The sequence below is a fragment of the Myodes glareolus genome, chromosome 13 (genome assembly GCF_982192425.1).
Source record: "Myodes glareolus chromosome 13, mMyoGla1.1, whole genome shotgun sequence".
Lineage (NCBI taxonomy): Eukaryota > Metazoa > Chordata > Mammalia > Rodentia > Cricetidae > Myodes > Myodes glareolus.
Window position 1 is genome coordinate 25,605,693 of NC_142038.1, and position 576,716 is coordinate 26,182,408.

General features: G+C 41.9%; 6 protein-coding genes and 8 long non-coding RNA genes across 23 annotated transcripts; 7 read left to right on the plus strand and 7 right to left on the minus strand.

Moving 5' to 3' along the window:
• Nucleotides 1-8,632: 8,632 nt before the first annotated feature.
• Spink13 (serine peptidase inhibitor Kazal type 13) lies at nt 8,633-15,345 on the plus strand. The gene is made up of 4 exons (XM_048419198.3): nt 8,633-8,711; nt 13,377-13,414; nt 14,352-14,479; nt 15,115-15,345. Exons 1-4 carry the CDS (start codon nt 8,633-8,635, stop codon nt 15,161-15,163), a joined length of 294 nt encoding a protein of 97 aa, XP_048275155.1. The 3' UTR covers nt 15,164-15,345.
• Nucleotides 15,346-33,030: 17,685 nt separating this feature from the next.
• LOC125390637 (serine protease inhibitor Kazal-type 7) lies at nt 33,031-36,545 on the plus strand. The gene is made up of 4 exons (XM_048419696.3): nt 33,031-33,242; nt 34,140-34,165; nt 34,825-34,949; nt 36,275-36,545. Exons 1-4 carry the CDS (start codon nt 33,182-33,184, stop codon nt 36,318-36,320), a joined length of 258 nt encoding a protein of 85 aa, XP_048275653.3. The 5' UTR covers nt 33,031-33,181; the 3' UTR covers nt 36,321-36,545.
• Nucleotides 36,546-50,154: 13,609 nt separating this feature from the next.
• LOC125390423 (ovomucoid) lies at nt 50,155-62,710 on the plus strand. Its single transcript, XM_048419432.3, has 4 exons — nt 50,155-50,312; nt 51,714-51,739; nt 57,044-57,174; nt 62,559-62,710. The coding sequence occupies exons 1-4, from the start codon at nt 50,258-50,260 to the stop codon at nt 62,617-62,619; spliced, it is 273 nt and encodes a 90-aa protein (XP_048275389.1). The 5' UTR covers nt 50,155-50,257; the 3' UTR covers nt 62,620-62,710.
• A 6,792-nt stretch (nt 62,711-69,502) lies between these two features.
• On the minus strand, nt 69,503-70,920 carry LOC146891708 (uncharacterized). Its single transcript, XR_014996933.2, has 3 exons — nt 70,765-70,920; nt 70,178-70,267; nt 69,503-69,616 (listed from the first exon to the last, which is right to left on the minus strand). It is a non-coding gene; the product is annotated as an uncharacterized LOC146891708 (long non-coding RNA).
• A 152-nt stretch (nt 70,921-71,072) lies between these two features.
• Nucleotides 71,073-116,185, plus strand: Fbxo38 (F-box protein 38). 5 transcript variants are annotated; one of them, XM_048419010.3, is made up of 22 exons: nt 71,073-71,221; nt 79,319-79,505; nt 81,379-81,512; nt 84,106-84,269; nt 84,477-84,642; nt 87,860-87,997; nt 89,014-89,151; nt 91,711-91,804; nt 92,985-93,115; nt 96,726-96,896; nt 98,478-98,620; nt 99,429-99,642; nt 101,731-101,850; nt 103,149-103,328; nt 104,802-105,536; nt 108,812-108,912; nt 109,104-109,206; nt 112,021-112,187; nt 113,219-113,364; nt 113,892-113,995; nt 114,350-114,463; nt 115,356-116,185. In XM_048419010.3, the coding sequence occupies exons 2-22, from the start codon at nt 79,378-79,380 to the stop codon at nt 115,532-115,534; spliced, it is 3,570 nt and encodes a 1,189-aa protein (XP_048274967.3). In that variant the 5' UTR covers nt 71,073-71,221; nt 79,319-79,377; the 3' UTR covers nt 115,535-116,185. The 5 variants fall into 5 exon arrangements, with proteins under 5 accessions (XP_048274967.3, XP_048274966.3, XP_048274970.3 ...); XM_048419009.3 differs by having other exon boundaries at nt 71,112-71,262; XM_048419013.3 differs by having other exon boundaries at nt 71,112-71,262; nt 104,802-105,410.
• Nucleotides 116,186-117,364: 1,179 nt separating this feature from the next.
• On the minus strand, nt 117,365-308,376 carry Htr4 (5-hydroxytryptamine receptor 4). Of its 3 annotated transcripts, none has more exons than XM_087896007.1 (7): nt 307,819-308,373; nt 288,865-288,937; nt 211,565-211,690; nt 210,125-210,325; nt 195,138-195,291; nt 184,251-184,819; nt 117,365-123,836 (listed from the first exon to the last, which is right to left on the minus strand). In XM_087896007.1, the coding sequence occupies exons 2-7, from the start codon at nt 288,888-288,890 to the stop codon at nt 123,749-123,751; spliced, it is 1,164 nt and encodes a 387-aa protein (XP_087752133.1). In that variant the 5' UTR covers nt 288,891-288,937; nt 307,819-308,373; the 3' UTR covers nt 117,365-123,748. The 3 variants fall into 3 exon arrangements, with proteins under 3 accessions (XP_087752133.1, XP_085555927.2, XP_085555928.2); XM_085699801.2 differs by lacking the exon at nt 117,365-123,836 and adding an exon at nt 154,909-158,282 and having other exon boundaries at nt 307,819-308,375; XM_085699802.2 differs by lacking the exons at nt 117,365-123,836; nt 210,125-210,325 and adding an exon at nt 154,909-158,282 and having other exon boundaries at nt 307,819-308,376.
• A 78,064-nt stretch (nt 308,377-386,440) lies between these two features.
• Nucleotides 386,441-393,833, plus strand: LOC146891710 (uncharacterized). Its single transcript, XR_015005324.2, has 2 exons — nt 386,441-386,518; nt 392,392-393,833. It is a non-coding gene; the product is annotated as an uncharacterized LOC146891710 (long non-coding RNA).
• Nucleotides 393,834-427,298: 33,465 nt separating this feature from the next.
• Nucleotides 427,299-436,431, minus strand: LOC125390413 (uncharacterized). Its single transcript, XR_015005322.2, has 2 exons — nt 435,460-436,431; nt 427,299-428,175 (listed from the first exon to the last, which is right to left on the minus strand). It is a non-coding gene; the product is annotated as an uncharacterized LOC125390413 (long non-coding RNA).
• A 13,912-nt stretch (nt 436,432-450,343) lies between these two features.
• On the plus strand, nt 450,344-452,397 carry Adrb2 (adrenoceptor beta 2). The gene has a single exon (XM_048419465.2). It carries the CDS (start codon nt 450,581-450,583, stop codon nt 451,856-451,858), a length of 1,278 nt encoding a protein of 425 aa, XP_048275422.1. The 5' UTR covers nt 450,344-450,580; the 3' UTR covers nt 451,859-452,397.
• Nucleotides 452,398-481,885: 29,488 nt separating this feature from the next.
• LOC146891712 (uncharacterized) lies at nt 481,886-485,507 on the minus strand. Of its 3 annotated transcripts, XR_015005332.2 has the most exons (7): nt 485,358-485,506; nt 484,384-484,674; nt 484,001-484,320; nt 483,414-483,606; nt 482,968-483,055; nt 482,633-482,800; nt 481,886-482,169 (listed from the first exon to the last, which is right to left on the minus strand). It is a non-coding gene; the product is annotated as an uncharacterized LOC146891712 (long non-coding RNA). The 3 variants fall into 3 exon arrangements; XR_015734691.1 differs by having other exon boundaries at nt 483,414-483,569; nt 484,001-484,674; nt 485,358-485,507; XR_015734690.1 differs by having other exon boundaries at nt 484,001-484,674.
• Nucleotides 485,508-489,389: 3,882 nt separating this feature from the next.
• On the minus strand, nt 489,390-495,554 carry LOC146891714 (uncharacterized). Its single transcript, XR_015005334.2, has 2 exons — nt 492,173-495,554; nt 489,390-491,048 (listed from the first exon to the last, which is right to left on the minus strand). It is a non-coding gene; the product is annotated as an uncharacterized LOC146891714 (long non-coding RNA).
• A 21,371-nt stretch (nt 495,555-516,925) lies between these two features.
• On the minus strand, nt 516,926-524,762 carry LOC125390542 (uncharacterized). Of its 2 annotated transcripts, XR_015005331.2 has the most exons (3): nt 524,377-524,714; nt 519,496-519,655; nt 516,926-518,599 (listed from the first exon to the last, which is right to left on the minus strand). It is a non-coding gene; the product is annotated as an uncharacterized LOC125390542 (long non-coding RNA). The 2 variants fall into 2 exon arrangements; XR_007228774.3 differs by lacking the exons at nt 516,926-518,599; nt 519,496-519,655 and adding an exon at nt 521,083-521,447 and having other exon boundaries at nt 524,377-524,762.
• Nucleotides 524,763-532,254: 7,492 nt separating this feature from the next.
• LOC146891716 (uncharacterized) lies at nt 532,255-547,510 on the minus strand. The gene is made up of 3 exons (XR_015005339.2): nt 547,265-547,510; nt 532,844-533,440; nt 532,255-532,673 (listed from the first exon to the last, which is right to left on the minus strand). It is a non-coding gene; the product is annotated as an uncharacterized LOC146891716 (long non-coding RNA).
• LOC146891715 (uncharacterized) lies at nt 538,338-541,631 on the plus strand. Its single transcript, XR_015734767.1, has 2 exons — nt 538,338-538,440; nt 541,242-541,631. It is a non-coding gene; the product is annotated as an uncharacterized LOC146891715 (long non-coding RNA).
• Nucleotides 547,511-576,716: the final 29,206 nt, after the last annotated feature.

The window sequence follows — 576,716 nt, forward strand, 5'->3', positions numbered from 1 at the left end:
TGCCAATAGATCCTCAGTATGTGGCAGGGTCAGGAGGCCATCAATACTTCCATGCAAGAATTTTGGACTGCCTGATCTTGTGTGGGCCTTCTTCAGGCAACCAGAGCTGCTACAAGATCATGATGGCAGAAGTTGTGTTATGTTCAGAAGACAGCACTTCACAGTGTGCCTCTGTATCTCCCAGCTCTTCCATTGAGTTTCCACATCTTTTTCTACAATCTTCCCCAAGTGTTAGTGGCTGTGAGGTAAATATAGCCATATCCTTTAGGGCTCAGAACTCAGTCTCTTAATCTCAGCACTGATCAGTTATTCATGTCTCCATTGACTGGTGACCACTGCAAAAAGAAACCCTTCCGAACAAAGTTAAGTCCATATGTATGGGTATAAGCACAAATATTTATAAGGCAGTTTGACATCTTAGTCATGCAGCAAAATAGCAACAAGCCTGTTCTATGCTGGCGCCTATGACCTCCATAGCTATGGGCTTTTGACCAGGATTAGAGTATCAAACATGAAATTCCTTCCTGTGGAGCAGGCTTCAAATCCAATCAGAAAGTAGTTAGTAACTCCATAGGAGTCATGTCACTATTTTACCAGAAGACACATCATGCCTGGCAGGTCAGTATTGAAATAATCAGAGTTCAGGGCAGAGTTAGAACACGGATCTCTCTTTTTCCCCCTTCAGCACTCACAACACCTTCCGGTGCTATGAAAACTAGCCATCTGAGAGCAAGTTTCCTGTTCATTTGAGATTGATCCCCCTCTGTTTTATAAAGTGCTGGTCTCTTTAGCAATAGAGTCTTACTGTTTAGTTATTTTTAGATAGCCAAAGACAATGGTAATAGCTTGCATTTTGTAGACCTCTGGGATCAATAACAAATAGGGATTTTCATTAATGACTCATGTCTCTGGGAGACACATTGTCCACCATGTAGAGTAATTTCATTTAAATGTTTCCCCTAAAAGTTACATTTTGAAATTAGCTTACTAATTAGTGGGTTTTGTAAGACTTTCAAGCATTGTTAGTTTTGGCTAACCCACCCACTATACTCATACTCCGTTCCCCCATCCCTGCTCAACCCCTTAACCCTCAGTGTTCTGTCCTCTTCTTTCTAAGCTCTCTACTATTCCTCCATGTTTGAAAGTTGGACTGTAGGTAGTAAACTTCCAGATAACTTTTCATACCCCCTTCCTAAGGGATTAGGGCTCCCCTTCACCCTCTGATTTGATATTTTAATGACTATTGCTTTTTCTATTATACTATTGTATTTTCTGCATAAATGTAATTTTGAAATTTTACTTTTGTGTTTTTAATTTTAGGATCCCTGGTAAATTCTCAAATACAGTATTGGAGATAGTGGACATCTTCGCTTCTTTTCCTTCTTTTTTAAGGTTTAGAGCAAATGCCTTAAGTAAGAAGTTGATTAATAATGCATTTTCATTGTGATAAAAATGTCCATTCAGTTTGGACTTTATAGATATTATTAGAAATTTATCAGCTTCCTCCATAACATTTATAGATATAATCATGTGATTGTTTTACTAAAATTATTAATATTGGGTGTGCTTGTGGATTTCTTCCTCATATTGACCTTGTAAGACAACAAATAAATCGTGTTGTCATTAAATTTTTAAAATTATATTTACTGATATTTTATTCAATAATACATGCTATGTTAGGTTAAAATTGTATTTTATTTTGGGGGTGTAGAAGATAAGGTCAAGCTTTATTGGAAAGTAGAAAAGATTTTTTCCTTTTTTCCCCTCTTATTGAAAATAGATATTTTTTTCTCACATAATATACCCTGATTACAATTTATCCTCCCTCTACTCCTCCCAGTTCCACGTCTCACCCCATCTGGCTCCACTTCTTTTCTGTCTTAATAGAATAAAATATAATAAGCTAAAACAAAATTTAGCACGTTGGAATTAGACGAAACAAACTGAAGGAAAAGATCCCAAGAAAAGGTACAAGAAACATATATAGATGCAGAGACTCACTCTTTTTCACATTAAGAAATCCCATAAAAACACTAACCAGGAAATTATATTATATACCCCAAGGCCTGGTGCAGACTGTGCATGCTGCCTCAGTCTCTGTGAGCTCGTATGAGCTTTGATCATGATTATTTGTAGGGCCTGATTTTCTTGGTGTTCTTCACCCCCTCTGGCTCTCGGACTCTTTCTGCCTCCTCTTCTCAGGTCTCCCTCATCCTTGAGGGGAGGGAGGTGACGGAGATGTCTAGGTTAGGGCAGAGAGTTCCAAGGTCTCTCGTTCTCTGCATAATTTCTGACTATGGGTCAGAGACCTCTGTATTTGTTCCCATCTACTGCAGGAGGATGCTCCTCTGATAATGGCTGAGCAAGGCACTGGTCTGTGAATACAGAAAATGTTAAGGAGTCATTTCATTGCTACAATTTTGGAATTTAGTTGTTCCATAGGTCCTTGGACTATCTATCTAGTTTCAGGTTCTTGGTCACACAAGCAGTGTTGGATATTGAGTTCCATTTTGTGGAGTGGCCCTTAAGTCAAATCAGATATTGCTTTGTTATTCCTACAAGCTTTGTGTCACCTTTGAACTACTACCTAGTCTGCAATGCACCATTGTCAACCCAAGGGTTTGTGGCAGAGTTGGTGTTTATTGTTCTCATTGGTGTTGTTTCTCAGCAGAGTCTCTTCATATGCCAAAGATGCTAGAATATAGATGTGAAGGTTCTAGGTAGACACCAGCTCAACTTCTCCACGTCCAATGAGTTGTGTAGGTGTTGTTTTATTGTCTACCACGAGGGACCTTGCCATTAGTGTATGGAGAGCAACCGGTAGTCTTGGCAACAGCCTGGGATGTTTGATGGGACCCCTTTGGCAAGCAACTCAGTTAGACATAACTCATTGCTGGTACTGGAAGTTTCATTTGGTTACAGGAGATTTCCAGTTGGGGCTCTGTCTCTTCAATTACTTTTTAAAATTTCAGTTAGGTCACCTTCATATAAGTACATGTTTTAGGAAGCTTCTGCTGTATTAGGTTTCCTTGCTATCCCTCAAATGGCCCTTAAGAATAGCTTCTCTTCCCATATTCCCTCATTTTCTACCCTGTTCCCTTACTATTTTGTTCAATAGTACATACTATGTTAGGTTAAAATGTTACTACAGTATACTTTTTATCAAATTTAGATATGTAGATTGTATTTGCTTCATTAGGATATTAAAAGTTTTCTTGGCCTGAGGCAGCACCCTCCACAGTAGCAGGTACAAGGGAGCAATCGCCAAGGGAGCAGGCCTGAGTCAGAGACCTCTACAAGACTGGGCACGAGTCAGGGATCTTTAGGGAACAAGCATGAGCTAGAGACCTCTGTGAAACTGGACCCAAAACAGAGACCTTCGTGGGAGAAGACCCAAGCCAGGGACATCGGTGGAATGTGAGTCAGCAACCTCAGTTGAAGCAGGCCTGAGGCAATGACTCCCCACAGAAGCAGGTACAAGGACGCCACTACTCAGGGAGCAAGCCCCGAGCCAGAGACATCTGCGGTACTGGGTGCTAGCTAATCAGTGACTTCTGAGGGGGCAGGCCTGAGTTAGAGACCTTTGCTGGAGCAGGCCTGAGCCAGTGACCTCGGCCAGAGCAAGTCCAAGGCAATTACCCTAGCAGGAGCAGCCCCAAGCAAGAAACCTCCTTGGGAGCGGGGTCCAACGACTCCCAGGATTGCAGAGCAACCCCCAGAAGCACTGAGCAATCTTAGGGAACACTGAGTGACCTTCGGGGTAACTGGAAGCACGGCCCTGACTAACATCTCAGAATATGTCTAAACAAGGAAGTGAAAGACTTATACAATGGTAAATTTAGGATCCTGAAAAATACCTCACATGGTCCTGGACTGGTATAATTAATATTGTGAATATAGACATCCTACCAAAAATAATTCACAGACTCAATACAGTTTTTATCAAAATACTACCTAATTCTTTACAGAAATTGAAAAAAAATCTTAAATTTCATATGGAAATACAAAAGACCCAAGATGACCAAAACAATATTGAATAATAATAACAACAACAAAACTGGTAGAGGTCTCACCATCTGTCAAGATATACTACAGAGCTATAGTCATGAAAATATCATGAGACCAGCATAAAAAAGATTCATTGTTCAGTAGATTAGAACTTAGGATCAATATATAACCCACACAACTCCTACAGTAACTTGACTTTTGACAAATAGGCTAAATATGCACCCTGGGAGAAAATAGCATCTTCAACAAATGGTCCACTCTGGCTGTGTAAGCTACATGCAAAAGAATGAAACCCTTTTGCTCTCACCCTGCACAAAACTCAGCTCCAACTGGGTCAAAGACATCATCATAAGACCTGATACCCTAAACCTGATAGAGGAAAAATATAGGGATTATTCTTGATCTTATAGGAAGAAGGGATTCTCTGAAAAGGACCCTAAGAAGTACAGTCATTAATACCAACAACTGATAAATGGGACCTAATGAAAGTAAAAATCTTCTGTATATCAAAGAACACCATTGACCCAGTAGGGAGGCCATCTAGAGAATGGGAAAAAATCTTTACCAGGCAAGAGTTTGACAAAAGGTTATAATCTAGAATATATAAATATGAAAGAGGGAGAGAGAGAATAAGCAACACAATTTTGAGGACAGTGACTCCTCAAAAGATGAAATATACATAATTGAAAAACACTTTTAAAAGGTTTGTCATCCTTAGCAACCAGGGAAATGCAAATTAAAACTACTTTGGTACTCTTTCTCATCCCAGTAATAAAGGCTAAGATCAAAGCTACAAACAATAATAGATGCTGGCGTGAATGCCAGGAAAGGGGACTATGTATTCACTGCTGGTGGGAAAGCAAACAGGAGCATTAATTATGGAAATCAATGTAGTAGTTCCTCAAAAAGAGAAAATTAGGTCTATCACATTATCTAACTATTCTACTCTTGGGTATATATACTCAAAGAGTTTCACATTCTTCTATAAAAATACCTGTTCGTTTGTATTCATTGCTTCTCTACTCATCCAGGACATAAAAACAGTCTAACAGTCTAAATGTCCACTAACTGCTAAATGGATAATGAGGATGTGACGTATTTACACAATGGAATATTATTCAACTATGAAAAACGAATCATGGAATTTACAGGTAAGTGGATGCGTCTGGAAGCAATCATTCTGAGTGAGGTAACTCAGACCCAAGAAGACAAACATCCCATATTTTCTTTCATCTGATGATACGATCTTTGAATCTTCATATATGTTTGATTTGGAATATCCTTGGAGATCAGGGAATTACTAAGGGGTCATGGGAGAGACTTTCAAGACAGGGGAGTTAGAGGTCACTGGTATTAAAGGTAAAGCAATTAAATAATGAAATAGGAAGGACTAGGAATACCCAGAACAGAGGGTAGGATAGAGGAGGGAGTGGGGTGAGAGATAAATAACACTGAAGACCTTTCCAAAGGACCTATGGAAACTTGCAACAACTGAGGCTATCATTTAAAAAGCCTAATTCCTATGCCCTCTGAATGTGGATGATGGTTATATGGCTTGGTCTGTCTGTGGGACCGCTGGCAGTGGGACCAGGACTTATGCCGGGTGCACGAACTGGTTTTTTGGAGCCCATTACCTGTGATGGGATACTTTGCCCAGCCTGATTGAGGGGAGGGGCTTGTTCCTGCCTCAACTTGGTATTCCAGATTTTGGTGACTTCCCATGGGAGGTCTTATCCTTCTGAGGAGTAGTTGGTGGGGGGGGGGGGGCTTGGGAAGGTGGGGAGGTGAGAAAAGGAGAGGGAGGAGGAACTGGGGCTGAAATGTAAACTGAAAAAAAATTTAATTAAATAAAAAAAAGAGAGAAAGAGAAAAAAAACATAGTTCCAGGAATGGATTACTTGTTTTAGAGTTTCTGGTCAATGAAGTCCTACAGACCACTTTCCAAAAAAACATTACAAGCTATTGCAATTGCTCTTGGTTACCCTTCAGAACATGACAGTAAGAACTTAGTGTTGAAGATAGCACCTACTTAAGTCATGAGCTCATGGTAAAATAAATCTGGTACAGACTTGGAAGCTTCACCCCCTGGAAGCTTTAATAGTGTTGGAAGGTGCTACATAACCTACCAGAGTAGAGAAGGAGTCATCACTCATGCCCTGCTGTAAGCCCTGTTAGCTACAACAATTAATAAGATTAGACAAGACATGACCCCTGGTGCAGTGGTGGCAGAAGCATCATGGGAGTAACCAATCATATTCTAACTGGATTTAAGTCACACTGCACAAGATAAAACCCACATGTGGCACACATACAGGGACAAAAACCTAGGTCTAGATAGTTGCAGGCCTTACGAGAAAACCTGATACTATGATAGTGCTAAATGGGCAAAGTAGTAAACTTACTCCTAATGACACATTATATCCATACTTCATTGAATCTCTTGACATTCATCTGAGAAACTTGTGTTTTCAGAAGATGGTGTTAACACAGAGACCCAGAAGGTCAACACAGAAAGAGTAAAGAGCAGAGGCTAGAGAGTTTTCAGCCCTGTAGAAAGAGGTGACAGATGAGGAAAGGGAAACATGTTTTTGGACACCACAGGGCAGCTCACATATGAACTCGCAGCAGCTGTGACAGCATGCATAAAAACTGTGTAAGCCCACGCCACACCAAATACCAGCGCAGAGAGGAGGCTGAACACACAATCCCATCCTTAGCCATGGAGCAAATGGCAATTGTTAACAGGTGGGAGAGGGAGAAACAGATTCTTTCCTAAGAGTGTGTGTAGCGCCTGGTAAGTTAACCACGCTTCAAAAGAAGGCCACGTATCCAGAAGTATTTGGATGGAGGAACTTTGTCATGAAGGGTTAAAAACATAGACACAGAGTTGGGTGGGAAAGAAAACGAGGTGGATTTGGGAAGAATTGGTAAAAGGAAGGAAAATATGATCAAAACATATTGTATGACGTGCAATACTCACAAAGAACTTATAGAAAGGAAGAGAGAGGAGGAGGAGTGAACTAGCAGCTCTCCATGCTAACCAGTATAAGGTGAATGATGGAAATAGAAGGAAAAACTCAATGACACAATTTCCAGAATTTTATGGGAAAGGAGTAGAGCTGTAGATCATGCATCCTTATGTTTGTTTATTCATCCAGGAATAAAAAGGTGACATTTCTCCTCAGAACAGTGCATTGAGGCAGAGAAAAGAAAGAAAATGGGATGTGTTAAATAGCATAACAGCAATATCACATTAAGTGAGAGCCTTCTTAGGAAATCTCTATCAAAGTGGGATTGTTGAGTTCAGTGTGTAGATTATTTTATATCTATCACCACCAGGTCTGAAAGAAATCAGAGTTGAATTTACTCCAACTTAGAAGAAGGACAGAAGGAATCATAGCAAGATCTCAAAATACTGATGGACCCATCTAGGGACTGTGACTTCAATATACCCAAGATGCAAAATAACAAAAAGTTCCAATGACACTTAGAAAACCTTAAAGTATACGGTGATTTTATTTTCAGATAAAGGTCACTTTTCTGGATTGCATATCTTGAAGTATAGTCAAGAGCAACGGATGCAGATTGGGAGAGTTGCTCTGCAAATTCTATTGATTAGAAGACTATTAGGATTTCCTAGGTTAGCAGAAAAAGGGAAAAAAACAAAGCTTGAATATAAACAGCAAAGTCTTCTAAAAAGTAAAAACAGAGGAATGTGGGAAGGCTGAAAATAGGCTGCGATTTGGCGAGAACATTTACCAAACAGCCTAGAATGCAACAGGTCGTTCATCTACTTTGCAAGCATTAGATATTTAGGATGCTTTTATTTCCTGTATTTCATAACTAAAACTTGCAACTCAGCTCCTTAAGGCCTGGCCTTGCCTGCTGAAGCGTGAAACATCCGAGGGGGTGGCGTGAAAGAGGGATCAAACGCAGAAACAGCCAAGAGAATAGACTCATGCCAAGTTAGTGGGCACTCAACTGAGCAGGTGACCCACCTCTGTGGTTTAACAGGCCCCTAGTCCGTTCTTCTTAATGCTAGCTGTAACTTCAAGCTGACAACAGAAAGTTTGTTCAGGTAACTTCTTTTTGTCTCCTCTATCCTTAGTCAAAGTCAGTTGTGATATTTTATGTTTCCCTGTATCTCAGATTCCCCCTTTCCATTCTATGGTTGTCATCCTTGGTTGGTTTATTTTGCTTTCCTCTGACATCTTCCTTTTATTTTCTTTGCATGTGAAAATAGAAAAATTTCACTCGTTGTGGGTCTCTCTCAGTTCTTTATGTCCCATTGCCTACAATTTTGAGAAGAAATAGAACGAATACAGGCCTAAGGGGATGATATAGACTTGGAGTCTTGAGTTCAGTCTCTATTCTAGACAGCATGTCATTTCAGGCACACAGTGGTGCTGGGAGAGGGAATCGTTGGTATAGTTCTCCTGTCATTCTTTAGAGCAAAGAGACTCTCTCGTGTCTACAGGCCTGGAGCTTGTGTGAGACCACCATGGCCAGCTTTGTCTTGATACAGCATCTCCAAGGGCACTGAGTTTTCTCACATTAAAAAGTTATCTGTACTCTAGACTGGGAATAAACTAATGGCATTTTCTTAGTTTTCACCACAGAAGACATGGGAAGAAGCATCTGCTTGTACCACGTGATCACCCTCTCTCTGATGCTCTCTACTTTGGCACATGTTACTTTTTCAGGTGAGCAGTCTGGGAGATAAAAGTTTGATTTTCTTAAAGTTGTAGAGAAAATAAGAGTAATTTATTTTTTACTTTGGATCGGAGTGTTTTTTCTGAAATATGAAATGTTGAGCTTGTAAGTTCAAACTACATACTTTTAAAAATGTATTTCCTTCAGAAGAAAAAAAAATCAGCTTTGTTTTCTGTATTGTAGGTTCTTCTCAGCTCTAGGTTTGGAACCAAACCAAGTCTTCTAGGGCAGAGAACATTCACTGTAATGTTCCCGTTACAAGTAACGCCTTGTGTAAACATGATGTCTTTTCCTAGAATAGACTTACATTTCTATGTGGAATTAAAATTTTCTTTGAAATATGACAGTGGGGGAAATGCCAATAAAGAACATTGGCATTTTGTGGGACTGCTGTTGGCATGTGTCTAAGTAATTGTACAAAAATCAGTGGGTTTGCGTAGTCTAGAACGTAAGTTCCATGCCAGATATCTCAAGACATGTTTACTATTCTGTGGGTAGGCTTTAGAGCTTGCCTGAGTGACCTTCAAAGAGCGGAAGTTCAGAAATTCGGTAAAGTCCAGTTTTTCTTTACATGGATTATGCTTGTGATGTATATCTAGGTAGTCTTTGCTTCTTTGGAGACCACTAAAGATTGCTCCTTTCAGGAATTTCTATGGTATTGAACTTTGTTTATATTTGGAATCCACACTGAGTTAGTTTTTCTTTATGCTGTAATACATAGCTCACAGTTCTATTTTTTCTATATATGCACCTAATTGTATCAGCATCACTTAATGAAAAGGCAGCTCTTTCTTTTCCACAGGATCGCCCTGATACCCTTTGTAAAAACTTGTTTCTCCTTGGGTTTTTAATTCTGCATTATTTATCTAGTAGTATGCCAGCAACAGTCTATGCTGATTTCTACAGCCTTTATTTTTGGACCTGTGTTATATCTCACATACAAAGAAGTTAACTAGTGATGACCACAGTGAGGTATGAGAATGCTCTTTAGATTAAGACTTTGGATCCCGTGGTTGATGACCTGAGTTCAAAGCCCATAACTCGCATGGTCGAAGAACTGATTTGTGCAAGTTGTCCTCTGACCTTCGCACGTGTGCAGCTGCCAGTACTGAGTAACAAATAAGTAGAATCTGCATGGTGGATGTCCAGATGGCTTGCAGACTAAAGATGCTTGTCACCAAGCCTGATGATCTATGTTTGACTCCCAGGACTCACGGTAAAAGGAGAGAATTAACTCCTGTAAGTTGTCCTCTGATTTCCGCAGGCACACCGTGGCACGTTTGTACGTGTGTACGCATATGTGTGCATACTCACAGATATAACTGTAATTTTTAAAAGAACACACAAACAGATAGACATTTTTTTTCTTAAAAATCTAAGGGAATCAAGGAAACAACACAGAAATGAAAGCAAATAGAAACAGTGAGAAAAAAACATACCTCAAAAGAAACATTTTCCTCACTAAAATGGGCAGTATGAAATGAACCCAAGTCATCCTTAAATACAGGATTTCAGTAGCAATAACTTCATTCCAAAGAAAAATTAAATATAGGTCTGTACTTGTCAGTTTTAAGTCTTAACTTGACATCTACAATCACCTGGGAAAGGAGTCTGAATGAGGAACTGTCTACATCAGGTTTTCCAGTGTGTGTCCTGATTGCAAACTGATGTAGCAAGACCAGGTCCCTGGTGGGTGGCACCATTCCCTAGCCAAGGCATCCTGGAAAATGGGAGAAGAGAAAGCCTACAGAAAGCAAGGCAGTCGAGCGAGGGTGCACGTATCCTTTCTCTGGGCTTGATTATTGATGTGATGCAACTGCACCGTGTGACTTCCTGCCTTGATGTCTCGGAAATGAGCAACTAATTAGAGTTGTGGTCCAAACAAAGCCTTTTGTCAGGATATTTGTTACAGCAACAAACATGAAAGTAGGGATACTGAATTCTAGTGTGTGGAGTTCTTTTCCACAGAAGATGAAATAAAAATTCTGTGAGCTATTTTCTGCAAATTTTAAGCTTAAGCAAATAAGTAAATATATAATGAATCATGAAAGGCATTTTTTTGCCAGCAAAGGAAATTACTCTAAAAGTCCTCTGATAGCTGAAAACTAAACTATTGCTTATAACATATAATGCATGGGTCAGAAAAAAATTATAGAAACAATTTTAGAGTAGTTTAATTTGTTTCTAATTTTTTTCTTTGTATCATTATTATTGTTGTTAGATGGATATTCAATAAGGGAACTTGAAAATAAAACAAAGGGATACCAGGCATAATTCTACAGACCTTTAAGCCTAGTACTCCAGAAGAAGAGGCAGGGAAATCTCTGTGAGTGTGAGGTCATCCTGGTCTATGTTGTGAGTTCCAGGACAGCCAGGGACACATAAAGAGACTCTGTCTCAAAACACCAAAATTAATTAATTGGGGATTAATCTCTACAGAGGCAGATTGTCTTTTATTAGAGCAATGAAGAGCAGGCATCTCTCCATAGGAAAAGAAACTGCACCAAGGTGAAGGAGCTTGAGGGTCTTACAGGTCAGAGAGGGAACTTTTGAGTGGAAAATGCCAGATGCTGGTCTGTTTCCTGCACCCCCAAGCTATAAACTCAACCTGAAGTTCTTTCTGTATGTTACATTCCTTGTCAAAAGTTTCCCAGCTCCTAACTGTCTGCAGATGTCATCAGAGTGTAAACTTTTCTGTCAGAAGTTTCTCTGCTCACCTGGAGGTTTCAGGTCATTTGCACTTCAGCTTTTTTTTTCTTGTGTGAGTTTGAATAAGGGGTGTGTTTGTGAGGGGTGATGCATATATTTAGAGGTCAGAGAACTACGTTCAGGAATCAGTATCCCTCCACTGTGCGTGCACGCTAGGGTTCGAATTCAGATCCTCAGACTTGAACTTCCTAGACCATTTTACAAGCTCCAATTTGAAATTGATTTTAATGAAACCAAAATAAATAAAAAGAGTTAACATTGCACGTTTCTATTATCCTTTCTGCCCTAATCACACACCATCCTCTTTGTATTCAATTTCAATTTTCTGGGCTTCCCGTGTTGATTTTTATCCAAATAACATTTACACATCATTACCCTCTAGCTCTCTACAAGAAGATGGCATACTAGAGATGTCTGTTTACAGCTTATTTTTCCTTACTTGTATTGAATCTTGGACAGTCAAGAGCTCATAGCTCACAGGGAAATTTCTGTTATGTAGGAGTTATGTAGAATTTCACTGAGTAGAGGCAGCAAACCATCTGGCAGCTCTTCTACTGGAGTATTTCATCTTACTGTGGAACAGCAAATAGCGCTTCCATACATAATCTGATGCACATGAGTTTTTGTATTGTTGGAGATACATCCTTGAAAGAAATTCATTGAATTGGGAGTGATGAGTTAAATGAAAATTCAAATGTAATTTGGCCCAATATTGTAGTCTCCGTATTAGAGAGTAAAAAATACCTCTTTCTCAGCAGCTGACACAATAGGTCATAAGTGCCTTTTTAGTATGATTTTAAATAACTCATCATGAATTAAATGGAGTATCTTTTTCATATTTTGCTCCTGTGTCTTCATTGAGTTTGTGTGTGCATAGTTATATATGTATGTATATTGTCTATTCTGAAATTGGCTTTTTCTTTTTTCTTTTCTATTTTTCTTTTATTTTTTAAAAAAGAAAACAAATTATCTTTTTTTTTTCATTTTTACATACCAATCCCAGTTCTACCCCTTCTCTCCTCCCCTTCCCTCCACTGTCTTCCCAACCCCACCCCACCCTCTCTCCATTCCTCAGGGAGGGTAGAGCACATTTCTTTGAGGAAGGATCAAAGTGCTCCCCACCATATCTAGGCTGAGCAAGGTATCCATCCAAAGAGAAACTGACTTTATTTATTAGTGAGCTCAGGGCATCCTACATGTTGTGCAATTACTCTATTATTGAGATATACTTCTGGTCCTATATTCTGAGGCATAGATTGTAATTTAGGAATGTTGTTCCTTGTTAAGCTACTATGCGGTATTTTTAAACCACCTGAGATAGAAACAGAACTATAGTCGGCCCCATCTCCATTTGTTCTCTCACAGTTGGTCTCTCTCTGTAGGCACCAAGATCATCTAACAAAACCTGCTCTCAGAGCCAGTCTCCTGAAAGCTGGGGGCTTGTTCTACCTCCTCCTCATCAATCAGGGTACCCATATTAAGTTAGCATCCTAGCAGGACCTGCAATAATACACTACTTCTATATCATATGTAATGTAACAGAAGTCTGAAAGTGCATATAATTGTAGAATCCTAATTGTAGAACAAGGAAACTTACTGTTATAAATAACATTATAATTCATACAACTCCAAATTATTTTTATTTAGCTGATTAATTTACTTATTGCCATGCTGGAGTTGGAACCCAGGAGTTCATACATGCTGGACCCGTTCTCTGCAGCTTGTCACTCAGTCCAGTACTTTTCCCTCAATGAGATAGCAATTTCCAAATGAAGTATGAGCTCTGAAAATTATGTATAGGATAGATAAGCAGTCCACAAAGGAGTACCACCTATAAATTCTGTAAATTGTCTTCCATGGCTCTATGAGTTAGTGACTAGTGGGTGAGGTTGCATCACATCATGCACTAGTTCTTCTAACTCAGTGTATTCGTGCTTTGTTTGCAGAACTGATCAGTTCAAGGAACCCTTCTAGGTGGCCTAAGGTAAACCTCAATTCTCAATTCTATATTCTTCTTCCGACCGGATCACTCTTCTCAAAGGTGTCTAAGACTGCACAGAGGTGACGTGCATTGACAGATTTTCACACGTCCTTGCTTGGACACACATCTTAATCTCTCCAGGGTGGACTTCCTCTCAGGTAGCATAACCCTTATAACATACACACTAACATGCTTTAGTAAATGTTACAGTGCAAAAAAAAAAGTCCACACCAATTAGATATAGCTGAGCATTTAATGAAATAACAACCATTGCTTGCTCAGCCACAAACATCACTTATCTTTAGTCTCCGTAGACATTTCTCATTCTTACCAAGTATGTGGAAAGCCTGCCCTAAGTTCACAAACACAGAATGACTAATAATGAGTGAAGATATGTGTCTTTACTCACAAATTTCTTATATAATAGCATACTGGAATGGAGGCAAGGTCAAAGGAAAACTGTGTACTTGGGGTTTGGCAGGGATTCTATGATGATGATGATGATGATGATGATGATGATGATGATGATGATAATTTTTTACTTTTTTATTTTTTTATTAAAAATTTCAACCTCTTCCCCTCCTCCCATTTCCCTCCTACTTCTCCCCATTTCCCTTCCCCCTCCCTCTCCAGTCCTAAGAGCAGTCAGGGTTCCCCGCCCTGTGGGAAGTCCAAGGTCCTCCCTGCTCCATCCAGGTCTAGGAAGGTGAGCATGATGATTATTATTGAAGTGACTATGGGGTACATGGGGTCACTACATAACAAAAATAGAAACAAAAGCTCACCTGATGGAAGTTTAGAAGACAGGAAATCCTTAAATGTTCAGCTAGTATTAATATTTAATTAGTATTTAATATTATTGCTATGTGGGTTAGAAGTGAAAGGCAACTGATAAATGGCAGGAAATAAACTCTTACTCTTGTCTTGTTTATGTTTCCAGCCCCCATGCAAAATGTATTACCCAATAGATCCTCATTATGAAGCAAACTGTCCAGATGTGGTAGCATTCGTTTGTGCTACAAATGGCTTAACCTACAAGAACGAGTGCTTCTTTTGTATTGATCGGTGGTACGTTCAAAACAACATGTAACTAATGTATTTTTTTTACTCTATAATGCGTCAAGATACAAAACACTATATTGAAAATTTTCATGACACATTTTGAGTAATCAACACATAGATCAGGCATGTGTGAAATATGACATGGCAACAGGAACGGACGAGATGGGTACGCATGGAATTGTAGAAGCTGTGGTGATTTTTAAAACGCGCCGCAAGGGAGAAAGATGCCAGGCAACAGGATTCACACGGAGGGGTTTTTATTAGGGAAAGGAGAATGTAAAAAAGAGGGAAGGGAGGGTGGGAGACAAGCCTTTAGGGACAGGGGTGGCAGAAGAAAAGAGAAGCGAGAGACAAAGAGAAACAGAGAGAGAAAGAGAGAAAGAGAGAGAGAGAGAGAGAGAGAGAGATGAGCGGTTGGCAGGGACCTTTTAATAGGGAACATAGTGAATGTACACAGGACACTGTGTACTGGCTACAGCTGAGGACATAGCCTGTCAGAACCCCAAGGGCAGACCAGTACAGATGCCTGAATACTAACAGAAAGATCCTCCACTTTAGGACTTCATTTAGAAGGTAGCAACAGCATGTTTAAGAGCAATGTCCTCTTCCTTTAAGGAACTAATGTCCTCTCTTTTCTTTAGGGAATTCGGCTCTCATATTTCGTTTGTCAAATACGGAAAGTGCAACTAGCAGCGGATGGGACGCTTTCACTTGTTCGTGCTTCCCATTACTTTGTTCTGGAAGTTATTTCTTTGGGAATTTTAGGAGCTTAATTCGCAAACTGTATGCACACCTGTGCCCTACCCAAATTTCAACCAAACAGAAAGCAAAGGAATCCAAATAATGGAAAAAAATGTCATATTTGTTGCAAATAAACATATTAATGAATGAAATGATTGCTATTAATTTTTGTGAACTGATAGTTTGAAGTCAGTTTCCACATGGAGAGATCTATAGTCTCTCAACCCAGCGAGACTGCTACTTCTTTCTTTAATTAAACTCACCGAGTCTCTCTGTCAGGCATACTTGGCTCCACTAATTTCACTTAAAGCCATAAAAAAAAAAAAAGAGGAAACATCCTTCCGATGAAAAGTTAGACTCCAGAGCAGGAAGTCACGGAATTACCCAGGCTTTGTGCTAGCTTCCAAAATCCCTAAATAGACGCTACACTTGCCATGGTCGGAGGAGTAACATACCAGAGAGATGGAGAGTGACACCCTAATGAACATTTCTGACTCAGAGAAAGAAAGAATACATGTGGAACGAGTTCAAAATTCTTCCCTTAGTTTTGCCGTTGATTGTTTAAGTTAGGGTCATATCGCTGTCCTTGGCCCTCCAGAAGGACAGTCTGTTCAGCTTAACCAACTCTCCCCTTAAACCTGATGTACATCTTGATAAAAACCAGCAGCTCCTCCATTTGGGAGTGAGGAAGTGAAGGCTGTTAAACACTGGTTCTCAACCTTCCTAATGCTGCAACCCTTTAATTCCAGTTCCTCATGTTGTGGTGACCCCCTCGCTATAAAACTATTTTGTTCCCGTGTCAGAACTGTAATTTTGCTACTGCTATGCACTGTAATATGATGTGCAGGATACCTGATATGTGACCCCTCCATGAAAGGGTCATTCGACCCCAAGGGGAGTCTCAACCCACAGGATGAGACACACTGCTGTTAAGTCAACGATGAGCTTCTGAATTATAGCAGAAATATCCCATCACTTAGCAATTAATGTTGCTAGTGGTTGACTTTGGAACTAAAAATTTAAGAAATACAATTGGCAGGGCATTTTTTTACTTTATCTTTGACTTCTGTCTAAAGATCCACTTATCCAGAATCAAGAATCTTAAGCTAGGTGTGATGGTTTGAATGAGAAATATCCCTTATAGTTTCGGCCATTTGAATACGTGGTCCACAGATGTTCCTAGAGTCTAGTGAGGTTTAATAGGTGTGGCCTTCCTGAAGGAGGTGGGCCACTAGGGAAAGTCTCTCAGCGGCGAAGACCTCCTGTTACTGTTAGCTTGTTCTCTCTGCATTGCACTTGTGGTTCAAGATGGGAGCTCTCAACGTGATGCCAAGACTGCTACTATTGCTGCTGTCTCTCCCTGATGTCCCTCAGGAAACAAGCCCACATAAAGCGTTACTTCCAAGAGTTGCCTTGGTCATCGTGTTTTATCACAGCAACAGAAAAGAAAAGGCAGCCCTGAGCATGGTGGCACACACCTTTAATCCTAGCACGAAGCAAGCAGAGGCAGGCAGTTATCTGTGGGATGGAAGCCAGCCTGCTCCCACATAAGTGAGTTAAAGTTCCACCAGGTCTACATAGTGAGATAGTCAAAAAGTTGAATCCCTGAACCTTTCACTTTTGGAAAGAGCCTTTCCCAAAACTTATTTGTATTGGAAGCCAAAGTCTTTTGACTGGCCGCAAAGGCAATGGGGGCATCCACTTCCAGCAACACCCTATGTGTACAAATGCATGGTAGCAGGTGAAAGCCATCTCCCCTCTAACCCTTAAAAAAATTAAGATTCAGAATTATGATTTCTGCTGTGGCAACATGGACAACAGCTTCTTTGCAGAGAGTGGCAGACCAGACCCACCTTGACCTGGGCAGGGTTTAAAACAGCGACTTATCACAGTCTTCTTTAACATTCTGTTATTATTTGATGCCGATTCTGCTTTTTCCACGGTTCGCTTCACTCACAAATGTGTGCATTATGTTTCCAAGATCCATTGCCATGTGATAAACAAGCTTACCAAGACTTTTATCCTTGTCATAAAATGCTACTCATGGGACTGGAGAAGTAGCTCAGTTTGTCAAGTGCCTGCCTAATACGCATAAAGCCCTGGATTAAACCTTCGGCACGGAATGAACAATGTGTAGTGGTGTACACTTGCAATCCCAGCGTCAAGCTGGAGGAGCAGAGCTTCAAGATGATCTCAGCTAGATAGTGAGTTGGAGTCTATCCTGGGGTACATTAGACCTTGCCAAAACAAACAAACATGATTGTACTTCCTTCCCCTAATTTACTCTAGTCTGTCAGAAAGATACTTTTGTTGCTGAGTTAGTAGATAGTGGGGATGCCCATTTACTCCAAGACTTGGCATTTTCTTGACCGGCTAAGGCAGTTTCCAACCCATTTCTAGAAATGCAGTGTTAAAGCACTTAGCATCGGATTCAGTGCCTTTTCACAATCTATCTCTATTCTCTAGACGTTGGCCATACTCCAAAACATCCCAGGGATATTCTATTCAAACATACAGCCTTTTTTGCATGTCATTGACCAAGACAATGGTAATATCCACATGTATACAGAACATCAAATAGATGGGACCAGAAAAGAAATTTCCTATGACATAATAAAACACTAAATGGACAAAACAAAGAAAGGATATTAAAAGCTACAAGGGAAAAAGACTAAATCTTTTCTAAAGGCGGGCCAATTAGAACAGCATTCGACTTTTCAGTGGAGACTCTAAAAGCTAGAAGAACCTGGACAGATACTCAACAAACTCTGAGAGACTACAGATGCCAATCCAGACTAGTAAACCCATCAAAACTATCAATTACAGTCGAGAGAGAATGAAAATCATTCCACAATAAACCCAAATTTATCTATCTGTCTGTCTACTGACCCTGCTCTGCAGTAGGCACTAGAGGGAAATTTTAGTCTGGAGAGATATATATGCCAAAGAGGAACAAGGAATAAATAACCTGAGAACAGCATGTGAAAAGAAAGGGAAAGACACCCACACCATAACAACAAAATAACAGGAATCAGTGAATTCTGTTCATTAATTACTCTCAATACTGATGGTCTCACAGACGAATGAAATGCATTACAAAATAGAATCCATCTTTCTGCTGCCTCCAGGAGACACACCTCACCATCAAAGATAGGCATCACCTCAGGGTAAAAGGATGGACAAAGGTATTCTAAGCAAGTGGAATCAAGAAACAAGTATGGATGGCTGCCTTAATGTTCCCCCCCAAAAAATACATCAAACCAAAACCAATCAGAAGAGATAAGGGTGGAGCACTGCGTGTTTATTAAAGGAAAAGACTCACTGAAAGGATACTTGAATTCTAAATATTTATGCACCAGACACAAAATAACCCAAGTTTATAAAAAAAAATTGCTACAACTAAAGTAACATATTTCTCCTACACTGTGATAATGGGTGACTTCACCAACTCCCACCAAGAGACAGTTCATTCAGACAAAAACTATAGAAAAAAACCCTCTGGAATTATATAACACCGTAAATCAAATGGACCTAACATATCTACAGAACATTCCATGCAAACACGAAAGAGTATACTTTCTTCTCAGCAGCTCATGTAACATTCTCGAAAATTGACCACATCTTAGGACATAAGGCAAGCCCCAAAAGATACAAGAAAATTGGAATAACAAAACACCCTACATTCTGTCTGTGAACCACAGGTTAAAGCTGGATATCAATAATAATAGAAAAAGGAGAAAGCTTACAAACTCATGGAAACTGAACAACTCACTACTGAGTGAAAATTGAATCAAGACAGAATTCAGAAGGAATTAAAATTTGTTTAGAATTGACTGAAAATGAAAACACAATATACCCAAACATATGACAGCATGAAGTCAGTTCTAGCAGTAAGTTCACAGCACTAAGTGCCTACATAAAAAAATTGGAAAGACCTCCTATTAATAACTTAATGAAAGCTCTAGAAAATAAGAATAAACAACAATCAGAAAGAGCAGTTGGGGATAAGTACTCAAACTCAGGGTTGAAATAAATGAAGTAGAAACAAACGAGCAAACAGACAAACAATATGAAGAATCAATAAAACAAAGAGCTGGCTCTTTGAGAAACTCAGCAAGATTGATGGGACTCTAGTTTAATTAAACAAAAGATAGAGAATCAAATTTAATAAAATTAAAGATAAAACAGAGACATTACAACAGACACAGAGGAAGTTCAGAGAATAGTTAGGACATACTTAAAGAAGTTGTACTCCATCAAACTGAAAACATGAAAATAATGAATAAATTTCTTGATCTATATGACCTCCCAAAGTTAAATTAAGATGAAATAATAATTTAAGCAGACCCATAGCTCCTAGTGAAATATTAGTAGTAATGTAAAACCTTTCAGCCCATCATTTTAATGAATATAGACTTGTGTGCTTTGTTAACTCCTCCAGGCAATTCTAATACAGACCGTGTTTTCACACTGGGTCCCGCATTTTTGCATATGCTCAACAAGATGGTGCAGAATGGAAAAAAAAAATTAGGGAATGGAGAAGACTGGGAAGATTGTTTCTTTAAGAGTGGAATTGTTCTCAAATGAGAATTCTAACTTGGATAATAAAAACTGCAAATGTACGCGCTTCTCATTGTCCCTTATCTAAAGCTACTCCCTATTTGGTGGTGATTCCACAAGCTTCCTTCTCACACTTGGCCAATCCTCTGAGTTGCCCCCAGACTCCTCACAGCTTTGGGGCTAAGGACCTAAATTCTTCTCCTGTATTCTAAGTATACACACCTAGCCAGCTCCCTGCAACCTCTGTGGCTTCACCACGTGTTCTCTCCTCACTTGTTCTGGCTTTATTTACCGTCCTCGTCATGCAGTCTCTTGTGCGGCTCTCACTTGGTTGGTGACTCCCTCACTTCAACTCCATTTGTCTTCCTTTGCCCTAGTTGCCATGTTATGGAGATTTGGAGTGGGCGTCTTTTAGGCTGTGTCTATCCCACTTAGGCTACATCTACCTCCAGCCCACTATGTTTCTCTTCTTTTTGTTTGCCACCTATTTGTAAATAGGCAGCAACTCATGCTCTTCAGTCCATATTACAGAGATGTCCGAACCCAATAAATATAATTTGTCTTCCTAAAAATAATTGCAAAACTGTAGCAATCTCTCCAGGACTCTAAATGGGGTGATTTGACTTGCTAAATTTAGAACGTCAACAAGTATGGAGATGTTGGAATGTTGCAGGTCCAGAGCCTAATAACAACTCATCCTGGGCCACCCACCCTTATCTACCTTAATAGCCACCACTTAGTCACTTTGTGTCAATCCTAATATTCTATGACTAACAGTTAAGAAAACCCTTGGACAAAAGCCTCATTTCCACCAACCAAAGACTAAGAACACCGTCAGAGAGTACATGAGGTCTCCAGAATGGTTTTCTCTACTTTGCTTCAACCCACATTCTGAGTGCTCCCACCAATGTATCTTCACCATGCCTTCACTTACAATGTGCTTTGTTATATCATTATTAAAGCCTCATCAAATCGCTACCACACTGGAACATGGATTTGGTGATAACTAAATCTGTTCCCAAGCTATGGTCGCTAATGTTTAAAACGCCAGAATAAACTCTCTCCTACCCTTTGAACTGACAGGCTTCTTTACGTAACCGTAATTGTCTGATGATTGGTTAATTGCCCACACTGGTGAACTTGCTCTCCCACTCAATTGATACGGAGTCACCCAAAGTTCCCACCCTGAATCAAATGGTCTGGCCTGTCCTACCCTTAACCCTCAAGTGTGACTAGCACCACCCTATAATCTGGTGCACCCAGTTCCTATTCTAAACAAAACACACCCATAAGGTGTACTATAACACATCTAAGGAGCCAAAAGCAAAGAAATGGCTCATTTGGGGAACTAGGCCAGATTCTGTTCTCCATAATCCCTTTTTCTCTGATCCCACCACACTCTGTTCAGTTTGGAGCTCAGTTTTGTTTCAATCATGTCAATGACTCCTTCTCCTTCTTCTTCATGTTTATGTTCCAAAATCATTGATTGGGTTTATAATTATTTTTTATTATTATTACTATTACTATGACTCCACTTTTCTCATTTCTCCAGATCACCCTGATAACCCATTTCTTTGCCACAGCTCCCATCTCAAAGCGACACCTCAGTGCTCCCAGCACCTCTAGTGCTCACACTGGAACTGCAGTTTCTGAGGACTCACATTTCAATTTGAAAGACTACAATCTAGCTTGCCTTTGGGTTTCTAATTCTCTGGCACTCCTAGACCAAAAAACCTGCCTGCTTTCTGTCACAGATATTCCTGTCCCTACTGTCTACTCTTTTTTCAGGCTTTCTCCTTTTTCACACAAGTCCTCTCTTGCAGCATGGTTCAGCTCTGGTCTGTCTCATTTTCCATTGCCTGTTTTGAAAAAGAATTTCCAAAGTTGAGTGAGAAAAACAGAGGATGATTTTTACACTCTAAGACTTGGGTCAAATTGCCAAAACCATCAAGTAACAACATCACTAATAACAAAGAACCAACTAAAATGGGCATTACTTCAGAAATCTGAACATTTACAGGATATCTCATCTGTAATACATTTAGGTACAAGGCATTTTGCAGTGAAGAATTCTACTTTATTATATTTATTGAATTATTGCAGATATTAATAATTAAAATATTACATTGATTATATCAAGACAAATTAAAGAGTATGACTAAATTATAATAATATTTCTCTAAGAAAATTTTTACAGTTTTTAGTATCAAATAGAATACATTAAAAAATACATTCATTTATTGAATTTATTTAATTGTCAAGGAATTTCTGTTTAGTAAGTTCACCTAAAAACAAAAGCTATCTTCAAAATTATCAGGGAAACTAATGCATACATACATACATAATGCACACATTTTATAGTCTATGCATTATAAATACACTTATTGTTTCATTTATACACAGTATATTATAACTATAAAATATCTGTTATTACATTTTCAAGCTATAAATCTTTCTTAAATTAAATATAAAGATAATATGACTAACATTTTAAAAATAAATTACTAATGATAATCCTATGACCATAGTGGCATGTTTTATAGTAACTTATTTAAACTTTTCTTTTACTGAAATGTGTAAGCATTAAGCATGTAAATAAAATTTCTAGATAGTTTGTTTCCTAATTAATTGTGCAAAATTTTCTCAACTCTTAAACACATGCTATAACTGTTATTGTTATATTATATTGTGCTTATTAATATTTGGTACTTACTTTAACCAGAAACATCTCCCTTTTGAATTGAATTACACTTTTCTCCTTTTGGTTAGTTTTCAGGGAATTGCGTACATTGTATTTTGTTCATATTTGCCTCTCCGCCTACTCTTTTCAGAATCACCCCCACGACTTCCCAACCTGTCCCTTGTCTTGCTGCCAATTTGTGCTCCCCATATATTCTTGGATGGTCTCCCCTAGAGGGTGGTCAACCCAACAGAGAAAACACTCTTAAGGAAAACTGACTCCCTCTGCCAGAAGCTACCAGCTTCTTAATGGAGACACTTTCTTAGCGGAGGTCCCCTTCTCTCAGATGACTTTAGCTTGTATCAAGCTAATATAAAATTATCCAGCACAAGAGATATCACAGTTCAGGTACTCAGTTTTGTATTTATTTTTTATCTTGTGGTGTCTAATGGGGACATTGTTGCACCGTTGTAGGGGTCACTCCATTTAGATTCATTTTACATGTATTTGTGTACATATTTTAGAAAGCTTCCACAGTAGGTTTTTATATAATTATTTTGAAATGTCATTAGTAATTAGGTTACTTAACTGTTCCTTTCCATATTCTCTCCTCTACTCTAACCATTCATCCCACCCCAATACAACTCTTCCTGGTTCTTTATTCCTCTTAAACCCTTTACACCACTGTGTTCTAGCTCTCCTCCCTTGAGCTCATTCCCCAATGATGCCTTACTAATTACATGACCTCTATGGGCTTTCAAAATGGAACAGACATATTGGAAGACTCATAGCCAATGTATGAAAATGAGAAAAAAACCTCACTCAGAGTGACTGTTCACAGTTTCACCCATTTACCTGTGGATTTCATCATTTCATTTCTCTTTACAAATGCATATATAAGAGAGATTATATTGTTCTTTGTAATTTTAGACAAAAGTAGTATGATTCCTTATGAGTTTTGCAAATATCCTTAGTGTTATTAGTCCCTCTTTTCCTCCCCTTCTGCATTGGCGTCCTTTCCTCATCCTCAGTTAAAGCTCTTCACGTTTTTCTTATTTTCCTCTTCATATAAGTTGCATCCTGCTATTCCTTTCTCTGGCACTCCTCCATAACACACACACACACACACACACACACACACACACACACACACACACGGAAACCCTTTTACTTTTCTGATTTCTGTGGTTACTTCAGGTTATTTACTCACACCAGAAGATTTGGAACTAGAAACCGCCGAAGCGAGAATTTGTGGTGTTTGTCTTTCAGGGTCTGGGTTGTACTGCACAGCCTAATGTTTTTTTAGTTTCATCCATTTACTTGCAGATATCATGATTTAATTTACCATGTTTTCGTTATCCATTCTTCAGTTGAAGAATATTTACATTGTTCTCGTTTCCTACCTATTGTGAGTATAGTGGCAATGTAGAAAACTGCACGCTAATTTCTGTCATTTTGTCATGTTTTATTAAAGAAATTTTTGTTTATATATTTCTCATGCCTCCTTAATTGTGCTTATAACCCCGCCCTTTCAGAGACATGGCTGTCTGTGCAGCAGCCCTAGTCCTGAAACTAGTTCTATAGACCAGGCAGGACTTGAACTCACAGAGCTCCCCCTGCCTTTACCTCCCAAGAGCTGGGATTAAAGGCATGCGCCACCACCACCCAACAGCTTAAACCTCTCTTAAGCCCTAAGTATTCCTTCTGGTATCCTCTGTAGAGCTGACTTACTGGCTATAATTCCTCGCATGTTTCATCACAGAAAGGTTCTCTTCTGATTATGATGATAGTTTTCTGAGTACAATAGTCTGGACTGGCATCTGTAGCCTTCCATAAATTGTACAACACTGTCCTAAGCCTTCTGGCTTTTAAAGTCCTCATTGAAAGAATCAGCTGGTGTTCTGATGGGTGTGACTTTGTCTTTCTTGTTGTTCTCAGTGCTCTTTCCGTGCTGGATTGCCTATTCCATTCATGTCTTGGGGAGTGTTTTTTTCTGGTCCTGTCTATGTGGTGTTCTCTATGCTTCTGGTATCTTGATAGGCACCTTTTTCTGAGTTTAGGGAAGTTTTATTCTCTGATTTTGTTGAAAATATTGTCTCTACCTTTAACCTAGATTTCTTCTCATTCTTCCATATTTAACATTTTCTTTCATTCATTGAGTGATCCAGTTCTTCTCCTTGTCTTCAAAACCCAATGCTCATTGGTGAGACTTCTCTCTGATCTTATTTTTGACTTTCTGAAGTTTCCATTTTGAGTTTTAAGGTTTTTTTTCTTCATAGATTCTATCTCTTCACTAAACCCTATTTTCTCATCTTGAATTGACATTTTTTCATTCACCTTTTTAGCTATGCTTTCATAATCTTCATTCCAGAATGTATTCATATCCCCTTTGAATTTCTTAAAAATATTTATTATTGTGATTTTAAAGTCATTGTTTTGTACATCATTCAAGTTGCCTTTTTCTAGGAGTAATAATTTTGGAGGAGACACATTATCTTGGCTATTCACGTTGCTGTGAGACTAAAGCATCTGAAGCTAAGTTGTTGATAGTATTTCTTGGTTCAGCTATCTGGCCTTTACTTTATTTAGTGGGTATTTAAATCTGTTGTTGTTTCTATAACTGTCAAGATGAATATGACTTAGGGTTCAGTCTTGGGAAATTCAGTGTTGATGTTCAAATAGAGTATCAGATGTGATCCTGGTTCAGTTAGGGCTAAGTGAAACTTCTGAGCCAGGATCATAATTTCTGTAGAGTTATAAGATGTTCGTGGAAGATCTTCAGAACTCTAGGGGAGGTCGAAAGGACTCATCCTCAGACGTTGGGGCTGGTGGAGTAGAGATGGGAGTCTGGAGTCTGTATTTGGGGAGAAGGAACATGTGACAAGTTGGGACCCAGTATTCTCAGGCAGGCCACCTGTGGGTGATAGAGTTGACAGTTGAATTTGGGGTTCTTTAATCTGGAAAAGAGGTGTGAGTAGGTGTGGAACCCATGATCCTTAAGCAGGAGACAGAGGTGAGTGGAGTTGGCAATAAGAATCTAAGATCCCTCCCTAGAGAAGTTGGGCATGCAAGTGGGCAAGAGGACACATGGTGAGTTGGCAGGCAGTGGAAGAGGGTGGCGTTTACAGCCGGAGTCTGAGTGACTACTTGAAGAGGAAAGGTGAGAAGATGTGACTATCACAGGTTGAGAGCTAGTGATCCAGGATCTCTGTCCAGAGATAAGGAGTGGGTAGGCACAGGTCATGTGATCCTCTGGCGGGGGCAAGTCCCATGGAAGTCTGGGATTCCTATTTGGGAAGGAGAGACCTATGATCTCTTTTTAATCTACAGTTTCCTTTTTTTAGGATTTAAGTGTCCTAGTCAACTATGCTATAGAAATGCTCTACAGATTTAAAAACTTCATAAATTTTAAATTGCAAGCTATTCTATGCAGTGATAAAATCTCACACCATTGTGTTCCAACTCAACCAGGATATGACTCATACCTTTCTCTAGTATAGCTACACTATTCAGGCCATTATCCCATTAGTCATTCTTGGTGGTCAGATGTGCTGTTGCATGTCACATTGTTCCTATCCAAGTAATCACTTTGTAGCAATATACTACAGCATCATGATACCTCTATCATTTACTTTATCTGATCTTAACCTCTCATCACACATCACCATGTATTAGGGTATAATGCAACACAATATGATACCTTGTGTAATAACATCCATTATAGTATAATTTAATTTTTAATTGTTTGAATGTGTTGCCAGTTATTGTTGTTTATTTCTTATGCCTAATCCATAAAAGTTTACCATAGGTATGGGCACACATGGAAAACACAGGATTCTGTAGAAGCAGGTACTCACAGAAGGCCATAAAAAGAACCTTCAGAAGTTAAGAGGAGTGTAGTATACAGAGATAAAACCGAAGTAAAAAGCCAGGAATCACACTTCTCCTACTTTCAGTCTTCAAGATTATCCGTTTAGTGGTGGAGTGAGTCAAAAGACAAACTCAAGAAAAAAATTAGTTTGCCAGCATTTCCAGGGAAGGAGACCAGTCTGGTTAAACCATGTAATTACTGTGGGCAGGAGATACTTACAGGAAAAAGGGACAGTAACAGAGATGTTGTATTCAGGGAGTTCTGGAAGATTAGACTAGAAGAATGGGAGACTGGAGTCATTGTTGAGGAAGGAGAAATGAAAGCTAAAGAGAGTCTTAACAGCGGGGCTCTAACTTAGTAGAACTGGCGTCCTGACAGAAAGAACAGATTTCAGGTGTATGTACTTAGAGAACAGACCGTCTGGAGGTCATTGTAAAGCTTGTCTGTCTGGAAACCAAGGAGAGAGACCACAGGAGAAACTTGCCAAACCAGCCCTTTGGTGATATCTCACTAGAACTATGAGGAAAGAAATCTCTAATGTTTAAGCTCCTCGATGTTTGGTATTTTGTTACAGCAGCCTTAACTAATATGTTATCTCGTGCTGGCTGACTTTTAGGTTATAAGCATGCTTTCAGAGCACAGCAGATGGCATGTGTACATGTCAATCAATATCCGGATATGTGATGTGAACCAAACGGAGAATTGGTATAGTCTGTTCTCATCCTCTTGTCTCATAACTGGAACTATTCACTGACATGGACCAGAAGGTCATTTTTTAGTAATAGCTTCCTGAAGAGGATGTTACAGGGGATGAGGAATAAAAGACAGAGGATAAAAACCAGGATCTGGGGGTTTTGCACAAGCTATATCTTATGCCAAGCAAGCTTATTAAAAAGTACAGCATATTATATACTATTTTCAGGGGTTGGGTGATGTGGGAGAATTGTCTGTATTCTGTCAATCATATTTTAATAAAACGCTGATTGGCCAGGCAGGCAGTATAGGCGGGAAAACCAGACAGGAAGTAGAGGTGATGCAATGAGAACAGGAGAATTCTGGGAAGCAGAAGCTCTCTCTCAGCCATTCCTGTGCAGACCATCGAAGAGGCAACATGTAAACTGTCACACTGAGAAAGGTACTGAGCCCATGTGGCTAACATAGATAAGGATAATGGGGTAATATGTTATAAGAGTTAACAAGAAGCCTGACCTAATGGACCAATCAGTTTATAACCTTATAGAGTCTTGTGTGTGATTTTTCTTTGTTGCTTGCCGGCTGTTGGGGTACTGGGAGGGACAGAAACCCCAACAAGCCAGCCCTCATGTTACAGTTGGGAATGGAACAAAGTCAGCAAGAAGCTAATTAAGCAATGTTGGACTGTAAGAACACAGGTATAAATCAAGATATTACTGACTGAACACACAGAAGCCTTGGGGATGATAGCCACAGCCCCTATGGTGGGAAGGGTTGGGTTCTCAGGCTATGAAGCCACAGCTCCCCCTCAGACCATTACCAGCTCTGCCAAGCATAGTCCTGGTTTTGAGAAAGAGCTTTGCTCCTCCGTACATCAGGGCGGCATTGTCTCCCCAACACACAAAGGCATGATGGAAGCTGTACTAAGAAAAGACAGGGAAGGGAAAGAAAGAAAAGCCAGAGTACAAGGTAGACACACAGTGAAGGAAGCAGAATGAAAACACATTGACCAAAGATGACTCATGTCAATGGAGATGGCACTGTAGTTTTCTGGCTGCCCAGACCCGAATAATTACACAGAGACTAAACTACAACACTGCTTGCTCAATGATTCAGATGTACTCCTAGCTACCATTTCTATTAATCTGTGTATCACCATGAGTCTGTGGCATACTGGTAAGGTTCTGGCATCTTTCTCCTTTGGCAGCTACATGGTCTCTGCCTAACTCCACCTTCTTTCTTCTTCTCTCTATGCTTAGACTTCCCACTTGGCTATATTCTGCACTGCCATAGGCCAAAGCAGTTTCTTTATTAGCCAATGGTAATAAAACATATTCCCAGCATACAGAGGGAAATCCCACATCAGGCTTAGCCAAATGTATGAACACAATTTAAAATTGTAACAAGGAGAACTTGAGGTATTAGGTGGTATGCCTCAAAAGGCATAATACCCAAAGGTGTCAAAGGGAAGGAGCTCTGGGGGCTGGGGACAGGTGTGGGTACGGCAATGAGAAGGGAGAATAGAATAAAGTGCAGAACACCAGCCTCCCCTTCATTGCGTCACCCCGTAGCCCCGTCCTTCATTTCTCATGTTAGTTTTTGGTGGGATTTTCTTCTGTTTAGTATTAGGCAAGGGACCCAGAATTTCATGTGTGATCGGCAATTGCTTCAGTCTTGAGCTACATCTCCAGCCCCTAAGGATGGATTTTAATGTTAATCAGGAGAAGTGGAGGAGAAGGAACTAAGACCCTTTATTTTGTTCTTTACACATATTGGGGTATGGGACAGCGCAGGAAGCATTGGTTCAGGGACCTTCTCACACTGGGAGCCTCCCTCCTTGCAGATCATGACATGTAAGGAACGGCACACACTCTGCAGCACATCCCCACCCCTTTCTGCCGGTCATTTACAGCACCAGCTCTGCTCCTGACTACTTTTGCTCTGTCCATCTTCTATTATTTCAGTGCACTCCCAATCCACCCCTTTGCTAGACACTTTAAATCACCCCATTAGAAGAATTAAAATGTATCATCCTTTGGTTTAAACTGCTACCTTTTAAGCCTTTGGGTTTTTTTTTTAAATCTCAGCTGAAACCAAGTGACTTCTGCCTCTCTCATAAGGTGGTTTAAAGTTTTAAGGGAACCAGTTCAAATTCAGAGAGTACGGGTTCAATACATAATAATTACTTAATATATGTTAGTTTTCTTATGAAAGTCTGCTCCTATAGATACTGTTCTGTCCCTGGATTGTGCCCATTTGTGATGCAGTTTCCCTAACGTCACTCCCAGGAGCTGACCCAGGAGTACCTCGCTCAACCATTATTCCAATTATTCCAATCCAGTTCTTTCATGTGGTACCCCAAATCTAGGTGGGAAAATATGCAAGACTCCAAAGCTTTTGTCTTTGGTTTCTCGTTTTCTGCATTGATCTTCACACTTTTCCCCACTGTATGGACCCACAATCGTGGTCCTCACACAGAATTCAAGGTTCCTGTTTTGAAAGGACAAACAGGGGAATGAGCAAACTGCCTTTGGCCTGAAATGGGCTGCTTGCTCACCCCAGAACTGTGCCCCCCGAGTGTGTGGTTCACTGTTCAACGTGAAAATTCCCGCTCCCCAGAAGTAGTTTCCAAAACCCAATCTAGTCCCACACCTGGTCCCTTGACCTCACTCCTCCTCACACTTAATCTCCACCCACCCTCCTCGGCTTTATTTTTTGTAAACACCCAGAAGGTCATGAACTCAGCCCCACCCTTGAAAAATCCATTCTGACATTTGCCTTCTAACCACAGCCTGCACAATTATTTCTGTTCTCCACACCTACTAAATCCATATTTTGTTTAAAACTTGACCTTTCCCAAGAAACTAGCAGGTGTTTCTGGAACGCATGACTCTCTTCCAAACCTTGGTAATTCCTCACACAGAGATATGTCTGTCAGATGTCACAGGTGTACTCATTCTGCATTCATAAAATCACTCCGTGTCATGTGGACTTTGAGAAAAATGGGCAGCAAGCTATTAATTGCGCTGGAGCTTTGTTTAGTGGGCATCCGTTTCTATATCCATTTCAGATGATCTGACAGTGTCCCATCTATTTTGGTGACAAACCTTCTCAAGCTACAGCACAACTTAATTCTTCTGTTGTCAAAAGCAGGTTATGATGGGCTCCATTTCCTGGTCTCTCCAAAGAGCTGTCTCCACACTCACCTACCTACCTAGTCACCAGTCTTCTAGGACAGAGGGAATGGCCTTTAGAGGCCTCCAGTTAGCCTTACAGGCCTCCAGTTAGCCTTACAGGCCTCCAGCTAGCTGGTCTCTAGTTTGCCATCTAGACCTCTAGTCCATCACCCTCCACTCTGTGTCTTTGCCTTTGACTTCAAGACATTCAGTAAATACGAGACTTTGCTGAATGAAGCCAAAGTTTCTGCCATCTCGGTCTTATTCCTCATGCTCAAATATCCAAAATAATACTTTGAGAGCCTGTAGTTCCACCGCGTCATGATCATCCGCTATCTCATTCACACTCCTTTTTCACTAAAAAACAAATAAATGAAACAATAAACCCTATGCTTTAGAACTTAAAAAAAAACTCATCTTGAAACATGATGGCTTCAGGTTGGTATTCATTATCTGTCAACTTCCATAGCAATCAATAAAAGTTACAACTGTTGATCCTTATTAGAAGCATCACTTCTTGCTTGGGACTCAGCTCTGCATAGTCTCCTCCAGTAATTAGTGTCATGATGTTAGAACTATAGAAGTCTCCAAAGCTTCAAATTGCAAACTGATTGAATCAGGGCAATGACTGCCCTCTTCAAAGTGTTGTCGTGAAACTTACATTCCACAACATGAGCTACCATATTAATACCTGATTATGAGCCTAGCACTTGATACAGTGCGTGCGCGCGCGCGCGCGCACGCACACACACACACACACACACACACACACACACTCACTCGTAAAAGAATTATATATACAGTCATCTTTTAGATAATGATATTTTAGTCAACAACACACTGCACATAGAATGGTAGTTCCAGAAGATTATAATGACGTTGAAAAAAATCCCCATTACCTAGTTGTTTTTAGCCATCATAACTACTTTACCCAATGTGGTACATAATAGCTGTGTTTCACAGTGGTAAGTTTATTGGTAATGATGAAATGCATTCAGTTCAACTGTACTACTGGTCATATAAAAGTACGTTGTGCACAATATGCAGACACAATACCCAATAATAAAGGATGATAAATAGCTAGTGTATGTTGTATTATATACTTTATATTATTTTAATACTTACTTCTTATATGAAAAGAAAGTTTATTATAAAACAGTATATTACTGTGTTATTTCAGGCACAGCTTTATATACCTCAGGTTTACAATGACTCTTAATTGTATTATATATCTAGCACTTTAATCTCATGCTATCTTATTCAAATGGTCCTAGAAGAAATGAACTATAATATACATTTTGATATATGTCTACATGCACATGTAAATACATGTAGATTATGTGTACAAATATGGTAGCTTGGGTGTGTGATTAATTATACTCTCTGGTTTTTATACAACAAAATTGTCATAACATACTACCTGCCCTGCTACCACTTCATGTGTGTGCGCATGTGTGTGAAGGTTCACTTAACAGTTCAAAACATCCCATGGGGTAAGCATTAGTTGTGTTTCAGAGATGAAAAATTAATGTCTCTAGAAGTTAACTAACATATTCAATGGCTTTTAGGTGAGCAATTCAAATGAGATCCAGGGTATACAATGGTAGTTATTTTAACAAGATTATATTGCCCCCCCCTCAAAATATGCAAAAGTCTAAATTTTAAGGTGATACAATGTCATTTATAAGTTGCTTAATATCATCTGAATATCCTGTGTTTTAGAACACACAAAATTGAGCTTACTATGCAATGATCTTTATAACCTACTGCCTTTCTAGGTTTCATGCATGGCCTGAGCTTTGCAGACAAACAGCAGGCACTCAGACAACTGTGCCTGGACAATGCAGCTTGCAGTTTAATTACCAACAACCCAACTGCTGACTCTGATCTTTTCACTGAATGCTAACAATTACAAGCACATGTTCAGACACACTGTGCTTCAGAGCAGGCTTTCATGTTAAGGGCATTTAGCTCTGCTGTAACTAATGACAGCCTCATGGGACAGAGAGGATGCTCAGGCTCTGAAGCAGTCACTCTGCCGTTTGTCAACTACTTGTCATTCTTGTGTTGACCCTTCAGGGGACGAGGCAAGAGTGACCATCATCATTCCATATCCCTTACAGCTGGGGAAGAACATGGGAGCCATAGCTGTGTGACAGGGAAGGGAAATGACAGGGGCATCTCTTCTGGCATGGAATACAGATTTCATTGATGGAAAGGGACAGCCTTCAGAACATTCCTTCACCTCCGTGGGCACCAATCTAAGCAGTGACTGCTTTGCCCATTTGACAACCAGACTGGTCTCCATACAGCATCATTACCTGACCACCCACTCATAGGGGTACAAGCTCTAAGTTCTAGAAAACTCAAAATTACAAATAACTGTTGTATGACCGGGCTTTCCTTTCTGGTAAAAGTCCACAGCTTCATCAACAGCTTGTCCAGTGTCTCATCACTAGGAAATGCCAACATCTTTCTCCAAGCCTCATAAATGCCAAAGCTGTTGTTAGGTTTGCCAGACCCCAGCACGCTTAACAGGTTCACTGTTTTGCAAAGGAAACTTTGTTTTCTCAGGAGTCTAAACTAAATGTAGGTATAACCATGACCTTCCATATGAGTAAAATAAACAAGGCTGGTGATTTCCCTTTGTCTCAAAGCTAAGAAACCATGCTTAATCTCTTCTGTGGAAAGCTGAGAGTAAGTAACAGTCTTCACTTATGCAACAGACAGAAAAATACTCGTCACCTCAAGTGACCTCCCCGTCGGTGAGGAGAGAAGAAGCAATTAACAGACAGGTACTGCAGCTCCATTCGGGGTGTGTGACATGCTTGGAGAGCTTCTCAGGTCCAACACTGACTTTGGATGAGCTCACAGGAAAGGTGGAGAAACCAAAGCTTTCCATATAAATATGACCCTTCTAGTGCACGGCACATTCAGCTCCAAGTGGCTCTCAGATCGCTAGCCTCCTCATCACAGCCCTCTCCACCATGAAGGTCATCGGGGGCCTCATTCTGTTCTTCATGGCAACCTATGTCTGCCACAGCTTGGGTGAGTTGGGTGTAGTCAGTGTCACATACGGTCCTGAAGGTTGCTTCTTTTTCCATATGTTTTCTCCTAGGATCTAAGCTGATGATATAAATAGCGGGTCAAGCAGACTTAAAGTGAAAGAAACAGTTCTGGCCAGGGAGAAGGATCGTGGTTCTACCTGTACTTTGAGGGAGTGGGTTTAATGTCATCCCTTGAAGGCATTCTTACTTGGCACCCATGGACACAAAGGGTCCTAATTTCTTTATAAATTGTATTGCATACAGACATACACAACCGTGTCAGTAGATGGTTGCTCCTCGGAGCGGAGATGCAGAGTCCTAGGTGTCTTTGTGGATCCATATGGTAGGGTTGGAATAAAACATGCTGCTCTAGAAGGCTCAAGTTAATGATCCAGCCTTTAAATTGTGAAAAGAGGTTTAGTTAAAATAAATGTCTAACACATTAAAGACATTCATTTACTTTTCTTTTTGTGTCTTTGAGATAGGGTTTGGCTATATAGTCCCATTGCTATGTAGCCCAGGCTGTCCTTGGGCTTACAGAGATCTGCCTGCTTTTGCCTCCAGTGTGCTTTGATTAAATGTGTGCATCACCACGTAGAGCTCTTTTTATTTCTGTGTGTTGACTAATAGAGAAAGTATATCAATGATAAGGAGTCAGTGGAAATTGACTGTATCAAGTCTCCCATAAGTTCCAGAAAGAATATATAAATTCACCTTCCTGATTTAAGGGCTTATCATTGGCCATTCCAGTTCCTAAGCAAACAGCTGTGGTGGGGTCTATGCTGAGATGCATTGCCAAAAGAAATGAGAAATTTTTGATGGAAAGACAAGACAACATTGATTAATATAATTCCAGGTTTTGCTTTATTTTTAATATTCCATTGTATTTGTCTTCCAGAAGTGACCAGTCACCCTTTACCAACGGTAAGTATGTTGAACAAAATTTTAATTTCAATTTCTATTGGCTATTATTTAGTCAGCAAATATTTGTGAAAGATGGATAGATAGTTCAGGTCGTGTGTTTAGGGAAGCAACAGAGGAGACAAGCACAGATGAAGAAACATTTTCCCCAGTTGTAAATAGGCATTATAATAGAACTTCTCTTACTCAAGTGTCCTAAATATTAAATAATGGGAGATCGCATAACACTAAAGCTAACAATCTGACACAGAAGTGCTCAGCGATTGCTCACCAAGTTTGGCATTAAAAAGGAGGAAGGGTGCTGGCACTGCTGCTATTTGCCATGGTGGTAATGCCACTATAAAAACAGCTTTAACAGGGGCTGGAGAGTTGGCTCAGCGGTTAAGGGCATTGCCTGCTCTTCCAAAGGTCCTGAGTTCAATTCCCGGCAACCACATGGTGGCTCACAACCATCTGTAATGAGGTCTGGTCCCTCTTCTGACCTGAAAGAATACACGCAGAATATTGTATACAATATTTTTAAATATTTTTTTAAAAAAAGAAACAGCTTTAACAGCAACAGGAGCAAGACTTCAGCTCTTGCAGTCTCTCATCTAGTTGATCCAATGTAGTTATACTTGCGGTATTTGAGAAAACCAGGACTTTCTCTTGTGTCTCACCAGGTGGACTGTGACATATACAAGAAGTACCCAGTGGTAGCCATCCCCTGCCCCATTGAAAACATACCAGTCTGTGGTTCAGACTATATCACCTACGGGAATAAATGCAAGCTGTGTACAGAGATCTTGTGAGTATCAGATACAAAGAAAGTGTACTGGGAACAATGTTGTCTACTCAATCCTTCCCCTTCCCAGGATCCCTCTTAACTCTTTATACTCTACTTATTTCCATGCAGAACAGAGCATGGGAAGAAAACTCCAATTGTAACTGAATCAGACTAGGGTTGGGCCAGCTATTCTGCTGAACTGCTCCTACCCCAGCACATATCTCTAATTATTGTAATTCTAGGAAGGAATGTGTTTTCAAGCTCATATTTGCTCCTGCAACTGAGAGGCAAGTCAGGAGTCACCAAATGGGTTAAAGTGGTCATTTGGAGTGGCCCCCAAACCCAAGTACAAGATTTATTATTTTAAAAGTGGAGTTCCACACAACTTCCTATATGAAGAAAGGTTCCTGAGTAATTGAATAGCTGGAATCCACTATCTCGCATTATTTCTAAAATACTAAACAACTTTAATTCATCTGGACTTTATTCTCAAGTTGCTACAGGCTCTAAGTAAGGATCAGAAGTCTTAAGGGAGAAAAGGCAATGAAAATGATTGGTTTGCTTTTTTTCTAAAATGAAGAATACAGGCTGTTATAATTGTATCAATATCCCACAGACATGTTTTGTTTAGGTATTTTGTTTGACCTGCACAGTATTTGGGAAAATAGTAATTAGGTAGATAGTCCCCTTGTAAAGTGTAAGATGAAAGTTAACATTTACTATCTTATACCAAATTCACTTTTTGTCATTGTTAACTACCTTTTACCCACCAGCATTGGGGACACTTACGTACTGTGTTTTCACCTTTGTGGTTATCTTAGCAAATTAAAATAACAGATTGGACCTGAGCCCAGAGAACATGTCCACACACATTTCCGTTTGGGAAGTTTCCCTTCACAGAGGAAAGATTCATTGATGCAGATGCATAGGCAATCCTGGACCATGAAACTAGGCATGTTCAAGGCCACTAACCCCTGAGAAGAACATGGTGAAGGTCTTCCTTGGTATTGCAGTATCTAGCTCCAGTACTGACTTGCTGAGAGATGGGCTACTTCAACTCCTTTTGTGGAGTCTTCTTGTTCTTTCAATGCCTTGGGTGATCTTGCCTCTGGTATTCGTGGAAGAAGTAGATTGGGATAGACTTATCACTGAAGCAGAGAAGCTCTCCTCTGTGGCAACAGCACAATGTTCTGGAGTCTTCCTCTCTGTGGAAAGAGGTTCTATTCCACAGCCTTGTTCTTATCTGTAAAATAGGTCCCACTGCTACTTCAGAGTTTTTGTATATCTTTTCAACGTTTATATGTTCCTGATCTTGTAAAAGTCCTGTTCATCATGTCTTCACTCAGGAGGAGTAATGGAAAAATTCAGTTTCTTCATGAAGGGCACTGCTAACTTCCCCATGGACAAAGAAAGAACGATGATGCCTTCATGGTGTGCAGGCGTGTGGGCTCTGGTGGACTTCCCTCCTTTGCTGATGTTCTAAGGTGGCGTCAGGTCTAGGTTCAGTCGTCCTCACTGACAACCCTTGTGTTCATCCCTATTGACTCACGTTTCCTGCCAAATTACCTTGTTTTCTCATCTGAATAAAATACAGATCTCTCCAGAAAGTTTACTTTACTTATGCTTGTTTGTTTCGTCAGTAAAATATAGCATCTTAATGATAAAGTAAACTGAGAAATAGAAGTAGACAAATCTTGTTGTTCGGTAAAATTGTAGAACAAAGAACCCAGAGTGGTTTTCAAAATCGTACACATCTCAGTCACATACAAGATGTCTACACACAGATCCATAGGTGCCGAGTGACTCCTGCCTGTCTTTCAATCTGTAACTACTGTCTCTGGATGATATTATGTTTATTTTCATTTTTTTATAGTCCATAAATCAAACCTCTTTCATTCTCAGAAGTTATTCCCAGAGAATCTGTTGTCCCATTTTTTTCTATACCATTGCTTCTGGGCCAATCTGCAGTAGAACACAGGAGGAAAAGTTTTTATTCTATGGGAAAATGTAAACATTACTGTAGGTATGGGAATACGAGAAAGGAAAGCAGGAACACACACAGTAACATGTTTGCTGGGCCACATAGTTCAGCCCCTCTCTTCTTCATTCCTCTTTGTTCTCCCTATTTCTCACTCCTCTAGTACTCCGTTTTCCAGTCATCGCCAGAGAATTTTTTTTTTCTAAAGCAAAGACCTCTCATTCATCATTTGAAGATGCTTTGGTGAGTCTCACTCCCCAAATCCATCCTCTCCACCCTTCCCTCCACTCTATCCACCATGCTCAGAAACTACTGTGCGCTCTTCCAGTTAGCATGTGTTTATAGCCCTTTCCAGCTCGGATTTCAACACCGCCTTTCAGCCCTATTGTTATCCTGTCTAAAAGGCTTGCCCTCTATGTTCGTTTCTCCTAGATAAGCACCTATAACATGCTCCCATCGATTCTACCGCTGTCTGCCTCCTATGCTCTATCAAATGTACACCTTGAAATCCATGTGTTTAAAATTGCCAAAAACTAAGAAAGCAGCAAAACAATGGTGTCTTATTCTAGTATCAATTCCTGACCTAGCTGCATGAGCTCGTGTTCTACACCAACACACACTCTGAAGGCTTCAACAAGCTTCCTGGAAAGAATTTGCAGGTACACAAAGAAGGAAGAGCAATCAGTGTTGCTCTGGACATTCTGCGGAAGCAACCAACAGGCAGTGAGCGCGAACATGCCGCAAACGAAGACTCCTTATTGCATATTTTTTTTTTTTACCATCTCTTACAACACCACTTTGGAATTCTCGTTAGTAACATGAAAGGAAAGTTGCTGTAAGATTTTAAAGATACAAATATAAAGTGAATCTATTACATGGCCAAAATCCGTTTCCAGGGCTGAAGTTGACACAAATTCTCAGACACCTCACCCTGTTTCATTTTAAACTAGATTATTCACATAATTAAGGAAATCAGACATTACTTCACCCAATAATCCGGTCTTTCAGAAACAAGAAAACCATGTCTCTGTCAGCGAGCATGATGCTGAAGTAATAACTTTGCAGCGTTCTTTAAGAGTAAACATACAGATCAAGGCTATAGAAGTTAGAGTCATAAAATCATTCCTTAATTAAATACACAATCCTGGACGTGTTCTGAAAACTCACGCACTCAAAGTCATGTGGCGATATAGAATTAAGCTTTTGAAGAGCTCTGTGTAAACAAAGGAACAATTCTGTACAAAGGCTTCTGGGAACTCAGATCACTTGTAATTGTTGAATCCTCTCTAGAACATGAGGCATTGGATATTTATTCATAAGCAGGCTCAGAGGTTAAAACAACTCAAGCTAGCTGGCCATACTCTGGGGACTTCTCAAAGAACAAGACTGGCTTTGGGGTGTGATTCTGTTCCCACAATCATGCTGCTCCTCATTCATGGTTGTGTGTGCCTGTGTGTGCGTACCCTGCTCTGCAGAGGGCCACACTGCAAAGTTTGCGTGATGCCATGGCTAAGATTGGGGAGATTGCAAAGTTAGAAAGCTCTAGGGTCAAGGACAGGTTAGCCATTTCTGAGTAACCCTCAGGTTTGTCTTTTGACTTTTAGTGCCCAGCTGTCAAAACAGGTATCTCAGATTCTTATAGATTGTCTTCTATAAGACAAACAGAGTATGTAATACTGTGCCTGATACATGGTTAGCCAACACATGGTGGGTTTAAAAAAACAATAACAAAACCCGTGATTGTCATCGTGTGCTTACTAACTAGGTGATTTTAAACTTATATGTTTTATTTCCAGTTCTGCTCTAGCTGCCATCCCAGCTTGCTCTTGTGCTGAGCTGCAACACAGTCTACCACCTAGCAAAAGTCAGCCAAGTGTCTTGACTGCAACAAAGTAAAATATACAACCCTCCTGTGAGAGACTCTGGGAGAGTTATGCAGTCTTCTGTTTTGGGGGTCAGAAGCTACACTATATCTTTTCTGGCATTGGAATTCCTTATAACAGGGCCTTTGTTTTAGTCATCATGTGTCTATACTGGACATTTGATCATTTTTCTACTACCAGTCCTATAGTTAATGAGGCCTCACATGAATATGTTATCTTTAATCTTTCAGAGAAAAAAACATTAAAATAAATCGAATCTTGAATGTATTTGAAGCTATATATCCACTGTTCTAACGCCTTAGCGTTCTATCCCCCACCTGAATTCTATATTGACTAAAACCAACAAATGGGACAAGTATTATTTAGCAAGGACAGAGAGAAGGAGAGCTACTTCACCGCCTCCATATATTAAGAAACATCCCCTAAGTGGGTGGTTGATGGGTGTTTTTAGCTTAAGAAAGGAAGCAGAGGTGGAACCAGGTGAGAGCTGGTGGCCAGAGTAGCATTGAAGCATGGGTGTTAGGGAATAAGCTTATATAACATTTTGAAGAAGCAGTTCATGGACCTGCTTAATGGACATTGGAACATTTGTGCTGTTGTTAAACCGCATGTCTGCCCCATGCATTCTTCTTATACTACTCATGACTTCTAATTAAATAAGGCAGAGATATGGAGAATAAGGACAATAGAAGTAGGTGATCCTAAGTATAAATTTTCTCTGACTTGTGGGTTTGCTAAGAGCATCAATACACTTAATTTTAAGGAAAATGAGCTTTTTTCTTAAATAAGTCCATACTCCTTTGATCACAAGGACATTCTGCTCCAAGGGACCTCTGAGTTTGCTAAAATGGTTCCGGTGTAAACACGAAAGCAGCCTGAATGGACCAAATGTGCAGAGAAAGGGCAGGATGTAGCAGGATGCGCATCATCGTGGTTGCCCAGGTTTCCTTCTTTCTCCATAAAAGCTTCCACGATTAACAAAGAGGAAAGTTCAGGATATCTTATAAATGAAATTGTTGATGAAACAAGAACTCTGGAAATCGAGTCAGTTTAAGAAGAAAAAAATAATCTTGTAATTTAGCAGGCTTTGGGGTTTTACAACCCAGTTGCAATTTTTGCATACTGACTCTAACATCATAAATATGATTTTATGTTCTGTTTTGTTTATTAAACCATAAGAATATTTGTTTTTCTCTTGCCTTTTTCTCCTCTCCACACCAGTGACTTCTTAAGATGTTTGGGACAGACAATAACATTAAAAATGTAACTATCATAAGAATAATAATATGAGGCTTACAATTCTTAAGTGCACAAGCAAAACTGACATTTACTTTAATAATTATTTCATGACATGAAATCAAAGCTAGAATATTCTTATGTGATTATGTATTTCGATTTGTTTTTCTTTTCCTCCATTTTATTCTCTCAAAATAGCATCTGCCTTAGAAACTGTCATTGGGATCATGGAGGAGGGGGAGAAGGGATGGTGGACAGGGAAGAGGAGAGGAAAAGGGGAGGTGGGAGGAAGACTTGAGGGAACTGAATAGTTGAGATGGGGAAAGGAGGCTTCTTTGATAAGGGATGGTAGCTGTGTTCATCTGTGGTGTAAGAATAAGATTTAGGATATACTAAGGAACTATGCTTGTCTAGCAGTGGCCGAAGTCAATTCTTTTCTAAGGTCTATAACCTCACTAACCTCGGAGAGTTGCCTAGGTTTACAGCACCAGAGCATTATTTTCTTCCTGTTGAGTGGGTCTTCAGTGCATTAATTAAACATTAAACATTCGTTTTAAACATTAACTAATTAGACAGCTGTTAGCTGTCCCCAACAAGTGAGCACCACTTATTGCAACTTTATGCATCTTCTGCCATGCGGGTAATTGCTATGGTTTATAGGTGTTGCACTGAAGTAGGACTGGTTAATTGCTTGCTTCCTTTGGCAAGTTGCATAGTGTTTTCTGAAACCATGGAAAGTAGGTAGATCCTCAAGTCATCCGAGTCCTATGTCCTGGGTGTGCAGCATCTTCAGCAATAGAGGCTGTTTTTCCTACAGAAAAGAGGTAGATCCCAAGGTGTTTGGCTGTCCCTCTGATTGGCTCCATTCATGCACCACCATATTTGAACTGTTCATTTCCTGCTGGAGAGTGTGTATTACTGTTTAAACCATGGCAACTAGGTTTAGCGAAGGCACGTATAAGCTTATAAACTATGCTGTAACGTGTCGTGGAAGTCTTTCAGATGAAGAGAAATCTAAAGAAAAGAATCAGATAGCTGCTAATAACAGCCATCCTGATCACTGTACCCAACTCACATGAAGATGAAACTACTGCGTGGAACTGAGCACTGAGCCCAAGCACCTGTCTCTAAAACTTTGTCCTATCATCATTCAGTACTTCTGAGGTCTTGGACACCTTCACTTCTCTAAAGCCTGGTCTCTGTCTTCATAAAATGAGGTGATGGCACTACCCACGTCACGTCAAGCTTCTATGTTAGTCAACTGACTCAGAAGATGGGAACACACTCAGTAATGCTAATATGCCAGCCAAATATAAGCTAGCATTAATTTAGGTTGTATTATGTAATCATCTTGCAAAGGAATTTTTTTTCTCAATGACTCACTAAGTCTTTGTAAACTTGTTTAGGGTTCTGTTCTTGGAAATCGCTATTTCTTAATAGAGATGACACATCAGGTTAGCATGAGCCTGGAACCTGAATGGTCTGGGCAAGTCATAGCATCTCACTTCTCATGCCTCCATTAATGCCTTTCATCCCTTCAAGAACAGTAAGCCCTAGTGATTCCATTTGTCTTCTCAACTGAGAACCTAAGTCCAGAAGATCCTGGAGCTCTTTCATGACAATGATAGACTACTCTGGTTTTTCTTCTTATTTATTTTTCTTTCTGATAATAAGTCCCTGGTCACATGATCTCAGGATTGGAGTCAACCATCCACCCCAACTCCTTTCTGTATAATGACATTTCTTAAGAGGTTCATGGAAGGCGACTGACCTTCAACTAATCTCTGTTGGAACAGAGTTCTCTTGTTAGGAACCGTCAGCCAGGGGTGCTCATGGCAAGTTTGTGTCAGCTGAGACATAGTCTTACTTTATTTAGAAATAAACATCGATTAATTCATCATTTACAACCAACACAAGGTTTAACAATTTTTAAAACATATCATACACTAATCCATTTCATATTTATTGAGAACCTGAACATATTTTGGAACATTTAGCTTATTTTTCATATATAAATAGATTCAAGGCCTCTTTTCTGCATTCCACCTTCCCAAGAAGGGTAATCATGATAATCCCATTTTTGCTGTGGGAGTTGAATCTGGCAATTATTTTCTTATACAAGGCTTTGAAGAAAGCCCCATGTCAGCTGGCACAGATTAATAGCTGGGATTTAAAAAAAAAAGAAAGCACCAAATAAGTCATTTTTATTTTATTCTATAACAAAAACCTGTTGTGGAAAAAAGTGTTTATTCTTACAAAATGCGTAACTAATAAATTTACATAATTTGAAGTTAAGATATCATGTGCATGAATTTCTTCGTTGTTAGTACAAAATGGCAAACAAAAAAATCACTTCAGAGAGACAGTTTATTGTGGTTCACAGTTGGACAGGACATAGTTCGCCTAGTGGCAGAAGCATGGGGTACTCGTCACATTGTGTCCAGTACTGGCACCTCCTCACTTTAAGCCTCTTTGAAAATGCCCTCACAGATCCACCTAGAAGCACGTCACCTAGGTGATTCTTAACACAGTAAAGCTGACAGTCAAGATTAATCATCACAGATACATTTTTCTATCTGCAACAACAGTTCTTTACACCCTGTGTTGTGTAGAAGACATAGCTTTGGATCATACACAGTCATCCAAACTAAATGTGTTTTGCCATATAATTTTGTGTTTTGCTAAGAATTAACTTTTTTATACCAAGGCTTGTTTTATGCAAGTTATTTTAGATTCAAATGATTATTAATTGATGTCAATAGAGTAGAGCTCAAAAGCACCGAAGTCAGGATTCTGTAGACCTCCGGCTTTGTCATAATATGTAACTGGATAAGTCACTTCATTTTTAACGCCGCCAATCATTCATTTTTACAAAAAGAAGTATTGCATCCCGCACTGCATTATGGTGAATCCGAATACCACGGTTCTGATGAAGTCGGTGCAGCCCTTTGCTTTTGGTTATAGAATGGCTGGCTATTATTACTATAAAATGATTATGTGTGGACTTACTCATCAAGAACACGATCTAATCATTTTATTCTGATTCAATAACACATTTCATATTAACATATTCCAGAGAATTTTTATACAGTAATAAAAATCTTTCAAGCAATGTGCAAGGAATTTAAACAACACCCAAGGCTCTCTTTGAAACTGTGTCTCGTAAGTAAAGGAACAATAAATTAATACGAACGTTAAGAATATGAACTTTGAAGACATGGACTTGGGTTCAACTGATAATATATTATTAATTACTTGAAGTTTAAATGAGATGTAGTTAATCAGGATCCAGGAGAGCCTTTGATCTGTTCAGATCTTTCACAAGCAAGAATTGAGAGATGTTCTGTGCCCATTTATAATAGATAAATGCAATATATCCTGTGTAAGAGCTAAAAGAGTACTAATAGATGCTTTTGCCATGGTTTCAGTCAGCTGTACCCAGGGCAGTCAAGACCTCCTGCAAAGACTGGGGCAAATATAACAATGATACCAAGGTGTGTTGGTGCAGAAGGAAGATAAGGAAGAACAGTTTACATGTTCCTGTAGGTAGTCTAACTCTCAAGCTCCCACCAGGAACAGGCTGCTTAGCCGCTGGAGTAATCAGGGAAAGACTGTAGTTCTCTGGAGTCCCAGCTTGCCCTCTCCAGATGATCAATGCACATGAGAGTAATGGGTCAGAATAGCATCCTATTGGAAAAAGCTAGCTTCATTCTTTCGTGGTAGACCCAACAGATTCCCACTGCTGCCTTTTTGGCAATGGAAGTGTTTAAAAGCATGCCATCAGGGATCCCATCCGGTTGTTTGTTTTAGTTTTGGCTTTTGCAAAGGGATCCTGTGCCTTACTCCTAGCAGTTAGAGAGTGACGTCATATTTTGTATGGTTAACTATTCTTTTAAAATACTGTTTTTATTTTTGAAATGAAAATATAATTACACCATCTCTCTCCTTCCCTTTCTGACTTCCAATCCTTCTCATGTGTCTTCCCTTGCTCTCTTTCAAATTCTTGCCCTCTGTTTTTTAACTGTTGTTGTACATGGGAGTGGGGGAGGGTGCTTCTCAGTCCAAATAATTTAAAAGTTTAAACAATGCAGCTGAAAATTGAAGTGCAACTTTAGAGTTCACAAGTGCTGGCTTGGGAGAAGTTTGAATTTCTGCTGAGAGGCTTCATTATCTTTTTTACTTTTTAAAGAAGTTTTGCCTTACTTAACCCTTTAGCCCCTGAAGACTTTGTGTTTGTTTTCTCCGAAGCATTATTACGGGGAATAAAGTGTATCTTTCACCAAGCATACAAATATCTCCTTTTTGTTGTTGCTAATATCTTATCAAGTGGGTTTCTGTTTTGGTCTAGCTGTTTAGTTAGTGGCATCTAGCTAGCTAGATACTCCTTTAAAGCATCCCAGATATAATTGATAGATTTTTGTTGATTATTTAATATTTTTATTAAATATTGACCAATAAAATATAGTTTACTTGAGTCTTGCAACCATTTGGCTTTTAGCCTTAGACACATTTGGAATTCTCCTAAGAACATCTATACAGGCAATGTAGGCATCAAAGAACCTAGGCCTTGACCTCTTAGTCCTGGAATTGGCTTTTCTAAGAGGATAATAATAAAGGTCAGAGTGTTGGAGGAGAGAGTATCATTTTCTTCAGTGGCGTGCCCACTAATAAGTTGCTCTTGCTCTAGTAGATTACTTTCTACCCAGGCTGAGGCAAGAACATCTAATATTATAGTAGTTTATCATATGCAAAAAGAAAAAGTCAAATGGGAGAGGAGTTTGTGGACTCCAGCAGAACAGAGGGGATGAGAGAAGGAAATAGATGCATGAAAGTATCAAATAATAAGAAATTTTTAAATTTTTAAAATTAAAATTTTAAATAGCTAAATACTCATATTCAAGGTAGATTGTGATCATTGATAAATATCATAAAATACAAAATACTTATTCACAATAAGATGTGACTGGGAGACGAATGGTTACATATCCAATATTTTGAACCTATCAGAGAAATATAGATTAAAAATTCAGTTTTTTCCAAGTTAAAAATAGGAGTTTCTTCTTTATATTTAAGTTGTATAAATAAACTGTCGGTAGAGGGTTTTGTTGTTGTTTGTTTATAGAATTTAATATGTTATACACTTGATCTGAGAAGCAGCATCTGTTGATATACAGGATTTTCAGATGAGTAATGTTGCTCTTCCCGAAACATAAGCTGGTTGCAGTGCTCCAACATCAAACCAGCTGCTTCACTTTTCCTGGGGAAACCCATCAAGCTGTCTGCGGTGGCTTGGTGAGCAGCGGAGTTTCTGGGAACCCACTTCTCTTCAGTTTGGAGATCATCCTGCCCAACAGACCCAGCAGCAGGAAACAGGTCTGGTGTTTTGTTCTCTTATGTAAAAATCGGCGGATGACTTAAGTGCTGAGCCTGACACAGCTTGCTGTACTGGAGGTTTCCACAAGAGGGTGTGGATCCTTATCCAGACTGAGGCGGTCTGCTCCAGGGAAGCCATCTTAAAAGGAAATGGCGGTACCATACCAAGAAACAGAATACAACTAAAGCCAAATCTTCGAATGCACATAACTATCAGTTCTTTTTTAAAAAAAATTATATGTGATGAGCAACATAAATGTGGTATCCTTGACATTTTATTCAGCTTCTCCCAGCCTGGACTTTCCCTAAAATTATAATCTAGAATTAAAAGAAGACGCTTGTAAGTTATTTTGAGTCTGTTGAAAATAATGTAAAATTGGAACTTGAAGCGCTTTGAATGAATATGGAAGATTGAAAGCTTTTTTGTTGTTATTTAGCATATTACATCAGCAAGTCTGAGAGTCTTCATTTGTAGCCATTCTCTGTGGCCTCCCTGACAAGTGGAGACAAGTTTCCTGAGTCCTGGCTGGGAAGCAGGAGGCTGAGAAAGGCCTAGAGACTTAGCAACCTTCTTTGGTCTTCCTTGCTTCTTAGGAGGCTAATGTTAATTAATTTAAATGTTTATCCTTGGGGAGGGAATGTGCTCCTGAATTTCTCAGGGAAAAAAAATGCCTTTTAGAGATTTAATTACTACTTTTCTCAATAAAATGGAGCTAAAGAAAATTCTTTCTGAAATTTCAGAATGAATTTGGTGTATATTTTAATGGTCAATAAGTCATTAGATGTTACTTTTGTAGAAGTTGGTTGAAAGAATTAGTATCTCAAATGGCCTAAAATGTGTTTTTTTATGTTGTTGTTTTAGATCATGCCAGGGAAATAAACTCGCTGGCTTGTTGGTTCATATAGGTTCCTTATTGAACCCTGGAAAAAGTAAGAGAAGTTGTCACATGTAAGACAGAATCATTCAGTTCTGGTAACTAGATAATGCAACTTTTACAAGACTCTTCTGCCATCACTGAGATATCACATTGAGAAATGTTCTAGATTAGGGCTCCTTATTTCCACCCTCCACCACATGGGTTAGTCTGAAGTACCTAGGGAGAGAAGCAAAGTATTGCGGTACAAATTCCAGCAGATCAAATTTTAATCTCTCGGTTATTTTTTGAAAATGAGTCCTAACACCAGGATTCAGTCTCGTCCTATGCTGCTTCAGTACATTACCTTCAATAGTCTCTGATCTTCCTTGAAACTCTTAAATGCAATAAAAACATACTGAGCTTCCAAAGTAGAGTACCATGGTGCACTCTGGGGGCACAGCAGTAAGCAAACGAGCGTCCCTGCTCTCCGTGGGCTCTCTGTGTAGTTGTGAAGTTGCCATACATTAGGAAAGACATCACTATCTTAAGAGCACTGTGTATTACATTTAATAGCCTAATTTCATCTAATTTCCCTCTTGAAAATCTCTAGTGGACACACTTTGAGAATTCTCTTTTAATATGAAAACTAGAAGTGGTTCCAGGCTGTATGCTTTAAGGTTTGGATGGTTTGGATGATGGGTGGCTGGATCTTAAAAATCAACTCTCTTGTTTGGAAGGATGAAAATACAAGCATGGGGTGGGGTGACACTTGCAACACTACGTTGCTTGCTCCCCCTCACCTCAGAGCCCCCACTGCCCTCCATCAACTCAGCACCATGTGCCTCTCATCTCTCTGTTTTTACTTTTTCCTTTGTCTTCGGCATGTAGCTCCCATCTGCTACTGTCAGACCACAGACAACAGCATTCCCCCGACTTCCTGCCATGTAAGGAACACTGAGACACTGTCAGCTCAAAGATGGTGGAATATACTTTTCAGGTGGAAGACAATTTGAAAATGCCTTTTATGGCTGTCATTAAAGCATGTTAAAAAAGGCCAGGTGGGGTCGTGCATTCCTCGTGAGCACAACACTTAGAAGACTGAAGCAGGGGGTTGTGGATTTGCGGCTTAAGGGAAAAAAGAAAGAAAGAAAGAAAGAAAGAAAGAAAGAAAGAAAGAAAGAAAGAGAGAGAGAGAGAGGGAGGGAGGGAGGGAGGGAGGGAGGGAGGGAGGGAGGGAGGGAGGGAGGGAGGGAGGGAGAGAGAGAGAGAGAGAGAGAGAGAGAGAGAAGAGAGAGAGAGAGAGGAGAAGGAGAAGGAGAAGGAGAAGGAGAAGGAGAAGGAGAAGGAGAAGGAGAAGGAGAAGGAGAAGAAGAAGAAGAAGAAGAAGAAGAAGAAGAAGAAGAAGAAGAAGAAGAAGAAGGGAAAGAAGAAGAAGAAGAAGAAGGGAAAGAAGAAGAAGAAGAAGAAGGGAAAGAAGGAAAGAGGGGGGAAGAAAGAAGAGAGAGGAAGAAGGAAGAGAAAAAAGGGAAAGGAAAGAAAGGAAGAAAGGTGGCAGGGAGGGAGAGAAGGAAGGGAGGGTGGATGGGAGGGATAGGACAGAAATCATAAAGCCACAAGATTATAGCATTAGAGACAGAAATTTCTTCTTCTGCTTGCATTTCAAAGAGAAGGCTGAATCAGTACCTCTAAGAGATTATGATTAAACCTTTGATTTTTAACTCAATTGCCTCTAAAATAAGGAATTCAGGTCCCCACAGTTCAGCCCGCTTATTGTTAGGAATCATGAGTATTCGGAAAAATTATTTGTTCACATCATCTTTCGAGCAACCCGAGCTTACGCCCAAAGTGCCAGGCTTGAGGCTAGAAAGAAGCACATGATGCAATACAGTAGGATGTTTCCCAATCCCTCTGTACTTTGATGTTAGTTCCAAGGACTAGATAATGGACTGGTTACACCCCTGAGTTCTGGATTTGAATACGGCTGCTGCTACCTTCTCTGTCAGGAACTTCAAGGGAGTTTCTTATTTGTTTTTAGCACTAGTTCTCTCAGCCAGAGAATGAAGACACTACCAGTTATAAGGAGACAAAATGTGAACGTCAGCTACCATTCCTTCTATTTTCACTCCCAAATTGAACAAGTGAACACCGTATTCTCATCGAAAGCCACAAGGCATTCAAAGATCTTCTAGTGTCTTTCTGAATCTGCACTTCCTTAGCAAGTCACCGGAGTTGTTCTACCAGTTGTGACTTAGTACCCAGACTATTGGCCATATTGGCAGCCCACAAAGTCCCACTCTAAGTGGAGAATCCAGAACTTAACAAGGTATCACAAATATGGTCTGAAGGGATTTGTCCTAATTTATGTCCCAAAGTGATTTGTACATTGTGCCTCCGAATCTGGGAATGACTTTCAAAGTCCGCAAGACTGGCAGCTTACTTCACAAGTGGAAAACTGAGGTTCTGAAAGGGGGTAGAACTTAGCCTGTTAAAACTGCCAGTCACAGAGAGGACAGCTAAGGTGCTTGACCTCATTCCTCCTTTAACTCTATTGCACTATAGAAAGAACCATCTGTTCCAAGATAGTTCCCTTTGACCAAGCAGGCCACAGTACTCATGACTTCATGTTCCTAGGAAATCTGAGAACAGTCTTAGTTTTTTAAGAACTTGCTTTCTTAAAAGGTAGGCTTGATTTTTCTCATGGTGTCATTTTGGTAAAGATCCAAACCAAGCTTCATTCGATATGCCGTGTTAAACCCTCTATTGACTATAGAATCATCGATTGTGTGTGTGTGTGTGTGTGTGTGTGTGTGTGTGCGCGTGTTCTTTGAATCCAGACATAATAATAGAAATATCATGTAATGCTCTTGAGTTTCCATGGCCAGGGCTCCATTTATCTAAATGTCCTATGTTAAATGTGGATATGTGCAGAGAGTTAGGAATGGGTATGGTAAGGGGTAACAAAAATAACAATTGTCTTTAAGGAATGAGAGAGAAAGGGATAACCCTCTAGTGTAGAGGGCCGGTTTTGAACTGCATAGAAACTCTGTGCAAGGGAGACCTGAGGTAGCATTCTTGCTGATAGGCTTGGCAAACCAAGTTGGGAGGAGGCAACCCTCTCCCATCAGTAGAGTGCCTTGCCAATGGTCAGTCTTTGAGAACACAGATGTGCACTGTAGTTCAAAGGCTCTGATTAGGTTGTGGTTTGTCTTCTGATGAGGTGTTTTTACATATTATATTGCAAAAAGAGTTATTCCCCTAACACCGAGCTTTTTGTTTAGATCAGCTAGGGCATGAAGCTCTTGAAATTAGTTGCAACCACGTGACTAGTCTATGAAACTATTTTAATGTATTATGGGAACCTAGTTTGAGTCGTGATTTGAGTATTATAAAAAGAGGACTGGCTTTGCAATAAAGTATGCAGTTGGATCTCCTACTCTGCATCCCCTGTGTCCTGATTTCTGCAGCACTACCCAGGGTCATCCATAACCGAGGAAGTTGGGGAAGGGTCCCCAACACTCTAGTTTAAAATTGCCCATCCCTATTCTATTAGTTCTTCATTCTGGATACACTAAATCAGAATCTTAAGGCTGAGAGAAGAGGGAATAAAAGCAAATATGTAAGCCTTACAGAAAAGCATCCCCAGAGCTACTCGTTCTCAGTTAGTGTTTAATGTCTTGGTTTCTTCCTTATAAAAAAAAGCATAATGTACTTCTGTGCAATCAAATGACAAAAAATGAACAGAATAACAATGCATCACTCTACAGTCCATTAACAAGAACGCTAACATTTTCTCTTAGAAGTCTTCTTGATGCTTGATAACGTAATGACTTTTGCTTTTGTGTCACATGGAAATAGAACACTTGCAGAGTGACATCATAATAAGGACTGAGGTTCTCACAGGGGGGCCATCACCACTGGTTTTGTAACAGAACTCAACCTCAAAGGGTTTGCTAAGAAACTCTGGGCTGAAGGAATCTGGGCAGATGAACCGCAGTGATTCCTATGGAAAAGTCAAAAGCATTCCTCCTGGCTTTCTTAGCTACCAGCTATTTCTCATGTAAGGATCTCTCAAAGAATGTCATGGGAAGAATGAGCATTTAATATAATATTCCAGGGTGGGAGAGCAAATAAATAAGTACTCCTGTTTAGATGTAGAAATGTTTGGAAACCTGAGTCTTTTCTCATAGATGAAAAATTTAATATCTTAACCAGAATGAATATGAGTGGTTGACTCCATTTTTGTTTTTTGGTTTTGTTTTAATATTCCAAGAAATCTACCACAGGCAGTTTTAGACTGGATTTTAAGCAGCGATCTGTGAGGACTGCAATCCATAGATGAGAGATAATTTGGTCTTTTGTGTTGACTATCAGTGTTTGTTTCACTCTTCTTCCTCTTTCTAGTTCTTTCCCTCTTGGCTCCTACGTGTGTGTGTGTGTGTGTGTGTGTGTGTGTGTGTGTGTGTGTGTGTGTATGTGTGTGTGTGTGTGTGTGTCCGATGTGCATGCACAAAGCAGTCTAAACAAAGCAGCATCAGTTTTGGAAATAGCTTACTATATATAAGGACTACAGATGCCAAGTCCCTGGATGGCTCAGCATGGCCCTGATAAGAGCAGAAGCAGATGGTGTCATTTGCCAATCAATGGTAGAGTTTGGGAAGAGGTGAAGGAATAGTTCTTAAGCATTGCTTGAAAGAAACCAAGGTTGTGAAGTAGAACGTAAAATACAAAGGTAAAAGAAGTATTCACAATGTGGGCAACCATTGACATATAACTTCCACAAAAAGAGGCTTCCTATTTAACAGGTAGGAGAGAGAGAGAGAGAGAGAGAGAGAGAGAGAGAGAGAGAGATTTTATTAGAGACAGAAATAACTAGTGAAGATGGTGTCTACAGTGTCTATCAGCAAACAGCTAGGATGATATGAAGAACTGGTCCTTTCTCTGAAACAAATCTACTCAATCTGTGGGTTCCAGTAGCATATGACATTGCTGAGTCCCTGATGATGAAGCTTGGGGTTCTGTCCCTGCTGCTTAAGATCAGCACTAAATCTAGGCATAGGTCAAGGTTAAGTTTTCAGACAAAATATTAAGGCTCTTTTAAAAGGTCTATTATTTTATATATATGAGTGTTTTGCTGTATATATGTCTGTATCTGGTGCCCAAGAAGGCCAAAAGAGGGTATCAGATCCCTTGGAACTGGAAATACAGATGCTGGAAATCAAACCCATGTCTTCTGTGAGAGCAGCAAATGCTCTTAACTGCTGAACCATCTCTCCACCCTGAAAGGGTCTTGAACAAGAAGAGAGAAAGGAAACAAATTTGGGGATCAGACATGTTTCAGAACTTTGTTAAGGAGACAATTTTCTTAGTCCTATGGTCAGGTCAATATTTATGTGACTTAATGAGGTACACGTTTCAACACCTCATTGTTTTACTGGATATTTTAACATTTTTATTACAGATGTTATTAGTGACTCATCCTTTAAGGTAAGTTCACCTCTGTATAAGAGTAATTTTCCACTCTTGTGTTTCTTTTATTTTAAACCACATGAAATAGTTAGCATCTGGCCATTTTCTATTTTGTTTATTTTTTATTTATTTTACATAACAACCACGGTTCCTCCTCCCTCCCTTCCTTCCTTCCATTTTTTTCACCTCCCCGCATCCACCCCATCCACTCCTCAGAAAGGGTAATACTTCCCCCACGGGGAGTCAACAGTACCTGGTTCATTCAGTTGAGGCATGACCAAGTTCCCTACACACACACACACACACACACACACACACACACACACACACACACCAAGGCTGAGCAAGGCATCCCACCATATATGGAATGGGCTTCAGAAAGTTAGCTCATGCACCAAGGACAGATTCTGGTCCTAGTGCCAGGGGTCCCACAAACAGACAAGGCTATAAAACCGTCACCCACATGCAGAAGGCCTTTAGGTCCCATGCAGGTTCCCCAGCTGTCAGTTTAGACTCCATAAACTCCCACAAGTTTGGATCTTTGTGTACTTCCCCTTCATGATCTTGACCCTCTCCCTTGTTCATGTAAAACCTCCTTCCTCTCTTCAACTGGACTCCTGTAGCTCGGTCTGGTGCTTGGATGTGAATCACTGCATCTGTTTCCATCAGTTTCTGGATAAAGGTTCTATGATGACATAGTCCTCCTATATACAAATGATAAAAGGGTCAAGAAAGAAATTAGAGAAACATCATCTTTTACAATAGCCACAAATAATATAAAATATTTAGAGGTAACCAAAGAAGTGAATGAATTGTATGACAGGAACTTTAAGTCTTTAAAGAAAGAAATTGAAGAAGATATCAGAAAATGGAAAGATCTCCCATGCTGTTGGAGAGGTAGGAACAACATAATAAAAATAGCAACGTGTATGCAAATAGGTCCATATCTATCTCCATGCACAAAACTCAAGTCCAAGTGGATCAAAGACCTCAACATAAATCCAGGTACACCAAGCCTGACAGAAGAGAAAGTGGGAAGTAGCCTTGAATGTATTGGCATAGGAGACCACTTCCTAAATATAACCCCAGTAACATAGCCACTGAGAGCAACAATCAATAAATGGGACCCCCTGAAACTAAAAAGCTTCTGTAAGACAAAAGAAATAATAAATAAGACTAAACGACCACCTACAGAATGGGAAAAAAATCTTCACCAACCCCACATCTGACAGAGGGATAATCTCCAAAATATATAAAGAACTCAAGAAACTAGACATCAAAATACTAAATAACCCAATTAAAAGATGGGATACAGTTCTAAACCGAGAATTCTCAACAGAAGAATCTCAAATGGTCAAAAATCATTTAAGGAATTGCTCAACATCTTTAGTCATCAGGAAAACACAAAACAAAACAATACTGAAATACATTGAAATCTTATACCTGTTAGAATGGCTAAGATCCAAACACTGATGACAGCCTATGTTGAAGAGGATGTGGAATAAAGGGAAGGCTCCTCCACTGCTGGTGGGCATGCAAACTTACACAACCACTTTGGAAATCAGTTTGGCAGTTTCTCAGAAAACTGGCCATCAGTCTGCCTCGAGATCCAGCACTACCATTCTTGGGCAAATACCCAAAGAATGCTCAATCATACCACAAGGACACTTGTTCTATGTTCATAGCAGCATTATTCATAATAGCAGAACCTGGAAGCTATCTAGATTGTAAACAGAAGTTTCTGATCTGCCTAGTCCCACAGCCATTCGGTCCCAATTTTACACACAAAGATTTCTATTAATTAGAAACCATTTGACTTATTAGCTCAGGTGCATTATTAAATAAATCTTACACCTTAAATTAACCCATAATTCTTGTCTATGCTTAATCACATGGCTTGATACCTTTTCTCAGTGATGCATTTTCATCTCGCTTCCTCTGTGTCTGGCTGGTGACTTCATCTCTGTCTTTCTCTTCCCAGAATTCTCCTCATCCGGTGGCCCCATCTATACTTCCTGCCTGGCTACTAGCCAATCAGCATTTTAACAAACCAATATGAGTGACAAATATTACAATATATAAAAGCATTATCTTATAGCACTAGATGTCCCTCGATGGATGATTGGAGAGGAAATGTGGTACATTTACACAATGGAGTATTACTCAGCTGTATAAAACAATGATGACATGAAATTTGCAGTCAAATGGATAGAACTAGAAAAAAATCTGACAATTTTCAATCTTATGATGTCAGTTTCATATGATTCAGATACAGTATTGATTGAGAATTTTATTTTAAGGTGTGTTGCTTTTGTTTATGCTGTGGAGAATTTGTTTAGTGATGGAAAGATGTGTTGCTTTTGTTTGTGTTGCATTTGTTTAACTCTGTGAAGCTGTGTTATTGTGCCTGTCTAAATCACCTGATAGTCTAATAAAGAACTGAATGGCCAATAGCAAGGCAGGGGAAAAGACAGGCAGGGCTGGCAAGCAGAGAGATTAATAGGAGAGATCTGGCAAAAGAAGGAGCAAGGGAGAACAAGAGGAGGAAGATTCCAGGGGGCAGTCATCCAGCTACCCAGCCACCCAGCCACCCAGCCACCCAGCCACCCAGCCATCCAGCCACCCAGCCACCCAGCCACTCAGCCAACCCACCAGCCACCCAGCCAGCTACCCAGCCACCCAGCCAGCCCACCAGCCAGCCATGGAGTAAGAGTGAAAGTAAAATTACAGAAGTGAGACTGTATCACTGTCAAAATCAATTCTGGGGACTGAACACTCTCATGCCCTTTTTACCGCTGGCAAAGGAAGTTTTGACTTGTTCCCTCCCTAGTGTTTCATTTACTCTGTCTCTCTCCACCAACTCCCTTACAGTTAACCTGCTTCAATCACTGGCATACCACGGTCACCTGTTTTAGAAAACAGTTTTCTTGGAACCAAAGTGTGCTCCTTTCTACTTCTCCCTTTGTAGCTGTGGTTCTTTTCAGTTCACTACAAAGTTGTATTTGCACCAGAATCCAAATGGCAGAAAAATCATGAACTATTTATTTACCACTTATCTCTGAAGAGAAAATATTTGCCAACCTCCGCTTTAGTCATGAGAATTGAATCTATGCAATATAAACCTAAGTGAAGTGTCTACTTAAAGCAGTGGCTCCTAGTGTTGCTAAGATGAAGTTCTTCAGGCTTCACCGGCCTTTTCTTCTCCCTAAAAGACACCCTAGATATTTTTTCTAAATTCTAGTAGTTAATAGTATTTGGGGTCATTTTGTTTGTGTTATTGTGAAGCTATTTCAGTTTGTGTTACTGAGTATATAACTTTATCTGATTTTTAAATTTTGGGGAAATTGAACACGTAAGTAATATATTCAAATCACTCTCCCTTTCCCCAAACCACAATAAAACATTGTTTTATAAGTTTATTCAAAAATACATATACTTCTCTATAACATGAACTCTAATAAATAAAACCCTGAAGTCAGATATTAGGGGGTGAAAGTTGAAAGACCAGAGTAGCAGAGCAGTCAGCATCTAGAGTTTTTACCTCTCTGAAAGCTCAGACTGAATAGGCAAGACCCTGTCTTTATGACAATGTAACATCAATTCTAATTGGTCTCTACTGAATTGGCAGACAGAATGGGTGATCCTGTCTCTACCAAACCTCAGACTGAATCCTGAGCTCCTGTCTCCTCCCACTCTATATCCTTCTCTCCGCCCAGACATATCACTTCCCTTCTCCACCTGCCTAGTGCTGGGACTAAAGGTGTGAGACACCACTGCTTGGCTCCATTTCCCTTTTAGACTGATTTAATCTCCTGTAGCCCAGGGTGACCTTGAATTTACAGAGATCTGTCTGCCTCTGTCTCCTGAGTGCTGGGATTAAAGGTGTGTGCCACCACTGTCTGGTCTCTATGTTTAACTAGTGTGGCTAGCTCTGCACTCTGATCTTCAGGTAAGCTTTATTTGTTAAAGCACAAACAAAAATCACCACACTTCTCTCAAATTAAACATTCTTGTGGAGGCCAAAGAGAAGCTCAGCGGTTAAGAGTACTGGCTGCTCTTCCAGAGGACCAGGTTCATTTCATAGCATCCACATGGTGGCTCACAATCATTCATTCTTAACTCCAGTTTTGGGGGCTTGACCACACTTTTCTGGTCACCAAGGGTATTAAACATGCTCACAGTGCACATATATACATGTAAGCAAAGCACTCATATGCATAGGGTAAAAATAAACCTTTAAAAATGATTTTTCTTATGTCCATATCCAACATTAGATGTCACGTTTGCATGTTTGAATGTCCTACTAAAGCATCAATTCTTGGTAGAATCTATTAAACATACCATTCTGACTTAATCACTGAGAAAGAATATAGAAACAGTATTTTCCTCAGAGAAGTTGAGTAGTGTCATTATTTGACTTAACATTATAATAAATCTCTTATTTCAAAAATTACTGCCATTCTTTAAAGTTTTAGAAAAATGTACTATAACTTCAAATTCATTATTGACAATCCTGCTTAAGACAAATGTATAGTTGTTTGCAAAGTTCAAAAATTGCTACTTTAAAGAAAAATATTTTAAAGAACGTATCACACGAACTTGGGAGTAATCATAGATGAAGTGACCGAAGCTTTGGAAACAGCTCTGTAGTGGGAGGTTCCTAGGCTTTCACGGCACCAAAAAACCTAGTGTTCTGTGGTACATGTGACTGTCCTGTGATCTGGACATCCGCTGGAGAGAGAGGTGGGCAGTGTGGGAGCACCTGCCTGATGATTGTGCTGCACAATATTCTGACTTCCCAGCCTCCCTTCTTCCTGTGTATTCTAATATTCACAATACCCCAGGGAAGGCTTTATGCTGCTAAGTAAAACAAAATAATAGATAAACATTAGAATGATATGACCATCCCAACTCCTTCCCTTTCCAGTCCAGAATCCTAATTCCCAGAGGCCTGAACTACAGCCAGCATCTGGGAGAAGAACAAATATTGCGTTCTGTTCCAGACATCACAGCTAAAATATGACTCTGAAGAAATAAAACCACTGCCACAACAACTATAGGATGCTCAGTCCTTCTTGTTATCTTTCCCAAATGGTTCTCTTCCCTTTTGCAGCATAGTCAAGGATCTCGGCTTCATAGCCTCAGTTACATTGTAAAATGTTAATCACAATCACAAAGGCACTGCTTGCTGAGTTTATCAAAGTATAATTTTGATAGTTGAGGTTTAAAAGGGAGACATTTTACCATTGCGCCAATACTTTGTTAGAAGCCATTAACACATCATTGGAGGACAATACGTTTAACCTGTGAGTTTTGTTTTAGGTCATTTCGTGCAGTCATTATCAGAAGAAGTTTGTGCAGAAGAAACACATATGCTCCATAAGGGTCAGCCCACTATGCGCAACTAATAATGTTACATATCCTAACTCCTGCGTGTACTGCTTCGCCAGGATGTAAGTTAAAATGACATCCAACTCAGAACCCCTTGGAGAGCCTACTGTGTACCTGATGCGTAACAGCTCACCGGGACTTGCAATTTTGAAAAATGTGTATCAATTACTTTCAATATGATTCTATAAACTAAAAATTGGTAGGTCACTGGCTGAACTTGAGAGTTGTGGGTGATGGAGGGGGGAGAAGTGGGTTCCTGAGCTCCACCTCCATTTATAAGAGAAGCTTTTCTGAATATGCTTTGAATAATGGCTTTACTAGGAAAATGGATGCCAAAACATATCTTAGAAAATGTTTGAAAAAAAAATCACCCTTGATAAGATCAGACCAAAGCATGAAGCCTCAGTATTTAAGGCCAGAAGGCTCTAGGTTGAGTCCTGTCCCTGTGTCTCATAATTATTCCAACCTCAGATTCTAACCTGCAAGTCTAGCATTCATTTGTTTTTATGTCACCCACTCCGTGGGCTCCAACCACACTAACTCTTCTTTCCAGTTACTTTCAAATGCACAGAACCTGTTTCTGCCTCTAAAACTTTAGACAAAGTTTCCTCCTCTCCAAGAATATTTCCTCAGACTTTCCCAGGGCCATTGCTTCTTCATCATTCGTGTGTCAACCCAAATTGATCTCATTTTTAGTGGTAAATCTACCTTCTCAGAGAAAAAGAGTCCTCCCTGAACATAGGTACATTTCACCTCTGGTGTTTTCCATATTAGATCTTGCCTTTCTTTCATCATGCATGTAGTCCCCAATTATTTTAATTTTCTGTTTATATTTCTAATCTGTTGCCATATATACATATCATAAAGTAAAAAATCTATCGTTAGGTTTTATATAGTGATTTATAAATTATGCCACTAATAAGTGTTTGTTTAACAAACTAAGAATACATGAGTGATTATAACAATAGATATAAAGTTTGCTTCAAAATTTAAAGCACCCTTTCCAGCATTTAAAAAAAATATTATCACTTGATATTTTGCTTCAGTGTCTCAAGGCACATTTTTAGAAGTAAAGACTCTAATATGAGAAACATGGGTTCTGATCTCAATGCATGCTTAACAATGCGGTTTAAGATAGCTTAATCACATAATTATCCTCCAAAGATTAGTTATGTCAATTGAAAAGATAATACCTAAAGAAGGCTTAGGGTTATGGGTCTTAGTAAATAATAGCCTACATGACTTGCAGTTGCTACTAACTGGAGACACAGCCATCCTGATTTTCCTGGGACTAGGGGTTTTCCTGGGATATGATGCTCTGACAAAGGACGGTGACCCTCAGCTTGTCTTCACACTCAGGACTGCTATTGCTTTTCCCGCCTTAGCTGACTCCTTCAGGCCAGTTAGCATGTTCTACAGTTTTCCCCAACAGTACAATGGTGTCTTCGAGACGATCATGAGGCTTCATTTCCGAGGTTTTCAGGATAATCCCATGACATGGATAGGAATTCCTTGGAAGAAACTAACTGCATGACTATTCTTTTCTCAAACTTAGTTTTAGACCCCCCACTTTCATCCTATGTTCGGGATGAAACATAAGATAAAAGTGTCTAACTCCCTCTCCTGAAGCTTGCTTTCTCAGACTTATTCTGCCCTAGGTTGCTGGCTTAGACCTGTTTTGGTTAAAGTCCCTGTTCTGAATCTGCTCCTGTGGAGTTCCCTGTTTTAGGGTTGTTCCTGCAAAGGTCTCTGGCTCTGATCTACTTCCTGGGAGGTCCCAGACTCAGGTGTTCCCAGACCACAGAGGACCTGGCTCAGGCCTAGTTCCTTGGCGGTCCCAGACTCACGGTGAACCTGTAGGCTTCCTGACTCAGGTTTATTTTCTCAAAGGTCCCAGATTCTTGTCCTGACCCACAGAGGACTGTGTTTCTGGCCCACTCACTCAGCATCTGCTCCCCTGTACCTGCTCCTGGGAAGTTCGGATCTAATCCAGCCCAGGTCACTGGCTCAGTCCGCCTCCACAACTGTCCCTGGTCTGGATCTGTTCTCTGCCTCAGGCCTGGTCTGGCCTAGGTCGCTGACTCAGTCCTTCTCCTGTGTAGTTCGCTGTCTCAAGCCTCACCTTTTTATCCTACTTTTATATACCCCCTTTTTATTTTCAGAGTACATTTATTAATTGTGGAGGCCCATAAATGTGAGTCTATTTCTACCTTCTCTGAAGGTCAGAGAGTTTCACTTTGCTCTAAATTGTTCTACCTAGAATAAAGGTTGGAGAGTTGTAACTTACTTCTATTTCTTCAAGGTTATTGTCTATTTCTACCTCAAAGAAAGGTCCCATCTCTGTTTTTGTTTTTCTTATGGTTATGAGGATTGAATATGCTAGGCATTATAAGGTTGGAATATTTAAATGTTCTTAAAGCTTTGAACACACATATATATTAAATATTTTAAATATTGAGCCTATTCTTCATCACTTTCTCCACTTCCCTTTTCTGACCCTTTGTACCCTAAATATTTCACTTTTATTTCCATGCCATGTATGTTTAGATAAATATGCACATGAGCATATATACAGGACTTGATGTGCATATGTAAGATTACAAACCATAATTTAGAAAAAGCATATAGCATTTGCCTGAGATTGACTTCATTTACTTAATATAAATTGTTTTCAGTTGCACTCATTCTCCCGCCACAACGCCATTTTTCTATGCAGTCTATTTGGGTTTTGTGTGATGTTGATAGTAAGAGAATTCAGCTTCATTGTTTTGTACATGAACATCCAGTTGTTCCAGAAACATTGTGAAAAAAAAAACCAATTCTTTCGCTCATTGAATTGTCTTAGCAGTTTTATTCAAAATTGTTTGACTATAAATATTCCATTTCTGAACTGTCAGTCCTACCAGTGTATATGCCCTTTATCTCAATACTTCACTGCCTTGATTACTATGGTTTCTTCTCTATGTTTGGAATGGGAAGAACGATTCTTCATGTTGCTGTTTTAGATTAGTAGGCTAGTTTGCACCCTGTGCTTAAGAAGCAGTAGAGATGTTTTCAGAGAATAATTCACAGATGCCAATATCATAGCTCTGAGAGTAAATACTAGGCAAATTTAAATATCATTGAAGTACCCAAAATTTACTGTGCATTTATAATTAGTATTCCCTGAGAAATAATTGGTTATTTTAATGCAGCAGTGTTGGTACACATGAGAAGGGTTTGAATATCAGTGCTCCAAAGCCCTTTACTGGCAAATATATCCCAAACTGTTTTAGAAAGAGTTCTTAGCATTTCTTAATACAATAATGAGACTACAAAGTGTGGTTTTTCTCAAATAAATGTGCATCTTTGGCCATGCTGGTGGTGCTACCACTTAAGAACCTTTGCATATGGTGTGCCTTGGTATTTAGTACACCTTTGTTCTCCTGCTCTTCTCTTGCTCTCCCAGGCCAGTGTAAAATTCATTCTATGTCTCCTGCACCATTTCAGAGGAGTTCCTACATTACAGTTGTCTGACTCACACTCTCAAAGTTAGCTCCTTTAAGCCTTCGGTTTTTCTCTTCTCAGATTTTGTAGTAATTGAAAACGTAAGCCCAGGTCATATGTGCGATAAGGTGAGAGGACAGAGACACTTTCACCCTCATCACATGTGTGCTCCCTCCTTGTTCAGGTCATGTGTGTGATAAAGTGAGAGGACAGAGACACTTTCACCCTCATCACATGTGTGCTCCCTCCTTGTTCAAGCCCCAGCAGTGCTTCTCCTTAACACTGTGCCCAAAGTCTTTGACGTTATGCTTTGCCTAAAGATTCATTACTTCTTTGTATTTATTTAATTTTACTTTTAGTGTTTGGGATTGAACTCACCACTTACACATGCTGGCAATAACTCTATCAATAAATTATACCCAGAGCCCCACATATATCAACATAATTTTTTAAATCTTATTATGTATTTAACATCATGTTTTCTAAAAACCAATTATGACACAGTAACTTTAAAAGGAAACTACCATATGATACATATATAGTAACTTTAACAATATATGAATTGCACAGAAGCAAATAAAAAGTTTTAAAAGAAAACATGATTGTAATCTATGTAAGACTTATTATTATATACAATTTTAACTTAGAATGTATTACATACCAGATACTGTGCTTGCTTCCACTTAGGAATTGGGAATTATCTTCTTCACTATTCAAAACAGTCTTACAAAGTAGACATAAAAATACCTATTTCTCATTTTACATATAAAAAGCAAACTTAATGAGACTTGTGGCTTGTCCGACCTAGAAATAAACAATTTTTATCCATACAAGAAACAGGTTTAGCTTCCCATTTTATTTACTCAAGATTGGAATTTCATATCTGTACAGAAGTCTAGAATTTTACAAAAACAGTTTCTTGGACTGGAGCTATAGCTTAGGGACTTATAAAGCCCTAAGTCTTACCCTGTGAGCTGAAAAACTTCCTTGTAACTGTCATTTACATGTGAGTATTTAACAAGCACCTGGTGAATTCCAGAGACTGGGGCTAGGTGTAGAGAAAGAAAAGTGGACATCAAATAAGATGTTATTACCCTCAGACCATTGTGTCAAATAATATGAACACAAACCTACTATTATGAGCAAATAATTTCCCAAAGCAGGGTCCTTATAATATTCATAACATTAACATGTAGTAGGGTAGGTAGGTATGAGGGAATCATTCCCTTTCATATATAAAAAGAGACTCCAAAGTAAATATTCTTGCCCAAGTTTATACTGAGTGTATTTATAGAAGATGGGTGTTTTCATCATTTCAAGTGGGTTTTATGTGGGTATTTTTATCTTTCAAAAGGCTAAGCCACTTTTATATAAAATATGCATGTAAAGCCCACAGAGAGGAATTCAGTCTAAGATGTAGTAACTGGGTTTCCCTTGCAATTATGATTCTGTCGACAAACATTTTCACTGATTTTCCCATGCTCCTCTGCTTTATTTATTGACCATTATGTTATTTTTCTCATGAGAGGTGATATTATTATTCACCGTTTACTCGGCATTTTCACACGGAGTCCCCCCACATCTTTGTCAGTAAGTTGCCAAAACTGTCATAATTTTATAGATCTGATCATTATAATTCAGAGAAGTGAAAATATTTTCCCAGGATACATCAACTTATCAATACCCCCCTCCTTCTACCTCTTAGGGCACAGGCTTCTATCTTTGCTAAAAACTCTTATAATTATTCACTATGGTTACAAAACAGAGGGATTGGCAGAGGGTGTGGTAGAAATATTTAATGAGAGGAGAAGCAAATCTCTGTAGCTCAGGTCCATGTGTAACTGGGGAACTTACAAATCAAGGCTCCAGTCCCTTATAATTATTATACAATTAGACTAAGAAGAAGCAAGGTTATATTTTATATAAATTGTGTATAAATATTTATATTACTTTTCCTTAGATCTTTGAATTTCACTCTTCGAATCCAATACAGTGGAAAATGTTTGAAGTCCACTTCCTGATTATTCTACATTCAGCATAAGTGAGACATTCGAATCAACCATCATCTTTTCTTCATAAGGCAAAATTCATAATTATTACCTTTAAAAATCAATAAATTTGATCTTATGGAAATCTCTTTGGCTTGAGATAAAATTAATGAGACAAGTGGAAACTATGTTTGATTCTAGAAACAAAACGTGAAATTTAAAGTTGTCCCTGACTGAAAAATTTATAGTTTAATGAACTAACTTGTTTTCCAAGAATATATTTTCATGTGAATCAGAAATTTGGATAGGTTCTTGGTTGTCAATAATAAAAAAAAATGCATGCACTTCTGAAGTTTACTCTCCAGGAAGAAACAAGAAAATACATAATTATTTATCAATATTATACAATGTGAGAAAGAGGAAAGCAACACAGGTTAGCCTCCTATTATACCCACGCCTTATTATACGATGAATAGTTCATAGAACATTCATGTCTGACAAAGTCGTTTTGTGCCTATGATGAATCACAACAAAGGCTGGATAACTGGTTAATCATGTCTGAATACTGGCAAAACAGGCACATTATCTAAGCCACAGAATATTAGATACACCCATATATTAAGACTAGTAAAATGACTGAAGTTTCACCAATTATGAATTTTTTCTTAGACTCAATCATCCTTCCTTCTAATTAAGATTTCTGAGGACATCCAGTTGAAATATTGTGTCTACGTTAGGAGATTACCTAATCCAAGACAAAGCCTCCTTTTTTTAAAACTTCCTCAAAATGAGTTCAACAATACAAATTCCTACAGCAGGTCCTTTCTAATGCCTTCTTATAGGCATGTTCTCCAAGTTATGCCATCTCCAAGAAGACTGTGATGAGTAGTAACACAAACTTGTTCAACTGTTAGTGTGTTTCTGGTGGCCTTTAGATTAGGCCATTTCAAATGTAGCACTTGATCTCAATTCAAATTCAAGTTGGACAAGAATTTTTCTTCTTCTTCTTCTCCTTTTCCTCTTCTTCTTCCTCTTCTCCTCTCTTCCTCCCCTTCTTCCTTCCCTTCTTCTTCTCCTTCATAATTCTTTTTTTCTTCCTCTTTCTCTTCTCTTCCTTCTTCCCTTTACATTCTTCCTACTCTTCTTCAAGGACATCTACAGAGTCACAAAGACTGTGAAAATAGATTATCTCCAACTCTTGATGAAAAAGGAATATTTATTTGTCATTTTATTAACTCATAAATTACCTTGCTCTCCAAAACCCAAGTGGTCAGTATTGTTAATGCAGTTGGGGCATCAAAGAAAGCTGCTTAGTACTGCTAATAAAGACAGCATCCTGGCCAAAGAATATGTGTGACAGAGGAGAATTAAGGTGGGGTGAGGGAGCCCAAGGAGCACTGATGTTTAAGCAACACTGCTTTCCACGCAGTGGGGGTCCCCACTTCCCTTTTGCTAATATGATTGACTTATCAACCCACACTGTCAGATTCTACCTAACTCTGCCACCATGAGCATCTTCTCTGCTGGTCTCTCATTCTCATCTCCATTCTCATCCATCTTCTGACTACAAAGCTCAGCTTAGTCCTAGAATCTAGAGATTTTTCATTTTCTTCCTTAGTCTTAAAGACTTTGAGATTCAAATTAAATCCTCACATATATTAAGTCATTCTTTGTCTAGCACAATAATGTTAGAGTAAAATACTGGCTTAATAACAGGCTTTTAAAGTACACTAGATCTTGGTTTTATTAAAAATTTCATACAATAAATTTAATGTTTTCACCCTCCTTTAGCCCTCCTCCCCCAACTCCTCCCAGATTCTCACTTTACCACTTTCCCAACTCCATGCCTTTTCCTCATTCTCACTCTCTCCCTTGATTTTTCTTTATCTCTTTGTCAAGAGATGCTGCTCGCATTTAGAATCACTACTAGTATTTAGTATCTAAAGCCCTGCAATGTCCTGTCCTGACTGGAAAAAAAAAGACCCTCCAAAGTGCCAACCGTGTTTCTATGAGAAACAACTAACCCCCTAGATGACAACTGTCTATCATAGTCACACCTTCCGCTTCTCGAGCCCACATACGTTGCTGGTAATCAATGACAGCACACTCTGCTGAGCTGGGGGAGGCTCAAAATCTCTCTCGGCCGAGCAACTAGGCAGGCTTTGCCATCATACTCCACGGAAGGGAAACATTTACCATCTAGTTCTTACCCTTTTCTTTTTAAAACTAAGTGGCTATCCTAGGCCTTTGAAACCCTACTGTACTATTTTGTTTCTATACCTTTAGCCATGTGAGTCCCTCTAAGGCATGGGCTCTTAGAGAAGAGCTCTGAAGCTGAGCAAATGTACTTTATTGGTTACACCTTCACAATTGGCATTCTTTTTAATTGACATTCAAAAGTAATATAGAAAGTAATGCATTTTATTATGCAATCAGGAGGTGCTTTTGTCAATAGCCACATAAGAGCATTTACTGCCATAGCGTGCTTCCAGTTCAATAAATGAACTACACCATCTAGTGGAAGAACACAGAGGTAGGTAGTATCTTCAACTTATTTGAAGAGAAATGTTTTCATATTATGAGAATGCATTTGTTCTAAACTGTTGGCCTGAATTTGGGGGCAAAGAGAATTTTATTCAGAAATTTTTTCCCACATTCTATTTTTCCATATAATATATTTTGTCATGTTACCATTCCCTCACCTCCTTCTAGATCCTTTCTGTAATGTAGATGATACTCCTGATGACACTCTATTGAACAAAATTGATTTTCCCTTTGCCAGTGCATATCAATTTTCAGACAACTTCTTGGTTAGAGACAGGACCCCATGTCCCATCTGTATTCCTCTCTCAGGTATGAGACACCATCTGACTTGCCACTGTGTGTGCTGCCACAGTCCCTATGATTTCATATGTATATGGGTACTGTTGTGCTTGGACAACACTGTTTCCTTGGAGTTACCCCTCAACTCTAGCACTTTCTTTTTTTCTTTTTAAATTTTTTATTGATTTTTATGGAGCTCTACATTTTTTCTCTGCTCCCCTCCCTGCCTCTTCCCTCCCCTTCATCCCTCCCCCAAGGTCCCCAAGCTTTCAATTTACTCAGGAGATCTTGTTTTTTTCTACTTTCCATGTAGATTAGATCTATGTATGTCTCTCTTAGTGTCCTCATTGTTGTCTAAGTTCTCTGGGATTGTGATTTGTAGGCTGATTTTCTTTGCTTCATGTTTAAAAACCACCTATAAGTGAGTACATGTGATAATTGTCTTTTGTGTCTGGGTTACCTCATTCAAAATGATGTTTTCTAGCTCCATCTATTTTCCTGCAAAATTCAAGATGCCATTATTTTTTTCTGCTGTGTAGTACTCCATTGTGTAAATGTACCACATTTTCCTAATCTATTCCTCAGTTGAGAGGCTTTTAGGTTGTTTCCTGGTTCTGGCTATAACAAACAATGCTGCTATGAGCATAGTTGAGCACATATCCTTGTGGCACGATTGAACATCCTTTGGATATATGTCCAAAAGTGGTATTACTGGGTCTTGAGGAAGTTTGTTTCCTAATTTTCTGAGAAATTGCCACACTGACATCCAAAAGAACTGTACCCACTTGCATTCCCATCAGCAATGCAGAAGTGTTCCCTTTACCCCACAAAATTATTGGCCATTTCTAGAAGTGTTTGGTGGAAATTTTTGGGATCTTTCATATGTGATTTAATATCATATCCATATAGGGATAATTTCACTTGCTCATTTTCTACTTGTATCCTTTTAATTATCCTTCTTCCAGTTTTTATTCGTTTAGGATGTTAGCTATGAGGTTTTTTTTTTTAGATATTCTTTATTATGTTGAGTTAGATTCCCTTTAGCCCTACTTTCTCTAGAACTTTTATCATGAAGTCAAGTTGAATTTTTCTCAGTCTTTTCTGAATATATTGCTTGATTATGTGATTTTTATCTGTAGGTCCATTCTTATGATTTATTATATTTATCGACTTTAAGTTGAACAATCCATGCATCTCCACAATAAATCCAACTTGATCATGATGGATGATATTTTTGTAACATGCATACGTTTGTCTTGTAATTATTTTATTGAGGATTTGTGAAACTATGTTAATTAAGGATATCAGCCAATAGTTTTCCTTCCTTATGTCTTTACCTCTTTTTCAGTTAGTATTAGAGTAATACTTGCTTCAGAGGAGTTTGGAATTAATCCTTTTTTTCTATTTTTTTTAAAAATAGTTTAAAAGGTATTCAGTGCAGATCTTTAAAAGCCTCCTAGAATTATGCTGTGAATCCATATAGACTTGGAAATTGAAGCCAGCAATTGACAAATGGGCTTCATAAAAATAAAAAGTTTCTGTACACCTAAAAAAGTTCAATTGAGTGAAGAGGAAGCCCATAGAATGGGAGATAATCTTGGCCAGATTACATCTGACAGAGTATTAATATCCAGAATATATAAAGAACTCAATAGCAAAGAATTAAAAATGGGCCTGACACCTGTACAAGAGAGTTTTCAAAAGAAGGAAAAATTGTATAGAAATGTTTATTGTCCCCGGTAAATACAGAAATGTAAATCAGAGCAACTTTGAGATTTCAACTTACCCAATCAGAATGGCAAAGCTCAGGAAAACAGCTGAAAATGCTGGAGTGGGCATGAGGAAAATTAAATGTTATTTACTGTTGATGGGGCTGGCGACTGGTCTAGCCACTCTGGGAAGTGGTGGTGACAATTTCTCAAAAACTAAATAGAAATCAACCACTCGATTCCTTCCTTGGCACGTGGCCATAGGAGTCAACAACCTACTCCATTGATGCACACTCACTCATGGTCATTACTGTTTTCTTCACCATAGCTAGAAAATGGAAACAACCTGGTGTTCCTCAGTTGACTAACAGGTTATAAAAACGTGGCACTTAAATATTGTGAAATAACAATTCGACTGTGAAGAAACGTGAAATCGTGAGCTTTTCAGGACATGAATGGAACTAGAAAAGATCATTATTGAGTGAGGTAACTAAGACCCAGAAAGAGAAACGTCACAGGTTCTCTTTCATCTGTGGCACCTAGCTGCAAATCTTCAGGTGTGGCTACATACCCTAGAGTAACTACAAAGCCAGGAAAGTAAAAAGGGGACCCAGAGAAGTGAGGGATACAATAGAGAAAGGAATAGTAGGGTACAAGTAATTTGATCTAAGAAATGGGGGGAAGGGTACTTTAGTTAGGGAGGGACAGGAAGATAAATACAGAAGAAAAAGAAAAAAGGGTAAAAGGACAGAATGTCTGAAAAGTCACAGGAAATCATACTAACTCTCTACCTAAAAAACATATAATATATGTAAATCTGTGTGTAAATAATCGTTTAAAATTTTAATAAAATTTTCTCCTCTGGACTGACAGTGCTCCCTTCAAGAGTCAAAACTATATAATAAAAACCCCAACACCAGACATAAGAATCTTTCTTTTGAATTGTTAGTTGGGATTGTCCAAGAGACTCCCAAAACTTTCGAGGTATTGCTATTGCCCTTGGTTGCCACCCAGAGGTGGAAGTTAAGATCCTATTACTCAAGACATCATGCACTTTAGAAGCAAGATCCAAAGGTCCTGAGCAGGAACGGATCGGAAAGCCTCCTCCCTGAGGTCCAGCTTTCATGGTGACAGAAATAGTTGCAAAAGTTCCCAAAGGAGGGAAGCAATCAACCACATAACCCAGCAATGATGCCTATGAATCACAACAATGACCCACACAACACAATAACCCTAAGTGCGTAGTAGAGGCACACATAGCTTAGTAGTAACCAACAGATCTCAAATTGTATTTAAGACCCACTCAACAAACAAACCATGCATGGTACTGAAAAATTCAGCCAACTACTCAGTTCTAGCAAAGTTTGGATCTTGGAGGAGAACCTACAACCACTACATTACTAAAGCACACATAGTTTAGCAGTAACCAACAGATCTCTAATTGTATTTAAGACCCACTCAACAAAGAAACCGTGCATGGTACTGAAAAATCCAGCCAACTACTCAGTTCTAGCAAAGTTTGGATCTTGGAGGAGAACCTACAACCACTGCATTACTAAAGCAGCATAATCCCTAGCAACATTATAAACATTTGTCCTTAAAGCAGGTAAGTATGGTAGTCATCACCCTGCAAACTTCTCTTTGCTATAAACAACACTATAAAATACTACAAGTAGTGAAAATGCAGATTGTGGAGCCCATTCCCAATGGATACCTCTACAAAACAATACTTCACCTAAGGCTCTAGGAACAATGCAAAAAAGGGAGAGGAAATGTAAAAGCCAGAGGAGTTGGGAATTTTCTGTGTGATTGTATCTCCTGATAACATCAGAAGCTACCTCCATAAAAATCTTTCCAACATGACTGCTAATGCATGAGCTGAACAAGGACAATGTCAATAGACATGCCAAAGTAGATGAGAGAAAATCCATCGGGCATCAGCCCTACACATAGAACTGCAAGCACTAAGGAATGTTGAGAATGGGAGAAGTAATCTTCTCCAGGGAAGAACATGCCAATTAGTTATCCAATACCAAATAATCTGCCCTGAAAACATAGTACATACGAGCAACATTAGACAGACTGAGCAGGTTATACTTAAGAATCTAATGTAATATATACTGTTTTTAAATGATGGAGTGACATCATGATTTTAAAAGAATGTGAGTGCAAATAATTTGTGGAAGAGATGTCAGAGCCACGATGCTTAGGACATTGATGATAAGTACCAACTTTGAAGCCTGCTAGTTTTATGAATGACCCCTGGGGAAAGGGATAAAGATTCTTTCACTCCAGTTAGAGGACCAACAATAGACCAAAGAAATGGTTCCATCTAACCCCAGTTTGATGGCCTTACAAGTTTAACTAGTGTTACTTACAGGAGCATGGACAAGTTATGAAAAGATGGACCACTGAAAAAAATGTGTCTCTCCTTGCTGCATAACAGAAGTTTCCGGGGGAGATGCAACACACACAGACACTCAGCCCAGAAAAGGAGCCTGCAACACACCAAAGCATCAGTTGTGCTAATGTTCAATTTAGTGAATCAATAAGATTTTTATTGGGTTTATGAACAGAAAGGAGTATGGGTGAGAGGTTACTTATAAGGAATGATATAATTACTAATTCATCATAATAGCTTTAAAAACAAGTGTAAAGGAGATACTAAAAATAAACTAAAAATTTTAGAGATTAAAACTATATAAACACAAATATATGTATATATATACACATGCACATATGTAAGTTATGAAATAATGTCCAACTCTTATCTTCTCTGACTTTGCTTCTCCATTCTCCATCTTCTAACAGCAAAATTATATACCAAAGAAAAAGACTGTGGCCCATTTTATGATGCAAAAAAATTCTCATTTGTAAAGGCCACACGACTTTGGGAAGCTATACTCACACTTAGAGCTGTCTTACATCTTTATTATCTCATTGCTATTTATTTTTCAGAACCCGGGAAATGGGGGCAAAGGGAGCTTATTCTTATTTACTGAAGTCCAAATAAATTGAAAAGAAACAAGCAATACGAGTACACATATTTCTTCACTTACAGGAAGCATGCAGTATGGAAGTTACCATGAACATATATGAAGTTTTCCACCAGAGCTCCAAATTGGGATACATGGGTGATAAATGAAGCCCTGAGTGTGGAAGAAAAAGCTAATTTAGGGTGCTAATTCTTAGGAAGGGAAGATCTACTAAAGTCTGGTATAAATTAAAAATTACGATATGGTGCGCCTATATGCCATATTTAATTCTGTAACAGCACAGTTACCTTATCCGTCCCCCTGCAGCAGCCCCCGTTTCTTAACAAATTGTCTTAAAATGTTCCTGTGCACACGAACTGTGTCCCCATTGGGTGCTTACAGAGAACTAGGTGTCAGTCACGTTAGTTCCAGGCCTGTAAGAGCATTGGCAAGGGAGCTGTACGTTAAAAACCGATTTCAGTCCAGTTTCGTGACATTGTCTCTGAAGACAATTTAGCTATAAAACGAAACTGATCAAGCTCACTTCTCATAAGTCAAAGGCCCAGTGTCTCATTTATTACTGAAACACTGATAAGAAAACTTCGACGTTCAAAAGATTATAAACCACATACAAAGGAAATGTTCGAAATGACGCAATAATTTATTAGTACCTTTGCGCCCTTCCACTTAGCCACATCCCTCGAAAACAAGGTCCTATTTTTAGTTAAAAAAATTCTGGCGGAAAATATCTTTAGTGAACTTATTAATTTTACAAATGATGATGATGATGAGAAGAGCGAAAGCATAACCAGGATCACAGAGTACAAGCGCCATAAAATCTACGTCAAAAGATTCCCGGCATTTCCGGCGGGGTACTTCCACGTCACCGGAAGAAGGGCCGGTTGAAACGCTTCAGGAAATGCCACGTTTAACATGGCTGCCTCACCGGGACGTAGCCACACTCTAAATGGATACAGCGGGGGCCCGCCCACGCCCAACCTCCGGTGACACTATTTCCGAAGGCTCTTGAGCCGGCGGAAGCGGAAGCACCGCAGAGGTGGGGGCGGCAGGAAGAGTCTGTCGCGTTTCTCGGTCCCTCTCAACCACAAAAACAGACGGAGGGCCGGCGTAAGTGAGCCGCGGCCTGGGAGGCTGTCGCGAAGGTGGAGGTGCGCGGTTATGGGCAAGTGGAGGGGTCCGGGGCTCCCACCGCCCAGACCCTCACTCTCGGGCTCTGGAACTCCTGGGGGCCTAAGAGCGACCGAGAAAGGAGTGTCTGAATATGTGGTTCTGGCCTTGCGGGCCTTACTTGTAAGGCATCCAACCTTCTATTCCGCCATACAGAGCCTTCCCTGGGTCTCGGTTTCATCAACGAAGTGGGAGGTTTGCCCGGACTTTGAGCCCCTCCCCCAACACATACCCTGAGCGTCACACATTCAACGATGTTAATGTTGAGTCGTTTAGGCCAGTAAATTGAGGAACGCCTGCCCTCATCTTGCTGAGGAAGTAGCTCTAGTATGATGCGGTTTATTCATCTTGGGAAAAATGGGAGACCCTAATTTTTGTCCCAGTGTTACTGGTTACTTGGTGCTTGCTTTCTTCCTTTTTAGCAGATCCCTTCATTGTTTTGAACCTGGAGTTTCTCATCTGTCAGAGCAACTGGTTTAATCTCCTTTCCCACCCCCAAGCCCGTCACAAATGGAAGATAAAAGAAGGTTTCTGTAAAGCTAAGATTTTTCTGGAGCTGGAGAAATTGAAACACGGAAAGCACATACTATGTAGTACAGATTGAGGAATATCTATTCTTGTAATTTTAACGTTTATTTGAGATATTTAACGTTTATTTTTAGATGTCTGGAAAGACTCCATCCTTCTCGTCAGAATTTGTGGTGTTGCAATTGTACTGGGTTTGGGAGAAGGCTGTTGTAGAACATATGTATTGTAGTGAGCACCATTCTCCAAGCTTAGCAGTCTTCAGCCCTTGTCAGAGCATCTATGACTTCCTGCAAAAAGACCCTGCAATTGGGCCTACTGTTTGTTGACTTTCCTTCCTAGAAGGTGATGGGGGATGGGTCATTGGCACTCATCTGAGATTCAGGGCTCCTTGAGCCACCTGGCCTTTGTATGTAATTCTGTCCTAATTGCAAATGGCCTCTTGGTAGGGAGGCAGTAAAGTATTTAGTCTGGAAAGGTTAACTCTGGGTACAACTCTGAGGAAGCTGTCATCCATACCAGGTGACTACTTGACAGTCTGGCTGCTTTTGAGTACGCCAGGCTCCTGTAAGTAGCCCCTAAGTCATGCTCAGTAAGTAAGCCTAGTAAATACATTAGTTCCCCAGGGTAAACTTTGGTGGAATTGTACCTTGGTTTGTTATTGGGGCCTCAGAAGGGAGATGTATGTCTCCCCAGAGATGGGATTCAGACAACACTGTGTGTTGAAATGGTTGTGTGCCCGAGGTACACATTTTATCTTTAGACAAAAGGATATAATAGAAGAGAAAGGGGAAGCTAGTTTTCATTAAAGTTAGGTGATACAAAAATTGGTCTTGAGTTGGAATTGAAGGCCTAGATCCTTCCTTCAGAAATGCTATGTTCTGCCTCAGTGGCAGGCAGTATATCATTCTGGTACATGTTTTCATTACTTGTAAAATAAAGGGTTGAGCTAGATTCCTTGCTCTTTTCATTAGTATAGGTTTGGCTCCCATTCCCCCTTTAAATCAGAAGTGTGATGGCTGGATGACCTTTTTGAAGCAGAGAGTATATCCTAGATATAGATACATAAAATGTCCCGTGGATATTAATTAGCTGATTTGCAAGGTTACTTTGACATAAATTGAAGCCAACAGAAAATAAAGAGGCATTAGAAAACCTCATAGGCAGGAAAGACATTGGCATTGTAAAACGATCGGGATGTTTGAAAGAGATCTTTGTTCTGTGTTTATGTTTATTTTTTAGGATGATGAGCTGTCATTTGCTCTTAGTAAATGGGAATGATTGAAGTGAGAATTATCTCTAAGGATAATTCTCCTTTGCTGCCACCTTTAGTTACCAAAGAGTAACCAGTGAGGGGATGGAGGGATGAGAAGATGCTAGGAATCAGGAGAAAGGAGCCTTTTCAAAGGATTGCCATTGATTAGATACAGATGGAGATGTTGATTCAGAATTGTGGGGGGAAAGTTTTTACCAGATCCTACATTTTCGGCTAGTTTCAAGAGAAGTTAGTTTAGCTCTTCTCTGTGAAGTACCCGTATAAAAGGCATGCGTGTTCCAGAGTGCCTGTGTGAGATGAGGAAAGGAGTAATTACTCTCCTGTAATTAGTAGGCCCTGCTAGAGACGCTGACAGGAAGATCGGACTGTCGTTTGAAAGGGGTTTAAGGACTCCAGCAGGTAAGCTATTTGTAGACACAGCTGATTTCAGAAGTATGCACTGTAGTTTTCAGTAAACTCTTTGATGGAAATACACAATTAAACGAACTTAATTCCAGGCAAGAGAATGTTGGAGCATTAAAGCTTGAGACAGGCACAATTTGGGGAGTAACCCGAATGAATCTGTCAGCTTATTATAGTGTCCTTTCAGTTGAGGACATGGCTGAAGATGAGGAGGGACTGTAAAGAAAGTGTATTTTAGAAAGCCCTGGTTTCAAGGGCACTGACAAAGAACTCAGACTTAAGAGTGCTTGGGGGTCTTGGGCAGAATTGAAACTCCCAGTGCTTAAGCTCTGGTCAGCAATCTTCTGTGTGGAATAATGGACCGCCCAGGGGCTGTGGGCTACTGTGTGGAAGCCTAGCTTTGTGAGGAAGGGTATAGTTAGGATTCTAATAGGAGCACCCTGAAGCCCATCTTTAAGCACTGGGGAGTAGCTCTGGAATGCGGAGAGACAGCTGTGGTGGCTGAGGGCTGACAATCATCAGGTATGTTATGTAGGCCAGGAGTCAGAGTCTTCTGAGCTCTGACACTTTGTATTTGACCCAAGGCAGGTGGCTTCCTGATTTACCCTCTCTGGCTCTTTGTTCCTCTGAAAGAGCCTCGGAAAGTTTATTTGTAATTCCCTTGGCATGGGAGAAAGAGAAAAGCACCACTGTGGTATTCTCAGACGAGTCTGTACCCACAAACTGTCAGTGGTGTCACTGTGTGGTCTCTGAGGGCCCTTGCAGCATGTAATATTCAGGGATCCATTATCGTTCTGTCAGAGTAACATTTCCTACAGGTTCAGAGCCAGCCAGAGTCTCCAAAAATTGTTAACCTTAGAAATAATGCTTGGTGTTTTAAAATACCATCTTCACATATTTCTGTTTGCATTGTTTATTGTCGTCTGTCCCTCACATGACTCAGCCAGGTCCACCTCATCTCTGCTGCTGCTGGTAACTGGACCCTCTCCTTTAACTTGCTACTCCTTAATCCTTCTTGGCACTTCTCCAGGGGAGCAGAGTGCTTAGTGGTATGGGTGTAAAAGGTGGGAAGAACGGGAATAGAGGCTAGCTGTGGCAGTTCCTTCCCTTTTTACTTGCTCTTTATTCCCAAAGGAAAAGCATGATAGTCTCCTTTCTAGAGAGATGCTTTCTTACCTGGGAGTTTGCATCATGAATCGCTTGTTTGCTTCACATGCAGGAAATGCTCAGCATAGCTCAGCTTGGTGTTTGATGTAAATGAAATGATGCCCAGTGGAGTTGAACAATTCTGTTGTCTTTTGTCATTGTCAGTATGCACTGGGCTAAGGAAATCAGCAGAGTCCTTGAGTGAGAGAGATTTTCTCACAAATGTTTCCAGGTCTGCTTGTGTTGGAGAGGGCTTCCCCTTGTCTGTAGGCCCCTCCCCTTCTCAACCTCCTGATGGAAAGATCTTCCTCTTATTCCAGTGTCATTTCATGTCCCCCCTTCACCGAAAGTGTAAGCCTTCCTTACCTGACAAGTATGTTAGGAGACACATGTGTAATTACAGGCCTAATATAGCTCTGAGTGCCCTGGCAGTCCTGGTCATTTGGATTTTTTTTTTTTTTTTTTGTCGTTGGTTTTTGGTTTTAGATAAAGATTATAGGCTAAGTAGACTTCGTAGGCATCTTGAACTATCATATCTTCTGTGTGATTTATCTCTGTAGTTTTGAATTCTAAACAAATTTTGTAAACTTAATGATGTTAATGCTAATTAATTTAGAATTTTAAGCGTACATGGGACAAATAAATGGGGCACCGAGGGTCACTAAATATGTCTCAGGAAGAGCACTGCAAAATAATAGTGCTTAGTCAGAGATACAGTCATAAAAGGAAGGTGCTTTAAGAGCAGTGGCCTCAGTGGGGGAAAGGAAGAAGGGCTCAGGAAATGCTCATCTGAAGGGCTGTCAAAACTCTTGCCTGAAGCATGTCTTCAGGACCTGGAGGATTGTTCTGAACATCTGGGCAGCCCCTGGGTAAATTGGGCTCTACAAGTTAACTGTGTTTTAGAGCTTTTTGCATGCTGGAGGTAGGTGTTATATGTGTTTTTATTGGGCTAAACTCTAATAGTATTTACTGCTGAGATTATTGAATGTTGTAGCAGCAAACTGCTCATAGGAGTGTGAAATGATTAGTGCATGCATATGGAATAATGGATTTATTATGAGTGAAGACTTGTTTCCTGGAGGTGAGATTGAAACCCTTTCCTGCCCCCCCCAAAGTGATCATTAGACCATTACACAATTGTAGAATTTTACACTATGTTCCATAGAGTACAGATGAAAGGAGAAGTTTTCATAAAAAACTTAAAATTTAAATTGGATGTTGGGAGCTAATTAATGGTTTTTTAGACTAGGGAGAAAGGGAATTAGGAGGGGGTGGGAGAGACTAAAGGATTATGGCTATAGCAGCCTGAATTGATGGCATGTAAGGAAAGATCCATGTTCAGAGAGATGAATGGGTGGGTGCTGGCCCTGCTCGAGTGGACCAGGGAGTCACGGTGAGATCAGAAAAAACCTGCAGCTGGATTAGAAAGATCTTACTCTTTAAGAGCCAGGGTTCCTTGGACTTTGATTTTCTTTCCTTTTTTTAATTTTTAATGAAATCCCATATGCAGGTTAATCTGAAAATCTCAAATGATTGAGGTGAATATGAAATAAAAAGTAGGTTCCTTTTTTATGTTCAAATCAGATCTCATTTCCTAGAAGTAACCACTGCTAATATTTTGTCACAACCAGGCATATGTGTCATTTACTCTTATCTAGAGAAAATCATACTTGAGACTTAGTCTACACCTTGTTTTGATTATACTTTTTTTTAATATAGTAGAAATCAGAGGAATGTGTTGAAAAGATAGCTGAAGCTGCAGTGTAAAATGTGGTATGGTAAGCATTTAGTCAACGAATTGCCGTCTGAAAGCCTGAACCATGGTTGGCTTTTGCTGTAGGCTTTGACGGTGCAGTGCTGTTCCCTCATAGAAAGCTATGAGCCACAATAGCATAGATGAGGGTTGATGGAGTCCCAGAAGCCAATTGGAATGCATATAAGAACAATATTGTGGGAAAATAGGTGATAGCTTGTTGAGTAGTCATGGAACATGAAGATACCTGAATGTGTTTACGATGGTCAAGGTTTATAATTTAGGAATTTAGTGACCCATAATAGAGGACAATGTGTTATATGTTGTGTTTGCATTTGTAGTAATGAAACTTTAGGAATGAGCACAGTTGCCATTGAGAAGCTGGCTTCCAGGGGAACTGGCAAAGAGGACCAAAGAATGGTCACAGAGAAGAGGATCACTTCAGAACCCAAAGATGAGAAAGAAGCGGGTTCAGGAGTTACTGGAACATGAGGAGTTTCAGTTGGTGAGAAGGGAAAGTGAGCAGGAAAATGTGGGTGTGATATAACCAGAAACTGGTTTGTATAGTTTTTAAACAGTTTCATAGCTTCTGTCACCACAGGAAGTCTGAAAGCCATAATAAGGTGGATAACATAAATCAGCCACCAAGAAGCCAATGTCAATGTCACAAACTCACTGTACTCTAGCTTTGTCTACTCTAGCAACCTACTGGTTGCAGAATTCTTTAGGTCCTTTTGATAAGAACCCACACAGCTAAATAAGTAACTGGGTTGTGTGACTGGGGAGAAGCGACCGATCAGGGAGTATGCTTATGGTTACTGGAACACAAGCAGTGGCAAGCATGCTGATACCAACAACACCTTTTTTCGGTGAGGGAAGAAGAGATCAGAACTCAGACAAGCACATGGATATAAGGATTCATTTAGTTTGCTCCTGTTTATTGCTGAAGCAGAGGCTCTCTGGGAACTACACATATTTCAGCAGTGTCCTTTTACTTCGAGGTGCCCATGCTCCCTTGGTGTAGTGCATGCTCGCGTTGATGGCTCTTTACTGGCTTTTCATCACGTTGAGGATTAAGAACTCTGCTAATAGTTCAGCCTCGTCTTCTATTTCACCTTCTTTATCCTAACATCATTGGTTTTGTTTTTAGTTCTTTAAAACAGATTCCCTCCCAGAGTTTAGCACATTTGGGGAGTGGAGGGAACTCTGAGAATGTAAAGTTCTTAAAGAATGTATGTTTAACATGGGCACAGTCTCATGAAGACCCTAGCGTCAGACCCAGAGGGAAATGGCAAAACCTTCCCTTTTGGTCCATGCATGGATACTGATAGTGTGTGCAAAAAATGTCCATCATAGACTACCCCACCCCCTGGGATATATACAGCCTGAAAACCATTCCTCTACAGAGACTTTGTGCCTATTGAGATTAGTTAAATCTGTCCCCTTAGTCTACCTGTATACCATAAGCCCCGCCTCCCTGTCTAACTCTGGGTAAACACACTGACTGTTTGGAGTGCTGTAGTTTCTCTACCTGACATCCTAGCCCATCTAACTCCTAGCATTTCATTCTGCCCCAGTGAGGTCCAACTCCCTGGGAGCCATTTGAGAACATGCAATTGCATGCTGCTGGGATCTCCTAGAATGCTTTTTTTAAACTCCCTTACTCCCTTTTTGCCCTATTTTCTGATCACCCCTTAGGTATCATTTTAATTGTCCTGTCCTTCAAAGAACCAGCAGTAAATGAGGCTGGTGTGTTACCCGTGCTCCTTTGAAACTGAGTTTGCTTTCTACTGCTTATCTTGGCTTGAAGGTCAAATCTCCTTGGGTTCCTTATCTCCTCACTGGCTTCCCAAGGTCTTTTGTTCACTCAAGAAGCTAGGCCTACTGTAGGCACTGAAAGTATGTGAAGGCACGTCTGAATTGAGGAACACTCAAATAAATCTCATTTGACTTCTCAACTCTGTCTACAGAGCCCCATTACTACTGAGGAGATCTATATTTCATAACTATTCTATATCTGGGCCACCATCGTTCACATAGTTGTTCCCAGACAGTCTGACAGTCTGGGTGTTACTCCCACATACCAATAAACAGAACAAAACAAAATATGTTGTTGCTTCTCATTTTCCTCCCCTCTTCCTCTTCCCTTACTAAGGCTTTATTTTAAAAGCAAAGTGTATATACTTTATAAAAGTGAATTTTCCCTCCAGAATTGTAAACTTTGTATGGTTTTTAAGGAGAGTGTCTATAGTTTGATTTTACTCTGTTCACAGAAGGTATGATTTCATTCCCTCAATTTGTAGGTAGGAGAATGAAGAATTTAAAAGGTTGATTCCTGTCCTGGAAATAATCCTTGTGACAGATCACAGCGGAGAGTCTAAGAGTCTCTGCTGTGGTGGGGTGTCTTCTATGAAACACTGGAGTCCTTGATACCAGTGGCACGTAGATGAGGGGTCAACTTCAGTTAGTAGCTGAGAGGTTTACTCCTCTGAGTTCAGACATCTCTTTACAAACTAATTTTGGTTGCATGTTGAGAATCATAAGCTCTCAGCCAGAAGCAGTTTTGCTACCTAGTTTAATTATCTTCCTTTACATAGTCAAGAAATTGATGTCTGGAGAAACTGAAAGAACCAACTGGGTAGGAAGCTTCAGAATACAAATGAAAAAATGGGACTAATTCTTGGGGTTTTGTTCATGGTGAATATGTTTATAATCTCAACTCTTCTCCAGGCAAAGGTACTCTGTCTTGAGAATAGGACAAATGAATAATTTCTAAGTGTGAATATGGTGTACTGTTGTAATAACATCAGTATTTTAGGCTTTTAGCCATCGGCAATTCCAAATGAACATTATTTTAATCACTTGTAATAGGGACAGTCTGGGGTTTAAGTTTGGTGTGCTTCTTTTAGACACTTCTACTCTGTTTTTCTTGCAGGTGTTTTGAACTAAAATCATAGGCCAGATTTGTTCTTTGGCACTAAGGACAGCACAACAATGGGGCCACGAAAGAAAAGTGTGAAAATGTGTCTGATGGACGATGAGATCGCAGAGGAAACCATAACAGAGGAAACGAAGGACTACATGAACCAGCTGTCACATGAAGTGCTTTGTCATATTTTTAGGTGAGACTTTATTTGGTTTACTTTTATGTACCTGAAATGTAAAGCTAAGAGCAAACTTGTTTTATAAAGCTTTTGTTTTTCCTTTAGATTTATTTATTTTACTCTATATGCATTGGTGTTTTGCTGACATGTCTGTCTGTGTGTCGTGTGGCATGTATGTCTGTGTACCATGTGTGTGCCTGGTGCCCATGAAGTCCTAAGAGGGTGTTGGATCCCCTAAGTCTGGAGTTGCAGATGATATGCACTATTTGGAGGGCATCAAACCTGAGTAAGAACAGCAAATGCTCTTAACTGTTGAGCCATTTCCCAGCCTCCAAACAATTTTAAAATTATTATTTTTTACTTAACTTTATTATAACCATTACTTAAAGCAAGAAAGAAAATGTTTTATTTCTTTTCGCTCTTTTTCTTCTTACTCTTTTCTTTTATTCGTTATCTTTATCCATACCACTCAAAGACTAGAGATGAAACCCGAGTCAGCATCCTTGGCCTGCCATTCTCTACCTCTGGACCAGTGATGGGGTAGGGTCCAGTGGCTTTCAGAGCGCTCATTGCATTGTGAGGCACAGATCCGTGCTGTGATGATCATGTACTCTGATCGCAGCGTGTTTCATAGTTACTCTTGGCCTTTCCTCTGCTTTTAAAATGGCATAACAATAGCACCTACCTGCTGAGGGAGGATTCCAGCAGACCACGGACTTTGAGGATAATTTAGTTATGGAGTTTGTCACATGGGTAGAGTTAAAGGAACCAGTTAAGTGTGTTAAGTCTCCTAGATTCATCTAGGAGACTGGTGGCAGCAGAAAGCAGCCCTGCGACTGGTGCCTCCTTGCCACAGTAGCTGTTAGCTAGAGGACCAGAGACAGGATGACACAGGAGAAAAAAAAAGAAACTGGGCAAAGGTTGTGTGGCAGAAAGGAGCAACCGTGCAGTTGTGACCCAGTCCCCACTGAGTAAAACATGGCTTCCACTTGACAGTTAGGTGAGTGTGGAGGACTCCGAAGAGACAAAGATGAGATTTGCTGCTATTTAAAGGTACATGTTGATGTTACTAGAAACAAGCTAGAAACAGGTTAGTTGTGACTTTCAGGAAGGAGATGAGAAGATTGGGAAGAGAGAGGGCATCACAGGGAAGACTTCAGCACACTGCTGTAACCTCGGCTTATGTGCTTGTTGGTGGAGAAACAAAAGCGTTTGAGGGAGCAGTGATAGTTGAGAGGGAGCAGCAGGGACCGGGCTGTGACACTGACACATGTTGGCTGTGTTTGAGTCTCTGCTCTTTCGCTGCCATCTTCCCTCTCTTGTCAGTGTACCTCGAATGTGCTGAAGTTGTTTGTTTGTTATTGTCTTTGTGCCATTCTTGCTTTTTGGTATGTTTATTTTTAAATGTTTTTTGTCCATGAACACTTATGGGAAGCATAGCAGGTTTTACCAGCTATCACGTGGAAAGAGCTCAGCACTTGTTTGGTACTTGAGTACTTGCTGACTTACCTGTATTTACTCAAAAGCCAGAGGGGGCTGGAGAGTTGGTTCAGTGGTTAAGAGAACTTGTTGCTCTTGCTGAGGGTACAGATTCGATTCCTAGCATCCCCATGATATCTCACAACCATCTTTAATTCTACTCTCGAAGGATCCAACACCCTCTTCTGACCTTCCAAGTTCACCAGGGTGCATATATACTGTGTACATATATACATGCAGGCAAAACATTTATACACATAAAATAACAAATCTAAAAACGATAAGCTGAATGACCTTAAACCTTAAGGTGCTGCGGGTGTTCCTAAGACCTCACATCATTTAAAGGGTAGGGGCATGGTAGAGGGAGGGGAACTGCATGCATCCTTGATTAATATTTCTTTCCATTACAAAGGTACCTCCCCCTGCAGGATATCATGTGCATGGAATGTCTCTCTCGGAAGCTAAAGGAAGCAGTTACTCTGTATCTGAGAGTTGTCAGAGTGGTGGATCTCTGTGCAGGCCGGTGGTGGGAATATATGCCGAGTGGTAAGTAGACAGAGCTTTAAGGTACATTTGTGCCCTGTCAGAACCAATAAAAACGGCTCCGCAGAATGGGACACCCCTTAAAAAAGTGTTTGTTTGCTTGTTTGTTTGTTTATTTTGGTGACCAATTTATGACAAGAAAATTGAAAACAGGAGGGACTGTTTGGAGAGGAGGGAGAAAGTGGGTCTAGCAGGAGAAAGGGGAACAAAAGATGGTGGGAAAATCCATGATACGTGTGTATGAAGCAAAAGAAGCCCTTAGTTTGTATCCCTGTTAAAATAACCATAAAAGGACTGCCTTTCTCTTAACAGTAGTCTGTTAATTACTGTGATCTGTTGCTTTTTAATTAGAGTCTTTTAAAATCATGCTTTTAGAAAATAATATTCAGACTGTAAGACTTTGAACACGGATTGAAGCTGAGGCAGACAAACTCCTTAACAGCATCAAAACATCAGCAAAGTCCTTACCAGAAGTACAGAGGTGGAAGACTGAAGAGCTGCCTTTTTGCGCTCTCCTGGACAGACAGAACAGACTACCTCTAGAGTGCTGTCGGGTTCAGCTTGTGGTGCTGTCCTTTCAAGATTCCTGCGGAACTCTCGCCATTCGTACACAGCATATGCAGTCTTGAAAAGACCATTGCAATGCCAAGCTAGCACTTAGCTTAAAGGAAACAAACACAGTTGTCATAGTTACTTAGGAAGCAGTATGAAGGGAAAGTGTTCGTCTAATTCTAGACAGTTATGGTTTGTAGTGGGCAAGAAATCAGTCAAGGCAGCATGAGAATAGTGATGTCATGCTGTGTTAGATTTGCTTTACCCGGGCCTGAAAGCAGGATTCTGGGAGATAGCATAGCTCCTGTGTGCGCCAAACTTAGCATCAACACCGTGGCACTTACCACATTAGGGAAGAATCTGTATGCGCGTGGCAATTTTCAGACTGCAGTAAATACCGGAGAGCCCAAAACTTTTTATTTCTCCAGTGAATTTAAGAAAATTTAAGCGTACAGACTGTAGCCTAGGTGAAGAGTATATAAAATGTGTGTAATGATCCACTGGCTTATTCTCTGGAGTTTAAGCCCTGAATCCTTTTTTTAAGACCAGGTCTCACTGTGTAGCCTTGGCTGTGGAACTCACCTTAAATTCAGAGATTCAGCTATATCTACCCCAGGTGTTCAGATTAAAAGCATGTGCCACCATACCATACCATACCAAAGCCCTAAATCTCGATAGACATACCTGATGACTCATACCCATGATCTCTTTGGAGTCACATCACACCTCAACTAACTTTCCCTATTTATGATGGTTATAGTCTTTGTAAAAAGAAGCCTACATTCATGGTGCCCACATTAGTTTTTGAATTCTAGCATTGCTGGTTGGCTCTTCACTTTTTTCATTTGTACATGAGATGCTAACCTACCTTATTTATTATGTTATTAGAAAATGAGAAACATATAAAATAGTTCACTTTTAATGGTTCAGCCAGTTAGCACTACAAGAGAATAATGGTCACTTACTATTCACTTTGTTGTTGAAACCAACTTGCTTGTAGGCCAGGCTGGTTTTAAACTTACTATGGAAGTGGACTGAAGTTGATCTTGAATTTTTGGCCCTTCCTGCCTCTACCTCCCATTGTTGGGGTTATAGGCTGCACCACCAAGCCTGGCTCTTACTATTTACGTTTGTGATTCTGTAGTTAGCAACCCTGGATTAGCCCTGTCCAAGTATAACAGATAACTTCAGTACTTTGGTTTAGGAAAGCTAATATTTTGTTATCAGCTAGCAGACTGTTGGCTTTCACACACCTCCCAGGGCCTCAGTAATAGAAAGTATGTCCTGCCTGTGACTTGTCTCATGTGTATTCACCCAGTAGCCTCTGCTGTGAAAGTTTGCATCTTGTCAGTTCCTGCTACAGAGCACACCTGGCCTCCCAGATACACAGTTTTCACCATCTCAGTATCTCCCCACATTCAGTTGTTCTTGTTTTCTTAGCCAGCTTCCTTCTGTCTTTTGGTTTTTGTTTGTTTGTTGTTTGTTTTTTGTTTTGTTTTTGAACTGTCAGATGTAATGGGGAGTAACAAACGTATAAGAGAACAATTGCCAGGAAATGGTTAGAATAGGATGAACTCAGTTTGGGATGGCATTTAGATGAAACATCGAACTTTTTAAAGGTGAGGATTGTATCCTATTTTTACTTTTAGTGTTCTGCAGAATTCTGGAGGTTTTCTAGAGTAGCAGCTATGAAGGAGGTGAAGAAACTGGGTGGTATTGTGATGAATAGTTCCTTACCATCCTCCTGTCCAGAAGTCCACGTTATCTAGGTTAAATATGTGTTATTAGGACACAGTAGATGAAAAACCTTAGTTGTAAAGTATGCTAGACATGCAGTGGATTCTTGAGCAAGTCGTACGCGTGACTCATTTTATGTGTAATGAGACTAGCGTACATATCTTCTGTTGTAAAGTTTACTCAGCTGTAGCATTAGCTTTATAGAACTTTCAAAGGACCTTTTTCTGTTTGAATTTTTTTTGGATCTTACAAGTAAACATTTATGGACGAATGATGTCCCTGTTCTAAATGCCTCTGACCTTCTCAGGCTTCACAGATTCCAGTTTCCTCACTCTTTTGAAGAAGATGCCAGATGTTGAACAGCTGTATGGCCTTCACCCTAGATACCTCGAGAGGCGAAGAGTGAGGGGCCATGAGGCTTTCAGCATTCCAGGAGTCCTAGAAGCTTTGCAAGCATGCCCAAACTTGGTGGTAAGTGTACCTGGTGGAACATTTTAACTGGCTGGTTGATGAAACGGTGGCTCAGAGGACTGTGGAACCTGTCCACTCACATGCAGACTTCACGCTTAACAGACTTTGTCTTAAGTTGCATTGCATATTCAGCATCTTGTACAGAAAGAGACACTTTGAATGTGAAATAAAAGCCTTCCTTATGCTTGCCATGGTGCTATTTTCTAGGGTGTAGAAACATCTCATTTGGAGTTGGTAGAATCCATTTGGACATATATGCCGCATGTTCATATTTTGGGGAAATTTCGTAATCGTAACGGAGCATTTCCAATTCCTCCTGAAAATAAACTGAAAATCCCCATAGGAGCCAAAATCCAAACTTTGCATTTAGTTGGTGAGTACCTGCTTTCTGGTTCACTTGTTGTGCCTTATAACACTGTGTAAGTGAGTAGTCACTGAAACAGTTATGACATTTTAAAGATCGTGTTATTGATTGAACTGTAGAAAAAGAAGTGCTTGTGAGATTTGTTTGAAAGCTCAGATTTTTCATAGTTAAAGATCTTTTTCATGGGAAAATGTTATGTTGCTTTTCAAGCAGTCTATTGCCAAGTTAAAGACAGTTGTGAAGGGTTTATATTTTGTGTTTTTCCATTGAACTAGAATCCTGCCCTTACTCTGATTTTGACCTTTAGAGGTGGGATCTCTTATACAACTTTTGGAGAGGAGGAATTTTATTTAATTTGCTGTGTTAACATGTATGATGTGTGTGTGTATGGCACGGTGCACATGTGGAGGTTAAAGGACAAGTGTATATAGTACAAATACACTATATATTGTGTACACTATATAGTGTCTCTCTTTTTCTTTTTTCTTTCTTCCTTCCTTCCTTTCTTTCTTTCTTTCTTTCTTTTTTTTTTTTTTTGAGACAGGATTTCTCTAGTTTTAGAGCCTGTCTTGGAACTAGCTCTTGTAGATCAGGCTGGCCTCAAACTCACAGAGACCCATCCTGCCTCTGGCTCCCGAATGTTGGGATTAAAGGCATGCGCTGTCACCACCACCCAGCTTCCCTTTCCATTTTTAAGTGGGCTCCATGGATGGGATTTGGGTCACAAAGCTTGAATGGCAAGTGCGTTTACTGCAAGACAAGTGCTTTTCAACAGTAAGCCATGGGCAGTGTTTTACTGTGCTGTGTGGCACTCGTTCTAGCTACTGACACTAAGGAGCTACACTTTTAAAATGTATTTAAATTCCATTTTATTAAACAAAGAAACGAGTCAGGATCTTCTATGTAGCTCAGACTGACCATGAATTGTCTATCCATCTTTGTTTTTCCAGCTCCTGAGTATTGGCATTACAGGTACACACCACCATGCCCAATTAATTTACTTAAATTTAAACAGGCAGACATAGCTAGTGCCTATTAAACCTCAGTCTAGAACATGACAAGACCCTCAGTAATTGTTAGTTTTCCTCTTTAAGTAAAACAATTACCATGTTCTTCAATGAAATGAACATTCTGCCTCTTACCATTTTCTTCTAAAAAGATGGTGATGGAGTGGTCTTTTCCAGAAATTCTTTTATTTCCATCATTACATTGTTCTTTCTCCGTGTGTATGCTCTTTAAAATTACATCATCGTAATTGCAACAAGGGCAGATATTTTATGAAGTTTAACTTTTCATCTTTGCCTTAGTCTGCTAAGACACTTTTGAGGGACCCTTATTAATACAACCTAACACTTTATTTATTTACTTATTTTCTTATTTATTTTGAGGCAGAGTGTTACGTAGTTCAGGGTGGCCTCAAATTCACTAGAGAGCTAAAGATGGCCCTGAATTTTTTATCCTTGTGCCTTTACTTTCCAAGTGCTTGGATTGTGCATACACTAAATATTCAGTTTTATGTGGTGTCAAAGATGGAATCCAGGTAGGTGTTTGTGCTTGCCAGGCAAGTACTCTTGCCATACCCTCAGCCAAAATATTTTCAGTTTTATACTTTATTAATATTTTAAGATTTATGTTTTACTTTTATTTTTTATTTTTCTATTAATGTTTCTATTGAATATATGCTATATTCCAATAATTACTTCAGATGTTGGGGATATTCTGAGGATGTAGGAGTTTCTAAGACAGATTAGGTAGTCATAGGATGACCTGAGGATACTATGGGACAGGACTTAAGTTCATGCGCATGACTGTGGAAGGACAGTAAAGATCCTCTTGTCTGTAAGATTGTAGAATAAGTCTGAGCAGGTTCTACTTCTGTAATAGCTGAAATTTATAATGTAACCTTAAGGTAGAAGATTTTTATATCTTCATATTTTCTATAGTGCCTGCACCAGTTAATTGCAAATATAAGTGTTTGCTAAGTTTCACTGAAATGAGTTAGTTATGTGTTTGGCTCATAGCTTTGTACTAACTATATGGTGGTAATGTGAAGAAATGTACATTATCTTTTGTTTATAGGATAAATTTGGCAAAAAATAGGATTGAGCATCAGATAACTGTCTTTGGATCTTTCTGACCTTGCCCTTTGGCCCTCATAGCAGCCAGCAGTACCACCTTTGTGGTAGACATTAAGTTTAATTTGTAAATTCTTTGGGTTTTGGTCTGATTTTCTTCCTTTGGTTTTATCGTCATTTTATTTCCCATTTGTTGCCATATGGTATGTTTACATAGTAAAACTGAAGTCCACTACAGTTTGGAGAAGACGGGTTAAGGAGTAATGCATGTAAGTGATAGTAGGTTCTTCAGTTTATCTTCCGAAGAACCAACCAGTTTTAAGTTCCGTGGCTTTGCTTTCTTTAGCTATTCTTGTCAGAAGTCTAGAGAATAAAGTGGCATTGTGTTAATTTTTTCAGCTACTGTCTGTTAAGTGCTGTCACCCTCAACCCTTAGATTTTTCTCAGAGGCTTTTGGATTGTTTGAGCGCATTTCTGAAGCTGCCTCCTTCCGTTTAGGATTTACAAATTAGCAATCTTTTTCTTCTTCCACATCTGCTGACATCTCCCTAGTACATACCCTTCCCATTTTCCAGATTGAGTTCTCTGTGGATATGAGTCATCAAGAGGCATAAACTATCTTTAACATTTTGAGGCATTAAAATAAATAGGTGTCAGATTTTGTTCTCAAGGCTGTGCTAGCTTATTCTACATATTTACAAATTCTTAAGATTCATATTATTGTAGAAATGACTTCAGGGTGTATTTTAAATGTATTGTCACCAACCATAATACAAAATCTTAGCTTTAGCTGAGAGATTTGTCTTTCTTACTGATGGGGCAGTAGTGGCCATCGGCAGCCATATAGTATTTGCGTAACTCACCTCCGTCATCACAGCTGTGCTTTCAGAAATTTACTTTTACTTTGCATCCTATAAGATACGGGTGTTAGTTGTGTGTTTTAAATACAGAAATAGATTTTAAAGCCCATTCTTTATAATACAGTTTCCGTCTTTACTACCTGTTTACATAAACCAAATTTGATGGACTTTAGTTATGTCATAGATAAGCTTGAAGGACAGAGGATCAATTGAAAACTGGACTCTTGAACATGCTGTAGAGACAGTGCTGATTGTTTTTGTCATGTTCTTGTTTTTTTTGTGTGTGCTCAGGGGTCAATGTTCCTGAAATCCCCTGCATCCCGATGCTAAGGCACCTGTACATGAAGTGGGTGAGACTCACTAAGCCACAGCCATTTAAAGATTTTCTTTGCATCAGCTTGAGAACCTTTGTCATGAGGAACTGCGCAGGTAATGCTATACAGTTAGGCTTGAATTAAGTATCTGCTTTTCTAAAAATGTCCTGGCAGACTCTGCGTCTGACTGAAAGTATGTTATTACTGTCTATATTTTGTGACTTACACATCTTGGGTATGTATATCTTTGCTTTGTGGACAGTAGAAACACAATCAACCTTAGCGAAAAACAAAAACTACGACTATCTTGTGTTTTATATAAGCTCAGGTTTCAGTCCATCGAATTCAATAGATTTCATCTTTTTAGCGTCTGATTTCCTAAACATTATGAACAGTTATTCCACCTTAAGCTTTGTTTTTATGATGTTATGCAACTGAACAGAGCCCTTAGTACCCAGTCTGCTGATGGCATTGTTAAAGGGTATTTACCCTTCCTCTGGCTCCTTTCTGACTGTCTTGCTGGTCACATCTACTTTTTTACTGCCCACACAGATGTGCAGCTTCCCCTGGGGTTGCTTTGGTTACTCTTTATTACCCTGAGATGCGTGCGTCGTTTCAGCTTATGCATGCTCTTCAGGGTCTGTTTTTCCTGACGTCTCTCTCTCTCTTCTCTTTTTTCCTTTTTATTGAGTATGGTATGTATTATTTTGGTACTTCATATGTTCGGCCTTTTTATCCTTTTGGAGTTAGTTATAATGCTGTTTCTCCTTTGGAAGAAGTCTTTCTGAGTATCTAACACACTACTGGACATAGATGCTGAAATGATAGAGTAGTTCTTTTGAGTGAAGGAACAAATTTTCCTTAAGATTTTTTTTCCATTTATTATTTTGAAATGAAAATTATTGAAACTTAAGTGTATTTTAAAAACATTGCATATCTCAACATGGGTTTTGAAAGATTCTTGTGCTGAATAAGTGTATGGTTAGCAGACTAGCCCTTTGACCTAGTAAAGCACAGGGCACTGACAGTCACCAATAGTCTGTCTATCATTTCAACACAGGAGGTTTATAGGAAAATTTATCTTTGAAATAATTTATTAAATTAAGATTTATTGTTACTTACTTTTTCCAGGACCTACAAATTCCTTGAAATATGTGCCCTTAGTAACTGGTCTGGCATCTGCCCGGAACTTGGAACACTTAGAAATGGTCCGAGTCCCTTTCCTGGGAGGTCTCATCCAACATGTGGTTGAAGACAGCTGGAGATCAGGTATTGGATTCCCTTAGTTACAAAACAGTTTTTAAAATTAGCTTTTATTTCTTTTAAGCTTTGTTTAGATGCCTCTTATCCTCTTAATTTTTAAAAAACAATGCTTATGTAGTTGGTTGTCTTTGCTTTCTTTATGGTGTATTTGAGGATGAGACACATCCATGAGCACAGATTAATATTCTTTGCCTTTTTATGCATGTTAAACCTCAGGAGAAACAAAAGAGTAATAAGGCTGGTTTTCTATTTTGTTACTTGTTACTTGGTAAATAGGTAATACCTTTCATTATATTTGAACTCTTTCTTAGAACGACTGACCCAGTTTCATTGCCCTTTGAGAAGAGGTTTTATGACTTGGACATCTTAGGTCTCTAGAAGAGCTCAGGCTTTAGTAATGCTGATGTGTCTGGTATTCATTATTATAGAGTATAGATGTTCGTCCTGCCTGATACTTTGACATTAGACTCATTTGCCACATATATCTCTTGAAAGCAAAAGTACTTACTCATAACATCCCTTAGATGCAGGGATGCAGAATGCAGGATGCTAATCATTTCATTGGTAAGGAAAAAAATTAACTGAGATGATTAGTAATTAAAACTAGAAGCATAGTTAATTTATTAATAAAGCAAGTTGGAAAAGAAAGTAAAATGAAAAATAATAAAATGGAAAATCTTCCAGTAACATCAATAACATATAGATGTGGTTAATACTGGTAAATCATGTTGAAGACTCTTTGTCACCTAATCAAGTCAGTGATGAGTTCCCTGCATTGCATTAAATCATAGATGGCAATAGGCTCCCTCCAGACCACCATCATTACTTTTATTTTATTTTAATGAACAAGATAAAAGTCAGGAATAAAGAAGATCACAGCATCTGTTAGAGAGAAGGCCTGAAGAGAGTGGCCAGGGATGATCTCAAAGGGCGTGATTAAGAGTGAAAAGGCAATCTATATGTAGAGTAGGAAGAACTCTTGAGTGCAGATCTCTAACAGTTTGCTTGCATTAAGAATCTGTAAGGAATTCTTGAAATTAAGAAAAAAAGCAGGCAAAATGGGAAAAGACTAGTAACAAAAACCTTCACATAGGAGTTTAACCATATGACTGATAAACATGAAAAATAATGATAAAATTTGGCAGGCCTTGGAAGTATAAATTAAAGTTATAGTGTGCCACACAAGCACTGACCTGACTAGTATAAAAAACAGTAGTGTTGGCCAGGTTGTGCACCAGCAAGACAATGCTGAGGATGTAAGTTAATAGAAGCCCTTGGAAATGTTGCTGGACATTATCTGCTAACATTGACCGTTTGTATAAGCTTTAAACCCAACAGAAAAGAATGCATGTTTACTCAGAAATACATGGGAGATTGTTTTATAGGAGCATTGTTGCTAATAGTCCCCCATATGGGACACTCAAACCTCAGTAATCCATAGGATAGATAATTAAAATGTGGCATATTCACATACTATTCTGCACAATGCAAAGGAACAGACTGAGAGCCACCAACAGCAATGTAGATAAATCACATGACAGTGTTTAGTCAAAGAGGCCAGATGCAAAAGTGTATATAATTGGTAATTTGTGTTCAGGCAGAATTCATTGATCTATACATTAATGATTTTTGTCTGCTGCTCTTCCCTTTGGGTATGTAGTTATGCCTTTCAAAAACAAAATAAAGGAAAGGAGAAATGTCTCTGTGGGTAAAGTGCTTACCATACAAACAAACTGGGCCTGACTCAACAGTCAGGTTTATGGCACACAGGCAACATGCATCTGTAACCGCAGTGCTAGGTGATGGAGGCGGGCAGGTGGGTGGCCAGCCAATGTAGCCAGATGGCAAGTTCTAGTTTCCATAGAGGTTAGTCTTAAAACATAGAAGATTTAAAAGGAAGGGGCTGGAGAGATGGCTCAGTGGTTAAGAGCATTACCTGCTCTTCCAAAGGTCCTGAGTTCAATTCCCAGCAACCACATGGGGGCTCACAACCATGACCTGCAGGCACACATGTAGACAGAATATTATATACAGAATAAATAAATAAATAAATGAAGAAAAATGACTGTATGAGTTGTTGACTTGAGTTTTGTAAGAAATTATTTTAAAAAAGATTTAAAAGGAAATAAAGAAACATCTGGCTACCACATGGGCGTGTGCACCAGTACACACATGGATCCATACATACATACACACACACACACACACACACACACACACACACCAAAGTTTGAAAAATTTAAACATGAAAATGAATTGAAGTAGTACTGTCTTATTCATGATACACTGGAGGTTCGGGATTTGGCCAGGAAACATCAATCCTTCTGCACTTCCCTCATGAGTTTCCAGCATTTTCTTTGTCTTAAGGCTTGAAGTGTTCAGATGCTCCAAGTGTGTTTTCCGAGTGAGTATCTGTTTGGGGGAAATAACTACTAGGAATAATTCACCTGGAGGTAATTTGGTTGCAAAAACAAAGCATTTCCTTTTAAACAAGTAATTATTTCCTTTACCAGAAGTTCCGAGGTCAGAGAAATGATTGTTTTTATTCCCTTTGTCTTTACCCAGGAGGTTTTAGAAATCTGCACACTATTGTTTTAGGAGCTTGCAAGAATGCCCTGGAAGTAGATCTCGGTTACCTCATCATTACTGCTGCCCGTAGGTATGTTTTATCTTCACCTTATAGTTTTTGTTTGAGAATTAGAAGTTTTAGAAAACTTTGGGGTTAATATAACTATAAATATTTGTGTATAATGATCATGTCTCATTTGGATTTAAAATCTAAATTAAGTAGCAGGTGACTTGTCTTCTTCATGTTTGTCTAAATGTAGAACTGGAGCCATTTGAGCTGCATTCTGGGTAGGTCAGCCCTAGAAGGGTGTATGGGATCACTGCACAGGAAATCAGTACATGAGTGTAGTGTGAATAGAAGTTGGTGGCCCTCTCTGGAACCGTTTTCCATCTGTACTTGATTTCCTGAATTGTTTTAGCTGATAAACTTTAGAAACATGTTTTAAATTGGCTTTTTGCAATGTTGGACCTCCATATCTTTTAATGTGTCTTCATATCACTTTATACTACATTTACTATTTCCCATCTCTCAGAGGTCTACCTCTACTTACTTTTTTTCCTTATGTTGAATTTTTCTGTCAGCTCATTAAAAGTTTTTACCAGTAGAATGTTAATTATGAATAAAACAAAAGTGTTTAACTTAGTATTTTTACATACTACAAAAGTATATCTTTATTAAAATGAAACATTAATGCTAACATAAGAAAAATGTCAGATATTTTTCTCTGATACCAGATATACTCTATCACACTTTTGTTTTTATTACTGCATTTGTATGCATGTGTGTGCATGTGCACATGCACACCACAACATGCATATGGAAGTCAGAGGACAAAACGTTGAGTAGTCAATTCCCACCTCCCATTGTGGGTTCTTCAAATTGAACTCAGGTAACCTAGGTTGTCGTCATGTCTGCATAGCAAGTGCTCCCCATGGCCATCCACCAGCTCTACACTCTCGCCCTGATCTGAACTGCTTAATGCAGTTCTTAGGGAAGAAAGAAAAGGTCCTCAGGCCAGCTGTAGGATTCTTGCTCTCTGGGCCATTATTGCTGATTGCATAGCTGTAGGGCACTGCTAATGCTAGGCTGCACTTGAGAAGAGGGGGTTGTTTGGTTAACTTCTTGGTTTTGTTATTGCTGTTTGGTTTTTAATGGAAAGGGGAAAGTTGTTGATACCTGTGGTAATGTTAGTAAAACTATAAGCTTGTTACTGAGCTCTGTTACACGAAACAATCTAATTCAGTGTTTTAATAAATTTTTCTGTTTGTAGGTTACACGAAGTTCGCATCCAACCTTCTTTAACCAAAGATGGTGTCTTTTCTGCCCTAAAGATGGCAGAATTGGAGTTTCCACAATTTGAAACCCTGCACCTGGGATACGTAGATGAGTTCTTGTTGCAGAGTAAGACCTGATGTTTCATTCCATGGATTTGCTGAGGGAAACGTGCTTGATAGACTGAAATCTGGATATTGTGTGCCTTTATTTTCCTGAGCGTAAGCTGACCTAATGTCTTAAGTGCTTGCATGTCTCGGAGAAGAACTGTTGTATTTAGGTTCAGATGTATGGACTTCCTCTGCCATACGGCGTCTGTGCTAACATGCTGTTAGGAGTGTAGTGATGAACACCTGCCAAGATCGGTATCTAGATTTGCGGTTGTTCCTCTTCACTGTCCACGTTTCTTTCCGATTCTGCTTTATTTTTCCACAGAATGTCACTCATAGTTCCATTTGTTGAATTTGATCTGTCACATTTCTTGAAGCTTTTGATGGTCTCTTCAGATGAGGTCCCATTCTTTGCTCATATTTTGCATTTCCATAATAAGCCTGCTGGGATTCTGAACTTTGCAGATACTGTAGCACACAGTGGTTAGTATTCATTTTATGGTAATTGCTGCTGGCTTGATAACATTTGGGGTATGCATTTAAAATTAGGAACTCATGCCTTGGGGTTGAATTTAAGCCAGTCAAATTCATTATTCAAACTGTTTTCCCATGAGGCATTTGTAAGATAGGGAAGAAAATTTTCACCAATGTGTTTTCATTCTATCAAGAATTAATTTGTTTCTCAGATAATTTATAAAAGTTTTTGAACATCCACTGTCATACTAGATGGTTTTTGTGTTTCCTTTGGCTCTAATTTGCATTACAGAACGTAGAAAGTTATAAATACTATTGACTGAGACAAGCATAGGACAGTCCTGTGCAAAGAAAAAAAAATTACCTTCCTCATTCATTTCAGTATATGTCACAGCATGTGCTTTGATCTTGTTTGTGTAAGTGCAGGATTCTTTAAAAGAATATTAAATCAGAACGCCCATTTTTAGACAATACTGGAATAATCTGTGTAGCTTGGAAACTCTCGGGTTTTAGCAGCATAGCATTAGGAGGCTAAGATGGTTTCATAGAAAATTAACTCTTCCCTTGTCTTGGTTTTCTGGTTATGAAAGAGACTGCTATCCTTTTTATCCTTTTTTTTTTTAATCTGTGTTCAGAAGTCCTCATGTCAGAATCTGGTCTTTCTCCAAGCCCGTAATTTAGCAACTTCCCTACCTTCACAGTGTCCACCTGTTAGCTCTGCTCAAGGGTTGGGCTAAAATCTCCCTTTCCAGGGATAGGCAGGCGCTTCTTCTGTCTGTACCAGTTACTCTTCTGTGTGCTTCTTCCCCCTCACCACACATTCTCAGTAGGACGTAAATGCTACTTGACCACCTTTAGTTCATACTTTCAAAGCAGTTTGTTTCAGTTTCTTTCATATTTAGTAGGTTCTTGGTGTTGGCTTTTTTTATAATGCACTCCCTTCTAGACTGTTCAACCTGTTCATATCTGGACTCAGCTTTTCCAAAGATTGCCAGGGATTCTGTTTCAGGTTCAGTTATGCATTCTATGAGAGACTACCCTAAGTGGGATAAACACTAGGGCACTAGCTCATTGGGTGCAGTGCTCACCAGGCAAGCATGAGGACCTGAGTTCAGATCCCCAGAGCTGGATGTGCTTACTCGCTTTTAAGAATCCCATCTCTAATGCCAGTTTTCCTTTGACAGTGTAGGAGGTGGAGTCAGGAGACTCCGTGGATGTTCTTAAGGACAGCGAGCCTGGCATTACATGGGTGAACAAGATATCCTATCTTAAGTAATGTGGAAGACAGGGAAGACAGCAGGGATTGCCCTCTGACCTCCACATGAGCACACTGGCACACAAGAATCACTGCTCATTCCTGTTCTTTGTCTCAGTCTGCCTTCTTAGTAGTTCACATCTTGAAGCAGGAAGGTGAAGGACTGATAAAATTGGAGTCACTTTTCTTTTGTCTGGCAGAATAGATGAATAGAAACATCACCTTTGTCCTCTAGCACTTAATAAGATTGGTAGTGCCAGATCGGGTGATCAATGTTCTGAAAAGCAGATGCTCTGTATTAGGAATAAAAGTTGCTGGGATTCAGTGACCTAAGGATACTTGGAGAAGGATTTGTTATCTCAGAGCTTTATGTGAAGGTGATCAGGATGTAAAACTCAGCAATATTGACTTTTAAGTTTTAGAACTCTAGAGAGAGATGGAACAACAGGAGAGTTGCATGTTGTTAGTCATGAGTTTGTGTAAGATACTTAAGTACTTCCCTACTTTTCTCTTGATTGGCTCTGAGGAGACATTGGAAAAATTATAAATTTTTCTCTAGCCAAGTTTGCGCTAGAGGAAGGAGAATTAGAAGGTTAAGGTCATCTTTTGCTACACAACAAAATGGACACCATCCTAGGCAATGTGAGACTATCTCAAAAAAAAAGGATAAATTCATTTATAGCAATTTCTAACATTGAGGTATTTATTTAGTAAATAGTAGTAGTTTTTACCATTAGCTGCCCTGTAAGCTTAAAACAAAGAAAAGGAATGGAAATGAAGTTTTGATGGCATCATTGGGATTTTAAAAATTTTGGCCAATAGAAAAACTTAGGAGCAGTAATGGGTTGCCCTAAAGGCTGGTCGTAGGACATACATTTGTCATTTTACAGTGGAGCGTTTATGTGGACAGCACCTAATAAATAGGGTCAGTTCAAGATTTTGCTCATCGTAAGAGATTAAGTGATCTTAAAGTCCAAAGAGCAGCAAAGAGGTTTAAGTTTAGGATGGTGTGAGATGACTTCTGCAGGAAATGCCTACAAATACTAATGTTGGACAGTAATAGGAAGTACAAACTATATGGAGAATAAAATTGGCAGAACTTGGGGTCGATTGATTGGTTAATACATATTCCAAGCAAAAAATGTACATTGCTCTATTGTTGAAAAACAGTTTCACCAAGAGCAATTGAGTTTTTTTGTTTGTTTGTAGGGTTGTTGCGTTAATTTCAAGGACTATAAGGTTTATGTATGTGTATCTGTGTATGTTTCTCTTAGTACTATCTAACATACGGAGGATACAACTTACCTAACTAGAATATCCTTCAGGGAGCTCTAAGTGTGAGGACCCGCCGTTGGAGGAGAGAGTGATGATGTGCACGAGTTGAGGTGTGGTTGCCAGTGGCCTGGTTTAGGACAACTTAGCACCCTCAGCCCGCTTCACACTGTGACTGCCCAGTGACATGTGTCCGAGTTAGAGTCAACTCAGGGTAGACACCTATTCACCTGTATTATGGGTTCTAAAATAAAATCTGATCCTAATTTTCCATGGCCACACTATACTTTAAAAACACGCTCCTTATACCATGAGAGAGTTCCAGTTTATGGTTTCCTTTTTCTTTTTAAGAGATAAATTAAAGTGTTATAGTTGTAAAAACCAATACATCTCTAAGTTAGTCTTTTTTCTTCTTTCTAAACAGTTTACTTATTTCCTATTATCTATCCTTTGTCTTTTAACATGAATTCTGTTGGTGTGAGAATGCTACCATATATTCAGAACAGACTTTAAACCTGAAGTCGGCCTGATGATGGCTGAAACAGAACAGGTTAATCACATGGAGGGATAAGATACAGAATTGACAACACTCCATGGCACTGAGACTTTAAAATTGATTTCTTTCTAGGCAGAATGGCTAATGCAGATTTGGTGAAGTATGGTTTGGCAGATGTGGTCGAAAATCCTGGTATCATCACTGATATAGGAATGAAGGCAGTCAATGAAGTTTTTTCCTGTATCAAATATCTGGCAATTTATAACTGTCCTCATCTACACAACCCATACAATTGGATCTCAGGTACAGTAAACTTGACAATAACACTATGTTTTCTGGTAGTGAAATATGTCTTTTTATGTGATATGATTATATTCCTAATGTAGATATTTTATATACATATACTTTATGTAGGTTGTTCATACAAGTTTTGAGGACCATTATTCAATGAGTTGGAAATATAATCAGTATCCCCTTCAATTTTTAAAGCTTAGCTTAGAAGTTTGCAGTGCCCCAGTTACAGATTTAAGTACCCTGATCTTTGCATGCACTTCTTTGCACATGCAATTAAAACTAAGAGTCTCTGCCCAGAACCTAGGATATTGTTGTTGATTCCTTTGAGAATTACCTTCAAAGTGGCACATTATCTGAAAGAAAAGAATAGGGGCATATTTCTTAAAACCTTACTTACATGATTTATTAAACACTAACCTGAAGTTAAAGCTTTGGTTGACCAGAAGTCCTATTCCATTTTAACCTGTCCTGCCTATCCCATCTCAAATATAGAAGTGATTTTTGTACTTGATGTTTTTCCTTATGGCACAAGTTCATTTTCTCCTATGAAAAAAATTAATGCCATTTATTTTAAAAGCCTTTAACTGTCTGTATTCACAAAACTTTAAGTAGATACCAGTTAGAGGATAAGGTTTTTGTGATACCTACTTTAACCAAACACCCTTGCAAATACCTACTGAACCCTTGACCTCTACTATCAGAACAATTGCCAGGGATCTGCACCTCCTTGCAGAGCTGCCCTCAGGACTGTTCAGAGCCCTCGAGCCTCTTCTGAGATTGCTTGCCAGATTGTCCATACCTTACCTATCTGTGGCCCAGATGAACCAACATGTTACTGGAAATTAGGAATTTTAGGATATAGCAGGTATAGATCACTTTTAAAAAATAACATTTATTGGGTTTTGGTTTGTTTTTCTTAAATACAGAAGAGTTTAAAGAAGAAAACAAAAAATGGCTTATAATCCCATCACTCAGAACTCCTGTTAACACTTAAATTAAAGTAATACATGCACTTGATAAATTTCAGACAGTACAGAAAGGTACAAAATGAAAAGTCTCCTCTTCTCAAGGTAACCGTCATCAACAGTTTCTTATATATTCTTCTGGACAAATTATTTTGTGCATATTACATCCTATACCTATATAGCATTTAAAGTGATTTTTATTCAGAAGGAACTTCCTATGTTTACACTGTCCTGTTAGTTTGCATACTAAGTCTGTTGAGGAGAGCGGTCCGTCTCAGCAAGCCTATAGCTCTCCTCATTCAGTCAAAGTAGGTGCATCTGTTCAGCTAAGTGAATGTGCCGTGCTTGCTTTCCCCAATGTCCTGTTGCTGAAAGGCATGTAGGCTGACAGAGTGACATTTCAATCAGGGCCACCTTAGCTTCATGTCAGTGTTTCCTGGGCCATGTATTTCTCACGGTGAAATTAGCTATGGAGCATCAAGGTAGTCATCAAGTCTTAAAGACCATGAAATAAGGGAAAAATTACTCAAAAAGAGAGGATTGGAAAGACTTTTGTGATCTGTAGCAATTCATGAGTTGCCTGGGGACAGTGCCGAGTAAACACATGTCGTGTTGTTTTCAACAGATCACTCTAGGTGGACACGGCTGGTTGATATCAACCTCGTGCGATGCCATGCTTTGAAGCTGGATTCTTTCGGTCAGTTTATTGAATTATTGCCCAGCCTGGAGTTTATTTCCCTGGACCAGATGTTCCGTGAGCCACCCAAGGTGAATCACAGTTGAGAGAAGTTTTTGGGTTTTTTTGTTTGTTTTGTTGTGTTTTAGTCTGGATACAGGGAAGAAAGCAAAACAACCTGTCATGTTTATTTCTTAATAAATATGCCTTTCTGCTGTTACAGTTGTATTTTTAAATTCTGTCTTCAGTGAAGGTGTGGCATTTATAGCATTGGATGGCCTCTTGTTATCAGTGTGCGTTAAGGGGTCTTCAGGGAAGGGAAAGGAAAACTTAGGCTGCTGCCTGTTTTATAAATTAAGGTGAGATAGAGGAGACGCTAGGACGCAGGGCTTTCCCAGAGCACTTCAAAATTAGTCTGCAGAAGCTCAAGTCTAAGGATAGGAATTCATTTTGGAAATGTTTTACTTTGCTGCCATCTCCTAATAAGTTATATCTTGAATAATCCAATGTTGTCCCGTTGTACAAATGTTATTTTTAAATTGCCTCACCAATAGAACAGTATTCATGGTAATCTGTGCTGCTGTGGTTTTTTCCTCACTGCTGAAATAGTTCATTATAGTGGGGAAACATCGACTCGGCTTTTGGTTCCCAGCTAAGCCACTTATCAGTCATGTGCTGTCACACATTTCTTTTCTCAGTGTGCACCTGATGTTTGCAAATCAGCCTAGTAATGCTTTGTCTTGAAGTGTGGTGAGCTTTGAATGAGATCTTTTCTACATACTTGAAAGCATTTCTTAAGTTGTACTTTTAAATACTCGTCCTTATGTAAGGATGAAATGAAGAGCTGTTAATGAAGTGTTCCAACCCAAATTCGTAAGCACATGGTTTGTTTTTGCCTAGGGCTGTGCTCGAGTTGGTCTGAGTGCAGGCACTGGAATTGGGGTTTCCTCGGCACTTGTTAGCAACCAGAATTCCAACAATGACAATGATAATAATGCTCAGAATAATAATGCCAACATCCATGACAACAATCACCATCACCCAGACGATTCGGATGAGGAGAATGACTTTCGTCAAGACCTACAGCCGGGAGAGCAGCAGTTTGCAGCTGATGGTAACTCAGATCTTTCATGAGCTCCAGATGCAAATGAGTTTTGCTTTAGTTTCTCTGATTCTATCCTGTTGGTTTTTTTCTTACTTGAGCTTGTCATGCATGGTCTACACACAGAGAATTCAGAGTGGAAGGACTGGTAGATACTAGGACTCCGTACGTTGAAAGCATTAGAGACTTGATTTAACTGAGCTTTAACTCTGAGGATTATAGCAAAGTAGCCTTTAAACTACGTAGGTTAAAAAGGAAATGAGTACCCACTACATGCACAGGTGAGCTTCACATGCTTTCAGTCTGCAGATCTTTATAGCTGACCAGCAGACAAAGCGCATGATCTAATTCCAGCCTATGAAATGTGCTCTGTAATTGCCTGCCCAGTTCTTTCCTAGCTACTAAACACCTGCTGTCTGCTAGCCTGTGTCCTAATAGGCTCCATCTCCATGCCCTCTGCTAGTGAGTATGAATAAGCCGAGGTAGTTTTCTGGTTTCTCAGTTGATCCCTCAAAGCTAGGAAAATAATTCCTCTAGCCATCTTCCTGTCATTCTTTTGTCTACCCCATAGACATTGTAACTGTAAGAAATGGGGTGTCCTGATCCTGTGGAATGACTTGTAATTAAAGGCATGCTGTGAACATAGATGTCCTGAACAGAGAGTTATCTATAAACTTTTTTTTTTTTTTTTGGTCTCAGCAAAATCACTAAAGACTCTCAATCCTGGTGGTTATCTTACTTGACAGATCAACTGTATTTGTGAGTTCTGTCTACTTCTACCTTCTTGAGATACTTTCTTCTCTTGGTGACTCCATAGTCATTTTCCTGGTTTTACCCTGACCTCATTTGGCATTCCTCCTCAGTTTCTTCCTCTCCTTTCCTCTCTTTTTCCTCTCCCTCTTCCCTTCTCTTCCACTCCCTCTTCCTTCCCTCCCTTCCCTCATGTCTCTCCATATTCAGTATCACTTAGAATAATAGCATTAGTGCCAACTATATATTAAGCTCTATATCTTTTTCTAGCCTTGAACTTCACACTTTTTAAAGTAAATTAGGCTCTAAACTTTTATTGTCGCTAGACATTGCAAGCTTAGAGTCAAATCCATCTCCTGATCTGAACCCCAAGAGATATAAAGACATATAGAGCCAGCAGATAGTAAAGATGAAAGAAGGAAGTGTGAAGGTGAATATTGTCGTTTTGATGTGGCCAAAGAGGAGTCATGTTCCAAAAGTCATACCATTTACAGATCACAGGCATTATAAAAGTACAAACTGGTACAGCATAAATCACCCCTGGGAAGTTGTTACAACTGCTATAACACAAAACACTACAAATTCTATAAGCCTAGTTGTGATGGATTGCAGTGGAAAATTATGTGCCTGCAGCTCAGTACAGGGAAGAAAATGCCTTTTGTTGCAAAATCTCATTAGAATGCATTCAATACTGGTATTGTTCTGACTCAAACTAAGTTCAGTTAAGGAGTTTGGGAAATAAGATGTTGCTATAGAAGTCTTGAATATTGCTTTGAGGAATTTTGCACTTTTTTTGTAAACAGCTGATAAAGTTAGCTATTAGTAGTAGTAAGTTGAAGCTTTTTGGTCTTAAGGCTTTCATGGGCCTTATCCTTTGGAATAATGTGAGAATAAAACCACATGTTTGCATTCATTGATAGGCACTTGATATAGTAAACACTGAAAAACATCAGGCATTTAGATGCCATTAAAGAGTTAATAACTGTATGTAGTTTATTAATGTTCCTTGCCATATATCAGCCAAAGGTAGAATTTGAGTTTGTGTGCTCAATATAGCCTGGTTAAGACAGCAGATCCCACAAGGCTCATTGTTCATAAGATGATCATCATCTTCAATTATGACCTTTTTCCTGCCTTTGTCTTACATTGATTTATGAAATAATCCTTTCCTATCTGTGATTTCCTTTTCTTGGATTAGCTGGGCCCTTCTTTGTCTCTGTTGAAACAGTTACAAGCTAGTCTTTTAAGAATAGGTCTCATAATGACTGGGTGTGCTATCCCAGAACTGCTGGTTTTACATGCATTGTGGATTTTTGGGTTTCTTTAGTTTTCACTTTATTTTTATTTAAGCATTAAATGAGATGGAAGACATGGTACAGGAGGATGGAGAGGTGGGAGCTGAGAGTGGAAGTGACGTGCCAGCTCCCAATCAGGGACTCCTTCCTATGGATGCTGATGAGGAACAAGCAGGTAATCATGACACACTTTCCACATCCATCATCAGGAAATTAGGGTTGGAGTATAATGGCGAGTAGGAAGTACTATGAACAAACACTGATGTGTTATCTGCTCTTCCCTACTGAGACTTTATATTCTCCTTGCCTCATACATCTGTATCATAAGAGTTGTTTGTTTGTTTGTTTGTTTTGTTTGTAGCTGCAGCCAGCAACTGCTTTTTCATTTCACTGTGTGTCTTGTGTGTGGATGTAGAAAAAGAAAGCACTCAGACTTTGATGGACACAGCAAGCTTTGTGTGTGTGTGTGTGTGTGTGTGTGTGTGTGTGTGTGTGTGTGACAATAATTAAGAGGTCATACATGTGAGAGGTCAGGAGAGGAGTGTAAATGATGTAAATACAGTGCTTATTTATGTGAGTCTCAAAGCAATTTTTTTTTTAATTTAAAAAATGTGTATGTACTAAGACCTCACTTTGGAGGGGAGGAGAAGCAAGGCAGAGGCTGTTCTGGATTAGTGAGTAGACTAAAAAATCCCAGTCTCTGACCCCAGTGGTAGGCTAGTGTCACAGGTCTTTTAAATGGCCTTGATTGGCTCTTTGCTTTCTATGGGAAACAGATTTTCAGAGGTGAGTGGTGTGCTCAGCACAGTGACAGGGAGGAGCCTGAGATTAGAACCCAGCACTATCCTTCCTGGTTCACCTTGTTCCGAGTGTCTGACGAATGCAGTCACCTACCCTGCAGACTTACTGCCAGCTTTGCCAGGTTTTAGTCAGTGTGACAGGCAAGAGCAGACAAGGTTCCTTGCAGCTTGTGTTTTGTCAGGATCGGATTGGAAGAGCTGGAGGTCTGAAGCTGTGCTTTACATAAATGACCATTCTCTACCAAAGTATAGCATGTGGTTCTCCAGAGAGACTGTAATCAACTACTCCATATATTCTGAGGGTTATCTTCTTTGCTTTCTTATACTTTTGAGAAATTAGTTTTTAAAATAATGCAACTGTTACTTTATTTTAGAATGAATTCTTGTGCTTTGTGAAATATTGAAATTGGGACAGATGTTTTAATTTGCCTCTAGAAATGTATACCAGTTTTCATTCTAGTCAGCTTCATGTTGTCATAATGGCTGTAGCTTGTTGAAATGCTTCAAAGAATCTCACACAGGGGCTTTTTCACTAAAGTAAGTGACTGAAGGCTGCTTGGCAGAAGCATCTTTCTAACCCTAAGTCTCAGAAATAGTACTTTCTGTGAGAGTTTTTCGTGAACAAGTATTCTTAGTTTTTGTTTTTTGTTTTTTGTTTTTTTTTTTGCTTTAGGACCTAGTGGTCTACAGCGCGTAGTAAAACCTCCCCCAATTACAGTTCACGATTCCGAGAGTGATGACGAAGAAGACAGTCTAGAACTACAAGAAGTCTGGATTCCTAAGAATGGTGCCCGCCGTTATTCGGAACGGGAAGAGAAAAACGGAGAGTCGGTCCAATCTAGGGAGCTGGCAGGTGAGCAGCGCCCAGCTCTGGCTTAGCAGTGGGAGATATCCGAGCTGCTTTGCTCCATCTTCATATGTGTCTTTACTGCAGCTCACGGTGCAGCTTTTGCATGTTAGGATGTGTGCTAGGAAGTAAGGAGGGCAACAGTTGAGCAGGAGAGGGCACAGCAGAGACGACCTGAGGAACCCTTGAGTGCGGCTCTAGGTCGCTGTGCTGTCAGGTTGTCAGCGGTCAGCAGGAGGCCTTGGTTTATGGAAGGATGGGTGGTGAGTGTCCAGCTCATGCACTCCCAGTTGTAGTCTGAATATTGGGGTAATATTACTCTCTAGTAAATAGGGAGTCCTAAAATGCAGAAATTTGGGGTTTTCATTGTTTATGTAGGGTTTTGTTTTGTAGTGCTAGGGTTTTGGATCTAGGCCTTTAGCATGCTAGGAAGGCACTCTACCCCTGAGCTGTATGTCTAGCTCCCTAACGTAGTTTTTATAGTGTCTAGTTTCCTTTTAAAGCCAGGCACCAGCTTATTCTGTTCGCCTTCCTAAGAAATGATGGCTCTCCTGTCTCTTAGGTTCACAGTTCTTTCTTCCCTTGCTCTTTCCGCTCAGTTCTCAAACCTTGTGCTCACTACTTGTAACAAAGCATACTTCTTTTAAACAGTCTTTTTACTTTTTCTAAACTGACTGCTTGTTTTTTCTCTTTGCTCCTTAATGTGTTTGAATATTCAATACACAGTTAACACTCTACCTGCCTTATATATAGTGCTTCATTTTGGAAAGCTCAGGTTTTTTGGACTTAGAATACTGTACTAACCACTGACTGATTATTCAGTTTTTAGTTCACTCCTTTTTAAATTCAGATATATACTGTTGTTGGAAAGAAGCTTCATGGAAACTAAAATTTAGAGAAAATGTGACCAGCTGACTAACCTGTAATTTTTTTCATAGACAATCCAGTGTCTTAATCAGCCAGTCCAGTGTCTTAATCAGCCTTATGTGTGTATTCTGTTCTATATTCATTGAGCCTTGCTATGCCATAGGGACTTTGTTAGGTACTGTGAAGGATCACAGGATGCATTATGTCATGGTCAGTCTGTCCTTACAGAACCTTTAGTCCAGCTGACACGTAGACAACTTGGATCACAATGTTGCAGGCATTGTTATAGCACATCAAGGATTGCACAGAGCTCTAGGCCCTTCGGTGATGGGGTGTCTACATTGAGGGAAACATTGGAGCTGGGCCCAAAGTGCAGGTAGAGGGGGCTAAATTAGAAGTTAGCTTGGGATCATATTGTGGTGACCTCACTGGGCAAGCTGGAGAGAGCTCATGAGGGAGGCAGTAGAGATGGTGCCGAGTTTTGGTAGTGGTGAGTACATAATTAGGAAAGCTGCTGCATTTGTCTCCTGGTCCAGATTTACTCTTGCCTTTCGTCCAGGGTTTGCACTGAAGTCTTTTCTCTCCCTCGGGCCATTCTTTTTCTGTAAGCAGTAAGTGGAAAAGGCAAGACTCCACTTCGGAAGAGGCACAGCTCCCATCAGACGGGCCCGTCGAAGCAGTTTCCCCTGGAGGAGGGCAGCTGTGAGAAAGGCTGTCAGGTCACCAGTGAGCAGATCAAAGCCGATATGAAAGCAGCGAGGGATATTCCTGAAAAGAAAAAAAGCAAGGATGCTCATCCCAGCTGCAGCAGCACCACCGCCAGCACAGTGGGAAACTCCAGCTCACCTAGCCCTGCTTCTCAGAGCCCCGACTTTGTAAGGACGGTGACCAGCGGGGGTTCTTCTGAGCCTAGCCCTGCAGAAGTGGATGTGTCCAGGCAGTGTGTCTGCTCCCCTGGTGGGTCAGAGGACTCTGAGGCCATGGAGGAGGGAGATGCAGAGAGTTCTGTCTGCCCCAGATGCTGCTGTCACAGGCCCCAGGAGTCCCAAAGGAGAACTAGCAGGTGTTCTGATGAGGAACGTCCTTCAACCAGCCGAGCCTGTGTTGTGAATGGCCCGGATGGTACGAGATCCGCCTTTTCCTTTAGGACTCTGCCACAAGGGGGGTCTTCAGGCCCAGCACATGATGAGAGGACTAATGGGAGTGGCTGTGGGGCTACAGGTGAGGACAGGAGGGGGAGCTCCCAGCCTGAGAGTTGTGCCGTGCAGTCTAATGAAGACTACCCTCGGAGGCCCCTTACCAGGGCCAGGAGCAGACTGTCCCATGTACCGCTGATATCTGAGTCAGGTATGACAATGCTCCCAGGGTTAGCAACTGCAGGGCAGGGCTGGACAATGGCCCGAGCTTGTGTCATGAGTCTTCGTATAAAAAGCTAATTTATGGTAAATAGTATTCTATTTGGGAGTTTTGTGGATCATAGAAACTTTTAAATAATATTTAAGAATGTTTTGGTGGAAGGGGGTGTGAAACAGGTTCGATCCTGAAAACCCAGAATCATTTCACCTTTAAGAAAAGATAAACCATGTGTGTTTGCCCAGAATGCAGTCCTGATTCTGATGTCTCAGCCCCCATAGATGAACAGTGCTCCCACCCCACACTCAGGGTACCTCGGAAAGTGCTCAGGGGCTGACAGGAGCGTGAGGTGGCTGGATTGGTACAGTTCCTGTGTGTTCCTTGTTCTATTTTTATGGGATTTAGTGATTGCTTTTTGTTCGTGTGTGTGTGTGTCTGTGTTAGTGTGTGTTACTGTTTTTTTCTGAAATTTATTTTGCTCCCAACTAGGTTTGGCAAGAAATAAGCAGGTAAGTAATTAGTTTTCCTCAGATTATTTGGGTGAAGGTACAAACATACACACTTGCTATTTGTAGTTGTATCTGGTTGGCATTGAGTTGAACTGAACATGTTTTTAATCTTAATTATATTTCTGTTCTAAGGTGATCCCTCTTGCCTTTATTAAGTTACTAGTATTTATCAGTAGATAGTAATGGATTTTAATTTTCTCTAAGCATCTCAGCCTTAAAACAAGTCCTCTTTTTCATCTGCTAAAGAAGTGAATTCATGAGGCATTGAGCTCATTTTAGCTTTTTTTTTTTTTTTTTTTGGTTTTTCGAGATAGGGTTTCTCTTTAGCTTTGGAGCCTGTCCTAGAATTAGCTCTTATAGACCAGGCTGGCCTCAAACTCACAGAGATCCTCTTGCCTCTGCCTCCCGAGTGCTGGGATTAAAGGCATGCGCCGCCACCGCCCGGCAAAGTAAGCTTTTTTAAGTACAAGACTTAGCTGTGCAGATAGTCGTGGTAACATGAGTCATGGAAGCTGTATTTGAAGATGCGCTGTATTTTGTAAACTCTAGTTCTCTTACATGGCAGAAATACTCTTCCTGGTGTGAATTTTAGAGGTGTTTTGAATGTAAAAACTTGTGGGAAAGTACAGATAACATAGGATGATATCATTTTGAAGTGTACTGCACGGTAACATTAAGAATGGTCACATCTGCACTTGTCACCAGCATTCACCTTCTTTATGGTCCTGCCCTGGGACTGCTGTGAGACCTGGAATTGCCCGGCTTTCGACTCTGAATTAGGTGTACACAGTTTCCTTACCCTGTAAAAGGCCTTCAGGGACTTGTCATTTCATTTTATTAAATGCCGGTTTATTTCTTCTTTAGTTCTGTCAGAGTTTAGAATAGCTTGAAGTTGACTGATGAAAACATTATCTTTCCAGCTCTGAGTCCTATTTAAGAACTATTATATATGTCCAGGTATTTGGTGTCTCTCTTGGTGAGATTTTACAAGATGATTTTAGATGACTTGTTTTTTAAACATGAACCATTCATATTAACTGCTGTCCTTTGAGGTTCTTAATTTTCGCCTTGAGTTCTCCTTATCCTGTTAACTGTTTCATAGCCTGATTTTTTTCATAGGTTAAGTAATTTCCTGGAATAAAAAAAAAAAACAAGAAAAATCTTACTAAACTGTCCACTGTTAGACCCATTGCTCCCCCCCTCGCCTTTTTCAGTCTGAGATAACTTTATGTTTTAGTGCATAAGTTAATCCCCAATAGTTTTAAAACATCATGCAAATATCCATTTACTTTTAATAACTTTTTCTGGGGAAAATGCTAAAATGTTGATTTCAGTGTTATCTAGGTGTCTTGGGAAAAACAAATTCTTTGAGTGGTTTGCAGATTATTTTAAAGCTAACATTTTTTTATGTCTATTGGAGCGATTCTATTTTAACAGTACTAAAGAAGTATACCTAATACAGAAATAAATATGGCTGTTAGGGAATTTTTTTAATCAGTTGAGAAACATTTGAATTGTTTAGTTTCTACCTTAGGGTCTTGTGCTATATTGAAGCCGTATTAGAAGTTCTTAGAGTTACTTTTTTGTGATATCCTATTTTGAAATTACCTTTGTAAGGCTTTTTTTTCTAATCCTCATAGACCAGACTGGCCTTGAACTCACAGAGAGCCACTTGCCTCTGCATCCCCAGTGTTGGGATCAAAGGCGTACGCCAGTATCACTTTCATTATCTTGATAGATTGTGTGAATTTAAGTTTAGATACAAATCTAGAACTCAATTTTTAAAATAAAATTATATTTGTTCTAATAATTAAATTGTAACATTTATTAAAATACTACTAAATCTAATTAAAATTTTACTGAAAAAAAAATGTAGGTCTGGTAACCTAGTGAGTAGAGCCAGATTGAGTGGGTTTGACTCGTGTACCAGTTAACATCTTGGCAGGCTATTTACCTTTGTGTGACTCAGTTTCCTAGTATATTTAGTGAGGAAATTTTTAAAATAACCTATGTTAGAGTGCAGTGATAAGGATTAGACGAGTTAATACAAATCAGACCCTGAGAGCAGTGCATGACACACAGTAAGCACTCGGCCAATATTTATTTTGTTCGTGTACCTGCAATGTTGAAAGCCAGGTTTTTCAGCCAGTATTCATTTTAATTCATAATGGCTAACACTGGAAGAAAGTTGTTGCCTTTAAGGAATTTTAGTTTAAATATGGAGACAGGTATACGGGGAATTGCAGAACAAATATTTGGACATCCAAATCAATTTGTTAGAAGCAAATGACCGAGATAGGTCATCTTTCCAACCCTGAAGGCACAAAGAAGTTCTGAGCAGAAAGAGCTAGTGATTGATGGCTTCAGCCACAGGTATGGGAGATAGCAATTGTGCAGAGCGGAATACTAGCGGGCGTTTAGGCGTTTGTCTCACCTTCACCCCCAGTGGCAGGAATGGAAACATACACAATAAGCAGCAGTCATTGAAAGGATTTTAGTAGGGAAGTCTTGAGTTAATCCTCCGAGAGTATCTATCATGAGTTTTAAGCTGGGAATATGAATGGGATTTGGGGGTTGTGTGTGGGATGAGCTGGTTCAGGTAGGAGTCGTGATCATGACTTGAGCAGTCTTGGAAACACCCCCTAACAATTTCAGCAACCAAGTTGAATTTTGGAGTTATGATGGAGTTTTCATATGTGATTGAACATGCTCCGGGAGGAAATAAGGATAAAGTTTGAGGGTTTGTTTTTCCTTTTATAGAAGTTGCCAAAACAAAGCCATGTCATTCCGTGAAGCGGAAGCGAACTGCAGATAAGTCTACCAGTACCAGTGATCCTGTGATTGAGGATGACCATGTGCAGGTATAAAAGAACTGCCCAGCCCAGTTCATGCAATGAAACTGAAGTTTCTATCTTTATCTACTTTCCATATTCTAAAGAGAAAATTTTGTTAGCAGCTTCTAGGGTCTGATGTTGAAAAATTTACCTTTTAAGAAAACAAAGCCCAGGGGAAGATATACTCACTTGTAAATTTTAAACATTTATCATTATAGGTTCTTGTATTAAAATCTAAAAATCTTGTTGGAGTCACAATGACCAATTGTGGAATCACAGATCTTGTGCTGAAAGATTGCCCCAAGATGATGTTCATCCATGGTATGTGTTTGGGTTATATTGTATAAGAGCATCATGCATCCTTTATAGAACTAAAGCCAGACCAGTTGGTGCAGGCTGCAACCCCAGATACTCAGACTGAGGCTGGAGGATTCTCCAGTCCCACTGCACATGCCCTCTGTTTCTGTCATCGCCATTCATTTATTTTATATACTCCTATATACTTTTCATGTCCTTCCTTACATGTCTGTCTCAAATTTAGGCTGTTCTCTGTAAAGTTTTAAAGTTTTAAGTGTATATTATACCCATTTATAATGGTTTTGTTTCCTATTTATATTTTTTCCTAGTATATTCCATTTAAAAGGAAAAAAATATTCTAGGCTGGGTGTGGTGTCAATCCAAAACACTTAGGAGGAAAAAGTAGGCAGTATTCTGAGTTTGAGGCTAGTCTAGTCTTCATAGCAAGTTCCAGGCTAGTCAAGGCTACATAGTGAGACCCTAAATTAAAAAAAAAAAAAAGTCAAGTTCAATATCTGCCTTGTTCCTGCCTTGAGTGATTTGCATGTTGTATGTTCATCTTCTTCTGTGTGTAAAGTGTGTATAATTTTGCTTAAGTCACATGGCCTTTGGCCTTTGTTATAGTTAAGTGCAGTGGGGTGTGTACGTTTATTGTGTGTGTGCATTCATATATATTTATATAGATATATATCTATATATATATTTATATATATATACATGTAGTTGCACAATACAGAGTATGACTGCTACAAGATACCTTATACAACTGGGCATGACTCAAATTTGTAATCTTAATACTTAAGAGGCTGAAACAGGATTGCCATGAACCCAGTGCCAGCCTGGACCACGGAGCAAGAATCCGTCTTAAAGGAAACATCTAGCAGATGCCACTTCCTGTTACATTAGTATTTCAGAAAAATTGTTAAATTAGTTTAGTTATATTTTCTGTTTCCTGTAGTACTGGTGATTATAGTGATATTTTATTTATGTTTTAATAAATAAAGCTTGCCTAAAGATCAGAAGGGCCCAGCTAAGCCACTAGAGTTCAGGCAATAGTGGCAACACACCTTCAATCCCAGGATTTGGGAGACAGAGGCAGATGGATTTCTGTGAATTCAAGGCCACCCTGGGCTACACAAGATCAATGCAAAAACAAATCCAGGTGGTGGTGACTCACACCTTTAATCTCAGTACTAGGGAGGGAGTCATGCCTTTAATCCCAGCACTAGAGGAAATATAAAATGGAAGGAGAGAGAGAGGCTTTCTTGCCTTTCTGATTTTCACATTGAACCCCAGTATCTGACTCTGAGTTTTTATTATTTATGCTACAGATGATAAACAAAGAAATCCCATTATTTCCATTAAAAGGCACCTTCCAGACATGTCATCAAAGTAGAATAGAAAAAGGATGGATATGACTCTCTCCTGATTTCTGTAAGGTGTCAGACTCTGTTCATGCTGCAGAAATTTGAATATTTTTCTATTTCAACCAACAAGGTTTATGCCATAGAATATCTGATCAAGTCACTACCTCCATTTGGAATTTCTTCCTGAAATAGAAATCTCAGAAGGTATACAATAGGCTTGCCCTTCCTAACTTGCTCAGGAGTCCACCCTCTGCCTCTGGGCTTCTAATACAGCCTCCAAACACTCCCCTCTGCTCTCTCAACCTCTCACAGTAACGAAGCACTTCTTAGAGAGTGCCTCTGGCCTTACTACTGTGCTTTACCCCGTGATTCTCCTGCACCTCCTCAGCCTGCAGATATAGATAGATTATATGGCCTCGGGTCCACCTTCTGCCCTTGAAGCAAGGCATGTAGTTCAGTGTGTCTGAGACACAGGGTCTTAGAAAAGTAGCTCAGCCTCTAGACAGCAACTAAGTTAATGGCAAATGGGATGCCTAAATGAGATTAGATCTAAGCTTCACTCTGGTTTACAGCACAGTTCCATCAGCTCCATATCATCATCTGGTTCACTCTCTCGTTTATTTCTGTCTAATTCCTCCTTTTTCTATGTAACAGAGGACACAGTGAGTCTGAAGGCAGGACCCTGGCAGTAGTTAAACATGGAAGTTATAGTGCAGAGTACTCTTTAAGATGAAGGTGTTTGTGTTGAAGATCTTGTAGATCTTTATGAAAAGTTTAAAAAGTCGGGCAAATCAGCTTTGTGGTTGCACAGTTGCATCCATTTAATCCTCTCTCCAGTTGAACTACGTGATTTAAAGCAGGGAAGGGTAAGGGATGGGGTGTAGTTGGTATATCAGTGTAGTGACGTTTGTGAGGTGAGGAGCAGACTCTTCTCCCTCTGACTTGATGCTGGACGAGAAGAATCACATTTTAGGTAATGTTTCCAGTAGATCTTTGCACAGTGCTGACATCCCTAGCCAAAGACTTCAGAATCCACATAGTGCTGTGCCTTTTCTCAAGATCTGTTTCTCTATTTGTGACAGGAATTATAAATAACTCTGTTCAGTTTTTATCATTAAATACAAAGTAATATTTGTGAATTGTTCTAGGCATGACCTTTAACTATATAGTTATGCCATTCAGTAGTTCTTCAGTATTAAATGTCTCCTGGGCAGGTCAACTTCTAGGACTTTATTTCTTTAATGAACAGTATTAGAAGGAAGAGGGACCTTGCTGTCTCTCTGACATGAGGATAGCCAGCTTCTGAATTGAGTCACAGTGTCAACTCTTAGCTGTTATTGTATTTGACCAGCATAGTGCCTGTGTTCACAAACACAGGGCCTGTGCCAGGGTTTCCCAGAGAAGCTTCCTGGACTCTATGCTTTGCACTCTTGTGTGAATTATCTATAGCACTTATTGTTTTATTTTATAGCTACCAGGTGCAGGGTACTGAAACATTTAAAAGTAGAAAATGCACCGATTGTAAACCGATTTGACTATGCACAGTGCAAGAAACTAAATATGGATCAGGTCCTAGACCAAATACTGAAGATGCCACCAGAGAGGAACCGCATCATCTACCTGCGTCCAATGCAGCAGGTAATGAGCTCTGCTTTTTTATGATAAAATGCACCTTGTACTAATATTTGTTTACAAAATCCATTTTGTTCAACCCTCAATAATTATTCTTTAAAATCTATTGAGCTTTTATAAACAAGCCAGATTGTCTTGCCAATATTTTGTGTTAATGCTTTGCTGCTAACTCTTTAGGGACTCCTAGCAGCTACATGGCAGGCTGGAAGTGACCTATTGACTAAGAGCATGCACTCAGATCACAGACTTCCGGGTTCAGATTCTCCTTTGGCATGGAGCAAGTTCTTTAACATCTGTCTCTTAATTTGTTATGTGTAAAATTAGAATCATATTATACTTAAGTTTTTGTGCTGTTTTAGCTAACATGTATGATATACTGGGACAGTTGCTGGTGTGCCTTAGGCAATAGTATGATAGCGGTAATTTTTATTGGAAGTTAAGTGTGTATGCAGGAATGATGCTTGTTGCCAAAATGAAATATTAAACAACTCTTGGACTCTAAGATTTAGGCTCCTAAAATTAGTTCATCAAATTCATAAGTGTATTAATACTCAAAACTGACTACTGATGTTTTTCTTCCTTAAGCAAGTTTTCCTTTCTGTGAAGGAGTTAAATTCCATGAAAGCTCGAGATGCAGAAGGGCATCCACGAGAATGCACTGTCGGCACAGAGTCTATAACGAGGAGAGGAAAGAAATGCGTTGTCCCTCAAACTTAGCGATTGTCCTAAGTAGGACAGTTGTTCTCGGTTCTGTAAAGCAGCCTGGAGTTACACCTGTGAAGGGCAGCCTCCGGCGATCACCTGAGTCAGCTCTCTGACTTACCAAGTTCTCACACAGCAATGAGGGAAAAATTGCTGAGTCCACTGTGCAGAGAATTCTCTAAGACTTAATTCATACATGGCAAGCTGTGATCTGAGACAGAGCCATTATTTGATTTTCAAATCAGCCAGGCATTTCAAAACTGAAGCTTTTCAAGGTCTTCAGATGTCACCGACTTACTATTAGTCCACAGACCTTTTTCTGATGTCTTCCACAGGTAGATACACTAACTTTGGAGCAGAAGCTGTTTAGTGGCCCCTACCCCTATCACATTTGTATCATCCATGAGTTCAGTAATCCTCCTAACGTGCGGAACAAGGTGCGCATTCGCAACTGGATGGACACTATAGCCAATATCAATCAGTAAGTGACTCTGTGGCCCTGAAAGTCTTTTTTTATATTTTTCCTATTGGGTGCTCCTAGGAGCAAATTCTAATTTATTTTAAATGATTCGAATTGAACTTTTTAAGTAGACATGTCATGACATAAATGTGTTAAAAAAACTTGAAAAAAAATTTCAAACTTAAAATCATGCATGTATTTATGTAAGATTTTATTCAAACTTAGAGAAAAAAAAATCCTAAGAAACCGCATACACGTGTTATTTCTCCAGACATGGAGGATGCCAAAAATTCAAGTTAATGACAGTCTTGAGACTTTACAGAAAATTGTTTTTAAACTTATAAACAGTGTACTAAGTACCCTCAATATACAAGGTGATTCGCCCAGAGACTCCCGTGAATGTAGGTCGGACTGCTGTGTGTGGAGGCGTTGGTGGTGACAGAGAGGCTGTTGGTAGAGTCTAAACTTGAATGGACCAGACAGTTGCTTTCTGCCCAGCATTCTTTTTCAGCTGTTTATTTACCTGATTTTTCTCCTATTGCCTCCAGAGAACTCATTAAATATGAATTCTTCCTGGAAGCCACTCGGACTGAAGAAGATTTAAAGAAGTATCCTAAGTACCCCTGGGGGAGAGAAATTTACACTTTAGAGGGTAAGAACTTACCTAGATTGCGGAGTTAAATTTCAAGCTGTGAACTAGATGGGAGGGACATGCCTTAGGGGAGACATGGAGCGCCTTAGAATTCATCAGATTGGGTTTGAATCTCTGCAAGAAGCAGAGGCTGGATAAATATTCGTCTGTCTGTGTGTGTCTTTACCACCCCTAGAATAACCAGAATCTGTTGACACACAAAAGGTAGATCAAAATTAAGAATTGTAGTGGTTGGAAATGCCTTTGAAGGCAACTGGCTTAGTCTCTGTACCCGGCTGTAACTGCTGAAGTCTAGTTTGCTGCTATCACCGTTTCTATGCAAACAGGACTTTGATAGCTGTCTGCTTATTTCAGGTGTTGTGGATGGAGCACCATATTCCATGATTTCTGACTTCCCTTGGCTGAGGTCACTACGAGCAGCAGAGCCCAACAGCTTCGCCAGATACGATTTTGAAGATGATGAAGAGAGTAATTATGGCCTGATCTAACTTGTGCTCTCTAGCTTGAGTCTGTCTTAGTGTGTTAAATAGTTAATAGCAACAGATGCACAGTGTCCACACGATGGGAATCCCGAATACCTTTGGGTTTCCTATGCATTTGGTTGTTTTGTTTTATGGTACATATGAACATACGCTGGAGATTTAACTCTGGATCTAATGAAAAATACAGCAGCCTTACAAAGCCACTTCGAAGTTTGCTTTTTAAGAAAGATTCTCATGTAACCCAAGCTAGCCTCTAGTTGTCTGTGTAGTGAGTCTGGCCTTGAACACCTAATCCAAGTTGCTAGGATTATGTTCAGCACGTGCAACTGCACCTGACAAACTCATTGATCTTTACTGAAGAATTTACAAACACGGTAGTTGAGATTGGCCAGTTATACTAGTTAGTTGCCTGCTAATGGAAGCCTTGTGTCACTGCAGCTTATTGTGATTTAAGTATAGAAATTTGGGGGGAGGCTTTTAATAATTTTTTTCTAAGTTTTAAATTATTTGTATATTCATGTATAGATAAAACTTTGAAATAAATATGTATAAAGAAGTGAGTTTTTTAGTTGTACTTAGCATAATTTACTCCTTGATGCATTATTTTTACCTGGGGACTTTGATCATGTCTGCTACCTTAGACATTAGCTCTGATATAAAACTCTGACAAATTCTATGAAATTGTACTTAGCATAATTTACTCCTTGATGCATTATTTTTACCTGGGGACTTTGATCATGTCTGCTACCTTAGACATTAGCTCTGATATAAAACTCTAACAAATTCTATGAGTTGTCCTTGCGTCAGCTACGGTGTGGTACAGGAAATGGACCCGGTGATTCATTCTAAGTCTTTCTTGTCTCTTTGCCGTTTCCCAGGTACCATCTATGCTCCTCGAAGGAAAGGACAGCTGTCTGCAGATATTTGTATGGAAACAATAGGAGAGGAGATCTCAGAGATGCGTCAGATGAAAAGGGGCGTATTTCAGCGAGTGGTGGCCATTTTTATCCACTACTGTGATGTCAATGGAGAGCCAGTTGAAGACGACTACATTTAAAGAGACCTTCCCTGGCTTTTCTGCCTCAGAACGATCAAGAAGAACTTGACCAGGAACTTACACAGGAACTTCGGGCTTGGAATTGGGAGGCCCTGGCTCAGTTTGTTATATAGGAAATATATAAGGAACATGGAAATTGTATACAAAGATTTATATATAGAAGAAATATACAAAGACACTTCCAAAAGTAACATCTTTATATCTTATGTTTATACATCTTAATTTAAAGAAGTCATTTGAATGAAGGCAGATAATTGACAGTTGATTTTGTTCCCTTTTCCTGACTTAGTTCTCAGTGCTGTGTGACTGAGCCCGTTTTCTCTGCTACTCGCCATTGTCCCTTCAGTCTGTGCCTTTTCTTCTTCAGCAGAGTGTCTGCGTCAGTGCTAAAGTGCTGTGTCCTGTGTGTTCTGTTATTATAATGCCACCTAACCCTCAGTCAGAGGAAGCTGTCTCTGTACTGTGGTGGGCTTCTTTTCTTCTTAGTGTTTACATTTGGCATATTTCTTTAAATGAAAAGATCCACAAACTTAAAAAATGAATTTGAAGGGCAAATAGAAAGTTTTCAGAACATTTCTAGTTATTTATTTCCGCATTCAATTGTGTATATGCTTTATCTTGAACATAAAAATAAACATTTAGTAAAAGCTTTATTGTTGCCATGGACTTGAAACCGGTGCTACACAGAGAAGCCATGTGGGTCGGTGTCCACTTTCTGATCCGGCCATGAGCAGCGTAGCACACGCAGAGCTGCGGGCTGCAGAGCTGCGGCAGAATGCTGGGGAAATGGGCCACTGGCTAGTTCAGATGAACCGCCTTTCTCTCGTGGCTGGAGGCTGCCTCCTGCGGCAGTGTTTGCCATCTGATAAATAAGTGACCGTTACAGGCTTCAGGAGCCAAAGGCTTAAAGTCAAAGAAATTATGGTCTCAAAATGGTCAGGTCTTTCAGAATTTGTTCAGCCCCTTCCTTTTCCCGGGGATTAATTGAAGCCAAGAAAGGGAGAAAAAAAAAATAAGTCATCCATGATCAGGACTTAGTGTTTGCGGGATAGGACGTGAGTGTGGTTTATGATCCCAGCTGTGTAGACAGACAGGCTAGAGTGCTGGTGAGCTTCCCTAACACTGAACTCCTGGATGATAGGTGCCCGTGTCTTTACTTCAAAGCTTTTAAAATTCTTACCATGCAAGGTTTTTAAACATCTTAAATATAATTGAATAGTTCATCTTTTGGTTGCATTGGGGTTTCTTTTTTAGCAAATTTTGTGTACTAGCCCAAGTACACCTTCCTCCCCTTCTCCTGCCCCCCCTCACCTCATCCCATCCCCCACTCCATGCAGTCATCAGAGGTGGTAAAACATCCCCACAGATCGAGGTACGTAACTCACCCGAATTCAGGGGTCATTGCATTGTTTTTTAACTTTTTAGTTCCCTGCTCGGGTTGTAACGGCTCTGTAAGAAACACATGCAGAATAACCTACAGTTCTCAGCAAGAACCAACCCCTCGCTCTAGCGAGGCGCTCAGATACACAGTGTTTACATCGGCCACAAGAGGCCGCTGCTCTTTAACTCTACTCAGCTTGCCAGTCATCACACACTCCTTGAATACAAAGGGGCCCTCAGATCAGTAATAAAGATGCTGAAGGTAGACAAACCGAAAACACAAGAGTGGAAGCCACCCACTCTCTGACACTTGGTAAATATGAACAAGTAGCTAGGAGTGACTGTCTTACAGCAAGGTTAGCAAGTGTGTGGGCTAGAGAGTTAATGGTTCAGTGAGCCATATACCTTCTCTGATGTGTGAAAGCCATGAACAGCACACAGAGATGGCCATATTGTGACAAAACTTTATTTATAGACAAAAAACTGAATTTCACATAATATTCACATCACAAAATAGTACTCTTGGATTTTAACTGAGACATACTAAAAAGTAAAAACCATTCAGAAGGTTTACAGACTACATCTTGGCCAGTTTACCAACACCTGGTGGACAGCTGAGTTTTCCATCCACCCAGTTATGTCACCAGCTTTGTGGTACAAAGGTCTGCTGTTGAAAGACCTTAAATAGTTCACAGATGACCTCTGACTGAGTGTCAGTATCAGAAAGAACCGTGTATCTCATGCTGCCAGGCCCAGTGTATGGATCTAATACTTTAAACAATAGCCGGTACTGAGTCTTCAGGTGACTTAATACGTAGAGTTAGAAGTCCTGGATTCAGATTCCGACTTCTTCAGACAACAGCTCTGACCAGGAGACAGTCCTCTGTGGTGGAGCTGGAACCTCTCTTTTGGTCATTTGTAATTTGGTCATTTGTAAAGTGATAATAGTTACCCACCCTCTCCAGGCAGGGGTGAGGGTTCGGCGGGAGCGCCCAGTAAAATCCCAGGTTTATTATAAAAGTCAGGTTTGCTTGGTTTTCTGGTTTTGTGTGTGTGTGTGTGTGGTTTTTGTCAGTTTATTTTTATGTTTTATTCCTTAACATTTTCTTAATGCCCTTAGACCATATCCTGGGATAGCGATCTTTGAGAACTAGGCAGGCCTTGGAGAGGAGGCCACACCTGACACTAGCATCTTGAGTTGGTTACCATGCCTCCTAAGCTTGTTCACATCCAATTTAGCAGTATAGATAGAGACCTTGGTCAAAAGCAGGTGTTTATCTGACTCCAAAGAATCCTTCCAAGGGGAAGGAAGTCAGGTGAGCCCCATTGTGAGGCTGGCTCTTGCCAACAGGACGGCTGTGTCTCAGCTGCCACTTCATCCTGAAACCAGCCCAGCTGACCTCGTGGAAGACATTGGGTGCAGTCAGCTACTGAAGCTCCCCCTCTGCAAGACTGGCAGCATGAAACACATGTGCATTGGTGTGAAATGATGTGCAGGGCTGACTTTTGAGAGGGAAATAGCGGATCACAGACAGCATCACCTTAGTCGTAAACAGCACACAACCACAAATTACTGAACTACGTTTGCCAAGAGATAGTCCCCACCCCCACCCACCTAGGGAATGGAATGGCACTGAACTGGGGTCAAGAGTATTTACCTTATCAGTGTTATGGGGCTTTTTCTTTATAGTGGGAATAGTCTACATAAATGCATCATTTATATAAACCATAATTTACGTAGGAGGGGAAAAAAAAATCACTGTGCCAGGATAGGAGGACCTAATGTGTTTCCATCCATTTGCCGCATTTCCTTGGGCAAGTCACTTGCTGTGACCAAGTCTTGTCTATAAAAAATGAACCGGTAATCACAGCACAAGCTGTTGTGAGGTTCTGAGAGCTTGTGAAAGGGCAGATAAACCGTAAAGTGCCCATAGTGGCGAGCAGATACTAAGAAAATCAGGCTTGCATCCAAATAGTTTACGTTCAACCACAAAGGATGGAGAATTCAGATTGCCTTCTGCAGGGGGCCTTGATGAAGGTTTGCAATAGTCAGGGTTCAACCATTTGCTTCAGTCTGCTGCTGGCTACTCAGTAACTCAGGCTCCGAGTACTAGAGAGGCTTCCTGCTGCTCATCCCTGGACCAGAATACCTCCCTCATTTAATTTTATTATAGAAACGATGTCCAGGGAAAAAAACAATAGAGCAAGGGAACGGCAGAGCTCAGCCCAGAACAGGCACAGCTCTGGGTCCCAAGGTGCTATGGGAGGGACGTAGGCCATGTGAACAAAGAGCTGTCCCCTGTTCTCTCCTAGCACAGCCCAGTACTTCAATGCGTCCTCCCATTGAAGGCCATTGGGAGTGTTGAAGATGGTGGACTACAGTGTCGGGAGGCCTGGGCCTCCATTCCACATCCATACTGGTTAGGTTTGTCACCAGATGTTTTCTCTGCTGAGATTTGCTCATTTTTAGTGGGAGTAATTTTGGTACTTGCAGTAAAGGTTTTCACGAGAAAATCCATGAAAAGCACTTAACCAAATGCCCAGTGGAGAGGCGTTTGTTAGTTAGCTTCTCTTGCTGTTGTCTAACTATTCATTAAGTTCAGAAGGAGCTAGAGTAAAGGAGACGCAACCGGGAATAAGTATAACGCTAGTAAAAATAGTAAGCAATTTGTTTCCCTTCTATCTTTGTTTCCAAAAACATGGAATGTAATTTGTACTAAATGGATGAATTCCTATAGATTGGGATTCAGTTTAGATTCTTTTGATATTTCCAACTCCCAGAGAAGAGATAGGGAGACTCTACCAGCACATGTTTGTCTTCCTGGGACATGAAGAGGCAGGGGACATGCTCTGAGTATTGACATCTGGTTAGAATGTAACAGCTTGGTGGTATTTTTATTTATCTCTATGGCTGCTTTCTATTTACAGCAAATAAAGCTGATTTTCTATTTTGGGTCTGATAAAGTGTTTCCTTCTAAACTAAATTTCTGCAAGTGAAATGAAGATATTACATAATTAACAGCACAGGCAAAGCATGTCTTAAGCAAAACTTGTAACAGTGGCTTTTGGTGGCCCATGTTGGGACATTCACGCAGATCCAGCCAGCTCAGAGACCATCTGCATTTTGTAGAATAAGTGAGGCAAGCTCTGCTCAGATCAGAGCAACAGTGTGCCTGAACCCAGATCTTCAAGTCTGTCCCTGTACTGTCTACATTCAAATCCAATTCTTAGTCTTGGTTTCCTAGGTTGTATACAGAGAGTCCACTTTTGGCCAAAAGGGGCAAATAACACTTGTTTTCCTCCAAGGGCAGCTTTTGACCACAGCCAACTGAAGTAAAGAGGGAAGGAAAAGCACCTTCCTTCGCTCACCTAAGAGAGCCACAATGCCAAAGAGAAATCGCTGGACGGCACAGTACCAAGATGACATTTTCGTTCTCACTTGAAGACTGTATCAAAGGGAATTTGGTTGTTTCCACTCTCTGGTCTCTCACTGAGTCCCCTCCCTCACCTACCCACAATGCCCCTGCCCTACCCCATTTCCCAGAGAGTTGTTTCAGGGCAGAGCAAGCAGGAAGTGGAATTGTGACTGAGAGGCAAAGCTGAAATCCGGAAGTTGGTTTTGTTCATTTGTTTTCGCCAATACATTGTAGGTTTTATTTCTTTTAGTTCCTAGTTGCTAATGGAGAGGGCTGGTGACCTGGACCAGCAGGTTGTTCTTCAGCCACAGCCTTTTCTAAGTGGGACGGCCGGAAGAGAAGATAGGAAAACCAGGACCGAGAGGATTTGCACAGGCTGTGTCTTATGCCAAGCAAGCTTATTTAAGAAGTAAAGCATCTTTTGTATCCTATTTTCTGAGGGAGAATGGCCAAGGTCGGTAGAAAGCTTAATCAGTCAATGTTGACGAGAAAACACAGGCTATCACACCTGCAGCTGCCTTAGGACTGATAACCACAGCCCTTCAGAGGGGAAACTGGGTTCCCAGGAACTGAAACCTTAACTCCTTCGAGGCCCAGGCCTCAGACTGGGCCTTGTCAAGTCTGCTCCTGGGCAAGGGAAAGAACTAACATGCCCTTTTTCCTTGCATCAGGATCTCTGAGCCTTGGATCATTCTGGCTCCCAGCAAGATGGGCTGGGATCTTCGCAAGTGGGCATTTCTATAGACTGCAAAGTCAAATGGAGAGAAAACACAGCGAATCCATTTGCTCCTGGCATGGAGACAGACTTCATTAAACATCCAAGTGATGGCCAGTGTTCATCTGACCAGAGTAACTGGACCACAGCCTCCTCTCCCCATCTCAAATCAGCAGCAGCCTTCCTGAAAGAGGACTTTTTAGGAAGAGGGCATGTTTGGGTCTCCTTGTAGCCTGGACCGCTGTATGTCTTCTGCATATTCCACCCTTATGCTGTCTGGATTGTCTGGGTTCCTGGAAGCCATGGGTGGAACTAATGCTGTTCTAGCAGCTCTCCAGATAGAATGAATTCAGTCTTGTCTCATGAATTCGCATTTGGCCTATCACCATGTCATCTTGTCCCTAGTTCCTTTCTTCAGGTTTTTTGTGAAAAGAGAGAAAGGGACTCAGATATCTATCTAAAGCATTTACTGGTTTCCAGTATAGGAAGGTGTCGTAAGTATGGTGACTATCCTTAATTTGCCAAGGGCTGTGGAATGCCTTCAGATATGCGACTTTCAATGTTGAACACAGATGGTTTAACTTCGTTGCTTTGTGGGGGGTGACCATCCTTCTCAGAGACAAGGATGCCATTGTGACCTGTCATCACAGGGGAAGAAGGAACGGCACAGGAAGTAGAAAGGCAAGGAAAACTTGGTATGATGATTAAAACCTGTGGCCCCAACACTTGGAAGATGGAGGTAGGGGGAGCCGGAGTTCAGTTCAGCCTCAGGTACACAGTGAGTTTGAAGCCAGCCTGGGCAATGACAAACCCTGTCTCAAAAAGGTATAAGGAGAGAAAAAAATTGAGAAGTGTGGAAGGGTGGGAGAAAGAATGAGGGGTTAGAACAGGGCAAGAACTTTTGTTTGAAGCCCTGGACACAGCCTGATCTTACAGTGTGTCACCTAAGAATGCCAGGCCATGCCCACCTTCCCCGTTCCCCGTGTTTCACCAGCAGTAAATCAAACTGTTTCTTGTCAGCAGAAAAAAATAAGAGAAAAACTCTTGTGAGTTTCAAGTCTTTTCTCTCTCTCAGAGACATAACTTACCCAAGACAAGGTGATGACAGCTTTGGCATGGGAGAGAAAATATCTCTTGGGTTTAGAACAAACAGCATTCTGCAAAATGTTTGTGAGATGGAAGCATGGTAGCTTCAAAGCTAGGGTTCAATGGCAGTTCCCAATACAGAAAGATGGGTTTGTTCTTTGCTCAAAGCGAAAAGTGGCCTAGGACTAGACTGTTGGGTTGTTCAACACAGGACCCTGACCATCCTTAAAAGGCAGCCTCCATGGGAGCAAGTCACTTTCCTTCCTTAACGTTTTGGTGGTGGTGGTGGTGGTTTTTTTTTTTTAGTCTGTCTTAGAGTGTGTGAGTGTGTTGGGACAAGGGGGGGATACTGAATGTGCTTGAGTGTATGTCTGTGCACCATGTGTGTGCAGGAGCCTGTGGCAGTCAGGAGTGGTGTCAGATTCGCTGGAACTGGAGTAACAGATGATTGTGAGCCACTATGTAGATGCTGGGAGCTAAACTTGGGTCTTCTGCCAGAGTATCAAGTATTCTTCTCCTAAACACTGAGCCATCTTTCCAGTCCCCTACTCCCAGCCCTCAGTTTTTGAGTTGTGACTGTTCCTTGTCAGCATCCGTAGCAATAAGGGTCCAGGTTCAATGTCATGGAAGGGAAGCAAATAAAGATTCATTCCAGATAACTCAGTGAGAAAATGACAAGTTTACACACATGTGCATGTATGGGCACACACACACACACACACACACACACACACACACACACACAAGCTGTATAGAGGTCCTTTGGTAATGAATCCAAAGACAAACCGTAAGCAGAGTCTTTAAAATCTGTCCTGAAGGGGGAACTATTACCTCAAGTAGTATGCTATGATAAGAAATAAAGAAGGGAAGGAGAGAAGGAGGGAGGGAGGGAGGGAGGAAGGAAGGAAGGAAGGAAGGAAGGAAGGAAGGAAGGAAGGAAGGAAGGAAGGAAGGAAGGAAAAGAAAATGTTTGCAGCTGTAAACCAAACCTCCTGATGCCCTTCATGTCAGTACTTAGTGCTTCTGGACAGACATCTGGACAGACATCTGGACCCAGCAAAGCGGTCCAGAAGACTGCTGGAAAGAAGAGGGAACTGGAGATGTTCCACTGAGTGAGAAGACTGAGGGGTGGGTGTGGGGGGCAGGTCATTTCCTTCCAATAGCTAAGGCTTTCTGACAGGAAGAGGAGACCGAACTGCTCTGCCCCGACAGAATCTAGAGCACAGCAGACTCATGTGCCAATGAACGACAGGGCTTCCACGTGATTAGAGCGTTCCCACCACAGACGGGGGCTACGTTAGGAGGTAGAGAGCTCCTGTCCCCTGGAGAGGTGCGAGCAGAGACTGACCTCACGTCAGTATGCAAGGAGAGGGGCCCCTCGGGCTCTGGTATGACGCTGGGTCTGATGATGCCTGAAGTCCCCACACAATTCTGAAATCCTTGATGTGCTGGATCCAGGTTCCACTCAACACCACCTTCCGTGTATCTTCACTGGGCCCTGGTACTTCATACTTCATGCGTCACTGGTGATGACCAGGGTCAAGAGTGTGTCCAGGGTGTCCTGCTCATGCAGACATGAATGGGAATGGCTAGCCCGATGGCAAGCCATGTCGTCAATCAAAAGCACGACTCCAGGGACTCTGGGTCGTTGTGGATGGGCAGTTTCTCCAGTTCCTGGTGATGTCCACTGTGCAAAACGGTGTACCTAAGGAGGAAGGCGAGAAAGCAGAGGAGTTTCAGCAGACTTCCTTCAAAGGAAAGAGGCGCCATGTCACCTCTCCACATCCCTTTTTTGAATGTATTTGAGGACATAGAAAGGTGGGAATGGAATGGGATGAAACTATACAGAGAGGGAAACCAAAGCACCCACCTAGATTGTCTAAGTTAAAGGCGGGGAAATGGCATCCTAGGGGAAAGAGCCCTAGGTTCCACAGAGAGGGAAGGATAGAGCTGGGGCAGGGACCCAGATTCCTTTGTCCAAAGTGGTTTCTGTGCCACTTGTCAGAATAAACCCGCCAACAGTCACAAACTAGACCTGAATAAGCCCTTTCAGTAGCTTTCTGGTGCCCATGCTAAAATGTTAATCAACTATCTGTGCTGTGGTTTCTGATGCCAGACTATACCCTGTGACCTTGATTGAGGAGGAAAGATGCACACAGCCAGTGTGCTGAGGGACTGTCCTTCAAACCAAGCAGCTGCCATCTTGGGGCATTCATCTGTACTCTCTGGAAAAAAAAAATCCCATCTGGGATTGTTTACAATTTACTCCCCCTCCTGAGTATTCAACTGCCTCCATACCAACTGCCTACCCTGCACATAGTCTGATGAGGATCGTGTGTGTGTGTGTGTGTGTGTGTGTGTGTGTGTAAGTGTGTGAGAGTGTGAGTGTGTGTGTAAATGTGTGAGAGTGTGAGTGTGCGTGAGTGTTTATATGTGTGTGTGTGTTTGGGTAAGTGTGTGAGTGTGTGTGTGTTTGTGTGTGTGTGTATGTGTCCATGTGGCCGGGGCAGGGGTGGTTACAAAGAAAATTTTGGCATGGTGGTCAGTCTCTATAGGGTTTATGGGACTAGTGCCCATAGTATGGAAATTAGAGAGGGCAGTGAGGCATGTCACTAAGAACTGTCAAATAGCTAGAACAGATATTTCAAATCCTAGCAGTAGCATACAAGGGGTGTGGTGCCGGTGAGGAGCTGGAGAGGCAGCTTGGCCAGTGTAATGGATACTACGAGATCTGTCAAAGGCTGAGGAGCATCCCAAAGGGAGATTGTAGATATAAGGTGGGGTGCAGTGAGGAAGGTTTATGAAGTTGGTGGCTTTATTTATCACTGGCCTCTGACTTAGCAGGTAGATTGGATAAAAGAGGTAAAGAAATGGAAGTGTTGGCCTGCTATATTTTTATGACTAGGGGCCCAAAGGGGGCTCCAAATATGAAAAATAGGCATACAGAGGCTTTCCTGGAATCCCTGGGAAGAGTCAGGTAGTGATGAGGAAAAGAGTAACCCAGAAGCAGCAAAAGACACTCTGTGTGTCTGACCTTTCATGCAGAGAAAGGAAAAATCCCCAATTCAGCATGTAGTCGGGATCTTAACAAGTGTCCAGTGTCAAAGACTATGACAATCCAAGCATTCTTAATGCCAAAATTGCTGGAACTGAGGAAAGGCTTTAAAGAAACAATGGCAGAATCTCTCGCAGCCGGGGGCCATGGGGCAGATGGGCTCAGAGTGAGTGCTGGAGAAGCAGAGAAACTGAGTGATGTAACCACACATCACCCTTGAGGCACAAGCTGCAAAGCGTAGGCTACAAAGAAAGAATCAGTTCTTGGTGGAATGGGTCATGTGAGGGAGCCATTAGAGGGAGGGGCTGGAGGACCATAGAGGAGAGGCGGTCTACTCAGGAAGCTAAACATGAAGGAAGCCGTATATGACGTCCAGCTCACAAGACCTAAGAGGACATGTTCACCAGAGACCTGGGGAAATACTGGATTTAGTAGGGACCTGAGCCCTTTGCTGGGACCAGATCTTTATGAAGGTAGGAAAGACTTTGGAGGAGCTAAGTGACTTAGACCATCATGAGAAGAGTGTCCATTAGAAGCTGGGAGAGCGACACAGAGTCAGGAAGAGAATGGCAGGACAAAGGGAAAGGTCCATCTTGATTACTGGAAGACAAACGCCAGATTTTGTATTGAGCCAAATTCCTGAGGAAAAAATTACCGAAAGCCAAATTCTGTCCTATTCTATGCTAAAGAACTTTTGGGGGGCTTTGAAGCCTGAAGAACAGTTCACAGAAAACTTCCAGGTAGACCAATTCAGGTGCAGAAGGTCAAGCCTTTCCCAGGGCCAGGCAGTTATCCCTCCAGATGAAGTAGGGTACCTTTTTTACCTGAAAAAGTGTACACTAGTGGCAGAGGTGGTTTTCCCGGCAGGGCCTCCCCAGAAGCCTGGTGTGGAGGATGGAGAGGCCACAGCTGCAGCTACATTCGTGTGCCAGAAATAATCTTTCTGATCCAGGGAACTAGAATGAGCAACAGGGGCAGCAGGGGCCAGTGGGACCTCATTCCCTCTCAACCCTGAACAGGCCTGAGAAGTGTGAGCCGGTCCCACCAAGCTCATCAAGGCTGGGGAGAGGCAAGGAGGCTCCGTGGAAGAGCTCCATCCAGGGTATGGAACACAGCGACTCAGGGAGAATGACTGAGGGGGTGTGGGATGCTAATGAAGTCAGTGCCTCCTGTCCTGTCCACACTGCTGTGCCCATCAGGGACCGGTGACTGTAACAACTGGTGCTAGTGCATTAGAATCTTCTCCGACTCTTTTAGACCCTGCTATGTTTTACTTCAGTATCTTCTTAGTTGTGACTTTCTGCAGATGACAGTAGACGTACAAAGGGCTTCACCAAGAGTATCTTCACAGTCCCACTGTTTGGTATGCTACCTCCTGAGTTTCTGCCCTGACTTTTCTCAATGATCAAGTGTGATCAGGGCCTGTAAGCTAAATAACCCCTTTCCTCCCTGAGTTGATTTTGGCCATGGTTTGTATCACAGCAATAGGAAACAAACTAAATACAACCACCTTACAGGCTATGGTGGCTTATAAACACTGAACAAAGGGAGGAGATTTAGCTTCCTTGAGCAACCAGGAACAAAGTTTCCTATGCGTTTTAGCCTACAGCGATCCAGCCACGGCTTGTGTATTATTCCCAAGTCTCCATGATTTACACATTTTTAATGTAGGAGTTTTTACTTTGATAGAAAACAAACAGCATAAAGGTATTTACAGTAATCCGGATGGCCGCCCTGTAAATTCACCCCGCTTGAATTCTAGGCTCCTATTTGCCTGTAGATCCATGAGGATGTCCCAGAGTTCATGGTTCAGCTCCTACAGTGTTTCTCTAAGTAGAAGTCCCAAACCCCAGCTGCATGCAGGCATGCCTGTGAACATCCATACCTCCTCAGATTTAACAAGTATTGAGAGAAAATCAAACTCTCCATCAGCTAGTTGTGTGAGCTGACCAAGCCAGCTATTCCTGTGTACCTGACACCTTTGAGTCAGGGTCAGATTAACATCTGTCAAACAGCTGGGCACATAGTGGGTGGCAGAATCTTCACCTGTGAAGAAAATCAAGCTTAGAAGATGTGACTGTCCTAAGGTTGAAGTGGGATAGGGGAAAGTTAAGAATAAGAAGTGTATGTGGGGTAGTTAAGAATTCTTGAGGCAGAATGCTGGGGTCCAGACCCTGACTCTGCCTCTCATTTGCTGTGTGAATTGCTTCGAGGTTTCCGGAAAGTTGTGCCCATTAAATGAGAAAATTACTATCAAACGCTTGTTAATGACAGCCAGATATTGAATAATAAGTAACAGCGATATCCTGGTTATAAGATGTCTAAGGGCAGGAATTGAACCAGCTTGAACCCAGCACTTTATTCCTGGTTTAGTGCAGAATCCCATTCCTGAGGAACTGATGCGTGTGTTGCCTGCTGCTAACTGATCACAGGGATGAAAGAAACGTTCAAGATGGCACAACAGATGAGGGAACACACCGAGGGAGGGGGTTGTCATCCCTCAGCATGACCAAGGCCTCCAAGCTCTGGCGTGAGATCTAACGGCCAGGCTGACCTGGGAGACACCAACCCCTGCGAGGGAGTGGTTGCATCTGCTGAGATTCATGACCTGGGAAAAGTCACTGCTGCTTCCCAAGCAGCCTAGAAGCAGCTGTCTGCTTTGCATTAATTTATTCAAACATGACAGGAACCACATTAGGTTTAGTGATTACCTGCATCTGCAATTTGTTCACTGAGCAATTAGTATCAAACTTGGAGCAGCCTGGGTAGAGCAATAATTAATGGCATCACAGCGCCGCTTCTCCCTGCCTAGCTTGGCACCACCGGGAAATGCTTAGACTTTAGTACATAGGGCCTCAGGCCTCCTCTGGGCAACAGCCCTTGCACACTCTCCTTGAAGATGCTTGCAAAATAAGAGCAGCTCCATTTAAATAGATCAAGCCCCTCAAGCAGATCGGAGCCCTTATGCTTGGAATCCCAGATACTTCGAGGGCAGATGGGTTATTTTTTTCCCCCAATGTTTATGAAGAAATGAGATTTTTGCCGGGTGGTGGTAGCACTCAGGAGGCAGAGGCAGGTGGATCTCTGTGAGTTCGAGGCCAGCCTGGTCTACAAGAACTAGTTCCAGGACAGGCTCTAAAACAAAGAAACCCTGTCTCAAAAGAAGAAGAAGAAAAAAAAAGGAGGAGGAGGAGGAGAAGGAAGGAATGAAGGAAGGAATGAAGGAAGGAAGGAAGGAAGGAAGGAAGGAAGGAAGGAAGAAGGAAGGAAGGAAGGAAGAAAGAAGGTTTCCAAATGCTGGGCATGTATTAACCCAACTACTCATCTTAAAATGCATCCTGTGGACCTACTGTGGCTCAGGCCCTCTGCCAGGCCTGGAAGAAGCTGAGATGGAACTGACACAGCTGTTGCCTCACAGAATTCCCAGTACTCGGTGAACCCCGCAATCAGGGTGCCATCTGTTAACATGTGAAGTCCTTGGTGGTACGGAGGACATATTAGAAGGACACGAACCCAGTGAGGGCGCCAGGGCAGAGACGAGAACAACAGCAAGTGGCAAAACCCACAGCGGTGGAGCAGAGCAGAGGAGGGGCATTCATTGGCCAAAGGTGTGCTGTTGGCAGAGCCCCACGGTGCTAGGAACCATTGCCCTCATCCTAAGTGCAATCAGGAGACAGACCCGAGTGTAAGTAGAGAGAGGACCTCATGTTCTGTAGGATAATTAGGCTGTGGTATAGGCGAGGCTGTACTGGGACACAACAGCACACTGGGAACAATATTAGCTTTCTGTTGCTACTGTCAAAAATTATGCCAAACACAGAAGTTTGAAATAATATAAACTTCAAGTCTTACAGTTCTAGAGCCCATCAATCCAAAATGAGTCTCATGGGGCTAAAAGGAAGGTGTTGGCAGATCTGCCTTCTTTCAGAAGGATAATTCATTCCTTGCCATTCCTATCTTCCAGCATTCCTGCCCACATTCCTAGACTTATGGTGTCAATTTATTAACTTCTACTTTTATTTTTATATGCTCCTTCTCTGACTCTGTCCTCTTGCCCCTTCCTTATAAGAAAACTTGTGACTACGGAGATCATCCAGACAGTCTTGAGAACCCTGCCCACATCAAGACAACACAGAGTTCAACCATATCATAATCAACCTCTTATTGCGTGGTCTAACATATTCAAAGGTCCTGGAGAACAGGACCTAACTGAGTGGGCATCATTTCACCTAGCACAGGTGATGTTAAACGATCCCCAGACCAGTCTGTGGTTCAAGAACTGTAGAGCGGCTATGGTTGGGGGTTGGGAAGAAGTCTCATTCTAGATATGCAGTGAGGAACAAAACTATAGTCCTGTTAACACTTCACTGTTGAAACAGTGAGGGCACTCTGGACTCAGGGATAGCCAGGGAAACACATGGAAGCAAGGACTATCATAGAGCACAGACTTCAGATAAGGAGGTGGGAACATCCCAAGAGCATCCTTATACAGCGCGACTAGGAGTACTGATGTGTCCAGGCGACAAACTTAGATTCACGCTAGACACTCAAGTCAGTTCATTCCTGGGGCCAGTGATGGCATCTGGCCCCATTATTCCGGGCAAAGTTCTCCTCTCTGCTGCCACCTTTGATGCTCTTCATTCTCATGTCCTTCTCTTTTCCAGAGACTGGTCTGAGCTCTTGATGTCACCTCCCTCCCAAAGGCAGTCACTGCTCTGTTCACCGTCCATCACGTAAGCATTCCGCCCAGCTGCAGTCCAGCTCTGAAGGCTCTCAGTGTTGTTGCTGGACGTTAGCCTCACATCTCAGTCACTGTTCCTCACTGATTCTTGTCTGCTCTATCTGCCACTGTTGGATGCTTGGTCTAGCATGTGTATGTCCTCCTTAGGTTCTTGAGGGATAGAGTGTACATCTCATTGTATCTTAAGAGATAACACACTCCCACTCTCCACCTGACCCAATACTAAATGTTCTTTAAGTATTGTAGTTCTTATATGGACCATGATGCCAGTGTTATTTTAAAAGTCTACATTTCAGAGGCGGGAGGACGGAAACTCAGGGAGGGAAAGACTTGCCAAAGGTCACTGAATTGCTCAATCAATGATTCACAGAGCCTAGATTTAGACATCCACCTGCTGGAATCCAGAGCACTTTGCAGAAGTAGTGTGCCCCAACCTCATTTTCAACAACCAATCTACAGTTCTTCATACCTCATGAAGCATGAGAACTCTTACAGTCTATGGAAATACTTGCTAAATGCATAATAGCTTTGCCTGGCATTTGAACTGGTTACAAACAGCAGTGGCAACTTGTATCCTAATGGTCCTCCCCAAAGCTTTAGGTGCTACACCATTCCCCACAGTTCTGTGTCTGGAGCATCTCTGTCAATTGCTTGTGGGCAGCACTGTATGGTTCTGGACCGGAGCTAGGTAGAGCAATCTACTCCACACATCTCTCCCTCTGAAATACTTTGGATGTCGCTATTTCTGGGTTTGGACTTTTCTCTGAAAAGGCAACTGGAAAATCTTAACATCAAGAATTAATTTATTCCACATCCATAGGAAATACCTATGGAAACTTTATAGAAGAAATCCTGGAGAGTGTGTTTTATAGATTTCTACCCATCATTTACTCCCTGTGCTTCCTATAAGCAAAGGTGAGTTATTGAGGATGTAGCTCAGTGGTAGAGTCTTGCCTAGCATACAGAAGGCTCTAATTTCAACCCCCACTCCTGAAAAACAACAGCAAAAACCAGCAGTCAGTGATTTCTGCTATCTAGAAACCCAAACCAAGTTGACAATCAGGGTAGTTCTCCCACATCAGCCAGCAGATTGATGGGGGCTCAAAGCATTGTCCTAGAGAAAAACCCCAGGAGATCTAGCAGTGGGGGCTCCCAGTTTTGTGAGTTTTATTTCCTGGAGATTCTGCCAGGATCTCAGATTAAGAGAGAAAACCCCCACTTTGTTTCAGACAGGTAGGGAGAGAGAGCTCAAACATGTTTTGTTTTGTTTGTTTGTTGTTATTTGAACAAGGTTAACAGATGTGGGAGTGATCTGTGTGCTGTGATTACCATTAATGAATAAAGAAACTGCTTTGGACCTATAGCAAGGCATAACTTAGGTAGGCAGGGAAAGCTAGACTGAATGCTGGGAGAAAGATGGGTGGAGTCAGAGACAAGTCAAGGAGCTGCCACCGGAGACAGATGTGCTGAAACTTTGCTGGTAGACCACGACCTCATGGTGATGCACAGATCAATGGAGATGGGTTAAATTAATATGTAAGAGTTAGCCAATAAGAAGCTAGGGCTAATAGTCTAAGCAGTGATTTAAATAACACAGTTTCTGTGTGGTTAATTTGGTTCTGGGCAGCCGAGATGAACAAGCAACCTCCTCCTACAGTTGGCCATGAGTAAAAGCCAAGTGCCTAACTGACTGATAGGGAGGAGATGAACAACTTCTGTTAGTTCCACTCATTAGTTCCAGAAAATAGTTAGGGATGGCTGAGAAATACTTGTGACGTTCACTTTCCAGAAGGACAGTCTCCCTAAATGACAGGCTATAGACAAAAACTTTCTGTCTCAAGTAGCACAAGAAATAATAATAATAATAAAAACTGAAAAATTAGGTTACATGAAATTATGATGTTTCAGCATAGCAAAGGAAACAATTCTAGGAGTCAAGAGACAGACTATAAAATGGAAAAAAATTATTACTGGCTACACATTAAGCAAGATGTTACTATAAAGAACCACAACAATTAAACCGCAACACCCCAAATCATCGGAGCAGCAAATGGGCTGATGTGTCTGTAGGCATTTCTCAGAAGAAGTACATATGATCAATATATACTCGGAAATGTGTTTAACATCTTTAGCTACCAGGGAAGTGGAAACAAAAAGTACTTTGAGATTTCACGTCACAGTCAGCGCGGTGGCTATCAAGTAAACAAGCGATAGCACATGCTAGTCAAGATGGGGGAAGGAGAAGCTACCGCTCAAAACTGCTGGGAGCGTAAAACTGTGCAGCCACTATGGAAGCTATTGTAGGGTTTCTTAGAAACAGCAAGAAAAATAGAATTACCATATGGCCCAGCTATCCCATTCCTGGGTGTATACACAAAGAAAGCCCAAGAAATCTAAGTCAGCATATGGTGGAGATACTGGAATAGCCCTGTTTACTGCTGCATATGTGCAATAGCTAAGGACTGGAACCTGCTTAGATGTTTAATCAACAGAGGAATAAAATCACACACACACACACACACACACACACACACACACACACCCTGAAATTTTATACAGTCATAAAAATGAAATTTATAGAAAAACAGAGACAGTTAGAAATCATTATGTTAATCTAAACAAATCAGTTTCAAAAAGGCAGATATCACATGCCTTTCATATGGAGAACACAAATTTAAGTTACGTATGTGTAAAAACACTAAATCCAATGTAAGTATAACAAACAAAATGTCAAAGCATAATTCAGTGAAACCGAGACTAAAAGATCAATAGAGAAGAAATAATAAAACCAAAAGTTCATGTTCTGAAAAAGAGAATAGACGGTGATAAACTAAGAGCTAGTCTAAGACACAGGCCACAACTACATCAGACACTGAAGAGAGACGCGGTGACTCCAGACCCCATAGACATTGGAAGGGTAATCAAAAACTCAGTGCCCGCAAACTTGATAATCTACATTAAAAAGACTATTTGAAATACATAATATACCAAAACTCACAGAGAAGAAATTGACACGGACCATCAATTTACTAGACTGGGTGTATCTATTCATGAAGTCTCCTAACTAATAACCTGCAACAGTAGTCCAAGCTCAGAAGTGTTGACTGGTTGATTTTCTTAAAAAGTGGAGGAAGGAAATTATATTTATCTACAGTATCCATCCAGAGACAGAAACAGAAAGACTGTCTCCTGAACGAGTCTTTTCATGAAACCAGCATCACTTTACTGCTGGAACCCAAGACGCTGCCGAAAGAAAATGCTTTAACCCACTGTGTATTGCTCTAACAAAATATTTGAGAATGGGTTACGCTAGAAAGTTATGTAATTGGCTTATGATACAAGGGACTGGAAAGTCCCAATTCCGTGCCACTGGCAATGAGTAAGCCCCTGCCAACCCTCGGCCTCCATCACTACAAGGTAAGGACTGCATATGAAATGGCTACGTGACAAAAGATGGCGGAGGAGGAAGAGCCCTGAAAGCTGAAACCGCTTTATAGCAATCTGTTCTCTGGAGATTAAACAGTCCCATGGGATCTGACACTTCCTCTAGAAACAATAGTTAACTCTTTATGAGGATGGTGCCTTACTTAATCCCCCAATTTAGGCCCCACCTCTATCCATCACCTTCTAATACTGTTATATTGAGGACTAAGATCCTAGCTCGTGGACCTTTAGGGTACAAACCTCATTGAGAACGTAGCCATCATTCATGAATACATATGCAACAATTCTCAAGAAAGTCTTAACAAATAAAACCTAATAGTGCACAAAAGGAACTGTGAACGAATGTATGAAATTTATGCCCTGGCAGTGCTGAAGCCTGCGTGGGCAGCCCATATATGTTGGTTCTGTTGAACTTGTCCATATTGGGTTTCATAGTCTAAGTTGATGAACATTACTGACCAGGTTCCCAAATTTATTTATTTATAGTGTGAAGGGAATTATAGCTTGAAAATTCAATGAGGCTGGGGACATGGATCAGGAGGAGAGTGCTTTGCCTGGAATGAATAATACCTGAGTACAACCTTCAGCATGAAAAGAATGCTAAGGAAAGTCAGTATAATCTATTACATCAACAGACCAAATCGGAAAAAAAAAAAACCTAAACAAAACAAAAATGGGTGATCATGATAGTAAATCCACAAAGGGCATTTGACAAAATGCAACAGCTCTTCTAAATAAATGTTTTCAGTAAGCAGGGAGTAAAGGGAACTTCCTCAGTTTGACGAAGAACACCCACAAACACATGCAACCAGCATTGTGCTCAATGGGAGACACCACGAGTTCCTGCTAAGATCGGGACCGATGCTAGCATACACTCTGCCTGCTACATTTCAGCGCCATGCTGGAAGTTTTAGGGAATGCAATACAACCAAAAAGTTATACAGCTAGAAAAAGGATAAAAAAATAACTGACCTTGCAGATGGCAAGATAATGACATGCATGGAAAGATATGAAAAACTCTGACGCTAGCGAGTCATTATGTTAAAATTTGCAGGAGTCTCTATGCATTTGCAAGAATATATAGGTGTTTATAGCAGCTTTGTTCAAAATTGTTAAAGCTTTGAGGTAACTGAGCTATCAAAACGGTAACACATCTGGCAATGGAATATGATTGTCTAGAGGTAGAGGAATAAGCTATTTCCATAAAAGTATATGAAAGTAATTTAAATATAAATTACTAAGTTAAGGAAGCCCATCTATGGGTGCTAGATGGTGGGTTATTCCAGCCAAATGAAATTCTGGAAAATAAAAAAAGTATGGACATAGAAAGAGCTGTGTCTGCCAGGTGTAAAGCTCAAAGTAAGAACCGAAAGACAGAGCACAGGGATTTTAGTATAGTGATGAAATAATTCTATAAAATGCCACAATGGTAGATACGCATCATTACACACTTGTCCAAATCCAGGCTGTACACCACCAAATGGGAGAACTAACGTCTTCTATAGGCCCTTGCAGGAAATGAGCAATCAGTGCAGGCTTGTTTCTAATCAATGGACCACTCTATTGAGGGATGTTGACAATGGAGGAAGCTGAGACAGTAGATGGTGTATGTGAAATATCTGTATCTTTCAATATTTTATATGAAAAAAGAAAGTTCCATATAGCCAAAGTATACCTAAAACATCCTAAAACATTACCTTGATTTGGTCATATGATTTGTTGAGGTGCATGAGGGAGGGTCCCATTACAGCCAAGGTGATTTTAAAGAAAGAGTTGGGCATGAGAGGTAATCGAGATAAGAAAACACTTCATATGGTTATAAGGACCATGGAGCTCAGCTCCACCACAGTGTATATTTCCCATAATACTTGCAAAGTCAAGAAACAAAAAACTCCACTGAGAAGTTAATAGGTAGAAAACAAGCTTTTCATAACATATGAACCTTGGCCTTCAGGTCAATAGCCATCAGGGTGCAGAAAGCATCTTGGGCTTAGCGTGCCTCCCCCTGTACACTCTCAGCCTGCTTGAGAGATGCCAGAGGATGAACACGGATGGATTATGTTTTACATGAAGCAATGGATGGACAGATCTGGACAGACTCACACAGCCTTGCAGGGCACGCTCAGGGTTAGACGGGAACAGGTCTACTGCAGAAGAGCAGGGGGAACCTTGACACAGACGAACAGCCACAGATGAGAAAGAGTCAAGCATAAATTGGGAGAGAGAAAAAAAAGAAAGAAAACAGAAAGGTTAGTAGATGCTTGGTTTAACCTACATGAACATCCAGTTGTTCCCAATGGAGAGCAGAGAGTGGAGCATGATTGTTGCGCAACATGGTTATTTGGCATTCGATTTAAAATATGAAAATATAGGATAAATATATTATATTTGCTATCCTTTCAATATCTAATTACACTAATTGGAGCTTCGGTGGTAAGATATGTATGTATATTAGCTGCCCACCCTAAGTAATTAAAATTTTTAAATATTGGGCACAACAATGCTTCCCCAATAAAAACAGTGCAACTTCTTTTTTTTTTTCTACCAGAAATTTAAATAATAGAGAATCATGGAACAAGTGTGTCTGTAGGAGGACACAGAGTCCTCTGTGGGTGTGCTCAAATGGTATAGCTGGATCATGTGGGAGGCCTATTTTCACAGACACACACACACACACACACACACACATATTTAAGGAAAACTTACACTGATTACCATAGCGGCTCCACCAGTTTGAAAGCCCTCCAACAGTGAATATGTTTTCTCCTTTTCTACATCCATGCCAGCATTTATTGTCTTGATGTGGGATTCCCCTCTGTATGCTGTGAATACCATTGGTTGATAAAGAAACTGACTTAGCCTGATAGGATAGAACAGAGCTAGGTGGGGAAAACTAATCTGAATGCTGGAAGAAAGAAGGGAGTAGTCAGGGAGAATTTATGAAGCCAATGCCAGAGACAGACATGCTGAAACTTTGCTGGTAGGCCACAGCCACGTGGCGATACACAGATTAACGGAGATGGGTTAAATTAATATGTAAGAGTTATCCAATAAGAAGCTAGAGCTAATAGGCCAAGCAGTGATTTCATTAATGTAGTTTCTGTGTGGTTATTTTGGGAGTCTGGGCAGCTGGGAAACAAACAAGCGGCTTCCTACAACATTGTCTTTTTAATAAAATATTCTCAAAGTAGTTTTAATTTACATTTCTCTAATGGCTAAGGACATTGAGCAAAAAAGATTGCTTCAACATTTTTGTTTCCTCTTTTGAGAACTCTCTGATTATTCCCATGACCCATTTTTAATTGAATGATTTGTTTTCTTGATGTTTGGTTTTTTTGTTTGTTTTGTTTTGCTTTGTTTTGTTCTTTTTATATTCTAGACATTGCCCCTCTCTCTAGATGGTAAAGTTTTTTTCTCTCTGCCTCTTCACTTGATTGATAGTGTCCTTTACTGTAGAAGGCTTTTACATTTTAAGATGTCCCCTTTGTCAGTTGCCAGTTGGAATTCCTGTACCATTGGAGCCCTATTCAGCAAGTCTTTTTCTGCGTCTGTAAATTAAAGCATTTTCCAACTTCCTAATTTAACCAATCCAGAGTGTTTGATCTGTGGTTGAGGTTCTTGATCATTCAGAGTCAAGTTTCATGCAAGGTGAGAGATAAGGATCTAGTTTTATTTACACGTAGCTATTCAGTTTTCCATCACTATTTGTGAGATGTTGTTTTTCTTCAATGTGTATTTGGTGGCTGTTTGTTAAAAATCAGATGGTTGTAGAAGGCTGGGTTTATATCTAGATGTTTGGTTCTGTTTCCCTGATCATTATGTCTAATTTTCATGTCAATACCATGCTGTTCTGATTACTATGGTTCTGTAATGTAACTTGAAATCAAGGATGGTGATACCTTCAGCAGTGATTTTAATGATTAGGAGTATTTTGGATATTGGAGATCTTTTGAGTTTCCATATGAAATTTTGTTTTGTTTGTTTTTTTCACTCTCGGTGAAGAACCTCAATAGAAATTTGATGGGAATTGTACTGAATCTATGGATTATTATTGGTAGGATGGCCATTTTTACATTAATCTTAACAATATGTGATTATGGAAAATCTTTCTACCTGCTAGGGTCTCTTTCAGACTCTTTTTCTTAGGGTCCTGAAGATTTCACTGTAAAGGCCTTTTTGATTTATCTCAAAATACTTTATTTATGTTTTAAAGACTATTATAAATAGGCTAAGTGTTTCTTATTTCTTATTTTCTATGTTTCTTCTTAGTATATAGGAAAGCTTCTGAGTTTTGTGTGTTAATTATATATCATGCTACTTTACTGAATATTTTTATCAGATATAAGACTTTTCTGATGGAGTCTTTACAATTTTGGATGAATATAATAACATCATCTACAAATAAAGATACTTTGACTTTTTCCTTTCCTATTTATATCTCTTCTATTTCCTTTTGTCTTACTGCTATAGCTGAGACTTCAAGCACTATATCAAACAAGAGTTGAAAGACTAGACACCCTTTCTTCCTATTTTAGCACAAATATTTCAAGTTTTTTGATGTTGGCTTGTTGACCGACCTCTTTTGTTGAGCTGTTTCTTGTAGCTACAATTTCTCCAGGATTTTTGTCATGAAGGGATGTTGAATTGTCAGTGGCCCTTTTGCATCTAATGAGATAACCATGTGGTTTCTATTCTTGAGCCTGTTTATGTGATGGATTATATTTATTAATTACACCGAACCATCCTTGCACATCTGGGATGAAGCTGAACTGATCGTGGTAGATTGGTTTTTTGTTTATTTTTTGTTTTATTTTTTTTAATTTAGCTTACAAGAAGTTTATTGAGAATTTCTGCATCTATGTTCATCATAGAGATTGGTATATAATTTTCTTTCTTGTTGTATGTCTTAATCTGATTTAGATATCAGATTCTGATGCTGGCTTCTTAAAAGAAATTTGAACCCTTTCTATTTTATGAAAGACATTGAGAAGTGTTGTCTCCTTCTTAAAAGGTCTGGTAGAATTCTGCATAAATATATCTGGTCTAGGGATTTTTATTTGATTGGTTATTTACTTTTGGCTGGTAAATTTGTTTTTAAATGGCAGATTCAATATATAAGCTTCTGAGAATATTGTGTACTATCTAGTATTTTGATGGAATATTCTGTAGATATATCTATAGGTCCATTTGATCTATGATATCATTTAGCTCTATTTATTTTATATTTGATACATTTATATTTTTGTGTTCATATTTCTATGCTTATATTTTTGTCTGGAGGATCTGCCCATTAGTTAAGATGGATTATTGAAGTCACCTGCTGTTAATGAGTTCGTGTTAGATTAATCTCTTGCATTGCCTCAGCAGTGTTTGCTTAATGAAGTCGACTGTGTTTATGTTTAGCATTTTAATGCCTTCTTGATCTACATAAAGCAATATCTCTTCTCATTAGTTTTATTAAAAGTCTTTTCATCAGATATTAAAATAGAAACTCTTGCTTCTTTCCCAGTTATATTTGATAGGAATACCTGCCCATCATTTAACTTTCAGACCACTCTATCTGTAGTAGTGAGGTTTTACTTGGAGGCAGCAGAATGATGAATCTTGTTTTGTAATCCAGTCTACTAGTCTGTGTCTTTTGACTGGGAAGTTGAGACATTGAATGGTCAAGGTTATTACTGAAAGATGAGTGTTGATGAATCAACACATGTCATTTTATTAATGTTGTGATATTTGTTTTCTTGGTTTTTCTTTGTTTAATCACTGACCCAACATTGTTATCACTTTTCCTCTCAGTTCTTGGTAATATACTTATTCCTTTCTACAGTTTAAAATATTACTTCCAGTAGCCTTTGCAGAGCTAACTTGGTGGGTATGCATTCCTTTAGCCTGCCTTTATTGTGAAAAGTTTTTCTTTATCCTTTGCTTATCACTGATAGTTTTGATCTATATAAATTCTGGACTGGCTTCTGTAGTCTTTCAGAACTTGTAGACCGTAAGTCTAAATCCTTCTTTCTTTAAAAGTTTCTCTAGATTTGAGAACTCAGTTGTTATTCTGAGGGACATGATTCTATATGTAACTTGGTTTTATATTTTTCACTTTTTGGCGTCTTTTATTTGTTCTATACATTTAGCCTTTTGACTATTATATAACATGAGGTGTTTCTTTGTTGATCCCATCTATGCAGGATAGACATATATTTGGGGATTTTCTTCTATTATCTTGTTGAAAATATTCCCTGTGCATTTGACCTTCCTTGTCTATAGTTATGATTCCCTGGAGGAAATGCACGATACTTTACATGGTCCTCAAGCTACAGGACTGAAGTTTTTATGAGGGTGGGATGAGGGTCACTACATCTACATACTTTCTTGAAAACTCAACTAATAATTTCTTTCATAGCTCTAACATTAATCAGTCATATGACTGAGAATGCTTGAGAGCAATATGTCTGAAAGTATTGGCGAAAATAATATTTCTTTGTGAAAAGGAAACTCAGAAGATTCTAGAATGTTCATAAATACTTTTTGAAACTACACACCAAAATGGGCTTTATTTGCCATTACATGTTGAAGAAATGTTAAGACGAGACTTAAATGTTGGTATAACAAAAGCTCAGATTTTCAAAAATTATACAATTTTAAGTACATAGCTTATCTATAGTCCATGTAAACCTTCCTAAGTTAACACTGTAGTTTTCCTGATATCTTCACTTATCCAAGTTTTTAGTGAAAAGATAGTCATGTTAAAAGCGCAGCAAGTTGAAGCTGCAGTTTACCAGTCAAGATTGCCATTCATAGCTGTATTTTAAAATAATAAGCTATAAACTCTTGCATATCCAAAGTCTTATTTTCTCTATACCACAAGCCCTGTTTTGGTGTTTGAGCAGGAGAGAGGCACAAATCCTAGGCCTTTCCCTGCCTGGATAGCATAGAAAACTTTGAATGACCACAGGAGCAGATGTTAACTCGTCAGTGTGACCTTTGTGTATTGAAATATGTTTATTACAGGCAGGTGTGAGCCTATCAGTTTGAGACAGAATTGTGGCAGATCGCAGGCACACATGATGGTAACAGCTGTCTTGGACATTATTTGGTAATGTTATATGGCTAAGGACTGGTTTCAAGATTTAGAGAGTAGGCTGGTTAGAGGGAGGAAGTCCTAGACTATCAGCTCACAGTACTTCAAATGTCACACTCTTTTTGGAGGCACTCACAGAAACACAAAAGTGTCTTATTCATAAATATTAATACTTTAAATTGGCTTGCCTCAGAAGAGAAGACCACCGTGGCAACTTGACCACTAGGCTTAGCTGTCTGCAGGGAGACTATCACCTTTCTCACACTGAGAACTCCATGTCCTCTGTTGGAGGACAAACTGCAGTGCTGGTCCTAAGCAAAATTCATCACCATCTTCAATAATAGATGGTGGTTGCTTAGCCTAGCACAGTGAATCCCTAACCACAGAGTATACTTCATCTATTTTGTCCTGGACATCATATATGCTTCTAAAGATCCACACGGGTAATTTTAATGATTGGCTCAGCATCCTCATTGATGCAGGAGCAGGCATCTCCTGCTCCTAGGTAGTAAGAGCAAGCAGATTGTCCTTGTCTCTAGGTAGTAAGGCAAGCAGTTCCATGGTGAAAACTGTAAGTTGATCACATATGTTGCAATGAGAGCAGATCCCGAGGTTAAAAGGAAGATTAAGGGTCCAAATGGCAGCACAGAACACCAAGGAAGGCTAATAAAAGGGCTTGCAGTTGGGGAAGGGATAATCACGCTAATCAGAGATGGGGCAATGAAGCCCTACAGGGTTAAAAGTGACACTTTCTATTTCTCCTGCTCCGTGTTCCCCTCACCCTGTTTCCAGTCTCTCTCTTTCCTGCAAGATGAATGAACTTGCAGGCGCCACAACACTAGTGAGTGCTGGCTCCCTTTATATAAAACCTTTCTTTCTCTAACCAGCATTCCCTCCCAAATGGTGTCTTCTCATTTGGATCCAGCTTATTCTCCCGGGTAGCCCTAAGCAGAAGGGTCCATGCATCCCAGTGACTGTAAGACTAACATATTACAATAAATAAATAAATAAATAAATAAATAAATAAATAAATAGCATATTACACTGAGTGGGAACTCTTCCTGCTCCAGCACTCTTTAACATCCTCAAACAGGGCTGATTGTTTACCTTCCTGTGGTGGTGGGCATCACCTGGAATTCTCTGTGATCAGCTCTTGGTGGACCTAATAAGAGCAACCAAGAGTTCGGCGAGGGGTCTCTGAATGCTATAGGAACACCTCTCTTCTCTGGCTAAAGATAACCTTCCAAATCAGTGAGCCTTAGACCTCTTGACAGCAGAAAAGGGAGAAGCCTGTCTCTTTCTCAATGAAGAATGCTGCCGTTATATCAATCAACCAGACCAGGTAGAAATGAAAACTAAACTCCAAACCAAAGCCAGCCATCTACAGCTCAATGGGGACTCATAGCCTTCTGGCTCATGGAATGTCTTCAGTAGCTAGGTAGCATCTGACCATGGCTCCTGCTTTTTCTAGGACCCCTTACTTGGCTCCTCCTCCTAGCCCATGCCTCCTCAAATGTATGCAAAACCAGGTAAACAAATCACCCACCATACTTCTAACCAGCTCCTCCTAGCCTGTCTGTCTTCTTTCCGTATCAGCCCTTAGGTCTACTGAAGCAGAGGCCACTTTTCTGCCCCACCTTTCTGCCTCTAGATTCATTTCCCCTGCCCAGCAGAAAGTAACTGGAGGAGACCATTGGCACACCCTCTAACGTCAATAAAAAGCTGGAATGTTAGGCTGGTCCAAGTCCCTGGCCGAGACAGAGCCACTGAAGCCACCAAGATGGGCGACCCATGTTGGAACCTGCCCCTTTGTGGAAATGGAAAGTGCGTGTTCCACATGTCAGGAATCTGACCGTTATCTCGGCAGGAGCAGCATGAGTGCAGAGTCCCGTTGTCTTAACAACCAAAGGTCATCTTGAAATATTTCTACTTATGACAGCTCCTTCGTTCTCAGCAGTGCCTCCCCTAAGTGGTCTTCCACCACTCTCCGGACCAACTTAGACCATCCTATCAAAACCCGAACTCCCTTTTATTAGGACTGCTCTTCCTTCTCTTGGCAACAGCTTGACAGTTAGTACTTTAATACAGCTTTGTTCATTGGCCTCAGCCTGGCTTCAGGGGTCTCACTCATAAACCTTATACTTTCTTTAAAACACCCCCCCCCACACACACACACTTTTATAATCAAGCATTTGCTCCAAAGCTATATCACTTGTTCTTAATTGCTTTGTTTAAGCACCAATCTGAGAGTGCTTCACTCAAAGTCTTTGGTCCAAATCAAGTCAAAAAACAGTTCAGATCCGACTGCAGCAGCTATGCTATCCAGTGCTCCCTGGCTCCTCATTGAACGCTCCAGGCACCTGCTTGCTCCTGGTGGTGGCTTGGGACCTGGCAGGTTCTGAAGCCAGTCGTCTCCTGGGCAGGAACCATTAGAAAGCGGTTGGCTATTGTTAATGGACCACTCTCTGCAGCATAAACAATGAGCCTCTGAATAATGCTCGTGTTTGTGCGGTCAGGGCTTTTTCCACCGGGCTTGGCCATCAGCAGTTAGCTAGTTACAAATGCAGTCCCAAGGCCAAATTACTGGAATGCAATTATCCCAGCTTCCTGTGTGTAGAGCCCTGCCAAGGAGGAATACTCATGTTTGTCTACCTCATCAAGCTCCCAGGATTCAACAGCTAACGCTGGAAGAAAACGGGCAATCAATCAATAGATCATCAGTCATTTTGGTGAAGAGGCAGCACAGCATAGGAAGGGACTTACTAATACAGAAGGCAGAGGTCATGCTGTGAGCCCTGTTCTGCCTCTTTAAACTTCGGCATTTACCTCTATCACTCTTAAGTGTCAATCTCTTGCTTCTTGGACTGAGATCATAATGCCAGTCGTTAGACGGCTGTGCCACTCGAGTGAGATGACTTGTGTGAAAGCTCAGAAAACAAGAGTGACATTGATGGTGGCGACAGAATCAATGATAAATGATATCAGTTGACTAAATGCCCTGTCAGGGCACCATACCAAGTACTAGGTCTGGGATAGGCACAACATCACTTAATTCAAATTCCTTCTGAAGAAGAAGAAAAATTTGCTCATGAGGCAGAGGAAAAGAAAGGCTAACAAGGCATAGTAGTACACACCTATAACCTTGATACTTGGAAGACAGGAGCAGGAGGATTGCCATGAGACTGAGACCAGCGTGAGCCCTATAGTGAGTGCCAGACCATTTAGAGCTACATACCAAGACCCAGTCACACAACATAAAGGGCAATCCTGCATTTCATGAATGTTGTCTTATACACCAAGCTCCAGGCATCTTAGCATAGGTATTACGATCTAGTTGGCACATGAAGGAAACTGGGTATCTAACTTAGATAATTACTCAAAATCACTGGAGGGAGTCACATGGATTCCTACACAGGCATTCTATCCTAGGACAGTTTGCCAAACTCTCTAGCATCTGTAAAGCTTTCCAACAAGTCTGGGCATTGTTGTGGGAGTAACTTCCACTGCCTCAACCAATAGTCGCTGAAATACGAGCCCACAGTGCAGCGGGGAGCGACTTCCGCTCCGTCAGCCAATAGCTGCTGAAATACCAGCCCACTGGGGCGTGGTATATTTCTCTTTTAAAAAGAGAAGCATATCCGAAATAGGCCCTCTTGGTTCCGGCTCTTGGTTCCGGTGCTTGCTCCTGGCTCCTGCTCCCGGCTCCTGCGACTAGGCTCCCTTCCTGACGGTTTATGGTGTATGTAAGTTTTACCCCCCAAAATAAATAACCCCTTAAAACATAACTGGTGTGGGATTGATTCGCCGATAGGGCATCTGTATTCAGTAGTCTTTTGCATGTCTTTGCAAATTTGGTTTAATTCTGTCATTATTACTCTCTGGTTTTGTCTTGCAAACATAATAACCATTTTTAACTCAAGGTTATGACCAAACACCAAACAGGCTGATTTAGTTTAGCAACTACAAATATGTGTGTATATGTTTGTATCATATGTATAGCATGCATACGCTCTAAAATAATATATGTATGTGTGTATATGTGTGTGTGCTCTAGAAATATTTCAGTTTTATAGATAAGGAAATTAAAGATCAAGGACTCAAGTTACTAGCCTAAGATCATTTAGTAAGTGCTGAAATCAAGATTTTAAACTAATTTACCTGCTTTTAGAAAAAATATCAACCCCTGTAACATATGCTAAAATATAGGAACATCACAGAGAGCAAATTTTGTACTTTCCCCAGTCAATTTCCAAATAAAGTATGCTTTTAATCCCTGGAATTGGCTTGTATAGAAAACAGAAGGCTGTATTTTCAGTCCTGATGATGGATACAATGCCCAACATTGGAGTCAAATAATAAATATACTTCTGTTGGGCAAAATAATTGATTGTTTACTTTGAGGCAGGTTTTCACTAAGTAGCCCCTGGATGGCCTGGAAATTATTCTGTAGACCAAGTTGGCCTCAAATTCACACAGATCTGCCTACTCTGCCTCCTGGGTACTGAGCTCAAACATGTGCACCATATGCCCAGCTGAAATAATTGATGTTTGATTTAGTGTTTGAGTGTGAGCTAAAATGATAATATTTCCCTAATATTTCCAAGTTGAGATCATATGTACTTGTTTACAAATAATGGTATAGTTTCCATAGAGATATCTTGAGGGAAAGAAAATTTTGTGCTAAAAATATTTTACATTAAAAAATATTTTTTCTGAAATGAATCATTCCTTTGACAGAAATGGCACCAGGAATGTATAGTATGACTTCAAAACCAATGTCATAAACTGGGAGGCACTGCAATAAGAAAGGTTTTAGAAATTTCATCACAAATGAATGTTACATAATCTTGTATTAAGATGGGGATTTTTAATGTTTTGTTTACTTTGGAGTTTTGTCTTATAAATTAAATTCTCAGAAGCATATTAAAATATTTGCACAGATATCCAGAATTTTAAAGAAAAAAGGTGATATATTTTCCATGAGACCTTCAAGGGGTTTTATAATAATTTGACTGTAGGCTATGTTGTAAAATCATTCCTGTGTAGTTTATATCTGCCTAGAAAGGGCAGAGGTGGGGGTCACAGGGTAAAGTAGTGAGTTCTGGGTTTTCAGATGTCCTGGTAATGTGATGCTTTTGTTAATTCCCAGGACACCCACATAGAGTCTCACAGTCATTCACCAGGTCCTGGCTAATTAAGAAAGCACATTCACCTACATGAAAGATTGCTACTGGCTGCAATTACTACTTAGGGGCCCCAATGGGGAAGGCAGACACACAACGCATCAATGAAGAGTCTGCAGCATTGGCATCTAATTTCATGCCCAACTCACAGTGGGTGCTAAATAAAAGTTTGTTTACATGGGTACAAGCACAAATATCCCTTACTTTCTTGAAGTTATTACATTCTTAGCAACAATACTCCACTCCCATTACTTCTGTTCTCACGTGACAGTTGCTTTTACCTCATGCTATTACTGGTAGTGATTGGTTCGTGTTGAGATAGCTCAATAATCTGAACACTTCTCTTCAGTATGATACGTAAGTATAAGTATCTAGGAAGATTATGGCTGATGTCCTCGGAGAACTAGGTCATGTGGAAAATGTATTAAAGAGCTCAGAATAGCCTGGATTAACCCTTACGGATGAGGCAGTCCGTGAAATAGGCCATGGTGTTAAGTGTAAAGTAGCAGGAGAAGGAAGACGGCGTGGCTAGTGAGCTGCAACGGAGCAGAAAGAAGGCTCAGAAGGCCCCGAGAGCTGGAAAAGGAAGTGGTAATTGGTACAGCTTTCTTTACTCTACTCTGAACTGGTCACTGTGCTGTTGATACAGACAACTCAGCAATGAGCTCTTGGGTATTAATCTCTTAAATGCTTTAAGCTAACATCGTTGAAAGGGGAAAGTGTTAGAGGGGAATACTACTCTGTTTCTGTTCCTCTGTATGAAAGGGTGATTTAAAAAGCAGTTTACTCAGCATGTGCAGAAGTAGGCAGAAAAGAGGTAGGTGAGAGAGGAAGTTGTCGCAGTAGGAAGTCATGGGGAGTGAGCTCTGAGAGGTGGCTGTGAAACCAGAGAGCCTGGACCAGATAAGCTAGGAGAATTTGGAGAATAAATAGAAGATTGGACAGCACAAAGGCCAGAAATGACTTCACACCTGGAACATTAGAAAAACAGTATGTACAGTCATCATAGCTTAAACATGTTGCCCTTCCTCTATACTTCAAACATTGTATTTTAATTAAACTATTATGTTTTAATTAAACTTACTGTGGTTACTACTTTCTCTCTTGATTCCTTCCTCCCTCCCTCCCTCCCTCCCTCTCCTCTTTCTTTCTTTCTTTCTTTCTTTCTTTCTTTTCTTTCTTCCTTTCTTTCTTTCTTTTCTTTCTTCCTTTCTTTCTTTCTTTCTTTCTTTCTTTCTTTCTTTTCTTTCTTCCTTTCTTTCTTTCTTTCTTTTCTTTCTTTCTTTCTTTCTTTCTTTCTTTCTTTCTTTCTTTCTTTCTTTCTTTCTTTCTTTCTTATGACTATATCTTTCCCCTGCCATTAGCATATCTGTACATATCAAAGCCCGCTGAACAAAGCTCATCCGTGTATCTATCCAGTGAACTTGAGTGGATGAGTAGACTTGGTAGTTTATCATGAAAAACAGAAGACACTGGGGGGTAACAGGTCAAGACTCACCCTGCTACTAAGTGGCAGAAGGCAAGGTGAAGGCAGAATCCATGTGTTCCCAAGGTTCATTCTACCACAGGGAAAACATCAGCCTCAACAGCAATACATGAATAGCAATAAAATGCCAGGGTGGTAGAAAGCAAACAGACCGACTGCTCTCTACCAAGAGGGAAGCCATTAGACCAAACTAAATTAGAGAATGAGTTTGATCTTTGCGTTTTCTCAGCTTAGTGTTACCAGAGGCTCTGGGCTCAGCTAAAGGCTACTAATACTGACTCACACCACTTTGGGCCCACTCTCCGGCTGGTGGGGATAGGAGGTGGCAGAAACGGTGCCTTGGTTGACCCACACAGGAGCTTTTCACTTGACATTAGGAAACCCTGCCTCCAAAATCCTTTTCACGGAGTGTCAGCAACTGATGACTCAGTGCCCTCGGTACACTGGCAAATGAATGCCTGGCGGTGATGGAGAGAGATTGTTATAAGGCCTCGGAGAAAGAGAGTGGGTGAAAGGGGGAGGGCCTGTGTTCTGGCCAAGAATTGGATCATTAAGCACTGGCATATGGGCCCCATTTGCTGGAATGAAATGGCATAATCACTGAAAAAAATGAACTGAAATTAAATCATTTGATTTTAACCAAGTTTTGAGAAATTACAGATCGTATCATTCCTTTTTTGGAAAGGTCTAGACCAATTTAAATGACTGTCCACCAAAAGTACTAGCATATCCATATATACTACAAAGTGTCTTCTAATTTGGGAAGGAACGCTTCTTCAATACTTGATGCAATTCCATCTCTCTATAACCTATATTCTTTTCCCACTTTAAAATTATTTTTTAAAGAAAACAAACTATCTTCTTTCATTTTACACATCAATCCCAGGTCACATTCTCTCCTCTCCTCCCATTTCCTCCACCCACTCCCTCTACCCCACCCTCATCTACTCCTCAGAGAGAGTAAGGCACATTGCTTTGAGGAAGGTCCAAGGTCCTCCCTACTATATCCAGACTGAACAAAGTATCCATACAAAGAGAATAGGCTCCTAAAAAGTCAGTACAAGCAGTAGGGACAAATCCTGCAGCCACATTCAAAGGCCCCTCAGCCTACCCCAGCCACACAATTGTCACCCACATTCAAAGGGACGAGCTTGGACCTATACTGTTTCCTTCCCTCTCCAATTGGAGTTTGTGAGCTCCCATTAGCTCAAGTAAACTGTTTCAGTGGCTGTACCCATCATGATCTTGACCTCTTTGCTCATATTCTCATTCCTCCCTCTCTTCAACTGGGCTCTGGGAGCTCAGTCCAGTGCTCCGATGCAGGTCTCTGCCTCTTTTTCCATCAGTTGCTGGATGAAGGTTCTATAGGACTTTTAAAATATTCATCAGTCTAACTACAGGGCAAGGCCAGTTCGGGCCCCCTCTCCTCTATTGCTTAGGATCTTAGTTGGGGTCATCCTTATGGGCTCCTGGGAATTTTCCTAGAGCCAGGTTTCTTGCCAGCTCCACAATGGCTCCCTCAATCAAAATATCTCTTTCCTTGCTCTCATCTCTGTCCTTCCTCCATCTCAACTATCCCATTCCCTCAAGTTCTCCTCCCGACTTCCCTTCTCTCCTCTTCCCCTTCTGCCCTCCCTACTCCCCTTACTCCCATGCTCCCAATTTTTTCAGGCAATCTTATCTATTTCTCCTTTCCAGGAGGACCTATGCATGGTTTTCTTAGGGTTCACCTTGCTTCTTAGATTCTCTAGGACCACAGACTATAAGACTCAATATCCTTTGCTTTACAACTAGTATCTACTTATTAGTGAGTACATACCATGTTCATCTTTCTGGGTCTGGGTTACCTCACTCAGGATGTTTTTTTTCTAGTTCCACCCATCTGCATGCAAATTTCAAGAGCTCATTGTTTTTTATTTTTGTTGTTTGTTTGGTTTTGTTTTTTGTTTTTCTGCTGAGTACTCTAACATATAAATGTGCCACATATTCCTTATCCATCCTTCAGTTGAAGTTGTTTCCAGGTTCTGGCTATCACAAATAATGCTGCTATGAACACAGTTGAACAAATGTTCTTGCAGTATGATTGAACATCCTTTGGGTATATGCTCAAGAGTGGTTTTGCTGATTCCCGAGGTAGGTTGATTCCCAATTTTCTGAGAAACCGTCATACTGATTTCCAAAGTGGTTGTTCAAGTTTGCATTCCCACCAGCAATGGATGAATGTTTCCCTTACTCCACATCCTCTCCAGCATAGGCTATCATTAGTGTTTTTGATTTTAGCTATTCTGACAGGTGTAAGATGGTATCTCAGAGTTATTTTGATTTTCATTTCTCTGATGTTGAACATTTCCTTTTAGCCATTTGAGATTTTTCTGTTGAGAATCCTCTGTTTAGTTCTGTACCCCACTTTGTAATTGGGTTATCGGGAATTTTGATGTCTAATTTCTTGAGTTCTTTATATATTTTGGAGATCAGTACTCTGTCTGATGTAGGGTTAGTGAATATATTTTCCTATTCAGTAGACTGCCTTTTTGTCTTACTGACTGTGTCCTTTTACTTTACAGAAGCTTCTCAGTGTCAGGAGGTCACATTTATTTATTGTTGCTCTCAGTGTCTGTGCTACTGGTGCTATATTTAGGAAGTGGTCTCCTATGCCCATGCATTGAAGGCATAGGTAAATACAGGCAAAACTAGGCCTGTCCTGGTCCTGCCTGTTATTTGTTGGCATTGTGTCACAAACTTAATCATTTTTACTCTTAAATTCAACAACCCCCCCCTCCTTTTGGTTTTTTGAGACAGAGTTCTCTGTGTAACAGTTTTGACTATTCTGGAACTCACTCTGTAGACCAGGTTGGGCTCGAACTCTCAGAGATCCTCCTGCCTCTGCCTCCAAAGTACTGAGATTAAATGTGTGTGCCACCACTGCCTGGTCTAATATCCTTATTTTTATTGTATTACATTTTGTTTATTTTGTGTAGATGACAGTGGGAAGGCACCAGGGAGTGCTAGTGGGAGAAGAGGACAACTTGAAGAGTCTGTTCTCTCTTTCCACAGAGTGGGCTCCAGGAATTGAATTCAGGTAATCAGACTAGGTAGCAGGCACCTTTACCCACTAAAGCATCTTGGGAGTGCTTTTTATTTTACTCTGTGTGTGTGTGTGTGTGTGTGTGTGTGTATGTGTGTTAGTGTCAGAAGACAATGCCCAGGGGCTGTTTTCTGGACACACAGTTTCTTCCTAGCCTGGAATTTGTCAAGTAGGCTAATCTCACTGGCCAGTGAACCCCAGGAACCTGACTGACTTGGCCATTTCAGCAATGCCACCATGCCTTGCTTTTGTAAATTAAATGTAATTTGTGTGTGTGTGTGTGTGTGTGTGTGTGTGTGTGTGTGTGTGTGTTTGAGACAGGGTTTCTCTGTGTATCTTTGGCTATCCTGGAACTCATTCTGTAGACCAGGCTGGCCTCAAACTCACAGAGATCTGTCTGCCTCTGCCTCCCGAGTGCTGGGATTAAAGGTGTGCACCACCACACCCTGTTGAATGCATTTTTTTTTAACATGGGTTCTAAGACTTGAAATCAAGTCTTCATACTTACAAGGAAACACTCTACTGACTGAGCCATTTCTCTAGCCTCTGAAAAATTCAGCCTCCTTTCCCTTATCTATAAAATGGGAGTTAAAAAAAAGAATAATGAAAATGAGAATAGGAACTACCAATGACCTATCTGGCATTGTCCTAATAGTTGTGAACACATCTTTTTATTTAAATGATAAAATCTCACAAACTAACTAGAATGAACAGTGCTATTTGTATCAGTGGGGAAAAAAAAGTGAAGCACAAAGAAATTGCCCAAAGAAACACAAATTGTGGGATTCAATTCACTTAAACCTTTCGAGAACTGATTTCATAAGATGTGTATAAGATTGAGGCAATACCAAGACACCTGAGATGCTTAGTTAAGTCACATCCTTTCACTCCCTTTCAAAGAGAAAACAATGAGTACTGGTTTTGAGCACTTCGACTGGAGAACATTACAGACAGTTTCAGATCTGTAACGAGAGAGACACTGATGACAGCCGTACTCCATTTTCCATCCACGTGTGCTATGTATACATTCCTTTTCTGATTCCGCAATCTAATCCTTTGCTCTCTCCATGTTTTCCTGAATACTACCCTTGTCCTCTGGCCTATTACACACCCAGCACAGAAAAACAACAACAACAACAACAAACCAGCACTTGTGACTTCCACTGTGTCCCTGCTCGTGGTTTCTCAACACTAGTTCCATATGATTCTACATGCTGTCTCTGAATTTTAAACGTCTGGAGTCCAACATAACTGTAACAGATGTAGGGAGTGGAGGAAGCCCTGAGTGAGTGGCTTACTGCACACATGTGTATTGTTCACATGGACACAGTCATGGCTAAGACCAAGGCTTTGAACCATGTGGAGTGGAAAGGTCATTCCCCATAAGAGCCAAGTGGGATAGCAAACCCTTCCTTGGGGATCCAAGTACAAGTGGGTGACTCATATACGAAAACTAGCAACTTCCTCCTGCCTAGTGTTTACAGCCCCAGACGGCTCCTCTGCAGAGAACACCTATGGAATCCTGCCAATCCCACCTGCTGTGGGTACCTAAAACACAAGGAGCTTCTCTGTTGCCAAGAGTAGTAGGTGCCACTTTATCAGAGTGAGTACACACCTACCTGCTCCCAGTCTTCCTGTTTCTGTCTGTCTGTCTGTATTTTCTTCCTCCTTTTGCTGCCCCTATTCAGGATACCAGGGCCCAAGCTGCATGGGACAAGGTAAACTGCCATAGTTCAGTATGTCAGATACTGGTCTGCCTATTCCCTGAATCTTCATAGGAACATAGGGAGGACATGCAGTCGGAATCTCTATCACTTTTGCTTCGAAGAAGAAACTGGAACTATGAGCATTAAACAATTTGCCTACAAGCCCATATTCAGTAGGTAGCAGAGTCTAAAGCTCAACCCAAGTTCAAATAATACTGAAGTGCAGGCTTGTAAAGACTGTCTTTTAAATTGTAGATGGTAAAACTTAAGGCAGAATGGGGCTATGCGTGTCCAGTCGTAGAAGTAATTTACTCGGGATTCTAGGCTGGAAGCATCGAGAAGCCAACACCATCTGAACATGTTCAGTCCTCATCTAAGAAGTTCCTGTGTTCACCCTGTACTCTACCATCACAACCCACCCATTCTTCATGCCATGTTGCGACAATAAATACTGCTGTTGGTAAAACATTGTCTGGTGTCCTCTAGGCCATCGTATAAGGGCAGGTAACTTACATAAGTTCCATCTGATTCATTACTGCTTCTTAGATGTATAAAACCTCAAGATTAAGTTCCTTGAACCCAAAAGAAAAGAAGCCTGTGGCTGACCAGAGAAGCAATGGTATTTTAAATGCTAATCTTTTAGCTACTTGCAAAAATATGATAAGTGTCTTGATTATACTGTCAGAGAAGATAAAACTCCTTTTATCGGGAGGCTGTAGCTTTTGCAGTGGGTGGCGGATTAACCATGAGAGCTACACTGAAGGTTAGTTAGGGCAAAGCAATAGAGAAGGATGTCATTATGCGGATACTACACAGAATGGTCCTGAATTCTAGCCATGTGAATTTAGTGCAGTTGCCGAGTAGCTTCAGGGCACAAGAACCTTCTCTGGGCACTAGACACACATCTAATTAGGGGATCTCAGAAATGGAGTCATTAATAAGCACACAGGAAAGCATATAAAATGTCACAGGAGAAGAATAAAAAAATGGCTAGATATTGAATAGAAAAGGTTAAAAAAACCAAGTCTGACACGAGTGTTGGAAGATATGGCTAGGAAAACGTGCCTAAGGGAAAGTACAGCTGTAACAGTGGCCTGATCACAGAGCTCAAGGGAGAGAGTACGTAGCTCAGAGCATCTTGTTGACTTTGCCAGGATCAAGAGGAGTGACTGTAAGTGACATCATACATGTTAGCGTCAGGAAAGCAGTAGAAGACTGAGGCTTGTGTGCACTCAGGAGTGCTCCAAGGGTTCGGATGAGGTGACGGCAGCGCATCAGTGGATGTCAGGGTCTAATGTCCCAGTCTGGATAAAGGTGCTGCCAAGTTGTGGAAGGACAGTGTCAGTCAGGATGTAGGCAAGGAAGCGCGATGCAAAGTATCTATTGATTGCACACGGGATGGAGTTCACTTATTTCTGAAGACAGGCATTGTTTTAGTATGAAAACCTCTTTCTGATTGGTTATGAATTTTTTTTCTTAAGTAGGCTCCTATTTGGAAGCAGGTAACTTAAAGTCACTGAAGAGCCGCCGTGTCTGAATTAGCATGAGGTTTTACATAGCTCTCTGAGTGCATCTTCTGCAACGTCCCACACTCTTTGAACTCCAGTGGCCCATGTCATGCTCACTCCAACCCCAGGGAATTGGTATCTGTTGTTCCCTTTGTCCCACACAGTATGTCCACCACCCAGGGTCTCTGATCAGAGAACTCTCTTCTCCTCCAAACCTTCCCCAACAAGCCAGATAGTAGTGGCACACCATCCCATGCGGGCTGTGCTTTTTATTTATGCTCTCTCCAGCACACACCAATCATCTAAACCTGTTTAATTCACATATATGTGTCTTCCTGCTTCTTTCCTATTTGACAGAACAGAGAGCTTGTCAACACTCATTGGTAGGACTCTTGAGACAGACCCTGACACACAGTGTGCTCGAAAACTGATTCTTTGAACTCTATAGTGCCGTTGGGAGGACTAAATCACAGAATGGACAGACGACTGCGTCAGTTCCTCTGGCGGGATATTTCTAGGGCCTAGAACTTCATCCGAATGTAGCATAGACTCCACATTTGGTACTGGCTTAAGTTTCCATCCCAGGAAGTTCCAGGTGGTAGAATATGCAGGAAGAGGTTTTGTAAAGTCTTGTGTTCATCGAGGTCCAGGACTGGCAACTGGAAGATGAGCTTGCCTCAGTTCTGTGGACACTGTTTTAGAAAAACTAAGAATGATGGGAAAACAGGTACCACCCCCAGACCCACAAGCCCAGTTGTTTAGGCTTTAGCTCCCAAGCAGGGCCCTTCTAGTGTGTGGGTTGAAAGGAACAGATATGGGAAAATCAGAATTACCAAACTCCTTGAATCATTTATGCAATGGGACTCTGAAAACTTCCGTATGAAAGGATTTTGATCTGAAAACCTGATTATTATCCCATTCTCTAATGCTATGTCAGAAGGTCGAAGTCCCGAGAGTTGAGGAGTTGGGACTAGTCATTTCTTTCTCTACCCCAATTTGTGGCAGTCTTTCTGCTGTCATGTACTCAGAAAATATGGGACTGAGATTTTTTTTAAGACATAATCTGTCCTGAAGGGAGCTGGACATGCTCCAAGGTAGTTTATTATATCAAAAAAATTGTATTATTATATAAGCAAGGAGGTACATACATGCTTAATAATTTCAATCTAGGACATGAACATATGTCATGGTCGTAACTGCTGTGAAAGGCTCCCTGTCATTCATATCGTTAGTGTCTCTGAACTGTACCCCCACACTATGGCCATGAGTTGACCAGGTCAGAGAGATCTGTCCCCGTGCTTAAGGCCTTAAGAAAAATGACAGGCAGGCAGGCAGATAGAGTCAAACTACTTAAGAGCCCTGGGCTTTGGGATTTATTTTAAATAGAATCGATATTGAAGAAAGAGCATTTCCAGGTCCAGTTGACAGTAGTTTTTAGGGAATGACCTGTCTCTGAGAGATAAACAGAAGCCCCACAGCACTGGAAGACACGGGTTGACTGGCATTTTATTGCATAATCAAAACTCAATTATTTCTTTCAGGACTTACAATTTGCTTTAATGCATACTTTATTTAAACATGTACAGATGAAGTCATATAAACATGTGTAATATGTCAGTATCTTTTCAATAAATATAATTAATCAATTAAAAAAAAACCTGGGCAAATCCCTGTGTTTTCCAAGAGCATATTCTTGGAAACTGCATCAAAAAGAATCTAACATAAAACCAAGGATGCTTCCCGTGGAAACAAGGTTATAGTCAGGGCTCTTGATACCTTAAAAATATTAGCTTCAAATAAATCACAGGTATAACCAGCAAGCTCATGAAACCAAAGGTAACCCCGTCATTGGAACTTGCCCCCCTCTAAAACTGTAAGAGGTGAGCTTCGTGTTCTCTACAACAGGCACACATGTACTTGCTGGACTCATCACATGAAGGGCTTCAGTGCAACTAGAAACTGAACAAGTGGCCCCATTCGTAACTACACTTGGAAAAATGTAAACAAAGTTAAGATATCAGATTAAAAATGGAATTAGGCTGTAATCAACAGACTAGCATGTCAGGAAATGGAAAAGCTTATCCTGGTTCGATAACTTAGTGATCCTTTAAGTAACATTCTTGTCAGCTGGTCATTCATCGATTGGATCACGTTTAATCTTTCATATGTATATATATATGTATGTGTGTGTGTGTGTGTGTGTGTGTGTGTATGTATGTGTGTGTATTATTTAATTTATAAAGTGGGAATTAATTTTATGGATGGGGAATTTTTTCTTCAGAGATTTTTATATGAAAACAGATATACAAACTTAGCTCATGAGACTATGAAGTTACATATAAAATTAGAGTCATTCTTCGCAAAATTTGTCCATAGTCTTCCTCTCTATTCACCTCTTTGAGAATAAGGAAGTCCCTTTAAATGGAGTGTGTTATATAAATGTGTGTGCTGGGCAGCCTGGAGTGGCTGAATGAGGAGGGGTAGACTGGGGCATGTTGGCACCCAAAGGTTGTTCTTGGGTTTTGTTTCCAACACAGTTCATTCTAAACTGATCTCATTTCTTCGAGAATAAACATGCTTAGCTCATGAGACCTCAAGCACATCTATAATAATTCAAATTACCCATAATAATAACAAGCATACAGGCTATCATTTCATGGTTTTTACACAATGTTTCCATACATCTCATTTATCTCCAAATCAACTGTTATGAAGTAAGCAAAAGAAACTCTGAGGTCCAAATCATCTACCTTCCAGTCCTATATACTCAGAATGTCAGCCATAGACTGCGTGCCACTGTCTCACCTCTATGGCCATGGAAGGGGTGGGTATATGGCCAGCCAAGATAAGTTGCTTGCATCTCATACTTGGTATTAGAAACAAATCAACCTCAAAATGATGCTTGCCTCCAAATGAATGCTGAGCCTACTGATGGCAGGGACTCACAAATACAAAGCAGACTGGTCCAGTTACAAAGTCAGTGTGCAAGTTAAAGCTTCAACTCTCTTCATGGTTGACGGGAAGGGGCCTCCAGTCAGAACCGCTCCATTGGATCAGTCTTGACATGAACCATCTCAGCATGCAATATTTCTTAGCACAGAACATTGTTTTTTCTCAGCAGCATTTGGGAGTTCTCTCTCAGGGTCTACCTCCTTTTGATAAGGCATGGTTTGTGCTCAAGAAAACTAAGTCTTCACAGAATAGAGAATCTTTTTGGCATTTGAATGGTTTTTTGGCAATCTTCTCTTCCTCATTCCAAAGTCTCTTTCCTGCCAATTTCAGTTCCAGAACTAAAGTTAGCACTGACAGGAATCGTAAATGACCCTTCATGAGCAGTCCAAAGAAGAGTGCAGTAAACAGTCCTGAGGTGGAATCAAACCACAGCCGAGATGAAAGCTAAAGAAAGCATCACTTGGCTCTGGGAAGGGGGGCTTTCCTCACTGAGACCTTTGCTCTGGGGTAGTTGGGACAAACTATGGATTCTGTTGTGAGTGAAAGACACTGGGTTAACTGTTAGGGTGTAGTTTACCAAGTCAAAAGTCTAGAAGGCCTAAATCAGGAGGGTGGTTCCTTTGAAACAAAGTCAAAAGGTAGGCAGGCCACGAGTTTTCGAGGTAGCTGATGGCTGGCTATAGCAGCATCCTATTGTCCTAGAAATGGAAAGAAATCTTCAAGCTGCCTCTACTCCAAGCTTCATTTGGCAATGTAGAAAGTTAGTGTTATAGAGGGAAAGACAATAGTTCATGGTCTCACAGCATTTTAGAAGCAGAGCCGGGGCTGGCATCTGGGATCTCCGACTTGGAGTCAGATATCGTTTTCTCATTCCTAACAATTCTGGACTCTGAACTTCTTCATCTAACAGATAGCAAGGGTAACAAGGCCCCACAATGTGAATTTCCACCAGTTCTGTCCACTGTAAACAATGAATCCATACTCAGAAGTTCCCAGTTGCTGCTGTGGGCTTTGCCACAATCTCATAGAAAAGATTCCAGCATCTCTTAATAGACACTCATAAAGCCACCAGCCCTACCTAAGACTCTTTAGGTGTTCTTTCCTAGCTGACAGGAAAGAAAATATCTCAGATGAGATAGATCTGGTCCTGGTACTGGGGAAAATCATTTTTGACTTCCCTCCAGGGTTCATTCAGAGACCATTGTCCACAGACAGATTTCTATTCTGTGTCTCCAGACTGTCCTAAACGGAACATTGACATTGAACACAGAAAAAAAGAAAACAAAGCTCAGTGTGCCTACACCTAGACACAAGAAAGAAAGTGTACAAGTGTCCAGCACAAAGGAAGACAAGGAAGACAAAGAAAGAATAGTGGAGAGTTTGAACACAGCTATGGTAGATGTGACCAGGCAAGAGATGTGGCCAAGACAGGCACATGTTTTGACAGTATCTGTGAGAAGACACTTCAGAGAAGGTTTATTTAGAAACTGAAAATCAAACACAGTGAATGTTTATGAGACAGACGGGAAACAGCAAAGGGACTAGGCCATGGGTTTCAGAGACCATCAAGCGAGAGTGCAGACTCCAGGAAGAGGAAACGTTGAGAAATGAAAAATGAACAAGGAAGCCCTTCTTTCCTCTGACTCCCTCAAACACCACCTGCTGCAATCCTGGCGGCAAAGTCCAGGGCCCGTCGCTGCATGCTGATGGAAAGCCTTGGAGAACAGAGTGCCAGGAACAGCCACATACACATAAATAGCAGCTTAGCACTGGCCTCTTTTCAAGCCACAGCTGTCTTCTAGGTCATTGTCCCAGGGGCCTAAGTGTCACTGGACTGAGCAGCCACCAAAGGAGAAGTTGCTGTCAGGTGGCACCGACTCTCCCACTGGCCACCACCTTCCACTGCATCCCTGGAGGGGGAGAAGATTACAAAGGCTCAAGCACTGGAATGTGTCAAGGGACTGTGAATAAGCACACCATGCAGGTGCCCTTCACGGGCCATGCACACGGCTTCTAACTTAGTCTCTAAGCAAAGAGTCCCCAGTAACACACCAGCCAATAATTATTTCTGAACAGCTTTAACTATTTAGGAGTTCATTAATGTTCGGCCCAAATTTTACCCTCCCCAAATTTTTTCCCAGCGGGACTGCCCTACATTCCAGGCCCACCCAATCTCCCTAATCTCCCCTGATGGGATATCTCAAGTTTTCTCTTCCCCAAGCTAATAGATTATTATACGTTACATCTTCCATATCATACCACATAATGAGCCTGTCCTATGAAAAATAATATATATATATATATATATATATATATATATATATATATATATATATATAGGAATTATAGCAGTAACTGAAAACATTTGGAAGTATTTCCTTTGTTTCTACTTTTTAATTTGAGAGCTATTAGTTGTAGTTCTTTATTGAAAGTCTGGCAGAATTCTGCCTTGAATACGTCAGGATCTTCTCTTTTTCAGGTGAACGTTTGCATTACTGATTTTTAATCTCCTTATTTGTTATGATTCTGCTTAAATTGTTGCAAATTTCTTGATTTAACTTCTGTGGTGGGTAAATACAGATATTTACCCATTTCTTTTATGTTTTCTAAGCTAATGGAGTGCAGGCTTCCAAAATATTACCTTATAATGTCCTAAATTTCTTTGGCATCTAGTATAATGTCTATCTCCATTTCTCCTACTTTGGATCATCTCTTCCTTCTTTTGGTTAATTGTCAATTTGGCTTATCCTTTCAGAGAACCAGGTCTTAGATTTGTTAATTCCTCATATTGTTCTGTTTGCTTCTATTATATTAATTTCTGTCCTGTTTTCAATTTTTCCTTCCCATTTAGGGGATTTGGGTTTGGTTTATTCTTATTTTTCCAGACTCTTGAATTGCATCAGTTTTCTTTCTGCCTTTATAATGAGGGCATTCGGAGCGTATGTCGCCCTTTTACGGCTGCTTTTCGTGTATCTCACATGTTTTGCTGTGCTTTGATTTCATTTTCATTTATTCCCCCAAATTTTTAAATTTCCATCTCAATTTTTGCTTTGTCCCATTCATCATTCAGTGGTGTGTTATTTAATCTCCACAAGTTTATGCAATTTATAGAGATTTTTTCTTTGAATTTCAGCTTTATTGCATTGTGGTCATATAGGTTACACAGTATTACTTCAACTTTTCTATATTTGTTGAGATTTGTTTTGTGTTTCAATTAATTCGTATGTTTCTCTGTTAATTTTTGTCCATTTGATCTAGAGAAAATGGGTTATTGAAATCACCCACTATTACTGTGTTGTGGTTAATTTTGACCTTGACAGTAGAATGCTTTTTATTAAATTGTGTGTGTCAGAGTTTTCTATGTATATGTGTAAGATTTTAATGCCTTCTTGGTTAGTACAATTTGTCTCTTCTGATAAATTTTATTTATTTATTATTAGACTGTAATACATTATTGCAAATTTGAATCAAAACATAGAACATTTGTCTCAGTTAAACCGCATCTTATGGGCTTATTAAACATTTTGCCACTTGAGTGCCTGCTATACAAATTTCAGTGTTTCAAATGATTTTGGATACCTACCTACTAAGCCATGTTTCAAATGTTTTCTAAGAGCATAGATGACCTGTAGTGGTCACTACCTAGATACTTCAGTTCTGCCTTTTTGGTTGTCAGTCAAGGGAAAAACACTCAGCAGGGCAGAACAAAGTATACTAGCTCACCATACTACAAACACATAAGGCTCGGCGTGCTTAAGCATGGGCTCATCCCATACGGCTTTGCCTGATGATCTGTTAAATGTCTCACTAAGCAACTCTTCTGTTCCATGAGAAGATGATCTCATCTTGCATGATTTACTTTTAGTCATTTGTATAATGAATGTCATAGAATTCCAGTAAAGCCTATTTTTAAGGCACTAGTTTGCAATTTCTAGGGTCTGATTTTAGTTTTTCTTGAAGAACTGGGGTACTGCTTATGGATGTCTAAGCTTCCCTATTTCACCTGTGCTGCAGAAGAGCCATTTGGAGCTAGCCTTCTGGTTGATGAGAGTTTGGATACTTTACTCAGAGACAGTTCAAATTCCTCAGTAATTCTTGACAGCAACTTGTCCCAAAATGTTTGCTTCTTTTCAGTGAGAGTTCACTCTTATTGTAGCAGAATCTGCAATATTTCTTCCCTAAATAGTGAGATCAAAGTGTTTCTGGGATTTCCAATTTCTCTGAACATACTATGAATTCAGATGTGTTCTTGGATTTATGTTTTTCCTTCTATAATTTTCAAGTGCCATTAACTCTTCAGATAACTCAACATGTACCCTCACACCATCACACACTATCCGATATCTTCACTTATCTTATATGTTGAAGTAGCTATGAAGGATTACAAAAAGGCTTGAATAGAATGGAGAAGAGAAAGAATGAAGGACTGCTAATATGCCATTGCTAAAGTCTTCATAATGGCCTAGCCTCTAACTCCATGGAAGATGCAACTGTCTCCTCTCAGCAATAGCAAAGTCAGCACAGCACTTTAGAATAAAAGGGTCATGTGGTGACGTCATTGGCCTGGAATAGCTTCAGCGTATGTTATTATACCAGTACAATTAACAGTTAATTCTTTAGTGTGAATGGCCTGAAAGTTTTGATTCAAGATGAAAGTTTATGAGTGATTATACTACACTAGAAGAGACCAGCCTTTGGTGCAAAAGGCAACATTGAATGTGCATGGCTTTCCCATCCCAGGAGCCCCTTTGCAGTCAGCCCACTGTTCTACCCCAGCAGAAGCAGCAGCAATAAGAACAATAAGCAGAAGACAGGGAGTTCTAGCATGGCGTTAGTCTGCAGGAGTGTGTACCCACCTGCACAGTTCTATTCCTGCACCTCAGCCCCTCCCCCCGTTTGTTAAGTGAGTGGGAGGAGAATAATCCGTAAGATCCTTTGTCGTTCTGACATTCTGATTCCGTGAGTAGCGGGGATGGTGGGTGACAGACACAGGCCTTTTGATTGGGAGGCAGTTGTGTGTGGGACTGTACTGCAAAGCTGTGGGTAATTGCTTCAAATTTGGCTTTTAATATCCTATTGTTAGTATCTGATACTTTATATTCCACATAGAAAGAAGAGGTTTTGCTGGCAACACAGGGAGGGCAATTTCTACATTTGTGTCAAAGAATGGAAAAGCCCTCAGTTTCTGAGCTGTGAAATCACACTCAAAAGCTGTTAAGTAGAACAGTGTGGGGTAAGGGTCAAAATGTAGTGAGACCATAACTGACTCTCTTCAACCACAGATGTGATTACAAAAAACACTGACCGAGCTATGCAAAATCCTTGACACAGAACATCATTAAAAATGACATTTTCTCCAATAATCTAGCAGGTAAGTTTTAAAATGCAAGGTTTTGCTTTATAAATTTTGTGAAATACTTTAAAATTGATGGCACATTTCTCTTCATTTAGTCTTCAGCACAAATCTATGATGATGGAATGAAGAGAATACCATTCTCCTTTGATAGTAAGAGGGAAATGTAATGTAGATACGGATTGATTGATTGATTATTGATTGATTGATGGTGTGGCGGATGGATGAGACATTCCCTATAGGCTTACGTGTTTGAATGCTTGCTCTCCCGCTGGTGGCTGTTTGTGGAGGATGACAAGGTGCACAGTTGTTGAGGAAGTACATCACTGGACACAGCTTTGAGATTTCAAAAGACTCAATGCCATTTCAAGTTACCTCTCTATGCTTCCCCTCTGTGGATCAGGATGTGAGCTCTCGGCTGCTGCCCCAGTGCTATGTCTGCCTGCTGTTACCGTGTTCCCTGCCTTGGTGGTGAGGGAGCCTTATCCCAGTAGAGGACAGTTTGAATAAAATGGTTCCCACAAACTAATAGGTTTGAATAACAGCTTTCCAGTTGGCGCCTGTTCGGAGAGGATTAGAAGGTGTGTTCTTGATGGAGAAGTTTGCCACTCGGGATGGACTTTGAAGTTACAAAAGACACCATTCTTAATTAGCTCTTTCAGCTGTTTTTGGATCAAGCAGTGAAATTTCTTTCAGCTGTTGTTCCGGCACCATGCCTGCTGCTTGCTGCCTGCGGTGATGGTGAGGGGATCTTTCTATCCCTTCCTGGATCCAGAAACCCTTCTAGAGCTTGTCTTGGTCATGGTGTTTCATTACAGGAACATAAAATTAACTAACAGAGGTAGTTAACAGTGGCTCCCATGCCATAAATTGAGACTTCTTCCCAATATTGCTTCTCAAGCTCCTCCCCAAGATAGAATTCTCTCTATTAGGAAACACGGGGTCATTTTTGGGAGAAAAAAGTTTTGCGGTGAAGTTTGAAGTCAACAGTTAATCAACAGGCTTATAGTACACATGCCTTGTAAAAGAGGAGGAGAAGGAGAGTAAAGGAGAAACATAACACTGGTTAAGCCATCTCTCCCAGAGGCCCCCAGACTATCTGTATGATGATTATACATCATGTACCTGCCACAAATAGAGTTCAAGGTTTCACACAAGTCCTCCCTCAGTAGAGGGCAAGGTTTAGGTGAGAAGAGAAGAAATGTGCACTTAAAAAATTGCTTGCAACTGATGTCTATGTACACAAGAGAATGAGGGTCTTTAGATAAGTGAGCAGCAAACTTTTCCATTAATACCCGAGAGCCAACTTAGAGATAGTCTTGTGGTAGTAGAGAGAAAACACAAGAGTGGCATAGTGACCCGAGCAGGACGTACGAGCGACCAGTGGCGCTCTCAAACTGAGCAGAATGGAAGCAATGAAGTGAAATACAAAATATCCCTGTATAAAAAGATGAAAGGGGGCATTTGATCATCCTTTGACAAGGATGACAGAAAGGTTTGGTGACCTAGTGGTGCAAAAGGGAAAGCAAAACATTGTAAGGAAATGTACAAAAGCAATCATAATGAAAAACCCACCTAATTTCCCATCATCTCCCTCTATGAGACATCCCCCTACCAAGGGTCCCTTTCTCATTTTCCTGGCTTCTTTGTATATGTCAGCTATATAATCAAATTTAAAAATTCGGAGCTCAGATTTACAAATAAGAAAGAACATGGAGCATCTCAATTTCAGGGTCTGGGTTACCTCACTCGGTATACTATTTTTTTGAGTTCCATCCATTTATATTCAGATTTCATGATTTCAGTTCTCTTTATGGCTGAGCAGAATTTTATTGTGCATATTGTGCCACATTTAGGTTGTTTCCATTTCCTAGCTATTGTGAATAGAGAGCCAACGGACATGGCGGAGCAAGTATCTCTACAGGATGACATTGGTTCCTTTGGGTGTACAGCAAGGAGTGGTATTGCCAGGTGATATGGGAGATCCACATGCAGCTTTTTGAGAATTCTCCACAATGATTTCCACAGTGACTGTGTCAGTGTGTGAACCCACAAAGCAGTAAACAAGGGCTCTCTCCTTTCCCTGCTGGCCCATCAGCATTTGTTGTCAATTGATGTTTTTAAAAGTTTGATCTTACTAAAGGGGTAATAGGAACAATGAAGAACTTCAGCTGGGGAGTTTGGGGCAAGCAAAGTATTAGGAAAGTGGGAAGAAGTAGAAATAAATAACATTAAATATGCTTGAAAAAAGTATAGAAAACCATTCTTTTATAAACTTACATACAGTGTGTGTGCGTGCACATACACGTGTGCATGTGCTTGAGTGAATGGGATTATAATGCTCCTCTCAAGAGTCACACACCATCTCACAAAAACATGCCTAGTGCCAGGCGTGGGAACACAGTGTCTGGTTGGGACAGAGCAATGTACCTGCAGGGCAGATACCTTCCAATCTTAGACCAGAGCTCTCTCTACTGTAGCTACAGAAGATTTTGGGTTGCTTTCAGAAAGGACTCTAGAGATCTGTTTGTATGGCTCTGAATACCTACCCCTGTGGTCTCTGAACAAAATCTATTCCAAGGGGCTCTGTAGTACTCCACCAAGCACAGACCTATATCAGGGCTCTGAAATGACAAGCATGAGACCACGTCAAGCATGGTTGGTTTTGACTTCAGTGTGTCTTTCTCTTCTCAACGTGAAAAGGTGGCTGAAAAAAATCCAGTTGTTCTGCAAGATGGGTTTTTTTTTTAACCATTTTCCACCAAGATTTATAGATAGCAAAGGAATAAGAAATCTGAGTCTTTGGGCATATCAGATATGCCTGTGTGTGTTTATTTAGTTTTGTTTTGCTGAGCCATTTCAAATAGAAGAAAATCTAAATGTATCTAGAAGAACATACCTTTAAAGAGATTTGTAGTAAAAAGATCCTTTATTTTCTGTCTTTATTATTGTATTAGATAAATTGTGAATGCCTCACAGAATCATCAAGGAGCTATATCACACTGATCTTTTTTCGGGGGGGAGGGGTCAAAGGAATGTGGCCTACAAACTAGGCCCAGGTAGAACTGGAGAGCCTCATTAAGTCAGCATCATGAAGTGTTTACTGTCAACCAAGGAACTCCCTACACCCCTAGACATTGTTCATGAGAAGCAATACATGTGGGTGAAGACGTAAAAGGAGCACAAAGAACACTTAGGATCCTGGGATAAGCTGAGCTTCCACGAAAAAAGAGAAGACTAGGGAAGAGAGACCACAGGAAACAGCAATTGATTATTATTGCTCAGAGATCAGGGATTGGGATCAGGGAAGTATAGAGAGCTAATTGTAGTATAGAGGGGTGCTTGTTGGCTCCCAGCTGCTCAGCCCTGAAATAGTTTTCTTTATTCATTAACCAATAAAAGCAACATGTAGACAAAAGGGCCTCCCACACCAGCTAATATTGGAACAGTTCCTAGAGGAGAGATGAATGTTATACCAGGGAAGAAATTGAGACAACATTCAAGGTAACCCAAGGGGTCCAGTGGCAGGAACACTCATTGTTTATCTAGAGAAAACCCACCCATCTTGACCATTACCACATGAAGAACATGACTGCAAAGGGAGAAATGAGCAAGAAAATGAGATTGGGTCAGGCCCAGGGTTGATATACCTTTTCACCATCAGCTCACGGCGAGTCACGATACACAGTTTAAGATTATTCTATCACAACCCAATCCAGTTGGCATTTGCAGCTTAAATTCCACATGCCTGAGTGACCTTTCCCTCCTCACAGATGATATTATGTGAAATGAAGTCTCTTTTCAGGCTATATTATACAGTGGTCCAAAAGAAAAACAAGAAGGAGAAAACACATATGGTTTACTGTGTTATCAAGGGAAAATCTCCTAAAATCACTTACACATGTGATGAGCTTTGAGTTCAAGCATATTGGAAAGTTGTGAAAACACTAGACTGAATATGGGGGCTGCCCAAAATGGTATGAATAATTTGTGTGCATTTCTGTATGTGGCATCCAGAGGCAGGACTTTGACCATCAGAAGGAAGTGAGAAATTATTAACATCTTATACAGTCTTGTCTGGGAGGTGTCTTCTGTGTGTGTATTTGTGCTGAAATTTTCCCTGCGGAACATTGTCTGCACTCTACTTGAAATGTAATAGTAAGGTGTTGAACGCATGGACAGACTAATGAGGGAGATAAAAGTTGATAAGGAGTTCTGATCTCTATTCCTCAGCTGACTCTCAATGTTCTCCAAGCCTCCTATTTTCTTGTCTCTAACATAGTGTGTTCTAACTAGGTAATTTTATAGGACTTTATCAAGACCCCTTGTGGAATAGCCATTGTAGACATTGGTGTGATGGAGCAGTGGCCATGGTTATGTGTATTTACCTATACTAGCGCATCTTTTAATCAATGCAGTTTTATTTTGTATTGACACACTTTTGAAGAAGATTCAATTTGAACAAAATGGTTTCTTTAACTGAACAACAAGTGTGAACGGCACTAAGCTTGAGTTGTAGTATCAGTTCCAGCGATAAGATTCACATCTTATATTATGCTAGCACACAGGTAAGTAAAATTTAACCAAATTTGCAACAACGAGGGCTGTCCAAACTGTAGGACTTCTGACCTTCAATAATACTGAGATGTTTCTTGTTGGGAGTAGAGCTAGACAGCTACCACAGAGCATTGTCAAAGAGATTCTGTTTTGTTTGGTGTCATAGTTTGGATGCTGAAGGCCCCCCAACAGTTCCAAGAATGTCATTATTTAATCTGTTTGAGTCTATTTCTCTCTCAGTAAATTGAGGAGAGTAATGGCTGCCCAGAGATGATCAAGATCTCAATGTGACAACACATACAATGTAGTTAGCTCAATGCTGTGCCTATAAACCATGAGATATTAGCTGGTAGCCAGCTGGTGATGGCCATAAAGATAAAGGCTGCGCAGAAATGTCTCCAGATCCTGTGGATTCGACCAGGTTTTCCTCCAAGGCAATTTCAGGCATCTGATAGTTGTACACTATTGAACTCAGGAACAAATCTCTCCCTCAGAAAAATCTGAACATTCTACTTCATACTGCAAGAATGGTCATGAAGAACAGAACAGTCCTTGAGATTTACAGCATCCTCTGTGCACCTCTCTACTCACTGAAAACTTCTCCGGCCTCAGCCAAGCACAGCGGCTGGAGTGGGCTATGCTTTTTACTGCACTTCACTGTGTCGTAGGAAGAAAATGGGGGTCTGAGACCCTCTTACACAATCTCCCATACTTCCTCAAAACTCTGACCAATGACCAGGCGATGGTCCAGTGACTTCACCCTCAACTGACATTACTAAGTGGTGGTCCATTTGACTCCTGTTTCTCAGGAGCCCTCTAAGCAAGGCCAGCCATCACACTCGGTGCTGAAACACATATTCCTAAGACCCCAAACCACAGAGAACAAGCCAGATGCTCCCTTTCCCCAGAGCAGTCCTTTAAATATATTTTTAAAAGCTTGTGGTCTGAATCATTTGCTCTACACACAACATCCTGTTCCTCCCACCATTCTTCACACACAAAGGAAAATCATGGTATCTGCCCTCTTTTGAGTACACCCAGTTTGCCAGTTCTCTGCATATGATGAATCTTCGACCAATTCAATGGACCAGAGACCTACACCATTCTACTGTGGGTTAAACATCCATTTACACAAGAATGTAGTTTGTCAGTGGGTTTCATGGTGTGCTTTGGAGGCAATTCCTTCCTGAACAGCTGCTCTGACTAAATTGAGAGGGCTGTGTCCGTGCCAAGTACATGCTGTAAGGGAACAAGTGCATAGAGCCTCCCTGGTAGAAAGCTTATCTGCAAGGTGGCTGCCAACACCTAACCATGGAAATTTAGGAGTCTTCCCGGCACAAATATCAGCCACCTTCTGCAGGGCTTCTTTATCTTTGTCTTGAGCCTGCATAGGTTGAGAAATGTCAGTAGTACAGGTGTTACCTCTAGAGACTATTCAAGAAATCTCCAACTGTCTCCTGGCAAGGACAAGAAGTTTCTCTGTCGTGAATTCCGGATGACTAGTTTAATAAAGAACTTTCCATTTCAGGACATGTAGCACTTTTATGGCCATACAGTTCTTTGTGTAGGGGGCTTCCCTGAGTACTGTGAGAAGTTTAGCATCATCGCTAGACTCTGTTCGTAAACTGTCAGTAGCAACCCCAGCTCTAACCACATACATATTACCATGTACATGGTAAGTAGAATTATACCACTGAGACATGATGGTTTAAATGCATATTATCTCAGTATCTAAAAATCTGGATTAGGCCTGATCTTAGGGTCTCGTCTGACTCCACCTCCTCATTTTACTGGTATGAAGCGAGGATAACTGATTGGTGATCCATAAAGGATAACAAGGCCTCTTGACTTCTCTAGTACACAAATGGTTTTCCACCCTACTGCATGTGAGACCGCTTAAATAATAAATAGGATCAGGATGATAAGAAAACCTTACAGGAAATTGTAAGGGAATACTTTAAAAAAAATTATGCTGTATTACTTTAAAAATCTAAAGGAAAAGGGCAAATTTCTAGATTCGTATAAACCACCAAGTTCAGCATGGGAAAAAAGAGCAATGTTGATGGAATGGCCATACCAGATTTCCAGTTATACTGCGGTGCAAAGGTAAAGAAACAGCATGGTGCTGCACAGAAACAGATACGCAGCAATGAACGAAATAGAAAGTCCAAACATAAGTGCCCATAATTACAAACCGAAAACATCCACTGCAGAAAAGACAGAGTTTTCACGAAACAGTGCCAAGAAAACTGGATGGCCACATGTAGCAGGATGAAATTAGACCCCCATCTATTGCCTTTGCTGTAAGTCAACTCCACATGGATCAGAGACCTCAGGGTGAAGCCTGAAACCCTGATATCGCTAAAAGAAACCCTAGGCAGCACCTTACACAATGCAGATGCAGGAAGGGACTTTCGGACTTGGGCTTCACTCGGGGAGGAAGGCCAACAACTGACTTAACATAAAAGGCTTCTGGACAGCAAAGGAAGCAAGGAAGCAAGCAGTCACGTGAAGAGAAACCCACAGGGAGAGAGAACACGTTTGCTTGTCTGTATCTGATTGAGGAATAGTATCCAGAATGTGGAAAGAACACAAAGAGTCAAAGTCACAAATTGCCAACTAAACAAGGCTATGAAGGTGAACTGTGAGTTTTCCAAAGAAGAAATAAAAATGGCTAAAATATTTAGAAGGGGAAAATGAGGCAATTATTATAATTTCAAACACAAAAAAAGAATAATTTTAAAAGTGTTCAACATCTTTACGAATCGTGGAAATGCAAATTAAAATCATTCTGAGATTTTTCTCTTACTCCAATCAGAATGGTTAAGGTAAGAAAACAACTGAGGAAAAATTCTGGTGACAAAGTTGAGAAGGGGAAACCTTCATTCACAGTTGATGGCTTTGGAAGCTGGTCCAGAAACTGTGGAAATCAGTGTGAAGACATCTCGAACACCAAGAAATAGATCTGCCATATAATGCAACTGTACCAAGTCTTGGCATGTGCACAAAGGACGGGGCGTCCTACCCCACAGATACTTGGCAGCCATATTCATTATTGCTCTACTCACAAGAGTCAGGAGGTAGAAACAACCTACACACCAATCAACTGATAAATGGGTAACGAGAATGTAGTATCTATACATAATGGGAATATTCTTCAGCTGGAAAAATTGAGAGCACACAATTTCCAGGTAAGTGGATAAAACTAGAAAATACTATGCTGAGTGAGATCACCTAGATCCAGAAAGACAAACACCACATATCCTCTATCGTTCGTGGTTCCTTCTTCTGAATATCTGGATGTGAGAATATAGCCTTGAGAAAGTACAAAGGGACCACGGGTGGGGGAATAGAGAGATCTTTAGAGGGGGGTAGTAGGACACAGCAGCTCTAAATGGGGAAATGAGAAAATTCAGGACAGACTTGAAAAGGCAGGAAAGAGGAAGAGTAATACAAAGGAAGCAGAGGTTGAAAATATCAAAGGGAAATATTTTATTTTGGTGGTTTGAATGATAATGCCCCCCCCCAAAGACTTAAGTATCTGAATACTTGGGCCTTAGTTTCTGGAATTGTTTGGGAAGAATTAGGAGGTGTGGCCTTGTTGGAGGAGGTTTATCACTGGGCTAGACTTTTAAAATTGCTTACAGTTCCTCCAACTTCTTAGGAACTGAGAATTGGGTAATTATTCTAGGTTTGAGTATTTGAACTTTGGGATCTAAGAGATATAAGGCAGATCAGACAGAAGATTTTGTGGTTTCAAAGACTCTTCCATTCCCAGTGTGCCCTCTCTCAGCTGTTCCCATTGCTATGCCTTCACTATGTAATCATGGACTCCAACCCCTGAAATCATAAGCTAAATTCATAGCTTTCTTTTATAAGTTGCCGTGGCCATGGTGCTTTATTATAGAAAAATAATTAATGCATTGATGTTTATTTAAGTATATATCTCAAGATATTTATACATGTGCATATGCACACACACATATATATATTACACACACACACACACACACAATTTTAGGTCACTTGGGGTGATAATGCTACCCCTGAGAGCCATAGACTAGCTAACAAAGTACCTCAGCACCAGATATAAAAATTTCCTTTCAAGTTGTTGATCAAGAGTGTCCAAAAGACTTACAAATCTAGCTATTACCATTGCTCTTGGTTGCCTTCCAGAGCTTGAAGGTAAGATATTGTAGAGGAAGACACCACACACTTCAGGCAAAGGGTGTGGAGGCATACAGCTGGAGCTGACCTAGAAGACTCCTCCCTGAGAACTGCTCTCACAGTATCTGAAGGTGTTATGGAAGCTGCCACGAGAGAAAAGAAACGAACAGTCTCACCAAGGTGTGAAGCCTATTGACCACAATAGCCATCATGGTAAGATATTCTCAGGGGTGCTCACGACACTTAATATCTTAAAGCTAAACAACAGCCATCTAGTTGAACTTGTGGCCTGCTAGACAGGAAGAAATTCATGCCTAGTACTGTAAACCTAGCCGACACCCATGACTGGTACGGTCATGTACGCTAGAAAAGATTTGTGGCTATTTCCTCAAACCAGTAAAATTCTCAACTGCATTTTAAAGACCCATCTTTATATTCATAGATAGGTGTAACTCCCATTTCTCACCAAAGAAGCTACTTTTTGCAGCAGCTGGAGACCATCGCAGGAGCCATAACTGGGCAAATGAAGAAAACAAGCAGCTGTGTATGGCCAATTCCAGCTGATACACACAACACAACTCCTACTCCTAAGGTTCAGGAAATATCACAGAACGGGGCACAGAAAGATAGTAAGAGTCGGGGGATCAGAGCATCCGCTGTGAGACTGTGTCTTGTATACAGGACAGGGAAGCTGTACCCATGAAATAAATCTGAAGTGTGTAACGACAATACTAGCTCACGTTTCAACATATAGGGAAGACATTTCACAAGGCTCCACCCCACAATAAGGAGCTATAAGTAATTTGTGGCTGCTAAGAGAGGGGAAATCAGTCTTCTCCAGGGACAAACCGCTGATAGGTTAGCCAATCCCAAGTGGTCAAATCTAAACTACATATAAGTATAAGCAGTACTAAACAGACTACTGCTTCTGTGTGATTTAACAATAATGATTAAAAAGAAGAGGTCACAAATTTGAGAGAGAGTTATGAGGAAGACATGAAGAGTTTGATAGAGTGAAGGGAAGAGTAGAAATTATGGACATTTCCATTGGAAATTTATGTACATGAAATTCTCAAAAATATAAACTTTACAATAATAATAATAATAATAATGAAGTTTTCTTTTATATAAAGGTACACCATGAGCAACGACAATAAACTACCAGATAACAGAGATAGATGGACGGAAAAGGCCATGTTTCACTACCTTTAGTGGCAATTTTCCCTGCCCTCTGAACAAGTAACCCAATATGTTCCTTTTGTATTGAGCTATAAATTACACTGACCCTGAAGAAGATTAAGGGAGATGAGCAAGGGCATCCACATCCATCCTCAATTTAACACAGATCAAATTTGCTTTGGGTCAATTCAATGAGTAACTGTTTACTTCAGTTGTAATCTCCAAAGGTAAGGCCATAAAAATGTCATTTAAATGTCAAACAACCTTCCAACATTACTAAAAATCTCTCAGGATCCCACTGAAACCAAATCTAAATTATTTGCTCATATGGTGAAGTAGTAAAACCTTCTGATTCACATTGTGAAAATTTATTTTTAAAAAAAGGAATGCCAGGAATTCTGTTGAGTTGAAGTCAAAAGATGGTAAGGAGATAAATGGTGAAAAAAATAATGATTTTTTTAGTAGTCACGTGTGTGTGTGTGTGTGTGTGTGTGTGTGAAAATTCTTCTAACACACAATCCATCTACACCATAGAATATTTATTCAATAAACACACAGAGAAATGTCTAAATCCTGGGGAAACCTTAGGAAATTAAAGAGACAATTAATTATCTTTCCTCTAGTATTGACTAGTCCAGTGGGGGAAGGACAATCAACTATCAGAAAACACAATGCATATTCTGATAATTGGTTGTAAGGGAAACAAAAAGAAGCAAAAATCTCCAAGGAATTAATTTTTTCTGCTTTGTGTAAGGGGAAGATGGAGTCCTTATACTCTTTGCCCCTCCATTTTTACTTTCTTTCTGGCCCCACGTTTTCCTCTTCTGATACTCTACAAACTTGAGCATACTAACCCCATACTTAAAAACATAAAGGAATGATATGCATTATACACAACTGCTTTATTGAAGATCGAGCTCTGGCTGCTATCATGAGTTGTTAAGGCTGAGAGAAAGGTATATTGTATCTTCTTCAAGAGAAAACATTTGATTGTCTCTAAAATACATTAAATTACATTATCTAATAGAGCTTTTCTACTCATACATTTTTGCATTGTTCAATGAAGAAGTTATTCATGTGGCTAAACTGGAGCCATTATCACCAGCAAAGTAAATTTTTGTTTTCTTTCATTTTATGTATATTAAAATGTTAATAGTCACATGTGACACATATTTACACCATTGTACAATATTTTAGAGGTAGCTAGACAACGGGAACCTGTCTATCAGGAGTGTTGGAGCCAGGATGGAGAAAGCAAAGAACCAAAATAGATAGCAGTTCTATGGAAAAGATTCCCCACCTCTCTAGGAACTGAGAACTAAGTAAGTATCCTAGGTTTGAGTACCTGAAGTTGGGAATCCAAGAAAAATATCTAAGCTTGATGAGTCAGGTGACTCATCTGTAAATCTAAACTGTAGATAGTTCTGTCTGTGATGCCTAACTCTGTCTATCCCACATAGACGTGCATTATATTAGCAAATTATCATTGCCGAGGAACCTGAGATCAAATCAATGTGACTTGTCTACCTTCTGTCACCTAATTATTGTAGTCACAAAGCAGAGGTAGGTGGTCATATCCTGTCTCTCATGAATACATGAAAGCAAATTTTCAAAAATAGTTTTCTAGTACATTTTGTTAGTTAAAGTACAATTAATATTTACCCTTACACAGACTTTATCAGATTGCAAGAAGGGAAGTACGGGTCACAACCGGAAGCCCTGAAATACAAGCAATGCCATCAAACACTGAGCATCCTAATCAATATAAATTAATTACAAAATGGTGGATCTTACAGTTCATGAGGCAGAAAATTAGCCTTGGTAGAAATAGCGTTTTGTTGATCTGGTTCTGATTTGCTGAGCAGGGCCCAGGAATCTGATTTATTAAGTAATTAGATTATTCTAATGCAAGCAAACTGATGGTCATACTTTAATTGGGTCTTCTTTTAAAAATATGCAACTCTGTCCTCCAATACAGAAGTTCTTCCTGAGTCACAGAAAGCTGAGTCCATAGTAGAGATAGGGAAGGCTCAAGGGATGTGGCTGGAAGCAGGGAAACACAGACCTGAGGATTCTATTTGGTTCATTTAGACAGAAGATTTTGAAGAGATGTCTATGTGGGGTTATCCGGCAAGCACACTTTATCTTCTTGTCTAGATCCCAGAGGAAGCTATGAAAGCTATGGAAGACGAAAGCAGGTGGCATGAAGATGCCAATGAACGTCATGGGAGGGGCAGTCACATGTGTATGAAGGAAAACTTCCCGAGAACTGGTGAGGCCAGGGAGAAAAGGACGAGCATGTGGGGAGAGGAACGGTCTACTCTGGATTGGGAAGTAAAGTGGGAAATTAGGATGTTTAGGAAAATGAGTGAGGCCATATTTGAGAAAAGAAGCTGACATAGGTATAAGAGATCGACTAATAATATTGTTTTCAAAACTTGAGACTTCAATTACTTTGTTAACTAAGGTAAAAAAAAAAAGCCAAGCAGAAGATGGGAAGCTGCATTTGAAAAATATAGAATGCAGGATTAGTATCCAAAACATGATTAATACCCAGACATCAATAAAGAGAACACATATGCTTTAATGAATTGACCAGGATACAGTCCCTGCTGTCTAGCTTTAACAGTGCTAGAAGGGACTGAGAAGGTTGCCAGGGGAGAAAAGACAACAATGGTCTTGTTCAGCAGAGGACTCTGTGCTAAAATACTGGCCTGCTAGGTAAGATGTATCCTATGGTATAATAGTACCAAAACCATTCATGGGGTAACCAGTTGGTCCCTGGTTGTACTTGAGACCAGTTCCACAGGAGGAAATACATTCCTGGTTATATAAACATAGTCAAAACCCATGACTAGGGATATCATCAGCCCCAGGGATTAACATGTGGCTTGCTAAATGGCCACATCGTCAAACTGCCTTCTAAATAATTATACTTACATCTATGAATCTGGGATGCTCTCAACACTGGCAAGAGAAGTTTCTTACTTCAGTGGGTAGTGGTTAATATGGAGTTTTATAACTATCCAAAATGCTGAGACTAAGTTACTGCAAGTGCTAGCTATAAATGGGACATTGATTATCAACTCGCCTGCTCTAAAGTTCAGGGTACATTACAGAAGGTGGAAAGAATGGAGATTTGGGAAGTGGTGAAGAGCGCTCTGAAATGCTGGCTTCTGGATATGATAGAATGTGGCCATCACATTCATGAAGTCACTGCAGTTACGCTTGCCTACGTAAGACCAACACAAGATCAAGCCAGGAGGTTAAAATAGAAGGAGAAGGAGGGACAAGTAAAACCAAATTTGTTTGATAAAGCTTCGAGGAATCATATTGGCTTATATTTACCAAAATTTATACTATGTGTGTGTGTGTGTGTGTGTGTGTGTTAGAGGAAGTTAAGCAGATGCTAATGCTCCCTACAAGAGCCATAGACTAACAAAGGACCCAGTACCAGGGAATAAGAAACCTCCCCTTGAATTGTTGGCTAGGGTAGTCCAAGTGACTCCCACAAGTGACTCCCAAAACAACATAGATTATCAATGCAGCCTTTGGTTGCCTCTTAGGGGTTGAGAGTGGGTCCCAATTTAAAGACACCATATGCTTAGGACACAGGACTCAGCTGATTGGAGCTGGATCTGACCTGAGAGTCTCTGTCCTGTGGTCTAGCTTCCATGATTCTACAAAATACTGTGGAATCTGCCAAGGGAAAGAAGTAATTAAATGGTCCTAACCAACTGTGACACCTACAGACCATAGTAATTACCAGCATGGAAGGATATACAAAAAGGTTCAGTAAGTAGCACTCACATGTTGATGGCAACCAACAGCCATCTAATCAGACTTAGGGCTCATTCAGCCAGACAGAGACCATGTCTGATATTGGAAACCTAGTCAGCTTCTCCATGCTAGTGAGGTCATGAGCCTTAGAAAAGAATCTACTGTCATGACTTGCTAAACCAGCATAGTTCCCTAACACTCTGAATCTTATCCTTATACCCACAGATAAACGCGACTACCATCCCCCATCAAAGAAGCATCTCTTTTAATTTGAGATCTTAGAAAAGAATGAAGGAGGGCAATTGATCAGATAGATATGTTTGTTTGGATATTTGAAATCATGGAAATTGCATAGGATTTAGATCTGTCTCCAATTTGTAATATTCTGGTTATTTCTGTATTTATTTACCTGACCTAGGATGGTCAGGAGCTCATTTTTTAGCCTGGATATTTATAATGTAAATGGAATAAAAAACATGAACCTGTGGAGGGGGGGAAGAAGCATCTCTTTATGATGAGTTGAGACCATCACAGAAAACCACAACTGGACACAATGAATGGGTCAGATGGACAGATTGTGGGAGATACATGTGCATGACAGCTCTTGTATCCATGTGCCAGGGAACATCATGAAAGATGTGTGGGAAGACTGAAGAACCAGAAGTTAGTTGTGAAACATTCTCTCCTAGGTATGGCTGCATAAACCAAACAGTGGCGACCTCAGCGGACAAACTAATGTGGAAGGGGGAAAATTCATATGATCGCACCCTTAGACAAAGAACTACAGGCAGCTAGTGGCTTGTGGGAGTAGGAGAATTTGTCTGTCCCAGGGATGAACCTCCTTATTGGTTGTTCAATGCAAGGTGCTCAGCATTGAAATAATATATACACCACCAGCAAAAATAGATTCAACAGGTTTCGTGTGTGTGTGTGTGTGTGTGTGTGTGTGTGTGTGTATTTGTGCATTCATGCACACATATGTAACAATAGTAATCAATGTAAAAGAGGCTATCAACTTGAGATGGGGAGATGGGAGCAGTTTGGGGAAGGGGCTGGAGGAGGGAAAGGAAAGGGGAAAGCAGTGTAATCCTATTTCAATTAAAGCATACTTAAAAACCCCAGCATGGATGAGGAAGGGCTACTAAAGTCCCACCCCTGGCTGAGGAGTGGAGTATTGTTGTAGCTGTCAGATGGCTGCTGGGAAAGGGACAGTTACTTTTCTCTGGGGCGGTAGGCACTGGCAGGTTTCCCACGCCCCAACGGGTGACCCTACACCTATTAGCATACAGACAGCACTAATTTATCTCACTGGGTTAAAAACAAATAACTAAAAACAAAATTTTTACATGGAGGACATGATGTTGGGAGGGAGATGACTTCAGGGAGCTGGAGTGAGTGTGAGGGTTGGGAGTGATCAGGTCCACAGGGGGCAGTCAACAAAGCAGAAAGCGGTTGAAGACCTGGAGAGTACTTTGACAGCACCCAGGGAGTTGCCGGATTTGTAGTTTGCCATGCTGGTGTCCAGTCTTGCTTTGGTCCAGTATTCCCCACTGTGTTCCTTTTTCCTTGCTTTCGGATGGTACTTTATATCCTGTGCTATTGTATGTGGGAAGTGTATGATCTGTTTCTCGATTTTGACTTTGCAGGGTAATACAGTTAAGACACTGCCACGAGTCTCAGAAAAGATGCTGAGTCTTTAAACAGTGTTGCGACTGTGATAGACTATGGGGACTGTTGAAGTTAGACTGAATGCGCTTTTGCATTGTAATGTGGCTATAGGCCTAGGGAAGCCAGGAAGTTGAATGTGGTGGATTGAATAGACATGGCCCCCAGACATTCATATATTTATGAATGTTTAGTCATCAGGGAATGGGGCGACTTGACAAGGATTAGGAGGTGTGGAGGAAGTCTGTCCCTGGGGGTGGACTTTGGAGTTTCAGAAACCTGAGCCAGGCTTTGGGGCTTTCTCTCTTCCTGCTGCCTTTGAATTCATATACCAGAACTTTTAGCTACCTCTCCTGGACCATGTCTGCTTGCATGTCACCATGCTTCTTGCCAAGCTGATAATGGACTAAACCTCTGAACTGTAAGTTAGCCCCAATTAAATGTTTTCTTTTCATAAGAGTTTCCATGATCATGGTATCTCTTCACAGTAATAGAACACAGACTAAGACATGGTATACATATGTAAAATTTTCAAAGATTAAATAAAAATATAAAAAAGAAAAGTACATAGAATTTGTCATAAAAAAACCAGACTTAGAGGGGTATATGGTTGATACAAATATAAATAAAAGTAATTAAGAACCAAAGAACTTTACATCCTATAATAAAGATACTTGTCCAACCATGTTCACTGCTGCTCTATTCATAATATCCAGAAATTAGAAATAGACTAGATGTCCATCAATAGAAGAATAGATAAAGAAAATGTGGTACATTTACATAATGGAATATTACTCAGCTGTTAATAAATAAAACTATGCATTTCATAGGTAAATAGACGGAGCTAAAAAAAAATGAACCCGAGTAACATAACCCAGACCCAGAAGGAGAAATATGGCACGTATTCTCTTATATGTGGATGTTAGCTGTTAAGTTTTGGTAAACGGGCTATAATCCATATATCCATAGAGGTTAGGTATAGAGTAAGGGAAGGGAGAGATGGGTCTCACAAGGAAGAGGAAATTGATCACTATGAATGGAAGAAGTGGGGAGGGACAGAAGGATCTAATTAGGGGGGAGAAGAGTGGGTAAGGGAGGGACAGATAAAACTAAGGGCCATTAGAGAGATTATATGGAAACCCAATTTGGTGGAAGATTCTTAAAATATACACATATATGAAAGAAATAAAAATGGAATCACCAAATATCAGAGGAGGCAAAGTCCTGACTAGATATCTCTCATTGCCCAGACCTACAGTTCTAGGAATGAATTATATCTAATTGAATTGTTGACCAGGGACCCCATGGACACCCCAAAAAACCTAGGCTATTGCCAAGGCTATTGCTTGCTCTCTACAAACTGGTGGTAAGGCCCTACTGCTAAAGACAACACCTGCGTAACTCACTGAACATGGAGAAGTTGAGCTGGTGCTGCCTAGAGCCTTCCCTCCTGAACAGTGCTGCTGGTACTAGAAGGCGCTCCGCACATTATCTGGGGAGAAAGGTAAACAACCCAACTACAAACCTTTCCATCTACAATGGTGTCTTGCCTACAAGATAAACTGTTGTGACCAAGACACAAACTTGTGGGACTAACCAAGCGATATCTAATTAGATTTAAGGTCCATTCCAAGAGGTAGAACTCACACCTGACACACTGCTCAGGTGGCCAAGAACCCAAGACCAGATAGATCAGAGTCCTGGGAAAAAGTACACACTACTGTTCTGCTGAAGGAACATGGAAGTAAAATCTCTCTCAATAACATTCTGCTATGCTCATAAATCAAGGTCTGCTCCACCATCATCAGAGAAGCTTGATGGGGAAGCTCAGCCAATCACTTTTGGCTAGGGTATGGCAGCTTGGAGCCCAGGTAGACAAACGGGGGTGGGGGGGGTGGGGGGTAGGGGGTGGAGGGGTAGGGGTGAGGAGGGGGGCTAGGGTGCTAGCGCGCTCTGCGCGGTGCTAGCCTGACCCGTTTGGACTTTGGACCTTCTCAGGCAGCGTGAGTTTCCCCGTTTTTTCAATTATTAAATTATATCTGTTGTTTTGAGCTGGTCTGGTTATTTTAGCGTACCGATCAAATATGTGTTCACTTACAGAAGCTTCTTCCTGGGGCAGATGGGAACAAACACAGACCCACAATGGAATAAGGTGCAGAGAGTAGGAGGCCTTGGAATGCTCATTCCTAGTGGGATATCTCCATCAAATCCCTCTCCTCAGAGCTCAGGGAACCCTGGGGAAGTGGAGGCGGAAAGACTCTAAGAGTCAGTGGGGATCGAAGACACCAAGGAAGCAAGGTCTTCCATGCACAACAGGATCGACACACATGTGAACTCACAGAGACAGTGGCAGCATGCACAGGACCAACACTTGTCTAAGCCAGGTGGAGTCCCAGTGCTGAGAGGGGGAGTAGATCCAAAACCCCATCCCTAACCCAGAAACCTTCTCCAGTTGATAACTGCCCACAAAGGAAAACTTAGCATTTCCTGGCGGAGTCTCACTGGGTATACAAACAACTCTTAGGGGCAGATTCCATGGCGCGCACAACACAAAGTGAACTCAACACCATTTTTGGAGGCTCCTCACTTCTTGGGGTTTTGTCTAGGTATGATTTTTATTTTCTTCCTTACCCTTTTCCCTCTTTAGGTTTTTTGTATCTATATGATGACTTCTGTGTTATATTTTTATGAGATTTCTGTGTGTGTTCCTTGTGCATTTATCTTTGTATCTTTTCCTCCCAGCTGTTTGCTTCATCTTATTTCAGTTTGTTTATTTTTATTTTATCTTATTTATCATTATTTTAAGAAGCTTTTTTGTAGTCTTGAGAAAGAGTGAGAGCGAGAAAGTGAGTGTGAGTGTGTGTGTGTGTGTGTGTGTAAGAGAGAGAGAGAGACAGAGAGACAGAGAGAGAGACAGAGAGAGAGAGAGAGAGAGAGAGAGAGAGAGAGAGAGAGAGAGAGAAAGAGAGAGAGAGAGAGAGAGAGAGAAGATTTGGCTGGGTGGGAAGTAGAGGAGGATCTGGGAGGAGTTGGGGGAGGGGAAACCATAGACAGAATATATTGTATGAAAAGCAATTTATTTTCAATTTTACCAAAGGGAAAATAAGTGACGTTTAGTGAAGTCATCATTACAGGAGGACCAGCCCTAAAGACAGCTCTGTCTAACAAACAGCAGCCCTCTCAAAGTGGCACTAGACTGCTGCTCTTTTCTGAAATGCTTCCTTGGGAAAGCACCAGTAGCCAAATTCGGTCAAATCATAGCCATAGATTTTCCTGGGTGCGGGTGACCCGGCTGTCCTTTCATTCAAATATATTCTGTTTTAACATGGTTGCTATTTGTGGACATCAGAATTCTCAATTTCCCTTTTATTAACAAATACGTGATTCGATTATTTCAAACAAGAGCCATGTGATGATCCATCAAGAAAATTCAAGCCCTTCTGAGTACTGCAAGAGCTCGAGTATGGATGTTATCCTGCCAACGGCAGCTGTCCTCTAATGTCTGGGTTAGGATACTCCATGCTCAGCCACAAACAGGACATCCATACCATACCTCCTCTCTAGTGGTTCAGGCTCCATCGTGGAGAGGGGCCAGAAAGGCTGTATGAGAGAGCACCCACTGGACACAGTAAGACTGCTGCTCTCATAAACTCACAAGGTTGTGGTCGCTTGCACAAGATCAATAGTCAGTGTTCAACTTCTAGGTGGGAAGGGTTCACTAGTACCCATCTCTTGCTGGGGAGCCATCAACAGTCGATGGATGCTGAGGGGGGTGGAACGTCAGTTTTCTTTAAGGGTATAGTTCCCAGTAGGTGGAACACACTTCAGTAGATAGTCCTGCACGCATTGTATCAGCGGATTGTTAAGGCAAATAAAGAGGACCCAGATTGGAAGGGCATGAGGGTTAACTGAGGGTTCTTGAAGGAGGTGCAAAGAAGAATGGGGGGTGAACAAGACAAAGTGCATGGCTTGTATGTGTGAGATGAGTAAAGAATTAACAAGAATAATATATAGCATCCTTTTATATTTTAAAATATATTTAACTCAAACTTTTACTTAAATAATTGTAGGTAGCAGATGGATACCAAGTCACTCAGCGAGAACTTCATTTATTCCTCTTGTTTTGCATGAGTAAGGAGCGACTCAGAGAATCTGTCTATATAGTTTCTAAGGAAGGAAGTCAAGACTAAAATTCAGACCTTGTGATTGCTAAAAGCAATGCTGTCTGTATGGTGTTCAGAGGCATTTCTGTGCATCTATGTGCACACTTAAAAGGAAAATTAACTGTTTGTAAATGAGTAGTACATTTTTTAAAGTACTAATTTTTAAAAGGGTTCAACATGATAAGTCATCTGGGAAATGCAAATTAAATGGGTGTTTTTAATTAACAAAATGTTAGTGTTTGATATTGGTGAATGAGATACTCTTTTCACAACTATTAATAAGGATAATTATTAATACAGTGTTGTAGGAGGTTCATTTTATGGCAGACATGTTATTAACACACATTTTAATAAACCTTTTCAGCTTTGTTGTTATCTAAAATGCCAGCATATTCATAAAGAAATGTGTTTGGGGCATTAAAATTGTATATTTTCCTGAAATCCTAGAAATACCTACCGGTTTAGAAGTAGGAAATGAATAATACAGATATAGAAAACAAATGAATGAGTTCTGTTTCCACATTTTCCAGTGATGTCCAAATACATTGTTGTAAAAAAAATACAAGATCCAGAAAAAAGAAAAGTGCATATGCAATAGTGCCATTTATATAAGATGATGGGGGAAAGATATGACTTCATATAGTTTTAAGAATGTGTGTAAAGATACTGAAAAAAAGTTAGCTGGAGACGGGGTGACCACTAAAAGTTGACTTGTTCTTTTTATATATATATATTTTGGTCTTATGTTTGTTAGATTCATCTTCAGTCACTGACATTCTACATGTGAGATCTTTAAGGCAATGCTGATTATTGAATATTACAGTTAAGTTAAAACACTTGATCTGAAGAACTATTTTTTTTATGTAGACATCAGCAACTTAATTTCCTAGGTGCCTTAGACGTTGGGTCCTTGGTATGGAGCAATGAACCAAACAGGAATATTCCTGCACCCAAAAGACTTTCGCTACAGTTTAGAAATAGATGGGTTTTCTCTGCATAGAACATTCCTTTTCTTTTTGGGGCGTAGGGAACTCTAGACAGGATTTTACCTTGGCTGTCCTGAAACTTGCTCTGTAGACCAGGCTAACCTCGAATTCATGGAGATTGCCTGCCTCTGCCTCCCAGGTGCTGGGATGAAAGGTGTGCGCCACCACGCTCTGGCCCACTCTGACTTTTATACGCTTCTCTTCCCCACAACTCTAATCCACCTCCTGCTCCTCCTGACTCCATTAAGAAGTGTATGGAGGACTGTCCAGAGGATACAGTCATAGCCCTCCAAACCCATCTCTGCTTAATAGCCATCCATAGGTGACCAAAGGATCAGGGCAAAACAGTACAACGTCAGCAGAACAGGCCCTCTTCACTTGTACCAGAAGTGTCCAGATGTCATTTATGACAGCACCTGAGCTAGAGAGCCGCCAACTTCAGAAATGACCAACTTAGCAAATGTGTTGCTGAGAGCATACATTGATGGACGTTGCCGACAGCCTGCACTTGGGCAACTACTAACTTAAAGTGCTGAAGCTCCAAGCACCCACACACAAGTTCTACACACACTCTGTAGTTGGATTGGTTTTTTCCAGTGGCGTTCCCTCCATAGTAATGAGGAGAATGCCAAGCTGTCAGAATGTCCTTCGAGGCCCTTCTACCAGTTTCATCTTCAACACTGTGTGAGGCTTGCCCACCCTGGTGGGTGTAGACTGAACTCATGCTTCTGGGCCGCTTCTGAGAGCCACTGTTCATATTTCATAGCAATTGAAGTCTGCTCCTCGTCTCTTAAGCTTGCAAATGGAAATCCTGCCATTGCATAGTCTCAGCTGCTAGAACAACTTCATACTACCATCATCAAAAAAGACAAATGCTTAACCCCAGGAGGAAAGCAGTCTTCAAAGATCCTGATGTATCCCAGAGCAAAGAACAGCGTATTGAAGATTCTACACCTGTAACTTCTCAGTTGAGAACAATTCAAGCTCACACCTAAAGGCTCTCTGTGTGTGGAGCAATGCACCATGGTATTAAACTCCAGTATCACCTCCACCAGCCTGTGTGACCTAGGTAAGTACGGTAGATACTTATATTTAACCCCAGTGTCATCCCTACCTCCACCAGCTGGTGCAGCCTTCAAGTCCCTATTTTTCTCTTTCTTTGCGATGCTGCTCTATATTCCTGTCTCAGCTTCTTACAAATTGCAGTTCTGTGAAGTCTTCCCTGAGTCACAAACCAGTGTCCTTCCTGCTCATATGATAACGCTGACCCCCCACACTCTGCTGTCTAACTTGTTACACAGCATTATTATTGCAAACATGTTCCTCAATTTATCTTAGCTTTATTATCTCATTTATGTTGCCGGTCAATGCACAATTATGACCAGTTTATAAAATATTGTAACGATTGCTAATGCTAGGAATATACCACGCGTCAAGCTGTATAAACACAATCTCTCTGATCGCCACAAAACCCTATTAGAGCATTCATAATGTTATTGATGTGTTTGTAGTTGATGAAAGCAAATGCAGGGACGATGACAGAGATTGTTAGTAGGGCATCGGGGGAGTCAACAATCAAGCCCTTCCTGCTTTAAGGACCATGCTTTTAGCTGCTGCCCTAAAGCACTACCTGTGAATAGGAGCTTACAGCACCAGCTCTATGTGCTTACTGAACTCAGGCTCCGTACTAGGAGTGTCACACACATTAAGCTCCCTGAACCCTGGGATCTACATACAGTGGTCATAATACCAATTTTTCAAAGTGCAATTAAGGTTTAGGACTCTTAGTGATCTCAACAAGGTCAGAGAACTATGACTGTGAATGCAAGTAAATCTCCCTACAGAGCCCGAGTCCTAACCCACTCTTGATTCCATGACAAGATGGTAGGATGGACTTGAATCTTTGAAAACACTATACATGTTTTCAAGAATAACTACCTCAAACAAAACTGGTTCCTATACCCTTCTGAGCAATGCAAACCGACCGAACTGATCTACCACCCCGCCCCCCCCCCACCCAGCACTCACCTTAACACGTGTGTGGATCCATTAATGGTTGTGGTTGAACAGGGGACAGTCTGGCCCAGAATGGAGGGTCTTCTGTAGCGTTCATCATCACAGCAGAGAATGATGAGGAAGGCACGTCTGAAAGACTTATTCAAGAAGGCATAGAGAAAGGGGTTCAACCCTGAATTGATGTAGCCAAGCCAAAGGAAAGCAGTCCACACCTGCTCGGGGACAGTGTAGTCTATGAACGGGTCCACGACATTGGTGACAAAGAAGGGGGCCCAGCAGAAACAGAAGCAGCCCATGATGACGCATAAAGTCTTGGCTGCCTTGGTTTCTGTCCGCATGCGATGTGTGCTGTGCTGGTCAGCTGGCTGGGGCCTGCTTTCCGGGGTGGCTCCTGCTCGTTGTAACATCTGGATCTGCTGGGCATGCTCCTTAGCAGTGACATAGATGCGGTAATAGGCCAGCACCATGAGGAAAAACGGGATGTAGAAGGCTACAACGGAGCAGGTGATGGCGTAGGGCTTGTTGACCATGAAGACACAGCATGTAGAGTTAGAGTTGTGGTTGAGTTTCCTTTTCTCTATCTGAGAGTGGTGGGCAGGGAGAAAAGGAGGGTGGGAAGGTGAGGAGCAAACAGTGAAAAAAATGTCAAAAGTGAAAAAACATAGGAAAAAATGGGAAGAGAAGGGAAGAATAGGAAGAAGGTAAAGAAGAGGGCAAGGGTGAAAGAAGGGGAAAGAGAAAAGAAAAAATAAGGTTTATCATTAAAATTTTATTTTTCTTACAAATCTATAGCACACAGGACTTTCATGGCAGAAAAAGAACATATCCCAGAGTTCAAAGAGCTTGTCTGTGTGAAGTCTCAAGAAGAAAAGGAAGATAGAATTGGTAATCATTCTCAATTCCATCTACATTTTCTTCCTTGTCTGACATGTTCATAACATATGATTATCCCTTAACAGGATGCCTTAGATCACTACCATCAAATATGTTTATGATATGCGCAGATTTTGATCCCTCATATAGATCAGTTGCTCAATTTCTTCATTTTAGCTGCCACATTTTTAAATAATAACTTTGTTAGTATTTGAAAACTTCACCCTGTATCATTGTAAACCCAGATCTTTGGGGGAAACTGAGCTCCTCCCCAGACCTGTTTCTTTGCTCACTAGATATACTGATGAAAAGTTTACCATTGAGAAAATGTGGTACTGGAAGCATCAACATAGAGAAATGAGCAAAAGAAGCCTAGGGCTTGGGAGGAAGGAAGGGTAATATTTCACAATCACGAAAGATAAAACACAGCCGCTGCCCAATTGTCCATGGTTTTACCTCTCATGGTTTTTTGTTAACACAGGTCAACGAGTTCAAACATTGGATAAATAAACAATCCCTAATTTTTAAATTGTATGTCATCCTGAGTAACATTAAAAAATTCTGCTCCATTCTCCTCTGTCTCACATAGGGAGTGAGTCATCCCTCTCTCCAGCATGTCTACAGTATATATGTCACACAATCATTAACTACTTGGTAGCTTTCTTACTCATCAGAATGACTGTTGAGATACTTGCCTTCAAGTAGCCCTTATGTTACTTCACAATGGCCTAAAGCACAAGATTAGGGCAATTTGATGGCAGCATGTAGCCGTAATTGTTCTACTTTATTACCATCATTGTTATTGATCTCTTTCAGTGCCTAACTTATATGCTGAATTTTTATCATACATGTGCATAGGGGAAATACTGTGTGTATATGTAGTATATATGTAGAGGTTTTAGGAATCCTCAGGGGTCTTAGAATGTAACACCTAGTGGATAATGGGCTATTCATTCTTGTCTCCTATCTTCTACTGAATCCACTCCATTCAGGACTTATTTCCAGTCATTCCATTCAGACTGCCATGGTCAAGGTTTTCAAAGACCTCCACAAATCTAAGTCTTATTTTAAATCAGCTAAGGTATTGATATATTAATGTAATGATGCATCTGAACCTCAAAGCCCTCCTTGCGATACATATTTTATTGAAGTAAAGCACAGTATACAAAATCATAAATGTGTATGGTGAATGGATTTGACAAAGTAAAAATACATATGTAGCCACACATGTACAAATCAAAGTATAGAATATTAGTGGCATCTCTAATGCCTCCCAAATGCCCCTCTCAGTTATAACCATATAGTTTGTTGTTATAGTCATGTCGTTCTCAATGGACTGTATCAGTGAACATTCCTGCCACTAGGCTAAGAGCATACAGGTTACTCTACATCCTAGGAATCACTTGCTATTGTCTATACATAGTTGTTCCTTGTTTGTGGGCTTGTTTAAAACTTTGTGAAAGTACTATCCATTTCTCTCTTTCTCCCTCTTCCCCCCCTTTGTCTGTCTCTCCTTCCTTCCCTCGCTGCCTCCCCCACCTCTCATGTGTGTGAATGTGTGTGTGTGTTAGTTCTTTGAGACGTTTAAACAGTGTGCTTTGATACTATTCACCCTTCCTCCCCCAAGTCTTTCCAGATTGGACCTCTTCCTTTTTCGCTCATTTGTATCTTTAGACTCAATCCATGTTAGTTTTCTTCAGCTCAGTGTACCCTGGTCTCTGTATTCTGTTCCATGTTTATCCCACCTCACCTGAGGAACTGAAATTTTTAATCAAAGACAATAACATAGAGCAAAGTCTAAATTAATCAGGGCTGTTCGCTTTGGGAATATGGTTTTACCACACATTTCCACACTTCTAGATGTCAATTACCACTTTGCTATTTGTCTTGGGAAGTCATTATTCAGGAAACTGACCCTTAATAAACATCTATATAGGTCTTTTTTGTTTCAATAGTTTGATATTCTATGTTTGATCTTCTTATATTTGATGCTCTTATATTCTTAATATTTGATGTTCATTATCAAATCTATATATTACAGATTCTTGGTTTATTTTACTGTTTTCTTACTAGTATTGGGTGATGGAAATTTTAATTTTAAGAACCTTTAGCTTCAGTTAGTGCCTTTGTGGCCTGTTAAGAAATCTTTACCCCTCATGGTAAAAATATTCTCATATCTACTGCTTGAGGGCATTTTCTCATATCTTGGTACACATTTGTTGTGTGAATTTTTACATTGTGAATTCTTCAGTTCATTTGGTATATACTTTTTCTGTAAAGTTTTTGTTGTTGTTGTTATGGTTGCTACAATAAAACACCATGATCAAAAGGACCTTGGGAGGAAAGTGTTTATTTTATCTTAAAACTCTCAGATCACACTCTATCCCTGAGGAAAGTCAAGGCAGGAACTCAAGGTGGGAGCCTAGAATCTGGAACTGAAGCAGAAGTCATGGAGGAGTGTTGCTTACTGGCTTGCTCCCCATGGCTTGCTTAGCTGTTTCCTTATTTATGCAAGCCAGAATCATCAGCCCAGGAGTGGCACTGACCACAGTGATCTGGTCCCTCGTACATCAAGCATTAATCAAGGCAGTACTCCCATAGACTTTCCTAAAAGCCAATCAATATTATGGAGGCATCTTCCCAATTTGGATTCCCTCTTTGCATGCATGATGAGTTTTTGTCACATTGACAAAAGCAAGCAGCACAGGTATGGAGTAGGAGAAAGATTTTTGTTACTAGACAATCCAAATTTAATAAAAAATAAAAAATTAAAATGGAATGGTAGGAAAATCTTGAGAGCAATATAGAAAACCCTGACACACAGCCATGTGCAAATATATCTTCCTATTTAACCTTTTATTTTAGCAGCATAAAACATCTTTGTCTGAAGTAATACTACATGTGTTAAATTTGCTTCATCGCATGTAATAGTAAAACTATACAAGCTTTTTAAAAATTCAGTACTTCTTCTACCCTTCTGTCTACCCCCCTGCCTCCATGCTTTCAGTTTTGTCAGGCGATCTTGTCTGTTTCCAATTTCCAGGTGGGTCTGTATATGTTTTCCTTTGGGTTCACCTTATTACATAGCTTCTCTAGGATTGTAAACTATAGGCTTAATGTCCTTTGTTTATAGCTAGTATAAGGGGAAGAGGAGTGGAGAAGGGGAAGGCTGAAGAGAACTTGAGGGAATAGGATAGTCGAGATGGAGGAAGGACAGATATGAGAGCAAGAAAAGAGATATCTTGATTGAGGGAGTCATTATGGGGTTAGCAATAAACCTGGCTCTAGAAAAATTCCCAGGAAAGCACAAGGATGACCCCAGCTAAGACCCTAAGCAATAGAGGAGAGGGTGCCCGAACTGGCCTTGCCCTGTAGTCAGACTGATGATTATCTTAAGTATCATCACAGAACCTTTGTCCAACAACAGAAGGAAACAGAGACAGAGACCCACATCGGAGCACTGGACTGAGCTCCCAAGGTCCAGTTGGAGAGTGGAAGGAATGGGAATATGAGCAAAGAGATCAATACCTTGAAGGATTCAGCCACTGAAACAGTTCACCTGAGCTAATGGGAGCTCACCCAACTCCAGCTGGACTGAGAAGGAGCAAACATAGGACCAAACATAGACCCTCTGAATGTGATTGACAGTTGTATGGCTGGGACAGACCGAAGGGCCACTGGCAGTGGCACTGGGATTTATCTCTACTGCATGTACCGGCTTTTTGGGATCCTATTCTCTTTGGATGTATACCTTGCTCAGCCTAGATGTAGAAGGTAGGATCTTGGGCCTTCTACAAAGCAAAGTGCCTTACCCTCTCTTAGGATTAGACGGGGGTGGGGTGGGAGGGTGTGTGGAGGGAATGGGAGGAAGGGAAGGAGTGGGAATTTGGATTGATTTTTTTTAATCTAATAAAAAAGTCAGTACTCACAAGGTACTGTGATTTTTCCATTTTATAATTTTTTAACCTTTATACTGTATTCTGCACAATGAAGCAGCATGTATTTTTCTAGATTCAATATAACAGCATTTATCTTTTAGCAAATTTTCTTCACAGAATTTAGTCATTTGACATTTACTATAATCACAGGTTGAGTCTATCCATCTTAAGACGCTGTCACTATTCTATTTCTGTGAAGAGACACCATGACCTCAGCAACTCTTATAAAAAGAAAACATCTAATTCGGGTCTTGCTCACAGTTTCAGAGACTTAGTTGATTATCATTATAGTGGGGAGCATGGTCATAGACAGGACAGGCATGGTGCTGGAGAAGTAACTGAGAGCTGTACCCTGATCCACTGGCAGAAAGAGGCTGGGCTTGGTATGGGCTCTGGAAACTTCAAAGCCCCTTTCCAGTGACACACTTCCTCCAACAAGGACACACCTCCTAATCCTTCTAGTCCTTTTCAAAGAGTGCCACTCCCTGGTGACTAAGTATTCAAATATATGATTCTAAGGGAGAATTCTTATTCAAACCTCTTCCTTGGTTTTTCGGACTCTTTCCTTCATTTTCTTTTACTTATATGTTCTCATCTTTTCCATGAAGACCATGTCCATCTATGACATATAATTACCACGTTATTCTTTTTGACAATACAAACATCTTAAACACTGAATCTTCATTTTCTCATCCCATTCTTTTCTGGTATGTTGATTTTTGTGCATCTTAATGCTATCTGTACTAAAAACAATCCAGGGGGTATTAATCATAGCATCTCAGTAGTCAATATTCTTCTTGGTTTTGTTGTAGTTGTTGCTTTCCTGCTCATGTACTCATCATTCAGAGTGTTCTGTATTTTTTCTGCTGTCTCATATTTTCATCTGGAACTTTTTTTTTAACTGTAGAGAATGGGACTAAAAAAAGTCTTCTTTAAATAATATTTAGGATAAAATTTTTGCTGAATTTTTTCCTTGTGTAAAAACAGCTTTAATTAGATCATTTAAAACGGGCTGCTTTTAAAACATTTTATCAGTTATTGAAAGTTTCTAGTTATATGCAGCATGTTTCGACCACATTCACCTATTCATGACCCATGCTCTTCCCACATCCACCCCCTTCTCTATCCACTCCTCTTCCCATTCAAAGAAGCCTTCCAGACCAATTTGTGCAGCATAAGATATTCTTGGATGTATGGTCTTCCACTGGAGCATGATCAGCTTGCCAGGAGGTACACCCCAAGATACTCTGATCTTTCCTTTCCCAGCATCTAACAGTGACCAATGCCTCCAAGGCTAGGGGTGGGATTGTATGTCCAACTTCTCACTCCAAGCTGGGATTTGATCTGGATTAGGCTTGCGCCAGATTTTTACTGCGTAGTTTAAGTTGGCTTGGACCATAAATTCTCCTGCATCTGCTTCTTAAGAGCTATGGCTATAGGCATGAACTACATACAATTCCTGATACCGTTTTTTTGAATATAATGCATTTTACTCATCCTTACGGCTAGGACAGATTTTATCACACCCAGAAACAGCATTCTCCAGTCTCACTTTGATAGGTTTTAAAATTGGTTTTCTAGAATTTTCCCTCTTTATGCTTCCTTCTTAGTTGTGCCTTCCAACCCTCCATTAGTGGCTTTTTTCAGTTCTTAGACATCTTCTCTTACATATCTTCACTCCCCAGGTGATTACATCTCCTTGTATGGGTTTAAACAGCATCTAGCTCTGGGAATGCTACAAACATGCTGTTTGTTTCTCATAGAGAATTCTCATAAATATCATGATTTGATATTAAGCTGATTGTTTTACCATTGCACTAAAATATCACTATTTTTTGACAGATATTTAACACTTATGTCATGCTTTCTGTATCCCAGAGAACCCATCCTACAGTATTTCCAATCTGGAATTTTCAGCTGAAATCAATAGTCATTCTCTCCATTTTTCCAGTTGTTCTGACCAAAATCTTGGTTGTATTAAACTAAGGTTTTCCTCATTTCTCTTCCAACTATACGGACAATCCTCCTTATATTAAAAACCTACCTATATTCTGAATCACAATCTCCATCGCTCCCACTGAAAGTACAGCACCGTTATCTCTTACCCTGACATTACTTTAGCAAACTTTTTAATAGTAAAAATTAGGATTCCTTCAAAATACTATAAATCATATTAATAACACGCTCAGACCCTACAGCAATTCGTATCTCTCAAAGTTGAATCTGATGTCTTAAATGTCCCACAGAACAACGCATTATTTTCCTATTTATTGTATTTTATCATCTCTTAAACTCCTCTCCTGCTTCTTACCTCCACATTAACTTTGTATCGGCCTATGACAGGCTCATCCTGCCTCTGGACCTTTGTACCAGCTATTTTATGCCCACAGCATGCTTCTCAAAGATACCTACAAGTATAATTCCCCCATCTCCCTAAAGTTTTTATTCAAATGTCACCTTCTCAATAGAGCCCACTCGAACTCCCTATTTAGACTTTCAATCTGCTAGCAACCCACCTTATAAAGATTTAATATTTGAAAATTGTGTGTGTGGGTGCATGCACCCACATGTGGGTATGTGCACGTGTGAACAGGTTGCCAGGGAGGCCAGGGGTGTTGGATTCCCTGGAACTGGAGTTACAGGCAGTTTGTGAGTGGTGTGGTTGCCGTACACATTCTTATTTCTGAGCCATCTCTTCAGCCCCAAACTGAAGTAAAATATAGTCATTATCGCCTAACACGCTAGATCTCTGCTCATGTTCAGTGTACCACTTGCTGTTTGCATCTCCCTGGCTGGACATAAAGTTATGAGGATTTGGACCAGTACTGGCTCTGCTCAGTGATGCAGCCCCAGCACCTAGAAAAGCAGGTGCCCAGTCAACACAGAATGAGAGAACACCTAAACTCCCCAACCATCTCACTACTTCAGGTGACTGGCACCCTACTCGTTACCCTCATCACTCAGCAGGGCTACTGCAGTCTCTCCGCAGCGTTTTCTCAGTTTCCTACAGCCCTAGGACTATTTTCTGCAGGCTAGCTATAATGATTCTTCTGAATCCTCCAATTTCAAAGTTAAAAAAAACCCACTATTGTTCAAAGTAAAAACAAACAAACAAACAAAACATTATCTGTCCCAAGACCACCTCTCCAACTTCTGTGTTTCGACTGAGCCAAGAATCAAGCCTTAATGAGGCTCACTGGAATGGTGATTAACGTGGGGCTTGAGACACAGTAAGTACAAAACATTTGTTGGCCATTATTATTACTGGTATTTGAATACTAGCATTTGGAAGCTGGTATTTCATTTTCCCTCCAAGAGAAAACACAAACAACAAAACAAAACCTAACATCCGAAAGAAAAGGTGTGGGGTTGAAGAAATTATCCGCAGGTTCTCCAGGATGGAGTCCCTACCTCTCTTCTCCCTGCCTATAGTACGTTTTCAGGGGCTCAAGCACTTGTTCTGAAATGTAAGTCGGGCCATGGGATTTGTTTGAATGCAGTTTCCTATTCAAAGAGGGAGTTAAAATCCTTCTGTGTAGAAAAGAGGCATTCTCCCTTTTCTGGTTCTTCTGGGCCAGCACCCATTCTCAGTCTCCCATTCTCAGTCTTCCATTCTTTCTATTCTTCCCCACGTCCTCGGAGGACTGACTTTAAGTGACTGCACGTCACTTTCCATAGCCCTGCCAATGGATCCAGACTGTCAGTTTTAATCATCATTATAATTCTTATATGCCAGAGTAGAACTCTTAAAGATGATTTTAAAGTGAGATGGTTAGTACTATATGTCAACTTAACTAAGCCATTGGGGACCCAGAAGTTTGGTAAAACCCTATTCTGACTATGACAATATTTTTGGTTGAGATGAAGCTCTGAACTGATAGACTGTATACATCAGTTTTCTCTTCTAATTTAACACTGAAGCCAACCTATTAAAGGCTTGAACAGAACAAGAAAGCTGATTGCTCTATCATTGTCTTAATTAAGGGCTATCAGTTTTTCCCTATCTTTGGCCCTGAACTGAAATATTGGCTCTCCTGAGTCTCTAGTGTGCCGAGACTTGTCAACTTCCACAACCATGTGGAACAGTTACAGTTTATCTATTTATATGTCTGTTACTTTTTTAAATAAAAGTATATAAATATATAGATGGACAGATACATGACAAGGAAAAGATATATAGATGATAGATATATGATAGATAGGTAGATGATATATACATACATATATACATTCATACATATATAAATATACATATACAAAAATTCTATTGTTTCTATTTCTCTGGAAAACCAATACCCAGGGTTTGGGCAGTGCATGGCATATGTAACACATGTGCCCTTAACTCTCATATTAGACACCATTTTCACTCAGTACCAGCTTCCCTTCTTAATACAATCCTTAGGAAGTTGGACATTAATGGAGCTGGGTTTACAGGTTAGCTCTCTGACTTCTGACCCAGGACTCTTTTTATTCCCTGGCAGACCGCATTTACCTGGCATGTCTTTCCCCAGGCTGTGGGGAAAGAGGATGAACACTTCTCAGGACATATGCTATATCCCAAGTCCCAGGAACTGATTATTAAATAGTGAGGCCTTGTTCACCTACAGGAAAACTATGTGACATGAGAAATGCAACTTAATCCGCCCATCATTAAAGTGGATAGATTGAAACTTTTCCAAAAAGATTCTCTGGGGGTTACATGTAAAGTGCTTATTGTACTTTTCAATATCCAGTAATGGTAAAAAAAATGATATGAAACACTTGTTAAAGCAGCCTTTACTCTACATTATTTTCATAAATACAAGAAGCTACTGTGAGTTTTGCAGAAAGAGATTAACTCCAACTCTAAACACAACAACAAAAAAGCGGGGACTTATAGCCAAGGAGTTGGTTGATTGAGGCTCAGTAGACAGGAAATTAGGAAGAGGAAATGAGAGGAGCAAGTGGGATTCAAGCTGAGCCAACTTAGCAGGATTCTTGCAGAAGACAAGCCAGGGCAATCAGACACAGCCTGGGGAAGGTGAAGGAGAATGAGCCCGATCCTTTGCTGAGGGTGGGGGGTGCCAGTTAAACCAACTTATCAGCATGCTTGCTGACACTGAGCAATGCACAGTTGGGCAATGTGCTGCTCAGAATTAGCTGTTAACCCGACAGGACCTGGAATCACCAGCAAGAAAGGCCTCTGGGTATATTTGGGGGGGGGGGGGTATGTTTAGTACTTAAACTGATGTAGGGAGATCCATTCTAGTTGTGGTCAGAAGTTCTGGAATGTGGAAGCCAGCAGGGAGGACTGAGCTGTAGTATGCATTAATTGCTCTTTTTTGACCATAGACATTGTGGGATTTGCTGCTTCAAGTTCCTGCTGCCTTAGCTTCTCTGCCATGATGGTAGCTTAAACTGTGGGCTAAAATAAGCCATTTCTTCCTTAAGTTGCTTCTTTTGGAATATTTTATTCACAGATGATATGATAGTGTACATAAGTGACCCCAAAAAACTCTACCAAGGAACTCCTATAGCTGATAAATACCCTTAGTCAAGTAGTTGGATACCAGATAAACTAAAAAAAAAAAAATCAGTAGTCTTCCTATATGAAAATGATAAAAGGACTGAGAAGGAAATAAGAAAATAACACCTTTTACAAAAATCTCAAATAATATATCTTATTGTAATTCTAACCAAGATTTATTTCAACTTTCACCAAGCAAGCAAAAGATCTATATGACAAGGACGTCAAGTCTTTGGAGGTATTTTATCATATCACAGCAAAGAAATTAAAATAGCCATGGAAATCCAAACTTTGGTGCCTAGGGGTTCCTGTGATCTAAATACATTGTGCTCATGCATGAAATTTCCAAAGAATAAATAAATAAAGTTTAAAAACACACGATCCAGTGGGAAGATAATCCAGAGGACCCTGACTAACATTTGGCCAAAGTGAGATTCTGTCAGTAGACATTTAGAAATGTGCCTCAGACCACTGTTGGAATAGCTATTAAAATAGCTGTCCAGCTTAAAATTGTTTGCTTATCTATCATGCCCACCCAAGTTGATTGACTAATAATCCCATGGCTTCTGTGTAGATACTCACCACATCAACTATGCCAATGTTGTTCCAGCCTTGCATTATGGGGAGAAAAGATATAAACATGGGAATGGCCCAGCAGCCTGCCAACATCAGTGCAATGCGGACAGGGGTCATCTTGCTTCTGTAAACCAAGGGTTGGCAACAGATGGCATAATACCTGGAGAGACAATGAAGGGCGGGCCGTGGGCAAGGAACAATGAGAGCGAGAGGGGAAAGATAATAATAGATTGGGAGAGGAGGAAGAAAGGAACAAAGAAGGATGGAAAGAAGGGGAGTGTTGAGAAAGGGAGGATTGGAAGGAGAGGAGAGAGTGAAAAAGAAAAGAGAAAAATTGAGAATAAATGGAGGAGCAGGTGGTAGAGGAGTAAAAAGAAAGGGAAGGGGGTAGGAGAGGAACAAAGGAAAGAGAAAACGCAATTAAACAATAAAAATATTAACACATGACATATATTTCTGTTAATATATAAATATGCTTTAGACTGCATAGGAAGAGGGCATTGCCTTGAGTTGGCTCCACGTCCCTCTTCATACTCCAATGTCTTAATCAGCTTGGCCCCCAGGAAGGTCTACTCTACCTCAGATACAGTTCTACTTTCTGAGAGTTGAAAACTCCTCAAGCCCTCCAGGCCACTGTATACAGGTACCTTTAGCCTCTGTGACTATGATTTGACCTATTTTACACTTGCTCTCTTCCTCTTGATGGCTGTGCTGAGATATTGTACTTGTATGTTTTTAAATTGGTGTCCAGGATTACCCTTTCCCTGCAACAGATTTAGCTGAGAAGGTCAATGCAGACCCCAAGGGGCTCCTGAATCACAGCCTGCTGGGAAGCCACCTGGCGTGTACATTTTGACCAGCGAGTCAATGCTACCTTCAGGTAAGTATCCCTTACGTCCCCCTTAGAGGTGCATGCACTTCCAGGTTTCCCTGTTAGCATGAGACCAAGTGATGGGCTCAAGACAAGGAGAGACGAGCAGAACTCACATGAGTTGTTTCTGACAGCGACCATTTCATTGCTATTCTAAAGCTAGGAATATAAAGTTGCAAACATGTCACTGTTAATTATTGCCTGCTTGTTGAAACTGCTGTCCATCTATTTACCAAGTCTGACCCTTTCTTGGATTCACTGCTCACTCTTTTGTGTTTATATTGTGCCGAAGGTTTTAGACTTCTTCTGCTTCTACAAATGGCCTCCTCTCTAACTCCCAAACTTGCAATCCTGCAAGTAAGTCATTCTAGCCTGTTCAAAGGTTCTGTGCCTTGATTAGCATTGCTCTGGAAAAATATGGGTTGCTGCTACAGAGAAACAAATGGAAGTTTCAAATTCCCTTTACAATGTAACTGTGAGGGTGATGCTATAGAGCCAGCACACAGTTTTCCAAACCCTTGTACAATTTGCAGATACAGTCAGTCCTGGAAAATGGATACCTGAAGCACAGCTGTTGGGACAGTTCCATCCTCAGGGGCTACGGTGGGATGCAGGAATGTCCCCTGCACAGACAGCTATGGACACGCGCTCTTGCATAGACTTGGATTGTTGAGAAAGGTGGTAAAAATTCTTCTTCTCTCTCTTTAAAATATTAGCAATAGTAAAGAGGGGGAAATGATTTTATTTTGCTTAATTTTAAACTAGGTTAGTGAAATTCTGAGTGCTAGGTTAGTATATACACATAAACACGTGTTGGCATGCCTAGATTTCTATTGACTTAAATTTTGTCTCTATCCTACAATAGGCATTATGTAATTTTTATAAACTGGTAGCACAAAGCAAAGCCTATGAAACATGAGGTTCTTAGCTAAAACTCACAACACTGGCATAAATACTGAAGATTCTTCCTGGCAGAACCCTCAAAAACCACCTTATATATTTTGAATATCTTTTCTCGTACCATTAAAAACTTTTCTTTCAAGCAAAGAATTAAGAAAAGTTAAAAAAGAAGAAAACTTCCCTATTGCTACTTCCTCTACAATATGCCTGGCAGCACCACTAGTGAGAGGTTACTCGTCAAACTGGCAAGTGTTCTGAGATCATTTATAAAGCACATTGAATGCATTAATCTTAACAGTTATCATTGATTTCCTTACCAAAGGACATATTTATATAATATTTTACAACACTCATAACTAGCGTGTATGTGTGTGTGTGTGTCTGTGTGTGTGCGTGTGTGTGTGTGTGTGTGTGTGTGTGTGTGTGTGTGTCTGTGTAGGTAACCTGTGTTTATGTGTCTGTGGAGGCCAGAGGTCAATCTCGGTTGCCATTCATCTGTTCTTTTGGAAAAGGGTCTTTTTTTGGTGTGTTGGTGTGGAGCTCACCAATTATTCTGAGTTGGCTGCCTAGCAAGCCCTAGAGGTCTGCCTGTAGCTCCCTCCCCGACCCTGAGATTACAAGCGTGTGCCACCACAGTCAGTCTCTTCACGTGGATTCTGGGGGTTGAACTCAAGTCCTTGTGCTTGCACAGCATGTACTCATACCAACGACGATACCTTTCCAGCCCCGCATGGGTTTTTAAAATGAGGAAATCCACCAACGTAGCCAAAGAAGAAATTAAAAGGGTGCGTGTGCTTGCGTGCGTGCATCAGGATCTTGGCCAACACTCTGCATTGGGAAGAGTTGCTGGCACTGGGCTTAGACAGACCACTGAAAAGCCAGCTGGACCACCACTGCTATCATTTCACTCCAATATCTCTCCAGAATCCCCAAGAGATTTCTTTTCATTCCTTTAATACCCACCTTATTACATAAACAAAAAATAAAAGTATTCAGGATTTGAAGGATGTTTCATGTCCTGGTTAGTTTTTTGTCAACTTAACCCCAAACTAGAGTCATCTGGGAAGAACTTCAATTGAGAAAAATGCCTCCATTAGATCACTTGTAAGCACATCTGTGTGCACTTTGGGGATTGATGTTTGGTGGGGGAAGGGGAGGCTGCGAACCTACTATGGGTGATGCCACCCCTAGGCTGGTGGTCCTAGATAATATAAGAAAACAGACCAAGCAAGTCACAAAGTGCAAGCCAGTAAACAGGATATCCTTGTGGCTTCGGCTTCAGTTCCTGCATCCAGGTGTCTGTCTGCGGTTCCTGCCTTGGTCTTCCTCAGTGGATTCTGACCTGAAATATTTAAGTCAAATAAACCCTTTCCTCCCTGTACTGCTTTAGGTCATGGGATTTATCACAGCCACAGAGAGAAAATGAAGAAACTCAGAAATGCAAAATGTTTAAATTCCACTAAAGAGGGGTATGTATCCAAGTCTCCTTGAAATACCAGGACCTGAGGATTCTGTAGGTTCTACCAGAGTATGTTATAAAACTAAGAGTATCTTGAAGCTAATAAATTTCTCTCTAAAAATGATTTTCTGTTTCTTCTAGCATTAACCCTCTGGCCCAATTAACATGTTTTATGTTTAAAGGTTTTTCCTGCATGGCTGTCACATGATCATCAGAAAAGCATTGTTATAACCCTTTGAAGACACAGTTTAGCAAAAAAAAATTCTCAGTTGCTTTCAGCCAGGAGTGATTTTGCTTACCAGGTGACATTTGGCAATCTAGAGACAATTTTCCTTAGTCACAACCTTGAAGCAGATTCCATTGGAATCCTGCTGGTTGAGGTATGCCACCAACAATGCACAGGACAGCCTCCAACAGTAACCTAAGCATCTGATCTACAATGTCAGTGTGCTGATACTGAAAACCTCTGGTTAAAGTGATGTCGTTTTCATTGGTAGTAGGGGCTCCATAGCCCTGATATATTCCATATGTGTCATTTTAAGAGTGGGGTGCCGTAAAAGAGCACAATGCCCTGTCGTCATCCACCATGTCTACCATAGATCCCTATGGCCAGGCTTAACCCACTGAAGCACAGGCACCTGTGCATCCTCAAAGTACAACCTAGGACAAAAGGTAAGAACGTCCACTTTACTGAATTGTGAGCTTCATGAGGGCAGAAATGTTTCAGAAGCAGCTTTGTAAGCTCCCAGGGTAGAAAAACAACTAATCATCCTACCCGGATGTAAAGCCTATGAACCACAATGGTCAATGTGGAAAGATATTCTGAGAGGTGCAATAGTGGTACTGACATTCTGGGGTAACCAACCTCTATCTAATTGTATTCAGGGACCCCTCAAACAAGAGAGAATACATGTCTGGAACTGTAACAATAACCGACTAGGTGAGATCATGGGACATAGGAAAAAACCTAGTACTGCCTCTTTCTCACAGCAGCATAGTTTCTAACTGCATTCTAAATACCTATGCTATACCCACAGGTAAGTGTAGCTTCACCCTTCATTAAAGAAGCTTCTTTTTTCAATAGATGGAGACAAGCACAGAAAACCACAACTGTTCAAAATGGAGGGAACAGTTGACCGTGGGTGTCGTCCCCAGCAGATGTATCTACAACCCAGCTCCTGCATCTAAGGCTCAGGGACCATAGTGAAAGAGACAGAAAAAGGACGGTAAAAGCCAGGGGATCAGGACATCTGTTTCAAGATGATCCCATCTCAAAAATTAAAAAGACACAAAATTAAAGGGGCAGGAAAAGAAGGACAGAGTGGATCAGGGAGAGTTTGGGGAAAATAAATTAATATTACAAAAATATACCATTGTAATTCTTAAAGAATTGGCAAAATATACACTTTTAAAAACAGTTTTTGGGACTGGAGAGATGGCTCAGTGGTTAAGAGCATTGCCTGCTCTTCCAAAGGTCCTGAGTTCAATTCCCAGCAACCACATGGTGGCTCACAACCACCTGTAATAAGGTCTGGTGCCCTCTTCTGGCCTGCAGGCATACATGCAGACAGAATATTGTATACAAAATAAATAAATAAATAAACAAACAGTTTTTGGATGTTAACCTAGAAGAGGTCACAAAACTTGGAACTGTTCATCCAGATCAATTCTGCAGCATGTTCGTCTAAGAAAGAATTACAGCAAAGGGAAGGACTGTTGATTCTCAGGCTGAATGGATGTTATTTAGCAAACAGAATTGCGGTTCATCTCAGGAGCAGATTAATATACAAAGTCTTCTCTTTAGCCTTTCGTAGGACACTTTCTATTTAACCAAAAATACTTTAACAAAGTGATTTAATAAATGTTCTAATGACAAATTAGGTTCCAGATGGGCAGGATTAACTAGCAAATGTAGCAAAGGTATTCACGAAGTAAGTTCTTATGCAAAAACACTTCAAAGTTTGCTCATAAAACTCCGCTAAAATCCCCTTTGGTAGACAACCTGCAGCTTCTCCAACCACAACCACATGCAAATGTAGGATCTAATTGCTTTTCAGTGTCTCTAGGGACACAGTCTACTTAGTCTTAGCTGACAGCAGTATATTTTAAGCTCCATGCTAATCCCCTTCACCACTCCTGCGACTGGGGAGAACTCTTCCACCTCATTCCTTGCACTCCAACCACACAAAAGGGAGAAGTACTCAGAACAAGCAGGGATCCTGGATTTTCTGAATTAGCAGAGAACTTAGCAGCCAACTTCATGCCTCCTCAAAAAGGGACACTGACTTCCTTTACCTTAACCTCTTATTCCCTCTGGTCTCTGAGCTAGCACTGACCTTCTCTAAGACAGTTTCTGTATCGGTAAAGTAGGATAACCACGCTACACCATCCACTCACCCTGAGAACTGATGAAATAATATGTTGAAAACATAAGAAGTTCCCAGCACACACATAGACACGTGTGTATGTGTGAACTTTAAATGGATTCAGTTACATTTTGGAACTTGGGCTCTAAGCTATTTGCCAGACCATATGAAAACACTTGGATCAGCATCGCCTCCTGTAGTAGAGTCTAAGACAAATACTAAATAAGTTGTTCCCTGCAGGTAAATGGTGTGAATGATGGAGTTTATCACATATAAGATATAATATATACTGTTGCTTGCAAGTTCTGGGGATAATGTTCTATACTCCTACCTAATCACAACAGGATAAACAGAAATATCATCTCTATACCTATCTATCTATCTATCTATCTATCTATCTATCTATCTATCTATCTATCTCTACATATCTAAATACTTTTATACTGACTGGGGTTAATGGCTGGTTAATGGCCTTTCCTCCAGGTAGTGGTCCAGATCTCTGAATGTGTCCTTTTCTTCAGATCAGAGATGGGCTCCCCATTTCTGCATCACTTTTACCATTGCTATCTTCACGTGGAATTTTTTTAAATGGCACTTTGATTGCCACTCTCTTCTCTGATACCTCAATTATCTGCCACACATGTCACACACTAATTAAACTGCATTGTGTAGCAAGAAGTGGGTCCTGTTTTGCATCCAACGTCTGTAAATGTAAGGCAACACTTTGCATCCTTTGATGTGCTAAGAAGAAAGAGTATCAAGGTATGATGGAAATTTCCACTTTGAGCCTATTGGGTTTGAGAGAAACAGAAAGATGCCTAAGGTACCGTTCTTAACGGCAGGTAGAGAGAGGACCTTGGAGCCCAGAGATAAACTGAAAGAGAGAACAAAAACAAAGGTACAAATGCGCCACCAGATAAACAAGTTCTTCAAGGGAAAGAGAGGAGCCACACAGGGCTCTTGGGGTTGAAGAATAAAGGCCTAGGGAGTCACCCACAGAAGTCACCAGGCCTTTGGATTTGGAAAAATTCTAAGGCAAACAGTAAAGTTAAAGTAATTTAGATGATTTAGGTGTGTGGTGCCTGTTGATGCACTGGTATACAGACTCATTTACGTTACACAACTACCCCAGTCTCCCAGGGGAAGCTACTGTCATTAACGTAATTCCACAAATTGGACGAAATCCAGAAAATTCAAGTAACTTTTTCAAGATGATGAAACTCATATTTGTTCAAGCTGGGAGGCATCTAGGCAGTCTAACACTCCAAGCCACAGTCTTTCCCATTTTTTCCTTATTCCAATTTCTTCAGAAGAAAGGAAATAACACAAAAAGTAACAACAATAAAAAACCCAAGGCACATCTCAGAGCGCGCTATGTTCAGCCAAGCATGTGTGCAGCAGATGCTCGACATACCTGCTCGACATACCTGTAGCAAGAACATAGAGTTGGTAAGACAGATCTGGCTCTTTTGGCATTCACAATTAGGGAGAGACTGACAAAAAATAGACCAAGATGAGCTGCCACGCTTATATGCGATGGTTCCTGCAAATACTAAGGATATACGAGGAAAATCAAAGGCTAAGATGCACATTTAGCCCATAGTTAATGAGGAGTTAGGGCTTGGCTTCAGTCTAACCTCCTGAAGGACATCGCATGCCATGGAAGATGGCACAGCCCGACAGCTTTTGGAATTTACTCATATTGCTCTTCAACTATCAGTAATTTTACACTAGTATCCCATTTTCTACCACTCTGTTCCCTCACTGCACTAAAAGCCCCGTGAGTCAGCCTTTCCTGCCATTCGGGACCTAATCTCAGTGTCTGGAGGTGCTACCATCATCCGTATGCGATGAAATGGATACAAAAATTAGAGTTCATAACCTCCCCCAGGAGATCCAAATGTGAAGGCTAGATATAGTGTGTAGACTTGGCAGCGAAGAGTATATGAAGAGAAATTTTTTTGAGCGTGGGGGTATGAATGCTATTTGGCTTATACTTCCACAGAACTGTTCATTGTAGAAAGAAGTCAGGACAGGAACTCCAACAGGGCAGGAACCTGGAAGTAGGAGCTGATGTAGAGGCCATGGAGGGGAGCTGCATACTGGTTTGCTTCCCATGGCCATGCTCCGTTTGCTTTGTTATAGAACCCAGGACCACTAGTCTAGGGATGGGACCACCCACAATGAGCAGGACTCTCCCACATAAATCACTAATTAAGAAAATGCAAAAGGAAGACAATCTTATTCACTTTCCTTGCAAAAATTCCTCCGTTCTATTGGGCAAACAAATGGAACTGTGTGACACGCGTTCCCAATGACTGACACATTTGATTTACACATTGCACAATTTAGCTATGCTCTGGGGACATCATTAAGCGACACAGCCAACTTATCTCTTGCCCGTGATTAAATATGCAGCCCCGGAGTCAGGAGAACATGTTTTACAAGGAAATAAATGTGTCTCAAAGAAAACCTGGGACTTGAGAACTGGGGAGGCTTTTGCAGATAGAACCTGTCAAGTTTCTGGATGGCAGAAGGAGGTTGATAATAAAGAACAAAGAGCCATCCTTACGGACAATGTCCTCTTCAATAGAGTAAAGAAGACTTTTTGATGTAATTGCATTGAAGACCAAATGCAGGATAAATTGCAAACATGTTAAAAACAAAACAAAACAGAAACAGAAATAGAACAACAAAGTCTAAGAAAATGTGGATTAAGAACCTAGAGGAATTAGTCAACACAGAGGGAAGCAGTGGATGACACTTTCTCACCTGATTGCCATTAAGTTCCCATTAAGTCTTCAGCTAGCCTGCAAGAGTTGGAATCTGATCTCCATACTGTGTCCCAGTTCCTGCGGGATCTACCAAGCTTTGCTACTACATGCTTTTAGTGAAGATGGCGAGTCATAGAGCTTCACCTTTGCCCAAGAAAAGCAGTGTGTCATCCCCACACCCTGGTGAGCAAGTGTTGGGGACTGTGCGGTTCCAACATTTAGACACAGCACGTAGAGCCCTTTTCCTGTGGATTTCTGTGATTTAGACTTATGTTGTCAAAGCTCCCGCCCCCAAGATGAACCCGCCTTGAGAATGAATTCAACAAGAGTTCAGAGCTGAGAGATGGGATTAGACCAACAAGGAACAGGCATAAATAGAGACAAAGGTATAGGAAATAGGAAGATGCAGATGGGCACCAAGAAGGGAGCAGAATAGGAGAAAGGTGGACAGGATGAAGCAGCTCAAATCCTTGTAGAAAGTCATGTCGGGTGCCAGAGTTTTCAGTTAACTGGTCCATCACCTTAGTTTCTGCCAGAAATGGTGTTTACTAATGGATTGTCCAATAAGCAAATTGGGAAGAACAATTCCAACATTGACTGGCATCTTTACAGACAAAGCCTTCTTCAAAAACTACTAAAACACAAACTCAAAACAGCTACAAAAGCCAATACACTTATTGCACATGACGTCACTTTACAGATAGCTGTGTTCACAGTGGTCATGTGGGACTATCCCTATGTCATGCTTCTGTATTGGAGGCATTTTTTCTTAACAAAGCTCAGGTATTACTGTGTTTTTGATTTAGTATTAAGAAAAGAATACGGCAAAATGGAGCAACTGGCAAACCCACGTAGAGCTAAACAAGATGAGAGTGAAGAAAATCTGCTTATGGATGCTCAATTAATCTCTCTCCCTCTCCCCTCCTTTAATTTTTTTAACGTATGTTTAGATATATCATATTTGCATTTATTTTATGAGTGGAAGTGAGACAAACATCTAAGTCTGAAACTTGATTTTTCTCAAATAACAGTTACACCTCTCAGCACATACAACCTGCCAGGAGTTTCAAAGGCTTCATTGTATTTCACTTTCAAAAGTAGCATATTTTTATAGCTACTGGGCTGTTTTTCATCCACCATAGAACCTCAGACAATATAGTGTTTGACCTCTCGTGACTCATACTATATTGAATATAGTAATTATAGTTTTGAAATTATTTTAAGTTTTCAGTAATATGTCATTTGTCAAAGTACCAAAGAAATACAAGAATTTTAGGCATGGAAATTGATCTTTTAATATTATAGGAGTCATACATTTTTACTGGACCCAGGAGTCAAAAATTTAGACAACGATTAATAATAAAAGTGAGACGCCTTTCTCTAACGTCACTACCCTTTCCTAGAACACTCACAGCAGCTTGAGGTGGGAGGGCTGTGCGTCTTGTCAGGATGAAAAGAGCATCATACCCCATCCCTTCTCTCTTTCTCTGTCTCAAACCAGCTCAAATGTGAGACCAGGAGGGACAGTGCAAAAAGTGGAAGCTATATGATCAATAAAACAATGCCGTTAATGGCAAGGTGTTGCCTGCAATGTTCAGGATGGATCCTCTGGTTCAGTTAGGGCATCACCTGGGATAGGATCATGCTGAAGATAAAGAAAAGCAAAACAAGACAAATGCTGTCTAGTCCCATCTTCTTTGTGGTGTTCAAGTTTCTGATGTCTACTAGGGGGAGAAAATGAAAATGTGCCAAATACCTATATAAATATTTATATGTAGCTACTGTTGTTTAATTACCAAAATTATCATTAAATGCAAATTCCATAAATTCAAACATCCTCTTGGCCTTGTTCATAATGCAGAGCTTCCTCCCACATAGGAGTAAAAAGGACTTTGTGGGGGAAATTACAAAACTGCATTTAATAAAAAATGCAATGAGTTCTACAAGCAATGTGCCTGAGGAGAATAGCGATGCCCTTCTGCAGCAGGGGTATATGACGGAGCTAAAACCCGAAAGTCACATAGCGGGCAAAGGAACTTTCCAGGGACAGAGAGGAGCCAATGCCGGGAAAGCAACAGGAGAAAGAAAAGATCAAGGGAGTCAGAGCCAAGAAACAGGGCTAGGGAAGGGTCTGAAGGGAAACTTGGTACAGAGACAGAAAATAGTTAAAACTGTCTATACTCATCAATCATTGCCTCTCTCAGACTTCATCGGAAAAGTTTCTTTGTGCAGTGGATGGTGATTAACATACAAACTCATAATTGGTCTATGTGCAGAGACTAAGTATCAGTGGGGTTCTCAGCCATAAATGAAACATCTAGATTGCACACACACACACACACACACACACACACACACACACACACACACGAGGGCTCAGACACTGAAGCAAAGAGGAAGCAGACAGTTTTGTCTGCCTGTATAGGATGTGCACAACAACAAGCCAGTCAACATTCTAGCACTGAGGGGAAAGAAGGTGAGCCTTCACACTTACCTGAGGAGCTATGAACAGTTGATATCTTTTCAGGTAGGGGAGTCAGTTTTCTCTAAGTGCTTGGCCCCCACACTTAGAGGTAACTGAGCGGCACAATTGGAGGTGATCGGCTACTTTAAAGGGGGACATACATTTGGGAGGTAGAGTAGATCTAAAAGGAGCTAGGAGGAAGAGTTGGGTGAATAAAATCAAAATGCATTGGTGTAGGAGGTCCTTCTGTTTATGTGTTGCTTCCATTGGTTTTTGAATAAAGAAACTGCCTTGGCCTAGTTGATAGGGCAGAACTTAGGTAAGTGGAGAGGACAGATCTGAATGCTAGGAGGAAAAAAGCAGAATAAGAAAGACACCATGGATTCACTTGAGATGGATGCTGGTTAGACTATTTCCCCGTAAGCCACTGCCACGTGGTGACATACAGATTAATAGAAATGGATTAAATCAAGACGTGAGAGTTAGCCAATAAGAGGCTAGAGCTAGTGGGTCAAGCAGTGATTTAATTAATACAATTTCTGTATGGTTATTTCAGGGCTAAGCTAGCCGAGCAGCCAGGATGAACAAGCGGGCTCTCATCCTCCAATAATGCATGATATGAAATTCTTAAAGTTTTGATGAAAATATTTTACACAGAGGGATGCAGGTCCAATGAGGGGGGGAATAGGAAAAATCAGGGGAAATTTTAATTGTAGAGAAGGGAGCAATAAATAATGAAAAATATTTGAAAAAGCTATAGGGAAATATCATTTTATGCTTACTCAAAATCACGTGTAATACAGGTAAGTTTATTTAAATGAAGTTATGCCATTTGTAGTAATAATGCTCTCCCCAAGAGCTATAGATAGCTAACAAACTCAAGTGATGGGCATGGGAAACTTTCCTTCAAGTTGTTGGTCAGGGTAGTCAAGAGGCTACCAAAAACAACACAGGTTATGGCCATTGCCTGTCATTTCCTCCAAGAACTTGAAGGTAAAACCCTGTTGCTGAAAACACTGCACACTTCAAACACCAGGGATCAACATGGATATGCCACAGATGTTTCCTATGCACCTGCCAAGGCAGAGCAACACTCCTACTCCTAAGTGCCACCACAAAGGTCAAAGATCCAAGACTGACACATCTCGGGGGTAAACAACAGCCATCTAATTTGGACCTACAGCCCACTCGATGAGAGAATCCTTGCTGGTATATTAAACCTACTCAACTACCCATGACTGGTCAAGTATTGAACTCTAAAAGAGAACCTACTACCATGACCTTCCTAAAGCCTGTAAAATCTCTAACCACATTCTAAATACCTACCCTTATATCCACAGATAAATGAAGATATTCCTTCATCAGAGAAGCTTCATTTTGTAACAGGTGGGGACATTTAAGAAATCAACAATTGATTAAGATGTAACAGGTCACTGAGATGCAACTCCAATTGGTATATGTAAAATGTAACCTCTACACTTAAGGCTCAGGAAACATTGTAGAAGAAGAGGTGGAGAGACTATAAGAGCCGGACTACCAGGACATCGGCTCCAAGATAGTGGTTTTTATATAGGACAGGGCAGCTACTACACCCATGAAATCTCAATCTCATTGACTGAAGAGGACCTGCGTAATGATTGCACCAATACGGATGGAGACATCTCAGGGCTCCACCCTCAAAAGAAGAGTTGCAGGCAGATAGTGACTACCAAGAGAAGGGGAATCTGTCTTCTCCAGAGACAAGGTTATCCATTGCCAAGTCTTCAGCCTTAACCACATACACACACATGTGAGTGACACTAATGAACTCAGCAGGGTGTGGCAGGGGAGGTGACAGCAGGACATGGGAGGGTGTAGGGAGACGGTGGGTAACTGTTGAAAAGTCCCAGAAAAGCAGTAATGCTCAGAGTTGCCGTCTGGGAGGCTGGCATTTGTTTGATCTTGTGAGAGTAGATGATAAACCGATGTGAGGAGAACAAACAGAGGATGCTCTGGTGTTGTAAGGGAAGTCAAACCTTGCTAAGACAGACCATGATTAGCTTCTACTCATCACAGTACTGAGTCACAGTGGACAATGTCCCCCCTCAGGCAGCCTAGCTTGTTTCTTCCTTGTTGCAGTCCTGAAACATCAGTTCTTTAGCCTCCTTTTTTTTTGGGGGGGGGGGACAAAACTGAGACTCAGAAAGGCTTATTAATTCACTGCCAAATTGCAGAGGCAAAATCTGACAGAGCTGAAATTTAAGGTTAAATCCCTCAAATTTGAAAACAGATGGCTTTTAATGTCCAATTCTTGACTGTTTTCCTACAATGTGAGCTTTCATGAAGAAGTGTTCATGAGGGAGTATAAGCTTAAATCTGTAAATCTGAAGCCAAACCCCATGGAAGAACTTCAGCTCTTGTCTTGGGGCTCTCTGCTCTCTACAGCAGAAAGATGAATTTTCTCCCATTTTTATTTCCTGCATGGCTCATTTTCTTCCCCTGACTTTTGCCAAAATCTCACTGATTTCCAGCCTTGCTTTTTTTGTTTTTTTCTAAGTTCCTATATTATGTCAAGTCTCACAGATCATTGTAGCAATGAAGATATACAGGCTACCCTCTAGGATTTCCGTGCATTTTCTCCTTCCACATATTTTCTTTTCTGTAATGTGAAATTTCATGTAGCAGAAAATGTCTTTTCAATGCTCTTCACACACTGGTGTCCAATTATAAACAAGCTAAGACACACAAATTTCTGATTAGGACTCATGATGGGTCTTGCTGTTGGCACCTATCTATGCAGTGGAGTCTCATTATACCTGCACAGAATCTAGGCAGTTCGACTTTGTGCTCTTGTCAGAATAAAGAAAGTGATGTAAACAGAGGAGGTTGGCTATGCAGGTGGCAGTGGCACAAGCCTTTAATCCCAACACTTGGGAGGTTGAGGCAAGTGGATCTCCATGAGTTCAAGGCCAGCCTGGTCTACACTGGAAGTTCCAAGACAGTCAGGGTTGTTACACAGAAAAATCCTGTCTTGAAAAAGAAAGAAAGAAAAAGAAGAGGGGGAGGAGGAAGAGACAGAGGAGGCTGTCGCTGTCGCACCTGCCTTCCAATTGGTGCTCTCATAGGGAAGGAGTGAAGCTGTTGTTACCACATTACACTGCAGCTCTTCAGGGCCTGCCCCCGATGAGTAATTTCCTGAGAAACCATTACTTTATTCTTTAAAGGTGAATATTTAAGATATATAACATTCTTTAACTTTGGCTGACTATTTTTCTAAGTTCTCGATTTAAGAAAGGCATCTCTCCCAAGCCAGGGCAATAGGTCCAAGGGAAGCAGGAGAGGAAGTGAGATGCTGCCCCCGACAACCTAAGCTCACGAAACCGTCACCCAGCATTTTCTTCTGTTCTTGCTCCTAAGCCCCATACACTCTCAGAGTTGACTGACTTTTAAAGAATATCTTTTTATAATTTAATAAAATTACTTAAAAAAAAGAATATTCTTTCATTTGTTAGTCCATGAGAATGACCGGAAATTGGAGACTGGAAAGGGCTGATAAACATACATTCCCAACAAATGGGGCAAAGGTTGGAACCATTAGGCAACCTAAAGTCTAAACAAACAAACAAACAAAGAACAGAACAACAGGAGCCCACAGTTAACATTGGGATAGATATGATAAGCTGAATTTCTAAAACAGTAATTACTAGAAATTTTTTATCAACTTTCACTTTCTAGGAAAAAAATCCCTATGATCACAGGCACTTTCCTAGACTTTAGTTATCATGTGGGCATATTTTAGGAGACAGTCATGCTCAAACACAGTGACATCACTCTGAACTGGCCCATACCCTCCTGGGCAGAGACACTTAAATCTTACTACCTATCTCCCTTAGAATTTCATTCCTGTCAATAATATAAAGCTAGAAGTGAATATGGATAAGGATACTTGTCTATAAGCAATTGCCTGACCATGCAACCTTTGGATCGTCAACATCCCTAAGAGTGCCTGACTGGGAAGAAGTCCTCCACAAGGACTGCCCTGGTGCGAGGATTGCCGACCTTCCACCTCTGTCTCTGGGACTAATTTCGTGAGATGGGTTAGGAAGGAAAGGCACTGGCTAGTATCTGCTAGGTCACTGGTGTCAACTGGGTTCCATTCTGCACATTGCTCTGCTCTTACCTATCCAGTGAAATGCAGCACAGGTGAAAAATCGATGCCGTGGTGAGCAGGACATCCAGAGAGGTCCGGACCAGGCAAAACATCTCTCCATAAATCCAGACGTCTTGGACCAGCTCAATGGCACCAAAAGGCATCACCAGCACCGATACCAGCAGATCGGCAAAGGCAAGAGACACAATGAAATAATTGGTTTTTATTTTCCTGTGAGTGAAAAGGTATAAGCAAGGTGGCAGGGGAGGATTTGGAGAAGAAAGTGGGAAGAAAGAGTAAGAGAAGAGTTGGGGGAAGTGGAAGGAAGGAAAGAAGGGACAAGGAAAGAAAAGTCACACATTAAACATAATTCCCAAGACTCAGTTTTCCCTTCTGCACCACGGCCCAAAAGACATTCTGTGGTTCAGCCTCTTCTGACTTCTCCAGACCCATTTCAAACCCAAAGACCCCTTTCCCTCTCTTTTTTGGCCTGACCAGAGGCCACCAGTGTATTGAGAAGGGTTCTGAGGCTCCACACAATCGCACTCTTCCCCCGCTGCTCTTCTAATCAACCGCCTACCCTAGCTCTGGCCCAGGCTTAGGCGCTCCCACAGAGCCCTCTCGAGATGCTGTTCTCGCAGACAGTGTCAAGTGTACTACTTGCAGCTACTAGGGTGACCTCTTGTGTACCCCCTTCATGTGTGACCCCAGGCAAAACTCTGCATTGCCTTTTCTCCCCCTCTTCACTGGTTCAGGGCAGGCCCTGCTTAGAAAGTAGCTACCTTTAGCTCATCTCTTCCTTCACGGCCCAATGCTCCTCATATCAGGCCACACACTAGAAATATTTGGTGAATTTTAGCAAATGTCAGTGCCCAGGGTTCAACCTAGATCAATTAGACAAAAAGTCTTGTGGATAACATCTTCCTCCACTGAAGATTGCTACATAAGATACAGGATGGCCGTTTGACTTTTAACAGTGAATTACTGTTAATGAAATAAACCTAAATATCTCCACAATATTGCACAGGACATACCAATATCATACAGTAGTATTTTGAAAAATATCTCAGGTGATTATAAATGGAACCACAGTTGACACTGATAATGTACAAAATGTGATAGACACAATGTTTATTCCCTAGATTGACCATTAGTTATTCATTCTACCCTGAATCATTGGTATCAGAAGGGTGTGTATGTATGTATGTGTATGTGTATGTGTTTAAATAGTTGACCACAACTATTTAAACAAATGCAACACAGTATAGATAAACAGGATGGAATTAGCTAAAGGTGCTCTGATGGTTATGTTAGTGTTGGGGTTGTAGGATTATGTATGATCCCTTTCCTATCTTTCAAAACTTGTTCTCATGAACGTGACAAATTAAAACGGAAATTATTCAGAGCCAATTTTCCAGGGTGATCCCTCTGACACCCGTGTTTCCAAAGAGGTTCCCTTGTCGTGCTCACCTGAGCTGCCTGTCCCTGCACACAGCCACCATCACCAGCAGGTTGCCCAGGATGGCCATCAGGATAACCACCGAGAGGAATGTGAGCAGCACGACCTTCTCCACGGACCCGAAACCCTCGTTGGAACTGGAGGGCATGTGAAAACAAAACACAAAGATGTGAGGGAGCCTCAAAGACACCGGAAAGGAATTCATTTGCTTCCATTCAATCTCCAGGAAGTTCACTTCACCGTCAATCAGCAGTAGTAACAGCTAAACTTGCCAAAGACTTGTTGGACTTTCCTGGATGCCTGGAGAATATGAGCGGAGGTCTGAGGAGGTGAATCTCCAGCCTTGACTGCATGGTGCTCTTTTGTTTCATTCTTTCCTTCAGAGCTTCACCTTGTATAATACTCAGATATGCACTTGGTTGATTTGTTTTGCACGCCTGTCTCATCTACAGTGCAAGCACCATAACACAAGGACCCTGGTTGTTTTACTCACTGATGTGCATTCAATGTATCATCCTCACTTATCAGATGGAGGAGATGATGGCTGATCAAGGAATGATAGGAACTGAATCCAAGGGCTGCATGAATGCAAGGGCTGCATGAATGCAAGGGCTGCATGAATGCAAGGGCTACTCTGAGTTTCAGTGCGGCTTGAATAAAAACTGTGGTTTCTAGGTGGGCTGTCTGGGAAGGGACAGCCATACTCGAAAGGTGTTCTTGTGATAATTCACAAATGACCTCAGGTTCTAGGAAGCGTATGGAACAAGAAGCTCAATGTCATCTTCTCCTTCATGACTGTGTTGCTTCGCTGTCACCTTACGTCATGTTAACACTTCAAATCCATGTTCTTGCCAATTTCAGCACCTGATTAGACTCTACAAATTCTCTCTTGCAAGCATAAGCTCAGAATTTTGCTTTATTAACTTGAAGTGAGTGCTGATTCTCAATGAAAGTAAAATATTTTCTGGTTGTTCAGAAACTATAAGAAACAATCATGTACCTAATGTCACAAACAGCTCTTTTTAAGAAGTTTGAGCCAGAGAGTGGTGGCACACACCTTTAACGCCAGCACTCAGGAGAAAGAGGGAGGTGGATCTCTGTGACTTCAAGGCCAGCCTGGCATACAGAATGAGTTCCAGGACAGTCAAGGCTACAGACTTGTACACTGTCTCATAAAACAAAACAAACAAAAGTTTGAAAATGGTTTAAAACTAACTGCTGGACACGAACTGTCCATGTCAGTACAGAAAACGGGAGGAAGAAAGTCAAAATCATTGAAATAGTTGAGTGTCTGGTTTGTGAGAGGACATTTTTCACTTCAAGACAACACACAGAACACAAGGTCCCAAGAACCAAGAATCTCCTGTCTATACTGCACTTCTTTGACTGAGAAATTAAAACGAGCATTGACCCCTAATATCCAGATTTGGCTCAGTTCTAAATTTGACCCTGTTCACAACTTCTTCCTTCCCAGCAAGTCCAGAAGAAAGTCTGCCAATGATCCTTAGAAATGATCCTTAGCCAGTGGGAGACCGTATAAGACCCTTCACTTCACAATGTCTTTCCTTACATTGACTGAAATGCTTAGGGCTAGAGTTCACACCAAAAGGATTGTTTACCTAAATCACCCTTCTGCACTTAAGTTCCAGCCTTCAAACACTGGAGAGGGAAGATCTAATCCAATAAAAATACAGTAATTTGCTCACCAAAAACTAACTTTAACTTAAGCCTTATTGATTGAGGTAAATGCCTAACAAAGAAGGTGATAATGGTTTGTTTTCTGTGTGTTCTTTTGAGGCTCTAACTTAAAGACTCAGGACCTCTGAATCATCTTCCTCCTCAGGGCTTTGTATTTTATGCTCATTCTTCTCTATAATTAAAAAAAAACTTACTTAGTTTATGTGTATGAGTACTTTGCCTGCATGTATATATATGCATCACATGTGTGCCCACAGAGGTCAAAAGAGGATGTGAGATCCCTTGGAACTGAAGTTATCAATGGTTTATGAGCTATTGTGTAGGTGCTGGGAATCAAACCTGGGTCCCCTGGAACAGCAACTGTGCTCTGAGCCACTGTGCCATCTCTCCAGCGCTGATGCCCATTCTTTATAAAATGTGCTTGTTGTCATTCTTGTCTGATTAAGTTCAACCCTTAGGCCATGTCCAGTAGCCAACACACATTTCTCATCTTCAAGGTGTTGACTACTTGAAATATCTGTTAAGATTATTTTGTACGTCACCCTCACAGATCGACTTTGGTTGTATTCTCACTGTGATTCACAGTGCCAGTGAATTGTCTAGTCTACAATGGCTGTGGAGAGTGAGCATAGGAGATGCTTAGTAAGTACTGGCTAGCTTGATGACCGAGTGGCAGGCATGTCGTATTCCACAAAGGGAGGCATAGTCTTCACTGTATTTCTTTGAAAGTATATAGGAGCTTTTACCTATACAAGAGAAGATCTAGGGATAAGATTTTTCTAAAGGTATTTTTTTAACTATCAAAAGGTATATGCCATTTGAAATAAAAGTAGTAGATTAACACATTCATTCATTCAACTCCAGGATAAGCTTAGTATGTCTACAAAAAAATAGAGCATAAAGTAAAGAGATACATCAGAAAATATGTAATGTTAGCTCCGAAAAGGGTAGGGAGAGCAGGACCATCTGTGGGAGTTAGAAGGCTGCCATCTTTGTGTTTGGAAAAGTGTGTGGAGGTGTACTCTCCACATATATGGAGGTCAGAGTTTGTTTTCCCCTGCTATTTGTTTATTTTTTTGTTTTTAATATTTTTTCCCGAGAAAGTGGCTTCCTCTGAACACGTCCTCACAGACCCACTTCCTGCTTCGAGGTTCCGTTCTTAGGACTCACCTTTCTGAGCAGGGACACTTGTGAGTCTTAGTTTGTTTTTGAAACAGAATCTAATACTAACTTGGAGTTTGTCATTTTGGCTAGACTGATGGTCAGAGAACTAAAGGAATCCACCTATTTTTCTCCTCTAGTCATAGACAACACCATCAGGACCAGCATTTCCTAGGTGTGTGTGTGTGTGTGTGTGTGTGTGTGTGTGTGCGCTTATAAAAAGACACACACATGCTTATATATAAACATACATACATACATACTACATACAGAAATATTTTTAAATTCCTGTTTGTGTGACTCCATCCAGAAAGCTGAGTTAATTGGTCTTGTATGCAGTTTGATGTCAGAACTTTTGAACCTCCCAAGTGATTCTGGTTTGTAACCAAGACTGAGTCTCACTGAAGAAGGGTGTTAAGTATTAGATAAGAACCTTCTCATTGTCAGAGAGAATCTTCAATGACTTCCTTGAATTGTTTTGAATTTCTGACACAAAAACTACTTAAGAATGTCTTGTATGTATACAATAGAAGAACTTTTGGAGGTATCACCATCCCTGATTTCAAGCTGGAGATGTAATAATAAAAACCACATTGTATTGTCATAAATACAGACACAATGATCAATGTAATCAAATTGAAGACCCACATATAAATCTACACACCTACGAACCCTTGATATTTGATAAAGAGGCTAGAAATATACAATGGGAAAAAAGCATCTCCAATGAAAGGTGCTGACGTAACTGGACGCCAGTATATAGCTCCATATCTACCATCCTGCATGAAACTCAAGTCCAAGTGGATCAATGATCAAAACAACCTTGATATTTCATTTTACACCTGCCAAAATAGATAAGCTCAAAACCACAAGTGACATCTCATACTGGCATGGATGTGGATCAAGGGGAACACACCTCCTCTGCTGGTACAAATATGTACAGTCACTTTGAAAAATGGTGGTTTCTCAGAAAATTGGGAATCTATTTTCTTCAAAGCCCATCTATACCACCCTGGGAATATAGCCAAAGGATGCCCCATCCTCCCACAAGGACACTTGCTAAACTATATTCATAGCAGCTTTATTAATAATAGTCAGAAACTAGAAAGAACGTAGATGACCCTCAACCAAAGAATGTATAAAGAAAATGTTGTGCTTTTACACAATGGAGTATTACTCAGCTGTTAAAAACAATGAAATTTGCAGGCAAATGTATGGAAATAGAAAAAAATCAGCCTAAGTGAGGTAACCCAATACAGAAAGACAAACATAACATTTACTCATTTATAAGTGGCTATTATTTTAAAATAAAAGATATTCATACTAAGACCCACAGAGCCAGAGAGGCCAAGTAACAAGGAGGATTTAAAGATAGGATACAAGGATCTCCTTGGGAAGGGGAAATAGAATAATTTCATGGGTGGGCTGGGAATAGATGAGGTTGAGAAAAGAAGGACTAAAGAGGGGATACCAGGAGAAATGACTGGAATTGGAGTGGATTTCCGAGATGAGGTCGAAACCTGGTGCAATAGAAACTCTATTGAGTAACCCCAGCAAAGATTCCTAGCAATAGGGGACACAGAACCTGGATTGGCATCTTCCATAACCAGACAAGGCCTCTAGTAGAGGGATTTGGGCACCAACCCAGTCACAAAACTTCCAACCTACAATTTGTTCCGTCTGCAGAGTGTTCTGGGACCAGAGTCTAGCAGAATTGTCATCAGAAAGACTTCATCCAGCTGCTGGTGGGAGCAGAAGTCAAGTTCTAAACATTAGGCAGAGCCCTGGGAGTCCTGCAGGGGGGGGGAAAGAAGAATGGGAGGAACTGGAGGGGTCAGGGACACCACAAGAACAAGGCCCAGAGAATCAACTGACCAGGACTCATGGGTGCTTACAGGGATCAGGGAGCCTCAGGGGTCTGACTTAGGTACTCTGCATATGTGTTATGGCTGAGAAGCTTGGTATTCTTGTGAAATTCCTAAGAGTGGGAGCTGGGACAGGGCCTATTCCTATTCCTCCTACTGGGTTGCCTTATCCAGCTTTGATATGAAGGTATGTATCTGCCTTATTTTATTTTTGTTATAACATGTTTGGTTAATGTCTCTGGGAGGCCTGCTTTTGTCTGAGTAGAGGTTGGGGGTTAGGACTGAGGAAGAGTGGGAGAAATGGGGGGAAGGATTAGTGGGAGGAGAGGAAGGGGAAACTACAGTGGATGTAATAAATGAGAGAAGAATATTTTTTTAAATTCCCATTAAAAATTGCACCTGGCTCTACTGAGAGACTAATTCATAGTTGTTAGGATAGCTACAATCAAAAAAAGAACAAAATAAAAAAAAACCAAGTATTATCATGAATGTAGGGAATTTGTAATCTATGTGTATCTCTGATGAGACTATAAACAACTTGATGTGTTCTCAGAATATCCACATGAACATAGAAATTCAATTCTAAACACATATCTCAAAGAACCAAGAACAGGGATAAACACAGATAATTTCATACCAATATTCCTAACAGAGCCTGTAGACATAATATAGTGGCTTATACACATGAACAGACAATCAGAATAGCTATGTACACACACACACACACACACACACACACACACACACACACACACATATATATATATATATATATATATATATATATATAGGAATATTATTTTGCCATAACAGGCAAGAAGGTGTAACATATGCCTCAAAAATCGATGTACCTTAAAGACATCACACCAGGTGAAATGCATCAAAAAAATGAAAGGCCAAATACATGATTCTGCCTACATTAGAATCATAAAATAGATATATTCACAAGGAAGGAGAGTGGAATAATGACTTCCTAAGTTTTGGGGTACAAGAGAGTGGGAAATTATTACTTAATAGGTGCTGAGTGATCCTTTGGAGTACAGGGGAAGTTCTGGAAACAGTATTGATGACAATAGTTCTGCACCATTATGCACGTACATATTACTGAAGTGTGCAATTATAATCATTATGAAGTACATTACCTAGTAAAAAGGTCTATTTGTAATTTATTATAACAGAAAATGTAGAGATGAGTATGCATCAGGATGTTAGTGCACAAGACTTCTGTGCTAGTGACCAGCTGGGCTGAGTAATTTAGGCCCCTTTCTTACCTACAATGGCTGATAGGAATATACCCTTAGCTGGTAGATTCTCTGCATAGCTCACCTTCCCCATCAGAACCACTTTCCTTGAGTTGATTTTCTCCTTTTACACAAAGAAAACAAACATGGTCAGAGTGTCTGTCACTAGCACCTCTGGCTGCAAAGAATCATATTTAAAGAATGTGGGTCAGAGGTTCAAACGGCGTGGTTCATCCGTTGCACGCCAATTAGCAGTTGGAAGATGCTAGTCATTAAATTGTGAGTGATAAGCACAACGTGACCACAGAGAGAACTTTTATAATTAGGCCGAAGTAAGTATAAATGCCAGTCGCCACAATTAAAGTAAATCAGGGGCCACTTTTTCAAAACCTACGTGAGATCCCTGGGTGGCCTCTGACACCCTCCAGGAATATTGTCAGGAGCAATTAGACAGTGCTCACCACAGAGCTGCCATCTACACTAAATGGGTTCTTTGACAGCTTTTCCTGTGAGAGATTTTCTTACATTTCTTTCTCAGAGATCTTTTGACCCATTAATTAAAAAAAATTTCTACAAAATTGTAGGCTGTGTTTAACAATTTCTCCGTTCTTAGTCAAAGAAAAAGGGAAGACTAAACCTGGTATTCTATGTAAGCTAATTTATAGAAAACCTGGTATTCTATGTGAGCTAATTTATAGAAAACCTGGTATTCTATGTAAGTTAATTTATAGAAAACCGATGTCAAAGGACAGCGTCGATAACAAATAATTGTTATAAATTTCAGAAGCCTATACGCACAATAGGAGAAGGTGCATATCATGCTACCAATGTGCTCAATTCTATCCTGGCTTTATTCATAATAAGCTGTGCGACTTTACAACACTCACTTACTTTCCCTGAGCCTCAGTTTCTTTGTGGATTAACTTTATGAAAGTTAGAGCAGAGGTCTCAACACCCATCAGTTGCACACTGAGAGGCAACTATATGCTGAGTGCTGTGCTGGACACAGAAGAAGCCCACCGTGGTGGAAGCAGAGGAGGTGGACAGGGACAGACAGCCAAAGAACAGATGCAGGTGTGGTCGGAACTTCAAAGTAGTTATCCCGCTTTCATCCCGGTGATACACTGACTATCTTTTTCAGCTACAAATTCCGGGGTGGAGTATCTCAGGTGAAGCATGGGATTCTAGCTTGTTCGCCCTCTGTGCCACTGGGGTTCTTCCTGAACCACACCTTCTTTTATTTTGTGCAGTGAAGATGAGGCTCATGTGGCTGTGCACGCACACAGAAGCCGGAGGCTGACCTCAGACGTCTTTCTCAGTCACCGCTCCACCTTGTGCGTTGAAACAGGTTCTTTCGCTACACCTGGATCTTATCAATTCGGCTGTACTAGTGTGCGACAAAGCCCAGGTGTCCTCCTGTGTCTGCTTCCCGCATGCTGGGGTTTCAGGGACGTGTGACTCTGCCTGGCATTCTAATTCAGATACTGTGGAGTGGATTCAGATCTTTATAATTCATCTGTCCAATCTTCTGAATTAGACCTGGATTATAAAACTCTAAAGGCATAAGCATGAAGGTGTGATACAGAGCAATTAAACAAGAGGGAGATGTTAGGTAGTCCAGGAACGCTGCAGATGATATTCAGGTGACCTTTGGAGAGGACAAGGAAACAGAGTAAAGCGCAAGAGGAAATGCCATGAGACAGGAACTCCTGTGTTCTCTCTCGGGGAGGAAAGCACCTGAAATGAGTTCACAAAGGTAATGAGAAGCAGCCTCCCAGGGCTGTTCCTCCCTGATGAAACCTGATGTTAGCAGAATGAGAGCTGCGAGGAGCCTCCTCTGGAGGAGGCAGGAGCCGTGGTCTTCCCCACAGAACAGCACACCAACTGCTTGTCCAGTGCCCAAATGGTCAGTCCAAAAAGCATAATACAAACAACATTATACGAACTGAGAAGATTATATTTAGAAATATACGGATATATGTATACATATATATATTTGCATACAATAACAATTAATGAAAGAAAAGGCCATGAATTTAAAAGAGAATGGGAGGGTATATAGGAAGTTTTTGGAGCAAGGAAAGGGAAGGAAGAAATGCTGTAATTATATTATAATCTCAATAATAAAAATGTTTAAAAATTTATAGGTGCAAAGAAGATAGTGCTTACCACAAAAGGGGAAGCATTCACTATATGCTATTTAATATTCAATACACAAAGAATAATAGCATGGGTGATGGTAAGAAGCAAAAGTGAATCTAATTTGCATACATAGATACATGGTATAATTTTATTCAATGGAAAAATAAGATGTGAAATACCTGTCAGAGCTTCAAATATACATCTTAAATAGACAGCTAAGTCCCTATATCTACAACTGAGAAGGGTTATTCAAGCAGGAAATACACATGATATTTGCCTTGGGGAAAAATGTAAACATCCAAGAAGCTGGTCAGAGTCTTGACTTCAACACACTGTAGAGAAGGCAGCAGCTGAAGATGCTGAGAAAGTCCGAAACAACTTCAGAGCACCAGATAAATGTGGCATCGTAGAAGAAAGAAAAAGAGGAAAGTTTTTTGGGAGGATCCTGTGTTAGTGTGGGTACCACACTTATTCTTGTGTGAGTGCACTGAGATTGTGAGGTGGGGATGGGGACAGAAAGGGCTGCGTAGGAGCATTTGAGTGGCCCGGGATCCTCTGTGAATTCACACTGTGTCTTTTTAGCGATGTTTCCCCTGTATATGGCAATGCTAACACGTGGAATGATAGGCCTTTTTCTCTGACAAAGATCTTAGTCCAATGATGAAGTTCTCTTCTCAAGATAGTTTTATTGTGATGGTCCATTTGTAAGCATATAAAAGAATTACTCAGTTATCTCGTCTGAGTCAGTCTCAATTACACCCCAGGGTTATTGTGCTCTACTTTTCTCTATTTCTTTCCACATGTTCTATTGAAAAGATCTTTCTTTTAAAAAAATACACACAGGACAGCATTGTTTTCAGAGTTTCAATGTATCAGCCTGCAGAGACCCAGGACTCTCTTAGAATATCTTATTGCTTTTCTTTACCCATCTTTTTTTTTTATCTAGCATTAGACAAAACTGTCTCATCTCTGACCATTGGTCCCACTGCCCACCTTTCTATTTACTTTTCCCTCCATCAACCCAATAACAGTCACATCTTACTCCACTGCTTTCCTTTCCACCAACAACCACGGTAACAAATACACAAACACACACCATACTATCCGTATCCCGTGACTGTGTGTTTTCTGACCTTTATTGTTTGCTCATAGTGGGCCTATACTTCGATAGTGAAGGCTTTATCAGAGAGTGTTCTCTTTTCAGGAGACTTCTGGGTACTGAACCTTATGCCCCAAGACATATTCTAACAGAGGAAAAAAAGGACAAATCAATCCCCTAAAACTTAGTCTCTCTTTGACATTGAAAACTAAAAGAATAAGGATGGGTTGGTAAAATGACTTCATGGGTAGGCACTTTCTGCCAAGCCTGAAAATCTGAGTAATATCTCAGACCCTTAAGAGCCTCATGGGAAAGAACTGACTTCCACAAGGGGTCTACTGACTTCCATATGTGTGCCCTGGCAAGCACATACACTTCTCTCAACAACACAAAATAAATGAATACAAAATTTTTTTAAATTGAAAGAGGAAAAATAAGGGTGATTTTTATAAAAGACCCAATCAGTAATTTAACCCTATATATCCAAGTCTCACTGCAAAAACTTAAGAAACATGAAAATTTTAGACAATATGACTTCTCCCAAAATTATTAATCACATAGGAATACCCTCCATTGAGAATGAATTAAATGAAATCTCACAGAAAGAATTCAAAGGGATGTTTATAAGTGTGTTTAAAGAAATCACAAAGGAAATACACTCCTAAATACATTCTTAGAAAACAAAAACTGAGTCAAATAAGAAAGTCAATACAGTCTTAGATAAATATATAGAAATACTGGGAAGAAAATCCGAAATACTAGAAAAGAAAATTTCAATAAACCAAATACAGAACTAGCTCCATAGAAAGTTTCACTAATAAGATGGAGGAAATAATATCAGGGTTTACAGACAAGGTGATAGGATTGGAACATTCAAAGAATGACAAAGACAAATTGATAAGCTATGGATAGAATATTCAAGATCTATGGACAACAAGAAGACTCAGTCTATGAATATTGAACATAGAAAACTAAAATTTAATTTTTAAGTCATAAAATTATTTTTAACAAGATCATAGTAAAATTTTCAAATCTAGAAAAGAATATGAAATACAAGGACAAGATAGTTAGAACCCCAAATGAACAAAACATCATGCCAGTTTATAATAAAAAAAATAAATCTACAGAGCAAAGTGATCATACTAAAAGCTGTAAATGAGAAACAAATCACACATCAAGGCAGGCCCAGCAGAATAACAGCTGAATCTTCAAATTTTAGAAGTAGGGCAGGCTTGTCATATCACATTTCAAGTTTTGGAATAACAACTGTCAACAAAGACTACCGTAGTCAACAAAGTTGTCAGCACTGTCCACAATAAAGACACGCTAAAGAACTAATTAAATCAGCTTTACAGAAAAGGACCCCTTCAGACAAAAAGAAAGATAAACATATACACGAGGCAACTGATACCAATAAACCACACAAAGAGTCTGGCTTTGGTAGCAAGATACATTTCCTGGAGGCATTAATATCAACAACCTGATTTTAAATCAAAGCTACTAGACTGTGTTTTATGGCTGGGAAACTAAGATCATTAATATTTGGAATGAGTATTGAAAGGTGTGCATTAGTTCCTGTCATTTTGTAGTCTTTGATGTTTTCCAGTTTCTCCCTTGCTTAAGCTCAAATAAATAACTTAATGATGCACTTTAGGGTCTTGAAAAACAAAACAAAGCAATAAAAATAAAACAAGCCAAATCTTCAATCAGCACATAGAAGGAAATACTTAATGGGTAGATAGGACTTAATGAAATGAGAACATAAAATAATATAGGAAACCAAGAGTCAGTTATTTAAAAGACAAACAGAAGAAACAAACCTAGCAAAACAAATATAAGATCACTCTTGGTACATACTCACTGTTCCATAGCTCCTTTACTCTGGTTTCTCCAGACCTATCCTTAATTCTTTAGGAGCCTCTCCTCCCAACCCACATCTACTCCCTGGGGATTCCACCTCTTGGTGCTGTCCTAGGTCATACTTAGCCCTTTCTCACTGCCCATCTCCGTCTTTTCTGTTAGCCCATATCTACTCTTTGTGTCACCAGCAAAAACACCCATTAACCTGAACCCACACAGCCACGTCAGTTGCCTAGGATTCAATGTGAGTGATATCAAACAAAGAATAGGACCCTCACACAACAAACACAATCAGATACATACACCAAGAGACACTTCAAACATGCTAACTCCAGACACCAAGATCCCAGCATAAAAACACGAACATTATCAGCTAAAACAACATGCCTCCTCCGCAATCCAAAAGTCAAATTTCGGTAAGTCCTGTAACTGAAGCACAAGACAAGGACTTAAAATACTCACTCATAGGTAGTTTTTAAATATAAAGCAAAGAAAACCAGCCCACAAGCAACAATCCCAGAGAACTTAGACAACAATGAGGACACTAAGAGTGACTCACATAGATCTAATCTACATGGGAAGTAGAAAAAGACAAGATCTCCTGAGTAAATTGGGAGCATGGGGACCTTGGGGGAGGGTTGGAGAGGGAAGGGGAAAGGCAGGGAGGGGAGCAGAGAAAAATGTAGAGCTCCATAAAAATCAATAAAAAAGTACAAGTTATGAACATGTTCAAGGAACTTAAAGAGGATATGAATAAATGCCTTAATGAAGGCTGTGAAGGCACAAACAGTTGAATGGAATAATGAAAGCTTCGCATTTTTCTCTATTTTCAGACATGAAAGTAGAATTTAACAAAGAAATAGAATAACTTTAGAAAACTTTAACTGGAAATTAAAAATTGAGGCTGTCAAATGAAAACCTCAGAGCTGAGTTTCACCAACAGATTATAAAACATGGAAGAGAGGTCTTGAAGACAACATAGAAAAAATGGATATCTAAACCAAAGCAAATGTTAAATGTAAAAAATCAGACCACAAACCATCAATGAAATCTGGGATACTATAAATAGGCCAAATCTGTGAAAAACAGGTATAAAGGAAGGAGAAGAAACCGATGTCAAAGGGACAGAAAATATTTTTTAAAAACCATAGAAGAAAATCTCCCCAATCTAAAGAAAGAGATGCCTCTCAAGTTATAAGAAGCATACAGAACACCAAATAGACAGGATTAGAAATAAACTACTCGTAACACACAAAAGTTTTTTAAATGTGTATAAGAAAAGATATTAAAAGCTGCAAAGGAAAATGTCTAAGTAACATAGACAGAGAGACCCAGTAGAACAACACCTGACTTCTCAATGGAGACTCTAAAACTAGAAGAGTTTTTAGGTAGATGTTGCACAAATTCTAAGAGTTCATTAAGAAACCACAGATGCCAGCCTAGATCACTATTCCCAGTAAAACTATCACTCACAATTGATGGAGAAAGAAAAACAGTCTATAATAAAACCAAATTTAAGCAATTTCTATCTACTTATCCAGCTCTAAAGAAAGCACTAGAAGGAAAACTTCAGTATAAAGAGACTACCTACACCCAAGAAGTCACAGAAATAAATAATCCCAGAACAATAAATCAAAAGGGAGAAACTTCCACACCAATACAACAAATAGCAGAAATCAATAAATACTGATCATCAATAAGAAAGAAAAGACCCAAATTAATAAATTATAGATGAGAAAAGGCATTGTAGCATACTAATGACATTCAAATGACATTCATAAGATCATTAGGACATATTTTAAAGACATATATTCTACTAAATTGAAAAATATAAAATAAATGTATGAATTCCTGATGTATATGACTTGTCATAAGATTTGGAAAGATATCACATGTTCATGGATTATTATGATTAATATTGGGGAAATATCTATCTTATTCAAAACAATCTACAGATTCAATGCAATCCTTATCAAAATTCCAACACAATTCCTCACAGAAATTTTTAAAATAATCTTAAATTTCATATGGAAGCACTAAAGACCTAAAATATCCCAAACCAACCCTGAACAACAACAACAACAACAACAACAAAAACCTGTGGGCAGTATCAATATTTCAGATTTCAAGTTGCATTGCATGGTACTAGCATTAACTCTCTCTCTCTCTCTCTCTCTCTCTCTCTCTCTCTCTCTCACACACACACACACACACACACACACACACATTGATCAATGGAATGCTGCCACCTGACTTTTGATGAAGAGTGCGAAAATATACACTGGGGGAGACAGAAAAATGGTGCTGTAAGACCAGATAGCTACATGTGGAAGACTGAAATGCAATCCTTATCTCCAACCCTGTATAAGACTCAACATCAAATGGATCAAGGAACATAAGACCTAATTTCCTGAATCTGATAGAGAATAGAGTAGGAAACCAATCTGAACTCACTAGCAAAAGAAAGATTTTCTGAACAAGACCTTGAAGTTATAGACATTAAAACCAACAATTAATAAATGAGATCTTAGTAAACTAAAATGTTTCTGTACATAGTCAACCCATATAATGGGAAAAGTCTTTACTAGTACACATTTTACAGAAGGTTAGTACTCAGAATATACAAATAACTCAAAATATATATCATCAAAGAAACAAAACAAATAAAAAAATTAAGTAGGACACGGACCTAAACAGAATTCTCAGGAGATCAAATCTAAACATCTAAGAAACAGTTTTTAAATATTCAACAATTTTTACTCACCAGATGAATGCAAATCAAAACTACCTTGAAACTTCATCTTAGTCAAGTCAGAATGGCTAAGGTTTTTAACCCAGAAAGCAAAACAAACCTGACAATACATACTTGCATGAACACAGAGGGAAAAAGGAACGCTTCTTCACTGATGGTGGCATGCAAACTGGCTCTTCCACTACAGAAATCAGTGAGGAGATAGCTCAAAAATCTAAAAATAGTTCTATCACATGACCAAGCTACACTACTCTCGAGTATATACCTAAAGGATTTTCTATCTTAAAATGGAGATACCTGCTCATCCACATTCATTGCCACTCTATTCATAATAGCTAGGAAATGAAAACAACCTTAATGTCAATCAACTGGTGAAATGTATAATAAAAATATGGCATATTTATACAATGGAATATTATTCTGGTATTAAGAAAAATAAAATTATGAAATTGGCAAGTAAATGTGCAGACCTGGAAGTAATCATTCTGAACGAGGTAACCCAGAACCAGAGAGACAAAGGTTGCATATTTTCTCTCATTTGGGATGGTTAGCTTTGAACTTTCAGATGTGAATTTTATTTAGAATGCACGTAGAGGCTAGTAAATTATAAAGGGGCCATGGGGGAAGGGTTTTTAAAGCAGAGGAGATAGAACGGAATGGAAAAAGGGCTAAAGGAGTTAAATAGGAACAATGGAGCAGGAAGGATTAAATTGGTGTTGGTGAAATATATTCTTCCCTGATCTCATATCCATCCTTCCTCCGTCCCCCATCCCAGTCCACCTAGCTTTCCCCATTCCTCCCCTACTCCCTTCTCTCTAACCCTCTCCCCTTCCAACAACCCTCCCACCCCCCCATGCACCTGAGGTTACCTGGGACTCTTGTATATTTCCAATCTCCAGGCAGATAGCTACATGATTTTCAACAGGTTCACCTTCTTATTTAGCTTCTCTAGAATGGTTAAAAAAGGTGTGGAACATATACACATTAGAGTTCTACTCAGCGGTAAAAAATAATGACATCTTGAATTTTGCATGCAAATGGATGGACATAGAAAACGCTTTACTGAGTGAGGTAAGCCAGACCCAAAAAGAGGAACACGGTATGTATTCACTCATAAGTGGATTCTAACCATAATTAAAGGTCTTTGAGCCTATTATTCGTGATCCTAGAGAAGCTAAATAAGAAGACGACCCTGATGAAGATTATTTAGCTATCCGCCAGGAGGTAGGAAATAGTCAAGAGTCCCAGGTAACCTTGGGTGCATGAGGGGGGGTGGGAGGGTTGTTGGAAGGGGAGAGGGTTAGAGAGAAGGGAGTAGGGGAGGAATGGAGAAAGCTCGGTTGACCGGGATGGGGGGAAGGGAGGAAGGATGAATATGGGATCAGGGAAGAATATATTTCAACTAAGGGAGTCATTTTAGGGTTTTTAGGGTTTACAGGAAACTTGATTATATATGGGATTCCAGGTCCAAGGAGAGATCCCCAGATTGTTCTCTGGACAGAGGAGAGGGTGCCTGAACCGGCCTTGGCCCATAACCATACTGATGAATATTTTGCTTATCACCATAGATCCTTCATCTGGCGTTGGATGGCGATACAGACGGAGACCCACATTGGAGCACCGGACTGAGACCCCCAAGATCCAAATGAGGAGCAGAAGGAGGAAGAACATGAAAAAAACTCAGGACCGCGAGGGGTGCGATCACCCACTGATACAAGGGGACTGATCTAATGAGAGTTCACCAAGGCCAGTTGGACTGGGATTGAACGAGCATGTGATCCAACCAGATTTTCTGAATGTGGCCGGATTCTCTGAATGTGGCTGGCCCGGAGCCTTTCTGAAAAGCCACTGACAATGACACTGGGACTTGTTTCCTCTGCATATACTGGATTTTTGGGATCCAGTCTGTTCGGATACTCACCTGCCGGGACCTGGAAGGAGGGGGGAGGAACTTGAACTTCCCACAGGGCTGGAAGCCCTGACTGCTCTTAGGGATGGAGAGGGAGGGGGAGGGAGAGGGAGGAGGGGGAGGGTGTTGGGAGGAGGGGCGGAAATGGAAACTTTCATAATTTAATAAACTTTGAAAAACAAAATTGGTGTTGGTGAGGGAAGGGCATGATAGAGGTGGGAGAACAAGAAGGGATAAATAATACAAGACCTTACAAAAAAGACAAACAGAAACTTACAACTATAGGAGTTTTCATACACACACACACACACACACACACACACACACACACGCACGCACGCGCGCGCGCGCGCGCAGAATGCAGATGTTAAAATGGAGTTACTCTATAAGAGGGCAACAATGTCCCTTCTAGACATCAGAGGCTAACAAATAAAAAGTTTCAGGGTCAGGAATGGAATACTCATTTTGAAGTTGTTAGCAATAAGGTCTCAAACACCCTCAGTCAGTATAGGGCAATACTAATGTTCTTGGTTACCGTCTTAGGGTTTCTATTGCTGTAAAGAGACATCATGACCATGGGAATTCTTATAAAGGAAAACATTTAATTGGGGCTGGCCTAAAGTCCAGATGTTTCATCATCACGATGGAACACATGATAGCATGATAGCAGACAGACATGGTGCTGGCAAAGGAGCTGAGAGTTCTATAACTGGATCTGCAGACAGCAGGAAGAGACAATGAACCATTAGGCCTGGTTTGAGCTCCTGAGACCTCAATGCCCACCCTCAGTGACACACTTCCTCCAACAAACCACACCACCTCCAAAAAGGCCAGAATACCAATAGTGGCAGTCCCTGTGAACCTATGGGGCCATTTTCATTAAAACTATCACAGTTACCCTCCAGAATGTGATGGAAAGACCCTACTGATGAAGACACTACATACTTGAATCATAGAACATGAAAAAAAATCAAGCTGGGATTGACCTGGACTTTCATCCCTACTGATTATCTTTGCTAGAGCTAGAAGAGAATATGTATACTACTGAAAAAGAAAAGTAATAATCAATCATTACCAGCTGTGAAATCAACAAGCTACAATAATGACTGGTCCAGCAAAATATGCTCTCTGGTACAATAGTAGCATGACCATCTAGGAAGTAACTAATGACTTTCTTATTGGATTTGAGTCCTACTTCCCAAGTTGAAAACAATACCTAACACCATTAGCTAGCCAAGCACCTGTAGGTAGACAGGTCATAGATGCTAGCAGATAACCTATTACTATTATTCTGCTATATAGACATAATATTAAACCAACCCCCAGAGCCTCATCATTATACCCATGGATTAATACATTTCTTACCATCATCAGAAAAGATTTTATTTGTACTAGATAGTGCATAAAGACCCACAAATGGCCAGAGTGAAGATAATAAGAGACTAAAGAATGTCTAGCCCTAGATGAAACATATGAACCATTCCCCCGCCTTCCAAGGCTTAGCAATAATTGTGGAAGATAGGTGTTCTGGAAAGTTTAATGTCAACTTGACACAAGCTTTAGTCATCTGAGAGAAAACAACCTCAATTAAGAAAATGCCTCCGTAAGATCAGACTGTAGGCAAACCTGTAGGGCGTTTGCTTAATTAGAGGTTGATGCAGGAGGGCCAAGTCTCTTGTGGGTGGTGCCATATCCAGGCTGGTGGTCCTGGTTCTCTAAGAAAGCAGTGTGAGCAAGCCATGATGAGCAAACCTACTCATCAGCACTCTTCCACGGCTTCTGCATCAGCTCATACCTCCAGGTTCCTGTCCTAACTTTCTCCAATAATGAACTGCAATGTGGAAGCAAAAGCCAAATAAACCCTTTCCTCCCCAACTTGTTTTTGGTTGTGGCGTTTTATTACAGCAATAATAACCCAAACTAAGATAACAGAGCAGAAAGATTTTAAGATCCAGTGGTCATGGATGACTACAATGAAACAGTGTCCTTTGAACACATCAGGGCAGAGGAATATATAAACACAGCGTGGTTGTGATGGCATGCAAAAGGCCTGTGAAAGCCCAAGGCAGAACAAATCTTACTTTGGAGATGGGAGACAAATATGAAGACTCCCCTCTAGCCATGGAACCTTTGGCAACTGTTAACTTCCAGGAAGGGCAGACTGTTTTCTCTAAGAGTGTAGCCTTTAATAAGTTGAGCACAGTTCAAAATATTTGTGAAGCATGAACTGGTCTTGATGCTTCATTTTTTTTTTTTTGACACAGAGTTAAGCGGGCAGGGAAAGACTGTGTCTGGGATAAGTTTGTGAAGGGCAACAAACAGAATCAAAACACATTGTATGAAATTCTCAAAGAACTAATGAAAAATTATAAAAAGAAATTAGGTAAATAATCCCATTTAACTTTTTTCAAAAATATCATGGAAAAAACAAAAGTAAGAAGATAAAAAAATGTTTACATTGAAAACTTTAAAACGCTGAAGAAATTCAAGAAAACACTAGATATACAGACCTCCCATGCTCACAAATGAGAAGAATATTGTGAAAATGGCTATTCTACCAAAGGCAATCTAAACATTCACTGCAATAACCATCAAAATTCCAGAGACATGCTATGCAGAGTCAGAAAATTCTCCAAACTCCGTATCATGTGATTCCATGATAGATGTCTCCTTACTAAGAGATATGAGTTTCAAGTTAGCTTGTCATTGTTTGGATGTCAAATTTGGTGTATTTTTTTCCTTTAAACAAGAATTTTAGCTAACCAAATAATAATGCAGTATAAAGATTCTATGTTTAAAATAATTCTGAAATTTTAAGAATTCCTGTGAACACTGATTTATTATCCCTGATCTTACAGTGTAATATTCCAGGATTTGAAAGTACTGAGAAACTGGCTTTTTTCCCACTGTGTATTACAGTTATAAAACTCATCATTGTTGCTGAATGAGCATACTTTGCTTTAAATTTTCTTTTTAATTCATATGGAAGCACACAAGATCTGAAACAGCCAAAATAATCTCGTGTAAAAAAAATAATACTGGAGGTATCACTATAGAAGAGTTTAGGGTATAAAACAGGTTCATAGTAATAAAAACAGTCTTGTAGTGGAAATAAAAACAGACATGTGGATCAGTAAGAAAGAATAAAGGATCCAGGTATTAACCCATGCAGCAGCTGTGCCTATTGATTTCTGACACGGATGTCAAAATGTACATGGGAAAAAACCAACTCAACAAATAGTATGGGAAGACTTGTATACCTCAAAGAATGGTATACCTAGAAGACTGGTACTCATCTTCACACTCTACAAAAATCACTGCCAAATGTTTCAAAGACCTTAACGTAGAACCTGAAACACTGAAGCTGTCAGAGGAGAAGTTAGGGAAGACAGTAAAGGTGAAGGCAGATATTCTTAATGGGACTCTGGCTCTGAATGAAATAATACCCACTGATAAATGGACTCACCAAGATAGGATAGATATGAAATATTTTCTCTGAATTTGTCAAATGCAATTGGACTAGATATTCTTGATGTATTTATTGCCTGTATATATCATATATAATCATTGTACTTATTGTATATAGTTTTCTTATATTAGTTATAGCCTTTTTTATTTTACACAAAGGGGGGAAATGTAGTGGCATTTCAATTATATTTTAATAAATAAAGACTGACTGAAGATCTGAGAGTAGAGTAGTTTCACTGGTTCACCTTACAGACCATACTATGGTAGCACACACCTTTAACCTCAGTAACCACAATGACACACTCTAATCCCAGTAGCCACACTAGTTACCATAGAAACTGGGTGGTGCATGCCTTTAATGATGGTGGTGCATGCCTTTAATCTCAGTCCTAGAGAGTAGTATAAAATGGGGAGGGGGGAGATAGCTCTCAAACACACAGTCTCATTCTGAGATTCCTGGAGGCAGGATCACCATTTCAGACCGAGATCGAGGTAAGAGCCAGTGGCTGGCTGTTTTGCTTTTCAGATCTTCAGGTTGAACCTCAATTTCTGAACCTGAGTTTTTATTAATCGTGCTTCATTTAATCATACTTCAGGGAAGGTTTTTTAATTGTTGTTGTTGTTGTGCTGGTTTATTTCATCATCATAGTTCTGCCATGTGACATTGCTATACTGCCACATGGTCCAGAGACAGTATTCTACATCTGTCAAATGGTGGAGCTGGGATTTAAGCCCAGGTATTCTGGTTGCATGTTCAGTGTTATTCCATTAACTTGGAAGCATGCTAATTTGAAACTGAGTAAATTTCCTTTAAAGAAAAAGACATGCTGAAGTTTAACTTTTTGTCTAAGAGCTAAAGAAAAATAGGCTGATGGTGACAGCTTAATACACTTAATAGCCAGGAAAGAAAACCATGCTGGCTATATAAAATGGCATAAAAAAGAGTAAGTCCTATGGGATAGAAATTATAGATAATGGAATTGCTTTATAGTATTAAAATAGCTCACACTAACTTCGAAGAGAAGTAAGTAGTTGGTATATGTGTGCTTACAGTTAGGTAATTCAGAACTGAAACTGCACAGACTGACATTCTCCTGGAACCTCCTAATAGCTCATTTGAAACCAAAGATCCCACATAGCAGGCATGAGAAAAGCTTCAAAGTTCAAAGAGGTTTGTCTATACAGAATATTACAGAGTTAAGTTACAAAAGAAAAAGAATACAAAGGACATCAGAATCAAAGGCACCGTTCTCTGAGCCATGTGTAAATTTTGTAAACCAAATCCAGAACCAATCTGACAAAGTGTCAACTACATTAGGGAAGAGCCTCTCCACTTTAGCGTGTCAATTACTGTGGGTCCATTCTTTTGGGAAGTGAAATGATTAATGATAGTGTTTATAAATTAGACCATAAAAGAGATTCCACCATTTTAAGAAATTTCATTCTAACAAAATAGAAAGGGAGCAGTTAGAGATGCATTCATGTTTATTTGTGTACTCCATATAACATCTTTGACTTACTTTGCCAATATTTCTTTACCTACAACTGTTTGGGAAGATGCCTTCTCAGCATAGAAATATCTTCCTCTGTGCCAAAATGTACAATATCTTCTCAGTGTTTGGATGGTGATTTCTTTGAAAGCATTACCTTGATTGTAAGAATGTCAGTATGGGAGGGTGTAGGGAGAAAGGGAACTGTATGTGGTCTCACTATTGTGGCCAATCATTTACTTCATAAAGCACTCAAGTGGGAGCAGATTCTCACAGTCTGCTAAAGATCTGCTCCCAGTCCATTTAAATGAAGGGAAAACAAAACAAAACAACCCCCTGTTTAATGTTACTCTGCTGCAGGGATACCCAAACAGCAGTCGGTGGCCAAGGTCAGCCCTCTGCATTTTTGTAAATATGGTTTTCACTAGAACACAAACATCATCCTTCATGGGCTTCTGCATTTTAATGGTGACTTTCACACCACATAGACAGAGCCCAGGGATTATTGTAGGAGCTTTATGGCCAGCTAACGGCCTACTCCATGCCCTTTCATGAAAAAAAGTTTGATGGCAGTCGATCTTTAGGAACCAGAGACAAAAGTGATTTAAAGAAGTATTGAGATGCCAGCTGTGGTGGTTCATGGGTATAATTTCAGAAGTTGGGAGGCCGAGACATGAAGACCAGCTGAAGTTTGAGGCCAGCCTAGGCTACAGAGGGAGTTCTAGGCTAGCCAGGGCTATATAAGAAAGACCGAGACTCAAAATATTAAAATATAAATAAAAATTTCAAAGAATACAGTGTAAAAACAGTAAGATCAGGGGAGCCACTAAAAAGATCTTGTTTAATTCATGCTTTCATTTACCTGGGCTTCCTCCATCTGTGAAAGTTACGCTTTCCGATTGGCTGAGCCGTTGACAAAGCACCAAGCCTCTGTCTTCCTTCTTTATTCTTTACCATTTTCTCAGTCTCTCACTTCTCCCGGATTTCCTGCCAACCCCCAAGAGGGGTCTTCCTTTTGTCTCTGTTGAGACATTCCTAAGCATCCATCCTCCTACCCATTCGGGCTGCAGTTCATCAGACAGCTTAAATCTTATGTGGCCTCAGTTCAACTCTGGCTTTTCTTACCTCAGCCTGCCTTCCAGCCTACTACAGGGCAAATCCACCGTTCCAGTTGGTCAGGTAACAATCTGGAATCATTCTTTATAGGTCTCCTTCTCTACTATTCACACAAATCCTTCCAGCTCTGCCTTCTGAATGTCACCTTCTATCCGGCCCTTCATCAGCTCCTGTTCTGGTTCCTGTTCAGTGACATTCACCCTTATAGCTACATGACTTCTCTCCCTCACCCCCCCTCAAAATAAAAAAACTTGTCACCCAACTTCCACTGCTTTCCACACACACTTCAGTCATCCGTAAGGCTGGATAAGCTTTGCAAAACATCTTGCCTGTAATGTACCACTTCTGTACTTACTACCCTCGACATGCCTCGTCACTCCCTGGATAGCAACACCCAAAGCCTTAATCGTGACCTAAATTGTGATCTTAGAGAGCTAAATTCCTATTTCCTCCACTGATCCAGATAGAAGGGCTCCCAGGCTTCCTTAGAGTTCCCAGGATGAGCCAAGCACACTCTCACCTCCAGATTTCTCATCAGATGCTGCCCCCCTCCCCTGTATCTTTGTCTACCTGGACCTCTCCGTCTAGGATCTGATCAGCTCCCTTCTTGCTTCATTCCAGTCTCCGCTCAGATTCACCTCTGCAGAGAAAATGCTTCTGGCCACCCACATTAAACACAGACCTCCTCACTCTCAATCCCTTTGTCGTGTATTATGTATTATATTGATTTTTGCAGCAGTTATCTGATATGCCTATTCCCCCCACCACCAAAGACAGAAACAGAGGAGTAAGAATTTCAGTATAAAATTAACAAAAGCAGAAACCGTTTTGTTACCCTGATGATTTCTTGTGCCCACAACACTGACCTGAACACATCAGTGATAAAACAACAGCTTGAGGAGTGGACAAAGGAATTAATAAATGCATGAAATAGTTCTTAATTTGCTGTTCCACGTTCTTATTCTTTCACAGGTCTTATTACTGAGGTCAAAATTTGGGAACTTTTCACAGAAAAAAAAATACGAATTCCACTTTTACTAAAAATTCTGCAGTATCTTTCCATTATTATTTTGGTAAAATCCCAAAGGTTGACCTGGTTAACTCTCTATTTTATTTTTGACACTGAAACATAACCAACTCCACCAGAGAGAAATACATAACCACCATTAAGGAAGACTCCGTGAACTTTTAACCACCCTATTTTTTTTTTACCTTTATGTAACAAGCTGTCACATGTCCTTCAGTACATATTCAAATATCTATTGACTGGGAAGTCATCCATGACTCTAGTATTGTCCCCTTCCTATATGCTTCAGGAGTGCCTTATAACTGTGCATCATAACTAGCTGTATTAATTAATCTCAAGAGTTAGCATACAAAGCAAAGGGGACTTTCACGCTTATTTCCTTCTTTTCCATCCCTAATCCCTGCTCTCCCCTAAACAGCTGCTTGTTCACTTCTCTTGCTTCCTCACTTCCTCCCCATCAACAGGCCCTTTCTGCTTTGATGACCTAGAGGTATTCCACTGCCCTCTCTGTCTCTAATTGGCTCTCTCTGAATATCTCTTTTTCTCCTCTATGGTCCCATTTCTAGTTTCATGACCCTCCCACATATATACATACATATACGTATAATATATTATATTTATATATACATATATAAGTATACAGTATATGAATATATACTTATATCTGTTTAAGTGTACATATGTTTGTTTGTGTGTGTGTGCGTGTGTGTGTGTGTATACACACATACACACAAACTTAAACCTAGGTTCCACACATAAGGAAAAACATGAGATAGCTGTCTTTGTAAGTCTGGCTTATTCTGTTTAACAGAATGACGTCTAGCTTCTGAACGATGTCATTTTTCTTTACAACTCAATAAAAGCTCATTGTGCATGGTACCACATTTTCTTTATTTATCTGCTGATGAATACCTATGAGGGCTCCATTTCTTGACTATTCTGAATAATACAGCAATAACCAGACATAAAAGCATCATCGTAATAGAACTTGAAGTCATATAGGCTATACCTATCACTATGTATAGTTGGGTGATACGGTGGTTCTACTTTCAGTTGTTTGAAAAACCTACATACTAATTTCCACACAGACTAGACAAGTTTATATTCCCACCCACGGTATGGAATAGCTCCCCCTTCCTACCAAGTCATCAGTATTTGTTGCATTTGTTTTCTCCGTAACTGCCACTCTGACTGGTGTAATTCACATTTCCCTGATGGCTAAAAATGTCAAGCACTTTTAAAAATATTAATTTGCATTTATATTCTTCTTTTAGGAATACCTATTCGATTCACCAGCCCACTTAGCAATTGAAAGCTATTTTGATGTTTAATTTTTGCAATTCATCATTCAAATTAAGCATATTTGCAAAGACGATTGCATACAATGCTAAATTTCAGATTGACAACCATAGCACAAGGGTTGTGCATCACTTTTACAATAAGGAATTTCCTGAACTAGAAGAAAATATTATGCCATTAGGCATAGTGGCTACAGCAGCGTTCGTTCACTTGACAATAAGCAGCTTGTGCTTCAGCTACTGATACCATATACTTTTTGATGAAGCACCAACTGATTTTTTTCATTATAGCAAGCAAAAAGAAAATGAACATTTTACGAATGAAATTTTATGTATTCTTCTGTAATAATTCATTTGAAAACTTGAGTAAATCATATTCCTGAAGTTATGTAAGCAATTTTTGTAGTTGTTTACATGTTGTAGATACAGATCCTCTACCTGATGGACAGTTGATAAAGACTTGTTTTTTCATAGATTGTTTTTATGCTGTTGTTTATTTTTATGCTATGCAGAAGATTTTTAATCTCTTGTAATTTTGCCAATTCTTTGGATAATCTCCTATGATGCTGAAGTCTTTTGCACAAAGTCCTTACCTCTGCCCAGATTGCGAAGTGTTTTCCTTTGGTTGCTTCAAGGTTTCAGGTCTAATATTAAGGCCTTTAATTCATTTTGAATTAGCTTAGTGCAGAATAAGAGATACGGATCTACTTGTATTCTTTAACATGGAAAGATCCCAGTTTTCCTGCACCATTTGTTTAAAGGGGTTTTCTCCAAAGCGCCCTTGACAAACTTTTCTTGTTTGTCAAGAATCCAAAACAATTTAAGGAAGAGTTTGTTTTGGATTACAGCTGGAGGTTACATCCACGATGATGGTAATACCATGACGACAGGATGAGGTAATACTGTATCCCATAGTCAGGAGTCTGACAAAATGGATGCTGGTACTCAGTACCGTTTCTCCTTTCTATTCAGAACCTCAGCCCATGGGATGGTGTCGCCCACATTCAGGGTGGGTTTTCCCTCCTCGATTTAACCTTTCTGGAAACATTCTCACAGACACATTCAGAGTTGTGTTTCCATGGTGACTCTAAATCCAGTCATGTTGATAATGACGATTAGTCACCACAATACCTTTGTCCAAATTATGTGTCAACAGCTGTGTGGGTTTATTTATGAATCCTCCTTTCTATTCTGTTGAACCTACATATTTGTTTTTGTTTAGATAAAATTCTATCTTTGCTAATACAGACTTATAATTTGTGATCAATCGTTGTGTCTTTCTGTCTACTTTTTCAAGTCTATCTAGGGTTCCAGGATTGCTTTTTCTAGTGCTTTGAGGAATGCTTTGTAGTCTTATGGAGATTATATTGCATCCATAGACTCTTTTGGTAATGTTGACATTTTCACATTAATTTTGCCAACCCACTACCATGAGGGATCTTTTTGTCTTCTGGAATCTTGCTCAATTTCACTATGGAAGTTTTCCATGTCCTTGGTTAGACTTCTTCATTAGTGTTGCTTGTTGAAGCAATTGTGAATGGAATAATTTTTTCAGATTTGTTTCTCAATACATTCGTTATTAGTATATAGAAAAACCATTGATTTTTGTATGTTGATTTTGTATGATACTATGTTGAAAGTGTTTATCAAAGCTTTGAGTTTTTAAGTGGAATCCTTAGAATTGTTTAAGTATAGGTTCACATAATTTTCAAATAGTAACAATTTGATTTATTTCCTGGTTTTCCTTTCTCTCTCTCTCTCTCTCTCTCTCTCTCTCTCTCTCTCTCTCTCTTTCTCTGTCTGTCTCTCTCTCTCTCTTTTTCTCTCTTTGAGAAAACTGGGAAGGTCATAGTGCATACCTTTAATCCCAGAACTTGGGAGGCAGAGGCAGGCAGATCTCTGTGAGTTAAAGGCTAGCCCGGTCTACAGAACAAGTTCTAGGGTAGGTTCCAAAGCTACACAGAGAAGTTATTTCACAAAAAAAAACAAACAAACAAAGAAAGAGGGGGGGATCAGAGAGTGGGTGGGAAGAAGGGAAAAAGGGAAGGGTAGAGAAGATGGAGATCTTGTTTTGCTGAAGATTATAAAGAAAACACTTTCATGTTTTTTCCAGTTACTTTAGTATTGGCTTTAGGCTTATCATGTACAATCTTTACTATGTTATGATACCTTCTTTCTAGGATAGCTTCTTCAGGACTTTTATAATGAAGGTACGCTATGCCTTTTCAAATGCCTTTCTGTATCAATTCAGATGATTATGCAATTTCTGTCTTTACATCTTTACATATATTGTAATAGGTTTATTCATTTGCGTATGTTCAATTAGCCTTGTACCAATGGCAGAAAATCAGTTTGGTGAGTTTGTATAATTTTTTCACATGTTCTTGAATTTGGTTTACAAATATTTTATTGAAAAATTTTGCAACAGTGTTCATCAGGCAAATCAGTCCATAGCTTTGGGTTTTAACTGTGTTTTTATTTGGTTTGAGTATCGAGGTAATTCTGACATTGTCGAATGAGTTTGGTAGTGTTTTTTTTTTCCCATTTCTACTTTTTAGAAGAGTTTAAGAAATACTCATGTGACTACTTACCTGAAGATTTGATAGAATCATCCGTCAGTCCTCACAGTCCTGGGCTTTCCTTATGGAGAGATTTATTTTTATTACTGCTTAAATCTTGTTGCTTGCTATTATAATCTTAATTTAATTTTGGTAGGTAATGTATGTCTAGAAATTTTCCTTTCTTTTTTAATGTAAGTTTTTCCAAGAATTCCCTAGCAAATCTCTGGATTTCACTGTAATTTGTTGTAACATTCCCCATTTTACATCACTTATTTTAATAATTTGAGCCCTTTACTTTTTCCTTAGTTTATATAGGAGACTGACAATCTTGCTTACTTTTCAAATGAATAACCATTTGTATGATTGATTTTTTACCATTTTAGTGTCTATTTCACTGACCTCTGCCCTGACCTTTATTGTGTCTTGCTCTCTGCCATTTAGGCTTGACTGGCCTGTTCTTCTTCTCTGCATACTTGTTTAGTTTAGATATGCCTGATTTTTTTTTTTTTTACTCAAAGTCCTAATAACTATATACTTTCCTGTTAGAACTGTATTGGCTTCATGAAATTTGATAAGTTTTATTGTTATTTTCTTTGGAGTCTAATAATTTTTAAATTCCTTCTCTGCTTTCTCAGTGACTTACTACTCATTGAAAAGTGTATTGGTTCATATCCAAGTACTTGTGGAGTCTCTGTGTTTTCTCCTACTGTTGGTTTCTAGTTTTCCTATACAATGATTTAATATGAAGTAGTGTTTTGATTTTGTTATGTATATGAAGGCTTGGTTTGTAGTCTGTAATAGGATAGATTTTACAAAAATGTTTCATGGGTTGGATAGAGGAATGTGTACGCTACCTATAGTAGATCAAATATTCTGTAGATATATATTTAATCCAGTTCATCTGTGATTTAGTCTAACTCTGAAGTTTATTTGTTGATTTGTAGTTTGTATGGCCTATTTCAACAAGACAGTTGGGTTAACTATTCCTGAGTTAGTGCATTAGGGCTCCCAATTGTCTCTTTGAGGTATAGCTTTTGGTTGTTGACATCATACACACTGGGGAGATATCTGGATTCTCCAGAATAGACAGTCTTTTTTGTGTTATACTCTGAAAAAAACAGGAATTCTTTGAGGTATATTTCCTATTCATTTCTGATCACGTCATGGACATTAAAATTATTGTAAGTTTGAGCCAGGTAGAGTTGGCACACACCTTTAATCCAAGCACTTGAGAGGCAGAGGTAGGCAGATCTCTGTGAGTTTGAGGCCAGCCTGGTCTACAAAAGCTAGTTCTAGGACAGGTTCCAAAGCTACAGAGAAACAAAACCCTGTGAGAATATATATATATATATATTCTGCTATCTCTCTGAAACCTCAGACTGTATCCTGAGCAGCTGTCTCCTCTCTCCACCCAGCCATATCACTTCCCATCTCCACGTCCCTAGTAAGCCACCGCTGCTTGAGTCTGTTTCTCTTTTAGAACGAATCAATTTCATGTAGCCCAAGGTGTCCTTGAACTCACAGAGATCCGTCTGCCTCTGCTCCCTGAGTAGTGAGAGTAAAGGCATGTGCCACCATTGCCCGATGTGGGTAGTGTGGGTAATTCCACACTCTGATCTTCAAGACAGCTCTTTTTTTGTTCAGCACAATCAAAATATCACCACATACTACCTTTGCTTTCTTCTTTCAAGTTTTGGTGTTTCAGGCTTCACATTTGAATTTTTGGTCCATTTGGAGTTGATTTTTGTTCAGGCTGATACATACGGGTGTAATTTTATTCTTCTAGATATGGACATCAGTTCTCCCAGCACCATTTGTCGAAAATGTTGGTTTTTTTTTATTCAGAGTATATTATTGACATCTTTGACAAATATCAGATGACTTTAGTCATGGACACTCATAGTTGTCTCTTATATTTAGTTTTGCTGATCTACATGACTATTTTTGTGTACCATGCTGGTTTTATTACCATGGCTCTGTAATATAGCTTGCAATCTGGTATAGTAATTCCTCCAGTATTTGTGAAGGGTTTAGAGGGATAATTGGATGATGGGATAAGAGATTGATATTTGTGAATTATTGTTTTTAGACAATTATATTGGTATCAATTCCTGTATATTGATGTGAAATTAAATTATATTGAATATTGTATGCATGTATGCTTCTACCTCTGCTTGAAAGATTGTTTATGTATTGACATATATATTTACCATATTGCAGTATACACTACTACCTCTGATACTTGTACATTGTTTACATTTGAAGGTCACTGTTCTTATTTATTATACAGTTGTTTATTGTCTTAGTCTTTCAGTTAGATAGGTATTGAGAATTATAGAGCAATAGTCATCTATGTTTGTCATATTTATAATTAGTCTAATCAGGTTCTTTAGAAACATAGAGATTATATTCAGTATAGATAGTATAATCTTCAATCTCTTCAAAGAGCTGTAGAAAATGGCCTTTAATCTAACCTAGAGTTCCGTGGTAATGAGACACAAGCACTCCTGGCAACACCGATCTATTCCCGAGAGAATGTTGAGCACCAAAGACAACTCCACCTGGAGCCTTTCTTCTTGGCAGAGCTGGCCTTTGGGCAAAGAAATGCCCATACCTCAACCACTGACAGAGATACAGAGTATCCGTAAATGGATAAATCAGGACTGTCATATCCTGCCAAGACAGGGTAAGATAGTTTTGAAAAGTGTCTTGCCTTTGAAAATGGTATATCAGTTACGTCAGGCCTTAGCCAAAGTTGGTTGCTTCAACATTGCAAATGAGACTTTGGGTGATTGCCCAGGTAGTCAGTTGTCTCTGTCATTTGTTGCACAATTTGGAAGTTTCTCGATTGCACTTTCTGTTTACTCAAGTAATATTGCTTCCCTTCTCAGATCTTTGATGGAGTTGAAGATTAGATAATTGTAGTTAGCTTCCTCATGATTTAGCCAAACTTAATTTCAATACATTATTTAGACTCCTTAAAATAAAATGTTTAATAAAACTTTTGTCATGTGTTTCTTGCTTAATATTGTTTACTGTTTGTAATTTTATACTTGGTATCTGTTCCTATTGTATATAGTTGTATTGGGTTTGGAGCGATCTTGTTTAGACAAAAAGGGGAGATGATGGGGAAATTATCAACCAATCACATCTACTTAGGGTGTGGCCACTTAGAACCCAGGTAGAAAAACCTGGGGATGCAGGTGCATGCTCTCACTTTGCAGTGCCCACGGGACCTATCAGATTTCAGAACTCCCATTCTCATAGTGTGAGTTTCCCCTCTTTAACCATTAAAGTATTCCTGTTACTCTTGAGGTAGCCTGGTTACTTATCATACCGACCTAATTCGTTACACCAGGGTCTTTTGTGATTCTGTATGACGTCTAGGATGCTTTTCCTATTTCTGTGAAGAATGTCATATGAATTTTTATCAGGATTACACTGAATCTGTACATTGCTTTTGGTGGAGAGGTCACTTCTACAATATCAATTAATATTAAATATTTTCATAAATAAGGCACATCTTTCCATTTTCTTTCTCAATCTCACTCTAGAGAGGTTGTAAGTTTTCATTCTAGTGGTCTTTTGTCTCCTTGGTTAGGTTCATTCCAAGATATCTGTTGAAGTTATTGTGAATTAAAGTATTTTTATAATTTCTTTCTCAGTGTTTGTTATTTACATACAAAAATGAAACTGATTTTTGTATTTTACCCTGGTACATTTCTGAAAATATTGACCAAATATAGAAGTTTTATTTTGAAATTTTTTGTATTTCTTACGTATAATAATATCATATCATCTATAAATAGGGATAATTTTGACTTATTTTTCTACTTGTATCCCTTTAGTTTCCTTCTCTTATGGGTTGAGCTGTGCTTCAAACAAAGGAGTGGGAATACTGAGAGACCATCTGTTTCCCGAATTTAATGGGATTTCTTCACCTTTGTCTCCATTTTGGATGATGTGGGCTATGGGTTTGTCACATGTAGATTTTATTATGTTGAGGTGTATTCCTCTAGCCCTACTCTCAGTAGGACATTTATCCTAAATTCATGTTCGATTTTGCCAAAGGTTTTTCCTGCATCTATTGAGATAATCATATGATTTGTGTCATTAAGTTCATTTTGTGGTTTATTACTTTTATTGACTTACGTATGTTGAATGATCCACACAGCAGAGTTATAAAGTCTATTTGGTTATGATGGATGATGTTTTTGATAGATATCTGGTTTCTGTTTACAAGCATTTTATTGAGAATTTTTGAATCTATGTTCATCAGAAATATTGAGCAGTATATTCTGGTTTTGGTAATAGACTGGTACTGGCTTCATAGAAGGAATTTCTATTGGTTTTATTGGTTTAAGAATATTGGAAGTAGATCTTCTTTGAAAGACAGTAGGGATTCTGCTGTGAATCTAGTTGGGCTCATTTGGTTTTTGGTTTTTGTTGTTGTTTTATTTTTTTAAGTTGGTAGACATTTATTATTGCTTAAATTTCCTGACTTATTATGCCCCAAGTTGCTACTTTGTTCTCTTCTTGGCTTAATTTTGGTGGTTTGAATTAACTTGGAAAATTGTCTGTTTCTTTTAGATTTTATAAATTAATGAAGCAAAGGTTTATGAAGCACTTCTTTGTGACATTCTTTCTTTTCTGTCTCTTGTAAAATTTGCCTGCTCATGTCTGATTCCATTCATTGGGTTAACTCATTCTTCCTGTCCTGATGTTAGTTATTCATTACCATCTACTTGATTTGTGTTTGATTTGTTCTTGTTTCTTCAAATTCTTAAGTTGCATCATTATGTATTGCAGTTTCTGACTTTTTCAATGAAGACACTTGTAGCTATAAATTTCCCTTTGGGCTGCTTTTTATGGGTCCCAGAGGTGTTTTTGTGTTGTGTTTCCATTTTTATTGCATTCCAAGACTTAAAATTTTTATTTCTCGATTTCTTCTTCAATACACTGATCATTCAGTAGTTGTGTTGCTTCATCCCTGTGAGTTTGCATATTTACTACAGATTTCTTTGCCATTGATTATAAGTTTTCTTATACTATGGTCACATAGGCTACACAGTTTTTCTTAATTTGTTAAGATTTGTTTTGTGTTTCAATATATAATCTATTCTAGAGACTCTACATGGGCTTATAAGTAGAATGCACATTAATATTAAATAATATTATCAAACAGCCATCCCACCAAAAACAATTTATAGATTCAGTAAAATCTCAATAAAAAAAAATTACATACCAATTTTTCAAAGAAATGGAAAATTCCCAGATAAAACCCTGGATAGCAAAACAATTCTGAGCAAAAAGAACAATACTGGAAGGATTACAATAGCAGATTGCAAACTATATTAGATATCTATAATTTAAAACCAGCAACGACACTACCACAAAAAAAGTCATTCAGATCAATGGAGCAAAACAGAAGATCTAAACATAAATGTAGACCCATCTCGTAATTGACTTCAAACATGGGTCTAAAATTATCAAGCTGGAATCAACCCAGATGCCTTTTCTCTGAGGACTAGCTTTCATAGTATTTGACGTTTCTGCATGAGAGAAACTTCGAGGGAGAAAAGCGATCACTAGCCTACCCAGTTGTAAAGCCTAAGAATCACAATAATTGCCAGCAATACAAGACATCCCCACTGGTGCGATAATAATGGCCTTTGTATCTTGGAAGTAACCAACAACTGTCTATTTTCATCTGTGCACAAATAAGGCAACTTGATCATGGACTTAGTTCACTTAAGTATGATAGAGAGTGTTTAAAGTAATCATCTTACGAAAACGGAGGTTAGTGATTGAATTGAAAGGACTTAAGGCCCACTTCAGGAGGGAAATCATGCCTGGTACTGTAAAACTCCCCATGTAAATACTGGCCGTGCTGATAAGGACATAGACCAAAGAAGAGATCCTGCTATTTCCACTTTCCTAAGCCAGTATAGTTCCCAACGCATTCTAAATATCTATCCTTCTACCCACTCCTAAGTGTGGCTATCACTCTTCATCTAAGGAGCTTCTTTCAGCAGCAGAGAGACCATCACTAAAACCCAGGGCTAATGCAAATAAGCAGAATAAATGAGCACACGGTATCCATCCCCAAATGATATGTGTGTATAACACAATCACTCAGAGAATGTCATGAACAAGAAGGTGGAAAGTTTGTAAGGGCAAGCATCTGCAGCAAGATTGTGTCTTCTAAATAGGATGTGGAACTACACTCACAAATGTGTAACGATGTGGTTATCTCAACAAGACAGCACAATGGCAAAACAAGCCAAAATGCCAGTGTGAACTAGGATAGGGCTTCACTCCGAGACAAATAACTGAATGCAATTCATGACAGCTAGGAGAGGGGAGACATCAGATTTCTCCGGGAATTTACCTCCTAACAAGTTATCTAATCCTACATGGCCAACCCTAAGGACATATACAAACAAGCAAGCATTTATATGGACATATGTGTGTTTAAGTAACAAGAGTGAAGGAGAAGGCATGAATTAAAAGGACAGAGGGGCACAGGAGATGGGAAAAATATAAATACAGTATGTCATATATAAAATTTTCAAAAATATATATTAAAGACCTACAAAGGTGATCTACAGTTTAGCACATCTGTTTCCTTTGTTCCATTGTCCTTTAATAAAGGGGCTCAAGACATTTAAAAATGACTGTGGCAGAAAACAATTAATGACAGGAGATTTTTTCTTCTTCTTCTTCTTCTTTTTTTTTTTTTTTTTTTTTTTTGGAGATAGAATCTCACTGTGCAACCCCTAGCTGATCTGGAACTCACTGTAGACCAGGCTAGCCTCAAAGATGACAGAAGTTTTTTGTTTTGTTTATTTACTTTTTATTGTTTTGCTTTTGTGCAGATGGGTGTTCTGTTTGCATGCATGCCCATATAGTATATGGTTGCTTGAGTCAAGAAGGCAAGAAGAGGGCATCGAATTGCCTCGGACTGGAATTAAAGACCATTGTGAGCTGCCATGTAGGTGCTGAGAATTGAACTCAGGTCCTCTGGAAGAGCAGCTCATCTCTTAACCACTGAGCCATCTCTCTAGCCCAACAGGACCAGCTTTAATATGAGAAATTGTTGTGGCTTAAGGAACGTGTACCTTTAAGAATGGGTATGTCTGTGTGCTGCTTGTTCAAGTGGAGATAAAGGAAAGCCTCGCTCTCTTGTGAAACCCAGCCACTCTTACATTTGTGGCACACTCACAAGTTGTCGCTTTCCCTTTCTTTAATCCATCAAACTAGAAGGTTCGCACATTGTTCTTGCCAAACAGGTCATACATTAAGCCATTAATTTCTCCAGGTAGCTGGCGTGTAAGCTCTGCTGCAAAGCAGAAAACAAACAAACTCACTGACTCAAAAAGAGGTTTGGCCAAGGAATGTCAGGTTAGTCACAGGCATGTTTGGCCATGTGTTCATCCGATCATCTCTTGTCCACTCAGGCATGTGTGCATGCACCCAACAAAGTATTTGCAAATGCAGACTCATGGGCACTAAGAAGAGAAAACAGATACAGGTCTTCCCACACAGAACTCAGAAGCCACTAGGGAAGGCAGACAGAAACCCGCAACTGCATCTGTGGAAAAGAGGATACTGGGAGAGGAGCATTGGCCCTAGTGGGAGCTGCCCTGTGAGAGACCAGACACTGTTTTTCCAAGAAATGATCGTTGAAGTGAGATTGGAGGGAGAACGGGAGTTACTGAAAAGCAGGCAGTAAGCAGGAACGAGGCTGCTGGTGCAGCGGTGACAACCACACGGTCTAGTGTAGCAGAAGAGAAGAGCACGCTGGAGTGCAGGGAGTAGAGAGAGGTAGCGTGCCAGGATGAGATCGGAGAAGCAGATCTGAGGGTGGCGCAGGAGCCGTGCCTTATCATTGCCCTATCAATTCAGTAAGGAGTCACAGATTGCCCTAAGAATCCTGGGGAAGACAAGATCATATGTCTCTGTCTGGATTATCAGGGTAGACAACTGTAAAAAACTACATCCGCTCTACGCGCTACAGTATGGTCTGCCAGCCTTGGGCAAGGGCTGCTTTACACACACACAGTCGGAGTATAGATGGGGACGCGGGTCATCCTTGAAACAAGAATGCCAAGAATGCCCACTTGATTGTGCTCAGGGGCAGCTTACGTAGAGCTCTGGCCACAGCTGAAGGCTGCTCAGAGCAGAGGAAAACAAGTTGTTTACAGGAAATTCAGGGTCTGGTGGTTCACAGTCCCCAGCAGACAACAGTGCAGTGAGTTACTGAGTCAGTCAGTTGGGTTTCGAAGTCTGATCTTCGTAAGTTCAGAGACTTCCCTTATGTGTATCCCCAGCTAAATCATGGTTTTTAGTGGATGTAGTATAATCTCCAGGGGGCTGTTTGTGATGACTAATGGAGACATTTGGTCATGGTTATGATTTAGAGAACACAGCAGGTCCTAATGGGGAGGGCAGGTGACATACTGCAATACGCCAGAGAATCGCTCATGCAGAAAATACAGCCCATAGTCTCTATGAGGCTAACATGCATTCCCAGGCATTTAAGTAAATACAACAACAATCTAGCATTCAGCTTCTTCTACATGTAAACATGGAGAATTTTACAGGGCTCCTTATTTATACTAGCTAGACGGAAAGACGACTATGAGTTCATTCCATTCAAGCATTTATTACACGTCGCCTGCAGCCAATCACGGTATTGGAGCTATTAATCCAGCGCACACTCTTTAGGCTGTGAGAAATTGTCACAGCAAGTGGCCCTCAATGTGTAACACATCTATGCCAAGGCCTTTATTGCTTCTACTTTAGACAAACCTAGGTATTTATAGCCCGGTATAATTTTATTATAAATTGTTCAAACTTTTTAAATATTCTAGTTCGTGAACAATGTTGAGATTTTTTTATTTGTGCATAAATAAATTTTCTCACTGAAAGACTCATTTCACTTCGGCATCATAAAGAGATATTTAAAATATTGCCTGATAAAAGAGGAAGTTAGTAGTTGATCTGAAATGAGAAGTACGAAAATTAAAATGTGTGAATTTCAGAATCCTGGTACGTTTTATTTCTCGAGGAGCAGGTGTATTGTTTACAGCCTTGGTTGTAAGCTGCAAATGAAGACCGGTGGATATGAAGTGTTGTGAAGACTGCAAATGGAGGCAGATACTGCTCACTGATTCACTGCCAGTCAAATCAGGAGGATCTGTGCTAGCTTTGAGACTTCCTCACAGTCTTCAAGATCTTTGACAGCTGGGATAAACACCTTCCGAAAAAGGTTGTATTTCATTATCATCCGCTTGTTCCTTGCGAGCTGCTTTGTGCAATCCTCGGATGTTTGCATGGGTGATTGTTTCCGTTACTAGAATAATGTATGGGGTAGAAAGGCTTTCCTGTGCAAGTTGTTGCTGAGATAGAATACTGTGTGAGAGTCTGACAGTAAGTGCCCAGCTGCAGTCTGCAGTACGCCCTGCTATATAATTTAGTCAGAGCATCCCATCGGGGTGCGGTGGGTTCTTTCCAATCCCTCCTTAGCTTCCATATGTTCATGAGGATGAAACAAGGAAAAGTTATTCTGATCATTGAAAGCTACTGTGTGTTAGGAATAATGCTGTTAATACAGTCAGAATTCTTATTGTCACAACAGGCCTGGAGCGACAGGCGCTATTACTATATCTACTTGCAGAAGAAGAAAGAAGCAGGATCAGAGTCGAACTACCATGCCAAAGCCACAGGGCAGAAAAGGAAAGTTCAAGACACAGGTTCTCCTAACTCAAGAGTCTGAGTTCTTTATTTTTATGATGTCCTATCATGTTCTAGCATAATATTCACTATTAGTTAAAAGAGATAGATTTATATAGGAAAAATCCATCATATTAAGTGAAAGTATGTGTATTATCACATAAGACACACATGTGCTTGAATACTTCCCTCCTTCCCCCCCCCGTGTGTGTGTGTGTGTGTGTGTGTGTGTGTGTGTGAGAGAGAGAGAGAGAGAGAGAGAGAGAGAGAGAGAGAGAGAGAGAGTTTGTGTGTATCTAGTAACCAATAACAATAGACATCAAGCCTGGAATCAGGTGTTGGATGGTGGTCAAGGTGAAGTTTATCCTTGAAATGCTTGCATTGTTTTCATAGATGATTTATGGTGACATCTGAAGTAGGTCGCATCATCCATTTTGGAAAATAAGTTTTCGCCTTTTTATTTCCATCCTCCCACTTACTCCACAGAGGTAACTGCGCCCGCACATGGAAGCTATCTTATTCCTGTGCTTTTTAAAATTCTTTTGAGTACACTAAGCAAGTACATAAAATATTCCGGAATGATTCAATATTTTATATTAAATTTTATCCAATATTTTATATTAAATTTTATTCAATATTTTATATTAAATTTTATTCAATATTTTTAGTATTTTTAATTTTATGTAAGCAAAATGCTACGTGTTGTGTTGGAATAATATGCAAAATATATTCATTTTTAACTTCAGTAGTATATAGGTATAATATATCAATATTTATATGCTTCTCACTTAACTGTGAGAGTTTGCTCTATGACAATAATTTTTTATTCTCCTGTTCATGAGCATACAGATAGATTCTAGTGTTTTGCAATTACAGAAACATCTCCATGATCATATCACATTGGATTCATGTGTGAATTTCCTTATGTTTCTCTACCTAGCTTATTTCCTTTTTGTATTTGCCTTTATTTAGTGGTAACAAGATCCTCTGCAACATCTTATACCTTCTTGTGGTTTGCAGAAGTGTTGCAGATGTATCAGCTGGGGATGGGTACCCATGGTGAGTGGTTCTGGACAGAGTCACTAACTGCGGTTTTCTTGGATGGTCACTTTCTGCTGCAAAAAGGAGCTTCTTAGACTGGGCAGGGGCAAGAGCTGTACTTATCTTTGGATATAAGAATGGGTATTTCAAAATACCCATGACATTCTTCACAGAAACAGGGAAAAAAGACTCAGGATAGCCAAAGCAATCCTTAACAAAAAGATTAGTTCTAGGCATATTTCAAACTACATTACAGAACTATAGTAATAAAAACAGAATAGTACTGGTGTGCGGGTGTGCGCACATATGTGCGCATGCGAGCGTGCCCTCTCACACACAAACACACACACAAAATGAATAATCATGTAGATAAATAGAACAAAATAAAAGACCCAAACTAAAGGCATGTAACTACTGCCACCTCATATTTGACAAAGATGTCAAAAACGCCACATCTTCAACAAATGTTTCTTGGGAAACTGGATTTCCACATGAGGTAATAACATTAGACCCGCAACTAGCACATTATACAAAAATCAACACCAAATGAATCAAAGCCCTCGGTGAGAAACCTGAAACACCGAAACTGATAGAAGAAACACATCCAGCATGTGTAAGACAGACTTAGGGAAGGACTTTCTGAATAGGATTTCATTTGCCAAGGAATGAAGTCCAACATCTGACAGGTGGGATCTCATAGAATGAAGAGGAAGCCCACAGAGTGAGAAAAAATCTTTGTCAACTACACATCTGACAGGAAGTTAATATCAATATATTAATATGAAAAAATACATATAGCATATATTAAGAATATAAAAAGAACTCAAAAAACAAAGTCAAGAAAAAAGTGATCCAATTTTAAAAAATAGGCTATGAATCTAAACAGAGAGTTCTCAAAAGAATAAATAAAACGGCTAATAAATTTTTCAAAGAGTGCTTAAAATAAAACCATTAACAGTTGGGGAAATGCCATTCAGCTGACAAATGGATGATGGATGATGAACATATACACTATGAATACTATTCAGCTGTAAAGAAAAAAGAAATGTACAGTAGTTAATGGATGGAACTAGAAACTACTCTACTGAATGATGCAATTCAGACCCCGAAGACAAACAAAACATACTTCCTCTTAGTTGTAGATCCTAGCTGTGAAGTTTTAGATGTGAGAGTGTTGCCTGGTGTAACAGTAGATTCTAGGAAATTAAAAAGGGACCATGGTGGGGATAGGGGTATTCTAGAGAGGAGGACAGTCAAACGCAGCTGATATGAATGGGGAAGTGGGGGAGACAGACAGGTTTACTTGGATACTTTGAGAGGGAGTGGGAGAGCAACATAGCGCAAGTAAAGATGTATAAATAACCCTAAAGGTGTTTTTAAAGACCACATGGGATCATATTTATTTTATGTTTATTTACCAGTGTGTGTGTGATTGTGTGTGTGAGTGTGTGTGTGTATAGTAATATATAAACAGGTGTCAGCCATGGGAAACACCCTTTCAAGCTGTTGATCAGGGGGAGTTCAAGAGACCCACTCCCAATATAGGCTGTTAAATGGCCCTGAGCTGCCTACCAGAAATTGATGATAAGACCCTATGGCTGATGACAATACACTTCTCGAACAGAGTATTTGGATAAATTGAGGAGGAATCAATCTGGAAGGTTCTTCCCTGAGTACATCTCACAGTACCAGAAGGAGCTATGGAGACTGCCAAGACAGAAAGGCAATCAATAACACTACCTGGTGTGAGGCATACAAACCAGAACGGTGAGATATTCTGAATGGTGCAATAGGTGGCATTTACAGCCTGGCAGTAACCAACAGGTGTCTCATAAGGCCTGCTCGATAGGAGGGAATTCATGCGTGATATGTTATTAAATACAATACATTGTTTCCCCCTTCCCTTCCAGTTCTCTAAAGTCTATATATTCTTCTTTGCTTTCCTTCATATCCGTGGCTTCATTTTTCATCGTTTTATATACATACATACATACATACATACATACATACATACATACATACATGTTTTTGTACATAAATGTTTGTTCCTAAATACAACCTGCTCAGTCTGTATAATGCTACCTGTGTTTATGTTCTTGGGGCTGACCATTGGGTATTGAGTAACCAATTGATGGGCTCTTCCCTACCTAAAGGAGGATTTTCAAATCATCCATAGCTATCAGTTGCTGCCAACTTGATTTGACAACTAGAGAAATACATTAAGTATCCGTAAATCCTCATTCTTTCTTTAAATTAAACCTAGGGGACTCAGCCAGCCTTCTCTCCTTTCTAGCTCTCCACTTCATTATAATGATACAAATGATATTCTGTGTTGGGTTTTACATAGAATACATAACTTGCAGGAAATGTCTTTCCCTTAGAGTTCTCAGAACTAAATTCAAATTCATATCTAAATGGTGACCTTGTTTTACTTGTACCTAGCAACTTGAAATATCTATCACTTATTATTTGTTTATCTATTTATCTATCATCTATCTATCAATCATCTAATCTAAGATTTGGAAATGGAAGAGGTATTATTTTGAAGTAGGAAGGGATAAGGCAGAACTAGAAATGAGAGGTAATAGGGGTTGTGAAAAAAATAAAATATAATGATAAATGCATATGAAATGACATAATGGCACCCACTATTGTGTATTCTTAAAGTGAATTAAAATTTTTAAAACTTATTTTGCATAATATAAAATTTGTCATATGCTTAATTCTTCAGTATGAGAGCTTTTTCTAAGCTTTAGAGTTGCCCACAACTGAGTACAAACTACATGCCCAAGGTAAGTGTGTTCATTTCTTCTATTTAAATAATACATTTCAGAAATTTGGTGACCTAAGGTAGATAATGGACTAAGGTTGCTTAGTCCAGTTGTGTGCTGAAGCCTGGGTATGGTAAGTGGGTTCTCTGCTCAGGAATGAACCCAAATTACAGACAAAATTCCTTGCTGGCTGCATGTGGAGTTTCAGTTCTTGTGTAGTTCGCATTATCGTTATTTCCTGCAGCTGTAACATGAAGTCCTTTTTTCTTTTTATCTTTTATAAACTGTTTTTATTATTGAAATTATAATTATATCATTTCCCTTCTTTTTCCTCACACCTACTCCTCCAATATCCATGACTGTGCTCTCAAATTTGGAGTTTCTTTTCCATTGTAGGTATGTATGTATGTATGTATGTATGTATGTATGTATTCCTGCTCAGTCTACATATATGCATGCATATTATGCTGACCACTTGGTACTGTATAACCAAATGTGGGCTCTTCTCTGGGGAAGACTATTTCCCCATTCTCATCATTCCCCGGTTGCCGTAGTTCTTTGTTTAGAGTGGTGACCCCATGAGCTTCCCCTTCTCACACTAGCATGGCCATTGGTATGACTCGAAGTCCGTCTTGCTGCTGTCATCCAGACTGCCCATGCCCTTGAGTCCGCCCATAACCCCTGCCATGTGGTGTGTTTTATCCTAAAACCTAGTCAGAAGGTTTTTGCTAAACATCTAGTCCTGTGTTTCAAATTTCTGATTTATCCTGTCTTTCTTCTAGATCTAGGTTGAAAAGGCATGCGTAACTAAAATGGCTGGATAATCTTGCTATACAAAAAGCAATTGATTTGGGACCTCAATTATATACTCAAAAAGATCCTTTCACTGAAGTACCCAGATCACTGTTTGACTAAACAGTTAGGAAATGAAGCATGAATCCCGGAGAACAGAAAATCTAAGTGGACAGTTTTGAAGTTGTCCACTCATGACACACTTCAGTTTTATGAGTCTCAGCTATGGCGAGGGTGGGGCATCCTGGCTCATTTGTATTGTTATCATGATACTACCCAGAGAAACCCAGAAAGAGGGACTGTCAGCCCATAGCCATGTCTGTGTGAGATAGTCCATTGATGATTGATTGACTGATGACTGATGTGTGGAAGCTCAGAACCATTTCTAGGTAGACCTAGACCATATAAGAGAACCCATGGGGTAATTCAGTGAGCGAGTCCTGTAGGCAGTGCTCCCTGATTGGTTCAGTCCTGATTCTCCTAGAGAGATTATGACCTGGAAGTTGTCAGATGAAATAAACATTTCCCCCCATGAGGCGCTTTTGGTCAAAGCATTTTGTTTTGGTTTTTCCTCAGAAAGAGAAAAGAAATGAGAACAGAGAGAAACAGGACTGGTCTACACCAGAAAAGCTGGATTAGGTAAGTAAGCAACAGAAGCTCCTGGGCCCTTCCAGGCCAGCTCTCTGCTTCCATAATCTCGTTACATTCTCCCCAAAACATCATTTATTCCCTGGCTTCACTGAGAGAAAATCTTAGCACAAAATCTGCCAGTCACTAATGAACATGACTTCGTGGGTTTAGAGACATGTTTAATGTCACACTGCCACACCACAAATCCTGGTGGGATTCCATAATCTCCCAAAGTCACTATTTCCTTTTCCGGCAAGACCTACTTATTAATAAGCTTGTGAGTGGAGTAGTCTTCGTTGCTAACTGTGGGTAGGTACCACTTGTACAGCAGGGACACGGAACTCCGTTATCTTGCCTGCTCATTCACACTCACTGAACAACGCCCCCCAGAACTTCCGCTGCCTTCCTCTGTACTGTTGACTACGGTAGCTGTCTCCTATGAAGGAATCATGCAGGACTCACCCTGTGACTGACTTCGTTCATGTAACATAATTCCCCTAGAATTGTCTGTGTGGCAGAACCTTTTTCTTCTTAAAAATAAATTGAATAAAATTAATTGAATAATGTCCTGCTGTATATATAAACCATTTTTTTTTGCTCATTTATCCACTGATGGATATTTGTCTTGACTCCAAATGCAGACAGTGCCTCCAAGCTCCTAATTTTAATTCTCTGAGCTGCCCACCCGGCAGCAAGCTTACCGGACTTCACAACAGTTCACTTTAAAGTTAGCAGCTTTTATACTCTTCATAACTGCTTTACATTTTAGATTCCCAACAATTCAGTCCTTTACTGGAATAAAATATTCATTCATTCATTCATTCATTCATGCACTTTTCTTATGTTTTTTTAAATTTTTTGCTCTTGAGATTATAATACATTTCTCCCTTCCTTTTCCTCCCTCCAAACCTTCCCACATATCCCTCCCCACTCTCCTTCAAATCTCATCCTCTTTTTTTTCACTTATTATTCTTGTATGCATATATATTTATATATGCACATATTTTTAAATGTGACCTGCTCGCTCCAGTATAATGTTACCCATATATATGTTTCCAGAGGTGAGGGTTTCAAATTTCATACAATGTGTTTGGATCATATCTACCTTCCCAGCTCTTCCCAAATCCCCCTTTCTTCCTTATCCACACGACTTTGTGTCCTTAGAAAGACAAACAAACAAACAAACTTCAAGACCAGTTTGTGCTACCTGAAATATTCCTGGGCTACACTCTTAGAGAAAACTGAACCCATTCTTTCCCGGCAGCTAAACTGCAGCTCTCATCCTGCCTATGGGTAAGAGAGTTTGTCCCTCTCCAAGTCCTGCCCCTGTGCTCAGTTCATTTCCTGATCCCCTCTGTCACTTAACATATTACCTAGAGAGTGTGACCCTGATTATATTTCCTCATGCTGGACACTCTCGTCCCTGGCTACAGAGCTTTACACTAGACAGTTCTGATTGCTCTTCTTTATTTTTCTGTTACTTCTCTGCTACCCACGTCTTTCTTAGTTCACACAAACCACTAGATCACGCTTATGTTCACACATACCTGTTGTTGCTCTGCAGGAGGGCAAGGAACACCCCTGCCTTGTTTATTGCTGTGTTCCAGAGGTCACAACAATGCCTGGAGCCAGAGTTGGCACCTACTATTTGTCAACTAAATGTTATGTAATTCTATTCGTTCTAGAATTCTAGGCTCCTAAGACAATATTTGATGGATATTTATGAGCTCTACTTGGCAGATTTTTCTCTTTTTTTGCTTTTGAGAATAAATGAATGAAATGAATGAATCCTGAAACCACTCTATCTTTAGTTTCATAGAAGACAAAATGTAGAAGGTCAAGCTACATTTGTCATATGTCGGAATCAGGCTACAAGGAGCTTCCATATAGGAGAGGAGGAAAGTGGAGATACAGGCTGGTCTCCAGACACAAATAATTGAATTCCACCAATGTGTTTGGGGCTGGAGACAGCAGCAAGATCTGTCGTGGGCTGCATCTCTAAAAAGCCAATGAATACTGTGAGAGCTAGCAGAGATCATGAATGTCCCTACTTTCATCACCCTGCGGTCCTTGCTATTTCCTGTCCTCTTAAGTCCTACTCTGATGGCTGCAGAAACCCATAGACATGTTCGTTCCTTGTATAAGGTGGACACTGGCAGCCCAGCGTTGCGGAAACGTTCTGATGCCCCTGCCGCTGGGGATCGCATGCACTGTGGAACTCAGCTGTGCCGCCATTGCTGGCTGCTGTGTCACACTTGACTGCTCCTGTGGGAACTTATGTCACTGCCTTGGTACTTGGGGGCTAGCTTTGTACCAGGGTGAGAAGTAGGAAGACTTGAGGTGCTACCAGTGCCACCAGTAGATTATTATAACTGACCAGGAGTAAATAAACCAAAATTATTTTCCCACAGTATTGAATAAGGGCCTTGAAGATTCTTAACTGTACAGTTTATCGGAAGTAGAAGAAATCTGACATAGTTTATGCCCATCACATTCCATTGGGGCTGGAAAGACTAACACTTGAGGGACAGTATTTAAGGTCACAGAGTAAGCTAGTAGCACATCTGGGATTGAATAATACTTGGCATCCAATAACAGGGTGAATTGGTGCCGTTTTTTGAAATCCTGAGGTTTGGGGGAGGCTGGGGTGATGGGCTGAGCCCATCTTTCTCAGACATTTTCTCCCATCAGAACCTGGAGAGGTGGGAGGCCTGCCCCTCCCACACGAGGACACATCTGCACCTCTATTCTCCTTCACTAATTTGTACCTGTGTCTTTCTTTCCTGTCACTTTATATAACTAATCACTGTTTGCTCTCTCAAGGTAGGGTGACTGGGGATCCAACCTACCGGTGACTACACTGTTCCTTTAAGGAAGCCTTAGAAAAAGTGTGACGACCTGCAGCAAAGGGAAATTTAGGCTGTGTCTTTTTATTTTTTATTTTTTCATTCATATCTTCCCATCTGAAATCCTGGGGAAGTTCAGTTCAGAAGGAACAGTCAGCGACCCAGACTCAGTCTCTCAACCCACATCAAGGCTGCATTCTAAAGGTTCCCAGATCTTTGTCTTCGACACAGTTCCTCCCCTCACCTATACTTCCTCTCAGGGACTTGCTGGCCTCAGTCAGGAGATGACCAGCTTCATCTTAACTTTGCTAGTAAGATTCTGGGAGCTTTAATGCAATTTCAACCACATAGGAAAGTGTCATGGAAAACAGAAAGAAATAAAACATCAAGGCCAGAAGATTCAGATCTAGTCCTGTCTCTGCCACCAAGGGTCTCAGAGTCTCCCAGCCTCAACTGACCTCAATGTTTCCACTATCAACATGTGGAATTGTTGGTGAAATTCTTCTGTAAAAAAAATAAAGTAATTTCTAATTGTGAAATATTTCAGACATCCTCAAAGGTCTAGCTAGGCCTGAGAAATGTGAACTGAGGACTAACTTTGAAGTTCTTAGACTCTGAGGCTTTGGAAAGGACTGGAGGTGATCAAGGGTCTTCCTCACCTTCCCTGCCTAGGAATTTCTGACACACTAAAGTCAGTTACATGTTGGTCCTTTTGTACACATACAGACACACACAGAAACAGGATATGTGGTCTCCTGTGTCATCTTGCTCTCTGTAAACACTGGCACAACACTGATAGCTTTATTCATGGTCATTCCCTGGAGATATGTGGCGCACACAAATAAAGCAGAGTTAGTTAACACTGACCACTACCCAACTACATAAGCCAGCTACATAATCTATCCATTCTCTTGTTGGGGGCAGATAACTCCTTTCCACTGCTTAACTACCCTAAGCAAACTACAATGACACTCTTTTTATTTTAATTTTTTTTAAGATTTATTTATTTAGTATGTATATAACATTCTGCCTCCACATATGCCTGCATGCCAGAGGAGGGCGCCAGTTCTTATTACAGATGGTTGTGAGCCATCATGTGGTTGCTGGGAATTGAACTCAGAACCTCTGGAAGAGCAGCCAGTGCTCTTAACCACTGAGCCATCTCTCCAGCCCCCTACAATGACACTCTTATGCAAAAGTTCAAGAGATTATTTTAGGGCAAAAATCCAGAGGGAGAATTTCTCCATTATGGAGTATCTACGTCTACATTCTACTGTTCTCCAACACAGACATCAAAATTCTGCAAAGTGCTTAGAGGAAAGTTTGCCGAAGTCCTCTTCATTAATAATAGGACCATCTAGCTCTCTCGTGAGTAAGATTTCTTTTTTCCTCACATTAGACCAACTCTTGGTGGCTTTGATTTATCTGTTTTTGATGGTACGATGAGTGTGAAATTGTACCTCAGTGTGTAAGAGCTGGCATTTTCATATACCATTTTAATTTACCTATTTGTCATTCAGTTTCATTCCTTTAGGAACTATCATGTTTCTCATTTTCTGGTTGGATTGTTTTAATTTTCAAAAGCTCTTGTTGTTTTATATGAATTCTTATATAGCCGTGGTACTAATTCTTTGGCGGCTATAGGTCTACAAACGATTTCTCTAGTTTGGTTAGTATCTTGTGCCTTGTTTTGGTGTGATTTGCCATGAGGAAGCTTTGCTTTCATCAAGCTTTATGGGGTGATGATGCCAATAAATGATGTATATTTATGGAATATAACAAGTTGTTTTGGTACATGTACTAAGTTATTGAGTCTAGATAATTAGCATATGTACTACTTTACATAGTGTGTGTGATGAGTTCCAAGGATAGGCTCCTTCTTTCTAACTACAGTCACCCTGCTTTACAGCTGATCTCCAGTACCATCTACCTCTGGTCTAACTGAAACCTTGCTCCCTGTAGCCAGCATCTCCTTACTCCACACTACTCCTCAGCTCCTGGAAACCACCACACCCTATGACTCTGTATGCTTAACTTTCTGAACATTCACTGTAATGTAGTCTTTGATTGCTGGGCTATGAATTCTATACCTCACTGAAGACATTTTTTTCTGACCCCAATATTATAATAGGGCTTTGCAATAGTCCTTATGAGGGTGATTCTTGATTATCAACTTGACTACATATGGAATTAACTAAAATTCAAATGACTGGGAACACCTATGAGGGATTTTTTATCCAGATCTTTGGAGGCAGGAAAATTTGCCTTTAATCTGGGCCACACCAGGAAGAAGGAGGAGGAGGAGGAGGAGGAGGAACAGGAGGAGGGGGAGAAGGAGAAGAAGAAGAAGAAGAAGAAGAAGAAGAAGAAGAAGAAGAAGAAGAAGAAGAAGAAGAAGAAGAAGAAGAAGAAGAAGAAGAAGAAGAAGAAGAAGAAGAAAGACGACAATGACGACAAAGAAGAAGAAGAGGAAGATGAAGACGAAGAAGAAGAAATATCTTGCCCTCTTTGTCTGCTTGCCTTCACTCTCACTGGCAAGACAATCCCTTCACTGGCATTAGAGCCTACTTCTTTGGGATTCCAGAATATACTGAAGACCAGCTGAGACATCCAGACTCTAACCACTGTTCAACTGATCAAAGAAAGTAGGCTAAATAAACTAGTAAGCAGCACTCCTCCACAGCCTCCGCACCAGCTTCTGCCTCTAGGTTTCTTACTTTGTTTGAGTTCCTGCCATGACATCTTTCAACAAGGGGCTATGATGTAGACGTGCAAGAAAAATACCCCCACACACACACACTTGCTTTTGGTCATGTAGTTTCATCACAGCAATGGTAACCCTGAGTAAGACACACAGTCAGGAACAAAGCTCGCCTAAATCCTGATCTTGAAAGTTTCCATTAAGTATGAAAGCGACAACGATAGCTTTTTGCAGTCATTGCAAGGCAATTCCAAAATGCCTATGTGAGCTTTCATTTTCCATGTTTCATAAATGGAGTAAAGCCATAAAAGAACAAGCTTTCTTGTGTATTTATTTTCTACTGCTTTTAAAAACCAATTGCTTATGATAGAAAAAATTGAAAACAAAATCATAAAAGATAGAGATCTTCAGAAATCCTAACTGGCATAACAGAATGATATTCTGCTTTTCTTTACTACAAATAATTTAAAGACAGAAAAACAGATGTGACCATGTAGGGGGATCAGACAGCACTTGCAACTTCCATTTGCAATATCAAAATGTATTTTAAGCTACCTTGATAGAAAAGGCTCTCCCTGAAGGAAACTGGGCAACTCTGGACTCTTTGGGAAGGTTAGAGAGCCATGGGTGCTAGGTGCCTAATTGCAAAACAGTGGAAGAGCACCGGGCATCAACTGGTAGGGGATTCCAGTCCATGGATGCCAGGGGCACAGGGACCAGAACTCACACTGTGGTGTCTGGAGAAGGCACCAGAGCTGATATTTACCTTTGTTTCTCCAAATCCCAGACCTACCACTAGGTTCTGCTAAAAAAAAAAAAAAAACAAAAACAGGCTTCTCAAGGCATGTGCACCACCGTAGCTTTTTCTTTCAAGTGTATGCCTCTCTGACTTATGGACTCCAGGACACAGGATGCTCTCCATCCACAGGAAGTGAAAACACCCAAGATATGGAGATGGGATTGACAGATATAGCATTTTTAACAGAAGACTTTCGACTATTTTTGTAGCTTTAATGTATTCTGCAGTCACTATCTCATTGACCTGACAAGATTTATAGTCCCTTGGCTGTGTACTTAAGACTGGTATAGATGGGTCATGTGGCAGCTCTGCTTTTACTTTTTGATAATCCTCCATATAGGTTTCCACAGTGACCGTACAAGTTTACAATCCCGCAGAAGTGAATCACATGCAGAAGAAAGAAGGTATGCCCAATCTCTTGTCCTTCATCCCCCCCAAAATAAAAGTTTTATATGGACCAAAAGCCTGAATATAAAAAGTGAAACACCAAAACTTCTAAAAGAAAACCAAGGAGAAAACCTTCAAAACACACAAGAGTTTTCTGGAAAGAACTCACAATAGCATGAGAAATAATAACCAGAACTGACCAATAGGATCACATGAAATTAAAAGACTACAGAAAAAAGTAAAAAGAAAGAAAGGAAGGAAGTAAGGAAGGAAGGAAGGAAGGAAGGAAGGAAGGAAGGAAGAAAGAAAGAAAGAAAGAAAGAAAGAAAGAAAGAAAGAAAAGAGACTCAAACAATGGGAGGAAATCTCTGGAAGTTATAATTCAGACAAGGAGTTAATATCTAGATTGTAAAATGAACTACAATAAAATTGAGTTGGCTTCTTAAAACATGGCTGAATTTTCCTTATTTCACAACAGTTCCCACTGTGGACTGCCCAGGGTCCACAGTACTTACGTGGGTGCTCAACCCATATTTATCAACCTGGAACCATTTCCCCACTCGTCCCATTGTCCTTGTCTCCAGTCCAAGGTTGCTCAACCCTACTAACAGTAACTCAGCCTTTCTAACAGTTAAGACAGAGGATATACTTTTTTCTCAGTACAAAGGATGTTTCACTGCATAACTGACAGCAGGCCATTGAATGCCAAGAGCACCAGCAGCTTCTTTCAGGATCATAACTAAAAACATGACTAGATAATGTCAAGTGTTTCCTGATAGAGGAAGGTGGAGTCTCCAATTAAGAAAAGCTGCTATAAAGGAAATCTTTGACACTATGAAAGGACCAAACCTATGAATAATAGTTATATATGAAGAAAAAAAAAACAGATCAAAGGCTGATGGCCAATAGGTCATAATCAAATGAGAAAGAAAAAAAGTCACAATAAATACAGACTTAAGGAACTTATGTACTCAAAACCAGCTCTAAAGAGAAACATGGATTTTGATCTGAAGAGACTATTAAACATACCCAGGAGGTAACAGGGAATATATATTAACAAAACAGTTAAATAAATAGGTCTAAGAAAATAATACAACCACAAAAAATAGCAGGAATTAATAAACATTATTCAATAAGAACTCTTAAGAATATTAATAGTCTCCATTTACATAACAAAAAGACAGACTAACAGAACGGATTAATAAAACCTTAGAGTAAAGGGATGGAAAATGGTGCTATGGTACCCCAGGCAAATGGAGCAAAGGCACAGCAGGCACAGCTAGTCTGATATCGTGCAAAAGGGATTGCAAACCAAAAGCAGTCAGGAGAGATAGAGACACTTCATATTCATTAGAGGAAAAATTCTCTGAACGGATGCTATAATTCTAAACATTTATGCAGCAAAAACAAGGCATCTAGTTTCATACAATAAATATTACATCTAAAAGTCACAGAATGATCCTAACACAGCAATGGTGGGCGACTTCAATACCATATTCTCACTAATAGACTGCTCATACAGACAAAATCTCAAAGGTGAAATCTGGGTGCTAAGTGACATCACAATGTCATTTTAAAAAGAAAAGGATCTAACAACTACAGAACATTCCACCCAAACACTAAAGAGTACACTTTCTTCTCAGCAGCCGATGGGATTTTCTCTAAAGCTAATCACCTATTAGGACACAAAGCAAGTCTCAACAAATTTAGGACAAAAAGAAAAAACCAGATGTCGGCAGCAATGCTGATGACAGGAAGTACACAGACTCACAGAACAAACTCGAGGAAAACTCAACAAACAACTGAATAAAAAATTGGGTTCCAAGAAAAATCAAGAAAGAAATTTTAAAATTCCTAGAATTGAGTGAAAATGAACACATGAGAAACCCAAATTTATGGAACACAATTGAAGCAGTCCTAAGAGGGCCGTTTATAACACCAGGTGCCTACGCTAAAGCTGGAGAGACGCCATTTTGATAACTTCAAGCTGCTCCTGAAGGCCTTGGAAACATTAGAACAAACTTCACCTTAAAACAGATGAATTAATGTCAGTATACTGCTTGAAATCTTAACTAAAGCAATAGAAGAAATGAAGGAAAAGGAGGGAATGCAGATAGGGAAAGAAGTCAGTGTCATGGTCTTGACTCCTTTGCTAATATTATCGTTCCTCCCTCTCTTGGGCTGGCCTCAGGTAGCTCCGCCCAGTGCTTCACTGTAGATCTCTGTACCTGCTTCCATTTGTTGCTGGTCAAAGGTTCTATGATGACAATTAAGATAGTCATCAATCTGATTACAGGGGAAGGCCAATATAAGCATCCTCTCCACTGATGGTGATACCTACAGAAACAGCTGACCTGAGCTAGTGAGAGCCTATTGACTCTGAACTGATAGTGGGTGATCCTGCATAGGACCAAACTAGGCCCTCTGAATGTGGGGGACCATTGTGAGGCTTGGGCAGTCTGTGGGGCCACTGACAGTGGGGCCAGGATTTATCCCTAGTGATTGAACTAATGTCTAGGAGCACTTTCTTTTGGAGTGATGCCTTGCTCTCAACCTAGATACAGGGGGAGGTCTTGGTCTTGCCTCTAAGTGAAGTTTCAAACTTTGTTGACACCACATGAGAAGCCTTACCCTTTCTGGGGAGTGGATGGTGGGGTGAGGTGGGGGGACACAGGAGGAAGGAAGGAAGTGGGAACGGGGATAGCTATGTAAAATGAGAAAAGATTGTATTAAAAAAATTAAAAACATTCTTAATAAAAAAAGAAGTCAGAATCTTCTTGTTTGCAGATAAATTATTAAAAGACTCTTAAAGAACCCACCAAAGCTCCCACATCCAACATCTGATAAATGCATTCAACAAAGTCACAGGATATAAAATCAACACACGCAAAAAAAACAACAGTCTTCCTATAAACCAATGACAAACAGAAAAAGAAAGAAATCAGGGAAGTGATCTAGCTTACTATGGCCTCAAGACGTACTATGGAATAACTCTAACAAAAAAAGTGAAAGGCTTTCACAATGAAAACTTTTAGACACTGAAGAAAAGCGTTGACGAGAATACCAGATGGAAAGACCTTCCATGCTCATGGATTAGCAGAATTAATATGTGAAAATGAATTGCTTGTCTACCACAAGCAATCTACAGATTCAACAAAATTCCCACTCAATCCTTCACAGAAATGAAAAGAAATGGTAACACAATGGACCCAGGATAGCAAAAATAATTTTAAATTTTAAATAAATAAATAAATAACCTCCCGGAGGTGTCACCATCTTCAATTTCACATTATACTACAGAGGTAGAACAAGAACAATACCACACTACTGGCATCCAAAGACACATGGATCAGTGAGAAAGGGCTGAGGGCTGAGATACAGATCCATGCACCGACTTCCACCTGATGTTTCCATGAAGAGGTTAAATAACACACGCTGGGGAAAAGACAGCAGCTTCAACAAACGGTTTATATAAGGCTGCTTTAGAACCAACAGTGAGAGTCGGCTTTACATCCACATCACTGAATTAATATTGGCTGAGCATTACTACAGTAAGAAGCTGGGTAAAGAAAGACGGTGTTTATCTTTAACCATCATAAAGCCTTGCAGGCAAACCTGACCATAAAAATCTCATAGGTACTAAAATGAGAGATGCCAACAAAATATGTAAGAAATACGCCGGAGTACAGACAGTTAATTCAGGCTTTTCCCTAGAAAGTGACATCTAGTGTAGGGCTTGGTGAATGTGATGCAATGTCATGTAATGAGATGGGGAAGGCTGCTCTCAGTTGCAAGAAAATAGAATTTATGAGAAAATGAGGGAGCACATAGGACCTGAATACATGTAGAAAGTGGTGCAATTGGCTAATCAAAGTATACATTCTGTTATGGAGTAATATGTCATAGAGGGAGCTTGTTTGCACAGTTTAGGATTCAGTTCAAGCCTTTCCTGTTCTGGTTCTGGGCTGCAGACGCAGAATAACAATGGGTAATCATCTACTGACTGATTTATTGAATGATAAGAGTGGGGCGCTCCTGGCCTTAAAAAGATCAAAGATGCCGGAGGAAGCAGGAGGGGATTCCTATCACAGTGTTGCAATATAGACTCATTAACTGACTCCAAGAGAGGAGGCTCTTACGCTGCGGGCGATTCTGCTCACTGTACACTGAGGAATCTCGGGTTCCCAGAAAAGCAGGAGACAAAGACTGGCATCTATCGTGTTCCCCTCCAGTCCAGTTCCCCACGGTCATCACTGGGTGCAGACACTGGGACTCTGCTTGCAAATCAAAGATCTATGTATTGGAAATTCAAGCAACACATATCCTCCAAGCTAGCCAGTTGTTGCAGACGGCTCACAAGGAAGGAAAAAAGGATTTGTCCCGACGTTTTCAAACCGAGGTGTGGACTCATCGAGGAGAAGACACCTTTGTTTGCGTTTGCACGCATGACCTACATTGAGGAATGTTCAGGGTGATTTTTGTCTACACAGTAATCCACTTAGGTGTTTCTCTTAGGAATCTTTCTGTATGATTCTGACCTAAAGAACAGTGACAGAATTCACCATCCTACAAATTATAGAATTTGAAAATACAGATTATGAGGTGCATGAAGATGCAAAGGGAAGCCACAGGGTTAAGGATCAACCTTAATAAGACAGTCGTCAAACAAGAGAGGACTCGCTTTCCTCGTGAGCATGTAAGCAGACACTTCCTAAAGACAGGATTAAGTTCCTGGGGTCAGGGATGGGGGTAACCACACATTCTTCCAGACTGCTCAATCAAATGTTGACTTGGAAACTTTCACTTGTCAATCAATTCCTCACTGGGACAAAGACAAAATTTTTGACAAAATTGTTCACCTACTTAAACTTAGACATACACTATGTTTTGCATATGGAAGGCCAAATGGATCTTTTTTTCCCACTTTGTTTTCCATGGTCTTTTCCCCCTTCTTTCTTCTGTTTATTTTTTTAAACAGAAAATAAAAAACAGGACTCTATGGCTATTGAGAAGCACACATAGCAATTCCATTCCTGTTGCTAAGCAACAAGGGCCATGTACCAGCACAATGAATGGATTCTGGGCAGCTGTATTATACAAGCAGCTATCAAGAGCCGTCTTCATAACCACAGGGGTGAATACTCTTGGACACACACGAGGAAAGAAAAACGTACACTTATTTCAAACCTTTCCAGCACTCAACTCTTTTTCAAAATGTTTTTAAAATTCTCCTTGATGAAAAGTTGACACAAACTATTATAACAATAATCATCTCAAGAGATGAAAATAGGCGAGAAGGCCCTCGGTTTCTCGGGTTCAGACTGTGTTTTACACCCTGGGGTGCTTCATAGCCTCCTTCCTGGTCCCAGAGAGCAGGCGCTCTTCCTACTCCCCTACTGTGCTGTCCACCCAGGCTGTTAATGCCAGGAGAATTTTGTCTCCTATCGTGATCAGTACTTGATCTCTTCAGTTGCTAGGAAGAAAAAAAAATACAATGTTCTTGACTGTACTATATCTGCATTACTTTATTTTTATTACAAAATAATATATGGCCACTAAGCAAAAGTGGTGCAATGTATGAACAGCTCCCATGATCTCTCTTATCTGTGGCAGGCAGTGTAAATACCTGTGCACATAATATTTCAGATTACTTTATGTATATACACAAGCATATCATTTCCTTATATTGCCCATATGTATAGTTGTTGCTTGCTTTATACGTTTAATAACAGTCAATGTAATTTTAGAGACTCTTATACCATGTCATAATCATCTATTACTACAAAACTTGGAAGAATGGATATCAGGTAAGTCATCTATGGCGAGACAGCTCAACTAATCTTACTACATCTTCCTTCGAATCCAACCCTAGCTAGCTAGCACTATTAGTTTCCCAGCTCAAATAGTTCCTCGTTTCCTTTTCATTTCTACTAATACAACCTTTATTTGAGTCTCTTGCCTGGCTTTTTGCTTTAACAACTCTAGGTAGACTATGGTTTTAAATGTCACCAACCAAATTCAAAGTGGCTTTAAAAAATTAATTTCTGGCTACACTGATAAAAATTTCAGTAGAAATGGATACAGCAATCATAGGGTCAGATAAGTTCAGTGGTATCCAGCATCTTTCCCTTCACCTAACAGCAATCCCATCTCCCTTGATGTCTTAAGTCTTTGGCAGACTCTCCGCCAAATGTGATGAAATGGCAACTTGCTTCTTAAGGCTGCTTTCATCTCAGGAGAAGGCTACAGAGATGGCTCAGTCAGGGAAGCGCCTGTTACACAAGTGTGTGTGGATCCCTAGTACACATGTAGATCTGGCATGTTGGTGTTCACTTGTACCTCAAGTATGAGTTGGGCAGAGAAAGATCTCCACAACTCACTGTCAGTCAATGTAGTCAATCTGTGAGTTCACATGTCTTTTATTTTTATTTTATTTTTATCTTTTTTAAGGCAGAGAAATCACACAGACCTGGGACCATATAGTCAATCTCAATCTGAGACCTGACGAATGCAGGCCCAGAATGTCTAGTAGGATCCTTAAACCCAGTCTTCCCTCTCAGGCTCTCAGATACCCCGTGTCATCATGCTGTGTCCTATGACCTTGAACTCAGAAAAGGAAACACTAGTCTGCCTTCTACCCTATCCGCCTTCACTAGAGGATGATAGCACCCTGTGCCCTCTCCCCATGGAATATCATCTACAGCCACTGTGGTTCCAGCCTCTACCACCCAAGGTTCATCTGTAACCCAATGAGCCCTCCATAGACTTCTGAACATAGACAGTAGGAGCCTACAAAAAATTTACTCCTAAGTCCAGATGTTGCACCTATCCCTTCACTGAGCTGAGATGACTTCCAACACTGATTCACACATCAACACAGAGTGGATACAGCCATTCAGCTGACTCACTGACAAGTTGGGGAGACAAGCAAAGATCCAAACACCCACACCAGAAAGGTGTGACCAGGTATCCACACCAAGAAACATTACCACTGACCAAATTCTCTACTTACTATCTGTCTCGTTGTTAAAATAAAACCAGCACGAACAACCAAGACTGCATTTCTCCTCCAGAAATTGACAATTTCCATCAAAATATTCCCAAAGAAAACCAACTTAGTTGATGTACAAGGAAATGATTTCAAAATAATTATTACAAATATGTTCAAAAACCTCAAAGAGGATATGAAAAAATGCCAGAATGAAGATTATCAAAATACAAACAGTTGGCTGAAACTGCAAAGCAATTCAATATGTGAAAATAAAAATTTGAAAAGATATGGAATATCCTAGGAAAGCCAAACTTAAATAATACACAAAGTGGCAAACTTGGGAAGTCAAACAAAAAGCTTAGAGGAAAGCCTTGTCAATAGATTGGATCCAGCACCAGTGATAATATCAGGACTTGAAAACAAGGAAGGAGAAATAGATGACTTGGTCAAAGAAAATGCTAATCTTAAAAAAAAAAATTCAGGAACATAACGTGTAAGAACTCTGGGACACCGTAAAAAAGACTAAGTCCATGAAAAATAGCCATAGAAGAATCACAGGTCAAAGGTACATATAATATTTTCAACAAAATCATAGAAGAAGATTTCCCAAATCCAAGCAAAGATACCTATTAAGGTGCAAAAACATAGAGAAAACGAAACAGACAGGGTCAGAGAATAAATTCCCCACATCACATAAAAAGCAACAGAAGTGTACAGAACAAAGAAAGGATACTGAAAGTGGCAAGACAAAAAATAACCAACACAGATATGAAAACCAGCCCAGATGAGATCAGACGTTCAGGGTGAGATCCTCTGAGGAGTGATGGGGGAGTAGGATGGGAGAAGTTGGGAATGGGAAAAGGGAGGGGAGGAGTAACTGGTGCTAGTATATAAAATTTAAATTTTTTAAAAGAAAATAAATAAATAAATCCATAAGAAGAACAGATGAGTTTTCCACAGAGATTTTGAAAACTAAAGGGCCTAGACTGATGCTTTATAAATTCTGGAAGACTACTGATACCAACACAGACTACTATACCTAGCAAAACTACCAGTCATAATTGAAGGAGAAAAAAATGTTACGTGATGAAAACAGATATAAGGAATTTGTGTCATTAAATCAGTTTTACAGATACTAGAAGGAATACTTTATTCTGAAGGGAAAATTAAACAAACTCGAGACAAAAATATACTTCCAGAACAGTTAACAAAAGAAGGTAAAGGAAAACAATACCACCACAACAAAAATAATAGAAATTTTAAAAATTAACAATAACTAGGTATTAATGGTTGCGATACTCTAATAAAGACCAACTGACAGGACTAGAAAGCGGGATCCCATCTTTATTCTGCCTCCAAGGAACACACCTCACCACCAGTGACAAACACCACTTTAGGTTAAGACGATGGAAGAGTATCACAAGCAAATGGAACTAGGAACAAGCAGGCATAACTATTCTAATATCTGACCAAACAGACTTTGAAGAAAACCCCAGCAGAGAAAGGTGACGGTGGACAAGCAACCCCACCCCAGCTGGAAAGGTAGTAGCATTTGATAGCTGCTGAGAGAGGCGGGGGGGGGGGAGAGTATGTGATGATGTGTTCCCTGGTAGGTTGACCACATCCCACAGCAGACCCCACACCAAGAAGAGTTGGGCAACAGGAATGTGATTCGTTGGATTTAAAAGAAAGGAGAAATCATGAAACTGTGTGGGTAGAAGTCAGTAGACAGGGAATGAATAGGATACAAATTAATATGATAAAAATGACAAAGTAACAAAACTATTTTTAAGAGACAGAAAACAGAGGAAGTCACAGAGTATCAATCTCTGACCTCCACACATGCAAACACATATATGCACACATGCCCATGTACATATTCATTCACACACACACACACGCATACATATATGTATTGGCACATATACAGGCAAACATAAAGAACTAGAGAAGAAATGGAATGCCTCCAACATAGTCTGAGGTGATAGTCTGAACCCACACGAAAGAATCACGTGGTCCTCAAAATGGGGACAGAAATAGAGAACACAACCAAACTGAAGCCTAGGAACAATTTTTTCCCACCCCAAATGCAAGATTCCCAAAGTATAACATGTTTCATATCCCAAAACAAATCAAGAGGGCAATCAAAACAGACTGTACCCACCATTAGCCTGAGGGTTCCATGTCTTCCTAGCCTGTCCCTACCATTAGCTTGCGGGCTCCAGGTCTTCCTTGAACCCACTTCTTCTCCATCTGGGTTTGGCATACGGACCTTATCAATTAGCTTTCTTTCCCTCTGTCCAGTACCAGCAAGAGGCATGAGCAAGAGAGTGGCAAGAGCATTTCTCCAACTTTCTTCCATGGGTCTCGGGTGGACAATAGCTCTATCCCCATACTAAAGTTCATAGACCCTGTGAATTTCCACAAGCTGAAAATTACTCTCACAGTATAAGAGACCGGAACCTAAGGTCCTTGAGATGCTAACAGTTCACAGCTACTGCTAGTCCAAAGTGCTACTTTATCCTCCACTCTTCTCTACAGACCTCTAGCCCTCTGTACTTTCCTTCATTTTCCTGGGGGATGTGCACAGCTGCAGCCCCCTCTGAAGCTGCTTGGTTGACGAGTGCCCTGCACATCAGCAATGAACCTGAGCTTTTTAACCAGCTGCATCGTCATTCACGGAATAGATGAGCATCTTTGAAGTTCAAGGTTAGGAGATCTTGGTGATTCAGTATGAAATTCAAGTCACTATTATTTCCGCATTACTAATCGCATAAAGAATTGTCTCTCCTGACTAAGGAAGCAAGTTGTGTCTAAACACTCTGCAATTGTCAGTTACTATTGAAACCTAAAGCCAGGACACTAGCCTCAATTCAGACTTTCGCTGTGGACCAAATGTTAAAACAGATAGCATGATACTATCAAGACTGCAGTGAGACCCAAGGAAGGACTCACCAGGATCTCACACAGCCCCATTCCCAACCAGAAACAAGACAATTACAAGGGAGGGAGTCCCCACACTTCTTTGTGTGGTTTATCTGGTCCAGCCAAGATTATGGAAGCTGTAGGAGAATTTAAAAATCAAAAAGGCCAACAGCAAGAAATGAGTTGTAATTTGACAGAATCACAAAAAGAAAACAGAAAAACACCAGCCTTATCAGGTCCAAAAGAAAAAAAAAATAATTTGGAAAATATAGCCTGATTAGTCTGCAGTGAAGTAACTGATAATATTGAAAAGGATACAGAAGACAAAAAGAATTTGAGTATTTCATGCTAAAATTACCTACTAGAAACAGCCAGTGCGGAAGGACAGGCAACAGATAAAATGAATTTAATAAGCTAAGTATGTTAGGAGGTGGTCTCTGTCCTGTGGGCTGATGGCCATTTGGGGCAAGTTAAGGTCTTGTACCCAGCTCAGGGACAGCTCAGCAGGTGCAGACAGTGGGGGACTATTGGGGGGGGTTCAAAGGTCAAACTCTGCTGGCAAGATGGTTGGAAGTTATTCATCAAGTGATTGCTCAGTTGGTAGACGCTGTCTCAGATACTCTGAAGTGTGGCGAGGGTTGGAGTGATAGACACAGCTCAGAGGGTGTAAAAATGCTTTCTGCGTCTGCTTGACAATGTGCCTTCTGTCCTCGGGCTCTGCAGTATTGTCCCCTGACCTCCACATAGCTGTTAGAGCACGCATGCTCCCACTCCCACTTACACATCATATACGTGATAACAATAAAGGAAATATTTTGTTAAAGATGATGAAGACACAATAGGAACCCCCCAAAAAAATACAAAAGGAAAAGTAGATTTGCAATGTTCACAGTAATGGTGGAATCTGGGTGAGGCTTTAGAAGGCCAGCAGTGGTCTACTTGTCAGTTTTCTGGCTCTGGGACCTAGGTTCCACCACTGCGCTCCAATATGGTTTCTTCTAGCCACTTGCAATGATTGAACATTTAAATGGGATTAGTCTGAAATTTTGAAAACAAAGTAACCAAAACTGTTAACTGCCTCAATAAATATCTTGATATATGATAGCACATGCATAAATGATATTCTGGATGTATTGAGTTATATATACATTATAAATCATTAAAATTAATTTCAACTGTCTTTTACTTATCTTTCAGTATAGATACTAGACCACTTGCAATCACATTTGTGGTTTGCATCTGTGTGGTCTGGCGATACTTCTACTGAGCAGAGCTATTCCACACAGGCCTGTTTGCTCTCTCTGGGCTCTGGTGAGATTACGGCATCCAGGAAAACCTGACCTAGCCCTCCATCTTTTTCATCTCACACACAGCCTGGCTTCTGACTAACAGAATGAAAATTGCATCGAGACTCAACAGCTGCCGTGTCCACACAATCCACACCCACTCAGGAAAATACACTCACTTAGAAAAACGGTCACCACCGCCTCTTCAAGCAAATATCCACTTACCATATATGCGCACAGTCGTATCTGCATGTGTCAGAAGAATAGCTATAAATAGAGGAGCAATTCACAGAATGTCTTCTTACAGCGGAATTTATATTTCTGATGTCAACTCCAATAACCGTGCGTTTAAATCAGGAATAGTAATTAGTGTTTGTTAATAAGTTCTTTGAAAGTCAAACAAATATTTAAACTTTGTGGTTTCCATATAATAACAAAAAATCAGTCAGCTTGGGGGGGATGACTGCGTAAGCTTCCTACCCACAGTCGAGATTTCTGCCCGAACACAATTGAATGGATGGAAGCAAAAGGCCCACGAGTTTGCTTTGGGATAAAGCCCTCCCCTGCCACCTAAGGAGTGATACAACTGTATTCCAGTCGCTCAGCTCTTGTCTTCGGACATCTGCTCTTTTGAAGTCATAAGCACGCCCGATCCTCCCAACCTCACCAGTCCCATGGGACGCTACCACCCTAGCTCACCCTGCCAGCACCTGATTTCTGTGTCATAGGGCTGCTTTGGGCTTTTACCTCAGTCGATAAAACCTCAATTGTTTGGAAGGATGCAATGCAGGTCCTACTTAAGAGAGAGAAGAACTTCCTTCAAAACTGAACTTCAAAGAAGTTGAAAAGCCCATTGACTGTTTAAGCTCGTCATGGAAGTTTGTGGGGCTTGGTATTGGACCCACACTTTAGACCAGTGGATCTCAAACTTCCTAATGCTGTGACCCTTTCATACAGCTCCTTTTGTTGTATTAACCTCCAACTGTAAAATTATTTTCATTGCGGTTTCATAACTGTAATCTTGCTATTTATCAATCCTAATGTAGATACCTGTGTTTTCCAAATGTCTTAGGCGCCCCCTGTGATCCCTTGTGACCCACACGTTGAGAATCACTGTTTTAGACTATGGAGTATTCATGTTCCCTCTTAACTTGGTAAAACCAATTCCATTTTCCTTAGATGAATTGGGTTTGCCCCTATTTTTAGTCCACATGATCTGAATTGAATTCATTCTTCTCATTTCAACTTCAACGGTGACTGTCTTGGCTGGCTACCACATTTCATATGCCTCAGACATTTCAAAGGGACGTGTCATACGAACTGCATGGGGTTAGAGGTGAGTGGATGTGTGCAAATCTGTTCCCACGAGTTTAATTCTGGGGCTTTGTTAGAAATATTGGAAAGGTGTGTGCTTTCTCTGTAATGAAAGCTAGTTAGGATAGAAGCTGAGAACTTCAAGGTGTGATTACATGGGCACCCCAGCCCTACAAGCACGGCAGCGTAAAAAAGGGAAGATTAATTCCAATGCCCTTGTTTAGAACCCATGAAGTGAGCTAATGAATCCCCGCAGTTGTTTAACCTCCATAGAACTCAGTTCTCTTGGGAGAATCACAACTAACGGAACTCTAAACACTTAGGGACCCCATGATGTAGATAGCCTGTGCTTCCTACACCTCGGGGAGCAGTGTCTTACAGAACCTCCCCAATGATGTGTGTTCGCTCTGACACTCCCCACTTTCTTGTCAATAGGGCATGATTATCCTCATTAGAACTTCCTTGGAGGTCTGGTCCATCTATAATAAGGAAATTCAAAGGTCAATTGAATACTTCATGCTCAATTGTTGGCAACTTTCACCGTCAAGTCATCCTCGCAGTGTCCTCGGAGTATAGCCCAACTCCAGGCTCTTTGTTTCTGTGTGGACCCTAAGACCTAAATGCATTCTGGCTTCAACTAACATCCAAATGTATGCTAGATTTTTTTACTGCCTGTTGTAATGCTTTCCCCCAGCCTACCGGCTTCAGGAATCTTTCCTCCCAATCTATACAAACTATGAGAAATTTGATGTTCTGAGGAAGTCCTTAAAAAAAAAAAACTAAAAAATAAGCCTATAATTTAAAACTTTCACCATGCAAATTGCCCTTTAATATAGTGGATATTATCATTTTCTGACCCGGCCAACAGTAACTGCATATTATAAGGGTATTTATTATGCTGTAGCCTTTCTCCTAACCAACCCGGTCCTAAGGGATAAATTAAACCGCAGATTCCAGCAACTTCTTACCAAGCTGCAGTTAGGCTTGGCATAGATCCCTCCCTAGAATAAGTACCATCAACTAGGATGCCGCTGTAACTACAGTGCACATCTCACGACATCTCCATCATCATGTTGACACTGATGACACCCTATGTTCATTTAGTGACACATGCATAGCAAGGAAACACTGGACCAAGAGTCAGAATGTCTGTATACTCATCGTGGTTTTGTGTGGCTTTTCACAACAAACAGAATACAGAGGTAAAAGAAAGAAACACTTGTTCTATCTCACTGAATGCTGTAGAATTAGAAAGCAATACATTCGCAAGAACATTGTAAACTTTGAGCTACCAAAGACATAAACTATTAACTTGGGAGCTTATTACTCACCAAACTGTTAGTTTATGCTTCTTTTAAGCCAAAGTCGGAGGTTTTGTACGCTGTTAGAGAATACTTATAGTTTCAACTATCCCTAAAAACGCATTTGCAAAGCAAAATAGCATGTTTGCCAGTAAGTTGGGGCTAGGAGATAAATAAGTTCAAGAAGAAGAAAAATGGGGGTCACAAATGTGATAGAAAGTGTTGGGCAGAGAAGAAAATTAAGTCAGCAAACCACGGGGAGATGGGCAAGTGGGATACAAGGTGGCAGAAACACAACGCAGGATGCAGAAGAGAGAGACAACGGGGAACAGGAAAGAGCCACAGAGCAAGAGGCAGCAGTCATTGCTAAGTTCTTTCCTGTTCCCTGTTGTCTTTCTCTTCTCCATCCTGCATTGTGTTTTTGCCATCTTGTATTCCACTTGCCCCAACTTACTGAAGGCTGTCCAGGAACACAAACAGTGCCTAGTCTGTGGGAAGAAACAGGGACAGCTGCAGGACAAACAAAACCTAGGACTTTTTTCATTGTTGTTGTTTTGAGACAGGTGTGTAGCCTGTGTATCCCTGGCTGGCCTGGAACTCACTATGCAGACCAGGCTGGTTTCCTAGAGATCTGCCTGCCTCGGCTTTCTGAGTTCTTGGGATTAAGGTGTGTACAACCACACCCAAACTAAGCCTAGGATGTTTAAGAACACCACAGAAAAAGAGCAGAAGGGTAAGGGAATCAGGGATCTTAGTCTACAAAATGAAGCCTGGCAGGAAGACATTGCATAACTTGACACAATCTCATTATTGTTGCTTTGCTTCACTAAGATGTCGATTAATCTGGATTTAGTTGATTATTAAATCTAATTCAACCAATTATCTGGGAATACTAAAACAATTTAAAAACAAACAAATAAACTGATATTCTCAAGTCTGAGCAGGGTAGCTACTTTGAAGGACACTGCAGTCGGAATTTTAATACATGGAGGGGATTGGCCTCTTACGAGTACTCCTGTAGTAACATTCTAGATCCCCAACTGAGCACAGGCATCTCTGAAGACACCAAAATAAGACAGAAGGGATAGCAACTAATGAACTTCAATAAAAGAAAAAAGAAGTAAAAGAAAGATACAACTTTTCCTAGGTATTATAGAGGAAAGGGTTTATTGTAGATAAAAGGGAGACCATAGAAAGGGGCAGAGACTGAGACATCTGAGAATCCAGAGTGTATGTGGCCAGACTGAGCCAGGCTATGTGAGGAGAGATGGGGACAGGGAGCAAGAGAGGAGCCACCAGCCAAGAAGGGTGACCTAGGCCAAGAGACTAGTCAAGAGACCAAAAAGGTCAAAAAGGATCATGCGGCCAAAATGTCTGGAATATATGGGAAGAACAGCTAGGGGAAAGGGAAGACTATTCCCTAAGCTTGGGAGTTCTGGGTAGGGAGTGGGGTATGCCGGGCAGGAGGACCCTGTGACAGGTAGGGGCTGAGAGATGCTGGAAGAAACTGGCAGACAGCGTCAGATTTGATGTGTTAGTTGGCACCTCAGTTAGTCAATTGTGCCAGGTTTGAGACCTCACAGAACTGCTGATCAAAACTGAGGGAGAGTTTCTGAAGTATGAATCAGTCAAAGAGAAACAAGCTATTTACGGAGCTTAGTCTCCTCAGGAGATCTTGAGTCACAGAGGCCACTGCCTCTCCTACCTGAGATGTGCCGGATTCGAAGGAAACTTCATTTCCCCAGATTTCAAGAAGCACTGGGGCCCATGGCTACCTGCGGTGCCTGTTAGCATACTAACCTGGACACGGGCCTCCGGGCTCTCTCAGCATCACTAGTAACTCTAACACACTTCAACGTCCACACCAGTTCTTCTCACCTCCTTCCCTACCCTGCCCTCCTTCCAGCTCCTGGTCTTCCCTCCCAAAGTACTCATTTTCCTTATAATCCCGCTAAATTTTGCTACAGTGACTTCCTTTGTCTTCCCCTCTGTTTCCCTCTTCTTTCCCTCCCCTCCCTCCCTCTATGGTTAGTCCCTCTCTATGGTTAGTCCCTCTCTATGATTAGTCCCCCTCTATGGTTAGTCCCTCTCTCTATGGTTAGTCCCTCTCTCTATGGTTAGTCCTTCTCTCTATGGGTAGTCCCTCTCTCTGTCTCTCCTCTCTGCGCTTGCTGCTCATGGCTGGATCCAGTCAGCTGGTATTCAGTCTGCTAATTTCTCTCTCTGCTCTGGACTCTTCCAGATGCCTCTGATTGTTCTCTTTCACATCTGCAATAAGAATCTTCCCTCTAACCATACCACATTGTGCCCATGTTGTCAGTCCATATGCCATAGGCATTCTTTCTCAAGGTACGCTCTTCACATTGCTAGCCCAGGGAAGCCAAATACTGCCCGTGCAGGTGTTACTTAGTACAATGTCAAGAACAAAGAAAAATTTAGCAACTCACGGTCATGATACTGGAGAACAAGGCTTAATACGATAAATAGTTATAGTAGTACTAACAACTGTTGAGGCAAAATGTTGTGGTTTCAGGGCTTGGTGGCATTACACCAGTATCCATAAATACAATAGCAGTTGTACTATAGCACAGTATTTGGAGGTTTGAGCTCTGTATGCAGACCTAGTAATTTTACATGGCTCCATAACATGCAAATAAGTAAGAGTGTCTCTCTCTTTATAAAGCTGTCATATGGAATAAACAAGAAAACACTAATAGCCCAAGTAATGATCTATCATGTACTCCGGTTCTGTTAGCAAAGGGGGAAGTAGGAGTCAGCTCCGGCAAAGGAATCAGTCCCACAAGTGGTTAAAAACAAAGGGCACAGTTAACTTATCCCTAGAGGTCCCATGCCACTAGATAATTCCACAGAAGAGAAATTTCCGTTTCAACCAGAAAATTCAAGTTCTGTTCATCTTTCCACCGCTTCAGCTTCAGAATCTATGGTTGCAATTGAGATTCAGTGGTTTATGTGTGTGTGTGTGCATGTGCGTGTGTGCATGTGCGTGTGTGCATGTGCGTGTGCGTGTGCGTGTGTGTGTGTGTGTGTGTGCCCATGGTGGTGGTAGTCTTGTCATTAATAGTCCTTGGGCACAAACTTTTTTCTTATGGGGCTTTTGATAATACAATATTGCCCAAAGTGTTGAGAGGTGAAATAGAAGCCTTTCAAACCTAGCTAAGTTCCTCCAACATTCTAACATGCCAGGCAGTGTCCGTGTTACTGGACACATGATGTACACATGTTAAATGAACAATTACAAACAACTTTGGCAATTGCAACTAATAACAAGAGCTTTCACGGAGCTCTGGGGAGTCAGTTGGTGACAAACGAGTTCATATTGAGTATGAGGAGGAGGTTAGCTCTAGAAGGAAGATGGTCAGTCATCAGAAACATCACGAAAGGACCTGTGTGGGTAGGGAGAAACAGAGTCAGCACAGTCAAAATTTCTTTCAGAAGCAAGATGATGAAGCATGACGACAAGGTAGGTAGGAAGAGTAGGAAGCCCATGGCAGAGTTAAAGTTATGTAATTTTAGGGGAAAAAAAAAACAGCTAAATTAAGCTTATCTAAAAAGGTTACTACTTTTCCCCCCACAGAGTAAAATCTCATCAGTTCAACATAATTGGATAGAAGCATGTCAAAATTAATCAAATATGAATTACAGGTTTTTAAAAAATATGACTAAGTGCTTGGGATTTTTTTGACTAGATGAGGTATTTCCAATAACTTTTAACTTCCCTACTTTTACTTAGTTAGCATCAGCAGTACCCCTCCAACAGTTAAAGTAAGAATCTTTTTCTTAAATGCTTCTGTGTTTTCATGAGATAATATAATTACATTTCCCCTCCCTTTCCCTCCTTCCAAACCCTTCCAGGTACCCACCCCCTCACCTCACTCTCTTTCAAATTCATGGCCAGTTTTTCAATTTGTGTGTGTGTGTGTGTGTGTGTGTGTGTGTGTGTGTGTGTGCATGTGTGTGTGTGTTTGGGGATTATTGCAAAAGAGGGGATAGGAAGATGTACGAGCACAGGAAATAGGAAATTTACTGTGAGACTGTGTCTCCTAGAAATATCAGAGCCTACACTCTTGACATCTTACCGATATTTCAGCCTAAACAGGACCTGAACAAGGATGACACCAATAGAAATGTTGATGTGTGTAGGGGAGTGGCCCACAAGGCTTCAGCCCTAGACAAAGAACTACAGACAACTAAGGAACACTGAGAGGGGAAGACATAATCTTCCCCAGGAAGGGGAATTCAGATTAGTTATCCAGTACCAAATGATCTGCCCTAGAACCATGCACATAAATAGAGCTTCTTAAAAGTTTTTCTTTTTTTCTTAAGAGGATTAACCTTTGTGGTTTTTTCTACTTTTACTCACACCTATGTGCTTAGGATAAGAAGTCATTTCTATGGTTTCAGGCTGACTATCCAACCTATAAAATCTTTCAGTTAAGGAGAACTGACTAGTTGCTCTTCTTCTTTCTCAAACTAAGTGATGGAACCCATCTACAATAGCAACAGAGAAAGAAATATGTTTTGTGCCAAAGAGGTTGAAGCGGAAAGACTGCTACCACTCTGAGGCTAGCCTGTGCTGCAGTGGTAAGTCCTGTCTCAAAAGCAAGCAAACAGACGAAAACACAAGATAAAATGAAATAAAAACAGGAAGGCAATATGCTTAAGCTTATAAGCAGTAATCAGCCACACTTCTGATTCTCAAGATCCCTAGGGTGACTTTATTGTTTTGCAAAAGTTCTGTCAATATTGCAATGATAAATTTTAGTTCAGTTTCAGAGCAACCCACCAAAACATTCCCTTTGGGAAAGGGACACTCTCTACTAGGTATTAAGTTGTCTTGAGCTCTTAACTACCAGAGTTTGTCTAAAACTCACAGGAACTCACTGCACTATTTATTTTCCAAATATTTGGGCATATTTTACATGATAGTCTTCACAAGTCACGAAGAAATTATTTACTCTGCAAAGAACTAAATTGGATTCTCACCATCAAAGAGTATAGAAAGTGGAAGAATTTCCATAATTCTGATATCACCTATAGACTTGATGTAGGTGGTTTGCTCCCATAAGTGTTCATCAAAGGTTAGCAGCTATTAGAAGGGTCAAGATCATAATGTATGTATACTCTCTAATTATACAAAATATCCAGAGGCTTTGCAAGTTAGAGCAAGAGCAAACCCTGAAACCTCAGGAAGGAAATGGCTCCATGAAAGGACGGTCTCCTTGTTCTCACAACCTAAGGAGCCCCTTTCACCTTCCAGGAGGTAGAACAATCATTGATCCGTTATCCGTTTCGGAATCAATTCCTATCCCATTCAGTTAATTATAAAGCAAATCTCTTAAGGTAGTGTCCATTCACCAAGAATCTCCCTAAATCTGCCCCAAAAGTCAACTACCCTGGGCAAGGACAACTAGTTCCCTAGTTCTCCCGTAATCCAAACAGACTGTCTCAGCTCCAAGAGGACACTGTGCTGGCATAAACTCGGCTTGCTTCTCCCCCATTGTGCTCTTCCCTCTGCCAGATCACTGGGGAAGGGGTAGGGGAGGTAGCCTTGGCAGTTTGGTCCTCAGTAAACCTTTCTTTCTACCCATGGAGTGATCTGGTTAGGTGGTTTCACTGTACCCTCACTTAGAGCTAGCAATAGGGTTCAGTATGGAAGAGGATCCCCAAGTTGTCCTCTGACCTCCACGTGTGGCCTTAGAACACATGCACCGCACATACCACACCACACACACACAAATAAATAAATAAATACATGCTACAAAAATCACTATAATTTTATACATCTCTTTACACACATTTCCTGGAAGTTATTATAAAAATGAGCAACCGTGGCACTTGAGACAAAGAGACTGGAAAATGTGAGTCTCGCTTCTCAGAGCAAGAGTTTAGGATGCTTACAATAAGTATGCACCTGTATCTATTATGGCTAGCACTGAGCAATCAGAGATGAGTGCTTGTACAAAAGTTTTCACAAGCACTGAAGCAGATAAAGCCTTTGTAAGCGGAAGAGCAAGAGAGTGAGCAGATGAGAGAGGGAAAGGTTAGTCCTTCAGTTCTTTAGAAATGCAAATAGAATGTGGCTCAACCGCTGGCTGATAAAATGGTAATCACTTACCAGGTGTTTATTCAGAAACCTGTTCTGATTCCTTACTTGAAAACAAAATGTCTTAAATTGAACAAATCCCATTTGCTAAAGGACAATAAATTAAACATCAAGGTGAAAGCATATGTCGTAATATAGATCTGTAACTTTAGAGATAATTCTAACTACTGTTTTCCAAAATTAAGTGCTCAAGTAAAAAGACCACGGGGCCAGACCAGCAGATCACAGACCCTTGGGCCACTGACATGCTGTGGAGTGCCTTTGGTAACAGAACAGGTCAGTTTTGTTCAAGTAAGAAGGAAGCACAGTTACTCAGGAAAACTGTCTCTCCTGCCCCCCACTGAGGTTTAATCACTTCGTAAAACCCCACAACCAAACCACATCTGCTAAACCTTTGGTTTTGGAATCAAGACTAAAACGTCAAATGGTAGAGCTTCCCAGCAACATAATTTCTACAGAACCAACTGTAAAACTCTAAAGACTAGAGTGAGATCAGTCTCTGGAACCCACGTGGTGGAAGGAAGCAAGTGACTCCTACAAGTTGTCCTCTAACTTTTAGAAATGTGACTTTGGTAAAAAATGAAGATCCCTTTTGGACTCAGCTGATTCATGTATAGTACTGCAATTCCTATTAATAAAGACCATCCAGTATTTTCAGAAGTGAGCTTATTCAAGTCACCTGCTTCACAGAATGACTGCATCATGGCAAGCTGTTCTTATCAAATGCTCAAAGCATCGAGGACAGACCATTTTATATTTTACTGTTATTCTCTGGGACCCTTTTTTCAGAGTTAGTTGTGGTTATATAACATTTTAATCTAAATTTATACACACATTAGGAAATAGTTTGTCTTTGAGTAGTTGGAGAGAGATAATTTGAAATAAGCAGTGATTTGGGCAACAAAGACTTGTATTTCAGTCTTGGGTAAATCACTATATATACAAATGTGTGTGTGTGTGTGTGTGTGTGTGTGTGTGTGTGTGTGTGTAAACTGAGATATCAGAAAGAGTCCCTCATTCTTCTGAAACCCTCTTTATTTCTTTGGTGTTCTTTTGTGGAACTGCAAGGAGCTATTAGACATAAGTAGAACCCTAATAATTCAAATTCAAACTGAGTATCAGTTATGTGCTTCACAGATATGAATGTGTGTGTGTTATGTTTGCGTGTTTGTACGTGTGTGTGCATGCATATGTGTGTAAAGGCTAAATCTTTATTTTAATTATAACACATCACAGTTTGGTACATGTGGACAGTATGCAGTAACTAAATAAGTTCAGTTAGCATTTTCCTTTCATTATTCTTTCACATTTTATTATCATATAATAAATATGCATCTATGCCTATTATGTACAAAGGTATAATAGAATTGAACAATGACACTTTTTGAGACACAGTGCAATACTTTAAGTTATATGTTTCTTGAATCTCACAACATCACATTCTTACAAAGATGAAAAAAGAAAAAAAATGACCTAACCTGTCTGTAATACAGATGACCCTTCAATACACCACACTGTAATCCTATTAAGTACCGAGGTGAGTTTTACTGTGTGGAAGGTAAGGATAATTTAGATACTGTACATTTTTTGGCAAAATTAGGCATTACCTCTACCTCCCCAAGCCATTGATTTATGTAAGGCCATAAGAAACTATCCAGAGACATGCCACTGGAATAGGAGATTTCCATTAAAGATTGACAAGAGCTAGCAGGGCTCCAGAAGAACCCACGAAGAAACAACAGGACGTCAAGAGACGAGCAGTCAGTTCTGCAGGTGGAATGAAAGGCAGGCAGGAGGATGACTGTGAGTGGTGATTTGAAGGAACGTGGATCTTTCTTGTCTACAACACAAGCCCCATGCCTAGGGCTCAGGAAACATCATAGGAGAGGAGGTGAAAATATTTTAAGAGAAGAGGACCAGGATGTTTGCTGTGAGACACTGTCTTTTATATGTGACAGGAATGCTGCATCCATGAAATCTTGCAACAACATGGCTGCCTATCAAGACCCGGATAATGACACCAGTTGACATGCCAACATGGATGGAGAAAATCTCACAAGGTCCCAGTCCTAGATGCAGAGCCATAGACAATTAATAACTGTTGAGAGAGGTAAAATGGGCCTTCCCGGGGTATAAGCCCTCACTTGGTTACTTGGGTCAGCCTTAAAAATATATACATATGAAGAACACTAAATGAACTCAGTAGAATATATTTATTTATTCATTTATTTTTATATACATATATATCAATGACAATTAAAGAAAAGAAGTTATAAATTTGAGATGGAGTGTGAAGACATGGGGGGGAGGCTAGAGGAAGGCGAGGGAAGGGAAGAAATAAAAATACAGTACACACATAGGAAATTTAAAATAATATTTTTCTTCTGTCTGAGTCAAGGTACACTCTTATAAGCAGAAGGCAACTGGCCATTCATCGGCTACAGGCAAAGCATGCCTTGGTGATACTCAAAGCACAGGAGGCTACAAGAACTCAGCTGGCAAATCACAAAATTCAAGATACTTCCAAGTGCCACCTGTTAGGAAAAATCCAGTTCCCTACCACAAGTCACAAAATAAGTGGGGCAAGAGACTTTCTATGGTCAAAGAGACAGCTTTAGATGGCGATGTTACTGTCACCCCAGTCAGCCTCAAGCTCTGCAGCTGCACAATCCAGAAGGATCCCAGGTCACTTGATGAGGAGCTCTGCGTGTTCTTTGCCTGTCTTTCATGCCCTTATTTCAATCAGAGAGAACTGGAGTGAGTTAAACTGTATTTGTCAAAATTTCCTTGTCTGTTGGTTTGTGGTTCTGCTTTCTAAACAAGAAGTTTAAAAATGGGAGATGAGACAGTGTAAAAAACATAAAGATTTCCCCCCTGTATCAGAAAATGTCGTCTGGAGAAAAAAATGCTTTCAGAAGCAAGAACTGGTACAGCAGCATCACTTCTAGACCCATGGCGCTGGGTGATGGCACCTGCAGAGGACCCAGGGCACTGTAGAGACAATAAAGTTTCCCAGTTCCTAGCTCACATCATCTTCCCACTTTTCCAGACGGCCTTGTGATCAAGTTCCTGAATGAAAGCTTCATTGAAAAATATATACCAGTTTCCATTATATTGATTACATATAAATGAGAGATGGCCATATTGAATACTGTATAAGACCAGGAGTCAAAAGCACATGGGATTTCATTCTAAGTTCTCTAATTCCTGGACAAGAGTGTACCCAGGTTCTTGTATACCTCACAATAAAGTAGAAGGGGTGCTGGATAGTGCACCAAAGTCGCTTTCGTTCCTTAGTAATTATTGCAATATTGAAGATTTTCTGTCCTCTTTGGAAACCTTAGTTTCCATACCAGATAATGAATGTAATCAGAGGCAAATATTCAAAAATGTCAACAAATTATTAGTAAGGTCATTCAGTTAAGTAGAAAGTGAATTTATGCAATCAAGAAATTATCAGTCCCAGGAGTTACAAATATCCACTTTTCATGATCTCTATGGTGACCCTGGACAAAACTCACACCATTTATTCCAAGTATTCCGTGTCCAAGATGTAAGAAATGTACAGCTTCTTTGTATAACTTTGACAAAAGCCACAAACTGAAGGCTTAGAGACTAAATAAACCTATTCAGGGCCATGCGTCCAGTCACAGGGAAAGGCGAGACCCGAACCCAGGTGTGAATTGTTTCCATAAACCACGTGACCCCAGCTGCTGCAGTGATCTACTGGGTGATGGAGCAGAAACGCTGTGGAACTCTGGAAAGCCCTCTGTCTGTGGAGGTGTGTTAGCTGAAATCCACAGTCAGGAAATGCACACACACACACACACACACACACACACACACACACCTTGCTGCCCTGCTGGTAATCTGTGATGCCATGCATTGCTTCAGGTTCCCTGGGCCCCTATTAAGCACAGAGATATTCAATACAGGGTGAGTTTCAACTCAAGTTCACTGTGCCCCTCATCTAATCAAAAGAATTAATGGAAAACTCACCACTTTGTCAGCTGGGCTGTAAAGCTGCGTATTATTCCCATTTACATGTCTAAAGCAACATAAAAATAACTCCTTTGAAACCATACCCACTCAGTTTCTCCTTATATGCTAATGACTGTCACAATTTCAGAGCCTGAGGAGAGATTTCTTGTACAACATTTTCCTGCCTTAACATTGCACCTGTTCCCAGCTCCAACTGCCAGGTTACAAACACGAATTAACCCTAGTTCCAAATTGACTCCATTCCATATTGCTAAGTCCCTGGGGAGGACAATTTACATCTGTGAATTGCTTCAAGGCTTTGAAATAGTTAGCATTAAAAATTCTAACTTCATCCCCAGCAGTCTGTCAAACTTAAGATATGTATTGTCACCACTACTAGTAATCAGACCCAAAACCAACCTTTCTATTGACACAATTGTTACTCTTTCTTCGTTTGTAAAACTGGTTAATTTCAATACATTTTGTAGTCACACTGATACCTAATGCAATGTCTTGAAGTAATGAATTGTAACTAATTACACCATGACATTACGGCAACTGGTTAATAAGCCCAAACCCAACCACTTACCTTTGTTATGGTTTTTAATTAATGTCATATGTTGTATGAAGCAAGAGACTGTTTTTATGTCAAAACTGTTTGGAATATTCAACTTTCAGTCTTTGTCTCTCTGCTTAAATCAGCCTACGATGATGCAGGTGTGCTATCATGAAAGCAAATGAAGCCAAAGAGACGAAAAGGAGTTGGGAGAAAAAAAAATGAATGCACGTGAGAGCCCCAACACCTACGCACCCTTGCTTTTACCAACTGTAGGTTTGGCTCTCAGTGTTTAAGAACTCTAGCAAAAGAACGAGATTGCCACCGTTTAGGGTTTTTCACTGCATAAGATGCTTTGTTGCTTGCTAATAGGAAACATTAATAAGAAAACACAGAAGCATTTTGAAGAGAAGAAACAGAATCCCAGATGAGGATGCCCTTATTGAAGAAGGAAGAAGCTCCGGAGACTGCAGGGGCAGCAAAGAGAGAAGTTCAGAGATCTCAGCAGGTAAAGAGGTAAATCCAGGATGGCAAGAAGCTACCAACACAAGAAAGCTAAATAGAAAAGAAGACTGCTTTTACTCAACGTCTGGGGTCATTGCTTCAAGACATGCCAAAGCTTTCTTCTATCTACCACAATGCTTCACTGAACCCTATGCTTTCTAGAACTAAGCATTCAAAGAATAAAGTCATGGAAAACAGACACCTTTGACCTGTAATAGGCAAGAGGAAGAAAAGAATGGAGAACTGGTTTGCTTTCAGGGGTCACACCGGAGTCGAGGATAGGTATCAGTGGAAGCATATGCAGTTATACAAACATTGAGTTCGAGCTGTCTCTGAAATCAAAGAGCAAGCCTTTAGAGACACATTGAATGTCTTGCCAGTCTTGCAAAGAAGGGAGAACCAGTGAGTTACCCTTCCTAACTCTAAGGAGAGCTAGGAAGAACAGCTGCTGTACATTAGATACACTGCTTCCTTTTCCTCCAACCCTCCTCAGGAAACAAGACAGCTGTCCACTCCAAAGCCCCAAAAAGAGACAGAGGGGCCAAAACTTCTTGAATTCGGTGTCAAATTGTTTAGAAAAAGCTGTCAGCTGAGTGTGAAACTTGTGAGACACTAGCTATCAAAGGAAGAAAGGGTCAGAACTCGCTCTCCAGGTCCTGACTCACTGTGGTGCTTCATCATGACTCAGGCCAGCCTACAATCCTGCTCTTGTTAGAGAACCTTAGGAGAAAGCATCTGCACCGCAGTTCACGCCTCTACAATCAAGATCTAGTGTTTGTCTTCCTATTCTTCTTATAACGTACGAAGAATGTGGCTCATTGCGTATCTCACTATAAGGCTTCTTCCACATTCCTCAGGTCTTTGCCCATTTTTAAACATGGCACTCTAACATTTTGGCCTTAACTTTTTAAGCTTCATGACAGCTGGTCTCAAATTAGCTCAGATTATGTTTACCAAGGTTAGTACCCGATGCTGCTAGCCGAGAACTCTGGCAGATAGATAATAGCAAAGACCAAGCCATAGAAGCAAATTCAGTTTGAGCAAATGAACAAAAGCTGAAACGGTCAATATGGTTTGACAAACTGTAAGACTTTATATTTAGCTCTAAATTCAACCAAAGAGTTCTCTGTCCTTTCATGTTTTGTGAGAGTTGATTAGAGTTCCTCAATCTTAACCATCCATGAACGTGAGAATTATTTCTGAAATTTCTCCCAAAATGTCTGCAGTGTCACCCCACTCTGATTCTTTGGGGTGTTCCTTATTGATTATTCATCCACTTTTCCAAATTATATTTCCATATTTACTCAGGCAGAAATGTAACTGCAGATCTCTCTTTAGCTCACACACACACACACACACACACACACACACACACACACACCAAAAACTCCTTGATCAAACCATTATAGGATAAAAGAAGACAGACCCTGAGCATAAATAACCTTTGTTTGTTAATTGTCATACACTGTGAAGTAGAAAATAATGATGTAGATGATAATAACGATATGTAGCTCCTAGGATCGTTTAAGTATTAGATGCAGTGACACAAAGCAATATTATATCTCACAATGATCTCACACATCCAACAATACAAATATTCAACACCCAATTTTCAGCAAGTTAATGTTGACTGAGTCCTAGGAGACTTCAATACACATACCACTGTGAAGTCTCTCTCTCTCTCTCTCTCTCTCTCTCTCTCTCTCTCTCTCTCTGTGTGTGTGTGTGTGTGTGTGTGTGTGTGAGAGAGAGAGAGAGAGAGAGAGAGAGAGAGAGATCAGTGAGGGTATACATATTCACTACCACGTATATCTAATCTCAATGTCTGCTATAGCTGCAAGACCATTGGTTGTTTAGCCACTTCCCCTACAAATGTTCTTTTTCTTCCATCTTTCTCTCTCCCTCACTGGTTTTCCTCTGTCAGAACAAATAAAAGAATCCCCGTCTTGGGCCAGAGCCTTGAGCTTTCAGCACTCACCTCATTATGTATTTGCTTTCCATGTGAAGACAGCAACTGAAAAGAAGAAATTCTGGCCTCTTTCCTCAAAGGGGCAAAATTTACTCTATCTAGTTACACCTAGAATATTCTAGAATATCATCATTTATACTGAACCATTGTGATTTTTTACACTAATTTATTAATAATTACTTTCTTTACATAAACTCACTTTCCAATTTTTATAAAAAATATTTATAAAAGGGAAAATCATTTTACTCTCTGTAATAATAAAATCACCTATGTTCATTGTAAATTATTAATGATGTATGTATCACAATTTGGCAAGTGTGAGCCAAAATGTCCTTTTTTTATGGACACTCAGAGACTGTACTGAGCAGGAAATGAATAGAAAGTCCATGACATTTGCCTGTTACTAATATTGCGGGTAGAGGGGGAGTGGGTAAGGACGAACATATGTTGATCGGATCCGGTTAGAAAACGGACTGAGAGAACAGTCCACAGACAACATTCTGGGGTGTGAGATCATCTTGAATCCCACACCATTGTTCCACAATAGCCCAGGAGAACAGCTAATGTTCACTTAATAGAATCATATTTTGCCATCCAAAGCTAATGCAGCTATAAATAAATGTCTAAAAGCTAGCAACGTAAGAGATCACGATGTCTCAATTATCACCCCCAGTGGTGCGTTTTACCCAACTGACCCTGTTTGATCCAACGTTGCGAACTTAAAGCTGTTTTGTAATGTTGCACCACCAGTATTGCCCACTCTGAATTTTGGTTATCAAATGAAACCCGAGGGCCTCTGTCTCCTACTATGTTTTCCCTGCATAAATAGCCTCACAAGCTTTGAGAGGGAAGTAAAACGCACGCCAGTAAGTTTAAAAATCCACTTGGAGTCTTAGAACGACACCAAATTACTTACGATTGGGTAAATAACAAAGCCCACCACATCTTCTATCGAGAGGGTAAAATACAGTGTTGCTAAATCATCCCTTTTTATATCTAGGTGGACTGGAACACAAGGCTATTTGAAATATGTATTCTACACTGATGACTGGCCCATACCCGCCAGGTGTCAGGGATGCTGTGCTCTATTGTGAGACATCCTCTCTGCCCTTCAGGAATCCTCTGGTGGAATCACAGGACAACTTTGGCAGATAGTGCACTCAAGTCAGAGAAAGCCAGGGTTCCTGTCAAGTCGGCTGTCAGAGTTTCAGCCACAGCAAACCAGAAGGCAGACCCCTGACTGACACCTGGAACACACCTCCCCATCGGTCTCATGTGAAAGATAAAAAATAATGGTTCCTGGAATTTCACAAGGGATGTGAACTTAGGATGCCTTCCAACTCCCAAGATCATCCCTGTGGGTAATCTTCACCCTCAAGTGCTGCAACAGCAGATCGCATAAGCGGCCTTAAGCGCAACTTTCTTCGCACTGTTTGGTAACACCAAATAAATCATAATACACCTCTAGGAAGATCATCCCATCCCCCAAGGCTTACAGACAATTACAAGAACAACACCAGCAAAACCATTTAGGTTAACATAACTCCACACAGAACACTACAACTGGTGTCAAATAACCCCCATCTGATGCCCTGGTTGAAAATGAACGTGGGCCAACCACGTCATGCAAGACAAAGCTTCTTGGATTGACATCTAAAGTTTAGCTACAGATAGACCATCTTCAGAGCATTGCTTCCGCTCAAATGCATCATTTTTCATTGCAAAAATGATTATGTACATTTAAGTAGTGTCTATTGATTCAAACATTAACAGCTGGGTTTTCATCATTTAAGCATATAGTAACAAGGCACTAATAATCAAACAGTATACCGTACTCATGGTTTCTACACAAAACAGCTGAGAATATCCATTTTGTCTTTGCAGTTTCACCACAACAACAGATCTGCAGAGGCTGCCTTGCACACAATCCCACAGTCAGCACACAATAAACTCAGAAATGTAGCATACCTCACATTTGCATCAAGTTTGTCCATTACAGGAAATGGGCATGAGTGTGCTGGATGTCAGTGCCCACAGGATCCTGCAAGGAAAAGAAGATGTTAGGCAGGAAGGCAACATGGAAAAATTAAGGTCTTTGTTGTAGGAAAAAAATACCAAGCAAGTATTGCTTCCTATTGATTGGGATTTTCATTTTGTAGAATGATTTAATAACCAGTACTATATCATAGAGCTACTAGCACACTGAGGTGGGGGGGGCGGGCATGAGGCACTTTTGCTGAGTGCCGCAGAGAGATTCTGTCCCACTGATCTCCTGGGATGAAAGCACACAGGTACTTCTCTTCACTCTGTGCTAATCCACTTACTTGTTTTTCTTCATTCTTCCCAGAAACATAGCTTATTTCTATGATCTGCCTTAATACACTAACCAGTGAAAATAGGGAACAACACGGCTATAATTGAAATAGTATGTGGTCTAAAATGGTCATGTATTTTTTTTACCTAAGAGGTCTTTCAGGTTTGTTACTTTTTATAAACATCAGAAGTTGGATATTTGATAATCCAGTAAATACTTACTTTCTGCCCAGAAACAGAAAATGTATGCATGCACATGCAAATATACTTTCTAGGGAGTCCAGGAATCAGATTCTCTATGTCTGTCATCTGTCTATCATCTGTGTGTGTTAGTGCAGGCTCACATCCATGTATGTGCGCATGCATGTGGAGGCCAGGGTTGGATGATATGCAACCTCCTCTATCACTCTGAACCTTATGGTTTGAGATTCTGTCCCTGAACCCAAAGCTCACCAGTTCGGCTAGACTGGCTAGCAAGAAAACATCCGGGATCCCCGTCTCTGCCCTGCCCCAGCACTAGGCTCACAGACCAAGACTGGCATTTACATGGGCGTCAGGGATCTGAACTCAGGTCCCCATGATAGTTTTAGTGTCTGAGCATCTCCCTAACCCCAGTCTAGGAATCTTGAGTCTAGATATTCAGGACTCCAAGGCTCACTTGTGGTTTCTAGGCTAAGTAATCCGTGTAAAAAAAGTTAAATCTCTGATTACTGGGAGATCCTTGGATGGAGGCTTTCAGAAGCCCCTACACAACTCTCACTTAACCAAATTGGCTCTGCTAACCTCCCACGTGAAAGAACCTTTAAGGTTCGCCCCCTTTTTGTTCCACCACACATTCAATTAGAGGATGCAAGGGGCAGAGCCCAGCTGCCTCTCCAGGTTACCCTGGGCAAGCGCCCTTTCCTTCCCGGCATCATCATCATTCACGTCTGAGAGCATGAGAGAGATCATAAGAGAGCATCACTGGGTTAGCTTCCAGCTCTGGTAGTCTGTAATTCCATCTGTGGCTTTTCTAATTGAATCTCACCAAGAGAAAGTCTCCAGGTTTGTTTATCCGCATAAGAGAACCGTGAAATTCAACCTAAGTCTTTAGATGCCTTGGCTAGCATCAGGAAGAAAATGGTCAACCGCGAGAGGAGGGGAGGCCATAGGGCAGGCCTTCTGCTTCTAGTATTTAGTATTTATTAGAATTTCTAAGTCTAACACAGACCCGGATTTTTTAGGGTTGTGGCAAGTGGGCCTCAAACCCACAAATACACACACAGCCTGAACCAACATAGCTCTGCTCACCACTACCTTCCATTTTGAAGTCAAGTAATATTTTATTTGAAACATACAAGTACAAAGCCCTAACAAGTGAGTGATAGGGTCTCTCTTCTTTGTAAAACCATTCCTGAAGGGATCATTCAGGTGTGTGTGTGTGTGTGTGTGTGTGTAAGATTCACTATAGGCACCCGAAGTTGATCTCCAATGTGGTCTTCTCCCAGATCTTCATTGCCACCTTACATCTCATGCAGGACAATTAAGAAGCATTTCCAGTTGTACTCAGCACTCCACCATTAAACTCAGTTACTCACAAGGAATTTCTTTCCCTCCATCCTATAGCCTAACGGTCCATTCTGACCACTTGAAAACATCATCTTCATTCCCCTTTTCCCATCCCCTCTTGCTCAAAACCAGTATCACATCACCCGAAATCTCTGCCTCTATCCCTAGACCACCACACTCTTGATTTGGTTTCCTGATTGACAGTCACTGTCACTTCCTCTCCCTTCTAGCACGTCAGTAATGTAAAAATATAAATTGGGCGGTGGTGGCACACGCCTTAATCCCAGCATTCAGGAGGCAGAGACAGACAGATCTCTTGTGAGTTCGAGGCCAGCCTGGTCTACAGAGTCAGTGCCAGCACAGGCTCCAAAGCTACAGAGAGAAAGCCCTGTCTCTAAAAAAAAAAAAAAAAAAAAAAAAAAAAAAAAAAAAAAAAAAGGAAGTTTCACAATTTCTTGTATGCATATATTATAGTAGTGTGGTGATTTAAATGACCTCTATAGACTCATATGTTTGACTGCTTGGTTCCCACGTAGTGGAACTATTTAGGAAGGGTTAAGAGCTGTCATCTTGTTAGAAAGGGTATGTTACTGGGGATGGGCTTTGAGTTTTCAAAAGCCCATACCAGGCCCCGTCTATCTTATTTCTCTCTGCCTGAAACATATTGATGAGATGTGAGCTCTCAGCTACTGCTCCAGTACCAAGCCTGCCTAACCACTACCATTGACGTTCATGGACGAACCCTCTGAAACCGTAAGCAAAGCCCCAGTTAAACCCTTTCTGGTATAAGTTGCCTTGGCTATGGTGTCTCCTCACAGCAGCAGAACAGAAACTAAGATAAGTAGCTTCCAATCACTCACAGCAAAATCCAAACTGGTCGTCATAGCTAATCAGACCATGCACACATATGATCTGGCTTGAGCTTCCCTGCAAACTAAGCTCACTCATGAGCACATCTTATTGCCCACTCACTCACAGCTCTGTCATTTCTCTTGAACATCAAAAGAAGACCCCCTTTCTCGAGAACTCTGCTTCGGTTTCCTCTTTGTGGATTGAACAAAAATTATTCTCTCACCTCAAATTTCACTTCCCCAGGAAGTCTTCTTTTCAACATATAAAATCTCAGACCTCAGTTCCAGAAAATTCCTGTCCTCTACGTTGTATTGGTTACTTTCTGGTACATGCATTTCTTCTAGTCAACTGCCTTCTGATTTGCGTTCTGTTTCTGTCACTTCAGTGCCAATTTCCATACGTCATTATCTTAACCACTCTAAACTCCTCAAAGCCTAGAAAGGTTCCCAGCACACTGCAGGCTCTCTGCAGACATGTCAGTCAAACTAAGTAATTCATTCATTTTGCAAATGAGGAAATTGAGCTTTGGCAGTCTGCAACTTTCTCACTCGCAGTGGCAGAGGGGGGAGATTTCACAGGAACATCCCTGAGTCCAGCATTATAAGTAAAATGTAGCCAAAGTCAGGGCGGAGAGATGCTTAGCAGTTAAGGGCACAGGCTGCTCTTCCAGAGCCCTGGGTTCTGTTCCCAGAACTCACATGGCAACTCACAATTATCTGGAATATTAGTCTCAGGTGCTCCAGTGCCCTCTACTGACTTCCACAGGCATGGTCACACACGAGGTGCATAAACATGTATGTAGGCAAGCAGTCATACACATAGAAGCAATTATTTTAGTAGGTGAGTCCATTTCATTTTAATTAGCTGCAATTAACTATGTAGTTAGGAATGCCAGACACTATTTCTTTTTCCTCCCGTGTCTGAATCTTTATCTCCAGCTCATAGATAAGGAGACTGAGGGTCAGAGAGTTTAATTCACTTTCTAAGTTACACAGCAAACGCATGGCAAACCTGGGAACAGAACACAAAGTCGTGAATTCCAGAACTCAAGGTTTATCTTGCATAGCCGTGCTGATGAGACTATATGGGTATGGTTTCTCTGACATCCCTAGGGGATGTAATCTCACAAAAAACTTCCTGTTTCTCTAGCTCTTAGAATCTTTCTGGGCCCTCTTCCTCAATGAACTCTGAGTCTTGAGTGTAGGAGTTTTGTTGTAGATATATTCATTTGAACTAGCCACCCTAATGCTGCATCTTGTTAGCACTGGATTTTTTTGTAAAGATCTTCACCTGATAAGTTAACTTCCCTTTATGACAGATGAGGTCTACACTTAACTGTGTAATGAATATTTAGATATATGATTTATAAATTAAATTAATAAATACTTAGATATAAATATTTAGAGAACTATTTAGAGTGTAGTTAGGGATTATGCTGGTTTAGTAAAGTGGTGGTTATAGGTTCTTCTCCAAGAGCCACGACTTCACTACCCGCAGGTAGTTGGCGAAGTTTCCAGTACCAAGATTGATTTTCTCCTTGGTCAGCAGGTCTCAGCTCCATGTAGATAGCTGTTGGTTACCACCAAGGCATGAGTACCACTAGTGCACCCCTAGAGTTACTGTGCCCTGTTGGTCATTGTTGTGGTTCATAGGCATCATGGCTCGGTAGGACTATTGGTTACTTCCTCCCTTTGGAAACCCGCACGGCACCTTCTGGTACCATGAAAGCTAGTCCTCAGGGACGAGGTTTTCAGTTCAGATACAGCTCAGATACTCTGGGTCCTTCATCCAAAAAGCGTGGTATCTTCATCAATAAGGACTTAACATTTACTTCTACGGGCCAGCCAAATACAACAGCAACAGCCTACAAAGTTTTCTGAGTCTCTTGGACAACCCTTATTAACAATTCAAATGGGGGGTCTTGTGCTTCATTGGGGCTTTTTGTTTGCTTGTTTGTTAGGGTTTGTTTTGTTTTTTTTTTTTTTTTTTGGTTAGTCTATGACTCTTGTAGGGAATGTTGCTAACACAGACGGGAAATTCTCACTTAAACTGTTTATATTACACAAATAGACTTACATGTATTAGAAGTACTAGAACTCTTGGTAGATAGTTCATAGTATGATTCTGTATGGCCTCTTCTACACACCCTTACTGTTATTTTACCCTGCTGACCCCTTCTTCTCTATTTACCTCACTGCCCCCTCTCTAATCCCATCTCCCATTTTTACCAATTCCCCCCTTCAGATACCTGACACCCTACCATTCCCTAGCTATTGCTCCCTAGCCCCACCCCCACAATGGTGTTGTTTTACTTTTTCTGGTTTCAAAGTTTACTGCTTTAAGTCAGTTTGAGTTAGGGTTCTGCCACAACTCAAAGAATCCTTCATAATACTCAAAAAATAAATAAATATTGCTCCGAGATGCAGATTAGAAGAGAAATCCGGGTAGCAAAAAAAAAATGATTGAACATTAAATAAAATTGAGTTTACATTTGAAAAATGTTATAATGCGAGGTGGAAACCACTTATGTTCATAACAATGTTCAGTTTTGTATTTTGCTCATTGAAAATTAAAAGTATGGCCATTATGCTAACCAGTGAGACAGTATACATTTTGTTAAGGGAGGACACCAAAGCAAATCAAGGGTGGGTGATCAGCACCTATTCCAGTTTGACTAATCAATCACACTCCATAGTATTTTGTGCTATTTGCTGGGAAAATTTAGTCAGAGCTATGAGCACACTAGCATCTCTTATTCAGAGAATTTCATTCTGTGTGTGTGTGTGTGTGTGTGTGTGTGTGTGTGGTGTGTGTGTGTGTGTGTGTGTGTGTGTGTGTGTGTGTGTGTGTGATGAGTGTTTTTACTTGCTACCCTTAGAATTCTGGCTTAGTATACTTAAGAACTTTAATTACCTCTTAACTAATTAACAACACAAACAGTCCCGAGTGTGTGATATGGCCATACGAGTTGCATCACTTCTACAAAGCTGTGCCGCTTTGAGATTTATCCTCACTTTTCCCTCCTACCCCAAGCTAGGGGTTTGTTAATGACAGTTACGTTATATACTATGGGGTTTGTTAATGACAGTTACGTTATATACTATGGGGTTTGCTAATGACAGTTACGTTATATACTATCGCTTAGTCTAAGAGAAAAGGAGCTGTGCTCCGCATGTGAATCTCTTTCAGATAAACACCTGGTGACTGTTTCTACCAGAAAGTGAGCCTGGTAAGTTGGTGGGAGGTAGGTGGGAGATGAAGAGAAAGCCTCACAACCCTTTCTGTCATGTGAGGGACAGTGAGTGTCTCAGTTTTCTCTCAGGAACCACAACAAGCTGAGCCCCTGGAATTACTCAAACACGGTATGTGTCATAAAAGAAAATGACAGGAGCGTACAACTCAGACTCCTCGGGGCCTTATTTCCTTTGATGGACATGTCCGCACACAATACTGTTCCTGGAGGAGTAAGAGGGGAGGGAGAAGAAGAATTCATCTTTCTAGCCCTCCACACTGTTGATCTGAGGCCTCAGTTTCCTGGATTTTAAGTTTTTTAATGGCTGAAGGTATGAAAACCCACAAGGTAAGTGCACCTCAGAATGGCCTGAAATACTGCTAGGCAACTGTCGTTAAAGGTTAACAGAAAGTGTGTGGTTGCATCTCGATTATAAGAAATATTCACACTGGACTCACCTGCAATGGCCCCCACCTATTGGAATGGAAGATCAATGTAGTTTGGTATGATGCCAACACCGGCCCACCTGCAGCTAAGTCATAACCTCAACTTGATTTGCTGTGTCTTGTTTGCTTTCCCTGGGTTTGGTTACATGGATGGATATCCATGCATAACAGTGCTTAGAGAGACCGCATTTCTTTATAGAATATGGCTACATGGGTTACATTTCTGCATCAAAGGTCATACTCGATATCTTTGTTTTGGACAAGTGTCAGGAATAAGTAAAACATTATGTATCTTAATAGCTAAATCAAGGCTACAAGCCTGGCATGCTACAAGCACTGGACAAAGGGGTTATGGGCTGTGTGTTCTCAGCCCTACCCTGCTGCTACTGACTCACTGTTCCTCTTAATCAAATCTATCAAGAGCTCAGTTTCCCCAGATGTGGAGTGGAAAGTTACAGATTATTGGGTAGGGTGAGTGCAAAAAGAAAAAAGTCATGGAATTACAGACTCCAAACAAGAAAGGAAACACACATACCATATCAAGCATAGCCTACCCATCTTGTAGCTAGAACTAAAAAATAAGAGTACTTATTTATAAGAGTTAAGTGCTATAAAGTTGGGTGGTGGTGGCGCACGCCTTTAATCCCAGCACTCGGGAGGCAGAGGCAGGTGGATCTCTGAGTTCGAGGCCAGCCTGGTCTATAAGAGCTAGTTGCAAGACAGCCTCCAAAGCTACAGAGAAACCCTGTCTTGAAACCTCCTCCCCTCTAAAAAAGAGTTCTCTATTCAAATATATTTTGCTGACCTCCTAGCCTCAATGGTCTAGCCTACCACCAACCTTAAGCCACAAGGTACATGATCCCACCAGCACCACCCTAACAACCTCAAAACAGCCATAAACTCCATGTTGGCTGTGATGTCCACTAGCCCCAACTCTTTTAAAGTGAAAACGTGGTATAAAATAAGAATCTTCTAAAGATACAATTGTGAAATTCTCACTAAACAAGAAAAATTGTTCTCCTTAGCTATTTACTTGGAGTTCTTTCCCAGAAAACACTTGGAATCTGCAGGATATTGTTTTCACAATCTTTCTAACCTCCGTCAATTGATATATTCATTTTAGAAAAATTTATCTCTGTAAAAACCCCCTTCCCAAATTCATAGTATTTGTTTTATTTAAGTGTTTATGTTTCAGTGTGCAGATGCAACTGTATATAACACAAATGGAAAAGAAGTACCTGTGTTCCACAAGTCGGATCTACTAGGGTTGGTAGTTAAAATGCTACTTGAGCTAAGTCAACTAGGATACTTAGTCCTAAGTTACAACCACGCTTCCTTAAGTATAAATCCATATCAGTACGCTGGTGTGTGTGTGTGTGTGTGTGTGTATGAATGAATGTAAAACACTCTTTAATTTTATTTTCAAAAATAACTAAGGAAAACACTCATGGGTAAATAAACTATTACTCAGTGGAAAGTTTAGCAGCATTGCTAAATGCCGCTATTTTAAACAGTGGCGAACATAGAAGAGGAACACTCAGTCTGTCTTGCAGAGAAAGCAATGTGGCATAGAAAAAATGAAGAAAGAGCAGGAACTTCATGTATAACTGAAGGGAACAGACCTAGAATGTTTGTAGAAAACGGGCTTTTTACAAGGTGGGGATTCCCAACCATCAGAGAATATAGTAAGTAAAGAAGGCTCACCAGAGACAAACTGGGTCCAATTAAAGATGGATCGTTGCCTTTCAGGATGGAAAGGAGATTAAGAGAGACTTAAAATAGACTTTTGTGACCACTTGATCAATGTCTCCTTTTGACCAGAGTTTATGAAGAGAGATAATGGCATGATCACCAAGCACCTGTTGAATGAGCACCATGTTTTGTCATTGCGGAAGGAATTAGCCCATATTTGGGGCCCCAGAGGAGGGATGGATAGACCTTGAGAGCAGTTTGAAGCTTGCTATTATGAAGATCATTCAAACCGTCAGAGCTTTCCACTTATTGACCTGTGTGCCTTGGCAAGAGTCCACACCAATGGAGGCTCCAAACGAGGCCAGAAAACCATCATTCACGTCTGAGGGGAGGAAGCAAGACTGAGATGATTTCAAATTTCCGATGAAATCCAAGCACGCAATGAGAACAGAACAAAGTAAGAGGCTGTTTATGGTAGGGCTGTCGTTTTCAGGCATGAGACTCGCCAGCGGGCATTTTAAAGCAAAAAGCCCCCTCCGGTTTCTGACTGAAGAGGAGGAGTAGAGGATTAGAGGAGGGAATCCATGTTTATAACAAGCTCACGGATACTGTTGATGCTGCTGCTCCAGAGCCTCACTTTCAGGACCAAGGTGATGCCCTGGCCAAACATGGTACTCATCCCCATTGAGACGCTAAGAACCAACATGATGACAGGGAACAGTTGGCTCTGGCACTAAGCATTAGCACACTGTATGGCAGAAATGGGCTTTGTTTTCATTTTCTAATTCACAAGGTTTTTATTTTATAATTACGTGCGTGTGTGTGTACATTTGAGAGAGAGGGGGAGAGAAAGAGAGAGAGAGAGAGAGAGAGAGAGAGCGCACATGAGTATATAAAGGAAGAATACAGGCGCCCTCAGAGTCCAGAAGAGAGTGTTGGATGCCCTGGAGCTGGAGTTGCAAGCTACCTGATGTGCATGAGTGCTGGCAATCTAACTGGAATCCTCTAGAAGAGCAGCAAACTCAACCACCAAGCCATCTTTGGAGTTCCTCACTTTCTATTCTAACCACTGTTGTTTATGTTGATGAGAAGGACTCAGATATGTGCTAATTTATTTTTGAAATCTCCCTGCTGTTTCAGAGGGTGTGTGTGTGTGTGTGTGTGTGTGTGTGTGTGTAATGAAAAAATAGGCCATGAGTTTGCAAGAAAGTACACATGGGAGGGTTTGGACGGAGGAATGGGCATGGATAAATGGTGTAATTAAATTATAACCTCAAAAATAATTTTAAAAATGATCCTCCTGCTATTCACTAATCATCGTTATAATAAAGAAGAACAAGGTTCCAATCCCTAATCTTTAGCAAGAAGCACACCATTGTTTTAGTTAGGTGCCCTGGAAGTACAGCTTGTTGTGTAGACTAAGTGCAGATAGTTAATCTGGCAAGTGAAAGTATGAGTGCAGGTAAAGGAGTGATGATATTTAAAAAGGAAGGGAAGGAGGAGGAAGGGAGGGAAAAGAAGGGAAGGGAAGGAGGGAGGGGAAGGGAGGGAGGGGAGGAAGGAAAGGGAAGGGAAGAGAGGGGAAGGAAGGGGAAGACAAATGAGAGGCAGCCCATGAGATGTGTTATTCAGACACTGAAAAAAAAAAAAACCTTAAAGGAAACTCTTGGAAACAAGGACATCATATGCCTCAGAGTTGCTTCAAAGAGTAGGCGGTAACTGGGACATCAGTTCTCCCACACCTATAGTTTGTTGGTTAGGGCTGATCACAGAGGACCACAGGCATTCCCAGACACCAACTATGATGTCTATGCACAAAGGGAATCTAGCAGCTTGAGGATAGATCTCCACAAACCATTCAGGTATGTCAGGAAGTCAGGACAGTCTACAGGAAAACAGTGAAGGCATCAGCAGGAACACAGGGGGAACGTAGGCATGACCTGTCCCTGCTAGTTAGCTAAGCTCAGCCCACACTGCGTGTGCAGTGCATGGTTTTATGGTGTCTTCTATTTCTTGCAAGTGCTATTGACTTCCACTTATGGTTTTGATTCTTTAAGAGTAATTTATTTAAGGAAAATTAATTAACCTAAAGGAAAATGCTGTGCAGATCATGTTCCAGATGGTATGAGTGTTGGCAGGATTCACTCACGGACAGAATGCAGATGACTGGAATCTGGGGCACATGGGCATAGTTGTGTAAAGCCAGGGGCCAACATATTGTAGCCTTCTATGAAAGGTCAATTAGCAGGTATGTTAGGTTTTTCAGAGCACAGAGACACACCCCTAACTATCAGACTCTGCAGATGGTGTGAAAGCAGCCACAGACAAACTAGAAATAAAACTGTATGGCAGCATTCCAGCAAATCAACTTGCAGATCTGAACTTCATAAAATTTCCACCTGATAATATTCCTAGCAATTTGAAATGTAAAGCGGTTCATAGTTCACAGTCCACACAAAGAAAGGGCCAGAGAGTTTGCTAACCCCTAATTCAAAGAACTGAAATCTGTTCCAGTCCTCTCAAATGCCAGAATGACCTTGACAAATTACTTAACTCTCCCAACGCTGATGGTGTCATCCATATAATAGAACATGGGTAATATTAACCTCACAAGATCAATATAGAAATGCACACCTATACATGAGGTTCTCAGTGAGTTCTGTGATGTGAGTCTGTTTTTCTTGAAAGATGCATGCCTGTCGTTGGAGAATATTTCCTACTGTGAGCCTCCAAAATGGGAACAACTCACCAGATGACTTATGCCTCCTGTCCTGGGCTGTGATCACAGAAACTGTCCCTCTTGCTCACAAGGAAACTGAGTGTGAGACTGCTTAATGTCTCTCTTCAGCATTGATTTCAGCGACCCGAAACTGGGAGCAACTGAAGCCAAAGTTTTCTTTACACCTAAATTAAGGCTTTAAAGTTAGTGGTTCTCAGGTGTGAACGAACCTAAAAGTCTCTCCCAAAATTGTAGATTCAGAAAACCCAAGAATCTCTGTTTATCAAATACCCTGGTGGTTGTTCTGCTGCAGATGATTCGTGGGGCCATTCAGGAAAGGCTACAAGGATAGGGAGCATCCATCCAATGAGCAGCGCATCTGAAATCCTCCTCAATAGTGTTCCTTTATCTGTGTTTACAGCCCAATGACCAAGAGGATCCAGGATTTGCTGAGCATGCCAAGAGCAAGGGCTTTGCAGCATATTTATCTCTTCTGCCCTGGTCCTTTCATTGCTTCTGAGTATCCCAGTTAGAGAATAGTTTACGCAGAATTCTATATTCCAAATATTATATGCAAATTTTCATGTCCAGTTAAATTTACCAATGCAATCTAAATGGACAAAGGCTATTTACAAATTCTTACCTGGAAATGCTTGAGAAGAATCCAAACCCTTTCCAAATGAAATGTCACCAATAAATTGTCACCTCTAAAATGCTCCTGTCTATACTCTCCTCCCCAAAGCATCCCTCCCTCAAAAAAATAAGGAAAATGAAACTGTACCAACAAATTTTTACAGAAGCCCATTTAACACAGCACAGAATTGTTTTAAGTGGGCCTAGGACCAAATCCTTCTATGCATCATCTCCTTTAGTCTTCACACAACACTATGAGGCAGAACTACAATTGTCCTCATTTCGCAGATTTGTAAGCTGAGACATATAAAACAGGCGCTGTCCAAAGCCGCACTAGAAAGTAGCGCTAAAGCCCAGGTCTGTCACTGCTAAACTATCCCTCGAAAGGATGCCATCTTAAGCAGCCCCAAGCTCAACTTTCCCAGCTTATTTTTCCTTAGTACGTATGGAACTCTTCAAAGACTCCATGCCCCCTCAGCATCTACTAGTACCTAAAGAGAATACATTTTCAACTGTGGCTCAAGCAAGGTTCTCCGCATCCTATCACATTGAGTTCCTTGCATTGTTCATGTAAACCACTGATGTCTGGATGTCAGGTGTCCCTAGGAGAGTCAGCCTTTCTGTCTTGCAGAACTACTGTTTCAAGTCAAAAACCACCAGCAAAGGGTTATTGGAATTATCTAAAGTAGTAATTTCCCAACCTGCCTTTTTCATAGTGAATTTAAAATATTAAGAAGAAATGAGTCTATTAGTTCAATGAAAGTTCCCGGGGTAAGCTATGCGGTGCAGAAGGAGTAAGGGACACTACTTCTTTGGAAAGTGAGCTGCTTATTAAGGTTCAAACCAGTGGAAAGTGTGGGTGCTTGTGAACTGGTTGACCTTGCTGGCCTTGAGCACATCTTTTCCTCTTCCTTCTCCACGGGGATCCAGCTACTTGACAGACAGGAAAGTGTGTTGCAGAGTTAGATGACCCAAGTTCAATCCCAACCCTATAGACTCTCCTGCATGTGACCTTGGGTAAGCCATGCTACTTGTCTTGATTTCAATTCTCCAGTATAAAAATGGGGGGGATAGCAACTTTGTAATCATTAAAAAATGGACTGACGGGTGATGGAATTATGATAAAGCAACTCTAGCGAAATAGGAATTCCAAAAGCTACCTGGTTTGTACTTCCAGATGTTCCTCACATAATTCCTTCAGCTTTTCACTTCACCATGAATTCTCAAGATAAAATATTGGGAAATAAACACAAAATTAGCACCCCGGTTGTTAGAAAAGTTGAACAGTATAAGAGTTATCAGCAAAATTCACAGCACGTGTAGGGTGTGCCGTCGCCTTAATTATTTACTATATAGAGGGATGGCTGGGACAAGCCGGTGACGCCTGCCCATGCCTGAGATCTGTGAGTCAGAGGTGTGACATACATGAACAGAACGAGAGGACGGGCCAAATGGCACAGAAAACAGAGGACAGAAATGTGCCAGAAAAACCAGGAGCTGCACACAGATGGAAGGATTAGCACTCTGCAGGGACTGGTGAGTGAGGGGGGGGATGGGTTTGTGGAGAAACACGGAATGGAGGGATGGGCCTGTGGAGGACGGGCTTGTGGGAATGAGCCTGTGGGGAAACCCAGGAGTGAATGGAGGGTGATGAGCTTGTGGGGGATGGGCTTGTGGGGAAACACAGGGAATGGGGGGGATGGGTTGGTGGGGGATGGGCTTGCGGGAGGGGGGGAAACACAGGGAATAGGGGAGGGTGAGCTTTGGGGGGATGGGCTTGTGGGGAAACATAGGGAATGGGGGATGGGTTTGTGGGGAAACACAGGGAATGGGGGTGATGAGCTTTGAGGGATGGGCTTGCAGGGAAACACAGGGAATGGTGAATGGAAGAAAGAAAATGGCAGCTCTGGAAATAAACCTGGCTTCCAATTCTGTCTACATCATGCTGGCTGTTTGAGAACAAGCAACATTTACTGGATTTTTCAAAAGATCTCTTGTCACAGAAAATCTACCAAAACCACTAGCCTGAGTCCTTGACAGCTACACTTAGCCTGACCTTGTGTTCACAGCCGAGTGACTCAGTGAGAGTCATTTCTGAAGAATTCTAACTGATTGACACAGACTTGAAAGAGTGTCACATTAATGAAGGTAACAAAGAACAGGTCATGAGCTCCCAGAGCCGAGCTCTCTGGGAATGACTTTTCACCTTTCTGTCCTGGAGCCTATTTCTTCAAATCCTTAAGAAAAGCCCCAGTGTCCTGCCAATAAATTATAACTTTTATTTAAGTAAACCATTGTTAATTTTTGTAATGCAGAACCAAGAAGTACAGCTAACCTCTGGACACAAGAATTCTTAAAATATCTTGGCCCTGCTTTCCAAATCAGTAATTCATGGAAACAGTACTTCTCTTAAGAGTTAACAGAAAAATCCAAAACTGCCAGGTATATAAGACTCTACTTAAACTTTGATAACATACAATAAATATCAAGCTCTTTCTGGGTGCTGGGGAGATGGTTCAGCAGTTAAAAGCATCTTCTATTCTTGCAGAGGACCAAGGTTTGGTTCCCAGCAGCCACATTGCTGCTTACAACCTTCTGTAACTCCAGTGTTAAGGGATCCAGTGCCCTCCTCTGGTTTGCCAGACATCAGAGAAAACACCTGGTGCACACATGCCTTGCTTATGCAAGCAAACACTCATGCAAGCAAAATAAAAATAAGTAAAATTATTTTTGTTGTTGTTTTGGAGACAGTGTTTCACGATGTAGCTCTGGCTGTCCTAGAACTCACTATGTAGACCAGACTGACCTCAAACTCACAGAACTGCCTCTGCCTCCTGAGTGTGCCACTACACCTGGCAAATAAATTGTTTTTTAAAAAGATCTTTCTGTATGAGTTCTTAAAGGTCCATAGCTTGGATGTGATCAGGTCAAAACAAAAACAGATGTCAGCACTGAGGAGGAATGTACAAGTTGTCTGAATTTAAATTCTGATTATTTTTAAGGAAACTTTCTGATTGGCATTTAAATTTTTCATCAGTTACACATCAATGTGCTGAGTTTCTTCATTATCCTAATGTAGCTTTGAAAGGGAAAAAAATACAACACAACTGTCCAAGAAACAAAAGCTAGAGAGAGGAATAGCAAAGCTCCTTAGTCTTACAGAGGCTTCCCACGATGTACTTAACATCATACGACATAGTAAGAAACTTGGGGTCTGGATTATCCTGTCAATAATAGGATATTTTATCATCTAAATTAAGGTAGAAATGGGTGTAGACAGGGCCAGGAAAAGATCTGGGGCTGATGCTTAATGAGAGATGTGAGTTCATCTCTCTTATTGGTTTTGGATTTGGCTCCGTCGATTCCTCCTCATTAATACAATGCTTAGTTATTTTTAAAACGTCGTCTTCCCAACAAAAAGCTGTATTTGGGCTTTGGTTTAATTATCTAAGTCTTAACCCCATGTCTACAGCAATGTAGACACCCATTAGAAGTGAAAATCCTTGGACCCTAACCCAGAAACATCAGAAACTGTGGGAAGACAGCCCATTGATTGGTCTTTTGCTCATTGAAGACTGAAGGCCAGGCTTTAAACCAAACCACAAGTGTGTGTGTCAGAGCTGATGGATCTGTGGGTTCAACAGGCAGTCTTAAAAGAAAGTCAGCCTCCTTAGGCAAGCTTGGATTCTCAAGCTTATCAGTAATTGGAATCATCCTTACTCAGACACGATTACAACCAGTGCTATCGATTACCCTGTTGAAGGGCCATTTGCATTTTATTTTTACCTCTGCCTCAATAGGAAAAAGTGAATAGCATGCAGAATGGAATGCTCAAAGGGCAGGCCAAGAAGACCAAGGAGAGAGTTGACAGAAACACAGGAACTTTGACTTTGATAGCAGAGACTGACCGTAAGGTAGTTAATAGCAGCAGAAATGTCTTGTTCACTGTTTGGTGCCTTTCACCTCCTTCCGGTTCCCTTCACACTCCCTCTTCTGTAACCCCGCCCAGCTACCACTCTCACTAGACACATACCTTTGAGCTAACTCCGGATGAAAGAAGGTAGTTGGTTTTTTCTTTCTTTCTTTCTTTCTTTTTTCAATGAAGAATCACATACGGCTACTGAACACAATTTACAACCTGGAGTCTTTAACATCCTTCCTAGAGGCATACTTGGTCCTACAAACAGGCTAAGAGATCTTTAAGCTCCTCCCATGTAACCGTAACACCAGATCTCATTCATACAAGGCATTGCGAGTGTGAAGGTCCAAACAATGAACTGCAGCAAGACTGCACACCAGCCAGCGCCAGCTCTAGCACCCAATAGCTGAGAATTGGACATGTTATCTTACCTCTGTGAGCTTGAATCACTGTATTTCTAAACTGAGGGCAATAGCAGTCTCTCTCCTCGGATTCTTAATGAAGATTAAATGCAAGCATCCACCTAAAGCATTTAGAACTGTGCCTGGCACATATCAAGGGCTGGGTTAATGTGAGTTATTAAGACTATTAATGCCTCTGAAACGTTTCTCGGGCTTCAGCACACCGTGAGTACTTTGCAGGCAGAGAAGATAGGCAGTGAAAATCCAGAAGGGATAAAGGACAGGGCATGAGGGTAGCAGACTTGAGACAGGGTAGGAAGGCTGTTTGCAGCATCAAGTGTTTGGCTTTAGAGAGGGGCTGTGGAAGACTCTCAGGCTGGAGTGTGAATTATAGTGGTGATTCTCAACTGCAGTGTGGGAAGACTTTGTTCCTCCATAACCAAAGATAGCAATGCTTGGGTTTGTACTTGGTTGTTGTAACTTTGGGGTGCTATTAATGGATACTAGGGATGTTGTTGAATACCCTACAGTGCACAGAACAAGAATCATTTTGTCAAATGCTACTGTTGTTGAGGCCTGAGAAAACCTGAATTATAATGTAACATGCTATTTTCTTAATAAGGTCGACGTCGACTCTGGCGCTTCATGAAGATGAAACCCGAGTGGCCTTTAAAACCTTTCTGCTTCTAATGGTGTTTGCAGATAGTCCTCAGCCTCAAACTGAAGGCAACGTCTCACTTTTCCTCTGTACCCACATCTTCTCCCAAAAATCAAACAATATTTTTTTTCAAACAAAGGTTGCACATTTTTATAGGTTCACGTGAGACACTAGGAAGACTCATTCCTGCTGACATGGTGGCAATTGGAGTGTTTCAGTGCCGAGAGAACCCTTCGGAATGAGCTAGGGACAGGACTCTCCTTGAAATCGTTTGTTTCCTCTTTTACAAGTAAAGAAACTAAGACAGAGGGAGACAGAAACCTGAGCTAAGTCACACAATGTGACACTCCTCAGGAACTGACATACGTGATCACAAGAATTGCATCTTCCCGGCATTTGTTCTTTTGCCTTGAATTTTCCTCATCCTCAGAGTCTGTCTCTCTTCCCATCTTCGGAAAGTCCCTAAGCACTGGTTTCACCTGATAGAGGTGGCCGTGGTGAGAGAACAAAGGGGGAAACTGGGTCCGAGAAAGCAGACAAACTGCCAGTGGACTAAGATTGCTAGTTCCTGGTGAAGGGAGAGGAGAAACGCAAGGTGACCTCAGTACTCTGTTTAGACGACTTGGGGGAAGCTGCCTCAGCAACATGGGAAGTCAAGGGTACCTGCTGGGACGCTATGTTGCTTGTGACAGCTGCAGGCCTTGCCTTCAGTCTGTGCCTACGGGGAAGGAAGTGTGAGGATGAGAGGGATGGGGCGCTGGTGGTGAGTTTGTTGGCCCAAGAAATCACATTAAAAGTAAAACCCAGAAAACGTGGGGGGAACCAGGCACGTTATTGTTCTGGAGTTCTGGGACCCCTACCTGCTCGGAACAGAGGGACTAAAGGTTCGAGGTAACTTCCCTGTGCGCCAGATCTCCTAAAGTTTAAACACCAACTGTGACTCTACCACATAAAAATAATTCTAACAGAGATATTCCCCACAAGAGGAAATGGTGCAAACCCAACAGAGAGATTAGAACAAGGATGGCTACATGAGGAAAATAAGGAAACATCTAAAAGTTATTTGGGAATGTCGGAGCATCTGGTTAGTTTCTGCAATTTTTTTTTCTGTACAAAGGTATTTCCTAGATGGGACCTGCTTCTCGGAACTCTGTGGGTCTTATCTTTTCTCTGACTTTTTTCTTGTTTCTCAAGCACCAACCACATCCATCACCAATGCTGTTTTCCTTCCCTACCTGTGCTCACAAGAAACAGTAAGCAACCTCTCCGCCAATGGTCACTGCTGGTGAAATCTCCCAGGACCAGACAAACATCTATCGGTAACCACAAGCCATGGTCACCAGCAGCTAGAAGAAAACCTGAAGGATCCATCCCAACAATATGGAGACCAAAAGGGCAAACTTTCACCAGTGGCCCCCTCATCAGAACACACTTTCAATTCATGTCAAATCTGTTCCTTAAGAAGCATTTTTGTGTTGTTTTTCATGGGTCGGGTGGAAAATCGCCCAGGTTTTCTCTTAATATTGAACTCTAAGAAGCCAAGCACTTGCCATGACTTCTTCACCTTTGCCAGTTACCATTCCCCTGAATCAGCAGTCACTTCTTTCAGAAGCAGCCAGCAGTGTGCCAGGGGCAAGAGGCAAGCCTGGACAAGAAGCATGTTCAATTGAGACTAGATTCTACGAAAGGCAATAGCAGGATGGCCCCTAGTACCGTCAGTGACTGAGACATCCCCGTGCAGCACGGAATAGCCACACACTCATGCCACTACACACGCTTGCTGCTTATACACCCAAGAGCGGGTATCTCATTACACACAGAGGGAACACTCGGTCACACACTCACAATCATCGACAGTCTACCGAGGCATCATACATCAAATTACACACCAATAAAGATAGATACACAGCATAAGCTTCTTCCTCTCTCTTTCTCCTTCTCCCTCCTCCCTCTTTCTCTCTCCTCTTCCCTTCTCCTCTTTACATACAACCTCACATAGTCAGTGAACACACATGCAGTTTCACAAGTACTTACCTACACAAGTGGAGGAGGGCAGCTGTTCAACCTTCAGTGGTCCCACGCTGCAGACAGGTCCTACCCAGACAGACAGTCCACCCACCCACACCAACACACAGACCATCCCTGCGACAAAGGCTGGCGGGTGTCGGAAGTACAGAACCCAGAAGCCCCACCACCGAACCCCGGCATCCCGCCCCGCCCCCTCTCGGCATCCCCACCTGCACACGTGGGCTCCTGGGGTTCTGATCTCGTGGCGCACTCCCAGCAACACGCGGCTGCGGAAGGCTAAGGAGAGCGGCGCCCTGACAGATCTTTGCGGCTACCTTTAGCGCAGAGCCCAGCTTCTGCCGCTGCTGCGCTGCGCTGCGCTCCCAGCCACTGCCTGCGCGCCCTCGCCGCCGCCCCCTGGATGCGGGCTTCAGCCCCCGCTCTGGGGAGCGGGCGGGCCCCTGGCACCGGTTGCAGGCTGGAGACCCCAGCCTGGGCTCACCTGGGCATGCAGAGCATCCTCCTCCTCCTAGCTGAGCGGGGCTCCGTGGGTTCCACAGCCCCCAGCCTGGGCGTCCCTGCGGTCCTGCTCGCTGCCGCCCCCACAGGGCACGCAGCGTGCCACCTGTGCAGAGGGGCGCACTGAGGAGTGGGTGCAGAGGCTGCGCAGATCTCACACCTCTGGTCTGGCCAGAGTGTGCTTCCCTGACCAGAACCGTACCCATTCGCTGGGGACAGAGAGCGAGCTAGCCGTGGCTTCACTGCAGACTCCTGGGTGACCTTGGGCAAATCCATTCACCTTTTTTGAGTGCCCACTTCCTCTATTCAGAGACAATAAACTCGAGAATGCGTCTGAGGTGCCTGTGCCAGGGGCAATCCTTTCTTGGTGCAGCCTACTTCCTTCTTCTTATGCCTGATTCAGCCTGGCCCAGAGCAAGGCTTGTCTGGGAGCGGCATTCAAGAGAATTCTGGGCGCTTTGGAAACAGGATTGCAAGTTCTCCAGAGCTAATGCTTTCATTTGTCTCAGAGCTCCCTAAAGGATCAGCCTCGCCTTGTTAGTCCATTCTTTGTCTCCCTGTCTAAAGTTTGCAGGGTTTCCCAGCTCTAACCACCTGTCACCTTGACCATGTGACTAGATCAGAGTCAGCTTCAGGGTTCTCTCATAAAAAGGAGGGAGCAACCCAACAGTAGTGTTAAGGGTCTCCAAAGGTCTAGGCCTGGGATCACTCAGGGATCTGAAGTATCTGTGAGGGACTATGGCAGAGCAAAATCCATCTTTCCTCAATACATCTGACCAAAGCCCCCAATAACAAGGATGAAACAGGGCGATGGTTTAAATTAGAACCCGTTGCTAGGAGAGTTGTGAGAAGGCAGGGTCTTTGTCGCCTGGATCAGAGAAAGACCACAAGACCATGGGGTGAAGAAGTCACCCTCAAGTACCACCAAGACTGCCTGGAAGCCTGCCAGACAGAGAATTAACTTCTGTGAGCAAAGAAATCTTCCAAGACAATCTTAAAAATCATTAACCTGCAGCTGTGCCGGAACTAACTGAAATGAGCCAGGAGTTTGCACTGGATGGTTTGTATTCAGTGCTGAGGATCGAACCCAGGGCCTCACACATCCTAGGCTAGTCCCCTGCTGTCTTGTCCTGCTATTTGATCGGCTCCTTAGGTTAGAGACAGGACTCATGCTGCAACCTGAGGTCCTCCTGTTTTAGCCGCCATAGTGCTGGGATTACAGGCACCACTCCCATGCTTGTGCTTGCTGAAAAGTTTATATCGATCAACCTTTTCACCAAACCTAGTGAGAGCTGGGTCATATTATAATCCAGCAAACTGTGAGGTGACACACGTCCTAAGCCATTAAGTAGTTTGTTGCTGCGGTAGATCATTTTTACAACGTTTGTCCCTTTAGAGGCACACCCACGCCTTTCCTGGTGATTAACAGGATTCTCGTGGCGCAGACAGCCAGCTGCTTTGCTACACCCCAACCCTGTTGTGTTTCAATCAGCCTCCTCCACGCCAGCGTCACACACCCTCTCCCCTTTTCCTCTAGAATGTCTACGAAAGGATGAAGCTTGGGAAGAAACAGACGCAGGTGCAGAGGTATCTCGAATATGACACGTGGCTCCAATGCCACGATGTTGTAGGTCTGCAAGAGGGGCCAGAAGAGGAGACGGAGACGTACAAAGGCTGTGGGCTGTCTGTCTCCCGCCAGAAAACAACCTCCCAGGACCAGTCTTCTCTAAAAGAAGTGAGCAGAATTGAGAAAGAAGGAATGAGACCTCATCAAGCCAAGACGACATGTTTGTAATAACTACTCTTGCCAGCACTTGGGTTAATCCAGCAGTGTTCAGGGGCTGGGAAGCCAGTTGTCCCAAGTAGAGAACTGAGCCGCTAAAGGGTAGCTGTGCAGTTATTGCAGGCGAGATAAGAACACCCTGGCCTCTTCTGGTGTGGTTCTTGTCCTCTAGTCGGCCTGATATTGTTTGGATTAAATATTTATGTTTGAAGGGACAGTTAACTGATTCCTGTTTTACTACCAATAAAAATCGAATAAATGACTATTTAGTCTAGGGGTAGCACTCTGGGGGTGAGCCTGAAGACGGGTCTCATGAGTATGACCCAGTAAACAAAACCCTAGCCAAGCTAAAGGTTAATGGGTTTTATTTATATCTGGTAAACTTATTGTTTTGATATGGAATTCTATTTGTTTCTACAAATCCAACTTCAAAATTGTGTAAGCAATAAACGCACATTCAACGCACAGCAAACTGAACCGTAATGCGAACAAGTATATTTGGGATGCACCTTACGTAATAAATTTAATGGGACAGTGCAGCTGTGGGTGACAAGCATGAGAGCAGTTAGTCCCTCTCAAAACCCTGCAGGGTTTTTGTCCTCCACAAAGGAGACAAGGTTGAGGAGGGAAGAAAAGAAAAGTGGGCACCCAGGAAATGGCTTTTGACCCCAAAGGATCTCTGGGGTAGTAGAAGTTGTATAAAGAAAGGAAACAAAGTTCAAAAACAGTGTTCAAACAGGGCTTTAGGCAGTGGCCAGGACTGTGCAAGGCCAGGTAATGAAACAGGGTTCAGGCTTGGCTACAGCACTGTCTTTGGCACGCAGGGATGGATCATCTGCTTTTTAAATCCTTGGCCAGACACCAGCAACCTCATCAGTAGGGAGTGGCAGCAGGTATCTGCTTTCAAGCAATGTTGCTGGCAGTGGAGATGGTCCGAGGCAGATGCACCCATGAGTATAATAGCCACATTTGGGTTGTCCATAATATGAATACTTTGAGACCTCCTACTAAGTAATAAGAAAACATTATTATAATAGTAGAGTTCGTGGATTACTTGATCTGCGATCTTATGTTTCAAGTAAGGCAATCTAGTAAACCAGAGATTGGTAAATATCCATTTTCTACAACTCTGTGTGTGTGTGTGTGTGTGTGTGATTTACGCATGCAGAGACAAGAGAGAATGTGGCATGTCCTGCTCAACATTCTTCACCCTGTTCCACTGAGACAGGTTCTAAACCTGGACCTTGGTCAGTGGCCAGGAAGCCCCAGAGAACCTCGAACCTCCACCGTACAATGACACTAGGGTTGCAAGCCCATGCATAGCCAGGCTCTGCTATCTGCACCAGTGCTGGGTTCTGAACGTAAGTCCTCACAGTAATGCAACTAGCCTCTTACTTCATGTGCACTCTCCCAGTCCCAACATTTTCTTAGACGTGTGCTCTGTCTTGGTTGATATGACTCTAAGAACATCGGATCCCTCTTCTCAAATTACTCATAGTCATCTAGAAGAGACAGGACTGGGCAGAGAATGTCAACATGCAGTGTGAAGATTCATAATGGAAATATAAACGACAAGTAGAACTCATTGCTAGTGTTACCCTCATTTTATTATTACCTAGCAAACATCCACTGAGCATCTACTATTTGTTGGTTGCTATGCTAACCACTTCATAGACCTTCTTAAGTGTCTCCTAACAACTCTGAGAGACACTATTAGAGTTTCACAGAGTTAAAACAGCAGTCACACAAGGATGAAGGGACCTGATAGTGAGAGGATGCTGGTAGAAAACGGTGTCCAAATTAGACTCAAGAGCAGAATTCAGGTTGTCTTTCTGCGACCAAGCATGGAATAAAAGTCTTAACAGTAACAACTATGTCAAACAGCATTCATGACTCATGGCCTTCAGTGCACCGGATACTCCACAGCTTGAGACTCTCAAACAGAGTCAGGACAGACATTTACTATTCGAGAGAGTAATCACAAAGCCACCACAAAGAAAGAGAATCCCATCCAGATGTGAGCTTCACATTTGGAACCGTCTGGCACTGTAGGTACTAAAGTGCAAACTGGGTACCATCTGCCAGAAATATTGAAGGAACCCCTGTTCTTGGGGGCAAAGTTCAGCATCACCTCTTGCTCTCCTTGGACTTGTCCGATACTGAAATCTGAAAACTGGAGTGTCGCTTAACTCTTCTTTAGCTAGCACTTAGATATCAATGTTTTCCTTCTCTATTTCATTCCCTCCTGGTCCTCTCTGCTTCATCGGAGGCTTGTAGTTGATTTTCTTTTCACAGTTTGGGGGGTCCACCACCCAGCTCCCAAATATCCACAAGGAGGCCTATTGGAGTCCTATTCTCACTTATGAATGCCTGGCCTTAGTCTGGTTTATTTCTAGCCAGCTTGTCTTAACTTAACCCGTCTACCTTTTGTCTCTGGGCTTTTGTCATTCTCTATTCTACATATCTTTCTTTCCTCCTGACTCAGTGGCTCTCCTCCTTCTTCTCTCTTCTTTTCTTCTTTATTCTCTCTGCCTGCCAGTCCCTATTTCTCCCTCCTGCCTGACTATTGGCCATTTAACTCTTTATTCGACCAATCACATGTTGTAGACAGACAAAGAAACACCACAGCTTTACAGAGTTAAACAAATGAAACATGAAAGAATGCAACATATCTCTGTGTATCATTAAACAGATAGTCCACAGCACAAACAAATGTAACACATTTTACAGATGCTTGCTTTCATTATCATGTGTGTGCTGACAAGCTCTACATTTGCACCGTGGCCCAGGTTCATTGATGAGCTTTAGATCTTACTCTAGATATAAGATAGCCAGAGTCGTTGCTGATCTCAGGAGTACCTGATCCCGTTCAGACTAAATGACCAGAAATAAAGTCTCTAGGGGAAAGAAAATACAGAGTTGTGCCAGATTAAGATCTTGAAAAACTTAAAGAACACTCTGATCATATAGCAGAAGTTTAAAAAGTGCAGTGTTTGAATTTTAGAGGCACAAATGGGCTTGTGCTTGATTATCTGCAAAGGAAATGTAAACCTCTAGGCTTTCCAGGAACAATATAACAGGTAACATAGCCATCTAAATGTCATTTTCCAATTTCAAACTTTTCCATCCATCTTATAGATATTTGAAAAGATATACCTGGACTGACAGGACAGAATGCATAATTAATGTTATAAAAAAACAATAATGCAGCTGGTAAACTAAATGGAGAGTGGAAGGCAGGAAGATGTATGAATGGAAGAAGGAACTTCAATGTCCCCATCGCACAGAATAAAAGTCAAGAGATGTTGAGCACTTTCTTAATGGAAGAGCAAATACCAGATGAGCTGGGCTGCTTAGAGTTGCCAAGGTGACTGGAGAGAGGAATAATGTACTGGAGGTCACTCAATGGTAAATAAAATGGCTACATAAACTCATTAGGTACAAAACGAAAAATAATTTCTTCAAGAGCCACGATGAATAATGATCTCCAGGCAATTTCACCATTTTCTGTGCAGTAAAAATATCTCTGCAATATCTAGACAATTCATGTTTTGGGAAGCTAACCCATTACCAGCCCTCAACATGACCTTAGTAGACTAAATCCATCAGTATATTCTACCTTGTTTGTCCTAATCTTTGAGTTAGCAAGGGATTAATTTAGCATGCGCCAAAGGCACACAAAGCCTCCCCTTAGGATTTTGGGAAGTAATTAATATTCTTGCTTTTCTGTAAGAGGTCCTAGAAAGAATGCCTCTCTCCCTCACTGGACAGTGAGGTATAAGATGTTATTTTATGAAATTTTATGAAATACTACAGATATCTTTTCTGTTTCAGAGAGGTTCACTATTAGAACAAAAACAACACACAAAGAACAAAACCCCACAGACTTTCTAAAAAGTAGAATTAAAGTCCTGATGATGTTTAGGTGACTTGAACCATTCTTGATGCTATAGACTGGCATCTCTCAATCTGTGGGTCACACCCCCCTTGGGAGTCGCCTATCAACTGTCCTGCACATCAGATATTTATATTGCAATTGATAACAGTAACTAAATTACAGTTACGAAGTAGCAACAAAATAGTTGGGGTCACTATAGCATGAGGAACTGTGTTAAAGGGCCACAGCATTAGGAAGGTTGGGAACCACTGCCCTAGATAATTCTTTAGCTCTTATGTAAGCACTGCATCTGTCTGACTGTCACTCGTTCTTTATCTTTGCTGATGAGTAACTGTCTTAGTTAGGGTTTCTATCACTGTGAAGAGACACCATGACTGTGGTAACTCTTACAAAGAAAACATTTAATTGGGTAGCTCGCTTACAGTTCAGAGGTTCAGTCCATTATCAACAAGGTAGGGGGAATGACAGAGTACATGGTAGGGAGCGTGACTGGCTACATCTTCATCAGAAGGCAATAGGAAATGAACTGACTAACTGGGAAATATTTAGAGCATATATAAGACCTCAAGTCAGCCTCCACAGTGACACACTTCCTCCAACAAGACCACACCTCCTAATGGTGTCACTCCTTAAGATATTATGGAAGGCAAATATATTCAAATTGCCACAGTAACCAAATCTCACTTTCATTTAGTGATATATGACTCTATCTCCAGCATCTCAGCTATTAGCTGAGTTTTGACCAATGAAATGGAAATACATGTGCTCTTTGGAACTCTAGGGGAAGATTCCTTAAAGTCCCCGTTGTGGCTCTAACATGCAGGATGCATTTTGCTCCTGCTTCTTCCCACTGTGGAGAGTGAACACACTCCCAGCAGTCTCTTGAAAATCTAAGTCACAAAGGACAAAGGGAAATTGCAGGGTCTGGACTCCTCTAAGACATTATATACTCCAAGACTGCATGAAGACACTGCTCTTCGTCAAGGAGAATCCCTAAGCTAAGGAGAAAAAAGTTGAAATACATTTGTGTTGTAGAGCCTTTAGCGCTCTCACAAATGGGAAAGTGCTGTTCTATGGAATATGGAAATCCTGCACAGTTTTCTAGCTAAGTGCAATTTTAAATTATGGATGGGGGCACTGGAAAGCATTATGTACATGAGCACTAATATATACATATATCCAAATGCCTCTCAAGGTGGATCTAAATAATACAGGGAAATAGTCACAGAATATTATTAAAACAAAGAAGTGGAATGCCTAACAGCACTGTTAATAGAAATACCTTCAGTAGCAGATTAAAATTGTATGAGTTATTTTAGAGAACACTGGCATGAGTTTTCTCTGCATCACAAGTCAGATAACTAAATTTTATTTTAAATGATTATTACATATTTTAAATTTAAAAAGAAGCTGAACATCGGTAATTTGGGAGACTGGTAACAGCTCTTGATATCAACTGTGTTAAGGGCAAATCAGAATGGAGGATGTCTCAGAATCATGGCCCTGCAATTGCATCCCAAAGCAAACTAGGCTGGCTACATAATCCTCTTAAGGCTCCTTATAGCAGGCAAGGACTGGAAAGAAAACTACAGAAGCAGAGAGCATTCTAAACATGGTTACTCACCTCTGCATAGGGCATCTCCACCTCAGGCCTGTAGGCCTCCCTCTGGCTTCTTCCATTTTCTACTCTAGGAGGCTCCCTGAATAATGGAGCAGAAGAAACAGGGAAACCTGTTAAGGCCACAAGGCAGGCAGCATATGCTTGGGGATCATGGCTTTCTGCAAATAAACTGATAACAATGCTGTCTTTGTACGCGGTTTACAACTTCTAGTATCTTCTTTATCAAGAAAGCTGCCTAGGTCATAAAGTACCTTCAGGAGAGAAGATGGAAAAGGTACAAAGTCAATAAAATGTCTCTTAACATAGGTACCAGGAAATACAATAAATACAAGAATAGGAATATAAAAGGGAAGGTGAATTAGCCAATTAGATTTTAAAGGCAAAGCTGTGAGAGAAATAAAACAGCAAAGTCGAGCAAATGGTAAACATGTGTGCAGCAAATAAGCGAGAAATCCAGTGGCTCTTCGCTCAGCTTTAGTTTGTAGTATTAAAATATGAGATAGCCTTTAAGATCACTGATTTTAAAACTTTGGGACAGTAAGCAGTGTTTTGTTTGTTGTTTGTGCTTTAAAACAGAACTACTCTAAAGGACTAATGATAGCAACCACTTGCCACCCCAGCCTCCAATTCTTTGCCCCTCAGGCATTCCTAGACTCTGTTGTCCTCAAAGTGAAAGTTTGAACTCTTCCCTACTGCGTGAGCCCTGCAGCTCACACTGGGTGTTCTGCAGCTGTTCCTCAATGGAGCCTCCCATGGTCCTTGGAATGAGGCTTTTGAATATTCCCCCCAGCTAGTGGCACTGTTTGAGGCCTTGCTGAAACTTTCCTGGAGAAAGTGTTTCACTGGGGACAGGTTTGGTATTTGTAACCTCATCCTCCTTCCAGTTCACACCCCCTCCTTCCAGTTCACACTCCCTCCTTCCAGTTCATACTCCCTTCTTCCATTTCACACTCCCTTCTTCCAGTTCACACTCTTCCCTGCTTCTGGTGTGAAGCTGAGATGTGATCTCCCAGTTCTGGGACAGGTAGTTCTCTAGCATGCGAGCCACCCTTTGCTCATGGTATTTTAGTCCAACAACAGCAATGTAACTAACCCACTTCCTTTTCCCCAGCCTCTCTCCCCATCTCTATTAACGACATTAAATAAACTGCATTTGAAACTAGTCATTTGTGACTTTGGGAGCAACACTCATGATGTTTCTGGCAGTTGGTCATTTTTTTCTTTTCTTTTTCTTTTTAAAGTTGAATTGAAAATTTACTTCTTTGGAGGTATTTTCTTTGAAACAGCCCAAACCATAAGAACAAAAAAACCTTTTTCTTTCACCTCTTTTGTTTATGTGTAAATAATCATGGACTCTTCTCAAGGAGAATACATTTCCTTGGCACCACCCTTTTTACTTTCTTCTTCTTTTTTTTATCAGTGCACAGTAATTTGTAGAGAAAAAAGGTTCATTATTTTCATATATGTATATATATATATGTATATATAAGGAAGTGTCATATTTGTTTCTCTGTTGGCCATACTTCCCCCTCCACCACTTCTGCTGTCCACTTCTTATTCCTTATAGTCCCCCATTTCTGATGTTCCTTCTGAGTCAGGTTTACTTAATATCATACTCTCTCATGATCTCTAGTTCTGTCTACTTTTTCTGACAATTGGAATAATTTTGTTTTTGTTTTGCAAGGTGGAAGATTAGTTATAGATACAGATACAGATATAGATATAGATATTGTTGTGTTCAGTCCATGGGAGCCCCAAGAGATATGCATGTAATTCCAAGCCAACAGGGACCTTATCAGCTCAGCAGTGAGAGGAGATACCCCCACCCTTCTAGAGAAGATTAATTAAAGGCAAAACCCAGAAAAGTTACATTAGCAGGGTTTAGGGTAATAGGTTCAATCCTGATTGGCTTGTATCTGGGGACTTTTTACAAATTTTTACTCTTGAACCTCACCTGCTGTTTGCCAAGTTTTCTTATCGGCTGACCTTCGGGTGGGGACATTCTACAATTGTCTGTACTTTCCAGATGGCTACCCTGTTACTTTTTCCCCTAGCCATTTCTAAGGACTGGAATGTTTTATGGGAAATAGCTTACCCAAGACACATGATGGAGGCAGGGGACAAAATGGAGAAACTTTGGTTCTTCAGAAATATATAATCAAAATCATATATATATATGCATATATATGCGTTTTGGGTTCAACATTTGGGATTGAACAGCCTATAGAGGGAGGGCTCATCCCTGGAGAAAACTGATTCTCTGTCTCACAGCAACCCTTACATACCCGTAGCTCTTCGTCTAGGGATGAGGTCATGTGTGAAATCCCTCACGCAGAGTAACATGTTGACTTGTGTTGCTATTTTTTAAATCTTGTTTATGAAGCCAGAGTCTTGAGATTTCATGGATGCAGAAGATATTGTCTTAGGAAAGACACCCTGGTCCTCTGGCACTTACAATCTTTCTGCTCCTTCTTCTGCAATGTCCCCTTAAATCTAGGTACAGGAGCTGTGCTTTATCAATGGAAACTATGACTCCTGTGGTCAGTTTTTCTCTGCTTTTTAAACCACTGTGGATTTCTGTAATGGTTTTTGTCTGCTACAAAAAAGAAGTTTCTTCGAGGAGGAGCATTTTAGCTACTTTTCTATTGATGTGACGAAGCACCATGATCAAGGACATTTCTAAAAGAAAGCATTGAATTGGAAAGCTTTCTTACAGTTCAGAGGGTGAGTTCATGACCATCATTGTGGGAGCATGGTAGCTGGTAGGCATGGTAACAGTAGGCATGATAGCAGGCAGGTATGGTGCCAGAGCAGTAGATGAGAGCTGTTGCAGACAACAACCACAGACAAAGAAAGAGAGCTAACTGGCAATGGCACAGACTTTTAAAACCTCAAGGTTTACCCCCAGTGACATGCCTCTTCCAACAAGGCCACACTTCCTAATCCTTCCTAATCAGGTCTAGCAGCTGCAGAGGGAGCATTCAAGCACATGAGCTTAAAAGGACATTCTCATTCAAACCACTACAAAGGGTGAGGCTTACACTTACCTGTGAGTATAGGGATAAGCATTTAGGATGTAGTTAAAATTATACAGGCTTAGGAAGGTGGCAATAATAGGACCACAGGTAGCTGGCTAAGTTTACAGGAGAGGCATGACTTCCTTCCTGTTAACCAAGTGTTGAATCCAATTAACTGCTGGTTATTCCCAAGACATAAATGTCTCTATTACATCCTTGGAAATTATCCTATCATGATGGTCATGGTCATCGCTGTGGTTCATAGCTTTTTACAACTGGCTAGGAATATTGATTGACTGATTTCTTGTCTGGCAGCTTTCATATCATCTTCAGTTACTGTGAGAGTTAGCCTCAGGGAGGACACTTCCAGGTCCCATTCCAGCTCCCCTCCTCCTAGGCATCTGTCTGAAATATGGGTGTCTTCAGCAATAAGGTCCTACCATCAAGTTCTTGGAGGCAACGAGGGACAATAACAATCACATATTTTATTTTGGGAGTCTCATTGGCTCCCTTGACAAACAACTCAGAGAAAGATTTTTCCAAGTCTAGCCCTGGGGTTTTTGTCAGATAGACTATGCCTCTCAGGTGGAGCATGTCACCACTGAAATTACGTGGCGTGAATGAGAAGGAAGCATGAAACACGCAACAAACCCACTTAGGAGTTTATTAGAGGAGATGTGTGTGATGTTAAGTTGGGAGCATCACCCCAGCCCCTGGCATCCATCCCAGTCCCCTGGCCTGGGAGTTTTGTTGGTCTGGACTCCAAATCCCAGCATGCTAGGTCCTGACCCCTCCCCAGGCTTATGTAGCTGTGTCATATGTAGGTGATGCAAACATGCCACATGTGGGTCAGGCAGGGTCTTTTGAGTTCCCCAGGGTGGTTATGTATTTTTGCCTGAGGGCTTGTCCACACATGTGTGGCCCTGGAATCTGGAAATGCCAGCCACGCTGGTTGGCTAAAATCATATCAACCCACAGGTGACGTAGCTTCATTCAAACTATGTATGTATGTGCATACATATATTAAACAAATGCTTCATGTTCTCTGTTATTTGTGGATAATAGCTTTGAGTGTGTGTGTTTGTGTGTGTGTGTGTGTGTGTGTGTGTGTGTGTGTGTGCGCGCATATCCTGGAATCACTGCAGAAACCAGCAAAGTGCAAAGGGAACCTTGCTAAGAGTAGAGGGGAAGAGATCTAGAGAGGAGATAGTAGGAAGAAGAAATGGGGAAAAACAAGGGAAATTTAACTGAGAAAGGTGGGGAGGACAAAACAGGGAGGGAGGAAGGGAGGGAAAGAAAAAGGAAGGGAAGGAAAAACAAACAAAACAAAAACACGGGCCAGAGATCTCATTGACTAATGAAGTACTGAGACTATTGCGAGGGGACTGTGTTTCCTTGCGGCGGTTTCACTGTATATTGTCCCAAAGTTTTTAAATCAATGATCTTAAAGGCTACTTCATATTTTAATACTACAAGCTAAATCTGAGTGAAGAGCCATTAGATTTCCCGCTTATTTGCCACATAAATGTTTTCCTTTTGCTCGAGTGTGATGCTTTATTTCTCTCATGACTTTGCCTTTAAAATCTAATTGGCTAATTCACCTTCCCTTTTATACTCCTATCCTTGCATTTATTATATTAATAATAATACATTATATATTCCTGAAGCCAACGTTGAGATATTTTATCAACTTTGTGCCTTTTCCATTCACTAAGAATGTTTGGAAAAGCCAGAGTGAAACACATTTTATTTTAAAATTCATATACAGTTTTGTTTTTCTTAATGGCTAAGTAATTCTTCACTGTGGAGCCAGAGAGACAACCCAGTTATTAAAGTATTTGACACGCAGATCTGAGTTCTTGAATCTGATCCCCAGAATCCATGTAGAAAGACCACGTGTGGTGATACACATACTTATAATCCCAGAAGTAAGGAGCTAGAGACAGCTCACTGACTAGGCAGTTTTGCCTTCTTGGAAAGCTTCAGGACAGTGACAGACTCTGCCTTTTAAAAAAGAAGAGGAGGAAGAGGAGGAGGAGAAGAAGGAAGAAGGAGGAGGAGGAGGAGGTCTGAGGAACCATGTCTGAGATCATCCTCTGGCTTCTATACACACACACACACACACACACACACACACACACACAAGCACACACACTCATATACACATGCACACACACAATTGTGCCACATTCATATACCACATTTTCTTGATGTCATCCATTAGTAAGTAGCTAGACTGGTTTTATTTTGCTATTGTGAATAGTAAGTCCTACAATAAGCATAAGTAGTTCTCGTCTCACTATTTATGTCCCTTTGGATCCTAAAAGTGTATATCCAAAATGATATAATTGGATCATACAGTAACTCTACTTCTGTGTGTTTGAGGAATCTTCACGTTGATGTCCATAGCAGAGACACTAATTTACATTCCTATCCACAGGGTAGAAAGTCCCTCTCATAAATATTTCATTACTATTTTGTTTTTCTTTAGGGCAGCCATTTGGACTGGGTTACTTGGAATCTTGATACAGTTTTGAATTGCATTTTTCCTGAGAGCTAAAGAAGCTGGACACTTTTTCATGTATTCTATTATCTATTTGTATTTATTCATCCATCCATCTAGTCATTCATTTATTTATTGACTGGACTCTTTGTTCTTTGGTGTTCACTTTTTAAAATGTTTTCTGTATCCTGTATCCCTGTGGAATGAATATCTAGAAGAGATTTTCTCCCATTCTGTAGGATGTCTCTTCAGTCTGCCAGTTATTACCTGGGTATTTATCTTTTTTTTTTCAATGAACAGATTCTCTAAACTTTTTAAGTGTTCTAAATATAGAAATAGTCTGTTAATCTATCTAGTTTCTAAGCACCTAAGACGGCTGTGACACATGGGTAATATACCTAGTTAGTGTCCTAAGAACAGGTGGCTTAGCACATGAACTTAAATCCATCAAGCATCACACCATCCTGGACAACATCTCTTCCTTAAGGATCCAGTTTACAACAGATCCTTGAAAAAATATCTACCGATGGTACCGGCAGATTGAGGCAATATGCATTTTCATATTATTTTAATAAATTGAATTATACATGTCCAAAATTCACATAGAAACAAAATGAAATTGAAACTATAGCCCCAATTCTTTCATTGATTTCATTCAGTGAATGTATGCCTGTGAGCTAGCAAATGGGAAGAAAGAGTTTCCATTCCCCTCTTTGGTCCAGTTTTTATATATACTTCTTTTAAAGTGAGCACTTCAAGGTGTTGAGTGTGATTTAAGAGTCCCAGGTGATGTGCTTTCCAGGTAACACACCCTCAAACCAAACCAACAATATCATGAGTGTTCAATCTCAGAAACAAGAACTTACCTGAGTTAGAAATCTAGTTTGGTTGGATTTATTCTGCTGTAGCATAATAGTTTACAATGGTGTCCTTTACAAGGGGATTTGCTAACTTCACTAAATTTGCACATATGTAGTTTTGCCTTTCACAGATTTTTTGAGATCATATCCAAAATGCAATTTTACTTTGCCCGCCTGACTAGCTTTACCCGAAATAATTACACAGAAACTGTATACATTTAAACACTGCCTGGCCCATTAGCTCTAATCTCTTATTGGCTAGCTCTTACATATTGATTCAACCCATTTCTATTAATGTATATTGTCACTTGACTGTGGCTTACCGGGATGAGTCTAACTGGCGTCCATCTCGGAGAGGAAAGCTATGGCGTCCGACTCATTGCCTTCTTCCCAGCATTCTGTTCTGTCTACTCCACCCACCTATGTTCTGACCAATCAGGCCAAGCAGTTTCTTTATTAATTAACCAATGAAAGCAACAGAAATACAGAAGATCCACCACATCATACCGGGAAGAGTGATTTGCTGCATGTACTGACATGGCAGGAATAAGCATCAGGCAGAACGGAAAGTCCTCTTCTATCACAGGATTTCACATATTTCCACTTTCCTCTGACTTTGTAGCTAAGAAATTAGATTTTGTTGTAATTTTAGAGGCCCTTGTTCTAGTGAAATTAATTTTCTACTCAATTATGCCTAGTTTTATTTCAATGTTGAGATGAAGGGAGGGAGAGAGAGAGAAAAAAAAAACCAGGGAGACATATATACATAGCATCTATATCTTGGGAAATATTTGTGGATTGCAATTTTCAGAAAGTGAAGCTACCCAGAATATCTACCTATGCAACACTCAATAGATGCAGATCTTCTACAAACTTCATCCCTAAAATGGCAGAACTGTAGTATCTCTCCAAGAAAATGTGGGAAAGCATGCATTCTATGGGCTTGGTATGCAACTCAGCAGTAATGTGTTTTCTTCTTATGTACAAGTACCTGAGTTTTACTTTGGCACCATATAAATGTAAATGGCATAAATTGTGGGTGAGTGGGACTCTTTCCCTTGCATTAATTCTTCAGTGTAGAGCATGTATGTCACAATTTAAAGTATTTTTATTTCTTGTACCTCATAACAACATGTGGCTACTTGTCACCATTTTAAACAAGCATAACACCAGAATAACCAGTTAAGTTTGAAACATTCTGTTTTCTTTACCATAAAGGAAACATCTAAAAGTAATGCCTCACACTCTCTAAAGTGATGCATTTGGAGTCAGGGTTAAAGATCAAGCCATCAATAAACAAAATTCTAGAGGGCTGATTAAGTGGTTAGGAGTGCATATAGTTCTTGCAGAGAAATTTACTTGTGTTCCCAATACCCTCATTGGGCAGCTCCTAGGCTCTTATGACTTCCAACTCCATGGAATCTGCTGCCCTCTTTTGGCCTCCACAGGCACCTGCACTCATATGCATATGCCCACACATAGACATACACATATGCATACAGAAAACATAATAATAATGAGGTTTTTTTAAAAAAAGAAATGGATATAAAGAACACTTTGCAGAGTTGATACAGTGAGAATGTGCAAGAAACATTAAACCTAGGATCTTTCTAGGAAGCCATCATTGAGCTATGTCCTCAAAGGAATTCCAGGAAAACTACTTACTTCCAAAAAATGGTTCTTGTAACCATTTTCTTCCCGATGGGCCTGTGAAAAAAACTAAAGAAACTACATTATGGTTATATACTTTTAGGGCTTCTATCGCCATGATAAAATACCATGACCAAAACAACTTGGGAAGAAAAGTGTTTGTTTCAGCTTACAACTTTAGGGTCACATTCCATCACTAAAGATAAGAATCAAGACAAGAACTCAAGAGCAATAACCTGGATGCAGAAACTGAGGCAGAGGCCATGGAAGGGTGCTGTTAATAACTTGTTCCTTTTGGTTACTCAGCCTGTTTTCTTACAGCACCCTGGACCAGTGGCACTGTTCAAGATGAGATGGGCCCTCCTACATCAATCATTAATCAAAACAATGCCCAACAGGCTTGCCCATGGGCCAATCTAGGGGAGGCATTTTCTCAGTTGAGGTTCCCTCTTTCAAAACACCTCTAACTTATGTCAAGTTGACATGAACCTAGCTGACAGCTATACCTAATTAAAATAAAAATGATTGATAATGGTCTATCATCTTATTTACAGGAATCAAAATGACACCAGAAATGAATTATGACGATAAAGAAGCAAATCCTGATAGTGGTGGTAGTGGTATAAAGACAAAGATAGACGGGGGCGGGTAGCTCCATAACCTAAGGAAGACTGAACTTCTCTTGGATTTACAAAGTCATGAAGATTCTGAGAAGATTCTGGGATGGGAGAGCTTAGCAAAGTTCCTAGACAGGAACTGATAGGCCATTAACCTGATATAGATGCTCTTTGGATGATCTGCCCTATCTGTGTTGCAGAACAACACCCCACCCCTCAGCCTGTTGGAAAGCTTGGTAACATTAACTAACCCCTTGCTGGCGCTGTCTGCGGCCGGGGCAACTGCTCCTCATTACATCCGGTTGTGAAACCTAGACCTTTGGAATGGAATCATGTTTTAGTCCCTTCTGGCTTTTGACAAACATGAAGGAGAAAGGGAGAGCGTAGAATCTCAGTCTTCCACTGGGCTCACATCCTGGCCACACCATTTGTCCTGGAGCCTGGCCTCTGCGAGCCCCACTCACCAAGTGGGAGCAGAAGGCTCCTGGATCCTGCTACCAGGTCCAAGGGAGAAGACGCACTATCTATCTACAAGGCTCAGGGTCGGACACCTAGTTATTAGGATTATTTACTTTTAAATTCTCTCTATATAGATTCAGCTTCACAAAATAAAAGCCTTTTAACTTGGCAGACTATTAGGTGTTTCCATACATTTTTGTTCTATATCACACATTTAATTACTTTGGGTAGGTAGGGAATCAGTAAAAATACCCACAAGAAAGGCAATTATAAAAATAAAGTTACCCTGTTTTAAACATAAACATAGAAGAGAAGATGTATTCTGGTTTCCTAGAGAGAATGCTTAAGGTAGCACTGTGACCCCACTGAACACAGAATCGTCTGGGGATGGGAAGTCAATAGAAGACAATAGGTTTTAATCTCACTTATGGACATTTAACCATTTAAGCGTGGACTTCCTTCCTCACCAGACTGTTGACAGGGTCAAGAAAAACAACAACCTTAGACCTCTCAAGTGCTAATGGTGCACTAATGGGTCGGTTTCTTTCTGCTTCTCACATGCTAGAATTCTGTCTGTAGCAAGTTGGGTCCCGATAGTTATGTTAATTGATCTGTGACAAAATTTAAATAATTAACTTTCAACTGACCTTTTCAAACCTGATGGAAGATCTTGCTATACTTCCTTAGGATCAAGAGGAAATGATGTCGGTAAGAGTGATAGGGAGATGATTTGGGGAGTTATAAGTAAAAAAAATACTATAGAGGACCTGGCAGATGGAGGCATAGGTGTGGGAAAGAAGAAAGAGGGTGCCTGAATGTTCCTGAATATCTCCCCAACCCTTGTTGAGATAATTAGGGAGGATTTGGCTTAGTTTGAAGTGGTTGTAGGTTGTACGGCTTTGTTCTTTTTTGTTATTTTGTTTGTTTGTTTGTTTTGAGACAGGATTTCTCTATGTAACAGCCCTGGCTATTCTGGAACTCTGTTTGTAGACCAAGAGGCCTCAAATTCAGAGATCCACTTGCCTCTGCCTCCCGAGTGCTGGGATTAAAGGTGTGCACCAACACACTGGACATATGTCTTTGTTCTTTTCGTGGAAATGCCATTCCCAAACCAGACTGTGGTACCATTAGGGTACCTATTGGTCACAGATGCCAAAGTCCAGGACCAGCTCCTATCGACACAGCTCTTTGACTGTCCACTGTACCCAGTACATTAACACCCTGAGGAATCTTTGCATGAGAACACCCCAAATGTGGCCCAAAGATGTCTCTGTGGTCCTCTTGCTTGGAAAAACTGCATCACGAAGGCACTGGAATCCTTTTCTTCCATTGTTCTCAGTTCTCTAGCTAGAGTAGCATCCCTCCGCACTCGAACATAAGCAATGTTGAAACTTCACATATGTTTTGTCTGGCCTTATCTTTTTCTCTTTTCTGAGTTTGTCTCTCAGAAACAAAAGTTGTTTCCACTTTTCTTTGTGATTTTTAATTCAAACAGGAAGATAATTAAGCAAGTAACCCAAACAAGAAGATAATTAGCCTCTTCTCCAGCTAACCCCAGACTCATTTCAAGTACTGGGTAGATAACATAGCTATTGCTCTCCTGAAAGCTTGCTGGACCTCTCTCTCTTCCTGCCTTCTAACCTTCCTTTTCTTTAAAATTGATTTTTATTGAGCTCTACATTTTTCTCTGCTCCCCTCCCTGCCTTTTCCCTCCCCTTCAACCCTCTCCCAAGGTCCCCATGCTCCCAATTTATTCAGGAGATCTTGTCTTTTTCTACTTTCCATGTAGATTAGATCTATGTATGTCTCTCTTAGGGTCCTCATTGTTGTCTAGGTTCTCAGAATGAACCACTGATGTGACCCTCTCCTCCATGGCAAGGTCTCTTGTGTTCCTGCTTCTCCGTGGTGCAGCACACATCTGATGGAATACAGATGGAATTCTGATGGAATACAAGTCCCCAACAAGCCCTGTGGGGTGGAAACATTGGTGCCTCTCAACTGTGCCTCTTCTCGGGGGTCCTCCTCTTCTGCTGCAGCCCAGAGGGGCTGGGAAACCATCCCTCTCCAGGTTCCCATGGGAACAGAAATAAACGCAGCAACAATTAGAGGAGATGAACACACTAAAAATATCATTTTCACAAAGCAAAAAATGTCACCATTTCAAACATTCACATTATACCTGCTGTCCTTTCTTGCTTTTAGGAAGATTTAAAAACGGTATATGAAATAATGGTCCTGTGTTAATTATGAAATTTACTCATAGAGTCTAAACTAAATTTGTGTGTGTGTGTGTGTGTGTGTGTGTGTGAGAGAGAGAGAGAGAGAGAGAGAGAGAGAGAGAGAGAGAGAGAGAGAAGAGATTGTAAAATCTGTCCAGGTATAAACTATTATCTTTTCCAATTTTTAATTTTCTCCTTTGGTTAGACTTTTTAAATATATTCTTTTTATTTTTTAAAGTAAAACATAACGACATCATTTCCCCCCTTCCTTTTCTTCCCTCCTTTTCATTACATGTATACTCCCATTCCCTCTCTAATTCATGGTCTCTTCTTCATTGATTGTTAATTGTTTCATGTATATATAAATACATAAATATATAACTATAGCTTGCAGATTCTCTTTAGTGTTGTTTGTATGTGTTTCAGTGCTGATCACTTGGAACTGGACAGCCAATTAGGAGTCTGAATCCTGATGATGACTAATTACCCCTCCCTCAGCAGTCCTTAAATGCCTATAGCTATTAGTCTAGGGGTGAGGCCTCATGAGATTGTCCCCCTTTCACGTTAATTTGTCTACTTATATTGTCATTGCTCAGGTCCTGTTTAGGCAGCTTTATTGTTGAGGTATCATAGGCAGCCTCCCTCCACCAAAATATGAATGTGCCTCTTGCATCTTCAAGGATATCTTGCCCTGTTGGTCAATGTGGGTTCATGGATATCACAACTGTCAGAACTGTTGGTTGTTTCTCTCCATCGACAGCTTGTAGAGCACCTTCTGGTACTATCAAAGTGAGTCATCAGGCAGAGGTCATATTACGCTTTAAACCTCTGGGTCCTGTGTCCAATGTGTGTGGTGTCTTCAGCAATAAGGATTCGCTCTCCACCTCTAGGATGTAACCAAGGGCAACAGCAAAAGCTTATATTGTTTTAGGAGTTTCTTGGACTTTCCTGACCAACAACTCAAAAGGGGATTTCTCATGCCTGAAATTGAGAGATTTGTTCGACAGTAATGTATTGGGGGAGGGGAATCATTGAAAGCCCAAGTGGCTTAATTCCATTTAAACTATTTGTATATATAAAATGGACTTATAAGCATTACACAAATTTTTGGTTAAAAAACAATTCCTTGTGCTGAGGAGGAGAAGCTGCAGTCAGGATGTATTATATGCGAGAATAATAAAAAAAATTATTCCTTATGGCTCTTTCAAACATCCTTAATGTTATTTCCCCTCCCCCTCTTTCCCTTTGAATTTTCTCCCTCCCCATTTCTCAATTAAATGCCTCTGCCCCTCCCAATCAGTTTTTACTAAGTACCAAGAGCAAAACGTAAGCACTTTGCTATATAGTCTTTCAAACTTTGGTGTACACAGTCTAGAAGGGAAAACAGAAAATTGAAAAGCGAGCAAAACTAAACGCCGTCATGTGAAGTGCACAGGCGACCTGCAGGAAGTCCTCGGGGTTTCTCTTAGGAAGAAGCATGTGGGAGACAAAGCAGAAACTGGATTGCCAGGAGCCAGGGGACTCTCAGGAGAGAGTCGGTGTTGGAGAAATGGGAAGAAGGCTCACGGCACTGCAGAAGCTGACCAGGACCTTTGTGATGTAGAAAAGTTCAGCTAATACACAAAATACAATGATAATTCCCTTACGTGTGTCTAATCCAATTTGTATTTGTAAGACCATGAAGCACCGTGCTTTGAGAGTGCAGATGAAATGAATGTGAAAGTCAGGTATGAGGCTTTGGAAGAGTCAAGTAAGAGATGGTGATGGCTTAGAGAGTCACAGAGTAGCAGAAAGAAACGTGGAGGCATGGGGGCTCTTGGGCATGGGCTGAAACACACATGTCCAAACAACTTGTGCCAGGTATCTGCTTAAATCTCTTCTTGGTATCATCCCAAGGACTGCAGGATCAGCAACTTCCTGCACTCTGCCCTCATGTTCTTCTGTACCCATCCCATCACTGTCTCAACCACCCTGGTCCTCCCTGTCCCTGAAATGCAGAAGCTGTGCTCTCGGCTCTTCTTTCCCTTGACCTGAAGTAACTCCTGCCAGGATTTTAAACACCTTTAGAGTTCTACTCTTTGACATTTTGCTTTTAAGTATCAATGACCAAGTTCTTCCAAGCTTCGTGCCTTCTACACAACCCTGAAAGTTCTTTCTGCCTTTGTGTTCTAAGTAAGTATCACCAGCTAATATGGTCTGTCAGCTTCCAAAGTCGGATTCTCAATACAAGAATGGACAAACATACAAATTCCTCAGTGTGGGAAAAAGCCAATACATGGGGAACAAATTTAGTTTTATAAATGAGGGTAGATCAGAAAGTATAAAAGCTGGTTCTTGGATTTCACCTATACTAATTGAGTAGGTGTTTGTAATGAGCTCAGAAAAGTTAAAGGAGAAAAATACTGCTCAAGAATAAAAGTAAAACAGCCCTACTTTGTTCTATGATAAAGTCAGTATCCAGAAAGACCTGAGAGTAGATATCTTTCATTAAGGTAGGAAATACTCATGTGGAGGAAATTGAGAGTGATCTCAGTTGATCAGATAAAGCAATGGATGTTCTCTGTTCTCTTCCTCCCTCTGCCAAGTGCTCTCTTCAGACATACATCCAGAACATTCCTCATTCTGATGCAATCGCCCTCCTTGATGAGCCCTACATTCTTTGTCTTTTCCTTGTGGCCGACCAAATTTTCTTGCATTTGCTTGTAACTATTGCTATGAACTATGGTCTGAGTCCTCCATAAAGTTACTACCACAGAACAAAATCCTTCTACCAGTTTCTCTCAACCTGCACTTCCAAAGTACCCACACACTTATAATGACAGGAGCCATTCGCTGGGCAGATAAATCTCAAACAAACATCCCACTCTCCATTACCAGTCTGAGTCTTTCCCTCCCTCGGTAGTCCTGTCTCGCTCCTTGTCACAGTTCTTTATAATAAAACAAGGAATTAAAGCTCCAGGGACTTGAGATAGCGAGTGGTTTTCTGCTGTACCTAGAAGGCTGCTAGAAAGACTTTGATGAATAAAATAAACACTAACATTTCATTGCAGAGCCAAGAACTAATAAAAATGCATCCTGAATCACTCCCTTTACACTTCATCCTGATGCTAAGCACTTAGCTTTGTGCTGAAGCATTAAGAAAGAATTCTTTTAATTTCTGTTTAAATATGATTATTATTAGCAAGAAAGGTAACTGGGAAAATGCATGTGGAACAGCTGGAGAATCTTTAATATCTGGTCAAGCAGGTGCTCCCTCAATCAAAACTACCACTAGATGGTCCTCAGAAGCAGGGAGAAGCCTCCTCCTTTGAATGACTTTCTCTGCTGATTCACAGAGCCTAATAATTGCATGTTGTATTCAGCCAGTATCTAAGGGGATTGAACTTGATTTTTTAAAAAAAATTCAAAAGTCAAATTTCATAAACTAAGATTATTATTAGGTTGAAGAGTCTGGATCCTAGTGTGCTCCCCCAGCCAGATATATACAGCAGTAAGACTGAGAAGATAAGCCAGGAAAGGGCTTACCAATAACCTTCCTTTCTCTTTTAATCCCTTTTTCATAAGGTAGTTTAGGATGCAGTGAGAGGAAAGCAATTTGCCTCAGGTCATGTAGAGATGCTTTCTCTAAGCTCAAAGGGCAGCAAGATTTAGACAATGCCCCGCTGCTGTCTAGGTGTGTTGCCTTCCCAGGCTAGGCTTACTCACAGAAGCTGTAGCCATAATCTTACCTTTGGGACATCCCTGCCTAATGCCACAGAGAGAAAAGGACTTCCAGCTATGAAGACGGCAAAGGGCTGACAGGACCTCAGTAACTTCTCGACTTCTCATTGATCTTTGGTTTTGGTGTGGTCCAGAGTTGACCTAAACCAATCGCCAGTCTGCAGAATCAGGAACAAGGCAAGTGTGAGAAAATAATCAGAACAGGAAGTGGAAGACACACTCCACATTGTGCTTCTTTCCATCAAGTGTTGTGTTTTTAAACAAACAAATAAATTCTCAGTGCAGCTCCGGCCTTGCTAATATACAGAGATTCTAAACCTCACACTTAGATTAATCTAAAAAAACTACGAGAACTAGACAAAATTAAGAGCTTAAAAATTAAACTTTCCAAAATCTGTATCTCAAATAAATGTGTCTAGGGCATTCATCTTTTTCCAGCTCATTTCTCTTTGCTGATTCAACTTTGTAGTTTGATATTTTCCGCAAAAGTCTTATTCTGATAATTTTTTTATAGAAAATGTACACATCCCATCTTCCAATCAGGGAGAATAGATAATCAATAAAGAAGCTATCAAACAAAGAAAGCTATAACTGTAGGTGATGGTGGCGGGTGAATGATTTACACACATCTATCTTCTCCAGAATGCAGGAATTGCTCTGTTACCGCTCCTGTTCTTCTCTACACTGGAATTCAGTTCTCATTACTGGAATTCTAAGACTGCCCAGAGATTCACTGTTTCTGTGTGAGGCTGACAAGTTTCAGAGGTTAGACAGTAGAATCTTATCAGATCCATGAAATGTACCTTCATCATCTTTGGTATGACTGACTGTCTCTCTAACTCCACGTGTACCTACAAGATAAGCAAGGCATCCTTGGACATGTCCACATCACTTTGTTCTTACTGCCATAGGACAGTCACTGGCAAGTGTGGAGGCACTGAGTTCCAGTTGCCCTTCTATCTTAAATATAGGACAAAGAACAGTTTATGGGACCTCTCATATCTGGCGTTAGTGATGGATTTTCAACCTCTGAGGACATGAGGGTTTCTAGGGCCCTATGGTTCTCATTCGTCTCCTCTCACTGTACAAATGTAAGAAAATCTAAAAGGAAGTTTTCTGAGCAGCCTTTAGAAATTCTCCCTCCCTTCTATGGAGATTCACAGTTCAGAGATACAGAGTATAAGCAATGCTTAAAATTATTCTGAGATCTCATTTCTCCCTGGTTGTAATGAACCAAGTAAAACAAACAAACAAACAAACAAAATAAATAAACAAATGACAGAAAATGCTCTGCATGCATGTCAGGAAAGTTGAACAGTCTTCACTGCTGGTGGGTATTCAAAATGGTAATCTACTGTGAAAATCAGTGTGGAGTTCTTCAAAAAGCTAAAATTAAATGGACCAAATGATCCAGCTGTATCATTCTTAAACATGTACACAAAGGACCCTGTATTCTACACTAGAGACAACTGTTCATCCATGCTCATTGATTTTTGACAACAGCCAAGAAATGGAAATAGCCTATATGTCTGTTAACTGATGATCAGATAATTTTTAAAAGTGGTGTTTTAACACAAAGAAATATTATTTAGCAGTATAGAAAAATGAAATTACAAAATGCTCATGTAAGTAGACACAGCTGGAAACTACCCTTTTAAGTGAGCTAACCCAGATCCAGACAACCAAGTACCTCATATTCTGTCTCATCTATGGATGTTAGCTTTAAATGTTCAGATATGCATGTTTCACTTGGAACACTCCTAGAGATCAGGAACTTACTAAAGGGCTGTGGAGAAAGGCTTTCAAGGAAAAGGAGATAGAATGGATTGGTATCAAGGATTAAAAGAGAGTCAATAATGATACGGAAGTGGTTAATTTGGGATGGGTGAAAAGGTAGTGGGGTAGACAGTATGGGGAGACAGAAATAACAAGCATTAAAGGCCTTTTGAAAGTTGTATGGAAACCTACTGCTGTAGAGGCTTACTAAATACACACACACACACACACACACACACACACACACACACACACACGGGAGAGAGAAAGAGAGAGAGAAGTTAAATGAAGTCTCTCTATAATGGAGCCACAATGTCTGTACTAGATACCAGAGGCTCAGTTGCAGAAATCTGTTACTTCTTTTAGAGTTGTTGATCAATGGGTTTGTCACTGTAATATTATTAAGATATTAATACATCTTATATAATACACTAAGGGATATATTAAATATCCTGGAATTAATAATAGCAACAACCCTGAAGGATGAGGAGATAGGCATGCAGATGGGTAGTGTGCGAATCAATAACTTGCACTTCTCCGATGATACAGCACTACTTGATGAAAGTCCAACTGAGCTTCTGGCTATGGTAAACAGAGTGTTGGAAGTCAGTGAAATCCTTGGTATGAAAGTAAAGACTGAGAAGACTGAGATACAGCACATGGGAAGGGCACACAAGGATTTTAACATTGTAATAAAGAATCAGAACCTCAAGCAAAGAGTCAACTTTGTCTATCTAGGAGAAAACCTCAGTTTAAAGGAGAGAACTATTTTAGATGTTAAGAAGCAGATAGGTATTATAGGGAGGCAGCTTGTTTGTTTCCCAGACACCAAGACTCCCAAAATAACCACACAGAACTGTATTAATTAAATCACTGATTGGCCCATTCACTCTAACTTCGTATTGGCTAGCTTTTACGTCTTAATTTAACACTTTCCCATTATGTTATATTTTATCACAAGGCTTGTGGCCTACCAGCAAGGTTTCAGCACATTAGTCTCTGGTAGCAGCTCCATGGTTTCTCCCTGACTCTGCCTCCTTTCTTTCAGCATTCAGTTTAGTTTTCCCTGCCTACCTCTGTTGTAGCCACTGGCTGAAACAGATTCTTTATTAACCAATGGTATTCACAGTATACAGAGGGGAATCCCACATCAGAAAGGGATAGGGAGGGCTGTATTTCAGGCACTCGGAAAAGTTTGATCAGTAAGAGACATAATGACAACAACAAAATTACAAGTATATCAAACACTTGTCTTGAGCTCTGAAACCTGGACAATGAAATGCTCCTCAAAACAGCAGCTGAATGTGTCTGAGATGACGTGTCTCAGGAGGATTCTAGGCACCACAGGAAGAGATAGGCTGTGCAATGACATTAAGAAACATCTCTCTCTCTACAGAAAGAAGTAAACTACAGGATATGAAAACAGCACTTGAGATACTTCTACTGTGTTATGAGAATGAATGATGGTGGATAAAGGGAGACTGTGAAACTTTGGGTATGACACTAACACAAGCATCTAGGATTGCCTAGGATAGGAACAACTAGGAACCACCATAAACGGGCTGCCCATGCTTGCTTAAGCATTGCTGGGGCATAAATGATGATGATGGGTTTTCACTGAAGTCTTAAACATTGCGGGCAATTGCCACTCTTCTTGATTACCCCCACAGAACTTGACAGTAAGACTGACTGAATATATCAGCTTTCAGAGTACTGGAAAGTGTTACGCATGCTATTAGAGGAGAAATGTGACCATCATTCATGTCCAGCTGAGAAACCTGTAAGCCCTGCAAGGTAGAATGATGACTGGCCTGGCAAGACATAATTGCTGGCACAATAGAGACACCGATATTGTGGGAATAAACAACCACTTTCTGAATTGACTTAAGTCCTACCCTACAGTCTGAAACTGGTACCTGACACCATTATTACGTCAAGATCTAGGAGTAGTCAGGTCATAGGCCCTAGGGTAGATCCCACTACCATTACTAGGCTAAGTGGGCGTAGTATTAGATGGACTTCTACTTAGGTCAATGTATCTCTTAAGGCAAATCTGAGAAGCTTCTATTTTTAGGAGATGGTGATTAACCCAGAGACCCACAACTGGATGAAGTGCAGAAAATAAGAGACTCCAGAATGCTCAGTCCCAAAGGAAACATACATAACACATGCCATCCTCCAAAGACTGAGAGATCACTGTGGAAGAGGGGGCAGAAAGAGTATAAGAAGAAGAGGTAGTGGATTCCTATAAGGAAACAGGATTTTGTAGATACAGCATGACAGCTGGGTACATGAACTACAGTCGCTGTGACAGCGCGTACAAGACCTGTACAAGCCCAAGTCAGACTAAATCTCATCATGAAGAGGAGAATTGGACACAAAATTCCAGGCCTAACCATGGAGTTATTGGCAATTCTTAGGTGCTGGGAGAGAGAGGGGGAGAGCCTTTCTCTAAAATTGTAGCCGCTGGTAAGTTGGCCACACTCAAATGGAAGACTGTACATCTTAGAATATTTTTACAACACAAATGGATCTCAGGGGATTAAAAACAAGGACATTAAGTTGGGATAAGGAAGATGGATGATCCAGAAAGAGTTAAAATAGAATGGGGAATATGATCAAAACACATAGGGAGCTCTCAAAGAACAATAGAAAATGAAAGAAAATCAAAGATCAAAATTAGGAAATGGTAAATTAATATAAATATATATATAATATCTGTTTTAAACTTATAAATATTTGCATTAGTCAGGTTCTCTAGAGTCACATAACTTATAGTATGAATACATATAAAGGAATTTTATTGGAATAACTTGCAGACTGCAATCAACAATTACTAGCTGTCAATGGAAAGTCCAAGAATCTAGTCGTTGTTCAGTCCCACAAGGCTGGGTGTCTCGGCTGGTCTTCTGTATATGCTGGAATTCCGAGGAAGTGGGCTCCAATGTCAGTGAAGGCATGGATGTGCTGGCAAGGGGAGGGCAGGCAAGAGAAGAGCAAACCCTTCCTTCTTCCATTGTCCTTCCAGAAGAAGGTGTGACCCAGGTTAAAGGTGTGCCTTTCAGATGAAGGGAGTGTGTCATCCTACCTCAAGATCCAGATCCCAAGTGTGTTCTCCATTTCTGGATTGTAGTTCATTCTAGATATAGTCAGATTGACAACCAAGAATAGCTATCGCAATATTTCAGTGAACTGCCCAATTTAATAAAAGCATACATGCATGGTTGTTCAGTTTCCTCTTTACAAATTTGATGGCTTTCAGACCTGGGGGAAGAAGTTTCACACAAAAAATCCTTTGTCATTCTTTCTTTGGAGGACAAGGGAGTAGGCCGTGTGCTTGAAGACTCCAGAGACAGAAAAAAACGATTCAAGTATTCAAAAGAATAGTCAGGTACATCTCAAGTTCAAAGAAACAAACACTGTTTGGCCACATTAGGTAACTGAATTTTATCACACGTGTTTTCATAAGTCCCAGACACTTAAGTTCTTGGGAAGTGTTTGATGCTATTGAGATGTATGAGCCAGAATTTTCTACAGGTGATCACACCAACATTCCAGGCCACATACTTGTCTTTCCAGATAAAGTAGATTTACCTCTGTCAAGAATTGGTGTCTCCTCCCTGAATCAGGCTGGTACTGATAGACTCTACATCATAGAAAGAGACATAGGTGCACTTGCTTTTTGTAGGATGCATGTTGCATTATTTACTTTTCTCATTTCTGAGACCAAACACTTGATAGGAAGCTGCTTAATGAAGATAAGAGTTCTTTTGGCTTATGATTGGAGAGTAGAGCCCATCATGACAATGGTAGAGGCTCGAGGCTATAACGGCAGGAGTATAAAGCTGCTTGCTTACATCTTCATGGATCAGAAAACAGGTTAAGATTCTAAACCTCACATATCTTTTCCCTGTCTCCACCAGAGATCCAGTCCCACCAGCTAAGTTTTACTTCCCAAAGTTCCACAAGGTTGTAAGACAATGTCACCTGTTGGGGCTTAAGTGTTCAAAGACATAATTCTGTGGCTGACATCTTATACCCAAGACGTAGTGCATGCACTTGGAATCCAATCAACATTCTATAGGAATACAGAGATGCAGAGGGAGGCCAAGTAAGATGGTAGGAGCCTGTTTCCAGCTACCACTGAGGACCCAGGACGACAGCACTGAGCAGCAGATCTAAGGATGAATAAACCTTGAAGCAATTCCACCTCCCACTTGTTGAGTCATGCAACACTTCTAATGACCCCAGCTGAAGCCCAGAACTTATAAAACCATAGCAAGTTTCCTGTGACTTCCTGACCCATACACACCCTACCTGGAGCACAATAAAATGCTTGGTGCTGTCATGAGTCTGCAGAAAACAGGCTGGGATACAAAGCAACATATACCTCAAAATCCAGGTTTCTTAAAACCCTCTTCTATTATTTTTTCATCATTTTTAGAATACTTACTGATAACACATACCCTTTTATAGTTAACCTATATGAGACCGTCCAGACTTTACACAAAAGCCCCCACCACCAATTCTATTGCAATTTCAATTCATTTACAGAATTTACAAATTTAAACTATAACCTGGCAAGGTATTTAGCCAATATATTTTCACAGACTCTTTAATGTTATCTCTTCATAGGTTGGTGTTTTGAGGTGTAAAGATGGGTGGGGGGACCCAAATCATTGTTAGTATCTATAGAGGACTGAAAGGGAAAGGAAAATGAATGTTACAAGAAAATATAGTTTTACCTAACCATAAAAGAACTCCTGTTCATAAGCCTCTCTCACAAACACTAACACAATTCACAATTCAGTCTGCATGCAGACTCTGTAATAACACTGCTTTCATTATCGGTACAACCCATGTTCCTGGAAACAACCTCACAATGTGATAATTGGAAGTTTGTTATCAATATGAAGGTTTCCCCAAGTGCTGGCAGCAAATTACTCCGTGAATTTCTTGGACTAGCCTGGTCTCTTCATCTACTCCATCCTTTTTACCCTGAACCCACAAACAGAAGACGAAGAGAAGGAAAGAGAAGAGGAGAGGAGAGGAGAAGAGAGGAGAGGAAGAGAAGAAGAGAAGGCAAGTCATTGTTCTCTGTTCCTCAACTAGAGCGTCTTAAACTCTTTATTCACAAAGATCAAAGTGTGATCCCTTTGTACACACACTTTTGACTGTCCTTTGTACACCAATATCCCCCAAAGGCAATAATAACTTACTCCAATTTGGACAAGACCATCTGCTGTACTTGAAGAGTCTTTAACTTGAAAACAATAGGGATCTTTTAGATCAAGCCCTTTTCATTTCTAAAACTTTCATGGGTTAACTTAGTTGTGGTTGTGTTATGGAGTTTTTAGCGTGTTTAGCAGGTTTTCCTAAACTGTTACAAACAATAGATGTGATGTGTGTACATGTGTATGTATGCCTAAAGAGCCATTTCAAAGGAAAAAGACTCCAGCTGACCATAACCTTTAAGAGCATTTGTGGACTCCAGACCATACACTGGACATGGTCCACAAAGATGTTGTTTAATTCTCCAAATAAGTCTATGATGTTGAACATCAGAGTGTCAGTTTTACAAATGTAGAACTGGTGCTTGCAAATCTTAAGAAACCTGAACACAGCCACACAGAGGAGTCGTGGCAAGGCTGGGATCCAGCCCAACTTGAACAGCTCCGAAGCCAACAATTACAGGAATTCGCACTGGGCTCTGATGTGAAGCCAAGCTTGAGAACCAAAGGCTAAAGGCTCCCAGCTTTTCTTCACTTCCAATCAGCCAGCAGATCAGTCACACAGAACAGTTTTTCAGTCTGTCTGATCTCAGCTGATGCATGAGAGCCACTGCCCACAGTGTTTGCCATTTCTCTTCTTGACTATCTGGATATTGTTGAGCTTTTTTTGTTTTTCTTTCTTTAAAAATTTGTGAGAAAGCAATTAGCATCTAAAAATACCCCAGTGAGCTATGCAGTGTAGTTCCCAAATTGACCTTGCTTAGAATGGAGTGCCCAGTGAGCGCCACAACAAAACCAGGGGCTGCCCAGCACTGGAACTGCAAGCTCAGTGCTGTGATCCATACCCAGCCCAAATTTGCTGGGAAGCTGGGAAGATTTGGCAAGACCCCTCCATATCTGGATCATACTATTCCCATTTGTGAAGGAGTGTATGGTCTGAAATAGCGTTTTTAAGCTTTATCCCTCAGAGTTGTTTACAGGGTTACCTCCAGAATGGGTGGAGAACAAAGGGGACGTATGGTCATCTCAAGTTCTCCTGTCCTCAAGGAAAACAGAAGAGCCCAATTTCATGGACAGTGGAATTCCTGCTACACTATTATTGAGGAAAATAAAAAATTGTTTTTGACAAAATATCATCAGTTCCATCTCCTCTGCAGTCTCCTTTCATAAATTGCTTCCATTTTTTTCCTATAAATCTGTCTTCATTCCCATTTATTATGATCTTTGCAGTGGTATCAGGAAAGACACCCTCGGGGAATGGCTCCATGATCCAAGCCAATGCAGAACCTCTGGGAATATAAGCTTAAAACTTGGAGGCCAAAAACGGAAGAACTTGGAGCAGGTTCATCCCCCAGAAGACACCAGAAAAGACCAGTGTCAAAAATTAAATTGTCATACATGTTTGAAACTTTAACCAACTCCCATGTGACTATGTAGGTGCTTCTACACGTATGATGAGAGAGTGTCCCAGTAACATTATCAATTGTTATAAACACTGTAGGACAGAACTACCTTGATTTTATTTACCTTACCCAGGATCATAGTACATTAGCAGAGCTCACTGTCCTGGAGTTCACCTTGGTGGCCACATGACTAGCTAGATGCTAGGACTTGCGGATGCCCACCATCACAAGAGAATAATACCCACAAACTGAGAAAAGATTAACTCAAAGGACGGTTTCTACTGAACAAACATTACCTTCACACCATTGCGAAACTGAACCCTAAATCTAGACTGGTTCTGGAGCTAGGGCCTTTAAGAGAGATAATTAATATTGAAGTAAGTTATATAGGGTGAGAAACAATGACAAAGGGACCGCAGTCCTTACAGGAAGACCCTGAAAGTGATGGACACAGAAGACAAATCTCTTGAGGAATCAGGGAGGCAGGAGCCATCTTCAATTCAAAAGGAAGATGTCCCCAAAACTCAACCCTCCCAATACTTGATCTTGGACATTCAACGTGAGAAAATGAACTCTTGCTGTCTGCAATGTTATGGACACTCAGCCAAGATTAGCACCGCTGGGCAGCATAATCTTGGGCCCTCGAGGTCCAGCCCTACCTTTTCTAAAGCTGGGATTTTCTTTCTCTGCTTTAGACCAGTCAGTCACTCCAGATCTTTCCAATAGATTGATGTATGTTACAGAGTGAAATTCTGCTGTTTAAAACCAAATCACATGGAATAGCACTACTTACAGGTAAAATAAGCCAAAGTGTGACTAACTGGTCTCTAAAGCTTATAGCATGGCAGCCCTCCAAGGTTTTAGTGTCAACTTTATCCTAGAACGGGACACTTTCCTGCCATTGCAGACATTCAAATTCAGCTGAGAAGGCAGAAGAACAGAGCATCTGTCATTTAACCCAAGAATTTTGAAGTAGCTAACAATCTAGGGAAGTAAAATTTTCATTCCTCATAGTTGTTGTAAGAATGTAAGAGCCTTGGGCTGTTCCTGGGGAAGCTGGTGAGAGAGTTGGTGCCAAGGAGCAGCTTATCACTGCTATTTACTAGTGCTCGGTGGTTTATGAACTGTGCCACCTCTCAGACCCTCAGCATCCCTATCTGTAATAGGAGTAAACAAAACCATTTGGGAAGATATTAGTCTGTGTTTATTTAAGTCTGTGTCTGTCTGCTGTTAACCTCTGTGTACATATGCATTAACACACACGTATGTGCATATACACCCTGACACACATGCCCAGAGAAAGAGAGCTTCAGAAAGAGAGAGTTTCAAAACCAGCCAAACCTTTGTGTTTCCTCGGAGAAACCTTTGAGGTCCAAGGGAGACAACTTCAGCGCAGAACCTTCTCTAGGCCTTGCTTGCCCACACTCTGAGATCCTGGGATAATTTATACTGAAATGGAAAATATTAAAAAAAAATGAGAGTCATCCATATGGATAAGAGGATATTGGCCTGTGATTTCCGTAAATAGTGGGGACCTCAGCTTTGATTCCCAGAGCCATCTCCAAGTAGGCATCCGGACCCGAGTGAGAGCTGTCTGAGGAAAACATCACCTCTTAGCAAAGAGTCTCCCTTTAAACTTAGCGTTTCAGACACCTTGCTTGCCAGTGAAGGATTCATGCAAGTGCAGACAAAATATTTATTAGTGCTTACCATGGAAGATTACAAACAGAGTGTTTCTTCTATGACTCTAGAGAAAGAGAAACCCCGAGGATAATGGGTTTTCTGTCCACTTACCAAGACAGAGGCTCATAGACTTCCCTTGTTTCATGAAAACAACAGTCTGACACACTCAAGTGTATGAAATGAGTTTTCTATGGATCAAGCTGAGAGTAATTCCTGTCTCTCAGATTTTTCAAGTATCAGTTGTTTAAACCCGATCTTTCCCGTCAGTAGGAAGTATTAAAGTTTCCTTTCCATATGAGTGGAAAGTGCTCATAAGTCAGGGAAGTAGGGATGGCCATCACACTTGCCACAAAGTGCACCCTGGTTTCATCAGTGTCTCCCGAAGTAGGGACAGTGTGTTCCTGGGGAAGAGGCTGGGCCAGGAAAGCTTTGTCTACACCGTGAATTTGCATCCTTCCTACTGCACAGCCTGTGAAAGCGCTGCATCCCTTAGGGGGACTTCACTGTCTTCATCTTCTCCTGCTCCTCCTGTTTCTTCTTCCCCATTGCCCTCATCTGTACCCTCGTGTTGCTACCGGCATAGTAGCTACTTATTTTGTTGATGACACTGCTTTTCTAAACACATAAGTTTATTACTACATTTTCACCACACACAGCTCCTTAAAGGAATTCCTTTTATTATTTATTATAAGAAAACCAGGATTTTGGGAGAGAGAGAGAGAGAGAGAGAGAGAGAGAGAGAGAGAGAGAGAGAGAGAGAGAGACTTCCCTGAGAAGTTAAGTGGTAGCAGATTTCATCAATGTAGTGAATCCCTGGATTTCATAAAGATACCATAATTGTGTATGTAAACACGTTCTGTGGAAAATAAATTTAATTCAGAACTAGATATATTATTTTAAATGTAATAAAAGGTCCCGAGAGCAGCTTTAAAACAAACAGAAACAAAAAACCCAAACAACTAAATTCTAAAAAGCATTGGTTGTTGAAATGCTGTAGGAAACAAACTCTGACTCCTTCTAGTTAACACATAAGCATTCCCAGAGTTAACTGTGAACCTTATTTTTATGGCATCTGATGGACCTAATCCATTCACTTGTTCTCAGTCATGGTGAAATCAAATCCAATTCTCTTACAAGTGCAGTTCACAGACTTTCTAGTCTGTTTTCCTTCTATTTGTATGCCTTTTATTGATTTGTTCTTTGACAATTTCAGGCATGGTTACAGTGTATTCTGACTTTTTTTTTTAAGAGAGAGAGAGCCATTAAGCCTGGCCAGTTGTACCAGCTAGTTTTATGTCAACTTGGCACAAGCTAGAGTCATTAGAGTGGAGAAAGCCTCAGTTGAGTGAAGGTCTCCATAAGATCAGGCTGTAGGTAAGCCTATAGGGTATTTTCTTAATTAGTGTTGGTAGAGGAGGGCCCAGCCCATTACAGGTGGTGTCATCCCTGAACTAGGGGTCTTCACTTCAGCTGGGGAGCCTGCATGGGACCAAACTAGGTCCTCTGCATGTGGGACAACTTGGTCTGTCTGAGGGAACCCTGGCAGAGGGACCAGGATCTACCCCTGGTGAATGAGCTGGGGGTTTTGGAGTCCATTTCCTATGGTGGCATGCCTTGCTCAGCCTTGATGCATAGGGAGGGTTTTGGTACTGCCAGGCTGTGTTGACTCCCTATGGGAGGCCTTATTCTTTCTGAGGAGTGGATGGGGGTGGGTTAGGGGGAAGGTGGTAGGGGAGTGGGAGGAGGGGAGGGAGGGAAAAACTGTGGTTGGTATGCAAAATGAATAAAAAAAACTTAAAATTAAAAAGACAGACAGACAGAAAGAAAGAAAGAAAGAAAGAAAGAAAGAAAGAAAGAAGGGGGGAGGGAGGGAGGGAGGGAGGGAGGGAGGGAGGGAGGGAGGGAGGGAGGGAAGACGGGAAGAAAGCTGATCAAACCAGGAGGAGCCAAGCCAGTAGGCAGCACTCATCCATGGCCTCTGCATCAGCTCCTGCCCCAGGTGCCTGCCCTGCTTTCAATTCCTGTCCTGATCTCCTTTATGAAGAACTGTGAAGTTGAAGTCTAAGCTGAATAAGACCTTTCTTCCCCAAATTTCTTTGGTCGTGGTGTTTCATCACAATAATAGTAATATTAACTAAGTCACCAGAATGACTCATGTGACCACGGCTTTGGAATTATCCACTGGAGCCCGGCGGGCATCCCAGCCTGTTTACTTACTACATCTCTTATTTATCTGCTAACTGCAGTCACTCAAGCTAAAAATAACCCAGAAACCTAAAAAGTTGCTAATGCCCAACAGAATTTTGAGGAAAACTATCTTTAAAAACAATCTCGATTATATACCTAGTTTTTCTCTGCATTTCCTACAACCACCCCTTGTTGTGTGTGAGGAATCTTGGTCACGTTGAGAGCTTAGCTAAAACCACCCCACCCAAAGACCTACTTGACACCACGATTATTTCTTTGATCACAAGATTCCAAATGTTTTCCTTAAGAGGAGCTGGCTCATCTGCTGTGGAAGGGAAAGGAAGTAGTCAAGAAGATGATTTCAAGCAGAGAAACAGCATGCGTGACTTTGTCTTTTAAAAATAGGCATTGGCAGCTTCTGGAAGAGACATAAAAGTGACCGTGTGTGATGGTGTGTATAAAAATATCACCATGAAAGTGATTTTTGCATGCAAACCAAAAATTTATTAAAAATAAAATTCTTTTTTTCTCTTTTTTCTTTTTATATTTTTACACTATATTTTATTTATCTGTTTATTTTGGTTTTGCTGTTGCTTTTACAACCCTACTGCAGTTTCCCCTCCCTCCTTTTCTCCCAACCCCTCCCCTTACCCCACCCCCATTCACTCCTCCTCTTCTCTTTCTCTTTGGAAATGGGCAGACCTCCCGGGAATATCAGTCAGTCGTAGGATATGAAGCTGCAATGAGACTAGAAGAGGCAACCCAGTAGGAAGAAAGGGTCCCAAAAAGAGGTAACAGAGTCAGAGACAGCCCCGTGCCCTCTAGTAGGAGTCCTACAAGAACACCAAGCTACACAACTGTAACATATAAGCAGAGGGTCTAGGCCAGTTCCATGCAAGCTTGCTGGTTATTGGTTCAGTCTCTGAGGGCCCTTATGAGCCTAGGTTAGTTGGTTCTGTGGGTTGGGTTTTCTTGTGGTGTCCTTGACCCCTCTGGTTCCTATAATTCTTCCTCTCCCTCTTCCTTGGGGTTCCCCGAGCTCTGCCTAATTTTGGCTGTGGGTCTCTGCATTTGTTTCCATCAGTTGCTGGCTGAAGCCTCTCTGATTACAATTTGGATAGGCAATGATCATGTTTGACTCTCTTTTTTCCAGTTTTGCTTTTGTTCCTTTTATGGTTGTTTCAATGAAATGTCTGATTTTTTTTAAAAAAAAGCAACTAGAAGGCAGAAATGGTGCCTAACCCAATGGTCCATGCAAGATGTAATAAAGAACCCAATCGAATGCCCAGTGAGATGAAGTGGGACTAGACAAACTGGGTGGCATGAAGACAGTGCACCTCAATAGCCATTAGTCAAGAACCCATTTGAAGTATATAACTTTTAATAACAATAACTATAATATAAAGAGAGAGCCCTCAGGAAAGAGGAATATCTCTTAGTGTGAGGAATCCCATTCGGAACGCTGAGGTTGGCATGCATGCTGGCTAGTTTCTATTTCAAAAGAAAAGGGGGGGCGGGGAGGGAAAGAAGTTCGTCAAAGAAACCATAGCTTATGGTGGAACTACTCGTGACACAGAGGAGAATTACATGAGAGATTTTTCAGAATATGAAGGAACACAAGGGACTTTCACGGGTCCAGTTGTCAGAGTCGTAGAACCATTCTCTTCTCGTTTGCTCGTTATGTTCAGCAAGGATGCGGATGGCGGAATCCATCGGTGGAGCCCACAGGCACACCCAGGACTTCTGCTACCTAATTTGATCTCCTTACAAACATCTTAAAGTTGCCAGGGACAAAGGCTTCCCTTCCTACAAGGAAGCCTAAGTCAGCCTCCTCTTCGCCTTCCAGATGGCACCGCACACACTGGATAGAAATGTTCAGGAAGTGCTTTCTTCTTTGAACTAAAAGAAACACCTTCTTCCCTTGGAGCCACTCCCACTATCTCATCCTCCACAAACGGAAACTGCTAACTTTGGCAAATTCCCCGTGACCAGTGCTTTGCACTGTTTGTGCTCTTGGCAGATACTCCGCAGTAGACAGATAAGGATAGAGCGTAGGGACGTTTGTGTTTCTACTGGTTTCCTTAGCAATGTCCCAGCAGGCTGCCAGCTCCCCTACAAACCTGCTTCTGAGTCAGCCTGTTTTCTGGCTGGCATCTAGACTCTGCCAAAACATCGCTGTTAACATGATAACTTTTTTTTTCACAGCACTTCACAGTTTATAAAATGTTTCCCAGATTTTACTTACTTTTATCTTCACAGCAGAAATTCACAGGGAATTTATTATCAATATCCACACTACACAAGTAAAGAAACTGAGGCTCGCCAAAGCTTCCAGATTTGCCTTGCATGCCCAGCAATTAAGTAAACAAACAAAATGGAGACGTGGAATGGCAGTGTTTGCTTCTCTTGGGCAATAGTGGACACTGAGGCATAGCACAGCATCTCTGAGCTGACTGAGGACCTCAAACAGGATGAAGGATGATCTAGCAGGGAGGACTTTTCTACAGATTAAGACAGGTTCAAGATGTTATCTCACCCACAGGCTTGCACCAGGTATATTTAAATGGCAAAAATACAATAACTTTGTAGTTCTCGCTATATAATAAATGCACTATGGGATCATACCCCTCTACTTAGCCATGTATAACTTGACTTGGTATTAAAATGCTCCTAAGGCGAGGGTTGCCTGATATAGTACTGTGCTCAGTAGGTCACTGAAACAGTGATAAAACTTCTTTTGATAATTGTTATAGATTAATATCAAATTGGCATCTCAAGGGGAGCATTTGATTATTGGTGCAAAGTCCTGTGCTTGTATGCATGGGAGGGACTAGATCAGCAATAAGGGCTCTTTCTCAATGAGCACAAGAGCACTGACAGATGACCAAGCTTCAAAGTGTGAAAGAAGGGGTTTATCCACCAAACCTCAGAGACACTGGGAAATAGAATTAGTATTTACACTGGAATGAGTTTTCATGGCTCATTTAAAAAAAATCTCCTAATCTCTTGATGAAAGCTCTAAATTTCTGAATTATGAAGGTGAGCTACACACTCAATAAAATACCCATTATCCTTTTATTTCTGACAAAATCAAAATCACTAAGATATTTGATCTAATATCTAATATTTCCCTCATTGGGGGAAATTAGACAATTGAGTTAAATAAACTGTCCATCTGTCTACAAAGAAATATTTTAACTCTTCCACTTAACCCATTAACAAAAGTCATGTCCCCCTTTGAGTAAACTCTATACAAGGAGCATATTAACCTACAAAGGTGCTGCCCATAAAAAGTATAACATATACATACTTGATATACATACTTACCTACTTGATGGTCAGCGAAAAGAAACAGTCATGATTTTATCATTAGAATATACTCCTTGTAGCGGGGGGTGGGGTGGGGGTGGCACACACCTTTAATTCCAGCACTCAGGAAGCACAGGCAGGTGAATCTCTCTGAGTTTGAGATCAGCCTGGTCTACAGAGCAAGATCCAGGACAAGCTCCAAAAGCTACACTGAGAAACCCTGTTTCGAAAGACTATATGCGTGTGTGTGTGTGTGTGTGTGTGTGTCTGTATCTGTATATATATATATATATATGTGTGTGTGTGTGTATGTGTATGTGTATATGTATATGTATATACTCCTCGTATAGAGGTTGCAGCAAAAACATCAAGGCTCAATTCACCGGCAGCAGCCTCATGCATCTTACGTTAAATACGTCTCCTAAACATGTCAAGAAGCAAGGTTGAGTAGTTGCCTTCTACATATTGAAGTTTAATTTGTGTAAATACACTTCATGGTGTTGGCACAGTGATGAACTAAGTGAAGGTGCATTTCTCAGAATGTATCCCCTAAATTAAGCAACACTTGACTGTATTTTCCTTTATATTGACTTATGTTTTCCCTTATAATAGCTTTCAAGATAAAGTCGTGGGTTTTGATGTTTGATAACCTGTATTTAAATGCTGGCTTTGCCAACTGCTCTTTAACAACTTGGAAGAAATTACTCTCAATGCTTTGAAATGGTAGCATAACAGACTAACTAACGATGTATAAAATTAATGCTACCTCTCACAGCTGTCACAAAGGTTCGTTGAAGTAATGAACAATGTTCTCATAATGCAGTGCTTGCTACAGTTACCACTTAATTAAGTATAGCTACTATTAAGACAAACTCTACACCTTCACCTTCTCTGACTTGGTCCTAAAGACTTATGTGAGGTAGACCAAAGAGTAGACCAATGCCAACACTACATATTTGAGAAGTGTTTCCATTGACACTCATGTCTTCTTTTAAGATAATGTATATTTTCAAATTTAATTTTTGTGAGAATTTCTTGCATTAATGCTGTATTTATACCACGTCTATCCATCCAGCTCCTCTTGTGCCCCTTCCATCCTCTCTCAACAAATTCATGACCTCTTCTTTAAAAATATTATATCCTGTTGAGTCCATTCAGTGTTGCTCATGTGTATGTGTGTTTAGGACTAACCACATGATTAGACAACTCATCAGGGGGTTCATCCCTGAAAAAGGCAGATTCCCCCCAATCTAAGTAGCTTAAATTAATTGCCTGCAGTTCATTAATTAGGGATAGGGTTTCATGAGATTTTTCTCCATTCACACTGGAAAGTCAACTTGTGGGGGTTTATGATGTTTAGGTTAAAATGTCATGGGTGTTCTTCCAGGCCGTATATAGAAGACACAAGCTCCCACCAAATGTCCCGGTCCTTGGGCTCATCTGACATTCTGCACCCCCTGCTGAGATCCTCACTGAGCATCTGTACTGCAGATGTGTCATATTGCACATCTTTTTCAGTTCTTCTTCTCATTTTGGCCAGCTGTGGATTTCTGTAAGGGTTCCCATCGGCTGCTAAAAGAAGCTTCGTTGAGGAGCAATCTGTGGGTGCAAGGATATGTGTTAAAATGACGTTAGAAATTCTCCTGGTTAGTAAAAGTAGCTATAGTACGTTTCCCTCCAGGTCCCAGGTCCTCTCCACCATTGGCTGGCTTACATTACCAGGCATGAATTCCTTCCGATTGAGTCAGCCTTCAGTCCAGCTGGACTTCCGTTGATTACTCCCGAGATATGTGCCTCTCTTGTATCCTTATGGGTTTCGTCCCATGCTGGTTATTGTGGCTCATAGGTTTTACAGCCAGATAGGGCTGTTGACTGCCTTTCCTCCTTGGCAGTATGAATAGCACTTTAGAGCCTATGAGAGCTAGTCCTCAGGGAAGGTAGCTTCTAGATCAAATAAGAAAAAAAAAAGAAGTCAACTTATCTTTATTTGTAGATGATATTACATTTTATATATAAAAGAACCTTTTATCTAAAATGCCACACCAGAAAACTTCTAGAAATGATCAAAACTTTCAATAAAGTGGCGGGATACAAGCCAGCTTACAAAAATCAGTAGCTTTCCTACATACCAGTGATAAACACACTGACAAAGACATCCTGAAAACACTCCTATCACAATAGCCTCCAAGCTTTCAAGTACCAAATTATAGCTTAATTATCCATTTATCTCTCCCAAACTAAAAAAATTAACAAACTTCATAAGCTACTATTAAAGGGAGAAAATTGACCTTCATCCTAATGGTGATTGCAGCACAAACACACGCCAGCACACACACACAAACACACGCGAACACGCGTGCACACACACACACACACGTGAACATGCACACACACAAACACACGCGCGCATGTGCATGTGAGTGCCATGGTTAATTTCCCTCTTCCAGGATATGAATTTCTATCAAAAGAATCAAATTCAATCAAGTCAGTTAATTCCACAGTAGATGTCAGCTAACAAATAGAACGCACCCAGTTGGAAGAGCACAATAAAAGGAAAACATTGTAGCTAATAATTTTATTTCAAGTTTGTTCATAACAAAATTATAGCAACAGTTCATTTGACAGAATCTAAAACCTAGTCCTTATTTTTCTAAGGTCTAAGAAAAGCACAGGGCAGCATGATAACCAGAGGAGCTGGTGCGTAAGGGGTCTGAGCACTTCGGCAAAGGACGGGGACTGCCCTGAAAATCCATCTGAGCACTAGGGACACAGCAACAAAAGGTCACAGCAGCAGGACAGGGAGGAGAGCAGAACCCAGAACTATAACTATATTTATCTACAATGTTGTTTAGAAACAGCTTTATTTTTTAATATCTATCTATCTATCTATCTATCTATCTATCTATCTATCTATCTATCTATCTACCTATCTATCTATTTATTTATTATGTATACAATATTCTGTGTATATGTCTGCAGGCCAGAAGAGGGCACCAGACCCCATTACAGATGGTTGTGAGCCACCATGTGGTTGCTGGGAATTGAACTCAGGACCTTGGGAGAACAGGCAGTGCTCTTAACCACTGAGCCATCTCTCCAGCCCTCCTAGAAACAGCTTTAAAGATAAGAAAAAGAAAGGGAAATATACAATGGAGGAGAAAGGTGGTTAAAAAAAATGCCTATAAAATCCAAGATTTAACAAACAAAGCTCTCTAAGTGGCCATGAGCAACATTTCTAAAGATCTAAAGAAAGCCCTGATTAAAGAAGTAAAGGGGCAGTGGTGATAAAGTTATACCAAACAGAAAACCCAGTATCAGTAAAGATCTAGAAATTAGTTTTTAAAGAACCAGATGGAACTTTGATAATTAAAGGTACCATAATAGAAATAAAATTTTTACTAGAGGAATTCATCAGTAAATTTGAACTGGCAAAGAAAACTTTGTCCTGGGCCAAGGGACATGGCTCAGGCAACAAGAGCCCTTGGTGCTCTCTCATAGGGCCAGAGTTCAGTTCCCAGCACCCACACAGGGCAGCTCAAAACTACCTATAACTCATCTAATACCCTCATCAGAGCCATGTGAGCACCTGCACACACTTAGAAACACACAGATATACACAGATAAAAAAAATTTCAATGGAAAGATAGCTCTATAGAGGTTACAGAATCCAAAAAGCAGACCGAAAAAAGGAACGAATAGAGAAGCAGAGCCTCAGAAAAACCTGGGATAGGATTATGCACCAGCATCTCCCCGGGAGACGTGGTATAAATGTAGAGTCCTCTAATCTATCACTTTACAAATACCGGAAGACAAAGAAAGAAAGGAATCTTGAGTGACGAGAGAAAATGGCTTATCACTTGAATAGCAATGCAAATAAGGTGTCTTCTCATGAGAGCAAAAATTATGAGAAGACAATGGAATGATAACATGTTCAAAGAAAGAAAAAGAGCTGCCAATCAAGAATCCCATGACCAGAGAAATAATATTTGAAATATCAAAGCAAGATAAAAAAAATTCCAGATTCCTATACACTGAGTAAAACTGTTATTTCCTTATCATTTTATCAGCAACAAATATTCTCAAGACTCAGGGCATGCAGTCTCTGAATGTAATGTGATTAAAAATAAAAGAGTATCAATAAAGCTGACTGTGTCCCTGAGACAATATAAACATATTTCTTCTCCTTTCCTAATTTTATTGATTTAAGAAGCAGCTGCATTGAACAATATTGCAGTTTATATTATTAGGACTATTAAATAGAGACATGTGATGCAGTCACAAAAAGACACAAAGGACCTAGATGGGATTAAGTTGTATCCAAACAGGAAACAACTCTACATGCTAAGTTGAACTCAGAAGAACAGAAGACCTGCAGAAATGATGAAGGGGAAGGTTACCATGACAACGCCTGTGGCCGTGCACATGCCACCATCCTCCTGCCAGCGTATTCAAAAGGCATTAAGCTATATAACCAAATAACGACAAGAAGGTTTTACTGAGATTGCCACATCCATAGATATAAAACCTGCAAAAAATAATATCGTAAGACAAAGGTTCGCTAGAAGTAACATTTCTACATTATACTTGAATTAAATTGTTTATACCTACAAAGTTGTTTTTAATCAGCTATACTATACGTAAGATCTAATGCTACTTAAAATATTCCTTTAATCCAAAATAAGCCAGTGAAGAAAGAGTCATAGAAAATAAAGACATGAGAACAAGAAGATAGAAAAAAAACCTGACAGATATATTCTAACCACATTGAAATGAAATTAATATAAACTTTATCAGGATGAATGAATAAAACAAGACCCAGGATGTGCTGTCTGCAGGAGACATACTTCAGACTTTAAGCCAGTAGTGTTCAACCTTCCTAATGCTGTCGCCCTTTAATACAGCTCCTCATGCTATGGTGACTCATAGCTGTAAAATTATTTTCATTGCTACTTCATAACTGTAACTTTGCTACTGTTACGAATCATAATGCAAATATCTAATACACAGGATATCTGATATGTGACCCCCAAAGGGGGTCGAGAATCATTGCTTTAGACTAAATGCCTTCACTCTAAATATTGCAAAGAGTGTGCTCTCAGCATCTCTTCAACTTTTTTTTTTTAAGTAATGTCTAAATGAGCAGAGGCAGAAGGATCTCTGAACGTTCAAGGCCAGCCTTTTCTACATAATGAGTTCTGAACAGATGGGACTATGCAGAAAGACCCGGTCTCAAAAACCAGAAAAAAAAAGTGATGTCTGAGCAATTAGACAAGAGAAGAAAGCAAAAACATCTCCAGGTTGATAGAGAGGAATCGGTTGCCTTTATTCATGGTGTGACTTTGTATATAATGCCTAAGAAGACCATAGAAAAACAATTAAAACTAATGCAAAATTCAGCAAATTTGAGGGCAAAGGTTTAGCACAGAAAAAAACACAATTTATTTCTATACATTTGTCACTAACAACCAAAAAATGAAATTTAGAGAGTTCAATTTTCAACAACATCAAAAGGAATACTAAACAAATTTAAGAAAATACATGAACTTAAGGCCCTGAAATTCGTAAGCATTATCAAAACAAAATCTAAATGAATTATAAACACTTGATGCTTACAAATCAAAATACTCAATTTTTATTTGCGTGACTTTTAATCCTAAAAGTATTTTTGAATCATATCTTAGTATGTAAAATACAATTGTAACATAGATACTTTATGTAGATTTGTAATGCTGTTTAACATTCCTCTTACTGTAACATTGTTATTAACTCTTTGAGAATTTAATACTTTCATACAATGTGTTTTGGTCACATTTACCGTCTACTCCTTCCTACCAACTCCTGGTTCCCCCCTCACTCCTTCATCCCCTGTCATCTCGATGTCTTTGTTATCTTTTTATTTTCAGTATCTGAGTCCAATCTGTGTTGCCCATACACTCGGGTCTGGTGCCACCCACTGGAGTATGGCTTACTTTCCAGAGGATGCACTCTTTAAAAAACTTAAATCCCTCTCCTTTAGCAACCAACCTTAGAGCTAGGGATGTGGACTTCCAAGTCCCTCCCTATTCTGTGCGAGAATGTTTACTGAGATCTTGTGCAGCTACCACCGCTTCTGTGAGCTCGAGTGCATCGGCTTTGCCATGGCAGAAGACCTTGTCATCTCAGGCCTCCCTATCTCTGGCTCTCACCTCCTCAACATTTCCTAAGCCTTGGAGTTAACACTCAATATTCAAGATAGCAATACTCACCAAGCTGATTTACAGATTCGGTAGACTCCTTGTGTGAACCTCACCTAATTTCTCTATGTAGTTTTCCAGTTACTTCTAAAATTAATACATAATTTTAATGAGTGCAGAAAATTCAAAACAATATTGAAAAAGATGAAGTATGTAGGAAGACTAACACATCCTCATTTAAATACTTACTGTAAAAGAACGGTACCCAAGGTCAATAGAGTAAAACTGATAGGATTAGAAATAAAGTTGTTCCTGTGGCCAAACGATGTTAACTACAGACACAAAGATCCCCTAATGTAAGAAAGAATAGCATTTTCAACAAGAGGTACTGGGACAACTGGCTAGACAAATGCAAAGAAATGAAGTTGGATTCTGACTTTATATCACATAAACATTAGCTCAAAATGGATCAAATCTAAATTTAAAAGCTAAAACTGTAAAAAGGAGAGAAAAAAGTGAATTTTTATGAGCTTCAGTTGGAAAATGGATTTCTAAAAGATTTAGTTTCCTCATTTTTAAACATGTGTCTATGTGTTTGTATATGTATGTGTACATATACAAATACATACATATACATGTACATATACATATACATGCATGTGAGTATAGGTGGTCAGGAAGGCTAGAGGAATCAGATTCCTCTTGAGCTGGAGTTACAGGCAGTTGTGAGTCACCCAACACAGATTCAGGTTCTCCGCAAGAGCAGTACACACTCTTAACCAAGGAGCAATTTTTCCAGTCCCCTAAATTAAAGATTTTTAAATATTGCACCAAGTTCATAACGAACAAAAGAAAATTATGTCACTTTAGCTTTATCAAAATTAAAGTTATTTTACTGCAAAGTTCTCTAGTGAGCGAGTAAAAAAAAATCCCATAAATGGAAATATTTGCGTACCATACATCTAATTAGGAACTTATATCCAGAATACATAGTCTTAAAGCCTAACTATGAAGAGACAAATGACCCAATTAAAAATATGCATATGACTTAAAGACACATTTCTCAAAGAAGAAATATAAATGTCCCATAAGCACATGCACAAAAATAGTCAACAGAATCGCTCACCCTGGAAATAAAAATTTTAAAAAATGGCATCTCACTTCACATCTGTCAAGGAGACTACAATCTAAAAAGTTGCACTGTAGTAAGAGTTAGCCAGGGTCTGGAGAGATCTGGTGGAGACCATGAAGAAGCACAGCTACTGTGGAAAACAGTGTGGTAATTCCTCAGTTTGCCACGGTTACCTATGAGCTAAGTATAATCCTACAGGGATGGGATTATGTACATGCACAATCTTGCATGCAGAAATTTATGTCATAATTATTCAACTACTCAAAAGATATAAACAACTGAAACTACCCATATACCAGTGAATAGAAAAGATAACACCTTGTGCTATATTCATACAAGGAACATTATTAGGCCCTAAAGAAAATGAAGTACAAATGCATACTACACTATAGACAAATCTTGAAAACCCGCTAAGTGAAAAAAGTCAGTCACAATGTGACACAAAACTTATGCTATTTTCAAACGATAGTTCTATCATATGCTAGTCTATGGAGACACCAGACTAAAGGTTGTCTAGAGCGGGAGACAGGGTAATGGTAGCAGGAGGGAAGATACAGAGAGAGATTAGCATAAAACATTGGCAGAAAGACTGGAAACCCATTTGTGGTGGTTTGAGTAAAAATGGCCCCCCTAGGTTCAGATACTTGAAGGCTCAGTCAGTCTTAAGGGTGTGGCACTTCTTAGGATTAGGAAGTGTAGCCTTGTTGGAGAAAGTATATCACTTGGGAGTGTGCTTTGGGGTTTCAGAAGCCAAGCCATGCCCAGTGGCTCTCTTCCTCTTCCTGCTGATGCTGATGCTGATGTGGAACTCTCAGCTACATCTCCAGCACCATATCTGCCTGTGGACAGCCATGCTTCCTGCCACAATGATAAGGGACCAAACCTCTGAAACTGTAAGCAAGCCCCAATGAAATGTTTTGCCTTATAAGAGTTGCTGTGGTCATGGTGTCTCTTCAAAGCAATAGAACAATGACTAAGACATCATCCCCATTTAAGGGACAGAGTATGCACAAGAAAAGCATGTGATACCCAAATATGGGAGGAGTAGGTGCAATGTAACTGGCCTAGAATGGGTCATCATGCATGAACACAGGGCTTTTGTGCTTTGAACCCAATACTATTATTTATACATTTTTATATATTTATTATTTATAAAATACAGCTATTTAGCCCACATCCAGTCTCAAGAACACCCATCTTTTTCTAATAAATTTCTCTATTTCTATCACTATCCTTGTGTCCCTAGTCCAATTCCTTGTTCCAGAAATTGTACCTGGAAATCTCAGAGGGAGCCCTCTGGACTCTCATTCATGCTTATAACAGTGAGAAGAGTAAGTAGGAATTGCTAAGAAGTATGGGGTTTCCTTGTGAGGTGACATAATTGCTCTAAAATTGACAATAATGATGATGACTACGTGTATTATGAATGTACTGAAAACCAAGCTGGATTCACTTCCTGTGACTTTCACAAACAAATACTACAAACAGACTAGGTCGTTTGGTATCTTAAATAATAGGGATCTTGGAAGGATCCCCAAGTCCAAGGTCAAGCTGGTAAAAGTTGGCTTTCTCTCTCCGACTTGCACGAGGCTATCCTCTGGCTGTTTTGCCTTCCCGTAGCCACTGCTCTGTGTAAACACAGAAAACTCTTCTCAGAACACATTAGTGATACTGGATCAGGGCCCAGCCCTCCTGGCCTCATTTGAACACAATCACTTATCTAAAGACCTTGTATGCAAATGCATGCTGAGGTCTTGGCACAAATTTGGGGAGATACACAATACCCCATAATATCATCAGCCCATGATATCCAAGAACTGCAAACTCTAAACTGAGCAGATTGTATTATGTACATCTCATTAAATGTGTTTTCAAGTAGCGTATGAAAGCTCTAACATGATCAAATGTTTTCTCAGAGTCACAACTAAATGCATTAGAGAAACGTCAGTCCCTTTCCTTGAAAGCCAACCCCAGGTATTATGGGGCATTTATAATGAGACACCTGTAGGTGATGGTACATGGAGCCCCTTTATCCTCCTAGAGAGGAAGGAAGGGGCCCTGCCATGGTGCTGCGATTGGGTGTGAGAGTGTCACCTGAAATCACCGTTTGTTTCATAAGTCAACTGACACTTTAGCTGTTGCCATTTTATTTTACTGTAAGTTTTGACTATTTGAGAATTTCCCGCGTGTCTAGACACATGGTTACATTCACCCCTCATTTGCTTCCTCAAATTCCTCTCCTCACAAGCATATGCCCCAACTGCGTCATGTCTTCCTCTTCATCATTCTTTTATTTGTTAAATAAATAGCAAGTCCACTTAGTGCTATCTATATGTGCATGGAGGTGGGGCCCTCCGCGAAAGCACAGGATGCTTACACCCTCAATGAAGAATGACTCTCACGCCTCCAGCTGCTGTCAACTGCCAATAACAACTCCAACTGCCTCAGTATGGGGTAGGCTGCTCCTCTAAGGCCCCAGGAGAAAAAAACCTATGTGAGCTACATAAAGAACTGTGAGGACAGACGAGAGAGGGCAGTGATTAACCCCAACATAGAGAGCAGAGCGAAGGGCTAGGAAGGACACTGTAAGGACTTGGGTTCTGAGTAGGCTGAAGACCCTTTACAAATTCATGAGAATAGTGGCAAAGTCCTTGTTTACTTTCCAGGTGCCCTCTGGCTGATGTTCTGAACTGCGAAAGGGTTTAGCATGTCCACTAATGAAGGAAGAGGTGGTGAAGACTGGATCTGGATTTTATTTCTAAATGTTTGATTTAGCAGCATATATGTGTATAATGTGTGTGGGTCAAATCTATCCCCCATTCCCTCCCTGCCAATTCCTATCTCCTTACCACCTTTCCCTCCCAACTTTCATTTGTAAAATAGGAATAACCAGTGTGCATAGTAAGGCATGAGGGGGAAACAAGATTGGTATAATATAGCAGAACCACAGCCTACCATACCAAGGCATTGGGAAGAGAATACTTCAAATTAATAACTAAGGATAAAACAGTCAAATCATAATGCTTAGAAATACTAAGTTAATCTAACAAGAGGTAGACAAAGTATTTTAAAGTGACTGTCACCAGAGAATTTGGGGATAAAAGGAAGACGTTTCCAGTTAGGAACTCCCTCACTTTGCTTTTTAAGTCATGTGAATGTCTTGCATCCTTAAGCTTGTTTGTTATTGCTTTGAAAGGATCCACACAGGTGACACTTAACTCTGGATTTATTGTTGAGTTGGGGAGTTAGTCAAATGGAGTAAGTTATAAGGGAAGAAAAAAAAATCAACCTGTTGGGGACGTCCAAGTAAAATACTTTCAGATGGCAAAGGGCCTAGTTATAAGACGAGTCAACTAGAAGGGGCATTTAAAGAAACTCGATGGCTAGTATAATGTCTTGTTTATTAAATGTTTCTCTTGAGGGCAGTAGAGTTGTCTTTGCTACTAGACACGCTGCGCTAACTTCAGCCCTCGGCTATAGTAAATTATTGATGCCCAGAGCCTTACACTGTAAATCCTAAAGATGAAATGACCACTAAGTCAGATTCTTTCACAGCAAAAAGATTTGAGAAGAATGACCAGCTATGCTTATGTGAAGAACCAATCTAGAGGTCAGTAAGGGTCTGTGGTAGCAGGAACTGAGAGAGGTTTGCCTGATATCAACGGGGTGAAAATATTGGAAAGAGGAAGAACAGAGACCCAGGAAATGTGGCAGATGGTATTCACTGACTGCAAATGACACAATAATTGAGAAGCTGAGATGGGGAAATGACAAATTATAGGGAGGAGGGAGAGGAGATGTTAGGGGACAGTGGAGGGAAGGAAGGGTTCAGCGCTGATAAACTCAAATAAATACAGGCTGTAGACAGGTAATATGCAAGAATGGACTGGAAAGACAAGGGAACCCGGAACTTCTATTCTGGAATGGCTATGGCCCACTTAGAAGGAGCTGCCCTTACACGCCTCCAGCAATCAGTGCCACACGGTGCCCAGGGTTCTCATACCTGTTGGCGTCCCAGAAGGACATGAATCTGTACTGGGATGTGTGAGTATGAACTCAACACATATAACACATATGCCTTAAAGTCATAATCAAATCTATTATATGCACATCACTCTCCCCCCAAAAAATGATGTCAAAGTAATAGCTATTAATTTCCATCTCATAGTACTGTAAATCAAATTACATCCAATGACAAACAAATCATATTACACATCACCATAAATTTCAGTTTTCTGACCTTCAGTAGTGTAGTATATTCTGCTCCTTTAAATTACCAGATTCTACAAGAACTAAGTAGATTAATATGGGGTAGTACCACACATGAAGATGTACTTTTTTATAAAGTTGTCTTTGAGAGATTTTCACTAAAATCAATGGCATATTACATACACAAGACTGCATCTTATAGCTCAGTACATAGTGGATACATTTGGCAGTACATTCTGCATATATCTGTGCGGCTGTCAGTCTATGAGAACTCAAGAATGGATGGTATGGAGGGTGTTAATCAAGGCGTGTAGTTTAGGCAGCTGCTAATTTTTTTTCTGTCCCTTATTTTGTATGCTTGCAAACAGTTTTGACTTATCACAGTTGACCAAGACTGGGTGAGTGGTGATCTGGATCTCCCTACGGGTAGTAAAGGAAGGATGTTAATCTGTACTGTCTCTGTGGTTTTAAGGACTCCCTAGAAAGAGTTACACTTCAGATGTTACAAATAGAGACTACAGTGTGGGGTCATCTATTGGTCTGGAACAGTGTAAACGACATTCCTGAAACCCAGAAGGATCAGCCAAAGAGTGGAATAATGGAAGAGTAAAAACTGGAATTAAAGCCAGATGATGGTCTCCAGGAATTTGAAAAGGGACAGAAACGAATCGTGCGCAGGGGTTCCCTTATGGAATATACCCACAATTCTTCGTACAGTCCGCAGTCTTATTTCCAGGAAGTCCTGCTTTGAGCTTAATGGATCTTATGGTAAAGTTTCACACAGCACACAGAGCTGTCTCAAATATGACTTTATTATTATTTGTTTGCTATAGTTCATTTATAGGGTATAGAGTAGCGGTAGTGACCCAATGTTCAAAAAGAAAAAGGGTCAAAGACAAGTTGAGAAAAGGTTTTGGAGGCTACCTTAATTGGGGGATGAACGAAAGGATTCAAATAAAAAATATCATTCACCTACGTTAACTATGGCATGTAGCAAATATCTTCCTGCCTCTGTGCAACCACACAGTGAGCAACACAAAGCTGAGACCCATAGATTCATTTTCAGTTCATTCCAGTGTGAGAATTTATACACCTGGTGGAGTCTTTGGAATCTGCTTTTAATTAATGATGCATGTCCCCAGGAAGAAAGGGAATCTAAGTACCGCATGTCACTGCTTCTGAACTTCGCACACTGATGGTTTCTCTGACACAGCATCAGCAAGGACAAGGATGTCACTGGGAAAGTGACATCTCCTCAAACGCAACCACAAACTCCTAAACAGACACCACCAGTGAAGCCGAGGGTATGAGCCCTACTTCGTGCGCCCTGAAAACAACAGCCGATGCTGGCAGGAGAGGTCTGGGAGTGGGTGTGGGGAGAGAAGGGAGCTGCATTTTGCTGGCGGAAATATTCTCTGAGTGAGGCACAGATACCCACAAATACTAAATGATTGGTCCCCCAAAGGCACAGGGAAGTTCTAAAAAACCTTGGTAAGAAACGGGATGCAGTAACTTTGATTCCAATTTTCTAATTATTTCTGGATGTCAGCACACACACACACACACACACACACAAAGCCTTAGTTAGCTTAGATGAAGTCTCCTTTGTGAGTTTGCCTCCTTGACAATTCTTGAGCTTTTCACCCCAGAATCACAAAGTACAAAGAAAGCCAGCATTAAATGAACACTTGCCAATCTGCTATGTACTGGGCATTTTGTTTGTATTGAACTCAAAATTGTTCATGATTTCCCTGCCCACCTCTTTCCTATTTCATTGCCCTCTCAGTCAATCTTGATCTCCATAAGCCGGAAACATTTAAAATCTCTCAATGGCCAGACAGTCGCACAGTGAGTACTCTGAGTTCTTCTCATTGTCATTGTTCCAGGTTTAGAGTTTCATGGCGGCCTCCTGAAGCTCACCCTGGGATTACATCTAACACGGGAGGCAACTCGTGGTCACAGGAATTCTGGGAAACATCTTAGAGGAAACAGAAATCTAGGTAGAAGGGGTCCTGGACAAGAAGCACCAACTTTTTGCTTCCAGAGTTTTTACAAGGGAACCTACCGGCAAGAATCTCGGAACATGAGTGCTGCATCTCAGTCTGCTAAAGAATTCTGAAGGCCTTTCCCTCTGCATCTATTTTTAATGATCACTGCTGAGAACCACATGGCAAATAAGGATCTTAATAGTCTCCCAGATGAAGGGATCTGTGTTCTCTAAGCAGCCCAAGACCGAGGGAGGGTACTTGGCAGCCTAAGGCTCAATGTAAGGATTGATGATGATTATTTATGAAGATGAGAAAATGCTTTTTTAAAATACTTGCATCTTCCCTGAAAGTTAAGTGAAGCATTCCGAGCGTATAGTATAGGATTATTGTGCATGTTCCCATTGAGCAAGGTCAAAAGTGGGGCTCTCTGTCACCTCCCATAGTCTCCAAATGGACCACAAAGGAAGAGAATAGAACAGTGGCTACCAGAAATTAGAGTGGGTGGAATAGAGGGAGGAATATAGAGGAGAGGCACAGAAATACAGCTAGATGAGATTAAGTTCTATTGTTATGTAACAGAATAATTAGCATTTAAAGATCTTTACTTAGAATATACTGTCAAAATGTGGTGGGACTGAAACTGGTAATGGCCTACTTCTCATCCATTGTTCCTTTGTCTTTAAGCAAGAGAGAGATTCAGCTCAGCTGAGGGCATCACTAAACACTGCTGTAATGCGATTTTCTGGAGTCACCTTAAAATAAGGGTGTCCAAGTAACTAACTTTCAAGTAAGGCCTTCATGGTCATTCGGTCAGCCAGCTCTTTTCCTTTTTTCTCTTTATGCCTTCTCTTCCTGTCAGGAATGTAGACATGATAGCGGGTTAGACTGGCTATCTTGCACCTTGAAGAAAAGGTCACATGCTCTTGATGGTAATACCTGTGTCTAGGACCTAAGTGACACCACAGAACAGCTGTAACAACTGCAGGAAGTCAGCCCCCAGAATGCCTGCACTTGAGAGAAAAGCCTTCCATGCTGTTCTACCTTCCTTCAGATTTCTGTTGCGCACGCCTAAACGCCATCTCTGTTTATCCTCTGTGAGAAAAGATAAATAAAAGCCGGACAAAAGTGTTTTATCAAGGTGTGAAATAAAGAATGTAGCATGTAATATCGATGACTTATCGGGGCAGACCAGGTACATTATGTGGGCTGGGGGGAACAGGATCTAGGAGGGGACTGTGGGAGACCTATGATTCCTGAGCTGTCAGGGAAGATTTCTTACAACAGGAAGCTGAAAAAAAATCCGAGAAATTACAACTGCACTTCCAAATACTTTGTGCTCAAGGTAATTATTAAACAACACTATTTATCAATACAATTTTCTAAATCTGGGGGTAAAACGACTGCCCCTTGTCAAGAGTTCGTAGGTAGTTTCTGAATCTACATCATGAGAAGTGACTTCACACCGAAGGACAGGCTCCTGCAAGAAGCAGGGAGGGAACTGAAATGGGTTTCAAAGAGCTTGGCTCTGCCCTCCTAATTATTCTTAATCCACTAAAGAGCTGGAAACATCTTACACATGCTAATTAATTAAGCCCCCTACCAGTCCGTTGATGAGTCCAGGAAGTGGCCCCAGTGTTCCATGTTGGGACCATAAAAGAGCAGCACAGTGGTCTGAAATGCATGCCCATCTAGCTAGTGAAGAGAAAACTCCAGAAAGGTCAGCAAGGCAGCGAGACACACGAAGGGAGCTCTAAGGACAGCGGAGAGTTGAAGATGCCAAGAACACGGTCTACAAGAAGTCTGACACCATACTATGTTATCCTCCGTGCCATTTCCACCTCTCCCTCACAGTGGAGAGATGCCCGCCACTGTGCCTTCCTCTCGAAACTCCTTATCTGCCAGCCCTCTTCCAAGTTTGACCTGTGTGGTTTCTCGTTACCTCTTAACACATCCACTTGACAGAGATGATCACCTCATGCTTTGCGTTCTGGTTTTATGCCTCCCACTACATTCGGCCACATCATTTGAACTGCCCTAAACAATTCTGACTGCAAATAAAAGACAGCTCAGTTGACGTGGTTTGAAGGGGATTTGTTGTGTCTGGTTCACTTATCTGAAGAGTTTAAAGACAGGTCCACTTTGGGCATTGTTTTAGAGTACTGTCTCTATAGTTATTTGGCTGCTGTCCTCATTTGTTTACTCTTTTCTATGGCAGATTTGTACCATAATAACCAAGTGTCACTGTATCCATGGTGTGTGGGACAAGCTCCAGTACATCACAGCACCAAGAGAGTCAGTGTTTCTTCACCCAGAAGTCTGTTAACAAGAGTTCCCGGAAACTGTCTGCAAGGACTGGCTGGTTAGAACTGATTTGAGTGGGGATGTTGGAATGCCACAGGCCCAGAGGTTAATTATGACTCATCTTGGTCTAGCTTCAGCCACATCAACAGCCATTCTTTCCCACCTCTGTGTCTGAACTAACATCCTATGACTAATAGATTTAAAAAACAAAAACCTTTGGAATCTACCATCTTAGCAGGCCACTAGCTTCCACCAGTCCCAAGCTAAGAATGCCATCAGATAGCATCAGAACTGTGTCTCTAATGGACCCATTGATGTATTGTAAATTTGCCTTGATTTCTTGGTTCTGTAAAACTAGAAAACTCCCTGAAACTCCTTCCACACTGGAACATGGAATTCAGGGGTAAACTAGATCTACATTTTCAGACCATGGCTTCTCAAAATTGAATAAACTATCTCTTATTTCCCATTGAGGTAATAGTTGTGTGTGTGCATGCATGCCTGTTTCATTAAAAGTCAATTGTCTTGAGCTCCATAGTGAAAGGAAACTAGGTTAAAACCTCTGTCTTGTGGAATGGTGCTGACTTCAAACACAGTGTCATGCAGTGACATAAGTTTATTTGTGTGTGTGTGTGTGTGTGTGTGTGTGTGTGTGTGTGTGTGTGTGGTGTGTGTGTGTGTGTGGTGTGTATGTGCGTGTGTATATATATATATGCATATATATACATATGTGTATATGCACACACAGACACAAGAAATTCAACCTCTTATTTATTTAAAGAACACACAACTAGGAATTTTCAATAGAAACAGTTTCTTTTTGAATGCCAGTGATACATATTTTTTGATTTTGGTACCACTAAAGTCAGTGTATGCCCTATGTCAGAAGTTTAACTTGCCAGCTAAAACTCTATTCCTATCAAGACTGAACGGAAGAACAGCTACTTTCTAAAACTTTTAGAGCAGTGGCAAAGGGCAATGGAACACGTTCATATTGGTGCTGAAACTCCCACTTGAAAATGACACGCAGAGGTTTCACGCACAGCTTAAAGTGCCGAGAAATCCATCGCCTAACCTCGTCCGTAAGATAAGAAGTAAAATCCTGCTGTAGGAAAACCCAGATGGAATGAGTGTGAAGTTCATCAACAGAGAATAGCCTGCTTCAAATGCTATGTGCTGACTGCCATAACCTGGCAGGTACATCCCTGGATTAGAGACGGGAGGCAGAATTTGACACTCTTGAGTATTTGTCAATCAAGCCAACCTCTCTAAGGGAGAATGGGATTAGTCACGCCAACACCACATGCTGGCGCTCAACTACTTACACGTGGGGTAGGCTGCAGCCTCATTTTACAGATGCTGAGAAGCATCTTACCACTTAAAGGGTGGTACCTGTTCAACTCCACTGGAGCCAAATTTGGAGGTTCGCCCTGTAAACTGATTCTGAATCATCCTACAGACTTTGAAGTTGGTGTCCCCACATCTAAAAATAATTTCCTCACGTACCTCATTTGACCAACGATCTTAACTAACATAGGTGTAAACTCACTGTTCTTAGGCACTGATCAGCCATAAAGTAACTCCCAGGTTTAAAATGTGAAAAGCAGGGCAGGAAAAGCATGCTTTATCTGGAGAAATCATCCACTCTCCTATAAGGCTCTCCCGGACGCACACTATAAGAACATCCTGAAGATCAGACTGTGAACTCACCAAAGGATGTAATTGTGTTCATAGACTAACCAAGAAACTCACAAATTTATCTCATGTGAAAAACCATGGATGACAAATTGCAAAGAGGCCAGAGAGAGGCTCAGAGGTTTTGTATATAGACTGCTCCCGCAGAGGATCTGGGTACAGTTGCCAGCACCTACATCAGGTGGCTCGCCTACTGCTTGTAACTCCAATTCCAGAAGATCTAATGCCCTCTGACCTCCACAGGTACCTGCACTACATGCCCGCAGTCACAGGCAGGAACACACACACATACAATTTTTAATCTGAAACCAAAAATAACAAAATAAGCTGTAAGATGTCTTAATGAAGCAAAAATTTGTTACTTTAAGTATTTTTTTATTTTTAAGATTATAATGTAATTTTATCATTTCCCCCTTCCCTTCCCTCCCTCCAAACCCTCCCATGTTCCCCCTCCTTGATCTCTTTCAAATGCATTGTATATTTTTCATTAATTGTCTAATATATATATACATATATTACATACTTACATTCTCTGTGTGTTATTTGCACAAATATATGCTTTCTGGGCTGATCCTTTGTTACTAAATAACCCAATTGGTATGCTCCTCCCTTCCTTGGTGGCCTGAAGTTCTTTGTCTAGGCTAAGACCTTAAAAATTTACCTCTTACCACACTAGCCTGCTTACTAATGTCATCTTTTCAGGGAGTCTTTTTAGGCAGCCATACTGGTGAGACTTCATGGATATAGCTTCTGATATTTCTAGGAGATTCAAACTCAATTTTTAAGAAATTTAAGTATCAAAAAAATGTGCTTAAGTAAGCAAGATTTACAGCATATATTTACCAAAGAACTAAAGAATTATAAATATGCCTGGATGTTTAAATATATATTTTTATTGTTGTCTAGTAAACTATTAAGTACTATGTAATATTCTTCCTTTTATATATGTGGGAATAAAGAAGATTTAGGTTTTTATTTGGTTTTTTTAATCTATGCTTACGGTATTGCCCACTTTTCTGCATCATGTATATATTATTTTATACTAAGAGATGAAGCAATAAAATTCTGTTTTTTAGAGAAATCACCCTCCCAAACCCAAGGCAGAAGAGCAGCAGCTGGCGTTACCATCTACAGGTGTAATAAACTCACAAATGTTCTGCTCATTAGACGTGACCGTCTTTGTATAGGATTGAGTAAATTCACATGTAGCCCATGCCATAGTGGCTTGTGGGAACCAAACAATAACTACAACAAAAAGTGTCTAGAGAACTGAAAACTTCTAGTTAAGAATGGTCAGTGTGACTCTAATTCAGCCCATTAAGAAGGATGTAATCGTAGTCAATCTTATTAGAGTAAAGAAGAATTTTACCCAGGCAGAAGATGCTCATTTATCAAAATGTTCCAGTGTGGTGCTCAAAATGCCAGCTTCTTTTCATTTTGATCCTACATGGTTCTAGATACATCTGTCTGAGTTATCCCTTTTGTGAAGAAGCAATGCCCCGTGCCAATGGCATGTGCCACTTCTATTGACTGGGAATGTGCTCACTGAACATGATGAGGTCAACATTCTGGTCTCTAAAGCCAGTGTGTTTCAGGGGGGATTTAATCAGTGCCATTTAATTTGTCAAACTGATTTCAAGCAAGTCCCAATTAACCCCATAATGTAGAGGGTAGGAAAATGGCTTTTTTTCTCCTTGTTATGGCTTCCACTTCATCTCCACCTGCAATTTCTCACTTCCAACAGATGTGCTATCCAACATCTGTGAAATTTCATGCTTGACTTTCCTAAGTCTATGTTCAGGTGGAGCCTGTGTCCAGTATCTTCCCTAAAATGCTTGACTTAGCTCTGGAGGAAGAGCTGTAGAAGCATGCCTTCTCTGTAGTGCGACCATGCTTTTTCTTCTGTTGTAGTGATAAATCCCTTCACATATGAATATCCTGGCACATCTTGCACTCTACACTTTGTTCCTTCCTGTAGCTATCGTTTCTGAAAATGGAAAATGAAAATTGCAAAAAATCAGTGCAACTTTATTTTTCTAATTTTCTTCTCACAAGACTGAGTACTTACTGAGTGCAGAAGAAAAGTTTTTGTCTGAATTTCTCATGGGTGTGGTTTGTGGTACATGTTACATGCACATTTAACTTTTTATGTGAATTCTTTTCCTATGTATACCTAAATAACAGATACAACCCAGATAACCTAACGTTTTTATTGTGTTTTTCTATATCCAATAATGAAAATATCGAACAATTCAAAACAAAATTTTATATAAACCAAAAATAAAGTGATCTCAAACAAAATCAGACTTGAAACCTGAATGCCAAACTCATCACTGAGAAGCTGAAACTCTCACCAGCTTCCTATCCAGGTCTAATTTAATGAATCTATTTAAGAAACATCCTTAAATGTCACTTGGAAAATTGAATCTGTGACTAAGGCTTCTCGCTGCAGCATACACTGATATCAGCTATGAGACCTGCATTTCTTCTCAACATTTGTTCAGATGCCAACTCCTCAGGCTATCTATGAGGATAGCTGAGCTTGCTGCAGTTTTCTCCCTCAAGAAATGTACAAAAAAAAATGTGGCAGCTAAAAACATCAAGACCCTGAGAATGCTTACTCAATTTTTTTTTAAAAAAAAATATGGAGTAAATAAAAAAATAAGTCTGAAATCGCAGATACCTCCACATTGAGTGGCAAAAGAAATCCGGGCCTCACAGCACTTCTGATGAAATTTCAATCTGCTCTTTCTACCTGGTACATGGAAGCATATTTTTTCTTATTTTCATTACTTTTTTGAAAATTTTATACAGTGTGTTTTGAACATACTCACTCCTTCCCTGGCCACCCAGCTTTGTGTCAGCTAATGTATGTGTGTATGTGTGTGTGTGTGTGTGTGTGTGTGTGTGTGTGTGTGTATGTGTGTATGTGTGTGTGTATGTGTGTGTGTGTGTGTATGTGTGTATTACTCATGTGCTCATATGCTCTCAGTTGTATGGCCTCCTACTGGAGCACAGTAGATCTACAGAGGTCATAACCTTAAGCTTTTCAACTCTCCTTCTCCCAGCAGCACCTATTGCTGTCCAGTAACTTCTCAGACAGGAGCAGAACTTCATGCTCACCTCCCCTCCATGATGGGCTAGCATCTGGCTTGAAATTATGCATATCTCATGCACGCGTTCACAATCTCCATGAATTCACATCTATAACTGCCCTGGGGTGTACAGAAAACACTGTTTTAGGACCATCCACTATATTTTATTCTTCCAATGTTTCTGACTACTCTTCCTGAAAGATCTATGAGCCTCAACAAAAGGGGTATGATATAGATGTTCCATTTAGGGCTGAGCCTTCCATAGTGTCTCATTCTTTACACCTTGAGTAGTTGTGGATCTCTGTTAGTCACCATCTACTGCAAAAAGACATTTCCCTGCTGGGAGCTGAGAGGTACATTAATCTACAGATAGAACTATTAGTCATTTGGAGTCAGTTTCATACTATGACCATTTAGCAAAATGAAAGTTAGTAGTGATTGTCTCCTAGGCCTATGATCTTTCTACCACAGGTTCCTGTAATGGTGCCTAGTATGAGTTTCAACTTGTAGAGTGGGCCTGAAATCCAATAAGGAAGCAGTTGGTTACACCCAGGTCATTCATGCCACTATTGGCCAGTAAGCATGTCTTGCTAGGCCAGTCGTTGTTGTTCCTCACAATGTTTGCAACTCAGCGAGACTGATGATTTCTTTGCTCCTCCGGTAACATGATAACACCATTCAGCACTAGAAAACTAGCCACCACTGATAAGCCTCTAGGTTGATTTTTGGTTTTTGTCCATGTTCTGACTCAAGTATGTGGGTTTTTTTCAGCAAGAGAACCTTACCATCAAGTTCTGGAGGATAACCAAGTGTGTTGGCAATCGTTTGAAAAGTTTGGGTTTTTATGGTACCTCACTGGCTAACAACTCCAAAAGAGATAACCTATTCCTGGCACTAGGCTTTTCATAAGACTAATAAGTAAGGGTGAAATTAAAATTCACATTTGTATTTCCACAGATAGAATCGCATAGCTGTGAAAATACCATAAGCAATTTAGACTTGGATCTGGAGAACAAGAAACACACCACGACAAACATCCACAGAGAGGAACATCGTGGGACAATAAGGAGTTAGTTCTCCACAGTGGGCTAAAGGTTTTTTGCTATCTGGTACAGGCTATGGAGGCTAGATCTCGATGGGGACTGATAGAATGTCAGGCACTATAGCAAATGTCGGTGTATAGGGACTTTGCAACGTTCCATAAAGAGTCCAAGTAGGCCTATTAAACTTGACTCCAATAGGATAAAACAAACCAAATACAGATGAGATTAGGGCCTCAGATATTAGGATATTAGAATTCACTGGCAGCTCTGAATATGATAGACACCGTAGTAAGCTTAGAAAACTAAGGCACAGATGCACTGAGCACTTGAAAAATCCTGGCCAGTGCACACAAACAATGGACATTCACACAGCTCCCTTTCATGCCACAAAGTATTTTCACTGAATTCCTGCTATGGTGAAAGGCTAGCACTGAACAGGGCAGGCACAGCTGGGAGCGGATCCTAGAAGGATGCAAGAGTTAGCTAGAAATATGCATAAGCTATTGGCCAAACAGTGTTGTATTTAATATAGTTTCTGTGCAATTATTCATGTCCAGGTGGCTAGGAAACAAATGACCAGTCTCCCATTACAGTGACTAACTTAGCCTATCCACAATTTAGTCACTTGCTCCCAGGTCACACTGAAGGCAGCTGTCAGAGCTAGGAATGCTATCCTTGTTTCTCAAGTCTAAAACCTTAATCACTGCCTCATGATCTCATTTAACTCATAGGAGTAGCTCTTGCTACATGCAATTTACAGCTGATACAGTAGACTCATAGTGGCTCTTTGGCATGCAGCTCCTTCTAGCAGCTTTATCTTATTGGCCCAGAAAGCCTGGCCCTAGGGTGAACTATTAAGCAAGTGGCCACAGCACATTAGAGATGTGATTCCACAACATGAGTGTCAAAAAGTGAGCTACTTGTTTGGGAGTGCCTTATGTACTGTCCCATGACTCTCCATCTTCCCCTCTGGCTACTTCTTTCTTTTGCTGATGGAGAGTTACATCTAGAATACTGCTTCCCCCACCCCCTCCATGTCTGATGTTGTCTTTTCATTGCTGGACACTGAATAGCAAAAGAAATAAATCTGGATCCAGAGAGATGTCCCAGGCACTCAGAGGTTTCTGGGAATTAGATGCAACAAATGAACTTCTCAATTCAGGTAGTGACCGAACAGTCCCTGTGTCTGCTCCTCTATTGCTGTCTCGAGTCAGTGCATCAACCCAGAGAAAGTCCTTTGTTGACACAAGTCCTCACAGCAGCTATTAGAGTTGCTCACTCTAAGCCACAGTAAGCTACTGGCCTGCTGTGTAGAAGAGTTAAGGTTTAACCAGGGAAATGAAAAGAGTAGATTGTAGTGAGCCATCACCAACCCACAACTGGACTTTATGTGAAGGAAGGCAAGAAGGAAGGGATACAGGGGGCAAAGGGCAAAGAGTCACCACTGTCTACGAAATGAATAAATGTTGGACTGCTCATTGAGGCTGCTATGTCAGCTCACTTTTGTCATTTCTCCACGTACCCAATGTCAGACAAAGGACAGATCCCCTATGGGCTGTTCAAGGTGTTGCAAAAAACAATGGCAGCACCATTTTACAGGGACTCTAGGGCGTGGCACAAATGAAACATTTAAGGTCTCATTTCATTCTACACAGGGTGGTGCTACCTAACGATGGTATAAGAGGTGACCCGTTGACGAGAACCATAGTCATTCTATCTAGGTAGCCTACTCCTATGTGAGTGGCCTCTTCGGTTTACCTATTTATCCTTTCTTTCTCTTTTGTTTATGTTAGTTTAATTTTTTTGCAGAATTGTGTATTCTCTTTCAGCATGTGCCCTATATACAAAGAAACTGAGCTTCAGAGAAATTGCCTGCTTCTTCCCTGTCATGGTCTTAGCCAGCTGAAGAACCTCTCTACCCCAGAAGTCATTTTGGCTGTTAGCTATAGTTTGAAGTTCAACACCCTTGCAACAGTGGGTCACTGTAGCATCTGGACTCAGGACTTGGTGGAACTGAGTTAACATAAGTGAAAAATTTCCTGAACCTCGCAGTAAAAGGAAGGATTTTCCCCTAGTGCATCTTCCACCCATTCCTGAATATGGAGGTTTTCAGAGAAAATTCAGTAGGTTTTCTTGATTGCTTCTAGGAAAAGGAGGATCTGAAACACGTACTTGTAGAAATGTTGTCAGATAAAACACAAGCTCCCAACTGAATTCCTTCTCCACACGACGAAGACATTTTACAACAGGCATATCCTCCAGGCTTTTTAGTTGTGTGACTCATATTGTTTGACTCTTATTACTATTTTTAGCTAAGTCATAGGGAGTTGTTGAACTATGACCCCTTGTCTTATAAAGAGAAGCTGTCCTTGGATCTGAGAGGCTGAAAGGTTCCTGTGCTAATATATATTGCAAATAATAGTGTTGACTTACAGGTTTCATATTGTTTAAGAACATGGACAACTTCCTCGGTTGTTTGTGGAAATAATTCTTTTCAAAAGTTTTCTCAATCCCAAATAAACTGCTTCTGGAGGATTATAAACCGGAAATCCTCAACCAAATCAGAGCAGGTGGGGACAGTTCCTTGAGCCTTTTATTTAACCTAGCAAATATAAAGTATCAGTGTTCTTTTACCTTTCATTGTTTTGATTGATTTATAATATTCTCTTACGGGTTTCCACGTTATTCATTTTTTCCTTCACATAAAACATTTTAACTATTTGCATCTAAAAATATAAATAAGAGGCTGGAAAGATGGTTCATTGGTTAAGAGCACTGACTCCTCTGAGAGAGAACCTGTGGCCAATTCCCAACGCCCACATGGTGGACTCACAGCTGTCAATTACTCCAGTCTGTGGGCATCCATCACGGTCTTCTGGCCTCCACAGGCCCTGCATTCACATGGTGCAGGTGTATATGCAGGCAAAACATCTATTCGCATGGATTTTTTTTAAAAATTAAATCTTTTAAAAGAAAATTAAAAATGTAATGAGTTCCTCCCCAATTAATATAGACAATAGGCTGCTGTTTGTATTATTTTAACTATCAGTGTATTCTATCCTCAGCCCCGTGTGTGTGTGTGTGTGTGTGTGTGTGTGTGTGTGTGTGTTCTGTTTAACCACTCCTCCTCCATCTTTCTCACCACCCTCCCCACCCACATGAATTCCCCTCCTCTCTCTACCTGTCCTTTTCACAGATCCAGGACTTTTGGTTTTATTTTGTGATCCGTTAGTTTAATAAGAACCATCTGTGTGACCACTGAACTGGGGCTGTGCACTGAAGTCTGATAGGACCAGTAGTGGATATCAAACTAAATTTAATGACGCCCCCTTTCCCTGTCTATCCATAGGCAACAGTTCAGTAGTGAGGAGTGAAGCTCCCTGGACAGCCTCTTCCACCCATGGCTAGCAGTCAAAAAAGTCACTTTTGTGTGGGTCCAGTGAAATCATATGCAATTACTAAAAATGTATGATTACTATGGTGACATATTGCCCAGCAAATACCATTTCACAGCCCTTCTCTCCTTTGGACTCTTACATTCTTTCTGTTCTCACTTTCACGCTATTTCCCGAGCCTAGGAGCGCATGGTATACATGTCTTATTTAGGGCTGAGCACTCAACTATCACTTATTCTCAGGACCTTTTGCAGCCATGAATCTGTAGGCATTGCAATTCACTGGAAAGAGAAACTTCTCTGATTAAGGCCAAGAGTGGCAATTGTCTATTAGTATAAACAGTCATATTTAGTTGATCATTGGATGCTCTGTCAATTTAGCTAAATAACCACATTAAGTTCCTACCTAGGATCTATAAGCTCCTCTACCTGGACTGTTGAATGATTTTTCACTACAAGTGTGAATTCCCTCCCCTGAAGTGGGCCTTCCATCTAAGGGGAAAACAGTTGTTTACCTTACCAACTGTCCTCTGTCATGCCACTAATGCACAACTTGCTTGGCGGGCTGCTATTGCAGTTCATAGCATTCACAGCTGGGTAAGACCAAGACTTGTTCACCGGGACAGTCAGTATAGGCATTTGACAGTGTGAAAACTTCTTGGCAGGGAGGAGCCTTATAGCTTTATTCCAGTTTTATTTTTCTATATCATGTGACTTAGTTATGGCTTCCATAACTGTGATAAAACAGCATGGCCAAAAGCAATTATGGGGAGAAGAATCAGCCTTAAGTGGGTAAAGCCTTGAGTGAGTGTGCATTTTAACGTGGGCATGTCCATGTCAAGGACACCCAAGGCCTCTGACCCATAGGACAACTGACAAAGCTGTTATCCATATAGCTCAAGCTCCATGGGAGTGGCAAAGCTTTTCTTGGGCGTCCAAGTTTGAGTGTTTATGAACAGCTGATCACCTGACCAAAGACCATCATCTGCAGCTTCCTCCTTCCACATGTTTATAGCCTGAACCCGCTGGACTGCAGAGACCTCATACTAGGACTAGCTAGTGGTGTAGGAGCTCCTTCAGTATTTGTGTTGCTTTCATTGGTTAACCAATAAAGAAACAGCTTGGCCTGATAAGGCAGAACTTAGATAGGTGGAGAAGACAGAACTGTATTCTGGGAGGAAAAAAGCAGCAGATAGAGCCGAGCCGCCATGGAGCCAGCTGCCTGGTCAGACATGCTGAATCTTTCCCGATAAGCCATGACCTCATGATGACATACAGATTATTAGACATGGGTTGAATCAAGATGTGAGAGTTGGCCAATAAGAAATTAGAGCTAATGGCCAGGCAGTAATTTAATTAATATAATTTCTGTGTGGTTATTTCTGGGGTTAAGCTAGCTGGGCGGCGGGCAGCCCACTCGCCTCCTACTACAAGCTAGCTCTTCCCACTGTGCCCTGACTAATAAACCCTCTGATGTTCCAGATTGTGGTGGTAGCATTAAAGAACCCCACCTGATCCCAGATCCACAGCACATGTGGCTAAGTGTCTGTTCTTCCTTCACTCAATCTCACCATCACTAACCAGGGTTCTGGGACCAAGCTACACGGGATATAGCAAGAAACTTGGGGAGGAAAGAATTTATTTCAGTTTACAACTCAAAGGTCGCACTCCATCACTGAAGGATGGCCAAGCAGGAGCTTGAAGCAGGAACCTGAAGGCAGAAACTGAAGCAGAAGCAAAGGAGACGTGCTGCTTACTGACTTGGTCTCCATGGCCGGCTCAGTTCACATTCTTATACAATCCAGGACCACCTGCCCAGGGGTGGCAGGGACCCATCTGGGCCCACCTACAGCAATCATTAATAAAAAAAAATGTCCAATAGACTTGGCTACAGGACAGTTTCATGGACGCATTTTATCAAGCAAGATCCCCTCTTCTCAGATGTGTCTAGGTTGGTGCCAAGCTAACAAAACCAGGACATTATGCAGCCATGATATGTCTCAACATTAGGTGCTCATCACCTAATTTCAATGGACAACCAAGGGCAAAGGCAAGCACTTGCATTGTTTGGGAGGACTCTAGTGACTCTCTTGACCAATAAGAACTCATGAGGATCTATCACATAGCTTTCACTGTAGGTTTTTTTTTTTTACCATAACTTCAAGAGAAGATTTTTCCAACCATGAAAAATATATCCTTTCCAAATTAGTTATGTTACAATATAGTAGGTTACAAACATTCTTTTCATACTACCTTAATTTTCCTTAACCCTCCTCCCTGCCACATTGCTTCAGCTTTGCCACCACCTCTCCTTGCTTAGACCTTCCCACCCCCATTGTCACCGTCATTTCCCCCTCTCTTCCTTCATGTTACCTATTCTTTACTACCCCCCTTTCTGAAGATGCCACATATAACCTATGTCTAGATTTATGGTTCCCATGAGAATTCTTAAGTTGAATGTACAAAATTAGAGATTTAAAGCTAGGATGCACACACGAGAGAGAATGTGTAATTTTTTTTTTAGATCTCAGTTACTTTATTCAGTACGTCTTGTCTAGTTTTGTCAGTGTACCTGTAAATTTCCTAATTTCATCTTTGTTTTAAATTTTTCATACATGAGTAATGTAGTTATATCATGTCACCCCCTTTTATCATCCAAATCCTTCTGTGTCCCCAAACTCCTTCTCAAATTCATTACATCTTTTTCTAAAATTATTGTGACATACATATGTGCATATATATACATACACATATATTCATATATATGCCTATATATAAACAGAGCAACAACAAACATGAATGAGAAAGTATCTCAGTGGTAGGTTATAAAGCCTCCTGAATGTATACCTAGAGGGAAATGGCTGGATCATCAGTTAGCTCTATTTGAGGAATCTATTTGATTTCCACAGTGGCTATAGTAGTTTGCACATCTGTCAAACTTTCCCTACATACACTTTCAATATTTGTTAACATATGATTTCTTGATGTCAGCCATTTTTTTTGTCTAGGGTGAGACGAAATTTCAAAGTAATTTTATTTTCACCTCCTTAATGGCTAACAATGTTGAACACTTTTAAAATGTTTATTGGCTGTTACGATTTTTTTTTTTTAAACTCAGATTTAATGCCTACTTTAGGACTGGGTTGTTTGTTTTTGTGATGTTTAGTGTTTTGAACTCTTTGCATTTTTCTAGACATTAATCCTCTGTTGATTAAACAGCTGGTGATGATTTCCTGTCATTCTGAAGGCCGCCTCTTCACCGTTTGACAGCTCCTTGTTGCAGTACAGAAGCTTTCGGTTTCAGGAGCTGCCATTTGTTAATTGTTTGTATTATTTCCTGAGCAACCAGACTCCTATTTCTTAAACCCTTGCCTGCATGTGTGTCCTGCAACATGTTCCCTACATTCTCTCCTACCACTTTCAAAGTTTTAGATTTTGCATCGTCGTGTTTCTGATTGCATTGCAATTTCTTCAGTTTTACTCCACTTAGCATGATGTTGATCATTATTTTGTCTCATGGATCCTTTATTATATGAGGTGTACTATCTCTATCTCTATTCTTTTCATGGCTTTTATCATGAAGGGATACTGGGTTTTGAAACAGAACTTTTGAGTGTCTATTGGGATGGTCATCTGATTTTTGTTTCCAAATCCATATTTATTATTTGTACACGATGGATCATCCCTGTATTTTTATCTTTATCCCTGTAACTTCATCATATTAGGCTTCAAGGTTTTTGTTGAGAATTTTTACATCTATGCTTAACAGGGATATGTCATTCTGCAATTCTCTTTGTCATTGTGTCTGTATTTGTGTGGTCAGTAAAGGAACACTAGCTTCGCAGAAATAAGTTGTAAGTGCTCCTTCTGGTTCTATTTATTGTTAAGGTTTGAGGAACGTTGATTGAAAGTCTTCTTTAAACGTCTGGTGGATTCTGATGTGAATCTATGCAGACAAAGGGTTTTTCAGTATTGAGATTTTGCATTGCTGTTTTAATTATTGATCATCTTGGTTGTTCTTTGGTGGGTCATATGTATCCTGAAATTCACTAATTTCATCCAGGTTTTCCAACTTAGTGGGATATAGATGTTTAAAACCTCTATTTCTGTTCTATGTTTCTTTTACATCTGTTGTGATATTTCTTTGCTCATACCAATTTTATTAATTTAGGTCTTCCCTCTCCTTTAGCTAGTTGGCTAAGCTTTTGTTAATATTCTTTGAATTTTTAAAGAAGGACTGTTTGTTTCATTAATTCCTTGCATTATTTTACTTGGTCGGTTGGTTCTTGTTTGTTTCCAATTCATTAATTACTTCCCAGTCTTACTTCTTTCCCTCTATTGCTTTTAGATGTGACTTGTTCTTATTTCCCCAAATTCATGTTGTGAATCATTAAATTATTTATTAGGGCTTTTTCTGATTTTTAAATGTAGGCGCTGAAACCTATACATTTCTTTCTTCGGACCCCTTCCACTGTATCTCAGAGGTTTGTGTATATTGTGGTTTTATTTTAATTAGTTTCCAAAATGTTTTTAAACATTGTTTAACTTTTAAAAACAATATTTTATTTTTACGGGTGTTTTGGCTCCATGTACATCTTTGCACCAAGGGCATGTCTGGTGGCTGAGCCTCTGAAGTTACAGCCAAATAGGTTCTGGGAATCAAACCCGGGTTCTCCAGAAGAACTGTCAGTGCTCTTAACAGCTGAGCCATCTCTGTAGCCCTATATCTAATTCCAGTAGTTTTTATTTTCTCTTTATTTCTTCAGTAATCCATAAATCAATCAAAAATATGTTCCTTAATCTCTATGAGTTTGTGTAAATCCTGGAATTTCTTTTGCCATTAAGTTCAAATGCACATGAAAGCCGAGATCTTTCTTATCTTTCCAAAATGGAAGATAAAATTTGGTACTACAAGAAGAAAGATGAGATTCTCAGTGGCTAAGAAGTGGCCATGTAGTATAGCATGGTATAAGATATGACTCTAAGTAAGTGTCTCACCCAAATGACATTCCCACTATTTCTAATATTATTTATGCATTCCTTAAACTTCCCTTATGTTAAATAATTTTCTTAAACGCAGGCTGCATTCTATACCCAGTTGCATTCACACTGAGATTTGTAATTTTAATCTGTTAAACTAGAACTATGCTATAATATTGAATTTGACTCCTATTTTACATAGGGAGTTTGGGGATTAAGGAGGTAGCTCAGTAGTTAAGAACATATGTTGCTTTTGCAAAGGACCTAGATTTAATTCCCAGCACCCACATGAAGGCTCAAAACCATGTCTAACTGCAGTTACAAGGAAGTCAGGTACTGTAGAGACAATTCAACAGTCAAGAAAGCCTACTGCTCTTGCAGAGGACCCAAGTTCAGTTCCTACGACCAACACGATGACTCACAACCATCTGTAATTCCAGTTCAAGGGAATATAATCTCCTCTTTTGGCCTCCAGTGGTACCAAGCACATCTATGCTACACATACTTATATGGACACCAACACTCAGATACATAAAATAAAAAAAAAACTTTTTTAAAATAAAGAATTTTTCCATCACATTTTTAAAGTCATAACGAGATTTTAAGTAGGTTGTTCCTCATGTTACTTACCTGAGTCCCTTCTTGGGAAATAAGTGCCTGGTTCCACTGATGTAAGACTAAGATATGCTTTTACACTAGTAGATTCTGCTCTGCTTTTCTCCAGGCAGGGCCCAAACAGGAACTAAGCACACAGTAAAATGTTTGCCCCGGTGAACTTCTCAATGAGGTGGTCCCAACCTTCATCATCTGAGCTTATTTTAGGTGATATAAATCCATGAGCAGCCTATCAGGAAGTTTTCAATAGAACAACCCCCCAATTCTCACATTTCTTAAGCATTTAAGGGGATCTCTCTATTGAATAGTCTACGGACATTGCCTGAGCTCTTACACTTAATTTTGTCTGTTCTGTAATGCCCACGATCTGCTGGGGGACTCCTCTTTCTTACAGTTCCTGAGAATCGTCAGAGAACAGCTCTATACTGTAACAAATCTGTTTGACTTTCACTGATAACTTTTTTGCTCTGCATTGTGGTTCAGGGCCCCATCTCTTGATCACCTCTTAAAATCTCCCCACTATTTCTCAAGCTTTCCTCCTAAAATATTCTTCACGAGCAATGGATACTGCTAGTATCTTAGCGTGGCCCCTGCCACGAAGATACAGTCTCACCCTCATTTCCCATTGCTCATGCTGGACTGCAATTGTCTGATGAAATCCTATTCAAACCTGCAAATGATACAATGTCCATGGAAATGTAAAACTGCATATTAAATAGCACCGCTTTTGGGAGCCATAAACACAGGAGTATTCTCTCTCTTTACTCACAGCCATGGTTTAAGGCTGGATCGTATGCCTCGAGATGGGTCTGTCTCTTTTTCTTTATGCCTGGAAACCATGATTTTACAATCTTCAACCCCAGAGAAAAAGAACAAGCAAAGGCATAGCAGCCTCTAATTCATGGCCTAATTAATTTCTTCAGTAGGATGATAATCCCTTCAGGCCAAAGATGCTGCTCAGAGGTGTAGAAATCAACATATACAAGGCTCTGGGTTCCAATCCCAGCATTTCACAAAGCAAAGAATATAACCCTTTTACCACACTGGCATCCACATAGGTGCACTAGTCTGATAGAAGCATAGCTCTCCGCAAGTGTTTGTCTGGTGTTCAAAGACGTGGGAGCAGTGGCCACTTTCACCATAATGAATCTAACTTCCGGCTATAGCCCACATTCATACTCCAGTTCCCAATCTGCTTGGTGTTTGTTGGAAGGGATCTGATTTGTGATGATATAATGGCTTTGGAAGATAAGTGCCCCTATGACATAGTCCAACCAAGCCAACCTTGAAAACCAACAGAAACACATCCTACCTTTAAAGGCCCCATCCTATTAAATCCTCCCCAGTTTGCATGACTAACAGTGACAGAACAGAGGGTGGTCTGAATTCTTGGACAGGGCGTCTTGATTTGTGGGTTCACAGCTTCTTTGTGAAGAGTGATCAGCAGTCATATAGTTAAACATGATGGATAGACAGACAGACAGACATGTAGATACATAGATAAATACATAGATAGATACATAGACAGACAAACAAATAGTTAATGATCAAAATGTCTCAGCAAAAAGTTGAGGCCAGGATGACTCTAAGGAGGGGAAGGCAAGGTCTCAGTTCTTAAAGAGACAGGAAAACAATGTAAGAAGGATGTGGGTGAGAACAGGGTGAAGCCTCCCTCACTACAGCAATGGCACCACCATCACTAAGACCCGGTCTGAGAGACAAACGGCACACTCCTGCCAGCAACAGCAAGTTTATAGAATATGTGTTGGAATATTTCTTATTCTGAGACCAAAACAGACTCTGTCCAGAATAATTATCCAAAATGTCACTGGCCCAGAGGGAGAACTTTCATGATTTCTTGCTATCAGCTGTGGCCTCGGTCCTGAAAACACAATGCGAGCAGTAAGAACTCCGTGACCTGGAAAGAGGTCTGGGAAGGCGCAGGCGCCATCTAGTGGCGGCTCCATCCTGGGTCTTTATCCCTAATGAGCAGGGCAGCAGAAACTCCTGACAAATTCACTTTTCCGCTTGTTCTCCGGCTGGAAAACATAACACGGATAACTGAGGGTTTGAGTTGACTTTAACCGTTTCCAGATATTGACAGCCTGGTGAGGAGACTGACAGCAGTTACCTCTTAACTGGGCAGACGCAGAAGGCGAGAGAAGAAAGAAATGTGAGACCCTCTAAGGAATGAGCAGTCTCTGCTGACCGTTTAATCAGAGCTTATTCCCGTTGTGGGCTGTAGCCTTCTTACTCTTTTCAGAGAGGTAAGTGAGCTCCCGGAAGATGGACAGCTGTGACCGTTTTTATAAAATTAGTAAGATCTGCCCTCTATTGGCTCGAAAACTGCAGTGCCCCTAATTCAATTAGATTGTTCTTGCATTTTGTTTGCTTCCAATGGTTGATATGCCTCCCCGTCTCCCCCCCCCCAAAAAAAACCCCGTTGTCCCACAGCCTAACCTCAGAATGCAAAGATAAGAGAGAGATTTGAAAAATCACCTGGTTTGTCTTTTTTTCATAACTCAGACCTTCAGACGCTGTACCAGACTCTAGTGTCAATGCTTAACCTCCATGTAAGGACAGAAGAGAACATCAAAATCACAAAAACTTCTTCCCGTGACTGATGAAACAGCCCCTTTAAAAGGCAAATTATCAGGTGCAACCACAGAAGAAAGAGGTACGATTTGAGCCAAAATCTTTCAGAACGGATAACTATGAAAAGCAATGGACTCTAGCATGATTAATGTAGCCTCTGATGCCAGCTTCACATCTCAACAGCAGAGCCTAACAACAAAATACTGAGAATTCAAAAATAATTTTAATAATAAAGATTATAAAAAGGCATACCCAGTTGCCAACTCAGCATCTTGATAAAGGAAAGGAAAAATGGGTCCAGAAAGGGGAGGTGGGGTGTGGCCAAGTAGAACCAACTACACCTTTACTGTAGGGTAAGTAGGGCTAGTCCTTGTTACACAAGAGCAACATGGAAAGAAATGATATAGAAGTATGCAAACCGGCTACTGCAAACCGCCTACTGCAAACATGGGTGACTTATCAGCTAGAAGAAGAAAGGGGATGGGGAACAGCTCTCAGGAAGCAAAGAGAGCCCAAGTGTGAAACTTACTTTCTTTTAAACATATTAATAACAGAGAAAAATTCATTAAAATGTGAATCTAGGGCTGAAGAGACACTCAGTGGCTAAAATCACTTCTTGTTCTTGAAAGGACCTAAGTTCAGGTCCCAGCACCCAATGGTGGTTCACAACCATCTGTAACTCCACTCTAGGGGATTCAATCTCCTCTTCTGATCTCTGTGGGAAACAGGCATTCAGTGAGGTGCATGCATACATGTAGTCTAATCACTCACATACATGAAAGTATGAGTCTAAGCAAGACCTCTAAGAAGATTACAAAACACCGATTTCCACGAGGAGACTGCCAGTTTAAGAGACTAGACTGAAAACACACACACACACACACACACACACACACACACAATGGTTTCAAATGTAACAAGTGATAAATGGCAAAGAAACGAAAGGTGAATCTGAAAGAGACAATGACAGGAAAACAGAAAGAAAAGCCAGAGGAACTAAAGCCAAGATAAAAGATGCATAGAAAAAAATGTGTAAGGACCCTTGGCATGCTTAGTAGAATGCAAGGAAAGTCAAGAGGGAATTTCAAGACATAGCCTAAGAGAACAACCCCGGAAAGAGGAATGGGGTTCACAGATGTTTTAAAAGCATGTCCATGTACCTGTAACTCAGTGGTAGCATGCTTGCCTCGATCCCCAATAAGGAAAAACACCTGATAACAAGAGCAGCCATCAAACTGACACTGAGTGGTCCCACCTGAGCCATTTCCTGGCTAAACAATGTTGGGCATCAAGATTCAAACGAGTGCCAGCGACTGCAGCAATCGGCTGCTTGAAAAAGAAACCAAAACACACACTGGAGAAAAGACAGCGTCTTTGACAAACAGCGCTGGGAAACTGAATGGTCACATGTAGAAGATTGAAATTAGATCCGTATCTAATCACCCCGCCTTGCACAGAAATCGGCTCTAAATGGGTCAGAGTCTTCAGTGGGAAACCACTAGAAGAAAATATGGTGATACCTATCAGATATTAGTGTCGGAAAGGAGTTTCTGAATGGACTCTATGGGCTCACGAATTAATTCTGGCATATAACCAATGGAAATTCATAATAAAATGATTCTGCCCAGCTAAGGAAACACTCAGTTAAATAAAGGGGAAGCCCACAGAATGGGAGAGATCTTTACTAGCTGTACATCTGACAGACTATGAAATCCAGACTATCATAAATAAGTAATCAAGAAACAACCCTATAAAAATGAATAAGTGGGTTATGGATCTGAGCAGAGTTCTGAAAAGAAGTCATGGAAATGGCAAGAAATATTTTTTTGAAATATTCAACATCCATGGCAATTAGGGAAATGCAAATTAAAACTACTTTGAAATTTCTTCTTATCCCAGTTAGAAAGATTAAGATCAAGAAAAATGTCATACTTAGTTTTTCTTGCTGTAATAAAGCGTCATGACTATAGGCAGTGGAGGAAACCTTGAGCAAGTGAAGTCCTGACTGAATGTGTATTTTAACACGGGCACAGCCCTGTCTAAGATATCCAACCCCTCAGGCCCACAGGACAATTGGCAAAAGTCATTACTCCTATGGCTCAGACTCAAAAAAAAAAAATGGCAAGGGTTTTGGTCTGTACCCAATGGGGTCCTAGAGCGGATAGGGGAAGTGGACACAAGCCCCTATCCCGAACCCAGTTTTCTCCAAAGAAGTCTCACTGGGGAAGCAAATTATTCTTAAACGGTAGGCCCTATGCCTAGCAATAGATGGCAAACAGAATGAACTCAGTGGTTTCTTTGGAGGTTCCTTGTCTCATAATATTGTCAGTGATTTTATTTATTTATTTTTAAATTTTATCTTTTTTCCTCTCTATTTCTATTTACCCTGCAGGTTCTTTTGCATATACCTCATGGCTCCCAGTTTAGTGTTTTTTATGGGATATCTGAGTGTGCGAATGAATGGGCTTCGGTGTCCATATCTGTTTCTTGTGTCTTGGGTTCTTTTCCCTCTGTTTGTTTGTTTTTTCCTATTCTGATATGTTAGTTTTGGTTTTATCTTACCTTATTCTATTTTATGTTCCCTTAGAAGTCTGTTGTCTAATGAGAGACAGAAAGGAAGGGGTGGTTCTGGTTGGGAGGGGAGGTAGGGAGGAATTGGGAGAAGAGGGAGAGGAAACCATCATCAGGATATATTATGTGAGAAAAGGGAAGAAGGAAGGGAGGGAGGGAGGGAGGGAGGGAGGGAGGGAGGGAGGAAGGAAGGAAGGAAGGAAGGAAGGAAGGAAGGAAGGAAAGAAGGAAGGAAGGAAGGAGGTAGGGAGGGAGAGAAGGGAGGAAAAGAATCAAGATAAAACTTTAGACATGGGTACACAAAACACAAATCAGCCACTAGGGGGAGAAGTCAGGCATTTTTAAGGAGCTGCCTTGGCTTTGGCAATGCTCAAAGATAAGGCAGAGAGATTACAGGCTGGGAGAATCAGAGTGACAGTAAATACTATGTCACACAAAGGTGTCATTGAGAACAGAGATAAAAGGCTGCTTCTTGACATGAGGGCACTTGGAAAATACATTTCCACGAACTCTTTTAAAAACCAAGGCAAGGTAAAACTTTCTTTTACCAGGGGTTGAGTGGGGACATATACAGAGTGTCAGTGGGAATGTAAATTAATATAGGCATTATGGACACGAGTATAGAGAGCCTTCACATTAAATATAATTGATATGTCATCCAGCTATCCCATACCAAAAACAATCTAAATCAGCATTCTATACTATTACTATACTATTACTAATTGACTAGACATGCAGTCAGCTTAGCTGTCCATTGACAGACTGCTGGATAAAGAAAATGGATATATATATATATATATATATATCCATTAGGGTTAGGGTATATATATATACACACATATATATGTCTGTGTATACATATATGTATGTGTATATATATATATATATATATATATATGAGTTTCGTTCAGTCATAAAAAAGAAATTATGTTAGAGGGACAAAACTGGAGACCATGTAAAGTGAACTAAGCCATATTTAAACAGACAAATACATGCAGAATCCAGAATTTAAGTGTGTGTGTGTGTGTGTGTGTGTGTGTGACACAAAAGTCAAAAAGAACTATTTAGGAAGGTGGAAGGGAGCAGTGATACATAAGGGTGAACATGAATCATGAAATTACATGATATGCACATATAAAACATCATAAAGGCAGAGTGAGATGGCTGGTAAAAAGCACTTGTTTTACAAACCTGGTGACTTGAGTTCAGCCCCTGAAAACACTGTGGAAAGAGAGAACTGTCCAAAGCTGTCTTCTGACCTCCCAAAGCACACAATAAACTATTTTAAACATCACAGTAAGATCCATGATTTTGCACAATAGACATATGATTGAGGTAAATCGAACCAAGAGGGGGGAGGGGAGGGAGAAGAGGGGAAGGGAAGAGAAGGATTGGGAGGAGCCCTGCGAAGAAGATACCTCTACTCTCCTTTTAGGTCATCAAATGAGAGTTTAAAAGGACATGGCCAGCAGGGGGCACCCTTCCTGGTGTTTATGAATGGCACTCTGGTTCTCCATTCCCTCCTGCTCTCTGCCAGTCTGTCACATCACTGACTTCAGTGGCTTCCCATCACATTCAGAACGAATTCTAAAAGCCGAGAGGACCCTGCATGACCTTGTCCCTGCCTGCTTCATTCCATATTCTACATAAAACTATGCACGACTGTTACGTGGCCACTTAGCCACCGCCAGCAACATGCTGAGACTGGGACCACTTCTGAGTCTTTTTCCTTGCTACTTCCGGTTCTGACCTCTCTGTGTTAGGAAATCTTGCTCACCGCATCATCTAGGTTAACTGGATTCCCTCAGAGACAGCTTCACTGAGAACCCCATTCAAAACATTACCCACTTAATTCACTATCAGAGCCCTGAAGTTTATTGTTCTTGTACTTCTCATAGTCTGCAAATGTTTTATTTGCTTAATTGTTATACCCCTATCTGTCTCGATAGTGCCTAAATCCCCGGTGGCAGGAATCCACCTGTATTCTCTAGCGTCTCCTCTCCAGTATCTTTCCCAGCAATTGGCGTTTAGTAAGTGCTCAGCAAATATTTATCAGTGAATGAGGGAACTTGCAAAAATGTGAGTACTGGATATTACATCAAGACCACCACAGAAAGAGTGGGGATATAAGGCCTTGTTGGGAGTTAAATTCTACCCGTATTATTTGCTGAAGTTTTAGCCCCCAGCATGGCTGTGTTTGAAGATAGGGACTTTAAAAATGTAATTAAGATAAAAAGAGGTTAGGTTCGTAAGATACCAGTCAACTAGATTGAAGGGGAAGAGGGAATGTGTACACACAGGAATGGCTAGGGATGCCAATGTACGCATGGTCCGTGTATGCACCCAGCAACACATGCAGGTCTGGAAAGTCAGGGATGAACTCCCGAAGACACGAAGACCTTTGACACCTCTATCTTCCAGAATCATGAAGAAACACATTCCCCTATGTAAGCCACTTGCTCAGGCTGCTAAAATATATTGCCATGGCAGACCAAACAAACTAATATAGCTCTTGATAAATTAAAACTATTAATCTAAACAACTTCATATGTGAAGGAAATGCGGTTAGGCAGTAAGGTGACTCAAAATGGCCAGAGTGTTGAAAACAACCCTGTTGAAATAGGAGAATTTGAGAAATTAAATACTAAGATATTAAAGACAGGGATGCTAACACAATTTGTGGGGCCCAGTACAAAAATCAAAATACAGGTTTTCTTATAGGGGGAGAATGCGCTAAAGTGCCGCTAATTATAAAACGTGAAGCTTTGTCTTCCGTTCTCCACGGCCTCTCAGTTCTCCTGATGTTTATTTATGTTATCTGATGTTGATCTTCAAAAAGTTAAAAATTAAGATTATCAAGATGAATTTTATCATTCATCCTTGTACTATGCAGGGCTAGTTTGAAAAGATCTGAAAGCTCTCCCTCATGCTGTGGGGTCCCTGAAATTTTGTTCAGTATACAAACTATGAAGCTATCAAACAATAAAATAGAAAGAGAGAAAGAGAGAGAGAGAGAGAGAGAGAGAGAGAGAAAGAGGGAGAGAGGAAGAGGGAGGGAAGGAGGGAAGGAAAGAAGGAAGGATTCAGAATTTCAAGATGTTCACAGCAATGCAAGTCTGGAATCCTTTCAACATTACTCCATGTGTACCTGCACAGATCGCACGCCCTTGAAACCACAGCCAGGGAAAAGTAAAGCCACACACCCCAGAGCAAAGTGAATAGATTCCAGACGGCCTACAGGCAAATTCCTGCAGTCCTCAGAGCATCCTGTAGTGATCCCTGACACCTTCCTCTAAAGAAGCACCAAAGTGAATGCTGTTCAGTGTGCAGCCCTGAAGGGTCGAACAGGACTTTACAACCATGTGCAGCTAATTTTCACGGTGGCAGGTCTTGTTCCAATCTCCGTGGGCTCCTGGAGTGTCTAAGAGCCCGTAAAGACACAAACCCAAACCTGATTTCTGAGTTCGCAAAGACCAACTTGCAAATCTTCTTGGGAACTCCCCCTACTTCTCAGGTAAAATCCGCGTGCACCCAAGATGCCTAAGAGGTCATTTCACAGGGGAGAGGCCAGTTGGGCACTTTTCAGAAGGCACCAGGGAGCAAGGTGGAGACAACAAAGGGATCACTGAGCCAATCGGAAGCTTGAATTCAAATGATCAACTCTGATAGGAAATAGCTGAAACACCGAGTCTTCTTGCCCTTTCCTGAAACAAGGGGATTGGGTGTGATGATCCCCAAGGGTTCACACTCTTCTAAAAATAACAGGCACAAACAAAACTCCGGCTGGGGTGGTAGAAATGGAGCTCTGGAGTCCTGTGGGATCGTCTAGCCGTGAATAAGGAACCAAAGCCGCTCTGACAGCACTCCGGGGCTTGGTCAGCTTTGCACACAGGTTTTAAATGTCCCCTCTCTCCAGCTAAAGTGGGGGAGAGAAAGGAGCAGGGACCAGGAGCATCATTCTATTCCTTACCTTCCCCACGGGCTGATCTGAGTGACATCTCTTCCCTTATTCCTGTCTAGTTCAACTTGGGCTGATCAAAGGCAATAAGGGCCAGAGCACGATCCTGGATGATTTGAGGGCTCTCTGAGTTTTTAATCACTGCTGTTGTTCTTGACTCCTTCCTGGCCTCTGACCATCTTAAGTCTCTGGAACATTTATGGGAACAAACGTGCTGTAGTGATTGAGTGTTGGAGACAGTAAGTTGGCAGTGGGAACAGCCAACACTGAGCTCGGCCTCAGATGTTGACTCACCATGTGACTTCCAGCCCCTTCTTCCTGAAGTCATAGGGTTGAGTCTTTTATCTCGGGTAACAGGAACTGATTGTTCACACGGACAAACTTTACCTCTATTGGGAAAGCCTACTGTTGATTTGGAATCTTCCCCGTTTTCTCCCTGTCCCAATATTGCTGGCCGTACCTGTCCCTCCATCACAGTGACGGGTCAGCTCTAAGAACAGGTCTAAGCCAAGCTACTGAGAAGGCCTGAGGCATATAAGAGGGCTTCTGAGAGAGAAAGGTTGCCTGATTGTTTGGAAGGTGGGGTTATGTGAGGCTTGTCATTTTATGAAAATGAGGCTGAGTCGGCTTTAGAGAAGGCAGCAAGCATCGGAGAAAGCAGAATGAATAGAAGACACGGGCACCAGAACCCTGTCTCTGTGATGTCCTCTGACCCTCCGGAGCAAACTCTGTCTCAAACTGAAAATCACTCCTTGACTTTAACCAAAGACTTTCTTCGTTTAGCTTAGTTTAAACTGGGCTTTTTGTTGTGTGCAAGGATAATAATTCTACCACATTTTGTCTTTATTGTCTTCAATTTTCACCACTGTAACATGAATATTTAGTGCATCGCAATTATCTTGTGTTTGTATAACAGCCTGATCTACTTCAAGAGTGAACATCGTTCCAGGACGGAGGAAGACACTTCTCCAAATGCTAAGGACGACGTTCTTTATCCGGTAAGCATCAGATTTCACATGTGATATATGTCTTACTGATCTTCAATACAGCAGTAATCATTATTTGTATGCTACGATTCTATGTTTCTAGCTGAGGTCTCTGCTGAAGCTCGGGTTAAACCCTGGCAACTTCCAAGTAGGAGCTCTGCAGTCATTAACATAGTGTGCCCCAAAATGAACCTGGGTTTTCCATCTTCAACCCCTTCTCATGTTATTGTTGAACGAGGTCAACCCTTCACCGGTGCCTCTAAGTTGCCCTCCTTTTCCTCCCGGTTTCTTCACAGTCCACGCCATCCTCTAGCCCAGACAGGCCTGTGATCTAAACCTCTCTCCTATTTGCGTGTTCCTCTCTGACTCTGCGGCACTTCCGCAGTAGGACTCCCATCACTCAACCAAATCTAAACATTTTTCCTGTTCTGAATGTAGTTCCCTCCCCTTATCCACTGGGACCTTGAAGGGGTAGCAGCTCTGCTGTTACAGCCCCCTGGGTAACCAAGGGTCCCTTTGTTATTCCTCCTTTGAAATAAGCCTTTCCTAACCTACTCCAATGTGCTGACCCCAGCCCAGGCTCACTCCTCCCCAAAGCAGACTCCTGTGTTAGCTCCTTTCTTGCCTCTCCTTCATCCCCGGACTTCTGTTCATGTAACTGGAGAGGGCAAGTGAGTGAGAACTGGCAAGTCCATTGGTGGAGGGCAAGTCCGGAGTTGTAAGAAGACCTAAGAATTAGAGATGCAAGTATTTCAGATCATTTTAAACATGAGGACCATCTTCCCTTTGTCCGTGGTTTTGGGGCCTACTTGTCCATGGTAGAGCAATAGGAAAACCATCTGTTAGGGACCAGGTCAGACACCTACAAAGAGTGAAACAAATACACACCTAAGCGGGCCCAGCTAGAGGTGGGTTTCTCTGCCTGAGATGTCACATTGCGTAACACATTACAACTGAGCATGGGCTTTTGTCCCCTAGGGGCTGACAGATGGCTGAGCAATCAATACATGTTTCAGAAATGATTGATCTTCAATTTTCTCCTCTTCAAAGGCAGTGAAGTAGGCAGCCCAGAGTTTATCATCTTTACATTATGAGAAAGGAAACCAGGGCCCAAAGAAGAAGGTTTCCTGGTTCAAATGCCCAGTGACTATGGATGCTCAAACCAGAATCCAGGTGTGTCCAATACCAACACCTTCAAGGGGAAGCCAACAACTGTGTCAGAGAAGGAAGAGAGCTTCTTGAGGGCATTTGGGGTTGGAGCTCATGTTTAAGTACCTTTTCGGCCTCTAGGGTCCTACCCTAGCTTTCTGTGTCCACTCAGGGTTCAGTGAGAGCTGAACTGCCTGTGGAGAAAGGTAGGTGGAAGTTCAGGCTGCCGACCAGCAGGGAATTGAGCAAAGGGAACAAGAGAAAGGCTTTCCGGTGCCAGGACTCTAGGGACATGTTTGTTGACTTTTTGCTCTGCATTAACGACATCCAACTAGGCTTTGAAGCTAGCTTTTGGATTGAAAGGTTCCAGGGGGTGGGTTGAGAAGTTCACGACCTGGTTGCTGAGCATTTCCAAACAACAGAAAATCCACAACAGCTCTAGGAAAATACCAGAATTATGCAGAAAGTGGGGAAGGAACTATAGAGAAAAACAGAACTATGAGGGAAATGGGAAAAGAGCAACATGAATTTAAAAGGAAACAACAACAACAACGACAACAAGAGAGGCTGCCCAGTAGGCAGCGGTGGCGGCAGCGATGGCATCAGCAGGCCTTGAGAGTGCTGAAGGCACCTTCACAACAGCCTACCAGACCAACCAGGCGATGACCAAAGGAACCTACTCCCAACTGCATCTCTGAAAACATGGTTCTGAGTCTTTGCTGCCCTGTTCATAGGCAGCAGTTGCTCCCTGCCTGTCTGGTCTGCTCCCCAACAGAGTCCTTAGATGCTGGTGGATGTCTTGCTCTAACCCTGGAATCAGTATGCATCCCCCTACCCTTTAGCTAAATTCTATCCTAAGACTTAAACTTTTCTGCAGAGACAGCCTTCTGACCCTGTTTGCATCCCTGAATCGGTTCCTATGCCCCTCATGTATGTGTCCATAGTAACATAGACCTTTACCAGCGCTCACCACTTGCTCCGTAAAGGGCGTATGCAGAACATCCTCAGCTACACTGACATGAAGCACGAGGCAGAGTCCAGCATTGACAATGTGTCAGTTAGGTATCTCTTGGACAAATAAAAGGGAGAACCGGTCAAAGTCTCAAAAATAGCTTTCTCACTCACCAGGCATAGGGGAGGAAAATAATCACATATGGGGAATTCGAGTAGAGATATTATTTTAAGAGAAAAAGAAACCCAGGGAAGCAAATAGCTTTCCATCTAAGGGTCATCAAGACATAGATTACCCCCTTGGTAACTGTGCAGTTATAATTGTCACTGTTGAGCCTTTTGGGAAAAGGATTAGAGAGATTTCCTTCCTTAAAAATAAACAAAGAAAGCCAAAAGCTACCAAATGATTACATACTTCCCAAACACTCAAGCTCAACCGACTGTCTAAGCAGAACAGAGGGCTGATGGAGCTGGGACAGCGTGATCCAAAGGGACAACTTTTTGTCAGCCAAACTAGTAGCTGAAATGCAAGAGTGCAGGTCGCCGGTGTCAGTGTCTCAGAAGATTTCCAAGTCCACGTGGGGGTATCTTGGTTTGTGAAGTCTTCTGATTAAATATCCCCAGTTGCTTAGCATTTTTTGTAGACACCGATGAATCGAAAGAGCAGCTGTATGTGACCCAGAGAGCCAGTAATGAACTGTTGCACCCGGAAACCTGACTTCCTGAATGTCCGTTAGGTATGCGCATGTCAACATCAACCTGCACTCTAAGGTCTCCAAACAATGTGATTTATCCACAAAAAAAGTGATCAATGTATTGATCGCTACATGACTAGCCAGCGACATGAGGAGCATTTAATTGTTGGCACTCAACTCTAGAGTCAGAGGAGGACCCATTAACTATGCAATATATGTCTGCAATTCTACATTGCTACCACTAGATGGCGATGTTGGTTTTATCTGCCACGGTAAACATGGAGCCATGCAATCTCACATTAAGAGTTTTATAGATACTTAGATGGCCCACAAATATGAGTGCTGTGCCTCCTTTCACAATGTTTTTTCTATCTCTCCTCACTTCTTACTCTTGTCAACTCTGAATGCAACCAAAGCCATCAGAAGGGGATGCTTTCCCTTAATGTGAGAAAAACTACATTAAGAAAAGCTTGAACATTGTGGGGAATGATGGCAGATATCCAGACAGCTAATGGCAAATAGCCCTTTAATCCAAATACAACCTCGTATATTTGCTTCTATACTGAAGGCACAGAGATAATGACTTTGGACACAATGGGCAGAAGGACCACAGTGTCATGGTTATGGAAGGCTCTGAGGTCTTCTAAGTGCAATTCATGAACCCAATAAACATTGAAGTATGAGGCAGAATTCATGATGGATAAAGGTAGTAAGTACTCATTCATCCACCAACCATTTGCACGGACGCAGGCATGAGTGCGGCTGTCGACCACCTGAGATACACCAGTGAGCGGAACGCTGCCCCAAAGAGTTCAAAACAGGGGAAGAGATAGATGATTAAAAGGCGCACTGAAATTCCCAGTTTTTGGTGAGCTGGAAGGAAAGCTATCTGCTGAGATATGTGCTGTTGTGTTGAAAAAAAGGGACTGCACTTCCGGTTCAGAGGGCAGTCTAGGTGGTCCTCCGTGAGGAGGCAGCAATACAACCAACGGAAGGGTGAGAAGAAGCCAGACACACAAGGGAGATTGGGAAAGAAAGGGATGAGCCAGGAGTGAGAGCCAAAGAGTTCCCTCGCAGAACTACATCCCCACTGCAAGAACGAGACCTCACATTTACAAAGCTGCTGCTGTGAGAGGTTGGGAAACCTCCCAGGACATTTGAGTTATAACACAGTCTTCTTATATCAAGATAACATGACAGAAAAACAGAAAGAAAAGTGATTAAGCAACTGGGCTTCGAAGATGCCTCCGCTGCCTACAGAAGTCCCAGCCAGCCTGCTTAACCCTTCAATGTGCTGCAGCGTCGTTAGTGAAGGCAAACCCTTGGGCTTCATCTGCTTTGAGGCGTTCACCCACAAAGCTCCAAAGACAACAGGAAGAAGCGTTTGTGTCCTGAGCGACAGAGAAAACAGATGTGAGCAGGAGGAGCCCTTCCGGATCCCATAACTGTGCTCTCACGGGCCCTAAACACGGTAGCAGCAAGTGCGTGTGTAGCGACTGGAAAGTTGATGGCGAGACTTTCATCTTGGAGTACACAAATCCTAGCATCTTGCCAACAGTAGATGCTGAACCGAACCATAATAGCCAAGGCTTGAGCGGCTTGCTGGCAAGTGTGTGGTCTTAGAGACTGAAACGGAACATCACCGTGATGGATGCGATGGTTGCCGTGGAGCATTTTGACTTCCGAAATGACAAAAGCAGCATGACCACCATTGCCCTCTGAGGACAGGCACTATTTTTACCTCAGTCATCAGTCCTGTTCTTCTTTAGCTCAGGGCTCACCCTCTACCCCACCAGCTTAGACGTCCTCCAATCTGTTTGTTCCCACTGCAGGCGAGTCCCTGTTCTCCTTATTTGCCTCCAGGTCTCATTGGATTCAAAGTCAAGTTTACGATGATGGATAAAAATGAAATAATGGGCTGGCGAGATGGCTCAGCAGTTAAGAGCCCTGACTGCTCTTCCAGAGGTCCTGAGTTCAATTCCCAGCAACCATATGGTGGCTCACAGTCATCTGTAATGAGACCTGGTGCCCTCTTCTGGTGTGCAGGTATACAATAAATCTTAAAAAAAAGTATCCATCAATATTTTTTTAAAAAATGAAATAACAGAAAAGAAAATTGTGGAAGCCGAGGTCAAAGAGACAGCAGCATCCAATAAGGAAGGGGGGCCCAGACTTTACCAGTTTTTAGGTTTGTTCTTTCTTTCTTGCAATGTGGCCTCATGGAGCCCAGGTTAACCTTGAACTCCCTGTGTAGCAAGGATGAAGTGGGGGGGAGATAACCTTGAACTTCTGACCCCTTACCCCAACCCCCAAATGCTAGGACTACAAACACAGACTACCACACTTGGTTTATGCAGTGCCGGTTTCAAACCCACGGTTTCCTGGATGGTAGGCAAGCATCTTACCTACTGAGCTACATCGGTAGCCCAGGCCATTTTCAAACTTTACCTGAAAGCTTGGTGTTTTCCAAACAATTGCCAGACCTGCCACAACCTCAGCATCTCTGCCACATCTTCATTAATTCATTAATCATTAATCATTAATTAATCATTTCTTTATTTTATCAACACATAGTTAATTTTTACTAAGTATATTTCAATGGAAACAATATTAGTACCACCATATCTGTGAAAGGGAAAACAGCATTGGATTAAAAGCAGATAATCATAAAAATTAGCCCATGTGTAACAAAATGTAAAATGTTTCCAGACATTTTCTTGAGTGGCTTAAATGTTGCCCGAGTTAGGTTTATTTTTGCTGTGATAAAGTACCAGGACCAAAAAGCAAGTTGGGGGTGATTGTTTGTACTACACCTCCACAGCACTGGTCATCACTGAGGAAAATCAGGACAGGAACTCAAACAAAGCAGGAACCTGGTGGCAGGAGCTGATGCAGAGGCCATGGAAGGGTGCTGCTTACTGGCTTGCTCCCCATAGCTTGCTCCGTCTGCCTTCCTTTATTACCCAGGACCACCAGCCCAGGGATGGCATCACCTCCAATGGGCTGGGCCCTTGCCCTTCACTGATTATGCTAATGCCTTACAGCTGGATCTTATAAAGGCATCTTCTCCACTGAGGTTCCTCCTTTCAGGAAACAAGTTTGTGTGTCAAGTTGACAAGAGGCTACCCAGCAGTCATGTTATCCTTGAAGATGCAGAATGTTTGGCAGTGGAAGTTGAACTGAAAGATTTGGAATCTCACAGCAGAGATGAGACTGTGTTTAAGACGTCCGTGTTGGAAGCCCGTCCATTTTTATCTCAGAAAAAAAAAAAGCCTACCAATGATCCTAGCAGTCAAAAGAAGTTGGGGTGGGGGGACATTCTTGGACAAAAGCTTATACTACTCCAAGGGCTTTCCATTGGAGAGTTACTCGGAGCCAAATCTGACAGCTCTGGAGAGGGGCGAACTACTGTGCAGGAACTCAGGGGCTGGTTAAGAACAACACACTTACTGAATTTCCAAGTTTGGTGCTCTTCCCTTCAGCTGGAGGAGGACCGCTTAGCTCCTTGGCAGTTGGTGAAGAAAGAGATTTGGATGAATCTCCTGAAAATAAGGAACTGGCTCCTAACTCCTGACTGGGGGAAGCCACAGTACAAGCCTAACAGAATCCTTTCTTCTTTTGATGAATTCGTCGCTGACAGCTCAGAAGACGGAGAGGTAAACTCAAGCGTGCGTCTTCCAGAGAGTTTTAGTCTTTCACTTTGCCTTCCTATAACTATTCCTGAAGCACCCGGAAAACAGGTGATGCTGTGTCAAACTCAAACCGTAGTAATGGAGCTACGACTCTGGATAGCTAGCAGTCCCCAAGAAGGAAAGAGGATGCCGGAGCCTACAGTTCCCACCTGACGAGGAACCCACCTCTGCTTTGTAGATGTAATGGAGGAATGTGGGAACCCTGTGGCCAGTCTTTAGAGACTTAACTGAGTGACTGGGTACTGCACACTTGTTAATATATGTATGGGACCTTTGGGACATAGAGGGATATATCTTGCTTTCTAAAAGCTGGGGGAAAATAATTGTAAATACTGTGAAAACTAAGGAAAATAAATCCTGTCCGTGGAAAGGATACAATCTGAAGGCCCCAGTGGCTGACCCCTAGATGTCAGAGAGTATAAGATTTTTCTGGGGCTAATTATCAGGTAACACAAATGTCATCATAAAATTGTGCTATAGAGCATGTTCTGGTTGAGTTTTGTCAACTTGACACAAGGCTAGAAATGTCTGGGAAGAGAGAATCTTAATTGAGAAAGTACCTCGATAACACAAGTCTACGGGACATTTTATTGATTAATGATTGATATGAGACAGCCCAGTTCCCTGTAGACAGTGCCACCCCAGACTTGTGATCCCAGATGATATATAAAGTCAAGTTTAGCAAGTCATGTAGACCAAGACAGTAAGCAACATTTCTCCATGGCATCTACTTCATTCTGGCCTCCAGCATCCTGCCTTGGATTTTTGCCCTGACTTCCTGAAGTTGTAGAGTGGGTCCTGAGAGTTCTAAGATGAAATAAACAATTCCTTCCCCAGGTAGCTTTGGTCACAGTGTTTTATGATGGCAATTGAAAGGCCACTAAGACAGAGCATGATTTAAGGAATTGTCTGACAAGACAAAGTACAAACGGAACTCAAAAGCAGAGAGGTCACAGTCCCACAGAGGGAGTAAGTGGGTCTCCAAAGTTGTTCTCTAGGGTAATAAAAATATCACAACTTAAAATTTTAAATAAAAAACCAGAAGGAAAACCAAGCAACGATTAAATGAACATTTACAAGTTAATACAGAAGCTATTTCTGACCACACATTAAGAAACCCAATGACCTGAGTAAGGAAGGGACAGAGGTCACGGTAGGCTGTTCAGAGAACCCACTGATGAAGCCAACACTAAGCACAGGCAGCTTTCAGGCAACATTTCCAAGATGTACATTGCTAGCCCTTACCCAGGTATTCGTAACAGGAATTGCTTAGATTGAGCACCATACAGCCAAATTTTGAAATATCTCTTTAGTGAGTTCTTCACTGAGCCCTTCCTCAAGACCTCTGCTTCTACTGTAAGTTTCTAAAACATTGACAAATGCAACACACACAGTTCCTTTGCTTTGTCTGTGTCCCCACCCCCCACCCCCCAATTTTAAGTGACCCGGGATTCCAGATCACTCTGAGAGTAGGTGCAGCAGGGTCCCACCCAGGCCTGCTGTGCCCTCAGGAAAGTGCAGCCTTACCCAGGAGGGAAACTTCCCTCTGTTCTCTTCAGAGCAGACACATAGACACATTTTTTTTCTCATCTACACACGGTGCTCTGTGCAGAGAAGCCTGCAAACCACTCCTCCCCAAACACCGAGAAAAATTTCTATAACCTTCATGTCAGCAGAGGCTGGATGGAAAAGGCTAACAGTTAGGTCAAATCTGTTTGGAACAGAGGATGGGATTCATATGCAACGAAGTTATAAAATCAAGGAAGCTCACCTACATTTTTTGAGACTTGCAACTCAAACGTCCTATCAGACACGTCTATGAGAATGCCTTAGCATGCAGCTTTTTCAGAAATATTATTTCATAGCAAAGGAACCCAGCAAGCTGCTCCTAAGATTTCTCTTATTGTTGCCACGGGACCGATGTAACTGGGCTTCAAATCTGCTCCTCCTGCTGCCTCTGACCATCCCTGAATCCCTCCTGGGAGATTTGCTTATCTAAACACTAACCTACTGGCACAAGCAACAAATCTTGACTTAAACTGCCTCTGTCCGGAAGAAGACACCACCCAAAGAATGCTGCGTTCTTTGAATACTTGACATATATTTCAAAACCAAGGAATCCTTCAACGTGTTCTTCACTTTCTTGGTACCTTCTCTTTTGTATGGCGATTTTTTTCATTCAAGATTCTAGTACAAAGCAATTTGCACCTGCCTCCTATGTCTGTGAAATGGGAGGAGGTGATAATTAGGGGTCTGTAGCAGGTTTGTTTTTTGTTTGTTTGTTTGTTTGTTTGTTTCAAACAATCGACCAATTCTCAAGTCATTACATGGAAATGTAAGATTAGTTACAAATGTTTGGCCATATCTTATGCTTGTTTCTTGCTAACTCTTATACTTAACCTGTTTCTCTCCATTTACATTTAGTCTCAGGGCTTTTCAACCCTTTTTTTTTCTTTTACGTATTTTACTTTCACTGCTTCTGGCTGCCGGGCTTCTGGCCCCAGGCGTGTCCCTCTCTTTCTCCCTTGTTCTCTTCCCTCTCCCCTCTTCTTTCCTCCTATTTATTCTCTCTGCCTGCCAGCCCCTTCTATCCCTCTCCTGCCTACATATTGTTCAGCTTTGTATTAGACTAATCAAGTGCCTCAAGCAGGCAAGGTGAAGCAAATACAATACATCTTTATATAATTAAATGCACATTCTTACATTGTTAAACAAACAACATAAACAAATATAGCACTTGTTTACATAGTTAAAGTAATATTCCACAGCATAACAAATATAACATATTTCTGCCCAGCTAAAATAATATTCCACAACAAGTATCTCCAGTATGTCTAAAATTAATGACTCCATAAAACTTACATAGAGGTCATTAAAATGAGAAATATTTGCACTTTGTGAACTAGACATGCAGTCCAAAATAAAATGAGGGGAAAATTGCTGGACTCTGCAAGAGGAGGTAATCTCAGCAGATTTAGCTTTGTATTCAGCAAGTTAAAGACATCCATGTAGCTGGATTCTGCTCTTGTAACTCGAGAGTGGGAAATAATGAGCCCTTTCAACTATGACACTTTGTGTTGTATGCATTTGTTGGTTAACAAAAGCTTTTACATCCAGTGCTTCATTTGTTCTTACACTGATCATGAGAGATAAGTGATTATCGAAATCAATTTGTAAAGAAACTGGAATATATCAGATTGGGTGATATGGTTGGTTGCCACCAAACTCCCATTGTCCTTCTATGATCCCCTCATTTTCAGCCCCCGGGCTTTTAGAAGCTGTGACATCATTATCCATCATGGTGAGTGTAGGGCCTGTGAATCAGAGCGTCGGACTCTAGGTCTCACAAATTCCATCAAGGATAGGCTTGTATCTTCAGTTGGAGCTGCAAGACTGATGTTGGATGGTAGAACACGATGTATGTTGTATCTATTACCTTCACGTCTTAGAACAAAGCAAACAGCAGAGAGCAGAACAGTAAGAAAGACTGCCTTATTCCAAGTGAAATCATTGTTCTTCAGTCTAGGGAGCAGCTGGCTTTTCTATTTACCATAAATTGACCTGAGCTGGTTTGTTGGTACCTGTAAGATAATTCAAGAGGCTTGCGGTGCCTATGGCCCATGACTTCACTCTTCGTGTGAGTGACAGCTTCCTGTATCCGTGTGTCTTATTGACTAGACACCTTCCTCCTTATGCAAAGAGAGAAGCAAAAGGATGGAAATGTAGCAAACTCCTGTTTTCACTTGGAAAAACTCCTGAACGTTAATCAGCCAATGAACTTCACACTCCTAGCTCAAGTGTGCTCTGCTTTCCCCACCCACCCCGCAGTGGCCAGAGTGTGGGTAAAGGTGAAGTCAGGTGGGTGACAAGGCACAGGATATGACCACAGAGGTGAGCTAATGAGAAAGATAAAGACTCAGTGAACTGTTCTGCCGCACCTGTGAGTCTCAGAGACCTAAAAATTCCCAGAAAGGGGAAGATAGTACAACTTCTCATTTAAATGTTATGATCATTTAAATACTTCTAAGGTCTGTGCCACTTCTTTGACTAACTCATGAGATTTTTTTTTTAACTGAATTAAAAAACAAATTGCCTCCAGTCATACCAGTAAGTTGTTCCGAGTTAATGGAAAAAAATAAATAAATAAAAATGCTCTTAAGGAATAAGTGATCTATTCACACCAAGTGAAAACCAAATAACGTCATGGAACTTCTTGGTGCAAAATTCTTGCAACGATAAGAATAGAAACTCTGGGATGGAAAACTGAGGTCCAGGGGAACGCAGCCAAGTGGAACTCCAGCAGGCCTCACGGGGTAAGTGTAACGAGATTTGCTTCTACCTAGAACAGTTCCTTCACGCTTTTGTTCCACTTCAAGGCTAGCTGTTTTCCAATTTTACTTATATTTGATAAATAATTTCATGTTATTTTTGTTTAATACAATCATAAGATGAGCGATTTATTCCTACTTTTATTTTTACGTTATGTAAATAATATTTTAATAAAATAAATAGGTTAACATTATGGATCATGAGAAGTAAATTTTTTCTTTAAGGGGGTTAGTCAGTGTCTTAAGCATGAAAGCCAAAATAGTGTAGTGTGTGTTCCCTGCCCTCTTGCTTATGGTCTTCACTGTAGGATACCTTTCTTTAAAAAGAATCTTGTTAAATTCAGACTGACATGCAAAAAAAAAAAATACCTATTTAATAATACAACTCAGTGAGCTTATGCATTAAATATCATGTATTAAAAAGACAGTGCACAATTTATTCCATGATATTCTATCTCCTGCACAAGTTCCCTCCTATATGCTAGATGCACATATGCAGCAATCACACTTAGCATACGTTCTACTCTTTTAGTAAATTTTAAGTATCTAATATTGTTAATCTAGGCACCATACTGTGCCTTACATCTTTAAGACTCTTTCCTTCTGGATACCAAAGCCTCATACCCTATGTCCAGATTTCCCTCTCTTCCCAACCACAGCCCACCACCATTGACTCTCTGTTTCTAGGAGTTTGACTCTTTTAGACTTATCATGTAAGTAGCATTATGTTATGTGTGTCCTTCTGCGTCTGTGTGATTTCACTTAGTGTGTCCACCAGGTATATTTATGTTGTCACAGACGGCAAAGGTTTCTCCTTTTAAAAGGACTTACATTCTCTGTACGTATATGACATGGGCGTGCGTACCCTGTCAGACATTTGGGTGCTTTGTCGTCTTGACTACCACGGATAGTGTTGCAATGACCACGGGAGTGCAAATGTCTTTTCAAGATCCCGATTCCAAATCCTTTGGATGTGTGCCCGGAAGTGTGATTTCCCTACTCATGTGGCAGTTCTATTTTAATTTTCTGAGGAAACTTTATATTGTTTTGGCAATTTGCTATCCCAACAATAACATACAAAGGTTCATTTTCTGGGTATATTTTCAAGCGCTTATCTCTTAAAAATAAAAACTTAACAATTATAGTACAAGGTGTAAGGCAGTCTCTCCTTGTGGTTGAGCATCTCTCTGTGTACCTACCAACCATTTGCATATCTAGATTTTCTAGAGAAATATCTGTCCACTCTTTTGCCCCTTTAAATCATAATATTGTTGGCTTTTCCTATGGAACAGAGACTCCTTGCGTAATTATCACTCCTTTGTTTTATGACTATGGCCTCCCTTCTTTATAGGATGCCTTTTCCTTTAGTTGGTCACCTTCTTTGCGCACAGAAGCATTTTAATATCATTTTACTTGTTCATTTCTGCCACCTTTATTTTTTCTGCTATATTCCAGAAACCACTGCCATACCCAATCTCCAGAAGCTTCCCCTACTTTTAACTTCCAAGAGTTCTAAGTCGTCAGCCATTGCTCAAGTATTTAATCCATTTGAGTTGATTCTCATGTATAGTGGGGTTCACCTTCATTCTTTCACATGTGCCTAACTTACCTTCCCCAATTCCTTTGCTGGCGAGACATTGTTTATTCCAATCACCTTTGCCAAAGATTAGTTCGTTGTGTGTGCTTGGACCTACTTCTCTCTATTTTGTTCTAATGTGTTCTGTGTCTGTTTTTATTTTTAAGTAAAATCCTTAAGAGCAGAACTTCATTATGACTAAAAGTTGGTTTGGCTATTCAAAGTCTTTCAAGGCTCATTCTATGTTTTAGATTAGATTCTTCTGCTTATGTGGAGAAAATGTCACTGGGACTTTGATAGGGAGAGTCTGGATAGTAGCATACACACCTTTGTGTTTGTCTTCTCAGTCTCAGAACATAGGGCCATCCCTTTATTTGTGCTGATTTCCTCTTATCAGTATCAAACTTGTCATATATAATCCTTGATTAATTTTGATATTTCACTGCCTTAATTTTTAAGTGAGATTTTTTAAAATCCTCTTGAGACTTTCGTTATTACTTCATACAGGCTGATTGTGAGTCAAGTGTGTTTGTTTAACTCTTTGATTTATTGTCTACTCATGATATCGTGAAATCTGCAGAGTTAATTTTACTTCTTCCTTTCATGCTTGGGTATGTTTTCTTTTCTTTCCTAATGATTCTGGCTCCAGATTTCAGCAAGTCACTGAATAGATGGTGAGGATGTATATGTCTGAGTTCTTTCTGATCTTAGAGGAAAATCTTTCTGCTTTTCACCATTTTGTGATGTTAGCTGTAGTAAGGTTACTGCAGTAAGGTTGGTTTCTTCTGTGCTTAATTTGTATTCAGTGAATTCCGAAAAGCATTTCATGAATACCTGAGAAGGGTATAGTCCGTGACAGTTGGTTGTGGTGTCCTGTAAATGCTTTTTAGTCTACATGGTCTACAGTATTATTCATGCCTACTGCTTCCACACCAACTTTCTGCCTGCTCTGTTATGGCAAGCAGAATAAGAGTCTCATACTACCCTTATATTAATGTTTAATATTTATTATTTAATATCCATTGTTGTTTATTATTTAAATATATATTTATTATATCCATTTATTATTTAATATGTGTTGTTTATATGCTTATGTTCTCCCACACTGGGTATATACATATTTATAATTGTTAAAATTCCTCTTGAACTGACACTTTTATTACTATGTAATGATTTTGACTTGAAGTCTTTGATGTTTGATCTAAGAATGGCCTCATCTCTCTTTCACTTACCATTTGCTTGCAATATCTTTACTACCCAACTTTCAGGCTGTGTATGTCCATAAACCAAAAACATTTAGATTATTTACCATCTTCAACAATCAGTCAGTCTGACTTTACAGTAACTTTTCATTCCTTTACTTTTTAACTCTTTTGTAATGGCACTTAGAGCAGACATTATGCAGGCTCTTTGTTTGAATGTATGTAAGAACTTGATTGCCACCTGATGGGCTTTGGGCATTCTGCATGTTCTGACCTGACCAATAGTTGGTGAATTCATAATACAACAGCATTATCAAGAGGAGGTGGGGTATGAACTCTCCCTTGCGTTCTTTCAGCAAACACTGTGTGCACTATATTCTGGAGAAAAGAGAAGCAATTTTGGATAAGATACCTATTTTTACGCTGAAAAGGTTCAGTTGAGGGGGCAGGACAAAGCTGAGTTTAAAATCTGTCTTCTCTACTTCTTACTCCACCGCCACCACATTTTTGGATGTTCGCCTACACACTGACTTTGTTCTGCCGTCATGGACCCTGTTAGAGTATTCCTTGACTCTTTGTGTCTTTCAGCGCTGTTTCCTCTTCTTTCCGTTCATCCTTTATTCTTGCTGATGGTATCTAATTAAAACACTAATTGTTCTCCACCAGCTCACTTGCGTTTCTACTAAGAATCACCTCCACCATCATCAGAGAACCTATTTGTAGTAGGCAGTGATTGACACAGAGACCCACGGCTGGCCAAAGTAGAGAGAGCAAGCAACTGTGGGATGCTCAGCCCTAAATGGGACATCTGTATCGCACCTTCTCTCAAGGCCCAAGGATCACAGAGGAACGGGGGACAGAATGAATATGAGAGGCAGAGGAAGTAGAAGGATACAAGAAAACAGTGTACCAGAAACATCGGTGCAGCTGGACATATTTGCTCATAGAGGCTGTGGTAGCTTCTACAGGATGGCACAAGTTCAAGCCAGAACAAATGCCAGCGTGGTAAGGAGAGGTGAGCATGAAGTGCCACCCCTATCTTAGAAGCAACCAGCAAGTAATAGCTGCTGAGAGAAAGAGAGTCCTTAAGAGTGTAGTCTCTAATAAGTCAAATGTCCTCCAGTGGAAGGCCACACATCCAAAAATATATGGGCAGCAAAAATTGACTATGAATGACTTTTAAAAAAACAATTTAAAGGTGAAGAGGACAGGGCTAGAGAGATGGCTCAGTGGTTGAGAGCACTGTCTGCTCTTCCAGAGGACCCGGGTTCGGTTCCCATCATCCACATGGCAGCTTACAACTGTCTGAAGATCCAGTTGCAGGGGATCTGACACCTTCACACCAATGCACATAAAATAAAGTTAAATAAACCATGAAAAAACACAACCCATCTAAAAATGGACCTAGGAACTGAACAGAGAATTCTCAGAAGAAGAAATGAAAATTGCTAAGAAATATCTTAAAAAAAAATAGTGAAGAGGACACAAAGTTGGAAAGGTAAAGAAGGACGGATGTTTGTAGTAGGAGCTTGAGAGAGAAGGAATATGACCAAAATATACGAAGTTCTCAAATAAGGAGCAAAAAAAGAATGGGGGAGAGGAATTAACTGTTTGAGGAACTGATGTGCAGATGGAAGACTTTCTCTGTACATCACTGATGTTTTTAGTGAGTCTTTATAGCTTCATATTTGACTGTTGCCCTCAGTATCTTCTGAAAACTGTGAAATGTACGAGAAACGGGAGCTGGTACATATAGCTCAGTCTTTTGCTCTGCCACCAGCACATTTCCCGTCTCGAGTCAGCAATCAATTCTTTATCAACTCTTTACCCTCTTCTTGTTTCACACACACAAATGAAAATACAGAAAAGGGAAGTGACAAGTTTTTCAAAATCTTGAGGCTGTTTTATGGTCTCTTTGTAGTCGGGGTTGTCGCTATGTCTCTGCGGGAGTTAAAATGAGCTACTACACTGGAGCAGGGAACGAGATGGAGTGTGGAAAGGGGAGGGGAGCCTGCTGGAAACTGGGTCAGGACTAATATGTCTCATAAGCTGTCTAATGGCCTTTTGTTGCCAAGTCTGTGAGTGCAGACTGCTGCTCAATACGGATCAACAAGACTCTTGAGAAAGAACTGACTTGCAAGGCAGAAAACCTGGATTTCAGCCAGTGCACATCCCTTTATGTGGGCCTGGACCAGGCCCGCTGTCTTCCTGACACCAAATTCTAGTAATAAAGTAAAACCAACAAAAATAACAATACACATTCACATGCTTATTAGACCCTTACTATGTCCTAGGCACTATAGTAAAAGCTGTATAGTTTATAAACAAAAATATCTACCTAGTAAGTTATAGAGCCAGGAACCCTCCCTAATAGGTCTTCTTACACTTACTATATTCAAGAATCTTTGGCGGAAAAATTTTGGCTTAACATCTGGTTTATATGTATGTATAATAAACATCCAAATCAAGCATGTACTGATAATAAATAATATGAAATAGTTCAAAATAATTATTTGGTGTACATATAATTTTATCATTTATTAGAGATCCAAACAAATTTTACTCTTTGATTAGATGGATGTATATTAATTTTCATATAAAAAATTAAATCTTAGCAGGGAAGTGGTGGTGCATGGCTTTAATCCCACCATTTGGGAGGCAAAGGCAGGCGGATCTCTTTGGATTCCAGACTAACTTGGTCTACAGAGTGCGTTTCAGGAAATTGGTAGCTACGCAGAGAACACTTATCTGGGGCTGGAGAGATGGCTCAGAGGTTAAGAGCATTGCCTGCTCTTCCAGAAGTCCTGAGTTCAATTCCCAGCAACCATATGGTGGCTCACAACCCTCTGTAATGAGGTCTGGTGCCCTCTTCTGGCCTGCAGGCATACACGCAAACAGACAGAATATTGTATACATAATAAATACATATTAAAAAAAAACCCATGCTTCACAGATAGAAGGCACTTCTTTAAAAAAAAAAAGAAAAGAAAAAACCAAAAACAAACAAAAATTAAATCTTGACTTCAATATGTGATACTATATGGCACAGAATTTCAACATTTTTAGAACTGATCTATATTTTGACTTTAAAATTGCAATGCTGAAACTGCCACTTTGCAAAAATAGCCTATCACAGACTGCATATTTAAGACCATTTCAGAAATTATTAAACATTCTGTCCTAATCCCACACCAGAATTCATGTAATTTTTAAATGAAACTCAAGTTAACAATTCAAACAAAATTACACAACCATCCCTTGATACATAGACGCCGAGAAATAACAACAACAAAGCGTGAACTCTTTGTTTTCCATAGTTAAAGCATCGTGTTTCTTTAAGAACAGAAAGCGCTCTAGGTACGGTAACCACACTACAGTTTACAACACTCGTGGTCTCAAAGCTGAGCCGAGCTGCTTCAGGTAAGGTTCACTGGCTCCCGGTGGTCTCACAGCACATGGTACAAAGTGTACACAAAGGGCTTTCAGAACCAAGGCCACGCGGAAGCCATGAAGCAGCGTAGAGGAGCACCCCACTTTGCGCTCCTCCCGTGCTTGACTTCCAATCGCTCTTTGTATATCCCGGAACCTTTTATCGCTGCCAAACTTTTGTGACCCTCACATTCACCTATATGGTCACACACACAGGGTCACGACTCACAGCTCAAGAAGCTGGCCCTAGAATGCTGGTTCAGACTCTCTAAATTCCAACTTAGCTACAAAAAACGTCAAAGGAGTCTCTGTCACAAAGTGTTAGTATCTGCCACTATCTCAAAATATATAAGCAAATCAACTTAAAATCAGAAAACCTTTATTTTGGCTCATAGTTTCTGTCCGCTGGCTGTTAGGATCACTGTTTAGGAACCTGAGGCAAACATGGTGAGGTACATGTCAACACAGCCACTTACTTTATGGAAAGGCAGGATGTTGGGGAATATTATTTTCAGGTGTGTGACCTTTGTTTGTGCTGCATTTGTTTAACTCTCGGAAGCTGTGTTACTGTGCCTGTTTAAGACACCTGATGGTTCTAATAAAGAGATGAACGGCCAATAGCAAGGCAGGAGCAAGAATGGGCGGGGCTAGCAGGCAGAGAGTATAAACAGGAGACCCGAGAGCAAGGATCAAATGAGAGAACAAGAAGAGGAGGATGCCAAGGGCCAGCTACATGAAGAAAGAGCAAAGAAAGGCATACAGAAATAGAGAATGTTAAAAGTCCAGAGACAAAAGGTAGTCGGGTTAATTTAGGTTAAGAAAAGCTGGCAAGAAACAAGGTACACTGAGGCCGGACATTCATAACTCAGAATAAGCCTCCATGTGTGATTTATTTGGGAGCTGGGTGGTGGGCCCCTCAAAAAGACAAAAGAGTAAAGCATCACACAACAGTAGGATGTAGCCAGGGTCCCCAGTGTCCCTTTCATAAAAAGCACACCTCAGCTATCTAGCTTCCATTCATCCTCAGCTCCTAGAGATTCCACCACTTGCCAATGGCACTGGCAGTAGGAACCAAGCTTTCAACACAGGGACCTTTTGGAGACTGTTACAGCTAGGGTTTATATTGCTGTGAAGAGATACCAAGACCATGGCAACTCTTCTAATGGAAAAACATTTAATTTGGGCAGCTTACAGTTTCAGAGGTTTAGTCCATTATTATCATGGTGCAACATGGTGGCTTGCAGACAGACATGGTGCTGGAGAAATAGCCAGGTGCCCTACATCTGATTTGCAGGCAACAGAAAGTGGCCTGAAACTCTGGGGGTGACTGAGGCGTGTACGAGACCTGAAAGCCCCCAACAAGGACACACCCACTCCGACAAGGACATAACTCCTAATAGTCCCACTCCCTTTGGGGGCATTTTCTTTCACAGCACCACAGGGACATTGACAATTCAAACGATAGTCCCCAGTAAGCACTGCACATCCTAGAACTTACTATAGAGCAATGCTGTCTTTAAAGGGATGCCTTATACCGAGATATCTTCCAACTGCAGAGAATTTCCCATTTCGGAGGCCTTGTCCACACACACAAAAACAAGAATCACCTGGGATTCTCAATGGGCTGTGATGGATGTTACTTTAAAAAACACCTTCAATATGCAAAAAAGTCTTCCTTGCTGGATCTGCAATTCATCACTCATGTTTAGTTATTATTAATCATGTCAGCAACTTAGCAGAGTGGTTTCATTCTTATCTTATTCATTCAACACAGTTGCCTGATTTAGACAGGGATACAGAAAGCACTTGGCCAAAATTAATGATGCTGGTATCTGCATTCCAGACACCTACCTTTCTTTGACATTTTCCGATCTCTGCAGTGTGGCTTGGCCACAGACAGAGGTGAGTTTGTGATGTGGGATTCCCCTCTGCATGCTGTGAATATGTTTTTATTACCATTGGCTAACAAAGAAGCTACTTTGGCCTATAGCAGGACAGAATAGAGCCGGGCTAGAAGAGAGAGAGTAGGCAGAGCCAGAGAGATGCCATGTTGTTGCTGAAGGAGAAAGACGCCAGAACAGAACTTTACCCTGTAAGCCACAGCCTTGTGGCAATACACAGATTAATAGAAATGGGTTAATTTAAAATATAAGAGTTAGTTAATAAGAAGCCTGAACTAATAGGCCAAACGTATTGTAATTAATATAGTTTATGTGTGATTATTTGGGTCTGGGAGGCCTGAAAATGAAAGAGCAGTCGTTGACTACAAGTTTGTGTGAATTATTAGGTGATAAGGACCCTGACTCCCTTTGCTCACCTGTCTGTCTCTCCCTTGGCTCTAGAGAAGCTTGTCTAACACAGACATGCTATTCCCTTTGGGCAGCACGGCCGTGAATGCGAAGGTTTTGAACACATCCCTCAGCCTTTTTCAGACTCTTCCCTGCCTCCACCCCTCAAATTCAACCCAGTGATCATCATTTGGTTGTTGCTGTCTTCTCTGTGGACTTCATCTTTTACGAAACGGGCAGATGGACAAGCTCATTTGAACCCTCTGAAGCTGTGATGGAAGCCTGAGGTCTTGAGCTATTTGAAATGTCCGCATCATTGTGCCCCTCGCAGAAAACCCTGCTGGCTGCCAGGGACTCTAAAAGGCAAATGTTCCTTAATGTCTTGCCCATTGTGTCTTTTCCTTCCTTCTGTTTTGTTTGTGTTTCTTGGAGATGGAGAAGATAGTACGGAGAAGGTGGGGTGGGTGCCTGCCTCATTGTTGGCCTTGCCAGGCACTCACAAGGGGAAGAGAGTTGAAGTGGTTGGGGACACTGAAAACCCCAGGCTGCCCCACCCTTTCCCACCTTCGAGTCCAGCTCCACTTCCAAATTAAAGGGTGGTTTCCAGATAAATGTCCTGATTGACTGGCATTCACCCAGGGTCCCACACAGCCTTCTTTCTGGGTACTTTCTCACAGATTGCTCAGGTACCAAAATGCAATTATGACCTCTGCCCTACGAAATCTCCCACACAAGAAAGAAAAAGGCGTTCTGGTGCTGTTTCTGGAAATAGGACCAAATGTTTGAAACCATCTGTATGTGTGTACACACTGATTAGTTCATGAGCCATAGCATAAAACAAACAAACAAACAAACAAAAAACCACTGCGGGACGGGTGGCACGTGCCATTAGTCGCAGCACTTGGAGGCTAAGACCAACAGATCTCTGTGAGTTTGAAGGCCTGGTCTGTATAGTGATTCCGGGCCAGGCCAGCCAGGGCCAGGTTGTGAGACTGTGTCTCGAGCCATCAGACCAGGAACCGTGTCTATTTTACTGTGTTTGGTCCTTACAACAGCTCTATGGGGTAGCTTTTATTTTCATCCCATTTTTAGATGATGACTCTAACCTGGTGAAGGGTGGGGATTGGGAGGGTGAGCTTTACATATACATTATGATGTATATGTACAAAGTGAACATAGAATTGAGAGCCAGGCCAAGTCAGGAAGGCTCCTACTCAGCCGAGAGGAAGCACACTCACCACCCCAGCCCTCATAACTCCCAGCTGGCAGATGGCCATGAAGGAAGAGCGGGATATTTCGGGCATTGGGTTTCTTCATGGAGACGAGGCAAGGGTCTCTCTCCTACTCTGGGTCCGGCATCACAGAGGCAGACTTGATGAGCTGGGGTCTCCCCCGTGCTTCAGAGTCCAGCATGTGAGCTCACTCATATTTGGTCACGTCTAGAGTACTGAGCGGGTCCCTTGCCATTTTCCAAGTCATTCCTTCTCTTCCCCCATCATCAAAGTCATCACCGTTACAATTATCCTTTTTGTCTAACAGGAATCCCTCCCCAAAGCACCCAAGCTGGGCCTGAGTGCAGCCTGCTTCAGCCTGGCATGAACCCAACTTTTAACAAGATAAAGGGTCCACTGGCCCAGTGTCAAACCAGAGAATGATATAAACGGATCTCCAGAGCAAGTTAGTCAAGCTCATAACACCTAGGCAGGTCAAGCTATGTAATAATGCTTTATTTTTAATTGCTTTTAGAAATTTTGCCATCTGTCTATAAGTTCTTATCAGGAGTCTGGAAGCTCTTCCCCAAGTCTTAAGATAGGATTCTCTCAATTGGGCAGTGCGGTGTGAGTGAGAGACCATGGGGAAAACATTCCTTTTCCACAGAAGTCCTCAGCCTGTTGGTGCAGGCAAAATCTAGAATCAAAAGAAATAGCCAGGCAACAGTGGCCCATTCCTGTAACCTCAGAATTTAGGGAATTAAGTCAGGAAGATTGCCCAGGAATTTGAGACTAGCCTAGGCTATGGAGTGAAAATCTGTCTATCCAAAAAATATCCAAAAACAAAGAAATGAGATTAGGGGAGGAACCAAAGCACTAATGTTCTGCATTTTCTCCTTTTAGAGAAACATTTTTAAATTTTATTTATTTTTTAAGATTTTATACTAGCACAATACTGTACATTGAACATTTTCCCTCCCGTACACCTCTGCCCTCCCAACTCTTGCCCTACTCTGTTAGACCCCTAATCCCTCACCCAAGACAGGGTTTCTCTGTAGCGTTGGAGCCTGTCCTGGAACTAGCTTTTATAGACCAGAATGGCCTCAAACTCATAGAGACCCACCTGCCTCTGCCTCCAAGTGCTGGGATTAAAGGTGAGAGCCACCACCACCCAGCTACTTTGCTGTCTTATCTATGTGCATGACTTTGTGTGACTGTATAAAATCTAGGGACCACAAGTGAAAGAAACAGGCTATTTATCTTTCTGAGACTGGATCAATGCAATTGTCTTGTCTTTGATGACAGAAAGTGCAAAGCCATTTCTGTGTGTTTTAATAGTCTGCAAAATAGCTCTGTCAGGATCCCATGGTCCACACACCAACAGTCAGACTCTCTGGGCCCCATGGGCACTGTACACATGGACAGCCAGACTATCTGAGCCCCATGGGCATGCGCATGCACATATGATCAGACTGTCTGAGGCCCGTAGGTACTGTACACATAGACAGTCAGACTGTCTGGGCCCCATGGACACGGCACACACGAATGATCAGACTGTCAGAGGCCCTTAGGCACAGGTGATCAGACTGAGGCCTTTAGGCACTGGGCACACGAATGGTCAGACTGTCTGAGACCTGAAGGCACTACACATATGGACAGACTAAGGCCCATAGGCACTACACATATGGACAGATCATCTGAGGCCCATGGGTATTGCACACTCCTATGGTCAGACTATCTGGAACAGGGCTGCAAAACAGCTGTAAGCTAATACAGTTCAGAACTCTCTCTCTCTCTCTCTCTCTCTCTCTCTCTCTCTCTCTCTCTCTCTGTGTGTGTGTGTGTGTGTGTGTGTGTAGAAATGTATTATTTAATAAAAACCCGTCCCTGTTTTTTTTAAAATATGACATTAGATATGTCCCATGGCATGAAGCCATAAAAGGACAGCCATTCTGGGTCTAACTGAGTTTTCAAACAGTTCCTTGGCAAAGAATCACAGAAACATTTGTAGCATTTGGGCTTCTTGAGTTGATATGTTGCCCCACCAAGCTTGACAATGATCCAGCTCCCTAACGTTCATGCATCTCTAGCCTTGGTCAACCTGAAACTGCCTCCGCTTCTTGCTGTAACTGGGCTCTGCCTGTGCTATTGCTTCACGCTGCTCTTCAAAGCAAACCTGACTTTCTGACGCTTATCTCGCCTTGGTCAAAGCGCTAAGATTTGTGATACCATTTATCAATTCATTAAAATACCAATCGGTATTCAGCCAAGCATCCTCACGCTCTCAACATCTCTACCACTTGCATGCTGACCATATCTTGGAAAGCACTTGTTTACCAAATGAAATGTTCTGAATTTTAAGAATAAGTTGCATTCCACTGTTAGCTCCTACAATTCTGATGTACAGTAGAGTATAATTTAGCATCTAATTCAGCCTAGAGTTTGTGATATTTGTTTTAAATTTAACACAGCACTATGCAATCCTGTTCTATAAAGAGCCCTATGAATTCTAGGAAATTTGTCAGGCCTTATGATTTCTAGGAATCAGTGGACTTCACAAACAAAATGGTCAATTTGTCCTGTTCAACTCAGCCTTCCTAATATGGGCCTCTGGTTCAATTTGTACGCTGCCTTTTCTCTTTTATGTATTTGTTCATAGATGTAGTTGTGTATGCTTTGTTTATGCAAAAGATTCTCGCCAGTTATTTTTGAAAAGGCACAGCCATTAAATAATCCTATAAATATTCATTGCGTATCTGTCACATGCCAAGAGCTAGCGAAGATGTGGGAAGCCAACAGTATTGAACACTGACTGGCCTTAGGTTCCTGCATGTTAGTAAGACAGGCAACCAGGAAGATGCTCACAAGGCATGGTGTGACATGCTGGCATGCTATACTAAAGATTTGTCCAGCCTTTCTATTGAAAAACTTTAGAGGAAAAGGCTTGTATTTGGAACATGTATAAAATTACACTTGGTCAATCACACGGCAGAAAGGGATAGTTCTTTATCTTTCCAAAAGAAGTATACTTTCTGATATCCAGTTAATTTTGGATTTATCACTTGAGCTCCCTTCCTCCTCTGAGGCAAATGAGAGGAATCTGCAATCTGAACTCCGCAGGACTCAGCTGTCCTGCTCAGTGAAAGGTTGGGCAGAAGGAAACGCAATCAATGATGTTGGTCTGTGGGCTGTGCTTTAGAACCACCCTGGTATTGGTCCCAGACTCTGGGCATCTCTACTCAGACAGCCCCTAACTCCTGAACACATCAATGTTTGAAGGCATCATGCCCCACTATCTATGTGTCTCCACTATGACCTTTGATCATAAAGTAGCTACTGTCTAGGAGCTTCTCAGCCTGACTACAGTCCATCCAGCCACCAGATATTCCTATTCTTTCCTCTCTGTTTTTTGTCCTTGGGGTCTCACAGCATGCTAAGGTGGTCAAAGTTCCTAACTTTCTCCCCAGCACTCCCAGTCCCCTCCTCAAGCATGGTTTCTCTTGTGCTGTTCTGCCACACTGGCAGCATCAGTTTGAGCTTTATCAGTACAGTGTGTACAACCTCCCATGCTGCCTTCTGCTCCACGGTTTCATTAAGGTTTCGTGCTTCCATGTGACCCTACTTCCATTCCAGATTTTGAATGGCCCACTCATGTTGTAGAATATTATTTTAAGGTGTTTTATTTTTGTGTATGCTGTGGAATATGTGTCTAATGATGTAAAGATAGGCTGCTTTTGTTTATGCTGCATTTAGCTCTACGAAGCTTGATTCTTTGTCTGTTTAAAACACTTGATGGTCCTAATAAAGAACTGAATGGCCAATAGCAAGGCAGGAAAAAGGATAGGCAGGGCTGGCAGGCAGAGAGTATAAATAGAAGGAGAAATCTGGAAGGAAGCAAATGGAACAAGGAGAGGAGGACATCAGGAGCCAGTCATCCAGCCACCCAGTCAGCCACGAAAGAAGAGTGAACATAAGATATACAGAAGTAAGAAGAGGAAAAAACCCAAAGGCAAAAGGTAGATGGGATAGTTTAAGTTAAGGAAAGATGACTAGAAATAAGCCAAATTAAGGCCAGGCGTTTATAAGAATTAAGCCCCCATGTGTGATTTATTTGAGAGCTGGATGGAAGACCCCCCCCAAAAGAGTAAAATAACAACTATGATGTGAGATTTCCTGTCTGTATGCTGTGATTACCATTAATTAATAAAGAACTACTTTGAGACTATAGCAGAGCAGGGCAGAACAGAAGTAGGCGGGGAAAACTAAACAGAATGCTGGGAGAAAGGGGACAGAGGCAGAGGCAGAGGCAGAGAGAAGCCATGTAGCCCCACTGGAGACAGACACTGGGGACATTAACCAGTAAGCCACAGCCACGTGGCAATACATAGATTACTAGAAAAGGCTAAAATGAGATGTAAGAGTTAGCCAATAAGAAACTAGAGCTAAGAGGCCAAGCAGTGATTTAATTAATACAGTTTTTGTGTTATTATTTTGGTTCTGGGTGACCCAGACAAACAGGCAGCCTCCTTACAACACAACCAACGACATTTTGACAATTCAATGAGGGACTACAGTAAAAGAAAACCCAACAACACCTCTACCCCGTCTTGCAAGAATTCTCTTTCCTTCATGATTGGTTTATTATATGAAAGCCCCAATTTGAGAAATCGTTCCCTGCCTCATATTGTTTCCTTGGTAGTCAGTAGTGTTGCTGTCTGGCTGTGCACTCTTAAACTATGGGTATAAAAACTCCAGGAACTAGTAGGGATCTACTTAGAATAAAAACAACTGGCTTTGTATTTTTAAAAATTTATTCCCATAAATCAAAACTATCAAAGCTGTTTCCGCAGAGATCCAAGCCATCCAAGTCATCTATCAGTGCTTTTGCCTTTGAAAATTTTAAAGAAAATACAGAGATAAATTCATACTTGTTGAGTGTCTTCAAGGCCAAAGCATAGTTCTGGGTGTTTCAGAGTCTCCATCTCCTCTAGTCTTCCATATGACTCTCATCTTACAGAGAAAGGAGTGCAGTCTAATAAGATATTATATCATTTTTCTTCAACGGTGAGGGTAGAAGTATTGAGGACAGAATTTACAACTGGGTCTTTCTGCCCTCAAAACTTGATTGCCTTCTCCTTTTCCACAATGAGCAAAGCATGCGTCATTCAATAGCAAACTAATGTGTTTTGTCCTGTACATGCTGTTTATAGCATCTGACGTCCTTTGAAAAAATCAATGACTGTAATGCATTTGTGACCATTTTCCTGCTTTGGGAATAAGCATCATGTACCAGCCGTGGATGTCCATGGTGGCTGACAGCTGTACCGTTGCTTTCCAATCATCTCTGGGTCCTGCTGGCTTGATGTGGCATCTATAGCTACTGAAAAAAAAATACAACAACAACAACAAGATTGAGAAAATTAAGTCTGTTGTAACAGCCTGTTCCACACAACTAGCAGCAGAACCTCATGTTGAAGAAAGGATCCTGCCTGTGCATATAAACACAGATTCCTCCCCTGCCACAGTGGCTCCAGCTCAGAAGAGAGGCTGCCAAGTTGCAGCAAAGTCAGAGTTCTCTTCTGAGCATGAAGAAGCCTCTGTGGCACGCATAAAAGCATCTCAGCTGACATTTTGGCAACTGAGCCACGAAAGTCCTGAGGGTTGAGAGTTCAGGAATTAAATATAACTTTCCTACCATGAATATCCACCTAAGCCCTCCTGGAAAGGCTGTGACACAGAACCTCCCAACAGAAGTAACAGAACCCATGAAGTGACTCCTATGGACTTGGGAGTTAGGACAAGATAACCAATCTTGAATGTCTTAGTGAACAACACACCTGTTTCCAAAAGAAAGAAGAGTCTGGTACTTGTTATGGCAATATTGGGAAAGCCCTGAAATTATAACGATGTTCTTCACATATAAGTGGGAGTCAAAATGTTAATGGATGAATATTTTGTGAAATTTGCCTTTTAGTAATTTATATACGGTATATATACAAATATAGCTATAGCTCCACACATGTATAACTATGTGTGGATGAGTGTGTAGCGGCAGCAAGGGTTAGAAAAAAAATGGTGGACCAGGATTCAGATTAGAAGCATAATCCTGCCTTTCTAGCAAAACATGACACTTACTAAACTCTTCTGCAACTCAGATTTCTCGAACTTAACGCAAAACTGGCAAGTTTTCTTTATTGTCAATTAGCATATAAGCATAAGACCTGCTATTCTCTTGCAGTACACTAATAAATTCAATTCTCCATGTGTCTTAGCGTTCTGTTGCTGTGAAGAGACACCAGGACCACAGCAACTCTTCCAAAACAATTATTCAGCTGGGGCTTGCTTTCCGTTCCAGAGCTTCAGTCCCTTATCCTGATGGCAGGAGGCATGGTGACATGCAGAGAGACGTGGTGTGGCTGGAGTAGCTGAGAGTTCTACATCTTGATCTGCAGGCAGCTTTGAACCCCCAAACCCATACCAAGAGACATGCTTCTTCCGGTAAGGCCACACCTCCTCCAGCAAGGCCATACTTCTTAATACCTCTCAATAGTGCCACTCCCTGATGACCAATCATTCTTATATATGAGCCTATGGGGGCCGTACTTATTCAGACCACCACAAGGTTCTATTCATGCCATGCTACATGCCACCTGTTGTAGGCAGAATAAAATAACGATGTTATAATGTCTCTGGTTAATAGTAGAAGCCGCAAAAGACAGAGACTGGCCCTTTGATGCTCCGCATTGTGTCTCTGCACCTGGTTCAGTACAATCTAATAGTTTTTGAAAGAAGAGCAAGATGATGAAATGTAACACACCGCGGAGAACTTATTTGTTATGAAATACTTCAATGACATGCTAATATGATAACTGCTTTATGGTTTTCTCTGCTTTAAAACCTCCCTTCTGCATCTTTCCTCAGCTTCCTCTACACACAGCGTTTCCTAAGGCTTGCTGTGTTGCATCCTTGGCTATAGATATCCTAAGCTGTATGCAGAGCTAGTGAATAGATTTCTGATTCATCATGGTTTTTATAAGCTATGCGCCCAACAGTAGTTCAAATGTTTGGGATGTAAACATGTATAAATAGTTGGTCTAATTAATATCTATATATTTTTCATCACTTCTTCCAATTCCACCTACATTACTAGGTCTTTCTGTACCCAAATTCGTGTTCGTAAACTCCGAGGACCATCATAACAAATTAGCACAAATCAAGTGATCTAAAATAACAAAAATGAATCCTGTCACAGTACAGGAGCTAGACACCCAAAGCCAAGGCTGTCAACAGAAGTGATTTATCTTGGAGTCTCTGCAACCCTGGCACTTGGAAACTGTTGACCCAAAAAAAGAGAGGCTAGCCTGGGCACATAGAAACTTAAGTACACCCTAAGCGACATGGTGAGACCCTGTCCCAAAATGTCAAGGGCTATAGGCACAGCCTAGTGTTAGAATGCTTGCCTATATGGTTTGCATCTCAAAGTGCAAACTGGCTGACTATATAAAAGAAAATAAAGAAAGAAAGTACTTTATTTTTTAAATAAGGACAAGAAATTTAAAGATATGCTGTTAATTGTGAGGCAAAAACAGAGTAGAACCCTGTGCATAAAGTGGCAAAATAAAAATAAAATGCCCAAGGATTTACATAATTATGACTGGAAGCTGCCAAGAAAGTGTTGACATTGGTTGCAGAGGACTAGTTGGCCAGAGGCCATGGGAGGGAGTGCTTTTACTCCAAAACATTTTGTACCTTTTGAAGCTTGGACACTGAGAATATTTTGTCTGTCATCATTCGTTGATATATTTTATCATTTCTTCATTGATTCACTCTTAGAATCTTTAAGCTATTTGAAATGGAAAGTTATGAATATGAATTATCGCTACTCTTTCCTGGAATCTACTAACAAGACAGACAATGACTTTTCTAGTCATAAGTCAGCAAGGAGCCAAAGAAGAAAATAGAAGGCAAACTTGGATGCACGGTTTCAACATTTTGGATGGAGGGAGAAAATATAGAACTCTTTACCCTAGAATTGGGAGCCTCAAGATTTCTGAGAGTGGAAGATAGGAGAGAACCAAACTGCAGGGAGATTTTACAAAACAACAACGGTGTAGTCTATTCAGAGAGGACAATATGGAACATAGAGGCATCATTGAAAACTGAAACTGCTTGCCTCTGGGGAATGAAGAGGATGCAGAAGTGGAACAGCGCTTTTTTATTGTGTGCAGAAGCTCATTGTGACAGTATACACTTTATCGCTTTAAAAAATACCTTTTATTGCTCAAAATGATTGAGCTTTCAGTGACATGAATGAACTGTGTAAAACTGTAAATGAACAAAATTGACCCAGAAAGTAATAGACGATTGTAAACTGACTAGTGACCCAAGGACGAAGCTGGAGAAAAGTTAACATAATTATTTTTCTTATTCCTGCCACAGCTAAGTTTTTTTCAGATTTTCATCAAAGATTGCTTGCAAAGAAGAAAATTCTTTGAAATTTCAAAGAAAGGGCAGTGAATATGCGCAAAGTACATTCTAGTCACATGTAATAATGTCATGTGCAAGTGACATGTGTCAATAATAGAAATTATTCAACATTAAGTGACTCATCAGATTATAGATTAGTCTAACTAGAATCTAAGAAAGATAATTCATCCACATGGTAAGAGATCATTCTCTGATGAAGAGTTAGTCCTACTGTTTCAAAAGTGGAAAACCCCTGAGAATAAACAAAAGTAAAAATCTTGAAAAAGACTTTTCTTTTTGGTTTTTAAGACAGAGTTTGTCTGTGTACCCCTGACTCTCCTGGAACTCACTTGTGTACACCAGGTTGACCTCAAATTCAGAGATCCACCTGCCTGGTTCTGGAATTAAAGGTGTGTGCCACTATCCCCTGTTAAAAGGACTTCTAGTGTAATTCTCTATCAACCTTAGCCAGAAACTAGACTGTATTGGGAATAAAAGGAAAAATGAGACATATGTTCTGTCTTCCAGAAATTCATATGGTTGCTATATTTTAATTTCTGAAAAGCTAGAAGAAATTATTTAACATTCAATGAACATTTGATGCCTACCCTTCAAAAAATGTCTGTTAAAATCAGGCACTCAATGAACAATGGCTTTAGAATGTTTGTCGCCAGAGAGACATTCTTGAATAGCTTATTGGATCAATATGGATAAGATGGTAGCCATGAACTCGTGATCAAGGCTGCAACCACAGTGCATTGCATATCTCAGGGACACTCTATGTGATAAAACTAGAAGCCTCACCTAGTAAGCGAACAGAAAGGCCTCAGCTCTAGGGAAAATAGATGGGTGGCCCAGTCAGAGGAGGAGCCTAATGGGACATGAGCTAGGTGATGGAGGGAAAGAATCTTTTTTGGGAGCTAAGATTGAGATCCCAAGACTGGGAAAGGCAACTGTGAGGGAAGAAACCAAATGGTCCAGGACAACACCTTGTGTGATGGTGGCAAGATTGTAGGAAATCCCCCAGTCATTTCCAAGTTGAGGAATAAAGACAGTCATCAGAACTAAAGCTATGCAATCTATAACTTCAAATGCCAGAACTACAAAGACATAAGACATGAAGATAAAAGTCTTCATGCATAAGTCTTCATAAAGACATGAAGATAAAATGAGGCTCAGAGGGGAAAAGTAAGCACAAGGATCATAACTAAATTAAATTCTGGTACATTCAGAATGGCAGCCATAAGTGATGAACACAAGTTGATAGATTTAAAATCTAGTTTCGTTTCTCTGTCAGAGCTACATGTGTTTGTATTTTTTAAAAAAGAAGACTATCTTTCGTGCTCCCAAAATAATCACTTTTGCTGAATCATAGGAGACACGTCCTGACTGCAAGAATTTCCAAAGGAACTCACGCAAGGTTTCCTTCTCATCCGTGGGTCTGCAAATGTCCCTTTATGCTGGACTGAGGAAGGATTTATAAAAAAGACAGTCTCACACACATAGGCAGTACTAAGTGAGCTCAGAGGACTTCTAGAAGAACACACGAAGTCCGGAAGCAAAAGTGCTGAGAGGGAGAGGGGGAGGAAATAGCAAGGAGGGAATGAGGGAGTGGACTTGATTGAAACACATTATATGCATGTATGAAATTCTCCAACAATTAAAATGTGAAGGAAAAAAGGACACGCTCAACAAACCTCTTTTCATCAAATGCCAACGACAGCGAACAACAGTGATACTTTGTTTCCCCTGGAAAAATCCATGTTATTAATGAGTCTTTATAATTGGAAGATCGTATAGAAATCTAGTCTAGTGGGTTTTAAGCTCTGTTTCACTGGATGGCTCAGGATGCCGCTTCTCGGCTAATGAGATGACAAAGCGAGCGGGCTGGTACAATTCCTTTCTCCCTCCTCCCACACTCCACCCTGGAACTCCAAACACACAAATAACTCAATCAGAGCAACAGCGCTGAAATATCTGATTCAACTCTGATGTTTTCCAAGCGTGGCCGCACAGTCACGATGAGGAGGCCAGAGAAGAGGGTCTGAGGCCCCACATGTGACCTACCTACAGAGTCAGTGTCTGACAACGGAGCCCAGCTATTAGCATCAGTAGAAACCTCCTCCGGTAATCCTGATGCAATCCTAATATGGAAAACCTCCCCGTAGAGGACTAGAGAGAGGGCAACATCTGGCCTTTGCTGGAATGCGTTCGGCTGCAGGAGTGTCTTTTCCATAGAAGGCATAAGAATTATGAAATGACAGAATTATGAAAAGCCCATGAAGTCATGCTTCCTTGTGTCATCCAGAACCAAGAAGCCTCCTAATTCTCAGGACAAATAAAGAGAACTAGATGTGGGTGGCCACTGCTTCACTGTCGTGATTGCCCCCATTCTGTCTAGCTTTGCTTATCTTGCCACAACGGAAGACAAGTTTCAAAGTCAATTCACCATAATTCCTCGATTTCCGGTTACAGTCTGTGACCCAAGCCAGTACAATCATTGTACTTCTTCTAGACTTTCCAAAACTCAAAGGAGAACAGAAAAATGTTTCTCTCCGTAGTCATGGAGCTAAATAAATAGAAACCTATAGCTACTGCTGGCTGTCTTCTACTGCACCGCAGTGGGCTTTGTGATGTACCGGATGGGAATGAATGTACCAACATTGTTTCATCTCCATGCAGCTACACAGTTGAACCTGACACCAGAGTAGAAAGTTCTCCTTAACTGTGGTTATGTCATCCCTGGATGCAGCCAGCCCACATCCAATGGCTGGGTTACAGAAATAAACAGGCGCTGAGCTCTTCTCCCTCAATTAAAGACAAGTTGAAGACCTATCCCAGGTTCAGACCTCAGGGAATTGGCTAAGGCCATTGTGAGATCATTGCAACCTATTGTCTCTTTCCACTCTTGCCTGTTTCCTTACTCCTCAACCAGCCGTCTTTTATAAGGCTGCTCTGAGCAAATCTCCAACCTAGGATCTGCTTCTTCAGATGTCCCAAGCTAGGCCTCTCTGCAGGAATCTCATCTGAGGGAGGAAGGGATGGAGCTAACTGAGACAGCAGAGGTAAATGATACCCAGATGGAATCCTACAGCATTTTTGCCTCTACATTTCTCTCTTCCCAAATGTCCAAACCTTGCGTAATTACATATGGTTCCAAACAACTCAGCGCTCTGTTAATGTGATGTTCAGACCTGAATATAACTGTCTAAGTGTGCACCTGGAAGGCTAGCGTCTTGGCTGATTTTATAGTCTTCCTACTTCTGTAGTTTAGCTGAAGATTAGATCAGCTTTGTAGCAGCCCAAAAATGTTGTTGCTTTACTGGTGCTTGCGTTTCCCAACCGCTCCCGTATTTCTTTCTGTCAAGGCAGCTCCCTCTCCTTGCATCCAAACATTTCCATGTCTCAAAGAACTGCCTACACTTTATGGCTGGCTGTATTTCTTAGCTATGTGTAAACACATGCGCCAAATATGGACAGAGCGCTGGGCGACCTGAGAGGTGAAAGTCTTGATTTGCAGTGTATTGTATAAAACTAATATGTGCATCGAATCTGTATTTTTCTAAAACTGCACACTCTTCAGCCATCCTATGTTCAGATCCCTTGGGAGTTTCCAGAAAAATGGCTCTTTCATGATTGCCTTGTATTCTCATAGTCAATGTATGAAACTTTTAAACGGAACTAATGTATATGGTACATGTGACAATTGCTTCAAAGATGTTCTTTGCTTGTGATGAGCTATGTTGAAAATTGTTGAAGCAGTTGCTGGTTCTCAGTGAGAAAATTGGAATGTCTACAAATTTAAAGTTTATGATCTTTTTGTCATTTTTTCTCTTTTAAATTTAATTACTTTGTTCATTTCTCCTCCTCTGTTTCTGTTCAGAAAAGAGCCGGCATACCATGGGCTAGGCAAGGCAATCCAGTATAAGGAGTAGGTCCCCGAGAGCCAGTCAAAGTGTTAAGGACAACCGCCGCTCCCATTGTTAGGAGTCCCACAGAAAGACCAAGCTACACAACTGTCACATATATGTAGAGGGCCTAGGTTGGTCTCATGCAAGCTCCCTGGCTGTTGGTTCAGACTCTGTGAGCCACTTCAGTTGTTGCTGTGGTTTTTCTTGTGACATCTTTGACCCCTCTGGCTCCTACAATCCTTCCTCCCTCTCCTCAGCAGGATTCTCTAAGCTTGGCCTAATGTTTGGCTGTGGGTCTCTGCATCTGTTTCCATTGGTTACTGGATGAAGGCTCTCTGATGACAATTGGGGTAGTCACCAATCTGATGACAGAGGATGGCCAGTTCAGGCTACATACCCACTATTGTTAGGAGTCTTAGCTGGGGTCATCCTTGAAGATTCCTGGGAGTTTCCCTAGAACCAGATTTATACTACAGAGCTATACTAATTAAAGACAGCATGGCATTGGCATAAAAACAGACAGGTGGACCAATGAAATTGAATCAAAGACCCACACATAAATCTGCACACCTATGGATGCCTGATTTTTGACAAAGAAGCCAAAAATATACAATGAGAAAAAAAGAAAGTGCCATAAACAAAGGTGCTGGCATAACTGGATGTCAGCATGTACAAGAATGCAAATGGACCCATGTTGATCACCCTACACAAAACTCAAGTCCAAGTGAATCGAAGATCTCAACATAAATCCAGTTACACTAAACCTGATAACAGAGAAAGTGGGAAATAGCCTTGAATACACTGGCACAGGGAATGACTTCCTGAATGGAACCCTAGTAGCACAGCCACTAAGACTGACAATTAATAAATGGAACTTCATAAAACTGAAAATCGTCTGTAAGGCAAAGGACACGGTCAATAAGACAAAACGCAGTAAAGGGGAAAGATCTTCACCAACCCCACATCTGACAAAGGGCTGGTCTCCAAAATATATGAAGTTTATTAGCTTTTAATTTCTAGCAATGAAATGTGTGGAGTTGGGTGGAGGTTTAACAACCACTTGGTGCCAGGATGCTGAATGCCTCTCCATCCTCCCACCCACCCACCCACCCACCCACCCACCCACCCACCATGCCGGGCACTGCTGATCAAACCCAGAACTTTCCCAGAGCTCTACTGATGTTCCATTCTAAGAGGATCTTCTCCAGAGCCCAAATGCTGCTCTGTCTTTCTCAGAGAATCACATCAGACATCTCCCTCCAATTAGCTAGTTCTGGAAAGTAGAAAACAAGGTAAACTTTGCTTTTCTCCTCTGCCCCAGTTGCTCTATTCTCCTAAATGGGCTCAAATCTAAGACCCGAATTTACATAATGGTTGGCAATCAAGCTTCAACTCATTCACAATTCAGTTCTCGAGTCACCTGCCCCATCTCAACACTTACCCAATAATTCCAACCATTATCAACCCGAAGACTGGTCAGGTGTGTAGAAATCTGGGCCCCACATCCATGAGCATGCATTCCTTTACAAAATTCGTATGTAGTCACTGCCTTGGCAGACGTAAGACGTGGAAGCCATCTAGATGAAAAGAAGGGGTCAATCTAGGCCTGCGGTATCCATGGGCCTTAGACACGACACCTCAATAGCACTGCTAATAAAACGCTGACAAATGGAGACATGCCCTGTACCCAGTGACTCATATCATTAAGCTAATCCCACAGTGGCTCCACCTTGCTGTTAGAAACAAGAGAGAGGGAGAGGAAAAGTAAATGCCATGTATGTCCATCTGTTTGGTAACCACAACAACCAGTCATAAATGGGAAGTGACAGACAAACGGCTTTGTTTGAAATCAAGACCAGCCCTCTGGCTCCTAAACTATCAGCTGGAGCCCGGGAGAAGCAAACGGCGTTTGGGCTACTTTTGACCTTTGAATCTCTGCATCACCAGCACCCAATTCCTTTATTCCAGAGAGACAGCAGAGCTGTGGAATCAACAGGATGGAAAACCACCAGTTGGCATGAGGTGCCCTGGGAGCCAGGCAGGAATTACAGAATGATGTGTCAGAATCCAGGAAATGAATGGAGCTTGCTTTGTCTTTGGCATAAAAGAATATACCTAAACTCCAGCCCTAAACCTTGAAAGTCCAAACACAAAACCAGAATGAATTATAGAGACCCTAGACCAGTGCCATCACTTAGCAGATGATTATAATGAAGACCGGAGAGGAAGGAGATTTGGCCAAGGTCACGCAAATATGGCTCATGTTTCTAAGAGAATATTATTTTTGAGAAATGAAGGCCAGAAAACTGTACACATTGCGAACAACTGTAAACTTAAATAACTCATCCAGTGAAACAGCACTCGGTCTTTATAGATCTGTTCCCCCTCAGAAAGCACAAACCCTATTATCTGATCCCATCTGGCACCAGCCCTGCCAACGGATCTCCCTTCTTCTCCAGTTCTGATGCTCACCAAGGCAAAGCCCTGGCTACTGGGTGACTCACTTTGGAAACAAGCCGGGTGACTCAGGCTGTTCTCAAACCACTAGTCTAAGCTCCTGGAGACGTCGGTTTTACTACATCTACCAATAAGCTGGGCCCACCATGTGTTAAAAAAAATAATTAAGTGGGCTGTAGACCCGTGCTAGATAGCATGACAGAAACACAAGGACACTGATACACAGTGCGTTCTTAACGAGGACCAGTGTCAGATGTGCTATCCATTGCCACCCACACAACAGCCCAAGGATAAAAAGGACTATTTGACACTTTGAGATGGTAAGTGTCAGAAATGACAAGGAACCAGAAATGGGGTTTCAGAGTGGTACCCTTGTTTCATTTGTTGCTTACCCTTTCCTCTCAACCCTCACACCCCCATTGCAACTCTTGCCATGTATTTAAGACAGAGTTTTCCATATTATTTTTAATTATTTTTATGGTCCTCTTTCCCTTTCCTCCCTCCAAGCCCCCTCCCCATATGCTCCTTCCTTCCCCTCTTTCAAATCCATGACCCTGTTTTTATTCATTGTTGTTTCACATGTGTTTGCGTGTATGTACATGTATTCCCAAATCCATAAAGACAACCAGCTCAGTCTGTATAATGTTACTTGCATGTATGTTTTCAGGGCTGACCCTGGATACTGGAAGGCCAGTTGGTGTGCTCTCCCCTAAGGAAGACTATTTCTCCCTCTGTCAACGCTCCTTAATTTTTTCCTGCCCACATCAAAGTCTCTATTGCTGCTCAGCTCATATTTAGGCAGCCTTGTTGATGAGGCTTCATGGGTGTCGCATCTAACGTTCCTAGGAGATTCAGTCCTGTGCTATTTCATCCACACTGTAGGTCTGTGGAAGAGTACCAATGTTATCTAGCATATCGAGAGCAAAAAAGGTGGGTAGAATCAGCATGGTGGAAGGAGAGACTCACTGCACCTTCAGCTACATGTATGACTGTGTCCACACACATGCACACAAGAAATAAACAAACAAACAAACAAACAAACAAGAAAGATGTTGAAGGTGGAAAACCTACAGGACCTTTAAGAAATCTCACTGGGGTATCGTCCTTAATACGGCAGTGACAAGAGCATCTAACTGGAGCCTGGGCCTCATAAAGGAAACCATGGCTCAAATTCTTTCTACCTTTACTTGGTATTTCTCAGGCCTTGATACGTGTTGGGTGGAATGGAACAGCCTGGGGTTAAAAAGTATATATCCCTCTCCCACAGCTATTTGGAAGAAGGTGCTCCGAGGCGTCTGAGTGCGGACATGAGCTTTGAACGCGGGTCCAGCCTACTCTCAGACCCGTAAGCCCGCTGCTCTCCCGGGGCACCACCGTCGGCAGGTTTAGAGCGTGGAATCGCCTGCTCAGGAGCAGAGAGATGTGGGCAGACTTAATTTGGTAGTTGCTGCCTGCTGAAGAAAACCCCGCCTGGCAGCGTGGCTCCAGGTTCACTCCTGCCCTCTCTCGGTGTCTGTGTGTGGTCTCCCATACTTTCCTGAGTACAGCCACTATTTCCTCATGCCTCTCTCCGACGCATTCTCCCACAGCGCTTTTTATGACCTTCTTTCCTGACGTCCTCCTCACTCTGAAAGACCTTCTCTCTCCTCTTTCCCTGACTCCGTGTTCCGGTTTTCTTCTAAGACTCCAATTCACTCTGTAAGCTCTTTCCCTGACTCCGTGTTCCGATTTTCTTCTAAGACTCCGATTCACTCTGTAAGCTAACAGGGAAGGCTAACCCAGTCTCAAAAGGCAAATTATCGAAAGAAGTCATGAGTAGAGTATGTATGGAGGTCTTTGTACTCTTGGATAACGGGAAAGTGTAAGGATTTAAGGATGGGGCTCTAAATTCAGGCTCTGCTGTAAGGGGCAGTGTAACCCTGGGTCTGGAACTACATTTTTATGTAAACTTCAAAGTGGCCCCCAGTCTTTAAAAATCCATCGTGTAGATGAGAGGAGATAATGCCTGGCAAGGAGGTGTTGAAGAATAGCCAGGATGTGTGTGATCCAGTCACTTGCTCTGCTTCTCCCATGCCACTAAAGATCTCTGCAAACACATCCCCTCTCTTAAGCCAAAGCTTCTACTTACTCACCCCACCCAGCTCACTTAGAGACTCATTCCCATATGAACTCTTCTTCCCCACAGTATCACCTATGTTCTCGTCCATCCCATACACGATTCCTCTTCATAACTTACTGTTTACAGTCAGTATCACACTTGGGAACCAGTGTTAGAGACTTCTGACACCACCAGAAGTGGCCCTCTGACACAGTCACAGCCACCAGACCGTGCATCCTTCCATACTGCCTGCCCTCATCATCCTGTCCTTCCCATGAGTCTTACTGCCATCCCTACACCCTCTTTCCTCCCTTTCCAGCCTTTCCCCTTGATTCCTTTGCTGCCACCATTGAAGGGTCCTTTCTTCTTCTGCATGGAAGGTAGGGAGTGCTTCTCTGCCCAAACATGGCTTATCCCGATGCCTCTTATTCCTAGTTGGTTGCCAATTCTCGTAACCTACCTACTTTTCAGATTATATTATATATTCGTTTATCTGTGTACTTTGTTTCCAAGACTTGAGTCTTTCAAGTATGTCTCACAGTTACATGTGGCTCTTCTTACCATACCAGGTAGAGAGCCAGACACAGAGAAGGCCCTCAGAAGATGTGCATTGATGATGGATCAGCCTGCTTTAGTAAAAGAAACTGTCTGGGTGGATAACTATGTTAGTGAACTCTTACTCATCCTTCATCATGGGCTAGGCAGTGGAGTTAGTGACAAAGGGGATGAAATGAAGTGAAAAAGAATAGTCACCTACCTCTGTGCCCAGAACTGGTCACCTACCTCTGTGCCCAGCACGGTAGCTGGGATTTTTATTTAGTCTTCAAAACAGCTCTAAGCAGCATCAACTATGCCTGTTTTGCAGCTGGAAAAACTGAGATGTAAAGAAGTTAGGAGTCGTTGTCTTGGCATGTCTTGGGATGCTATAGCAGAATACACAAGCAGGGTAATTTATAGAGTAGAAATCTATGTTTTATAGTTTCACAGTGGGGGAAGTCCAAGATCAAGGGGTTGGCATTTGATGAGAGCTTTCATCTGCACTGGCGTGCAAAGGTAAGAAGGGAGGAAGGGAAGGAGATAATGAGAAAGTGAGGAAGAGGAGAGAGGGGAGAGGGGAGGGGAAGGGAGAAAAGGAAGGAGGGAGGGAGCACTGGATGTAACAAGCCAACTCTAGAAATAATTGATCTATTCCCACAATGAAATTAACCCCCCCCCAGGGATTCTACCTTCCAACACTGATGTGCTGAGGTTAATTTGGTAGCACAGGAAACTTGGGGAAGACTGTGTTACTTTCCCCAAGGAAATCTAAGGAAGTGTCTGTACTCCAGGTGGGCACCAGCAGACAAAGCAAGGATTCATCCAAGTCTAACTTGGCGAGCCAGAGACGGTTACTACAGGAACAGGGATAACTAAAGAGCAACTATATCACCATACCTGTACAACTATGCCACCGAAGAGCACACGCACACGCACACACACACACCAGCAATTATAACTTCAGCTGGCAGGGGTGGTTTATGAATCTTATGGATTCTGCCTTCTTCCAAATGTTAATAGGTTTGACCTCATGAGAGTTCCACATGTGATCACAGCTGCCTCTTATCATTCCAGAAATGGATGTCAGAATTGAATACAGCCCATTTGCTGGATAATTGAACTAATCAAAGTTTCTCTGTTTTCTGTTTTTATTTCCTCATTTACTTATCCATTCATTTTTCCTTCCAAATCCATTGACAGTTTCCAAAGTCCTAAAAATAATTCTAGATAAGTCAAGAAGTCAGTGAGTGGGTAAACCAAGGTCTGTGCCCTACTGCCTGAGAATTGGAATGTTCATGATATTCAATACAAAAACAATGAAATCTATCGATATTAGTCACCAGTGTGATGGGATAGCTTCCTCACAGAGATCCAAGTTATTTACATAGTCAAAATGGTTTTGCCTCTTAAAATAATAGAAAAGTTCAATAAAGCTTTTGTTGCTTTTACACACATTTTTAAAGTGTATATTTTAAGGTGTTTAATGATCTGTGTAACTAGAAGGAACCATGGCAACAGAATTGTTTTTGTTTATAAAGCTATGACATTATAGGTAGAATACTATTCCTTTCTTATTTAATTTACAGTGTAACAGTCAGGACACATGTTCATAGATAGATAGATAGATAGATAGATAGATAGATAGATAGAAATCAAATTAAAACAATTGACTCTCTAAGATAGGAATGAAGTAGAGGCTCTGTTACTTCACTGAATCAACCAGAATTTAGATGTTGGACAAACACATTTTTCACTTATTTGATAAATAATTTTTTTTGGAATCTACCCATGTAAGGCATTCTTCCAGCCTCCGGAGACAGAATGGTGAAGAAAGCAAGCAAATTATCTTCTCTCTCAGGTCCTATACTGTGCTGTGGAGTAGCAAACAGAAAGTGAGCAATCTCAGGAATGACAAGATGTAAATAAGATGAAACCACAGAATAAGGGCAACAGAAGCAGGAATCAGTAGCAGATGGACGAATCGGGACTTGAGGTCCAGAGATCTAGAAAGAACTGGCCAGAGACCTAAGTAACAGAGAAACTGAGCCATCAGGTGGTAGTGTGGGGTGGGGGTGAGCTAAGAAAGCGGGGTGGGGGCAGAAGTGAGCTAAGAAAGCACACCTAAAGACAAGGTTACAAGTAAAACCCCACAGCAGGACAAGCTTGGTGTCTCTGCTAAGGTCCAAGAAGCCAGTGTGACCAGAGAGACACTAAAAGAGTCGTAAGACAAGAAACTAGGTTAAAAAAATCAGAAAGGGCAGATCTTTGAGCCCTATGAATGCGTTTTCTTCTTCCTGTCTTGGGAAGCCATTGGAGAGATCTGAGCAGTGGAATAACACATATAATTTATGCTTCTGACACACTACTGCCTAAGCAATTATTGCACAAAACTGTGGTTTCTGAAGTAAGTGGAATTTTGTGGCTGGTCATGGTTTATCTGGTGTGAATGTTCCTTTGAGCAAAGAGAAGCCAGCCCAGATTCTAGACAGGGGAAGCCATTCTGGTGATAGTAAGTACATGTGTGTTGGTGTACGTAGGAGCTGGGAGTTATGTAAGTGTGAATTACATGGTACCTTCTGTGAACATGAGTTTCAATGTGTGTGAATCAATGCAACACAATGACACGCTGCGTCAGCATAGGAAACATTATTCAGCACATGTAAACATGGCTCAGCACCCAAGAATTCATAGACTCTCGAGAGTACTCAGGAGGAGGCTGCAGCTGGTAGCACCCTAGAATCTTTTCGCTGCAGTTTTCTTTCCGCATTAAAAAGAGGCTTACCAGGAAACCCCATCACAAAATTAAAACAAGCTAAGATTTATTGAGAGATGGAAACAGAGTGCTGTTGCATAATAACCCGCGAAACCAAGAATTCTGGTGTTTGGGGTTACTATAAAACAATGTAAATAACTGATATGCTAGGGTTCACAATAAACAAGTGCATAAGGCCATTCTTCTGTCCTGTTTAGAACAGGATGAGCTGTCCCAGAGAGAGGGAGAGAAGTGGCCTTGCGCCGTGGCTCTGATTGCAGAATAGAGGACGAAAGAATGCGAGCAACACAGAGGGCGTGAGATTTGGGGGGAAGGGGTGTTGGAGAGTGGTCAAACGCGTCAAGGACAAAAGGAGAATGAGACATAATGAAGGATGAATGCTTCTGACGTTCCATTCAGGAAGTGGTCTCCTGTGCCAACGCGTTCAAGGCCACGTTTCACTTCTCTTCTGTCAGCTTCAGTGTAACTAGATTTATGTTGAGATCTTCAGTCCACTTAGACTCCAGTTTTGTACGGGAATATAGATATGGGTTTATTTGCATTCTATTACATGCTGACATCCAGTTATGCCAGCACCATTTGTTGAAGGCGCTTTCTTTCTTCCATTGTATATTTTTGATATCTTTGTCAGAAATCAGGTGTTTATCAGTGTGTGGATTTATGTCAGGGTCTTCAATTCAATTCCATTGATCCACTTGTCTGTTTTTATGCCGAGACCAAACTGTTTCATTACATTAGCTGTATAGTAGAACTTGAAGGCAGGGATGTTGGTGATACCTCCAGAAGTTCCTTTATTAAACAGGATTGTTTTAGTCATCCTTGGCTTTTGTTTTTCCATATGAAGTTAAGTATTGTTCTTTTAAAGTCTGCGAAGAATTGTGTTGTCATGGTGCCTTTGTCCAGTACCTGATGGAAGCAGATACAGAGATCCACAGTCAAGCACTGGACCAAGCTCTGGGAGTTCAATTGAAGAGAGGGTGGAGAGATTACATGAACAGCGGTTGATGAGGGAATCAAGATCATGATAGAGAAACCTATAGAGGCAGTTGACTTGAACTAGGGCTCTGTACTGCTCCTTGACTCTGCACTGATAGCTGGGGAGCCTGCATGGAACCTACCTAGGCCCCCCTGTATCTGGGTCACAGTTGTGTAACTTGATCTTTTGTGGGTCCCTAGTAGTGGGACCAGGACCTGTTCCTGATGTGTGAGCTTGCTCTTTGGAACCTAATCCTTATGGTAGGATGCCTTGTTCAGTCCTGATGCAGCAGGCAGGAGCTGGGCGGGCCCTGCTCCAATTTAATATGCAATGCTTTGTTGATTCCTGTGGAAGGCCTTACCCCATCTGAATGGAGATGGAGGAGGAGTGGATAGGGAGGGGTAGAAGAGAGGTGGGAAGGGGTAGGGAACAGAGAGAGGAGGGAAGGAAAACTGTGGTTGGTGTGTAAAATCAATTTCAAAATGATGACCAAAAAAGAATGACTGAAAGACTAGCAGTTCTGGGATGACCTCGTTTCCCCTTTTCTGGGGAAATTGAAAGGAGGGGGAAAGGCTATCACTGTGTAGCCACATCACAGCACTACTTGTGGTGAGAAGCCAAGTGCCTGGGACAGACGAGTGCTCAATACATGTTCTCTCAAGGAGAGTGGCACCAAAATACGTGCACTCAAATTTCTAAAGAGGATGTTTCCAAATTAAACAATAATTAGACCTTACTCACTTGACACTGAATTACCTTCCTGCCTAGGGATATCTTCTCAGCATCCAACCAAATTGCCAACTCCACTCTTGAGAAAATTCCTTTGCTGAAATACAGTTGCTTTTAAGTGGTATCTGGTCATGTTATGACCTGCATTATTTGTGATTATTTTTGATTATTATGATTATGTATGATTATTTATGATATTTGTATATTCTCGGTTGTTCTTAAGCTGAAACAGGATCAAAAAGTACCAGGGAACAAGAGAGCTTTGTAGATGAGTTTAATTTCCCTCCTAATGAGAAGCAAGCCTGTCTCTTTCTAACTTGGAAGTATCACAGTTTGACTCTTTTTGTCAAAACTTACATTGAGATTTAATTCCTTTGTGAGATATTAAGAAATAGAACTTAAATTAATGGCTGAGCAATGAGGGTTCTGCCTTCATAAATGAATTAGTCCATTCATACATTAATAGATTAATGGGTTAGTGGATTTTCTCTAGAATAAATCTGTTAAAAGAACCAACTTGACTCTATCATTGTCTATACCTCTCTCACTATGTAGAGCTCTACACCATCTCAGGAGTCATCAGAGTCTCTAAAAAGATGCTTCACCAAATACAACCCTTGACCATAGGCCTCCTAGATTCTAGAAATGTGATTTGAAAAAAAAATATGTGTACATATGTGTAACATGAGGGCCGGCTTGTTGGGGTATCTGTCCCACCCAGTACCCACAGCTGGCAAGCCACAAAGAAAATCTCACAGAGTCTACATTAGGTTATAAACTGATTGGCCCATTAGGTCAGGGTACTTATTAGTCCTTGTAACTTATATTAATCCATTATCATTGTCTATGTTAGCCACACGGCTCAGTACCTTTCTCAGTGTGACAGCTCACATGTTGCCTCTTCAGTGGTCTGGGCAGGAATGGCGGAGGGAGCTTCCTGCTTCCCAGAATATTCCTGTTCTCATCACCCCGCCTCTACTTCCTGTCTGGTTGACCCACCTATACTTCCTGCCTGGCCAAACAGCATTTTATTAAAATACATGATTGACAGAATACAGATAATTCTCCCACACCACATATGCATTACATATACAAATATATACACACATAATAGATATGCTACCTAATCAGTTTTACTCGGTTATAGCAGCAGAAAAGGAACAAAGATAGTAAGTTACTTGCTCACAACCAGTACCAGAAACGGCAGCCCTTGTTCTCCAACAAGAACTCTGGTTAACATCAGAAAACCTTGTAATAAATTTGTACCCTGAAACCATAGGGTCTATCCAAACAATTCCACAGTTGGAGAAATTGGAAGCTTAAGGAATTTACTCAACAACACACGGCGACATAGTGGTGTAGCTTAGGTGAAGAAAGGCTTGGGTATCCTGACCCCCTTGCCAAGATGCTGATCCCAAACTCTACTCTGTTTTACCAATAAACGCACAGAAAGGCCAGAAGGCCAGAAGTAGGGTGAATTGAATATTGTTGAAATATTTGTAACACTTTTAAGGTTAACATTAATGTTCCCTAATGAACAAAATGCTCAAATTTTAAAGAGAATGGGTTCAACCTTACACTTCTAAGATTCTCATCACTGACTGCACCCTTATCTTGACATTCTCTGTTTTTTTTTTTTACTTAAATCTTTAACACCTCATTCACTGTGGCTATTTTTAAGCTAATTTTTGTTCCCAAGGCAGGTTACTTCAGCCTAAACCAAAATCTGTTCAGGACTCAGTGTCTGGACCTTAAGAGACCCTACTAGAGAACTACCAGGGATGGAGTAGATGCCTGTAAGTATTTATAGGTGAGATGCCTATCCCAGTTTTTGACTAATGAGACAGATCACTTTTAGTCAATTCTTCTGTGATTGAGTCATTGAGTTATGAAGAAGTGAGTGGCAAATGGATAATTATTTATAAATGCAGAGTTTATATAATGACTCCAGTTCTCATGTAAAAAAAAAAAACTGAGTCTCCCAGATATTAATCTTTTAGGAATGTGTGCGGCATACAGTATCAATAAGTCAGCTTTTCAAATACTAGGTAAATAAAGGATATTGACAACTGTCATGGGGGTGGGGGGTGGGAAGTCTTTGAATTGGCCACAGGCTTAACATAAGCCTGTGATGTGAAGTAAATGGAATCTCTTGCTATGCTCCTGTGACACTAAGGAATAGGAAGTTTAATCTCATGGGAAGCTAGGACCCAATGTTCATACTTAGGTTTCTTATAGGCAAGACTCAAGAATAGTGGTATATTATTTGTGTTTTAATAAATAAAGCTTTCCTGGAGATCAGAGTGCAAAGCAGCCACACTAGTCAGTCACATAGGCCAGGGAGTGGTGGCATACACCTTTAATCCCAAGACTTGGGAGACATAGGCAGATTGATCTCTGTGAGTTCAAGGCTACCCTGGGCTACATAAAATTAATCCAAAAACAGATCCAGAAGGGGGTGGTTCACACCTTTAATCCCAATGTTTGGGAGTCACATTTTTAATTCCAATATGGCTGGGTAGAGAGAAGAATATAAAGGGGAAGAAACAGGAACTCAATGGAGTGTAGAGTCTGACAATTTGTGGAGACAGGATCTCACCCTTTCAGTCTGAAGATGTGGTAAAGTAAAATGTCTCCCTGGTGATTGGCTGCTTTGCTTTTCTGATTTTCAGCTTGAACCCTAATATCTGTCTCTGGGTTTTTATCGTTTGTGTAACATCTGGCACCCAATGTTTGGGGTACAAACTCACAAAAAGCTGTTTGCCTGTGGATTTACAGCCACTGGCGTAGGCAGGAGCTGCAACAGCCACAGCCCTACCGGCTAGGTTTTCTTTCTCCTTTTTCGGCAGGCTCTCTCTGAACCCCCTTCTCAGGCTGCTGCCAGACTAGGCAGCTGCCTTAAAATCCAGTCAGGGTTTTATTGTTCTATACAGCAGCAATAAGCTTCCCATCTTCATCAACATTGCCAGCAGATTTGGTAAGACAATTGGGAATTCTTAGAGGAAGGAATTATTTAAAAGAGAGAGTTTTTTTCTCACATTAAAAAAAATGAGAAAAAATACAGTGGAGGAATTTGGGTCTCTGTATGATAATATGCTAGGTAGTTTGAAAATGGAATGATTAAATGAGAGTATAACTAATTTAGGTGGGATTCATGTAATGTCAATTGTAAGCATGATCAGCATTATCACTTTTGTTTTATCACTAAAAAGGTTGATTAATCTGAGTGTTAAGAAACAAGTTTTAGGAACATTTAAAACAGATCATAGAGATATTCAAATCCAAACAGACAAATTTAATGGAGAACCAATTTCAGCCTTGCATTATAAGAATAGAGAGGAACAGCCTAAGGTTTTCAAACAGCCAACCTTAATATATCCAGTAACCTTACAGGAACTGCCAAATTAGAGACTCTGTAAGAACTGAATAAACTCCTATGCCAATGTCAGGTTTAAGGAGATTCAAGGAAGCAATAGTCTCACATGGCATGCATTTACCTTTCGTGAAGCAAAATGCCTAGCATAAGGCCATGTATATCCAATATGCCTAGAACAAGGCCATGAATATCCATTATGCCTAGGACAAGGCCATGAATATCCAAAATGCCTAGAACAAGGCCATGAATACCCTAGGACAAGGCCATGAATATCCTAGGACAAGGCCATGAATATCCAATATGCCTGGAGCCTTAACCCAAAGGAAAAGTTGATGTAGACACACACACAAGGAGAATGCTTTGTGGGGATGAAGGAGATCAAACTGATATACCTTAACCCAAGGAACATCAGAAGATTACCAGGAAGCCACCCGAAGCTAGGGGAATTGATGTAGGTGTGTCTTTCTATGTGTTACTTTCATTGGTTAATCAAGAGACTGCTTGGCCTGATAGGTCAGAACATAGGTAGGCAGGGAAGACAGAACAGAATGCTGGAAAGAAGGCAATGAGGCAGTCGCCATGACTCTCCTCTCCGAGACAGCCGCAGGTTAGAATCCTCCTGGTAAGCCACCACCTCGTAGTGCTACACAGATTGTTAGAAATGGGTTAATCAAGATGTGAGAATTAGCCGATAAGAGGCTGAAACTAATGGGCCAAGCAGTGTTTAAAAGAATACAGTTTCCGTGTAATTAATTCGGGGGTAAGCTAGCCGGGCGGGCGATGGGAACCAGCCCGCTGCTCCTCACTACAGGGAATGACACAGAATGGATTATCCCTGACAGCTTCAAAAGCAGCTAACTTTTCTGACACCTGGTTTTGGAGAGAACACAGCATCTGAAGAGAATCTGAGGAGTACCTTCTTCAGCTGCAAAGAATCAATTACACAGCCTGGAGAGATTGCTCAGTGTTTAGAGTGCTCGCTGTTCTTCCAGAGGACCCAACTTCATCACCCAGCACTCAAATAGGACAACTTACAATCATCTAGTAACTCCAGCTCCAGGGCATCTAACACCCTCTTCTTGCCTCCTTGGATACCTACATATACACACATACAAATAGACAAGCAGACATATTCACACACATATAAAAATAAACCTAAAAACTGAAGCAGAGACAACCCACACATCTCAACATTCATAGACAAAGCTATCCCACAGAGTCAGGCATGTAGTAGGTATGCAATGGTTATTCATTTGTGAAAGAAATGAACTTCAAAGTAGCCCAGTACTGCTAAAGAAGAAAAAGAGATACAATGCTAGATAACCTTTCTTTGACATCTCCTTTCTACAAAGCATGGACCATTCGTTGCATCCTACTTCCATTTTGATACATAGACACAGTGTGGAGAATACCACCTTTCCTCTAGAGTCCTCGGGAAGGCCTATCGAAGAGAAGAACGTTTGGAGAAGAAACAAAAAGAAGACACAAGGAGTGAGATACACAAGGTACATGGAATTAGTTGTCGCAGGTATGAAATGCTCAAGAGACCCATGACAGGTCAGAGACTCTGGACAGTGATTGACATTTGTTAGGTTTACATATGGCAGCTTTATTTAAGCCTCACCTTCTACTGCTGTAGATGGAGACCCTGCTTTCATAGCATAGGCTCACAACTACTTCGTTCACGTCATTCAGTTGAATTTGCTAAGCATGCTAAGCGTAACTGAGGGATCAGCCGAAACTTCGCTCTTGTTAACAGTACACCACCTAACTGGGGACTTCTTAGAGTCTTTATTAAAGCTTCTCACACGATCCAGATCTCTTCCCAGGCGTAGTTGACCCATGTTTTCATGTTGAAGTCTCTAAGAGAAGTGGTTTCTAATAGCAATCAATGTCCACTCAACCTTTTGTCCAGGCCATTCTCTATACTGTGGCTATGATGACAGTTCCCAAATCAAAACTATAGGTATCACTGCTCTCCTCAAAAGCCTCCGATGACGATGGTCCTCAGTTCAAGATGGTGACATTATCTGGGTGTCAAATTCCATGAAAATCCACACCAAAAAAAAGAAAATATTTTATCATTTATAAGTTAGACTTCAAGTAACCTGAATCTTTGACAGTCTCTATAGATTGGTATTACTCTCAAGATAAAAATCTACATTCATGGGGTATGGTGTTAATGTTTGATTCTCAGTCTAGTGTCAAAGCCCATCCTTAATATCAAGTGTGGCATGAGTAACTTTAGTCTAGTCATCGAAATTGTCTAGATTCTCTCTTCTTATTTTGTGGAAATCAGACAGTAGGTCGTGGCTGCCTCTTCTAGTGGTCCTGAAAGTTAAATGAGCTAACACCTGTAAGCCCAGGTCCCGACATCCTACAAGCACCGGCTGGCTGAAAACTGCAACTTAACAAGCTATGTGGGGCTCTTCACCCTCCACTAGTCCTCTTGATATTTTGCAGGTTTCTATCAGCTACTGTCTCAGCAAAGTACCGGAAATTGTGTGGCTTGGATGAGAAGGTGTCTTATTCCACAGTCTGAGTCTGAAGTCATGGTGTTATGAGGACCAGATGGTTCTAGGGGCTGAGGAGGAGAATTTAACTTGTTCTGTGGGTTCTCTTCCTGGTTTCTACAGTTTGTTGGCAGCGTTTGGTATCCCTTGGATTGTAGGCACATCCTTCTCATCTTGTCCTTCTTGTACGGGACTCTGCCTCTGTACTTGTCTACACATCCAGATCTGTTACCTGTCTAAGGACACCAGTTATTTTGAACAAGATGCCTACCCTATACCCTCATTTTTAACTAATTATGTATGTGATGACCTTATTGACAAATAAGGTCATATTCTGATTGGGGGTGAGGAGCAAAACAACTCCACCTGAACAGGCCTTGACACATTTTCTTATCTTTCATCTCTGCCCTCGACATCTTTTACCAGCCTCCGGTAACCCACGAACTTGTTTGACGAACGAATTCCTACTTGATTCTCAGGTTTCGGTGACATCTTACTTTCTAAGTGCGTCCTAGCATTCTGCCACCCCATCACTTCCGATCCGAGGCCTTGCTCCTGTCCTCCCAGAGCCCCCAGAGTCACAGCTCTTCTCATACCTGTCCTCCGTGGAAGACTTCAGACTCCTGCTGGTCCTGGCTACATGTCACCATGTTCCAGAACCTGGACAGATCCTGAGCAAAGGACCTCTCGATGAATGTTTCTGCCTCATCTGATTTTTCAGATATTACTTATCTTGTGGCTGTGCAGCAATTCATAAGGTAAACAGCGGTAAGAACTAGGAAAATTTTTAAGTTTTATTCTGCTTAAAGTTGAGTTCAGAGATGAGACACTGTGCTGGTTGTTTCAAATGAAAGGCTCTTGATGCAAAGAACGTGCTGTGCAGTTATCAGAAGGTGGTCCCGACAAAAGGCCGAGAAAGGCATGTGTGAGTAACTTCCGGAAGACGCTACCGCCAGCAAGAGTGAGAGAACAGGAGGGAAATGGAGAGGCTGCCAGAGAGATGCCGGGCACAGGAAGCTCACATTTGGGTAGCAGTGAGAGCCCAGAAAGAGGAAGAATCAGCTGACTAAAGCTTGAACTTCAGAGCAGGAGAACAGCTCGTCCAGGGGTACTGAAAGGAGCTGGAAATTAAACAGCGACTGTCCTTGCCTGCCAGCATGGTCATCAAGATATCCCGCAGGAAATGCTCAGAAATAGAGTTTGCCGATCTCAGCACCAGCATCACAGAAGTCGAATAATTGCTGAGCACCAGCAACTCCAATGTGCACTAGCAGCAGAAGTCCGGTCTGACCGAGAGGTGTGTGGACCACCAGGGATTAGGGATCAGTCCTTAAAATAGGTTTCTACTGATGGCTGGCACGTGCCAACCATACCCTTCCACCAAACATTTTATTCTTCTGAGATTCAGGTTCACTCTCCTTGACAGGAAGAAGGACCAAGATGACTTGAAGGTCTTTCCGAATATGCACAGGGTTTGGAGTAAAAGAAACGCCAGGGAATTTTGAATGATACCGACACCCTCAAATCTACAGGAGTCTGCCTCCGGCTTTCACTGTCGTGTGCATGAATAGAGCACTTCCTGTCTCTGGTTCTGTGGCTTTTGTCACTGTGACTCAACAAAGGAAGGAAGCTGGCCCTGTGTTTCTCCATCACAGTGCCTCTTGAGCAAACTGATTCCAGAATGAGCCCTTGCATGGAATGTTTAGCTGCAAACTTCAAGAAGTAAAGGGAGAAATCACCAAAGTGGCAGCAGGGGAGCAGAGGTCAGGGAGAAGGGACCAAGTTGGGAGGTGACTGGGAGTTGATGTTCTACATGCAGAAGGCCTAGGGTTTATGTGCACCTGTTTTGCGGCAGGGTTGTCTCCAGCTCTCTGTCTCTCTGATTCCCACGGTGCAGTTGGGAATTTAGGAAATGGGGAGACTCAGTTTACATCTCAGTTTGGCCTTACATTATCAGGGAGATCGAAAGCTGTCTGTCTCCTTATGTGCAGTTCTGCCTGCCTTCAAGACAACAAAGATCAAAGGAGCTAAAACATGCAGGTGCGCTCTCTCCCATCAGGCACTTCTTACAAAATAACAGTCTGTTGTTGTTGAATATTCTTGTCTCTTTTAAACCCAAAACTTGCTATGCAATCCAGGCCTATATTGAATTTGCAAATCTTTGGCCTTTGCACCAAAATTCTGGAATTATAAGCACAAACCCCCATGCCCAGAAGAGGAATCCTTTTATAAACATTCATTAATGTATAATATGTGATGATGTCATAATGGAACACATTATTTGATACACAAACTAAAAAAGAATTAGCTGAAATACACTCATAAAATGCATGAAATATATTTAAAATGCTTATGTATCTGTATGTATCCTCAATGAGACAATTGCTAGAATGTGAAAGTGAAGAGTGATTTGAACTTATTTTAATTGATGAGTTGAGAGAGATACCATGAGATAAGACATGACCTACTTAGATAGTGGACCCAGTAGTGTGAAAAAATAGCATAAACGGAGTCCAGCGTTCCTGGTTAACATTCACGGCTGAAATATGCAGGTATCTCCTCTGTTTGAACTCTAGCTTCATAAAAGGAAAGCATGCTTACAGGAGAAAGGGTAGGAAAAGGCAAAGATGAAAATTCAAAATATCCATATTTTCAGCCTACACACAGAAAAAGTAAAGATGATCTGTCAATCTTAAGTGTCACGTAAATGTGTGTGTGTGAATGCATGCGTGCGTGCGTGCTTGCGTGTGTGTGTGTGTGTGTGTGTGTGTGTGTGTGTGTGTGTGTGTGTGGTACAAGTGTGAATCTGCACCCCCCCTGCAGGTGTAGACACCAAAGGAAGATATCGGCTATCCTGGCTCACTCCCTTGAGACAGATTCTCTCACTAAGACCCATGCTCGCCATGTTTTGGAACTGACTGGTAGTGAACAAGTCCCACTGATTCTCCTGTTTCCACCCTCCAACAACTCTGGGGTTACAACCGCGTACAGCTACAGCAGACTATTTTATGTGGGTGTTGGGGATTTGAACTCCAGTCCTCGTGTTTGCACAGCAAATGCTCTCACCACTGAGGTGAGGCTCTCCCCCCGGTCTGAAGTTGAGTATTCTTAGAAGCCAATATGGATAGCAAGGTCAGAACCTTCAGAAGTCAAGGATGCTAACACTAAGAAATGGCACGGTGGGAGGAATCACTGTTGGTGTGTTGATAGACGGCAGCTGAAAACCGTAAGAACCTATGGAGACTGGTGAACTCAAGACCATGTGTTCCAACGGAGAGAACTCTCCTACGCTACTCTAACTTCTTATTTTCACACTTCTGGTATGACTGGCTCACTGATGATTTTATGAGAAGCTAAGCTGCTAAAATTATATGTGCATCTCCAATTTTTAACTGTTGGAGGTTGATTAATTCTTTCAACTCTGCAGGCTAAACCAAAAACAACATCTGCGGGCCAGATGTAGTCTGCGAATGCCAGTTTGCAGGCACCGCTACAGACAGAGAGGGTAGGGTTGAATTCATTGAAGTCTCCGTACCAATAAAAAAAAAAAACAAAAAAAAACAGGAGCAGACTGTGCAGTTGGGAAAATTCCTAAGGACAGCTTGCGGAAAGAAGGGCCGGTGTGGACGAAGGCTAGAAGTGATGGAAGATTCAACTGGAGTAATGATAAAAAAGCAAGCAAGCAAACCTCACTGCAGTCACAGGGGCAACTCTGATGAAGAGAGGGCTTGAGGCATTGAGGAAGTGATGCAGAGAGAACCAAGAACCTAAAAGAAGTGACCCCAGAGCAGTTTTGTCTTGTAACTCTGGGAAGCCACTGTTTAAATATGAGGAAGGAAATGTGCCTTGTTTGACAACAGACAGCTTGTAGAGGAAGCAGGACTTGATGTTGGAAAAAGACTGAATAAGGCATTGGCTGTGAGCCTTGATAGTGATGGTGGTCATGAGGAAAGATCAGCCTCAGTGATCAGGGCCCTGGAGGGAAAGCAAGGGATCCGAATCCTAGTCCTACAATCCTTAAAGCAGTGTTTAGGCCCTTTAATACAGTTCCTCAATAACCATGAAATTATTTTGTTGCTACTTCATAACTATAATTTTACTATTGTTATGGATCATAATGTGAATATCTGATATGTGAACTATCTGATAGGCGACCCCTGTGGATTCGAGACCCACGTGTTGAGAATTGCTGTTGAAGGGACTGGGAACGCTCAGAATGGAGAAGAAAAGTCATGGGGCAATGGGAGCTTGTCTCTCACGGCAATGGCTGGAGTGTCAGCATGCACAGAGCTCTAGGGGTGATGGCCTTTAGCAAGAACAAAGAAAAATCTGTGCTGTATCTCCCTGCCCTGAGAAGTCTTTTGGGAAAAGCTACCAGTAGAAAAATCTCACAAATCAAATCAAAGGTATAGAATTGTGATGTATACTGAGGTAGCAAGGGGCTCAGTGGCGGATGGGAGAGGGGGAAGGCTGGCTTCCAGAGGAAATGACAACTGAGCTCAAAACCAAGAAATGAGTAAGCAGGGACTGTTCCACAGGGGAGAAGAAAGTTTTTGAACACCAGGAACAGCGTGTGCAAACACTAACTTCCAGGAAGGACCAAGAAGGGCCACCAAGGCTGGAGCCAGGTTTCCCACCACCTCCCTCTCTGTGTCCACCTCGGAGGCCGCTTTGCTGAAGTAGGACGGACCCTGCTGATGGAGGTGATCCTTCAGGGCACCTTTGAGGGAGCATGATCTGCAACCCTGCCTATCTGTTGGACAGTCAAAAAGTACTCACCAGCAAGTTGCATGCAAAGATAACATACATACACTCAGCATGGAAAATAGGTCGCCAGAACCATGCCAGGCAACCCCAGCTCTCTTCTAGAAGCTTCCTCGTTGTTTAAGTTTTTGTCATCATCATTTTCATTTCCTGGTTTCGTCTTACATCCTTCCTCCTCCCCTTCTAAACGGATTTCTTAAAGAAAAAAAAAAAGCCCTAACAATTTCTAATTTTACTTCTTTGCTGTTATCTGTAAATTCCCTCCCTGCCCTCATGCTAGGGTAAAACGGCTAGGCACTACAACTGTGATAGTATATTCCAGAACACAGAACTCTGTGGAAGCACAACCCGACAGGTGAGAACTACAGCACAAGTCAAAAGAACATTATCCTTGTCTCTCCTGCCTCAGGCCTCTCCTCTCCCAGTTCCTAGCCCCACCTCTTTAAACCTAAACTATTAGCTACTCAAAAAAAAAAAAAGCACCCAATCCTGACCCTTGCCAAATCTGGCACAGGGCTCCTGAGCACACCCCAGTGGAATGGTCTCTCTTAGCTTGTCATCTACCTTCTTCCAGACTGCGCTTTCTGTGGCCTGAGCTACCGCCTTTTGTGGTTTATTTAGACCTGAGACTCTTCATCCCAGCATCCAGGGACTTCCAATGCGCATAGTCTAACTCGTCTGTTTCCATTTCGCTTGTCACTTATGGGGGCAACAGCACCTCCGGGGATATCTGCTGTTTCTCAAGCAGAGATGCAAGGTTCCCACTTCTGTACCTTAATCTGTGCTGTTTGCTGGGTTGTTCCCCTTCCTTGTCTAACCACCAAAATCCCAGGGGGCTTCAAACCCAGCTCCATTGTGTGGCTACATATGAGCGTGGGCATGCTTAAATTTGTGTGTGCCTTCCAGAGACTGCAGTCCAGTTTTCTTCAGTCACTTCCCACCTCATGTTTTGGAGACCAGTGTCTATAGGTGATCCTGGAACTGGCCAGCTCAGCTAGGCTGAAGAGTGAGCTTTAGGGATCCTCCTGTCAGCATCTCCCCAACACTTGAATTGCAGATATAAACTGGTGAAGTTTACACGCATGCTGAGCATTCAAACACAGGTCCTCATGACTGTGCAGCAGTGCGTTCCTGACTGAGCCTTCTCCCGAAAGCCAGAATGAACATTTTTTAGGATGTTTTCTCATCTTCCTTGACACGTCTAGCAAAAGCAGCCTTCTGTTGAGTGCATATCCCTTTCCACACTTCTTCCGTAGTCTTTACAACAGATTGTCTTTTAACAATCGTTCTTAGTACTACATGGCTGTAAATTTTCGACGTGGATGCAATAGCATGAAGAATGATCTCTAGAGCTGACAATAGATTCAGGCTTAGTAGAGGAAGTGCTATTGGATTTAACAAAGTAAACATTGAATCACTTTTTTTTTTCTTGTACTACAATGAGGACAAGTTCCTGAGTCACTCCCCATATATCTAGTGCATTCTTTTTTTAAAAAAGATTTGTTTATTAATGTATACAGGGTTCTTATTGCATGTGTCCCTGCGGGCCAGAAGAGGGCACCAGATCTCATTACAGATGGTTGTGAGCCACCATGTGGTTGCTGGGAATTGAACTCAGAACCTCTGGAAAAGCTGCTCGTAAGTACTCTTAACCTCTGAGCCATCTCTCTAGCCTTCTAGTGCATTCTTTAATGACTGCATCTCACAATATAGTATATGGTTTTCTTCTCATTTGCTTAGCTATTTTCTCTCCTGATCAATTAGGGCTTCAGAATATTTCTTTACGAGAGTAGCTTTCACATCTCACATATAAGAAAGAGCTTTGTAACAATGGAATTCAAGATGGAAGAATGTGTACACTTGAATAAATTCTACCAAATCACTTTCTGAACAGCCACACCAATTCATTTCCTTTTTTAAAACTTCCATTAGTCTCTGGCTAGAGTCCTCTTATTATCTAATACTCGCTCTTCTTCAGAGTCTAAGGTGGAGGCACTGACCTGGCTCCCAACTGTCCCTCAAATCAAATCAAGTTTGTAGATGTGTCATAGTATTTACCACATTATTCAGGGGTCAAGTTTATGTACGAATTGCCAATCTGAACCCAGGACCTTGCCTCCTTCTTCATTTCCTTGCTGTGGCTAGCCTCTCACGGGGTACTTTAATAAGAGTGTCTAGGTCCGGGGTAGGTGTCCACGCCACTGCAGGTCATGTACTTGTCTTCTTTAGCCTTGACCTTGTATTGGGATACCGTGAATATAAAATAGTCTGTCATGCACTATGCACTAGACAAGTGTGATTGTGAGTCCATGTGTGGAACAATGCCAAAGCCTGCAGATGAGGTTTCTAACTCAGTCTACCAGTCAGCGAGTCTTCCTAGAGAAAACTGAATGAGTGCATGAGCTTGCATGTGTACATGTGTGCATTCTGGGGGTGGGGGGTGAGAGCCACGCAGGAGGTGAGCATAAAGGGAAGTGAGGTAAATGGAGAAAATTGGGGAAGGGGCATGAGCAAAGTCCACAGGCTCATGGCCAACAACTTCCAAGCTCTAGTATCTTGCCTTTCTTTTTAGAAATCATGAATGGGGCGCTTGGCTCAAAATCTTGGTTATTTGGCCTTGTTCCCATAAGCGATTGGAAGCTGCTGTCTCTTAACTCCAGTGGTGTAGCGAAGCTCAAGTGTGAGACCCTGGCAACAGGCCGCTTCCTCCGCAGCAGCCAGAATGCACAGTCTTGTTTTTGACTTAGACAGTTGGGGATGAGTCCTATGACAGTGACGGAGATGGGCTTGTGATCAGACGGAGGCCATTTGAAGCCCGTTTGTACTTCCTATACAACCTGGGACAGACTGCTCTGTGTCTTTAAACCTCCACCCTCTAGTCCATGAGTGGGAATAGTTATGCCTCTCTTGTAAGGTTGTGCAGAAATGAGAATAAACCCTAAGATGATAAAGAAAAATAACACAAAGTTACTCAAGTCCAGTTCCTGGTACGTAACATACATGATGGCGAACAACAACAAAAAAGTATGCTTATTATTTTTCAGGGTCCATAGCAAGTACCAATTGTCTAGGATGTACCAGGAACTGATCTTAAGGTCTCTTGATTTGACCTTATCACTTTCTGTATCTGAAAACAGACCAGGTGAGGGACTGTCACGTAGTACAAGGAAGTTCCAGGACTGGTTTCTCCATGTTCCCTGCCTATAGTCCGTAGACACAGGTGGAACACCTTGACCTCTCCTTGCCTGTTGTGATTTGAATGAGACATGTCTTCCATGACTTAGGTATTTGAACACTTGACTCACACTTGGCAGTAGGGTTTGGGGGAGGTTTCTGAGGAGCAGCCCTGCAGGAAGAAGTACATCACCAGGGCAGGCTTTGAGAGGTCAATCTCTCTGCTCCAGGCCTAGGACTGAGAAGTGAACGCTCAGCTTCCTGCTCCCCTTGCCATGCCATCTACCCACTGCCATGCTTCTCTGCCATGATGGACTCTTATACCTCGGGAATGGCCAGCCAGAATAACCCTTTTGTCCCATACGTTGCCTTTGGTGATGGTGTTGTACCACAGCAACAGAAAGTAGCTGAGACATTGACCCAGGAAGTTACTTTCCTTCTGTTCCCCAGCAGAAGACTCTGCTTTGGAGAAAGACCACTGTGTTTTCTTCCTAAAGTGTCCTCTCTTCCTCTGTCCTTTCCCATGATCAGTTTCATCCCCTGTGGTTTCCTCATCAGCCCAGCTTCCTCCGGCCTCTCCTCTGACAGATACGGCTTGATCGCCGCAGCCCCTTTGCCTCTTCCTTTCAGAGTCCGCAAGACCCCGCGTCTCCTTGCCTTAGTCACAGCACCAGGCAGTTCGCATATCCGAGTCCTTCGGTTCAATTTGCATGGCCCATATCTTCTTCTCTGTCACGTTTTCTGAGTTCTGTCGATAATAGACCTTTCCGCAGAGGCTCTGGGTTTAATATCAGTAATTAATGTAGCACAAATTATCTGCCAAGTTAGTCCTGATCGCATCACAGATACTAACTTGCTTCCATAGTAATCCATGAGGTCGTGAGATATCAACAGCTCCACTGATAGATAAGGAAAGTGCGACACAGGGAGATTAAGTAATGGGTTCAGGGTTTTTCCACTAACAATTGGAGGAAGCAGTTGGCTCCAGGGCTGTTCCAGGCTGCTCCAAGCATCAGGCTCTGCCTGCTTCTTTACTTCTTTCCACTCTAGGCTGTTTCTCCTTCACAAAGACTTTCTCAAAACTGGCAAACAAATTCTCACCCTGAATGCAGCTGTCAGCCAATCGAATGCAAAACCTTTCCCAAGTCCACGGTAGGTAGGTAACTTGGTGTATAGACAGGATCCTGTTGGACCGATGTATTTTTTTTTTCATTTAAAGAACGGGCCCTAAGGAAATGAATAGGATTTCCTGAAATAGAATCTATACCAGAGAACTCACGACGACGACGACGACGATGATGATGATGATGATGATGATGATGATGGTGATGATTATGTGATGACTCCAGCGACAACAAGGACAATAAACATTTCTCTTGGAAACACCGTTCTAAGGTGTTAAATGCATGATCTCATTTGACCATGAAAATCATCTGCGAGCATCACTATTCACAGAACACTTCCGCGGGAATGAAGCACCCACCCACATCTCTCCAGAGCTACTTATCTTTGGGCCATTATATTTTTAGCGTCCATTTTGATGTCTAACCAATACCTCAAGTTCGTTGTAGTCCCAACTGAATTCTTCACCTCTTCCTTCCCTCATCCACACCAGGCTTCTGCTCGTCTCAGACTCTGTTTGGTAATGACCCTCCACACCTTTGGTCCATGCATGTACCCCCAGTGAAACCCAATTAACACTCACTGGGTTGTCCTACTGCAAATCTCCTGATTTGCTCCCTCCCTGTCCAAGCCTAGGGTTTCATGCACACTTTGCAGTCCCTCGGCAGCCATAGAAAATAGTTCAACTTCGTCTTGCATTTTAACATTTTGAAGCCCTGAAGGTTAAATCATGCTGCACAAAGAGCTTCAGTCTGGCTCCGAAACCCAAGCCCATTCATAGCACTTCATCCCATTAGCACAAGTCTTATACTATGATATCTTTGGTTTCTTAATGATAAAAAATATTTTAAATAATTCAGCATCTGTCCTTCAAATGATAGTGCACTACTTGAAACAGCTCTCCTTCTCAAATACCAAAGAGTAAGCCCCTTCTCAATTGCCATTCAGTGTTTTGGGATTCTAGGAAGCGTTCTCTTTAGGTACCAGACTACCACTGACACCTCCCTAGCACTTGGTCATCTTCCTTTCCGAGAAGAGAGACGGCCTTGGGCTCAGAACTTTGGCGGGCAGCAAAATCAAGCTGAAATATACTAACGTTGCTTTGTTTGCATGGTTACTGTCTATTTACGGCAGGTGATACCACTTCTCTACATGTGGTTAGGGTTGAATATAAAATTTTCTTTAAAAATTAAGTGTAGCTGAGCTTTTGAAGTGAGTCAATAATCTGGGAAATCGTGATTCACCTGTTTCTCAGAACAGTGAAGTCAGGGCGGTGAGAAGCAAAATATGAATGGCGGGGATGGAGACAAATTGTCTGTAGGATTCTAAGCTGTCCTTGCCAACTCCACAGTGGCTCTTCACAGTCAGGAACTCATCTCCTCGATGGCCCTCAAGTCACTTCCTCCCACAGCAGGCTAGTGCATTTCTGAGGGAAAGTTCCCCGTGACATAGGTCACAGTTGAGGCTCCAAGAGAGAAGGTGACTTGCTAAGGTTGCTCAGAAGGCCCTGGTTTTTCTGGGATCACAGCTAAGGTGTGCTCATCCCTATTCATACCCTGTCTGTGCACCCAATACTTCCCTCCCATGCAGAGACCCATTGCACGTTCTTCATTCCCATTCCTGAAGGAGACTCCAAGCAGTCCCTTGAGTCCTAAGCAGCAAGAGGATTACACACTGAGCCCTGGGTATCCATCACACTGTATATACTTACAATGCCCCTCTCATGTCCTTAGGAGGGCGCTTCTGTTCCAGCTTAGGAGAACTAGGAAGAATACGTAATCAAATAATTTTTGTGGGATTTAACTCTTTCAAAATCCCAATTGAGAAAAGCTGTGGATGTTTAGTCCGCTTGAATGACTAATTCTTTTCAGGTCAAAGAGTCCTTTATGTGGTCTGCTGAATTATTCCCTCCCTCCTCCCACCTCCTCCTCCTCCCTTTTCCTACCTCCTCCCCCTCCCTTGTTTTAATTTAATGCCATCTCCTTTTGTCCAATGCCCCTGGGATGTAGAGGATTTATTAGCGTGTCTCTCATAAAACCCAAGCATAGCAGGAAATTAAATTCGTCTGGCATAAGCACCTGTTTGGAGAGCTTTGCTGGTTGCTCTGTTCTACTTCATGGTTGCCAAGGTGATCGCAAAGTGATTGATGATGACTTTGTTCTAGGGTGGTCCAGGTACCAATGTTAGCACCATCAACTAAGTGAAACACTGTAGGGAGAAACTGACCATGTGGTCCAGGGTACCCCAGGCCCAGAAATACTAAATCTCACAGCAAAGAGGCCATAGTGGTCTAGGGTACCCCAGACCCAGGGATACTAAATCTCACAGCAAAGAGACCATCGTGGTCCAGGGTACCTCCGACCCAGGGATATTAAACCTTGAGAGGACAGAGATCCTGTCAAGAACTCAAGGACAGCCTTAGAAAAGAGAGGCGATTGTCTTGAGTGGCCTCAAGGGGGCAGACTTAAGTGTCGTGGGCATAAATAGAAAGAAGATAGATTTTAGTTCAAAATCTGGACAGTGGGAGAAATACAAAAAGCCAATGGTTTTTTCCTCACTAGAGACAGTTCCCCAAAACTTTGAGGGGGAACACACTGTGTAAGGACTTAAGACACTTCACCCCAAACCATTATCACCCCATGGAGCTAGAAAACTCCAATGTTAGTAGCAATAACTTTCAGGTTCATTTTTCTCCCTGGGAAACTTTGTTCCTTTTCTCAAGGGACTGGAGTTTAGTTTACTCCCAACGTAACACAAATGAAAAATAAATTGCATGTTATTTATGTCCAAAGGGTTCTTTCACATATACAATATAATGAGACAAATATGTATTCTATATCTACCTTTTAATGCAAAAAAGATAAGACAATAAGAATAACTGCCTCTTTTTGAAGGTAGTAGTATAATACCTTGCATGTATTTTATTTCATTTAATATAAATATGGCGCGATAACCCTGTATATACAGGGTTAGAGATATTAGTAAAAGATAGGCAAGTTAAACAAAAGAATTCCACAAATACTTCTCCCAAAGAATCATGAAGATGGGAGAACTCTTGTCAGAGCCAAGACCCAGGAAGAGGCTCCTTAGCTGTCCCATAGTTGGTGTGAGGACATTCTCTGCAGCACAGAACCTTATTCCTGTTTAAACACTCATTAGATAAATCAAACTATGGCTTTTATTTCTGGTTGGCGGGCAGGAACTGACAAATCAGCGTCTTAAGGGATTGACAAAATATGCAATTAGGCGCTATCAATCACCATAAAAGAGCTCGATTCTTCTTCCATCAGATAAGGGCGGCTTAGTCTACTGTAGTGTGACTTAACTCTCCGAGGTCTCAAGCTCCGAGGAAGCTGTAGAGAATGCCCTGCTGCAGAATAAAATCACCACTGCTGAGTCTGGAAGCAAGTACAGTCAGGAGGGCAGAACTTCCCTAACACCGTGAATGGGACACTCCCCATTTCTTCACTCCAGGCTCCTTTGAAAAAAAAAAAAAGGAAATAAACCAAAACGATCTGTTAAACTCTTCCCTACTTTAATTGTGTCTAGACTTAGAATTCTAAAAGGAGGCTAAAGAAAAGATAATATTCTGAAATTCCTACCACAGGAGGAAAGAGTATGTCTATTTGTCAAAACTGCTGGGAAACGTCACAGGACCTTTTTTTTCGACGAATGTTATTTCTTCTTCTTGATTTAGTGTGTGTGAGGTTTCTAAAAGATGTTTCCCAAGTTATTTAGTTAAAGTTTGGGGCAACTTTAAGTACAGGATAAATATAAGATTGATCCATGTTCGTTCTGAAAAGGGTTTGCCTTTTTCTTTCTTGTTGCTGGGGGAAGATTCAATCCTGTGCTTATTTATTCCAGACCCTCAGAAACAGGAAGTCGGTTTTAAAGTTCTACTTCCACAATTCAGGGTAGATGTGTATTAAAAGAAAGGCTATTGCATAACTCAGAGCCTCTTCCTAAAATGCATCAGACCTGAGCCAATTTTGGAAAATACAAATACAAGGTGGGTGTGTTTTGAAAACCATGTGGACATACTAGATCTTTAACTGATATTTGTGGGTTTTACGGTTAATATTTTGAGGCACTTGTCACACACACACTAAAAGTGTGCACTACTGAAGAAAGTCAAAGGGTCCATGGAGGTTTCATTTCTAAGCCCCACTTTGGAAGTAAACACTGCACCTTGTTTTCCATCAAGTGTTTTATAGGTTTGCTGGAGGAAGCTAGCAATATGTTCTAAACGACTGAGTAAATTATGTAAAGTTCACTGAAAAATTCAAATGTGTCTGATATTAAGTTATGTAAAAACACTTTTATAGTTTCTGTAGCATTTGATTCACACTCATCCCAATGAAAATGACTTTATCACACTCACACTTCATCATTTTTCACACACACACACACACACACACACACACACACACACACATACACACACCACATTTGTGTGTGCACCCCCTTAGAGATGAAGAGAGTTTGATCCTGTCATTGTGGTTTGACTAAGGAAAACGAATGTAAAAGTTCCAAGGTGCACCTGGAACACAGATGCTCAGACCCCAGTTGTAGGTTTCTCCTGGACCCTCCCCCTTTCACTTCATGGACTTACACAGCACCTTAGAAAGGTTAAAGAAACGGATCTTAGAATCAGACAGATCGTGGTTCAGACTCAGCTTCTGGGACTGCCTGGCCAGTGTCCGTTGACAAGCTGTTTGCCCTGTTGAGCCCCAGTGGAGAACTGAGCTAAAGAAAATACCCCCGTGGGACTGTGGGAAGGATTAAATGCAATAATGCATGAAAGGCACATAGCAGAATGCTCCCTAAATGTCAGCCATTGTTATGTTATTATGTAATCTACAGAGTATGTTTGGCTATGCAGGGTGAAAGAGTTGCAGTTTGTCAGAGATAACACATGTGAAATCAAACCCTGAAAATCACTGGTTTTCCCGACTGTCCAGTCATTTGCACAGGATCATAGTCCATGAATCTTGGTCTTGGTCCGGTTTTTTTAAGGGAGGAAACAATGATCATTTACTTTCTGTAGTTTTAAAACGGCCCCCAGAGAGCATGTTTTTAATATAATGAATTATATGAAGTTGTGGAATTTTTTTAAAGGCAGAAATCGCCCAACAGTAGCAGGTTCACACGACACAGCTGAAAAGATTAACAAATTATCCAGCCAACACATGAAAGTATATTTTTATAGTTTCAATGGAGTTATTGAAGAAATTGTTTGAAAATTTTCCAGCCTGGAGAGATGGCTGGGTGATTAAGAGCATTGACTGCTCTTCCAGAGGACCGTGGTTCAGTTCCCAGCATGTGAACTGGGACATTTCTGTATCTCCAGTCCTAGGGAATCTGATGCTCTCTCCTGACCTCCAAAATAGGATTAAATACAGTGAGCAGACATTCGTAGAGATAAAACTCCCATACACATAAAATAAATACGTTTAATTTTTAAAAATTTAAAAAGAAAATAATAAACTTTATTGTCAACGCCTCTTCAGCCACCATATAACAAGGAAATGAGGCCACACTCCCAAGAATTAAAAGTAAAGCCACTTAACTCCCTCCAAATGTGTAAATACTTCGATTCCTAATGAAATGCAAGATGTAAAATTACTACCTTGCTGCCTGTAAGTCCTCAAGAGGGAAGAATGCCAAAAAAATATTTTTTCAAAAAGTGTGCTGAGAAACTCTATCGCTGTTGAAGTCACCTCCTGTGCTCTTGCCAAATAACTACTGAGAATCTGAGAATGGGAAAAGAGGGCGTCATTTATGAATGCCTCGGGAGGGTGGTACCTAGATGTGAACGTGGGTGCTTGAATGGTCCACACTCCACATCTCCACGTGAGCGCTTATGTGCGTTTCTTTCTGAGTGCTTCTAGTTGCCCCTGCCTTTGTTTATAGCCTCCTTTCTGTGGCGGACCAGGAGACAGTTGTCTCCGGCGTGAGCGGGCGCGGGTGTGTCTCGGTGTCTGTGGTTGTGGTTCGGCATAAGTCTGAGCATGTCCATGTCGACCGGGTGCGTTTGTGCCTGTGTGTGCGTGTCCGAATGAGCTTGCTCAGTCTCTGTTCCTGAAGGAAAATGCGCTGTGTGCCACCCATATCCAGAGACCCCAGTCCGCAGAGGTGACCTGCACAGACAGGTAGAACTTCCAGACTGCGCTTGGTTGGCGGGTCTCACAGTAGACCCAGATTTCTGTCTCTGGGGCCCCGCTAGGGTAGCTGGGAGGGAGTGGTGGTTTGGCCTCCGGGGAGCTGTTGCGCCCCGCCCGGGCCAACCCCAAGAGGAGGCGGGCTAGGCGGGGAGGGATGGTCCTTGGTGCCTCGCCCCTTCGGGCATGCGACGGTGCCATTGGCCCAAAGTTGCTGCACGTCACGGGGCAATTCCCCTAAAGTCCGGTGCACATAACGGGCAGGGCTCACTGCGAGGCTGCTTCTCCGGCGTTCAGACTGCAGCTAGCAGGCACAGCGAGCCGCGAGCACCCCACGAGCTGAGTGTGCAGGACGCGCCCCCAGCACAGCCACCTCCAGCCGCTGAATGAAGCTTCCAGGAGTCCGCCCCCGGCCGGCTGCGCCCCGTCGGAGGTGCACCCGCTGAGAGCACCAGAGCGCCTAAAGCAGGCGCGCTCACCTGCTAGTCTGCCAGCCATGGGGCCACCCGGGAACGACAGCGACTTCTTGCTGGCACCCAACGGAAGCAGTACTCCAGACCACGACGTCACTCAGGAACGGGACGAAGCGTGGGTGGTAGGCATGGCCATCCTCATGTCGGTTATCGTCCTGGCCATCGTGTTTGGCAACGTGCTGGTCATTACAGCCATTGCCAAGTTTGAGCGACTCCAGACTGTCACCAACTACTTCATAACCTCCTTGGCGTGTGCTGATCTAGTCATGGGCCTAGCGGTGGTGCCGTTTGGGGCCAGTCACATCCTTATGAAAATGTGGAATTTTGGCAACTTCTGGTGCGAGTTCTGGACTTCCATTGATGTGTTGTGCGTCACAGCCAGCATCGAGACCCTGTGTGTGATTGCAGTGGATCGCTATATTGCTATCACGGCACCATTCAAGTACCAGAGCTTGCTGACCAAGAATAAGGCCCGAATGGTTATCCTGATGGTGTGGATTGTCTCCGGCCTTACCTCCTTCTTGCCCATCCAAATGCACTGGTACCGGGCGACCCACAAGAAAGCCATCGACTGCTATCACAAGGAGACTTGCTGTGACTTCTTCACGAACCAGGCCTATGCCATTGCTTCCTCCATTGTGTCTTTCTATGTGCCTCTGGTGGTCATGGTCTTTGTCTATTCCCGGGTCTTCCAGGTGGCCAAAAGGCAGCTCCAGAAGATAGACAAATCTGAAGGACGATTCCACTCCCAAAACCTCAGCCAGGCGGAGCAGGACGGGCGAAGTGGGCACGGACTCCGAAGGTCCTCCAAGTTCTGCTTGAAGGAGCACAAAGCCCTCAAGACTCTGGGCATCATCATGGGCACTTTCACCCTCTGCTGGCTGCCCTTCTTCATCGTCAACATCGTGCACGTGATTCAGGAAAACCTCATTCCTAAGGAAGTTTACATCCTCCTTAACTGGTTGGGCTACGTCAATTCTGCCTTCAATCCCCTCATCTACTGTCGGAGTCCAGATTTCAGGATTGCCTTCCAGGAGCTTCTGTGCCTCCGCAGGTCTTCTTCAAAAGCCTATGGGAACGGTTGCTCCAGCAACAGCAATGGCAAAACAGACTACACCGGGGAGGTGAGTGGATGCCAGCTCGGGCAGGAGAAAGAAAGTGAACTGCTGTGTGAGGACCCACCAGGCTCGGAAAGCTTTGTGAACTGTCAAGGTACTGTGCCTAGCCTTAGCATTGATTCCCAAGGGAGGAACTGTAGCACCAAAGACTCACCGCTGGAATGCAGGCTTTCTACTTTTTAAGACCCTCCCCCTCCCCGACAGGACACTAATGAGACTATTTAACTTGAGTGTAATAACTTTAGAATAAAATTGTATAGAGATTTGCAGAAGGGGAAAGACTCCTTCTGCCTTTTTTTATTTTATTTTTCTAAGCTGCAAAAAGAGAGAGAGAGGGAGAGACTGTATTTGAGTGTTTGTTTGGTTCTTGTACAGCTCCGTTCCTCTTTGTTTGGAACTTGAAAGTTTCTGTCTGAAGTGTCTTGGTCCTAGATGACTGTGTCTACATGTTTAGATCACTTTTCCGTTTATCTACCTCATTGGTCAAGTATTAGGGATACTATATATTGCTGCTAGTCATTTGTATCTGAAGGAAATCTTCCTTCCTGTACCCTTGGACTTGACAACCCTGTGTCTTGGACCTTTCTGCTGTGAATACGGACTCTCTCCCACTCCCCTTATTTGCTCGACTGAAGTGTTCTAGGCAGGGATCTGAGGGACAGCTTCAGTTGCTTTTCTGAGCAAAGTCAAAAGTTTACAGTAAATAAATTGTTTGACTATGATTTCATTGCACCTGTTTCTCCAAACCCTCTTGACTCTTGAGTGTCCTTGTCTCGCCCACTGGAAACCACAGGTAACTATGTGTCATAACTGCTGAGTGGCTTATTACGGAAGGATACCAGAGTGGCACGCACTGATTGCCTAGCCTTCCCATGTGCCTTTGGATCTCCAGTTGCAAACCTGTATCTTTCCGAATCTCACTTGTGCCCCAAATCAGCCCCGCCTGCTCTCAGTATAACCCCGTGCGCCCTACAGTTGCTATTCTGTGCCCGTCACCTTGGAAACCCTGACTCACAGAGACAGAGTTATGGGCATACGTTTTGCCCCACAAGCTCCTGCCCCCCACCTCCCAGCCCTGCTTGTTTAATAGCTGTGTGGGTTTATATCATTGCTGGTTCTTACAGTAGTGCCCTTTGTACTGCAGTGGGGCTTGATGTATTCAGGACGAGAAAGATGTTCTGTGGGGAAGCTATTCAAAAATCTCAGGATTCCAAGGGAAATCGAAGACCTTGGTCATAGAGAGCAAAGCTTGAAAAGATAGCTGGTAAATACGTCGTACCCTGAACACGGGTTCAGCCTCTTCCCCTGCTTCCCGCTGTCCCATGTCTCCCTTCCTCTCCTCTCCCCTCCCCTGATGCTCTGCACGTCTGTGGAAATCAGGTTTTCTCACGCGTTATAGGATGTTTAGCAGCAGACCTGTACCCCGTTAATTCCAGTAGCACCCCTCAAGTCTATAAATCATAGCCAAAAACAGCCTCAGCCATGACCTGTTACCCAGAACGGTAAAGTAATCCTTAGTAGAAAGACTGGTGTAGACTTTGAAAATCTAAATCGGCTGGGTTTTGCTATTTCCTACAAATGCTGTTTTGTATTGGTGACACCCAGGAAAAGGGTTTTCCCCGCAGTTCACTCAGTTCTGACAGCCCCTCGGCCTCTCCGCTTTCTTCTTCACCACGCTGCCTTCTAAACTCGTGTTCCAACTGCCCAAGCAGTTGCCCCAAGAAGCTAAGGTTTTAGGGTTCACGCACGAGTTATTTGGGAGGGTTTATCAGCGGAGGTGAGGCCCGCAGGCCCTCACCGCCTGTTTGCAGAGAGATTATAATACTGTTAAGAGGCACAGAGGGAAATCACAAAAGTAAACACATTTCTTCTCGCAGTCCCATTCTATTTTTGCCCGTGCGCTGGGGCCAGAGCGTGGCCCAGGTTTCATGGAGTGGCTCATCCCCCTTGGCAACACCCGGCTAGAAAGGATGAGCCTGTGAGGTTCGGTGCCACGGCTTTCACTCACAGAGCTGCCTCTATTTCTATCGTCCCCACTGTCCAAGGTCCCCAACACCAGCCTCCTCTGCTTCTCAAAAGCTCAGTGAGGAGGCCTCTGGTGAGCATTGATCTCTGGAAGGGAGGCTGAGGCCAAGCCCATGCTGTGCCAAGTGCACTGCGTGTTATTCTATGTGAGCAAGTTTTGGTCAAGGTTTTTATACCACAGTCTCCTCTTGCTCTGGGCCTCACATCTGGAGCTACAGCAAGCTTCTCCATATATTCGCCACCTACCCCATAGCCTCATAAGGTCTTGGATTTGGAAGAGCTCATAATCTGAGCAGCCTGAAAACCCAATAGAGGAAAAGAACTGCTCAAGGTAAGTGACCAAAGAGCACAGGTAAGATAAGAGCTCGAATGCTGGCCAGGAATCCTATGCTCTCCTGATAGCATTGCACTGACCTCTGCCCTCCTCTGAGCTGTGGGGCCTTTCCTTGGGGCTGCATCATGTGTTAGTCATCAGGGAAGATGTTTTCATAGTTTTAATATGAAAGTCAGGGACTAAATAAATACTCTGCAAAAGAACTTTGCTTTATTAAAAAGAATCTACTAGGTTATTCCTTGCATTAGGGAAGTTGGAAGATACCCTAACTCCTTATGATTAGCAAGTAATTTCAAGCAATTTCAGTTAGAATGCCTTACAGTTTTAACACATATATATTAACAAAGTATATATATATATATATTTGTCTTTATTTGCTAATTAAGTAGACAATAAATGTTATTAATAAATAAGTTAATATTATGCATACATACTCTTGACTAAAGGCACTTCTAATGCATTTGGTTAAAATTTCAGCTATAAGGGGTTGATGAGATGGCCGGGTTCAATTCTCAGCACCCACATGACAATTCACAAAAAAAAAAAAAAAAAAATCAGCTTTGAAGGTTAATGTCAATTTTCAGCTAAAAGAGACTTGCAACATTTGAATCCTTTTAGGAATGTTTTAAAATTAAGAACCTGCATCAGTTTTAAGGAACTTGGAAAACAAGAACACCATGGGCCTTTTGCAACCCCTTGTTTTTCACCTTTTATGTAGTTTTGTTCCTTGTGCTTGTCCCTCTGTGTCTCCTGTTTGTTGACATGCTAGTTACATAAGGTCTGTGGCAGATTCATCACCGTAAAGTTTTCTTTGCCTGGACAGCAAGTTCTTAGCGTCTGTCATGTGAGAACCTTATCCTGAGATACAAGTTGACAAGTGTGAATGGTGGCGGGACAGGGTGGGCCTGCCTGCAAGATAATTACTGAGGCTAGGAATCTAGGAGGGGAAGGGAGCCTGGAAATCGGAGTTGCCTTTACATGCTGCTGAGAGTATGTGTGATGGTGGATTGGCTGCCGAAAAGGTCTACACCAGAAAGAATCCTGGGGTGTTTGCAGTGCACCTGCTGTGTGCAGCATGAGAGAGCTATAGGCTGTGGTCTCCTCCTTCTGCACAAAGATATAAATACTAAACAGTCATGTGCCATGGAACCAAACTGAAGGCTCGGGTTATGTTAGGCCACTGTTGAGCTCTCGGCCATCTTCACAGTCTTCAGATGCAGGTAGAGGAGGTGTATCTGGCAAATAAAGCAAGTGATGTGCAGAAAGCCATGGAGCCGGCTGGTTGCCAAGTAAATATCAGAACCTAGGTCTGTGTGATTCAACGCCAGGAGCCTAGCACCCATGCAAAGCAGGAAGCGGCAGGGGGCAGGGAGAAGCATATGCTATGTGCCAAAACAAGCGTCAGAACTGGAAATGCAATACCTTGTTGAGAGAAGAGGGAGGTTGTTATGGGTGGGGGCAAGGAGGAATGTCCCTTCAAAGCTTGTGACTGCTGGATAGCTGGGGTCTGGGACAAGGAACCAATCACCAAAGTGCCTGGTTGACTTCTCTGGGTCTTGGCCTCATCTTTTCTTAGAGGATGAGGCCAAATAGAAAAAAAAAAAAAAAAAGGATATGAAACTTGAATGTGAATACAACAGGGTAAAACCAAAGCCCAGGCTGCCACAGCTCCCGGCAAAGTCAACCTCAGTGCCAAAGGCAGGAAGGTCATGTAAGCTGAATGGGTAGCTGAACCTGGTGGACATTGGTCTGGGCTGTCCTAGACGTGTGCTGTCTGCTTCGAGCTAGTGTTCGAAAGCAAAGGGCAATTCCTTTCTGACTAGAAAAAGCAAGGAGGACCCATGCACTTGGGGTGACACTTTTTAGTAACAGCATAACCTCCCTTCTCCCCGTCAGCTCCACAGTACAGCACAGGGTCAGGTCTGTGCTGAGCCTTACTTTATTGGCAGACAGCGCAAATATAATTGGATGGAGGAATGTTTAAAATACTTTGGAGAACAAATTTTCAGAAGAATCTCTGTGAGTTTGAGGGTAGCCTGTTCTTCAGAGTGGGCACCAGGACAGCCAGGGCTACAAAGTGAAATCTTGTCCTCAAAAAACAAAAACAAAAAAAAGAAAGAAAAAGAAAGAAAGAAAGAAAGAAAGAAAGAAAGAAAGAAAGAAAGAAAGAAAGAAAGAAAGAACAACTGGGTTGGGGGGGTAGATCCCAGTTTAGTGTCTCACTTTCTTTCTTTCCCTCCCTTGCTGTCCAGTCAGGCAATTTCCTCAGGGGACCTCAGTTTGCCTATCAATAAAATGAAGCCGCTACAGATCATACCCAAGCTGTGCTAAGCCCTGAATTTGTAGAACTGTTCACATAAAGGCTAAATAGAGATTTCTAGATATCTCGTGTTTCTAGTTAGAGTTGATGACATTTGTTATGGAAATAATAACTAGCCATTCTGAGGAGAGTCAGTCTGCCCAGGACATGCTGTAAGGTGCTCTCAAGTGTTGGAAGACCATGTGAGGATAAGGCAGTGTTTGTAAAGACTGGAATACACGCATGGCCTCCTGGCTCAGCAGATTCCAGGGCAGGTAAAAGAAGAGTTTCCTAAGCGTAAAAGAGGTTCCCTTTCAGAGTAATGAGACTTCCATCTTTGGACGCATTCAAGATGAAGCTCTGCTCGGGATGGAGCACAAAGTCGTCTCCTTCAAGCTGGGCGAGGCTCCTTCCACATCTGGGATCCCATTTCTTAAAAATGACAGACCTGATTGGCCTGTACTCATCCCTCCAGCTCTCCTTCTCCCCAATTCCTCTGGATTTTGGAGGTTTCACCACGTTCATAACTGGGAAACCTCCGGGGGAAACCAGGGCCTCAAAAGTCCCAGGCCATGGGGAGCTTCCCGAAATAGAGCGATAAGGTTAAGCAGTTTTCCACATTATTAGACCTTTTCATCAGCAGCTCTTCCCATGACCTACTAACTCCCATAGAGAGCGTAAGAGAGAGCTGCAAAGGTCTCTCTGCAAAGGCTATTACATCCTTCCCCACTCTCAGAATCACCGCACTTCCTGTGGTCTGTCAGTCATCCTCCAGGGCAGGAAGGAAGCAAGGCAGGTCCCTGGCCAGCATAGAATATTCCAAACGGTCTGACTCCCAACCCAGAGACCTAAGGTCTGTGGTGGCCCAGCCACTAATGGTCAGGATGGGGAACCTCTGGCAGGCCACTTCCTCTCTCTGCACATTTTATCTTGGCTTCTGAGAGGCATTCTGGGTTACACGAGCTTCTCTAACTTTCCTTCATCCTCCAGTAGGTGCGGAAGTTCAGGATGTCTTCCGTGTTGCCCATCTGGTCACTTTTTCTTTATTTTTAAAGCACGTTTAGCCTGGTTAAATGGACAATAGATACCTAATATAGAATACTTTAAAACATGTGACAGCACCAAGAAAGCTAAATCGCACATCCCACAATCACCCAGAGACAACCACTGTTGAGTTTTACGGGCATGCTTTCGACCTTAGCTTGAAGCATGCTCACACAAGTGCATATGCCTGTATCTTTGAACTGCTGTAGAATTAGATCATTCCCAGTGGTCTGCATTCACTGCCAGTGCTTCCACAAGTACTCACTCAAATGTTTCTAGGTGCGGCATGATCCAGCTGCAATCATTTTTAATGACCTGTGGGCTTGGTGACAGGGACCTCCCGAGCTGTCCCACACGGGGGGACATAAGGACTGCCACTCTTTGAAAGTTGGACTCAGGATGTCCGACCTGAATATCCAAGAATCTGCCCTTCAGAAAGTTCTTTGGGGTTTTGTAATGCGAACAGCTGTGAACCCTTAAAAAAAATTCAGTTCTACAATTTTCAAAGACATATGAACATAGAACCTTTGAAAACTCAGACTACGTTTTGAAGAATACATTTCTCAGAGACACGAACATTTCAAATAAAACAGAACGCTCCCTGCCGCCATCCTTGCCAAAGGAAGAAACAGCTATTTCTGTACTAAACCTTGGTGAAAGCGTGATCTTGGCCTGTTTTTAGCACTTAGAGGACTAACCACCAGACTCTGGGGACTGAGTTCTTTCTGCATTGTTCCGTGCCCCTAGCCCCGCCTGGTGACTTTTGTTCAGATTAGTCTACTCAAGCCATGTAGTGACCAACAGCAACACATGGAAAGCATGTCCATGGGCTTCTGATCCAATAGCAGCTCTTGCGAGCTGAGCAGAGAGATAGCCCTACAGCTGCAGGGCCTCGGGGCTCAGCCCTGCCTCCACAGTGACCGTGCTTTCATTTAGTGTCCAGAAGCAGCTCTGAAACCTAGTACTATTATGTCTGTTGTCACATTATGAATAAGGAAAGTGACTTGAAAAGGCTGAGGTGCCCAAGGTCACATGATCCATAAGAGTGAAACCCGAGCCTCATAGGATATGCCTGCTTCTTCTCCCTGGAGACAAGTGGGCAAGAGAGGGGGAAGGAGGTGGTAGACTCCATGGAGGGATACAACTGTCTTTCTCCAGGAACATGTTTCTGAAGGGTCTGATTCATCCTAGGAACACTGAGAAGAATCAGAGTCAACTAGGCCGGTTGTCACCAAGCCTCAACTCCATCAACTACTTCCATATAGTTCAAGCATAATTGGAGTTTCTCTTGCTGGGTATGAGGGGCAGTGAGAGACATCTGGGAACACACAGTAGTTTGTTCTGAGTTAAGTGCCCATTTTCTGTGTGGCCTTGACACCTCAAAACCTTATGTTTTCCCCATGTCTGTGCCTTGGTCGGCATCAGCATTAGAAGCCCAGGATGGACCCCAATTTCTTCCTCCTCACTTGGAGCCGGCTAGCTGGGCAACCCCAGTGTATGGTGACTAGGCTAACCCAGCAAGGCCATGCAACAGCCAAGAGGGTAAGGTCTTTCCTGGCTAGTCCTATTTGTTTGTCAGGCACTCAGAGGGGAAGCTGGAATTTCTAAATGTGTTCATATCCAGGAAGAGAAAACAACTCTTAAAATCACAACAGCAGCACCCATGACACAGCAGAAATGAAATCCTAGAGACTCTGCTCACTGTGCGGCCTCGCCGCGTTGGTTTGAAAACTACAGCCTGGGCCGAAAAGCCACAGGAGCCTTAGTCTGGGGATTTTCTTTGTCACCCAGCTCTTTTGCTGGTGTTCTGGCTAGCTTTTCCCTTTATAAAAAAGCTCTCTCAGCGTTGACATGCTGTGAACCGTTCTAACCATCTGTCTTGAGATTTCTTCTCTTGGGTTTCTTTCTTTCTTTCTTTCTTTCTTTCTTTCTTTCTTTCTTTCTTTCTTTCTTTCTTTTTTCTTTTCTTCCTGGTTGTGGTTTCTTTCTAGAAACTCACAGTCCTTCTGATATGTGTTATAATCTGTCAATTCTGTTCACAGACATTTTGTTTCGGTTTCTTGTTTCATTGCCCACATCGGGCCTCGGTAAACACCTTCTCACCTAGTGTCCTCCTCACCTAGTGTCCTCGGCCTGGAAGAGCAGAAGGTTGTCCCTCCAGGAGATGTCTGTCAGTCTTAGCAATCTCTCTGCATAGATTTGTGAAAGGGATAAGTAGCAACAATTTAAGTTTCTTGAAACCATTTTATTTGATCAAAGTGGGCCCCAGACCTTATAGAACAGACAAAAATGATTCGGGGACCTTCCTGAGAAAACACACATCCCCAAGTCCCACTATTGAGGTTCTTAGCTAGTGCTAACACAGTTGGAGGCCAGAAAACTGCCTGAAGTTCTCAGGAGGTTTTAGAGCAGCATATGTTGCTGGATCATAGTCAGGTGCATAACCCACCGCTGTCTTGTTCCCTTCCTGCTCCAGAGCACGAAATACAGGCAAGGGTGCAAAGCCCTGAACTTCCCATCCTTCATGGCTGTGTGTGTTGACACACATAACTCCTCCATCCAATCAGCAGAATCATGATTTTCCTCTGTTCTCTAAAAAACATGTAAGTGGAAACAATCTAACGACGATAAAAGGTGCCATGAAAGAGGATAATAATAAAATGTCTCCAGTATTGAGGCATTTAATACAGCCATGATTAATCACAGCGTGACATTAAGCACCTCCACTGTCACCAGCTCCCCAGCCCTCTGCTTAGGACTGGGGAGGTAGTCACTCAGTTTGGTTCCTTACCCAGAGCTCCTTCCTTCACAATGGTCTACCTTGGGCTAAGTCAAACTACATTACGGTCTACGTGAATCAGTTCTCTTGATGTACATAAATGCTCCTACTCAGAAACCTGAAAGGAGACCCACCCAGATTCAGAGAATAGTGTGACTCACGCGTATGGATGTGCCCACAGTTGCACACACCCAAATAAGCACACAGACTCTAACATCGCTGCTGCTGTATTTTAAACATGGTTTGTCTCTTCTAAGAGTCATATGTTAATTTGGGTTCCATTTTGGTGGTGTTGTGAGCTGGGGCCTTTAAGTGTGGCTATGTCATTATGGAGGAATAAAGCCTTTCTCCAGGGAGTGGGTCCTTTCTCACAAGAGCACGTCGCTGTTTGTCCATCAGGCTTGAAGACAACAGACAGACAGAGCCAACCAATCTTAGACTCCAAAATAAACCTTTCGCCTTTATAAATTAAAGTGTCTCGTGTGTTCTCTTACAGCATTAGAAAATGAACTAAGACAGATGTCTACAGGCATATGAGCAAAGGGGTATAAGCATGTATTTTTGTACTTATAGATTAATATTCAAGCATATGTCAGACAAAAACAGTCTTAAACACTCTCCCCTAGACACACACACAGTCATAGGTAAGTATATGTAGGTTCATGTGCTTGACCCTCTTCCCCTATAAATGTATATATACCCTTGATTCATTGTGTATCTATTGATGTCTTATTTATGTGCCAGAAAAATCTTAGGTGTTGAAAACTGGGGAGTTAACAACAACAAAAGTTTATTTTGTGCTGTTTGTACATAACAAAAAATGTAATTTTTTAAAATGCATACCCACTTCCCAATGCATCTCTCTCCTCTCTCTCCCCCACCTCCCCTCTCTCACACACACGCACACATATACACACACATATACACAGAGAGAGAGAAGAGAATATATAGGAATTATGGGATGGGAACTATGACAGGTACTATGAAGGTAATATCGAGTGTTTAGAGAATTTGACTAATTCAGGGTAGCCTGTAAAATTACCCTCAAAGAAATGAAGTTTCAGCAGATGCGCAAGAGATAAATAGACAATACCTAGAAGGGGGAGGGGAGAGAAAAGCATGTGCCGGTGTCTGATGTTAAGAGGAAGTCTCTTGCATCAGAAAAATCAAGTTCGTGTAAGTAAGTGCAACTGGCAGACAAGGAAGAGACTGCAGACTATCCCTGCAACTGCAGGCAAAGGAGTCACCCCACAGAGTCCTGGGCTGCATTAGGATCTCTGTCTTTATCCCCAGAGCATGTCTACACCAATGATGCGTTTGCTACAGAGGTCAGGTCTATATTTTGAGAGCTATCACTAAAGATATGTCTAAAGGGATTTTCATGCACATCGCTGCACACAAATGGCTTATATACACATGTAATGCATATTTGTATATATTTATTCAACTGTCTGTCAGATATTTTATAGACACATATCATATGTAAGTTCAGAGAAAGAAAGAAGCATGGAGGGCAATGAGGGGTGAGGAGTGTTCTCTTTATGGGGTCTAAAACAGTCCTTGGAGCCAAAACTGGGAAAGTGGTGGATTGGAAAGGAGCCTTCTGCCTTTGCTGCCTCCTCTGGATTTGGCTGACTGGCACAGCGCATGTGCCTCCAGCACTGTTCCTCCTCCTCTTGGCTCAGAGCGTCCAGTGACAAGGTGGGGTTCCTTCCAGAACATGATCATTGACTATTCTTGGCCTGGGCAAGGAGGGGAGGATGGGTAGGTCAGGTCGCATAAAGATTGCCTTGTGCCTTTCTCGGAGTTGTAAGCAGGGCCTCTGGCAGCCACGAGCCGATGTACTCTTAGCACACAGTGGGCAGCCCTAAGCCATAAACAGAAGGAACAACAGGGGAATCAGAGGACTTGACCGGCTGGCACAGCAGTAGGAATAGCTACGACGCTCTGTGATATGTGACATCAGTGATGTCTGTGTCCTCGATTGCCTTGCCATAGTAACTCATCCAGAAACATAGATTTACACAGAGAGAACTTTCCTCCGATGGGGGTAGCGTCTCACAGTGGAGGAAGTAGTAGGGTATTTTATCAGCCAGAACACCCGCATTACGTTTCCTTCAGTGCACTGGAACTATGCTTTTGTACACTGGGCTCCTATTTAACAGCAAAGCCAGGGAGAGCCTTGGGCAGAGCTAGGGGCAGGCTCCAGGGTGATCATTGAAAGATTTGGTAGGACTTAAATTTACCTAGAACCTGTGTCTCCATAAAGATATCCCTGGAGGATTTGTTGATGTCACAAGGACTCCTACCCACTGATACTTTGTTTTCCAAAAGTGGTCTTAGAAAATGTTTTCTTCCTTAATTAAGAAGAATTCCAGAATATTTTCCTTTTGCTTCAGGCTGTGCAGGAAACATGTTTCTTTCTCCTCGGTTTTTTGGGCACGCTTTTTCGGGATCCTGGTGGCAACCTGCCCCATCCATCTGCTGAAGATGGCAGTTTTCAAGTGGACACTGGGTAGTGTTGATCCTCCAAGCTGACCCGGTGCTCCACAATGTACAAAGGACTTTCAAATGGGTCATTGTGTCTAACCCTCAGCCTAGCCCTAAGAGTCGTGTGGGCTCTCCATTTCACAGATAGAAAGACTGAGGTTAAAAGATGAGCCTGTTCACAGGGCAGAGCTGACTTTCAATTCCAATCTTCATGCTTATCTTTCAAAAATGCCAGTTCTGTGGTGTTTTCCCACTCTGGCACTCTCCCGAGGCCCAGGTCTCCTCCCTAGGGCTCTCAGCTTTCTGTTTTCTGCATCTTAGTCAAGACGGATAGCCCCCAGCAATGAAGCCACAGATGCCACTGTGGAGATAAACAAGTGCCTGCCCCAGGGACTGTCCTCAGAAAGCTGTCACTGTTGATAAGCCTTAAACTTGATCAGCTCTCGCAAACATGGCTCAGAGCAACATCCCCTAAGCCTCTGCCTTCATTGTGCAGCGCCAAGGCACTTGCTCCCCACTGTGGACTGATGGAACCCCAGGTCCCTCTCCCCCTGCCTGCCCAGCCGGCAGCTCAGACTCCAGGTTCAGGACATTTCTGTGGGAAGACCCAGCCGATTTATCCCAATCCCACACCCACTGGAGATGATCCAACCTGTTTTAAGGGCCAAGTTCCACACCTCAATAAAAAAAAAAAAAATGCAGACTCCGGGAAGTAGTTCAACGTCTTAAAAACAGCTTGTGTGTGGTTGAGATGTTTTATTTTAATCATAGCAATTAAATGTTCTTGTTTTGCACAACAGCCCCAACAGAATCGCCTTTAGCACAGGTGAGTGGCATGTAGGTTTGGGAAAGTCTCGGGTGGATGACGCATCCCAATGCTGAGGAGAAGCATTGGTAATCTCGTCTCTAAGAATTAACTAATACGGCGTATTCAGCTTTCGGAGGGGCAGCGTGAGTAACACATTCATTCACTTCTAACAGTTTTCTGTCCCCAAGCTGTTGCTAACTGTCAGGGCCACAGCCGTGGCAGAACGACAGGTGGCTTGTCTTGCTTTCATTGGTTTCAATCTAAATGGGACGCTAGACAGTGAGAAGAGACTTAGAAATACAGGTATTTAGTTCTAGTTAGCTATAGCATATCGCCAACTGGGGCTCTAAAATTAATGCTCAGCAAAACATACACAGACTCGCGAGCAGGGGTGAAGGGCGAGAAATGGCCTTCTGGATTTTGCTAGTAGATTCAAAAAGATATCTGGTGTCTGTCAGCCTCAGACTGGACTCTAATAATCCGTAAAAATTTAATTACCTCCCCTTTTAAAATATCTCAAGGAAAAGCAAGGTTGAAAAGGGCTCAAAGCCCTCAGCGCCTCAGTCTTGGTCTATCCTATTTGGCAGGAGGGCAGGAGAGTCATTGTTTTTTTTCAAGGCAAGGGATGTCAAGGCAAATTAAAATGGAGACCACCCACTTCAATCTGAATTTCAGATGAATAGCAGATATTTGGCAAATTTGTCCTGAATGTTATGTGATACATACTTGTTTTCAGAACATTTTCTGCTTATCTGACATTCAAAGGCAACTGATCGCCAGGTGGTGGTGGTGCACACCTTTAGCCCCAGCTCTCAGGAGGCAGAGGCAGGTGAATCTCTGAGTTCAAGGCTAATCTGGTCTACAGAGGGATTTCCAGGACAGCCAGGGCTCCACAGAGAAACTCTGTCTCCAAAAAAAAAAAGAAAGAAAGTAAAAGAAAAAAAAGAAAAGAAAGAGAGAGAGAGAGAGAGAGAGAGAGAGAGAGAGAGAGAGAAAGGAAGGAAGGGAGGGAGGAAGGAAGGAAGGAAAGAAGGAAGGACGGAAGGAAGGAAAAAGAAAAGAAAAATGGTAACTGAAGATGCAACACTGGTATCTTATAGCCCTGGGAGAGAAAAATCAAAATGGCAAGAAAGAAAAGTATCTGAATAAGTAAATAAGCAGCAAGTATCTAGATATGCAGAAGGCACTTCCAAATGCCATTTCTCTGAGTGCTTACAGAAACCAGCAAAGGGTAAACTAGGGGAAATTGAGGTTCCCAGGTCAAAGGCTTAGAGAACAGCCTGTCCTGTTTTCCATTTTGGAATCCAAGCTCTGGTCACATCATAAAAGCTCTGAGACCCTTACAGGAAGTGTACCTGGCTGGCCTGGTTTAACCTGACTGACTCACGGATGCTATTTATGGAGCCAGTTTTATCTGTTTGTTTTATAAGGACACCTAGTAACATCCTGCAAACAAGCTGCTCTGCGCAGCACGCTTCGGAGAACGCCAATATAAAAACTGAAAGTTGTCTTCGTCCATCCAGTGGGCTGCTGGGTAAGGAGGAAATGGAACTCGGTTGCTATAAACCAAAGGGCAGATTCTCAAGGGATGCAGACATCCGGGAAGCAGGTGCTTGATTCGACGTGACGTCTGGACCTTTGGAACAGTTGGAACAGTATAATAGGTAATGAGTAAGTTTCTGGGGACTTCTTATGTCAGAGATGGGATGCTGCCGAGGACACTAGAGGATGTCCTCGCTCTGTGTAGAAAGTTCTGTGACTGTTGTGACATTCACATGCAGTGTAAAGAGGCCTCCACCAGCAACTTCCTTTACAAAGAGACTCCACGTCTATATGTTTCTGAGGCCTCTGTCCTTCCCTCCTGTGCCTACTCTTTATAGATTCCCTAACAACTGTACAGCAAACCCTTTTCTTCCTCGGGGCATCAGTCTGCCGACAGCAATGACCCATGCTCTCATCTAGGCCTTTTTATAGTCTAGGCATCCTGGATCACTCCCTGGCCCTCTGGGATGTTACCTAGAGCTTGAGACCTCCACTTGGCAGAGAAGAAAGAGGGCAGAAGTATCTGGATTGTGAGACTGATCTTTGTGGTGATTGAGAGTACCCCTACTATCCAGGATCTAAGACACAAGGCATGACGTACCCCAACATGGTTCAAATCGCACCTCCACCTCTCCTGGACTCTGTGACCTAGAGAAAGCTTATAAACTTGAGTGAGCTTCTGTTCTCCTTGTGAAAAATAAAAGACTGGAATGGCAATACCTACATCTCCCTTCAAGGTGGAAAACGTCTGGGCTTGGGGACAGGCTGCTCAGACCCTGGACTCAAGTCTGCAGCCACAGTCACAGTCTCTAATCCTCCTTGGCGGTGAAACAAAGAGTTGCTGACAGCGTCCTTGAGCTGAGCCTTTGGAGCTGCAGATCTCCCAGGAACGCTACCTATTCACACCACTTAGCGAAGGGAAGACTCGCGAGCCAAAACCACTTCGTGTGTGCACCAGCGAGTGCTCCAGTGTGTGCACCAGCGTGTGCTCCAGCATGTGCTTCAGTATACTCACCTGCATGTGCTCCAGTGTATGTACCAACGTGTGTTCCAGCGTGTGCACCAGTGTGTGCACCAGCATGTGCAACAGTGTGTGCTCCAGTGTGTGTACCTGCATGTGCTCCAGTGTGTGTACCAACGTGCGCTCCAGCGTGTGCACCAGCATGTGCTCCAGTGTGTGCAAGAGTGTGCACCAGCGTGTGCTCCAGCGTGTGCTCCAGCATGTGCACCAGCGTGTGCACCTGTATGTGCCCCAGTATGTGCACCAGCATGTGCTCCAGTGTGTGCAAGAATGTGTGCGCCAGCATGTGCACCTGCGTGTGCTCCGGCGTGTGCACAGGTGCTCTGAGGTCACTTTGACTGGCGCCTGCTTTTGGGGTCTTGCTCCTATAGTAAAGACTCCAACCCCAGGATTGTCTGGGAGGAAACATGCTGGTAACTGTCTCAGAGTGGGACAAAACAGTCCATCCCAGACCTGGGTCCACTAGCAGTGGCTTGTCTGCCGTCTGCTGGGTGCGACTCTCACCCTACCCCCATCTTCATCCTCCCCATTCTTCACTTGAGGATCTCTGAGCTTTGTGTCTCTTGGGAAAGTGTCTCTGATCTATTTTTGCCTGAGTTTGTGCGCTCTCTATACGGATTATCATCTGGCCAACTCCAGTTTTGATTAGCTCTTTTGTTTGATCTGTCCTGTTTCACGGTGTGAGCTTTATGGTCCATTGCAGCCCTTCTTGGATTACGGAGGTTGGCTAAGGTATCAGAGCATTTGTCACAATTTCTGAGAGGATGCTTGTCCCCTCGTCCCCAGCCTACCCTGCTCCTGGTGCTCCTTGCCACTTTGGCACAAGCAGACGCCTTCCCCCTCTCGACATGACTCTGTAAGTGGAGTCTGGTTTTCACATTAGCCAAGAGGAGGCCCTGAAGTCAGAAATCCTTGGCCTGTGAGTCACGCTGTTGCTTTGTGCCTCATTTCCCCCAACTATAAATAGGCCAAGTCCCACACTTTCTCATCCCCCAGTACTCAAGGGACCGGTACAGGTGCTTTTGTACAAACTTAGAGCTCCTTCCTAGTGGCCATTTCTGGTCTTTCCCAGGTGGGCTCTCTCTCGAAGATCATGGCTCTCTGGGGTCTCTCAAAGTCATCATTTCTGTCTCCCTACTTTCTTTCCTGACAGCTGCCTCTTCCGTTGTATGCATGTGAAGTTTCTGGAATGCAGAAGCCAGGTTTTGCAGAAAGAGCTCTCTCTGTCTCCCTGTTGTCTTCAGAGTGGAGGCCTCAGCGGGTGAAGTCACAAGGAAATCTCACCCTGAGAACAAGCTGTATATTCAGGCATGCACCAGCACGGATACCTTGACCTCTCAGACCCTAAGGTGCAGGGTGGTGTGATGGAAAGGAAAGGGGAGGAAAGGTTGCTTGGTGTCTGAGGAGTTTCCATGCTTTTAAAAGAGGCAGACAAGGGCACAAAGCGAGAGTTCTCGGTTTTTTAATACTAAAGATTCCGTAGACAATCACTACCTTTCATCATCTGCCCATTTTACAGATGCAGAAACACACATCACTGAACTTGTAGACTGGGGGAAAATGATTTTACTAACAGGTTCCTTGTTCCCATTCTACCTCCAACACTGAAACGTCTCCCAGTCTGTAATCCAGATGCAGATGCTTCCTGTGGTCCCACCACACGCATACAGAAGCCCAGGTCTTGGAGGCCTGGCACAGTTGGTGCCCACAGTCTAGGCTATTACTCCCTGCACACAAGGCTCCCACTTCTTTGGATGTCTCTTGACTTTCTGAAGACCGGGTCTTAAGGAAGCTTTGCTGCTACCTTGGATGGAACATCTCTCTCCCTGTTCTCTGGGCTTCTTGTCTCAGCTCAAAGGCTCTATACATGGAAGATGGAGGCATGGTCTGTCTGTCCTCAGTCACTGGGCATCTTCTCATACGAGCCACTCACTGCATTGGAGAGCTTGGCTCATTGTTCTTGATTTGACCTCCAGTGTCTAGAACACAGTTGACTCATCCTTAATGTGTTAAGAACTCTTTGCTGAATGACGGGGTCAGCGAATGCAGACTGAGGGAAATCTGACAGTACAAGGTCATATGAAGAAACAAAGAAAACAACCATCATACTTCTGAATACTCTTTTTGAATAGTGTTTCTGTTAACATTAGGAATATTGCCTTTTTCTTCCAGATCATCTCTCTCTCTTTCTCTCGCTCTCTCCCACTCCCTCTCTCCATATAAATATAGTGTATGTGTGTGTGCATCTGTGTGTGTATGTATATAAACACATATACATAAAATATATCTTGGGCATAATATATTGATAGGTGACATACAGTATATACTCAATAAAATTGAGATTATGCTAAATATGGTTTGTATGCTGCTTTTCCCACTTACTGTTATAGTGTACCTGCCCATGTTATAAAACAAGCTTTTAAACTGACTGTTTTCCCCTAATTGATCCACCCTCTTTCCATGCCATTCTCACTCTTGCAGTAACTGCTCCTGACCGTGAGTAGTTGGGTAAGAGGTACTCAGTCGTGTTCCAGGAAGAGTTAACAGAATCGTTTTTAACTCACTATGCCTTCTGTGGCTTCTCTCAGTCTGGCTGACTTGAATGATGACCTCATCATCAAGCCAAAGATCTGTGGTTAGTGGTTGTGTGTCTAAAAACTTCTTCCTTGAAAGATAAACCAATACCAGTGTGCACGAACGGCTGAAGCTAATCGAGGGAGAGCAGAGGCAGGTCCTGATCACCTTCACACAGAAGTTTCCCTGTGGAAATCAACAGATACGGGGGACATCAGATTAAAGGATTTCAAAGTGCAAACATAAGGACTTTGTATGCCAAAGGGAACACAGAGACAGCAAACACCTTCTCTCCTTTTTGTAAGGAAACTGAGACCTTGAGTCTTGCCCAAAATGTTCTATAGCAAACAACAATGGAGACCATACTGGGGCCTGAAACTGCTCTTCACAGGCCAGGGGAGATATTTCCACGTGGAGAAACAGATTCTGCTGCAGAAGGTTTTAGACTACAAGCAACTGTACTAGCCAGAGTTCTTCAGAGGCACAGAAGCAACTGCACAACATGCATATACACGTGTATATATGTGTGAATGAATGTATGTATATTGGTCCCTGTATTTGAAAAGTTTACATGATTTTAGAAAAGATACAAGTATCCAAAAATAGAGATTTTTCGCACTGGAAGTCCCATAGGAATCATGTGCTTTGCCAATTGTCTGTGATTCTGTGTGCTTGCTGGATATCTAGAGTCCTAACTAGCTGCTTGGTCCTGAAGCTGAGCACCTTGGAACAAGGACTGATGACACACCTCCCAGCCCAGGGCTAGAGACCTAGGGAGTTGATACTCACAGTCAAAGGCTCACGAGACTGGTGTCTGACGTGGGCTACAGCAGCTGCAATGAACACACTTGATCAGAAAGCTGAGCTTGCAAGCGCAAGGCAGTCTCTTCCACTTTCCACTTGGATTTGTCATGGTGGCAGGCCGGCTGGTTAGCATAACCCGCATTCAAGGATGCTCTTTTCCCTCAGCTGGTGTCCCACAAGTCAACAGTCCCAGGAAATGGTCTTACCAACACACCAGAAGGTGTGCTTTACTGGTCTCTTTGCTGTCCCTCAATCCAGTCAACTGGCAATCAAGATTAACCACCATGGTGTCCAAATTAAAAGACAGAGATTTGAACTATAATGTTTTAGAGGAATCCCTTGAGGCCACGTTATAAGTGACTGTCCAATGATTAAGCTAACAGTTGAGGTGTTTGAGGCTGTAACCTCTCAACTTTCTAACTTTATCAGTAAGGATTTGCTAGTGAGCCTCTAAATACATGCACGTGTATGTACTGTACCCAGTATCCTTCCAAGACTGCTGAACTATTCTAGGGCCAAAACAAACAAACAGAAAACAATACCAATAGCTGTTCTATATTCTCATTGTATCCAAATGAATTATCTTCTGTGTTTCTTCTGGAAGCCGCTCTTCGTGATCATTATTTTTTACCCAAAAGGAAGGCTCATGGCTCCTCAGTGGAGCATGAAATCCATTCCTCAAGCTGCATTACCAGGTATGAAATGAGCTATAATGTAAGAATTAGAGAACCAAAGGCAGATTGTATGTGATGGGTGACTTTTACCTAGGGGAGCATGTTTTCAAGTATTGTGAGAATGTGTGGTTTGTCTGGGGAGATGGTACCCTAGGTGTTCTGGGCGACTCCACTGGAGTCAGCAGTGTGATGATGACAAGCCATCACCCTACTGCTTCCACAACCCTTAACCTCATCACTCCGCATCGTGCTTGTGCACAAATGATTATGGCTTTGCCGATCTGAAGCGGGACAATAGTGTGGGGCTGGAGAGGTGGTCCCAGCATCCACCTGGCAGCTCACAGACATGTGGAACTTGAGTTCCAAGGGATCCAACACCCTCTTCTGGTCTCCATGGGAACTGAGTGCTCGTGGCACAGTTACATACCTGCAGGCACTCACACAGACACATGAGACATCAAATAAAGGGCAGCGAGGCTCTGACTAGCTTTCTCTTGGCCTACAGAATGGACTTCTGACCCCCTCAGCTTTGAGTTCCACCCCCTCCAGTCAGGACTCTGCGCCACCATCCTATTCAGCCTCTGCCCATTTCCTCCTGATGTTTCCACAACCTGACCCCAACCTTTGCCTCCCAACCTGGAGGAATATGAATTTCCAGCTCTGCACCCCTTCTCCGCGTTCTCAAAGCCAGGCACTGCCTCCATAATCCTACTGAGCAAATGCCTCTCTGGATCCCTCCACCCTTCAGAATGAACACCACACCTGAAGAAAATCATGGTTTCTCTAACCTATAGCTAACAGAGCATGCTTTGACATGGGACTGTTAAGGAGAGAGGGGCCTGCATCATACCCAATGGCTTCCCCAAGTCCCCTCTAAAGAATTTACTCCTTCAAATTCAATAACACAGGACGGACAACAATCTACCATATTCCTGATGGGATTCATATGCAGCTCTGGGACAGACGGCAGGATAGTGAGAGTGTATAGTCACAGAAACTACCTGGAAAATAATTCAAAGTTCAGTTTTTCAGAGTCCTACGTTTTGCCCACTAGCAAAAGTACATGTGCCAGTATTAAAGGTGTTACAATCAATGTTCTATTTAATTCACACAGGATCCATGTGGTTTTGATATCATTGTGCCTGGTGTGCATATAACCAAACTGGAGCAAAGAAGGTTTGCAGAATTTGCTGGGTTGTATATCTTGGTGCAGCCAAGGTTTAGACGGCTGAATCCATCATGCCCATGAATCACCACAGAATCTGGGCTGCCATTGTTCCTAAGGGACCTGGTTGCCATCGTTGTCAAGGGACCTGGGCTGTCATTGTTGCTAAGGGAACTGGACTGCCATTGTTGCCAAGGGACCTGGGCTGTCATCATTGCAAGGGACTCAGGCTGACATTGTTGCTAAGGGACCTGGGCTGATATCGTTGCCAAGGGACCTGGGCTGTCATCATTGCAAGGGACCTGGGCTGCCATCGTTGCTAAGGGACCTGGGTTGCCATCGTTGCTAAGAGACCTGGGATGACATCATAGCTAGGGGAAATGGGGAAGGTGGGAAACCACAAATCGGGTCCCACCTGCCACTGGAGTTCATTAATTCTCTCTTTCTTTTTTCTTTCTCTTTTGCTTTCCATCCTTGCTTGCTGACCATCTTATTTCTGTCTCTTCCATCCTCTCCTTTTCCTCTGTCCCTTTCCCCTCCTCTCAGCCTTGCTAAATTCACGAAAGACTTCACAGAGCCACAAGGGACCTAAGAGATAAAATACCTCCACCCCTTTATTTTTGAAGATGAGGAAATGAAGGTCCAGAGAGGGGAAGGGTGTGGACCCAACTCACAGTCAGCTTGCGGTAGGGCTGAAGAGAGAACCCACTTCCTCTGCACGTGATCTGTCAGCTGTTCTGCTGCTTTAGTTCCCATTTGCCCTAGACAGTCTACAGGCAGCAGCCTGCCCCTCAGCTCTTTCCTCAGCTCAAAGAAGATGCATTCCCACATGGACGACAGAGACAAACCGCTTGCTGTGATGATGATAAGTCTTGATCAAACTTGAACTGAGTGATCCCTAGAAGGCAGAAAAAGCACACCTCTGGGTGTCTGCGCAGATCTCTGTATTTCAGATATGATTGGTTCCCAAGGGCTCCGACCTACGCGGTGTTTTAATCCATTTAATGAGTTCAGGATTTAGTAGACTCCTGAGAAGTTGTGAGATTGTTGGAGGTGGGGCCTACTTAGGGGAAGTGGGTGGTTGTGGGAGGTTGTGGGAAGGGGGCACATAAAGAATAAAACTTAGCCTGCTCTCTTCCTGCTGCCCTGTCCTGCCTCCTGGCTAATGTACTGTGAACCATTTTCCCTCTTGCTCTTTCTCCATGAAGTACTTGCTTCACCATGGGCCCAAAACAAAAATGTAAGCCATCCAATCGTGGATGGAAGCCTCCGAAATCATGAACTAGGATAAACTTTTTCCCCCTGTATGTCAGATATTGTGTCACGGCAATAAAACAGTCCAGTGCTCCTCTGGTAAAAAGTCAATAGCGTTGTAGAGTATTGACTGTGAGCACTGATAGCCACAGGGTCAGAGACGACACCTCTGAACATCCCCCCCTTATCCGCTCCTGCCTGACCCCACTCTGAGCACATGATCCCCTCTTTCTCATCACAAACCACCCTGGCTTTTCTCATCGTCTGATTATCAGTCTCTCCCACCAGACTCGAAGCTTCCTGAGAGCTGAGGCTGTTTTTGTCTTTCTCTGCTTTATCAGTCTTATGCATCCTATTATACAAATCAGGACATTGTAGATATTCCCTAAGTGTTTGCTGAATGAATAAACAAAAGTCTAGTTCCAGCATTAGTTTAATGGGCTCCCATAACAAAATATATCGGGATAGGTAGCTCAAACAATAGACGTTTCTATTTTCTCACCACCCTGGAGGTGGGAGGCGGTGGGGGGGGGACGCCTAAGCTGGGCACATCAGCAGGGCTCGTTTCCCTAGCTTCTGTGCATGATCACCCTGCTGTCGCTGCTGCGCTGATATATCTGGCTGTGTTTACTAGCTTTCAATAGCTCTCTTCTTATCCTAACAATAGCCTGTGTGGATGGAGGACCACTGTTACAGGCTCCTTCTAGCTTCATCTCAATCTTATTTCTAAATATAGTCATGAGGTGCTGAGGCCTAGGGCTGCAAAAGAAGATAAAACACAATTCCGTCCATACAGTTCCCCATCCTCCACTAGCTCACAGCTAACAAGGATGTACACATAAAATACGATAAGACAATATAATAACTGCTCTGATAAGGAAGTACAAAGCCTTATAGAACACAGGTGGTGGAAAGTAATCCCAGCCACCTCATGGAGACTCTCTATGTGACTCCTACTGTTTTAGGCACAGAGTGTATTACATAATTTAATCTCTGCCAGGATTAAATGTCAGCACACCAGTGCCTGCAATATCAGTCTCTATGCTAGAGGCTAGATGACCAAGACTACGGAGATTTAAATAATAGTGGAAAGACTCCCACTGTTTAGCAGGAAAATGTGCACACTTAATTGCATGTGTACACACGTGCACACACAAATACATATATACACACATATACAAACACCCCATAGTGGAACACTGTCTCCATTCGTTCTTATTAGCGATTCCCATAGTAGTTATTCCATTGCCAGCCAGTTCTGTCTATGCCTAGCTGAGAAGATGGAAGAAAGCATTCTCTGTATGTCAGCCTAGAAATTTTACAGTGAACACGATTACAGTTAACACTCTATAGCTGAATAAATTAAGGACGACCAGACAAAGGCCTCCCACTGCCAGGGAGCAGCATGCTCATCTCATCCAGCTAGAAAACCCCTGACCCGGAACTTACAGCCATCACTCTGGCTTCGAAGTCTGCTCTTTTTTAGCCGGCCTTCCATAAGACCTCCTGATGACAAGGGACCTGGTCATCTAAGGAGAGAGGAGAACGATGGACTGGAGCCACAAACAAGGAAAACAAAGCAGGGAAAAGAAATCGAGGGAAAATGATTGCAAGGACCAAGGATGGTGTTCAGCTCTCTGTTGCTGAGACAAGACACCCGAGACACTTAGGCTCAGTGGGAAAGACTTGTTGTGGTCCATAGTGCCAGCAGCTTCGGGCCACGACTGACCCTGAGAGCATCGCTGAGCTGAAGAGTGAACTGTCAACATGGAATGTTTCAGAGGATGTATCAGATCCAAAGTTTAAGCCCGAGACTTGCAAGTGGCTTGCTGGTAGATGGGATAGAAAGAAGGGCAGCAAGTGAGGTGATGAGGGGAGCTGATGAGCCAGAAAAGCAAGCCGGGCATCATGTAGGGGAGGTCTCATCTGATAGAACAATAAAATGGAACCTGCTTCTCCAGAGGCTGAGGAGCTATTGGATCCTTCCATTTTACCCTCTCTCTTTGTGAGTAAGAAAACACACACTAGGTCAATAGCAACATGAAGGCTCACGGTGAGGCCTCCTGAGCCCAAGTGACTGCACAATTCTTTTGACCACTGCAGGAACGTGGAAACTGACGTAATTCTAAAGAATGTTTTATTCTTTAGAAAAATCTTACATTTCCCGTGTCTTCCACACAGGGTTCATCCACTTTTTTTTCAGATGATTACAATTTTGCCCATTTTCACTAAGTAATATCTTCCTGTCCAAAATGACTACAATGAGCTCAAAGTTAGACCAGTGCCATGGAAGTCACTGTGTGGCTTGGTAGTGGGTGGGAGAGGGGCTTTAGGCTAGAAGGACCTGCATTTCCTGTGTCCAACCGATATTTAGAGACCTGAACACAAGCTAAACAGTCACCCTGGCTTCTTTTGCCAAACAAACACATTAGGCAACAAACATTTGCTGGTGCGTTCTATATGCCAGACGCTGGCCTAGAGTTGAGCTATGGAAAGGGAGGGCTGAGTAGCTTCAGGCAAAAGTCCCCAGCACACACAGTGTTTAACAGTGTTGTGGTGTGTGTGTGCACGCACGCGCGTGTGTGTGTGTGTGTGTGTGTGTGTGTGTGTGTGTGTGTGTGTGTGTGTGTGTAAAGACACACATCTGGTACATCATCTTGGTCTGTTTCTGCTGTACTTTCGTTGACTCATTATAGTGATACCTCAACCAGGAGTACAGTGTCTAGGTAGTTCACCCTAAGAAATTGGACAGGGTATCCCCATTTACTCATTTGTTTCCTCTTCGTTAGTTTTAGTTATCTTTGGCTAGGCATAGATATACTAAATGAAAAATTCTAAAAATACATTTATGGCATGATGAACTCTTAGTATCTCCCTCTCCGTCCCACTTAGAACTTTGTCCAGAGCAGCCCCACTCTCCTGAGTACTTAAGTGTTCGTTCAGTTGTCCACAGGGTTCAGTACTACCCTCTATATCAGGTGCCCACTTGGAAGGCTGGGCACATACGTGCCGTGGAAAAGATAGGGGGAATCCCATCTGCAGAATCAAATGTACGTGTGACAGAAAAGCTAAGAATAGAAATGGGAGCCTGGGCACCACCAAGATTAACAACAGAGAGATGTTCTTGATCTTGAGCCTGGAGGAACACAGAAGACCTTGTTACCAGATCCAGAAAGGCAAGTTATTTGGCAGGACCTAGAGGCGCCCAGGACACAAGGCAACTGCTGGTTTTGCCTCTAGAGGCAGAAAGAACAGAAGATACACCCGGCCTCTCCCATCCTCTCCTCCAGGGTCAGATCATGGACTCCCATTAGCTACACCTGCCTTGAAGCAACAGGATAGGATACCTAGAGCGTGAGGGTCCCTGGGGTGTTGAGCTGGGAAAAAGCTGTTGGAAGGAGCTGAGAACACATGTCTGCTGGCTGGTATGGCAGATGACTTTGGGGAGATCACTTACTCCTGCAGAGTCTTGGATTTGAGACCACCACCTCTTGGGCTTGTTTCGAGACTTACATGTAATGGAGTATAAGAGTGTCTTTCGTAATCTTCCAAATCATGTATATAAATGAGAAGGCTTTTATGTTGGGCTCCAACCCACCACCTGTGCGTTGGAGAGTCTGAGGAAAGGAGTGGGGTGGCATCTAGGAGTCACCAGGAACTTCGTTATGCCAGCTAGGTACCTAAATAAAGGGATCGTCCTCTGGTAGCTCAATCTGTCATTGAAAAAACATCAGATTATGTCTCCAGTTCTATCTAGTCAGGGATCTGCTAGCAAAACTCTGTGAAGTGCTGTGTTTACTGTTCTAGTCTTCCCATTGTATATAAGACTAGACAGGAGAAGGGACTAGTATGCCGTCTTCTGCCCTGTTCTTAGCAGAGCGAGACAAAACCACAGTAGATCCTCACTCCCTCCTTTACCGATCCTCTTTACCTTGAACTTTGAGTTTCAGATTGGTCTCATTCATAATTATGCTTCCAACACGTTCTTCCTTCCCTTTTATCCATCTGTCTTCTTTTCTTTTCTCTTTCTAGACTTTTCATCTCTTGTTTCTAATGACATTTAACAACTCGGTTTCATGGGCTTTTCCCTCTCTGCCATGCTGATGGACAATAAAAGCTCAGCATTAAGCCACCTCTATTTTAACTTGAGAGAGGGGAATATTTCCCTGAATAACTCAGCTCATCTTTGAAAACAGATGTGAGGAAGCAGCACAGACTCTGGACACCAGATTTTCTCTTAATCCCAGGCTTTTGATGAGACTCAAGTCTCAAGTCCCAGTCTTCCTACAAAGTCCAGATCATGGCCAGAGCTCCAGACTAAGCACCAGGGCATGTCAGTCTGGCCCACAAGAACAGCAGGGTTTCCACCAGTGGCTTAATGTGTCAATGTGGTTTGGCCTGCTAGGCAAGGATGCAATTTATTCTCTCTCTCCCTCTTAGCCTCCCTCCCTTTCTCTTCTCTTCTCTCCTCTCCTCTTCTCTCCTCTCCTCTCCTCTCCTCTCCTCTCTCTCTCTCTCTCTTTCTCCGTGTGTGTGTGTATGTTTGCATTTGTGTGTGTGTGCTTGTATAAGAGTGGCATTTGTGTGAGCATTCACATAGAGGCCAGAGGGCAACTACAGGTGTCTCACTGGCCTGGAGCTCACCAAGTTAGCTAAGCTGGCTGGCCTGTGAGTCCCAGGAATCTATCTGTCTCCACGACTCCCCAGCCCTGGGTTTACAAGTGAATACTACCACCTCCAGAAGTTTTTAATAGAAGTTTAATAGAGACCCAAACTGAGGTCCTCAAGCTTTTACTGCAAGTATTTTACCCACTGGCCTATCTCCTCAGCCCATTTTCTGGCTTCGTATGGTGCCCCAGCACTTAGAAAGTGAATGGCGATGTTAAATGGTGTGTTCCTGGCTTCTCGAGTGAAGAGGCTGTGCTTTGAGTGCCTCTCTGGGCTTCCATCTCCCCAAGATGTTTAGAAATAAGTACCACTCCACCAAAGGCCTATTATGGTCACAGAGACACAAAGATAACAATAATCCCCTGGGTGACTCATGGTATTCCCAATGGCCCACTGCACGTTGACATTTTGCTGATTCGGAGTCTGTGGGGCATCATGAAATGTCAGTACGTAAAGAACACCCATCAACTTTTTTTCTATGAGAGCATTGAAGGGCCTAAGCCCTGAAGCAAATCATTCTGTATTCACCGATCCCTTCCAGAGAACTGCTGTGATCATACCATGAGCCAAACCCCATGCTAGGAACCAGTAAGAATAAGACATGAGGCTTTTACGTCCCAATTACTAATGGAATAAAATGCACAACAACCATGAAGCTAAAAGCTAAACGTAGCCATTACAGTTTGTAAAAAACAAACAAACAAAACAAAAAACAAAAAACAAAACCCTGGAAAGAGGTAACGTGACATTTTCATTTGCTTTATTTCATGAACATTTAGTGGATTGGACCTAGGAAGATAAAGAGGTACTAAACCTGAAATCTGAATGTGGAGATGAAACCAAGTGTGGAAACTAAGACGTAAGCAGAGGAGGAGAGAAAACGGGATAGTCTAAAGCCCTGGGGCAGGAAACTGCTGGGTATAATAAGTGGAAGACAGCCAATACGGCTGGAATGGAATAAAGAAGATGTAATTGGGGACTTGCTGGGAAAGTTGTTTGGGGCCGGCTCAACTTCACAGGCCTTAGAAAGGAATGTGGAGTTTATTCTAAAAATGGGAAGTCTTTGAAGGCTCTTACACAGACAAATGGCACAGGCTGGTTGACAGTCCCTAAAGGTTACTGGGTACGGTAAGAAGTGTGGATTGTAGAAGAGAAAATGAAGCTGTTGCAGTGGTCCTCACCAAAGGTGGGAAGGAGAGGTAAGGTTGGTACCAAAGAGGATGGGAAGAAGTAGAAGAGGCTCTAGACATTTTAGGCAGTGGAGGTGGTAAGATGTGATGACGGCTTAGATGTCTCAACCGAAAGAACCAGAGGAATCAAAAAATGCCAGATTTAGTAACAGTTGAGTAACTGGACCATCCATTGCTGCTATGGTGACAGACAATAGAAGAGGTTGGGATCAGAGAGATACCAGTCTCTTGACTTGTCAACCAGTATTATTGCATATATTATTTATGCTGTGTTCGGTTGATATCCCTGGGAGGCCTGATATTTTCTGAAGGGAAACAGAGGAGGAGTGGATCTGGGGTTAGGGGAGCTGGGAGGAGTGGAGGGGGTGGAAATTGCAGTCAGTTGGGGTGTATCAAAAAGTAAAAAGACAAAAGAACAACAAAAGAAGACAATTTTTTAAAATATTCAGATAACAAATATTTAGAAAGAAAACCCATCTATATTGAATATGAACAGTCAGTCTCTCCATGTCATTTTCCCCTAAACAATACAGTTCAATTATTTATGGCTCCTTGGCTTGACTTATATATAATAAGTAAGCTAAACATATATATATATATATATATAACATTACATATATATGTATATGTGTATGTATGTATATAGAAGTGAGAAACTGTGTTCAGATCCTTTGCCAGGTTACATAAGAGACTTGAGCATTGGAGCATCATGGGTTTCGATATCTGTAGGTGGAACCAATCCTCTTGCAGATCCTGAGGCAGGACCATAAAGGGAGATCAGGATGCCAGGAGGGACAAGAGGAGTCATGGCATAGACCTGGAACATGAGCACGTTTCATCCCTGCCCTAATTCCTTGGCAGCAGCGGTGTTCGGTGGATGTGATGTTGCCCTGAAGGGATGTAGGACAGGTGTGGTGCTGAACATATGTGGGTTGACTAAAGCAGGAAGTCAGCCATCCTAAAGAGTCCAAAGGGCCAAAGGCGACAATGCCTGCTTCACAGATAATTTTGACATCTACATAAATAAGATGCCAGAGAGAGAGAGGGGAGTGAGGGGCCCTGAAAGTATCCCTCCAGCTGTGACATGTTAGGCAGGAGCATGGGCTTGCTTCTGTAGAGGCTGAGAGGAGGAGGCAAGCGAAGGGCTTTCAGAGACTGAGGCCCTGGCTGAGAGGTCTGAGATTTTTGGAGCCTTTACAGAACACATTGCTGACATATTAGGATCCAATTAGAAAGAAGAAACCTAGTAAAAGCTGGGGGCTGGAATACCTAGCTCCCAGTAGGACTTCAAGAACTGGGTGACAGCAAGGCAGAGGGAAATCTGGGGATCCTTGGGGGAATGGGACAGAAGGAGGAAACTCCTTTAGAGATATAGGCTTCCAGGGCCGGACTTCCAGACTTGATATCGCCTGGAAGGGGCTGAGTCTCTTTCCTGAGCAGTAAAGTCACTACAGGGGATATTTAAAGTATTAGCTCTCAGGCCTCAGCTTCAGAGATTTACAAGTTAGTCTGGTTAGGGCTTCAGTCTTGGAATTTCAAGTGTTCTCCCAGGTATTCTAGACTGCAAAATACCACTCTAATTCTAACTCTCCTTTTGGATGCACATAGGGACAGACAAGGAAAGGGAAGGAGGGACAGGGCAGCTTTACTTAAGGGGGCAACCTCCATCAGCCCCATCACCCTTGTGAGAATCTGGAGCCAGGATTTCCAGGTCTTTTTGTTCTCTTGTTCTGAATACCTATTTCCTCCAAAAGCTGAAAATCTGGATTTTTAGGCCTTAGCCCCAACTATCTCAAAATCCCCTGCCAAACAAAACATGTCTGCAGTGCGCTCCGGGCTCTGAGGCTGTCATTTTGCAGCCTCAGGGCCAGGCCAGTGACTTCAAACTTTTTTTTTTTTTCAGCCACAGGAGGTTTTGACTAAGCAAGTTATTTTATTGATGGTTCCAGGCTGAATAAGTGTAAACCCCAACAGCGCAGGTCCCCCACAGGCTGGGAGCCTGCTCAGCCTCCGCTTCCAGCTCCTCGAAGTTCTGGAAGCTGATCAGCAGTCCTTGTTCTGGAAACGCTACATTGCTCACCAGATGAGGAAACTGAGGCGTTGTAAATGCAGAGACAAAGGAGCACGCAGCCAATGGGGCCTCTTACGTATGCGTGGGGGATGTTTGGACTTGCCACCGCGACAAAGCCAGTTCTGTGGCATTTTGTGGCTAGGGTCCAAGAATTCAGAACTTCCTGCAAGACAATAAAGTGTCTTCCCACACAAAATGCCGATAGTAATAGAGCTCTACGGGAAAACACCAAATGAGGATGCAGAAGCCCAGACAGGCAACATCATCTGGCAAGATCATAGCAAGTGTCTCTGGCAAGCTTGCTGCTGTCCTACAGACTTAAGGACTTGTATTTCTGTCCAAAGGAGACTTCATTGACTAGGTTTGGGTTGGTCATACTCAAAACACAGAGGAGAAAGGGAAGCTTTACAATTAAAGTCAAGTAGCCCGTTGGGTGGGACACCATGGCATAAAGCACTAACCTGGGTCTTTAGGAGAAAGTTGGAAAAGCACTGGGTTTGCTGCATCTCTCCAGCCAGGCCAGAGGCTGGTGATCAGGGCCGGGGAGCCAGAATAGCTGCTGCAAGGAGCAGAAACTTCCAGAAAACACATGGGTCAGGGGAGTGGCACATGTTAATCAGTCCCATTGGTCATTTACTCTCCAGACCAAAACACGCAAGGGTTAAAAAACCAGATGCAGGATCCGAAGGTTAAAAGGTGCTTCCCCCAGTCCTCCCAGTGATAGAAGCAAGGAAGGCCCTCTTGTTTCCCGCCACAGTGCTATGCCCTGCTGTGGTTCTCCAGACACGGCAAGAGCTATGCTGATGAAGGAATAAGAGTGAAATTCAGACCCATGCTTTAGCTGCTACCACCTTCTAGAGGTTTGAATTTGTGCTTACTCTGACCGACTCATTCCAAACCCCAAGGGAGAAGCTTCTATGTCTGGGCAGTAGTTAAGTGAGCAGTTCTGGACTATGAATATCAAAGTCACTTGGAGGACGTACTGAAGCCACAGGAGATTCTACTCAGCTGGACAGAGCAGGGCTTTCTCATCTCCTCAGCTCCCCAGGTTAAAACAGCCTTCTGCTGGTCTATGCCAGGCCAGCAAGACACTAGCTGCTCTCAGGTGTCCCAGCAACATCAGGTTGCCACCTGTTTCTAAGAGTGTATTCGCTCAGCTCCTGATGGCGTAGGGGGGACATGGAGGGCCATGTCACAAAGTCAGGCTCCCTTGGTGTGGGGGCGGTATCCCCTCATTTGCCGTAATTGTCTATCGCTATGACGTAAAGTGTCAGGCCATGACCTGTTTCAAGGCACCAGTGTGATGACACCAGTGGATGTGTAGCTCAGCAAAGAGGAAGTATCAGGTCGTCCCACGTCCAAAATTAGAGCTCTTGCCCATAAAATATCTAAAGCTAGAACATGAGACTGACTAACGTCTACTGATTCTTTTCTCATTGCTAGAATAAAGATACCTGACGAAAAGTAATTTGGGGGAGGCAGGGTTTATTTGGGCTTACAGTTTCAGGGGTAACACTAATCACGGCAGGCAAAGACGTGGCTGCAAGCATGCGCGGTAGCTGCGCTCTCTGACCCTGCAGTCTGGAAGTAGAGCACAGACTGGGCTGGGCTACACAACCTCAAAACCCACCCCCAGTGAACCACTTCCTCCAATGATGCTCCAGCTCCTAAAGGTTCCAGGGTCACAAAATAGCATCACCAGCTGAGGTCCAAATGTTACAACACACGGACTTGCAGGGGACATCTCACAAACTACAACATAAAGGAAACAGCACATGCTTTATGGTTGGCATTTGAAGAGGGCAAACATTTCTACTGCCACGATTCTGCCATGCTCTTTGAAGAGCAATAGGTATGATTTTAAATCTTGACTTTATGGTACATCTCAGACCTCTGGGTGCCTCATAACGCTCACGTCTAAACCAGAATTAATGCCTTCTTTAAAGGGAACCCAAGAAGACTCAGAAATAAGCTATGCATAAATATGTAAAGTACTTGGCAACCAGTTCTGCTTAAGAAATGTTTGTGCTCTCTCTTCCTCCCCCACACCCCACATATTTTTAAACCAAGAAAAGACTTCATAATGTCCCCTTTGGATGCCTTGTTAGGGAATGAGAGTCCCAAAGAGGTCAATAGCCATGCTCAACAAACTGCAGGCAGCTAGCTGGCCGAAAAGACACCAGGCACAAAAAGTTTGTCCTCTCCAAAGACCAACCTGGAGGTCAATCTGTGAGAGCCCAGACTGAAGATGGCATTTGCACCTGAGCAACGATATCATGGTTATTCTCCGTGCGAAGGTGTCATAGAAAAGCCCAGCAATGTCTTCTTGCAGCCGTGTAAGGTTCGGGATTGAGCTGGTCCTCCAGAAGGCACTTTCACCTCTCTGCAGCAAATGACGGAAACGTTTCAAGCTATGGGTCGGATCGTGGCTCTGCGTCCTCTTCCCTTCACACCAACTAATGTGTTTTTCATTTCTCTTGGCTGGCTTGATTTCCCACATGTTCTCCCAAGCTCTTCCTCCCAGTTCCCCCAGGGCTTCCCACAACAAACCTGCTCTGGCGTCCTCTCCGAGGAGGGGCTGCTGAAATACAGACCGGATATGTCTCTGGCTGTGTTTATCGGGCCCCAGCCCAGACTCCTGGGGATGAAGATGGCAGAAACAAAGAGCCTGAATAGGTCAGGTGGCCCAGTTCTTTCTACATGCCATCGCGAAAGCTTCCAGCCCCACAGCTCAGGGCTCATCAAGCTTTGTCATCTTCTCCTCAAAGCCCCTGCCAAAGACTTTCCTCTCTTTGCTTGTTTTCTTATTCTTAAAAACAGCAACAATAGTGGCTGTTACTATGGAACACGGCGTTTTGCAATAGGCCCTTTACCTGTGGCTTCCTGTTTAATCCCATTACAACCTACAAAGTAGGAGAGACCAAAATAGGCACATTGCAAAACTAGAATAGCCCAAGTCTGTTCACGCCAAGGGTTGGCAGGACTTTCCATCTCACCCTCGGTGTCTCACGTAAGTGAGGAGGCAGCGAGTTAACAGTAAGCCGGTGGCTCGCTTGCACTGTGCGGGCCCTACTTCTGTTCCTCTGCCGGCTTCCGTTCTTCACTCCTGTCTCACACTCCTCCTGGGCAAGCGTCCTTGCGTTTTGAGAGCCCTGAGAGTGAGTGAGCATGGGTAGCTTGTGGCTGAGCCTTGCAAAGCAAATAGGATTCATTAGAAGACCCAGTAAGAAAAGTGTTCTCGCTCTTCTTGGTTCCCCGCCCCCCGCAACACACACACACACACACACACACACACACTCACACACACACATTTAATCTGTACCATGAGATGCTGCTATCAAGTTTCTCCTTTTAGATATAGTTTCTCCAGATGAAATTATCTTCTTTCTAAGCAGAGCCTGTCTCAGTGGACGTTCTTCTGTCTAGCATTCTGCCCTACTATGTGCCTCTTACCACTTACTCTGATGGAATGTCACGCTCCCCCTTGTAAGGGACATTTCTTACTCACTTTAATTCACCCCTGCAGACCCCACTCCACCCCCATCCCATAATAACAACAGTTTCCATTTAATGAAGTACTTACTCTGTGTTAGGCGGCCTTCAGTACCTTATGTAATCTTATATTAACCTACTGAGACTAGTATCACTATTTCCATTCAAGTGACTTTCCACGAAGAATGCAGAAGGAAGACACAGTTCCGACATGGTTTTGTAAACGTCTCCGATTATCAGTCCAAGGTGTCTCATATTCTACGATATTCTTCCTAGCACAGCTCCTGGAAGAATGGGTCTTCCACAAGAGAATGTCAATCACTCCTCCCTTCTGAAGATTCAACAGGACTTAGGCACAAAGGGTAACCGCAAAGCCACCCATCCCATCCCTGCATTTCACTGATGAAAACACTGGAACCAAAGAGAGGAAAGCGCGTCAACCACCGCTTCCCCTCCCACCGGCCACCGCTCTACCTCTAATTTTCCTGAATGCTTTCCACAGAACAGGGATTGCTCAGTACTGGAAAGCATAGGAAGGAAGAGGGTGTGGATGCAGATGTATTTCATGCTACTTGATCACTCTGCATGGGACACCCAAGTTCCCTGAAGCTTTGCTTTCCTGAGGACTTGCGCGTAGATCAAATGCTGGCTTCCCCGTTCCCGTAAGTCAGCCTCCGGTAAGTGAGTCAGCTTGGCTCGTGGCTGGGAGTCTGTGCCATGTCTTTGTCTTGTGCTGGTTGCTGGTTGATTGCATGTGCCCAGGCTCTAGGATAAACACCATAGCACAGACATACGGTTGGTTACCGTTTAACCCACTGTTGACAATTCCTGCTAGCCTGCTTTCTGCCATGTAGGCTGTTGAGCGGCCTTCCTGGTTCCCACCCACAGGATGCCAGTAGCGTCCACTTTCCCTCAGGTAGAACATTTAAAAATGTTTCTAGAACATCCCCTGGAAGTGAATCGTCTCTAGTAGTTGATTTGTTCTTTACGCCCTTGTCATTTTGTGTCTGTTTGGAGTTAGAGAGATGAGTAAAAGGAGAACATTCAAAACTACAACTCAAATCTATGTTCCTACAGATCCCCAATCTGAGATTTCTAAATATTTTTATGGCTTCCATGTAGTGCATGTTTGCAATGTACCAAGCAGTAGCTAAAAGTTCTAACTCGTGGTAAAGCAATTCTCTATATGAACATTAGTCAGGATTCTCTAGAGAAAGAATCAACAAATGTATGCAATATAATGTGTATTATATATGTATATATATACATATATACAGACAGACAGATGCATATATATTTGTATTATATATAGAGAGATGTATATATGTATATAAAATAGATAATAGATGATATGTATATACATACATTGATACATAGATGATAGACACATACATACGCACATACATACTTAAATACATACATACATACATATATGCATACATACATACCAAGCTAGACGATAAATAAAGCAAACTCTTCACAATCTTTAAGGAAAGTTAGGAGGAATATGAAACCTCAGAACCAGGGAAGCCAAAGGGCTCAGAGCCCATGGAGAGTCACTAGTGTTAAGTCCAGAATCCCAAGGCCTAAGAATCCTCTGATATCCAAGCACAGGAGTAAGGAAACCACGCCCCTAGCACTTTTCCTTCTCCTCCTCCCTTTGCCCTTCTATTGGGCACCTGCCCCCTGCCACATGGACAGCAAGTATTTCCCACACAGTTTTCCAACTCATGCACCATCCCCTCTGAAGCACACCCGTGAATACATCAGAAGAGATGCCTGTCAGTTCTCTAGATATTTTTTGAAGCAGCGAAAATGACACCCGGATTTAATCATCACATCGATGCTCATAATCTGTGGCAGACAAGCAGGCTATTATTTCAGAGAAGATCGTTGTGTTTTTACTACTCATGGTTGGGTGAGGAACACTTGCCCTGGAGAGGGCACTCTGCCTTGCTTTGCCAACTGACCCACAAGTTAACCTTAGCCAGAAGCATCATTGCAGACTGCATTTGCTCACCTGTAGCAATGTGATGGTTAATTTGACTGGGTTGCGGTTGCCTAGATACACAGTCACGCATTTTCCTAGGAGTGCCTGGGAGAGCATCCTGAAAGGATGACTGTTTGTAGGCAAAGTAAAGACCAGCCTCCTGAGAGTAAAACATGTAACAAGTAACGGCAGAGGGTGTCAATCCTGCTCATTGCTCTTAGCCAGGTTTCTCAACTCTGGAAGCTCTTGCTGAGTTTGTTGTCCTCTCGGGTGTGAGAGGCAGAAGTAAAACTGGAGACATGTAGTGACATTTTTTGAAAATTATCTTCTGACCACTCCTACAACCAAAGACTGAAATTTTGGAAGACCTCAGAATAATTACTCATTTAAAACTATATGCATAACCCGCTGTCCTATCGCGTCCTCAGCCTGTTTAAATTCAGCCTGCACTGGAGAGAACAGAATAACCAACCTTACTACGCCTTCGACTGCCCATGCAATCAGGTTTCACAGCTTAAGCTAAATGTAGAGCTTTAATCTAAAGTTGTGTGTTCCTCCATTCCCTTGATCCAGAGTAATTTACACGCATGCTGTGGTCATCTTGTTCAAAGCTGCCAACAGGTTGGAATCAACCTTAAACAATAAAAATCTACCATTTATGTTGCAGGCCATGTGGATATAGTTGATACCGTCTGTTTGAAGTGTCAGTACCTACTCAGGGTCATTTAAGGTCAGTAAAGTGACTCCTTTTCTGGTAAAACTTTAGTAGAGATTTCTGTAAAGAACCTCTCATTCCTTCTCTGTGTCATATTTTCTGTGCTGTTCAATACATGCAGAGCAAAACCCATTGTTAGGAACAGTCCAACACAGGGACGGTCACAACCAACAGGCCCAGATTCAGACACAGAACAGATACAGGCAACAGAAACAGATGCATCAGACACATGTAACATACAGAGTAGAGACAGGCCAGTTACCACAAACTCCAGGCAGATGGAAGACCCAGGGAGAGAAGCGAAGAGTTCAACCTTGGGTTAGCTTTGGAACAAATTAGGCTGAAAGGAAGTTCATTGTTTGCTTTCTTTAGTGTGACTCTGATGCATTTTAGTGTTCTCCAAGGTTGTCTTTAACGCATTCACTAACACTGAGAACTTCTCCTCAATGTGAGGGCCCTCACCGACTGGTTAGCTCAGGATCAGGGATAACAGAGTTAGAAGAGGCCACTGTTATAATGTAACCTCATAAACATCACCTGACCACCACACAAATACAGTGAGTGTTCTGGAGGGGTGGGGTCTATTACTGGAGTATGGTCCTGGTCTGAGGAAGTCTGTCTTTGGAGTGCATTTTCAAGGTTCTATAAAGAGTGAAAGTAGGAAGTCATTTAAAGAACCCTGGTGGTAAGGGGGGCGCTACTGTAAACCTGTAAAAACTGCAGAAAAGGACGGGAACTTGGAAATCGCATCTAGAGAGGATTCAGTGACCGTCATGGAAATCACAGGACCTAATCCAACCCCATCTCTCATTTTCATGGAGGAGAAAACAACTGTGGGGAAGCTACTTCTTCAACTAGAGGATTACCTGAGATAGAAACTAATGACATGATCACTCCCTGGTAGGGTTGAGAGGAAGGCTTTTGTTATAGATATGAGAGAGAGAGAGTAGCCAAAGCCAACTGGGGGAGTCCAGAGCAAAGAGAGAAAGTAGTAGATTGAACATGGCCAGCAGGCTGGACCAGGTTCAGGAGGGAGGCAGGGAGCTGGGGCGGCAGGGGTGAGAGTTGAAGACAAAGAGAGGACCAAGAGAATGCATAGAAAACTAGCAGAACCCTAAGGAGAAATGAGCAGCTAGGGAGATGGAAACCCATGAGCTGGAGAAGTTTAGGGTGAGGGGGGAAGTGAGAAAAGCAAGGTACTTTTGATATGGAGGGAAGCTATAGGCCAGCATGCACTTTGGTGTGCTAATAGTCACCACCGATAGCCATTTGTCCCTTCTGCCCATAATAAGTGAAATGGCTCCCTTGGTGGAGAGGGACTGGCTTCCCAAGTTTCTGAAGAATTTGTGGAAATGGAGTTTCCTTTGGACCTGCCTGACACCTAGGTGCCATGAGAGACCAGGCTGCCTGTCCTGGTACTCTTCACTAGTGAAGGCTGCCTGAAATTGCCTAGGCCTCCAAGAAGTCTCTCAACTCCTGGGGTTTCAAAGTTCTGGCTTGCTCCTGACCATCACACTTCTTCTCTTAAAAAAAAATTCTCAAAGAGGCTCTCTAAAGTCTGTGTGTACACTGGAAACCAAATGTTGAGTCAAAACTGATACTCAAGAAAGAGGAATCGGTGGGGCCAAGACGATGGCCAAGCCTGCCGACCTGGTTTGATCCCTGTGCCCCACATGATAGACCCACAGGTTGTCCTCTGATCTCCAAGCAAGCACTATGGAATGCTTAACCCATCCCATTCCACCCTATAGACGCTCAAGCCTGCCTCTCTGTGTCTGTCTGTCTGTGTACGTATGTGTGTGTGCACATAATAATAATAAGTAAATAGCTTTAGAAGGAAGGAAAGTAAGGAGGAGAGATAAGGTTGGGGGTGTAGGTCAGTTGTGCCTGCTGATAGGCACAAGGCCTTGGGGTCAGTCCCATCACTGTGTAGACACTGGGTTATAGCTTTCTAATGCCAGCACTTGAGGGGTGTAGGCAAGAGGGTCAGTTTATAGATATCCTGGGCCACAGAGGAAATTTGAACCAGCCTGATATACGTGAGACCCCGTAAGGAAAAAGAGAAAGGAAAAAGGAAGAGGAGATGGGAGGAGGAAGAGGAGGGAAAACAAGGAAAGAGAGGAAATTATGGCAAGCTCACATGTCCTCATACTCAGCTTTAGCCAGGAAAATTAAAACAACTCAGGGCCATTCGGGCAGATGGTCACTCACATCTAGAGCTAGCCCACAGGTCAGCTTTGTTTGGCCATACAATATTTCTAAATCTTTTTTTATTGCTGCTGTTTAAGAGTCAGGTTTCATATGTACCAAATTCCCTAGAGCTACTGCGCTCTGACCACCTGCCCACTCTTCCTGATTCCTGAAGTGACAGGTGGCATTTGTCGCCTAGGGTCCTGCAGAATGGCAGCCTGTGTGCCCTGCCCTGCCCTGTCCTGCCCTGCCCTGCCCTGCCCCATAATAGCCTTTAAAAGATCTGTAAATAACAACCTTGGGGTGACCGTGAATTCTTCTGCCGGCATGGCAGTACCAGGTCTGTCAGCTGTTGGTTGCTCCAGTGGACCGTAGCCTCCTCCCTTTTCTACTGCCCTCTTTCTGGACACAAGTCTCTATGTCCACCTTGCTTCAGAAGGGATGCATTTAGAACCAAGCACAGTGCTCCCCAGATACACTCCTCCATATAGAAGATTGAAAGACAGCTTTCATATTTATGTACCAACATTCTCTATTTGGCATCTAGACCCACCAAGCAAAGGGACAACCCAAATGAAAAGAGGCTCCATAGCAGATGAAATTTATTCTTTCCCTTGAAAACAGCAAAGCAGAATAGACTCCAGAGAAAACAGAACATTATTCCCGAGACTATACACAGGCAGATCTCTAACAATGTGAGAGGAATGACAAGCATCTTAAGATTGTTTTCTGTTTATAAATGTAAGCGGAGAGAAGAGTCTGAGGAATCTACTTATAAAATTCTTATAAAATGATGCCAATATAACAGCTGGATGGAGTTAGAGCCTGTTTTATCTGTTTCCAAAGTTAAACCAGGTGTGGGGGGGGTACATGTGTGCTGTGTGTATGTGTGTGTTTATGTGCATCTGTAGATGTGTGTATGTGTTTATGTACATGCATATGTGTGTATATGTGTTTGTGATGTGTGTATGTGTGTGTGTGTGTGTGTATATGCTTTTCTCCTATGAGATTAAACCCTCACAAGGAGAAAGCAAGACCAGCAAGAGTGTCATAGAGAACTCTGGTTTAGAATCGGAAAGCCCTGGGGACTTTCTCCTTCTGCCTCTGGCTATTGGCAGCTCTTGGCGAGATCAAGAACCACTAAAGTCCTTGTTGTGCAATGGAATTATTTAATTAGTTTCCACTAACTAGGGCAGTGCATCCAAAACAAGTGTCCTTCGTGAGCTGCCTCAGTGACCCCCAAATCTATTGATAGTTCAGTGTTCCTCTGCAACTGCCTTAGTCATTTTAAGTTAAACTTGTGCCAAGCAGAAACACTTGCAAAAGTATATGTATAGTGCGTTCATTATAACTTTAGTATACATTGAAATAAATTAATTAAAAGCTGTTTTTGTCACGTAGTACCTAATGTCAATTTTACACATTTTTATATTTGTACTTCTCTCCTTAGACATACTACACTTTAGGTTCACTGATGGCCTTCTTGAAGCCCTTAAAATTGCATTCTAAATTATATGTATATACTTAAGGGACACCTAAATGCTTAATATATAAATTCCCAAATTCCTAAATGTGTATACCAATTCCTTGTGATTCTCAGTGGTCCACTGCATACGTTAAGAAGCTGCGAGCCATTGATTTCAGTGGGGTCTCAAGGAACGCATCAGGCCCATTGGGGGAAGCAAAATTGAACAAAAAGGACTGCAGCTTATAAACACCCCACCTAAAACTCCCCTTTTTTAGGGGAAAATTTTCTCCCATATCCTTTTTTAAATGTGGCTAAGGACATGCTGTTCACGTGCTTCATGGGTGAGAATAGAGAGGACCACTCTTGGACCGAGCCTGGGAATTCAACAAGGCGCAGGCTAATCTTGGCTCCATCTTTGTCCCAGACAAGATTGTCTTTGACGCATTGGAATGGCAGTGCCCTGGGGAAAGGAGAGAGATTTTACTTCAAGTGACCTCTAGAATACTTGGCAAACACCCCCAATACCACACTCCAACAAAGCACAGCTTGGGCAGCTCCATTCCTTTCTTTTTCCGAGGATTCGGAAGTTCAGCTCCACAGGACTATTGCAGAAAGAATTACAACGAACATCTCCATCCGGAACGTCTTTGTCGAGTGGACCTTCCTGCTGTGTCTCCACCTGCCTGCTTGGCAGCTTCCCGAATTTCCATGTGTTCAGTCTGAATTGTTAACAGTGGCTCCATTGGCCTGCCTATAGGAAAAGACCACCTCTGGCCCTAGAAGGAATAACGAAAAGAATGCAATAGACAGATCCCATACAAGCCTTGATCTTGCCCTACAATAATTTCCTAAGAATGGTCAGAGCTATCCCCAGAACCCAACCCAGAGAGGGGTAACCAGTGAATACTGAACGAATGTTTAATAAATGTATATCAGCCACTGATCAAGTCACTTAAGCAAGCCGTTTGTGGGGGTAGGACTGGCAACCAAGGAAAGCTTCCGAGGGCGGGTAACAGGGAAGGAAACTATGGTCAAGTATAATTTTTACAACATAGAAAGCTATGCCATCATGTGATGGAACACAGAGTCCTGGAGTTTGGCAGCAGATGGTGTGTGAATGAATTCGGACACTGTCATGTGCTAGGTTTGCCTCTGAAGACTTCCAGGCCCGAGCTGTTTTGCCTATGAAATAAGAGTAATAATAGAACATACCTGTGGGTATCAAATGGAAAAAGTACATAGAGCATAAAGCTCAAAGCAACTGTCCCTGTTCTTTGGGATAGCTGTCACCATCAGCATCTAAGAAAGTGGGGACGATAGGAAGAAAGTTGAGAAGGCAGAGTCAGTTTGATACTGATTCCCACTGTGATCAGCTCACTGAAGTGGCTGCCAGGGAGACTTGCACTCTTATTGGCCGACTTCAGCGTGGCACTGCAGACATCCCTTAGCTGCCTTGATTCTCATCAGCAGGGTTCCCTGTGGTCTGGTTCAGCTTCTCTAACCACAAAGGAACAGAGGCTACAGATGCGGATACGACTGTCCTTGCATCTGCAGGCCCAGGAACTGGCTTCTTCTCTTGGCTCCATTTCCTCTATGGAGAGCTAGACAAAGAGGCCCTGCAGCTCCAATCAAGTGTCTAATCAAAAACAAAGGAGGAGGCAGGATGCAGGAGGAGTAACAGACCAACTAGAACTGTTGGTGAACATATGCTTCTAGGTGGAGCTCGCTCATCTGAACATCTCTGGCACAGGCACCCCCCAGTCGTAGGTTCTGGTAGGTACGTACATTCCTCTCATGGTTATCACCACTATGTCAGTCAGAATCTGCAACTCTACAGCTTCTTCATTGCCTGTACTACCACCTGATAGTGCTAAGGCAGTTCTTGTCATGTTATCAATACCTGGTATTTGCCAGATGTTGGGGGAAATGCATGATGAGACATGCCCGATCCATCCTTGTCCGATGGTGTAAGCGTGCCTCTCTGGCTGGGGATGGGGACGCAGGTGACAAGACAGGGAGAGGATTTTGTTCAGGGAAGTCTCCTTTGAGAATGCACCTGAGCACCACCTCAGAAACTGGAGTGAACTTTCCCAGGAAAGGCTGAACCCCAGAGCATTGCAAAGCACAGAAGCCAGGGGTTGAGACATGGAAAACACAGAGAGCATTTGAGAACTGGTGGTGCAGCTCCCACTGGCTGGAGATCTGGAAATGTAAAGGGGAATTCCAAGTTCCCGTGATGGGAGAAGCTTCCGGGAGTCACTGAGTTCTGAAGGCCATGCCCAGGAGCTCTGCTGCCTGCATTAGCATTTACAGAGTCAGTGAGTACTGTGATCTACCTAGCTCTTTCAGAGGAACACTTCCATGACCGAACCAGGAGATCTGGGGTAGGTGGGAGGCGGAGAACTGACGCCATATCATGGCGCAAGAATAAACAGCCCAAAGCATCCTTCCCTAGTACCTTAAATCCACAGGCAGGCAAGAGCCAGAGGTGAGGTCATTATGGCCACACAGTTGAATGAAAGCTGGAGGAAATGCCACTGCCTGCAGCAGGAGTAGAGAGGTCAGGAACGGGAGGAGCAGGGGAGACTAGGTACACAAGGAAAATTACATAAAGCCTGACCTTGTTGGGACTCAGATTTCCCACTTATGGACATGCGAGAGGCAAAGTCCCAGGGACACCTGGAAACACAAGCTTCGGTGCCAAATGTGAATGAGTGAGTGCTGGAGAGCTTCTCAGAGTCCCATTCGTGGATGCCATCCCCATGGAAGGATTCCCAAGGCCTGGGAATCCCATGGTTTCCAAAGTTGTATAAACTGCCTTTTATTGTGTGTATATGAGTGCCTCTGGGCAGCTCTCAGCTCACTAAAGCCTCTGCTTTCCCATCTGTAGAATAGGAATGAGAGCATATATGTGTGTTGTGTGTATGTGTGTGTGTTTGTATCATAAAGCCTTTGTGAGGCATAGCATCCTGTGTGTGACATCCTCAGCGTGTTATCTACAGTACAAAGAACTCAATATGTAGTATAAGTTATTAGCAATATGTTGTTACTTAGGACTGTGGTTAAAGAAAGAGAATTACAGATCAATCTTACCCATGAACATTAGTAAAAAAAAAACACTCAATAAAATACTGACAAACTGAATTCAAGATCACATTAGAAAAATCATTCACCATAATCAAGTAGCCTTTATCCCAGAGATGCAGAATGGTTTAACATACAAAAATCTGTCAATGTAATCCATCATATAAACAAACTGGGGGGAAAAAGCCCACAAGATCATCTCATTAGATGTTGAAAAAGCCTTCGACAAAATGCAACACCTCTTCCTAATAAAGGTCTTAGAGAGAGAGGGGATAAAAAAAAACATACCTAAATATAATAAATGTAATATACAATAAGTTAACAGTCAACATCAAACTAAAATGGAGAGAAACTCAAAGAGATCCCACTGAAATCAGGAACAAGACACTGAGAGAAACAATTAATAAATGGAACCTCCTGAAACTGAGACGCTCTGTAGAACAAAGGACATGTTCAACAAGACAAAACGACAGTCAATAGAATGGGAAAAGATCTTTATCAATCTTTATCATTGGACAAAGGACTGATCTCCAAAATATACAAATAACTCAAGAAATTGGTCATCAAAAGAACAAATAATTCAATTAAAAAAATGGGATACAGACCAAAACAGAGAACTCTCAACAGATGAGTCTAAAATGACTGAAAGACACTTAAGGAAATGCTCAATATCCTTAGTAATTAGAGAAATGCAAATCAAAACAACTCTGAGATTTCATCTTACACCTCTACTAATGGACAAGATCAAAAACACTGATGACAGTTTATGCTGGAAAGGTTGTGGGTTAAAGAGAACCCTCCTACATTGCTGGTGGGAGTGCAAACCGGTATAGCCACTTTGGAAATCAGTATGGCAACTTCTCAAAAAATTGGGAAACAACATTCCTCATGACCAAGCAGTATCACTTTTGGGTATATATCCAAAGGATGCTCAATCAAACTACAAGGACATGTACTCAACTATGTTCATAGTAGCACTGTTTATCATAGTCACAACCTAAATGTCCCTCGACCAAAAGATGTATAAAGAAGATGTAGAACATTTACACAATGGAGTACTACACTGTGAAAAAAAAATAATGACATCCTAAAATTTGCAGGCAAATGGATGGATCTAGAAAACATCATATTGGGTAAAGTAACCCCAACCCAGAAAGACAAATATCATATGTACTCACTCATAAGTGGCTTTTAGACATAAAGCAAAGAAAAACCAGCCTACAATTTATTGTTCTTTAAAAAAAAAAATGATGATGGGATGCCCCGGGCGGCTCACAGTGCAGCTTCTTGTCCAACAAGGATGGCTGTGGGTCCCTGCAAGATCTCCAGGGTGGCAGCGCCATGCGACCGGGGGAGTCAGGCGGGTGGTTACAGCGGATAAAAGGCTCAGAGGACATAGTATTACTTAAAGAAGAGGGAGACATTTATTGCTTAAAGAAGAGGAAAACAGAGAGACATAAGAAAAACATAGAGAAGAACAAAGACACAGGTACACACAACAAGAGACAAACACAAGAGAGAGAGAAGATGGCGATGGGGGAGGTCAGAAGTGGCTGGGGTGGGCGTGGTTAGTCCTTAAAGTGACCGCAAAGGAATAACACAATTCACAATCCCAGAGACAACAAGAGGATCCTAAGAGAGACATACATGAATCTAATCTATATGGGAAGTAGAAGAAGACAAGATCTCCTGAGTAAATTGGAAGCATGGGGACCATGGGAGAGGGTAGGAGGGGAGGGAGGAGAAAGGGAAGAGAGCAGAGAAAAATATATAGCTCAATAAAAACAATTAAAAATGTGAAAAAAGATGGAGGTTAAAATTATGAATACTTACAGACGCCCAGGGGAAAGTGGAGTAGCATGGCCCATTTTCCACCAAGAAGCAACACCAGCTGTTCACATTCTGCAAATTACTGGCACAAACGAACGGGCCACACCTTGCAATTTTCAAAAGAAAACAGGAATGTGGATTTTTTTTTTTTTTTGAGGATGAAATTCCAATTTTGTAAGTGTTAACTCTGGATTTAAATTACAAAGAAATGTGGGCCAAATGGAAGAGATCTGGGGAGTGGTGCCTGAGGCCAGCATGGTGGAATCCAGTTGGAGGCAAGCTTTCAGTTCGAGGAAGCAGCCTGGTGTCTCAGGTGCCTTTGGAAGATAGAGCCCCCTGGGTCTGGGGGTTAGAAAGTCTGGCCTTGGTGGTGGCGAAGGAACAGTGGGGTTGGGGGCTAATGTTTCAAAAGGGTCCAAAGCCAGATGAACTGGGCTGCAGCATGGGGAAGCTTTAAGTACCCATAGGTATTTACCTCCTATGCAGAAAGACAAACAAGAGAAGTGGGAAGTCTTGCAGAGACAGAAACCAATCATCTGGCCTAACTAGTTAATCCACTTCTGGCATTAAGGATGGAAGTTAAAACAGAATAAGCTGCAGAGTGGGGGACTAGATGAAGGACTGGCCCGAATATGTGTCTGCCACCCCAGCCTCTAGCCTGTTGCTCCCCAGGATCACAGGGCCAGAATCTGAATCCACACCTCTGAGTTCTAGAAAAGAGCACAAGCTAGCCTGAGTGTTAATCAATCTGGACAGGCAGCAGGTGCAGAGCTTCCTGGCAAGGGGTAGCTAGGCATTCCAGGACTTAGGTCTCAAAGACAGGAAGGTCAGCAATGCCCAGCAAGGACTGAGAAACCGTGCTGCTGCCTAGTGGGTGTGACACTGGGAAGCAGGAAGGAGAGCCTGTTGTCTTCCTTCCTTGCTAGGAAATGTAAATGCCCCATTGCTCTCTCTCCCTCTGCATGCCTGCATTCTGTGGCTTTGTGATGCACAGCATTTCAGGAAAAGACTTTCCTCAGCCCTTTCTCAGCAGCAGAACTTTTCTTTTAAAATGATATCTTGCCCTAAACCCCAACATGTGGACTATAGTTTGTAAATAAGTGATTTGCATATTCTTTAGCGAGCATGAATCATTGCTTTGGGTGGTACCATTTTTTTTTTAATTTTTATTGTAAAGCCCTCAGATGTGCCTAGTGGGAAACCAGCGTCCTTGGAAGGTTGCTATGGAAACCACTGACATAGTCCACTCTTTCTGTGGACTGGGATTCTCGGTAATGAGGAATCGCCACCCGCCCTCCCAATTTGAGAAACACACAGTCGAAGCATCTCTCAGCATGTTATTGGCAGCTGTGAAAGGGTGGTATCTTGCCTGTTAGAGAAAGAGCAATGGTGCATGAAATCTGACGGCCTCGTGTTCACCTGGGCTCTGGAGACTGTTAGCCCTATGACAGGAGCCAGCATTCTCTATGTGACACTGAATAGATTCTTCTAGCTCGCAAGCCTTCATCAGCCAATCCTGGTTGTCACTCCCCTTGAAGAGCTTCAGAGGAAATGGTGCTGTTTCCAAAGATAGGTGAGGTTCTAGACAGAGCCCAAACTGAGTAGAGAAGACCAAGCTGTCACAGATCATGCTCCATTCCCTGCGTGATTCAGGAAGGGTCCTTCCTCTTCTTGGATGGCAGTCTCTCAAGCCATATAAGAGAAATGTTACATCCCACAACCAAAGCCCAAAACTTCTGTCTTTATGGTGTATGGCCAGATACTGTAAGAATTTTGTAAGAATTCCTGGGGACGAAGGGACGATTAAAAACCATCCGTCTGCAGAATGAAACGCCATGGAGGCCCCAACCTCGAACCCGTTTAGTCTTAGCGGCTGGATCTTTTCTTCTGCATCTTCATCTTCTCGGCTCCAGCATCCATTGCTGCCCCCTCTGATCATGCTAGTGTAGCCCTCGCCTTCTTTCATGACTTTCCAAAATGAAAGGCTTGGTTGGTTCCAGCAGCGACCATTCACGGCACAGTGTTACTGCTGGCTAGAGTATTCCCACCTCCCAGGCTGTCTGCCAGCCCATAGCTAGCTGTCTCTAGGTCTAGTGATCACTAGTCAGTGCTGCCAAGAGTGCAGACGTCAGCACTTTCTACAGATAGGATGCAGCAGAGTGGGCTCTTTGCGTGGCTTCCTTGATATGACTGCAGGGGTGAGAAAACCAAAATGGCCAATAAGATAGAGGATCCGTGAGTTTTAGGGACAAATGCTACAGAAGAACATCCTTTGTCCTCTCTGATCGGGGACAAATGTTAGGCACGGGGAGCACCCTAGTCAGAGGGCCTGCAGACCATTAGCCCGGTTCTACCTTCTCTGTGACATTCCTGTCTTTCAGTAAGAGTCATTATAACAATAATGCCTCCCGAAGGGGGTTGGGAGGGTTCAGCAAAATTCCAAGCGTAGAGCCTTTAGCAAGAGGCCTGGCACGAGCGAGCGAAGGATAATATTTAGTTTAAAAGGGAGAAAAGAAACCTACAGAGAGTTCTCCTTCTCAGAAAATGTCCTCGGAGAAGAACAGAACAACATTGCAAGAGGAAATTCAAGTTCTGGGGAAACATGAGATGTTAGTGTTGTTCTCTGCGTATATGAAATAGATGTGGATTGAGGCGGGCCGGGGGGGGGGGGGGGGGGGGGGGGGGGGAGGGGGGCGGGGGCGGGTAGCAGCAGCAGCACCGGTGAGAGGAGCACCAAGGTATGGGTCCCACTCTGTTGCTTCTGTGGCTGATGCTGCAGCAGCAAGCCAAGAAGCAGAATTCAACCAACTGACCCAGATTCAAGAAAGACTGGAGATTTGGGCAGTTTTTTTGCTTCATTAAGTAAATGTGTATACCATTCAGCAGCAGTACCAGTGAAGGCAGCTAGAGTAAGGAGTGTTAGCCGGGCTCAGTCCTGTTCAGTCCATGGAAGAGGCCCCCAGTGTCAAACAGGTAGAAGCCAGTCTTAGCCTGTCATCTGTTTTTAAGGGCGATAATTCTGATCAATGTTTCTCCCCTAAACAATCCATTATTACCCTCCCCACCCCCCCTCAAGGCCTCTATTAAATAACTCCTCATATCTCTGCTTCTTACCCTGGCCATCTCTGAGCCCATCCCACCCTAGCCTGGCCCATCACACCCTTCATTCAATCTGGCCCTAGTCTTTTGTTGCGTGTAGACTGTCACCCTATCATCTGCCCCCTAAAGGAATGCTCACCTTCAACAAAGCAAAGGGTCTTTTGCTTTACTCATTGCTGAACCCGCCCCCCCCTCTGGCCTCCAGTTAGTTTATTTGCTTGTTTGTTTGTTGAGAGTGACTCTCGGGTAGCTGAGGCTGGCCTTGAACTTGCTTAGTAGCCAAGGATAACCTTGAACTTCTGATCTTCCTGTCTCTACCTTCCCAGAGCTGAGAACACTAGCATATACCCCCATACCCAGTTCAGGCACCACTGGTAATCAAACCCAGGGCCTTTCCTAGGCTGAGTATGTACTCTATCAAAACATCCTATCCCCAGCCTGAATCCTCAGCTTTTAAGACAGAGCCTCAACATAGCAGGTTCTAAGCAAGTGTTTCTGGATAAAAAGAGAGGGAGGATTTCCTTTGTCCTGACTAGCAAAACCTTTAGTCAAAAAGTTAATTACTCCTGGTGAAAATCCAGACTGAAGTAATGCTGCTGCCGAGGAAAGGAGCTGGAAAAGCGAGCTGTCCTCAATTCCTGCTGACGTTTCCTGCGCAGCATCCCCTAAGGAAGAGCATTGGGTTCCTCCCTGGACAAGCGAACCCTGGAGAACCGGGAGTTGAGAGTACAGCTTCCTTTCTATGGCAGTCTCTGCCCCATACAGAAGCTCCCCGTTTATTCAGGGCCCCACACAGTTCCCATGTACAGCTTCTTTGCCACCCGAAACATTGAGGAACTGTCCTGAAACCACCCTCCCTTCCTCTGTACCCAGGAAGTACATGACTTCAGGAACTGTCAGTTGTCCAAGGAATATAAACAAAGAACAAGGGTGCAATCGGCTCTTGGAAAAGGAAGGAATCCCAACCTGGACTGGACCGGACGCAGCACCCACTTGGAACTAAAGCAGATGAACCACCACCATAATCCTTGAGGAAGGGTCCTATGAAAGGGAGGCTATGCCCTACAGCTTCTCAGACTCGATGCCAGGTTAAGGCAGAGCCAATGTTCCCAGAGGCTGAACTCTTGAAAAACAGCCCTGGTTGCCAGCTGTGCCTTGGGGTACTCTGGTTGATCTGACAAAAGACTTCAGGCTGGGAGTCTTAGGTGTCTTTTCCCAGTGCTGTGAATGGAACACCTAGGGGCCCGGGCCAACTGGACATGACTTGCAAGTTCCTTCCCCTCTGCAGGGCTCAGTGTCTCATTCCACAAATGAGGACTGTATTTGAGATGTTGCTGAATTTGTTTGTTGTTTCCTCCTTTGTTCCTTCAGTCTCAGTTTTCTACACACACGCGCACACACACACACACACACACACACACACACACACACACTGCACAAGTGCCCCTTTCCTGATGACAGTGTTCTCCTGACTGAAGAACTTCACCCCTATGCAGAGAGCAGGGGATATGGGTCTCAGGCAAAGGCTAAGGGAGGCTCTTAGGTAGTACAGTGCATGGACACACAAACACACCATGCACACGCGCGCGCACACACACACACACACACAAACACAGCAAATACATGCACCTCTTGTTTCTATCACCTGTTCTGCTAGGCACTGCCCCATAGCCTGTGACAGTATGACATCATGAGGGGAACTTCCAAGAAAGGTTCTAAACCTTCGGTGTGGGACAGACGCTGGAGCTATAGGGTGATGTTTATCTGAAGAGTCGCACCACTCTGACTACACATTAATGGAAATACAAACTTTAGAGGCTGCCTCAGAGAACACTCAGAAGAACCAAATAGGAAAGACGATCTGATGGAGACACATGACTTTCCACTTAAACCCTTAATTTCAAGACTCAGCCCTATGTTGAAGACAGGACAAGCATAAAACCATGTTATATTCCTCAGTGTCTCAAATTGGGAAATTTTTCATAACACTATGCTAATATTGTTAACACCATTAGCTTATTTTTGTTGTTTTCAAATGAATTCACAGCTTAGTTATTAAATTTTTCTTTTGGTCTCTTATCTGACATCACTAAGGTATAACCAACAAAAATTGTTTACAGCCCTCATATGAGAGGAGAGAGCATTCAACATTCAGCTTTTTGAGTCTGGGTAACCTCACTCAGTGTAACTTTTTCCCCTAGTTTTATCCATTTAGCTACAAATTTCATCACTTCATTCTTCTTTACAGTTGGATGTAATTCTATTGTGTGCATGTACCACATTTTCATTATCCATTTATCTGTTCGTGGGAAGCTAGACTGATTCCATTTTTCTAGCCGCTGTGAAGATCTCCTTATGAACTGTCGGTCAGGAAGGTCCCAGTGCCTCCCAGATAATACATACTCTTGTCTTTCCACTTGGCTGCCTACCAAAAGTGGATTTTAAGACCCTGTCGCTGAAGATAACCGCAAACATGAGTTGTAAGATACAGAGACAGCAGGTTAGAAGTGAGCTAGAAATTTCCTCTCCACTGGCTAACTTCATAGTGCTAGAAGATTTTATTCAATCTTGCTGTGGCAGTGGCAGAGGGAGACATCAATGGTCTTATCCAGTTGCAAATGCTACAAAACACAAGGCCAACCTGCCACCAGTGCAAGAGTGGTGCAACAGTTTGGGGGTGACCAACGGCTCTAGAACTGTATTTGTGAACCTTCTCCACAGAAAGGAGCACACACCCAACTGATACTCTAAACCCATGGCTAGGAAGGTCAGAGGCCCTAGGAGGGAATGTCCTGACAATTGTTTAGCTAAACTGACATGGCACCAGACTGCCTCTTAAATATTTTTGTTTCCAACCATAGGCAAATGCTACTTTCAACTTTAATCACATAGCATTCTCTTTACAGTGGATGATGCTGAATGCAGAGACTCGTCGTTACTTAAGATGCTAATAAGAATAAGTGCATCTATCCATAAATAGGATATCTATACCATTCCCTGTAAGGTTCAGTAAGCATCCAAGAAGGGGTTCCAAAAAGGACTGAATGAGCCAGAAGACTGGGAGGAGAAGGGCTGTGAAATGCTATCTTGAGGGCATAACACAACCATCGCCAACATGATCTCACACCGGCTAAGTCTGCCTCCACTGAGTCTGCACAAGACTGGGCCTGTCAATCACAGATCAGGGAGAGGCTCAGGGGGCCCCACCACTCCCTGATGAAATATAGTGTGCTGACAGATTCTGGGACAGGGACAGCCATTGTCTTCAGTGATTACCAAATGGTGAGCCCACTGAGCTCAAATGGATTGCTCCAAACTGCAATAATACAAAGGCCCTGGCTAAAACAAGTCACGTACATGCACACACAGAGAGCCAATGTGGGAAAAGGACTTGTAGGGAGAAGTAGTGTACCAGAATGCATTACAAATGTGTATGAATTAGTCAAAGAACAAAACAATCAATAAAAAATAAACCACTGCATTTGTTCCCCCACATTGTCTGTCACGCTAATTCTTCAAGGCTGTCAGCGTTCCTGTCTGTTCACATGTGAGCAAAAGCATCTCCTTCCTCGGGAGCACGAAGTTCACCCTGGGCTTTAAGCATCGTCAGAAAGAGACAAAGTGCAAGCGAATGCTTTACAGCCCATGAATAAAAAGTTGAGTAGAAAATTCTGAAACAATTTTAAAAGAAGACTCATACAAAGATGATTCTTCATTTCTGATAAGAACTTAAGGAAATTATTTAATACGGAGATACGGAGGCAAGAAGTTTTTCACTGGAATGTTTTCCCAATATTAATTAGAATAAAGAAGAATTGATGTATCCTAAATGTCAAAGAACAAACGAATAGTTTACTCATTTCTAGGATGCTTATGCAAAAACCTATCAAACAACTAACAAAAAGAATAGAGAAATGACAGCAAGAAGAAATGCTAATCAGACAGTGTGACACAGCCGGTCTAGTAACTGACTAATACCTTTTTTACTAAGCAACTGCTTGCAGCATAGCAAATGCTAGGTATTAAGTCTCTGCTTCACTTAGCCTAAATTCAAATGGGAAATAAGAATTTTAACCAATTGATATGCAAAGAAGTGATTTCACGCCATTTCATCTCTATCACACTAAAGAAATATGAACCTAAAAAGAATTATATGGAATATAAAATATTGATGATGGGGATTTTAAATGTTAAAACTATAGTTAAAATATCTTCATTGTTGGTTTTAAATATTCCACATTTTCTGGGTTTATATTATTTTAAAATCATAATAATGAGTAGTTGAGGAAAAAAATTCTAAGGAAGGTACTCTTTTGATTAGTTTCTTTCAGTTTCCTTTCTTTTCTCCATTAAAAAAAAACAATGATACCTCCTGCCTCACACCCTACACAAAACGAATGTATGCAGGAATCTGTGTCGAAGTCCCAGTTTGGTATCTTCCACTCTATCTAGTACTTTATGCAGAAAAAGCAAATATCACTTTGTAGAGAGATTCGTTTCCTTTAGAACAAACTGGCTTGTAAGCACTGCTGTGACTCCTGTAGCTACGGTGAGGTGGCACATAGGACAGTGTGGAGCTTAAGCAAGGGAACTGCGCTGCCTCCATATGTCTTGATGTCCGACCCATGGACATGGGTGAATCCCCAGGTAAAGTACATAGAAAGAAGACAAGAATTCTTAGGGCAGGATCTGAATGATCATACAAACAAAAACAAGAATAAAAAATAACAACAGCCAGAAATGTAGAATGTAAACTCTCTATAGAGGAAGAGTCGGATGTGTCAGGGAAGCCCAACCAAGGCATCATCACTTGAGGCGGGAGTGGTCAAGAGGTAAAGAAGTGTTCTCTGAGTTTACAGAAACATGGAAGGAATTGGTCACCCTTGGAGAGCCAGCTTCAGTGGCAAGGTGAGGCAGAAATCAGACTGTAGGCCATCAGTAGGGAAGATTCAGGGTCTGCACACATTGGCACACAGAAGCACAGCTGTAAAGATAAGGACAGAGACACAGTGGGGCCGCCAAGGAACCTGAGCCGAATACTGGTTCCTTTCCACCATAGCTATGGTGATTTGAGTAGATGAACTCAACGGGTTCTCTCCACATGCTCTGGAATAGATGTGCGGAAGCATTATGAGAACCAGTTGTCCACCTCCTGATTCCTTTAAGATCATGGTGACCCTCACTATACTATATTTCTTTTTAAAGCGTGTATATAGTTGTGTGTCTCTGCAAGTGTGTGTGTGTGCACATACATGTACGTGTGGATGTCTGCAGAGGCCAGAAGATCTCATCAGATCCTCTGGAGCTGGAGTAGAGGTGGTTGTAAGATGCCTTGCCCGGGTACTGGGAACTGAAACTTCAATCCTCTGAAAGAGCATCAAGCATTCTTAACCATCTCTCTAGCCCACACTACACTATATTTAGATGCCATGAAAGCTACCAACAACCTACTGATCCTAAACAATCACACAAGTTACTGTTATTTCTTGTAATAATATCTAACATTTGTTGATCACTAATGAGGTACCACACGTATAGCAACTCCATGTAAATTATCCTCATCTAACTTAAGCAGATTCTTTGACTCAGAGAGAGATGAGGTAACTTGTCCATATTCAGATGTAAGTAATTATTAGAGTTTGGATTCTTGAGGTTGCTTCACTCTCCCTTATCCCAAAGACATAGAGAAAAAAAATGAAAGTGTCAGGGAAAGAAAATTTGGAATAACTTAACTATTATTGTTGTGTTTCAACTCCAGAAAAGTTCTGGCATGAAAGAATGAACTGGTATATTCATTCTTTGGTGTATTTTCCCTAGTGACTCAGGGGGAAGCCAAAACATTCCCTGACTCATCTACTTTAGGTCCTGCTGACTCCAACAACTTCAGTACATGCCTTGAAATTCTGGTTTTCTGAAGGCTGAAGCATGGAGAAAAATAAAATATTCCGGAGAGTAGACAGCATAAAGTCTACCTTATAAATGGCCTTGCAGTCTGAGTTCATGTATGTAAAGCTTTGTAGAATTTGATGAGGTTATTCATTTGCATTATCTATTCATCTCCATGGCAAGCCTACAGTAAACAAGATGATCGTGGCCCCCGGATCTTTGCACACGCTGTTCTTTCCTGTTGGGACATTCTGTCTCCTTCTCTTTCTATGTTATTACACAGTAATCCAGCCTATCATTTCCTATGTTTTGATCTTCTTGGCTAAACAGAAGGAGAATAGTCAGACTCTCAAACAAATATCTTTATTTGGTTCTGAACTAAATGAAATGATGACCTGTGTCTCTCCTTAGGGCAAAGAAACAGAAATATCAGCCCTTCCCTGGCTTTCTGGGCATACCAGAAATACTCAAGGATAAACTGCTTGGAGGTTTCAAAGGCCTGCAGCCCTTGGTTTCAGTCAGGGGAAGATTCACTGTGATTGTGACAGAACAAAAGAGTTAGAGTTAGCTATTACCCAAGAGGGGAAGGAACTGGGAGAGGAGATTTCTGGAAGGATCAGAAAAGGGATCACAGTAAGACAGAAAAGTCAGCACTCATAGATGCCAGTGGACTCACAAAAGAGAAGTAGAAGGAGGAACCATTGCCTGTTGGAGGCTTCCCCCTCCGGGCTCCACAAATGAATTGTGGGGTCTAGAGTTGCCTGTTATCAAAATGAAAAGCTGCAAGGGCTGGGATCTACCAGATAGCGCTGTGCCCTATCTATCTTTGCATCTGAACCCAATGACCTGACCAGAGTAACCATGGCCACTTCTTGTTTCTGCTCTCCAAAGCTGTACAAGTTCCTCCTTCACACCAGCCTGGGACATCAACTCAAGCACACACAGTTCCCGACTGCCAAGCTGGCATGGCAACTAGCCAGGAAGTACCCATGAGAAATAGAAGGCACTCTGTGGGAGGGATGTCAAGCAGAGTCACTATGACCCCTTGCACCTCCTATCCACCGAGTTTTCTTTGCTCTATAGCTTTAGTCATCTTAGTGATGACATGTCCCCTTAGTCACTTCTCTTGCCTTGAAGACTGACTGTCATTCAAGCACCACGCCCACCCTAGCCTTGCCAGCCTAGGCATTCTTGACTCTTGTCATTTCTTCTACTAGACTGAGTCTTTTTTATATAATATAAACATCATTTCCTTCTGAAAGACTTTTTGAAATACTCAACAATCCAAGCTAAATACCATACTGATGTGTTTCTCTGTTCTAGTACCGATTACACCTTGGGGTTTATTTATCTGTCTTCTCCATCTTCAATAGTAGCATCTGGTATAAATGTACTTGACAGTTGTTGAATAACTGATAGATGTATTAGAGAGTGACTGTCTCTCCATATTCACTCTTCCTTTAATATCTTCATATTACAGACATTCAAATTATATTTCGGAAAATCTCTTCTCCAAAAGTTTGTCATGGGCAGTGGACAGAACCCAAAATCCTCATCTCATGCATCCAGCACCATGGCATACGGTCCCAGTCAACTCTCATGAAACATTCTTTGTCCAAATGAATCCCCTGTATTCTAATCAAGTGCAATTGCTTGCAAAAATAATTTCCAAAATACAAATTTAGGGTAATAGCCATTGGACTCCCAAACTTTCCCTACTAATACATGTTAAATACACTGAGCTACATTCGAAATCCAACTTTTATTTACTTTTAGAACACACACTGTATGCTAGGCATTGTCGAGCACATTTTATGTCTTCTATCTTACTGAATTATCACAACAATATCATTTTCATCTCTTTGTGAAGGGCATGAAAAAAAAATCAAAGTTCAGAAAGTCACTTGCCGAAGCCACATTTCATAGATGATGTCTTTAAATGGATTATCTGATTCGAAAATCAAGACTCTACCCGGCCACTCTACCACATCCTCCTGTTAGAGCTTCCTAGGAACCGTAGAATTATTTAATCACAGGCTTGCTAAATCCTAAACCCTCTATATAGGGCCATCATGCTTCCATCCTCAAAACAGCTTTATGGGGCTGGTGTGATGGCTCAGTCCTATAGTTTCAGTACTCAGGAGCCTGTGTTGAGAGGATTATGAATTCAAGGCCAATATAGACGATGAGAGAGTTCAAAGCCAGTCTGGGAGCAAGAGTGAAATCCTCTCTTAAAAGCCAGCAAACAAAAACATAACAGGGACAAGATTCAGGGAGACAAACTCTCCTGTTGTGAGTTGCACAGTCAAAGAGGACAAAACCAAAAGCTGAAACTTGGTCTGCCGCCAGAGCTGGAACGGCTCGCCATTCCTCTAGATCGCTCCTGGTCCTGGTCACCATTTGGTGGCCCTGGGATGGAGATGACTCGCCTTAGAGTCCTTATTTCAAGAGCATAAAGAACAATTCCCAGGGAAGCTAAGAGACAGCCCCAGGTAGTGGCAAACCAAGTCTAGTCTGACGACCTGAACATCCGCTTTACAAAATCTGTTTGTCTCCTTCTCTGAATAGAAACTGTCCTGGGCCATAGCGTGCTCAGAGCAAAATTTCACTCATTGAAGAGCAGGGAGTACATCCAGCTCCTGCTACCCGCATGCTGTGCTTTCTGCCCATTAAAACCCAGCTGTGTGCTGCCGGCCCTGAGGACATCTGTTTCCTGTTTTCTAAGAATATAAAGAATCGTGACTCAGAGAAATATCATGTCTACCTTCCAGGGGCTTCAAAACAAATAGTAACATTACTGATAGGAACACTGCAAGCGTTAGACAGAGATTCCATGAAAACAATCTCTCAGGGCTGACCATTCATACGCAGGCTGCAGTCCGCGCGCTCCTGGATGCTGGGTGTGTAACCTAGGTAGACCCTAGGGGAAACTGGCACCTTCTTGGAGAAGATAGAAGTTTAGAAAGAGCTGAACTGTTGAAAGAGCTGCAGCCCATCTACCTGGAAACGAGAGGTGGAGTGGGAAGAAGTACAACGCACAAAAGCTGGGAGACAGACAGGGAGCTTCAGGTTCAAGGCATGGAAAGGCCTCCTTTATTCAATCATTTGTCTTGTTCAAATGTATGTCTGACATCCTACTATGAGTCACACTTTATTTAAGAACTTAGACTAGCCTTTGTAATGACTTTCTCCATTAAGATTCAGAGGTGGGACATTGGGGGAAAGATGGAGAAAGCATTCTAGGCAGGTGCAATGGCCCGAGGTGAGGGAGAATATAGTTCACTGAAGAAACCGATGGAAGGATGTCGTGCACAGAAGTATCAAGAAGTGGGATAATGGGTGGGCTATCACATTCCAAGTCATGGAAAGCCGTCTAGTCCGTTTTACAGATTCGTACACCCTAGTATGCAGCAGTTTTAAGACTCAATTCAGAAATCCTTCGCCTTTCCACAGATCGAGAGGCACTTCCTGCCCTCCCCCCCCCCCCTTTGGATCTATACTCATCAATATTCTCAATACTCTAGTAGATCCTAGGTACAGATGCTAACTTGAAACCTCTATCTACTTCCTATCTTTTGGTACTCTTGGAACATAGTTACTAACAAGTAAGGAAACACACACGCAATCAACAGAGGAGTCATATGGACAGAACCTGCAGTCCCTGGCTCAGCCTCCACGAGATCTCACGGAGAATCAACAGTTCACACTAACTTCTCAACCACATGAGCGATCCAGCTGGGAAGTCATCCTCTGTCTTCTAGTCAAGGCACTTAAGCTAATGCCACAAGGATCAGGGCTAAGCCTTCCCCGCTGATCCTTGCTTACACTGTAGACTCAGTACAAATAAATGCTTGCTATTATTTTCAAGACAATAATCTTGGGAGTCGTTTATCAGGAGCACAGAAAAGTAACAAACCACCAAAAACCTTTGAGTGCTAAGAAGTCTGTTTAATCACAGCTTTCTTCAGTTCCCTACAGTGCCAAATGGTATTTTTTACTTCTCTAAGGTGCTCTGAGAATGGAATGGGACACGGAAGAAAAGAGCTTTGCGGAGTGTTGAGTATTTAGGAAACCCTCAGAAAAGGTCATGCTGGTGCTAGGGAGATGGCTCCGTTGGCAAGGTGTGTGCTGCACTAGCAGAAACAGTGGAGAGACCCTGCCATGCCAGGGCTGGCTAGAGGCAGAGACAGGAGGATCCCTGATGTTCATTGGCCAGCCAGCCCAACTCGAATGGAAGAGCTTTGTTTTTAGTGAGAGCGTGTCTCAAAAAACAAAGGCAGGGAGGAAAGGGGTCAAACGTCAGCTGCGGGCCTCCACAACCTAGTGTGCATTCCTACACCCATAAGCACGTGCACACACACACACACACACACACACACACACCTACACTAATGACTTCATACATCACACACATATGTATGTTATGTATCATTGTCACTGTTTTTAGAGCTTAAGAAAAGAGGAAGAACTCTTCTCTTAAAGTCGAAAGATGATCACTTAGACTAGATTGATTAGAATAGTGATAAAGTAGACAGTTTAGGAGGCCGTTTGGAATTGGCCATTTCGCATATAGAAGTGGTGGACAATCATAACTGAGGGATATGGAGGAAGCCTCCACAATAAGGTCAAAGCTTCTAACCTCAAATTCAATCAGCAAACAGAAGAGGCAACTACCTCTCACCTCTCAGCCCACCTGATCTGAGCACAGCTGATTCAACGCACTTTTCCCTTCAGGTTAGATACATCGCCTATACTGAGCCAATCTCCCATGAAAAATGGTCTCAAAATTAACACTTGATACAAACAGTCCAACCAGAATCAACAGGACTCTATGGTAATACTTTTTGTTTGAGTTTTGAATAATTTGGGGGAGGAAGGGGTTTGTTTAATTTCGCTTTGCTTTGAAACGAGCAGCTTCTTGAAACTAAAAAGATGGCTCAGTGGTTAAAGCACTGCTGTTCTTCCAGAGGACAAGAGTTCAGCGTAGAGCACTCAGATGAAAGTTCACAATCACCCACAACCCCAGTTTGGGGGAACCCCAAACCCCTCTTTGCCATCCATGGGCACTAAAAACAGATATACATGCAAGCAAACATACATACACAGAAAACATAAAATAAAAAAAATAAAAATTTTTTATAAGAGAAAACAACACTTTTTAAAAAAAAAAGTTGAGCTTATTCTTAAATAAAGCTTAAGCTACTGCAGCAGAACCAATGAAAATAGAAAGAATGCAGTGGGTGGAGAGAGGGAACCCAGAAAGTACTGTATTCTTCTTTTCTTTGTTTCTATTTTTGTTCTGGTTTGGTTTTGCTTGGTGGTATGCACCACCACACCCAGTCTGGAGGTTTTTGTTTTGGTTTAGTTTTTGTTTGTTTGTTTTGAGACAGGGTTTCTCTGTGTAGCCCTGGACGTCCTGGAACTTGTTCTGTAGACCAGGCTGGCCTTGAACTCAGAGACCTGCCTCCCAAGGTCTAGAATTAAAGACGTGCACCACCAGCATCCGGCTAGTAGTGGTATTATCCTGAATCAAAATGTTCCTGGGGGCATGTCGTAATTAACTTTAAGAATTAATTTTCCTCCTCCGTTTTTGTGGCATAAGCCACTTGAGCTGCCTTTATGAATCTTTGCATTTGCAGCATCTAAGCACATTAGCCAAGGAAAACCATTAAAGGGCAGGCATTGAGGTGTAGATGCTTAGGAAAGCAGTGGCTTTAGAGTGACATCAGTGGAGAAGTTGATATTGAGTATAAATAGGAGCAACCTGGAAAGGGAAGAAAAGGAGCACGGTCATTGCCCATGTAGTTAGTCATCAGAGAAACGCGGATCAATCACAGCGTGACGCCATCATACATCAGTCAAGGCAAGAACCTTTAAAAGGCAATTCCGAGCACTGTGGGGATGTGAATGTATCAGAAGGCTACCCAGTCTCTTCAGAAGACCCACAGACGCTATCCGCTTCCTCCTAAAGCTGAACAAAGACACACCTGTGATGGTAGGCAGGTGGCTAACATGTGACGGGAGAGAGATGCACATCCCACTAGGAGACATATAGAAATGGGGACCTCACCCCAACATGTAACAGCTTTAAACTGGACTGTATTTAGATCACCTCTTAACTACAGGGAGGAAAGTGCAGCATCTTTTGCCTCAGTTAGGGTTTCTATTGCTACGAAGAGGCACCAGGACCATGGAGGTTCTTATAAAGGAAAACATTTAATTGGGGCGGGCTTACAGTTTGGTCCATTATCGTCATGGTGGGACTTGGCAGGACGCAGGCAGACGTGGTGCTGGAGAGGGAGCTGAGAGTTCTACATCTTGATCCACAGGCAGCAGCAGTGGATGCCACTCTAGGCCTAGCTCAAACAACTGAGACCTCAAAGCCTGCCTCCACAGTGACACACTTCCTCCAACAAGGCCACACCTCTTTAACAGTGCCACACCCTATGGGCCAAGCATCCAAACACATGAGTATTTGGAGCCATTCCCATCTAAACTACCACATCGTTTCTCAGTGGTATCCTATGTCATTGACAAGCTTCACAAAATTAATGCCTTGCAGAGCTAGCTCAAAACAAGCACAACCTTAAACCATGGAACTGGTTAGCCTCAGGGAGAAGAGTTACTAGAAAGAACAATTTTGAGATGTGGGGGATTTTCTGTTTCTTTATCTGAGTTCTAGTTACACTAGTGTGAACACTTCCCACAATGCTGCCCAAAGCCTAATATGATGGCTCACTTCCGTGTTTTTTGCCCCTAGGAAGCTAAGGTGGGAGGGTTGCTGCTGGTTCAAGGCAGCCCAGGTTACATATTGATTTCCAGGCTAGACTCTGAAGTCTAGAGTGAGTCTCCGTGTCAAATCTCCCCTCTGCTCAGATTTCACTTACCCTTTGTTTGCTGTTCTCTACATTTCCTATTATTTAGTAAATGTTAAAAAATAAACATAAAGAAATGGAGCAAATTTTGAAAGGGGATTTGGGATCAATAAGTATACAAAATGAGTTGATTTGTGTCTCGTATCTCCAAATCTTGGCATTGCAAATGGGGGAGGACTAAACAACCTAGGAACGTATGGTCTCTTCTCGCTAAGAGATGCCAGGCCTGTGTGTGAGGCTTCTGTGTTTTGAAGCTTCCCTGATAGACAAAGCAAGAACAATTCAATGGAGCCACTTTCCTACAAGAAGGAACTGGAGGAGTCGCAGGGTGGTGCTTTGGCCCAGTGATCTGATGGGCAACCATTTCTGATGCAATTAAAAATTGTCCATTGGAAATGGTTTCACTGACCTTAGAAGAAAGTTAGAAAATGCAGAAGCACTGGTTCCTGTACACCAATGGCTTGAAAGTTCCACTACCAACTCTCACTGCTTCTCGGGAGGGAAGACCTTCGCAGAATTCAGACTGGAGTATGCAGAGGGGTGATACATACTCCAAGATGGACTTCTAAGTTCCAGTTTCTTTGCATCCTATTTAACAGCACTATCCCTTGTATGGAGTCCGTTCAGCCTCTCTGTCTCTTCTGGAATCTCAGGAGATCCTAGCCTTCCAACTTCATGCCCTTGTCCACAGAGCAGCTACCAGTAGCCTTAGCAAATCTGACTGTGCCGCTTCCCCAGTCCTAACCCTTAAGGAATTCTAGGTTTCAGTCCAAACATGATCCCGAGGCTCCAAGTGCAGAGACCTGGTCACTTGACCATCCTGTCTGGTATCACTGTGATTTCCTTACCTGCCTCATAATCCAAATATATAACTTGTCAAGCATCTCAGACAGCATGTAGATTGTCGGATGTGGAGACATACCACACACTGTGCCTGTAGCTCAAGCCTGCCTCTACTTGGCCTATCTATGGATAGTTGTCTTTTAAAACCCTTCTCGAGGAAGCTCCCTGAAAGGACTCCACCCCTTCCTATTGTTTTGATTTTTCACATATTTCATGGTACTATATTATTTACACTGTGTATTTCTTCCTTTTTGAAAGTTCAGATGCTCTGTAACTAGGTTTATAGACTGCATATCCCATTCTCAATTCTTACAGGGGCATTTGGAATAAGTAGAGACTCAATATGATATTTGGTTTGTTTGTTTGGTTGTTTGTTTGTTTGGTTGGTTGGTTGGTTGATTGGTTATTTTTTTGAGACAAAGTCTTGCTATATAGTTCAGGCTTATCTGGAACACCCAGAAATCCTCCTGCCTCTGCCTCCCATATGTTGGGTTGGGTTTTGATAAACAGACACTTCGAAGTAGTCATTGAGTTTTCATTGACCTATAACTTTCAGAAACCATTTTTATGTTTGTCTATGGGCATATGTGGTTTGAGCAACCACAATCCTAAGCACAACTAAGAGTATAGAACTGCCTTAGGAAGCTATGACTAGTCTGACTTTTACAGCATGGAGTCTAACAGAAGAGCCCTATCAAGGTCACAGCCTCATAGACGATGAGCACAGAAGTCTCCAAAAACATGAAAAAGTGTGGGAGATGCTCTTGACCCGTCTGTCCTAACTTTTGTGAAATTGCATGTCATATGCTTATATTTAATAGTATATTAGCGTATTGTACAACTTGTAAACAATCAAACACGCACTGGAGGAGAGTGCTGAGAACTCTCACTGCTCAGACCTGCTGAGCTTGAGGGTACACAGAGCTCCAGGTCCCAGCAGAGAAAGGAGGTGTGGTGAGTCAAACAATTATCAGGCAGCATATTTCATAGTTTCATGGTATTTCTCTGGTTGACTCAGCTCAATCTTAACTCTCCACCCCCCATTTTCCCTATTCTGCTTTCAACTACTAACAATAGTTGGATTCAACACCTCTCCAGTGCTTGCCTGTGTCACAAACTATGCTACCTGTATCTATCTATGAATTGTCTCTTTTAAAATTTAGAACAAGCCCATGAGGTATCTTCTATTATCCTTGGTTTCTAACTGAGAACATAAAAAAAAACTCACCCATGCTCCTAGAGTTACAAGTGCTGAATCTGGGATCCTAGACAGTGTACATGTTCTTTGAATAAACTGAGTATCTTTGGAGATGATCATTGAACTATAAACTCGGGCATTTATTAGAAAGGCTGTACAATAATAGTATCTCTACTTAGCGACAACTGACTTGCTGTTTTAATGTCAGGTTCAATCTCTGTAACAGCCCACCCTGCTAGCAACAAAGAGACCATGACACCTATAAAATGCCACATTTCTAATGGATGGTGCATGTCTCCCAGTACCAGCGAGAAACGGGTTTTATAAACAATGTAATTCTTCACCATCTTTCCTCCTTCCACCATGCCCAACATAGGAAGGGGACCCCAAGTCATTAGGCAGTAAGCATATCAGTATTTATAATGAATCTCAAATGACATGTCCAGCAAGCCTGTGTGCCTTGACTGGCAATAGCAGGACATCACTCAGGCATTTCCTTGACACCAGCAACCGAAAAAAGTCAGAGAAATCAAGCCATTTTCCAAGGCAGGCAGTGCAACAAATACCAGACAGCTGAGAATACCTCTAAATACTACTCCTCTAGCAGCTCCGGAACAGGTCCAGTGACACTGTCTTCCATGGTCTTTCCCTAAGACTTCCCTCATGGATCCTGGTCCTCAGAGCACACAAACAAGTGTTGGAGGGAAGCTGCTAGTTAGTTCCCAGCTGTTGAGCCCCAAAATAATCACACAGAAACCATATTATTTAAATCACTGCTTGGCCCATTAGCTCTAGCTTCTTATTGGCTGACTCTTACATATTAATTTAACCCATCTCCACATGGCAATGGCTTACCAGCAAAGTTTTGGCATGCCTGACTCTGGCAACAGCTCCATGGCATCTCCCCATCTCCACCTCCCTCCTCCCATGCTATAGGCCAAGCCAGTTCTTTATTCATTAACCAGTAAACGCGACACATAGACATAAGGACCTCCCGCACCAAACAAGGGTCACCCTCCAGCTCAAAATCTGTATCTTTCACATTGTCAGCAAGCTTTCCCATCCCCCAGTGGCCTGTTGGTAAACACATCCCTCTCAGTACCACCCAAATACCAGAGCTCAGAGAACCCAGAGCCCTCGTGTGGATGAAACAACTTGGCTAAAGTCACCCAATTAACAAGGAAACTCAAGCGTGGCATCTCCATATGGTATTTGAGGAGGGACTCACTGAGCGCAGAGTCCACTGTGGACACCTTAGGAAGGTCACGGTGTACTCTAAATGCTTAGCTGAAACTTAGTCTTTGCTCCTTCTCTCTTCTCTACGGGAAATATGATCTGGTTAGAGGTGAAGCAGCTGTGTCTCAAGAGCTCAAGCTTGAGCTGGTTTATTCCCCCAAGCACAAGATGGGAGCAGGCCAAGAGAACCAACTAGGATACTTCCTAGTAAGGGTAAGGGTAGACTTAGGGAGTCACGTTGTGTCTCCTGGGTCACTGCAACAGTTGCTTAAATGAACACAGGTCGCCAGGGCAGAAAGAACTTTCGGCATGGGTGATGATGAAAATGGCAGGAAGATAAATGAGAACACTAGAAACACTATTTATTGAAACCTTCTATATGTCAAGGACTGTGACCACTATTTGACTTGCATTAGCTCCGTTATTATAGCCTAAAGTTATAGGTACAACATTTGCACACGTGTACAAATTGAGACAAAATGAATAACTAGGTGGTACTCAGTATACAGCTCAAACACAGTAGAGTTCAAAACTTGAGCTGAGAGCTGATTTTAGGGATCTTCATCTAAATTAGTGGGGACATCTCTAGTTTTCTTGTCACTATGTTGATTGCCTGAGTAGAGCAACTTAAAGAAGAAAGGGTTTATTTTGGCTCGCAGCCTGAGGGATAGCATCCATCGTGGCAAGAACTACGTGGCACAGAGTAACTTGTAACACAGTATCCGCAGTTAGGAAGCAAAGAGAGAAATGCTGGTGCCCAGACTGCTTTCTCTTTTTATACAGTTTAAGACCCCTAGCCCACAGAATGGCACTGCCAGAATTTAGAGTGGATCTCCAGACTTCAATTAACCTAGTCTAGAAACTCTCACAAACACACCTGGACCACCAGCTTTCCTTTCTGTCCTTTTACACTGGGCAATACTAGAACCAACAAGGCCTCTACATGGAGGCTCGGAGGCAGCCAGAGCCTGTGCTGAGGTGTTCTGTTGGCACCACTGGCAGATCCAGTTACCTTGCCAGCCTCTCACCATGAGTCTGCTGTCTTCCCAGCCAGAAGACCTGATGGGTAGTTTCCAGGAACTTTCTGAGGAAATGTCACTTTACCCTCCAGCCAAAGAGATGCCCTGTGAAACGAATGTTGCCTGGGGATATATGCCTGAAGCCAAGTCTCGGATAAATAAGGCTTTAGTTCTCTCTCCCCAAGGAAAGACCTAACACTGTACATACATAGTTACGAGCTCCAAGGATAGTGTTTGCTAACCCGTGTGCTATTCCACTTCATCTATGCCTAGATCTACAGTGACACACAGAAAATTTTGGAATTAATGCCTGGTATAGGCATCTCTAACCAGGACCAATGATGCCCAGAATAGGTATCTCTAACCAGACGAAACAGGACCAATGATGAGGTGGATAGAAAGGCATCACTGTGGGAGGAGGGAAACCAAGTTCTACCTGTGTCTCTGCAGGTAACTAACCACGGCACAAGTCCAGTGACAACTCTTTCCCTGTCCGGGCTTCAGTTTACATAACACACACACACACACACACACACACACACACACACACACATTGTTTACCAATATCTTTGCAACTTTAGTGTTCCCTGACCTTCTAATAATTTAAGGGGACCCGATGGTTAGTTTTTTGTCAACTTGACACAAGCTAAAGCCATCCGAGAAGAGGAAATCTAGACTGAGAAAATGCCTCAAGCAAACTGACTTGTAGGCATGTCTGTGGGTCATTGTCTTCATTAATGACTGCTGTGTAAGAGTCTGGCCCATTGTGGGCAATGCCACCCTTGGGCACGTGGTTCTGGTAGTTAAGAAAACAAGCTGAAAAAGCCATGAAGAAAGAGCCCTTAAATAGCATTCCTCCGTGGTCTCTGCTTAAGTTCCTGCTTCCTGGTTCCTGCCCTGCTTAGTTCCCGTCCTGATTTCCCTCAGTGATTGGCTGTGTTTGGGATTGATAAAACATGTAAATTTTTTTTTTCACAGTCACAGAGAGTAAATAAAGTCAGACATCTAGAAAGGGGAAACCTCAATTGAAAAAAAAAATAACCTGTTTCTTTCAGACTGGCCCGTACACAAGCTTGGGGCATTTTCCTGATTGATATGGGAGGGCTCAGCCCACTGTGGGTAGTGCCAACCCTGGGCATTTGGGCCTGGTTGTATAAAAAAGCAAGCCAAGCAAGCCATGGAGAGTGAGCCAGTGAACAGGACTCCACAAAGGCCTCTGCTTCCGTTCCTGCCTCCAGCTTCCAGCCCTAACTTCCTGTTCTGACTTACTTCATATTGGACTATAAAATGTAAATTGGAAAAAAAAAACCCAACCATTTCCTACCCCAAGTGGCTTTGGTCATGATGCTTATCACAGCAATAGAAACCAAAGTAGAACATGGGGTGTCTTTGGTCACCCAAAGGCCTCACTATAATGAGAATACTACCACCTACCCCTTGGGCAGTGGTTCTTTTACTGTGTTCCTTCACCTCTGCCTGGGCTGAGTCTCCAAACAAAGCTGCAAGATCAATTAGAGAGCACATAAAATGAGCTATTTAATTTATGTTTCTCAGAGGGATATAAAACATTTGGCTCACAAGCTTTTAGGACGGGTCAGAGAACATAAAACTATATTTAATAAGTACAATGTACTAAAAATATCCTTTAGTGAGACGGACCGATGAAATTAAAGGGCACCAGCTTCAGGATGGGAAGCCAGATGCTGGACCCTCTCAGTCCCAGCCTCAATCATGCAGACTTAATCAGGCAACTGCTTTATCATTTGTACAATGGTGGCCCTGAGTCAAACCAGCTGATTTTCCAGAAACATCTTATGTGGAGTAAGTCTTCAGAAAGCTGCATGGAGATTTCCCATAAACTTAGGTGAGATTTTTGTTTGTTTGTTTTCATTCTGTTTGGTTGGCTTCTTATCTGTCACTGCTAGGATTGGCACAGCACACACTACTAGTAAGACAGAAGGCGTTTCTCATCAGGCAGGCCCAGGGATGGTGTCTCAGCAAGTTGGGTCCCCATTTTATCGGGAGGTAAAGAGGTCAAGCTTTCTAATCACAAATGGAATTTTCTTTCAATGCTTACTGAAACAAATGTGTGCAACAATGCTCTAAAAGTATCCAGTGCATTGATGTGAAAGAGTGTGCATGGGATACTGGTCCCTGTTCAATATTTTATCTACTATCATTTATTCTTATACATTTTCATACATGTACACAGTATCTCGGCCATAAGGACTTCACTCCCTCCTTCAACTTCTCCCCTATCCCCGACACATCTCTCTCACGAGTTCGTGTTCTTCTTGTTTTTTTATGACCCATAAGTCCAACTAGAGCTGCTCGTGTGACATGGGTGTGGGACTACCCACCACGACAATAGCCAAATGCCCAAATAAAAGTGACTATCTGTTCCTCAAAATCATCAACTGCCAATGTCTTCTCAGCAGGGAAAAGGAGTCAGGAAATCTAACCCTATCCACGTTGAATTTTTAACAGGCTTAACCTTTTGACAGATCTTGTGTAGTTGGTGACAACAGTCAGTCGCTGTGGGTTCATGCATGCAACAGTCACGCCATGTCCAGAGGACAGCGTTCCACAGCGCTCCTCCCCATGTTCCAGTTCTTGCATTCTTTCCACCTTCTCTTCTGCAATGCTCCCTGCACCTTGGGGTGGAGGGGGGGGTTGGGCTGAGCTCTCAGAGTCACTTATTCTCAGCACCTTGCTCATCCTTATCTTTAAAAAGCGTCTTTAAAGGGAGGGGTAAGACAACGAGATGCTAAATTTTGTGCCTAAAAACTATCTGGCACTCATAGGAAAGGGTCACTAATTTCCAGGTAAGTTATGCAGATAAAGGGCTTGGGTAATCATCATTTTATTATCTATGAGTTTCTTGGACATGACTACAAACAGATACTGTGTTGGACCCTTGTTCATACTGATGAGACAGACAGATAGACAAACCTCCTCACTTTGTAGTTTGATTTCGAGCGAAAAGAGGAAGAGAAGGAAAGATGAGTGTTTGGGGAAGCAAATGTAGAGTAAAAAATTATGAAGGGTACTAGAAGGAAGGGAGAAATGTTTAATGATAAAGTAACAAGGACACTGCCTTCCTCATGACCAACAAAAAAAGATCTTTCCAAGGAAATTCCAATTTGAATGATGAAGTCATTCAGAGAAGTCAACATGGTGTCATTGGGAGCAAAGATGAAAACACATTTCCTGGAGTAAGCTGGAGAATGTGGGTTGACCTTACATCATGAGTGGTTCTAGAAATGGAGAAAAGGGTATTCGGTCATTTCTTAATATGTAAGCAATCTGAGTCAGACCTCTAGCAGGAACATTGAACTAAGCAGTGTTTACAGCAATGAGCAAACTGAAAGGTTCTGACTTTTCTAGAGGACCCCAGATGCAGAATTCCCTGTGTGATTCAGTATAGCCAGTCCCTGGAGAAAAGGAATGAGGCCATTTCAGAAAGGAACAGCGCTGTGGCAAAGTGCAATTCAGCAAGGATCATTAAACCTAGGGTCCAGTCAGAAATCATGTGATTCTGTCAAAGCAATATGACCTGGGGATTAATGTTGATTCCTAATGAAGTCAATCATAATCCTCGCCAGATGACCCGGCAATTCTATTACTAGGCTTTTACCCAAGGGAAATGAAAACAGTTGTCAAAACAAAGATTTGTACATGAATGTTCAGAGGACTTTATCCAAGCAGTCAAAAGCTGGAACTAACCCAGACAGATGTCTATCAACAAGAGAATGGGTAAACAAAACGTGCTATGCGCACCGAAAGGCTTCTCAGCAGCTCGAAGGATTGAACCACTGATACATCCAAGTCACGGGGGACTCTGAAAACCACCCCACTGGGCAAATCCGCCAGCAGCCCAGCATCCATGACGGCCCTACCCACAAAGTATTCTAAAAGCAGCCAGACTAACCTATAATAGCAGAGCTCAGATCAGCTGTTGCCTTCAGCTGCCTCGGAAGAGGAATTGGCCACTGAGTGCTTAGAGGGATTTCCAGGGGGAGCAGGCATTGCTCCATCTCTGACTGGGATGGTGATCTTCCAAGTGCATACTTTGGTCAAAATCCATCAAATTGTATAATAAAAGCAGAGTATGCTTGGGCTGGGGAGATGGCTCAGTCAGTAGAGCACTTACCATGTATGCATGAGGACCTGAGTTTGGATTCCTAACACTCCAGTGTAAAAAACTGATTGTCACAGCATGTGCCTTTAATCCCAGCTCTCGGGGAGGGCCTGGTGGCTTGTTGGGCAGGTTGTTTAGCAAAACCTGTAAGCTGGAAAATAAGTGACCCTGTCTGAAGAAAAGTGAGACAAAGCACAATTGATGAAGATTCCCAAGATGCAGGTGATCTCTGACCTCTAAATGTGGATGCACAGACACACACACACACACACACACACACACACACACACACACACACACACACACACAATCAGTGCCCTTTATTGCTTATAATCTGCGTTTCAATAGTTGATTTTAAAAACTCTTTAGAGAAAAACTACTGTGTTAAACAGGAAAATACACTACTTTAGAGGGGTAAAGTAAATCGTGCTTTAAAATTTGAATCCAATTTCCACACCAGAGAGCAGATGTTCTAAACAGCAGGTGTATTTTTTAAAGCCAGCTGCTCCGCACATGTTCTGGAGAGCGGTCCTCCAGGAGGAAGCAGCAGTAGGGAGGAACTGAGCTCCCAATACAAAAATAATAAAACAGCTCCAAGGAGCCAACAGTGTAACTGGGAGCTGAGGAGAGAGTTCAGGGAGAGGCCTGACTTGACGGGCTATGAGACAAGCTAGGGTGGTGTTTCTCGAGCAACCCACAAAGGCCACGGTGCTTTTCGTTGCTGTATGTGTGTATTGTTTCAAATCACACCAGCTAAAGAATGCCACGTTGGAATGGAAGGTCAACATTTCCTTAACACAGATGCTGATCTCATTGAAGACCATTGACAAGTATGCACAGGTCCGCACTGGTGGGTACAGCCTATTTTCAGTGGCATTTCGCTGAGGGACCCCAAAATCTTTGGGTGGCCTTCCGAAAGAGATTAGCGTCCTGTGAGAATAGACAGAGGCAGGAGGGAAAGACAGCTAGGCCATGAATATGAATGTGGCCCCGCTTGTACACAGTGCACAGCGGAATCTGAAATTTCTATGCTTAGAAAGACTAGCGTAGGCGCCTGACGCAACTTGCAGGAAGATTCCTTGGAAGCACGCGTGATGTGAGGAGTAGTAAGGGGACGCAGCCCTGAAGCCCGATGAGGAAGGTGGTGCAATGACCAGGACAGGAGAAAACTGGGATTCAAAGCTGTGAATCTGGAAAAGAGCATGGAATGCAGAAGATGGGAAAAGATAGACTGGATGGCGGATGGCGGTAGAGCCGGGGGTCAGAGCTGAGCTTTTGACGGCAAAGAGGCAGGCATGCTAAGGAGCCAGGAGGAGAGGAAACGGAGGGGTGTGGGTCTGTGGCCTGCTAGGCCCTGGGAAATAGGAAATAGGCTATTGAGTGTGCCAGTACACTAGCTTTGCTGCCTTGGCCTCCTGCCTAGCAATCCCTGACCCATTGCCACCCACTCTGTCACTCACAGTGGGTAACACAGGGAGACAAAGAGAGGAGTTACCTTTGTATGCCTTTTCCCTTGCCAGGCACGCCGGCTTCCTCCCACCCATATTCCGCTTGTGACTCGTTCACGTTCTTAGGGCCACCCAGGATTCAACCCAGGCCAAAAGAATCAGCTCTCCTTTAATTGCACAAGCACACACGTATTGGAGCATCAGTCATACGGGAAGCAGGTGCCCATAAGCCAATCTGCCCCCACCGCGAGGCCAGATTGCTGAACGAATCAAAGCCAATTTCTTAGGCAAGTCTTTGTGCTCGGAAAGCAACACAAACAAATGGAGAGCGAGCACAAGGAAGGAGTGACAGGGACAGGTGGGGAATCCGTGGGAGGGCTCAACAGGTGTGTGGAGGTGAACAACGGAAAATGGGGGTCACACAGCGTTTGCTTTCCTCGGCCCTGTCACCCTTGTAGGCTGACCATTATTTGAAAAAACCTTGAACTTCGTCAACCCTCAATGCGTTAGAGGTGCCTGTTAGAAAGAAAAACAATGGGCAGCCAATCAGCGTAGGAATTATTCTCTGGATTTAGGCAGCCTTGCCAAAACAGCCTCACCCTTAATAGCCAGAAGAAATGGACCAAGCCTGGAACTGAACAATTAACTGGGGAGTCATCATTACTGTTGGAAATACAATAACAATTCAAGAGTCTGGTTAAAAAAAAAAAAGAAGAAGAAGAAGAAGAAGAAGAAGAGATTTTAATATGCTATTCTGCAGAAAGGGACGGCAGCACGGAGAAATGGAGAAAAGTGGCTGGCACACTGACTCAGCACAAGTCAAGGATTTTCAAAGTCCCCTGATGGCTAGAAATGCCAGTCCTGTCTTCTCATAGGCTAGGACTTGTGCTACCTTCCCAAGTCCCCAGTCCTACTGGTTTAAGACACAAAGGGTTATGTAATGGATACTCTGAGGCTTGAGGCTGCCCTCCCTCCTTCCTGATTGTGGGCTCAGTCACAAGGATGCTACCTGTAGCTTCCAGACCTTGGAGCTCTGAGAGAAGCCAGCACCAGTCACCGCCAGAGGGGGATGGGGGAGGCTGGCACTTTCTGTTTATCTGTAACTCTGAAGAACTGAAGAGTGCTTCATGCTGAAACTGAACCATAACAATTTGTTTCCCACAGTTTCTCCCTCTTTCTCTTTTATTCTTATGGTTCTAGTTTCACTTTTGTTTTAATTACTTAATTTTTCTAAAATGTGTTGGCACGGGTGGCTAATCCTTGAAAGGCCCCGAAAAACTGTTGATCCAAGAGATCCAAGAGCGTGTTCTTGGGAATAAAAGCGCAACATCTTTCATCAAGCATGACTCAAACATTTTCTTTCTGTTAGCTTCATGGTAAATGCAATCTCCTTCTCCCAAATTATGCAGCTGAGGGATCCAGCTGGCCAGGCATTCCTTTAAGGCAGTGGTTCTCAACCTTCCTAACATTGGAACTCTCTAATACAGTTTCCCCTGCTGCAGTGACTTCCACCCCCTTCCCCAACTGCCAGGTTCTCCAGCAGATTGGGCTGAGGCAGAGCCAAGGAGAAACATACACTGAGCCGGAGTCTGTCGAAGCAAGATCTCACTTTATTGCATCAGGGCAGGAACTTATATAGGGCTGATGCAGTGGGCTGGAGTCTTGGGATGGGGTGAGGTAGAGTAAGGAATAAGGATCAATAATATCCTGCCATATCAGCAATGGCTGGGCAGAGGAGAGTCTAGGTCGGACTGTTCTGAGTCACTCCTCTCCAAACTCAAGTTAGGCTTAGGAAGTTACACTGGGCCTCACCAAGCTCAAGTTAGATTCAGGAAGTTACACTGGGCATCAACAAACTCAAGGTAGGCTTAGGAAGTTATGCTGGGCCTCATCAAACTCAGGTTAGGCTTAGAAAGTTACACTGGGCCTCACCAAACTCAAGTTAGGTTCAGGAAGTTACACTAGGCATCACCAAACTCAAGATAGGCTTAGAAAATTACACTGGGCCTCATGAGGCCAAATGCCCAACCATTAAAATTATCTTCATTACTACTTCATAACTATAATTTTGCTACTGTCAGGAACTGTAGTATACATATCTGATATGCAGGATATCTGATATGCAACCCCTGTCATTTGACACCCCAAAAGTGTTGTGATCCACAAGTTTAGAACTACTGCTTTAAGAGCATCGCTGACACCACTGATAGACCCTGAAAGTTAGAACAATTTGAGTTAATCGCTACATCTTTATTTACTGCTGCTGGTAGCCAATTTTAATCCTGTAGCTGTTTGGTATTTAGTCTTCCATTTGTTTAGAACTCTTCTGAGTCTTCCTATAGACTCAGCATAGACACCAAAAGATCCAAGTATTGGCTTCTTAGTTTAGTTTCACTAAGAGAGGAAAATGTTGGGCGGTGGTGGCCCATGCCCTTAAACGCAGCCCTGGGGAGGCAGAGACAGGCAGATCTCTCTGAGTTCAAGGCCAGCCTGGTCTAAAAAGTGAGTTCCAGGAAAGCCAAGGCAACAAAGAAACCCTGTCTCAAAAAAATCAGAAAGAAGGAAAGAAAGAAAGAAAGAAAGAAAGAAAGAAAGAAAGAAAGAAAGAAAGAAAGAAAGAAAGGAAGGAAGGAAGGAAGGAAGGAAGGAAGGAAGGAAGGAAGGAAGGAGAGAAAGAAAAAACAAGGGGGGGGAGAATGAAGGCTAGGAACTAGGAGGAAGGGTATGGCCAATTGAACCAGCACACAGATCCCATACAAGTGGATAGACAGGTTGAGTAGTTTCTGTTGTTCACAACACCACCATAAGTCAGCCTAGGAGACATTGAGTGCAGAGTAATTGTTATCTGTCCTTTTGTTATTTGAAATATTCAGGGCATAGGCATAGGTTCCAAGAACCCCAACTGAGCACGGGAATCCATTTCCCTGCCATGTGATACATGAGGAATAATTTCCTATGGAGAAAAAAAGGAAGCACAGGAGAGACAGACTCTGGGAAGTCTTAATCTCCAAATAGCTTCGTTCTGAAACGAGGCTAGCACACAATTACCCTCGTGGGGTCTCTGTCCTGTGCTAGGGGAAAGGATATTACTTGAGCCTGGGCATGGATGTTCTGCTCTGCAAGCCTGACAATCACTCTTGTCTAGTGTTCCTGCACTGTAAATTTGATGCTTTTTACCCAAGCATTTAATTCTTTATGTCAAGCTTTGATTTTTTTCTATCCGAAACCCCATTCAGATAATAGTAATCTTCCCTACATACATTAGACTCCAGAAGTTGAACTAACCAGGGACTCCCAAAATGGGGAATTTTAAAGTTGGATTAGTTCAATAGGTTTTCTGTCTGAATTCCAGACTAGAAAAATTCTTTCTATTAAGAGGCTTTCCCCCGCACAAGAACACCAGCATCATAAGCAGCATATTTAGTAAAAGTAAAAAGAACATCACCTCCACCAACTTTGTGTTCCTTGTGCAGACATCATCAGGTTGTCTTTAGAAGGAACTGAAAGGCTCCTTGGATGACCCAAATGCTTCTCTTTGATCTCCCTCTTGGGTGTTGGAGCCTCCTTAATTGACTTCTTGACTCAGGAGTAGTAAATTCACTTCTTTCAGCAATCCATACAGTTGTGGGGTTGGCAGTATTTATGAAGACACTCCCCTAATGGATGGGACCTTGTCCTCTCTCCAGGCTTTTATCAGCACCAGGTCAGCAGGTTGAAACTTATACACTGCAAACTCTCTTGGACAAGAAGTCCCTGGGTTCTAAAGGAGGATAATATAGAATAATTCATCAGTAGACAGCTTTTCAAAAAATTAACCTTGTGTTTCCATGGTCACAGATCGGAGGCACAATTTTAAAAAGGGTGTGTCTTTTTTCCATCATCTTTATGCTTCATAAAAATACACATTCATCTAGTAAAAAATAAGCATACTTTAAAAAATTTTAAGCACATACATTTTTCAATGTCACAAAGTCTATTTTCGTGTATAAAGTCTATTTGTAGTATAAAAAGTATAAAAGGGTCTTTAGTTTACCAAGGACTTAACATTGAACTAACTTGTTGTTCTTGCAATTAACCAAGTTTTTTTTCCAGTCTAAAGGGGGCTTAAGATGCATGCTGTCTTTTTAAGATTTTTAAAGAATTGTTACAATCAAAACAAAACCTATAAATACAGAGTTCCAGAGCTACCCAGATCAACCAACCGGTCTTTGATGATATTAGGCGTCGCCTCTCAATAGGACCGCAGTGTTGATCAACACTCTTTGCCTAAAGTGTTGGCTTTCATTAGTGAACAATCAGAAATTATCAACAGTTAAGCCTTCCAAGTCTTATGAAGAAGTCTTAGTAAAATGAATAAAAATGAGCAAATTCTATTTCTCCTGATAATAAATGAAGCTATATATCTTCCCCACTTACACAAGCTCCACTATCACTTAGCTAAGAGTGTGAAAAGCAAGAGAGTATTTTGCAAAACTCCACAGTAACTGTGGTGTAAGTTATAAGACTAAACTCATAGTCAATTGTAGCCTTTCTGTGATGATTTAAAAAAAAAAATCAAGAAAGAGCACCACCTACTGAATAAATTCAACAAAGTGTTTATAGATTTGTCATCAAACTAAGTAATCATGCTTTCTTCTAAGATGAACATTGGCTAGAGTCCACCCTCTAAGGGGACAGATGACTTACCAAAGAGATGCCATCTTCCTCTGGGTCTCATCTTTTCTTGGAGGACAAAGTCCAAACTGTTGGTGACCTTTTGACTCTCTTGTCCTCATTGGTGTAAGTATTGGTTGTTGAACACACAGAAAAGCAGATTTATCAATCTGATAATGAAACCTTTGTGTAACATTTAGATAAAAAGGTGTTTTTAAAAGAAAAAATAAGGTCAGTTTAAATAAATTAATTTTTATGACTCAATTTCCCCAAGTTACTAAAGTCTAACAAAGTCAAGAAAAGCTCTAGTTAGACACATTCTTTGTCTTTTTAAGCCAGTTATTTCCAGTGTTACCATGAGAAGATCACAATAAGCTCAGGAATGGTGTTCATTAGACACATCATCCTGAAGTCTCGTTTTCCATAAATCTCGTGTCAGAACTCCTGTGGCTTGACTTTGAAGCTTTCTGTGCTTTTTTCTCCCCTTTCCTTCTTATTTGTAGGACAAAAATCTTAGTTTATCACACAAAACCAAGCGTGGCCCTGCAAGGCCCTCCATATAGGTGATGGCTAACTCAGTCTTCTTCCTGATGGTCGCCTTCTTCCTTTGCATGTCCAAGGCTACTTTTTTTTGTACCATCTCAAGCAGGGAATTCTCCAGCAGCTAATCGTTAGACAGAGGTGCCAATGTCTTCACATTCCTATTTACATGGATGGGACAGGATCGAGTGAGGAGGTCCCTGTGGGAGCCATCATCCTTGCCCACTCCCTCCATTCCTGCCGAATTACGCAGTGCCTCTGAGTCCTTCTGATCACTCTCCAACAGCCTGTTGGGTGAAGCGAGGAAGAGATGTTCTCACTCTGAGGCTGCTTCTGTCTTCTTCAAGGACACAAAGAAAGTCCCAAAGGAGCTAAGTTCCGCATCCCTGGCCACCTTGGTGCCACTAGGTCAAAGTGAGGAAGAACTTGCACTAAATCCTGCAGAGCTGGGCAGTTGCTGGAAAACGTTATCCTCAGACTTCCTCTTCTCTTGTCCCGTGGACGGCTGAGTGGGTAAGTATGCCAGGGACCCCCTACCCAGCCCCTACTAGAATAAGTAGGCTGAGAAGCATGAAGTCCTAGTGTAAAGGAATACAAAGGTGTATGGAAATATGTGCTTCCTAAAGGGTAGTAATCTCAGAGAAATGGACACTTAGCCATACCTTTATTTAGAGCCTTTCAAATAAGAACAAAAAAAAAAAGAAAGCAATCTCTTGTCTCTCCCAAGCCCTGGGTCATCTGTTTATAATTTGTCCTCTCTCTTCTCATGCCTGAATCTGTTCAGGAATGTCCCATTCCAGACTTTCTGGGATGGAGTATGTGTCACAGTGGCAGCCATTGTAATGCCTCACATACTAGGTGAGACATCTCTTAAATGAGTCAGGCAGGAGTGCCCCTGAGCCGTTAATGCTGCTTCATGCTGCTCCATCATGGGATAGGAGGCTCGGGCGGTGAAACAGTGTGACTCAAGAAACTCGAAGGTGATGCAGTTCAATGCCCAGTTTGGTGAAAGATAAAAGCAGAGATGTAGAATACCAATACCAATGATCTGGAGTGCATCACTTTCTCACTTACGGTCTTTTCAGAGACATCTCTCAGTTGATTCTTAAATATCCTCATTGGGAAAGTTAAGACCAATCAAACTGGGAGACTGGACATGCCTAAGGTCCTGAGCAGTCTAATATGAGGCAAGCAGGCCCATGACTGTGTGAGATCATGCATACTTTAGCACTGTACAGTGTCTGTCTGATCTATCCCTCCTTTTGAAGTAGACACTCCAGCCAACCCACAGTGTATATCTGTCAGACTACTGGGGCTTTTCCTAAAAGAATAAATGATGTGGGATTCCTCTCTGTATGCTGTGAATACCATTGGCTTAAAAAAAAAACTGGTTTGACATGATAGGGTAGATGGGGGGGGGGGACTAAACTGAATGTTGGGAGAAAGGAAACGGAGTCAAGAGAAGCATGGATCAGCCCCTGAGAGAGACACTCCAAAACTTCGCTGGTAGTGATGCACAAATTAATGGAGATGGATTAAACTAAGATGTAAGAGTTAGCCAATAAGAAGCTAGAGCTAATGGGCCAAACAGTGATCTAAATAATATAGTTTCTATGTGGTTATTTCAGGTCTGAGCTGCCGGGTGGCCAGGAAACGAACAAGCAGCCTCTCACAACAGCCAAACTTTAGCCACTCAAGTCTAAGTACGGCCCAGAGAAATCAATAGCCAGAATTTGAAGGTTGAGAAGGCCTGAGTTGTGTTCTCTCTCTCCAGTCAGTAATCTTTACCACCTGGAGCTTGCTAGCCCTCAGACTTTCAAGGGCTAGTTGTAAAATAGGGACTGTGATACCTATTTGTAGATTTTCAGATGAAAAGTAAATAAAATAAGGCCTGGAAGACAGCTAAGTCCTAGCTTTGGAGTCAATAGACTAGTGTTCAAGTCTCAAGTGCCATTTGCAGCTACTTGACCTTGAGTAAGTCACATGACCACCCTATGTTTTAGACTCAGTGTAAGATGCAGATACAATTCACACCTGCTCTATAGGGCTCTATAGGGTGTGGGAATACATGCGACATAGCTCGGCGAAATGCTTGGCATGAAATAAGCGCTTGATACTGAGTGAAGCCCTGAAATGATTCCCATTGGCGTGGCAAGGATGTACAATGAAGACAGCCTAGCTCTAGTACCCAGGCTCTTCGGAATTAGGAAATACTGGCTCCCACACATGCCAAGCACCATGAACCAACAACCGGGTGAGTGGCATTCTTGAAATAGCTAGGCGATTATTCCCAAAGCCCCTTCTAGTTTTCAAGCATCCACGCCACTCACCCACCTTCTTGGCTATAACCCAAAGATCTTCAGATGAAGGAGCATGGGGGCGGGAATGTGACTTTCCATATAAGAGAAATCAACACAATCACGTGCGCGCGCCCCCACACACATACAGACACACACACACAAAGCCTGGAGGTAACTCTGGCCCTGCTCTAAAGCAAGGTGGTTTCATCTTCAGAGCTCAGAGCGGAGGAGTGCCAGGACAGGAAGAGACTAACTAAGAAGGAACACTAAGACACAGACTGATGAAGCAACTTGCCCAAAGGCTGCTTAGCCAGATAGTGCCGGAACCAGATCTGGAGCCCCAGTGTCCCTACTTCCAACCCCAGGCTCCTGGCTACGCCCCCTTTAATTAGATTAATTAACTAATTAACTAATTCTTTTCAAAACCATTAGGCCCGGAAGTGTCTTCACTAAGCTGTCAGTGTCCCCAAGGGCCCTCTCTCAGTTCCTCTTGAGGACAAGTCATTCAGGGAGAATAACCTACTCCGTGTGTTGAAGCATCATCGGAGGGCACTCTTTCCGAGCAGAACCGTCAACAGCAGCAGAATGGAAATGCCGATCCAGCAGCACATCCCCTGGGCCCCACCTCCTGCCAACCCTGATCTCTCTTGGTATTTGGATGTTGGAAGCGTCAGGCTGAGGAGTCCGATGTTCTCCGATAAGCACATTCCAGATGTTGCTGGGGCACTGCCAAAGGTGTGGTCCAGTCAACCCACACCAGAGCTTTGGAGAAACAGCCTGCTCTAATCCATAGTCAGGTTTATTGGGAGGAACCTTTCCCACCTGGTGCTCTGGAGAATTCCAAGCCGTGGCTTGCTCTCTCTGTCCTCTCTACCAATAGGTCATTGTCTTAGCTGGGCAACGTACTTGGGAACTCCAGAATGTTGAAGGTGGTGGCGTCCTAGACACGCTCTGATAGAAGAGACTGCCTACCTTCCCAGGGCCTCACAGAGGATAGAGGCTTGTCCAAAGTCACACCCGGGGCTCACGGTGAGTTTTCTTTCATTTGACTCCAGAGCAGTCGCCTGAGCAACCATTTCATGTAACAGAAAATGTGACAAAAAAGACAGACAGGAGAAGAGGGGGGAAGCAAGGAGAAAAAAAGGCAGCCCCAGTGTGAACACAACACCCAGTCTCTGTGACTGAGCTGTAGTCTCCTTGTCGCCCCAGAGGCTCTGTCCGTCCCTGAGAACACTAATCTCTCAGTGTCACAGACCCAAGTCAACTCTCCCAGCACAGAGCTCCCTATCTCTGGGACACAGAGTTACTGAGAAGAAATGTGGGGCCTTTCTCCCCTTTGTATGTCCCACTGCTGAAGGTGGACTGTTCGTCAGGTGTGTCAACTGAGGGACGGCCTCACTCACATCAGGAGACACACAGGTCAGATTCAAGGAAGCAGTTCCACGCGTGATGAATAACATTACTAAGGAGTTTCTTCTGTTGGAGGTAATCTAGTTAAAACATTCGATGTGGTTCTCTGGGATGGATAGTTCTGGACGGGCAGAACCTGTAGATTAAATCTGAAAAGTTTGTTCCAAAAAATGCGAGTTTGGGGAATTTTCGTAGATTTTGTTTTTTTGTTTTGTTTACTGGTTGGTCTGAGGGTAGGGTCCTACACTAACACAGTTCTGGGAAAGATCCAGGAAAGCATAAACAAAGCACCCATCAGCCACCACCGGACAAAGTTCCTAGTTGGCATGCACATGACCAGAACAAATGGTGTTTTCTGATTCACCCTTAGCAGCCGCTGCTCTGAGGAAGTTTTCCATCTTGAACAGCAGAGATGGCACTGCCACCTCCAAGAACCAGACTCCGGAAGCTACCCAGCCACCAGACTGTGAGAAAGTGCTATTTTGAAACAAAATCTTGAAGTGTAAAAAGAGACGTGCTTTCCAGAGGTTCCTGCAGCTTTGTAAACAACAGAAAAGGGGCAAGGACGGTGTATCCTCCCCCTTCACTCCTTTCCTCCCTCCCCAGCTCTGACCATAAATGCTCCTTTCCCCTCAGTAGACTCCCCTAAAGGTTTAGAGACCAGTCTGGGCGCTGCCAGGAAGAATCTGAAATGCAGTAGGCCTCAACAAGTATTTGTTTTGTAAACAGAGACAAGAAAGAAATTCCACTCCTGTGAAAACTTTGAAAACATAAACTGACAAATTAGCCCAGGCAGAGCTTTCCACAGTGTTAGGGAAAGCAAATGTCTGGTCAAAAATGAAAGTGGACGCCACCGATGATAAGGACAGTAATGCAGTTGACAAATGTCGCAAGCTGCCTGTGTGCCCGGCACTGGGCAAAGTGCTCTAGTCTGGCTCCAACATTAAATCTTCGCTTAACTCTACCCCGCGGCTCCGTCCAACTGGTGATGATGGCCTTCAATAACAGACGACATCTAACTCCAGTGCTTCGTGTAAACTGACGTGCATGTGGGGGGCAAAGGTTTGACATGGGGGGTCTTCCTCCGTCACTGTCTACCTTATGTTGATACAGGGTCTGTCACTGAACCCAGAGGTCATCGATCTGAGCAGTCTAGCTAATGGGCTTGCCCCAAGGATCTGCTGTCTCTCCCTTCTGAGTGACAGAGTTACAGACAAGCTGCCACACCCACCCAGCAATTATGTAGGCACGGCGATCTGAATGTCAGTCAACAGCAAGCGCTCTACCTTCTAAGCCAACTCCCTAGCCCAGGGATTGTGTTCCTTAAACCATTACGATCGACTGCCTGCCAATCTAAGGAGCCTGTTCTAGCTCTCTTTATTTAATCAGGGCCCTAGGAGAAGGAGGCATTCTGTTTTCATGAATTGGCAGAACGTGAACACAGTCTAAGCACGTGCCGTTGAGAGATGAGTTTGGGGTTTTCATCTAGCCCAGAGGCTTCTGCGGCTCTTCCTTCAGCAAACACAGGTTGGTTCACTCAGATATATGTCAGCAAGCAGACATGTTAACTATTGAATACAGGGAGCACTAGACATAGGAAGCAACCAGTAGAGGCTCTAGAAGTTCTCAGTCGAGGACGAGAAGGGTGCACACATACTTCTCGGGAACGTCCCTCTACACAGTCTTGCAAGTGTGATAGTTAGTGTGCATGTAAGCCTCTGTGAATACGACAGCCAAGGGGGAATATAACATAGAGGCTATTGACGATCATGGGTTATACAAGAAGATAGGCCTGAGAATCAACCCAAAATCCTTCATTAAATTACTTCAGTCACTTGGGTTCTTAATTTTCTGAGCTTCTGTTTTTTGGTGTTTGTTTGTTTAGCACTTTGTAAACAATCGTAGCAAATGGCCAACTCTTCACCCCATTGCCACAGGTCTGCATAGTGTCTACTCCAGTGGGTGGCCTTCCACATAGTAAGGAATGCTTATATGAACCCATTTGAGAACGTTGGTCTGTCATGCGGAGGTGCTTCTACATCAGAGCTGATTAGAAAAGGAATAGGACCTGGCAGTTTCAGAAGACACCAGTCATAGAGAGAAGGGAGAACCCAAAACCGCAATTCTGCACCCAGGAAGACCATTGTCTGCTGTGGCAGAATAAAACCAAGACAGGGCTAATGATGCCAAAGGATGCAAGAGCAGGGAATGGCAGTGGTGTCTAACATTCCCAGTACAGGATGTAAGGACGTGTGTGAGGAGTGTGCTGCAGCTTTGTTCATCTCGGGAATGAATGGGCACAGAAACGGAAGAGTAAGTTAATAGAGACAGCCTCAACATCCATCTTAAGGAGACTAAATGGTTGAATTTAATACATCCATTGAAATGAATACTACTTGAACATTTTAAATGAAGTATACATACATAGACTTGCATGGAACAGTATCTATATCATATTCTTAAATAATAATGCCAGTTTGCAGAAGGTATGTTAAGTGAACACCAATCTGTAAGTCCATAAGCAACCATATAGAGAAATTTTGATGAACCATTTGTAGCCTTTACCTCTGGGAAGGGCGGGGGTGGGCAGTGTTAGTGATGTTCCTCTTTCTAGTCTGTCCACTTTGGTGTTTGAATCCTTCCTAATGGAAATTTGAATATTGATTTCACAATAATAATATTAAATTTTAATGCCCCTCAGAAGTTAAATAGGGTTTATTTTAAGCAAAAGAAGCTTACGTCATTGGCTACATAATTTTAAAATAAAATCAGTCAGTAGCAAAGCAGTGGCGCGGAGGAGGTAGCGAAGGAATGAGATGCAAGGGGGGCTCCTCTGTTCCTGTGTGTGGAAGAAAAAGAAAATGAGTTCTGTGGAAAGCCCAAGGAGAGGAGGAAGGTAAAAACCAATACAGTGGGAGGATACATTCGATAAGAGGGGAAAGAGAAAGGAGAGGTTGGGGTTGAAAACTCCAAGAGTCTGGAGAAGACGGTGGGAGAACTCACACTTACCGACAGAGTGGGCTGAAGGTGGCTTCCTGAGATTGGCATAGCAGATGCTGACTAGTGGTGAGCTCGGTTTGAAGCTAGAGGTGACAGGACCTGATTTCTGACAGCTCAGAAGACTGGAGAGGACCTCCTTCCTATTTGCCCTCAGCAAATCTTTGGATGAGCGGAGGAGGCAGGGAGTCTTCACATTCCTGGACTCCCCATGCTAGAGTTCCAGAGTTTCCTGTGCCAACCACCTTTGGTGATCTTGAGCCACAACAAACTCTTTGTTTTCTATGGAATACCTGGGAAGTGGAAGTGAGGAAAAACTAGAGAGAAAGAGCCTGAGGCTGCAGCTACCAAAGATGTTGCTTCTGCCGCAGGCAGAATGAGGTTTTTGTTGATGTTGTAGTGGGAGGAGGAACGGCCAAGACTCAGTAGGGTTTGCTGGAGATACTGAAGGTCCTTAATCTCATTTCCTCATGAGTTGGGTCAACTGAACATCATCGGGTCATCTGGCCTGGCTTGATGATTTTTGGTATGAACGTGATCAGCCGTTCATTGCTGTTGGTGATTTTATTTTCGCTGATCGTCTTCAGCAAGTGGCACTTGGGAATGAAACTAGAGGAAGGAAAATAGGGAGAAAAATGAAAATGGGGAATGGGGAAAGTGAGTCTTGGGGTTTCAGAATAGATGGGTGTACCTGTCTATAATCCCAGCACTTTGGAGATAGAGACAGGAAGAACTGAAGTTCAAGGTCATCCTTCGCTAACTAGGGAGTTTAAGGCTAGCCTGAGCTACATTCATCTCAGTCTGAAAAATAAAATAAATAACCTCAGCAGGAAGCCTGATTATGACAATGCAGAAGGGAGTCCCTGGAACCAGGGAAGTTTCAAAGTTTGGAATGAAGAACTTCATTTAGTTAATCTCCCCTTGGGTATTGAGAAAGGTGGGAACCTAGGGTTTTCACTGGTGGAAATCTGTTTTGTTCCAGTTTTTATTTCTCTAATAGCTAGAGAGTAGGTCAGAAGAATGACTGGCATGTGCACAGTTCCACACCAGCTCAAAAGTTCCAAGCAGACTTGTGTTCAGGAGAGATGCTACCCTCATTCGAGATGGAGCAGGGACGCCCTGCTGAGCTACTCTAAAGCAAGGTCTCCACAGATGAAATCCTGTCAACAGCAGACCAGCTGACAGTCGCCTGGCACCGATGATGGTGATACTGAGAGTTTCCTAATGTTGTTTTGTAGACCAGAAGTCACAGGGTCAACTGTGACAGGAAGAATCTGAAAGTTTAGTTTCACCTAGATTACCAGAGCTTGAAGGAATCGTCAAAAGACAAAATCCATGACTTCCTCTTCTGTCTCTGTAGCACTTTCAGCAGATAACAAAGTGTATTACAACTTACGATCATACGTAAAAACAAATATGATGCTTAATCCATTGTTACATTCTTAAAGCATGATCTCGAGCATGAAGTAGGTTTAGTGCATGTGCTGGTTTAAAAACAGCCCACATAGGCCCAGAGGGAGTAGCGCTATTGGAAGGCATGGCCTTGTTGGTGTAGGTATGGCTTTTTTAGAGGAAGTGTGTCACTGGGGGCTGAGCTTTGAGGTCTCAGATGCTCAAGCCAGGCCCAGTGTCTCACTGTCTTCTTGCTGTCTGCTGATCTGGATATTGAATTCTAATCTATTTTTCCAGCACCATGTCTGTCTGCATGCCACCATGCTACCTACCATGATGACAATGGACTAATCCTCTGAACTGTAAGCTAGTCCCACTTAAATGCTTTCCTTGTTAGAGTTGGTCATAGGGTCTCTTCACACAGCAATTGAAACCCTAACATACATGATACAGTGCATGTTTGTGTTTGTTCCATTTTACCCTTCCCACATTTTACCAATAATCCAAACCATGGCAAGCAGTTAACTCTGTTAGGCTAAGAATATGCTTTGGTTTAGCTTAGCCTGAAGAGTTCATCTGAAAACCCCAAGGCTTTCCATAGTATCCATCTAGTTGAAGAAAAATTGGGTCCAACGCATAGTTAATGTGTCCTATGCAGAGCCACTCTGAAATCTGCACTTTGGAAACAACCTTAAAAGCAAAAGAAGCATGAAGGAGTGTGTGCCTAACGAGGCCAATACCCTCAAAGATGCTCTAAACCCAAAGTAGAGTGCATAGGTTTCTGCCTTCTCCTCTGAGCCTTTCGAAGTGTCCCTAATGTCGCCTTAAGGTAAGCACAAGGTCTTGGAACTTTCTTACCTTAAGAAAGGGTAGATGCTGGGTAAGTGGCTATGTTGTATATTAGAGTCTGGAGAGAGAGAGAACCTTTGTATTAATCTTCCATGGGTAACAGTCTAGCCTTTGCTCAGAAACAAAAGATAAGACAAAATCCCAGAGTTTTGTCAACATGTTTTCTCAGAACACTAGTACCTGCCTAGGGTCTTGTAAAGAAATACATAGTTCTATGGTCATAAATGATGGAGAAAAGAAGAATTCTGAACATCTCTGGGGACCAACCATTTACAGTTGGCCCTCCATATGTAAGGGTCCAATGTCAGCGAACAGCAGATCAAAACCACTTTTAAAATTGCAGATGTACTAAACATATAAAGATTTGTTTCTCTCACCCTCATTCTCGAAACAACATAATAGAACAACCACTTAAATCATATTACCATATTGGACATTGAAGTCATCTCAAGGTCACATACAAGAGGCCATAGATAGTTATGTGCAAATGTTGGGCTATTTTCTATGAGGCATTTGGGTACTATAGATTTTGCTATCCATGGGGCCTTCTGGAAACAGTCCCCTGTGGATCCCGAGGAAGAATGACATTAGCGTGCTAAGGGCACTGTGAAATCCCCAAGTAGGAAACTAGCTGAACTTTGTTCAACTCAGGATTGCACAAAATTACGTTACCAAGGGACAGTGTGTTCCTCGTCACACTTAGGACAATGGTTCTCAGACCACATGCTCACAGGATACTTTGCAATCCTGGAAGATGTGAACAGGTCCACTGTGCGTCAGGGCTCAGGAGCCCAGTCAGACTGTGTGCTTACTCAGTGCCCTCCAGTCCTGGTTGGAAGCTCAACTGAGTGTGACTTTGCCCTCAACCATACTTTCTTTTTATAAATTCCCCAAGCCAAGGTTGCCACTCATTCCAGAAAACATCTCTTCCTTGGAGCGTGTTGACAGGACACAGCTCACAGCTGCCAACTGGTCCTGCTGTGCATGACATTACCCCTGCCACTCAGCCCGCATCTGATGGAGGAGGGTTAACTGTTCATGTGTTACTTTCATTGGTTAATAAAGAGACTGCCTTGGCCCTTTTGATAGGTCAGCCCTTAGGTGGGTGGAGTAGACAGAACAGAATGCTGGGAAGAAGGCAGTGAGGCAGTTGCCATGATTCCCCTTCCCAAGACGGACACTGGCTAGACTCAGGCCGGTAAGCCACGACCTTGTGGTGGTTTACAGATTATTAGATATGGGTTAATCAAGATGTGAGAATTAGCCAATAAGAGGCTGAAACTAATGGGCCAGGCAGTGTTTAAAAGAATACAGTTTCCATGTAATTATTTCGGGTAAAGCTAGCGGGTTCCGGGTGGCGGAAATGCAGCCCGCCACTCCTTCTACACACATCCATTCAAGGTTGTCCCAGAGTTGTCACTTGCTTTTCCATGAAGGACCAGGCTCAGTAGCAGTACAGGGCTTCTGGACCCCGGGAAGCCATCGGCCAATACAAATTTCCTTCGCAACGCTGGAAATAAAATAAATGCCACCATCTACTCAACTATTTAAACAATGAATTTCATAGCGAGGACAAGGTGTTGGTTGGTCTGCCCCATTGTTTTTTAAGGCCCTTTATGGAGTCACATGATAAAAAAGCTGTGTATGTATTGTATAATGTATCCAACTTGGGAAGTCTGGAAATGGGCACATACCTGTGAGACATAAGCCCCTACCTGTGCCGCGCAGCTACCGACACTAGCCCTGCGACCCCCAAAGCAAAGCCTCCTCTCATTTGATGATTTGTATGTGTGAATGATAAGAACAACTGAAGTAACAAGCTTCACCATTTGCAAATTTGTTTATCTGTAACAAAGTATTTTTTCCAACATATTATTTTCTTTGGTTATTTGGGAATTTAACATCATACACCATGATCACAGTCACTTCCTAGTCCTCCCAGGTCTGCCCCTTACACTTGTGAACTGCCCTCCCAAAAGAAGAAGAAAGAAAAAAGTCCAGTTTGTGTTCCCCATACACTCCCTGGAGCATGGTCTCCAGTGGTTGTACAAACAACAAATGGGCCTCTACCACTGCAGGAGTCATGAATGCATTCATAGCCCTCAGCGGCCTCACAAGCCAAGGGAGTCAACATGGCCTCTGGGGCAACATGGGCCATGGACACCACACCAATACGTTCCCTGGTGGCAGCCCAGCCCATGGGCACAACATGGATTCCAGTGGCAGCCTACAACCTGGATAGCCACGTGATCTTTGGTGGTAACACAGGCCACAAACCTCAATATGACCCCCATCTGCAGAAGGACTGTGGGCCCAGACATGGGCTTTGGCAGACATCAACATGGCCTCAGGTGACTGCACAGGCCACAGACAACCACATGACCCTAATAACGTACTTTTAATTATAGTCATTCTGCTGGTCCCTAGGGTCATTCATTACTAGTCACCAGCCTACTCTCTGCCCCACCAGACACACACACCTGTCCCCACCAACTGCTGCGGAGATCTATATCCTCCATAGGTGCTTCCTTTGTTTAATCCATTTTCCCCCTCTGTGACTGAGTGTGACTGAATAGCCTTCCCTAAGCTTGCAGTCATGTAGAGAGGAAATGTTTCTGAAAACCTTAAAGGCCTCTCCAAATGCAGGGACTATTTTGGTCATCGTTTAGGAATTTCTCACTGACCAAACCTCATGGTGCAGAAGAGGTTGTTGGACGCTCTGCTTCTATGTGCTCATCTATTTTAGGTGCACAGTGGCATCGTGGGGTATTTGTCTTTCCATCGCTGGCATAGTTCACTTTGCCATCACAGAATCCCCCAGGTTCATCCGTGGTGTCTCAAGTGAGAAAATCGTTCTTTTAAAAGAATAAGACTTCAGTGTGTGTCTGGGGCGGGGGAGACAGGCAGACAGGCAGATAGACAGAGGTAGAGAGATTATTACAGTCGTCAGGGATGGACATTAGCTTGTTTCTGTGTCTTTAATAATGCAGCAATGAATCGAAGAGAGTGCCCGTGTCTCTCTGAGATCCCAATTTTAATCCTTTTGGATATTGTGATGGTTGGTTTTAACACCAACTCGCCACGAATCAGAATCTCCTGAGTGTACAGCCTCAGCTGAACAATTGTCTCTAGTGCCTTCGTTGATGCGCACAGCACCTCTGGGTCATAGCCCAGATAAAAAGCGCGTGGCAGAAGGAAGAGTACTCACCTTCTCTTCAGTTGGCCTTCCCCCTCTCACCACTGAGTTTCTTTACTCTCTTGCCACAGCTGCTGATTCCTTTGCTGATCTTAGAACCACAGTTTCCAGGTTTCCATCATAGACAGAGGGCCAGAGGCTCTCCAGGAAAGTGCCCAGTTTCCACCACCAGGTAAGTCTGCTGAGGTACCCTCCCTGTGGACTCAGAGCTACCAGCTTCTCAGAATTTCCAGTAAGAGACAGCCACAGTGGGGTTATTCTAAATGGCTGAGGCACCCAGCCTCAAGGACCAAGGCACTACCAGGTTCTCCGCCTCTCGGGTGTGATTCTCTCTCTCTCTCTCTCTCTCTCTCTCTCTCTCTCTCTCTCTCTCTCTCTCTCTGACATGACTAACACAAATATATACCCAGAATAGGATTGTTGGATAACACTTTCCCATCCATAACAGGCACTCTCTCTACAACACCCTCATGGGCACTTACCCAGCCTATGCCTGAGCATTCCCAGAGACTGAGTAAGCTTTACCTGTTGAACAACCTGTTCTACTGCTAGATACCCAAAGACAGCATACAACTTTACTCCATTCAAGGAGATAAAATATGCCTTACAGCAATTTCTACAATCAGTGAGCACCGATTCTATCTCCAAGGAACCCAAAATGATGTGAGCAGCTTAGCTCAACTTCAAGCTCTCCACCATGATGCTCTTACCACAGCCTAAAACCAAACGGAGCCAGCCAAGCATGGACCACCACCACAGTGGGGAGAGATTGCAGGCATGTTGTCAGAGCACTGACACAGCTAATATATGTAAAAGCCATCATTATTCAAACCTAGACCTGTGTCTCCGAAGCCTATGCGTTTGAGTTCATCACACTACTTCCTGCAGTGGGTGGGAGAAAGGATGGAGAGGCAGACAACACTTAGAAAGACAAACAGGGGTGTGTACTGGGGGGAACCTAAGGCAGCTATGTGAGCTTAAGACTCCCTGCTAAAGCGGCCTAGGAGAGAGAAGGGCCCATTTTGGACCAGCCTACCCAGAGACCTGGCTGCTTGGGGCTCCCTTGTCCATCCCAGACTTCTTCTAAGCTCTGTCACCTTTTACCTGCGACAGGTCTCAGGAATCGAAAAGTGTCTTTCAAACACTAAGAAATTACACAGTCCCAATTCATGGCCCAAATCAGGCCATGGGGCTTTTGTAAGACACGTGTCCTAGACTCAGCTTTGTGTTTAACCCCTGCCTTCAAAGACAGCCCAGCTGTAATAGAACATTCCTCTACACTTAGACCCTGAACCACGGAAGCCACTTGGATAGAATAAGGAGCCACTGTCTGTACCAGACCTGAGGTTCCAGCACGTTCTCTTCCACGCAGCCAGAGCCATCTTACTGAAAGGACAAACCCAATCTCATCACTTCACCTGCTTATATTTGAAACTCTCCTGCTTCTCACTGAGTCTGTAATTCAATCTAATTCTTTCCATGCACCTCCCCACTGCTTACCAGGCCCTTGGGATCTGCAGCGCTCAGTGCCTCAATCCCTTGCTCCTGCCTCCTTGCCTCGGATTCCACCCAGCACCCATCCCCTGCTCTCTGCACTAACTCCTCCTCTTTGTTCAGGTCTCCATCTAAACCCACCAACAGCCCTAAGTCAGGGCATGCTGCCTTGGTTGAAGTCCCCAAAGCCTCTCCCTTTCTAAACAACCCAGTTTTACTCATTGATTTCAAGCCAAATTGCCCTGGTCAAGGGTGAGTTCAAACAAAGCAATGGCTGCCTATGTTATGCTCTCCTCAGTACCACAGTCAGCCTGGAGAAATATCTAAGGACGCTGTAGGCAACCCTTTCCAGTCGGCCACCCTCTCTAGTTAGCCTGTGCTCGGCCTCAGTTCCTTGAACGGTAAAATGAGGGAGCAGGGCTCAGTAACCTCAGCTGACTCTCAAGCTTCTAATGCTCTAGGTTAAACTACTTAAGAACACACACAAAGGATCTTCTGCCTTCAGCAAAAACTTCTTAAAGAAATACCCCTGCAAAGGAAGACCCTGGGAATATAACTCCCTCCCCGGGGTGTGGGCTGTGTTTACAAAACAAACCAAAGAAATCATCATAAATCATTCCAAGTGGAGCTGCCTGGGTTGAGGCAACAAGACAAAAATACCTCTGGACACAACTCCTCTCAGGGCCCCCACCCGGCTTAGGAGGAAAAAGGCCAGCCAGCACCAGGCAGCTAGCATCTGTCGCCAAAATGTCCCAGCCTCCCTGAGACCCTCACGGACTGATTTCTATCCCTCAGATTTTTAATTCCTCCTTGGACCTTACTCTTTGCTGGTGTCTTGGAAAGAGGAATTGACCCACACGAACACGGAGTTAGTTCCCAGTTGGCTGCTTCCTAAGATGCATGTGGCCCTCTGTAAATGCTTCCTTTGTTCTAATCTGTAGTCTTGTCTCCCCACTACAGGAGTCGAGCATGGACTCCAAAGCACAGAGGTACATGCTTCAAAACTTAAAAGGGCCCTACAGATGTAGGAATCACTTCAGGTCATTGCTTTCAACTTGCTCACTGGCTAGCCTTGCTCCCTAAGGTTACTAGAATGGACACTCTAGAGCCTCAGTGTTTTTATTATATTTATATTTATTTATTTTATGTGCATAGTGGTTCATTTCTGTTAACTTGACCCAAGCCTGGACCATCTGGGAAGAGGGAACTTCAATTTAGAAAATGCCTCCATGAGATTGGTCTGAAGGTTTGTTTGTGGGGCATTTTATTGATTAAAGATTGATACAGGAGAACCCAGATAAGTGTGGGCAGTGCCAGCACCTGTTGAGGAATGACTGTTTGTTCATTCCCAGCTGCTCCAGTCTGAAATAATCATTCAGAAACTATGCTATTTGCAATATTGTTTGGCCAATAGCTTGAGTGTATTGCTAGCTAGCTCTAGAATTAACCCATTTCTATTATTTTATATTTTATCACAAGGTTCATGGCCTACCAGCAAGGTTCCAACTGGCAGCTCGCATCTGTCCCCTCTGGCAGCTACATGGCGTCTCTCTGACTCCCCCTACTCTCTATATATATCGCTTTCAGCCTGGCTTTACTCTGCTAAGCTGTTGGCTGAAAGCAGCCTCTTTATTACCCAATAAAAGGAACACATATACAGAAGGACTTCCCACACCGACCACCCCCGGGAAGGTGGTCCTTGGTGTATAGAAACTAAGCTGAACAATTCATGGACAGCAAGTCAGTAGACAGTGTTCTGCATCAGTCCCTGACACCAGTTCCTGCCTTGAATTCCTGCCCTGACCTGACTTCCCTCAGCGAAGGACTGTGACATTAAACTGTAAGCCAAATAAATCCTTTCCTCTTCAAGTTGCTTTTGGTCATGGTGTTTATCACAGTAATAAAAACCAAAGTAGAACTCTGTTACTCTCTCTCTCTCTCTCTCTCTCTCTCTCTCTCTCTCTCTCTCTCTGTGTGTGTGTGTGTGTGTGTGTGTGTGTGTGTGTGTGTGTGTGTGTGTGTAGGGCAGAAGATAACTTGGGAGAGTCAGTTATCTTCTTCCACCATGTGGTTGCCAGGGATCAAACTCAGGTCATAGGGCTTGGTGGCACATACCTTAACACCCTAAGCCATCTCACCAACCTGAGCCTTAGTATTCTGTCTTCTGCTAGGGACTGGAAAGCTTGGCACCAGGTCAGAAAATCTCAGACTTCTGGGTTTGTAGTAGCAGAATCAGCCTAGACTGACTCTGCTTACCTTCAAACAGGTGAATTCCACCATTATATCATCCTTAGGCAGGACCAGGGGTCTTCACTCTAGAGGAGACCCAAGAGTTGCTGAAGGACAAAAAAGCCTGGGTATCTATGACCTCATGGCTTCCAGTTACGGTGGCTCTAAGGACTCAGATTTTGTGTTTTATTGCCACATAGATGTTGGTTTAGATTCTCTTACCATCTTAAAAAGGTTCTGTTTCCTCTCAGAGCTAACCAGTTTCAGTATTAAAGATGATAGTGACAGAATATAAAGCATCTGCCTGTGTAGATGTCACGTGTCACATTGTCTTAGTCACCTCCCTGTTGCTGGGATAAAATGCTACAGCCAGGGCGTTGCAGAAGGACAGGTGTATTGGGGCTGATAGTGTCAGAGGGAAGTGTCCACGATGGCAGAGCAGAGCCAGAGCAGCTGGACCTGGAAGCTGAGAGCCTACTCCTGGAACTGCAAGCAGTAAAACAGAGAGAAGGAATTAGGGGTGGCGTGAGTATTTTAAACTCTCAAAGTCCGCCCCCAGTGACCTAGTTCCTCTAAGGTCACACCTCCCACCCTCCACAAGTAGCACCACCTACTGGGGACCAAGTATCAAGATATCTGAATCTATGGGAGACATTTTCATCTAAAGCACCGCAGGCATTCAAAAGCAGTGTTGCTGCTACTGTCACCAGTAATGTGTGTTTTCTTTCCAGGGCTAGCATACATCGGCCACATGCTCTAGTCTTAGCCAAATCCCACGAGTTTCTCTCCATATCTGCTTCTGCCTGGCCTTTACCTGTCTTTCATGTCTCTCATTCTCTAGCAACTCCAAGGCAAGTACTTTCAAATTTACCTTCAACTTGCTTTATTTTATTCAGTATTAATGTCGGACATAACCCCTGGAAACAAAAGTTTTATATTAAAAATTGGGGGGCGGGAAGGTAGCCTCTTGATTTAAAAGTATTAGAAGCTCAAGTGCCATTATGGGAACCCCTGGATATGATGGCCATGTGGCAAAGGAAATAAATATCTGGGCTATTTGAAATGCAGATTTTCAGCCTTGGCTCTGCTTCTTATATGAGACTGACATTGCATTATTTAACATTTTCCAGATTTTCAGTTCTTCTAGCTTTAGAACCAAAACATCAGTTTTGATTTGTAGTCCTTAGGAAAAAGCTTTCTTCTACCAATTTTTTGCAGAATCCCAATTATACAACAATTAATAGAGTCCTAATATCAGATACAGAAAAGGTATGTCAGGTTCTTGCCTGCTTTTCTTCCTCACCTTCAAGAGGTCTTGTCCTGTCCTCTCTCCCTGGGGCAGCCTAGAAGCTTCCATCCACAGATATCCACATATCTTCTTTGTTTCCCAGATTCATCTATAGAAAGGGAAAAATAACTAGTCCTTCCTCATGAGGTTAGTTATAAGAATTAGCTGAATAAGCATGGGTAAAGCCCTGGCAGAGTGCTTGGTACCAATCAGACATTCCTGTTATGACTTGCAGCCCTTGGTGGCAAGGGATCTCCCAGCAAGGACTCTGATTGCACAGGGGCACCATGGAATGCTCACATATGGAGAGCACGCCACTCACTGCCAAAGCCTGGTGTGATGTTTTCTTACCAGACAGGCAAATTCTATTGAAAGGGCATGTTTTGTGAAGCAGGACCTCTGAGACTCCTTGATTCAGTTCTGGCAGACTATTATAGGAGCTTCCGTTCTCTGTGCCAGAGCTGGGTCTGAGAAAGCAAACAGATTGGTGCTAGCCTATCGGCCTTTCGTGGTTGGTGATCCCAGGCAGTCATTCTTCCAACTAAAATGTATCACAGACCTACTGTGAACCAGAAAACATGCTGAGGACATAGTAAGAAGGACTAGGCTCAGCCCTGGGGACGTTGTCCTCTAGGGAAGTATTGATAAGACACAATACACTAACTATATGGAAAGAAAGATCCACAGGAGTTGAAGTTGGGAGTTGGAATAGCAAACCAGGACACATAAAGGAAGGTACAACCTCTTCAGGACTGGCTTTAAAGACAAGTGAGATTGTCATCCCGGGCACAGTGGGGCCTAAGGGAATGGTGTGTTCAGATGTATTTATCTAAGGGATTCCGAGGACACAGCTGTTTGCTTCTATTAATTTGCTCCTGGGAGGGCATGCACTACTCTTTTGGGATCCAACATTTTCCTAAATAAGCTCTTTTATAAACAATGATTATAGGAACATTTGGCATAAGCACATCTTAGACTGAGGTTAGCATCAATCTTCTCTTCGTGATTAATAGGCCAGCGTCGAGGACTTTTCATTCTGGGAAGTGAATTTGAAAGAAATACTAATTTCACTCAGAAAACATCGAACTCAGCTTCCAACACTCAGGAAGGAGGTAACGACCGAGGGAATCCCAAACCAGAACACTAGGTACTTAATGACTGAGCTCCTCTCACTAAGGCACTTTCCTTTTTCCTGAAGCGGAGGCTCCGACACCTACTACAGAACAGGAATACAATGTGCGATGTGACCTGCAGACTTAACATGTCCAGGAAACACTTCTGTTTATATTAATAACTTCCGGACTTTGTTTCTTTCTTTTCCTTGCCCCGAAGCATAATAAAAAGAGAGTCGTTGGATCATTTTCATGGTTCCTGTCTGTTTAACTGGAAGATGGAAAGACAAATATCTTGCAGTGGCTTTACTGTACTCTTGGAATCAGTGTCATCAAGGACCCTCTGGAACAATCTGTCTGCAAAGTCTATTTGGACAAACAGTCTTCCCGGCAGACCCCTAAACCCCAAACAGGCCACTAGTCACTCGTGTCTCCATCCAGACAACTTGCTTTACCCCCAGACAGGCAAGAATGTGGAGTGTGTTCTGATAGACTCCCTAGGAACCCCCCCTGCCAGATCCATCCTTCTTCCTACTGCCCTACCTCCTTCCACTCCACCTATCCAGAGCAATGGCTGCTACCCCCCAATGTTTTTTCACATCTGAATCTACGTATCACCTTTGCAGCTTTAGTTTGGTTAAATCTATATGCACTGGGAAATTTTATGCCTATAAAAAGCCCATGAAATGGGTTGGAAAGATGGCTCGGCGGTTGAGAGCAGGTCACTGCTCTTGTAGAGGACCTGAGTTCAGGTCAACACCCATGTCGGTTAGCTCACAACTGCCCGTAACTCCAGCTCTAAGATATCTGTCAGTCTCTTCTGGATTCCATGAGTATCTGCATCCACATAAACCCATAATTAAAAATAAATTAATATTTTTTTAAAAAAACCATGAGAACAAATGCTCCATAGGAGATAGAATGAGCCATGTGGATGATTTCAGTATGAAAGGTAACTTTAATATTATATTAATATTTGATTTTAAGAACTTCTGCATGATATATAGTAATAGGAAGAGTTTTTAAAAGTTTTTCTTGCCCTAATTTTCTTTCTTCCCTCTGTCTTGCCCTCTCTTCTACTTTCCCTGCCTCTCTTCCTCCTCCTGCCTTTGCCTCAGCCTTCCCAGCTCCTCCCCTCACCCACATCTCCTTCTCTCCCATGCTCCCCTTACCCAGCCCTTCCCGCCCCTCCCTGCAGCTTCTCCAGCCTTGAGTCGTGGGAGTTTGCTCCCACATTTAGTTGGTCACTGCTCCCACCAGAGCCCAGATCTGAGAGCCGGAGCCAGTGCCAGCCAGGTACTTGACTTGAGAGTATTTCTGGGTCTGAATTTACATTTGTTCAGCCACTACCCATCACTTCTGAAGACTGTAAGAGATCCAGATTCCCCAAGGACCAGGAAAGGATAAATGTTCTTCTGACCATCTTTGCTAAAAGGAGAGAGAGAATGGCTGTAGGCATGTTAAGCTGTTCTTTTAATATCTGGGCAGTTCTCCATGCATTCCCTCATGGTATGCATGGACCAGAAGGACTCAGGCAGCCCGCATTCCTCCCATCCTTCATCTGTTCCAGTCTCAATCTGGCATCGCACCCTAACACTCACTGACTCTCTCCCTCCTGGGATGGGCTCTGAGCCTGTACAGAATACAGACTGGATCCCAACCCTCTCCCCCATAGCAACCCTGGGACACGGGGCCAGGAGCAGAGGATTGGGATTCAGACCGAAGCAGGCTTTGCTACTGGGCTGGCCACTTTGCTTTTGTTATTATGGGGTTGCGCTGTCCCCACATCCCTCTGCCGGTTCTCAGTTAACAACTATTCATTGAACACTTGCTATGTTCCGAGTACTGGGGAGGAGCTGGGGATGAACTGGCGAAACCTTTACCCACAAACAGCTAGGAATATGCATGATGGCTAACAACCGAAATTACCAGAAAACCATACCAATGAGATGGTGAGTCCTGTGAAGGCAGCACACAGGAGGTCAGGCGAGCGACAGCAAGGTGAAGAAGTCAGAACAGCCCACGTCCACACAGAGATTAGAGATGGCTTCACCAGCCTTTCTCAGCCTCAGCACTGTTGTCATGCTAAGGCCAGTATTGTAGCTGAGAAGGACTTCCCTGTGCATTGCGTGTTTAATGGCAGCCCTGGTCTCCGTCCCCACCCACACTTACTGTGACAACCCAAATGTCTGCAAATGTTGTTAATGCTTTCTGGGAGAGAGGGTAAGGGAACAGGACCACCCCAGGTGAGAACTATTGCTTTAGAGTTGCCTTGCTTGAGACTGTGTCTCTCCACTGCTACTCCCGGTGGTGACTTTGACCACAGTTCCTGAACTTTGGCTGCCGCGCAGAGATTGTCTGCAACATCTTATGGTGTCTTTAAGAGGAATAGATAAAGAAACAATGAGCCATAGCAAGGTTGTCTCAGAGCATCGGTTGTCACTGGTCTGTCTTGCTAAAAGACTACCGGCCTCTTGGTGACAGAAAGGAGCTAAAATCCACCAAATCCAGAAAAGATGCCTTCAAAATCGTTCAACCTCTAAAGTTAAAAAAAAAAAAAAGTCTAAGAACTCTCTACCCCAGAATAACCAAAGGAGATCATAAGTACCAAATGAAAGGCTGTGACTTTGAGTTGGCCCCAAAGAGTCCCCATCCAGTCAGAGTTACCATCTGATTACAACCCGGCTTCTAATGGAGAAGGAAGCAGCCGTTCCCCGCGAGCTTAGGAAAGCATAGCCCCCGTGGGGCGTGGCTGACGAAAGATGATATTGCCGATGTCTTCCTCTTTACCCCCTGAACAATTGAAATGGCCTTTCCTTTTCCTGTTTGGCTGGTTTGAAGCCCCCAGTTCTCTCTGGCACGTCAGCTCTTACCTCCCTGTAGCCTTTGAGGCCCAGCCAATGACTGAAGGACGGTCACTTTCAACATTCCGTGTCAGCCTGGGGTGAGTTGGCTAGTGCGTGCTGCCTCTTTGGGTCTTCCTACGCACCGTAGAGGGAACAGTTTCTGTACCTGGACTTAAAGGAAATGGCGGTGTCATCGGCCCCCTTGTCCACCGTTCTCCCTGCCCATCTCCACCTTCTCGCTCTAAAGTCCTCGCTTATCTTTATAGAGCTCTGAGTAATTCCTCCCTGGAACAGACGAAAACAAATCCAGAAGGGTGTCTACAGAGCCGGCTTCCTCTCCTCAGACATTATTTCCAGAGCCTTCTGAAACCTTGCCTGCCCCTATGCCTGGAATCCCTACCTGCTTGAGTTTCCCCTCTGCTTCCAGATCCTGTGTTGAGCATTTTTTGGCCAGAGCAGATATGCTTTGATTTAATACAAGGTTTTTTTTTTTAAAGTATTTCCTGAGAAAGTGTATGCACGTATGAGATTCTATTTTAGGTACCCTGGAGGCTGCAAAACAGCACAAGGCACGCATGCCTACATGACTGACACAAAAATACCCAGTAAATGTGTGTTGGAGGTGAACATGTCCCAGAAGGACAGGTAAAAGGACAGCCACCTGCTAAACACCTGTCTGATGCCAGGAGCTTACTAGACATTCTAGGTGCGAAGGTGAACAAGCTATGAGCCCGCGGAAATGCTGAGGCCCAGTGCAGACCGAGAGCTCCAGCCACAGAAGGCTCGATGTCATTTGACAAGGTGGAAAGAGTGTTCTGCTCATGTGGCGGGGAGTCTGTCCAGCCTGGAGTTTGGGGAACTTTCCTCGACAAAATGTTTTCTGAGAGAAGTCATGAAAAAACAAGGGCAGGAAGAAATAGAAAAGAAATCTCATATACCTGGGGTGAAGGAAGGCATGAGTTCTGCTGGAAACCAGAGCGACTGGGCATGGCTTAAATGTCAAAAGGTAGGCCGTGGTGGAGCAAGAGAGAAGAGAGGGGTGAGGGCTGAAAGTGGGGGGTCTGCGCGGTGGACACAGAAGGGAGCTACCCAGCCGCTAGCTCCTCCAGGTCTCCCCAGCTGGAGAAATCGGATCTGCCTGACCTGCCCTGAATCCCTCGGGGGACTGGAGTATAGGACTCTGTGAATGGCTGGGCCACACTGACCCGACAGTAAGGTCTCACCAGGGTGTCTGAGAGCCCATCAGTCCCGCTTGTCTTCTTGTTCCTTCCAGCCCTGCGTCCTTTCTTTTCCTTTCTTAAATACTTAGCACTGAAAATATCCTACAGCCATCATTGCCATGTCTGTTTCCAATCCTGCCCACTCCAGCCTCAGAAAGCAAGCTGCAGGCTAGGCTATGTTCTGTGTCCAGCCTAGTTCAGTCCTTCTCCTTCACCATCCAGCCATTCCTGGGGGAGTGTGTCCAGAGTCTAACAGTCTCCGGTACCAGACAGGCTTCCCAGGCCGTGGACCGAGCAGGCCCTAGAGAACTGGATAAAGCGCTTCTACTTTTCTCTCCTGGCACTGCTGTTAGGGGAGACCCTTTCTTCAGCTTGCAGATGTTTCTACATCAGCAGTTCTCACCCGTTCTAATGCTGCGCCTCTTTAACACAGTTCCCCACATTGTGGGGACCCCCGACCGTAAAATTATTTTATTACTCCTTCATCACTGTAATATTACTACCATTATGAATCGTAATGGAAATATCTGTGTTTTCCAATGGTCTCAGGTGACCCCTGTGAAAGGGTCATTTGATCCCCACTCCCCAAAGGGTTGCCAGCCACAGGTCAAGAACGGTTGTTCCACACAGAAGGAATCCATCAGGGTTTATTAGGAAAACACGTGATTCCTTTCTCCCAGGAGTCCTTCTCAGAGGAGGAAGAGGCCTTATCTGATTGGTCTGTTCAGGACAAGAGGTTCTAGGCTTTCCTTCTCTGCTCTAAGGGCGGGCTGCCTGAACAAAGGAGGCCACTTCCTTGTCTATGTTCAGAGCCATGCTGATCAGTTCTGAGCTCGCCTGGTGTTGCCTTCCAGAAGTGGATTAGGACCACTCACGAACCATTTGGCTCCACACTAGGCAGCCAAATCAGTAATTATCAGCAATTATGAGAACATGTTGACCTTCAACTGACTCCTTTCTCTCCTGTTAGTGCCGAATGTGGGCAGAGAGAAGGGATTTTACATCTCAAGTCCCCTGAAATGCTCTGGTAGCTTAAAAAGCCTTTCTATACCAGCTTCTCAATACTCAAAACCATCTGTTAAATAAATAAATAGTCAAGTAAAGGTATATTGTTTTGCCTAAAAGACATAGCCACATGCACAGAAATTTTGTCTAAATAATTTTATACAGTAATATTTTTCACACAAACTCACATTCAGATGATATACGGAAGCCTTAGGCTCGGATCTGTGGACAGAATGATTTAATGATTGTTTTAAATCATGTGAAAGAATATTGCCTCTGTGGTGAGCCACAGTGTTTTTATGCAGGGGAGAAACCAATGATCCTAACCTCAGAACATCTTACATTAAGAGCGTAGCTGAATATATTCGGTGCAAGGGCTGGACGGCTTCTAAAATTAACAGGATGCTTTTTTTCCTATGTAGGTGAAGCTGGGAGTTGATAACGTGCTTGGACACTGGAACTTAGGGCATCACAGAGCTGTCCCTGCCCTGAGAGACCAATAAACTGTCAAAACGACTCCATGGCAGCCATTTTAACTGTCTGCCAATTGACTCTAGCACCAGGCATGCTGTCCTTGCAAGTCTTAGAAGGCCTGCTCTGGTTTGCTTTCTATTGGTGTATTAAAGAGCGTGCCCACAAGCAGCTTGGGATGGGGAAAGGGTTCGTTTCATCTTACAGTTTACAGTCCAACATTCAGAGAAATCTGGTGGTTTGGAAAAAATGGCCCCTAAAGGAATGTCACTAGTAGGACATGTGGCCTTGTGGGAGGGCGTGTGGCCTTGTTGGAGGAAGTGTGTCACTGTGGAAACGGCCTTTGAGGTCTCATACCCAGGGAGACTGACTTCTTCCTGTTGCCTATGGGTCAAGATAGAGAATTCTCAGCTTCTCCCCCAGCACCATGCCTGCCTGAACACCACCATGAAGAAAATGGTCTAAACCTCTGAAAAGGTGAGCCACTCCAACTACATGATTTTCCTTTACAAGAGTTGCCGTGGCCATGGTGTCCCTTCACAGTGATAGAAACTCCAACTAAGACGAGAAGTTAGAGAAAGAACTCAAGGTAGGAACATGGAGGTAGGTAGGAACTGAAACTGGGACCATGGAGGAATGCTGCCTAGGTTTACTCCTCACTGCTTGCTCTGCTTATTTTTTCTTATACTACACAGACCACCTGCTGGGGGAAGCACAACCCACAGTGGACTGGGCCTTCTCACATCAATCACTAATCAAGAAAACACCCCCAAAGACTTGCCTACAAAACATATGATGGAAGCAATTTCTTAATTAGACACATGACTCTAGCTTGGGACAAGCTGTCAAAAAAAGCTCACCAGCCCATAGATTCAGTATGATATTTTCCTTTAAGTCATACTTCATCGTTTATAAGTATTATTGCCTAGAGTAGGGAGAAGCATTTTTTTTTTTACTGTTTCCATACTTCATATTTCATCCAGAGGTGCTATAATTATCCACATTTAAGGATCATGACCCTGAGATGCAGCAAGCTTAAGAAATTTTTCCAGGCTTCTACAGCTGGTAAGGGTGGCTTAGAGCTCGATTGGCAACATTCAACCCAACCCGCCTGCCCCATGGTTTTACCTGCTTCTCAGTCTGAAAGTGATGAGCTGGGGTGGAAAGGATACTGCGCATTAAGTGCTCTGGTCGGAAACTTCATGTATTTGTTCCATTTCGTGGAGCCCTTGTTGTCCATCTTAAGACAACAAAGCAAAGGGTTATGTAAAGCTTTTGACCCCTTTAGAAAAGACTCAAACACCTTGATCCCAGGTCATGGTCTCTTACTGATTACCAGCATCCTCAATACCCCTTCAAGTCTCCCTGACTGATATGTGACCACATCACATATCACATATGTGATATGTGACCAGTCTTTAGATGAATTAATCACAGAATTCTACTAGACCCTCTTTTTAAAAAATGCCACTATACTTCAAAGTATACGGTGAAATAGAAGAGGAAGGAAGACTACACACTTGGGGTTCTATGAGCCAAAGCATAAAGCACTACTAGAGAAAAGAAAAGAGAAAGTGAAATGTCACCCCACCTTTTCTCCCAGCCCTTCCTTCCAGGGCCCCAACTCCCAGGGCAGATTCCTCCCTTCTGTGTTCTGTTCACGTGTTTGTCCCGGGTCTTCTGGCTGTTCAGGTGTTGCTCCTGTATTCCATAGTCTCTGGGTTGTATCATTTCCTGTGGGACTTCAATCTCTTGCTGAACACACCCCTGCACTGGTGTCCTTGTTTGAAGCAGATGGGGGCCCTGACAGGCAACAGTGTGTCGTGTTTTGCTGAATTATTTCTCATGGCAAACAGTTAGTATGAAATATCCCATGCAGTAGTTCAGCTTTCTGTCGCTGTGGCAACACGTCTGAAATAATCAACTTAAAAAGGGGGAAATGTTGTGGGAACTCTTGATTGCTGATAGCACAGGATGTCATGGTGAGGAGGCCTGTTCCTGTCATGGAGGCTGGAGAGCAAAATGAAAGAGACTAATAAGCATGTAGGATCTCCTATGGCACACCCTTCATGACTCAGTTTCCTCTTACTAGACCACCTTCTGGGCTTCCCACTGCCTCCAAAAGAAACAACCCTTTCAAAGCATGGATTCTTGGAAAATACTCAGGCCAGACCCAAACCATAGCATCTTAAATGCTCAACATTAAAGAAACTAGTCAGAAAACTATGCAGCCACTTTAAAAATTAATATAAATCCATGTAAACCAACATGGAAGCTACCTCATTGAAAGAAGTCACAGAAAAATACTACTAAAAAGTTTAACTTGTATTCATTTTTTAACCTCAAATACATTCTATGTATTTCTATAGTTTTATACAACATGCGTGTTTATATAAACTAGGCAAGGGAGTATATCACTAGAATTTCAGGACCGTGAAGGTAGAGGCAGAAGGATAAGAATTTCAAAGCCAGTGTTTGCTACTCAGTGAAGTTAAGATTAACCTGGCCTATATGAGACCCTGTCTTGAAAAAAATCTAATATTTGAATATATATTTCATGGAAAGATTTACAATAAGTCAATAGCATCATTACAGAAATGGAATAGGAAGACAACGCTAAAATAAAACTTTAAACATTTAAAAACTTTACCATATTATTTCAAGAAAAATGCATATTGCATGTATAAGAAAGATTAATTTCACAATACAGTAAAATAACAACAGAAGAAAATAAGCCTAGAAGGCCGATTGTGACTGCATTGCAAAGCATCAGCCCTTCCAAGTTGGGAGTTTGTGCTTAAACTGGGGTATGAGGGGCAGCAAGGAGAGTGAGGTGTGTGCATGAGCTGATCTACACTGTTCCTTGTCCTCCTAGGGTTGCCTTGGAGTTAAGTAACCATAGAAACCAGACAGGGAGGTGCAGGATCTGCAGTGGGTGCCTTGTGAGAGTTGGTGATCACTGACATTTCCATCACTGCTCCAGCCACACTGACCTTTCCTATCCTCATGACTATAGCGAGTTCTCTGCTCCTCAAAGGTTTCACACATACACTTCCTTATTCCTAGGCCTTCTTTCTCACCCCTCCCATCTCCATGACAATTACAGGCCACCCAGGCCCTCCCTCACCCACCTTTCCCAGTAGATCCTGTCCCCAGTGCACAGCACACTGTTGGTTTTTTTTGTCTGTTTCTTTGTTTTAACAATACTTGTTAGAGTCTATAATCACTAAACTTTTTTGTCTACTTATTAGTTTTCAAAGTACAGAAACCTCACAAAGCCAGGGGCCATGTTTGTAGGGTTCAGTGCTCTTTCCTCTAAAACCAGTGGGATTTCTAAACACACGGTAGAGGGGAAAGTGGCAATAGATAACAACAGTCATAATAGTCACAGAAATAGTTGCTGCTCTCTGTACACAGCTTATGCCCATATATGTTTTCATGCACTTTACATACGCTAGCACACCCAAACATCCTGAGACCCTTTTAAGTCGGTATAATATTACCCACGGTACACATGAAGATGCTGAGTCATGAGAGAGATGGAAAAAGCTCGACCAAGGTCACAGGACTGGTAAGTGTCAGAGCTAAGTCACTGCCATTGGTATAGCACCAACCCTTGCTGAAGGATTAACCAACTGTTAATGACTTGTAGTAGTCCTCTTGTCCTTGTGCTCAGCTTAATTCCGTCAATGGTGCAGTTTGTTTTAGGAGAGAGGGGAATGATTGATTAGCCTAATTGATGGTGCCCCGAGGGAGGTACTGGCTTAGGAGGAGAAGGCAACCATTCTCTTCTGAGAGTCAGAGAGTGGACTCTGTAAGGGAGCTGCTGGCAGAGTGCACTTGGCACAGATGTAGGGACTCACCCGGCTCCAGTCCACATTACCTGGGTCTTCAGAGACTTCTCTGAGCCAAGACCTATTAGAGCCAGGGCTCCAAGTACACATTCTGGGAGCCACGGAGAACTGGCTGCCCCGGGACGGTGCTAAGAAGTAAGCAAAAAAACAGTCCCTGACTCAGGCCAGGGCAATTACTGTCCAGTCACTGCCTTTAGAAACAAGAGCTTCCCAGGAGCCACACTGTTCCCTGGGTCCCTGTGAAGTGAGTCCTTGCAGGACTGTGCATGGCTCTGTGTCTACAGCGGTTAGGAGAAAAATACACCAGTGCCCCAACAGTCAGATTCGCCATGTTCTAATCACAAGCCAGGCACCATGTGAGGGGCTTTTGGTAGACTCTCTCCTATAATTCTGGCAACAGAATTACAATGATTTTCTTCAACATGGATTCAGCTGATAAATATTTGTTGAGCACCCGCTCTGTGAATGAGGTAAGCACTATTTTTAACTCCGTATTACACATGAGGAAAAAGAAACTCGGAGATTAAGTGACTGTCCAAGCGCTTTTTCGATTCTTCCTGCCTCTGTCTGCCCAGTGCTCACATCCCTTCATGGCTGCTCACGATTGTCTCCTATGTTGGAGACCATCATTTATCTTTGTTGACTGTTGGCGACTGTATTGTAATTGCGGTTGGAAATTATTCAATAAAAGAACGGTGCCTGGCCTGCAATAAATGCTCAGTAAGATTAGCACAAGCTACTCTGTATGTTATACTGTACACTTAGACATTCCAGTAGTTAATTTGTACCTACTAGTCAGGCCTCCATACTCGGTTATTTAGTTAGATTTATCTGGATGCGGTTAGGAAGCTATTCTCTCATAGATGAAATTAAGGTTCAAAAGCAGATTACTATCTCTCCCTACATGTCTCTTTCCAAAACAAAAAAGTGAAGATACATGAATATCTCAATCAAACCATTATTTTGAACAACTAAACACACTAATAAAACAATTGACCAAAAAGAAAGTGAGCGAGCTTGGCATTGGCATGATGAATGTCAGATTGAATGGAGAGGCCATTGGTGGTCAGAGCCTTCCAGGATTGTCCCTTTCTCACGGGCGGCACTGGAAGTGATGAGGAAGGAATACCTGTTGTGAGCCAATCCCAGGCTCCATTCAACCGCCTGCTGGCCAGAACCGGCCTTGTTCTCGGGCTTCAATTTTATCCTGATAAAAAGGGAAGGCTGTTATCAAAATCAAAATGAAACCTAGGGCATGCTATGATATTCTGGGTTTTTTTAGCTCTAAGTAAGAGCAGTCCAGGCTGTTGAGTAAACAGAAGCATTTTCTGGGCTCAGAGTCAGAGTAGCGTCAACCCCTGGAGCCAGGATGACTTAGGATCAGCCCCCATGCACCTCCTGGCTGCTGAGAGGGAGCCTGTGATGGCAGGAGAGGATGGGATGGCCGGCCAGTCCAAGGCTGTCTCCTGAGCTTCTAAAATGCCTAGTCTTCTTGCTTTCTGGAACAACCCTGCAAGACTGGCAGGCTGGGGGCAGTAGTGACACACACTCCCTGTCACTAATCCCCCCCCCCCATCACCTCAGGGTAAAGTTGAGGTAGAACCCATCCCAGCTAGAAATCATGTTCTCACACTAGTAAGGTCACAGGCGACCACAGCTTAGTTTTGTGATCCAAGGCCAAGAGAGCAAAATGACACCGGCCTCCTCCTGGCTGAGTCCCTCTCACCGCAGGAGACACAGAAGACTGGGAAGGAGGAACTAAGGGAGAAAACAGGAAGAGACAGAGATTCCAGCCCTGGTTACAGCTGCAGGCAGAGCTCTGTGACAGCCGTCAGCTATCTTTTGGATCCCAAGTGTCATGCATCACTTTTCCCATTATCCTTCAGTTTGGGGAACAATGCGCGCATTGTCTACGACTAAACTCAGCCACTAATTCAGTCTGTGAGAGCCAGCCACTGAGACTGCCAAGTCTCCATTTTTTCTCTTCCACACATTGCCGAACACAGGAGTTCCTCAACTCCACTATTAGGCTCCCAGGCTGGTGATTTTGCTACAGGTGAGTCACCAGCTGCTGGTATTGACTAGATGCATTTCTTTGCTTATATTTATTTCAAAACTAAATACTTTATTGTCACCTAAATATAAGAGAGAGAGAGAGAGAGAGAGAGAGAGAGAGAGAGAGAGAGAGAGAAGACCATAGCCTTTTGTATTCGTAGTAAATACTTCGTTACAAACTTCCTTCATTCTGTCTTCTGGATGTCTGGAAGTCTAGAAGTCAGACACTGACTTCTGGATCAGTGTCTAGATGATCTTTAAAGACAGCATCCATCTCAATTACCCTACTGTAAGCATCTTGACTGGTCTCCAGTAATACGGCTCACTTCTGCAGACTTCCAGTCCCCTGTGTTAAACCAGTTCCCACTACACAATCCCTGGTGGGTTTCTCCGTACATCTTGTGAAGTTTGCTTTCCCTGCTGAAGGCAGAGGCTAGGTGTCTGGGTCATTACTAAGTTCAAGGATGGCATTCATTCTAGAAGGATGACTTTTAACCATGTCTCCTGACCACGACATCTCACCAAGACTCAGACTGTGTACATTCAGAAGGAGATAAATCTTTCCCCAGTAAGGAAAAAAAAAAGATCTGACCAAAACAATGTTAAAAGAAAAATGGGAAGAGAAAAGTGGAAGAGACAGAGTGCAGTCTCAGAAGGGCTGCTGTGGAAGACTTGGTCAGCGAGAAGGAAGAAAAGAAGCCATTCAACATGGTTTCCACGTGGTTACAGTAACTACTGATGCTTATGTAGAGGCCGTCATCATGGTGAGCATTTTTAAGCCTGATTACATTTAATTCTTACAATCATTATTACTCCCATTTTGCATATGAAGAAACTGAGACTAAATGACATGACCTTTTCTCTGAAAACACAACTAGAATGTGCAAGGCAGGGACTCGAACTGAAGTCTGTTAGGCTCTGATGTGGGAGTCCCCTCTATGCTATAAATATGTTTTATTGACATTGGTTAATAAAGAAGCTGTTTTCGGCCAATGGTGTAACAGAATATAGCCAGGCTGGAAAAGATATATATAGAGAGAGAGTAGGCGGAGTCAGGGAGATGCCATGTAGCTGCCAGAGGAGAAAGACACTAGCTGCCAGCTGGAACCTTGCCGATAGGCCACAAGCCTCATGGTAAAATATAAAATAATAGAAATGGGTTAACTTAAGATGTAAGAGTTAGCTGGAAATATGCATAAGCTTATAGGTCAAGCAGTGATTTAATTAATATAGTTTCTGAGTGATTATATCTGGTCTGGGAAGCCAGGAACGAACAAACAGCTTCTGCCAACAAGGCTCCAGGGCCCAGCTTCTCCCTCCAAAGATGTGAGATCCCACACTAACTGCTCTATAGGGCCAGAGTCAACTATCACTTGTTCCTCCCCAACCTCTGTGACTTGTCCTGTGGCCAGCAACACCCAACTCTTAATCAGAGTTTTTACAGCCCAGGCCTTATATCTCTTGCAACTGTCAACTTCCTTTCAAGTTTCCCTCTCTGTGTCTTTCCTGCGCTGATCCTTTTTGTAGGTGTCCCTAGAGTAATGACCCCTGAGCCAGGCCTTCATCAGATGCTGCCTCTTCTCCTGCCGAGGAATCGGGAACTTTGGGTGGCCTGTGCCTTAAAGTGCTAGCAAACATGGTGACTTTCAATCGGGGTTCATGGTATGGTTGAGTCTCAAAGAGAGATAAACTGTGAGAGAGTGAGTTACCTTAATTTTGTTCTTGTGTAAAATGTCATTTGACCAGGACTGACAGTAAGAATCACAGATTCAATAGCAGGAATCACAGAGAGGGGAGGCACCGACTTTTCCGTGGCCATGCCATGGAGTAGCACTCTCCAGGACTAATCTCCAGGTTAATATATATATATATATATATATATATAAACAAAAACCAGCCTGCCTTGCAGCTCCGAAGGAGATCATAGGAGGGATACGTGTCAACACAGTCAAGAGCATAGGAGGAACTGTATTAAAAGCAATGCTTTCCTCTAAAATTTGTTTATATGCTTATTTTGGAGGCTAGGTTTCTTGTAGCTCAGGTTGGCCTTGAACTCTATGTAGTGAAGGATGGCTTGAACTCCTGGCCTCCCTGCCTCCAGCTTCTGAGCGAACGGATTACAGACACGTTCCTATGTTCAGTTCTCTCTAGCATTTATAACTTCTCATCTTCTTCCATGGCTGACTTTCACTGGTACCACTCTCCTGTACCTGTTGATTTTATTGTATCTTTCTGGTCCCTCCAAACCCCATCTCCTCCCTCCCCACTGATGTGAATTGCATGGAGACTTCAGGTGCTAAATCCGGTTGATTATTCTCTCTAACCCAGCATCCTAGACCCCTGATTTGGCGTGACTTGAGGCAACCACCAGCACACAGACATCTGCCCCTTATTTACCTGGCCTGGTCCTCATTGACCCACCTCTCAGAGTTCTGGTTGACCTAGAAGGAAGAAAACTGCTGGGACATCTCCATCATTAATCCCTGCCAGCCCAAACTTTCACTTGCTGCATGACAGTGGCCATGGCTCCGAGAGTCTCTGCCATTGGTCCTGCACTAAATCCGTCAGTCTTATAAATGGAAAAAGGATGGGCAAGTCAGGGACCTGGAGCTGAGAGTTCTGAAGGAAATATTTCTCATCACAACCCAAGTCACGTCATGATACAAGATAGCTCTGTCCTAGGCCTCCAGTCCAGGTAGAAAGCATCTTAATCCCATGGGTGCTACTCCCAAGCCAAAGCAATAGTGCAGCCTCTTCAGTAACAACAAATTCAAGGACATCAAACTGTGAGCTACCTTCAGGAGACGCTTGGCTGGACTCACCTGTCCCAGGTGATCGCTGACTATAAATCCAACAACAAATAATGCTTAGGTCTGGAGGAGCTTAAAACTCTCGGCTTTGGAATTTAACTTGTTTTGTCTCCTGCCACAGATCTTTGTCTCCTGCCCACACCCCGACTCCTGTAGCGATAAAGACTGTGAGTCTTCTGCAGAGTTGAGTTCTATGTCCTTTTCGGTTCGTTTTTGAATGAAGTAGTTTATGAGGCGTGGAGGTGAGTGCTCATTTATGGAAATTGACACAGAAGAGAGAACTCCTTTCGCTCTGCAAATGGTGCCTCTTCAAAGTGAGATCTTAAATAAAGTGCACTTCGGATTGGATCTCTCTTTTTTTTCCCCTTATTTATTTATTTATTTAAAGAATTTCCACTTCCTCCCCTCCTCCCAATACCCTCCCGCTCCCCCCACTCCCTCTCCTCCTCCCTCACCATTCCCAAGAGCAGTCAGGGTTTCCTGCCCTGTGGGAAATCCAAGTTCCTCCCCCCCTCCCTCCAGGTCCAGGAAGGTGAGCATTCAAACAGACCAGGATCCCAAAAAGCCAGTCCATGCAGGTGAAGCAAGACCCAGTGCCATTGTCAATGGCTTCTCAGTCAGCCCCCATGTCAGCCACATTCAGAGAATCCGGTTTGATCACATGCTCGTTCAGTCCCAGTCCAGCTGGCCTTGGTGAGCTCTCATTTGATCAGTCCCCTTGTATCAGTGAGTGAGCGCACCCTTCACGGTCCTGACTTCCTTTTTCATGTTCTCCTTCCTTCTGCTCTTCATTTGGACCTTGGGGGCTCAGTCCAGTGTTCCAATGTGGGTCTCCGACTCTATCTCCATCCCGGATTGGATCTCTTAAGGAGACTGAAATCTTCATGTGTTTGAATTTGTAAAGACTGGGGACTTTAAAAATAAAAAAAAATTATTCTAATTTTAATGTGACATCTTAGGGATCAGTAAGAAAGGAAGGGTTGAGGTTTAATAGTGATGCATGCGTGTGTCAAGCGGACAAAGGGTCATTTGTACTGCCTGAGTTTTGTGTGTCAATTTGACACAAGCTAGAGTCATTAGAGAGGAAAGAGCCTCAGCTGAGGAAAGGCCTCCAAGAAACCCAGTTGTAAGGCATTTTCTCAATTAGTGATCAATGGGGAGGGCCCAGTCCGCGGTAGGTGGGCCATCCCTGGGCTGTTGGTCCTGGGTTCTATAAGAAAGCAGACTGAACAAGCCATGCAGAACAAATCAGTAAGTAGCACCTCTCCATGTCCTCTGCATCAGCTCTTGCCTCCAGGATCCAGCTCTGTTTGAGTTCCTGTTCTTACTTCCTTCAATGATGAACCATGATCTGGAAGTGTAAGCCAAATAAACCCTTTCCTCCCCAACTTGCTTTTGGGGCATGGTGTTTGGTTGCAGCAATAGAAACCCTATGACCTCTAGGGGATGTGGCTAATGCTCCATAATCAGCATACTTAATCATCTCCCCAGGTGTGCTGGTTGGGGTTTTTCTTGTGTTTTTGTCTGCTTGATCTAGGAAGAGCGAACCTCACTTGAGAAAATACTCCATCAGATCAGCGTATGGGCAAGTCTATGAGATATTTTCTTGATGATTCGTGTGAGAGGGCTCAGCTCCCTGGAGCTGGTGATCCTGGATTGCATTAAAAAAAAAAAAAGCAAACTGTTAAATCAGTAAGTAGCCTTCCTCCATGGTGTCTCTTTCAGTTCCTGCCCACGGGTTCCTGTTCTGCTTGAGTTCCTGCCTTGTCTTCCCTTGATGATACACCATATTCAGACTATGTAAGCCAAACAAGCCCTTCCCCCACTCCCACCCATGTTGTTTTTGATCACAGTGTTTATCTCAGCAATAGAAAGCAAATTAGGATACCAGGTGGTTGATCATAGACAGCACCTACATCATACTTTGGAAAACCCTCTATTAGGTCTTAAAGCTGAGGCGTTCCCAATGTGCCTCGCACAGACTTACCCTAGGGTTCTGCAAAGTTTGTCGGTTCAATCCCCGCTCCATTGCCCTTGGATCTGAAAATCCTTTCTTCAGCTTAGAGTTGGGCCCAGATTCCAGTGATGACAACCGCAAACCCAGGGGCCAGAAACCCCAGATAGCTAAGACGGAAGTCTTCTAATCACAAGGACGGGGGTGTGTGCAAAGATGGAGGACCCGGAGACACGGAGGGGAAAGACCTCTCACAGCACTAGGGACACCAAGTGGACGTGAGAGGCAGCCTACTAGTTGTTGCAAGAATGACCTTCCTCCGAGAATGACCTTGAGAATGAAGGTCTGGCTCAGGATCTGCCTTTTACCCTCTTGCTGGTCCTAGTCTTAACTATGTGATACCTTTTGATTGTTGTCTTCCTCATATGAGAGCAGGCTATATACAGCAGGCATCTGCTTTGTGGACCAGAAAGTCTAACCTTCAGAGTGCAGTGAGTTAGTGTACTGGGTGGAGGCATAGATTAAACTCACGGAGATCTCTTCTACGTGATAGGAAGTAAGAGTGTTGATGGACTTCCAAGAGAGTGGGGAAGGCAAAGCAGAGGCTGTGAAACACTTACCAGGGCCTCGATGCTGGGGCTAAACTTGCCAGACTTTGGCAAGTTTTTGAACTTTTAATAGTCTACACATTTTAGAATTTTACATATCCTGTCCCGAGAACCATCATATGTAACAGGACTGAGGCACCTATGAACTCATAGAGACTATGACACCAGGCACAGGACCTGCACAGACTCAAACGAGACAAAACTCCAGGACTGAGAAAGGGAAGTAGACAGGAAGTCCCATCCGTAACCAAGAGGCACTGTTTATAATTGATGCCTACTAGGTAGTCATAGTTTCAGTGAACTTTTTGTATTGTTTTTGGTATTGTTTTGTCTTGTTGTTTTTTCTTTTTTTCTAGTTTGTCTGTTTTGATTTTTATAGCTTGTTTGCTTGTTTGTTTTTAAGAGAGAGAAAGGAAGAAAGGGAGGAAGGAAGGAAGGAAGGAAGGAAGGAAGGAAGGAAGGAAGGAAGGAAGGAAGGAAGGAAGGAAAGAAGGAGGAGAAGAGAGAAGAGAAAGGAAAAAAAGGAAGACCATGATGTTGGATGGATAGGAAGGTCAGGAAGATATGGAAGAGTTAGATGACACAGAGGAAAAAATATAAGAACAAATACATATTTTATAAAGATGAATACATGGTATCCAGTCTGGGTGACTATAGCAGAAAACAGAATGGGACTGAAGGCTAGACTTTCCTGTCTCCCTAAGGGGTTGGGGTCCAGGTAGCCTCTCAGCTTTATGACTGTGCACCGCCCTCTAGTGACCAGACTGTGTCACTATAATTTTGTGACATTTCTTGAAAATCGGAGCTTCTTATATTTTCAGGTCAGGCTTGAGTGTAATTAGCAAGTATTACAAGCGTCTATGAGCTAGATTAAACCCACCAATATCATTTTGACACCTGGTAACTTCATAGACAACATATATCCAAGACAGTACCAGATGAAAGGATGTAGCAATGAGCAGGTCATATATACCCCCTACCTGGATGCTCTTACATCCTTAGGAGGGGAGAGGATACTTGGTAACCACAACGAAGCAAGACAGACACCATTGGGAGGAGTCTGGGAAAGGAACCGCACACAGCTAATGCAGAATTTAAGAAATGGTGGCTCCTATTCAGGAAATGTCTCTGAAGAAATGCCCCAGGGCAAACTTGAACTCTATGAGCTTGAGGTATTGAGGGCAGGCCAGGGGTACCTGGAGTAGAGAAAGGTACATCCTTATTACGTCAGTTTCCCATCCATGTGAAAACAGGCCTGAGAAGAAATATTGAGAGTGTTACAATGTCACAGTCTCTGGTGGGGACAGAGATGAAGTCTGCGTGCCCACTGTAGACCCTCCCCCTCACCTCAGGACACAAAGAGCAATGGAGTGGGAGAGGGAAGCACATGTGGTGGGGGCATTCATGCAGACTGATACAGGGACAATAGCAACTGTGGGGTACTCGACAGGCTATATGGGCCTCCCTGTTCATTTGTCAGAAGAGACGACAGTACAGAGAATGCTTATGTTCCATAAGCAGTGGTTGCTAAGCACCTTCTCCCACATCTCTTGTATCCCAGTCCCAAGAGTCAGAACCCTGTCTCCTACAGCACCCCACTTGTCCCGGGTTCTCTCAGTCTGTGATGCTTCAGTCCCAGGTCCATAACTGTTACCCGGAAGTTCCAGGATTCACATGCACAAGCTGTGAGTCCCCCCTGTACTCCACCCTGCCCCGTGGCTGCCATTCTGAGCTTCTGCCTGTGTTCCCTTTCTCCCTGCAGAACCTGGCCACTAACTGTTCTCGCGCCTCCAAATCCTGACGAGGCACCGCTCATCTCCTAGCCTCAACTGAAACACCTTCTCTGCCAGATACCCTCCTGACCTTCCCCAGGACCACTGAGAACACAGAATGCTGGCATTCTTTCCGAATCTTTCTCTGCAACTAGGCTCAAGAACCCAGAAGCCGAGGTCTGTCTGCCTCACTTTCTCCCAGACAGTTTACGTGGTACCGATCACTTAGAAGGTGCCCCAAGACCGTCTAATCAATGAGTAAGTGAATAAATGGAAGCGAATGGCTCTCCCCTGAGCTGCTGCTTTTTCCCATCATGCCTGTGTTTGTTTTTCTAGGTCCCCAACCCCCTCGACTCCTGCCCTCTTGATGTCTAACAGGGGCCTGCTTATTGTTGTAATCTGGCCCAAGAGAAAGAAAACAGTCTGTTCCAGCCCAGACAGTGACTTGTCAAGGTTATTACTTATGGCAGTGTTGGTGTCTCCTAAACACGTTGTGTGTGTAGGGGGGGGGACATGACAGTAAAGAGCTGTTCACGTGTAAAAGTTAGATATTCTCCTCTCTGGAATTTGTTCTCGTTGTGGGTAGGAATCTAACTAAAATTTGGTTTCTTTACATGAATGTTTATAATGTTCTGAGGCTTGACTCCATGAAAAGTATACAATGTCACCATAGACTCTCAGACCAAAATGCTCTACAAGGTGTCTTAGGCAAAGTAGCTGCAGGGTAAAGCAACAGGTTTCCTATCCTGCCACCAAGAAGGATCCTGGCAAGCTCATAGATAGTACATATGGATCCTGGAGACGTTCACTGGTGGTACACATGGATCCTGGTGATGCTCACTGATGGTACATATGGATTCTGGAGATGTTCACTGATGGGACATATAGATTCTGGAGATGTTCACTGGTGGTACATATACATTCTGATGGTGCTCACTAATGGTACATATGGATCCTAGAGATGTTCACTGATGAAACATATAGATCCTGGTGATGCTCACTGATGGTACATATAGGTCCTGGATCCTGGAGATGCTCACTGGTGGTATTAAAGAGTCACTGTGCCTCAGGCTGTCAGGTGATTGTATTGCGAATGGTCAGGTTGTTCCCTGCCCTTCACAGAACTAACTTTCCAGCTTAAAATGTATAGTTGTGCAGTTTATTCTAATTGTTCAATGGCATCTGAAATCCAAACCCAAGAGTGGAAAGTCAGAGGAGGGGCAAGAGAACACAGCATGGGCTGCCTGGCCCCTCCCAAGAGTCAGGACAGGCAGTGGCTCTGAGGATAAAATCTCAAGACTGAGAGCTGAAGAGTGAGCAGTGCTAACTAGGAGTGTGCACACATGTACATGGTGTATGTGAGTTTGGGAGCATCTATCTGCCACATGGTTTTGTATATGTATATGTGTGTGCACAAGTGTTATGTGTGTTTCTGCAATGTGCTTGCAAAGTCTGTATGTGTAAGGACTCTATATGCCACAGGTATATCATGCATAAATATGTGTGCCTGTACACAAACATTTGTATAAGCATGTGCATGCAGTTTGCAAGTGCACGTGCATGTGAGTGTCCCAGAACATGAGTGTCTTATGTAGACACTTCTAGGTATGATTCATTGTCTCAACCTCCTCAACCTCCTGGCCTCCACCATGACAAGCAGTCAGTCACAAAGCAGACCTCGTGATTTCTCCTCATGGAGCAGGGAGGTTTTCCCAAACCTCTCTGGTTCACAGATCCTTCCAGTAAGAACAGAGCTACCTAAGCTCCCCCAGGCTGACTGCATGATAGTTATCCTGGCAGACATGTGATGAAGGGTCCTCACTTGCTTCTCCTCAAACCCGGGGGAGAGGGGCCCTATCATCCCATGTTGCAGAAGAGATAGGATGGGGGAGGGGGAACCACTCTTTGATGGTTGCAGCTGTGCCTTGAACACAGGTCTGTATGTTCCTGAAGCATGTGCTCCAACTCACTGAACCATTTCCCATGACTAGAGCAAGGGACAGCGCAGGGACCTCTCCACAATTACTATTCTCACAACACCCCTAGATCAGCACTCACTAAAAAGGCTCCCACAAAGCCCCTGCCCTGTCCACCTGTGGATTCACTGTGTGGTCCTGGGAGAGCCCCCCCACTTCTTTGTTGCCCTGGAGAGTTTCCCACTTCTCTGCCATTCCGCATGGACAGCCTAGCTCCACCACCCCCACTCTGCAGACAGCTTACATAATCATGCCAAAGCAGTTTCTTCCTCTCGGACATGACTCCCACAGTGGCACACTCCCAACCGCTGCAGAGGGATTAACTGAGCTTGTGACCTCCTAGTACACACTCCCATGCCCATGGCTATCGCCGGGGCAGAGGACAAGGGAGAATTGCTGGAAAAGCCAGCTGGGGAAGCACTGACTGGCAGGCGTTCTCATGCCCACTCACCTTCTAACTGCGGTGTGACCTTGGCTGAGGTTCTCTTGGCTGTCCAACTTTCCCCCCTTGAAAATGGGAATTGAAAACATACCCACTTTTTAGGTTTGCTTGAAGGGATAGAGGAAGTGCTCTTAATGTCATACCACTATTTCTATATATTGAGCAAAATTATAAACAAAGATTGGAGTATAGTTTTTGGTTGAGTATTTGGTGTCCACACTCCCATTTAATATTCCAAAGTGACCCTAGCATAAAGGTCTTTATTATCCCATGTTACAGAAGAGAATGCCAATGCTTTGAGAGGGAAAGGAATTTTCCCAAGGTAACACAGCTAGAAGCAGCAAGCCATGACGGAATTTAACTCTGCCTGACTTCAAGCCCAAAGCATGTGTCTGCCAGGCAATTTTCTCACATCAGGATAGAAAGCATATGTGATCAGACTTCCTACACCCTCTTCCTGAGTTCACCCAGCCTGGCCAAGGTCTGATGTCTGAACCCTAAAGAGAGGAAGCAAGAGTAGCAGGTGGTTGTCGAGTAGCCCTGAAAGCCTCGTGCTAGAACTGAGAACCCGCCAAGATCTGGAAGCAGGCAAGTTCAAGGGGGAGGAAGGTGGACCGCAGAGCAGAGGTTCCAGTATTGGTTCCATGGCAAATGTGACACCAGAGTCTGTGCCAGCACAGTGCCATGTGACATGGAACAAGCCATTCTCTTTCTGTTAGGGGACAACAGGTTGCCACTGGGCCCAGAGCCTGGGAATCCAGAAATCCCAGGACTAACTCGTGGTTCTGCATCATGCCAGAGTATGAATTTTCAGAGACTGCATAGGGGAAGTGCCGGTTTCCTCACATCACCACGGAAACAGAATTAATTGGTGCACAAAAGCCTTGGGACAGTACCTCACTCGTAGGAAGAACTAGATGCATCAATGTTTTAAATTGTGGAAACCGTGAGTAAAAGAAGGCTGGATGTTGGGATAAGGATGCCCTTGGCTCCGTCGGAACAGCAGGTATGAGGTAGCTTTTCAATCCGCTTCATTCTGTTTTATTTCATTCAGACAAGCTCTCATTATATAGCATACAATGGTCTTCAATTTACAATCCTCCTGCCTCAGCCTCCAAAATGCTGGGGTTACAGCTCTATGCCACCATTCTTCAACCCCTAAGTGACTTCAATAAGCTTTATTAGTTTCCCCGATGTGAATGGAGGTGATTCAAGGCTGGAGTAAATCCCCCAAGAACCTTTATTTTTTCACCCACCATTTTTTTTTTACATAGTGCCAGTATCCCCGCTCATGGCTGCAGACATTCCAGACACCACATCCTAACAGAGTTGCACCCAGAACCAGAAGGGCAAGAACAGAGAAATCTTTCTCACACCTAAATTGCTGTTATAGAAAGGAAGAAAATATCTCCCAGAAGCCTCTGAGAAATCGCCTTTCTCTGCAAGGAGCAGAGAGGGTCATAGACCCATCTCCAGCCCATCATATGGGAGGATGACTAGAGAAACAAGGTTCTAGCATTTTCCATCATGGTTTGTGAGCTGTACTACTTGGCAAGGAAGGGGGATAAGAAGTGTTGGTGGATGGGCATCCCTAGTTTGCAGGATCATCTTGAGAAGAAATGTGGGGGGAGAGTGCGGGAGCAGATGGAAGGGAACTACAGACGTTCCAGACAGGATTAGCATTCTCACGAGGGACAAGGGGAATAAGCCGATGGCTTCAGGTCAGGCCTAAAGTCAGAAAAATGGAAGCCAATAATTTCAGAGAGGTCAGCTCTTACTCATGGCTATGATAGGCAGGAGAGAGGAACATTTAAAAAGAAAAAAAAAGTAGCTCATGACTCTGACCACTAATAGTGACATTATGTGACATTATGTGACCTGCTGACAACTCAGGGTCTAGAGAGTAAGGATAGCCAACTTCCCTCTTCATTTTGAGGCTATTTTAAGTGATGGCAGAAGTATAAGAAAACATTTGTTCAGAAAATGCCTACATGAGGGCTCACAATCCTCTCTAACTCCAGTTGCAGGAACTCCAACGCCTCCAACGCCTTCTTCTGGCCTCCATGGCACCCGTGCACGTGACACACAGACAAGAATGCAGGCAAAACTACCACATATGTAAAATACAATTATTTCTTGAAAGTATTTTAACTCTGGTATAGACCAAATCAAAACCATCTGGTGGCTGGGGCAGCTTGGAGGCAGCCAGTCTGTGACCTCTGGCCTAGAAGATCATCCTTCCTGAGTGACAGGCGAGGGCAACCAAGTACACCCGATACGTTTGCGTGGCAAGATCCAGGAAACTGAGCACACTGCCAGTCTGAGCCTTTGCTAATGGAATGTCAAACTGTGCAATCACACGGCTTTAAATCCAGGCACAGGAGAGGGACCATTCAACTGTAAGGAGGGTATTATCCTGCCTCATTAGTCTCTGCTTTTCCACAAGCAGTGATGCTCTGTTAGTTTAGATGCTGAGTAGCAGCCACAGCACAAACCTTCGCCTCGGAGAAGCAATGAGATGGCATAAGCTGCAATCCATAATACCACAGAGACAACAACTTTAACCAGTTTCTGGCTTCCTCAGCCCCAAACACTAACTCAATGGCTCCAATACTGAGTACAGTCATCCTGTGGGTTGTCGGTTCCAGGGCCCATGACATATAATAAAATCTGCTGATGCACAGGTCTCTTCTACAAAATGTAGGATTTGCACATCAACTACAGTCATTCTTTGATATACCTTAAATCATCAAAGATGAATTCTAACGCCCAATGCTGTCCAAATACTGTGTGAGTGGCTATATCATTCAACAAAAGGCAAGATGCAAATGTGGGTTCATGCTGAGAATAAACCCAATGCCTTCTCATGTTTTCAAACTGTGATCAGGTCCACAGATGCAGAACAGTCAGCCCAGGCCAGCTCAGGACAGTATAGGGGAGAGTCATTCAGCTTGGAGGACAGGGACACGCTGTATCAGCCTGGCTCAGTTTGAACCAGCACTGTGCCCTGCTGTAGACACAGTCAACAGAGAGCGGACAGGGGAAGGACATTTGAAGTGCCAACGCTGACCAGTTCTAAAGAAGCTAAAATATAACGGATCGGCTAACCCTAGAATCCTCAGGATCAGAACTTCCTGGGAAGAAGCCCAGAGGTTCCAGTACTACGTGGTGAAGTCCTTAGCAGAGACCTCAGAGTCAGACACACCTGAGCTGGCAGGGTCACAAAAACACTCTAGCTCAAAGTCAATTTACTCTGCTGAAGAGAGGGTCACGTGGGGCCTCTCACACATGGAGAGAGGAGCCTCATGCGAACTGGAAGCAAACTGGAGCAGAAACTGCTGGGAATCTGGCCCAGACACCTGCACGGCAGTGACTAAGTTCCCAGGCATTCTTCCGCTCTTGCCTGAGATACTAAAGACTCCTTGTGCTGGGAGAACAATGCTAAGGGGACCTTCCCTTGCACTCTCTGGGTGAAGAAAGTTTCAGGTACCATAGTAGGAGGAGAAGGAATCCTGGTTGGTCGTGCCAGAGAAGTCTTACACACAGAGGCTGAGACTACAGTAGGGAAACCAGAGGCTGTGGGGAGATGAGACCGGCTTCCTGGGACTGGGACTAGCAGACGTCTCCTGTTGTGTAAATACTGTGGGGCTGCCTAGAAGACTGACGATGTCCAAGTATCCAGGCCTTGGCACACTGGCAGTCAAGGGAAGCCCTTAATAAGCATTAGTCTTTTTTTTTTTTAAATATTTATTTATTATGTATACAATGTTCTGTCTGCATTTATGCCTGCCCACCAGAAGAGGGCACCAGGTCTCATAGATGGTTGTGAGCCACCATGTGGTTGCTGGGAATTGAACTCAGGACCTCTGGAAGAGCAGCCAGTGCTCTTAACCTCTGAGCCATCTCTCCAGCCCAAGCATTAGTCTTTTTAACTGTGGCCTCTGATCCTTCACCAAGCAAGAGTCCCCTCTAGAGCATTCCTGCTGAAGCCACTGCCTCTGAGACTGTTTCCTTTGGAATCAATACCTGGAATGAGAAAAACAGCTGCCAGGAGATTCAGGAGGTTTTACTAATTACCCGTGCATCTCTGTCATCAGAAACCCTGCAGTGAATGCCTGGGGCAGAGCTGATTTCACACAGGATATTGCACAGAATGTATTCAAGTATCCTCCATGCCTCTATACCAGCATCCTCCATGCCTCTATACCAGCATCCTTCTTGTCTCTATACCAGCATCCTCCATGCCTCTATACCAGCATCCTTCATGCCTCTATACCAGCATCCTCCATGCCTCTATACCAGCATCCTCCATGTCTCTATACCAACAGCCTTCTTGTCTCTATACCAGCATCCTCCATGTCTCTATACCAACAGCCTTCTTGCTGTCCTCTCTAAGCCCAGCAGACTGAGTGATTTAAGGTTCTGGACTTTTGCTCACTCATGCCTTTAGATGAGGAAAGGAATGAAGGTGTCTCAGTCTCAGACACTTTATCCCCTCTTATTATTCTACTTGATCCAGATCAATGTCCTTAAACCCCCACAGCAAACCTCAAGAACTCTCAACTGCATCCCAAAGCGGGCACAGTTGGTAGCATCTTTACTGCTCTGAAAGGTCAGGGGTCTAAAGACATGTGCACCTCGTTTGAGGCACACTCAAACTTCTGAGTCACTGATGCAGAAATGCCTTTGGCAAGTTGATTGGGAGCCATCCGGCCAGTCAATACCGCCACACCTTGAAGGACATCCCTGGGTGGAGAGAAGGTCTAACGCAGGCCTCTGTGTGCAATGCCACCTCCATGGTGACGTCACAGCTTAAGAGCACTCATCTTCCACTTGGACACTTCTAGCCCCTCCCTATCAAATGGTCACTTTCATCACACGCTCATTGACACACATGTACTGAGACCACCTTGAGCCGGTTTTGGGGTTAAATAATGGAAGGGCTGTTTGCGACACCGCACGTTGTCTCGACTCACCACCCCCGTGGCACTGTCTTGCTTCCCTTTTCTAATAACTGAGCATGCGGCCACGGCACTAGAAACTGCAAAGTTTGTCTGTGTTGTCCAAGATTCAACCTCCAACTTATATTTCCTGGAATTATTCTTTGTCCTCAGAAAGGTTAACTCGTTTTTATCTCCCGCAGCCTGCCTTCAGCAACTCAGTGCCAGCTGCTCAGGGGCAGAGCATTTCTGCTGTCTCTGTGAGTTGTATAACTTCCCTATGCCACATGCAAACTCTCTGAAAGATCCTTCCCGACATCACAGCGCTCTCTGTGTGTGTGTGTGTGTGTGTGTGTGTGAGAGAGAGAGAGAGAGAGAGAGAGAGAGAGTGTTCGTCTGTCTGTCTCCCACTCTCTCCCTCCCTCCCTCTCTCTCTCTCTCTCTCTCTCTCTCTCATATCCCCACTCTGAGTCATCCTTTGGCTCCCCTCCCCCAATAAATCTCTTCCGTGAGATCTGTTGTGTGGTGTGATCTCTTTGTCGCACACCTAGGCCCTGCCTTGCCAAGGTACCTTCTGCCTCTTAATCCTAACAGTTCCCAACTTGTGTGGTGTTTGCTTGGAGAGATTCCATACGTGTCTGTAAAATCCAGTAAAATATTTAAATTCTGGGCACATAAGAAGCATTGCTTGGTCATGCTAGGTTCGTATATCTCAGATTTTAATACTTTCACTTTTATTTTCAGTGTTTGGGGAAGCAGATAAAAGTGCTGCTTTTTCCTTCTGTGGAAATATTGAAAGTTAGCTCTTCTCAGCTACTGCTTGAGTAAAATCCACTCCCTCAAAGATTAACAATGATCCAATAGCTTGGATGGAGGAGGGAGCAGAGACAGGTCTTAAGTGGAAAGTACTCTCAAGCGCCCCACTTCTTCCAAAGACAAGGCTGGTCCTGAAACAGGTAACCCAGTTTCTACCTCTCTGCTCTCTGATCCCAGCTCTGCTCCAAAGGTAGCAGCTCTCCATTACTACTAGAAGTCAGTCAACTGGGGCCAGTGGGAAGAGAAAAGAGAACACAGATGCATCCTTCTCACTGGAAGTCAGGGATGCTCCTGACCAGCAGGGTCCCTGGGACCTGAGGAGACCAAAGGGACCCTTGCAGGATCCCAAGCCAAGAAAGCTCAAGACAAGTCATTGTTCCTGGGAAATCTTTCCGTCAAGGCGTCTCCTCACAGGACCAGCTGTTTGGCCGTGCTTAAACTGTCACTCAGCCAAGGCAGTTTGGTGGCACGCCCAAACTCTTTCGCCCGCGCCAAAACTTGTTTAAAAACCATTTGAACCCAACAGCCAGTCAGTTTAAAAATACTCCAAACGGGGGGCCAATAAGATTTGAAAACAAAGAAACTGACAATCAAAAGGTGAACACAGCCACTGATTGAGTCATCTGCTTCTAATTTCAGCCTTGCCTTTTCCCAGATAGAATCTAAAATGTCATAGAGATGTTCTCTAAATTTTTACATCATAAAAATTATATATTATATAAATATATAAATAATAAGTATATATTATATAAAAATATGCATGTGTGTGAGACATGTGTGTAACATGATAGGTGAAGAAACTGAGACATGGAGAGCTAAGATGCTTGCCAGAGTCACAGTAAATGGTAGCACAAGAATGCCAAAGAGTTCTCTGATTTGTATGTGGGGAGTGGTGTGTGTGTGTGTGTGTGTGTGTGTGTGTGTGTGTGTGTGTATGTGTGTGTGTGCATGTACATGCATGCGTGTGATTGCTTTGTGAACCTTAGTATAGGAGCAGGGGCTTTTCTTTTACTCTGCATTGTGAAATAAGCAGTTATATCACAGTATGTTCCATAGTCCTGCATTGCCAGCATCAGAACCATGTGTTGATCTCCCAGGGTACCACCCACTGCACTAGGCATTTCAGATGGACAGGTTTGCATTTCAGATGGTTCAGTGATAGTCCCTGAGTGTTCTGCATTCAGATAAGGACACTTGTCCTTCCAGGTGTGTTCAAAGCTGGAACGAAGGTACACAGAGATCACTTGACTCTGCTTTTCCAAAAGTCCAACTGTTCCTGGGCACCTCCCCCACACACACTATTTTTGTCATATATTGATACCACATTTATGTATTCTTTTAAATGTTCTCATCCACATAAACACATTTGTTATAAGGGAAAACCCTACACCACTTCCTTAAGTGGAAAACTGGAAGTGCTGCTCATAAATAACAGGCAATCGTGAAAAGAAATACTGTGCCACAGAGCCAAAGCAGCACGGTCACATTCTCCTTTGGCTGGATGCCTGCTTTTCCAGGAGACCCTGAAGCCAGCAATCACTGCTGCTTTGTAACAAGAATAGAGGCCATCGCTCAGTTAATAAAGTGCTTGCCAAGAACAAGCAGGAGAACTGAGTCTGAATCCCAGCACCAATGTAAAAACCCACATGATCATAACACACCTGTAATATCAGTGTTTATCAGTGTTGAGCAGATGGAGACAGGAAGACCCCTGAAGTTTGCTAGCCACACAGTCTAGTAGACAATTTTCCCAGGTCTAACAAAGGACCCTGTCTCAAAAAAAAAAAAAAAAAAAAAGGTAGAGAGTGATCAAGAAAGACAACTGATGACACCAATCTCTGGCCCCCAAACACAAAAACGTACTCAGAAATGTAAGATGATAACTTTGCACCAACTCTACATAGGCTGTCTCCTAAATCCAGAGCATCAAAGAAAACAGCCAGCAGGTACAACTTTCTACAGCATGATTTGGTGTTTCCAACATGCCAAACATCATGGGGCTAGGTCAACTCACTCGTTACGCAAACAGTGCAAGAGTCTAGAGGCACACAGTGCTGGACCAAGGTCTTTTGTGGACATGAACGGCAGAAAGAAAGCAGTTTTGGCGTTTCTTGGCCAAACACATCCTGCTAAGGGTGACTGCTGATCACTCAAATAACATTTAAATAAACTCTGACGCTTGTCCTTTACCATGATAAAAGACTAGTCTTGACTCATTCTGCTTTTGAATAGGACCCAAAATGGCAGCTGTAAAGGTGCCCTGGTTAATAAAGGTTTCATTTCTTCCAGCTGCCCCCTCATTTTCTCTGTGTCCATAGTCCTTGCAACAGAAATAGCAACTGAGATGCTAAGCAAAGAACAGTTTGTGGAGGTTTACCCCACACGGTGCGCAGGATGCACAGATAACGTGCTACAGTAGGGATGGAGACTGGGGCCCCTGAAATCCTTAGTATGTGCCCTAGGCTCAGTCCCTTTACCATTAGTAGTCTATGTCATTAAACCAAACTTCTTAACAGATAAAGGAGAGACATCTTCTCCTGACTAACAGGTTCCATACAGTTTGCCTGCCCACGGTTTCCAGGGAAACAAATGGATGTCAGGATGCACACAGCCTCCAGTCCAAAGGCAGCAATGCCCTGGTGACCTGGGAAAGTGGTCATGTTTTCTGTGCTCCTCTTCCACGTCAAGAGAAGGGAACAGGTAGGGCCATGAGTGAAACCTGGCCACTTCATCTCTTTCCTTTGGAGTTGGCACAGGAGAATTGCAGGGCTCTTTAAGAGACACTAAAATCCACAGTTCCTGAGATTTTAGTTCAGCTTCTCCCAGTCTCTGAGCAGGATAGCTTTTCGGCCTCTCAGGCTACACTGTGCTGCCCTAACTTATTTGAGCAGCAGGATAACCCGGCACACTCCAGGGCTGGTGGCCACAAACACCCATAAGCAAAGAGAAGGGGCTCTTGTTCCCAATGTGGAACAAGCCGTACTTCCTCCAGTGCAGCTGGCGTTTCCTCAAATAGAACAGGATTTGAGCAAACGGCTTTCACTGGGCCTGAGCTGGCAGGAAAAGCTGAGCGTGGCTCAAGGTTTCATTAGTGGTGATGACTCAGACCCTCACTCTCGCTTCCCCATCCTTTGTGGCCCCAGCTTTTTCCCCAGTTGTCATGCTCAACTGTCAGATTCTGTCCGCCAGGACTGTTTTGCCAATGTCGGATGTCCTAACGGCTGGCTTCACCTCACTTGGGATTGGAAAGGCCACACCCCTGTCTTTCTTTCCTCTTAGGTCATCTACATTCTGTTCCAGATTCTATTTTGAAATTGATTAGATCTTGACTGACAACTCGGGTTCGTTTCCAGAACACCTCCAGAGGCAGGGCATCTTCTGGAACCGTTTGCAGCTTTTGTGTTAATACTAAGTCGTTATCAAAATTAGCTGGAAGAAAGTGTTTTATGAGCGCTGACTCAGCAAGGATTCCTGAGCCGCGCTGCATTCAACTGGCTCCATCCCCCCAATCTTCATCTCTACCACCAGTAACTCTATGAAAAACTTTTTAAAATGTATTTATTACGTATTTGTCCGTGCATACATACACATGCAAGCCATGGCACTTATGTAGAGGTCAAAGAACAAGTCGGGGAAGTCCATTTCCTCTTCCCACCATTTGGGTCCCAGGGACCAATTCAGGTCACTCGCCTTGGCAGCAAGCACTTTTGCATACTGAGGCATCTTGCCAGTGTCCTCCGGTCATCACTTAGAAAGCCAGGAACTGTACTTGGGTTATAGATACGGAAAACTCAATTCACCCCCAGGATAGAAAGGACCACAGCAGCTGTTCTTAGGACCTGAGGGAGTCTCAGAGAGAGGTGGACCTTCAGTCCAGCTCCTGCCCCATCTCCAGCCTAGCTCCCAGCATTCGCTTCTGCTCTGTATCACATCACTGTTTCTGTTTCCTCTTCTCTTTCCTCTGCCGGGAGCCGTCTTTTCCCATCTCTTCACGTGTCTAGATGCTGCCATCCAACAGCCTCTAAAGGTCTTCCCCAACCACCCATCTTCCGCTGTAGGCTCCCCACCTATATTCCGACAGGCCTTATTACATTACCCTTTCCCCCCAGGCAGAACTTCCCTATCTGACATGTCTTTGTCATCTATTTGTATGCTACACGTTGCCTGGTTCCCTAAAGCAGAATTTAATCTGTACATGCAAGGGATGTACCTTTGAATCTGTGTCCATGGCTATAGCCTCAATACCTAAAAGGGGGAGCTAAATATGTCGCATTTATGGAGAAATGGGAAAGGCTCCAGAAGGATGCAGCTTTCGGAAACAGGGAGGTGAATATTGCTCAGACAAAAACAGGAAGCGTAAAGGACTGATAGGAATAAATGAATGGCAGGATGGAGGGATTCAATGGAGGCTGAACAAGTCCTTGTGGAGATTTTTGAACTAACTTTGCCTGTTTTTTGTTTGTTTGTTTCTTTTATAACTTTTATTGAAATCTAATCCCTAAATTTGCATGTTGGTGGTATTTGGAGGTGTTGCCCCGGGAGGCAATTAGGCTTAGAAAGGATCAAGTTGGGTGAGGCTCTTTGTGATGAGACTTGCAGAGAAAGAGAAGGACTTGGGCTGGTGTCCCCTAGCTGCCTTGCCCTGTGATACCTTCTGTCACATTACGGTACAGGCCAAGGGCTTCACTGGATGTTAAGCAGATGCCCGTGCCATTTTCTTGGACCTCTTAGTCCCCAGAACTGTCAGTTTCATGAGCATCCATTCTTAGTAAATTGCCCAGGCCTCTGTATTTAATTATGGCAGCAAAAGATAGACTAAGATCAGTAGTGGCAAGATCACTGATCAACTAACCTCAAGGGAGATCGCAATCATGTTTCGCAAGAGTTCTTCTGCATTTGTGATGAGGGAACAGAGGAACTGCCGTGCCGTCTCCTGGGCTCAGTGTCAGCGCCCTTGTTTTAATACCATCGCTACTGCTTGTTGCACATCCTGCTGCAAGCATTTCACAAGTACCATCTTGTTGGACCTTCACAACGTTTTTAGAAGACATCTTATCTTCCTCGTTTGGCAGATGAAGCCAGGCAGATATAAGGCAGCAAATTCTTTGCTTAGAATCTGCTAGGTGGAATTTGAACCTCAGAGCCCTCTAGCCTTCAATTCCAAGACTGAAGTGCGCTTTCTTACAGTTCTTTCTTATGGTTCCAGATACGTTGCTATGTCTCAGACATAGGCCTGGAGGCCAATTGTAGAACACCATCTGCCTGGAAAGAACATGGTATTTTTTGTCTTCTCTCCTCTGTTGCCTTCATTCTGGGGACATTCGCTAGGGAGGCATGTATAATTAGAATTACAACAAGCATAAACAATATTAAGCAAGGAACATATGCTAAATGTTTTAATAAATATTCTATCTTATGGAGTCTAAGTCTTATATAGGAAATGGCTTGAAATCCCCAATGAACTTCCTTGGGTTTTCAAATGAATGCCTTTGAGAGTCACTTTAATCAATGACTAATCTCTACCTTCAAGGATGTTCCAGGGAATTAGGAAAATAA

Bases quoted from the DNA above. Each gene is read 5' to 3' on its own strand.
- Spink13 (XM_048419198.3), top strand. From the start codon at position 8,633: ATGGGAAGAAGCATCTGCTTGTACCACGTGATCACCCTCTCTCTGATG. The intron at 13,415-14,351 runs GTAAACCTCAAT...TTATGTTTCCAG, and splicing joins ACCCTTCTAGGTGGCCTAAG to CCCCCATGCAAAATGTATTA. The intron at 14,480-15,114 runs GTACGTTCAAAA...TCTTTTCTTTAG, and splicing joins TTCTTTTGTATTGATCGGTG to GGAATTCGGCTCTCATATTT.
- LOC125390637 (XM_048419696.3), top strand. From the start codon at position 33,182: ATGAAGGTCATCGGGGGCCTCATTCTGTTCTTCATGGCAACCTATGTC. The intron at 33,243-34,139 runs GTGAGTTGGGTG...TTTGTCTTCCAG, and splicing joins CTATGTCTGCCACAGCTTGG to AAGTGACCAGTCACCCTTTA. The intron at 34,166-34,824 runs GTAAGTATGTTG...GTGTCTCACCAG, and splicing joins CCAGTCACCCTTTACCAACG to GTGGACTGTGACATATACAA.
- LOC125390423 (XM_048419432.3), top strand. From the start codon at position 50,258: ATGGAAAAGTCAAAAGCATTCCTCCTGGCTTTCTTAGCTACCAGCTAT. The intron at 51,740-57,043 runs GTAAGTTCACCT...GTTTTGTTTTAG, and splicing joins TTAGTGACTCATCCTTTAAG to GTCATTTCGTGCAGTCATTA. The intron at 57,175-62,558 runs GTAAGTTAAAAT...ACTTTTCCTTAG, and splicing joins GTGTACTGCTTCGCCAGGAT to ATCTTTGAATTTCACTCTTC.
- Fbxo38 (XM_048419010.3), top strand. From the start codon at position 79,378: ATGGGGCCACGAAAGAAAAGTGTGAAAATGTGTCTGATGGACGATGAG. The intron at 84,643-87,859 runs GTGAGTACCTGC...GTGTGTGCTCAG, and splicing joins CCAAACTTTGCATTTAGTTG to GGGTCAATGTTCCTGAAATC. The intron at 89,152-91,710 runs GTATTGGATTCC...GTCTTTACCCAG, and splicing joins TGAAGACAGCTGGAGATCAG to GAGGTTTTAGAAATCTGCAC.
- Htr4 (XM_085699801.2), bottom strand. From the start codon at position 288,890: ATGGACAAACTTGATGCAAATGTGAG. The intron at 184,820-195,137 runs GTGAGTATCTAC...CACCACTCTCAG, and splicing joins ACATTGGCATAGTTGATGTG to ATAGAGAAAAGGAAACTCAA. The intron at 158,283-184,250 runs GTGAGTGCTGGG...CTCCCCCTCCAG, and splicing joins GGATCCACACACGTGTTAAG to GGATGCAGTGGAAGGTGGTG.
- Adrb2 (XM_048419465.2), top strand. From the start codon at position 450,581: ATGGGGCCACCCGGGAACGACAGCGACTTCTTGCTGGCACCCAACGGA.